Raw genomic sequence first — 576,716 nt, forward strand, 5'->3', positions numbered from 1 at the left:
CCGTTAGGCTATATGAGAAATAATTTACGGGCTTTACGTGGGATCCGTTGAAAACTTTGCTTGGAATAAACGCATCCCAGCAAATTTAATTTCTTTTTGGCCAGATTTTTGGGCCTGACAAAACTAACAAACAATGACGTGACTAAACACCAACCAAATATGGAAAATAATTATTAAACCATGGATCTAAATAAGAATTAAATGTTTTAGGTATTTTTTTGGGTCTGTTTAAAAAAAAACTGTCTTTACTACAAAAGCCTGACTCACAGATTGAAGTAGTAATAGAAACCCATTTTTCGGCACATAGCGTAATTACATCACTAAATTTTTTATTTATGATGTTAAATTATAATTGTACTGTTCAAACATCATGTCAACATGAAGGTCACTGGTGAAAGTAGAAAATTAAAGAAAAATTTCCATGCATGTCAAGCCGGCTACAGACGATCCGGCAGACCTGTCAGTTCGAACTGAACAATCCGCCTGAAGACCAGTCGCCTGGACGTGTAAATGTTCCGGTCGAACTGTCAGTTAAGACTGAGAAAAACGCTCCTTTTTTCAACGAATCTTTCCACCATACCTTACGTTTTTATTTCTTTTTACTCAAAGTCACTACTAAGCCGAGAAGTGCTAACGCGTCGTCGTCAGTAGAAGCTATGATGACGATTGAGACTGAAATATCATATTCGCCTGAACGTGTGGAGGGTGGTCAGTCCATCAGGCGACCGGTCTTCAGGCGGACTATTCAGTTCGAACTGACAGGCCTGCCGGATCGTGTATAGCCGGCTTTAGGTGCCCATCAAATTTGTAGAAAATATCATCAGACTGATGAATTTACCGGAAAAAAATTTTTTGGTTCTTACTTTTCTACACTTTTGCTCAAAAAATAAATACTCCAATTTTTTTTAAGTTGTTATTATCGCCTCAATTAATAAACGCCCAGTATTAGTTATTAGTTAGGTCATCATCATCTTATCGTCTGTCTCACTTTATTTATTTATTTATATAAAAACAAGTCTTTCCGACAGACAGGCGCAGTTGTTAAATAAAAGGAAGGCACAAAATATCACAAGAAAAGATGCATTGTCAGTGGACTAATTTAAATTATTAAATTATTTTTTACACGCTCACTCTAATTAAGAACTAATTAAAGCTTTTTATTACAGTATGTTAATTGGTATACCGTCTTAAGTGTCGTTTAAAGGTTTCAAAGCTCAGAGCAAATAAGTCAAGATCCGGCGTTCTCTACCCTGTCATAAGTACGGATAAAGTCTGTTCATAGATATAAGAAAATGACCAACTGATACGAATTAAGGAAAGACGCGGGCAAGCTGTAAGAATGAAATATGGCCGAACAGGTCCGTACTTTGCTTAGAATTTAATTATTTGGGGTTTTGTTACGAAAGATACTGAACAAAATGTTTAAATCTAAAATAAAGTTACAAATTATTTTTATTACCTACTTAAATTACTTAAAATTATTCACATAATATATCAGTATCCAACTATGTGGAGGGATGTTAAAAAATGTCTTTAAGTTTGAGGACATTGGAGTTAACACTATATATTAAATATACAAACGTATTCTTTTTGTAGGTTCAAGCTTTGTACAACCTCAATTAATTGGTTTTTGGTATAATCTTCGTGAAAATAAATGTCGTTATTATACATGTAGTTTTGGATTGTTGCTTATGTGTCACATGAGGAAGGGGTTTTAGTCAACTGTCTACTGTGATAACTTGCATTGTCCATTACAATGGCGCTATTAGGAGGAATGTTTGGAACTAGTTTGTTTTTAAACCAACTTTCAAATAAATCAGCGGTCCAGCAGTGCAATCCAGAGAAGAATCTTCAATATTTTTCGCAGACAGAGAAAATCCATTTGGAATCCAACCATCTTTAGAGCCAGCATGCAAAATAGTTAGTTTTTTACCTCTTTTTGATGGCCCGTTTGTTTTAGTTGAGTCAACCCAATCCTTTTCCGGGGTATCATAAGTGTCGAAGCAGGTTTCTTCCAAATAAATAATTGGCCTTTGTTATTCTCTGTAAATCCTAATTTTTTCTAGATATTCCAGTCGCCATTTCCGAATTCTAAAAGATTCCATTAAAACTTGCCTTTTGTCAATTTTTTCACATCTAAAAGCCATGTGTTGAATACACTTCCATAAGGTAGTTCTGCCACATTTAACACCGGTTTCATTTTTTTCAAGCCTCCTAATATAGACACGCTTTGTTCCTCGTATAATTGGTCATTTTTAAAGCGTATTATATCTTGATCACTTTCATGTACACTCGAGAAAATGTCAGCATAGCTTTTTTTTCCTCCCTGAAATGGGATTATTCACAATTTTCCATACAGTTGATGTTAGAATTTTCGTCAATGTGGCCGTTTCTTCTAAAGATACTTGCTTGCTGCCACCACGTTCAACGAGAGTCAAATAAACATTGTTTATAACTTCCTTGGTCTCAATAGAATAATGTTTTCTACATTTGGGTGGGAGCATCTCCTGGGATATATTAGTCTCGCACATATTTTGCGTAATTCGCACACGATACAACACACGCTGTATTACACACGAAATAAGAATGATTACTAATAAACTTAAATTAAGTAGTATACCAAACCAAAGTATATTAAACACAGGTAGGTATAAAATTATTTTCTATTACGGACCACAATTTTACCTGAATTTAAATTCCGAAACTTTAGGTAATAATCTTGTTGCGTTGTATGTTAATGACCACCCTTGGAGAATCCCATTCAAAAGCGGTTGGTCACTTTCTTATATCTATGAACAGACCATACATCTGATAAAATATGCCTGGTCGCATTGACGCATTAATAAGGTTGCTCTGAGAGAGAGTGATGTCCGACCACCGCCCATAGGATCGTCTTAAGGCGAGATCCCACAGCGCGTGAATCGGCGAGTCATAAGCCTGATTAGCCTAACTTCGCGCCGTGGGAATGTACTGGCTCGTTTTCTCTGGCGCGGCTCGGACTTTTCTGCGTTCGGTCGGTAAATTTAGCATGAGTCAAAGGAAGAAGAGCCAGACCATTTATTTTCGTGCTCGGTGAGTAATACTTTTTACCCCATTCCAACGGTGCGTTAAAGTTTTAGTTGGTGTCACTACTGTCAGTAGTGTCCTCACACTTTGCGTTGAAAGGTCCAATTTGATCAAAAATATTATAAAAATGGAATGGTAGTCCTTGAATTTATAAGTGCTCATAAGGAAGAAGCTGACGTATGAAACCCGAGGGATACAAACTATAAAAATAGAAACCTCGTTCATTATGCCCGGAAATTCATCGAAGAAAAAAACGTGTTTGAAAATTTTAATTACAGAATTGCAGAAAAGAAAGACGCTGTTGTGGCTTCTTTTGAAAGTTTTTAAGAAAGACACCTAAAACTGATTCTAGATCTCATGGAGGATACTTTCATACCTACCTTCACCACCTTCTTTTTTAGGCATTTGTAGGTTTATACAACTACCAAATATAAAATACATAGCAGCAATTCATCTTTGTCGATAATTCGTCTTTATTTTTTTACTGAAGATAGCATGCGACGTCACTGATACTAGTCAGGGACAATATCGAAACCGGAATGAATTTTGGGCTTGTCAAGCTAGCACCCACTGAACGAACTGCTACAGCTCATGGGATGGCACCATCTTGCCAACTCTTTTTTAACGATCTGAGCCTTGACGAGTAAGAGCGAACCTAATCCACCGTGGGATCCCGCCTTTAGCCACCTTTCGTGAACTTGTCAGTTATTTCCTGAAAATACATTGGGTCTTTTAACCTGAAACAAAAATTGTTCGGTTGGTTCCTGCTCAGTGCATTTGCTTGTTTTAATCAGTCCAAACTCATAATTCTTGACTTGGTTACATACTAACGAATATCAATAAAACGCGTCTGGCACTTTTATTTTCATTTTGGAATCAACGAAGGCTCTAACCACATCAACGCATTCGTTAAAATATAAATATTAATTACGGGTGTCATACGTTCTGAATATAATAACATACGTTGAAAAGTTTGCACCTCAAATTAAAACTTGTTTAAGCAACAAAACGTTACGCCGTTTGTACCGCGTAGTAAATTAAACCTTAATTCGTTTTACTCGCGCCGTCTGTAATCGCACACGTGTTTAATAATTAAATACGCGTTTTGCTTAACTTTAAATAACTTTTGCTGTTATTAAACTCCCTTATAAGGCAATTTAGGCCCTCTCCGAATTTTGAGAAAATATTCTTAATTAAAATTTGAAAACGGCGGCATCCGTTTGATTTTACGGCCCTTATTTTATGTATATAATTTAGCCCCTAGCGTTATAACAAGCTGTCGACCACTCGCATTTTAAGGAGTTTTTTGTTCCTTATTCTCATTTTTGTTATGAATATTTATAATTCTATATTACTGGTATCGGACAAGTCATAACTTCTAGAGTATTGGGTTTGTCAAAACGAGATTTGATAGATTGATAGATTAGATAGACAGATTGTTTTAACTTTTCGCTCATTTTTGAGACAATTGCGAAACAGCAGTGTGACATTTTAGAAAGTTTTATGCTCCGATTTTTTTAGTCTCTTAAAATTTTACCAAATCTCGCTGTGATAGACCAAATACTCTGAAAGTCTAATATATTCGTCTGATTCTATAGGGTGTTACAAAAAAGTAAATGCAAAAGTTCTTTTTTTAAATATTTTTACGTATTTATTAATATCTATATTTATAATATTTATTAATATATCCGGTTTATTTTGTAATATCTTTTTGAAATTTAAGTCAAAACAATATATAGTTATCTGATTGAATTACTTTTTGCTAGTGAATCTGTTAACTCACATTCAGAACTTTAAACTACAGTATAAAGACGACGTCAAAACCTTCGGAATTTTTATTATTTATATTATATTTTTGGTATAACGTTTTAGACTTCACTGGAGTTATTGCTTCTATTGCCTCATTTGCTTTTGACATATTTTCTAATTTTGTTTTATTCCCTACTCGAAAATTCCAAACCGCGTGAGCAAACTGTCAATTTTATAGTCATCTTCATACTTTAATCACACGTCACTCAGTGTATTCGTGCTGTTTTTCCAGAAATGTACCCGAAAGTTAATGATCATAGGAACAGTAGAGTATGCCACACTTTGACAATGTTCAAATACTTGTTCACTAAACACTCGCTTGCTAAAACAATTTCCAAACTAAAGTGTCTTGTTGCCTAATATAGATAGACACATTCGAAGAAAATAACTCTCAGTAGTAAACACCCATTTGTGTAAATAACTAATTTTAAATAAATTTTGATCCTGTAGCCACTACTGCGACCACTATTATGGTGTGGTAAACTAAGTATTTTCCTGTTAAATTCCTTTGAAGAAATAAAATACTTTGCCGTCCAACTTTATATTGTTCTGGGTGCATCGCGATATCATTTTTGTCCAATGTAGCGTGCAAAATCCTCCCTAACAACGTTCATGGTTATTTATGATTTTTCATCTATTTTCTAGTTTATAACCTAGAGGATATCATTTTTCCGCAGATATGAACAAACTCTTATACGGTAGATTTCCATTCGATCCCATTTCGTTCGCGAAAAACCGTTTCGCTCTATTGTGACAATCCGAAAAGTGAACTTTATATATATAAGTACGTCCAGGATTTATGATACACTGACGTCGCTTTTAAGTTTCTCGAAAGCAAATAACAAATGAAGGAAATAAATTAATCGAGCAGCGACACTGTCCTGCAATATTTCACCAGTCTATTGCAGTTTGTCATGCACCATTTTCTAGGAAGTTTCGAGCTGATATTACGGAATATCGAATTATTTTATGGAATTCGGACTTTGCCTCCAGACTTCGGCTTCACGGTGTTTGAGAAATATTGTATGAGTTTTAAGATTTGGAGAGATGGAAAATAAAATTTATGGCAAAAATATATAAAAAACGAAAAAAACGAGAATAAAGAAAAGATTAACATTTACCTAATAAAACCTAATTAATCACTTATTAATTTTAGTATCAAAATTCCATTTTTAATTTTTTTATTTTATTGTGTGAAATAAACACCATAAACTTAAAAAAATTATTTGAAAATGTTGACTTAGGCCAGAGAACATGTTTATTTTGTTATATATCAAAATATGTAAATTGCCTACCTAGATAGAAGCTAAATAATAAAAACAGAAAAAAAAAACAAACATAAAAAATCAACATACTAAGCTACATCTACGATTTAAATAATGCTGCCAAGAAATGAAATTTATTTTCAGCAATTAAAGTTTTGAGGCCTGGTATTACAAGTTTTACGTACTTCTAATATGTGTAGATTAATAATACAATTTTTCAAAATAAAATCTTTTTCAACCAATTTTTACACCCGCGCAACAACATGGAAAACGGATGCGGGAGGTTTTATAAGCGACAATAATTTTCAATTTCCAAAAACTTTCGTAAAATTCACGTGCGAAATAATATGAAATCTTGTTACAACTACCACTTTATTGAGTCGTAAACCTCTACGAACACCTGGAGAGTTTCAAATCTCACTTTATTTCACCATCTTAACACGAAACTTTTATTTCGCATTGAATTTATTGCTTCCCCATGAAATTTTCTACATCGCGCGGTCAATAATGCAAAATTCCACAATGAAAACGGAAGGTACAGACTAATCTCCCCAGTTTCGGTATTTAGAATTAAGTCTTTGCGTCATCTAAATTTTGCAGTTCGGAAACACTCTGCGTTTACATCGCACTAATATTTTGGAGTGGTTTCGATTTAATCCGAGACTTTAGGGGATGAAACGTGATTAAAGGTTGCCGTTGCCATTATAGTAATAGAATTTTAGAATTAACCACGAACCAGATTAATTTCCGAAATCTATATATAATTTTAAAAATTAAACATCATCAGCATTGTGTTATGCGAAATGTTTCTGATTTCAACAGATGAGTACAAAAAGCACATGAAAGCTACATTCCCTTATATGTGTGCCTACTGAGCTTTACTTTTGCTGCCCATAAATTTTAATGGCATTATTGATAGTTGCTAAAGGTCCTCCTCAATCTGTATGCTTTTGTGATACAAGTTATTATAGCATCGTGTAGACGTAATTCAGTACATAACTACCATTTTTATTTTAAGAATTCCAGCATTAGGTAGACTCAAATTCACGCAGTGAAAACGTTTCCTATATTTGCAATATTTGCCAGTAAAAACTCCCAACCCCATCCCAACCAAACGCACATTGAAATGAGTACAAAGCGATGCTAATTTTAATGGTTAATTTATGTTCTAATAGATATAATAAGTATATAAAATAGCATTAAGACTAAACGATTACTACCATTAAATATGTTAAATATGTAAAGGTTCCCTAAAATGTGACGACCGTGATCGGTTTATTTCAAACGAATATCTGTAATTAATCATACATTATACTTCTGGTTCTTAAATTAATTGGTGTAATTGCACACACACCACTGAAGCCCATTATAAATTGGCTCACAACCCTTCACCCTTCGCGTCACCTTTAGCGGACACTGACAAGTTTAACCATATACTCATTTGGAATCAAAATTTTGCTCTAGAACACAGCTGCAAAATTGCAAAATTTCGCCAATTGTAACAGGACTAATAACATGTGAATGGAATTTTTAAGGGTGCATTTTCCAAAATTTGCACCGGAAAGGTCCCATAAGATTTTGCTTTCAAAAAACCGATGCAACCAATGTCCATCAGGAGTGCCTCAAATAATTAACAACGAAAATTGCAAAAACCGGTAACCTTTCTGCAGCATTTTATTTCAACGTCTTCGTTTATTTTAAATTTTAAAATCGAACCGCCGAGGTCGCAATTTACTCCAAGTAGTTTAATGGAAAAATCAATGACGAATAACGAGTTTTACTTGACGCTTTTAAATTGTCGAAATAAAACCGCCGGCTTTTACATCTCCCACACTTATTTTTGATTGTCTCGGTGAAGTTTTTTTTTTCGTTCATTTTCCGCAACTATTGAAAACGTAGGAAATCCTTACAATAGGAACTCCACTGCTATACGGAATTGCCATCATTACCGGACAATTTACTTTGAAAATCGGCGTAGCTCCGAAAATAAAAGTAAATTCACAGAGAGCGTACGTATAAATTCAATGTATCGACGACTAGATAGGAAGCAACCCCTCCAATAACAATTGTTCCCTTTCAATTGTGACATATGGCCAGAAACGAGATATAGATAGAGTGATTCAAATCTCAACAGGAAGAATTTCAGATAAATGTAGGCCATAGAACGTTTTCGTTTGGGCGTTAAACAAAGTATTTTGCAACAGTCCTCAAAAATAAAAACAATAATAGCCGATAACTTTTTCATATTTTCTTCAAAATTATAAAAAGAAATTTTGTAATCCTTTGTCTGTAGAGAAGTCTCAAGGCGAAATGGTACTTCAAGATTCCGTGGCACAGACGTTTGCTGCCTGCATTAGTACCTCGCAACGCGGCAATCTGTGACAAATATTAAAAAAAAAACATATAATTTTTCGTCCCTCTCCTTGCTTTTAGTAGTTTTTGTAACACTACTAATCACTGTATTTATTGCTCCCAAAACGCTCAGTTTTCGAGCTCTGTTACACTTTCTGTTCATAATGCAATGGAAACCTGCAACTCTCTTCCAAGTATTATTTATTTTTCATCAACTTTGCATTCAATAAATTTTGAAAACACTAAGCAGTTTATTAAAAATGATTGAAAATGTGAAATGAAACTTATAATGTTCTGGTTTAACTTATAAATAATTAGTTTTTGCTATAGGTTTGGTTTGCTCTCAATCTTCCTTCACATTGGTATAACATATGGGTGATCATTTCGTCCTCACCACGGAATCGCTATTCCTCGTTTTCTCCGCTTCCATTAAATCAGTGACATTAATCGGCAGTGATCCGTCAGTAGACTTACTTTTATTCTCATGGTCTTCTTCAACTGTAAATTTGCCCGTTGAATGTTTGAGGAATTGATTGGCGTGTCTTTGTTCTGGCGTATCAGTCGGGTGATAACGCAATGATTATAATAATAATAAAGAGCCTTTATTTAAGTAGAACAAAAAGTGTATACTACAATAGAGTTACGAGGTCTAGCAGCGCTACTCCACCTAACAACCAATACAATGTAATAAAATATTGAGAATTTAAGAAGAAGAAAACTAACAAATATAAATAACTCCACCCAAGATTCACAATTTGACAATTTTAAACAAATCAAAAATAGAAAGAAAAAAAAAGACAATTGAAAAAAGCAAGTGCAATACTCAAAAAAGACTAAACGGAAAACAATAAGCAAAAAATGTACAAAAAAAATAATTGCCGGCGTTATATGGTAAAATTTACGCAAACCAACGCTGCATCTCAAGCAGGCATTTTGCAATTTTTGTAAGCTGTATTGATCTTTCCGTCTTAGAGCCAGCAGTGTACAACGTCCGCATATCCCCATAGACAGATTATAAGAAAGTCACACAATTTAAGTCTAATCTCAGTAGATAAGTAGTCTTTATATATGTAAAGTACTTTTAGTTTCCTGTAGGACTTCTGCAGTAAACAAGACAAGTGAGAATCAAAAAGCAGCTTACTATCAAGGAAGACTCCTAAGTTTTTATATTTGTCGACAAATTCAAGCGGGGTACCATTCAAAGAAAGTTTCAGATGATTATACTGGATAATTTCTTTTTATTTATTTAATTTCAGACCATGGGCTTTGGAGATTCTAAAAATCACTTCAAGATCCTCATTTATGCCATTGTAAGACAAAACTACATCTTGGACCGAGAATGATAAGTATATTTGCATATCATATGTATACTGATGAGAATTGCATTTATTTAGGTGCCTAGAAAAGTCAGAGATATAAATAGAGAGTAATAAAGGTCCTAAAATGCTGCCTTGCGGAACTTCCATTAGAATTGGTAGATAGTCAGACACGCTAATCCCAACGCAACATTCTGCCGGCTACCTCCCAAGTAATAACCGGTATCGGTTAAACCGAAGAACTTTAAGGTATAAGTATTTCTTGAGACATACTGAGCCCTAAAAAGGTTATCAGTGACATTAAGCAGTAATATGGTCGTACTGTGTCCGGGCCTAAACCCAGATTGAGAAGCAGGCAAAATATTCGAAGCAGCAACATGATTATTAAGTTGATCATGCATAACCCTCTCCAATATTTTAGATATTACACACAGTAAGCTAATAGGGCGAAAATGTAAGATTTCAGATAGTGCAGTTATCTTAGCAACAGGTATTTATTAGCCTCCTTCCACAATGAAGAAAATTTGCTGATAATAATACAATGGTTAATGATAAACGTCACCAATAGTGTCAGATGAGGAGTAATTAAAATTTCAGATCGAGGCCGCCCACACCCTTTGCGTTTCATTTAATTCTGGATAATATTCTCTCCACATCCTTTTCTGTTACGGTTGCAAAGCTAAGCTAACTAGCCATTTCGTCATAAACACGACCTAAATACAACTTCGAAATCATATCTTTATTAGCCTGCTCTTCACCAGCAGGAGGACGAACACTTCCACTAAAAAACTGATTAAATGTGGACGGATCAGAAATATCTGCTGGGTTGCAGCGAGACCCAGCATTATTCTTCAGTGTCTTCCAAAAGCCTTTGGGATCTGAGCGAAATTTCTAACTTAGATAAGCATTTTTTTCATTTCTGAGAGCTATAGTAAAAAGGATTTATATTCATTTTTTGCTGCCCAAATCATTAATTTTTGGTACTTAGACAAGGCCTTATTTCTCAGTCGTTTCATAAGTCTGAAATTATCAATAAACTAAGGTGCTGGCGCTTTGGTTATGTGATGTTTTCAGGGGAGCACAAATATTGAGTAAATTATCTATATTTTCGTTATAGGTAGAAAGCATTACATCAACATCGGTCATACTATAAACAATATTCCAAGGAACAATGAACAAATCAGACAGAAACTGCGCATAATTAAAATTATTATAGTCACGATAAGTTCAATATGACGTTTGAGGCTTGCTCCTAACCAGGCCCAAATCACAGCTAACTAGAGAATGGTGAGAATGGTCAGACATATCAATTACACGAATGTTACAAGCAAGATCTCTAGAAGACGTTACCAATATATCGATTCAAGTTTGGGACGTAGTGATTATACGAGTGGGCTGTGTTACTAATTGATAAATGTTGTATTTGTTCAAAAAACGGTTAAGACACTTATTAATAATTAAGAATAATTAATAATTAAGACACGTACTAATAAAATCACCAGTACAGTCTGCCTAAAGCACAAACAATCAAATTGCAACATCAAAATAGTCAGAGCATCCTCAACATCAACCAAGTAGGCAACCAAATTAGCTCTTGGAGGCGATAGAAGGTGTCCAAACAAATACTTCTGCCGTTCATCTTACCACCAATCTAAAGCTGCTTCAATTCGCTATTACTCTGCTGTACGTGCATTATTCTAAAATTGAATATATCCCTAGCATAAAACGCAATACTCCCTCCCCTGTTATCACTATCCTTTCTATGTAGACGTAGCCAGGAATAGTCACACTGCAATCAGTAGTATTTGTATTTAGCCACGTCTCAGATCTATTAAAAAATCCCTAAATTCCACTACGTCCGAATACAACGAGCCAATATTCAGAAGAGAGAAGCTGAACGGCTTAAACTGAGTCTGCATTTTCTACAACAGAAAAAAAACTCTGTTTTTACAAGTATAAAAATAGGCATTGGTATTATTCAGTAATAGAAAATGACATTGAAAATTATTAAAATCATCACTATGAGATGCAGCAGAAGAAAATGAAAAAAAGAAAACGGTGGCATAGTTATAAAAGAAAAAACTCTTGTAATAAATTAAATATAAAATTTTTGATTTTTATAAATATGTTCATTTTTTTGGAAACGTTGCCTTTGGGTCTTGCTTATACTATGGGGGGAAAAATTACCTAATAGAAATTTATAAATTATTCTGATATTATTTAAAACATTTGAATGTCAAAAATGTCAATGAAATTGTTGAACCCCCGCAACTGAAATTTGAATCACCAAGTATGTAGAATTTTGATTTGTGTTCAATACTTGAGGATTATTCGAGACAAATAAAATAATTTTAATAATAATGATACTAAAAGTTTGCTAAGTTCCGTTGTAGAAATCTGGACGTTTGTAGAAGCAAATATTCGCGTTATCTTTACTGGCACGCGCACCGAAACAATATGTTTTAAGCTGAAATTTTTTCCCGTCTCCCTTGTATGGCCCTTCGTGTGAAAATTCTCCAATCCCAACGCGTTCCCGGCCCCCTCCCACGTATTTAGCGTCAACTCCCAATTTTTCGTGTCCTCGATTGTTATCCCGGAGCAAAGATTTCCTTTTGAAAATTACAAGGTATTTTCCTGCCTTCAATTTTTTTTCCGACCACTATAAAAATTACATTCAACAGCTTGGAAAATGGGTGGGCGAAGAATGCCACACTCATTCAGAATCCAATTTTGAGCAATGAAAGAAGACGTCAGTGCCTGCGAAATACCACCACCATTCGACGTAGGGAGGAAAATGTAATTTTTTGTGTGTCTGTTTACTTTTATAAATATATGTCTGTGGTTTACAAGCATAAGCATTTCTTTAGGAGTTGACGTTTGAAGATTAGTTTGAGAAATTAAGTCATTCTGGTATGCTGGTAACAGCTGTCCACACATATTTAAATCGTGTTTACCTAGAAATTTCTTAATGTGATTTTTTCAAAATTTGAAAATAACTCTCGCGGAATAATACCAGATCCAAATTTACGAATTATCGAAAGCCGCAAGCCGCAAAGCCGAAACCGAGATTTAAAATGACAGGTCTTATTTATTTAGATTTTAGAAAAAACATTCATCAAAAATAACTTCTAAAAAGTTCTAAAAAAATGCTTTTTATAATAAGTTTAATATTGCTTTACATTTTTGAATTAAATTCAATTCAATTTCAATTTTTTTAACAAATTTTGAATGATCTTGCTGTTTTTGGTGCAACGCATTGTTTTCGCGTCAAAAAATAAATCATTTTCAGGAATGAAGAAATGGTTATAATCTCGATATTATTGTTTTGTATCTACAATTAATTTTTGACTATTTTATCGGCAATTTAAATTAAATACTAAAAAGTGTTAGCAAAGTTTACAAAATAGTAAACTTTTGTATTAACAGAAATATTAATAATTTTTGATATCTCTTTTCCGTACAATTTTATATGTAGATTTAATTTCCAAAAATGCTTGAAGAATCGCACTGTAAAATGTCGGACACTAATTGAAAAACGCACTGTATAGTCAAAACCAGTGTTATCGTGCTTGTTTAACGATTTGTCTACGACAAACTTTCACGTTTAATTGTGTCCTCCAAATAAAAAATAAATTACACAAATAATTCAGACATATTCTACTTTGGATAACTGGCGTGATAAGACTGTATTTGACTGTAACTCTATGTATGGTTTAAAGGTTTCTTTTTGCAATTGTCTTTTATCAGATGGCTACAGTTAAAAACTTATTATGTTAATAAGGGGTGCTTTTTTTCGATGTATAGAACTTTAAGTTGAACTAAAACAACCATAGATTATTCGATTGACATGAATTTTATGTATCCGAAAGATAATCTTGTGGCATTACATTTTAAATATGATTTCTGGCATATGACCGCCACGGCGGTCGCGGATGTAGTCCAATCTGGACGTCCAATTTTCGATGACTTTTTCCAACATTTGTGGCCGTATATTTGCAATAACACGGCGAATGTTGTCTTCCAAATGGTCAAGCGTTTGTGGCTTATCCAATTACTTTACATAGCCCCACAGAAAGTGGTCTAGCGGTGTTAAATCACAACTTGGAGGCCAATTCTCAGATCCAAAACGTGAAATTAGGCGGTCACCAAACGTGTCTTTCAATAAATCGATTGTGGCACGAGCTGTGTGACATGTTGCGCCGTCTTGTTGAAACCACATCTCCTGGACATCATGGTTATTCAATTCAGGAATGAAAGAGTTAGTAATCATAGCTTTATACCATTGACTGTAACATTCTGGCCATCATCGTTTTTGAAGAAGTACGGACCAATGATTCCACCAGCTCATAACGCGCACCAAACAGTCAGTTTTTCTGGATGTAACGGTGTTTCGACATACACTTGAGTATTAGCTTCGCTCCAAATGCGGCAGTTTTGTTTGTTGACGTAGCCATTCAATCAGAAGTGCGCTTCATCGCTAAACAAAATTCGCTTATGAAAATCGAGATGATCGTTTGGCTTTAATTCTTGCACGAGTTGGATTTTATAAGCACGTAAACCAAGATCCTTCCGCAAAATCTTCCATAAAGTGGATGGACACAGATCCAATTCCTGTGCTCGATGGCGGATGGACTCATTCGTTTCTTCCTCAATGCTACGCTCTACAGCAGCAATAGCTTCTTCTGTACGTACCGTACGGCGTCTCTGGGGATGCGAGTTATCAATAAGAATAAACGTGGTGCGCTAACGTTCGATAATTAATGGAATTAACTGCTCTGATGGACGATTTTGTCGACGATAAAATGGACGTAGTGCGCGATATGTATTCCAGACAGAACCATTATTTTCGAAATAAAATTGTACTATTTGCAATCGTTGTTCAGGCGTGAGTCTATTCATGATGAATTGCCAAACCAAACTGAGAATAAATCACTTGACAGCTGTTAAATCGGTCGCCATCTTGAACAGTAATGCCAACTTAAAATTCTATACATCGAAAAAAAACACCTATTACAAAGGAATATATTTTTCATATACATGCAGTAGCATCGTGGTCGGACATTTTAAATAATTGAAAAATGTTTCGTTCCGATCGGAACAGTTTTATTATTTCAAGAATGGTTGCCAATCGCCCTGTAAGGCCGGGTGCATTACCCGATATTAATTTAAAACGTCAATAATTATTAAGCTTAACAGTTTCACAGTTTCCAGTGTCTTCCACGGTATTCATCAATATTGAAAGGCACGGTCGGTTCTCTAACTTTCAAGCGATATTAACATACGCTGGCCTAATTAAGCACGATACTGAAAACGATATATCGATGATATATAGGGGCAATTTAGGGGAAGCATACATAGGGAACGGCCAAATTTCCTGGCTGCATTATCTGCTATCTTTACAAGATATTAAAGTACGTCGGTGTCGTTCAAGAAATTTCGACGTTAGGTAAAACTTAATAATATCGGCAACTCGATTAACCCACCGTCAAACTTTCTAAATTACTCTTTAATGGAGCATCGAATTGGAATTGTTAAGCAAATGACGTCAACGACGGAAATTTGTACGCCTGTCTGTACCAGCTCGCCTATGCATTAAACAAGATTGTTTTAATCAAGACTTCATCAGCGTATACCTACGCTTGATACTTGATAAATATTTGGCATATTCTGCTGTCATGAAATCTGCTCACGAAAAAAGAAATCTATTAAAAGGTTGAGCTTTAAAAAATAATGAAGCTGTTGCACCTGACAAAATGCCTCCTGCAATTATGAAGCTAACAGTGATGACAACATATCCTTGTTGATAGATAAAATAATAATATAGCACCCCCCCCCCCCACTGGCTTAATTATTATTAATTAATTTAATTTAATTAATTAATTAATAAAAAATATTGCAAGAAGTTGTATTGAATGCCTATATATTTCTTCTGCTGCACCACACTTATACATAAAATATGTGAAGCCAATTTTAAAGAGGCAAAGTTTGGATTTAGAAGTGAAATGGCGTGATGCTCGTGATGTGATGTCTTTCTTTGTTTCGTTGAGTATGAGAAGGCATTGTACCGAATTCGACACAAAAACTAATTGATATACTAAAATCGGCAAACCTGGATGACAAGGAACTTCGCTATATTCAAAATGAGCCAAAGAAATCTTCAAATACAGGAATAGAAATAGAAACATACTTAGAGAGAGAGATTGGAATCAAAGTACATTGAATATGTGATAATAACATTACATATGAGGATGATTTGATGTTAATAGCGGATAACATCAAAGATTTAGAACAAATTGTGAATCAATTCAATGACGCCAGTAAGAACTGTGGCTTAAGAATAAATAACAATAACATCGAGCGAGCTACAAAATTTAGGTACTTGGGGAGGTGTCTGTATGGATTGAGACTGCTACGAGGAGATTAAATCCAGACTAAAGGTGGTCCTTAACAAATCAACAGATATATCAGTTTGGGCCTAAGTGTGTTCCGTTCTATTGTACTATTTGGAAACTTGAACAAACTTGAAGCGTTTGAGATGTGGACTTTTCACCCACTGTCGAAAGTGCTTGAACTAAAAGTGAAAACGACTTATTTTGGTAACCGCAGAACTAGTTTTTGAAGGCAAACCACAGGAAAACCACAGGAAAACGAATGTCGAAAAACAAAAATCAGAAACTTGCAAAAATGGTCGGATTATAAAACTGTGTATACACTGTAACGTGTAACGAAGAAGCAGTTCAGCTCTGAAGAAGCCAACAGGATCATTCCAGAAGATTTGTAAGTATTATAACGCTTAATTTCGTTTTAATAAAAATAACAACCCGATAAAATATTGAAGTATATATGAAATATTGTTATTTATTTCCCTCTTAATTTTATATGGTTCATTTCACTTTTTTATATTAGAAAAATATCTTACTGCTTGATTTATTTGAATTGACATTAACCTTAAATTCAAGATTCAAAATTCAATTTGCGAGATTTAGCTATTAGGTCTGTCTGTTACTTCGAAATATTTGATCTATTTGGACTTTTGTGCTTTATTAAGATTCGCCTTTCTGAGCAAACTTACGAAACTAACTAACTGATGTAGTTTGGTGTCTATAGTTTTGTTAATTCCAGCAGATGAAAACGCATCTGGATAAACCTTCACATCGACATAACCACGAGAGACCTCCTCTTAGCAGCATTCAGCATTTCCTTTCCTCTCATTATGCATAAGTATTCTGTAAATTTGGGGGGCGGGGGTATTTTTGAGGTATTCCTAAGCCTATCTTTGCCGTGGCATATTCAAATCTATATTGTAAGATAAATATGTAACTTATATTAAATTAAATTAATTAATATCTTCTCAATTTGAATTTAATTTTCAGAACCAAAATTCTAAATCACCAAAGGTTTCGAATTTTGGGCCAATAAGAAGTAAAACACTTAATCCATTCAGAAATACACAACTACAGAAAATGGTGATAAATATACTCTTTTTTCTTTCATATTATCTACTACATTTCCACATTTTCAATGTTTGAATGGCTTACATTTTAAAAAACTTCTGGATTCCTCCTGCGTCGGTTTCTGAAACTGCAGTTTCAGTCAAGCTCTGAAGAAGCTCACAGGATGATTAGCGAAACGTTAGCAAGTTCGACTCAACAAAATCCGACCCAGTATAACAATAGCCTCTGGAAGTTTTTTTGAAAAATGTGAATCGCTTGTTGTTTCGACAAATGTTTAAAAATATATTTTGAGAAAATTTCGGTTTCGAGTCTAGGAATATAAAATTTATTTTTAAATATTTCACTTTGTTTTCGAAATACTTACGTGCACTTAAAAGGCGCCAAACGTTATACGTTGGGGTTGCGTAGAAATCTGAGCAACTTCGGCATTATTGATCAAAACCAGAAGTTTATTACGAGAATAATGTCGTTGCTTTATGACTATCCGGCGTTCCGCCAGTTTGCCGCCAACAAGTTCGTATTGCACAAATGACGCGAAATAAACCGCAAATAGTTTACGTTAATCAAACCAAAATAGTTCAATACATACGTCTGCAACCCCGAAACTATTAAAAACCTTTATTGAATTTCGTTTGCAATTAACGTGTTTTTGATGAGATATCGGAAGTATCCGCGTAGCGGAATGTGATTTTTGGTATTGTTTATTCGTGTTGGAGTCGGTAATTAAAAAAAAAAAATTAGTTTGACACTGAAAGTTTCGAAAGTTGTGCACGCTAAAATTTAACAGCTGCACAAGGAAACTATGAAATGAAACCGATTCATGTTTGGTTTCAGATTTTGTGAATTATTTTCATAGGGTAAATCGAGTTCCAAATTTAAAATTTTCCTTGCCATTTGAAGAATGTTTGACAAATATGAACTAATTTGATGAATGAAGACATCTAATTCGTCTATCATTCTAATAAAAACAAGGAAGTTCATTGTTGATTTTTCTTCACCGCTTATCAAAATAAAACGAAAATCTATTCAACAAAAACCCACGAAACTGAATTTTTAATCATGATTAATTATTGAGATCGGATAAATAAATTCATTTAATAAAAGAGATGAATCGAAAAAGTACCGCAAGCAAGTTTGAAAATCTGTTTCGGCAGCAAAACCAGACCAAACTAACTGCCTCTGTGATTTCTGAATACCATATGCAACTAGATGCTACGATATATTTATTTGGTTAAGTGGGAAAACGCGAAGAGTTGACTATACTCCGCCTTAAACAATTCAATAGGTAATTTAAAATGGCGTTAGTCAGTCATAATGCAAAAAATTCTAAGTGCACAAAAATTTCATTTAAAAAAACACTCCAATTTTCTGGAGAAATTTTGTTTTCAGCAGAATCAAAGTTCATTAATGTTAAACAATTAAGTCGAATAATTTTTTGGAATGAGAATGTATTTGTATTTGTATTTGTACTAGGACGGAACAAAAATTTTCAATTTGAATCTACCCTTTAAAATAGTTATATGGATACGCCGGTTTCTAGCTTTTGGCAATAACAAAAATCACGGCAGTCAGGCTTTAAGGGGATTGTAATGTTTCACAGAATATTTTTAATTAAATATATGCATCGTTTCAGAAACCAAATCTTTTCTTTCTCAATTGAAGACTTTTCTATCTAATTATTTCATTCGGCAGCAATTCAAGTAACCGATTATCCGTGTCTTTGACCGAAACCAATTCGTATAATGTCGCGGACAATAAGATGTTACTTTGCTTAGAAACATTTCCAAAAAGTAAACTACAAAGTCTTTCAAGATTTGTTATCTACAACACCAGATTCAATGGAATTTCGGCCTCTCTATAAAACCGAAAATTTTACATCAAAGCAAATCAAAATAAGAGAAAGAGGAGACGAAATAATAAACTCGATTCGGAATTGTTTCGGAAGTGTTTTTGTATTGATCCATCGGCGAATTGACAAATTTTAAAAGAAAACTCCTACAAAAGATATCGCTCTAGATAGCGTACCTTTAACTTCATTAAGATTGATCAGTGGTCCCATGTGAAGCAATCCCTCGGGATAAAGGAACCTAAACAAGAGTGAGAGACTCCGAATTCTTTTTATCCTGAAATATATTGTGTTTCGTTTAGCGCTTTAAAAATAGGCTTTCCATTTTCGGGATAACATTAGGTAATTTGTTTCCCTTTAGAAAAAGCGAGACCAGTAAAAATTAGACTATATTCCCAATGCCGGGAAACTTATTTAGTCGCGCTGTCTCAAAGCAGAGATTCACGGATTTACCAATTCACGAAATAAAACGAATATAAATTTAAATTAAAAGTGACAAATCGCCATTACCCTATTCTATGTCTGTGCATGTCATTTTGTTATTTACATTATGGAACTCAATTTTGACTACAAAAAGCATAAGAGATAATATTTTCGAATAACTGGTGTTAATATAAACCATATGCAAATTTAGCCCCTTACCTGTCCTTCCCTAGGGCTCAAAAAATCTAGTCGTCGTCAAAATGGTTTTATTATTTTTTTCTACTCTCATCTGTAAAATACCTAATTACACACCGATCTAGGGTACGGGAAGCGTCACTTTACCACCGTCAGTTTCGTTTCCCACAGATCCGAGCGACTTCGGACATTTCTGCGATTTTACCGCACGGGTTTGGGAGCAATAGGATGTTTTCGGAGATATTTCCCACGCCTTCAATTTTGACGTTTGTCAATTCTGAAGGCAGATCAGTGAATGTATTCGTGTTGTTTTGCGAAAATGTACGGTCGTAGAAAAAGCATAGTATGCAACACGGTCGGTAACTTTTTAAATCATTCGTTTATTAAACACTCGCCCCGCTGCGCTCCGCTTGTGTCAAATAAACGCGTGACTCAAATGCCGTTTACCGCACTTGTTGCATAATATACTATTTTCTACTTGCGTCTGTAAAATGCCAAACAACACACCGATCTAGTATGCGGGAAGCATCACTTTACCACGTCAGTTTCGTAGGTCTAGATGCATCTTGATATAATTTAGAGAAATTATTTAATGTATTGTATCATAAGTGCAACATTTCTGAGTTGATTTATTATTTGTTAGAACGTTACACACTTTTCCATAAATCATAGTAAAAAATAGTTGGAAGTTACGCTAACATGTTGACTATCTATGCAAGTAAATAGAATTAAACTTTGTATTTGCTTGTGAATATTTCCCTTCCCTTTCCCGTTTCATTAGCGTATTGTATTGATCGACAAAAGCCTTGACCATTAAATTCTATAATTTAGCCACACCACAAAATTTTTGGTGCAGTAATTTTATTCTGCACTGATTATTGATTACATAACATAAAATACACAGTTTGATCTGATGTCATTAACATACTCATTTTCAAAAAAATATTTTATTTCGTATATATAGAATAGTTAGATAGCATAAAAATGTACATGAATAAAGAGGGAAATTTGCGGAAAATAAAAAAAAACTTTTAAATTTTTGAAATACGAAAATTTAAACAAGATTAATAAAATAAAACCTATTTCTATCAAAATAGTAGTTCCTAGATTATTTGCAATCAACGCCTACGATATGGTTGAAGGCCTAGCGATAGAAAATTGCACATTTAGGTGGAATATTGTGTGTGTGCCGTGGGTCGTTCCCTCCTCCTATGTGCCTTCTCTCTCGAGGTTGGCCACCAATATGCAAAGTCTTTCCTATTGTGGGCTTGAGGAAGTAGTGTATTACCATTGGTGACTGTTCAGTCTCTGATGTTTCTGATCCACGAGAGAACCATTGAGAGTTAGCTGCGTATTAACATTATCTTTGGTGCGCCCAAAAACCATTGTTTTTGTTTTTGTGGTGTTTATCTCTAAACCCCATCTAACACTATCTTTGGTCAGTCTATTTATTAATATTTGTAGGTCTTCTTCCGATTCGACCATAAGGACTGCTTACCTAATGTTATTGATGATTATGCCGTTAACCGTTGCGCCCTCCAGTCGATCTTACAGGGATGATTTAATGATGGATTCTGCGTAAACAACAACAAAGGAAATACAAGACAGCCTTGGCGAACTCCTCTCTCTATATTGATGTAGTTGGTGTTATCCTTTCCCAGTGGAACACAACCTTGGTGGTTCCAGTAAATATTCTTGATGATTATAATATCCCGTTTGTCTAACCCGACCTCATGTGAAGTGCTCATTAATTTTTGGTGTTTAATACCGCCAAACTCTTTCTTATAGTTTACAAAACATGCATACAACTTTCTTTGGACCTCCAGGTACCACTCGGCGATTATCGATGGAATACTGAGACCTGCTTAAGTATTCTTCACATTTGTTTTGGATACGATTAAAAATCATACTCATGAAGATTCTTGCAGCTTGGCTCGTTAGACATATAGTGCGATGATCGCACTTGCGAGCTTTGTTTTTCTTTGGCAGCGCTACGTAAATTGATTTAAGCCAGTCTTTTGGTATTTTACCACTTTAAAGAAGTCAGGTCATTCCTTGTTATCTTAAGCCTCTCTAATAGCCCGTTGTACTTCTGTCATGAGTATAAGTATTTTTTCGCCTTTATCCATGTGTTGATATTTTTGTCGTTCATTGTTAAATAGCTGGTCTAGATATATTTCCCAAATTTGTTGCTGTTAATCTGAGTCCAGTTCGATTTCGTTGTTCTCGTTGCTCACTAGTGAAGTTTGGGCTGTCGCTGGCTAGTGATGTAGTTCCCTATTGCGTCGTTAATTTGGTAAATATTCGCTTTTAACTCTACTGGAAGCCAAAAAACTTTCGCACTCTTTTCCGGAACAATAAAAATAATAATAGTTTACTCGTGAGTTCAAAACGCCATACGCCATACCTAAGAATTTGTTTTTACTTATTACTGCGAAAATTCTGGAAAGTTCCTAATAAACTTAAGACGTCGTGTTCTCTTATCGATTTTCAGTGTTCGATGCTTTGAGCGGCGAGTTGCGGAAAACAATTAATTTAAAAGGCCACTTGATATCCGATTAAAGGAAAAAATTGCCATCAAATTCGATGTAATATTTATTCGGCAAAAAGGAACTTCGCGGGACTTTTACGGGCAACCTAAAAGCGATTTTCCGGACAAAATGGCGAAATCGCCGATGGCGAAATTCACTTTAATATCGGTTGCACTTTGCGTTTGTTTGTGACTCACCAGCAACAAATGCTTTGTGCTACTTTGGATAGAGTTGGCCGTCGCGCGAACAAAATATCATGGTTTGCCTGTTCCGGTACTAATTTTGCAATTTGCAATCTGTTTTTGGCCTTTTGTGTCGTGTGGAGATAAATAAATTTGCTTGAATTTCAAATTTACTGTTCCATTTTTGTATGCGTTTTGAGTAACAAAAAATTTTTTGCCATTTGATAACAATGCATATTGTGCATTGCATCTTTTTTTATTAAAGCAAAATGACAAAAAAGTCAAAAAATAAAAAGTAAATAGACTTGACCATTAGTTTTTAGGTACAGGGCCGGTAAACATTACTTTAAAGTATGCCTGGTGGCTCAGGAAAACGTGACAAAAAAAAGTTTTTGTTTCCGCTAGGGTGATATTTGAAAAAACTATTTTATTCTAAAAAATAATAGTTCATTACGTTAAATGCTATTTGCCATTAGACAAATAAAGAAAAGTTTCGTTTACAATTTTTCCCATGATCAGGTGACCTGATAAATAGTATAAAAATAGTGCTCATAGTACTTATAGTCTAGTAGTACTTATAGTAAAACGTCTAAGTAGAATCCAAAAATTTAAAAGTTACTGTCCTTTTCGCTTAAACTGGAAGAGCAACCATTGACTACATATTGCCAAGAGATTGGACATTCAGCCTATATTAACCTTTCCAAATTTCAAATCGCTACCAAATGTCATTTAAAAGTTATAGAGTGTTCCCACTTTCTTGTGTCACCCGGTATTTTTTTTTTCTGAAAAATCTTACCACTTACCACTTGCCACTTTTCTTGGGTATGTCATATACCAATTTTTAATACATTGCATTTATTTTAACTTTTCCAATATTCCAATCTTTCTGTCAAAGACTGAGAAAGCATTAATTGGTATGAGTTATATACTGGGTGAGGCGGAAAAAAAACTTTGTTAGCAGTAAAGCTTTAGAAGGCGAAGTACAGAATACACAAACGTGTAACAACTAGACAACTTCTTTAATGTTAACGAAACGGTTTGATGCTATTGATAATATTGAATGTGAAAAACCGAAAAAAAGTAGTAAAATGGATAGCTACCAATGAGGAAAAATAATTGCAAAATTTAACTTCAAGTTCAACCTAATCCCCAGGTTAGTATCCGCCAAGTAGCAGGCTATATGGAACTAGAACATGAAGTACAAGACCGTGATTTTGACCAAAGGGTAAACTTCTGCACCGTTACAAATGAAGCAATAGAGTCCGATCCAAATGTTTTGTCTGAAATAACGTTTCCGATGAATCTACTTTTCCCCGTAATGGTGCAGTTAATCGTCATAACATCAACAGCTTATCCATTCTGGGTACGGGAATTGCAAAACCAAAATCATTGATCTCGTAATGTGTTGTGTGGAAGAAAACAGTTATTGACCACTTAACGGACAGAGATATTTAAACTTTTTGCAGAATAATTTACCTCAAATGCTTCAAGAAGTTGATAACATTGAGATCCAACAAATGTGGTATCAGCAAGATTGAGCTCCCCCGCATTACCATCCAGAAGTTCGAGAATTTTTAAATAATCGTTGCCCACAGAAATTTATCGGTAGAGGTGGATTGATTGTTTGGATGGCCCCTCGATAGTGTGATTTGACATCACTAGATTTCTTCTTGTGGAGATATGTTAAAGATCGTGTTTATGCTAACCCCTCGACAACACCCGAAGATATGAAAATTAGGATTCGGGACGCGTGCAGGGGAATAACTCCGTTTATGCTAAGTAGCATTCAAGAAAATATACGAAAAAGACTAAACATGTGTACCCAAGTAGAAGGGCATATTTTTGAACATTTATATCGCCATAATAATTATTAAAAATAAGATAAGTAATGGGTATATTAGTTGCTTTTTCTGTGAATTAAAAATTTGTCCGCTATTTTCATCAAAATTGCAAATAACTGCCTGTTTTTTTAATTTAATTTATTTAATTTTTATTAAATAATTTATGTTTAATTTAATTTTTTAATCTTAACAGAGCCTCAATATCTTTGAATAACCCTAATATCAAATATGAATTAAAATATTTGAAAAATTATTAAAAAGTTGAATTTCAAAATGAATTAAAAACAATATTTAAAAATAGGGTGTTCCATTTGAAACAATATTTGTTTTATTTGTTGAGCCACCCTGTATACTTAAAAATAATTTCAAATTGTGAATCCTAACAATTTTTACAACTTTTCTATTTACCATTTTCTCATGTCTTTTGAAACCAATGAGACAATGAACTTTTGACAATTGACCATCAGGGGCTAAAATCTACCGGAAACATCTCGTCGCGCCCATAGCCGTGACTCTGTACACAAAACGCCTAAGACACTTTCCACAAGCTTTATCGTGCATAAGGATTTATGTTATAGAAACATCAAAGTTATTCACAACAAGTGGGGAATAACTTCAAAAGTGAGCTGAACTTTTTTTTTTAGGTTTATTGTTCGATTTGTCAAAGTAAACAAATTGTATTTATTTAATTTATCTCATTTCCATTGGTGAAATAATTCTTACAAAAAAGGAGAAACAAATAGACGATTTTTTATCCGTAAAAAACTCAGAGTCTGGAAAGTTGTTTGACAAATTCAGAACAATTTTTTTTTATAAAGTTATATTTTTATTCATAGTTCATTTAGCTTAAATTATATTTGTAAAATAAAGTTTTAATAGACTAAGATTCGCTTATTTGCTATATAGGAGTTGTTAGGTGTGAATATCCTGTTGAGGTGGAACTACACGCCGGTGACAAAAAATTCATATTCGTGCATAATCATTTTTATCAATTGCTGCTTAAACTGTTCCTTTTTCGATATGCATAAGTACTTGCAAATTGCGAAATGGTTACAGGTTTTTGTTTTTTCGTAGGTATTAGCTTTATTTGAGTTTTCCTTTCCTGTTGCTGGGTTTTGCTTGTCATTTGTGGGGGATGGCAATTTCTATTTGAGGGTCGTCTTTATTACTTGTTGGACTTAATATTTCATTTTCTTCCATTCCATTTTAAGTAAAATATTGTGGTGTATTACCTTTTTTGCCGTGTATAAATCGATTTCTAAGAAGGAGCTGGTTTTTAAAAAATTGACACTTTGATTAGGAATAAATGCATTATCATTAACACCATCTTATGCATATTTCATCCCACAGCAATCTTCTTTCTTGCACTAAAGTAATGAATACTTAGCTATAAATGTTTTTAAAATTGTCGAAATAGTAAAAATAACAAAATTGCTAACTAGTCGTGCCAAGTATTTTGGTAGTATTAAAATTCCGTAAGAATTGGGAAAAAGTCGTAACCGAGAATAGTAAGCAATTTTATCAGAGACATATAGGCATTTGTTTTCTTCCGACAACTTCTTAGGAATTCCTAATTATACTATTCTGTAATAATGTATCCAAGAGCTAATACTCACAGAAGAAGTATAGTATGCAACACGTTGATAAACTTCTTCAATCACTCGGTTATTAAGCATTTAGCTCCGTGAGTAAAATGGTCTTTTTCTACTCCCGTCTGTAAGATGCCTAATAACTCAGATCTGGCGTCTGGCGGGAAGCGTCACTTTACCAAGTCAGTTTAATTTCCCACGGATCCGAGCCATTTCGGACATTTCCGAGATTTTACCGCACGGGTTTAGGAGCAATCGGATGTTTTCGGAGATATTTTCCACACCTTGAATTTTGACGTTTTTCATTTCTGACTGTCATATCAGTACCCACTTTCAGTAATAGTATATTATGCAACAAGTGCGGTAAACGGAATTGGACTCACGATTTTATTTGATAAGAACGGAACGCAGCGAAGCGAGTGTTTAATAAAAGAGTGACTTAAAAAGTTTACGGAAAGTGTTGCATACTATACTTTTTCTACGACCGTTAGTTTTTGGGAACATTTTCGCAAAACAAGGCGAAGAATTGACAAACGTCAAAATTCAAAGGGTGGGAAATATCTCCGAAAATATCCGATTGCTCCCAAACCCGTGCGGTAAAATCCCGGAAATGGCCGAAATGGTTGGGATCCGTGGTAAACGGAACTGACGTGGTAAAGTGTCGCTTTCCGCACGCTAGGTTGGTGTGTCATTAGGCATTATACAGACGGGAGTAGAAAAACTTGCCATTTACCGCACTTGTTGCATAATATATTATTAATTCTTATACTTAACTGGCTGAGTTAGTATTAGAGTGCAAATATCGAGTAAAATGCAAGTTTGATTTCTCGATAAAGTCCGAATCACAGCATGGTACATCGGTTTGTTTAACATGAAAAATTACTCAGTTGAAAATTAATTATTTAGGATACCATATTTAAAACAAAAACGGCAGTTTCATAAGATATCAAATGCTTATAATACATATCATTAGTAGACGTTTCCAAGACAATAAGAAATAAAAAAGCAATGGCCCAACAACGTCGGCGACAGAAACTTTGTGCGTCGTTCCTTTTCAGTGTGCACTCAAATATATGATGTTCTTCTGCATACACACTAACGCTTTTCTAATAAAGGTATTGTACTGAATCGAAATTTAAAAATTTAAAAGAGGTGATTGGAAAACTAAAGCGTCACTCGGAAGAATGTTGATTTAACCCGTTTATGTCACATGGAAAAATTGTTGGCTGGGCGTCTTAAAATATCAAAAATAGGCAAGATTGTAGATGAAGTGATCTACGACATAAAGCAAACATATTTGGAATTTGCGGTTTATATTAATAGAATGCGTTTAAACGAAATACAATTTTCTTTTCAGTCTCACGATAAACAACATAGTTTTGATAATTAGTAACCCATTTTTTTCTTTGCTCGCTAGAGTATTTTCCAATTTTACAAATAATCGGCGTAGAAATTAGTCAATGCGTTAATAGCGACACCGCCCAATATCGACGGGTCCGAAATTTGATTTACAAAACTGTCAGACGCATCGATCCGATATTCGTCGAAATTAAAGCTCTCTCTCTCCATCGTCCCATCCGGGAGCGACCATCTAAAAAGCGTAATTCGACAGGCAAAAAGTAATTGATGAGTACCGCTTTATTGACAAGTTCTCCCGCTGACATCCGAAGCAACCAAAATGAAACAGAGTAATTTATATATTTGACGTTCGGTAACGGCGGAAATGGCCGGTTTTAGTTTTAGAGATGTTCGAAAACGAACTCTCGTAGCGCGGAAGTATTTAGACGCCCGAAACTATCGGAAACGAAATAAATAACCTCGGAATTTTTCGGGTACGGTATTAAATTTGTCGTTTGGCGGAAATAGTTGGACCCCTAAGGCTTCCCGGCAAGTCGCGTTAGGCAACTTAAAAAGTTACGGTCTAAATTTGTCCTTCTTTTACTATAAACGTAAATATAATTTAGTATCATAAGGTCCTTTGTGTTCGATTCTGCTGCTTCGTAAAACGTTTGCAAAACTGGGCCCGTGTGTTCTTTTCGTATTCTTTTCTATTTTTTTTGCAACTTCCTTAAAGAACTGATGGATTTGTTCAGCCGTGCATAACTGCTCACGATAGTCACTAAAAAAGATCGCTTTGTCAATTCTCAAGACAAAGAGATAGGCTGAAAGGCGAGTTGAGAATCAAATCATCTTTGTTTATATTTAAGCCGCAATTTGTTGACCTGTGATATTATATAATAAAAGTTTCTCGTTTTGAAAAGTAGGTTCAAATTATAAAATCTGATGAGAATAAAACCTCAAAAATGTCGGTAGAATCAATTTGAAAGTGGTATATCAACGTGTGTTACTATAGGACAAGTTTTACATTGACACAAAACACCACATTCATTTATTTTGAAACTGGAGTTTTGTATTTATTTCAATTAAATAAGTGCGATAGATATTTACTTAATAACCAATTTATTTTAAGATGAAACTTTCATAGATTGTTTTCAAATTATCATCCTTCTTGTATACGACATTCCAAGGCGCTAGAAATTATATTCGCTGTAACTCTTCCTAACATTTCCGGAGTTATACTATCAAATGCAGACGATATTCTTCGCTGCAATTCTTGTACGTCCAACACTAGAGTATACATAAACAGGGTCTTTCACATACCCCCAAACACAAAAATCTAACGATATCAAGTCCGGTGACCGTGGGGGCCAATTGACTGGACCGTGTGTTGAGATTAGTCTATCCCTATAAACATGACGTAGTGGTCAGTGACATCTCTAAAATTATGGGGAGGCAGGCCATCCTGCTGAAAATATATATTTAATGTCGCGACAAGAGGTAAATCATCTAATTCTTCTCACAGATTCTCTTGAGATGTCTAATTCGAATGTCACTTCTCTTAGCGACGCAGCTAGAACGCAGAACAATGATTTCCATTTGTTCACTTATAATAAAATTGAAAAAAATATATTTTGTGGATTTCTCATTTTCATGCAAAGAAATATATGTAAACATTTAAAATTCGAAAGTTATTGTCGTTTCTGCTCAAACCGGAAGTGTAACTATTGACTACATATTGTCAAAAAATTGGACATTCGGCCTATATTAACCCTTACAAATTTCAAATCGCTATCTCAAGCCGTCTAAAAGTTCTAGTGTTCCCACTTTCCTGTGTCACCCGGTATGAAATATGATAAATTGCACTACCTAAGTTTATTTTATGTTATTTATGAAACTTACGAAATCTCCTCATTATAAGCATAAATATTAAGATGTTCTTAAGATATTAAAAATATATCTGGATATATGCTCAAATAACACAAAAAAAGTGCAGTTCATACCTTATAGTTACAGTCCAATCTTAGCAGTGACGCTTTAAATCCACATTATTGTCAGTTAGACAAAAAATATAAAAATAATTGATTACCTCGGATATTGTCTGAACAGTGAATGGGACGTTGAACAGGAAATACGCTACAAATGCTACAAATTTCCCTTCTTGCTTTATGAAACTTTTGGAATGTGGGTTTATCGTCGCATACCTAGGATTTGCTGGACTGATACAGTACGCAAGGCTGGTGTCTTGTTGCGTTTAAATACAACGATCGAGATCTTAAACATCGTGTCTTAAAAACTTAATAGAGTGTTATGGAAAAAGCACCAGATCCTTATTTCGCGCAGCGGTCTCAAAAATTAAAATTAAGTTAAAAGAATCTATATCACTGTGCTCATTTAAAAATTGTAAAGCTCTATCGAACAGGTTATTATAACCATAATATGTATAATAAAAATTTATGTGAAAAAGTTCAAAAGTTCTCAAGCTACGTTGTGGTATGTTTAGGCTAATTCTGTGTAGTAGTCCAGGGCATTTATTTAATATTATTAGAAAATTTAAAGATTAATACTAAATCGAACTAAATTCTTCCATCATGTAGTGTTTTTAGATTTAACCTTGCTATATTGCTTTTGTGTCCAGGTTTGCAGCTGGCATTCCCAACTTAAAATTACATGACTCAAGAACTGAACCTTCACAAGGGAATCAATGCACTGATCATAAGCAGGTGACCAAATTCGTGTTGCATTTTCAAGTTGAGATCGAACAAGGGGGCAATACATTACTTTTATAATGTCAATTGCCAATTCATTACAATTTTTCATCATAAAACCGAAATTAATTTTTAAAAATGAACCAATATTTATATCTAATGTAATAATATATAAGCCGCTTCACCCTGCATAAAGTGTCTTTCAAGGTCGCAGAACTTCAATGTCAAGGGCAAACGTTGATAAATATAAAAATTTGTACCAGTAATAGCGGTTTGCATTGACATTTTTTCAAATACCTCGCACATTCTGTGTGATGGATGAAAACTAAATTAAAAATTGTAGTTCTCGGTACAGTTTAGGATACTGCTTAAATCAAATTATCTCATTATTTGCCGTTTTCAATTTAAGGCCAATAATTTACCCACACAAACGAAAACTTTGATTTTATTGATAAATAAAAATATTCGACGATGGCCCATGAATTTTTGCACTGGAGAAAATGGTTTTCGAGAAAATAATTGTTTTTTCTAAAACTACGTCGTAATAATCAATGAAGTCATCGCGTGTAGACTGAGCGCGACAAACAGCGATAGACGAAAACCGTAAATACAAAAATTATAGCTCTTGATGCGGTCTATTATACTGTTTAAACCAGTTAACCATATTTTTTACGAATTTTGATTTACGGCTAATAATTTACTCTGGAAAAGAACAATTTTCAGCGTCTTTTTTGCATTTTCGTCCATAACTGAAACACGGGTTATATAATCGAAAAAATCCTTGAAATAAAACTTATAGCACTGGATCTTCCGCGAATCCTGGATAAAAAATTTGCTGATCGGGTCAACAGTTTCCGAGAAAATATTTTCTTCTGGAAGCCAAAATAACCCACAAAAATTTTCAAAAATTGTAAAACAATACTTGGCGAGATTTGATTGCGCCCATTTTAGATGTGGTTATGGCCTTTTACATTTCTGTTAAATTTAAAGTCGATAGCTGGAACTTTAAGACTCCTATTACAATATGTAAAAACCTTAATTACAAAGGTTTTGAGTATCTAAATGGGCTATATAGTCATGTAAAATGGAGATTTATAGTACTCGATCTCGTGAATTTTTCTTTCAAGAATTTTTTCGTTTGCATTCTTGGACTTTCGTTAGGGAGTTAATCTCCATATGTACATCAAATTTTAAATCGATAGATTCAAATTTGAACAGTCTAACTCAAACTGTTAGGAAGTTATCGTCAAAAAAATCAAAAAACAGAAAACGGGGAACGGAAAGACAACAAATTTTTTCGACGTTGATTCTTTGTTTACCAACGGCGGTTCCATAGGACTTACACCGTTACTGAGATCTAGAGTTTAGTGAGCAGCATGTATATTTTCACAAAGAATCAATTTAGATATAATATAATTTAGACTCGCCTCGTGGTCTTGCGAGTTTTGGGGTTGAAAGGTAGTCCATTTCTGGAATTTCAGAGTAAAAAGTTTTATTTAATATTTAAACTTTATAATTGATAGAATTTTCAAGGTTTCCTAAGTATCGGTCGAAGGATACACTGCTTCAAACTGAAGCTGAAGTTCTCCGAAAATAGCTACGAGTGTAGGTATCAGAATTTTATGATTTTAGATGTTTTACTAAACTAATTTTTAATTTAAAACTAGTAATTCATTGTATATTCGTTTTCGTATCGGGTACAGGGTGGCCCGTTTACGGGGGTTACAAAAAAATTGAAATAGTTTCTATGAAAAAACCCTTTATTTTTTTTTATTTTCTTAGTCGTCACTTTATGTACAGGGTGGTAAAAAATATATATATTTTTTAAAGTAGAATACTCTACATTTTATTGCATTTTTGGATAGTCCCTTCAAAGACAAATTCAACGATATACATGATGTACGGGTCTGTGATGCACCGTTTCGAACTTATTAGCGATCATCTTTGGAAATATAGGGTGTTCTATTTAAAAAAAAAATGTAACTTCGTTTTACCACACTGTATATAAAAAACTTACGATTAGGAATATAAAAAAAAATAAAGGTCATTTCAATTGTTTTTTAACCCCCGTAAGTGTCGAGATAGGGTATAGGCCCTTCTTAAACGGGCCATCTTTATCTTCCGTGTCATAGTGCCACTTTAGTGCATTCCTCACAGCGGCAAGCATCTGAAATACCAATTTTTTAAATGTCCCAAAAGGAAGTCAATGAAAATATTTAGTAATTTAAAAAATACCTAAAACAATCGTTAGAAATGTTCCTAAAATATCAAATAGGTTTCACAATCTGCCTCGCCTATGAATTCATTAACTTCCTCTAGTGTCAATACTTTTTTATTTTTGCCTACTATGTTCCACGACTACCATTCATTAACTTTTTCTGATATAAAATATAATATATGCCGATTTGTCACGACGTGGAAAACTTCAGCTACTTTGATTTTTCTGCAAAATATACCGACAGGAAGGCGATAAACATATTTTTTTGCTTTATAGAAAAAAAATTGTTTGGAATTCGTGTGCTATTATTAAACTAGTTAAATCAGTTTTCAGATTTAGATTTTTCTAGAAAATTTGATTGAGCAAATTTTTGTTCGCTAATTAGAAAATAATGTAAAATTGGCATTATTTTTAAGCATTTTTAGTACTATTTTGATTTTAACGTCACGGATTTAACCGTTTCCCTACCAATCATTAGTTATTTGAATGCTAAAGAGATGAAGTTAGTTGGGATTTGCGCAAAATATAAAATAATTGTGTTGCGATAAAATATAGCCCCGCCTAAAATATGATTTTCAGGTGTTTTTGTGTATTGATCGCAACTGTACATTTTTCTATTCAAACGTTTCTGGTACTTTTGTCACGAGTTTGCAGCAACCTTTTGAGTGGTATTTAAAATATGTAATGGTCGTAGAAAATAGTATATTATGATATATCAACCGGAATGAATATAAAAAGGTTTGACCACTTCCAAACCTATGTTAAAAGTACCGGAAACGCACGTACTGGTTAGCGACAATGGCTAATAAACTGACACTTTGTGCAAGCTTCATCAGTGCATAATTGAGTACTTTAGAGTAGAGGTGCAATAAACTTCTTAGAACAGTCAATTATTATCAATAGTTTTGCATAATATACTATTTTTAAAAAGTTTTAAAAATTCTTAAACTACTTTTCTACAATGGCGATATAGAGATAGTTTTCGATTTTATCCGAACACTTCTCGGTAATTACAAATTAATTCGCTAATATTCTAGCTACTGATAATATATTCGAGACCAGATAAGAGTTATTCATCTATACCATAAATTTAATCTTGATATTAGCGGCCAAAATAAAAATACTGAAATCATATCCAACAACATCGTAAAAAAATTACATAATAATACAACAAGTTGCAATATATAGATTTGCAATAATACAACGAAGGATATTGGAGTGGTTTTGTTCAGTCGTCCCAATTTATACGCAACTATTTTATCAATATTTTTAAAGATTGTCGACTTTAACTCACTTGGCTGTTTGTGCATCTTTTATGAGGAAAGTTATTAAATTTTATATCCAGTTTCACGCTTTAGGCATTGTCATCACGTAAAAGCAGCATGTTCAATAAAGTTAGAAGCATTTAGGAAACCACTTTAATACATTATGCGTGCGGCCACAACAGATTTATCGAAAAATACGTCTAGTAATATATAGATAAATTTGGTACGTTTATTATTTCTGATAAGATGAGTAAACGCGTTCCCTTTTTGGAAAATGAAAACCAATTTAATGCGCAGCATAATATCGCGAATTGGGGTCATGGAAATTGTTTTAGATAATAAATGAAAGGCAGTAGTTTTGTGGGAACTATTAATAATTGAATAATTGAATAAATTAAATAACATCGGTAAACTAAAAAGGAAATAATTTATTAATAATATGATAATGAAGATTAAGGGTTTATGTGTACCATTTTGTTGATGCTATGAAAGAAAGCAAAATGGTCGAAAGTGCTAAATTAAAACTTATATTGTATTTTGAAACGCCAGCAGTCTCCTTTACAACATTTTGGTTCATAAGGTATGTTAAGGAAAAAATGTGAAAATTATCATTATTTTTTTATTTTTTAAGTGCAAAAAACTGGATTTATAAAATCTAATTTCTAACAAAGATTTAATTTCTACATTGAGATATATGTGTAATGTTAGATATTATACAATATTGACACTCGTTTAAAAATTATTGAGCAACTCACTCGATGAAATGTAGTGTGCGCAAGAGACGTGAGAAAAATAACCGATCCCGTAACCAGAAAAAATAGAAATAAAATAAAATCATCATCAACATCAAATATGCCAGGCACAAGGAAGATGTATGCTAAAAGAACCCTCCTTTAGTCCTTTTCCCGGAGGCTTAACCGTAGTGACCTGGAAAAGTAGTGTGCGAAATCTGGAAATTTATGGTTTCAATAAAACGTTCGGTAAGTCAGAGAATTCTTAAAACCTAAAATATTGGCTTACGTTTGTAAAATTTCTATAAGATTCGTTCAAAAACGGCACCGGAAGCTTTAATAATACTTCGATTGTATGGCCGTCCGTGGTAAAGGGCTTCGGCATCGAGGTCTGTCTAATTTAGGGTGTTCAATAAAATTGGACTTTTTTTTTGTTTGGGGATGGACGTTCGAAAATTCAATTCCGCCATCGTCAAATATTTATTAATCCGGTAAAGATAAAAAGATAATAAATTTCATAACGACAAAGTGCGTTTTTCAAGTCAGTTGATGGACTGACCCAACATAGGAATCGCGATTAGACATTTCTTTATTAACCAACCGGACTTTTAAATTCTATTAAGGGGATCCGGATTTTATCACTCTCACTCACTCACTTGATTGCGTATGTCATAATATTAATTATACAGTCACATCACTATAAGTTGAACCAAAAAATGTACTGTTTAATCCTCCTTTAAAATCAATACCACTTCACATTGGTGAGAAAATACTTATTACTCGCTTGTTGAGTCAAGTATTACTTACGATAACTTTAATTACAATAATTACAATTCTGCCATCGTAAATTTTTAATCCTAAATACCTAAAAACAAAATTATAAAACATCAAAGTTTTATCGATAATAATTATTGCGAAGGTAGCTGTTCTTTGTCTAATATTTAACTGAATTAGAAATGGAAACTTGATGGGAAGATGATTTTTGTAATGTTGAAACCCCACACCCGACACCAACTTCGTGTGCTCCGTTTTTACCCGATCAAAAGAATGGTCATTACATTAAATCTAAATCTAACTTAACTTTGATGACGTTTTTGGAAGTTCGTAAAATCGTTGTTCAAATCCATTTCGTCTTTAACAAAAGGAAAAAAAATCAAAGTCCATCGCATAACATCAAATAAAAATTACATTAGAATTTAAGGAATGATTTGAGTATGGGCCAAAAATAATCCAATCAGTTTCGTCAGCGATGGGAGAGTGCTATAGATAGCTCCCTAATCGCATGACTGCGCATGTATGAGAAAGTTCTGGAACAGTCCTAAGTGAAAAAAACGACACAGCACCCAAATATAAAAATCTTTAAAATACTAATTATCATTCAATCTGCTATGCCTCCTGGGAGAGATCTAACTAGAACCGCATTATTAAATAACCCTTTCATTAATCTAGTTGTTTCGGACAGCCTGTATTGCGGGATAGTTAATCACATCTATCGCTTAATCTATAAAGCAGATTAGAAATGTCTACTAAAAGCCCTTTTACGCGAAACGGTTACAGGGCTGTCACGTGCGGAATTAACGATACTCTACTTGCGGGAAGTGCGAAATCGACTCGATGACAATTTGTTGCTTATTTCCCGCTGATTAAGGGCGGACAGGGTTGATTGAGCCCGTCCGGATACTCGTTAGGGGGTTAGTTACGACTTGCGGAGACCTCTCGAGGCGTTTTTTTTGTAGGGATATTTAGGAACAAAATGCTACCCAATGGAGGGCGCGCAATTTAATACGACAGTTTAGGGCTCGTCCAGAGAAAATAAACAACAATATATATGCGGGTAAATATAAAATTAAATGTAATGAAGGAGCTTTTGTTGGATAAGGTATTGCTTGTTGCAACTAGTATTCTCTAGCATGGCACTAAACTATACAACATAGCTACCGAAAAATCTAATTTGACAAAATAATTAAACTTTCTGATTTCCTACGCAAATTTTCATATATGTCCCTTCTATAGCTGTATTCTATTTTTGACGTCATCGTTTTGTAAAAATTCTACTAATCTTATCTAATTGACATCAAAATCTTGCACTGTTAAATATCTGCTTTGAAGTCTTGATTAAATTATTATACACGATTATTTGGTAGTTTCTGAAATTCGTTTTAATCCACCACATAACCGACAAAATTCAGTTCCGAAAACCAGACAGTAGTTAGAAACTGGCATTCTGGGACAAGCCGTTATCTAAGTTAATACTAGAGGCAGTCTGAAAACCGAGAATGTAAATCAGAGAAACGCCGATGCTAAAGGTTTGAATTCACTGTTTAAATCGGCAAGTATCTAGTGTACGGTAAATGCGAAACTGAAAGGGTACAGTCGATACAGTCACTTCCATATAATGTAGAGCGCATGTGGACTGTGCTCATCTCCTAATTAGTACTTTCTCCAGAGTGCAGAGCTTATTTAGAGGAGTGAGGGAAAATGTGTTTGCATTTGCTTTTGTTTGGTCGAAGAGACCTTGGGCTTGAATCGAATTTTTAATTTGCACCATCTGGAGTACCTTAAGCGTTAAATTTGAACCTCTGTTATTTGTTGTATTTATTGGCGTTTTATATGGGTTTACTGACTTAATTTTGGCAACACCGTATCTCGGACCAGAGATTTCCATCTAAGAAGGCACCTCCATAGATATGCAGGCTGTGTTTAGAAGAGGATACAACTATAATTCATCCCCTAACCAGCTGCGCATTAATTAATTAAGAGTACTAGGAGCTCAATTCGTTGAGTCCGAGAAACGATCCAAACCCCCTATAAAAGAGGTACTGTACTTCCTTGACAGTACAGAGCTCTACTAGGTGAGGGAGTGAAAACGCGGGAATAATGGATCGAAGGGTCTGAACGCAGCGCCCTATCCAAAAAGGAAAGGGATGCACCAAAGATAGATAGAATAGAATGAACATCTGTTATTTTACAGAAAATGAAATAGATTTAATTGAATATTGTCATGTACTGCCAAACCAACTAGACATATCAGCAAACTGGTTATGAGGAAAACGAATCTTATAGTTTAGGATTATTGCTTTAATGAAATTTTGTTAGACAAGGTTTGGTGGTTGTTTTTGATCAAACAACTTATTTTCGCCAATTCCTTTCTTGATTCGAAAAAATTATAGGTTTTAAAACAAGAAATACACAGAAATTTGGTTACACAATAACCCGCTTCTAGTTGTTGGAAGCGATTTCTTAAAATTACTTTCACTTAAAGTAAAATTACAGAGATTCGATATATTCGAGTTTAGAATTTGTCAATCGCCTAATTGTTTACCCACATAAGGAAACTAAATTCAGGAACAAGCGATGTGCAAACTTTTTACTTTACCTTCTCCAATATGTGTCTAAGCAAGGAGTTTGAATATAGAGCATAATATCACCAATATTGACAATACATTTAGTTAGTATTTATCCTATTTAGATAGGTTTACATTTAAGAATATACTATTTCTCTACAAATATAAAAATATTAGTTTGTGTAATTAAAATAATTCATGATATTTATATTTTTAATAAATATTCTCCTGTAAACGAAAGGATTCTATATAAATAACTATTTTGAAGGTTTGAATTAGCATCCCTTGCAGAGATGCACTAAGGAAAAAAAACATGTGTGATTCTTTAAGTAATCAATCTATCGATTTTTTATTAAAAGAAAAAGTTACTGGAGCTGACAATTCGTGAAAACGCACCGAAACATCATTCCCGACATTTAATTAAAAAATATAAATTAGAAATGAAAAGTTGCGAGAACTTTCGATAAGTTTTAATGAAACGAAACCAAACGGTCCGTGTGTTTGAACAACATTTTAACTTTTACCCGAAAGTAAACTCCAATGCAAGCGGCGCGACCTCAACTAAAAATTCAATTTCTTAAAACGACCTGAAATCGACTTTTAGCGGTTCTTGTTTATATGGCGTCTACCTCGATTGTTTGTTCCAATGCGGTTCGTATAAAATTTTATATCTTAAATACCGTTTTCGCGAGATACGATTTTCCTAAAAAAATTTTTTTTTTGTATAATATAAACCGGGTAAGAAATTTATCTGATTAACTTCCAAAAGTAAAAGTTAATTTCCGTTTTGTTGATTTTTCCCCCAGAACAAGAAAGGGAGCCATTAACCAAAGCGGTTTTCCCTTGAATAAACCCTAATTGTTTTCCATATCGCATATACCGAATCCCTTGCTGAGAAATTAAAAATTCATCCAAGTTTAATAAGCCGATACACCTTGTAAAAATTTCAATCCCGCCAACGGGTCGAATTATTTTTAAAACCGACCTAAATAATTTGCGAAACGTCGTGTTCTAATTAAAAACAAATTTCTTGTGGCGTTAAACCTCATTACGATTTAAATGTTCATCAGGGTCGTGCTCCGAAAACCATTAAAAATTTTTATTAAGTCCCTTTGTAGAACGCGAATTTGTCTCTCATCATTATTTAATGACCTTTTAACAATTTTAAATTGGCTCATCCGTCATGTTTTTTGGGTTAACAGCCGCCCTTTTCAAAGGGTTCTAATTAAATTAGTAGGATCATTTGTTAAATTGCCATATTTCACGGTAATCTCCGAAATGATCAAAGTTGGTTGCCGGATATTAGGAGAATTTTGCGAGTGCGAGAGATGGTTATAGATCGACGATGATTTGAAAAGTTCCAATAAGTTGGAAAATTTTCTACTCTGTTACTGTCACTAGCATCAGAATTTCAAAAAGCGACTTTATGAGAGGCGCAATTTAGTTTAATTTGACTATCACAGCTTACGGGGTAACCAAACACTTTACGAATTAAAAACGTGTAGAATTTCCCAAAAATTTCTTTGAACAAATTTCCTTTAACTTTGAGGTTGAATTGATCATCAATATTTATGAATTGTACTTTTATTTATAACGTTGAGGAATATTTTTTTAAATTGGTACAACTTTAAAAATAAACAAAATAAGTGTCTATACTAAAAATAAATGCTCTTTTCAAAATAATGTACAAAGTATTAGACTTCCATCCAGCTCGTATACACAATAATATTAAAATTACTTTTTACGAATCTCTCGTTGTTGGCTCCTCCAGAGGTTCACTGAAATTCGAAGAAACCAACAGGATGATTGGTGAAACGTCAGCAAGTTCGATTCATCCACTACCGACGCAGGTGGAATCCAGAAGATTTGTAAATATTATTACGATTTAATCTGATAAAATCTCGGATTTATTGTACTATGATTTTAAAAAACTCGCCTTTTGCAGTTCGCTGAAAAGTAACACAAAATTTGTTGATTTTTCTTTTCGATATTGGCTATATAAGCAAAAACATTGTCAAAATTTATTAAAAATTGCAATCTAGCATGCAATAAAATGCGGAGTCTGCGTTAACACCCCGTGGTTTACAATCAAGCCGGTCCTGCACCCATTTGAAGATTTTGCGATCCATTATTGCTTTGCAAACAAATTTTATTTTATTTGTTTTTAGTTTAAACGTTTTCGCTGGTTCGAACATAAATATTGCAAACAAATTTTTACCCGCTCGAAAAATTTTGAGAATCAGCAAATATTTTCCAACGCCTCCACAATAAAAGCAAATTTTCAACGCCGCGTAGCGAGCCATTAAAAATACCGTGGGGGTTTTTTTCGATGTTGTTGCAGTTAACACTCCAAACGCGATTATTAAGGTGTGTTTATTCAACGAATTGGTTTCAAAGCGCATTATCCCTGCTCGAAACATGCACAATATTATTAGCGCCAGGCAATTGCATCAGTTGTTTCAATTTCCTACAAATAATGCATTTTAAAAAAATTGTAATTCCATAAGGGCTTTGAAACAATACAGAAACAGGAGACAAAAACCCTACGAAAACAGTTTTCAATATAATTTCGATCTGTCTTCCTTGTACTATTTCGCGTTAAAAGTTATTTGACACTAAAATTAAAAAAATATTACAAATAAATAAATGTTTCAAACAAACTTCTAAAACAATTACTAATAGTGGTTAAATCGGATTTCTTAATTCAGGTAGGATAATGTTAGCTCGGGCACGTTTGAATTCAATCATTTCATTTTTAATGTGATATTTTATTTATTGCATTTATTGTATCTGATGTAAGGCCTATTAATGATATAAAGCTTTAGCCACAGAGTTGATGTGTACAGCTCTGTCTGTGGATTTTAGGATATTAATAATAATAGCAATAAGATTTTTATAATACACCGATTTATAACAAATAGCAGTAGGTGAAATAAAATTCCGTCACGATATTTTAAGGAACTCCGGTAACAGAAGGAAAAAAACTTTGGGTTCAACTCGAGGTTGTAATCTTAGATTGCAAGAACTCCATTAAGTTTCCTTATCCGTACAGCACGTATGATGGATAAATTCGATATAGCACAGTGTCTATCTACCCTTCTCAATAAGCGTCAAAGTGCGTAATTAGAAAATTCACTGCAAACAGGTCCGAAATTAATTAAATCTGAATCTGTGACGGTCTGTTTCAGAGGACAGCCTAATAGCAGACAGGGGACCTAATTGGAAATATGTCCTGACCCCAACGCTGACAAATGATGAGCGGAAAATTGAAATAAGGTAACAAAATTAGATGTTTACGGAAATAATGTAGATATTTCGGGACAATGGGATAGTTGGTTAGTATTTTAGAGGGACATTAATATTTTGACGTGACTGTAATCACACATTTGTTTATACAATTGTAACAATTATTTTTAGAAAACCAATGAATACTTAAATAAAATTTGATATTTTCATCCGCAAGTTGCTTTATAAAATATATTTATAAAAATGTTATACTTGTGATAACGCCGATAACGAATATTGACAGCTCGTTGTAATCGTACACTTATCTTAAATTTCCTATTTTATTTATAACACAACGATAGTACCTATCGTCGCATAGAAATATTATCGAACAATTTTATTTCCAATGTTCATGATTGAGAGCACCTCACTCAACTTGTCAATCGTGTATTGGCAGTTTTATGAATGACTTGTGGCTGATGTGTTTCATTTGCGAAAAATTGAAATCAACTGTTACGTTAGTTCCCCTAGTATGGAAAAATGCATAAAACAACAGGCAAGGAAAAATGGGTAAGAACGGGCGTGACAACTTAGTCGACTAGAAATTGCACACAACGGCGCACAAACAGGAATATTAATAGCTGCAGTTTGACGACATTTTTCGTATGGGGACGGAATACGTTAAACGTTAAGTGGGGTGCGTTTCGCGGCCCTCAAAAATTTATTTAGACCATAGAAAATACGTGTTTTCTGTTTTCCTGATTACTGATCTGGATCTCGTCGTTTCTAATAATCTTAAAATTACTAAACTCGTTTAATAATAGTTGTCATTAATGTTAGAGTGACCGATCGGAGACGCCCGTGAACCCGAAGCCACTCGATCGCTTGCAGCGAGGGCCAGTGATGCATGGTTCATAATTTTGATACCAATACTTTTTGGATACATACTTGTACAAATTGCCTGGAGGTATGAGAATAATGAAACACTGTACTGCTGGTTGCCTAGGCAACGGTAGATAGCAGCCGGGCCATAGCAATCGCCACGTGCTGTCCCATTCCGAAATTACGCTCACTCTAACAATGCAATAATATTCTATCTATCTCTTATGAAGAACTTATGAAGAACTAAATAAAATACATTTAAAAAAATATTCAGAATATACGTGTAAAAAACATATAAAAGGACTAAAACAATTTTTATTAAAAACTATAAATTTGAATTAACATTTTCAAATAAAGCTGTAAAAAAATATTTTGTCGTAATTTCTTTGGTGGAATATTTTGGGATAACTACGAATAACAATCGATGATGTTTTCAAATTTATTCAAGGGAATTGTTAAAAATTCACTCTATCCAATACATGTTGAATTGGCGGAAAATCTGATGACCTTAGCTTAACACGTTATTAATATAAAATTGAGCGTTCATGTTGCAGTTTATCAAAACTATAGGTAGTCTGATTCCACTCTCCAGACTAAATTGAAGTTGGCACCTTTCTTTCTTCTACGACCATCTTTATTTCATAAACAATCGCGTCACTGGTCACTCGAAACCACTCGATTCCACTTCTGCTTCCAGCAGGGATCCCTTGATATCACTCCAGACGTAGCTTTCTTTGTGCATTAGTTAATAGCATAACCAACCGAGAACGGTATGACTGTAACGCACAAGCTCCAATCGACTTCATGGATATCGACCAGCAGCTACTTTCCACTCATGTCCAATTGCGGTGGGTGTGAAATGGTCTCAAAGGGCATGATGACTGGTTGTTCTTAATACCCCATGCAGTGCTCCTAGAACGTGATGACAACACACGCATTTTTACAGAGAGCACCAGTTAAAAGACTTCTTTAAGATTTTCGACCCATTTGACATTGACATTGACCATTTTTAATAGTGCGCACCGCGCTGTACGAATTAAATCCTTAATTATTTTTACCGAAACTCGTTAGGTTCGACGCACTTGTCTGGAAATTCCATACGTTATTTTAATTAAACACTGTCACCGTCAGATAACATTCAGCTAAGAGTCAGACGTGCTTCGAATGATTAAGTCTCGTGTTGACGCATTCAGATTATGTCGAATTTAGCGAGCTTATTACTTCGTTCGCTATTCGACATTAAAAACGACGCTACTGCGCTTGACTGCGCAGAAATTGGTAGGTTGACGACATAAAACTTTTACTAATCTGTTACTTTCAATCAACATTTTTCACGACCAAATGCACTCATAGAGAAGGGATGCTCGTGTGTATCATTAAAATTTAGTTGTTTCCCACTAAAAAATACACCTTCATCTTCAAAAACAGAAAAACGCAGACATGCAGATCCTTCACACTCGTTTGAAATTAATTTTTTTTGCATATTTATTTTTGAAATTTTTGACATTTGACATCGTGACTTTTACGCCACTCACATTGCAATACCATATACCTAAAATAATGGCGAGGCCACAGGATTTTCATTTGCAATTTCGCTCGAAGTCAAGCTTTTGTTTAGCCATTGTGCGAACATTAAGTGAAGGAATTTATTTGAACAAAATCCCTTTTCGGTTATTTATCACTTAGTTACCATTCCTATTAAAAAGTAATGACATCCCTTTTTCAGTAATTAAAATTTACGGCGATATTTATGCAAAAAGCCTATATGCAATTGTTCTTTTTTTTTGGGCAAAGTTTCTTCCAATTAATTAAATTATAAAAATTAAACTAATAAGGATTAATTCTTGATTTTGGGTGCGTCTTCAGTAAAACATCTTGTGCAAACGTTCTTCACCTCCCTCCTAGGCGTACTCTGCGTTGTTCCTGCAATTACGTTGTTACGCAATTAGTAACGCATCGATGCTACTCGAGCTTAGATTACTCGAAAAAGGGCACTAATAACGTGTTTGCCTCGTCGAGGCAATGCCCTCTTTGATATAAATTGGGCGTTAGATCTTCCGTGTAAATACTATAACGAGACTTTCTCGGTTTCAAAGAAGGCAGACGAATAAAATGTTTTTCACAATTGTTCTCTCCATTTACCAATAATTCTTGTAATTATCCAATTAAATATTTATAATTCCTCCTATCAAAAGAAATTTGAAATATTTGAAGCTTTCGTTGTTTGTTTCCCGATATTGACAATTGTTTTCTAATTGCAAACCATTTTCGGCCATTAGACCATTTCAAGGATCATATATTTATTATTAATCCGTTAATGAAATTCGAAAATAACAAGTAGAAACTGTAATTCGATAAAGGGTGCAAATCAACCACGTGAGACAAAACATGCCGATAATGTTACAGGGATTACATTACAACCCGAACCAGTGCAGACCAATTGAACCAATTGGGATGAATCAACTAGTAATTAAGGCAAATTTGGAGCGAACTCATTAAGCTGAATTAAGGCCAACTCAACGTCAGATTTGCCTGGTTGAATTTGTAACGGCTTTTAGAGTCACTTAACGTTGGTTAGATGAATCTTGGGCATAAAAAGGTCATGACAATTTTTTTAAGACCATGTTTCTCGCCTCTATTCTCACTTTAGCAAGTGTCAAACTTACTTTTTCAATAAGAAGGCTATCACTATGGCCTCAAAGCATCAACCCAACTAATTTTCATACGTTTATAATATCCAGGCGAGGGAAAGAATCTGAAATCTTTAACTTTTTTTTTTGAGAAAATCAATACACGATTAAAATTTTACAAAGTAACAACCATCCAATCAAGAACTTCGCAACGCAATACATATTTCGTCGGTTCAAAAACTGACGTCAATCGATGAAACGCAGAATACTCTAAAGCACCCTTAATCAGGTATTCGCTCGTAATCCCAAATATCGCGCTTATAAGAGGGGGTTCCACAGCTCATTGGCCGACGCCGCGACGTCTTAAACACTCCTTCCGTATAAATAGCACTTAGATGCAACGAATAATTCATTTGCAGGAGATTTACTAGCATGTTTCGGAAACCGTTTTAATCCATACCGACGAGATGCTGTCAATAGGACTGCAGCAGGATCGGCCCGTCAACAAGAGTCTGAGTCGTTCACAATATATGTGGTTATACCAATTACATTTCCAAAATTGCTTGCCAATATCTCGCTTGAGGGTTTGTCACAAACAACGTATTTTAAAAAATATATGGAGCGGCTTTGGGGATTTACAACTACAGAGCCAAAGTCAATAAAATGATAATTCAGAAAAATTAATAATCAACTCATTGTTCGTATTTTTCCAAGTCATTCAAAACCGTTATTTCTTTTAATCAATTTTGAACCCAGAAGTGCCTAGGCATTTTCAATAAAACTCTCATGGATACTGTCCTTTGTTTTTTTAAGAATGTAATATATTTGAATATAGAATTTCTAATTAGCTGGTAAAATATATATTTTTTTTATTATTTAGAATTTGCAGTGAAAAGAAATTTTCCCCGAAACAGTATTAAATTCAAATCAGTAATATATAGTACCATTGGAGCTCAATTAATTTGTTGAAATAATACAGTTATATGTAATTGTATATTTATTACTTACTACTTTTGTACGATACTACTGCTGAATATTTCATTTTGGTTTGTAAGAAAAAGGAATATATATCAGCCTAAATAGTTTCATCTGCAATTTTTCCTGTATGCACTCTATGATAGAGCTAATTTAAAGTTAAAATGCTTTAGTAGAATAATTTTTCTTTCATTTTCTTACCACTGCAGGGCACATTTTTTAAAAATCTTATTTGTTCACCTACTACTTAGGTTAGGTTAAGGCAGTGAATTATTTTTATTCATCTGTCCAGTGAAATCAAAGCGACTTTATTTCAACGAAGAATAAAATGTATTCTACTACAAAATGCGTTTTTTAACTTTACATGATATTTGAACTATACATTTAAGTATGTATCGTAATTCGTTAGTATCGCTTAAGTGTAATTGTCAAATTTAAGGGTTTATTTTATATTTCATTCTTCTTATTTGTTAACCTACTCCTTAGGTAAGGTTAAGGCAGTGAATTTTTTTTATTCATCTGTCCAGTGAAATTAAAGGGGACTTTCTTTCAACGAAGAATTAAATGTATTCTACTCCAAAATACGTTTTTTAACTTTAAATAATATTTTAACTATAAATTTTAGTATGTATCGTATTTCGTTATAATCGGTTAAGTGTGATTGTCTATAAATTTAAGGGTTTATTTTATTAGACGATCGTATATTTACTTTGTGTTGTAAATTATAACATTGGACTATTATTGAAGAACCCGTATAATTTAAGATAATGTGAGTATGCATTAACATGAACAAACCTAAATGTAAATATAAATTTAAAGAATAGGATAAAATAAGTTGAGATGTAAAGCTAAGCTCCGCCTTAACCGTGTATGAGATGATCTTAAAATATATAACTTAAGAATTTTGGAAACGTTTTCAAAATTCGCGCACAAACGAAAAAAATTTAATAATTCAGTTTTGTCCTTTAATTAAAACTGATTTCGGAAGTGGAATCTAGGCACCGCAGTGATATATTTTTCCATACTTTGTCAAATAAATTTATAAGCGAAACAAGGTTATATATAATTCTCTAACAACCGCGACTACGAAGACGTGACTGCCATTTAAATGGCCGCAAAACCTAATTTAGCTGTCCCAAAACTGTTCTGCATCGAGTATTTTAATACATGGAGCAGGTATTAAAATACATTAATTAATCAAATTAATTTAAGCAGTGACGATTTAAACATACAAAATATCAGTATGAGTAACTGTAAATTTCTGAGAACAAAAAAATGAAACTTTATTATCCCCTACGACTTTTGAAGAGAAAATAGTATAAAGAATTTTTTTTTGGCGACCATTATGTAAACAAAATTTCTTGTATGTCTCTGAATGACCCAAAAATAACTTAGTTTTGAATCAACTTGTATCTGTTATAATGAAGTCCCAATAATATGCATGTAGTGGAGCGCTCTGTGTTATACCTAAAATCACCTAAAATGCAAGCATCTATCCAAAGAAATAATATAAGTTGTGGAGATCCTTGGAATATATTTTTCATTATTATTAAAATTAGGAAAAGACTACATTTTTTACATTTGATGCTTTGTGATATATTACAAACTTAAAACACTTGAATTTCCTAACTCATGAGCAAAAAAGGTGATTATGAATCCCTTGCAGACGCAAATATTATAGTTCATTTGCGAAAATTTCTAAACAAATACTCATATAATTTATTATTTTTTTATAAACCGCAGGTAAAATTATTAAATACAACTATTATTAGAAATACTAAAAGGATGTCGAACTTCCATTGTCTTTATTCATTATAAAGACAATGGAAGTTCGACATCCTTTTAGTATTTCTACTGAATCAGTGTCTACCACCTTGAAGCAAACAACTATTATTATACAATATAGATTATCACTAATTCTGACAATATGGAAAAGTTTAATTTGTTAGTTCTATAGAACATTTAATAAGGCCGTGAATCACACTATATATTAAAATGAATGGTATATCCGGGACTCCGAAATATGATTTATAATTACATTAGAGTCAAAAAAAGTTATTCTGGGTGAATAATATAGAACGCCGGTAACAAGTTAGGGAGGCCTTCAGGGATCTAGATTGGCTTTCAAGCAGCTTTCTTTTCGAAGTCGAACTTTCTTAACAATATGCAAATACGGCACATTTTATTATTCGGTCAACTTTTTAAAAATAACGGACAGTTTCGAATGAAAATTTCAATAAACAAGGCAGTAACGAAATGTATTCAATAAAAGCAAACAGCAACCGCATTCCACCCTTATTTCTTTTGAGATTTTCCGTTTTTCTTTATGGCAGGCACGTGATAGGATTGTGCCATTTAATTGGGGCCATTTGAAACATATCGTGGAAAAGGCGATACTCGTATCGGGGGCACGGTTGTTATTTTATTTCAAGTATACAGGGCGTTCTTTTAGGTTTTGTTAGTGTCATCCCGAAAATACATACGAGTATTTGCTCTAAATACGAATTTTGATTTAACTGCGCATACAAAATTATTTCGAAATTTTCGATTAAATTTTAATTATCTCCGACTCTCACTTATTTGACATGGTTGCAAAGCAACCTCATTTTTAAACTATTTATTACCAATGTTTGCTAAGCAAATGACATGAAATGTCGAAGGAAAACAACAATTCATTCTATTATTTTTTGAAATCAATATAATAAAATTTTGAATGTTGAATCTTTGAATTGAGCCGAATATAACTTGCACATTTCAAATTCGACACAGCTGCTACAAACAAAATTTAAAAAATTCATAACAATTAGATGAACAACGATTGTTGCAAAAAAATGTCTTGTGTGTTTCCACAATTTTTCGTTTTCTCTTTTCGGCTGTTTGTCCCTGTATTATAAATAAATAACGTTAATTTAAAAAAATAATTACTTTGATTGGTTTAAGCAAATAAAAGAACATTTATATTTTGTTTGGCATACGTAAATATTTTATATTTTGAAAATTTCAACCTGATATACGCACCAGTCCGTATGAAAATTTCTAGTAGCCAAATTACAAAAATTTGAAGTTGAGATGTTGATTAACAGGTCAAAAATGTCGAAGTATAAATTTATAATGATAATTATAATAACAAAAATTATAATAGTACAATATGACAATCGTCGAATATTAATTATATGTTAAGACGGTTCAATATTAAACCAAAAAGCAAGCAATACAAAAAGAAAAAAAAAGAAGGGAAAGAAAAGAAGCTCATATCAAAACATGTTACTATTATTATTTTAATTAATTAATTACATTGAAACAACAGCAATAATTTCCAAACATGCACAATTTAAACAATTGAGCCTCAGGACTCAGTAGTTTGGCGGTTTAGTGTAAATCATTTTATTAATAGAAAAGCTATAACTATGTAAGATGTCACGGTCAACAAAAGGACACAAACAAATAGCAAAACCAAACTTCAGTTGCTACTTCATATTATAGAACTAATTAGTTATTTGCTTATGGTTGCATCCGTGATCAAGTAACCTAAAAAGTAAAGTAAATGTTTTTCTAGTATCAATTAGTAAAGTCAATAAACGAACTGTTTTAATGAAACGTTGCACTGGGCCGTAATGGTTACAAATTATCTAAACCGCAATGTATAAAATTTTTTGCGTCGAAAAATGTGACGCAGCTTAATGGTCACGTATGTTAATGAGCGGTATATTAATTCCAACGTGAAAATTACATCAACTGCGATGTGACCGTTTAATTGTTATTTATTTTTGACTCTACCGCTACATCTGCATGTCATGTTCCTTTAGGTTTAGAGGATTAGGAGGCAAGCAAACTCCCATTTTTCTTTTGAAGACAAGTATAAAAAAACATGTCAAACTTCTAGTAAAAATTTAACTGATTAAAAATGACTGATTTTAAAATATAAATTGTGTGGTTGTATATGAAAGTATACAACAACTAAGTTAATTATATGAACCGGTTAGAATCAAAGTAGTTTAAGTCAGGTAATAATTGTACTGAGATAATTTTGCAATCCTATAAATGTAAAAAAAAAATGTTACACTATGGGAAATTTACAATCGATGACGCTTCCGTGTTATAAGGGTCCAAAGTGACATGATATATTGTCTTCTATAAGGCATTGCTCTGCGTTAACTTACATTATAAAACACTTTTAAAGATACAAAATTTATGCCATTTCAGAAAATGTCTAGAATATACTGTCATTCAAAATAGCTATGGAAAACTTGTGAAACAATATGAAACATGCATCTAAACTTAGAGAAAATTGCAAATGCAAAACAATCAAAAAATCATTTGAAAATCAAATTTGAAGAATTGTTCTTGATACCAAATTCGATTAAGGGAGTATGAGAAAAGTATACATGGAGTCTACTGAACTTTAGAATAAGTATCAGATAAAACTTCTATTATCAGTAGGGAACAAACATGTAAACATGTTTACATATGTAGATAATACCGTCCTATATTTAAATATCCAGCGTATATTTCTCAGAAAGCATTTTTATCGACAGTCTATTGCATATTTTGTATTTTTCGATAACTTTTAAAACCCATTAAATTTTATGTATCGTTTGCCATTCGGCGGCCAATTGAGCGGTGAAACCCATATCCCACACCAACAAAAACTTATTTTCAAATTACTTGCGTGATTAAAAGTCGCCAACAATCCAAATTCGTGAGTGATAATTAGGAAATGGAATGCACCTTAGGGTAACACCGCGGTTCGTAAATCAAACTTGGCGCCACAGACACTAAATATAAATTTCGCAATCCCACTTTTGAACTCTCGTTTATAACGAACCGCCTCGAAGGAAGAACAGCGCGTCACTAAACGCAAATTTCGACGTCGAGTCGTCGGCGTCGGTGGTCCAAAAAGAGATCGAGGAAAGTACTCTCCGGGCAAGCGTCGCACGGTTCTTTGCAACCCTCGGACTGATGAGGGGATGCATTTTGCAGTTTGTTGTATTGTGTGCGTTTTGTATTTGCCGCTGTCGCCGCGACGTGGGAGATGCTCGAAAGCCTGTGATTCAATAATACGAGTGGGAACTATTTTGCATCACGGAATCGGTAGACTTTTTGGTATCAATGTTTCATTTTTGTTTATCACATTAACCGGAAGTGTATTAACAAATTCACAATTTAAATAATAGTGGTCTAATACTCCGAGTACAATATTTATGTCTAGAAAGTAAAGCCAGTATCTCTGCATAAATAGGCTGTGATGATAAATGGAGGCCAGTCTCACCCAAATCGCATGAAAAACATTCTTCAAGTAATTTGCGGCATTGCATTTCACATATAATTGATATTGTGTATAAGTTTACGTACGAGAACTTGATGACTCGTTTTATTTGGTTTGCCTTGTTATGTGGTCTATGATCCATTTGGGACATTTTGATCGCAAAATTTTTTTTGATAAAAACGAAATTTATTTTTTCACTTCTTCTACGTTGTGAAATGGTGCATTGGAACTGAAAATTTGTAGTGTTAATTATGTTAAGTTATAATTGGAAAACATTTCTAAACAATGCTAAGAAAAGAAGACCAAACTTTAAAAAACAAATGAGGCGTTACCACTTTTTTTTTTCTGTTTTGCTCATAAAAAGTTATCAACACTAATTTAATTTCCATTTTGAAAATGCTTTCCAAGGTTTCATATTGCACATAATAAAGTGACTAATCAAAACTCGTTATTTTTTAAACATTTTTTCTAAAACTTCGATATATTCGAAAAATTACTTTTGTAACAATTTTTATTGAACCCTTGGTTAGAATGTATTGCAACACCAATTTTCGATAAACAATTCCAATTTTGAATAATCCACTTACAGCATTTCGTAAATTTTTGACGTTTGAACAATTTAAAGGAATTAATTTTATCGGAAAACTGCGAATATGGCAAACGTCGATTGTGTTTTTTTTACAGTCGTTTATGGGAACCAGATGGAATTCAATGGAATTAAAAATGTACGTAGGATATGGTTTTCCGCTGTATGTCTGCAAACAGGAAAGTGCACATAAAATGCGACGTATTTGTTTTAAATTGGAAGAGAATTTTTTGTTCGGGAAAAAATGTTGCCTATTGGTCGGTTGAGAGGCAAAAAACGGTATTCAGTTTTCGAAACATTGGCGAGTCATCTCACACCAATAAATTTCTCATTGAATGCTGCTGTATAGGAAAATTAAAACTTTAGAAAATACTAAAAAATCTATAATATGGTCCTTTGGAAGTAGGTCCTGGTGAGCAGAATTAGATAATTCAATCGAATTTAAAGTCAATTACGTAATTTGTTTTAGTTGTTTTGAATTAGACCAATAATAATGTTTTGTATTCCATAGAATTGTGAAGATCTATATCTGTTTTTTCTTCGAAGTAGAAACAGTTTAACAGAATTCTTTTACAATTTTTTAGTTAAAATAACAATATACAATTATTATAATTAAGTTGTCACAACGGCAGGCGTCTAGTACTTAGAGCTGGTAGTGTCAAGAAATTGTGTTAAAAATAGATTTTTAACTAAACTAAGTTAAAGTTTTAAAAAAAGAGACAAGAAAGAAGAATAGCCTACACAAATATCTAATCCCTTGGAGTATCAGATTCATCTCTTCATAATTAAAAAAATAAAAGCAATCTGTACAGAGCTACTCATAAATTGTACACCTATTTAAATAGCCGTAATATAAACGTAAAATCGTACTTTCTGGAGAAAATAGCTACTATATCATTCATCCAAAAAAAATTTTCACAAATATGGTTTTCAATATTTACCGGGCAGCTCACTAATGCAGGGATGCAAATTCATTTCTATAGATATTTTCAATTATCATTTTCCCATGGATTCTACAACGACGCTCGTTTTCGTTCTGGTTAATTTTTTTACTATTTAAATTGAAGACGAAAAACTCAAGTCAGACCAATTTAATGCCGCTATGTTTTTTTTATTTTGATTGGTTCAACGTAATTTATCGGAAAGGCAATGGTAAATTTGCAACAAATTTGCTGGCAGGCCCGTACCTGGACTTGTTGGGTTTATGAAAAACCATAAACCTAACTAATTACAACAATAAAACGTAAAGTGGAAATAGTTAAAAAATTATACAGATCCTAATTAAAATATAGCATCTTAATTCTGCATAATTAGCTGCTTAACATTATTCAAGTGCTACTGAAGGGTATTAACTCGATTTGCAAATTTCATTATCTCGAGGACGACCCATCTACCTATCAATTATTAGAATTATTTACTTACAAATTTTGCCACTAATTATAATTAATAAGCCGTTGCGAATCTGCCACTGCATATCGTAGATATTGCAACCGAATATTCTCAAGAGAAGCACCCGTCCTTCAAATACATATATCGATTCACAAATTCGCTTGAAATAGAGAAGAGCAACTTTTCGCCCCAGTTACCTAGTTATCTTAGTTTGCTTCATAAATATTCAGAAAGTTTGACTTGCATTTTCGGTTGGGTCAAAATATAGTTTTCAAACATGATGGCCTCAAATTCGTTTAAGCAGAGATAACCATTGAATGATAATAATAAATAAAACTAATACACAGTAGTAGTGATTTTCGAACAACAATATTCGTAGTATTAAATATTTTATGTTGTCCAAAATTTATGCAAATCTAATGCAAATTTAAATTTTAATGAAAGTCTAGAAATCTTTATTTTTTATTTTATTAGAAATTTTAGTCTTAGGCCGATGCTTAGACTATTTTTCTGCAAAATATCCTCAACACACAATTTTAGTGTAATAAAAATGAGCATTCGTAAATTTTGGATATATTTCATAGATATAAAATACAGGTTGTTTGGAAATATACTAGCACATGTTTTCGTATTTTTTTAGGTCTAAAACAGACACCCGTTAGTTATAAAATCGTAGATCAGGAAATTATATAATGTTAAAGGAAAAAAGAAAACCAACAAAACGCAAAAATTCACTAGTTATTTCTAAAACGTTCAAGCATCCAAAACATTTGTTCCAGAATGAATGTCACACAGGTCATGAACTGAACATTTAGCATTAAAAAAAATGCGGCATATATTTGAAAACCAACTCCTCATCTAAAAATACATTGAGATGAATTTTGGCAAACGCCAACGTTTTACATGTGACGTAGCTCAGGATTTACTTTGCGTCGTTGCTGTTCACGGGAAGCCAAGGAAAGTCAAGCGCTGTACCAACAAATGCATTGTTTTTTAACAATACATAAAAAATAAAAAAAAACTGTCCAACAATTCCAGCCGCTACTGTCCTATTGTTAGGTTCCCTGTCACGTCGCATAGAGTCTGGCACTGACCAACGCTGTGCTCTGTAACCTTGCAAAACACACTCGCACACGGCCATGGATATGCAGTTTTTTTTTTCAAAAAATACTTAAATCAGTAGTGTTTGTGGGGTCAAATTCACGTGTTTACAGAAAGAAACGATAAGATACCGATTTAAGTAGAAAAAGTGTTACTTTCCGAAAGTTAATCTTGCTTAAAAAGTGTTCCGGATTGGATTACTAAAGTTTGTCAAACAATACAATAAATATTCCCAAGGGTTAGGAAAAATTTGCAAAAGCGATTTATTGTTTTGAAGCAATTAGACTTCAAATTTAATACACTGTTTTTTGAAAATTTTATTACACATATTATATTGGCCGTATTCGAGAACTTAAGAAAAGCGTTCGATGTTGCCGATCATGATTTGCTTATCGGGACTTAGCAGGATTATGTCCAACCTAATTAGATGATACTTAACCAACCGCAGAAAATACATAACTCTGGAGGACTGCAGTAGCAGAGTTATAGCTAATAATTGTGGGATCCCTCAGGGTTCCGTCCTTGGGCCCCTCTTGTATAAGTTGTATATCTTGATGATACGGTCTTAATTTATACATAAAAAAATCAAAAGTATTGGCAAATATAGCAAACAATGACTTAAAAGGATACTAAAACTGTCTATTAATTAACAAATTAAAAAAAATATTAAAAAAACTAAACACATTTTATTTAAACAAAAAATTGTAAAAATATAATATGTTTAACATTAAGATAAATGATGTTACTTTTTAAAGAGTTGATAAAATTAAATATTTATGGCTTATGCCTGACCAGCAACTAAATTGTAATGCCCATATTAGTCAAATAAAGAACAAAATAGTTCCCTTAGTTGCAGCGTTATACAGATGTAACTTTTTTTAAGTGAAATTGCAAGATATAAAATTTATAATTCGTGTTTTTTGTCGGTTATAAGATATCTTATTGCAGTCTAGGCTACATGTAATAAAACAAACTTTAATAAAATAAAAATAATAAAAAATAAAATCCTTAAAACTTGTATATTATTTAGATTACAAAATGCACGATAAAACGCTGTATCATTCACTTGAAATTAATCCAACCGAAATTATATTAAAATTAAAATCAATGAACTCGGACTCGAACATATTATATTAGATTATTATTAAATAGATCAGTTAAAATGCTTTCGGTACCAATGCTTAATGCATTATTTAGAAAGTTACTTCGTGTCTAGAAAGTATAATAGTGTATTACAATATAATTATAATACGTACATGTAGTGTCGGAAAAATGAAAAAGTTCAAGAGACACTTTTTAACATGGACTTGCCGTCATGGACGTTACTGACGTCAGCGATGTAGAAAAAATTATTGAACATATGTTGTACACCGCGTGCCAGATAAAACGATCTTCTAAACGATCTGGAACCCCATAGGAGATACGAAAAAAAGTTTCGTACAAAAGTGTCCTGCATTCTCCTGAAGATTTCAGATATTATATATTTTTATACAGGGTGTCCCAAAAGTTTCCGCCCCGACATCAACTTTGTTATTTAAAATGGAACATAATGTATATTTCGCCATTTTTGGAATCCCTGGTTAAAATGAAGGTCACTTTCTTAAGAAATTCCTATTCGAATTTTGCATAGTCACTTTCTTAAGAAATTCGTATTCGAATTTCGGATAGTTTAGGCAGAAATTGAGGTTATGTTTTTCTTTTTCATATTTTGATTGGCCTATATAAAATTGTGTTGTTACGCTACTGATCCAGGTATTGCAACCAACATTTACCACAGATTAAGGAGATGATGCACTACTCAATCAGTTTGACAGATAGTCCTCAGCTTGTACAGGGTGTCCCAAATAGGTTAACGCGTTTTCGACATATTTAAAATAAACTGTAAGACTGTTGATAACCAAAACCACACTCATGATATTAACTTTTTTTATATTTTTAGATATAGAATCTGCCTTTAACTGTTCTTCGCAACGTCCTGTAACACCCTGTTGACCTCCATTCAATTTAGAGCAAATTCCGCGACGAGACTTATTTTTGTACAAAAAAAAATTACAGGCTCTCAGTTTCGAATACCCTGTATAACAGGTTCAGTGATTGTCGAATCAAGTAACAAATATTCATATTTTCGGTCCATAAACCACAAATGATTTAGCGGTTACCATTTCGCGACGCCTAGGTCAATTATCGCCTTTATAATCGTGTGCGGACTCGTCCCATATCAAAGTTATTTGATATCAGTAGTTATATGGCGCCAGTCGTATATCTCGCACCCTCTTTGGTGACAATGCGTTCATTAGATCGGCCAGCGGTCGTCCCATTAACGGTCAAACCTTCGAGAAATATGTTCGCTAATTTGTTGGAAAGAAACGAAAATTTTCCCCGCAGTTTTTCTCAAACACACTCCGGAGACTTCTTTAACGAAAGACTTCGTTGTCCTAATAGTGAGTTACGAGAGCCGAGGGTTGTCGGAATGACCAGACGTTGAACCCGACGAGGACGTTTCTTCAGGCGATCTTGCCGACAATTGATTTGAAAGTAAAATTTATTTTGCCTGTTTGAATCGAATAGCTGAGTAACTCTACCAAATGCTATATGATTACTTTGATTACTTTCACAGATTTCAATAATATGTGCCTATATAAATTGCACACCCTATATATACTTAGCTAAATTTATGATGTTTCGTTGGTTGAAGTTTAGTAAACGATAACATTTTTGTCCCACTCTGAGTGATTGCGAAGGAAACTGCGAAAATTTTGTGTCCATAGAACTACGGGTCGACAGATTTATCGAAGAATTGGAGCTTATACCTCGGTTGCTATGTCTGGATTGCTGTCAAGACAGAGCTCACTGAAACCTGGAGTAGAATGGGGTGTTTTTTTGTGCACTGACGTTAGTCGTAGAACAGTCCACCTAAGACGTGAAGAAAGACGCGAACCTAAATTTGGCATAAAACGTGCGACTGCTCTTACAAGAAGGTACAACGTGTGCCCAATAACGATCCACTATACGATCTGGAAACCCATAGGAGATACGAAAAAAGTTTCGTATAAAAGTTTCATGAACTCTCCTGAAGATTGAAAATATTATAATTTTGTTGATACAGGGTTTTTTGCCTAGTTTAGGCAGAAAGTGAGGTTATGTGTTTTTTTTCCATATTTTGATTGTCCCATATAAAATTGTGTTGTGACGGTACTGATCCAGGTATTGCAATGAAAATTTAACCACAGACTAAGGAGATGATGCACTACTCAATCATTTAAACAGATGCGCTTCAGCTTATACAGGGTGTCCCAAATTGGTGGTGCCGTTTTATCGAATTCAATTAACAAAATCTCAATATTTTTAAATGGAACACCAAATATTTTTATTCACATATTATTTCTAGGACAAAAAATAAGGTAAATTTGTAATTCATCTTATACTTAAATTTTCCTTACTTTTTGAGATATTCGAGGTTTAACACAACACCTGCACAAATTCTTGTTAAAATGAAAGCTGCCTACATTAGGTCACTTGTTGCCGATATTATTATTTCTTAAATAGCAAAGACATGATACTACTTCTTTTAAAGATATAATATTGCTAACAATACAGGATGTCCAAATTTTGAAAAAAATCGAATTTATACTACACACTTTAACAGATTTAATAAAACTTCAGAATTCGTATTTAAAGGATCATTAATTAATTACCTAGCTTGGTTGAAAATATCTAACAAAAATAAATAATTAAAGGTTATAGGTTATAGCTAAACGAGGTAACAAATTTCAATAAATAAATCTATAAAACAACATCAACAAACAATCTTAAAAAACCTCGAATAGCTCAAAAAGTAAGTAAAATTTAAATATAAGATAAATTACAAACTTACCTGACTTTTTGTCCTAGAATTGATATGCGAATAAAAATATAGTGTGTTCCATTTGAAAATCTTGAGATTTTGTTAATTCAATTCACCAAAACGCCACCACCTATTTTAATAAAAATTAATTTTTAATAGGAATTGCTTAAGAAAATGACCTTTATTTTAATCAAGGATTCCAAAAATGTCGAAATATCTAGGGTTTAATATAACAAAGTTGATGTCGGGGTGTCACTTTTAGGACATCATGTATAAACAAAATTATAATATTTAAAGTTTTCAGGAGAGTCCAAGAAACTTTTGTACGCAACTTTCTTTCGTATCTCCTATGGGTTTCCAGATCATATAGTGGATCCTTTTATTTAGCACACGGTGTACATGGTTTCTAGTGTTAGAACGGTTGGAAGCAGTTCACCTCAACAACTCAAATATGAACCCAAAATCCCACATTAATTACGTATTACAACGTATTACAATCTTCAACATGCGCGGAGGGGCAACTCACTGTGGAATTTTTAAGAATCTATTTGAATAAATTTCTTTGAAAATATCATCGAGTGTTGTTATCCCAACTACTTATCAATGTTATAATAAAATACTGCCCTTAATTGGTGTTTCAACAGAAAACATCCACGAATGAAGCATCATCTCGTAATCGAGGGAACCCTATTAAACATTCAACTAGAAGATTGACGTACCTGGGAAGTCATATTAGTGAAAACTAGTATATTCATAACTGAAGAATTTGAAGAAAGCTGTACAAATGGATTATTTAAGAAGAGCATCTAAAATATCATGATTGAGTTATAGTCGAATTGAACTGATAAGAGAAAGAGCAAATGTCGGAAAATTCTTGAGCAGTAAGTTTTGGTTAGTAAGGTAAAAATCGTTCACTTTTAGATTTGTCGATTGTAGTCATTTATGCCAATGCATCGCTTTAATTGAGTTATTATATATTGGATTTTGATGCCGTTTTCTTCTACCATAGGCCAAGCAAACGATCCGGCTGGGGATCATTTTTAGTGCTAAACAACGAACTTGGCTTTTGAAATACGGCATTACGGTTTCCCCGTAGCGCGACCTACAATTTCCACATAAAGAACACGTGTTTTAATATCGGTAACACGACCCAAAAAAAGATTTATGCAGTGGGACACCCGGGTTCCCGTCAGGCAGCGCTTGTCCATGTAGGGACATAAAAATGTTTAATTTGAAATTGATGCAGAGGAAACCGGAATATGAGAATTTTTGCAGGCGACCGTTGAACGAAACATTTGACAATCTGATTCATTGTCCTTATAAATATTAGCGGCCGCGATCAACGCGAGAGAGTGAAAATCATAACCATTTTTAAATTCTGATTATCCTATTTATTTAGCAAAAATTTCGAATTAGAATTAAAATTATAAAGAGTAGCAGTGCTTATGTACTGATGCTCTAAGAAAGATCAAAAGAAGTATACTTCCTACGGACTGAGATAACTATAAATTTCTTAGAAATTTTACTTTAGGTGAGGTTCGCAGTGTACAGAAAATAATCCTTGCAAACAAAGAAATATCATAATACCGGCAATACTCTCTGATCCGAATTTAAATAACTACTATAATCACCTAAACTTCTGTTTTAGGATGGCCGAAGTTTGAGATAAATCAAATTTTAAATTCAATCCACCGGGGTCGACAAAGTTTCACGACTAATGTTAAAATATTGTAGTCCTTTCATAGATAAATACATAACACATGTTATAAACTGTTTTTTGGAAAAGAATTACTTACTAAAATATCAATAGGAAAACTGCTTTAAAAAATAAGTAATCCTAACCATCTCAATTATCTACGAATATACAGGATTCTAGCAGCAATTTCAAAAATATTTCAGAGAATTTTGTATGTTCAAATGTATGATCATTTTATAAGCAATAAATCATGCAGTGCGCCTTCAGGAAACGTTTTGTTAATTCGGTTGCATTAACTAATGTTGTTGACGATAGAGTCAGTGCATTTTTCAAAGGGATTTGACACCATTAATCACAATTTGCTTACAAGTAAGTTAAAGTTTTATAGTTTCTCATCAGCATCGTGTAGTTTAAGTAAATCATATCTATCAAACAGGTTGCAAATAATATTATCTAATAATACGTATTCCGATCAGGTTGCTTTGCTCTCTGGAGTCCCGCAAGGCTCCATTTTAGGGCTATTGCTGTTTTTAGTTTATACTGCTAACATTTCAAACTCCGTTCTGTGCAGTAGGGTACAGGCATTTGATGATGACACGCAGCTCTATTGTTGTTTGGATGCCACTGACTATGTTGAGGCGAAGTCTAATATATATCGCAATTTACATGCTATAAGTAACTTTTCTAGTGGCCACAACCTCAAATTAAACCCTACGAAATCATGCACCATGGTTTTCGAAAATAAAAACAAAACTATGCCTTTAGTCGGTAGTTGTAGTTGTAGCTACTGCAAAGAATCAGGTGGTTGTATTTGAGACTCAGCTTCGGTTTAAGGAACATTTAAAATCTATTTTAGAAAAAATCTACTGCTCACACTTATGCGAGACACTTGTCTGGTCTAACTTTAATTATTATGATTTTGTCTACGGTTGTTGAGAGTCGAACCCGAATACAAGGAGTTCAAAACTCATGTCTCCGTCTCGTCTATGGGATCCGAAAATTTGATCATACTTCTCATCTTTATAGCGATATAAATTTTCTGAGAATGGATGCTCGTAGAGATCTACATCTACAAATAAAAACAAATAAACTCATCAACAGTTGGCGAACACAATCAGGAAACCGGACATAAAATTTTATTCGACAAAAACTAAAATTCTTGCTTGTAATCATTTCTTCTACCAACGAAAAATCCGAGAGTCTATATATAATTGCTTATATAGAGATATATAAGCAACCTAACAATCTTCACCGCGACTCAGGTCTCTACCTGTCACCAATATGAGAATCAGTCATCAGAGACGGTGTTTATGCCCCTCATTTAGCTCCGCCCCCCTCAAACAATATAAAAGAAGGCACAGAGTAAAATGCGAGCCAGTTTCAGCCAAGCTCTGAAGAAGCTAACAGGATAAAACGTTAGCTAGTTCGAGTGAACAAAAACCGACGCAGGAGCAATCGAGAAGTTTTATAAAAAGTATTGTATAGTGCTTTTAGTTCGTAGGAAAGCATTTCGTATTTTGCGTTGCGAATCTTTTCGCTGTAGGTTATCTGTACGTTATCATCCAGAGGCACGGCTATGTCAATGATGTACCCTCGCGTTGTGCTTTGTTGATAATAACAATGTCCGGTCTGTTGTGGGGGGTATTTGCCCTTTGTATTGGTGTGTCCCAATACACGGTTGCAGACGCTGTTTTATGCTTCCGAGCGGGTGGTATTGATGCGTAGGCTTTGTTACGTTAACAGTTTTGAGATTTCTGCTCACTGCCTGGTGGATGACCTTTGCGACCATGTTGGGCATCCGGCGGTGATATGCTTGGCTACATTTCGTTTTTGGACGTGTTTAATATAAGATCTGGTGGGGACAACTTTGTCCTGAATGGCATGGCCTTCGGTTCCTAGAAACAGGTAACCAACTCGAAGGTAAGCCGTGGATGCTTCATAATCGACGTCCTTAATTTGCAGTCCGAAATCCATTCCAATATCCTGGGAGAATTGCGATATCATTTCAACTTGGGAGGTAAGGTGCCTCTCGCCACATGCATATAGCTTTAAATCATCTACGTAGAACTGTTGCGTTATTGATATAGGTGGATTTCGCTAGAGACAGTAACCATTGCGCCCTGAATTGAGCATCTTACTTAGTGGGTTCAGTGCGAAACAGAACCACAGCGGAGAAACCTTATCTCTCTGAAAGATGCCTCGTTTTGTATATATCTGCTTGTGGTGGTGGTGTATGTTTGTTCCATGACTTCCAACAGCCACGTGTGCGGCACGCAATCGAATGAATTTTTGTAACCGATCCACGCCATCGACAAATTGCTCGTTTGAAGGCCAGAAGGCACGTACTCTGTCTTTTCCTGGAACCTTCCAATTTCTAGGGCTCGCCATCAGATTTCTCACATCCTCCCCCAAATTTGGAAATCTTCCATTTGTGCCACATCAGCTTGCGAGTTTTTCAACTGCACCATCCAAGGGTTGTTACGGATGTGTGCCACAGGGTCCTCCCAAAGATCGTCCCGGAACTGCGTCATGTCCTCCCTGGTTGGTCCTGATTGCACACTTTTTAGGCCGTCTAATTTCCTATAAGGCAGCTGTTGGTTTTCGAAGAAGGTTTTATTTTCTTGCTACTAGCGGGAATTTATCGTTTTGCCGTAAGGGTCGCTATTTTTCGGCTAAGTCTAGTTGATGGTGTTTTTGTGTTTAGAAAGGCCTGGAGGGCGCCGATATGTCTTCTAAGTGTTTCGATCTTTTTATTCAGCCTCTTTTCCCACGGTGGCTGCGTTTCTTGATACTCCTGTTTGCTTTTCACCAGTTTGAGCTTCAGAATTTGTGTTGTAACCAGAACCATACAGTATACCCAATGAACGAGTGTTTGCAGTGTACTAAAGCGATTAAGTTTTTCTCTTAACAGCGAGTTCGCTTGCATTATTGTTTTTGGTACAATGGGTACAGGGTGTTTCTTATTAATAGGGAGACCATCATAAAGCATTAGACAGAGCTCGAATTTTTCTTTCATCTTCGTTGCTTTTATGTGGCTCCGCTCGGTATGGTTAATAGTCTGAATTAGTGGTCTGCTTTGGTGACGTGATGTGATCTTCTGTTTGATGTTCTTGATATCTCAGCTGTTGAAGCTCTACCTCTGCAAGAATATTTTTGTGGCATGGTGTTATGATCTGGGTGTAGTCTAGTCCATTCGTTAAAGATTGTTTCCCGATATCTGATAAAATTCGTGTCATAGTTGTAATCTTATAGTAGACGCGCATCTGGTCGATGTTTAGTCTAACCTAGCATGGCACGCCCTTAATTTTATACATTTAACGTAGCAGAAATCATAGCAAGTGTGTCAAATGTCTCTCAACATTTAGATTTAGATTCTAAATATTATAAAACATATTTTTCTAAATAAATGCGCACTTTTTTAAATATATATGTTATAGTTTCATTCAATATCTATAGTACCTTATGTTTTCTTCAAAAATTTGTTAATTACTTAAAATGAATGTTATTGCTTTATGGATATATAATCCAAATGGCGAACGAATTATTCTTTTGTAAAATCACCCTGCGTTTTGCTCTTGCTCTTATTCTGAAAACAGGTCCAACACAATGCCATGATCTGCACTTTCTGAATATCCCTTGACTCTCCCCAAAAAATTATAACACAGAATCTTTGAAATCATATAAGTATGACAAAGATTTGGAGCTGCTGTTATTCTTTCCTATTTCCCTTACCACGATACCTACATCCATGTCTTACTATCTTTTCCAAAAATTGTGGCCCATAGTTTTATCCGATGTCCTCTGTACTGCGCAATGTCCAATAATATTGAGTAAGTTTTCTTTTAGATTTGTGTCTCTCTGTTTGCTATCTATATATAGGAGTTATACATATGCCCAAAGGATGCAAAGGAATAATAATGAAAGTCAAAAAGAAACAATAAAATTACGTTACCCCATTTCCTATTTCCGGAGTGTAAAATTCCTTTTAAAAACCATCAAAAACTGCAATTTTATCACGCTTTTTAAAAAAAAACATATTATAAAGAAACTTATAATAAGGCTAATGGTTCGAAAATCGTAGTATATCTTTAATTATCAAGCCATTTGAGAAAAAACAACTCGCTCATATGAACCAAAATTCCGTAGGCAAACTACATAAAGAGGTTTCGGGTTATGCCAAACCTTTTAAAATCAAGACGCGTTAAAAAGCTTTTACAAAAAAAGGTTTAAACTTAAACTTGCAGGGGCGTGCTTTATTTACCCGCCGAACTTCGAAATGAGCTCAAACAATCTGAGAAAAAAAGTACCGGTTTACTCACCCGGAAAAAAGGAGCGTCTCTATTTAATCAACCTCGCGAAAGCGCCCTTAAGGCTTTTGCGAATTCTTTCTTTTGCTTTCCAAGTTCATTCCCTAAATAATTACCAATTAACGAAGTGTGCACGCTCGTGTACGTTGACTTAAGTTTGGATTACAGGGATTAGTTGAAAGGCTGGATTGTCAAAGGGATCAGATGACAATTTGGACTTGACCAATGTAAAATCAAAATTTATTTATTTAATGTAGTTTTGGAAACACGAAGTGTGTTTACTTCAAGTAGTAAGAGTTAAGGGTTTAAGTCGACTGATGATCAATCGACATAATGACCAATGCACATTTGATGTCAATTGCAGATCTCACATCAATTGAAAAATTTGGCGAAATAAATAACAAACTAATTGATATGACTAATGTTTATTATTTCTAGTGCTATTACATACATTACAGTCGCTCTAGAATATCTTGAATTCAACGATGATGGAAATTTGAAAAAAGAGGCAAAATCTTAATTATATACAGTTTACAGGTTAAGTTAACAATTTGGGGTTATACTTATTCAAAGGCTGTATAATAATAAAATTAGGTATTTATGTATTATACGTAAACTATCAAATGAAACTTTCGAGGCAGATGGTACTCTCAAAACACTTGGAATCCTTTTCAAGTTTTTAACTTTCTCATTAAAAAATACAGTTATTTAAAATAAATAAGCTCATAAAAAAGTAATATTAATAAAATCTATTAGGTTTTTATTAGCGAATTAGTACACAAAAACTTTAAAAACCTTAAGATAACTCCAAACATTTAATTCATTTATTTAAAATTAAATAAATTTAATTACCAAAATCGATGATCTATATTATGCAACAAATAGGATAAACGCCATTTTAATCAAGAGAGACTGAAGAAGTTTATCAACGTGTTCAAGATTTTCAAACGACGGGTCTCGTTTTTAAAAACACTTTTTATTGTTTTGCAAACAGAGCTACGAGCTTTACATTAAGCCGTTTCAAGGAGAATTAAAATACAAAGTACATTGTACACATATTAATAACGTCCTTATGCGAACGTCACGTCGCAAATACTGGGAATGCTGAAGCTTGTAGTCATCAGCATATTCTATCACATAATTTGTTGCATACTATACTTTTTCAATGACCCGTATTTTTTTGTTTAATTTTGCAGAACAGCAGGAATAGATTTACTGGGTGCTGTATGACGTGCCTCAAAACTAAAAAAAGATTTATATCGAAAAAATAATGAAAAAAAAATTATCATCTACGTTATTAAAATGTAATTGTTTTGTCCCTTAAAAAAAGAATGTTGGACAAGTCCATTTTGCATACACTCAATTGTCAAAGAATTTGTTAGTAACTTTGAAAATGATAATTTGTCTTATTTTGCTTAGAAAGACGCCCTCAACTCGACCGCCATAAACCACTTTTTTTATTTTTTCTCAGCTACATCTAACCGTCTTCAGTTGTTTATTTCTCACTTGTCGCAGCTTTCCATTGCACATCACCCGCCACCGTAGAAACTTTTTACTGCAATCGACGATTTTTGAAATTGCACCGTCTCTAACGCGTTCGGAAAAACTTTTCCAATATACGTAAATATAATTTTATACGGCCGTTATCTAAATCGTCCGACGCGACGAATATAAAACTTATCTATCTTAAAAATTAGCTTACTCCGAACGTATGGCGGAAAAGTTTTCAAGAAGCCGCGTAATAAAATAAGCATTTTGTCACGTTTAGATGCCAACTTTATCGCGATCCTTCTTCTTGTTTTTCCGCAGTCTCCAAAAATATAAGCATTCTAAACAACATTATGATGTGAACGAAACTTCTGCCTTGTTTCGGTGTAACGTGGTTCTTTTATTTTCAAAACCCGACGCGTTTCTTAAATGGATTTTTCCATTCCAGACGTACTTTTATCATCCGCTGCTCGTCTTGAATTTTTTAAAATCGGAAACCAATCATTATCAGACGGAACAGAAGATACTATACACAGATAGGACGCCCCTATAATATAAGTTTTAATTGAATCGGGAAACTTATAAACAATGAAATTGTTACAACGATTGATCCTCTCGGATTCTGTTTAATGGAAATGCGAAGTTGCGAGAGAATTATTGAATTTAATAAACCAACCATATCTATTAATCTAGTTAATTCTATTTGTCTTTGAACTGAACCCAAATTAGTTGGGCGTAATTATAAATTGTATGCCCTCCTTTGCCTGTGTGTTTGGTAACTCACAGTTTTGAATCAAAATCTAAGTCAGAGTCTGATGGTAAGATTTACTTCAGATATTAATCTAATTCCTAGGAATCAGCACTCACACTGAGAAAAATTTGATAACTAGTACACCTCTAAACTTTCTTATTTGTTTCACATTTGACACATTTCAACCTGTTAGATATTTTGAGAATACGCTGATATTATAACACATTGATTTTTGAATTTGAGAAATTATAAGTGATTTCGTTACGTATGTAGACCAAAAAAAGTAAATAGTAAATTTCAAATAGACTAAACTTGGAATCACTATGGTTGGGGACGCGAATGACTCTTCATTTATGATTTGAACGGAATCAAGAGGTTAACATCGGGAAGGTCTCTTGCCAAGTTATAAATTACCTATTTAGTCTCCTTGGATGAAATATCATTGTTATTAGTTTAGTACTTCAAAATAATAATAAATTGATTATTAATGATAAAATAAATGAATATCAATAAATAGTCATGAAAACTGAGTTAAAATTGATCATAAATATTCATAAATTTAAATAACGCAATTTTTATATCTTAGAAACCAAACTTTATTGATACACTTTGCTCAAAATCAACTTGTGGATTAGTGTAACCTTCCCCTTTACCTAAACATGGACACGAAAAATATATCGATTTAAATTGAAGCAAAAATTTCTCAAATATTTTTGTCTTAGCAAACTAAGAACAGTCATAATCATTTCAAAAAAATATAAGAACTAAAAAAACTAAACCCAATAGTTAATACGATAAGGTTTAGAATTAAAACCGAGTTATCCGAATCCGAGAATTATCTACACACATCGCTCCCGCAGCGCCTCTCAGATTATAGTCCGGTTAACAAGGTAGTGGACACATAACTTGGGTACTAAATAATCTGTGTTATCGTCCAAGTGAGTAAGGGAGATTTGGAGGCAGCATACGAAATGTATATTATTCTTAAATTAATATTACATCCACAAAAAGGTTATAGCATTAAACGAGCACACTTCAAGTCGTTCTTTAAAATGAAATCACATAATTTAAATATATGCATGACGTAGCAGAACTTAGGCAAACATCAATTAGCGTTCAAATTATAAACATGCGGTAAAGTAAATGTTAATTGTAAATAAATGTACCACTATATAGCATAATATCCAAAAATATCGGAGTACTAAATTGAAAACATAAAACAATGATATATATTGCGTATTTAATAAATTATTTCCCTCGTAGCTAATGCGTAAGCAATGGTTTCCGATAAACACCAACTAATTTACTCGCTGAATTTATTTTCATTTATTTATCGCGCAGTTTTGTTTTATATATAGGCCACTTTAGTAGGTGTATTCAAAAATAAGTAAAAATCTTATGAACAAAACCAGATAGACACCATACATTGGTACGAGCTGGGCCAAATTGGACTTAGTATAAAAAAATGTGGGTAAAATCCGCAAATGGATATTAAGTATCGTTTCAGAGTTATGGGGTATTTTTCAAAAATGTGCATTTTAAAATATAGGCTGTAACTTTTTTGTTACGGAACATTTTGTGTTTGCAACTTTTAGTGCAGAATTTAATGTCTTTAGTATAATATTTTTAGGATTAATTGTTTATTAGCGACACCGAAAAAATAATTTTTATGTGGGACATGAATCAACGAAAAGAACTTGATACTCTGCTAAAATGTAGCACACTTGATATTTTGTTACAGTTATGTTGCACCCACAGAGTTTTTACCACTTTGAACCAGTTGAGTTTGGACGGACCGCACATAATACCGGGGAAAAATGCTCACTGGTAGCTGTCAGATTGTGATTTTGATTGTTAGTGAGTAGAGTTTTGATTTTCAGTCTTTCAAATAAATGGGATAGCAATCAATTTGTACTATGATCAATATCCTAAGAGGACAACCTCCTAAAGACATTTTCCGAAGATTTAAACGCAACTTAATTAATAGTAGCCAGACAAGAAGCTGCAAAAAACATACACCGACTCGCTATGATTTACGAGAACTAGTGGTTCTAGAAGCCATTAATAATAATCATAACAAGAACTAACGTTAGATGAAGCTTTAAAAAAAAACATATACATATATACATACATAGTGCGGCTGTGGCGATCTTTTTTGCGCGTTTCCGCGAAGGAAACTTTAATACTCAAAGCCAGATTGTCGTTGTGCGTTTGTGTTGTCTGTGGCGTAAAACCCGGTCAGTTCTGCGAATTGAGTAGCAGAACTTACACCGAAGAGGAAGCAGGCCTGCTGAGGAGACGGAGACGTCCGCTTAACGTGAGACCTCAAACTTCTTTAGCGGCCCGTTTGGCGATCGGTCAGATAAAAACCCAATTTTTTCTGTACCACCGCATTTTTTTCTGTATTACGGTCACAACATCCCAAGCCTAGTTATTCAAAATCTCGAGTGAGCCATATTTCTGGAAGGGCAATTTTAAGTTCTTTTCAATCGTCCAATAACATCGACGCTGTCCCATAAATGAAATCGATTTTTAAAAAATATTGATTTTAAAAATATATTTAAGCCGCTTGATTCTGAGTAAAAAGTTGTGCTGGAAATTTTTTCATTGATAAAGAAAATAGAAAACTTACAGAGATTTTTTTAAATGCACATTTTCGAAAAACACGCTATAACTCTGAAACGGAAACAGACGTCCATCTGCGACTTTTACCATTATGTTTTATTATGAAAATCGACCTCCAGACATCTACTTTCTCTTTAAAATTGACCAATTTGGCGTGTATGTATTTTCAAAGGATAATAAAAATTCTCTCTATTCCCTTTTTCACGAATACGTTAAATTCTTTTCAATAACTCACGGATTATAATATATATTTGTTAGTTTTGATAGGTAGACTAGTAAATTCTAAAGAAAACTCAATAGTGCGACGGACTAAAAGACCAACTAAGAATCGTATTTGTAAATATGTAAGGATGAAGGCACACAAATTTTCCATAATATCTGCGTATTTCCTTAGAAGACGAAAATACCCGTAGTGAATAATTAGGACATTAATAAAATCATATTCTCAGAAATCATGATAAATATCATCGATGAAATCAAACCAAACTGTTCCAATTTATCCTACGGAAATGATTTGTATTTCTTCCTTATTTTCTGATAAATATTGGCCTCTAATCCCCAAGGAAATGCATATTAGCACATCTCCAAAGGGATAAAGCGGCAGTCCCATTTCCATTAGTGAACTGCAACCTTACTAGCCGTAGTTATCTTTGCCGCAAATTCCTTACTTTCAAAGCCATTATACTATCGCCAACAATTGTATGGTTTTCGACGAATTTATCCCTAGAATTTGAACGACGAGGGAGCAAAATAAAACCATGCGTCGTCTCGGTCAACAGTACCGGATTAGGTAAATTTCCCACGCATTTATCTTGCCAGAAGAAAATATCGTAGCAAGCGAAAATTTACGATCATATTCCGTTTCCTTTTACAAGCAGCTTTCGCTTTCACTTAATGATAAAGTTTATTATTATGCAAAATTTCATATTTCGCCAACCAGAGCACTATTTAGAATATATTCGAAATACAACTTGCCCAGAAATTTGAATCACCTCTCTTTTACTGCTTTATTACTTTTTTCTATTACAAGCTTTATTGAATGAAAGAAGAATTAATAGTTGACTGAAAACAATAACATAACAAACTAAGTTAATTAGAATTAAAATAATTTGTGTGTTTCATAATATTTATCTTTAAACCTTTGGTCGGCTCATTACATCTCATCATATTATATCTCAAACGATGAAATCGATTTTATCGTATTTAAATTGTAGTGTGCAAAGAGCCGGTGTTTTGTAGAAAGTCAAGAATAATTACCTCCTGCAATGACCGATATTTCAAAACGCATTTTTGGATTGTGCCATCAAACCATCCAAAAGCACTCCCTATGAAATTAGGGTTCAATTATAGAATGCCAAGTATTAATAAGTCGCGTTTCCTAAAGTTGTAAAGTTTGTTTGTCGGGAAGTTGCAAGCATATCAACATAAAATGTACAACGCAAATATGAAACTCTTATTAAAAGAAAGCAACCATTCTAAATTTAACTTCTCAAGCGGGTTGACATTTTTTCCGACAGAGGTCTCATTGAATTGTAAAATCGCCAATATCGACAAACTAACGTTAATGGGGGTAATTTAAAAAAAAAGTACATTACGTATAGTCCGTCTCTGTCTCTGGTTCCCTGCGGCGATGTAGTTTTGAGGGTGTAGTTTGCAGTTTCTCGTGTATGCATCTTGGTTTGCTGTTTACCCCTTAAGGCAACACTATCAAGTTTATTCTCGATAAACGTTCGCGGCGTTATAAGATGGGGTTAAATCTTGCAAGTTAACATTTGATTGTGAATTCGAAGCTCTACTGTTGCGACCTTTTCCCATCCCAAAGCAGTTTTAATTCAATTTTATTTAAATTCGTTTTATTAGTTGACCCGTGTACGACAGAATGACCCAATCATCCTCTGTAACTAACATGGATGTTAAAATTGAAAAAATACTGTTTTTCCTTTTTGGCGGAGAAAAGGAGACTTTGTCAAGTTTTCTGAGCTTCGTTCATAGAGATTTGTGAAATAATAAGTAACAAACTAATGATTTTAACGAAAATTTAGCCAAAACGAAAATTGCTATTAATAATCAATCGTCTATTAGTAGTCCCGTCAGAGACGGCAGTTTCCACGAACTAATCTCATGTATATGCTTCCATGGAATGGAAAATCGGCTTAGGGAACTTTAAAGCTTGGACAGATAGACCATTAAGCCTTACCTAACGTGCGTATAGCTGACTGTTTTCGGGCTTCTCGTGCAAAATTGAAATGGGAACGAAAGGTTCGGATAGACTGCCATACCCATTTACGTAAACTTCATTTTGTCTATGTACGTTAAGGATTATGGTAGAGTGCAGCAGCAGTCTAAATTTTTAAATCGGGCGAGGTTTTTCCAACTGAAGACTTTATCTACAAAGCAGTGGTGTAAGAAAAGAAGTAATAATTTTTGCGAAACAATTTAGTTCCATCTGAACTTGGATATACAATTTTCGGATATTGTCAAAATTAAATTTTAAAGAAATAAACAGAGATCTACCCACAAAGGATAACACATCTTTTTGAAAAAAGTTTTGCGACAGATATCTATTCTAAAATAGTTGCAATACATGAATTCTAGTGATTTTAAATTCTTATTCGCAAGCACAGACGACGTAGTATCAGCAATTCTTTAAAAAATATAATTTGATTAATAATGATAATGAAAGATTACCTTGAACAAAAAAAAAATTAAGTTCTAAGAAATGACAGAAGCCAGATTTCTTGTATTATGTATTTCACGTAAAGCTTGAGGAAAATGTGCCTTTTTGCGATCGTCAAGTGACTTTGACGGTTAGGGAATTAATGAATTAAGCTGATAGAGTACTTTGCCAAACGAATCTATTGCATAATCAAGGAATAACGAAGCAAATGGTTCCCAGTGTACCCGCTTAGGTCGAAATAATCCGATGTGTAAATCTATTGAACTGGGACGAGGTTCGACAAACAATTCCCGAAATGTAACCGCCGGTTTTTGTTCTTTTTCGTTATTGAGTGCGCCGTACACTGAGTCGGGCGTCCATATTTCACCGGCCATTTACATAAAACAGCTCCGGGGGCAATCTATAAAAGCGAATGATCTCCATTACAATCTAAAATCATTCATAAAATTGTTTTCCAGATAGAAATAAAGGAATAGAAGCTTGTCACATAAATATCGGACATGGCAAATGGCCGACCATAAAATTTAATTTCCTTTTGGAAGTCGAACGCCATCTCTGAAGATACTGCGAGGGTTATTGGAACTGCCGCAGCCACCACGTTCTTTTTTTTCTCTTCTTTATCGCGAACGGTCGTTACAAATGCGCACAACGAATAGGTAAAAATGGATAGATAAGGGTTGCACAATTGATAAACGATTTATTAGCGTTTCGGTGGGAACCAGTAGTGTTAAAGTTCGTAATGCAGAATAACTGCGTCAACATAATTCTAAAATATTACATTAGATATGTAATATAAGTAACAGATACTCTGCATAAGTGTGCCAAACACAAAGCTTGGGTTGCACTTAAAGAACTACATTGAAGTAAAATTTTCAGGAGACAATCCGGTAGCGCACCCCAATGCTTTGTATTTAAAAAAAAAAAACTGCCAACTTCAAGACGTGCAGGCACAGAATTTAACCTACCTACCTAGGTACCTATTCCCGCTATAAAAACGTCATAGCTATTTCGTACACTATCAGCTAAATCAAAATAGTAATTCTTTCTTCTTTCAACATTCTTTCATGAATTTGAAGTTTGAATTTCTAGGACTTATTTAACATTAAGATTATTTTAAATTGATTACCCATTATGTTAAAATGTTATGTTATGTTTAAATATTTTTGATTGATGATAAACGTTTTTGCAATATACTAAAGCAAAAGAGTAATACTTTTGAAATCCGTATTGACAATTGACTTATCGCATAGAGGATGTCAAAAATTTAAAAAGCGATTAGGTTATCTTCAAAGTCAAAAAGTTCATTTTTCTAAAGGAGATTTATATCTTTGAATAGTAGGATGTAGAATCCAATCGATTTATTTTCCCTATCTATTTCAGACGGTTACGTTTATTATTATTATTATTATTATTATTCTTGTTATTATTATTATTATTATTATTTTAGGAAAACCTTCAATTTGACAGAAAAAATGTTGTTGATTTGTATGTCACAGGTTGTACCACTAAAATTGGGAAATATTGAATATTCAAATACTAGTAATAAAATAATATAAAGGGTGTTTTTTTCGATGTATAGAACTTTAAGTTGGCATTACTGTTCAAGATGGCGAGCGATTTAACAGCTGTCAAGTGATTTATTCTCAGTTTGGTTTGGCAATTCATCATGAATAGACTCACGCCTGAACAACGCTTGGAAATAGTGCAATTTTATTTCGAAAATAATGGTTCTGTGCGGAATACGTATCGCACACTACGTCCATTTTATCGTCGACAAAATCGTCCATCAGAGCAGTTAATTCGATTAACCATGGATCGTTTTCGCACCACGTTTACTCTTATTGATAACTCGCATCCCCAGAGACGCCGTACGGTGCGTACAGAAGAAGCTATTGCTACTGCAGAGCGTAGCATTGAGGAAGACCCGAATGAGTCCATCCGCCATCGAGCACAGGAACTGGATCTGTGTCCATCCACTTTATTGAAGATTTTGCAGAAGGATCTTGGTTTACGTGCTTACAAAATACAACTCGTGCAAGAATTGAAGCCAAACGATCATCAAGTAAGGCGTAGATTCGTCGAATGGGCCCAAAACGAGATTGCCGTTGTTCCCGATTTTCATAAGCGAATTTTGTTTAGCGATGAAACGCACTTCTGGTTGAATGGCTACGTCAACAAACAAAACTGCTGCATTTGGAGCGAAGCTAATCCTCAAGTGTATGTCGAAACACCGTTACGTCCAGAAAAACTGACTGTTTGGTGCGCTTTATGGGCTGGGGGAATCATTGGTCCGTACTTCTTCAAAAACGATGATGGCCAGAACGTTACAGTCAATGGTGATCGGAATAGAGCTATGATTACTAATTCTTTCATTCCTGAATTGAATAACCGTGATGTCCAGGAGATGTCATTTCAACAAGACGGTGCAACATGTCACACAGCTCGTGTCACAGTCGATTTATTGAAAGACACGTTTGGTGACCGCCTAATTTCACGTTTTGGATCTGTAAATTGACCTCCAAAATCTTGTGATTTAACACCGCTAGACTACTTTCTATGGGGCTATGTAAAGTCATTGGTATATGCGGATAATCCACAAACGCTTGACCATTTGGAAGACAACATTCGCCGTGTTATTGCCGATATACGGCCACAAATGTTGGAAAAAGTCATCGAAAATTGGACGTCCAGATCGAACTACATCCGCGCCAGCCGTGGTGGTCATATGCCAGAAATCATATTTAAAATGCAATGCCACATCGTTGTTTTATTGCAACTTAAAGTTCTATACATCGAAAAAAAAACACCCTTTACAATATTTTTGAACTTCTAAGTATTCCTCAATCCCAAAAACATCTAACGATCCTCTACGGTGAGAAACTCTGTATATAATAACAATAATAATAATAAAAGGCTTCATTGTGTATTAGTTAAAACAATGAACAAGGCAATACAACGCCAAATTCAATAATGAACAACAATTAACAAAGCTATTCACGAAAGTGAAGAGAGAAAATTAAGAACAATTAACAACTAAAAAGTTATATAAGAATAGTTTCCGTGCAAAATTACTTTAAAAGTCTCCACAAAATGGCTAATAGTTATATAAAACACATGAGCTGGAATACTGATATAATCTCTACACATACAATAAATTGGAACCTAATCGATAAGTCGATTAATGTGATTAATTGGGCAATGTCATGTTAGCAAGTTGTATTCTAAACTTCGGACAACTTATAACAATTATTAAGTAATTTCAAGACGTACACTCTTCTGGTCTTCAAGGTGATAATAGCAACCATTGCCGAGAAATCGACCGCTTGAAGAATCTTCTCTGCATCTTTTCCATTTCGCTACGAAATTATTCTCGAGAAACAATTGGCCCATTACACACTAAACAAGATATTTAAAATGCAGTCAGGGATCCTCAAAATGGAAATTTAATCTATCGGGCTGCTAAAGAACCTATACGGCATACCGATTGCTGTAATTTCGCAAAGAATCATTTTAAATCAAAACATTGAAAATAAAATAGTTGAATGTTTGCTAGCTCGAGCAAATGCAGGATAAGGATAAGGATAAGGAGTTACTTAATCTTATCAAAGAATATGTTGGGGCCCAAAATATATCAACTCCATTCACTAATGACCGTCCAGGCAATGATTGGTACTATGCTTTTATAAAGCACCATCAAGATGTGTAATCAGTAAAAAAAACAAATTACAAATAATATACCAATAATTTCGCTAAACACATTCGAATCTGATTCAGTTATATCTGAAATAGTAGCACTGCAAAAAGATGAGAGATGTAAACGTCTTGCCAGTGAAACACAAACACAAATCACAAGATATATCAGAAAATCGTTCACAAGAGTCTAATAATAAGCAAAACTTAACTTTAAAAAAATTGTTTTATCTTTCTCTGGAGAAAAAAGAAAATGTGCCTACAATACAACAGTCCAATCCTGAGTCAAAAAAGGTTATAGTTCTTAGTTATGGCGAAATTTTGACCACTGAATAAGTGTTAAACAGATTGAAAGCAACACAAGAAAAAAAAACACCGAAGACAATTCACACAAAAAAAATACAAATAAAGGAGCAATAAAATGAAAGCAGGGCTCTACTATAATGGTTGTGGAATCAAAAAGCAAATTCCATCTAAAAGTAGAAGTGGATAGTGACCAATCTTGATGTCTTAGTACTGACACTGCATTTTCCCCAGAAAAGGAAATGGGTGAAGGCATAAATCCGACGCCTCTTTTGGATTTAAAAACCGGTTCTTTTGCTTTAGTTACTTTTAAAGAGGGAAAGAGAAACACTTCAATATTTAAATACATCTGTTCTGTTGAAAATATTGTGGACAGTGAGGTGGAAGTTATTGAACTAAAAAGTATTGATGAAACTAAGCAGAATTTTGCTGTCAATGCTAATGACATAAGTTTTGTTAAAAATTAGCAAATTTTAGGAGTGTTACCTTTCCCCGAAATTAAAATGCGGGGGGAAAGAATTTATTACCATTTTGAAAGAAAAGTTCCTGTTTTAGAGGGCGCCAAGATTAACATTTGTTTTACTTATCTTATTTCTGTTAACTAAATGTGTGTTTTTTTTTCAACAGAGTAAACGTTTAAAAAACTTACTTAAAAATGTATTTTTTTTGTTTTTTTCGGTACCTACTACTTTGTTAGCTTAAAGTTATTTTATGCAAAAAAAATCTCACATTTGCTTAGAAAGTTGATCTACCAAGCTTACTAAAATGTTTTTATTTTGTATGTGTGTATGTAAGCGTTTCTAATAAACCTTTCTAAAATATTAATCCATAAATATATACTTTATTGGGGAAAATGTAAACATGTGCTAAAAAAAACTTATCGTAGTTCAAATTACTAATAGTACGAAACAGTTACAATATTTCCTATATTTTATCTCCACAATTCTTCTGGTTTTTGATATAGATGTTTACAATTACCCCGAAATTGTTGATGTAAATTTCTTTTCTTAAAAAAATTAATTGTTGAAAATCGTTTAAAATTACCCCACTTGACCCTAATCAGAATTTCCACAAGGGGAATATTTTTCTTAATTATGAGTTACGTAAGCGATATGCGCTTTCATAACAAATAAAATCCAAACATATAAATTTCGCTCATTACTTAAATCGATGCAACTCTGCAAATGAATAAAGATAGATTTTTAACTGCGAGGATTAACGGGTGTTAATTCTCTAGACTCGAATGGAATTACTGCAGTCTACTTCCTGAACCGTCAAACTTTAATGAGTTCTTATTCATTAGCAGAAAAATGGACGTTGGATTAATCAAATTTTAATCGCCGTTATACTGAGGTAAAACTGACCATAAGTGAGCCTTATCTTTAAAAGAGGAATGCAATTAAATATATCATATTAAAGGACACACTCTACACACAAATTTATTATTAAAAATATTGAATTATATTATGCTTACAGGGTAGTTCGACAACATAAATAAAAATTAGCTCACCCCACGATTCTTGTTTCCTGATTTCCTGAATTCTGCGATACTTTTATCATTCAATTCATTCAAAGTATAATTAGCCGCAAATTATCCGCAACTGAAAAATTTGCATTGCAGAAAAGAGGTCTTCATTATTTAGGATTATCCGTTAATTAAAGCTTTTTAATAATTAAACTTTCGGTTAAGCTTAATACCCCGGAAATATATTCGCAAAATAGCGGCAACTTTTTATGTAGTCTCCCTTTTAAGGGAATTGCCTATTAAACGGATGCGAGTTAAGACGGTATCGCTCCGTTTGGATATATATTTTTGCAACTTCGCTATAAAATCCACTGTACAATTTCGCGCCACAATCATGCACTAACAGTATGATAAAATGACCGACCATTTCTGACACGCGTATTCTACCTAGAGAAGATGTTTTGGATTAGTCCAAAAGATTTACACAGAATGAACACAAATATGTCTGTTTTTAATTTAATCATTTGAAGTTCAAATTATTTCTTCGCTTAAACGAATCGAGCTGGCAACAGAACAATAAAATTATCCGAAAACTTGAGAAAGATAGCCTCAAAACAAGCTTCGTGCAGTTAAAAAAAAACTCATTTTTGTTTGGTGCATTGCGCTGAAATGGCCGTGCATTATTTTTTCGTCTTTGTGAAAAGTGTCGACCTAACTTGGTTTGTCTCGAACGCGACCCCAATTCGTAATTTTATGCCGCTTAATGTCTCGTACCCCATAAGAAAACAATACTATATAACTTTTTAATCCTACAGAATTCGCTGTCTCTAGTTTGGTCGGGGAATATGCCGGGCACAGAGTCGACTCGGTCGCAACTTCACTTCAATTATAGGAATCGTTAAATTAGAACAAAAAAATGTTCAGATTTTCACTGTCATTTATTACTCTATGACAGTTGTTTGGATAATATCGTGTCTTTATCAAATACAAAATATGGAAATTTTCCGACATCTATATATATAATCATAACATTGTTATGTTGAATTTAATTGTCAATTTTATATTACTAAAGATAGAATAATTATGGGAAACCCATTTAGTCCACTACTTGCAGAAATTTTCATGGAAAATATCATACATACACATCTGAGTAAAAGGTTTTTATGGTGATATAGATATTAATTCTATAATTCACCATAGAGACGGACAAATTATATTTTTCCATTTACCATAAACGCTCACACACAGTAATTCATAATAACTCAAATCACCCTCACACACGCAAAATGGCTGCTTCTTATTCATTGATCCACAGACTATTTAATATACCACTTTCAACAGAAAATTTTGAAAAAGAATTAAATATTATAAAACAAATAGCATTTAACAATGGTAACGAACCCTCTTTGATAAATAAGATTATAACTAAAAAACAGTTTCAAATAACTCGGAGTTCTATCTATCCCATATTAAATACCGTACCCTAAAATTATAAAATAAAATGCATAGGAGAACCTAGCCAGAAAATTTCGAAATACCTATCGAAATTTGGTCTCAAGATTCCTTTTAAAACTGAATACACGATTGGAAAATTTTTAAAAAACAATAAAACTAAATCACGAAAAACTAAAAAATCCGGGGTTGTAAGTTGAAATGTGGATCATATCGTCAACTGTATATCGAACAAAAAGGTAGAACATTTAAGAAACGCAAGTTCGGATTCTAACTATGCCATTCATTTAAATTCAGAAATACGCAAGTTTGACGATAATATTGATATTTTACATAATGAAACAAAAATCAAAAAACTAAATTTGTTGGAAGCTATGGAGATTAATAAAATGACATATTATGAGATATGAGATAATGACCAATTGGATTAAAATGTGTCTCCGTTGTTAAGTGTAAATTTATAACACTACACCGGTAATTAAGAATCTATTACTATCTGATTGTATATATATATATATATATATATATATATATATATATATATATATATATATATATATATATATATATATATATATATATATATATATATATATATATATATATATATATATATATATATATATATATATATATATATATATATATATATATATATATATATATATATATATATATAAGTATATATTTTAATCCTTGCATTCCGATATTTCGCTAGCCAACCTTCCATTAAACTTGCATGTGCAAGTCACATTAAGACTTGGTATACGCTGAAATATATATATATATATATATATATATATATATATATATATATATATATATATATATATATATATATATATATATATATATATATATATATATATATATATATATATATATATATATATATATATATATATTTCAGCGTATACCAAGTCTTAATGTGACTTGCACATGCAAGTTTAATGGAAGGTTGGCTAGCGAAATATCGGAATGCAAGGATTAAAATATATACTTATATATATATATATATATATATATATATATATATATATATATATATATATATATATATATATATATATATATATATATATATATATATATATATATATATATATATATATATATATACAATCAGATAGTAATAGATTCTTAATTACCGGTGTAGTGTTATAAATTTACACTTAACAACGGAGACACATTTAAATCCAATTGGTCATTATCTCATATCTCATAATATGTCATTTTATTAATCTCCATAGCTTCCAACAAATTTAGTTTTTTGATTTTTGTTTCATTATGTAAAATATCAATATTATCGTCAAACTTGCGTATTTCTGAATTTAAATGAATGGCATAGTTAGAATCCGAACTTGCGTTTCTTAAATGTTCTACCTTTTTGTTCGATATACAGTTGACGATATGATCCACATTTCAACTTACAACCCCGGATTTTTTAGTTTTTCGTGATTTAGTTTTATTGTTTTTTAAAAATTTTCCAATCGTGTATTCAGTTTTAAAAGGAATCTTGAGACCAAATTTCGATAGGTATTTCGAAATTTTCTGGCTAGGTTCTCCTATGCATTTTATTTTATAATTTTAGGGTACGGTATTTAATATGGGATAGATAGAACTCCGAGTTATTTGAAACTGTTTTTTAGTTATAATCTTATTTATCAAAGAGGGTTCGTTACCATTGTTAAATGCTATTTGTTTTATAATATTTAATTCTTTAAAATTTTCTGTTGAAAGTGGTATATTAAATAGTCTGTGGATCAATGAATAAGAAGCAGCCATTTTGCGTGTGTGAGGGTGATTTGAGTTATTATGAATTACTGTGTGTGAGCGTTTATGGTAAATGGAAAAATATAATTTGTCCGTCTCTATGGTGAATTATAGAATTAATATCTATATCACCATAAAAACCTTTTACTCAGATGTGTATGTATGATATTTTCCATGAAAATTTCTGCAAGTAGTGGACTAAATGGGTTTCCCATAATTATTCTATCTTTAGTAATATAAAATTGACAATTAAATTCAACATAACAATGTTATGATTATATATATAGATGTCGGAAAATTTCCATATTTTGTATTTGATAAAGACACGATATTATCCAAACAACTGTCATAGAGTAATAAATGACAGTGAAAATCTGAACATTTTTTTGTTCTAATTTAACGATTCCTATAATTGAAGTGAAGTTGCGACCGAGTCGACTCTGTGCCCGGCATATTCCCCGACCAAACTAGAGACAGCGAATTCTGTAGGATTAAAAAGTTTTATAGTATTGTTTTCTTATGGGGTACGAGACATTAAGCGGCATAAAATTACGAATTGGGGTCGCGTTCGAGACAAACCAAGTTAGGTCGACACTTTTCACAAAGACGAAAAAATAATGCACGGCCATTTCAGCGCAATGCACCAAACAAAAATGAGTTTTTTTTTAACAGAAATACGCAAGTTTGACGATAATATTGATATTTTACATAATGAAACAAAAATCAAAAAACTAAATTTGTTGGAAGCTATGGAGATTAATAAAATGACATATTATGAGATATGAGATAATGACCAATTGGATTTAAATGTGTCTCCGTTGTTAAGTGTAAATTTATAACACTACACCGGTAATTAAGAATCTATTACTATCTGATTGTATATATATATATATATATATATATATATATATATATATATATATATATATATATATATATATATATATATATATATATATATATATATATATATATATATATATATATATATATATATATATATATTTCGCTAGCTAGCCAACCTATATATATATACAATCAGATAGTAATAGATTCTTAATTACCGGTGTAGTGTTATAAATTTACACTTAACAACGGAGACACATTTAAATCCAATTGGTCATTATCTCATATCTCATAATATGTCATTTTATTAATCTCCATAGCTTCCAACAAATTTATAACACTACACCGGTAATTAACAATCTATTACTATCTGAGTGTATATATATATATATATATATATATATATATATATATATATATATATATATATATATATATATATATATTCTCACGTATTGATTCACGGATGGAAAAATGTGATGACACTATACTCCGGGATATCATCCGTTCGCTCGTTGAACTCCGACTGGAATCCTGCATCCGACTGGAATCCTGCAAATCCTGCATCCGACTGGAATCCTGCAGACGTTTCGCCAAAATCTCACTTGGCATCTTCAATGCTCGCGCTCCGAAAACACTTCGAAGTGTATATATATATATATATATATATATATATATATATATATATATATATATATATATATATATTGATGTCGGAATATTTTGTATTTGATAAAGGCATGGTGTTGTCGAAACAGCTGTCATAAAAAAATAAATAACTGTGAAAATTTGAACATTTTTTGTTCTAATTTAATTGTGATAAGTGGATTTTCATCAAGTTCAATTATAGGAATGGTCTTTAAAAGATAATTTAACAACTGCCCCAATAATTTCAACAAACTCAAGGTAACGGCAATTGCTATTGATACTATGTATGCAATGACTGATTTGGTAACAAAAATGGATAATAGATATTTATTCACTCATCAGTAGCCGTGTAATGTAATAATAACATAATAGGTTTTATAAGGGATACACTTTTCTAGTTCAAGCCTCTGTTACTTGTTAATTCGGTTTAGTAGTTTTTTTAGTTTAATTACATATTTTTATTTGGCAATAAGCAGAACCAAGTACAATTTTTCTTCCACTAAGATAAAGGTTAAATATATATTACTCAAATTATATTTATGTTGTTAAAATAAAAATATGATTTCCAAATTACTAACACTTCCCAAAAAACTTATTCTTTAAAAATTAATAATTTAATAATTAATAATAAATAATAACCTCACACCTCGGTGATACTTAATTTATTTAATTTACTTACTTAATTTACTAAGCCAATTCGAAGAAAAACAAAGAAAATGTACAGAACATGGTAACCTAATAAAGGTAGCGTTAAAACTTAATCCTTTTTTTGAAATAATCCTAAATATTATTATTATTATTATTATTACCTTGCCTGATTTCGCCTCACTTTTCTAGAATTGATGAAACTTTCGGTCGGTCCCCTACTTTCAATATTGCAATATTTCACAATAAGTAAAATATATTCTGACAGGCTAGACTTCCTATTCGACCGAGAGTATTTCACATTGTAAAATTGTGTGATCTATGCAAAATTAAACATAAAATTTTACAAAATCAGCGTAAGTTTATAAAGAAACCCGAAAAAAAGTGACGCCTCTGGGAAAAATTGTTTAGGGCAATAAGTAAAAAGAGAAACGAATAGCGTTTAAATGCAGGCCCGGGATAAGGAAAAAATATATCTAATAAAGGCACCATTTAAGTCTGAATAATTCACAGCACACCGAGTGATACAAAAAAATTCCACCCAAATAACCCTACCGTTTTTATTTAATGTTCAGAACATTTTTTTTTTCTTGAAGAACAAGACTCAAGCCCAATGTCAACTGCAATAAATTCTGCAAAACGCAATTTTAAGTTTTTTCAATGATACAGATCTATATTTCTACTGATAATTATGACACCATTAGTATTTAAAATCATTCCATTCTCTTGGCCATTCTCCATTACGTTGGTTTCTCCGAAGGTGCTCGAAAGTTTCTGTGTTCCTTTTTGTCAGGTCGTGTTCGCATGGGTGTTCCACAGGGCAGCATTCTTGGTCCCTTGTTGTACACTCTTTTTACTTTTAACTTCATTGGAGCCCTCCTCCAATGCAACTGTCATTTTTATGCGGATGACACTCAAATTTACTACTCATTTTTTCCTCAAGAAATAGCTACCGCGGAGGATGTCATCAATATTGATTTATCAAATTTTTTTAACATTCCAACAGATCACCTCCTAAAGCTTAACCCTAATAAATCTTCAGTAATGCTCTTTGGAAATTATAATCATGTAACCCATGCAAAGTATAACATAACAATTAAACTTAATAACATAAAATTGCCACTCTCTGAGTCATGCAAAAGCTTGGGTCTCACTCTTGATTCGCAGTTGCGTTTCAGAGAACATATTACTAATAAACTAAGGGTTGCCTATGCTAATTTAAAATTAATTTATGGCAATAGACATGTACTTTGTCAGGGAACTCGTAAGTTGCTGTGTGAATCACTTGTTCTGTCACAATTTAATCACTGCAGTGCTGTGTACGGACCGTGCCTGGATGCGTCCGATGGTTACCGTGTCCAGAAGGTTCAAAACTCCTGTCTAAGGCTAATTTATGGGGTAAGGAGGAGATATCATATCTCCCCGTACCTTGCTGCGTCGGGTTGGCTTAATATGCACCTTCAATGCAAATTACGAATGAGTTCCCTTTATTTCAACATCCTTAAAACAAAATTACCTTTTTACCTTTACAGAAAAATTACTCTTAACATATCAATACACAATTTGAATCTGCGTGGTAGACACCGACTAGTTATACCCCGTCACCGCAAAGAATTATTTAAAAGATCATATTCCTATAATATAGCCATTTGCATTAACTCTATTACTAATTTTGATATTAATCAGTCCAACTCGACGTTTAGGAATAATTTCAAAAAGCAGTTGTTACGTACGCACTAATATTAAGCTCTTCTACAAAACATGTGCCCCTTTCATTTCCTTTCCTTCCACCTCCATTTCTTCTCTTTTCTTTGCTTTAGAATTATGTGTATCTACGCTTGGCGCTTTCAAATAAATTCTATGAAATTTTTTATTATTATGTTTTCGCTGTTAAATTGAGGCCTGAACAGTATCAAGAACTTCTAGATGGCTGCCCTACCAAGGCCTATTGTTGACCATTATTTCACTTATTTAACTTTGGTTATGTAATTATTTCTATGTAACTTTGATGGTTATAACAATAAATATATTATTATTATTATTATTATTATTATTATTATTATTTAGAACATTAAATTCTACGGAAAAGGTGATTTGGAAGTGCTTTCATGGAGATACAATTTTTTTCATAGGAAAATGGACATAAGGATTCAGTTTAATTGTACATTTTAGAAAAACACCCTATAAATCTAAAGCGCAAACTGTGTGCGGTTTTAACCATTATAATTTTAATGCAAATTGAGTCCAAATCATCGACATCATTGAATTGAATGTTAAATTCAAATTATGTATTGGTTCACAGTTATTATTAAGTTGGAAAAACGGAGATACAAGGCACAAAATATCAAGTATGGTTAGTAGGCACTTAATTCGCTAGCAAAGAGGCCAGAATGGCTAAGCAATACGTGGCCCTGCCGTAGCAAAAAATATAAGATTTTTAATCCAGTTCGTCGACAACCGACACGTAGAGAATTAGCATATTTTTTGGTGTTTTTTCTTCCTATTATTGCCGCTGGATGGAATAATTGTATAGACCGAAGAGCTAGTGGTTGTATCCTGGTCACATTACTATGGGAAATGTGTAAATTGCTTTTGAAATTAGTAGCAGTCTGGCCGTAAAAATACGCCGTTGAGGGAAATTTCACAGGAAACAGTTGTTACGAATTCGAGCGAATATTCGCTCATATCCGTCTTTTCGTTGGCCTGTCAAAAACCTTTAAATCCGAATTTATGCGGGAACACTTTTACAGTAAAACGTGTAAGCTTAGAAAAACTTATATGAGAATATGCATTTGGCATATTTCACAGAATTTACTCATCAAATGCAATTCCACGCGGAAAAACCAGGTTTTCCTCTTAGGAAAGTCGCTTCGGGGTCCGTTCCTCAAACCGTTTTTAAAATTTTCGCCATTTTTAGCTGAATGTGAGGAAACGAATCACATTTTGCGAATAAAAATTCTATGTGCAGTACTCAAAAATGTCAGCGTTGCAGATGTTTGCTTTGTAAATTTCTGCCTCATTGTACTCTAAGAATGAATGACTTTTTTTACGTATAACTTAACAATTTATTCGAAAACAATTCTGTTACGTGGGAACAATCGATTTTCGATCATTTTTTGTTCCCTAATATGTTTTGCTTGTCACAATCCAGGTTCAATCCCAACTCAATTTCTCAACGACAGTAATTGACAGACTTGAAGATATCGCTTATATTCGACCCGTGACGTAATAAAATTACTTGACCGTGTGGGAAGTTTAATAGTGAACCGTTGATGTTGTCGATGAGGTTGGACAACGGTCCTTTCTATTATGGAAAACTCTGTTTTACATTATTTTACTTTATACCTACGCAAACATACATCTATGAATAAATATTTCGATGATGCCATTTTGACTTTCATCTAAAAACTGAAAAGGAATATTGGGGAGGCTATTAGAAAAAATAATTTTAACTTACAATTACAACATTTAGGCGCAGTTACGAAAACTAAATTGATATTTTTTCAATGTAAAAATGTATTTTATTTCCCAAAAGAAGCTTTCCAGTATTTTAATGCCTCTTCTATTAGTAGATTCAAAATGCAGTAGATACGAATATTTTTTCTCGTCCCAAGCGAACCTCGGTGCACCATTTGGAACATCTAAAATAGCGGAAATTTTTTATTACTACTATCACTTTTTATATAACTAGATTATAGTTTCTAATGATACCAATATATTTTTCTCAATCTTGACCTACCTCTCTGTCTCTTTATTTATGTAAAAAATGTTTTATTTAGTCTGTCTCAGTCTTCCTGCTGGATGTTGCCCGATTATTATGGAGGTTACCTGCCGACTGCAATAAAACTCGGGTCGGGGTATTATGCAGTGTTCCCAACTTAAGGGTTTTCCCCCCAGATTTAGGGGGTAAATAAGTGAGATGGGATTTTTTAGGCGTCTAAAATTTTTAAGGGTATTTTCAGATATTTTTTGACTATTTATATTTTTAAAATTATAATATTATTATTATTAAAAAATGGCTCTCGTGTAAACCAATGTAGCCAACAGAGATATTAATTAATATTTATTTCTTGACCTACCTATTTATAACGACATCTAGTTCGTAATTCTACAACCACTCTGTGGTGACTAGCGGCAATACTAACGCCACTGGCGGTTATTTTATCAATGATCAAGACAAATAATTCAATTCAATATTTATGATTTTTTACTAGAGTACCATAAACGTCATCTAACTACTGCTGTACGACAATACTCGTTCTTCAATAATGCATACTTGAATAATATTTATAAAAAATGATTGTTTTTTTAAAGCATTTTATGTTCTGGTTGCTGTGACCTTTTCAGAAATTGAGTGCTGTTGGTGGTTGGTGTTGCCATGATTGAATGTTTCCCTATCTTATCACGAAAATCAAAGCATGTTGTGATTATACTGCCCAATTATACATGCGTCATCGTGTGTCATTCAATTCATAATTCAATCATTATTTACTATTTATGATTTTATTGCAGATGTTACGAGTGAGACTTCGGCAAAGTGTAAATATTGCCGTGTTGTGTTAAAACCCACAAAAAAGACTTGGTTAGTCACGCTAAAACTGAAAAACATAAAAAAGCCACAGTCTTGGAAAAATCAGCAAAAGCATGTTAATCTATTTCTGAAGTACATATTCCAGTTTTGTCAGAAAGTACGAAAATTGCCGAGTTGAAAATCGCTGCCTTTCTCGCCGAGCACGTTTTTTGTTGACTGTACATCATTGGATTAGTATACTTCCTCAATTAGATCCTTCATCAGATGCTCTAAAAAACCTAAAAATTCATCGAACTAAGTGTTCAGTGCTAATATAAAATGTACTTGACCCATCAATGCTCGATGCTTTGGTTGAAGAAATAGGAGATTTTCCGTAGTGATCTTTCTACACAAAAAGTGTTGTGCATTATGATTCAAAGTAACCATCAACCTGTCAAATTGTTTGAAGATTTGTTTTTGCTATAGAAAAATTTGATGAAACGACTTGTTAAACCTTCACAGTTCTTCTAATTTCCGAGAACATCTGATGCATACAGCATCAATGTATTTTGGTTTTGACTTGCGTACCATATCTCAAGAACTTGAGGAAAAGGATCTGTTGGATGTCAGGGAAGGATGCAAGACCTTTTTATGTTCTCTGGCCGAGCAGATTCAGGAAAGGCTTCCGGATAATTTATCCTTGTTGAAAACTATTGCTGATTTGCACCCAACAGTTGCTACATCACAAGTCAAACCCGATATAAAACCAATATTAAATTTCGTTCAGCGAACTCATATATATGGCAAAAAAAATTACATTGAGTCTGAGTGGCACCAATTAAGCAATGAAATATGAACGAATACCTCTTCTTCAGCTGATTTTTATTTTCAAGTATATTGTGATTGTGACGCAGCTGACTGTAAACGTTTTGAAAATATTTCAAAATTCGGATTAGCAATTGCCACTATTCCAATTTCAAACGCGAGTGTCCAACGTGCATTCTCCCTCTATAATGCCATAAAAAATAAATTGCGGAATAGACTATCCATTAAAATGTTGCATAGCATCTTGCTGGTCCGATTTACATTAAATCGAAATGGTGGATCGTGTATAACATTTAATTATTAAATGTCAATATGTCTGACTTCAAAAAAAGTGAATCTTCAGATGAAGAAGAAATATTTCATATATTAAATAATTTACAATAAAAAACTTTTGAAACATATTACAACATATTATTTCAAAATCATTATGAATTCTTAATTACACTAATTACAGTAGAAGCTCTTCGCTCTATAAAGCTACATTTTTAAAAGTTACCTTTCCCTCAAATTAGTTCCCCACTCTAACTGGCTATTGGCTAAAAATCTCTTAATCACGCCTCTGAATGTCCTTTTTTAAAAGTTACGCAACCCCCGAAAGCGTAACTTTATAAAGCGTCGACTGTAAATATTTTTTAGGGGGACAACTCAATGACTAAGACGATTTCAGGAGTTTTTGACGCAAACTTTAGGGATACATATTTTTGGGGACGGACTCTTTTGGTTTTGGTAATAATAAAAATTGTTTATTTAGGTGGGTATAATCCTATTAAACTAAGACAAAGCAATAAATGTTTACAATTAATTCATAACTGGGAATAAATAATTACATTTTTATTCTAAATGTCTAAATCTAATTCTGTTGTTTTGTATGTAAGAGTCCTCAATTTGTATGTGCTGTATTGAATTGGTATGTTATTTTTTATTAAATTTATAACACTGTTACTTCAAGTAGGAGTAACATTTTCTGCTCTAACCTTTGATATTACTTGGTGCCGCAAATGCATTATGGGGTTCAACATGCAATGATATAGAAGAAGACGTAAAATAGTGTGCCCCACCTGATCAGCTAAGTTATCGCATACATACTGTTTTTTAATTGCAACTAAATTTAGGACCAAAAGTTGCGCTTTTTTGAACTTGTTGCGGCTGGTGCTTTGCGTAGCAGACTGCTGTAGTAGCTTCCATTAACCATGACACTAACACTGTTATTGGGGATATATTTTAAAAGTTTGTTTCGAAACGAATTTTCAAAAAGTTCGGCACTTGTGTCCTCATGATAATGCAAGCTAGAATCATTAATATACTTTGCAGACAACAGCAAGATGTTTGGGACAAATCCGTCTTCTGAACCAGCGTATTATTGTGATGCGTTTTCCTTTATTTGAAGGTTTCGTTTGACTGTTTCGAGTGCAATTAATCCATCCTTCGGATACAGTGTCGTGTGTATCGAATCATGTTTCATCAAGATGAATTTGTTGTCAGTGCGTAATCTGTGTGATTCCATTACTACTTGCCTTTTGTCTATTTCGAGGTACTTAAATCCCATTTTACAAACAACTCTATGCAGGGTGGCACGGCTTCTTTTGTAGTTTATCTAAGGTAGGAACAATATCTCTTTGATAAAGGCAATATATTTTCGTGCTTATTAGATCCTGATCAATATTGTCTATACGGTGAGTTTGAAAATAACTACGTTTGTTCCTTCAATTACCCACAATTAATAATATCCCTTATCGACGATATTGGTATTTTTGTAACTAATTTTTCGAAAACATCTGCTCTCGTATAAAAATTTTATATCTCGGTAACGGCAAATCCTATGAGATCGCCGTTGGTACAGAAATTATCACCGTCGAAAAAAAAATTTTATTTGGCCGGTCCGTTCTCCGTTGTCGTCTTTTGGATTTTCCTGAATAACTTTCAAACTCTTGGAGCTACAAAATTGAAATTTGCCTCCTTTTTAACCCTCCACGAGCCACATAAGCTTTTAAGAAATGGCCCTGATCCGACGCCGGTATCCATTTTTTTTCGCGATTTTCGACTGTTTTTTGGACCTTGCTATGAAACACGATGTGTCCGAAATGTGAAGCAATCAACTTCATATTTGGCAAATATATACAGCTTAACCCCGTGACGGAACCTATCGAAAATACGGCGACTGAAGGGTCGGGAAGTATTTAAAAAAAAATAAAAATCGCGTGTGCAAGGGTGCAAAGGTGCAAAAATTACCATTTTTTAAAAACCGTTTACAAGACCGAAAAAATTCTTGAACCAGAAGACGCAGAGGAAACGACTTGATAAACGTTTATTCTTGACAATTTTTCAAAATTATACAGGGTGCGCCGCATTTTCAAAAAAAATGAAAAATGGGTATTGAAAATTGGCAATAATTTCAAATCTGTGTTTTAGATGTCAGTTTCTTTTACATGACGATATAGTCTATATAGACAGCTTAAACTTTTGTATTTACGGTTTTTCAGTATTGTACAGGATGTTCGCGATATTCCGTGCAATATTAAAAAACATAATAAGTACTCCAAATTTGCAGCTACCCACTTCAGACATGGGAGAGAAGTAGAAGTCTGGACCCGCATTTACACTTTTTAAATTGGGAACAATAAAATAACGCGTAGTATTTTTTTTTAATTTTTCAATTTTTTTGTTTTGGTTATTTTGGAATCCAGAAAAACATCGTTTCCTCCAAAACCATTCATCTAATCGAAAAAAAAATTGCAACCGTAATACGTGGGAGACCCGGCGCTATAACTTTTGTTTTACGCATTTTTTCGATTATCTACAAGGTGTTTTAGTTATTGATAAAGATCTAAAAGACCCAGAAAATTGTTCTTTTAGAGAATAAATTATTAACCGTAAATCAAAATTTGTACAAAAAATAGCTCATCCATTTAAACAGTGTTATAGGCCGTATCAAGGGCTACAATACATACGCTGTTCGAGATATTTGAAAAAATCCAAATGAAAATCACCATTTCTCGCCCTCAATTTAGACGCGATGACTCCAGAAAACAAGTAGTTTTTTGAAAACCATTTACTCCACTGGAAAAATTCGGATACCAGGAAACTAAGAAGATCCAGGACTATATCCTCTATTTCGAACATTGTTGGAATTATATACAAGGCACGTCGTTTGTGGGCAAAAAATTCTAATAGACCCTAGAAATTTCCGCTATTGTCGGTGAATTATTGGCGATACATGAAAAACTTTTAAAGATGTGATAATTTCATATGAACAGTATCGTAAACTGCGTCGAGAGAGAGTTTAGGGTTTCGTGTATAATACAGGAGACGCAAGATATTTGAAAAAATATTATTTTAAATTGCAATTACCAGTACAAATTTTAATATTCACCGAAGTGTGCCGTAACTTCGAAGTTCCAAGTTCGACGAGATGTGAAGGACACTTTATACAGGGTGCATGCACAATTACATTACATTGACTTTGCGAAAGTTCCATACTGGTCAGCAGGAGCACGATAGAAAAACAATGCGTCCCTTTACTACACGAAACAGCGAAGCTCCTTCGTTTTATAATAAAAAGCTGCTTCGCGCTACGCGCTACGAACTTGCCCCGCTCACCGACGATTTTTCGAAAGCAATCTTGTTTTACCGCTACTGATTAAAGTGTCACACACATTTTTTACATCTCTTTTGCATCAAACGACAAAAGATTTCGACCCGGCATTGTTATATTCTCGTAAAAAAACTTTTTCGAACACACAGTAAAAACAATTATTCAACACTGCCACAAATAGTCAACACTCAAGAAATATATCAGAAAGAAAGAAATATACCTGACCCACCCCTGCCTTGTCACTCAAGTACGATTGAGACAGCCTATACCCATTATTGTGTTTTCCAAAACCTACGCTAATATTCTGTCAAATACTGGGTGCTATAAAAATTGCAATATCCAGTTTACGTTATCAATGTATTACAACCTGTCATGTTGCCCCACCTTCAGAAACTGCCAGATATAATTTTACAGCAACACCTTGCCAGACCACACCACTCGGCAGTTTCCCTTCTTCAAGCCAATGTTCAACCTTTCTACCGTGACCCGCACACACAATTATCGCCTATTGAACATGTACATGAACATGAAAACATTTTCCTGGGAGGGCCTGCCATCGACCATACGATAACAAAATTTTGATTTGAATATCGTACACATACACAACGATATACAGGGTGAGTCGAAAAGATGATAGGTCAACCGGTTTTTTCATTTTCGCGAGCAGCTTCTAGAAAACAAAGCGTTAAAGTTTGTTATTTATATATCTGGCAACTTTCCACAAATTTTGTAAATAAAAATGGTATGGTAGCAGAAAAAAGCAGTGTCCTATACCCTATTTTGCTCGAGTTACGCCTATGGTTTAAAAACTCATTTCGTTTAATTAACCCTTTGCTTTGCATTGTTAGTTGTTCTCTCTTGTTTAGTTTTATAATTAATTAAATATGTAGGAAAATACGAACATCTTTAATGTTCCACCTCTATGATAGCTTCATCCTGAAAAAGACCTCAAAAAGACCTTAAAAGCATTAACTTCGTCATAGGCACACAAATTTAGCTTGTGTCTTTAAACAGTTAAGTTTATTACTTGTAAAGCACTTAAAATTAGTAATACTAATAACATTTTTGCGTGTTTCTTTAATATTTCATTTTTATGATAAAAGTATCTGACAAAGCACAATTGTTATTAAAAATTAAATAGGAGAATAACAATTATACATTTGGGGGATAATGGTGTACAGGACACCAGTTTTTTCTGCCAGTGTGACTCGAAGGAGCCAATTATACATAGCAAATTTATATAAAACTGCCAGGATTGTAAAAAAAAATGTGATTTTTTAAATTCAGTGAAAAGTGTGAATCGCAGAAATGGAGAATAAGAAAGAAAAATTACGTAATAAATTGTCAAGAAAAATGATCTGTCATTAACAGTTTTACCCAAATTTTTGACTCACTCTGTAGTATTATGTAATATGATAGTATCCCTCAAAATCAAGTTTTGAAATTACAGCACGCATATATACGAGGGCTACATTTTATATTTCGGTATTTGTAAAAAAAACTATAAGCTACAAATAAATATGACTTTATTTTTTCTCAAAATATTCACCCTGATGATCAATAAATTTTTGCATTTGATAAAACCAATTATCAAAGAACTTTTCCCACATCGATTCGGGCACCTCCAAAACCTACTTTTTAAACACATCAATCGCTTCTTCTCGTCTCCAAAAGCGTTGCCCACGAAATTTATTCTTAATATATGGGAATAAAAAGAAGTCATTAGGTGCAAAATCAGGCTTGTAAAGTTCTTTGTTTTGCACTGATCGGTGAGAGCTAGCATTGTTGTCGTGGAGAGCGACTTGTCTTCGGCGGTTGGTTTCTCTAATTTCTTCGAAGACTTTCGGCAAGCAAATGGTTGTGGTATTCAGAATTGACTGTTTTACTATTCACTAAAGAAACAATTGCAATGTGGCCAGTTTTCCTGAAAAAACAGGCTGCCATTTGTGTCGAGGTGCTTCGCACACACAACAACTTTTATGGACTTTGTCTCATTCTGAGAGATCCACACAGTCGACTGTTGTTCACTTTCAGGTTCATATGCATAAATCCAATCCTGTCACGTGTTTGAAAACACCGCGATCGTATTCTTTTTTAGCATTTTATTGGACTAATCAACACGAGTTTTTTTTAAGCTGATGCCAAATTGTGTGGAATCCAACGCGAAAAAATGTTTCTAGCGGCCAAATGTTCATGCAAAACTTTATGTATGCTGGCCCCACTAATACCTTAATCTCGTCACATGACGATCCTGTAAAATTAGTTTCCGCACTGCATCAATGTTTTCTTGGACATCCAACGACCACGACTGAAGTCCGAAAACCAGTAGTCCTGAATGATGCTTTAACTCCTAAAGTCGAATTGAGTTCACCGATGCATTTTGTTGAGTTAGTCCACGTCTAAAGTTGTTAAAAAATATTGCTCGATTAAGTTCCATTTTTAACCGTCATATATATTTTTTAAATTTATCACAAAAAACACAAACAACACTCTTTCGCCAAAACCTGTCTGATTAAACCTAACCTCAAAATGTCAAACTTCCCCATAAAAACGTTATTCGCCAGATGGCAGGAATAGTTTCAGAAAATCCCGAAATATAAAAGGCAGCGCTCGTAATCATATATAATTATAAGCATACGCGATCTTTCTGTCAGAAATACACATTTCTCATTCACTAAATTAATATGGAGATATAGTAAGCTGGAACTAAAAGATCATCGTAGTAACCAAGCATTTTTGTATGCTCTCGATGTCTAAGGACAATTTGTGCGATGAAAAACGGCAAAAGGCTCGCGCACGAGGCCAATTTCAAAGTAATATGGTAATATTTTCACCGTGGACTAATTAGAAAACCAAATTCGACATCGGCGAAAACCGGCTTGCACAGCTGCTGCTAGCGTTTCGGAACAACACGGTTCCCTGTATGTGGAATATACATTAATTACCATGAAAACACCGCCATAGATTTTAAATCTGGCCGGCTTGTGTCTCGTCTTTGGGGTTATTTCCTGTCCTCGTACTCCCAGTTTATTAAAGTTATTTTAGATAAAACTTCTCTTTGTTCAAATCACAAAGAGTAAACGTGTAATATCGCCTGTTCAGCAGTGGTAATACTGGAAAGGAATTTTCAAACTTTTCGATTTTCTAGTGAAAGTTGTTTTCTTAACAGTTGCTTGAAATTAGGCAATTTAATTGTTTCAAGTACCATAGAGGTTTCTACAAATATTGCAATTTTGTGTGCTTCATCCTCCAGTATTGGAAAAATTATCAAAGAAAATGATTTTTTTAACCATATCGAAAGATCGAAAATAATAAGTTATGGAGAGATTTTCTTGTTTTGTTTTTTGTAGAATTTAGTTAGATTTCATTTGTAGCATTTAAGCCTGCATAATTGTTTTACATAAGTTTACGCCCAAGTGAATTTGGGGGTTTAACAAGTTGAGTTATTTGACATTGTACGAAATTACTTTTAAGATTATGAAATAAATTACACCAAGTAAATTACCTGCAAATGTCAATTGAGGCTTCCCAATGGCTTTAATAAGTTTGCTGAAACTGTTCTATAGATCAGTAACTAGTTGCAGAGGGAAGCACACACTAAAATCACCTATACAAAATAGAAAAAATGAATACCAATACCAATATAACAATCTATTTCATATTCCTTATATTTAAAAAAATTATGAAAAATATTTATGCACATACATCATAATGCTTATCCAAATTGACAGCAAAGTATTCAAATGGATTAACGACTTCCTACAATTTTTTATTTTAACCAGCAGCCAACAAGGCAAACATTCTTTTTGCAAATTGCCCCAAAATGCAAATTGGTTATGCTCCCGCGCGGGTCTGATATTGCACATTATTAAAGTATGTATGTATTCATGGAAGCGATATTAGGATGTGATGGTCTATTTGATGCTATGCGAATTCTGGATCAAATTATGTTCCTACAAAAATCGGTTATGAAGCAGTTGAATGCTATAGCCAATACACACAATTCTCTACAAATTTTTGTATAGACTCTAATTAACAAACGAAATAGTGGTAGCAAAAATTTTCATGTGTATATATATGTGTATTAAATACTATATTAGTTGGATAGACATCACTTTAGTCTTGAGTTTGATTTAGGATGTTTGTTAATGTTTAACAGGCGACTGTCTGAAGTCTGAAGTGTATAATCGCGTACTAAGTTGTATACTAAGTGTATAAAATATAGATTTATGGATTTATTTATTTATTTAAAACGTATGCTATATGAATGATATTAGATTGCAATAATAATGGACGATGTATAATCTGTGTGTCCACTTTGCGGGAGTACATTTCTAAAACCCCTTTTTTCTAGTTCACATTTAACATTTTCCTATGTAAATGCAGCAGATAGTAAATAGATATATGATAAGAACAGAAACGGTTTCTTGGTTTTTTAGACAAAATTATTGAAGGAATAATTGGAGATGGGATAAAGGTTCATTTCAGTATTCGAAGTTAATATTTTATCGCCAACCATTACTTTGTGACATTAGAGAACCTTCCGAAAGAAATACAATGAGATTCCAATACCAATTACAGTTGGATCTAGATACAGTCGGCACTGTGGGTCCGAATGCATACGATACGGCTTCGTTTGTCTTATAATGAAAAAAAAAATGAATTTGAAATTTCATGACTTTTGAAAAAGTCCAATTTACCTTTAATGGGAGATTCCATAACTTTATTATTTGGTGTTATTCGAGTACATAGTTGTCACAATCATAAAAACCGCTTTTTGAAATAATATTTTTACTATTATTAATTATAATTACATATTATTATATTAATATATTAATATAAGTTAATAACTGCGGATACCTTAATCGAGCTAGCACTTTGTCCAAAAGAAGAAAGTGCAGTGTTATTTATGATAAACCCCACATAGTATTGTGGCAAAAAATGTGAGTTTCACAAAACTGTACTGTTCGGATATGTCAAAGGTCTAGTAGTCTAAAGTTACTTTTGGTTAGTTCAATAAAGCTCATGATACCTCAACCTTTAAGTTGTTTTAAATATTGGTTAATTTCGAAACTCTGATCAGTCAAACCGAATAACATAATATCTTTGTATTATAATTTTGATGAGAAAATAGACAAAAAATAGTCAGTATTTTTACCTAGAACCTCCGCTTAAATGGTTTTCCGGGAATACAACTTGCATTTCTGTCACAAGAAAAATTCTTTAAAGTTATTTTTAAACATCGATTTAAACAAATATTTTAAGATTTTGGTCTTTGTTAGATTTTTTTGAGCGAAATCGTCATCACTAAACTTGTTCTCCTCGTTGTTTCTGCCACATCTCCTATATCAAATGTGGATTTTAAATTTAAATATTGAAAGCTTACTTTTGTAAAATTGAGTGGGTGCGACTTTTTTTTGCAATGCCTAATCCTTTTTTGGTAACTAAAACAGTCCATATTCAACGTGGTCCTCAAAAGCATAGTAAAGTTTTAAGCTAAGTTTTTAAATTTATCGAATTTTTTTCTCCAGAGCCAGTTTTGTAAGGGCCTCGAAAAATGTTTTCTTATTTAATGCCTCTTATTGACTTTAAATCATGTGAATTACAGCATTTGGCTTCGACAGATGACCTCTCTGATAATACTATTACTATAGAAGACGTGCACTTTACACTTTAAGGGCTGTGGCGAGTTTCAATAATCCATGTCTGTATTAACCCGACTTTGTAGGTTATGTCATTTGGCCAATGAGTGATCGATTAATGTTAAATGTTATAATGTACAGAAAGCACGAAAAATTTTCATTAAAATTTTTAAATAACGAATGGCATCTCTATCGAAATCCTAGGCCGTTAATAACTCCCGAAAAATGACTTAAAAAGCAAATAAACCGAATAAATCAAACACGCCGACGAATGTAAAACTACTCCGAACTACGCGGAACATATCCTCCGGACCGAAGTTTCCGGGAAAACATTTCTCCTTGCCCACTTAAGGAACTTTCAGAAACGGCCCGCCCTCTCAACTCTGTAAACTTTTATTTTGCCATTTTTGCACCTCGCGATTTCTCCCTTATGTTAGATGAAAAAAGTTTCGTATCGAATGTACTACTTAACATCATACACAGACTGTGCGCCCGTCTTAAAGGAGGCCGCGCTGAGGGTAAAAAGAAAATGGCGAACGGAGGGGCGTCTAAGGTGGCCAAGTTGTTCGCGAATTAGTTTTTTGTACTAGTCTGCTATAACAGATGTATTAGACGGGTTATTCACAGACGACGAAAAAATGAACGTTATAATCGATAACATGCGACAAATTATATTTCACTTCTACCGGTGAACCGAAAATACTCGAATGCTATGGGTAATTATAGGAAAAGTTACTTTTTACAAAACGTCTGGGTTCCCCCTGCGTCGAACTAACTAACGTTTCGCCAATCATTCTGTTGGCTTCTTCAGAGCTTGACTGAAACTGGCTCGTACTTGATTTTATATTCCTTGAGGGGGGCGGAGCTAAATGAGGGGCATAAATAGCCTCTCGGATGACTGATTCCCATATTGGTGACAGGTAGAGACCTGAGTAGCGGTTAAGATTGTTAGGTTGCTTATAGATTTCTATAAACTCTCGGATTTTTCATTGTTAGAAGAATTGATTACATGCAAGAATTTTAGTTTTATCAAATACAATTTTATATCCGGTTTCCTGATTGTGCTCGGCAACGGCTGATAAGTTTATATAAATCTATATACAACCTAACAATCTTAACCGCGACTTAGGTCTCTACCCGTCACCAATATGGGAATCAGTCATCTGAGATGGTGTTTATGCCCGTCATTTAACTCCGCCCCCCTCAAACAATATATAAGCCTGTACGAAGTAAGATGATTGGCGAAACATTAGCTAATTCACCTCAACAAAAATCGACGCAGGAGGAATCTAAAAGTTTTTTTTATAAAAATTTAGTATAAAAATTTTAGGATTTAGGATTTTATTTTTCAATTCCATGAAAAATTCTATATATAAATATAAATGCTTAATTAATTGAATATAGAGGTCGTAAATCCAGTAAAACTGTAGCAGAAGTAATATGACCCACAATTTTCGAAAATTCGTCAATTGAATATGGATACTAGGGAATTTTTCTATGATTTCGTTTCCCACGGATCTGAGCCACTTCGGAGATTTCCGGGATTTTACCGCACTGGCTTGGGAGCAATCGGATTTCTACGGAAATATTTCCCACGCTTTAAATTTTTATGTTTGTCAATTGTGACGGTCATGTCAGTGACTGTAATCCTGTTGTTTTGCTAAAATTCCCCCAAAAACTAAGGGTCGTAGAAAAAGTATAGTATGCAACACATCCGGTAAACTTTTTAAGTCACTCGTTTATTAAACACTCGCTCCGCTAGTGTCAAATAAACTAGTGAGTCAAATGCCGTTTACCGCACTTGTTGCATAATATACTATTATTACTATTATTTGTTTGTAAAGATTTCATCGAATTCTCATATTTTTAAAATCATATATGCTTTAATGGCAAATATTTTTCACTTGCAAATAAACATTGCAAATTAACGCATATTATAAAAGTGGCAAAAATGGCAAAACTATTCTCCGACAAACCAAAAATTGCTTTTTTTTTTAGTTTCATCTACCGTTTAATGATGTATGAAATTTGAAGTAATAAATTAAATTAAATTAGGACTAAGAACCTAGTTCAGGTAGGAATAGTTTTTCGGCATCATTTTTGACAGGCGTTTTTCCTCGAAAAATCGTACTTTTTGAGGATCAGAAAATATTCTCAGCTATACATAATTAAAAGCAAGCTTCCATAAGATGGTCCTATTTTATCGACGCAATATAATAATAATTTTAAACATGTTGCGGGAGGCTCCAGCAGTTTACCGTCTCTACTTAGATATTTGATAAATTTCCAGAAAATAGTAAAATTTTCATTAAAAATTATAATAAAATTCTTCGAATTCACGTCTTAGCTCCCGTGGCCTTATATTAAATCGCGGGTAATATTGAAGAAAAATTCGTTTAATTTGAAGACCTACTAATGGAACCAAAGGAAGCGCATTTTATTAAAATAATCCCAACTTCGCATATTATAATGGGTAAGACACCGCAAACTTATTCATTAAATTCCACTTCTCGAATTACGACCCACATAATTCCGAGGTGCAATATCAAGAAAGTTAAATTACATAAATATATTAGAAAAATGTGTTAAGAAATGGAAAAAATAACTAAAACTTAGTACGAATCCTTCTCTCATTATAAATTATATTATAAATTTCGGGATTTCACTTATCAGATTTGAAATTTGTGAAGAGAGGCATCGTCTTGCTGCCATATAATCAGCGCTCATATATTCAGGGGTAAATCTTCTATATATTGTTCTATTTGCTGCTCTAAGAGTTGCAAATAATGGTTTCCAGTTAACTTTTTATCTATAAACATCGGACCAAAAATATGCACATATATGACACCACATTAATTGATTGGTACCCATGGGTTTTTATTTCGTGTAATTGTCTAGAATTATTTAAAAACCAATATCTCCAAATCAACCCTTTCTTGTAGTGAACGAACATTCATCAGTCCATAAAATGTTTTTCAAAAAAATATTATTCTCATTATATCTATTTAAAAATTCTAAACAAAACTGCATCTTCATTTGACATTGTTCTGCATTTAGTTTTTGAGTTCTACAAAATTTAAATGCATTATATTTATATTCTTTCAAAACTGATTATTGATACCCGAGAAATACCTGTCTCTTCATATTACCTACTAATAGAGGAAACTGTATGTGCTTCATAGGAATCCTAATATGTTTCACTTATTATGATTCCCGCATACCTTTTTAGCATTTAATACATTACCGTTTTCTGCAAATTTCTTTGCCAGCCTGTTTTGAAGGAGCTCGGCGCTTTGGATGAAGGCTAATATACTGACGACGAGCTGCGGTTGCACTTTTATTATTCAGAAAATGTACTTGAATTATACAACTCCTTTCATGGAAAACCATTTTGAAAATAATGACCTGGTCAATAATTCATCTAACAGCATTGCTTACTAATATGTCAAACATTCACATATTTTTATAGTACAAACCATATGAAAGTAGGTTAGGACACACTGAAAACATGTGGTCCCATTTTTAAAAAATGATAATTTTTTTTTGATAAAATACCTTACTAATAGTATACATTAGCTAGATTAACTTAATCGGTTTAGGAACTACGGACCGACATGAGTGCATATGTTCTTTTCATTTTTCATCAATTATTTAACTGCCAAATAAACTGAAAGCTTCTATATTGCTCAGTACACCCGAGACACAAAATATTTCGTCGATGGAATCAACGGGGTGGCACTATCAAACTGCCAATAAACTGCCAAATTCTCCGTAACCTCTGGTGAACTCCTTAAGAGATGGAGTAAACAAAAACGTCTGCTTCGCGATCTCCTTTTCTAATTATATACGGAGTGTTTCAGAATAACGTTCTATAACTTTAACCAATTTTCTAAACCTTTTTTATTTTTTTAAGGCGATAAAATTAAAAAAACAATGCATAATCCCCATAACTTACTATATATATATATATATATATATATATATATATATATATATATATATATATATATATATATATATATATATATATATGTATTGGTGGTAATCCGGGTGTTCACCCGTTCGTTGTTTGACGTTTAAAGTTAGAGTTTAAGTGCGGACACGTACGAGTGACGTGGACGCGCGGCCTCTGAAGATGCCAAGTGATATTTTAACGAAACGTCAGGCGAATGGTCCTACTCCAGGGTCAAACAACGAACGGATGAACACCCGGATTACCACCAATACACATAGTTCCATCCGTGAAGGACAAATAACGATTTCACAAAACATATTTGAATCTTGGTGTCATTGTAGTGATACTCCAAGATTAAAAGCTGTAAAGGTATACATCAGTTTGAAATAGCACACGATTAAAAACCATTTCCATTATCAAATTATATTTTGCTAGATCCTGAAGCTATCTAGGGACAAAACAGCAATCTATAATACATCAAGGCAGGTAAACCGTGAGAAAATCAGTATGGCGCAAAAGTGGACAGTCGGTGGAGATTTATCCTATCCCCAGGGATTTGGTTTGGACCTTATAGCCGTTGCGCGACACATAACAACATCGATACGAAATAAAGGGTCTTACAACGACGAGATTCGAATAAAACGAGCAAAACGGGTAACGCTTCTCTATAAAAATACCACTACGCAGTGACGGATTTACAACGGGAACGCTCCTGGCCATCTATTTTGAGATCAGGGTAGTTTATCACTTAGCATTTTATATTAGCGGGTGGCAAGAGATTGCACTTCATTTTAGATTTACACGCCAGTAACCAACGGATTTAATTTTAGATGGAATCTTTGACTGATATAAATTAATCTCAGAAACGCGAAAGTTACTTTTTGCATGCCACAGACGGGGGAGAGACGAACGAATTAATATGCGCCATATAGAATTCGTAACTTTACAAGTATCAGGGAGGCAATAAAACAATGATTGAAATTAATTGATTGAATTTTAAGTTAATTTAAAGCCCAACAAGAAGGAGCATTTTCTATCGCCACATAGAAATTTTATTATATCAATATATTATTCAAATGAATATTTTTTTATTCTTCCACAAGCCGTTTGAACTTATAAATATAAATCAAGAGCAATAACTAATAAGGCGATAACTTTTGAATAAATAGCGACTAAGCTAAATTGCGAAAATGCAGTCCAGTCAATGTTTTGCCAGTGAAACAAAATAGCTTAATTCTAGCGCTTTTATGATCATCATCTCCCTGAATCAGTAATAAACGGCAATAGACCGTCTTAAATCATTCTAATGCATACGCCAAAAGTCACAAGACAAATGATACATGATAAAACGGAATCATGCAGGCGCAAAAAGTCGCAGCGTATGGATTTAGATCCTATTACGGGTCTCATTGGTCATCGCTATTATCGAAAGCGTCAATTTAAAGTCATGAGAAAGACAAAAAAATCTTTTAGAATCACTTCAATGAAATTGCTCTTTGCACTTGCACTTTTTACAAACATTGTCATTTGAGTCCAAACTATACTTTAACGTAGCCGAGTGTGTACTTTTGTTAACAATCATTAATTAAAATTAACTAAATTATAGAACATTAACATGATCTTATTTAAATTACTTTATTTGTTTCCACGATGGTTAGAGATAGGCGGAAAATTGAAAACGTTCTGCGTGTCTTTACATAAGCCGTGTTAAATATTCTAGAAAATCGGAATTTTCTCACGAATGTTTGAAAATATAACCGCGGCCTAATCCGCCGTTTAATATTTGTCTTTAATCACGTTTCCTACTGAAAATGATTGGATCCGTCACTGGGCGCCACAATTCGGAACTCGATTTCTCCGGCTTCTAATAAGAAAAAGCCAATTAAAATAAGGGCTTTGTGTGCACGACTCGGTGAAGGATAACAAGAGGATTAAATTTTGTTTCGATTTTGTCGTTATTTCTCGTATCTTCGGGAATAACAAATATCAAAACTAACTCTACTCTCTTCGTCGTTTAGTTTTCTTAACTGCTTAATATATTAAATACCGGGTGTCTAAAGCATAGAGTAAAATTTTTCGCCACTTATTATTATTAGTATTCAAATAATATATGCCGTGTGGTAGAGGTATAAAAAGCGCCCACTATAAAAATAATTAGATGTATAGAAGAAATTATGGTATTAAAAGTATGCTTTTTCTAAATAGAATACCATGTACTTTATTTTGTTTATTGATTCCATGTGTTATTGTAAACCTTCTTGGTTAGATTATTTAGGCTCTTCGATAGTTTTTGAATTATTCGAATTTAAGAAATTAATTAATAAAATTTATATTTTCTCAGAACATTACAAGAAACGCAAAGAAATGACACTGCAAATATTTTGGAAGTGTCATGATCACTTCTTGTAATAGTCCGATTTTCTTAAATAAAATTTTAATATTTTTTAATTTACACGACTCTATTGTCTAGCAATTTATTTTAATTTGACAAAGGGCGGTATAGACAAAATGAACTTTCGACGGGGGATCGGCTGAAATATAGTGACGGTCAGTATAGTCACGCGTAATGTCTCATGACGAAGTACGATGCGCTGTAATAGTCGACAGTAAACCAGCTTATAGTGTATTTTGGTTGAGATTCATTTATGCGATAAAACAGTCCAACCTGAGCTACCGAAAGAACATTTGCTCGACGTCGAGCCGGATGAATGAAAAATACTTGTAATCGGTTTTTAATAATGGTGATATTAGCAAAGCAGACCAAAAAAGATTTGTAGTGACCAGTTACATTTGTGGATACCGGTTGATGATGATATATTTATCTACAGTTGAGCAATCAAGACACTCAAAAACTGTAACTATGTTCCGTCTTTCGCAGTTTCTCTTTTCTATCCATTGCCTTATTGAATCAGTAAGGCGGAAACCGTTGGATAAATAAAATTGTTAAAATGTAAACGGGAAGTTCTCATCGGTGGACTATTGGTATTGGTATTGGTATTAAAGGGGGGCGCCCTCGCGGGCGTCCAAGCACTTAAGCCACCAGACGGGCCCGTTGTGCTCCCAGGCCGCTCTAGAGGGCGTCCAGAATGCCGCCCCTCCTATAAAACGTCAGCAACTTTTTTAGCCCAATACCGTGCACTGATCATCGATCAGGGCCGTTCCGAAGACTCCCAATCTTGCCCATGTCAAGGCAGGGCACTCGGTGAGCAGATGATACGGGGTTTCCTCCCCTTCCATGCACCACCTACACTCCGGGTGGTCTCCAATTCCTAGCAAGCAAAGATGCCTCCTAAACCTGCAATGTCCTGTGTAGGCCCCTGTTAGTGCTCTACACTCCCTTCTGGCCAGTCTAAGCAGCTCCCTGGTCCGAGGAAGGGCGGGCCCATCCATCATAAGCCTTGCCTGCCTCATTCCCAGAGCAACTCTCCAGCCTCCAGTGGCCCGGTCTCTCGCCCAGGCTTCGAGAGCTCCCCGCCTCACACACGGGGCGATCCCCAAGCGGGGCTCTGACCCTATATGCCTATGCGAGGAGCAATCTCTGGCTAAGGCGTCCGCTCCCTCATTGCCCCGGATACCGGTGTGACCCGGGACCCAGACCAACGTGTCATTATCAGAAGGTGCTCTGCATATGCCTGAGCATAGACCCCGTGTTCTTCCCTCAGAATATGCAATATCTCGTTCACCACTAGGCACCACAGGAATGGGGACAAAACCCCGCCCTGTGGACAACCCCGTGATGAACCGATGGAGACCTGCTCCCCACCCAGTCTTGCCTCGACCCTCCGGTCGGTTAGCATGGAGCGGATCCACCTTACGATGGCCGTCCCCACTCCAGTACGCTCCACCGCCCTGCAGATCGAATACAGGGCCGTGTTACTGAATGCCCCTTCGATGTCAGAGAACACGCACACCGACAGCCGTCCCGAGCCCATACCCTCCTCCAACCTGGAAGTGAGATGGTGAAGAGTTGAACCCACAGACCCGCCACTTCGGTACGCATGCTGAGCTGGCTCTAAAGGGGCCTCCAGCTCCACCCAGTCCCTCAGATACCGGTCGACCAGTCTCTCCAGAGTCTTCATAATGAAGCTGGTGAGGCAAACGGGCCGGTACCACTTCGGGTCCGTGTAGTCACTCTTCCCTACCTTGGGAATGAACACTACCCTGCTGTGTCTCCACGGCTCGAGCATGTACCCCCTCGCAATAGAGGCTGTGAACAGGTCCATCAGCGGGCTGGTCAGGAGACATCCGTCCCTTTGCAGCAGAGCCGAAAATACTCCATCCCCACCCGCCGACTTGAAGGGGCCAAAGCTGTCAATAGCCCACCTCAGCCTACTATGGGTAACCACTTTCCTTGCCGTGGCGTAGTCGCATCCAAGACGACCCCCGGCTTCAATATTCCCCCCTGCGTCCGGATCAGCGGACCCTGGGAAGTGCGTGGGTCAGCAACCGTTGTAGTGTGTTGGCTGGTTCCGCTGTGTAGCCACCGCCGGTCCTGCAGACCACTCCCAGTCTTCCCGCAGGGTCACTTCTGAGTACCCTAAGGAGCCTAGGCGCGTCCGGGGTATTCACTACTCCGTCACAGTAGCTCCTCCAGGCCTTCCTCTGTGATGCCCGTAGTTCTTTTTTGTACTGTCTGCGGACCTCCCTATAGAGATCCCAGTCCGCACCTTGGCTGCTGATCCTCGCTGTATTGAACAGTCTCCGCACTTTTCTCCTAAGACGCTCCAGGGAAGAGCTCCACCAAGGAGTCCTCCCCGCCCTATGCTCCTCTATCTCAGGGCAGCTCTTCTCGAAAGCCCGTATCATAGCAGAGCTGACTCGGTCGGTGGGCTCGTCAATCTCCTCCATTTTCCGGTGTTTTCTTGGTAAGCCCCCTAGGCGCCAAGCGAGCTCCTCCCTATAGAGTTCCCAGTTTGTTGCCCGGGGGTTCCTAAATCTAACGGGCTCCCGAACACCCATCTCCAACCCAAAGGTGATGTATCTATGGTCCGACATAGAGTCCTCCCCACAGACACACCACCCATTTATTTCCGGGAGCAGAGCCCTGGGACAAAGTGTTAACCGAGCTCCGGCCAGTCGTGAAAAACGTGGGTTCTACCCCTCTATCGGTAGACTAATTGGTTTTGAAAAAGCCTTAATACAAAGTCGGAGAATCCTACTACCGAATTAACTTTTCGCTCGCTGGGGGTAAGATTAGAAAAAACAGAGCCAGCCTGGGATGAGCTTCAAGAGATTCAATCGGAGATTGAAGAATTAGAGCAAGATGACAAAGTAGTAAGTCACGAAAATATGAAAGAGAGAGAAGAATTTGAGGATGATTTTGATAAACGTATAGGACAATTAAGGTAATTTTTGCAGCAATAAAATTCATTTTTCTCTCAAATTTCTCTATTTCTCTTGCACCGAAAGCAGCGTTGCTTTCGGTGCTTTCAGTAAAGTTACAGCTAATTGGTTTGCCAAATTTGACTGGGAAAGGTTTCCAAAGCAATTCTAGATCAAAATCCATTTTACGAGATTGATCAAAAGTTTTTGTACTTAGAAAACGCGCTGTCGTGCAAGAAGAGAATTGAGTAACGTTTATAATTCTAGAACAAAACATCTGATATTTATTTAATATCGAATAAATTTGATAGTGTAATACGCAAACACTGGGAATCAGATAAGTATGAAGAATCTTTGTCTGGAGATGAGTGTGATAATAAAAGACAGGTAGTTGCGTCGTCTTTCGATGCAGTGTTGCTATCAAGCGCCATGAATGAAGTAGTAACTGAGGGAAACATTTGCCGTTGTTTGTTAGATAGTGGAAGTCAAAGCAAATTTATTACGGAAAGGCTTTTCATAAACTTGAATCTAAGCTCCTTTAAAATAAACCATGTGGTTAAGGACGTACTACAGCGCTTGGTAAATATAACTCAAGGCATAGGTTTTTAGTTTTGCCAAAAATTACCGGAAATTTGCCGCTTACTAATTTTGACAATAATCAATTAGTTTTGCAAAAAAATATTTATTTGGCGGATCCCAATTATGCATTTCACCACACTTGTGTTACTAGGTTAGTAGGTTCTACTGTGTTATGGTCAGTGTTATGACCGAGCAGTGAAAACTACGTTGCTAAATAATGTGTTTGGATATATAGTAGCGGGAAAATTAAATTATGGTAACTATTATTTATGCAATTACGCAACGAACGAGAAGAAGGAAGACCAGCTATAAGGACAAATCACAAAATTTTGGACTATAGAAGAGCCTACGAGAAGTGACAAAATATTATCACAGTCGGAAGAGTATTGTGAATTTTGGTACAAGCAAATAATAATACGTGACAGGACGGGAACTTTTGTAGTAAAATGTCGGTTAGTAAGCTTGGAGAGTGCATAAAATATACGTATACATATGCATAAAATATAATCGATTGCTTATAATCGATTTTTATGACTGGAGAGAAGATTGTTAAAATGATACTCTTAATACCGATTATGTCACATTTATGAATGACTATAATGTAGTAGAACATTAAAATTTACTGAAGTCTTAAATTTAGGTTTTTTTCTGCAACAACTACTTACTTATTGCTTATTCTCTCAGTAAATGGAAGTAAACCAGGTAAGTGAAATCCAGTCTCTCACAGACAAATGGTAACATGTGAGTTCTAGTGACAATCCAGCTGATATTCTTTCAAGGGGTACATCGGCGAAGAGTTTGCTGAGAATAAATTGTGGTGTGAGGGTCCTGGGTTGTTGTCATTAATTAAGTGTGATTGGATGTTTAAGGCGAGTGTGAAATAGATTTAGAAATTCCAGAACAATTGTTTGAAGTTAACAGTTGTGATAATGAGAATGAGATTTTAAATGACCTAATAAATAGGTATTCTTCTTTCATGAAAACAGTAACCGTAAGTAATAGTAACTTACACTCGTAGATTTATGAAAAATAAAATTAAACATAAAGTAAGGTAGAAGCAAATTATTCAAAAAATTATTTTTGTCTAACACCTATCGAGATTAAGACATCAATTCACCTCCTAATTAGCCATACCCAGAAAGAGTGTTTTCCGGAAGAATATAAGAATCTAAAACAAGGTAAACAGTTTAGCCAACGTAGCAAAATACTATCGCTAAATCCATTTTTAAACAAAAACGTCTTAAAGCAACCATCCAATTATTCTTCCCAAGGGGCATGCTTTAACTAAATCAATAGTGAGATAAGAGCATATGAGATAAATGCACTGCGGTGAACAAGTTTTGTTAGATTCAATTAGGGAAAAATATTGGCCTATTTCTGGTCGCAATGAATGTAAAAGGGTTGTCAAATCTTGTGTGACCTGTTTTATGGCTAAATCAACTAGTCTTGAATATCAAATGTGTGAATTACTAGATGTAAAAGTAACAAATATCGTTCCATTTTTTAATGTTTAAACTGACTTTGCTAAACTTGTTAAGAGATATATCTGCCTGTTCGTCTGCATGAGTACTAGGGCGGTGTATTTAGAGTTATCTACGGAACTAACGACTGAAGCGTCTTTAGCAACCCTTAAAAGGTTTGTCGGTAGACGCGTAAAACCTCCGATGTCCAAATAAAAAGACCCAAATACACTTTTAAGCGGTTTTTAGAAAAAATTTGGTTTACATTTGAAGACTTTTATATTATTTTGATTCAAATGACTCAATCCTAAACGCCAGGCTTCTCTGTCCTCTCTCCTCTGACCCCAAAGACTTTACAGCCCTAACTCCGGCACATTTTTTGATTATTAAGAGTATGACAACTTTGCCTAAGTTAAAGGTCACCGAAGTTTCTGAGGATCGTTTGTGACAAGTGGCAAAAATTACAAACTGTTACCCAACATTATTGGTCAAGATGGCAAAAGAAATTTCTTAGTGAACTTCAGACACGCACAAAATAGAAGAAACAAGATGACTTGATGAAGGTCGGTTGTTTAGTGCTTGTCAAAAATTACAATGCAGCTACCTGTGAGTGGCTGGAGAGAATCGTCAAAATGCTTCAAGATGACAATGGTGTGTGTAGAGGAGTGCACGTCAACGTTCGTAGTGGAGAAATTCGTAGATCTGTGGGAAGTATTTGCGTTTTACCAATTGCAATTGCAATTGGCTTCGTGATGTATTATTTCGATAAAAATATATTGGTCAAAGGTAGTCAATAATTTGTAGTTCTCAGAGTTTGTGTTGAAAAACAGGGGTGTGTATTTACGAAGTTTTTTTTAATTTGATAATATTTGTGGTGCTTCATATCAATAAAACTGTGTGCTGCGGCAATAGACCGCATAGGTAAAAAGCACTTTCGACGGCGGATCTCTTAAAAAATAGTGACGATTGGTATAACCACGCATAATGTCTCGTGACGATGTACGATACGCGGTAATAGTCGAAAATAAATTAAGAATGAGATTTATTTATGTGGTAATATGTCCAACCTGAATTGTCGTAGAAACATCTAAATTAATACTGTATCGCATTTAGGATGTAGAAACTTCTAATAAAACGACTAAGTATACCTAGCTTAAAGTTGTATTCTAAACTAAACCTAATAGCAAAACTCAATTTACAGTAGGTCTGAATAAATGTCGAAACAGGTGGCCTATCGAATACCTATTTATTCGTTTTTAGAGGGTGAGCCGAACTTTTGATAACAAGCTGTCATTGCAAAACAAACATTTATTCTGTTTAATTAAATTGCTAATAGCTTTGTTTTTCTGACAAACTTTTGATTACTATTTACAAGCTAAATTAATAAATTGTGGTCATTCTATTCTTTCGTACAATCCCTTCATCCATCGCACATCTCTCCTCGTTTCTCTGTTCTTATAACGACTAGATATTCTCTCAGTTCTTAGTTTATTTTCAAAACTAAACCTGTAACCTAAAACTATATTTTTATACTTCTCTACTACTGCTTACATTGCATGGCGTTTCTTTTATTTTTGTTTCGTCTAATTGCTAATTTATGTCCTTGTCTCTTGCAATCACTTCCACATTCTTTCATATGCCTCATCGGCTTAATATTAACACTTTAAAAATTTTCCTTTCATTGTCTTTCCTATCTCTTTTACTTTTTTTCTCCCACCAACTTTCAGTTACAAACTTTCACTACCCTATCCTACTTATTCTCTCCTCGAATTCAACAGCTGTCTTATGCACATTTAATTTAATTTGTTCCTTTTTACCTTCCTTCTTATTATATACCTTGAAGTTTCTCCTTCAACTTTTAAATACATTTTAAGTATTTTTTATGCACCTCCATATCTGGCTTCGATAGATACACTTTCCATTATTTTGTTGTTATTTTGTTCTTCTATTTCTCTTATGTCTCTTATTTTGTGCTACCGTCACTAAGTAAGTTTGTGCAATAACAATTAAATCAACTGTTGTCATAATTTTTTTTTATATTGGTTAAAAGGAGCAAATACATGGAAAAAACCATATTTTCCAATCTAATTCTACTAAATTATTATGGAAGTTGACAATCATTAACAAATGTGATTTCGCAATTGCCAAATCCTGTGTCGGTCGCGGAGAAAATACGTACAATCAACTTTTGCAAGTTTGTAATTTATTGCCGTGTACCGTCCCGCAGCGTTCTATATTTACCAGCTCGACCAACTTAGGTGTTGTACTCAAAACAACATAAATCCTCGCGCCATGTAACGTGTCAAAATGAACGATATGTATGTCAGAGAAACAATAATGTATTGGAATGTAACTATTATGGATTGACTGGTAATGTTAGCTTTGTGCGGGCGAAAGTCAGCGAGAGAATTGATATTCTAATAATATCCGCCGGCTTTTTTCGAAATTACAACGACAAAAAAGGCCCGCTCTATACGCAATTCGTTCGTGGACGATAAAACTGGCAATTTATTGGACGAATTATACTGCATTTTAAAATGGCCCGTTGAGGCAATTAGCCCTTAAACTAGAATTGCATTATCTCCACTAAAGAGATATACTGCAGAAGTCTGGATACATTAAATTAAAAAAAAAAATGTAGGGCTCATAACGGGTCCCAGAAATTCGTTGAAGCAAGGGTTTTCATTAACAGCCTGTATAATTTCAGTGATATAAGGGATTAACAAAAAGGATAACAATGTATTGAAAAATAGTGTCCATGTAAACTTCCACAATCTGCTGTAATGCTTTTTACAAAATTTGGAAATCAGTCATCCGAGACGGTGTTTATACCCCTCATTAGCGCCCCCTCCACCCCTCAAACAATATATAAGCAGGTACAGAGTAAAATACGAGCCAGTTTCAATCAAGCTCTGAAGAAGCCAACAGGATGATTGGAGAAACGTCAGCAATTTCGACTAAGCAAAAACCGACGCAGGAGGGAGCCAGAAGTTTTGTAAAAAGCAGTGTCAATGTAGACAATAAATAAATATAAAACCATTCAATAATAATCCAAAAAAAGGCGAACCTACACTTATTTCTCAGTTCTAGCTCTGCATGGAACATTTTATCATATTCGCACACCGACAATCTCCATGAGAATACCTCTTAGGACTTTTCTTCTCTATATATTATTTACGGTAAATTTATTTTCTCAAAGGATATTTTCTAGTTTCACATCTAGAATTATTTGCATTTATCATCTTCAATTCCCATCAATTTAATTCTCTTTAAAATCGGTGTCAAACGTCGCTGAAAAATTGTACCAACCGGGCAAATTTGTGACTGTACTACGAAGAATTTCGTAGTACAGTCACAAATTGCTTTACACAAAATTAATTGTTTTACGAATTTAACATTAAATTTGATACTCAATGACAGTCAGGCTCCTTCGTCCTCACATAACATTGGCGAATTTAATTTCACTTAATTAATGTAATAATTGTATATTATGAAACAAATTCGGTAAACGACTGACTTATAGTATACTACGCAATAAACGAGTGACTTAAAAAGTTTACCGAACGTCCGTTAGAACCGTTAGTTTTTAGTATATTTTTCCAAAACAACACGAATAAATTCACTGATATGACCTTTATGATTGACAAACGTGAAAATTCAAGCCGTGCGGTAAAATCTCTGAAAACATCCGATTGCGCTCAAACCCGTGCGGTAATATTCCAGAAATGTCCGAAAGGGCTCGGATCTGTGGGATAAGAAACTCACCTAGTAAAGTGACGCTTCCACGAGCTAGGTCAGTGTATAATTAGGTATTTTACAGAAGCAAATAGAAAAAAAAATGCCAAACGTGTTGCACACTATACTTTTTCTAGTTTGCTAGTTTTTGGGTACATATTTGCATATTGTATATAATTGGCATTTTAGATAAGGGAGTAGAAAAAATATCAAGTGTGAAGAAAGTGTCATTTTACCACACCAGTTTCGTTTCCCACTGATCCAAGCCACACATATTACATATTATAATTTTGACGTTTGTCAACTCTGAAAGTCACGTCAGTGAATGAATTCGTGTGGTTTTGCAAAAATATATCCAAAAACAAGTATGGAATAGTATGCAACACGTTTGGTAAACTTTCCAAGTCACTCTTTTATTAAGCAGTTGTCCCGCTCGTGTCAGATAAATTCATTGACTCAAAAGTGTTTACTTAAGAAATTTTCGTGTGATTTTTTCATTTTACATTTTCGTTTTAGTGTATAATTTTAAAATTTCAGTTGAATTCAGAGACAATAAGGGATTTACGAAAGAGACATGGAAACTTTCTCGCATTACTTCTAGTTCCGCATCCACCCGGTGTTTAAAAACTACTACCATATACCAAGTACTACCATAAATACAACGAAAAAAACTCTTTGGAACATTAATTTCATTTGCATTTTAAAACAATTTAGACTTAAGTAAAATAAATTGTTACGGTACTCGTTATAAAGACTGATCATTCTGACTGAAGCAGAATTTTGACCTAAGTTCGTTGATGTAAATATTTTGGAGTTCAAAGCAGCAGGAGCCAGGTCCTGCCGCAAGTATAGTCCAAGGGCCTTTCACGGATCTAAGTTGGTGGACGCCCCAACTGAAGTCATCACTGTATCCTTTAGGAAAAACTGTACTGTCAAAGTACAAACAAATCTCAACATTAGAAACATTAATTAAACTCGCAATTTACTTATGTTTTTATTGGAATTTTTTTAATTGTTTCCCATACTTCTAACAAATTAACGATTGTTGAAGTTTCTTGTTTAAAAATTATCATAATAGTAAACTAAGTCTCGATTACGTGATTCTTTTATTTTTTGCCTTTTTCCTTGTCACTGTTAAAAAAAAACAACTACCAAATGTAAAATACGGACCGGAATATTTAAATCGAGACCAATATGATAGTAAAAAATATATAGGGTCTCATTTTAATTTCCTTAATTATAATTTACATCCGTCTTTCGCGCTAAGGCAATTTCGAGACAAATATATCCCGAAATTAAAGAGTCAAAAGGGCCGTCAAAGCGATAGACCTTCGCCGTCGAATATTATTCACCGGAAATTGACTGAAACTGAATGTTATTGGATTTGACTATTTGCCCCTTACGTAAAGCTTACGTAGCAGGACCTGACTCGGTGTTATGTAAGCCAACTGGAGACAATCATTTTAATTGAAAACTGGATGATTGATACTGAAAGGATGGGGTCAGTGTGTGGCTGGAATATGTAGCAAGGAACGTTATTAATTGCTCCGTGAAAGATTCTTCGTTTGAATTGGGTCAATTTCGCAAACGTGGATAAAGGCAGTTTCGATTCTCCTATGCGGGAATCGAACACCCGTAGCGTTAAATAGATTCAATTGATTGAATTTAGATAAAAACCTGAACCTGCCATTTTGGAGTTAGGTCAATTTGTCTATTATATTTAATTTTTGGGTACATTTGGGTACATTTTCACAAAACACGAATACATTCACTGACATAATCGTCAGAATTGACAAACGTCAAAATTCAAAATGTGGGAAATATCCGAAAACATCCGATTGCTCCCAAATCCGTGCGGTAAAATCCCGGAAATGTCTGAAGTGACTCGGATTCATGGGAAACGAAACTGAGGTAGTAAAGTAACGCTTCCCGCACGCTAGATCGGTGTGTAATTAGGTATTTTACATACGGGAGCAGAAAAATGCCATTTATCAAACTTGTTGACTATTGTTTAGTATGCCATTGGTATTATTGGTATTGGTCTTAAAGGGGGGCGCCCTCGCGGGCGTCCAAGCACTTAGGCCACCAGATGGGCCCGTTGTGCCCCCGGACCGCTCTAGAGGGCGTCCAGAATGCCGCCCCTCCTATAGAAGGTCAGCAACTCCTTTAGCCCAATACCGTGCACTGAGTCCGGATCGATCAGGGCCATTCCGAAGACTCCAAACACATTAAACAAAACAGATTAATTATTATAGCATATCATGAAGTAATAAACTATGATTCGGAAATGATCGAGTCCAATTACCTTGCAGATTATTTTATTGGTTATGTCGAATCAGTCTAAAAGTTATTACGCCTGTAGTAGTTGCTGGTTCAAGCTAATTTACATGACTAATTCTGTGAGAACTGGAGGAACGGACTTGATCATATTCATAAAATAGCCTTTCATTTGAAGTTTTGAGTTAGGGTTGCTCTCAGGCGATCTTCGACCGAGCGTAGCTTCTAATTTAGGTAAAAAGGAGATGCCAAATTTTGAAATGAAATCGTGGAAAGTACTTTCAACTTCGGTTTTCAGCTAATGCCTTTGAAAATTGAGAAAATGTTTAACGACGGGAATAAACCGCGATGCAAGTTCATCCTTGTGCCTATCCAAAATCGCGCGAAATTGCACCTTCGCCTCATTTCTGTCTTGGAGATCCATCAACGCGGATTCTTCTTTGCTCATAAAGTTTACCATCTGCGCTATACCGGCCAGTATAACACCGAACACTGAATACTTCTCCCAATGATCTAGCAAGTCCTCATAAGTGAATATTTTATCGGGATTGGTGCCAAGGGCTCTTAGGTTTTCGCTCAGTGACGTAAAGTATATATTCAGTAGTTCGTCAAAATGGTTGAGCTGTTCCGCTGAACATACTAAATACAGGTGATACGCCAGATCCAGTGCCGGCGACGCAATTCTCGCAATTTGAAAATCTATCAAAACGGTTTTCGTCGGATGTTTCTTTTCCCCGTCTTCACTCTAAAAGGACGGTAATAGAACTACACTTAAAACTGCATTTTTCTGCATCACTCATCAGGCACTTTTCATAAATATTTTTTTGTAGATAGTAATGAATACGAATTAAATTAATATAAATCGTTAGGAACTGACCTTTCATGCTTCTAATAGAATTTAAAAGAATAAGGAATTTCCTAAATTTTGAATATTTCTCAAAATGAAAGTTAATCTTTGGAGTTTGTTGCAATATCACTGCCCTGCTTTTGAATAATCAGCTTTACTGATATCCATGGTCGGAAATATGTGTGGCAATTATATTAATTAATTAATTACCATAAACACCATACCAATATCATAAATTCAAAAATTACTTAAAACTGTGCTAAATATCATTATTTTACGAGGTATTCTACATAAAGGGCTATGATATCACACATTATTAATATTAAATATAAAACAAATTTCCAGAATAGTACATCTAAAGATTATATATTAAATGAAATTCTAATGTCAATGACACTCAATGCTGCTTAAACCACCAGGATATAAACTTAAGCAGCTGTTACAAGGTAGCCCTTAAAAGGCGCATGGCAAATTGAAAGTTCATTAAATTTTTAAAGTATTTTTATTAAAAATGTGATTCAATGAAAATTATAAAGCCAGATCTCAAATTCATAGCAAAGTATTGCTTTTGATTTTATCGTAAAAAGAATCAAAACCAAAACTAAATTATCTTTATTAAACCATAAAGTATTTATATTTTTATTATCTTTGACAACAATCCAATTTATCGTTTTATGGATTTACTTTAAATGCACCAATAACCGACTCCCTCTCCACTATTAGCTTACCTCATACTGGAACATATAATTGTTATTCCAACAGTCGCCATGAAGCATAACGGACTGTGGCTCTTCAGCGGATAAAATACCGAGCATGATATCAGAACATTTACGTGGCAATTTTTCCTTTAACCTATTCAAAAGCTCCGTTTCACCTTTCATCATCAATACGCCGCTGATGATGTTCAGTGAGTTATCTATATGTTCTCCCGAGCTCGCTTTTATAAACTCGGTCCATACGCATTGGAGATTGGCGCACAGCCCATCGAAGTATTCTCTTTTCTGATCGCGCATCGCGAACGACAACGCATGCCATTTCCCGTAAGCTTGCAAAGTCAGCTTAAGATGGTTCAAATTCATAGGAAGTTTTTTGTCGTGTATTTCATATCCCAGCGTAGCTAAATTTTGTAATAGCAATAACTCAAGTTCTTCCTTTTGCAAGATGGAGAAGCATTTGGCCGTTACATCGAGTGGTTCCAAATTCTTCTCGGCCAGTAATGCGTTGAATGCGGGAATTATTTTCTGGTACACGAAAGCCTCTCTTTGACAGGACAGTCGTACGGGGAACCTTTGCGATATCGCGTCACCTGTTTTGCCAATCTTTACCACCAAATCGTATTGCTTTTGGAGATGTTTGTTTTTATAAACGGAAACTTGGGCGAATGCGATGTCGCCCAAGTATCCCGTTCCTTTTTCCGCATTCCCATTTATCTTAACTTGAAGCTCATCTTCGGCGTGCTTGTCTTTTAATACTTCGCGAATCCATCCGCCAATCTCGCACTCGCAATTCTTACTCTCGCAATAACACACCATGACGTCTCGTAGATGATTTGGAACTGAGTTATAATTTCACAGGGCTCGGCCTTGGTTAAAACGAGATAGTGACGAAATATAAATTTCGTTTTAAAAGGAGTGTTTGTTTATAGGCACGGTTTTTCAATTAATATAAACATTGAATATGACGTTTGAAGTGTTTTGTGGTAGATCAGACGGTTTTTAAAACTATTTTGTATCAGGCGACAACTTTTCAACGGCCCGTGTTGCAAGTCACAATTTTGAGAAATGTAATTTCAATAATACAGTGCCGCCTACAGGGTGTGATAAGTCGGCTTCGTCCGAGTTGGGAACCAGATTGGCAATTCTTCAGCACCAGATGTGGCTTAAAAGTGAAATTAAGCTAACTTAAATAGTCGAACGCCGTTTGTTTGGCGAAAGGCGTCTATACTCAATACTCCAATATACTTAAAATATTTTAGCATTATGAATTAGTAAAAGTAATTTTTCAAACTAACTACTAATATTATAAATAAACTACATTACGATATTTTTGATATTCAAATTAAGGTAACACGAGTCATCAAGAAAAGAAAAACTCTGATTCTTCCGTATCTGCATATTCCCATATGTCTTGCATATGCATAATCGGGAAATTTTTAAAATTACGCAACAAATAACAAATATAATACAACAAGAAGGAAATTTTTATCAACCATTCAAGTACCCTCCAACAAAAATTGCTTTATCTGCTTCAATTTACCACGTGGTAGAGATTGGATTTTATTTAATTGAACATTCAACTTTTTATTTTGGTTAGCCAGGAAATGGTATAACAATTTATTTTTTCTACTCCCCTCTGCGGAAAACCTCACTTTACCGTGTGAGTTTCTTGTCCCACGGATCCGAGCCCCTTCGGACATTTCCGGGATATTACCGCACTGGTTTGGCGGCAATCGGATGTTTTCGGCGATTTTACCGCATGGCTTGGATTTTGACGTTTGTCAATTCTGACGGTCATGTCAGTGAATGTATTGGTGTTGGTTTTCCAACAATGTATCCATCATCTAACGGCCGTAGAAAAAATATAGTATGCAACACGTAAGTCACTCGTTCATTTAAACACTCGCTCCGCTCGTGCCAAATAACCTCGTAGCTCAATTGCCGGTTGCCACAATCGTTGAATAGTATACAATTTTTTATGACTGGAGAATAGGATTCCATTCATTATTACATACCAGTTTTTAACAACAACCTAAAGTTTTGTTGAGTTTTTGTGATATGAGAGTTAATTTTAAAAAATTTCCTGTAATAAAAGTTTGTTTACTTATTGTATCAGACGAACCTATATTAATTAAATTTTTGTTGTATTTTGTCCGACGTAACAGAACATCCTAAAGTAGTACCGCTTTGTCGGAAAGCTCTGTGGAAATATTTTATCTTAAACAATAACGTCTGTTCGTTTGTGCTATTGTGCTCTTTAATAACTGTCTAAATAGCACTATTTGTCGTCACTCATAACCTGTAGTTATTTAGCTAAAGGAGATCCTCGTGCGACGTGGGGCGTTAAATATAGAAAGTTTATTAAAACTAGAACGTTTAAGTCTAACGCACGAGCATAGCTGTAATAAAACTAATTATGGTTTATCTGTATTATAAAAATAATCATAACATTTATTGAATTGCATAGATACACTGAGGTAATGTTTGCTTCAAAGGAAGTTCGTAACAAAATAATACAGAACGTATCACAAACTTTAGCACTGTGGTTGCAAAAAGGAGTTGAAAAAAATCACAAAAAGTTCAAGTTCAGCCCATAGACACTTCTATTGTCACATTCAAATAGATACTTGCATATTATCTGATCCTTAACAGGCAATAAATGAAAACGTGTTCTACATTTGGAAATACATATATATATATATATATATATATATATATATATATATATATATATATATATATATATATATATATATATATATATACGAAATCTCAAATTCAGCGTATGCACGTCAGTGTGAAAGCTAATTTTATTATAAAGGTAATGAGAACACTTATTCAATATTATATTTTAAATCAGAGACCACCTTGTTTCTTTAAGTTTATATGAAACTGGATACCTGGTATGTATACCATAAATGAAAAGCAAACACGACTTTTGGACCCTTTGTATTATGTTGATGTCACACAAATCCAAACATGGTCTTTACACAGTATCACAAAAATTAATGCGGTTTAAGACCAACGAATTAGTCATCATATAGCAACTAGTGAATTGCAACTTGCACTATACGAAACGAAAAAATGTGTTGCGATAAGGCCCTTGTGAATTGGTATATTGTGACATAGGCGGGCTTTTAGGCTAACTCTGATCGATAAACGGCAATAGGATAACAACGCTAAATAAACTTTTCTTAGCTATAGTCGATTGTTGGCACTTAGAAATTGAATATCACTGTTAAATTTAACTTTGTTTTTGAGATTTTTAGATACATTGACGTTTCCTTTAAATGGAAATTGAGCCGAGAACATTTTGTATTCTGACTGTTTAAGGTAGGAACTATATAGAAAATCTACATAGTTAAATTAAAATAAAAAAGGGGATCAAAGTCTCACGCAATTGTTTGACTTGCTTCAGAGAAATATGACTTTTGCACCAGATTTTTGACGTGGTTATTGACAGCAGCTGAAAATATTTGTTTTTTTTTTGGCGACGCAATTGGCTTTGTTTGGTTCTAGTAGATTTTTGGTACGTAACAAATTAAGTTAGCTTTTATCGCAGTGCTTTATTGATTCGTACTATTTTCTCACTTCCTGTCACAAAGACGGGTAGTTTTTGCTGGACATGACAATGATCAACAAACTTCCGCGCAGAATCACAGCATTGAACCGTTTGATGAGCAATCTTAACCCTTAACTGGTATACTGGGGTCAAGGCCGACTCCAAGCGCAATAAATCTTATTAAAATCTCTTACATTTGGCAACATGGTGTGGTGCGATTCAATAGTTTTTGTTTTTATTATCCGCGATACTATTAAACAATACTGATACCAGAACAGACCGAATTACATCTGATGACACTGCAGCTGCAATTTCTGAAGTGTTTACAAATTTACTTTTTATAAAACTTCTGGATTCCTCCTGCGTTGGTTTTTGTTGACACGAACTAGCTAAAGATATTAAGCGTTCCATCACAAAATACACTTCACCACAACCTTCCAATAGCAATGAAACCAAAAGCATTCCCACACTTTCAACTCTTGCCTTTCCTTATATTCAAAACATCACTGAACACATATCAAAAGTTCTTAAAAAATATAACGTCAAAACCAGATTTACCACTTGTCCCAAAATCTTTCAACATCTTCGATCCGTCAAGGACAAAATTTCAGTTGAGATGCCAGGAGTTTATAGCATTCCAGGCATATGCTGCAAATAATACATTGGAGAGCTGCGAAATTAGAAAGTAAGATCACCAGAAAAAAATTTAATGCATTACTTGAAAAAGCCCTGATACAAGAACATTTACAAGAACGGATCTCACTGAATATCCCTAAGGAAATAAAAAACATAATAAGAAAAGTACTCGCATTAGCAGAACAAAGTCAACCCGACGTCACTGATTTGCAACCTCCTCCTCAAAAAAGAGATGCTCTCTACGTCCACTATCAAAAGATAGAAAGTCTCCAATAACGTGTTCAAAATGTGGAAAACCCGTTTGCAAGCAATATTCTGAACAGAGATTTGTCTGTAACGCCGTCACTACAGCCTTGTGTGAGAGAGTGAACGTCGCTGTCATTTTGTTTATTAACATTTTAATAACGTTTTTTTTTTTGTTACAGCTGGTCTAATGAAGACTAAAGAAGCGATATTACGTCGATTTAGATGAATGAAAATGTCAGTTTGAGTTTTAGTGCCAATTTTGCGGAAGCCTGTAAATATTTTGTTGTCTCCTTGCATTTCAATAATATTTTTTTTTACTAAATAAATACTTTGTACGGTGTTATAACAGTTTGTTCAATATTATGTTAACTTATTTAAAAAAAAACATATTTCTCCCTTTAATTTCCTCGAATATCAATTTTAAATTGGAGTCACCAGCGACCCCATAATTCCAGTTACGTTATGAAAAAATTTTATACCAGTTGAGGGTTAATATTAGAACTACTTTTTAATGTTTCTTTGCTTGTCTTTTTCCCAAAATTTCATAATCCACATTCGTTTGAATTAAGTTCTAGTGCACGTTTAATAGATCAAATAGACCGATGAAAATTGTTAATTAAAATTATTTGCTTATGTAGGTGACAGTATCAACAAATACGATGCCGCCCAAAGAACCAGGAAGAACGCTAAAAACTTTTCCAGGCCAGTATTTTTAATTGCCGGCTGAGAACAGCTCGATAAATAATCGCCCAAAAATGCATGTCGCCGTTACCGAGTAATTTGTTTTTCATTAAGCGACTGAATATATTGTTTAAACTGTGTAATTAATTCGAAATACTACGCACCGTTGATACGTTTTAATTTTCGTTTAAATTTCAGGTTCGATGTTTGTTTCTGCACCATATTTATCGAAAATATTCGGTAAAGTCACACGGATACTCCCGCAATATGTTCAGAAGTATGAAGTCACTAACCAAATTTTTTTTTTAAATGCGTACACAGGGAGATATTTTTCCCTGAGCTGAATTAAATCATTTTAACAACAAGCGTTACGAAAAAAATAATTACAAATATAAAATTGCGTTCACAGTAAATAAAGTGGAAGAAACCGACCAGAAGATAGCAAATTTCATTTTACCAAAACGTCGACTTTCGCTACATTTCGTTCAATTAAATATTATTGTTCTCAAGTTGCTCCTTCCTTATAATGTAAATTAATTTTACATTTTTTGAAATAAATATTTCATTTTTGTTACTTCAACGAAAAGTCTTCGCAAATAAATAATAATTTTACGTAGTATACCCCTTTTCTGACAATAAATAATATAGAATTCTAATAATACAAATATATTTCTTGTAATAGTATAGCACTGATCCTGGCAAGTACAAATATATTTTAGTTGAGAGACGAATTAAAAAAATAATTCCCCGAATTTGATATTTACTTGCCCGATATAAATTAAATTATTTAATTGGATGAAATATGCTTTATTTCTAGGGACTAATTCTTTTTCTCTGTGAGAACAGTGAGAACCCTTCTTGCCCTTGTCTTAACCAAATCCCCAAATTTTCGTTAATTTCTGTTCCGTTTTTTTTTTTTTTTTCATTCATTTTATTCTAAAATTTATTTACTTTGCACTACGATGAGAAAAGTAGATTTTTAAAGAAAATCTCAATTTTTTTTATATAAAATAAACGGCATTTCAAATTAGTCGTCAATAAAGAGGAAAATGGGCAATTTGGCCTTTTTCTATCGTATTAATTAAACATTCATTTTTTCAGGTCATACTGATTTGAGTACAGTGAAAAACAAATACTGGATATAGTGGATATACAGCAACGATTCGCATTCTAATCTAGAAGCAGAAGCAATAATACTAAACTTCCTTCAGGTATCGAATAACTTATGAGAAATTAACAAAATGTCTTATGGCGGGTAATATTCGGATTTTGATCGGTTCGATATATTTAGTCACTAGCGCTGTTGGATCGAACTCTTCAAAATTCTTGGCGTCGAAAGTGTCCTCTTTGTCAACCGTTAGAGGAAAAATTAACATGCCCAACAAGATAAGTCCAAAAACTGAGTATTCACTCCAGTGCTGCCTCAAAGAGCTATAGGGAAACACCTAAAATAGGAATTCGTGAATGGAATAGGCAAATATATAAAATCGATTAACCTTTTCTGGATCGGTCCCCAACTGCTTCAAGCTTTCGGACAATGAAGAATGATAAATGTGAAGAAGGTCTTCAAAGTTTTCGAGCTGTTCCCCTGAACAAGCCGTGTAGAGGTAATAAGATAAATCAAACACCGGCGAGGAGAGGCGAGACAATTGAAAATCTAGCAGAACCACTTTTTGTGGATTTTCGTGAGGAATATCGTCCTTCTAAACAAATGCAAGTGTTATAAATTATCGCATCGATTTAATTGAATAACCCACTTACTTTATACGTAAACAAAAAATTGTTGTTCCAGCAATCCCCATGTGATATTACCGACGTTGGCTCTTCCACTGTAACGATTTCAGCAAAGCTATCACTATTAATTTTTTCCCTAAGCTTCCCTAGGAGCGCAGTTTCCTTGCTTGCCTCCAAGATCGAGACGATAGTATCGAATCCAGTTGTTCGCGCACTTTCTATAGATTGTTTCCAAAAACATTGATTATTTCCGGCCACTCTCTCGAATAATTCACTATTTTGATCACGCATAGCAAATGAAAGGGCATGCCATTGCCCGTAAGTTTTCAGAACCACGTTTACGTGTTGACTGTTCATCGGCACTTTGCGGTTATGTAATTGGTATCCAGATTTAGAGAGGTTATCCAGAATAACGACTTCACGATTGTCGGTTAAGTGGGTACCGTAACACTTGGCCAAATACTGAATCGGTTCCAGATTATGATCTGTTCGGAATTTGTTAAATATCGGTATCAGTTGGTTGTAAACGAAAATTTCGTTGGTGCCTGCTACACGTACCGCATAAGCTTCTCTAAATTTCTCTTCCCTCTTTCCTACCTTAACGACGAGATCGTAATGTTTCTTGGAACCATCCTCCATGGTACCGTCGGCCTCGACAAATACGACGTCGCCCAAATAACCAGTCCCCACTTCCGTCGTGCCTTTGATGTTTAATTCCAAATCTATTACATTTTCTTCTTTTAAGCCGTGACGGATCCATTGCTCGATTTCGGCAGATCCTGTAGTCATATTGTCCCAACGAAATCACGAATACTATTGTGTTTCTAACCAAAAACGCCTGTTAATTAATAACTAGTAAAAAATTTTCGAGTAGGTACTCAAGCTTGATGAGGAAAATAGACTGTGTCTCAAACATTATACTTTGATTAATTAAAATCATAAAGAGTTCATAAAAGTTAAACTCGATAATCCTGAGTTTGGAATGCACACACGAATTTTATTAATAACTACTTTTCCAAGACAAATTACATTTTACAATTTACAAAACAAAGAAAAGCGAAATTTTCAATTTAAAAGGACCGAAAAAAATTCTTTTCGAAAAAACCGTTTTTTCACGACCAGTCCGATGTCGTGTGGCACCAATAGAATTTTTAATATACAGTTCAATGATTGTTATTAATAGGCTCGAGTACACGACATTTTAAACGTATTTATCTCCCATTCGATAAATATTTTAATCGCCCAAAAATATATGTCGCCATTAGCGGGTAATACGTTTTTCACAACGCTACTGCGTATATTGTTTAAGTCGCGTAATTAATTCGGAATACACCATTGATACGCTTTAATTTTTTTTTTCGAAATTCGCTTTAATTGGATTATCTTTTTTGTATCATGTGTACAGCAAATAATTGAGAAAGTAAACCTGGAACTCCCGCAATAAGTTCAGTAGTATGGATGCAGTAGCTCCTGTAATTATTTCCTTACTTATCTTAAAGTGTATTACAAACTCACTTATTTCCTCACTCTGTGTTGCATTGTAGATGAATTATTTCCAAAAACTAAGAAGGAAAGTATGTAAATTTCATAAAAAAAAATATTTTAGAATAAAATTTAAAATTAAAATAATAATAATAATAAATCGTAATCACAATATTACCATAATAAAATTGTTCAACTGTCAAAATGTCATTATGCGTGTTATTTGTGTGTCTTGGCTTTTCATGCAATTATGAAAATAATCTGCAGATTGCCGTAAAATACCTCGCCAGGTGCTAATGTCCCAATGACAGAGCATCAGCGACGGATTTTTTAAGTGTTTAAGTTTAGTATTAATATTAAATACCAGGACACTAAATATATACAAAATTATCAATAATTACTAAAATAAAGACGCTTTTATTCAAAATGCAATTGTGTTTTACTCTCAGAGTCGTCATTAAAACTGATTGCAGTGGGCTTTGCTATTTTTTAAATGAGCTGTACTGCAATTTTCCATCTTTCAACTAGTATATTATTAATTACATTTTCAATTAAATTTACTACACCCTGAGTTAAAGTAGGAGTGGAGTGACATTTTCTGCTCTCACATTTGAGTTTACTTGGTAATGTTTTGTGACTTGGAGGAACACGTAAAATAGTCTAACCCATCGGTTCAGCTAAACTATCAGATTCATATTGTTTTTTAAAAGCATATGAATTTAACACTTCCAAAAAAAAATTAATGTAGCAGGCGGCTATGATAGTTTGCGTTATATGTTTCAAAATTATATTAGTTTGATCTTCTTCTAGCTTCTGATTCAGTTTATCCAACGTAGAAAAAATCTGGTTTGTTATACACAGGGCTCATAAACATTGTTTTGCATCTAATGATAAGCGATTTCGCCGGGACATAACGGAAAAATTAGTAATATACTCGAAAGAAGCATTTTTGATGCGCACGATACAAAAGGGTTGTTCAAAACTGACACTGATATCAGCCGACACGTGGTCGACATCTGCCTGAGTCCCTGATGTCGTTGCCCTTACTTATGAATAAAATTTTTGGTTGCTGGGTTCACCCAGTTACAATAGCTTTGAAGATAGTAGTTGCTTCTTGGGAGATGGTACGTTAAAAGCCAAGATGATATAGTATGAGACACACTTTACGTATCTTCGAAAAATAATTCCAAACAGTGTAATTTGTTTGTTTATGCAAAAAAGTGGCGGTCTTCAAGTATATTGTCCTATGATATTTTGACACTTTTTTCAAAAGCTGTGGAAAAAAATTGAGAGGCGGCCAGACGTTCCTGCCAAGCAGTGTGAAGTCTGCCTCATGAATCTTTAGTATCCCAGAGTAAATTCCGCCTTTCTAATTCAAATAAACGTATGGCATATGAAACATCTTCTATAGTATGGATCATACCGGCATGGTCACCTTCGTTGGTTAGATTTTTAAAAAATGCTCAGCTAGAACGGACAAAAATTGAGGCATTCGACAATTAATCCTCATAAAACCAATCATAAAAGTTTAGACTGAATTTTTTAGATGAAAAAATTAAACGGTATTCCTGTCACAAATTAGTCGTCAGCTAAGAAGAAAGTACTTAATTTTGCCTTTTTTCGAAATTATTAGCCGATTTTTTTCTTTTAAAGCCCGCTGAATAGTAGATAAGTTGGAGTTTGGATTTCAGCTGCATATGATTGAGGAATCTTTAGCTTTGATTTTAAATCGAATCACATTCTAATCTAGGAGCAGGGTAAAAACATTAGCGGATTAAAAGTAACAATAATACCAAATTTCATTTAGGAAAAGTTTATGAGTATTTAACAAAATGTCTAATGGCGGGTAATATTCGGATTTTGATCGGTTCGATATATTTAGTCACTAGTGCTGTTGGATCGAACTCTTCAAAATTCTTGGCATCGAAAGTGTCCTCTTTGTCAACCGTTAGCGAAAAAATTAACGTGCCCAACAGCATAAGTCCAAAAACTGAATATTCACTCCAGTGCCGCCTCAAAGTGCTATACGGAAACATCTAAAATACGAACTCATGATTGGCATAGGTAACAATATAAAATCGATTAACCTTTTCTGGATCGGTCCCCAACTGCTTCAAACTTTCGGACAATGAAGAATGATAAATGTGAAGAAGGTCTTCAAAGTTTCCGAGCTGTTCCTCTGAACAAGCCGTGTAGAGGTAATAAGATAAATCGAACACCGGCGAGGAGAGACGAGACAATTGAAAATCCAGCAGAGCGACTTTTTGTGGATTTTCGTGATGAATATCGTGGTTCTAAACAAATACAAGTCTCATAAATTATCGCATCGATTTAATTGAATAACCCACTTACCTTATATGTAAACAAAAAATTGTTGTTCCAGCAATCCCCATGTGATATTACCGACGTTGGCTCTTCCACTGTCACAATTTCAGCAAAGCTATCACTGTTAATTTTTTCCCTAAGCTTCCCTAGAAGCGCAGTTTCGTTGCTTGCCTCCAAAATCGAGATGATAGCATCGAATCCAAGTGTACGCGCATTTTCTATAGATTGTTCCCAAAAACATTGATTATTTCCGGCCACTTTCTCGAATAATTCACTATTTTGATCACGCATGGCAAACGAAAGGGCATGCCATTGCCCGTAAGTTTTCAGAACCACGTTTACATGTTGACTGTTCATCGGCACTTTGCGGTTATGTAAGTGGTATCCAGATTTAGAGAGGTTATCAAGAATGACGACTTCACAGTTATCGGTTAAGTAAGTACCGTAACACTTGGCCAAAAACTGAATCGGTTCCAGATTATGATCTCTTCGGAATTTGTTAAATATCGGTATCAGTTGGTTGTAAACGAAAATTTCGTTGGTGCCTGCTACACGTACCGCATAAGCTTCTCTGAACTTCTCTTCTCTTTTTCCCACTTTAACGACAAGATCGTAGTGTTTCTTGGAACCATCCTCCTTGGTACCGTCAGCCTCGATAAACACGACGTCGCCCAAATAACCAGTCCCCGCTTCCGTTGTGCCTTTGACGTTGAATTCCAAATCTGTTATATTCTCTTCTTTTAAACCTTGACGGAGCCATTCCTCGACTTCGGTCAATCCTGTAGTCATATTGTCGCCACGAAATCACGGATACTATTAAGCGTCTGGTAATCATAGCTAAAACTAATAACAATTTGTCGAGCAAGTACTACTCAACCTTGATAACGAAAATAAGAGGCGTCCCAAATATTAAACTTTAACAATTAAATTTATAAAGACTTGGAAACGTTAAACTCGGTAATTCTGAGTTTGGAACGCACGAAGCAGAATTGGTAAATACTCTTCAAGTACATTTAAAAAAAAAAATAAGAAAAATTATGGCCAACTGATTTTTTCATTTACAATACAATAACAATTATTTATAGCCCCGAGTAGACGACGTTATAAATCTTTTATCTCCTTTTATCCCCCATTTGATAAATATTTCAACCGCCATTACCGCGTAATACGTTTTATACAAATTCACTGCGTATATTGTTTAAGTAGTATAATTAATTCGGAATACACTGTTGACACGTTTCAATTTTCGTTCTCGATATTCGTTTCATTTCGACTATTCTTTTTTTATCATGTGTATGTAAAATGTTTGGAAAATTAAATCTGATACTCCTGCAATAAGTTCAGTAGAATGGATTTGCTAGCTTTGCACTTGTAGTATTTAGTATATCTACCTACAATTTATTTTCATTATGATCCAGCACTAAAGGTGTTTAATTTGCTAGAACTGCTTCGTAACAACAGATTGGCTTAAATTCACAATTAATAATTGAAAGAAACAAAAGAATCTTTAACAGCAATTGTTTGTGTCAATTGATCAGTCATTTATTTAATAGAATTTGATCGAATTTGACTAGTCAATTAAGAAGTGATGAATTGACAAAATAAATAAGCACTAAGAGTTGAAAATATATAATTTTGTGATAAAATGACCTTTGTGTTCTTATTTATTTTGTTAAATGGATTTTCATCAAGTAAAAGCCCCTCAGTTCAATTGGTCAATTGATCCCAATGAATTGACCAGCCCCAACAATAGCAATTTTGAATAAAATTGTAGTATGTAGCTGAAAAGACAATTTTATAGGTATATGCTAAATTGACTAACCCACAGCCCGTATCCCCAAATAATACACATCAAAATAAATACCTAGCTTCGCGTCGTTTTGCATTTCAAGATTGAGTCTTATAAACTAAAAGCAGTACCACAAATTTAAGGATTTTTTAATAATTTCTTTATTTATTTATCATCAAGCATCTGGTCAGTTTCAGTAGTAGACACACAAAAGTACACACTTAACTCCATGTAGTTTCTATTTTTCGTCCGCAGTATATACTTTAAGCATGCATCTATATCTATCTCAACCTTTTGACATGTTTATTCTTCTTTATTGGTCTTTGTTGTGATCCATGTCACGACTGGGCTATCATTTCTTTTATTCATTTATTGACTTTATTAAAGTGCTCTCGGATATGTAAAATTTCTTGACATGGAGTCCAAAAATGACTTTCAGATTTAAGACCTACGATCAGCAATATAATTTTGGATAAATATTTTTGGTAAACATAAGAAGCATGAGGTGATTTGGCAATGATATTTTTTCAATGTTTGTTCTAAAATGTAGTAGTACTTGATGCTTTTTATACACATACCTAAATAATGTATTAGGAAACGTATGATTTTGATCGAAGATAGTATTAAGTAACATCAAACAAATTAAATACATTTTTAACGGAATTTTACAAATTCTTGTAACTAAATTTTGAACTCTAGTGCGTTCTTCACAATGGCAATGAGTCTTCTGTCCAGTTTCTCTCTAGATTCAGGCTCGATCTTGTCGACAGCGTCAGTCACGGTGTCAGCGGTTAGATTTTCTATGCTCACGACATCTTTTTTCTCAGTTAAGGTTAAAGGCAGCACGAATCCGCCCAGAATTAGCCCCACTTTCGAATACGTCCTCCAATGTTCCAATAATTTCGAATATGGGTACAATTGGTCAGGATCGCTACCCATCTGTCGAATGTATTTACTTAAATGTCCGTGATATTGCAACAATATTTTCGACAGATTCTCCAGTTGATCCGCAGAACAGACCATATAGAGGTGATACGACAAATCGAACATCGGACTTGCAGGCCTGGACAGTTGAAAATCTAACATTACTACGTGGGATGGGTTGCCTTCAGTCTGAAAAATGAAGGAGTTGCTTTGAAAAAGACAGCTAAAAGATCATTTGAGGACGCAAATCATTTAATGTTGTCGAAGTCAAACACTACACGGTGGACTATCTGGAGACAAATTAACTTTGTCACTCACTTCAGTATTTACAAAACTTCTGATGGGTGTGTGTGTGAAACTAGCTGGCATTCCTGGCACTGTACCTCCTTATGTATTCTTTGAGGGGGGCATAAACATCGTCTGGGATGACAGATTCCCATATTGGTGAAAGATAAAGACCTGAATCGCGGTTAAGATTGTATGGTTGCTTACAGATTTCTATAGATTCTCGGATTTTTCGTTGGTAGAAGAATTGATTACATGCAAGAATTTTAATTTTATCGAATAAAATTTTAAGACAGGTTTCGTGATTGTGTTCGGCAACTGCTGATGACTTAATTTGTCTTAGATCCTTTCATGTTCTTTGAGCCTAGTTGATATTTTTCGTCAGGTCTCTCCGATGCCGCACATGCTCAAACGGAATTTTGTCTTTGATGGTTCGAGGATGTTGAAAGATTTTAGGACAAGTGGTAAATCTGGTTTTGACGTTATATTTCTTAAGAACTTTTGATATGTGGTCCGTGATGTTTCGAATGTAAGGAGGAACAACAGTGGCAAGTGTGGGATTGCTTTCGGACTCATTTGTACTGGAAGGTTGTGGTGAAGTGTATTTTGTTATGCAACGCTTAATATCTTTAATTTGGAAATTACTAAAAAGTAGAGCAGATGTGTTTCAAACTGGGTTTAGTTACTCGGGCTGAGATAGTTTTACGGCTCTGTAAACAAGAGAGATGATAACCTATGATTTTTGGGCTGGATGATGATGTGATAATGCATTAAGGTATCGGTCTGTGTGCGTAGATTTCCTGTAACCACAATCAATTATTAATAGGTTCTAATTCAATGGTAAAACGTATTGTTAGGGTGTATAGAGTTGAAATGTCTAGGAAAATCTAGTAGAGATTTTTGACCATGAGGCCAAATAAGAAAAGTATTATTCACGTAGCGTTTCCATAATTTTGGTTTAAAATGGAAAGTGTTGAGAGCTTTCTTCCCAAAGGTTTCGATAAATATATTCGCGATAACTGGAGATAATGGCAAACGCACATCAAAAATCACAGAATCTATAGAAATCTATAAGCAACCAAACAATCTTAACGACGTCTCAGATCTTTACATTTCATCAATACGGGAATCAGTAATCCTCATCTAGCTCCGCCCCCTTCATACAATATATTAGCAGATACAGAGTAAATTACAAGCCAGATTCAGTTACGTTCCGAAGAAACCAACAGGATGATTAACGAAACGTTAGCAAGTTCGAATCGACAACCACTGATGCAGCAGGAATCCAGAAGTTTTGTAAATAGTAGTACAGTAGCATAAGAAAAATTTTCTTGGTGTCTTTAAAAACTATAGTATTAACTCTTATCATATATTTTTATGAAACCACTGGGTGTAGCTTACTTGACATTATTTTAATTCTCTTAATTCAGAGATATTATGCATTATGCAACAAGGTTGATAAACGACATTTTAGTTACCAGTGACGAGTGAATCCCAGTTGCGTAAGACAAATTCAAATATATATATGCGAAAACCCGAATTGAGGCAACTGCATAACACAGAGAGGTTTACAACGCAAAATTTTTAGACTTTACCTCGTATTTAAACATTAAATTGCTGTTCCAACAGTCGCCGTGTAAGATGACGCTCTCCTGTTCGTTATAATTTAGCAAATCGGACCACACGTATTTGATTCCCCTTTCCATCATTTTGTTATAGTTGGACAATAATGTTGATTCGTTATGCCGCTTCAGAATACTAGCGACTCTATCTTTCGAGCTGTCCATTAACGATCTCGACTCGTTAGTCCTGTGAAATGCTGACCAAACACAATCCATTTTCTCGGTCAACCTAACAAATATTTCTGGATTTTGATCGCGCATCGCGAACGATAGAGCATGCCATTTGGCGTATGTTTCCAGTGTCAGGTTCAAGTGATTCCAGTTGAATGGGCTATGCCTATCGTGAAGGGCGTAGCCGGATTTTTTTAAGTTTTGCAAGATTATAATTTCTTGGTCTTTCAGCATCTTACTACCAAAACATTGGGCCACGCAGCTGAGCCGTTCTAAACCCTTTTCGTGTAAAAATCGCTGAAAAGCCGGTATCACGGTAGTGTACACGTAAATTTCGCGTTCAAAGGTCTTTCTAACGGGAAGTCTGGCCCTAATTTCCTTATTGTCCTTGCCAGTTTTCAAGACGAAGTCGTAAACTTTGATTTGCCCATCAACTTTAACCGCGGACACGTGGGTGAATATAATATCGCCCACATAACCGTCGCCCTTTTCGGATGTCCCGAGAATTGTCACTTCGATATTTTTAAAATTTTCTTGCTTAATAACATCGATTTCGCCGAGCCATTGCCGGATCTGTTGGTGTTTGTCGCGGGACACGTCCATTTTGTAACTAAACACAAATTTCATAGGTTAAAATGAATGGCGCGCATGTTTTCGACCGTTTATCGCTAAATAAACTGTTGTTCACGTTATTCAATTATTTGCCTAGTCTCGAACGAAAAATGCGATTAAACGAAACAATAGTTAGGAACGTACGTCACGAATATTTTGTTTTCGAACATGCAATTTGAACGTTGTTAATTTGCCGTATATCAGTGCTCTTCCTGAAAATGTAGGCACTTCTTCGGATTTATAGACTCCACAATATATATATATATATATATATATATATATATATATATATATATATATATATATATATATATATATATATATATATATATATATATATATATATATATAATTGGATACTGAAATAATAAATAACGCTCCATTTTTAATTAATATAAAGAACCTAATTTACAAATTACATCATTCGCTGACGAATTCTGAAAAAAAAATCTAATCAGGATTTCTAATCATAAGTTGGCGGTTTTGGATCCTAGGATCACCACTAAACATTTGGAAAATTATATGCTTATAAGCTTATATACAAATTATCTGCTGTCATGTTAGCATTACATAATTTTTAAAATCCTTCTTATTTTATGTTAATAATTTTCTTATATATCTGGTCTAAGTTTTCACTTGCTTGTAGCAGTCACAGATGTACTTATTTCTAATAGCTGCTAAAACTGTAATTTTAGTTTCCGTCACAATTTGAAGCATTTTCCTGAGAAGGTGCTATACATATAATCACTTGCATTCGGTTTACCTGTAAGTTCCATTAATGTTTAGTTACACTAATATATATTATTATATACATGTATTGCCCCTTATTTTCCAATTAACTGAAAAATAAGAATTTCAAATTCTTTATACGAAATTATTGATGCAATAATTATTTTACATTACCTAATAAACAAAAGCCTAAACCTAAACTAAAAAATCCAAAGCATTCTTAAAAAACGCTATAATCCTTTTTTCCAAATTCGCCCTAACTGGTCCTTTAATTCGGTTGACGGAATCGGCTATAGTGTTTTCACCCATATCTTCGACACTGATCGTATCTTCTTTCTCAGTAAAGGTAAGAGGTAGAACGTTTCCACTGATAATCAAACCGAATACGCAGTGCTTCCTCCATTGATCCAGAAGCGTGGAAAACGGAAACAGCTTATCAGGATCGCTGCCCAATTGCCTAATTTCGTTGCTCAGGGAGTCGTGATAAATCTTCAATATTTTCGGAAAGTCTTTAAGTAGTTCCTCCGACGACACCATGTAGATGTGGTAAGAGAGATCGAATACCGGGCTTGCCACTCTCGCCATTTGAAAATCCAACATCGCCACCTTCAAAGGATCTTGCTTTAGTGTATCTTCAGCCTAAAAAATTAAAAAAAATAGATATTAACAAGTTAAACAGTCGCAGTAGATCTGCAGAACTAGTTCTTGTTTTGAGTTCAAGGATAGCAGGTTAATTAGAAAATTGCTTGTGCAGTAATTATGAATTTTTTTAACAAGTTTATTCTATATACCGGGTTGCACTACATATATCTGGAACTTTGTGAGTTAATTATAATAATAATTGTAACACAAGCATCATCGGTGCTTTCGTTAAAATTTGCAACAAATAAACTTAACTTATAAGTAAGAACTTATATTTTATCAACTGCTGGCACTGTATACTACTACATACAACTAATCTGTATTTGCATTGTTTCAAGTAGTTCATTTTGCCTCTAGTCTGATGGTTATAAGGTAAGTCAAATTTTAATAAATGCCTGGTTTGAATTTTCAATAATTTTATTTTTTGCAATGAAAAAAATTGAGGTTATTAAAAAATTAAAAAAAGATTTGTTTTTTTATGTAATTTTGAACATTTTATAACAGCGAAGTTTAACTTAAAACCTATTAACTATTAAGTTTGCAGCTGAATTAAATGTTGAATTAAATATCTCATAGGAGTTGTTAACGCAGTTAACTATCATTAATATTGTTTTTAGCAGGTGAAGCCAACCACTTTAGAAAATCAAGGTCGCATAAGCTTTTAGTAAAAATTTTTTAATTTTTGGTGTTTGTTTTAATATTTTTCCGTAGATACAAGCTATAAATCTAATAAATGTTTTTTTTTAATAATTTCAAATTCCATGTTTGTGACGTTCTTCGTCTCACCCAAAAGTATCATTATTAGAAAAAAGCACCATCCTACCTTTAAAAGTAAGTGACATAAACATCTCCCAAAAGTTCGATATATCCGGAAAACTAGTTAATTATGCAAGAAAAATTTGAAAAAAAAGTTTTTTCATTTTCTAAATAGTTTGTCATTGCAACCCTCTAACAGAAATGAAACAGCGAATTTAAAAGTATGTTTTTTTTTCATGACATCAGTGCCAGAATCTTAAATAATGAACTAACTTTTTCTTCCATAATTTAAATCATTTTAAACTGCTATCCGTAACGGTTAATTAAAATTTTATGTTCGCTATGTTTTGACTCCGAAAAGTATTATCTTTTACGTTTTTGGTAATTCGGTCTGTTTTGAACTTTTGAACCCTAAAACGGATATAAATTATATAAACAAACATCAGGTTCGTATTTTATTCATATTTATTTCCGTTAAAAACGGTTCCAACATAATACAACCGCTATCTTTGAATAACGAATATATCGGAAAAGATCCTCTACCGATGGTCAATTAAGCTCTCACTTGTTTTTATTTGCAATTTACTTAAAGTTCCAAATTAGTAACTCACCTCATATGTAAACATGAAATTGTTGTTCCAGCAGTCACCGTGACAGATAACAGAATATTCTTCTGAGGCATCAAGCGCGTTTTGCCAGACGTTGTTGATTCCGTCCTTCATTAGACGATTGTATTTTTCCAAAAGCCCCGTCTCATTATGTTCCACTAATATCTTCACCAGCGGGTCTTTGGAATTTCGAAGGAGAGCTCTCCCATCTTCCGATTTGTGGAATGCTGTCCATACGCATTCCATGCTTCCAGACAGTTTCTCGTACTGTTTGGGATCCTGGTCCCTCATGGCAAACGACAGCGCGTGAAACCGACCATACGCCTCCAAGGTTCGGGTCAAGTGATTGAGATTGAAAGCGGTTTTCCTATCATGAAGCTCGTATCCCAATTTCTTTAAATTTTGAAATATTATTACCTCCCTATCTTCAAGCATTAAATTTCCGAAACATTTAGCCACGTAATTTAAGGGTTTGCAACCTCTGGCGAGTAAAAATTTCTGGAATGCAGGAATCACAGTACTGTACATGAAAGTCTCACGCTCGAACGTCATTCGCACTGGGAATTTCGCCCGCAACTCTTTGCCGTCCTTGCCGATTTTGACCACGAAATTAAACTCTTCCGTTTGGTCGTTGGATCTAGTGGCCAAAACGTGAGCGAAGATGATATCGCCGAGGTAGCCATCGCCTTTTTCCGACGTGCCTCTAATGTCCACTTCCAAGTCCTTAAAATTTTCCTGTTGGAGTGCTTCATCGAGCCACTGTCTCACTTGGTAATGCGTATCGGCGCAAACACTCATCGCGGACGGCTTGGTACTCGAATGACCACCGGTTGAAGGAGAACTACCAATCAATCTGCGTTTTTATTTCTATTTATCAATGACCGCATAATAACTCTTAAAGGCTGTGGCGTATCTGACGTTATTTGGCGAACGAATTAATCCGCGATAAAAATAAATTATGTCTACAGGCTGAGAAAAAAATTGTTTTAATGGTTTGTTACAAAAATGTTTTGCATGATGCAGATTTACTGAATACGTTGCCAATCAGAGTGTTCTAAAATAACAAACACGATAGCAAAAATCAATCATCAAAAAAGTAATAACATTTATTTTATAATTATTTGCCCTGTAAAGATGACACTGTATTCACTCCGTACTAGAAAATATGGTGTCCACCGTATATCTCTTTAATAAATCTTATTTTGATTGATTGTGTCACCTGCTGCTAATGGAAAAGTTATGGGACATTGTTTCGAGCGGCCTAATTTATCTTCATATTTAAAAACTTCTTTTTCGTATAATAAATGCAAAAATTAAATTCACCAAAATAGTAGCTCCTGAATTTTTAATTTTATGTGAAAGTTAGCAAGAGATAGGTAATCACAAAATTGTAAAGTTTTGTTCGATTCAGTAGTCCTAAAAAGTAAATAGACAGAAACAATTTCAATTTTTATAATTTTCAATTACCATTGAAATGAAAAAATAAGTTAATACACTTATTCAAATACCACCAAAACGTATACGAAATGTTTTTTTCATTTTTTTTTCAAAGGTAGAGTTCAACGAAAGCATTTAATCACAGTGTAGAGCAAGTAGAATCAAGGATCGTTTTTTTATCAATTCCACTTTTATTTTATTTATCATTAGCACATACGGATCCAAATATTTAAATAGCAAACTGGCAATTCATTAAAACTAAATGAGATAACTCTATGTATAATTTAGGATAAGGTTACTTGACCAAAATTTCTCGGTTCCCATTTGATACGCAAAAAAAAAATTGCTAGTAATCAAGGTTACGTAATCGTTTTATTGGAATGATCTTAAACAACGTTCAACAGCCACATATCTCCGTCTTAATATGCGAAGGTTATTTCGATTATCGTTTGTGTGGAACAAAATACCGGTCTAGTAAAAGAAATCATTATTAAAAACGGGTAGTACTTTATTCGGTACAATTATAAATAATTATTCTTAACTACTAACCAAAAAGGTCGACTGATAAACAGTTATTATGTAGTGCGACATGCAAAAATAATTTAATTTCCAAAAAAAAAAAAAGAACCAGTTGGCTGATTTCCGACATTGACCCTGAATTGACGAATTTTGCCTTTTGTAAAAATTGCATTGTAATCGGTGTATACAGTCCAGATAAGATAACGCCTGGTGTTCAAAAATTGCCAAGTAACGAGACAAACGAGGCTACTTGGATTTTTCCGCTATTACAAATTTTACAATTACGAATGTGTAATTTTAGTAGGTAGTGGTTTTGCCTTGTCGTTTTACCCTCTAGGCTTCTAGGACAATGAAAAAAGAACTATTTTATCAAACCGTTTATAGGCGATGTGATGAAAGGATTGTTTTTTTAAATAGAGATGAAGATTCTAATTCACCTTGCACTATATTATGGACTATGAAAATGATCTCCACTATAGTTTGTCTCAAAGTTTTTTGGATTTTAACAACAACTAAGTTAGTATTGTAGGACAGAGCATCAGGGACGGACTTTCAACGATACGATGACACTAGATATTTACAAATTGTTATGGTATTATTATTACGTTTTTATTGAAAATCTAATTCTGGACTACTTCTATCTTCATTTTTTAAAGTGAAACTGTACTGAATTTTTCCACCTCTCAACAGGTATTATTAATTAATTACATTTTCAATTAAATTTATTACACTCGCACTTAAAGTAGGAGAAACATTTTCTGTTCTCTCCTTTGATTTTACTTGTACCAGAAATTTTCAATCGGGTTGAATATACAATGATGTGTAGGAAGACGTAAAATAGTATTCTCCATCTGTTCAGATCATATATTGTTTTCCAATAAATTCCAATCCAGATTTCAAAAATTTTAATCCGCTGTATCGCATGTATCGAGATAAACTTTTTTGCATCAGTACTTTTTAATTTCCTCAAGGTAATTAAATCTCCAAGTGCGCAATCTGTACGATTCCATTTCCTATTTTGCAGTATTAAAATCTCATTGTACAAACAACTCAATGGGCACGGCAATTATATTGGTTTCATTTTCTTCTAGCTTCCTTTGCACTTTATCGAAAGTAAGAACCATCTGGTTTTGATAAAGGGAACATATTTTCCTACTTATCAAATCTTTTTTACTATTATCCGCAGGCGAGATTGAAAACTCAGTAATTCACTATTAATACAAAGAGACAGTGAAAATATTCACGCCTAATTTCGGTACACCCTGTATATCAATCACTCATAATCAATGCTATGCTACAATTGAAACTCAAAACATAAAAAAGCTTTTACCTTCCGATAACCGCAATAACCGCCACTTTGATAAGGAATTGTAGCAAATCCCTTGCCAGAGATTCCAAAGTGATTTTGTCACATCGGCATACAACATTAGTATTGACTAGCACTGTTGAATGACACTGGTGTGGAAAAAAATGAAGAACATATTCAACTTTTGAACTATCGTTGTATCTGTGGAGTTTCAAGAGAATAAGCAAGAGCCAATTCAATTAACTCATACTCACTGTTCGAATTGATGGAATAAAGATAGATTTTCCTATCTTTTGTAAATGAAAATTCCTATCCATAAATATAAAAGCTATTGAAAACTGGATTATATGATGAAAACCGAAAACGATTTAGCGCACTTATCAGTTGCATATAAAAAGACGCACCTTTATATTATAACAAAAAACAAAAGAAGATATTCAGAATATGTTAATATTGTGCCATTCTATGAAAGAAAAAACCGAACAATGTCTAAATATCTTTTCTATCGCTTCAAAAACAAAACAAACCAAACTGGCCATTTCGATATAACCTAAAAACCAAAGACATTAGCGAGTTCTTGTCATTTTCACCGTTCAGTTCCTCTGAAGAAAAAGCGATTGCGATTGCGCCATCCCTTTTTCCATAGCCTTCAAAGTTTTGTATTTTGTATGTATTTTTGTATTTTGTGAATTAATGGTACACCGAGTTAGATAAAAACACATTTTTGCTAAAAATGAATTTTAATCTCTTTTACATGCCTTTTAAGAAGTTGTGGTATCATCTTGTAAAAACTAGTTTAACATACACATAAACAACTCCGGGTTGCACATGTCTACCCACACCTTTGAAACATTAATTTACAAAAACATTGCCATATTGCAATAAATAGCTATAAATTTTGAATGTATTAAGTGATATAAAACGACTGTATGAAAAATGTAGCCCAGATGCGATTGGACTTATCTGAAAAAACCATTGGCGACCCTGTAGTCACAATGGTCAACATATGCATGACACATTGTTCACATTGACACACTGCTGTCCAAATGCAATGTACTTAAAATTCAAATTCTACCGCGTGTCTCGCAATCGCCACGATTCTATTTTCCAAATTCGTTTTGGAACTTCCAGCAAACTTCGTTAGCAAATTCGAAATCGAATCCCCGTCCAAATCTTCAATGTTCAAGGTGTCCTCTTTATCGCTTGTGGTGAGCGGCAGGACTGTTCCGCTCAGTATCAATCCAAAGAGCGAATACTTTTTCCAGTGATCGATCAGCGTCGAAAATGGAAATAGTTTATCCGAATCACTACCTAGGTGCCTCAGGTGATGCGACAGAGATTTGTGATATATCCGTAACAACTTCGTAAAATCTCTCAGTTCTTCTTCAGAACAAACTAGGTAAAGGTGGTATGACAGGTCAAACACGGGAGATGCTAAGCGCGAAAGTTGGAAATCCAGGAGAGATACTTTGGTAGGCTGTAGTCGGTCTTCGACCTGAAATATAGAAAAAAGTTTAATCGGAATATCAAAAAACCTGTGGCCATTTCATTTCAAATCTTAACTTTCAGTTCAGCAATGGTGTTGTCGAAATAATTACACATACAGAGACTTTAGGCACCCTGTCATTTTAATAAATAAGGCTCGGTCTAATAATAAGTATAATAATAAATAATATATAATATAATATACCTAAACGTAACATAACATTAATTAAGAAACACAAATAGAAATTAATCCAAACTATGATTGCTTTTATTTGACAACTACAATATACAGAATGCTCCATTCTCCTCGGTCATTAGTCATTGAAAATGTCAAATGTAAATGTAAAAATGGCAGATGATTATTATATATCACACCTAACTATCTCATCTCAACTAAAACTATTAACCAAAACCTAATTAACCAAAAATAACTAGAGATATGATAACTCACAGAAAATCACCCTGATTTTTCACAATGCATTTACAAAATAATATACAATTTTTAAAAATTGATCTCTATTTATTCAAAACTGAGCATTATGTCATGTGCATACACAATTTATAGTGTTGGGACCAATTATCTTTATCAGTTATCTATCATTATTTAATAATAATATGTATTTTATAATAAATTACTATGCGTTTGTGATGTCCAATTTCCCTATAATCCTCTTCAAGGAATATGGTAACTAACAACTCGGGGAAACCCAATAATTATACCGACTCCATTTAGTTCCCAGAATGACGTAACGAGCAATATAAATAATTATAAATAAATAAACATAAACTTCATAGAATTTTTAACATTATTTCAATTGACGCAAAAAAAAATTAACCGGTCAATTGCAATAATTTACGTAATGCACAAATTCCTTTAAAAGCAACAATTCAACGATTTTCTGAAATATATATTATTACAACTATGTTATTCATCTTTTAATTAAAATTGTGAATTCAATGATATAGTCAAAATAGGAGTTAAAAATTAAATTATGCAATTATGTTTAGTTTAGACTAGTGAATCGCATTGTAGATAAACAGAAAAACGTACCCGATACTTAAACATAAAATTGTTGTTCCAACAATCGCCGTGACTAATCACGCTCCGTTCTTCATCTACTTGTAACAATTCTTGCCAAACGTCCCAGATCGACGGCTTTATCATCTCTTTAAATTTACGCAGCAGCTCAATTTCATTTCTTTCCTCGAGGATACTGCGAAACACGTTTTCGGTGCCGACAATCATGTCCTGAAACTCTTTATTTTTCGAGAAAGCCTTCCAAACGCAACCCAAGCGTCCCAATTTTTCAAACTGTTCCGCATTTTGATCCTTAAGAGCGAGTGACATTGCATGCCACTGCCCGTAAACTCCCAAAGTGTGCCGGAGATGCTCCAAATCCATCGGAATCCTTCTATCGTGCAACTCGTATCCAATTTTCTTCAAATTCTGAAAAGCTATAACCTCTTGATCATCTAGAAGTAGCGTACCGTAACATTTGGGAGCCGCATCGAACCTACATAGGCCTTTCTCCATCAGAAACGTTTGGAATGTAGGCATGACTCTGGTGTAAACAAAAATCTCGCGCTGGAAAGCAAGTCGCACTGGCAATTTCTGCCGTAGGTCTTCGTTCTTCTTTCCGTGTTTTATGACGAGGTCGAATTCGCGTACGTTGCCGTCGGACTCATTTCCCCACACGTGTACGAATTTTATGTCACCCAAATATCCGTCTCCCTTTTCAGATGTCCCGTTCACAATTACGTTGTATTTCGACAAATTTTCCCGCTTCAGCATCTCGCCGACCCAATCATTTATTTCGCAGTGGCAATTTTCGGTGTTCACACACATCTTCACGGTAATATTTCGTTTACGTCTGTCTCTCGGATCGTGAATGGAAGTGTTTATAAACAGCAATCGACTGGTATCTAATTGAACTTGGAATTTCTTCCGTATAATTACAGAACGTGACGATGTTTTTCATCCACAACATTGGCGTGGTAACCAAATGACATTACAAGAATTATGCTAATTTCGTCATATCTACATGTACGAGTGTTAACATAACGTGATAAAACAATCGAGATAACGTTTAGAATCCCACTTTATATTGGTCAAAAAAAAGTACGACTAAAATCAATCTAATGTTGCTTCTAACTTAACTCTTAGCGGTCAAATTCAATTTGGTAAATATAGAAAGAGATTTGATATTGAATAAAAAAATTCGACTAGCTGATGGACATTGGTGGGCCTTTGTGCTGGATGCATTTAGTATCCTTAATCCCCTACCCTCATAAGCTACAATATGGTTTCGATTCTAACGCATGAGATATATTTAAAGATTATTTGATAAAAAAATGGATCAAAATTCACCAGCCATAAAAACATCAACTAAACTAAAGATAGCGCCGGGGGTTGCGAAGTTTTAGTAAAATAAGCCTCTGACTGTGATTTGATAACATTGTTGTATCAGATTATATTTGTGGTGAAGAATCAAAACTGGACTAATCATATGCTGACATTTATTTATTGTTTTACTTCTTCCTTTACTCCTTCCTCTGGCGCGCGGAGAGCGTCACTTTACTACGTCAGTTTCTTGTCCCACGGATCCGAGCCCTTTCGGACATTTCCGGGATATTGCCGTACTGAAAAATCGAATGTTTTCGAAGATTTTACCGCAGGGCTGGAATTTTGACGTTTGGCAATTCTGATGCTCATGTCAGTGAATGTATTAGTGTTTTTTTTTTGCAAAAATGTAGCCAAAAATTAGCAGTCATAGAAAAATATAGCATGGACATGTTTGGTAAACTTTTTAAGTCACTTATTAAACTTTATTAAAGGCCCGCTCCGCTCGGGTCAAATGAACTCGTGACTCAAGTGTCTTTTACCGCAACATGTTGCATAATATACTATTACTTGTTAACATTTGTATATGTTAACTTTACTATATTGAGATTTTATTGGTCCTAAAATTTTATGTAAAGTGAATTTTTTAAATTTAAAAAATTAGAACTTTCAGGATTCTTGAAAATATTTGAAAGTAACACCATCCAAATTGTCACTTTAAGTGAAAAATATCTCGAAATTTACTTTTTACAAAAACTTCTGGATTCCTCCTGCGTCGGTTTTTGTTGAGTCAAATTTGTTAACGTTTCGCCAATCATCCTGTTGGCTTCTTCAGAGCTTAACTGAAACTAACGTCAACACTAGTGAAACCATCAAACTCCTCTCAACTACCAAGCACTGTGATAAATGTATAATTGCACCAACTTTCTGAAACAAAAAAATCAGTTCTTTCTGTCCCACTTATTTCCAAAAAGGGAAATAATTTCAAATCTGGAGTTTATCCTAAACAAATTGCCATTTTTAACAACTAATGAAATTCGATTTGAAACTGCAAAAATCGCAAGTTTGACTCAACAAAAACCGACGCAGGAGGAATCCAGAAGTTTTGCAAGAAGTATTGCAGTAGTCTATGGAAGTTTCTTTGAAAAAAAAATCTGAAAATCTATCTAAAATATCACTGCAGTTTATATTACATGCAAGGGGTGTTTTTTTTCCGATGTATAGAACTTTAAGTTGCAATAAAACAACGATGGATTATTCGATTGACATGAAATTTATTTATCCGAAAGATAATCTTGTGGCATTACATTTTAAATATGATTTCTGGCATATGATCGCCACCACTGGCGCGGATGTAGTCCAATCCGGACGTCCAATTTTCGATGACTTTTTCCAACATTTTTGGCCGTATATCGGCAATAACACGGCGAATGTTGTCTTCCAAATGGTCAAGCGTTTGTGGCTTATCTGCATATACCAATGACTTTACATAGCCTCACAGAAAGTAGTCTAACGGTGTTAGATCACAAGATCTTGGAGGCCAATTCACAGGTCCAAAACGTGAAATTAGGTGGTCACCAAACGTGTCTTTCAATATATCGATTGTGACACGAGCTGTGTAACATGTTGCGCCGTCTTGTTGAAACCACATCTCCTGGACATCATGGTTATTCAATTTAGGAATGAAAGAGTTAGTAATCATAGCTCTATACCGATCACCATTGACTGTAACGTTCTGGCCAACATCGTTTTTGAAGAAGTACGGACCAATGATTCCACCATCCCATAAAGCGCACCAAACAGTCAGTTTTTCTGGATGTAACGGTGTTTCGACATACACTTGAGGATTAGCTTCGCTCCAAATGCGGCAGTTTTGTTTGTTGACGTAGCCATTCAACCAGAAGTGCACTTCATCGCTAAACAAAATTCGCTTATGAAAATCGAAAACAACGGCAATCTCGTTTTGGGCCTATTCGACGAATCTACGTCTTACTTGATGATCATTTGGCTTCAATTCTTGCACGAGTTGGATTTTGTAAGCACGTAAATCAAGATCCGTCCGCAAAATCTTCCCTAAAGTGGATGGACACAGATCCAATTTCTGTGCTCGATGGCGGATGGACTCATTCGGGTTATCAATAATAGTAAACGTGGTGCGAAAACGTTCCATGGTTAATCGAATTAACTGCTCTGATGGATGATTTTGTCGACGATAAAATGGACGTAGTGCGCGATACGTATTCCGCACAGAACTATTATTTTCGAAATAAAATTGCACTGTTTGCAAGCGTCGTTCAGGTGTGAGTCTGTTAATGATGAATTGCCAAACCAAACTGAGAATAAATCACTTGACAGCTGTTAAATCGTTAGCCATCTTGAACAGTAATGCCAACTTAAAGTTCTATACATCGAAAAAAAAACACCCTGTAGAAGTAGCTAAGCATAGCTTACAAAATTAATACACTCTTTGTATAGATCATTTTATCTTTATTTGTTTTATTTCGTTGCTTGCATATAACACCTAGTACTGAGCTTCTTCATTATAATTGATAGTTAATTAGTTGATATTGTTAATTTGTAATTTGTAGTTGAGTACTTGATTAATAAGAGCCCCGTGAAATTTCGCAGACATTATTTTTATTATTGCTATTTATATATTTGGCTTTATGCTTGAAGCCCTATTTCTAGCATTTGATGGCACTCTTAAACATGAAACTTAGGTTTAAAGAAAAAATTAAATTCCCCATAAAGACGGTCGAAAACTGTGTGATCTTGGCGTAAGAAAGCTCCTTCTAGTCCTGTTCATGCTGTCAATACGAAGCAAACCCTTCAACGCCAGTTGTTGAATTTTAATGATTAATATAATTCAGAAAAGCTCGAATTCTCGGCGGGATCCAAACACGTTTTGAGCTTCCAAAGAAATTTGAAATCTCCCCTCTCTACAGAAACGTCAAAACACGCGTGCCTCATCAAAAGTCTTTTTATCTGCTTTGATGTCGTCAGAGCTTTTGCTCTTTGTCTGCCTTCTGAGACGTTTTACAACACCACTAAAGCGTCTTTCTATTAAATTGTACTTAGTACTTAGTTAACCGCTTTGCGAAGAACGGAGGGTTAGGGCGTTACAAAGTTCGAGTAAAAATCTTATTAAAATTCAAATTGAACAAAATAAATTAAAAAACAAAACAAAACATTATTTTAAACGAAATATACAGGATGCATCTATCTGACCTAAAACCCAAAGGCGGAGGCCAACTAACCAAAATTTAATCGACTTTCCGAACGTGCCATTTTGCTAACTTCATCCCACTAACTTATTGATACAATTTTTTAGCGATACTAACCCTATACTACACGAGTTGCAGATATCAGCAAATTAATTTGCCTCCAAATATATTTGTAAAAATAGAAGTACATACTACCAACATTAACCTTTAAATAATACTGTTTAACGGAGTTTTTATTTAATTTACTAACCGAAAAATTTTAAATTGTTCTTAGCATGGTTGGTTAAGTGTAATATAAAAGTAAAAGGCTTTTATATGAACGAAATTTTCATTTTAGTCATAGGCGCCCCAATAATTAGTTTCCGGTTCGAACGGGTTTGAACAGTCTAGAATACTTTCAATAAAAAAAAAACAACTCGATTTGATATCGATATGCAAAAATGTGTAGCTACTGTCTACCGCGTGGTTCACTATTCATTCGGTGCGAGTTCATCAGGCACCAAATCTGCAGCCCGGATGGTTATTTGATAGTTTATGATTCATTCATGCTATTCAACGAAACTTTCTAAGGTGCGCTCTTGCAATTCCATGGTCTGGATTATACTAACACACTCAAAGGCTATCCACCGTAACAAATTTTGTTGCCAGGATCTTGCTCAATTCGTCCCTCAATTGATCTATCTAACGAACTTTTGCTCCAGTGTGAACGCACCTAATTCTTCATGGTTAAGTATAAACTTGAGTTTCAGTAAGTCTCTCAGTTTATTTTAATATCTATTTGAATCAAGACTTGCTATGTCAAGGCCAATAACATTCGACCCGCCTTCGTGCAAAGCAGCAATATTAGAGGCATTATTTTTGTTTTTAAAATACTAACTAACAATTGCATGTCTGCATCAATTGAGAAGCGTAAATGAAACGTGTCTATTTCTAAGTGGCCGCTTAATCAAGCATTTATTTTGCTTTATTTCGCGAACCTTTTGTGTAACTTTGCGCTAGTTTTGTCTTGTACACGAGTGTAATAAAATCAATTCGTCCGGCGAGCTTTTAGAATTTCAAATTGATCCTTAGCCCAGCGACGAAATTAAGTTACGTCCTTTGGCAGTAGCGGGGCAAACTGAAAAGCTTGAAAAACGGGTTTATTTTAAACATTTGCGCCCGACCCCCCCCTGCCCACCTTCCGCTACCGTTCGCCTATTTTTCCAAGCACGTAGTCCCCTGCGACGACGACTTTCTTACATATTCAAAAGGCGTAATATTTAATTCGACGACAAGATTTAAAGATAGAAAATAAGCGCGGAAAATGCACGATCCTAGTTCTAACCAAGTGTAATTTACATAACGTTATACGTATAAATCAGCAAACCAAAATTTTCAATTTCCATCCATTACAAATCTCCGTTCGGTAGCTCGATGACTGTATAAGGGAATATTGTATTCGTTGTATTGGTATCGGAACCGGTATACTGAATCCCCGTTTCGCTATCTTGTATCATCATATAAAAGCTCGTTATATACTTCAGAATCTCACTTCGATTCACGTACACCGTAAATTTTCATTGCGACTAAGTATAATGCGCCGGAAAATTTGATACGGCTTTAGGCGCACATACACGTCGAAGATACGGATGAAAAATCGAATTCGTGTACGTTATTTTGTACTCAGACAGTAAATTACTTCTTTTCTTGAAACACACGCTTGACAGTCAGTTTGGTATTATGTCGTTATAGGTAAAATGTGTTGATTTTCAAAAATGTAACTATAGTAGTAAAATAAAAATGTAAAAATGATCAATTTTATCTTTCTATAGAAGATTCAATATAGGAAACCCCTTCTGACGCAGAAAGAACTCCGAAATAGATTTTTCAATTTAAGATAAACCTTCACATACGAACGCAGTAATACGTAATAACTGAAATCACTCTTACACACACAAGATGGCTGCCTTTCATTATTTTATCGGCAGACTTAACATACCACTTGCTACAGAAAGTTTTGAAAAATAATTAAACATTACAAAACAAATAGCTTTTAACAATGATTACGATCCCTCTTTGAAAACGGTTTCAAATAACTCTGAACTCTATTAACTCCATATTAAAAACTGATCACAAAGCTAAACAATAAAAGACATACAAAACTTTCAATTACGCCATTCATCGAAATCTGGAATTTTGACAATAATTTTGTTTTTTTACATATGCATCAAAAAGCCGTAAACTAAACTTCTTGGAAGCTTTGGATGTTAACAATGAGATATTCGAATTTATTGCTTAATGAAATTGATTTTAAACATAATAACCATGCAATAACTTAAATTAAGAATTCATTACCGCCCTTTTAACATTTATAGACGTCGAAATATTTTGCATTTGATAAAGGCAAGGTGCTGCTGAAATAGCTGCCATACATACATATAAAAAATAAACTGGTGAAAAACCCGTAAAAATAGTAAGATCATATTTTACAGAATGGAACTTTTTTTTTTAAATTATTAATTGATTGATTGACGAATTTTAAATGGTTTTGAAAACCTTTTTTTTGTGATTTATCATTATATCAATTTACTTAATAGATTTGCTACGTCGATACACGCTACGTTGATAACGCGATCAAAACGGATCTAGTTTTTTTTGGTTCGATTTTTTTCTTGCAAGTAGGCTAAAAACTATTTATATTTTTCATTAAATTTTTTTCGTATGCTCTACTTTCAACTGAAAAAATTTGACTCATAATTATTCAAATAATAATGTTGTCAGCTCACAAGTAAAAACTGATATTTAAAAGGTCAGAGAAAGGAAAAGTGCAAAAAAACTACTTAATGTAGGACGTTAATTAACAAATAACAATTTTGATACTAGTGAGACTACCGACATTTAAAAAGGCGAAGCTCTGTTTCCCATATTTCTATGTGAAATCTACAAACTGTTGAAGATTCAGATGTTCAAAATAAGGATCTGAGGAACATGCATCACTTGGACTATATACTTGTATATTTGTATCGCCAATTATATACCACTTCCCGAGAAAAAGCAAATGTTGAAAGAAGCAAATGCTTTCTACTCCGTTCTGTAAAATTCCTAATTATACACCGCTCTAGCGTACGGAAAGCGTCACTTTCCCTAGTCAGTTTCTTCTCACACGGATCCGAGCCACTTCGGGCATTTCCAGGATATTACAGTTCGGGTTTAGGAGCAATCGGATGTTTTCGAAGATATTTCCCACGCGTTGAATTATGACGTTTGTCAATTCTGACCGTCATGTCAGTGAATGTATTCGTGTTTTACGAAAATGTACCCAAAAACTAACGGTCGTAGAAAAAGTATATTATGCAACACGTTTGGTAAACTTTTTAAGTGACTCAGTTTAAAAGAAAAAAAGAGAAAAAATATATTTGGAGTCACTAAAAGCCACTTTTACTAGAATATTGGCTATTGCAATTGCTAACCTTACAATGAGATGATGTTATCTGGAATAATCGCATTTCAAAAAAAAAAACACCGATATGATTTTTGACATCAAACAAGACCTCAACAGCTCAGTGAAGCCGCATCTCAATATCTTTATCCAAACCAAAAATTCAAAAGAATAACAAGTTCACAAAGTTGAATTTTTCGAAGCATTTCCATTTTTCTGGTTATTATTAATGTTTCATTATCTCACTTTACCGAAATTCTTTTAGGGTTGATTGAAATTTCCCGTTCCCTCTTCCCCCTCAAATAGCAAGACAAATAGAAAGCAACCAACTTGAAAATATAGTCTACGATGGATGTTCAATGCGAAACGTCGTAAAGCTTAAATCGACTCGAAAACTAAAGTCCGTTAATATTTTTTATATGTAAGGAAGGATCGGCTCCAACTTTCCGATAACAACAATAAATTTTCCTTTAAAAATGGCGGAATCCATTGAGATTAAAGTTATTCCTTCGCACGTCTTTAGATTTTAACCGCCCGAACAAACTTGCACTCACTGGAAAACAATAAAAGGGAACAATTCGAAATAAAATGCGCCGAGGTAAATTTTATGGACTGTCCGTTTTCATCTTGCCTTTGTAAAGTGATGAGTTCCCATCACATTCTATTTAGTATCGGAAGTTAAAATAGCAAAACTGCATCGAAGGTTGTTTTCCGAGCCGATTTCAATATAATATTCTAATTCTAAAATTTACATTCTTAACACTGTTTAAAAAGAAATATACACGATATTAGAATTTGATGGCAGGAAATGCTTTCCGTAAAATACAATAATCTTATCCAGAAATTCTTGTACGTCACGGAAAGCCTTCTCTACAACTTGAAACATACTTGGTTGAAAAAGTGTGTGATTGGCTATTAAAAACTACATTGCTTCCAACTTCCAACTACATCGTAATACTAAGAAGAAATTTGATAATTTTCTTGACAAGTTATCTATGTGAACATTACACATTTTTTTCTGTTTGCCATTGTTAAGCCACATTCTGTTACCCAACAACTAATTTGTGAAATTGTTCTCAATGTTTGGCATATTCCTCAGCAGGGCACGTTCGGTTTGTCTCGCTATCCATATAATGTTGTTAGCAAAGATTGTAAGTTTGATATTTGTCGATGCTTCTAGATCGTTTCAGTATTTCAAAAAAAGCAGGCTCCGAAACCGGATGATGTAGGTATGCAGTCGAAAGCCTTGGAAAGAATAATAATCGTCACATGAGTTGATTTTGTTTCTACTTTACATTTATGCCGGATATGAGATCGTTAAATTACATTTATAATTTCACGGAATATATTAGGCATTGAAATTATATGGTTTCAGTATTAAATTCGTCACGAATGACCGTGCAATAGGTAAAATTAACATTAAGTCTTGTAAGAGCAATTTATTACGACAAGATAAAAGTGAAACCAGGTCACATTCAGATTAAAAAACATATCCGAGTTTCATTAAGAAAATGAAACACAGCCCTCGAACGAAATCGGCGCCCTAATCTAGCTCTAAGTGTTACCCTTGCATCCTAATTACTTCATAATTGCCAAGAAACTATGGCGGCGCTTTTAAAGTAATTTAGGTCGTAAACTTGACTTACACGTTATTTTATACTAAATGGGATATTTTGATGATGAAGCCTTGAGCGCCGTCAAAGAAAATTATTCCGTCATATTTTTAAATTTAGAATTAGGCAGATTTACGTGAAAGCTTTGGCAATTTTCCGACGCCCGTTTTTTTTTTAAGTTGTGTCATTAGCAATGAAAAATGACCAGAGTTTCGAAATTGCATATTTATCATAGCTCAATACAACTTTTCGTTTAAGTATAAGTATTGGAGAGAATAATTTAAATAGTAGACTGGGTGAATGACCCCTTTTCCCATCAATTTTGCATCAAGCAGAGGATTAACAAGAACTTGCTTAAATTCTTTGTGCCTTTGTAGGCAACCAAGACACATTCTTCACAACTATCGGTTGTTTGTCAACTAGTCGTTGGCACAACATTTTAAAAATCTGCAAAAATGACAAATCAAGAAAATGGAAACCACTATTTATAATTTGCCTATAAAGTGAAAATGCTTATTCCTGCTTATTGTACTCTTTTATCATACCAAACTGTTGGCAACAACCTCAGGTCTTATAATCTATAAAAATTTGGTTCAATTTTGGCAATATAAACATTAGCATCCGGAGTATTTTACACAATCGCTTAAAGGGCTTTTTTATTAGTGTCTCTAACTCAATTTTATACAGCGGAGCTTTTTAGGGCCCATCGGCATAGACAGGACCTGGATATATCTTTAGTAGCAAATTTATTATATTTAATCATTTATACCACAGCAAGTTGTACACCGTATGCCAAAATAAAAGTTTCTTGGACTCTCCTGAAGATTTAAAATATTATAATTTTGTTCATACTTTGTTAATTTAAATGAAACATCCTATATATTTAGGCATTTTTGGAATCCTTTCTATAGTTTAGGTAGAAATTGAAGTTACGTGTTTTTCTTCACATTTTGATTGATAAAATTGTATTCTCACGCTACGGATCCAGGTATTGCAACCAAAATTTAATCACAGACCACGGAGTTGATGCACTACTCAGTCAATTTGACAGGTGCACCTCAGCTTATACAGGATATCCCAAATAGGTGGTGCCGTTTTGGCGAATTCATTTAACAAAATCTCAAGATTTTCAAATGGAATAAACTATATTTTTATTCAGATATCAATTCTAGGACAAAAAATAAGGTAAGTTTGTAATTTATCTTATATTTAAATTTTACTTACTTTTTGAGATATTCGAAGTTTAAGATAACACCCGTATAAAATTCTTGTTAAAGCTCCCACATTAGGTCACTTGTTGGCAATATTAGGTATTTTTTAAATAACAAACACATAATACTACTTCTTTTAAAGATATTCGAATAAAACACATTGCTAGCAATACAGGGTGCCCATTAACACGTGGAAATCAAAAATAAAATCGACTCGACACTACACACTTTAACAGATTTAATAAAACTTAAAAATTCATATTTATAGGAACATTTAATAGTTAATTATCTAACTTGATTGAAAATACCTAATAACAAAAATAAATAATTAAAGTTTATAGGTTAACTAAACAAGGTAACAAATTTGAACAAATAAATCTATAAAGCAAAATGTTAACTAAAAAGAGTTCGTTAATTCGGTCCAAAAAGTTTAGTAAAGAATGTTCCTCTTAAAATGATCAACTAATCAAAATCAAAATATCAAAATACTTAAAAATGTATTTGGCTATGACATCACAACCTTTTTTTACGCATTAAGGTATAAACATACCTTTGACATTTATGTTTGTTGAATGTGCCTCTTGCGTTTTCTATTCTGGCTCTTATTTCTGGTTCAGGATCCGAGTGGCAGTTTATCGAAGTTCCAAGATATTTGAAGTTTTCGACCACTCCGATGTCCTTTCCATTTATTGATATCCTTGGTGGAGGCTCTCGAAATTTGCTAATAACCATTACTTTTGTCTTGCTAACTTTTATTTTGAGCCCAAGCCTTTCTCCCGTTATACTTAGTTTTGTTAGTAGCCGTTGGAGTCCTTCTGGCGTGTCGGCAATGATCACCGTATCGTCTGCATATCGCAGATTGTTAATGATCTGTCCATTGATCTTAATACCATCAGTTTCCTCCTGCAGGGCCTCCGCGAAAATGCTTTCCGAGTACATGTTGAATAATAGGGGCGATAATACACATCCCTGTCGTACCCCTCGTTGGATGTCCACCAGGTCCGTTACCAGGTTACCGAATCTAACATACGCTTGTTGGTGCCAGTACAAATTTTTGATAATCTGGATGTCTTGTTTGTCTAATCCCTTTCTTTCTAGCATTTTAATGAGTTGTACATGTTCCACTCTATCAAAAGCCTTTTCATAATCTATGAAGCGAGCGTAGATCTTTCGTTGTCGATCGTTACATTTCTGAAAAAGGACTGTCATGCTATATAAGGCTTCTCTGGTTCCCAAGTTTTCACGGAAGGCGAATTGCGTTTGGCTGATATCTTGCTCGCATTTCTTGTATATTCTTGCATGAACAATCTTTAGAAATAGTTTAAGTAATTGACTCATCAAGCTTATTAGTCTGTACTCGTCGCATTTCTTCGCGTTCGTTTTCTTCGGTATAGGTATAAACATGGATTTCAGCCAGCCTTCTGGTATTATGCCTGTTCTGTAAATATTATTAAAAAGCTTCACAAGAATTGCTATGTTTGTTTCGTCCAGTAATTTTATTATTTCTATGTGTATATCATCTGGACCAGCACTCTTTCCCGCTTTACACATTCTGATGGCTCGAATTACTTCTTCCTTGAGAATCTCTGGCGCTGTCTCTAGTTCGCTGGTTATATCATAGTCTCTTGTATCTGCACTTTCAAATAGGTTTTGTATATAGGATTCCCAGTATTTCTTAAGTTCCTCGGGGTCATGGATATATCTGTTGTTGTTATTGACGATTGATGTCGTTTGTTTGCTTTTGATTTTCCCGGTCACTTCTCTTACTTTCTTGTGCATCGCACCGTGGTCGTTCCTCCGCTGTAGCTCTTCTATTTCCTCGCATTTTTCTGTCAGCCATCTTTGTTTAGCTTGTCTTATTTCTCTTCTTATTCTTGTGTTCACCTCTTTATATTTTTGCGCATTTCTGTTCTTATATGTTCTTCGCTCTTCCATCATGTCTATTATTTCATCAGTCATCCAATTTTTCTTTTTAGCTCTCTGTTTGGATCCAATTTCTTCTTCTTCTATCATGTTTAAGGTTTCTTGTAAGCATTTCCATTGTTGCTGTGGATCAGTGACGTTCTCAATTTGTAGTTTTGGTATATCGTTATTAATCCTTATTTGTACTCTAGTGCTTGTAAGAGGATCTCTTAATTTTGTAACATCCACCTTCTGGTTGTTCTTTTTCTTAACTTTCCTAAGTTTTACACGTATATTCCCGACTACTGAATTATGGTCAGAGCCTATATCTGTTCCCGGGTATGTTTTTACACCATATATGCCGTTTTTGTATCTCTCGTTGACCAGAATATAGTCTATTTGTTTTCTAACTATATTTTCTTCAGCATGTTGTGGCGATTGCCATGTATATAATCGCCGGGGGTGTAGTTTAAACCAGGTATTTGTGATGCACATGGATTCCTCTTGACAAAATTGTATTAAGGTATTACGGAGGATTACGCTCTCCTAATCCGTTGGCCCCATTTTTTATGAAAACTATTTAAAAGGACAGAATTTTTTAATATTGCCAAAAGTAAACAATCTGCCCGACAACTTGCAGGAGAACATTATATTTCAGCAAGACAGCGCTGAAGTGATAAATTATTTAATAGTAAATTTCTAAAATATAATAGGTAAAAATGGTAACATTGTATGGTTAGCAATAGGTTTTATTCGTATGGAGTATTATATCTTTAAAAGAAGTAATATCATGCCTTTGCTATTTAAAAAATACCTAACATTGCCAACAAGTGACCCAATGTGGGCGGGCGGCTTTAAATTCAACAAGAATTTATACTTATATAATTACAAACTTACCTTACTTTTTGTCCTAGAAATGATATCTGAATAAAAACATAGGGTGTTCTTGTGATTTTGTTAATTGAATTCTCCAAAACGGAAAAGGCTATTTGGAACACCCTGTATAAGCTGAGGCGCATCTGTCAATCTGTCATCTCCTTAGTCTGTGGTTACATTTTCGTTGCAATGCCTGGATCAGTAGCGTCATAACATAATTTTATATGGGGAAATCAAAACATTAAAAAAAACACACATAACCTCAATTTCTGTCTAAACTATATAAAATTTGAACAGGAATTTCCTAAGAGAGTTTTTTTGGGTTTCCAGATCGTACAGTCAGCACACGATGTACATGATTAGACACTTTTGAAATCAACTTCGCCCACGTGTAATTCGCTTAGAAATAAAACGAATATCAATTAATATAACACTTTGATCGGTCCACGAGCATTTGTCTCTGAAGTCTGAAAGAAAAATTAATAACAGTTAACAATAGGGACGCTTCTTTACGAATGCTACCGACGTTTGAAGATGAAATATAGTTTTGGTCGTGAAAACGTATTTATATAAGGAGAATAAGAAAGTTTTCATTTTTCGCAGGGACGAACGACGAGGAAATATGAATTTGCAAGATGGGATGGCAAAAGGTGCTTGCTCCGGGATAAAGTCGGAAGTCTCTGTCAAAATAGATAAATGTTGAGCAGATCGCGGAACGTTGAATCAAGCTGGGGAGATAGCGTCCCATCGACCTATTACTCAAGATCGTCGTTTGCATAACGAAAAGTCTCTATGTTACAGAGTTTGACGAATGACCGTGACATCTTCTTCGCTGCATATTTTAGGTAGATTCGACACGTGAGAGTTCGTCAATGTCGTTACTAGCGCTGTAACAATGGAGTATTATTGGCGCAACATATTACATCAGTAAAGGTACAGAAAACACGAGGCGTTTATTGTAAGCAATAAGAGACATCCTCTCTTGTAAACTTGTGAAGATATCTTGCAAAAAATGTATACAACGCTTATATTATATACTTAATAGAGTAGACAGTATTTTGCTCCATTTTATTGGTTATCGTTGGTTCCCGTAAGTTTTATCATTAAAAAACTAAACAGACACACCTTGCAATGCAGCCGATAAAAGTAGCGTTGATTTTATTAGACTTCAGCACAGCATTTGATCTACTAAATCATGAATTACTAATAGCAATTTTGAATTAAATTTATTTTCACCCTAATTCCATTAAATGAATTAAAAACTATTTAAAGGAGAGATTTCAGTATCTAAAGACAAATGTTGGTATGCCAAAGCTAACTAAACAAATTTATGGAGTAGCACTACGGTCAATTTTGGGACCGTTATTATTTTCAATTAATGTAATGTTATCTGAATAGCTGCATTAAACACTGCAAAATGCATCTATATGAAGACATAAAGACGAAAGACGTAAATATCGCTCAACTTTATATTAACAAAGACTTAAAAAATATGGTGCTTTTTGCTGAAGGACATAACGTGTTAATAAATGCAATGAAATCAAAATTTTTGTTATTCGAAACATATAATGATAGATTGTGTCAATACATGATACATGATGATTTTTTTTGTTTTTTTTATACTTCTTTTTTAAGTGGACATCGCACTAGTGACTCCTTTTCTGTCTTTTGTTCCTTCTTTTTCGCTCAGTGTGCGTTTTTATAGCGACTTTAGAATTTTAGTGTAATTGGCATTGTCAAAATTAATAGGCATTATATATGGTTTACCTTAGGTATTGAACTAGAATCTTTTTTAAATTGAATTTCGGCCTTCTTTTTGCTTCTCAAATTGGTTATTGGATATAGATGCTGATTAAATAAATACAGCACATAAACTATTATTATTATTATTATTATTATTATTATTATTATTATTATTATTATTATTATTATTATTATTATTATTATTATTTATCAGCAGGGCCCCAACATTTTAACATGGTCATAAAAGGCGTTGTGAAATTTTCTTCAAACGACAATTCTTCCCACACTTCCTGAATACCTGGCCATAGCCACAGCCGTTTCACCATTATCTCCCACATGTTTTCGACTGGGTTGACTGTTACTTAGCCATGGCAAGGTTTCAATGTTGTCATCCTCGACTATCCGAAGGAGCGCCTGATCTTCCTGAACTCAACTAACTACTTTGTTTTCCAGATCCCCCCTTCCTTTCGCACGTTTTTTCTTGTCTCCACCTTTTATTAATGGAAAAAAACGGCTTACATTAAAATGTGGAGCTACCGCTGATAAAGATCAACCATCTTCTAACTTGGTCACAATTCTTGCTTTTAACAGTCTGCTCTAAGGTATTTGTGACAATGCTGAATTTTTTTTTACTTTGCAGTCACAGTATTAGAACTATGTATTAGAAATATGATAAGTTTGCATATCACTTCGAAGGTTTTCCTGACTTTAGTCACTTGTTGGGAAGCGATCGGATGTTCTAGGTGTATTTTTAATACTGATTGTATTTTGATGTTCATCAATTCTGAAGATAAAATCACACAATGAATGTATTCTCCCTGTTTTGTAACAAATGTACATAAAAAATAATGGTCGTAGAAGAAATATATTATGCAACACGTTGATAAACTTCTACAGACACTCGCTTCGCACGCTCCGCTCGGGCAAAGTCAAACTTGTAACTAAAGTGGCGTTTATAAAACTTATTGCATCATATACTACCAAGCTAATATATCTTTGCAATTTTTTATTAAAGCAAAATTAGCAAACGCTAACGAACGTATGCTGTAACAATAACAAAGCACGCACTTAATTCAGAATGATATTAAGCCGTTCTTATAGGATCCTAATATTACGGATAATCCGAGTTTAATTGCTTGCGAAATTATATGACATTAAACCTTAATTTTGTTACATTGTACCAGTTTAATTGCCGGCGATGGTTGGGATAGATATTTGGATAGGTAGATTGTGGGTTAGCATTCTGCGCTTGTGCCAAATCATAAACTGCGGCATGGCCTATTATTTCTGTAAATATTTGGATATTTTGGGGGGTTGCCAACTCGGGTGAAATTTCTCTCAACTTTTTTCGCCAAATGTTCCGTGATGAACGCCATTTTATATTCGAACACAAAGTCTAAAATAGCTTAATACGTGCTTTGAACTTTGACAGCGATCTCAGTAAAATTACGGAAATTTCGACAGTTAATTCGCATAGATTTAATCATAAAATTAAAATTAAATTAAATTATAAAAAACTACTGCGTATTCTAAAGTAAAAACTAAACGATGCTAATTACTTAAAATTATCATGCCCGACGATTGTAAGGGGGAAATGCCAATGAAAAGCATTATTTCGCACAAAAAAGATTTCGTAATTTATTACAAATGACTATGTATCCCTGCAACAAATTATCAAAATTGGAAGACCTAAACCACTGTAACTTAGGTCTTATCAAAACAGATCTAGTAATAAAAATGGATTTAAATACTTAAACATTTTTGTTTTATTCAAAAATTGAAATCAACCTGTTCATAACTTAGTAAAATTAAGACAAAATTAAAGTATCACATATAATCGATTTAAATTATTAAAAGCACATATTTTTTATATTAAAATTTTAAAATGGCTGAAACCACCACTCTCTTTTCCACAGCAGTAAGCGGCAATAAACCGTTGGTGATATCTTTAACATTTCTAACGTGTTAGCAAATTAGTTGGGCATCCAATCGATAAAGTTACTTCTATGTGTACGAATTGGTTGGTTTGATTAGATGTAATTAAGAGCACTTTAGTATTGCCCGGACGTTTTAACTGCATCCACCACACTAATTATGCAAAAGTTTGGTCGTCCCGATCGAGTCATAATTTTTAAGTATGCGTTCGGGAACTTAATTAAAACTATTTTCCTGGAACGTTCGAATGTGTTAATTGATACCGTTTCGCAATTTGCAATTGGCTCTGTTTGCCAATCTGCGTTGTTTGCTACGAACAAGCTCGTATACAAGTTTACCGTAAGCAGTTTGCAATTACGCCTCGAAAGAGCGGGGATAATCCAAGGTTTACTGATAAACCAATACCAATATTGGGTCTAAGTAGTATCGTAATTCGGAAATTCCTTTGGGATATTGGCTTCTTAGGGTACAAATAGAAGAAAAGGTTCTGTTACTTCGTTAATCTTCTCTACGAAGTCAGTGTGCAGACATTTTCAACCGTTCATTCAAACAAAAAAGTAATTTCATGGAAAATTTGGACAAGTTTGAAATTCAAACTTTTATGATTAAGATTATGCAGACAATGAGAGTGCAGCTGACCAGAACCCGTAGCCACTACCAGCAACATTTCCAATATTCCCTTTTTGTTGGTGAGACTAATTATTTATTTGTTCATTGTTTCATTTCATTGTAATAATTAATTTGTTTTTAATTTTCTCTCAGAATTGTCTACAAAAACAAAATTAATTCAATCCCTTCTTAATATTCCTCTATTTCGACGACAAAGTGCCATCTGACGACGTCACGAAAATTTGCATTGACGTTAGGTGGTGGGAAAATATTAAATTAAAAAATTAACATAAAATAAAAAAACGCCTCAAAAAGCAATATAAAAAAATCGTCGATCAAATAGTGATTGGTTCCCGTCGGTTCTTTAGGCAAAGGGTGGAGCGGTACCATAACTAAAAAGTAAAGTAAAGTGCAGCCTATAGATATTTAATTTATCTATACCAGGAGTTGACAAGTCCGTTAACAGTCGGAACCATTTTTCAAAAATAGAAATTTTTAAAGGCTCAAAACAAAAACGTATTTAAAAGGTGTCCAAAGAAGGTATTTAAAAAAAATTGTTTATAGAAATTATAGTCATTGAAAGCATATAAATAAAAGTACAGTATATTGAATTGAAATATTAAGAATTAAACACATCGGTGTTTCATTTTCAAGAATAAAGTGGAATAAAATGATTCACATAAGTGAGTTGTTCCAAATATTCAAATAAATTCGACAAACAGCGTAATGGTACAAATTTCCAAAATTCGCTGATCGACTTCGACTTATAATTGAAGAGATTGATCTAAATTATGTTAATTCCAAATGGATTTAAAAAAAATCTAGAGATTATTTAAAATATTTCAAGTTTTGAAATCTATTTTAGAATTCTGCCACTATTCCTTATTGTTTTTTATATACTTGTTTAGTTTTTCTTGTTTAATATTGGATCACATTGTTTTAATTCGAGGAAAAGGGCATGTTTTATTTTTAATGTCCTTTTGAAAAAGTTGCAGTTTAGTTTCATAATTGAATATACACTGTAAGAGGTCAATTATTATTTTATCTTTTCCCTTTCTCTTGTAAATTCATTGTCTGTTGTTGTTATTCCATCGCACCAGTCAAAAGCATTAACCACGTCTAATTCTGAATATATAATGATTAAATTATCATCGTTCCGTATGTGTTTGAAAACAATTCTCAAAAATTCCCTTGAAGAACTGAAGGAAGAAAGACTAACCAAATGAAATTAACTTCTTTTTTAGATTTGAACTGAGGTATGACAGCTGTTTAGGTAACACCATTCAAATACAAAATATAACATTGCAATTGGAATATCTCATTTTGTTAATCTCCATAGCTTCCAACAAATTCAGTTTTTTGCTTTTTGATTCTTTTGATTGGTTATGTAAAATATCGAAATTATCTGCAACCTTGTGCATTTATGAATTTAAATGAATGGCACAGTTTAAATCGGAATTTTAATTTTTATACGCCCCTTTTATGTTCGAAAATGCGTTTCTTACCTATTTGTCCGATATAAATTTTGGGACATGATAGACATTTCAACTTGTAGTAAAAAATTTGCTATGGTCTTCTCAATTCTAAAAGCAATCTTAACATCAAATTTAGATAGATGTTTCGAAATTTCCTTGCTAGGTTCTCCTATGTATTTTATTGTTTTGCAAATTTGGGGCATCAGCTTAAGTTTTCGATATGCACATGTTCTCTTTCTTATACTTTTTGTACACAACTTAATTTCCACGAACAATATTTTCTAGCAGCTACCGCGGAAAATTAGTAACCTGCTGAATATTTAAATTTGTTTTGACCATTTTTCGTAAAAAGCAAATCGTTAACCGTTAATAGATTCTTGAAAACGGCAATCGCACCTACAAAACCGACTAATAAAATGATTACAGCTCACCGAAGGCCGACACACAAATTGAAATACAGTCAAACTAATTTAGATTTAGTTTCCTGTGTGCTCGAATTTCCCACCTTTTCAATTTAAAACCGTTGAAACGATGAATGAAATGAAATATAAGAGACAAGTGCCTCGCTCACCTGGCTTCCACGTTCCCGGTTGTGCAGTTAAGTTGTATATCTGGATTTTGACAATTGAAATGACCTTTCCCGGTCGTTTCTTAGCATTAAGCACGGTTGAAAATGGAATTTATGGGATTTTCTGTCAAATGAATTTTCTCAGATTTTACGAGGACCAGTCACAATTGTGTTATCGCGGTTATAGTTTATATACAGGGTGTTTAATTTTATGCGTGTCCGTAGCACTTTTATATTTGAAACTAGTTATTGATTTTTAATTCTTATGCATATTACTCTAGTGAGCCATAGAATCATAATAAAAACTTTCACAACTTCCACATTTTCATTTGTTTTACATTTGGATTTGAACAAAAGAAGGTAATGTGAAGATTTGAAATTAAAAATGTAGTAAATTTCAACATTTCAAGTTTCCATTTTGATTAATCTTATTAGAAGTATTGTTTTGGATTCAATTCTATAGACGAGACTTTTGAGGAGTGAAAATTAATTTAACCTGCGTTTTCAGATTTATAATAAGAAACTCCCTAATATGCCATTTTTGGTACAAAAAGACACCTTTTTATCTTCTTTTGAAGTTATTTTATTATTTAGTTTTTCGGCTACATTTTGCCCTATAAATTGTTTTGGCTGTTTTTTTTACTTACTATGGTTCTGTTTGTTATATTTTGTTTCTATCTGATGTACACCAAATGCATGCATAATCGCAAAAACATAACTTTCTCAAAAAAAAGTAGTAATATTGAATCCTTGCAAACAAATAACTAAGTTAAAACTTAGTAATTTAACATAACATGTAAATAAATTTCTTCAATAAATTGGGGATAGTCAATCATTTCTTTTATTAATATTTTAGATTGGGTTACTTGACTATGTAAAGGAACAAGTCATATTGTTGCTTTTTTTTTCAGAATTTTTGTTGAAATTATATCATAAAACTGCTCACTATAATAGCACTATTTTTGATAGCGTAGCAAAAGTCCTTTTTTAAAGCTCCAAGTTCTGATTTTTTCACATCTGCAAAAACCCAACTTTATTAAGTACTGCAGATTTAACAGAAACCGGTTTTAAAAATCAAAATGCCAATAACGCCTCCGGTAGTCATTTCAAAAACTTAATTCCATAAATTCCATCATTTTACTTAATTTTTTTTTCAAATTTCTAGTAATAATACCATAAGTATATTGGTATTTGTGATATCTTTTTATATTATTTTTTTATATATTTTATCATATTTCATTTCTTGCAAAATAATTGATAATTATTAATTAAACAATGTTATGGAGATTTTTGTTGCTTTCGCGATGCCTTTAATAGTATTTCAATTACATCAAAATTTTAAAATTATATCGGTAACCATGTTATCATTTGATTGGTAATATCTTATGAATCGCGGGTCTAATTGGAAATAAATGATATTTATTTATTTATCACGTCTGGCGATTTGTTCGATTCCGTAGTCAATTAATCTTGCCGCTAAAGCACAAAGTTTTTATCTCCATTAAAACATAACACGGTGCACGCAAACCGACCAAAACAGCAATAATTACATCGGATGACGGAACACTCTGACATGGTTTACGGTTGGTAAACTTCGAAAACACAAACTTGGTCGGAGTGTCGCCCGACCGTTTTTGACTAAATTTGCCTAAATTTAATTAAAACCTGGCCCCCGACGCTCCTTTTCATTTTGCTAATTAGGGCTGTTTAATTTCTGAACCAAAGTCCGAAGTTTGATGTTCTTCTGGCCCACTTTTTACCTTAAAAATTGTCACGCAACGCGATATTTACGACACTTCAGACAAGCCTAGAACTTGATATCGGTTTAGTCCTTTTTCAAAATGTTTAATACATTTTTTCACACTTCAATCGACTTAACAACACTGCAATTACAAATAACATCATTGTCAACAACACATTTAAAATAATTTGGTATATAGTTATTAAAAATAACCGACGTTTAAACAATGGACTACATAGGTACACTGAAGATATAAAATATTTAAACAAAAAAACGGAGCCTAAAAGCCACATCCTTTCTTTTTGCATTGTTTTTTAAAAACCAATATTTATCTAGCTTTTAAGAGGAACTGGAAATGATAATGTGAAATACATGCGGTTTATATAAATTTATTGCTCCTATGCTCAATTAAATACAAATTTTTAAATTAATATTAATATGAATGCAAATAGGGGAAAGACCAATATTTAACAAAAAATGATTTTTTTTAATACTAAAGCAAACGATTGTATACCAAATTAAAAATAGAATTAGAAGCTTCCGGCAACAAAAAATTATAAATTACCAAATTAAACAGATTTTTTAACAAATGAATAATTTATATACATACTAAATATATGATACCTTAAATATCTAACAATCAACATTTTTTCAAAAGCTTACAAAAAAAAATTAAAGAAATAATCATATATCAGAACCAAAACTCTTAGGACGCCGCAATCAGATTCTAAAATGAAATTACAAATCTCTTCTCTAATAACTGTATCCAGCTATTTATCAATTTTTATTTTAATTTTCATTTAAACCCAACAATTAAAGCTTTGTTTTCTTTCAATATATATTTCTCTATACCAATATGTGAAACCAACGTCAGCAGAAAGCTGTAATTGAAATACGACAGTTCTATTGAATATATTTTAATTAAAACCGTTAACCAATAACAGTGTTTGCTTAGATTTGCCTTTGATTCGTGAATGAACATTCTCCTCTCTATATCATCGCGCTTTAATAAATTTCTTCACTTTATTTAGGCACCGTAAAATTTAAAATATTTGCTTTATTAGAGGCAAGTTGAAAGATTTCAGATTCCCTCGCACACTAAACCTTCTCGCGGGAATATTTTCCAACCATAAATAAATAAATATTTCATAAGTTTACGGAGTAGAAAATACCATGCTATTCCAAACGACGACGGTTAACCGTTTGTACATTTATATGACTATAAGTCTACGATATATTCAGAGACATGCGTCGGGAGCACAAAAGGATAAGAGGTATTGCCACAAAATCTACATCGGAATGGAGATCATTTTTGAATACAGATAATCTAGGGGTTTGATCTACAACTTCACATTTCTGAAGTTGCTGCGGGTGGTATTAGAGATAACCGAATGTTAACCGATGCTAATTATTGTTAACTTATGGATATCTATTGCTATTCCCTGCCAATTATTAGATAGTTCGAAAAAGAATCACTACAGACATTTGTTTACAAACACAAAGAATGTGCCGTATCTTAATCATGTCAAATGTTTTAAGTTTAAGTAACGTCCTTAAAAACCGTTAAAAACCTGTATAAGGAAAAATCGAAAGGTTAATATTGCTATAATCTACGAAGTGTAACCCCTAAAAAAAACACACATAAGTATGAAACGTGGAAAAATGAAAACTTGCGAGTTTTGTGTGAAGCCTTATTTAAATTTAGTCTACCATATATTTAAATATATTAGACATGAGAAAGGCAGGGAATTACAAAAGAACTATTTGCTAGATTTCCTTTAAAGGACTTTTTGAGTAGAGATGTGGAAAAGTCTATCCGCAAAAAAATATTAAGTCAATTTGGATGATTTCTCACAATTTTTCAAACTACATAATTTTTAGGTAAACTTTTAATAACAAATTTACGAAATAAATTTACTAACTTGCTAAGAACAGCTAATTTATTAACTATTCATTAATTGTATTATAATTCTTTAATAATTCCGCGAGAAAGTATACAAATTTTCGTTAACTAAAAAACTTGAGTACTTCACTACCAAATTATAATAACAATAAATAAATAAAAAGCAAATATTCATTAATTAACATTAACCAAATCTAAGTAACGTTCTTAAAAATCGTTAACATTCTTTTTCGAGTGAGATACTTAATTGATGTCCCTGTATAAGAAAAATTCCAAAGATCAATATTGCTATAATCTACGCAGTGTAATCCTTAAAAAAACACACACATAAGTATGAAACGTGGAAAAATGAAGACCAACAAGTTTTCTGTGACTCCTACCGACTTACTTAAATTTAGTCCACCATATATTGAAATTTATTAAAGACGTGAGGAAGGCAGGGAATTACAAAGGAACTGTGTGCTAGATTTCCTTTGATGCACTTTTTGAGTAGTCTATCCGTAAAAAAGTATGACACGGAAAATTGATGAATTATGCATCGAATTAAATTAATTCGGATGGTTTCTCATAATTTTTCAACCCACATAATTTTTATGTAAACTTTTAATAACAAATTTAAGAAATAAATTGATTAACTTACTAAGAAAAGCTAATTTATGGTAGAAAATCATTTAAATATAATGAATTACTTGATTGTAATATTAACAATTATTTAATATTATTATAACTTTTGTTTTATAGTTCCTCGAGAAAGTATAAAAATTTTCGTGAACTTAAAAATTTTAATACTCCACTAGCAAAATATTGTAAGATAAATAAATAAAAAATAAATCTTAGGAAATAAATTGATTAAATTGCTAAGAACAGCTAATTTATGGTAGAAAATCATTTAAATATAATGAATTACTTGATTGTAATATTAACAATTATTTAATATTATTATAACTTTTGTTTTATAGTTCCTCGAGAAAGTATAAAAATTTTCGTGAACTTAAAAATTTTAATACTCCACTAGCAAAATATTGTAACATAAATAAATAAAAAATAAATCTTAGGAAATAAATTGATTACATTGCTAAGAACAGCTAATTTATGGTAGAAAATCGTTTAACTATTATGAATTACTTAATTGTAATATTAACAATTAATTAAGATTATAACTTGAAAATTTTAATACTCCATTACCAAAATATAAATAAATAAAAAATAAATCTTTATTAATTAACATTAACCAAATAGGGTAAAAAGGGGGTAAAAAAATTAAGGCACACAAAGTTGAGACACACAGAAACGATCATAAATTAGTTACATAATTTTTTGTCAAATCTATGTCTTAAACGACAAACCTCAACTGTAGAACAACAGAAGTCAATGCAAGCACATGCAAGTGGTTCCACGATCAGATTCATTCTTTGAAAACACAAAACGGCGGACTCGCAGTTTTGCACAAATTTAAAGTCGTGCCATACATATAAGAATTCAAACAATTTCCATATATACTGAAAAGAGACATTTAAAGAGGACTTAAATTTTCGAAAATATTGTTTGTCTCAGCCATTTTCGGCTCTGTCCAGACCCTTAAATCCTAAACCGTCCATCCTAAGGGTGAAACGTGGAGGTTAGCCCACAGACAGGAGCATACATACACACTCCTCGGGGGATTGATGATTTCCCGAATATGTTAACATAGGACAAAGAGGGTCGAAATTCTCCCAGGGCTATGTTACAGCGAAATGTGCGATGTTGTAAAGACGATGTATTGGTTTCCGTTTTCGGCGTCTTTGTTTACTTCTGACAACCGGCCTTTTAGCTGTCCGTCAGTTACAGATTTAACGATATCAAACACAGTTAGCAGATACTGAGCCCTGGTTTTAAGGAATTTTGAAGATTTTATAAACGAAATTAAAAAAACAAACAGTAAAAAAATTGCAAAAATTAAGTAAAACTGTAAACATTTTAACAGCTAATTTCGAGCAAATCTGCAACTGTCACAATCACTTTATTCCTAAGTTTGGCCAATACAGATTTTTTATAGCAGATTTGGCAGGTCAGGTTTTACTAACGTACTAAACTATCGTTTATCCAGAGATTTATACTACATATCAATAAACATATCAACAATTGTCAGAAAAATAGAGATATATAACTAAAACGGTTACATACTTTAATATGGGAAACCAATTTTATTGACAATTAAAATAATCAGGTAGATATACCATGACCAGAAATATTGTGTTTTTACAACTGACGCCGTGATTAACTTTATCTACTGTTTATTACTCCAAAACCGCAGCCCCTTATAGAATACTCTGCCGAGTAAACCCTTGTCCGGAACAATTCCAGGACCGTCCTAGGAATTTTTCAACCTACACTGACAAGCGGGAGATAAGCATGTTTTCGTCGAGCAATTCTTGGAATATGTACATAAAAAAATTGTACTGTACTGTACTGCGGTTAATGTACTGTAAAATACTTAAAACGTCAAAGCAATAAATGCACTATATTTTTGGTTGTACAATACCAACTTATCGACAACAGAGTGAAATTTAAAATTTGATTTTGGCTAAAAACAGATATCTACTAGAGAGAAAGAACATTCGAAAGTCGTTTGCAATATAACAATAATTTTTATGAATGTCAATCAGCATTTTTAAGCCCTAAATGAAAATTTTATATTTTTGATGTTGTAATAAAAATGGAATGAAAAGTGTTGACGAGACGGGCGCCATTTACCTAAATCACTGTTACTTTGGTTTTCGTCATTAGCCGACGCGCGTGCTTGTAAGTTACAATTTATGCCATCTCGAAGCTTTCACTTGATTTCTTCCCGTTCCCTTTTTTATTTTCGTCGTTAGGACGATCCGGCGTATTCGGGAATTCTCCTGTCCCGATTCTCATATTTAAAGTGAATAATCTCGTTATATTCACTCTGATAAATATTTCATGAGGACGTCGATAAAAATAAGAGCTCAATGTATCTTAAGGAGAGGGCCGTAAAATCTAAAAGTTTATACTGTAGGATAAAATGGGTATAAAAGAGATAAGCTTAATTGAAGGTTGTTATCCTTGGTTGCCAAACCTCGGAGAAATATGAAACTAATTACTTTCACCGAATAAATATTTTCACCGACGACGCACGGTGAACCACGGAGGGCCCAAACTATTGAAATGAACATAATACATTTCGTGCAATTTGTTGAGGTGTCATTTTGAGAATATTTTATTAATGCAATTTTCCGTGTGAAAAGTGGAGGGGATTTTCTTTAAAAAATTAGCCTTTGACAAGAATCAAATTCCAAGAAGCCAGTAAAAGGCAACTATCCTGAAAAAACTCTACATTGCTTTGAGTCATATTATAAAAATACCCCAAACAAGTATGTATTTATTAAGCAATATGTTACAATTTTAGCATAATTTAGGGATGCTGTTGATACTATGTATTAAAGAACATTTTATGGTGTTACGTGCAAGACACAATCTTGCCACCACTGCCCCATTTTATAAAAATTATTTTTAAAGAACTTACCGGGTTGGCAAAAAAAACGGGGAAAAATGTTTTTCGTTATAAGTTTTGACCTATTAATATATAAAATTGTTTTCTCTTTTTTTATAGAGCGATAGTGTAACCTAAGTTTGATTCATGTAAGACATTGTTATTATTTTTGATATTTCGATAGTGACAAATATTATCATAGCTTTTGTTTGCTACAAGTTGTCATGCTCTTTTGACACTAAGACTAACTACAAATGAAAACCTTAAATGAACGCTCTTATTGCAAAGCAATGGTTTAACTTTTTTAGAGCCATGACTTATGCGAAAATTGTCACAAAAACAGAGCAAAGTGCTTAACTTTAGATGTATAAAAACCCTGTTATTGTTTTATTTCCCTTCTTTCAAGCAAACAAACTTATATATTTTGAAAAATCCGACAACAATATCTTGCTTTAATCTATATTAAATAAATAACTTTTTTTGTTAAATTGTTACTTTTTGGACACCCTGTATTTATATTTTTTGATTGACTAAAATATAATTATTTCAAAATGTTTCTACATTTTGTGTGGTTTTAATGATTAAACTAAAAACTGTTTTAAAAAATACCGTTTTTTTTGTGAACATGTTGGTAATATTTTTTTCTTTTTATTGTTGTGTTTTTATTAATATTAAGTAGAATTTATTGGCATTACAAAAAAATCGAATTAGTCAAACACGTAGGGTTTCCCTGGCCCACTGTGCGATGGTATTTTTGAATATAGGTGAATTGTGTTGGTGATTTTGACGGTCAGCTGATTGTCCTTTGTTTGGATTGTCCATAACTGGATCCTCTCAGATTAAATCTGGTTCAACTCTCCCTCAAGCCGAATACTTAAATAACTACTTTTGTTATAATACTTCGGAACCTGACTTTGATAATGAGGACTTCGCTAATGCTGAGTACAAATATAAACTTTTCGATATTGGTCTAAATTCAGAAAGTTTACCCCTGCTGACTCAAATAAAATTGAAAAGATCTAGTGCCGGATGGTATAAATATCAAAATGCTCTGGTATCTTATTCCCTGTCTTTTACCATATGTCCTACAATGTTTCCTCAGTGTTGGAAGAAAGCCAACCCAATTCCCTTACTTAAAATTTCGAACCCAAAAGAAGACTCAAACTAGAAAAAATTATCGACGAGCAGCTCAAAGATTTTATCAACAGAAACCATATTTCACCGTTTACTCAATCGGGTTTTAAAAGTAAGCACTAGTACCGCCTTTTAGATTGGGGAAATAATACCTGCTTGGTGCTGTTGGATTACAGTAAAGCTTTTAACTCCCTAAACCACGAATTACTGTTTGTTAAACTAAAGTACTTGGGTTTCAGTGATAACGCTATACAGATTCTTCAAAATCACTTCAAAGATCTCAAATAGTATATCTTAACAACACCTACTCATCCTTTATCAATATCAACAAAGATGTCGCTCAAAGTAGTATTATTACTCCGCTGATGTTTTCCATCCATACCACAGACTTCAGTAAACTAAATAAGTATTGCTCTTCTCGCCAATATGCGGATGATACTCAACTCAACTTGTCCTTCAAATACCTGAAAGCTACAGCGGTTCCTAATAAAAGCAATCGAGATCCAGCAGCTCTGGGTTGCGTGTCACAGAATCACGGACTCTTAATTAATTAAACTGAATTAAACTCAACTCATTGTTTTCGGCAAAGATAGAGTGCATATTCTAGTCTAGATAGCAACTTACGATTTGATACACATGTTTAATCAATAATTCAAGTCATCTGTAAAACTTCGAAAATTTTATTGTCACATAAATATATTGACCATTCCCGTTAAACTGAAACTGGCCGACTCATTTATCTGATCTAACTTATCCTATGCTTCCAGCGTTTATTGGCTCCTAAGCAGAAGAACAAAATGAGTTTGAACCGGCTTCAAAATGCCTGCTTGAGATTTTGCCATAAGTTGCGTAAGTTACAAATAAATTCCGTCAGTTACGTTGGCTTAGCTTGGAAGAGCCTTTTCACTCATAGCTCTTACTAATAGTTCACAAAACGATTACCCTTAAGGAGCCCAAATAATTATATGCTGGACTTGTTCGCTCTTCGCTTTATATCTTTTCCAACGGAGTTCCACTTACACTGCAATTAAAAACTACAACAAGCTTCCTCAGCACCTCAAACTAACTGCTCACCCATCATTTAAACATAAATTTAAATCGTATATAGTGCAGGTTATAATAATAATAATAACAATAACTGCCTGCCATATTTCGATTTGTTAGTGAAAGAAATAATGGTTTTTTTGTTCTAGTAAAATTATTATTTAGGTAACATTTGTAGCTTGTAAGACTTTTTTCTTTTCTTAGTAATGTATAAAACTGTTGGGGTTGTATTAGTAATATTAGTTGGATACCGCCCTCTCTTCATTTCTTTAAATGCAATCTTTTATTTGAAGTATGAAGAAATAAAGACTATTTATTATTATTATTATTATTATTATTATTATTATTATTATTATTAGCATTAGTATTATTATTATTGTTGTTGTTGTAAACATAAGTCAGTAAGCTTAACTTGGGATACTATACTATTATTTAAATTTTTATATTTCCATGGCTGTACTGCATTGATGATGTTATACAGAAATAGGCATATTTTAATTCAAGACTAAGCAATGAAAGTAGGTGAAAACCTAAATTAGTTCAAAACCATTGTTTGCTTCTGAGTATTTCTTAAGAAAGTATGAACATTTCTCTTAATATTATAAGCAGATTGCATGACTTATTATGGAGAACCGTAGAGGATTACATTTTTGTACGTTACCGATGAAAATTAGATTATTAAAATTGTTGTTTCTGTATGAAGTTCATAATAGAGATAAGGCATTGTCAATAATTCCTCATTCCAATAAGATTTACTTACGACGACAACGTTATGAAATCTTACTATGCAATATATAACAAGTTGCTCAACTTAAATATTAAGTTTTAAATATATTGCATTCCCAAATTTTTTAGAAGAGCTTTAGTGGTTTAATATAGGTCTCTGTTAATCATCATTACTTTTTGTTATTTGTTCTGCACTCCTGTGCCACGTATTGAATCAGTAGATTAGCTAATCGAAAACTAAATTGCGCCGCATGATAGCACACCTAATTAGATTCGATAATGGTTTCCGTTAAACCTATTATTCAAAAAAAAAGTAATTTATTATTATATAAAAATTTTAATATTATTTTCCTTGAAGATGTTGTTTTGAATGTCTTGTATAAATTCCGTACCGTCATGCAATATTTTAGTTTAATTCCTTTGTCTCAAAATAAAAACGATAACAGGCTGTACCTGATGGTTAACTTGCCTTAATTATTTTGTAACTTTTGATATTGTTTACATTTTTCGACATGCAAGGTTTTAGAAACCTACTTACTATACACAAAAGAAGCAAATCAAAACCCGCAAAGCAGATACACGCCATTTGAGTAATTCCTCATCTCCGACTGCCAATTTACCGAACACAGTTATTATTCGGAATTCACGCAACCAGTATAATTCGTATTAACTAATTCCCAACATTGTTCCGTCTTAAGCTCACGTGATATTTGATTTGTCGTCTATCAAGGATGTTCATCTGCTTCCATTAAAGTTAAATGTCTGGTTTAACATTTAGATAATCGTCTATTTCCTAAATTGTGCGGCTCGTTAAAACTTTTTGCACCCGTAATTATGGTAACGTGCATCCAGGATTTAGAGATGTATCGAAGTCGTTTACTGCGCAAAGCCAATTATTTCTAACGAATAGAATTAATATGCAGTTAGACAGATAATCTTTGGCAGAAATAATAGTGTAGAATACTGCCCAACTTCCGTTCGATTGAATATTTGTGGTGTTATTCATCCCAACGTCAAACTATCAACTAAAAATAAATATATCTTTTTTTATAGAGAAATACCGAGTATTACAAAAATTATATAATATATCTGCCGCATTATTGATGAACATTTGAACATAGTAAATATTGATTAAATTTAAGTTTTTGATAGCATTTTTCGCAGTACCATGTTGTTGTTGTTTTAGTATTAATTTACTGGAATGACTACAATGAAATGGAATTTTTTAAAAGAATTTGTGTTCTATTATCATCGTCAGGTATATGCGGATAAAAAAATTGAAATAAAATAATTGACCGGAGTTTCAGCTTTCATGCTATTCCAAACAAGAATAAATTGAGTAGTGGCTCTGTGTACACTAAATTACACTTCCCACAGAATGACCACGAATTACCAAAAATTACTACAAATTGCCATTAATTGCCTCCGCATTACTACTAATTGTGTCTGTTACCTCTAATTACCTGGAAAATTACCACTCAACACCACTTGAATTACCAGTAATTTCTAGTTGAATTACTACTAAATGCCCATGACATGCCACTAAACTAAAAATTTTACGTAGATATACAGATGGAGCCTATTGACTTTTTTTGCGGTACTGAAAGAACTCGATTTTATCAAAAACCATATATTTGATCAAAAAAATGCTTCCACAAAGAGCTGGGCAAAACTTGGAGAATACTTTAAATCTAGATATTTTATCAAAACCATCAAGTCCGTGGTTACATTGACAATACCAGCAATTTACCTAGTGGGGAACAAAATACACAATATCTTTTTTTTCTCGCTAAATATTCAATTTTATTATATTCTTATGACGGGACTGATTCAATTAAAGAGCGGATTTTGTCCGGGATGAAGAATCAATATAATTTTAAAAATATTTTGAAAACATTTAGGTAAAATATTAAAAATTTGTGGGCATAGCATAGTTTTAATTTAATATTATAAAACCTGTCTTACAAGCACAAAATTTTCAGTAATTACTTATGTATTTGCATTTTATTTCCAAGAATTAACCTAACCCTTTTCATAAACTTCGTATAGGCTCTACTCACCAATTTCAAATTTGAAATGAAACATCGCCTATGAATTCGATTAAGCGTTTATTCTTCGTACCTATTTTTTCCAAAACGTTTGTACATACAGACGTGCACGTGAATTTTATTTAGAATTTGGTATTTACGGCATGGCACGGAAAACGAAATAAAGGAAGATGTCTGGGCACTTTGCCGCGAAAGCAGCCCTCGTAAAGTCTGCGAGTGGTAACAACTACCGGTAACCAGTCTCGCGGTTCCGTGTGCAATAAATTATTTTTAAAACCAAAACTTTGGGAGAAACGTGTCACCAAGGTGAGTCCATACTGCGGAAGTTTAAAATCGTTTCGGTCACACTCCACTCGGATCAGATTTCCAAAATAACGCGATCAGGAAGTAGGATATTAAGTGACAAAAAACGAGCGCGAGGGGACAAAGTTTCGCCACAAAGTCGGACAGAAACGAGGTGACAAGAATTTCAACGCATGATTTAATATACCCGGTTTTGTAAGTTTTTTTCATGTACGTGTTCTGGCTTCTTAATAATAGACAGCAAAAGGAGCACCACAAATTTGCACGCTTATCATTATCAGTATCCGAAACATATTCATATACGTGATTTTTTTTTATCTATGGATGCCATTCCACAAAAAAAATAGCGATGGGAGTTTTGTTCAGTTCATTTCTCTCATCTTACAAATTGTAAGAAGAAGTTGAAGAACTAATATTCAACCCGCAGTAATGAATCATGTCAGATTTCAAAGGCGGATTACTGAAAGCCAACTTTCTGGAAATGGTTGTATGTCCAGAAGATTCAATTAAGTCTAATATATAATATATGATATGACCGACTCTCTTTTTCTTGGAGACGTGACGTAAACTATCAAACAAAAGATAAGGTGCAAATAACTTAATGTTAACTTCTAAACTAATCAAAACTATTGTCTTTTTGAGGTGCATAATACAGGGTGCGGCAAAGTGATACATAAAGGCAACATTTTTTTAAAATTATTTTTGAAATGTACATTTTATGCCATTTAGGAACGTCATTTTTTAAAAATGATAGACGGCCATTATTGCCGATGCACTCTTGTAGGTTCTCGCGGAAGCGCATTATTACCCGATGGATAATTTCTTGGGGAATTGAGGCAATTTATTGTCTTATGGCTGCCTTTAATTCTTCCAAAGTCCGCGGACGATGTGTGAAAACTCTCGCTTTCAGGTAACCCCAAAGAAAAAAGTCGCAAGGCGACAAATCAGGCGAACGTGGCGGCCAGCCTAGATCACCCCGTAAAGACACCAGTTTGTTTAGGAACATTTCTTGAAGAAGATTTAGTGAACGACGCGTTGTGTGCGATATAGCACCAGCCTGCTGGAACCTAAGATGTTCTCTTTGATCGTTATTCAACTCGTTCACTTTTGGACGCAAGAAATTGTTAAGCATATCAAAATATCGATCTCCGTTGACTGTTACCGTTATTCCATCTTCTTCGAAAAACACGCCGAACTCCGAGATTGCACACCAGACGGTGACTTTTGGACTGTGAAAAGGCCGCTCATGAAGTTCCGATGGACTATTTGCTGACCAATAACGGAAATTTTGCTTATTTACGGTACCCGAAAGGTAAAAGTGAGCTTAATCGCTAGACATGAATACAGCGCCTCTGGGAATGTACGGAAACTCTTAGTGCATTCACATTTTCCGGTGTTCTTACTGTCCTTGGTCAGCCAGTAGATTTTCGGTTAAGCGCAGAACCTGTTTCCCTGAAGTGTAAAACCCACCGACGAATTGTTCTTCCATCCGGAACCGCGCCATGCCGACCAACATCAAACTGATTACGAAAGGCGCGCTGGGTCTCTATTACAGATTCCCCATTTCAAATAAACTCCTCGACAAGGAAAGCACGATGCACTCCGTTCCAAGCCATGTCGATAACTGAAAATTGCATACTTTTGTCTGCCTAACGCGAGTGCGTACACAATGTTGCCGGTTTTACAAACCGAACAACCACTATTTGAAATCCTGCCTACCTTTTTGCCGCACCCTGTATATAACTTCGCATTGCAGAAGGAGTCACAGAAGCGAGACAGTAGATGTCTTTTCTGACAAATCTTCACATTTAAAATAAACGCTGACTACATGTGAACATACCGTCAGTACAAATCAACACTGACGAAAACACAGCTCTAATTTGTTATTTTTGTTTTTTACTTTTTGTTAGCTGTACTGATTTATTAATTATATAGATAGTATAAAATATTTCGGGAGGGTACTGTGTTACACTCCTTTTTTAATTGAATGTTTTTGCGGAATTTGTAAAAAAAAAACAAAACTTATATAAAAGTTTGAATGGATTTAGCAATTGGGGTTGTGCACGCAATGAAACCTTGAAAATATTGAATTGTACCAAAATGCATTTCCAAAATGATTTTATTCAAGACTAAAAGATTGTCCTTGAACATTAACATGTCCTGACATTTTCCGTTAATAAGAGTGTATTTCGTGATTAAATATTGCGGGGGATCTAATGTCATTAACAGCTTGACACTTCCCAACACTAAACACTAATCAGAGATGTCTTTCCCCAAAAACCAAAAATTTTAAATATTTTGCCTGACGATTTTAATTTTAAAAAGGTTTCAATTTCTCGATAATTTTCATTATTTATTTAGATACACTTTTCAACAGGATAAACCCAACTACAGAACAGGAACATAAGTGACAAATTAAAAAAAAAATACAAAAGCAATGGGAATGGGCACTCAAAACGATCGCGAATGAAGGCGCAATAATGTATGTTAAAAACCGCTTTGAAAAATAAATGCTGCTTGTTAAGCGAAAAGAGTGCTAAAACTGCGGTTGCGATGGAAAAATAGGATTTACGTTGGGTTAGGATCAGTTATAGTAGAGTCAATACAAATACATCAATACAAATAAACTTTATCCTTAATATAAAACGCCTTTCAATATTTGTAGTTAAGGTAGGTTCCAAGTGCACTTCTTAAAAATATTTTCAACGTCTTGTCAGTTCAGGTTCAACCCGGATTACCTATACCTATTACCTAGGATTACCTATACTTATTCCGAACCATATTCGAAATAATTAGGTTTCTTAATGGTGTCGTATTTGTTGGGCTGCTAAAAACAATTATTGCCTTTTGTTGTCAAACATGACAACATATAATTAGTATCACAGTTGTCACTAAGAAAGTAACCAGAAACTTACCGAGTGCTATAGAGGACCTGTAGTGTTTTTAATGTACCACATCCCTATTTGCTGCCAATGAACAAGGCAAAAATTCAGAAAATAACTATGTTCATTTGAAGTCGATTTTTCTTTGTCTTTGTGTCGTTGGTAGTTCAATTCTGGAAAAGCTGTACGTAAGCTCCCAAATAATTCATTTCTGGTAATCACTGGAGAAGAATGCACTTTACTTTTGATATATATGCACACAAAAGAGAACAGGGACCAATCATCTAACTAATACCACAATGTTTCACACTCACCGATAAGAAATTCATTTATAAACTGAGAAATGGTAGAATTTCTAAATATTTTTCGCTTCGTTCGTCCTTTTAATTTTCGTCATGAATAAAATTACGCACCTACACTGTACCGCATCGCAACAAAACTTATCTGGAAAATATAGTCTCTTCTGCCCAAAACGTCGTTTTTTTCTATTTATTATTCCCTCTTTTGAAAACTTCGATTTCAAATTATTTTTTCAACAACATAAATTCGGCGGTCCCTCAAGGTTCCCATTTAAGGCCATTGTTTTGTATAATTAAAAATTTTATTAGCAAAAATAATGGTCCTTTTATAAAGATATCTATATCTATTATTGGAAACCCGCTTATCATTCAACATTCAACTACTCTGTCCATAACGGCACTCTGAAGAGTAACAGAAGTAAATAATGCTATTCTGTTTTGAAATGCCAGGTTTTATGAATAGGTAAGTAAAGGTTTACAACAGGACTCGCGCCTATCTTAGCCTATATCACGCGTAAGTTCATAGAAGAATAAATTTTGCTTCTGTGATGTGGAGCCCTAGGTATAACGTATACAGAAATAGGATTGAAAATTTACAGAGAATTTTTTTAAATGCATCTCTTACAAAGACCATCTTAATGTATTATAAACTCTTAATATAAACATTTAAGACCATTATAATTTATAATTTATATTAGTGACGTACTAAAATGTGTTCAGCATAGCAAATTTGTTTGTATGCTGATGGCCTAGTTGACAAAGTTCTTCAACTTCCGATTGTGTAATTTACAGGAAAACATTGAGTGCTTGCGATCGTACTGTAAAAATAATGGTCTCTGTATAAACATCGAAAAATGATGTATAGCACTCTGCAAAGAGTAACAGAAGTGAGGGATCTCGGATTGATACGGAACGAGAAGCCAATATTTCATCTCGTATCAATATTTCATTAATAGCCAACGGGGTTTATAGTAGAATAATTTTTGTTTCAGTTATTTGTGGCTCTAGGTGTAACGTATACAAAAATAGGATTGAAAGTTTACAGAGAAAGCATTTGAAATGCCCCTTTTACAAACAAAGACTTAACTTAATAGCCTAATAGCAAGAAATAGTTCCTTAAATTTTAATTTATCTAAGCATATTAAATTTAGTTATCAGTATTCATATGGAACGATAACGACGCATATTTATAATAAGCTTCCTGCCCTTTTGTTTCTTGAGAATAATACGAACTCGACAAATAACTAAGGAGACGTGCGACGCTCGCGAATTATCCGATCTTTCAAAACACCATATATTGCATCGTCGTATATATAAAGGCACCGGAAAATTAAACGCAAAGTTATTGCAACACTCGAAAACTCCGTGCCAAAGTTCTTTGTCAAGCCAGTCGAGCGGAAGTTGATAGGAATGCGCAATTTCCACGGCATCGATAAATTGCACGCAGCAATAAAATAAATCCACACGGAAAAATATCAATTTACACATAAAACAATAAATCGGAAACAATTCAATTTGCATGCTTTGCCATACATTTCCACCCATCTAACGGTTTTAAGGCTGAGACTTTGGCCAAACAATAAAATATAGTCGCCGTTCGGTAATATATCTGGGAAATTTATCTTACGAATCGGCTGCACAACATTATACTGAGGGTTTTTATGGATTCGCTCCGATCAATGCCTTTTAAACCAGAATTACGTTACCGAAAAAGTCTTGGGGCATAATTTTTTAACCGCCATTAATGCCGCACTTGGTGACAACAATCGCAAATATTTGCTAATGCATTGTTGCAAGAAGAACTGGCAATATCAGTGTGGTTTAGTACTACAAGGGTCGGTCTGATAAACTACTTTTACAGATATTTTTTTGTTTCCAATTTCATTCGCATTTATTGTTCGTTTGCTTAAATAACAAGTGGCAATCAGATATCTCTTCCATCTCTTTAATTGTACCTTCTTAGCAAAGTAATTGCAAAATCCATTCTTATTGTCGCTGTTCGTACAAAAATAAGAGTATATTTAAACAGAAAACTGGGAAAAACAGAGATTTAAGCAAATTAAAGAAAAGGCTATAGAATTCAACACGCTTCATCGAGCTCGCCAAAGCATTTGATAGAGTTTATCTCGGAGTCATCATCAGGACCCTAAAAGAAAAAAACACACCAATATTATAAAAGAAAATAAAATCGAGAGAGCAGACAACAGAGAACATTCCAGTATTGAGGGAAATCAGGCAGAGTGACAATCTGAGCCCATTTTTATTCAACATTCTTATGGATGAAATGATAGAAGAAGTGGCCACCTTTAACCTAGGGTACAGAATGACCAATAAAAGCGTCAGCATGGTATGCTACGCCGACAAATCATTGCAATAAACGAGGACGATCTCCAATCTACCAAGCAAGCCAGCAACTCAACATGATCATTTCCATCGATAAAACAAAATGCATAACAATTGCCAAAGAGCAAGTGCGATGTAAGCTTGCTATTGAAAACAACGTCATGGGGCGGATATCACAATTATTTTAATAACTTGGTGTGTAAATTATGTGGTCAAATCAATTAAGCCGCAACAATGTCAGGATGCCTGACGGAGATCATGTGAAAATCAAAGTGAAAATCTACAAAAAAATTTATAAGGCCCATTATGACCCACTCTAATATTACGAATAAGACAAAGAGCATGCTGCGAATGGCATAGAGGAAAACGCGTATATTAGCCAACACGGATTGCAGTAGGGAAAACAAAGAAGGAGAAAATGGTACAATTACATAAAGAAGATGAGCGAAGATCGCTTGTATTGTGCTGAAAGAAAGCCACCGACCAGCTGATGAACCACCTAAAAGATGGAGGGACAGCTGGCAATCAACATCCTAAGAAATACTCCAGAGGCGACTTCATAATTGGCAAATCGCAATATCTCACAAAAAGAAGAAGCAGACATTTAAATAAATCAATTAAAGTGAACTAAAATGTTTACAATTATACTACAGCACTGCTGTTACTATTACAGCACTTAAATAATAATAATAAATAATGCAAAAATAACTTTCGTGTTTTTGTCGAACTGATTTAGAACTGTTCGCGAACTGGCCAAAGCAGTCCCTGTTTCAGAGCAACTACTGTTCTACGATTATTTTGGACCACCATTATTAAATTAATAACACGTTTTTTGTGTTTGATCTTTGATTCATTAAGTTCGAGTTCTCCATCATCAGAAAATGAAGATTTTGTGGCGACCGTTTTAAACGTTGTTTTTAAAAAATCTAGATTGGCAAATACCATGGCAAAACAAACACATTTGCGAAATTTCAACGTATTTTATTTAATTTTTTTATTATTTATATTTATATCACAAATGATCCCCACAAGAGGCTCAATGGTTTTTACCAATTCGCTGACAGTTCGAAAAGAATCAGAGAGCTTGTTCAAGAATAGTCCAACTTTGCAATGACGTCTCGAAGTGCCTGGAATATTCGAGATTGGAATTTCTGGAACGCGAGTACTGTTTACTGGTACCGATCAACAAGTATTGAACCCCATAATGACTACATGTGATACTGATGGTGCAATGCGAATTAAATATAATATCTTTGTCGTCGAAAGTTGTTCGAACCCCCTATACGCTCAAATAATTTGTGAAGGTTCCGCACCACCAACCACGAAAAGAAATAAAAAAACCAACGGAGACGACAACGAACGTCGAGGCGCCTTTTGCTCTTTTCCGAAGTGTTGAAATTAAATTCAAGAGCGGATTTTTTCGGCGTACGATGACAAAACGAAGACGTTGTCGCTCAAAGGAAATCCCCGACCGCGAAAAATATTTCAATTGAGAAATACGCAAATCGATTTTCATTATTTCCGATTCAATTCCGGCATAATTCGTTGACTTTTGTGGGCGCGAAAAAGACGGGTCGATGAGAAATGTAATTTGGTAATACTTTAATATCGCGGAACGGAGGAAAGTTGATTGCCCATGAACCTTTACAATATGGCTCACTCGTTTGTTGAAATAACTAAATTTCACGACATTATTATCACTTGAGTATTTTTTCTTATTCTCACTCAATATTTAACCAACATTTTTAGGATATTATTTCATTCGAGCTTCAATGATAACTAACCAAAAATTTACCGGTCCCTTCCGCATTTAGAGATAAAGTAACTTAAATATTCCACAATTTCATATTTTAATCGAAAATGATGAAATACAAACACATGTCCAGGTCCTTTACATTTAATAATCGCTAATTACGAGATTCCTCAACAAAACTGTTTATTTTGAAATGACGCAATGATATGTATATATTTTCAAAAATTTTTTCACTCAAAATTGCCTAACAAGTATATTAAGCTTACAAATATTATACAGCTAGTATTTTGGGCTAAGGTTTAACAAGCGGTATCTGATAGAATTACTTTTACTTTATATTCTTTTATATAATGCAATAAGAGACCAACCGATTGCTAACAACAAATTCCATTTAATCGGAAATTGAAAATTGTTTATTTTAATCATATAGCTATTATATATAACAGCCTGAAAGGACGATGAAAAAAATATTTGGATGAGGGATTTTATATGCGCATGCGCAGTCACTTGAAATCTGGATTTTAACCAATAAGCAATAGTTGTTTATAGCAACCAACAGACAGTTACTCGATTCGAGAGTATTCAGTTTATATGTAGCATTTTTACGGCAGTATTTTCTCAAAATATGCCCAGATATCCTCAAATCTTCTAGGAAAATGAATTAAGTACCAAACCATCCTATATTATCCAATAATTATGTGTTTTTAATGCTGAATAGAACACTTCTATTCACTACTAGCTATCGGAAAGTGTCATTGATTTATTTAGAGTGCGGGAAGCGTCACTTTACCACGTCAGTGTCGTTTCCCACGGATTCGAGCTACTTCGGACATTTTCGGGATTTTACCGCACGGGTTTGGGAGCAATCGGATGTTTTCGGAGATATTTCCCAGGCCTCGAATTTTGACGTCTGTCAATTCTGATAATCATGTCAGTGAATGTATTAGTATTGTTTTGCGAAAATGTACCCAAAAACTAACGGTCGTAGGAAAAGTATAGTATGCAACACGTTCGGTAAACTATTTAAGTCACTCGTTTATTACTAAACTCGTGCCGTTTATACTATTATACTATTAATACACTTGTTGCCTGCATTTCATTATACTTTAGCCAACAACTGAATTTTTCGTAATGTAATGTAATGCAAGTTAAGTTCTTGTGTGGCTTAATCGAAATCGTCATTGTTTTTCCTGATTTTAATTTATTTTAATTTAAGTGCCATTGTGCAATACTTTACCATCTTCGCACATAAATATAGCGGTCGTCCTACGGTCCGGATAGCTATACTAACACGCGAAGATGCAAAGGCATTGCTCAATTGGCCTAAAATTACAAAGCAGCGAGGGTCAAACCATCCATACATCTTGAAAATAATACGGCACCGGACCTTGTTATAATTCAATAAGCGCATTGGCGGTCCCTGACCGATTTCCATTAATTTGTCCTTCTAATTGCAGTAGTTATTGTTTGGAGGACGCCTTTAAAGTTCATTAAACTTTAGCACTTAGGACGCGGTAAGTTGTGTGAGTTAGGGCTCCCCATTCGGGGACAACAACACAAAACTCCGTGCAATGTTGGTGAAACTTTCGTGTTTGTTATAAATATTTCCTTCGGCCCAATTCATTATTTCAGTTTAAACAACTTAAGGCTAAAAATTTTGAAAATATCAAAAACGTTACTTTACCATTAAATATAATGGGTGTTTTTTTTTTCTATTTATAGAACTTTAAGTTGGCATTATTGTTCAAGATGGCGACCGATTTAACAGCTGTCAAGTGATTTATTCTTAGTTTGGTTTGGCAATTCATCATGAATACTCACGCCTGAACAACGCTTGCAAATAGTGCAATTTTATTTCGAAAATAATGGTTCTGTGCGGAATACGTATCGCGAACTACGTTCATTTTATCATCGACAAAATCGTCCATCAGAGCAGTAAATTCGATTAACCATGGAACATTTTCGCATTCCCAGAGACGCTGTACGGTGCGTACTGAAGAAGCTATTGCTGCTATAGAGCGTAGCATTGAGGAAGACCCGAATGAGTCCATCCGCCATCGAGCACAGGAATTGGATCTGTGTCAATCCACTTTAGGGAACATTTTGCGGAAGGATCTTGGTTTAAGTGCTTACAAAATCCAACTCGTGCAAGAATTGAAGCCAAACGATCATCAAGTAAGGCGTAGATTCGTCAAATGAGCCCAACACGAGATTGCCGTTGTGCCCGATTTTCATAAACGAATTTTGTTTAGCGATGAAGCGCACTTCTGGTTGAATGGCTACGTCAACAAAAAAAACTGCCGCATTTGGAGAGAAGCTAATCCTCAAGTGTATGTCGAAACACCGTTACATCCAGAAAAACTGACTGTTTGGTGCGCTTTATGGGCTGGTGGAATCATTGGTCCGTACTTCTTCCAAAACGATGATGGCCAGAACGTTACAGTCAATGGTGATCGGTATAGAGCTAGGATCACTAACTCTTTAATTCCTGAATTGAATAACCATGATGTCCAGGAGATGTGGTTTCAACAAGACGGCGCAACATGTCACACAGCTCGTGCCACAATTGATTTATTGAAAGACACGTTTGGTGACCGCCTAATTTCACATTTTGGACACCGCTAGACTACTTTCTGTGGGGCTATGTAAAGTCACGGGTCTATGCGGATAAGCCACAAACGCTTGACCATTTGGAAGACAACATTCGCCGTGTTATTGCCGATATACGGCCACAAATGTTGGAAAAAGTCTTTCGAATAAGCTATCGTTGTTTTATTGCAACTTAAAGTTCTATACATCGAAAAAAAACACCCCTTACAATCATACAAGTCGGGACTACAAAAATTTAGTAAACTATATAAATTGGCAGCAAAACAAGCTTAAAAGGGAACTAGTTTAAGGGAAAGACACTGAATATTTTGAAATAAATAATATTAAATTTGTCCTTGTGATTTTTAACGCTGTAAAATATTAAACAAAAAGTTTGGTTGTCCCGAACTAGAAGCATTAAATCGTTTTATATTTTTAACGGTTAAAAATCCTTGGCGAAGGTGCACCAAAACTATTATTTGTTAGTTATCGATATAGAAGTCTATTTTCGTCTATTGTGTAAGTTTTCAAATACATTATAATATTTTTTCTAATTTTTATTTTTCTGTGATTTAATTCTATTTATTAGTTTTTTTATTTTGCAATATACTTACATATAGAGTGCCCATCTTATGATATCTTGCTTATATTTGGAACTATCACGTTTGGTTTGAGGATGTATGATAGTTGGTTGGCGGCTGCGATCATAAATCTGACTTAAAAACCTGTTAGTTCATGATTTTAGAGGGTATTTTTCATCAAATAATTAAAGGAGTTTCACATAGAAGTTTTGCCGCTTCATAAGAATTGTTTAAAGTTACAGGCACCTAGATATTAAAAAAAAAAGAAGTAAAAAAAATTGGCCGTCAGTGGAATAAGCTGAATCTAAAAAGGCATGAAATACCGGCTGTGCATACATTGAGCCTTCCAAATGTCAAATCGTCATCTTGATCCCGTCCCACTTTCTTAAACAAATTAATCTTATCGTAAAATCAAAAATATTTTTTGCACGTTCTCGCAAAAAGGAACCGCAATCATAAATAGTACTTACTATTAGAACCTATGCTGCGGCTTCTAATATAGGGTTAAACTTTTAACAAATATTTCAAAACCAAAAGCCGGATTTATAAATTACAAATCACCACACAGAGCCACAACTATACCACAGCATAATAAACAATGTCGACACTTTGCATAATCTACTGAAAACGCGAAATAATTTTGTTGTTAAATCATATTTGAGCCATTTCTTCCGGGACTAAAGCTTAGTTTTCGCAGGCGCGAAAAGCCAGCGCTCTCATCTAGCTCCCGATCCAGCGGAAAATAAAAGCCGTTCTGGGAAACGGGACTGGGAAATAGGCGACGGGTTTATTAGGAATCATTGCTTCCTTCACGGCGTCTCTAAGAGATTTATTGAATCGCTTCTTCTGCGGTCGAATTGGGCCAATATTCCAAGGACTCCGCAACGTTATATTTTTGACGCAAACCGAAATGAGATTTTCGCAAATACCAATCGCTCTGGGCCAAAGAACGTTTTCGTAAATGCTTTTGGCCGCACTATCCTGGAAACTAACACTGTTTTTTATTGTGGGAGCGAATGGAGAGGAGAGCGTCCCATTCCGAGAGTTTGTTCCTCAGTTAAGAGCTCCACAAATTATTATTATAGTATAAAATTTCGATTTAGGAAATACATACTTTCAGTTAGAACAGTATATTTTCTAACATGTTGGGAAAGATTTTACTTTTCCGCACACAATTGCGATTCAAGTTCAATTAAGTGCGGAAAGTGCATTTTCCGGTAGAGTTGGGAACGCTAGAACAAGAAGAAAAAAAAGCAACGATCAAGTAAACGTTTATTACTTTGTTTTACAATAAAGAAGCAACTACTATTTTACACCTTGTTATTAATGTTTATAGTAAATGTGCATTTTCGAGAATGCGACAAGATTCTTTGGTTTCTTGTGAATTCCTGGTGCAGCCCGAAGTAGATGCCCTTGATTTGAATCGACAATAATTCATTGCATATTAAAAGCCATTCTTGATACTACACAAAAATAAAAAACAAAAAATAATCTTCTACACGATAGAAATGTTTTGGTTAGTTTTTTTAATATATAGATCCAGACTTCTTTATGTTATTTGGCAAGTTATTAAAAAGAAAATATTGGTATTTAAACAATGTTTTTTTTTCATTATCACGATTTACAAAAACAAATAGATTTTATACAGAAGCAAAGACGGTAAAGTTAAAATATTATTTTTTAAATAATCTCTACACCTATCAGTTGTCGGTTTTTTAGCAAGAGAACGTAAACTCCATATCGTAGCATCGCACATTGCACATTGCAACATTTCCAGCTTTTCGATTTTTAAAATTTACTTTAATTTTCTCAGAACATAACTTTGAGAGTTGATAAGTTGAAATTTTAATTGCATATATTCAAAAGAAACGTATTTTTGCCTGTTTGTTAAAAAATATTTCAACCAATCAAAAAACCCATCAACAAAACTATATTTTCTTCTAATAATTATTAAAAAAAATATATGACATAGCGCAGTTCTTGTTTTAAAAAGCACAAGGAACTGCTTTTTTTGTCCGTAACATTGGATTTGACATTTCAAAACAAGTTGTTATCTTCAAATAATTGTAAACGCGGACTTATTGCTTGTTGGTGTTAATTTCGCTCATAGTATGTTGGTTTCCCCGCGATATTCATACCAAGGCTGCCAAACAAATAATTTTTTGACAGACCTAAGTCAACATGATACATCTACCCGAAATTTATGGATCTAAAGTTCCAATTTTAAATATTGTTACTTTTCGTACTACTGTGCAAAAAAGTAACATTTTTCTACTCCGTTTACCACGCGAGTCACTTCGGGCATTTCCATTACATTACCGTACGGGTTTGGGAGCAATCGGATGTTTTCGGAATTTTTACCACACGGCTTGAATTTTGACGTTTGTCAATTCGGACGATCATGTCAGCGAAAGTACCAAGTTGTTTTGCAAAAATGTACCCAAAAACTAAATGTCGTAGAAAAAGTATAGTATGCAACACGTTTGGTAAACTTTTTAAGTCACTCGTTTCTTAAACACTCGCGCTGCTCCGCTACGCTCATGCCAAATAAACCATTGTCAAAGCTAATAAAAAAAAAACAGTGTTTGACATTTTTGCTTTAATTGTAATTAAAATTCTTTAAATTTTTAATTGAAGCTCACATTTTTACCTACTAAATATATCTGAATAAATTATTAAAAACTATCAAAAAGTAAAGAAATTTTTATTTACCCAATTTTTAATATCGAGAAGTAATGTAACAATTTTTTCTACACCCGTCTGTAAAATATCTAATTACACGCCGATCTAGCGTGCAGGAAGCGTCACTTAACCTCGTAAGTTTCTTGTCCCACGGATCCGACCCACTTCGGACATTTCCTGGATTTTACCACACACGTTTGGAAGCAATCGAATGTTTTCTGACGTCATGTCAGTGAATATATTGGTGTTGTTTTGCAAAAATGTACCCAAAAACTAATACACAGAAAAATGTAGTATATGTCAATACATCAGATAATTTAAATACCACGTGTTACACGCTACAATTAAAATCTAGTGGATTAGTCGGTAAGTAAAGTGACATTTATAATTTCAGAAATTTTACATACCGTTCGCATGAACTTTACCAGTTTTTACAGTTTTTATATTAATCTCTTGCCAAGAACAATTGTACCAAAAAAAAATTAATTTTCTTAAAAGCTCTATCCTTGGATGATTTTTCTTCCAATTACAGTCTTTTTCTTTTAATAAACTACTTAATGATCAATTGTTAAAGTAACGTAAGTAAAAAAACATAACGTTTTAGAATTGTGGTTATTCCGTTATTTATATGACATATTAAATAATGTCTAATGTACACAGTTAAAAAGAGACAACAGACAATAGCAGAACCGATCGGAACGATAAACAAATAGATTTACTGGCAACTAGTAAATATTTTGTTTGAATGATACGAAATTTAGTAATCAAATAATCTGTTACTATTTTTAATTTGTTAAAATGTGATTTTTTCGTGACGGTCGTAGAAAAAGTATAGTATACAACACGTTTACTAAACTCGTTATCTCACTCGTTTATTAAGCACTCGCTCCGCTTGTGCCAAATAAACTCGTGAGTCAAATGCCGTTCACCGCACATGTTGCATAATATAGTATTCCCTGTACTTAGGTACTTTGCACACAAATTCTCTGTAACAAAATTATTATAGTATATTATAGATTAAGTGTTATAAACACTTGTTGCGAGTACCCATCAGAATAGTACCAGAACCTCTCGACATGCCTGATCAGTGCATAATTGGGTATTTTAGAGTAGTGAACACAAAAAATATTTTGAAAATAAATATTTGTGAGACATTTTTTATAATAACTAAATTTAAGTACCATACTCTTCAAGCGTTTAAAGTTTTTATTCAAATTTTCTTCGAACTCAGGGACGTTAGCACTGGTAAGACTACTTTACTGGTGTCTGAGGTTGATCTTCGACGTTCGTATCTCATAAACTTGGCTTAATCTGTATAATCGGCGTGTATTGCATGCGAGCAGTTTCTTTTACTATTTGATTGACAAAATCGGCCGCACGTACATACACGTAAATTTAGATGTGTTTTCTTTAGTCGCAAGAAACGATTTGCAAAAACGATTGTAATTTGTACGATTTTCTCTCGCGAATAGAAGCCTTCCGCCTGAAAAAAAAACTGAGATCTATTGAATTCCCGACTTGAACTTCTACTCCGAAACAGTTTTCCGTCGATTTAAAATCCCGTAAACACTCATCACTTGGGATTTAAAATTAAAACTTGGCCGCTCCCCGGAATCTCGTTAAAAATGTTAATAGGAAACTTAATTGAGTTTGTCCGATAAAGTTTTCGAATCGAGATGAACAAGTGACACGACATTTGGTAAACAACGTCTTTCCCGCTTTCTCCTTTAATCGTCTGTAAGATGTTCCAAAATTATGTTGACGCTTGAATAGACAAGCGATTATTATACTTGATTTGTCTCTGTACGATTCTTGAAATTTAATTTTTATACAAGTATTTTTAGAACACTCGATATGGCAATTTTTATTACATTTTTCGGGCTGATGATGGAGGTGATCAATATCTGTATAAATAATGGCGCAATCAATGTTTGCGTTTAATCATATTATCGTTATTTAATTTCTTAGATTAGCTATCCAACTCAGGCGAACTGATACATTATTCTTTAGAAGACGAGACCATAAACTTTGCAACCGTGGCAAAATTGGAAGTTAAGTACCCTAGATAAATCTCTCTCTCTCTCTCTCTCTCTCTCTCTCTCTCCCTCTCCCTCTCCCTCTCCCTCTCCCTCTCCCTCTCCCTCTCCCTCTCCCTCCCTCCCTCCCTCCCTGGGAGGAGTTTCTAATTCAATGGCAAAACGTTACTTTCGGGTGTATAGAGTTTAAATGTCTAACTAAGGATTCTTGACATGAGACCAAGTAACAAAAGTACGATCGACGTAGCGTTTCCATAATTTTGGTTTTAGATGGAAGCTGTAGAGAGCTTCTATAAATATATTCACGATGACTGGTGACAGCGGAGAACCTATAGCCGTTCCCGACGTTTGTTCAAAAATTTGACAGGTATAAGAAAAAATTAGGTTGAGAAGGTTTGCTTCCAAATTCTCGAATTTTAATATATCTGAAATGATGGTGAGAGTTTCAGGAACAGGAACTTTAGTAAAAAGGGATTCTAAGTCAAAACTAACCAGAATATCTTGTGTATCTAATGTAATGCTTTTTAATTATTTAAGGAGGTGAAAGGAATTAAGGTTTGTGAATCTTTGGGAATCTGTAGAGACGAGGAGTCATGAGGGGTGACAAATTTTTTCACGGAGTCTGATAGAGAAGAAGCCTTAATGACAGATTTAAGGTTGCGTTCCATAGATGACGTAGGATCTTTTTTAAAGTTGACGATATGATCCGTCTGTAAGAATATCTTGAATCTTTTCCTGATATTCATTTCTGTTACGACCACCGTAGCATTTTCTTTTTCTTTATATGTTTTTAGAATTACGATATCGGTATTAAATTTTAAGGCAATGCTTTCAGGCTTTGCAATATTAGATGTAGGAGGTTTCTATTTTTTAAAGATTTTTCAGATTTCATAAGTTTTCTAAAAAGTATTACAATAGCCTGTGGAAGTTTCTTTGAAATTTTTTTTTTAAATGGAGTCTAGAAAAAGAAGTAGCAAATTCAGTAAATTGTCGTTCTAATTGGGATTAACTGAATTGGTATCACTCGGTCCTCTATTTGCTATAGGATGAAAGATATAGTGTTAACAAAAATGGTTACGAAAACCTGAGAAATGCACATTTTTTACCAATTTCATATCACAAGCTTCAATTTTCAAGACAAGAAGGTCAAAACCTTATGGCGTATTATTTTTTTTTATATTTCATGAATTTATTCTACCGCAAATAATTTTATTAATAGGCAGTCAGCCAATCTATTTTATTGGTCAATAAGAAGATACGCAAAAAGTTTTTGGGCGTATCAATATCGAGCGCTGCGGGCATTCTCGTCATATATCCCAAACGCGGAATCCTACTAAACTACAAACAAAGAACAAAAGGGACAGAAATAAATATGGCCTTATCCCTCCAAATTGCCCCGCACGAGTGACAAAACAAAAAGCCCCACTTTCCCACGCGGTGCTAAACTTTTCCGCGGTCTCCTTCTTTTGCAGTGTCAAAACTTTTCTAGCTAATTCGCAGCTGCCATGCTCGGCCACTTCAAAAAGCTCTTAATCTCCCGAGAGAGTTCATTAACTCTTTTGTTGGGCGACTTTATTTAAAATCGGAATTGTCATCCACGCAAAAAGGTTTTAATTAAATGACCCGAATGGCCCAAATTTAGATGGAGGGAGACTTCATTTAGCTCAATCTAAATGTACATCAAGGGTCGCTTCTGCAATAGTGCAATAGCTGGTGCATGGGTGTGTCTGCGAGTGCTGACGACTGCAGCGCTGTCTAAGCGTTAATGATATTTGTTTGGCTTAATAAGTCAGTAGCGCGACTCTGGGCAACAGAAATTTAAACGATGCCACACAAATTTTGATTTTCGTCATGAATATTTTAAAATGAGAATAACCTTAGGCAAAAAAGCAGCTAACAATTTATTCACGCCTTTTTATTTTTATTTATGACCTAACATAACTAAATACATTAACGAGCTTAATTGCCCAACTGACAAATAGAAAGAAGGAAAACTTTGTAGATTAACTGCAATAAGAACGTTTCTGAATTCGAAATTAAGGAAGTTTGCGAAACTAAGATGTTCTGAACAAATTAATTTATTTCATTTTCTTTAATTTATGGCTCTACAATCCGTTGCGCGACTAATGAGTCATTTTTCAAAGTCATATTATATAAAACAACCAATTTTAGATGTAATTTCTAAAATAAAAAATAAAACTAAATGAAAGAATACACTTGTAAGTAAAGTACTCTGCTAAAATCAAAACTTAAAAAAAACTATTATTATTCACGTAGGGATTCACATTAAAAACAATATATTGATATATTTCATTTTGTCTTTAACATAAGCAGATTTTAGCTTGTCTTTAATTACCAATCTGCAGTTGTTAATAGCCATTAATAATAGTGAATAGTGAAAAATGTTCAGCAAATATCAATCCGTTCTTGGTTGCTGAAATCTAATAGTCCCTTTTTCCGCTTTTCTCTGGTGAAAAATTTAACAATTCGGCAGCAAGTGATCCAAAGCTATATAGATTACCGACGTTTTTCCTTCGATTTCCTCTAAAACAGAACAATTCCGTACGAAAGTCGATTTATACCAGATAGTTTTTCCCGGTTTTTCCACTATACTTCCGGTATTTTAAAGAAGTAGCTTGCAGTTGTTTATACCGAATAAAGGAGTTTGAGAACAATAGGAGTTCGAGCTGCACTAACTCCAGTTAATGGAAATAAACGTCTTTAGCCGGCGATAAGAAATACTTGTGTAATTCCTGGAGACAGTAGCGTGCAAACACATTTTGAGTGATTCAACCTAAACTTAAGAAGATCTTTTGGTGTCGAACGAAACCTAATTTAGAATAAGAAAGTTTAATTCAACGGTTTTGCGCTGTTAGGTTAATTCAAACCAATTTTATTCTCTTCATATTGTAAAAATTTCTATCGTTAGAAGAGTTATAATTGTTGCTTGGGATTTCTTCGAACAAACAAAAATATAACTAAGTCAACCTTAGATGTATAAACGAGATTGTGGTCGATGAATATCAGCTGCATTACGATAATATTAATCCTAAGCGGGATCTTGCTTTTGAAGAAAATAAGCTATAAACTGTGGTCCCCTTTCTGAACATAAAGTCGTAAATTCGTAACTTCTGCCGTGGAACTGTTATCGTCCTAGTTTTTATGCGTTGGTGTGCTAACCAAATAGTGTAATCAAAATATGGAGAAAGCAATTAAATATTTATTCACATATTATTAAGATGAGGAAATCCAAAGAAAGGATTGGAGTTCAAAGTAATTGAGAGGACTAATGTAATTTGCTTTTTTATACCCTTTTTTGTCTAAGCTTCAATTTTTTCAGTAGTTTAACCAGGATCACCAAATGGACTAGTAGGAAAACTAACAACTATATTTTATCCTCAGTCTCCTAAAGGTGTGAAAAACGCTCAACTGAATCCAAAATGTTGCCTAAGAACAATTATACCTTTGTAATCCACTAAAACCATACGAACGTATTATTATGTGTGTATCATTTTTTAAAGTTGATTATTTTAGAGTTATACCTTATGCACACATAATCAGAGCACAATTGTTTATTTTGGAGTAGAGAGTAGACTCGAGAGTAGAAACATTAATTTCGGAAACCAGTCATAAATACATGTTACAATATGTAAAAACGCGAATGATAAAAAATGGTGTCCTGATTTGCTTACCAAACTTAACTTTATTTACTATACTGTAAAATTCCTTGAAATATTATTTGTTCGTTTTTCTATTCCCTACTCTAAAATACCCAATTACGCAATGATTAGGAGTGCACAAAGTGTCATTTAAATATCAGGGTCGTTAAACACTGTCACAGGTTTTGGGAGAAATAGAACGTTTTCGGTTGATTTCGGACATTGATGGTATTTTCATGATCGTTAGTTCTAATGGTCACTTCCCACGTCACTCAGTGAGTGCAAAATATTTAGTGCTCAATATTTCCATTGGTTTGTAGACTGATGAATAGATTAAAATGTTAGAATGTTAGAGCGTACTTTTTTAATTTTACTTTTAATAGATATTAATTTTATAGATTTTAATAGATTTTAACGGATACTTAACAATAATGATTCAAGTCTGTCTTGCACTTTATTTGCTTGTTATCGGTGTGATAAATATAGAGGACAGAATGGACAGGGTATGAATATACTCTTTCACGACAGAATATGAAAATGGCCGCTATTTAGCAGCTGCTTTTGGAGCTAACATAATAATCCACTTTGTCAAAAAATAGAATATTATGTAACAAATTTTGTAAATGACCCCTTAGAGTGTCTGAAAACGTTTATAAACGTATTGCATACTACACTCTTTCTACGACAATCACATTTTCACAAAAACTGCACGAATAGATTCACTGAATGACGTGATGAATGCCATAATAGAAACATAACGATCAGAATTGATAAATATATCGAAAACATCCGATCACTCCCAAACCAGTAGCCAAAGTACCGGAAACATCCTAAAGGATAGTGACAAGACTGATCAGTGCATAATCGGGCATATTAAGTGAAGGAAATAGAAAAATTTACTAAATACCAATTATGCAACGAATTTACTTGACAATATGTGGGGCTCAACGTAAATCAGTCTGCATTTTCGCATGTCTATTAATAAGGGCGAACGAACGTGGCTAAGAAATTATTTTAAAAACATGTGTCGTTTCCCAATTCATATTAAATTTTAATAAATTTGGTTTCGTTTAGGATAAAATGTTGGACAAATGTGATATTGGCGGACGGTCCCTAATTGGTATTTCGTTTTCTAAATTGATATTTTTTTACAGTTTTCGGTATGTAAAATTCCTCCTAAATCGTAAATGCGGACAGAGAGTTACAGAAAAACATTTTCCCCGTCTCTGCCAAGAAAGGCATTTCCATTTCAAATCGTTCGCCGGTGCCTCGTAAACAAATTGCACAATTCCGTATAATTATAGTCAAAATATTAATAAAATAAATTGCTCTATAACACAGTTAAAATACCAGTGCGGCGTTCAAAAGGATCGACCGTAACTAATGTTTACTAATTGCTAGCCAAGTTTCTCGCAACCAACAGAAACAGTCGGTGCAAGTCGTTTCATTTTCCTTGTTAGCAAACTTGCAAATTGGAGATTTTTGAATAAAAGGTAAGTTTTCGCAGTCGCGTTGCTATCGTTACGCGAGGCGGTTCTTTGAGCCGACAATTAAAATGGCTGACGGAAGCGTACAACTTATAACGAACGTTCACTTGATCGGGCATCGAACCGTGTGTGTTATGCATTCGGAGTCCAATTATGTTGCTACATTCTTTATTTTAACGCAACACTTTGTATGGAGTTAGCAAACAAGCACGCCAATCAGTGGCTTTCATCCAAACGCCTGAAACAACCTTTATTCATTTATACTCTGCAGCAAAACGAAATTTGTCATATCACATCCCATTGACACATTAGTATTTTTATGTAGGAGCGTTTAGTTTACACAGTGGATGTCGAATTTACCCAAAAAAAATGTTAATTCAAAGTTTAGTTGATTCAAACACATTTTACGAATTGTGTGGTTTTAACACCATTTTGGGCAATTAAAGATGATTGATTCGAAAGCTCTACAATTTTGTGAATACTACTACTACCAGTTGGTGCTACCTTGACACAAGTCCACCGAAACTGAGACGTCTCGATAGCCAATTCCTTGCGCATCCGCCATAGATAATATTTTTTATTTGGATTTTTTTTACTACATTTAACGCATTTGAAAATATAATAAAGAACCATGGATAACTTTAACAAAATAAATATTCGCAAAGTTCCTTAAATGATACCTATCAATTAACCTTTTGAAAAACGATGTTTCTCTAGGCTGGTATGTTTCGCATTCACTTTTTATGCAATACAATATGAACGGTGTTTGTTGATCATCGGTAAAAAGCATCGGAACCGAAAAAAAAATCAAATTATCGCATTTTCCGCGTTCGCGAGGCAAATTTTTATCTCGCAAAACTAAATTAAAACGAAAATTGGGTCTTTCGCCCGTTCGTACAATGCAACTAGGTCGCAGTCTCTTAAATCAACACCGACGAAATTTAAAATAAACTTAATAGAATTTCATTCGGCGCTCTTTTGTGTATATGAAATTGGTATTTCATTTTTTTATTTCGAAAGAAGAAACGTAGATTCCGGACCCCTATCGAAAGTCCCGGATCAACCCTATTTAACCACACGGATACTTAACGATAATGATTCAAGTCTGTGTTGCACTTTACTTGCTTGTTATGGGGGTGGTAAACATAGAGGGCAGAATGGATACGCTATGAATATAGCTCCTTACATGGCAGTCCATACTGTCGTGTTCAATTGCCTTGCTAAACAAAATTAAACTCTTCCATTAACGCATGGCCTATTCAAAATATAAGTGGCCACCGTATAACAGTATAATAACCAAATTTGTCAAAGAATAGAATATTATGTAACAAATTTTGTAAATGACATTTTAGTCACGAGTACCTGAAGACGTTTATAAACGTATTGCATACTACACTCTTTCTACGACCATCAAATTTCCGCAAAAACTGCACGAATAGATTCACCGAGTGATGTTATGAATGCCAGAATAGAAACAAAACGATCAGAATTGACAAATATATCGAAAACATCCGATCACCCCCAAAACCGTAGGCAAAGTACCGGAAACGTCCGGAAGGATAGTGTTTAATGAAGCTGATGTTTTAAAGTGCAAACATAAGAGTGATCAGTGCATAATTTGGCATATTGAGGGAAGCGTATAGGAAAATTTACTAAATACTAACTATGAAACGAATCTACTTAACAATACGTGAGGTCTATTGATAATGACAGACAGATATTACATACCACCGTAAGATAAATCTAGTCTTGAGATTTGGCGTCTCACTTTATCTGATAAAGATAAATTTCAGTCACGCTGCTCGTCACAGACAGATTATGATAAGGTGAAACTTTCGCAATTTTGCGTCGAGAAAACAAAAATTACTTGCCTACATCCTTGAGAAAGCTCATATTCGTAAGTACCTTATATCGTGAGGAATAAAATACCATCGTCACACGTATTTATTTACATTTTACGTCTCTTCACAAAACGATACCGAATCTTGATTAATCTAATTTTGAATGCAAAGATACATTCTCTGTCACTTGGTAAATTGATAAAGCAATCACAGACTTGCATGGCTCTTATAATCGTTCTCAAAAATAGATATCTCTGAACTCCCTTACTTAAACTTACTATCTTCCTAGAAAATCTACAGGAATACCTAACCTCTATGTCAAAAGCTGAAAAAATACGGGGTGTTGAAATATTATGAAAAGAAAAATAGAAATAAATTTTTAGTGATAGCTCCTTCTCCAAATGTCATATGTCATATTAAATTTTAACAATTACTTACCAACAATTATATTTTTTCGCCAATCATCCTGTTGACTTCTACAGACAATGACTGATCAGTTTCAGTATAAGCCAACGGGATAATTGGCACTAGTTCCACTCAACAAAAACCGACGCAAGAGGAGTCCAGAAGTTTTATAAAAAGTATTACAGTAGCCTGTGGAAGTTTCTTTGAAAAATTATACATTAATATTGACTCAATAAAAATTATTACTTTCGATTTGTAAAACAGTGGATAGCGCAGCTCAAATGATGTCTTGTGTTAGTTACAAGTTAAAAGTGTAGCTACCCTCTAATGCATCTGACTATCTTTTAAACTTAGGTCTAATTTAAATTTAAAATTAATTTTTGTTCACAAAGGTTGCGAATGATAGGTACCTTCTAATTCATCTAATTATCTGTTAAATCTACGCCCCAATAACAGGTTCGGACCATCACTTGTTTTTCAATTACTCTCACTTAAATTGTCGCAGATCATTAGAGAACACCCTGTATACGATTACTTGAACCAAAGATTCTTGACGAACGAAAATTTCAGCGATTGTCTTTTGTGATGACACTGAACGCTCTACAATCGTTTAACTAGCATCGGTAATCCATTAACTGGGGTCATAAAAGGAGACTTTGGATTTAACACTATAGGCACTGGGGTTGATGAGCACTGCTGAACCTCAAATTGCCGCAGGATGTGGACCAAACCAATCTTGGCGCATACCAGACCGAACCTGGCTCCTGAAAAAGTTTTAGAACTTTCACAATTACTCAGTATTTCAAAAATAAATTGAAATTTCGCAGTCGAGACATTTTGAGACATTGATTTAACATCAATATCTACTTTATCATTAAAATTTTCAATTTCGATTCTATTCGATTACAAAAAAGCTCCATATTGGAACGATTTGCTTTCGATATACAGGGTCCCAGAGTTAACAGTTTATAATATCTGCGGTACATAATGAAGAATTTTTTTCTTTAGCTCACAGCAAACTCAAAAACTACATAATTAAAAACATTACGTTGGGTCGTGTTAACCATAAGCCTATGAATGATGAGGATTGCATTTACTAATACTCGCCTATACAATTTCTGGGCCCATTACCGAACGGCAGGTACACACAGGAATTAGATAAACTCTTCGTTCCATCGCGGAAGCGTTGCGGATCGAACTTGTCCGATTCCGGATAATATTTTTCATCGAAGTGGATACCATCGATCGGGATCAATATCGGAGTTCCCTTCTCGATCTTCAGGCCGGTCTCCTCAATTACGTAATCTTGTTTGCACTCCCTGTTTAGGAACGGGCCGAACGGATACCTTCGCAGCGTTTCTGTGACATAACGATTGAGTAAAATAAAAATCATCTAGAAATTCAAACTTACCGGCAAGCACCATGTCCAGATATTTCATTTGTTGTACTTTTTCGAACGTTATTTCGACGTCATCGGCCGGAAAATACCGGCAGATTTCTTCCCTGAGTTTATCCTGAATATCGGGTCTGAGGCACAATTCGTAAAGCGTGAACGCCAGCGCGTTGCTGGTCGTTTCGAAACCGGCGAGTAAAAACGTTATTGCCTGAGATACCATGCAGACAACGTCTGAAAATCATTGGAACTGTATAATACCGCTTGTTCCCTTGACACAGAATTAACGAAAAAAGTTTTAGTTTGGTAGTTTGGTTACTTAGACAACAAAAATCAAATCAAATAATCGTTTACATATATAGTTTTGGTTAGCGCCAAAATTTCCCGGCCTGAATATGAAAGAAACAAAGTAGAGTAACAACTTTTTATTATTTTTCAATATAATCCCCCTTAACTTGAATACCCTTATTACATCTCTTTATTAACAACTCAATCCCTTTAAAAAAATATTCTTTTGGTTCGTCTGCAAAATGAGCTAGAAGAGCCTCTTTTAAATCAACTTCGTCGTTAAACTGCAGCCCACGTAACTCCTTTTTCAAATGTCCAAACAAATAATAGTCGCTGGGGGCCATATCTGGACTATAGGGAGGATGATCTATCTGTTGGAACCCACACTCTAAAATAGCAACTTCTGCAACACCAGCAGTATCGTGCAAAAGACGCATACCTCTGGTCAGTTTTCCTGGACGTTTTACACGTATGCAGTCTCGCAATTTATGTAATAATGTTGCGTAATATTTACCATTGACAGTGGTATTAGTTTCTTTAAAATCTATCAAAAGAATTCGTTCACAATCCCACAAGATTGTGGCCATCACCTTTCTTGTTGACTGGCAACTCCATTGATTCTTTTTTGCATTTTCCCGTCACAATAGTTTCTATCACATACCGGTTCATGGTTCCAGCCCACACAGTTCCAAAAAAGACCGCGCACACTCGATACGGCGTTGTTTTTGAATAGCCGAAAGGCTTTTAGGAACCCATCTTGCACTAACCTTATGCATACCTAAACGATCATGCAGGATTCGACAAACACTTGTATCAGAAAGCTTAGTAATTTCTGAGATTTCCTTGACCTTTAAACGTCGATCACTCAATACCACCTCTTCCGTTATGACCTCCACTGGTCGACCAGTCCTTGAATCATCTTCAAGGGACTCCTGCCCCATTCGAAAACGTTTTGCCCATTCTTTCACTACAGAATACGAAGGAGAACTTTGGCCGTACACACCATCCAGCCTTTCTTTAATAATTTTAGGTGCTAACCCTTCCTTTGTCAAAAACTTTATGACTGCTCTATACTCAATTTGCGTTATTTGCGAAATTTTTTCGGACACGTCTTGTTTCAAATTCTGTCAATAAAAAACTATTTGACGCAAGCAATTTTTTTTCGCAGCCACTAAGATATGTATTTAAAAGAAGACAAAGTTTTATCGTGATACTGGAGCTGTATCTATGTCAGGCCGGGAAATTTTGGCGCTAACCTCGTATATGCCAGAGATCGTAAGAAAATAATCGAAATAATATAATAATAAAAATAATAAAATAGAAATAGAAACCCGGAGTGGCGGATTCTGGTGGCGAGCGAGGAGATATAGGGTTAGACTTCTCGTACATATTAGAAGATTGCACATAACACAGTGCTTAAAACAAACGAATAATCTAATCACTTGATTGATTATTAAAGGGAGCCCAACGATCCGCGGCCTGCTAGGGAAACTAGGGAAAATCGTCAACCGCTCATCGGCTATCGGAGCTACACTCGACTCGACTTATCCCGTGATTCGTTAATTCAAGACTGTCTTCCCCCGGGCCGCGTTCCGTTCACCTCGGAAAGATACCTAAGTGGGTTCCCATGGGTCGATAATATTCAGAATGACAGAATTATACTTGTTTAGTCTAGATCTATAAATAATACGAATCCAAAATAAACAATCCAAACACCCAGAACGAAATATTTGAAAATATCGACCACTTAAAGCTAAGGGCGCCGACACAGCCATACTGACTAGTGCACGTCCTCGGGCACCTGGTGGTCATCTAGACCTCGCAAGCTTTACCTTCAGTCGTCCATCCTGACTAACCAAGAAAAATAAAAAACGCGATGCAAATCTCAGTTGTTATTATTAACGATATAAAAAAAAATTACTAGGACACAAAAATCAGCTTACTTGCAACTTGCAATATAATGTCATTTGGCAAACCTATGAAAGCATCAGCCATCAAGAACCACTGGCGACACACCCCTCATCTGGTCACACTGTTTACCTTCATGTAAACCTAACCAGCCAACAACACACCTCTAGTAAGACTCATCTTACTGGATGAACCAAACTAGACAACACTATGCCTCTAGTTTTGGCAACAAACGCTCCTGCATTAACGCAATGCTTATCGCAACAATCACTTTCGGCGACACATGCCTCTCCACCAATGCAATGATTATCGAGATCAGCACCTACGGCGACACACGCCACATCTGGTCTCACCGTTTACCTTCATATAAACCATCCAGGCAACAACATACCTTCAGTAACTTACTGAGTAAACAAAACTAGGCAAACACATGCCTCCACCACATAAACCCTGTTAAGTAAAATACTTTCGAGACCGAGTAACTGGTAATGTGATTTTCTTCAAAAAGACTATCTGTTGGGATAAGTTTTATTCCTGTTAGAAATCATTTTAATAAGCCACTCTTGGAGAAATTCTACATCATTACAAAAATTCCGTATGTTAAATGACTTTGTACTAAAGACAAATAAAAAATAATTAAGTATTTTTTATCCAAAAAATCTTGTGAGCAAATTAATTTTGAGAGGAGCCCCTTAGTGCAGGTGTTAAATTCTTTACATATATATATATATATATATATATATATATATATATATATATATATATATATATATATATATATATATATATATATATATATATATATATATATATATATATATCTTTATCACTTATTCACTCTAATTTAAGATTTACGTCTTTCCACGACTCTCCTTTACAAACATACAACAAACGTCTACTTCTATAAATAAATGAAACACAGAATTCGTAATGGATTCTTTGAACGCTAAATAATTATATCAACTAGCCAGCAATATTCTCTTAACAAACTGTAGTCCTTACTTCCCGTTAGCATGTAGCCAAGAAAGATCACACCGCAGAGAAGTCGATCAATGGTATTGGTATTCTATAACTTCTTTTACCTGCGTGTTTGGAAAAACTTTTTTTTGAAACGCTATTTATACATTTCGCAAAATTCAAAATCAACAAAAATGAAAATCATCCATATTAAATAAACCCGAGAGATAAAAAACTAAAAAATTAAATCGTGACAAATCTTTTTGTAATTATTTTTTAATACAAAAACATTTTTAAAGTTCTTTTATGTTTCACTAGCTGGTTAAAGTTTTGTTAATATTCAATTCATAACCACAAGACCATAATAATAGTTAAGGGCATAAATTGACACTTATATTAATTCTCTGCTATTAAATAATTACAATTATATTATTAAAAGATAGGCTGACCTAAGTGGCAAATTACTTTCATGAAAAAATATCTAGAATGAGTTCAAAGACGAGCATACGCATTGGTAAAATCCATCACTTATTCAATTTTTTATTTATATTGAGAATGCATGTTATGTACGCTATGATTATAGTAACATGAAGACTCACCAATTTTTGTACTGCTATTCTTGTCCATCAACATGTCTCTAGCGTCAAACAGCAAATCAACAAAATCATTACGTTTCATGCCCGACTTCTCTCTTTCGGTCACGGTCTCCAAAAACACTTGTTTCAGGTAGTTGGTGTCAAACATTTTCAATTTAAAAAACGAAACCAGTTTTGGCGCGAAGAAATACGAAAACAAACACATCGCATGGTACAAATCGATATCGAACATTTTCTTGCAAATTTTCCGAAATTCGCTTTCCTTCCCGTGAACGAACGATTCAGCTTGGAAACCGAAAAAGCACGACGCTACCAAATCCGTCATGTACTTTCCGGATACTTCTTTGAATTCCAAAATTTGACCCTCGTGCCTATCCAAATATTTCTGCAGTTCTTCGGCTGTGTCACGCATAAGCGGAAACATGCCCTTTAACTTTCCAGATGTAAAAACGCAACTCAACTTGTTACGTAAATTCCTCCAGTCTGGATTCCGCAATACGAACAGACTGTTACCTGTCATGTCGTCCGCCTCCTTGTCACACGCAAACGTTCTGTTGTCAAAATTATTGAAATGTTTCACGGTAATGTCTTTAATTATTTCCGGATCGCGTATCACCAGGTATGGTTGTCCGACTATGAATATCCCGAAATAAGGCCCGTCGAATTTTTTGTACAGGTCCCCGAAGTGTTTACCTATTTGGCGTTTACCTTTGAACACGTCCAAGAGGCTACCGGCCAAGAAAATCGGTTCTTCGTACGGAACACCTCTAATTTTCCAATAATTGTGATTGTTAGTTAAATAGAGAAAGCAAACATAAAGTAATCCTGAAATTAATATCGCCGTTGTTACGTTCGGACAGAATCCCATGGGCAAAATCTGCAACACAAAATATGAACCGCGTTTTAAAGTGGTATCTTGTAATAGTAATATTTATATATATAATGATGATTCAGGTCAGCAAGTGCAAAATTTGCCAAGGACTTCGCCAAAAGTATTAAAAGTAAAAAAATATCATTTTTTTTATTTTGTTAATGATAATCTGTCTTTTTTGCGGTTTTTCCTAATTTTTACTCATTCGCAACTAACCAAATACAACCGGTGACATGTGACAGCTAAAAAGTAATTTGGTTTCTTTGCCTCTCGCAGTCTGTCAACAGCGTTAAGATTTGTTCAGAAATCGAAAATTTTCGTTTCTACTTTTAAAAATGTGACTCGGTTAAAATTTCCAAAAAAATGCAGTTTTACCACTCTCGGCAAAAAAAAATATAAATTTTATAAAACATGATAGCAGATAAGAATATCTTCAGGTTTCCAGATATTTAAGAAGAATCCGCCACTTTTGTTCGTCTGTTTTGAGTGTCCCACAGTTTAGTTTTTCTTAAGGAATAAATTAATTTTCATTTTCAGGAATTAATCGCTTATGCACTATGTTCATAAAAACACACTTTCAATAAATTTCAACAAAAAAAAAGTTAATGTATATAAAACCATTCAGATTGCTATTCGTTTGCGATCTTGGTTAATGACAAACAATTGACTAAGAACAACGGTTAAATACAGAAATAAGCAAACGATAATCAAAGGGAGAGTGATTTTCGGTGTTAATATACATATTTAGACGAATAGTATAAAATTTCCGAATCGTCGACCCCATAAAAAATTGATTGTTCATAAATCCAGTCCAAAACTCATCAATATCTTAATATCCAAGGATAGGTTGTTAATTTTTTGCTTCAAATTGCTAACTAAATATTCTTCCAGGCAGTCTTTACTAATATCTTTTTATTATAAATTCACTTACGTTCCTTCATTACCAGAAGAATATACCGTTCCTTACAAATAATTATTTCTTGATAGAAAAATGTTCCAGTCACTCTCAAATAAAGATCAGAATTAATTATAGGTACAGATATTTATTTTTACCCAAAAAAGCGTTTTAAAGTGGTATCTTGTAATAATAATATTTTTATATATAATGAGGATTCAACTCAGGTCAAAAATTGAAAAAGTTAACAAAGACCTCGCCAAAAGTATTAAAGGTAAAAAATATTATTTTTATTTTATTCTGTCAATATTTCTATGTATATGAAAAGCATTTATTTTGTAGAATAATCCCAAATTTGCCTTTTTTCCTAATTTTTATGCATTCAGAACTAACCAAATACAACTGGTGACATGTGACAGCTAAAATAGTTAATTTGTTTCTTTGCTTTCGATTTTTTTCAATCCTTCTAACGATCTAGTGTATTTTGTCCAGAAATCGAAAATGTTTCTAATTCGTTTATACTTTGAAAAGTGTCACTTGGTTACAATCCCCAAAGAAATGCAGTTTTGGCACTCTGCAAAAATAACTATAACCTTTATAAAATTTGATAGCAGATAAGAATATAAGAATGTTTTTTGTTTGTCTGTTTTGTGTCGCACAGTTTAGTTTTACTTAAGGAACATATACATTAATACACATTTTATGAAATTAATGGGTTTTGGACTGTGTTAATGAAAAATCATTTTTCTTCTTCAAGACAGTCCAAAACTCAACAATTCCTTAATTAAGACCAAAATTGCTAACTAAATATGCTTCCAAACATCCTTTACTAATATCTTTTTATCTTTTTATTATAAATCCAGTTACTTTCGTTCATGACTACGAGAATTTAGGGATAATATAGAATATTCAACGTTTTCTTTACATACTCTTCTTGCAAATAATTATTCCTTGATAGAAAAATGTTCCAGCCAAATAAAGATCAGAATGAATTATAGGTGCAGATATTTATTTTTACGCAAAAAACTATCATTGCTGTTAAACTTAAAATAATGCGGCCAACGAGCATCACTTAAAGAAGAATTAAATAACAATTATTATTCAACTTACCGGTACAATTCCTGTCCCGGCATCTGAGGCCATTGTTTATTTACTGCGCGAGTCTGCGCTCCCGTGAGCGTACCTGGGCTAGTCAACGAACCTAACCAAACTGAAGAAGACTATCGGGTTTTTTTATAAATCAGCATATTACCGATAAGTTTAATAAACAGGGCATCAACATGTAGGTATTAAGTGGTGGTTCACTACGCCTGCCCGCAAAGACAAATCGTCTCTTCACGGTACTGCCTAGTCCAGTTGGCTTGGAAGAAAAACGCCTATCATAGTATTGTTTCCGGTTTCATCCTTAAAACAATCCAGCGGAATTGTTTGGAAGTGTTCTTTTGGCACTTTTATTTTACGTCTGACCTAACATTTTTTTAACCTGATGAGAATAAATTATTGTTCATAAAATCGAGATTAGTAAAAACAAAAGGCTACTTTCATTAAAAAAAAACATTTGTTACCGGTTATCATTATTTTACTCCACCTTTTCTAGCAATTATAAAATTACAACAGATTCCATTTGCTCTATTTATAGAATTGATCTCTATTAGGTATATTTAAAAATGCTTGGTCAGTCAGTAGGAATCAAGCATACTTCAGTGAAGAATCAGACTGTCCTCTTGATTGATTATTGATTATTTGGATATTTTATTCATTCAGTTATCATCTTCTAGCATTTTTAGAATTTTAGAATTTAACAGTCATCTTTTTTTACTAATAACTCTCTCTCGCTCCCTGTCTTACCAAGCTAACATTATGAATCAATCCACCTCTTAAAGAAATTGTTTCGGTTAAAAATTTATGTGTTATGATTGATAAGCGCCTTAGGTGGGATTAACAAACGATGTATCTTTCTATGAAGATCGTGCCCTGTTTTCAAAGTTTATTCTAGATTGAAAAGATTATTAAACTATGGCATTTTGGTTTGGAAAGTGTTTATAGTCTCTTTTCAACAGGCACTGAAGGAATTAATAGTTTCAATGTTCGCACTAAATGACAAATTGGAGCAGCTGAGCATAATAAATATTATACGAGAGGTAATGCTATTAATCGATTTAACACCACATATTGAAGGGACAACATTTTGTTATCTACAAAAACGATCTGGTTCCAAAAAAAATCCTTAGCGCACTTTATTTGGGTAAATATTTATTTGGTTGTGGTATATACATATATTTATATATTTTGTTTGTGATCTAGTATCAATTTTTATCGAGATATCGTATGGGTTATTATTATCAAAATTAAAAAAAGAGTTTATAACTTTAAAAAAAATAGTCATTGTCTTATCTTGTTTGACTAAAAACTATTTTTAAAATGAAACGAAGAATGTCTCTCGCATACGAACGAATTTTCGGCCTTCGACCCAAATCAAAGCGGATTTTCCTCGTTTCGACCAGGCTAGCACGAAAACTTCTTAACCAGAGTACAAACCGTCTGAAGACTCGCATTAAAATCTCTTCATTTATTATTCATGCGGCGTCCGACTAATGTAATAGCGACAAAAAGTCACTCCGAGATAACACAGTCGAAGAGAAATTCGTTTTTGGTTTTTCAATTTATGAAATACGTCAGTCGACAGACGCCCGCGGTAAAAGTATTGAAACGGGATATTTTTAAAATAAAAGGGACAAATAAAAGAGCCCCTTTTCAGATTTCGTATTTTGACTAGAGCGGATGCTTTGAAGACGTACTAATTTAAGTATGACCTCTTACGCCGAAACTTCATTTTTAAAAATCGGAATCCTTCATATTCAGCATATTCAGCGTCGAGCATTAACAAACATGTCGGAATGTTAAGAAGGCGATTTGTTTCGGACACCGTTACCAATTCAAATATCTTCCTAGAAAAAGTCGACATGCAAACATATTTGACGGGAGTAATCCGATATGGTTCGTGAGGAATAGGTAAACATTCAGCACGCTTAATAGGTAATTCTATGGGATTTCTCAGATAACTATACAACTAAATGCGATATGTGTTATCTAAAACAAATTTGAGAGGTCGAGCAAATGTTCTCCGCTGATTCTGCCCTGCTTTATAATTTTGTCTTTTTCTATAAGTAAAAATCTATCAAAATTCGTTTTCTGAAGCGTAGTCATAGAATAACATGAATTTATTCAACCAGGTCGTGGCTCATGCGCAGATTATTCTGAGAAATAATCGAACCATCTCTTAGCAGAATATTCTGATGTCGAGCCTAGTTCGTTGGTTAGCAAGGATGAAGAATACAGTCAGTGTTCCATTTTAATTCTTGGAACATCACCGCAACTACATCGCTGAACATAAACATGATAGTAATGCTTCTTTTTCTAAATAGATATTGGTAGAAAGCCAATACTTAACACTAAGTATTCGCTAATTAATTCTCTCTTGCGGCTCTGGTCGCAGTAAACAAACCAGGCCGTAAGTATTTGCCATCTTTCAAGCGGTAAAGCATTGCTCGTAGCTCCGTTAACAGTTTTTGTAGTGAGTGGTTCTTATAAAATCACACAAGAACATCTTACGATGAAATTTAGGGTCCATTGTAATTGTAGAGGTTTTTTGTCGGCAAGTATATTGCTGTAGTTCTCCTTAAGTGTGCTAGAAAAGTTTAAACTACAAAAGTTTTACATCATTTAATGTTGAAGACTCAAATGAACCCACAAAGGCACTCAATCACGAACACCAAACGTCCTATTTTTTAAAGCAACATCAACAATACAACAACGCAATCATTGCAAATTTTACTTCACTTTACTTACTTACTTAGTTTACTACATTGAGTTACAAGATCACCAAGAGCCTATAATTCAACTTGATCATTAACGAGGGCCAAACGAGAAGTAATCTTTTTAGTTTAAAATATATACAAATGATTACCGAAATATACGCAGTTCAAATGGTTGCTTAGCTTTATAGTATAACAGCCCCATTTGCCTACTATATTTAGGGGCCTATGTAAGCAACAGTTAGGAAAGGTAATTCAAGTACAGGTAATTCAATAATATGTACGATGTAATGAAATTTCGTTAGGTAAGGAAGCGCTAAATAGTTTACAAACTATCGGCAAAGTTCAAGCAGATCGGCGATGGAGTGAATTTCTATAGTGTCTGTAATTTAATCAATGGCATCGTATGGCGTTAGGATAATCTCGAAATTTTATTATCTATACGAGCCAATTATATTTTCATTATAACCTTTTTTTGTTTATTGTTCTAATTAACAGATAACATTCGCTAGAATTTTGATTTAAGTACATTTATACTACAGCAAAGATATATTCGGATCGAGTTCTGCACTTAAAACTTTAATTGAACTTGCAAAATTATGATTAGATAATAGCATATTATGCAACAAGTGCGGTAAACGTCCTTCGACTCGCGAGTTATTTGACACGAGCGGAGCGAGTTTTTAATAAACGAGTGAGTTAAAAAGTTTACCCAACGTGTTGCATAGTATATTTTTTCTACGACCGTTAGTTTTTGGTTATATTTTCGCAAAAGAACACGAATACATTCACTGACGTGACCGTCAGAATTGACAAACGTCAAAATTGAAAGCGTGGGAAATATCTCCGAAAACATCCGATTGCCCCCAAATCCGTGCGGTAAAATCCCGGAAATGTCCGAAGTGGCTCGGATCTATGGGAAACGAAACTGACGTAGTGAAGTGACGCTTCCCGCACGCCAGATCGGTGGGTAATTAGGTATTTTACAGACGGGAGTAGAAGAACATATTTGATATGGAGTTTTTTTTTTATTTTCTATAAAAATAAAAAGTGTTTGACAAAACTTGCCAGTATTACCCTAATTCTTAGCTGTCGTGTTTTAGGACGAACCCTACAAAAACTTTTGAATTCAGAGTTGTTTACTTTACGAAAAAAAAATTTACTATTAAATGACATACTTGACAATATAGTGGTTATAAGGACAAAGAAATGATCCTTCGCGCATGCCCCTAAATTTGCAATTTGCGCCATTTTCCCTCTAAACAACAATCTCCACATACTTAAGTCGTTTTTCCCTGAACGAGATCTGGATATATTTTCGCGAAAAATGCTACATCCAGACTGAAAACTGTGGAATTGACGAACTGTCAACGACATGGTCTTCGATGAAAAGGAAATTCGAAATAGTTTTGTATATATTAAATGATTAATAGCATAGAAAAGGCCGCTATATATCTAGTAGCTATATGGGTACCACTAACAACTTTAAAATTAATTATTGACAACATACGAGAAGGCGTTTAATTGTGTAAAACTTTTTAAAAATTTGTCTTTTAAAATTAACATAAATATGACAGTTTAAAAAACTATTATTTCAAATGTTTGTCCGTAGCTATGAAATCGAACGATATAATGTTTTATGAGTATATTATCCTATCTTATTTATTCTATTATAACGCTACTTCATTTTATGTTGATTGTTAAAAGCTGAAAGGTATTACTGATTCATTTAAAATGAAACGCCTTATTATTATTATTATTATAAATTAGAATAGATCAACAATAAAAAACTAGTGGCCAAATATTACACGCGGCCCCATTTAGTGCTGTTGGACACGTTTTTGCACAGGGGCCTAATTTTCAATTGTACGGAGTATGTGCATTAATAAACTAATGTTCCAACAAAATGATTTTAAGTTGGCGCATGCAGTAAAACCAAATTTGCAGTAAATTTCAAGCAACCACTTATATTTTAACGTCGATTGCTGAAGTTTAAATAATATACACATATATATGTGAAAGAATAGGCAATTGGAGCTCTTCTGCTTTTTAGATAAAATACTGTTCCTGCAAGTCATTACATTCCGGATTAATTTTATGCTTAATCCAAATCCTAAATTAATTCAAAAAGAGTTTAGATTCCGTGTGAAGAAACCTATAGTTTTCACAAACGAAAATCTCAATTGGGAACGCTGACGAAAATAGTGAGACAGAAAAGCGTTACTTATTTAAAAAGGGAGCCGTTAAATTGTTCTTCCGGCTGAAATTACTTCGTCTCTGCCCCCCAACCGCTTCGAACCCCGTGGGGCGTAAGCGAAACTGTAAAGTGCACCTCGTAACCTCGGATAAGGTGAAGAGGTTCAGCAGATACCTACTTGAGCGGAGTTATCAAATTTATTGGGTCTCAGATAACGAATTCGTTCGTCGGCTTAAAGCTGAAATATCAGCGCCCATGGCGTCATTGATACCGCTCGCCGTTTCCACCCTGTTCCAAATTAAAATGGAAACCGGAATTATTAAAATCGTACTTCGACAACGAAAGAATCCCGCTCTCGGTAACTGAAATTTTATTTCGTCTCCACCGAACGATTTTACGGGCTTCGAGTGCCCTGGGCCGATAACGAGACTATACTTACCGATTTGCGTTCTGCGGCTAACATTAACGTTACCGTGTCAAAATGTTTTTCCGCACAATAATCAATTCAACTTTCGTAAGGTATCTATTTAGTATTATGTATATATCTTGAAAAATAGTTATAGTAGTATATAGTAAGTGGAGTTCGATATCTTTTTGATCTACGTATCCTACTTATTCTGGAAGCGCTAGAACCCTGTTTGCAGTGTATCCCATTTTCAAAGTACAAGAAACCAATGTGCGGAGACTCAAAAGACTCCCCCCGTAAGCAGTGTCAGTGTGGTCATTGTCAACGGCAACAGGGGGAAGTAATCATAGTCTTAATGAAAACCTCAGACCAATATAAGGTGATAATCCTGGTAACAGAATATAGACTACATGCTTTTAGCCCGGAAATATCCGAAGAAATTATCAAGCAATGCAATAACTATCTTAATCTATCTTAAGGTTTCGAAAAGGAGACAAAAATCAGTTGCTGGAACAGTGGGGCTAAATTTTGAAATCACCTCAGCTCAATTCGGAGGTACAAGGAATGTTATCAGTCTTAGAACAAAAGAAAGAAGCATTTGTGATGGAACTGCAAACTGTTTTCGGCAGGGGCAAGGACAAGGCGAAGGCTACTATGTCAAATAAATTTCATAACAAACTATCGAAATTTTCAAATCAAACCGCACGTTAATTCAAAAGTGTTGGTCAAAAACGAACTCGTTACTTTATGGGGAATATTTCGCCGATAAGCGTAAAAACATAAAATCCGACAAAAATTACAAGGAGAGGGAACAAAGTAGCAGAAGAAAGCTGAGGAAGTAGAAAACACTAATAAATTAAAGTTTTTTTGCGGGTACTCTAAATCAATAACCTCAAATATTATAATTTTAGAATGGATAAAGGTATCCAAAGTTCCATTAAATAAAAAACCAATTTCGGCCTCCTAAACAACCGAAATTGACAAATGAAGAAATAAAAAACCTTTAAACTTGGGAGCTGTGAAAATTGTGAAATATGACTAGCACCAGTTCTTATCTAGTTATTTCCTAAGACATAAACCTGTAGTGACTATAGTTTTATTCTAAATCTAATAAAACCTGTATAAATCCATACCACCCCGACACTTCAAGTTAGAAGATATTAAAGTAGCAAAATCCTTATAACAAAAACTGTTTTATGGCGTCAATAGACCTTATTGATGCTTAATTTTTCAAAGAAACGTTCACAGGCTACTGTAATACTTTTTATAAAACTTCTGGATTCCCCCTGCATCGGTTTTTGTTGAGTCGAACTTGCTAACGTTTCGCCAATCATCCTGTTGGCTTCTTCAGTTTCAGTCAAGCTCTGAAGAAGCCAACAGGATGATTGGCGAAACGTTAGCTAGTTCGACTAAATAAAAACCGACGCAGGAGGAATTCAGAAGTTTTATAAAAAGTATAAAAAGTCTTATTGATGCTTATTTTGCAGTCTCAATTCATGATAATTACAAAAAAAATTCCGGGTTATGTACACCTCCATACTTATTCCCACAGCTATTAAAACCAGTGCTTTCTAATTTAAAGAATAAATTCTTATTGGTTGCTTATCTTGACGACTTATTATTAATCGGTAGGGATTACCAGAAATGCTAGCAAAACACATATATATGACAAAAAAAGCTTTCACTGAGCTTAGAATTATTATTATCAAAAAAAAGAGCCAAATGATTCCATCAAGGCAATTGACGTTCTTAAGGTGGCTTCCCACGGCCCGTAATTTTACAGACCGGGTCGCGCCGCGACGCGAAACCGGGCAGTGCGTGGATCGGAACGGGCTTCAGGCGGAACTCTTCCCACGGCGCGGCGTGTTTGTGCAAAACAAATCAACTGTCTACATATTTTTGTGTTTACTGGTGTTCGGGGTTGGTGATTGCTAACAACTTGTTATTGGTGATTATCAGTAATGTCGGAAAAAGAAAAAACTGTTACCGCAGCGGCTGTCATAAATAATCGTAACGCCACCAATACTCTCTTTTAATTTATCTTGAATACGACTCCGCGAATCGTGCTGCTCGTTTCGGTTTTTATGACGGTCACTTTTTGTATTCCATAACGCGGGTTTATTTTCATATAAAGTAATTTCGTTCGTCCACTCCATATTAACACTTAAAATACACCAAAACATCTTGTTGTACAGCCACAAAAACAATGAAGATGTCTGTCTACCCCAATAACAACAGGTCTGCACAGGCATGAACGCGCCGCGCCGGTTCGCGCCTTTGAATTTACCGACTCGCTGCGGATCCGTCGCACCTCCTCGCACCACCACAGTCGACCGTCTTCCTACGGCGTGTTGGCGCGAGCCGGCGCGTCCGGGCCTGCAAAAACACGGGCCGTGGGAAGCCACCCTTAGAGTTTCACTTAGTTCCTCTTAAAATCATTTGAAACAACAAAATACCAATGCAACGTCACAAATTTTTCGAATTTATCAAAATCGGGTTGGGGAGTTTGGTGTAACGATTAAATAGCGAGAGGATTCTGGCGGCGATCGAAAAGAGCGAAGCACAAACATTTTGGAACTTAAAGCTACATTTTTTGGGCTTAAAACTTTAGCTATTCTCTCAATATAACAAGGAATATAGAAAAACCTACACTTGACCAATTTGCAAGTTATTTAAAAATGTAAATTTGTTTTGTTGGTTTCCAGACCCAGTACCAGTTGAAGTGGATGCTTTCACCTTAAACTGGGCAAATTTAAAAGGATACGCTTTTCCACCTTTTTCTCTAATACCAACGACATTTGGGTCACGAGTTTATTTAGAACGAGCGGAGCGAACTATTGCAAACTATACTTTCTCTACTACCGTTGGTTTTTGGATACATTTTTCCAAAACAACACGAATACATTCACGACATTTAAACAAACCCTTTTATTAGCTCTTTATCACAGAGACCGCAAACCTTCACATAAGCATTCTATCGAAATAAAATTTTCTGATATTTTATAATCCTCTGGCCGCAAAAGAACTGAACCTCGTTTACGATTCCCTCATTTCTATGAAAATAAGGCTTTATGTACATACAGGCTCCACGTTGTTTCACTAAGTAAATTGTCATACAAACTGAGGACCTTCTTTTATTAACATAAAAAGCCACATAAACCTGCAGATTATAAGCAGGTGGATTAAAAAAGGTTTAAAAGTACCGTAGCCGAGGCTACACGATCAAAGAATCTTCAGGCTGCCCGAAAAAGACTGACACATATAACGAGTTTGTTAATATACAAATTCGCACCAAAACTTATTTTGTCAGTAATATAAAAACAATTGTCATAATTTTGTGATTTAATTAAATTTCGTTCATGTCAAAGTACTTATGTTTGCTAGTTATGCAAAAATTGTGGTGCGTTTGTTAATATATTTATTATTGTTTGTTTTGTACAGATTATAAATATATTTCCATTAATAAAGTATACTGGAAATAAATAATGGTCACTAAATCGAAACAAACAAATCAATCAAAAAATCGCCACATACTCTGAACAACTACAGGGTGTCTGCTCTTACGTGATCAATTGACGAATAAGGATTAAATGACTTGCTCATAACATTGGCCACATTCCAATATATTTCCAACATCGGTTAGTTTATGTTTCTTAATATGGAATCCGGAAAATATAAAAAATACTGATGCGGTGAGTCACTGCAGTTTTTTTCTCTAAACTTGGGTGTGATTGATAAAAGAAGTATGACTACAGGATGTCTCGGTAATTTTTTAAAATTGATTTTTGTTTGGCTTTTCAAAATTGTACTTTTTAAAACAACTTATTCTCTATAAATAATTATAAGGTAAATATTTAACTACTTAAAACTCAGTTCAGCTACAAATGTAATGCTTAGTTACAGTTACAATCCGAAATAGAAAAATTGGGACAATGCGCGCGGTATTTTCTGCTATTTTAAATTTGACAAGTTACTGTTTTTAGCAGCGCAGCTAACTGCTGATATAAAAATTTAGTAAAAAAATCTACAAACAGAAATGTTTCGGGGCATGTCGGGCCATACGGAGTGACTTCTTTTTAGGATTCAGAGCGGATGACGTCTGCAAGAGTGTACGGGATTCCCAGCAGGACACTTCAAGCTTCGGGCCTCGGTGTCATAAATAAACACCGATGCAGATATCCTTGCGGCGTGTTTTTACGAATCACAACTTAAATCCATTATTCTTTTCCCGTTCCTAATCCAACGTTGCTGCCAGAGTCCGCCAGTAAATCATAGAAATGAACAACATCCCGAAAACACACGGCCAACTTATTGGAATTTTAAAGTCGCCTGGCTTCGGGTATATCCGGCACGGCACTCGTCGGGAGAAAAGACTTTTATCCTGAGCGTCCTTTTTGCCCATTTTTTGGTTAGTCGTGGCGGTGCCGGGCTTTTGACTTATGCGAGTCTGCGAGAATTAATTTCTATTTTTCGATGGGGTTCGTTGCGTGACGACGACGCCCGGCATCGAGCTTTTGGTCTGGCTGGGCGGCGTGAGAAAATCATGGAAACTGCGGATGGAAGACAATAAGAAAATTATCCCCATAGTTTTCGTTGTCACGAAGTGTCAGTTCTAGAAATTCAATGTTTCGTATTAAAAAGGGTTCTAATTGCGAAATTAATATTCTACGTCACGACTGCCGCAAGTTCCAGCAGATGTGTTTGCTGTGTTTTAAATCGGAGGAGATTCGCAAAAAAAATAAATCACTTTCGAGTTTAACAAAGTAATCCTATTTCCGTCGGCTCAGTCCTGAATTGAAAGAAAAAGACGCTAGTCTTACACAGGGTGGCCCGTTTTTATTTTATTTATTTTATTTTTTATTTTATTATTTTTTTTTTATTTTCCTAATAGTCATTTTTTTATATGCAGGGTGGTAAAACAAAGTTATTTTTTTTAATGGAACACCCTACACTTTATTGCATTTTTGGATAGTCCTTTCAAAGACAAATTCAACGGTATATATGAATATGGGTCTTTTCTTTAGGCAATGATCAACTATAAAATATTTTCATAAAATACGCGATCTTGACACGTTTCGGAAAATGATATTTTTCTCAATGTTCTTAAATGAGACACCCTCTATATATTATTGGATTATCGAATAGCCACTTTAATAGCAATTCCAATTATATAACATAGTTCGGGTCTCTGACTTACCGTTTTGACTTAATTGGCAGATAAAATTAAAAACTGGCTATAAGATTTAAATTATTAAAATACGAAACTGGGAATGAGGTCCTTATCAACTTGTTCACAACTGTTTTAGAGCAATATTCAGTTTTTAACATGACTTGTTAACAAGTCATGTTAAAAACTGAATATTAAGCTTTGCACAATTTTGCCAAATTTGGCAAATTACTTATTTCTACATATAAATATCTACGTGAAATGATTACAAAAAATTGACACTAACTACTAATGCATATTACTTACAGGTAAAATTAATTAAATCAGTTTTTAAATATGTCCGCCATTTTGAAGAATACAAGTAGTATACGCTATTTTCAAATGGTATATAGCATTTGAGACGTAATTCGTTTTATTCAGATAGTGTATTGCCGCGCGAAAAATAAGTTAATAAGCAACCCTACAATGATGGGTTAAACATAACCCGAATTCTGAAGATGATCGCTAATAAGTTCGAAAACAGACCCATACTCATATAAATCATTGAATTTGTCTTTGAAAGGACTATCCAAAAATGCAACAAAATGTAGGGTGTTCTATTTTTAAAAAATGTAACTTTGTTTAGCACCCTATATATAAAAAGTGATGATTGGGAAAATAAAAAATAAATATCATTTTAATAGGAACAACTTTATGTGGCTATTTAATTTTTTTTGTAACCCCCGTAGGTTTCGAGTTAAATATAGGCCCCTCTTAAATTGGCCACCCTGTACATCCAGAGTTCTTATAAACTGAACGGTGTTAAAAGTTCTGGTGTTGAGTTTACACAGTGTTTTTACAAGTCCCAATAAAAAAAATGACATATCAGGACATACATTATAAATTTAATTTAGACACAAATATGCCACTCAATAGAGATTACTGTACCAACGAACTGAACTTATCTTTCTTTAAATTAAATTTGAAAAACAAATTTGAGTAATACTTTAAACATAGCAAAATCACGGCCAAGTAATTAGTTCTGTACAGCTGTAATAAACTCCATTGTCTTGTTATTTAGAAACAGACTGGGGCACAAATGTTATCGTTTACCACAATTTATGCATACAATAGATAATAGCCTTACAGTATAGGGCAAACTACCCACTAATTAAGAAATTTGTTATGCAAATAGATTTTATAAATACATTATTTTCAAGACATTTATTGAAGTCAAAAAGGCCTTGACAGCACTGTTTCCTTTTAATTTACTCCCACGACAGGGTCTACAGGAACAAAAGATAGCAACTACAAAATTGCGCAAAAGCTGTTTGCGGCACCAACCTGACCGAACGAGTCGGCTACTGTGCGGAGGAATGACACGGCCAGGGCAGAGACTGAAAAAATAATTGTTACCAACAGTTACAAATTGGTGCTATCCTTTGTACTTATACTCAAATCAATACCAGTCCACTTAAAAAATTAACGGTGTTTTCATCATCAAACAGAAGTTCTACAAAAATTTAGAAATGTAAAACACTCAACAAACCACATTTTAATTTTGGGCAGACTCTTTTCCCAAATCATCAAGATAGTAATATGATCGGTTTCATCTCCCTAAAAAAATTCTATAAAAGATCCTGAGTCCTCTTTTACTGGAAATGAATGTAAATGTAAATTTTTCAAAGAAACTTCCACAGGCTACTGTAATACTATTTACAAAATTTCTGAATTCATACTGCGTCGGTTGTTGAACAATTCAAACAATATAAATACAGAGTAGAATGGGAGCCAATTTCAGTTAAGCTCTGAAGAAGCCAACACGAAGATTGACAAAACGTCAGCAAGTTCAATCCATCAACAACCGACGCTCGAAGAATCCAGATATATTAAGAAGCCTTTATGGAGAGGACATCAAGCGCAAAAGCAGATGAAACTGGTTAGATTCCTCAGTACACTGACCTGTTTGTTACATTAACATTATCCCTAATTTTCTTAAAATATCCCATCATCTCAAAACCTCATCTGCTTATAAAATTATTCGCAAATCTAGTTTTGCGTTACTCTTCTGTCTATAAATTGCTTTCATCTTATTCCATCTGAGTACGATAGCCTTTCAAACATCAATGACAAAGTTTATTATGTCTTGCTCATATACAATCGGATTGCTTATCTTTAATAGTATATTATGCAACAAGGATGGTAAACGGCATTTGATTCACGAGTTTAATTGACACGAGCGAAGCGCAGCGAAGCGCAGCGAGGAGAGTGCTTAATAAACGAGTGGGATAAAGAGTTTACCCAACGTGTTGTATACTATACTTTTTCTACGACCGTTACGAAAAAATCAAAATTTAACAAATTGAAAATAATAACATATTATCGAATTACTAAATTTCGTACCATTAAAACAAAATATTTATTTGTCATTAAACCTATTGCCCATGGTTCTGCTATTGTTGTATCTTCTTTATGTGCGTTAGACAAGATATCTCATATAAACAGCGGAATAAACACAATTTCAAAAACGTTATGTTGTTTATTTCAATTTTACAATTGATCATTAAGGAGTGCATTTAAAGAAAAAGACTGTAATTGGAAGAAAAATTATCCAAGAATAGAGCTTTTAGGACAATAAATTTTTAAGGTCTATAAGCAAGAAAAAGCAGGCCCTAACCTTCAATTTTGTTTTGTTTGTACTGATAAGACATGGATATTTGAAAATGGTACGATTGGTCTTGACAAGATATTAATATAAAAACTGTAAAAACCTTTAAAGTTCATGCGAACGATATATAAAACTTCTGTGGGAAACTTAAATTATAAATGTCACTTTACTTGCAGACTAGTCCACTAGATTTTAATTGTAGCTTATAACACATAGTATTTAAATTTTCTTGTATATGGCATAATATTTTTCTGTGTATTAGTTTTTGGGTACATTTTTGCAAAACCACACGAATGCATTCACTGACATGGCGTAACAGAATTGACAAACGTAAAAATTCAAACAGTACGGTAAAATCTCCGAAAACATCCGAGTGCTCCCAAGTAATTAGGTATTTTACAAATGGGAGTAGAAAAATATAGTTTTTTTCTTCTTCTTACTGCCATTTAAAAATTGTTGCATTGATCCCTGCTAATATCTAAAAACGAATTACAATAAAAGATATTGGTCTAAAAGAAATATTAAAGCACAAAAAACTTTTTTTTAAGTTCGGTTTTTATTATAACTTTTTAATTTATAGTAATTACATTACCGAATCAAAAAACTAGACTTTATTTATTATAATCTCGTTACCGTTTAATTAATTTTCTTGTTTTGTTGTGTAAGAAAAATGTTTAATCTCTTTTATCTTTGAGACAGTGCAACAAAAATTGGGTTTCTAGAGTTTTCACCCAGTTATTTTGAAAGTTCCAACTGATATTCTAACTAAAATATTGATTGTTGTTGATACATAGGTGCAAACTTCAGGGCACGTTTGCAATTTTTTTATCTCACAAAATTTGGTACAGTTATTCATTTATTAATGGTTAATCTTCATTGCTTAAATAAATTGATCACCCTTTGGAAAAATAGTTAAAGAGAAAGTACAAACAAATGAAAATATCTCCACGATTTTTTTTAATTTTAGAAAATAAAGTATTTATCTATGCTCGGGGTTCTGTGTATCCCAGTTTTGGTTATGTTATTTTAATTATTTTATTATTAAATATTAACATCTATTTGGTATTTCAGAGATTTCTAAAAATTGAAAAACATTTTCTTTCGTCATCGTGGGACATTATCACCCAAGGTCCCCCGGTGGCTACGGCACTTGATTCCAAAAGCACTGCCCGAATGAACTAAAGCTTGATTTTTTTTGGGCTCCAGGCCCATTGCATTGAAACTTGAAACTATAATCGTAATTCACAGGCGCGCCCGGTTTTTATTTAATAAAAAAAATATATGCATATACATATACGATAAAGTATATCGTACTTAGGGGGCAAAAAGAAAAATAAATATTCGGTGAGAGCGAGCTTACAACAATGCCCCGCCAAATAAATTTATTTTTCGCGTGGAAATATAAAAATAAAGCCCCCGATGCAGTTTCGGCTGACGGGTGTATAATAAGCAGTGGTGTAGATATGATTTTATTGGACGATAAAGAATATTTAAAGGGGAAAACGTGGCAGAGTTCTCACGATGGACCCGACCGTGAATTCAAGACGACACAGGCGCGATGAATGTGTAACGAAAACAATACACTAGAGAACTTATTACATCTATATGTTGGCACCAATGTTTAATAATCGAATTAAGAATTCGTCTTGACAGATGGATGTCATATGTCAACTGTTAAATAATTGTTTGTTTTATATTATTTCATGATTTTTATCTGTTTGTGAAATCATTTCAATCGTGTGTTCTTCTCTGAACTAAGTGGTTGTTGTGATTATTTTTAACGGTGACAATCTTGTAGAATACCTACTAATAACTTCATGCTGGTTATAATTAATAATCATCCTTTGATATGCTAAGCATATATTTGCAGTAATGTAGGTACGAGCGATGTTTCCAAAGTGCTAGAAATTTGGCTATAATTTTTATTATTTAGTTAAATTTCATCAAAATTATAATGTAGTTTTTCATTGTAATCTAAACTTAACTGAGTACACTAGGTAATAGTTTTTCAAATTTTGGAACAAACGATAATTACTTCTTGGGAGAGATGGGAAATAAGGGGGGTTTTTCTTGCGATGTGCGATCTTACATTATCCTATTTCAATAACGAATACTTGCTTCTTTCCATGCCGTTTTTTGATAAGTGCTGGTCGCAGTGGTTTGGATAATAAATTCCGATAAGTTTCTACGTTGATAAAAATCATCCCTTTGCAATCCCAAAATACAGTAAGCATTATCTTTCCAACAGACGAAACTGCAAGCACCTTCAGTAGAGGCCCTGGAAGTTTGGGCCAGTCATTGCATTGCACAGGTTTTGTCAGTGGTTATTATTCATTTGCCAAAATTCTGGCTAAGAGCTCTTGAAGTCGGCGAGAACTATCAGAACTATTGAGTTTCTGTTCTGGGCACAACAGCCTTGGCACCCGGCGCACCGAAACATTACCAACGACCAAACAATCATGTATGATGTTATGAACTTGGTATATACCTATGCCCAGGCACAGCCTAATATAACGCCCTTCTAGTGATGTTCCATCGGCTTTAAAACGACCGCTGAAAATTATCGCCCTCTCGCCCTTACAAAAACAGCGGTATAAAAACACGTCCATATCATTCGAGCACCTAAATCAGACTGAACAATATTGCCCTAGATAAACATTCAGCTCTTATTACTCATGGGTTGAATGTCTTTCGTCTGGGATATTTCCAGTTTTCCATTGTTTTGCGATATCGCAGAAACGCAGCACATATCTTTCCAACCGCTTGTCTCAGTTTTAGAGCCGCAATTACGCAAACCTATTCTAACGGTAGGTTAGATAACGCTTTACGATCCCATCCGCCATCCGAATTCGAAAAACTTTTAACGGCACGATACGATGGAGCCGCGCTCTATATCAGATTTTTCCGGCACCGCAGAATTTATCAAAAACACACGCCAAGTTAATAATAAGCTCTTCAAATTAAGAGCGACCGACAAGCAAAAAGCCAAAAGCGGAACCACTCGACTGCTTTATTAGGAATTATAGCTTTCTTCACACTTTGCTATTTTAGTAGATTTATCGCCGCTCTTAGCGAAAGATCGCATTAAACCGGAATATCAGAGGCGTCGATTGCATTTTCGGTAGTACAATTAGGATGTTTAAGCAGTTGAGACAGGAGTGTTTTGAAACGGCCAAAAGTATTCAATAGTTTTGAAAAGTTTAGAATCAACGTTCACAGTTTTTACTCCGTAGTGATCTTTTAAATTGCACGGAACCAATAGGCCGCAATTCAGAAACTTTGGGCTTCAAAAATCATATGCGCCACATACGCACGCAATCATCGAAGAACGTTTAGTTAGATAACAGTTTTGTTACAATTTCGATTCGCATTCTTCAAATGACCGCTAAGAACGACTTTAGACCACTATAATTTAAAAATAATTGATTTCGCACTTGAACAAAAATTAAATGTCGTTGTCGTGAAGTTGAAAGGATAATCCCGACTCAATGATCTGGAAAATAGAGGAAACGTGGATTAAATTGAAAAGTGGCACTCGGGAGGAAGTAAACAGTGCTTCATAACAACTATTAAAATTTAATTTAATTTGTTCTCATAATTTATATTACGTGCAACGATCGCAGAAAGAGGTCCGTTACCATTTTTACGTATTAAAATTGGTGTTAATTTTATTGAATCCATGTATCTATTCGATAATATAGAGATCCTGCTACGGTAAAAAGTGATGCGCCGAAAGCGGTATTAATATTTTCGTAGAATTGATTCTTTCCGCGTGCCTCTACATTTCACCCGCTAATCTGCACTTTGCGTCATTTTCTTTTTACACAGCGATTTCCACACACTTAAATCGTTTTCCCAATAAAGTTAACCAGATCAAGGCATATTTTGAAATTTTTCAGCGGCCATGTTGGTTATTGAATGCGGTAAGCCCATTGGTTATTAGCGAGATTTTGAATCTCACGCATGCGCACATTGAATGGAACTTCTGTATTGTCGGCTATGCAGGGCATCTATAGTTCTAGTATCTATATGGTTCCATCATATCCACAAACTTTTGCCTTTTTTATTCACAGAAAAGTTACATAAACTAAGTACTAGGAACTTGCTACCACGAATCGTAAACAAAATAAAGTAGCTATTTGCCAAAAGTCTAACTATGTATATTAATAGAAATTTACTTTTCAACCAAAAATTATAGGAACAACGCATAAAACATTTTTCAGGAATATAACTTGGATAACAAATTTCATACCCTTTAAAAAAATTATACATGGGTTCATCAACACAGATTATAAAACAGCTCGAATCTGCAAATCCTTATAATCTGTGATAATGTCCGTGACAAATATCTCAAACTTTTGGTGACAATGGGCGAGTGATTCTGGTTAGTGAAAAGAAGATGCTGCTCGGAATTAACCATAATATTTTAAGTACTCAATTAACAAAATTTTGAATTTTTCATTATCATTAGAATATAGATAATGATTAGATATACTTTGATAAAACCCGTACCTCTTATAAGACGATATTTGATTTAAATCGAATTTTTTTTATAAAGGGTAGCATATTGTGATATTTCTTTTCAGTTGGTATACCGATAAACGATGTTAGATAGTAATAACATCAAGGAATTATTTGGAGATCCTAAATATTACTATCAACCGATAAAAGAAATTGAAGTAATATCAACCTGGATGTAAAGTATAATGAAATATACCGCTCACTATATTTTTGCAGGAGAAATGGAAACTCGTTCCAGCATTTCTGAAAGTGAGAGGTCTTGTTAAACAGCACATAGATTCATTTAATTATTTTATCAATGTTGAAATAAAAAAGATTGTGGAAGCAAACAATACTGTCACCTGTGATGCAGATCCACTGTTTTACATTAAGCAAGTGAAGTTTTATTTTATTTACTGCTCTTATAATAGAGAACAAAATTGCAGGTATACAAATGTCCATGTTGGAAGGCCTGATGTAGATGAGGGATTTAACATAAGCAAGTCCACAACTCCCCATGAATGTAGATTAAGAGACATGACCTACTCTGCTCCAATTACTGTAGATATTGAATATAGTAGAGGGTCCCAAAGGGTTGCAAAAACTGGACTCCTAATTGGAAGGTATGTTAAATTTGCTTGTAAATTTGTAGTACTAAGTTTAAGGATTAATTTGGTTTTTAGAATGCCCATAATGCTTAGATCATCAAACTGTGTACTAAGTAATAAATCAGAGTATGAGTTGGCAAAAATGAATGAATGTCCATTGGATCCAGGAGGTTATTTTGTGGTGAAGGGCCAGGAAAAAGTTATATTGATACAAGAACAGTTATCAAAAAACAGAATGATTGTAGAAGATGCCAAATATGGAGTTCAGTGCCAGGTAACCAGTTCAACCCATGAGAAGAAATCTAGAACAATAGTATTCATAAAAGGAAATAAGTATTTCATGGGCCACAATTTATTTACAGATGTAAGTTTATGAGTGTGTCAAAAATTAAGATTAGTTGTATTTCTTTAATTATTAGGCTATTCCTGTTTCAATTGTGTTTAAAGCAATGAATGTCATAAGTGATAAAGAAATATGTGAATTGATAGGTGTCTCTGACATACATAAACTGACTCCCACACTAGAAGAGTGTCATAAACTAAAAATATATACTCAGGAAGCTGCCCTCAAATATCTGGGAAGTAAAATTATATCAAAACGCTATGCAATAGCGGCTTCTAAAGTCAAAACGCCCACAGATGAGGCTCGTGACTTGTTAGCGACAACAATTTTGGCGCATGTTCCCGTAGATGAGTTTAATTTCAGATTAAAGGCCATTTACTTGGGTTTGATGGTGAAAAGAGTAATTCAAGGGCAAACAGATAAAAAATTTTTGGATGACAGAGATTACTATGGCAACAAAAGGATGGAATTAGCTGGATCATTAATCTCCTTAATGTTTGAGGATGTTTTCAAAAGGTTCAATTTTGATTTGAAAGCAATTGCCGAGAAAACAATACCCAAGATCAGAGCTACTCAGTTTGATATTATTAAGTACATGAGACCTGATTTAATCACTAGCTGTCTTGTTTTTGCTATTTCAACAGTAAGTACTTCTGTGACACAGCTTTTTTGTAAGTGGTATTACAATTTTTTTCAGTTAGAAGTAGAACCTATATCTTAGGGGCAATATATTTTAGGGAAATTGGACAATTAAACGTTTTAGAATGGAGAGGCTTGGTGTAACCCAAGTATTGTCAAGGTTAAGTTACATTTCGGCATTGGGTATGATGACTCGTGTAAACTCCCAGTTTGAGTCCACACGGAAGGTGTCCGGACCCCGATCTTTACAACCCAGCCAGTGGGGTATGCTATGTCCCAGCGATACTCCAGAAGGAGAGGTATGTAAAAAACATGGCACAAATTGCGATCAGTATTTATTTTACATCTTAAGGCCTGTGGTTTGGTAAAAAATTTGGCGCTAATGACGCATATCACTACTGACATTGATGAATATCCTCTGATAAGGCTGGCCAGTAATGGTGGGATGCAAGATATCAATATGGTAGCCAGTATAGCCATACATCAACCTTCAGCGTTTTTGGTTTTTCTGAACGGTATTTGGAATTTCAGTATTATTAATATTTTCTGTGTTATGTAAACATTTTTCAGGTAATATTTTGGGGGTGACGCGAAACTATGTCAAACTGATTAGAGTGTTTAGGCTAATGCGGCGAAGAGGCAAGATATCTGGTTATGTTTCCATCTATCCCAGTTATCTGCACAAATGCGTCTACATTAGTGCGGATGGAGGAAGGTTATGTAGGCCATATATTATAGTTCAAAATGGAGAACCGTTAGTGACCAACAGACACATGGTTGAATTGGAAAAGGGTATAAGAACTTTTGAAGATTTTCTTCATGACGGTTTGATTGAATTTCTGGACGTGAATGAAGAAAATGATAGCTATATTGCTTGTTACGAAAAAGACATTACGGATCAAACAACCCATTTAGAAATAGCCACATTTACATTGCTAGGTGTGTGTGCAGGACTGGTGCCTTATCCACATCACAACCAATCACCAAGGAATACCTATCAATGCGCCATGGGCAAGCAGGCGATGGGTAAATAAGTCATTATTCATGTGTTAGATAACACCTAGGTTATAAACTACTGTCAGGGGTGAACTTTTTGAACATGAGGAACATATGTATATTTGTAGAATAATTTGAAGAAGATACATTTTGTGCCTTTTTAAATAAATTATATGCAGTTGAGATATTCCTAGTGCACATAAGCAAGCCAAATTCAAATGCCTTTAATATCAACAAATAAATTTCAACATTGATCCACAAAAATCAATTAATAATGAAATTAATGTCAGTTGGGTTAGTTTTGATTAATCACTTCAGCGTTTATTTTCGGTAGCTATTTCCTGAATTTTTTTTTTATTAAAACTACAACAACAAACTTAATTTTTCAAAGAAACTTACGGAGGCTACTGTAATACTTTTTATAAAACTTCTGAATTCCTCCTGTGTCGGGTTTTGTTGAGTCGAACTGCTAACGTTTCGCCAATCATCCTGTTGGCTTCTTCAGCGCTTGACTGTTAACTGTTCAGTTAGCAAAAACATTAGCAAGTTCGACTCAACACAAAAGTAGTTATAAACCAGCTGAAAAATTATTTGCGAACCCAACTTATTTTTTTTTAAGTGACTGCTCTATCATCTGTTCTAGTTTGTCACATTTTTTGACACCATTGACTTAAACTACTTATTTTGTTATTTTCTCAGGAACGATTGGCTACAATCAAAAGAACCGTATGGATACCCTTCTGTATAACCTCGTCTACCCCCACGCTCCGATGGTGAAAACCAAGTCGATCGAACTAACCAATTTTGACAAACTTCCAGCTGGTCAAAACGCAACTATTGCTGTGATGAGCTACAGCGGTTATGATATTGAAGACGCCTTAATTTTAAATAAAGCGTCCATTGATAGGGGTTTCGGCAGATGTTTAGTGTACAAAAATAACAAATGCATAATGAAAAGGTACCCCAATCAGACTTTTGATAGAATTCAGGGGCCTCTGCTAGACGCTACAACAAATCAACAGATTTTTAGGCACAGCTGCCTTGATAATGACGGAATCGCAGCCCCCGGAGAAATGATTCAAGGCAAACAGGTAGTTCACATTCACGATGTTATGCAATTCACATCAAATAATTTGATAAGAAAAGTTAGATCGCACCGTAATGTCGAAACAGTATTTTTTCTTCCCATCCCAGTTTCAATGGTCAACCGTATCGAACAACACAATTTTGACACATGATCCGAAATTTCGTATTTCGTGCTTATTTATAATATTTCATTGTGTTTTAGAATCAATATAATTGATAACCGTAAATATAATGGTAAATTATAGGAAAAAAATCTGAATATCCATTGTCGAAAAAATGTTAACTGATTAACTGTTCCCATTGAAGGTTCTGGTAAACAAGTCGGTACCCTGTGCGTCTTCAGTACCGGGCAGCGCAAACACATCAATTGAATACAAGGAAACACCTTTGAGCTACAGGACCAACGAACCAAGTTACATAGAAAAAGTTTTATTAACAACCAACGAAGAAGACACCACTCTAATAAAAATATTGTTGAGACAAACCAGGAGACCGGAAATTGGCGATAAATTCAGTTCCAGGCATGGACAAAAGGGCGTTGTGGGTAAGATTGACCATCATGTAAAAATTCTTACATTTGACATTTACTCATTCATAGATTCATAGATTAATGTAAAAAATTACTATGATTAAAATCTCTAATAGAAATTTTTAAATGGAGATAGTGAGCTTTTCAGATTAGATGTTTTATTTTTCTAGGTATTTTTCTAGGTATACTTACGTATGTGGAGAATAATTTTTGGTCAGTTGTTATGTTAAATGTTTGGTTCCCATTAGCCCATTATTTTAGCCTTCAAATCAATCATTTCAATTTCAAAAATTTCCTAATTGACCACATAACCGTCATTTCCGTATTTTATAGTATTTATACGTCTTTTTTTACGAAATTATAAAATGTATAAATCCAAAACATGGGTATAAATAAACAACAGCAGATTTAAATTGCATTTAGATTATTTTAGACACTTGGGGATTTTTTAGGATTAATTGTAGAACAAGAGGATATGCCTTTCAATGAATATGGGATATGCCCGGATATTATTATGAACCCGCATGGTTATCCGTCTCGTATGACGGTCGGAAAACTGATAGAACTATTGGCCGGCAAAGCCGGTACAGTCGAAGGTGAACACCAAAGAAGCCTTGGTAACCAATATATAACATTTTGCCCTATTTTAAGGCAAATTTCATTACGGGACAGCATTTGGTGGGTCAAAAGTCGAAGACGTCAGCGAGGAATTGGCGAAACACGGCTATAATTATCAAGGCAAAGATGTGTTTTATTCTGGAATTACGGGCGAACCCCTAGAAGCTTATATTTATTCGGGCCCCGTATATTATCAGAAGCTGAAGCATATGGTACAGGACAAAATACATGCCAGGTATTTACGATTCGCAAACCTTGCCATTTTATGATTAAATGGTTATTTCAGGGGTCGCGGTCCTAGAGCGGTGCTTACCAGACAGCCGACCGAGGGTCGAAGCCGTGATGGCGGTCTCAGACTGGGTGAAATGGAACGCGATTGTCTTATTGGCTACGGAGCAAGGTTTGAAGGTCTATTCAGGGTGACTCAAAAAAAAAGTTAAACTTCAGGGGCATGTTCTCATAGAAAGTAAAGAAATATTTCTTACAACAAGAGATACTGTTATATGTCAGTTATGAAAAGAACCATTATTTCTGAAATCAATTTGCATTAAAAGTTCAAGCTCTCATATATGTATCGAAAAAACAAATGTATTTTATTGAGAATTATCTAAACTTGTCGACCATATCCCATCAAGTTATTTAAATTTATCAAAAAAAAAGCAAAAAAAACACCTCCACTATTAGCGATTTACTATTGTCTGATGTGGTATTAATTTTATTTAAGCACGACCGCTTTTGGTGGTGCTTAAATAAATTGAAGATTAGTATTTTTGGTCGTCCAAAGTGTGGTAAGTTTTGAGACCTCCGTTCATATGAACATTACAAGTTTACATTTACTTTTGAATCACCCTGCATGTATCTAGTCCCGAATTATCTTCCCATGTTCAGTGAGTTGCATCGAAAATCTAATCACTAGTATTAGTAGTGCAACCGTTCAATCATGGGCACACTTTCCAACATTCACATGCACTATTTAAACAGAATCCAAGATACTCCAGTCAGTTCTTGTATTTTTTCATAATATAAACAACCTATTTAATGCAATGAACATTTTTAAGGAAAGGAGATCCCATGTATTTTGAGTGTTCAAAGTTTTTGTTTATCTATTTCAGTATGATGCTGGTAGAACGTTTGATGGTTTCCAGCGATCAGTGCGAGGTCGACGTGTGCAACAAATGCGGCAGACTTGGTTATTGCAGCTGGTGCAATAGTTGCAAAAGTTCCGCCCAGGTTTCAGCAATAACGATGCCCTATGCCTGTAAGTTGCTCTTAACAGAGTTGCAGGCGATGAACATCACAGCAAGATTAACACTGAGTCCTTATTGCAGTTAGCATTAATATGATTGAAGTGTTGTTTACCCTTCATTAATGTTTGTTTATATAAACTAAAAAGATGACAGAACTGGTTCTTAAATTCTTTTTTAACCTGTGACCTGTGATGGGGTGCTGATATAAAAATTCTGTTTTAAAGCAAACAGTATCAATTTTTTTAGGCAAAGCAATTGTGTAAATTCAGGGTGAATTATGCACTTCAGAGTGACAAGAATCCATAGAAACTTAAGCGACAATTAAGCACCACAATAACTCATCCTATAATAAATTTCATAAAAAAAGTTTTTATTAGAACAAATTTAGTAGCCAATCTTTTGCAAATGTTTATTAAAACAAAAATACAAATTTATAAAGGAAAAATTTTACAAATCCAACAACATTGAAAATTACATTAAGCTGATATTATCGTCGAGTATAATCAATAAATATAAAGCGTAAAATAAACATTTCATTTGTTTACATATATACATACTAACGTTAAAATTGTAAATTGTCTTAAAATTTAAGAGATCTACGATATATCCACATATGGTACATTGAATTTTTTAGAGCCTAAATTCAATACCTAATACCTAAAGCTGTATTAAATATCGCCTTTTGTCGGTAAAAATAAATAATTGTGTACTGTTGCGCATTTAAAATGACATAGAATAAAATTGCACATAAATTGCATAAATCCATCTGGCCCTGGACACCAATCACCTTAATACAACTTTAGGGCAACGTTTGAACAATAGGGACGGGCGTCTTGTGTTTCTAAAAGCAGCGCTATTCTACAAAACACGGTCCAAATTTATCAATAAAAAAATGCTGCTCCTGGAAAAACAGTTTTTCGAAACATTCCTCCCTATTGCCACTGTTTCACCAAAATTACAAATACAAAGCTCAAAAGCGAAAAATTAAAACTTATTACATCGGCACGAGCAATAGCGAATATCAATTCCTAATAAACATTGTGAACAAAAGAAAATAATCCTTCGAGAACCCTTTTATAATTTTTGGATTATTACCTTAACCTATACAAGATTTAAAATATCACAAAATCTTTTAGTTTCTGCTCATTTATGAATACCCAAAATTATAATACTATTAAATTAAATATCACTAATATACAAACTGGATTTCAGATCGATATAGCGGTATTAATTATTGGGGAAAAAAACTGTTCATTGCTAAAGCCAAATCTTTCCAATCAGTAAAAGAGTAAGTATGAATTTTTGTGTGAAACGATCGCATTTGATACGTTTTCATATGAATCCGAATTCATTTGTATTCACGACGCCCACACTTCACATCTCTTGCTTTTTTTGAACCTCGCTAGTAACCTAAACCTCGCCACACCTCATCGTTCGGCAACGGCAGATCAAACTCCGCCCACAGACACCATATTAATATTTAGTCTCTTATTTTTATAATTTTAATGAGGTGAGTTTAGTTCTTAGTTTTCTAGGTGAGGGTAGTACAGCGACGTGTTAATATTCTCTTGGGCAGTACATACTTGTGAAACATTGAATTTGTTTTTAAAAGGCTCTAGCACAGCTAATGTTACTGAATTCGTTCCACATGGAAACATGAGCTTAGAAGACAAGATAAGTGAAGTGTCGAAAACGTTAATGTGTAAACAGATTTTGACCCCAAATTAACAATAAAGGCGGAAAAGAGGAAACAATTATCAGTGGAATGTGGTACACGGAACAAATTCAAGAAAGTTATTCAAATTGACAATTACTACAAACCCCACCAGGTGAGGCATTGCTTTACCCTCGCACTAGACTACTTGGCACTCCAAGTCGTGACAATGCGACTCAGTCTTGCAAAATATTGTGCTGGACAATTGCTACAAAAGTACATTTTATACATTTACCGTGGAGAACGTAACAAAAATGTAACTGTTTGATGTTGACATCGAAAGTGAAGTAGAAAATAAAAACGTGCCTACTTTCACCAGAAATATCACATCTAAATAAATTACCCCGAAGCACCGTGCAAGATTCTTATTTTAGGCCCTAACGTCAAAGTCTTGTAGTACCGTAAGGAAATGCGCCAATTACTATTCCAATTGCCAAATGATATTATTGTCTCGTAGTATCCTTTCGTCAACCATCGCATCATACAGTTACATTGGGGATTCGAAAACGTTAAAGCTTCGGGTTTCCTTTGTTATATTGTGTGTGTAGAACAGCATAATATGTAATACAATTTTGTAAAACAGTTTTAAAATTACAAATTTCACATTCAAGATTACGAAAATGGACGCGGTGCAGCGCGCGTGCGCTACATCCCTCGATGATATTGAAACAGGATACATTCACTATACTACATGAATACAGAACCCACTTAAAATCAACACAAATTCATACGCACAGTTCAATCGTAAAAAAACTACCCTCTCGACTCCTCAATTATCTCATACGGATTAACATGTAAAAATACAATCACTTCTTATTTTCTTTTATTTATTAAAGCTTAGTAATATTCTGCGTCAATGTTCACGATGAAACCTATACTTCTGGGGGGAAATCGCTAATTAAAAATTTGACGCCTTTGTCATCTTCGGACAACAAATATATCAGAACTTGATAGTTTTTGAATTACAGCATACTTTATTTTACCTTTATTGAAAATAGTTTCTTGTCCTTACCATACATGATATATGCCATAGGACTATCTGATCTGTTTACTTACTAGCTGTCCATAGATACAAGAGAGAGTGTAACAGAGATACGCCGACTCGAAAGAGAGAGACGAGAATATGCTGTTAAGCAGCAAGCGTCTGTGCCGCTGCTTGAATTTAACCGAAACACCTTTTATAAGCCTTTTCGCAAATTGGTGAACCGAACGGCCCCAAGCAGGAGTGTTAGAATTGTGCACCCACATTTGTCATTTTTGTCCCTATGGACGGATATTTTGAAATGAGAAAGATAATATGTCTCAGTTCACTGGGCCCTGAAAATTAGCGATCCCCCTATTACGCACAGATTCCAAAGTATCTCGCAAAAATAGAGGAAATAGGACGTATATTGATTACAAACAAACCATTTAATTTCCGGCTAACGTGGAAATCGAATCCTGTAGGTTGTCAACACATATTTTTCATTACCTAAGGTGTGGGCGAAAAGAAATGAATAAAACCTAGGTCGCGATAACTTACTCCAATCTCATTCAAACAGACTTTTAATTCTACGAAATTGAACGTCCCATAAGATCCAAGTGTGCTAATAATAATCCCAGATTCGTCCCGCCAAAGCAAATTACACCATGACAAAAGCCTCTTTACCGCAAAACAAGAAAGGGTACTGATCTATCATCGTCTGCACGATATCTTCAAGATAGGGTCGCATTTGTTCAAATCTACCCATGTCACTAAACTCTATAGGCAATAGCGTGGGCCACCAGCAAATTGCCAGATTTTTACTATCCATACTGTTCAACTTCGAGTTCTCAGTTACTTTAACGAAGTGTTGGAACATAAACTTTAAAATTTGAAAATTAATGGGCGGCAACTTGTCTAACATACCTCGTAGAGCCAGCAGCCGGCAGCTGCGGTCTGTTTTGACCTCAATGTTGCCTGTTGTTGTTACCATGGGTTTCATCCTAGTGCCCGCTATTTCTTCCATTTCGTTCATTACTTCGGAATCAAACAACGGCGGTAACCTTTTGGACACGAAATCTTTTAGGGCAGTAGCTACGGCGTTCACTGGTATGTCCAGTTCGTGTATGTCTACATTGCAATCCTCTTCGAACTTCTGGAATAGCAGATCCACGTGAGCTCTATTGCCGGGGACCCTATAGATACCCTCTAAGTCCAGACCCTCAGCTTCGATGAACTTGACGCATTTCTCCATAAAGATCGGAATATAGTTCTTGTCCGATTGGATATAATCGGCCAACTTTGCGGCTACCCCGCCAGGTGGCATACATTTCTGCTTGGATTTCTGTAGCTTCTTTCGATCCCTTTCTTCCGCAACCTTCCTCAGTTTTTCCTCTTTTAATCTACGTTTCTCCATTTTGGAATCATCCTTAGCTTTCTGTTTCTCTCGCTTCCTCAGGAGCTTATCTAGGTCAGTCTCTTTCATTTTAGGAAAGACGCCGAACATGGGAGAGTTATTATCTCTGGGGGAGGAAACATCCAAACTAGATTCATCGTCGTGCATCAGGCTATAAGAATTAGAGTGGCCAGTATACAAATCCAGCGAATTAATGTTGTAGTTATGCGTATTTGGTAGGTCTGGAATGCGTTTTTTAAGACTTTGGGACCGTTTTTGCGAAAATTTCATTCGGATGTCCGATATATTTGCCGCTGTAAATTGCTCAGGCTCACTAACCTCAGAAGAGTCAGAATTGGATTCAGTGGCTACGTTGATTTTGTCGTCTTCTTCTACTGAAGGCGAATGGACTGATGAATGAGTAAAAGTTCCTAGCTGGGGAACTCTAGGAGGTTGAACCGGTATCGCGGTCCTCTTTTTCCTCTGCCTTTTGTGAGTGCCTCCCTTTCTATTAACCTTTGAATAAACTTCGCTAGCTCTTTGCCTCCTTTCCAAACTACTCCATTCGCTGTCTGAATCCGAGTACGAAGGCTGGCCCTTCTCTCGTCTTTGTCTTAGCTTGGATTTCACACTAATGGCATCTTGAACCATGGTATATAAATATTCGGAGTCGGGAGGATAGATATTGTGCACCATATCTTTAACCTGTGCATACTCACAACCCAAATCTACCGGCTCAGGAGTAGCCAGAGGAGCATTTCCAAAGTTAACTTCGTTCATATTCATCCGCGCTATAGCTTCCGTAACAGCCGAATAATTCTTCATGTTCAACTTTCCCGGTTGTTTTAGAGTCTGCGACAACCCTTTAGAACGCGATTTGGGCGCAACATGCCGCCTGCCGGTGGTAAAGGCGTGCTGGTAGTTGTTCCATGCACTACCCGGTATCGACATGGGGGGATCACCGTAATTAACATCATCTAAACTTGTTTGCGAAGAGAGCAGTGACTTTTTCGAGTTTCGAGTGTTTATGTTATCCGGAGGTGCGGGTTCAGGTGGGGTAGCAGGCGGAGGATAGACCTGGAAACCCGAATGGGTGTATCTCTTTTTGGAACTCATAGATCCTTCGCTGCCGTACATGTAGATATTTGAAAATCGGTCACTGTGGTCGCTTGAACTAAGCTTGTCGTCAGGCCCGCTGAGCTCAAAATTCTCACTTTCGCTGCCGTCGTTAAGTTTTAGGTAGTAGCTTTCATTTCTTGGTGGCGGAAGAGGATGACCATGCCTGGTGGACCTGGCCGACCGCTCTAACGTTCCCTCGCCACTATCTAATCCTGAAGGTTCTTCCATATGGAAAGCCTGTTCTATTTCTGGCTTTTTCTCCCATACTTCTTTAAAGAATGGTGTGAAAAACGCAGTTTTGGGTTGCATGGTAGCCGATGACGTCATGAAATGGGCGCCCAACCTGTCGGCGGTGGAATTACCTTCGGTTATAAGCATTTGGCTTAGATCGTCGTTAAAGAAAGCGGTAGCACTTCCGGAATCAGTTACCGCCAAAATTTGTATGGGAAGATTCGGAATATTCATTGAAAAGGCATTGAGAGTGGCTAGTGATGCTTTTCGTTTCGTAGAGTAAACCAGAATAAATCCGTGTACCAATTCGTCGCGGAATGCGTTAGCACCGTGAAATGAAGATATTATAACCTCAACTTTTCTTTTAGAATCGCCTAGGAAAGTTTCCAAAATGACGCTGTGCGGTGAAGATAGAAAACAAAATTGATGATTTAACAGTGGGGAGAGAACATTTTCCACAGAATACGGGTCACCGCAAAACATGCACATTATCACTCTAATATCTGGTTCAACACATTCAATTACCGATTGATTAATGTTCAGGAATCCCGCTCGATGATGAATACTCTGTACCAGCTGATGCAAAGCATCAGAAACTAACTGCTCCTCAGTGATTTGTTCCAAGGATACGTCCATAAACGGACACTGAAGACTATCGGCCAAATTCTGGCCGTCTTCTTTCAATCTTAAAATTTCTTTTTCCTCTATTGCCGGATCTTGAAGAAACATAAGCACTATGGGTAAACCCTGGAACGGTAACTTGTCCTCTTGTTCTAAGTTAGAGAGTAGTTTCTTTTCTAAGCTTTCCCGAATATACTCAAACGATTCGGCATTAGAATAAACGCAAAAGCTGCCGTGGGGTACAAAATCCGACGTCCTAAATGAGTTGTGCGGCAAACTGACGTCCCCGCTGATGATTCTATAATCTAAGTTATAAAATTGACAGTTTATTTCGTACTCGTCGTCATCGCACTGTGCCCTGATCTTTGCGGCCAGATTATCGGCTAAATTATTCAACCCTAAGATGATAAGATTAAGCTGATTGTTGTCAGAGCTCATAAGCCACTGGTTGCTGTGATTCCAAGACGACGGCCTGTGGGCTTTGGTGGCCAAAATTCGTTCAATGAGTGAATCCATACAGTTTGGGAATGCAGGACAATGCTCCCGTATTGGATAGTGGATAAAACCCAAATGCTGAAATAGGGTGAGCTTCCGGTCCTGATCTAATCTATCGAGAATCTTGTACCGGAAGTCCTCTTGCAGCACATCCGTTATTTCCTTGATGTCATCTTGGGTAATGGTTCCAGTGGGCGCTATGCTCTTAAAATGGTAAAACAAATCCGCGTGTTCCAAAAGGAGTTCTTGAAAATTGTGTTTCGCGTTCTCTATTAACTCCCTCTGGTGCGTTTCGTAAATCTGTTGGCAGTCGTGTTCGGAAAGAGCCTCAAAACATTCACGGCCCATGAACAGCACACGGACTTCAGACAAATGCTTACCAGGTGTTACGTAGCCGGTATCCTCCAGCAATTGTTTAAACTGTTTTTTGTATTCCAGCCGCTTTTGTTCTTGCTGCAGTACGTTTATGTGATTTTTAAAGACAGTTTCGGCTTCGCTGGTGTCTAAAACATCAAAGGGAATGCGCGCTTCATCACTGTCTGACCCGACGCACTCTGACCAGGGTATATCCTCTGGCCGTTCGAAAAAATACTGGGAAAAATTGGGGTGATTTTTAATGTACTGCTGAATTGACGTCCAATCCGAGTCGGCCAACGTATTAAAGCCCGGAATGAGGTCGTGGAGAACGTCAGGTAACATTTCCATGTATCGAGCCACTTGTTTAGCCAACTGCTCATCCTTCAGTTTCTTAATGTGCCTCTTAAAAAGTCTCTGAGTGCCATCAAGGCCAAACAGTTGCACAAAATGAATCCACTCTTTGTGACTATTGAGCTTTTTCACTGTGTGAGACCACAGGGCGTGACAATCTGTGACATGTACCCGTATGAGCCTCATGAAAGCCTCACTAGCTGAGTCCATAATTTCTTTTCTCGCCAGCGCGGCCTCGCTGTAAGTTAAGAACTTTAATCTCACCTTTGTCTTGTCAATTATTTGAGCTAATAAGAGAAATCCGATGTCGATATTAACGTTTTCATGGGCGGAACTCTCCACCAATGGTATGCAATTTTTATACTCGCTCCTTTGAACTAACTTGTGAGCCTCGCGGACGTATATGTCATTGGACTCGTCGTTTTTCGCGGTAACTACAACGACCGGTTTTTTGGTTTTCTGTATGTTGTTCAATATGGCCGCCACGAATTCCACCTGTTTTTCTATGTTCCGACTAGGCACGACGCTTACGTCAAATACGCAAATAAACCCGTCTATATTTAATTTACCATCGGGCAGTACCTTCTGTTCATACTCCTTCTCGATACCCAATTGATTTTTGCAAATATACATCAATTTCTCCGCGGACGTTATTTTAGTCGATGCGCAGCGCTTGACGTAAGGCTCCATTTTGCCTCCCTTGAACGGCTGGAAGGACGCGTCGTCGATGAACTCGGTCTGCTCGATGACGCTAAATTGATAATCGGTACCTTCATCTGACGTCTTAATCACCTCCCCCCAATAAAGAAAGTGATCATTATTCACCACCCGACCGCTGAAATCGGTTTGACTGAGCACCGAAATGTGATCAATGTTGTAGTCTTCCGCATGTGGCCGAATGAAGCGGTTGCAGAGACATGATTTGCCCACGCCAGCGTGGCCTTTGTCTTTCTCGACGCCGGAGAGCCCCACTACAGCGACGTTAATAGTTCGGATCGTGTCTCCCTTTCTGGACATGGTGTAGGCTACCTGAAACATTGTGAATACCAAGCTCGCCAAGTTTTCATCAAAAAAACACTTCAAATAACAACGTGCAACTGCATCTCAACTGCGTTAATTGCAATACAAGACTAAGTACAGCATGTTGTTGCGCGCTGAGAGATTTTGCGACAAACACACACACGTAATTATTGTAACAACATTCGCAAAATAATTTTGACGTTACTAAATGTTACAACTAAGGAATATATATAAAAATGTAAAATATATTTTTTTACCAATAATTATAAAGAACTGCTTAATAACATGTAGCTACTTTTTCCATAAACACTTCCCTAATAAATAAAGTGTGACTTTAATTCGGAGAACATTACAGTTGCCAATAGAAAAAATCATCAAGCTGCCGAAACTTCTCCCACCACATCAGAACAGCTGTTATCTAAGAACGATTCATTTTTTTCCGATATGACAATTACTTTAGATAAACAATAACTTTTCAAATGCAAAGTACAAATGGCGATGTTTGGTCTAACTGACTATTTGTGTTTATGATATTTCTTAGCTTAATGACACAGCAGAGTTCTAACTCTAGTGGCCAAAAAACTTAATAACACTTTTAAAACAGCGAAGTTTGGGGCATTAACTCAGACTCTCAGATCCCACTTCCTACCTCATATTTTGCGTAATTTAATTATGTTATATTGTTTAATCGACTGATTCTTTTCATATGATAACACAATGCACAATATTAGTTCTTAAAGTATTAAACATTTCAAACGTCTTAAGCCTAACTCAGTTTCTTAAGCAACAATTTTTTAATCCAAAAATATTTTTCCACTCAAAAAAGTCGTTATTTAATTAATATTCTAGACTCCAGACTTAAACCACAAAGCAAACATTAACATATGCAACTGTATACTAATATTTTAAGATATAACGGATACAGTTTTATAAATTTTGCATCACAATTAGAAAATTATATGGCAAAACATACATTTTGACAAGATAGCATCATGAAATTACATCACTTTCTGAAAAATTGCGTAGGACCGTTTATAACAACCAAAAGATACGTTCAACTTGGATATAAAAAAAACTGTGAAAGCAAAGTGGCATGTGGAATAATCAGTCTGCCCACTAACCAATTTTATAATAACACAAAAATGAGACTAAATCGTCACCACCTACAGGGAACTTATTTTTATGTTCCTTCAAACAATAATTCAGCTCGGATTATATCTGAAATTGTGGCCCCTTGCTTTTATATCGAAAATGTGATTTAAAAAATGGCAAGCGCAGAGCACCGCATAATTGTCAATTTCTCCAAAAAGCTTTAAAAAAATTAACAACTGTAGCAAATGGAGAGTTCTTTTTGAAAACTGAAACAAAAAAAAAAATTAAAAGCTGAAAACAAATAGTATATTATGCAACAAGCTTGATAAACGGCATTTTTGTCATGCGTTGACTTGACACAAGCGGAAAACAACGGAGAGCACCGGAGAGAGTGTTTAATAAACGAGTTGCATACTATGCTTTTTCTATGACCATTAATATTGTCTGAATTGACAAACGTCAAAATACCATAACTAAAATCTATCGATCATTCCCAAACCCGTGACTAAAGTGCCGAACATGTCCGAAGTGTCCGAAGACTAGAAAAACATATTTTTACATGCAATTTCATTCGTATTTAAAAATAAGAGCAACTTTCTATTAGCTCCCTAGACCTAAATAAAAAACTTTTTCAAACAATTCTGCAAAATGGAGTTAGCCAGAACTAACAAGACCCTCTTGTAATAGATTTTTTGTGACTGACAAAAAATAATTAAATAATTAAATAAAATGTTCAAAATTTCTGTCATTTTCTTTTAAACAAACTCGCATCTTGACCCCCTAATACACCAAAGTAGATACAAATACATTTTTTAATTGGCATAAATGAATTTTTTTCGCTTCAACTGGCATGAAAATGTTTATTTTAATTTGAAAATTTGATCAAGTTATCAGAAGCAAACCATCTTCCAATTGTACCTAAAATATGTTTTTTCTACTCCCGTCTGTAAAACGCCTAATTACTCACCCATTTAGCGTACGGGAAGCGACCACGTCAGTTTCGTTTCCCACGGATCCGAGCCACTTCGGACATTTCTGGGATTTTAATGCACGAGTTTGGGAGCAATCGGATGTTTTCGGAGATATTTCACACGCCTTGAATTTTGAAGTTTATCAATTCTGAAGGTCATGCCAGTGATTGTATTTGTGTTGTTTCGCGAAAATATACCCAAAAACTAACGGTCGTAGAAATAGTATAGCATGCACCACATTCGGTAAACTTTTTAAGTCACTCGTCTATTTGACACGAGCGGAGCGAGCGTGACTCAAAAGTCGTTTACAGCACTTGTTGCATAATATACTATTTTCTACTCCCTTCTGTGTTATTTGTTAGTGTTATTTTACCGCGTCAGTCTCATTTCCCACGGATCCGAGTCGCTTCGCACATTTCCGACATATTACCGCACGAGTTTGAGAACAATCGGATGTTTTCGGAGATTTTACCGCACGGCTTGAATTTTGACGTTTGTCAATTCTGACAGTTATGTCAGTTAATGTATTCGTGTTGTTTGGCAAAAATGTGCGGGTCATAGAAAAGTAAAGTATGCACCTAGTTTAGTAAACTTTTTGTCACTCACTTTTTTAAACACTCGTGACTCAAAAGCCGTTTTAATATTTGCTGCTGTTTTTTGTTTTCTACAGCGAGGTAAATATTTCTTTGGTTGGCAGTGTCGCCCATAATGTGGAAAATTCTCTATGCTATTGTTTCAACATTCGTATACACCTCTAAAATTTCATTCGAAACACTTTTTTCAGGTAACTGTTTTCGAATTTGTCACCATGACATTGGTCACATTACTGATGTCATTATTTCATCATTTCTCGTAAAAGATTTCCACCCAAACTTGTAGGTTAATGGAACGAAGATTAAGGGGGGCGATCTACATAATTTGATCCAGGGAATTTATATATATACTAATAATATTTTAATTTTGGTTAAGTTTGGGTAGTCATCACAGGCGTTAAAAATTCTGTGATAAAAATTTTGACTGAATGTTGAATTGAACTGAATTAAATCGTGTTCCAAAAGAAGCCTCTATTTAAGTAAAAATGGTGACATAAAGGCTAAAGAAGAGCGCTATGAATAACAAAGAGCACTACTCAATACAACTAAAGAGGCACAGTTTTTGCTTGTTTTTTCTTGCACCAATGCACCCTTGTTTGTAATTCAAACAGACCAAACAAAAAATGCCGTTAAAAAAATAACTTTGTTAAGAAAAAAATTTAATGCTGTTGTTCACAATTACTGTAAAGCGCCATAAAACAAATTGTATTATTAACTGACGGTACCTAAACAGGAAGAAAGAAATATTATAATTAACACTGTGAAATTTGCAACAATAGAAAATATTTCGGACCAGACATCAATTAAGCGGCAATCAAAAATAAACCCACGTTAAGAATGTAATCATTACTTTGAGGCAAAAATTACTAATACAATTTCACCCACCTTCAAGCAGAATATCCTCGTTGTTCGCCACAGATAATTTCAGCTGTGGATTATCCACCACCGAGCAAGAATACTAATGTTTTTGTCCGCACAAAACATAGTGACTTCAACGTATATTCAAAAACTAATCATTTTACGACAAAACCGCTAAGGAAATTACATTAGAAAAGCTTGCGGTACTGACGGAAAGTGTTTAAAATGTCTAAGTTCAATACAATACCATTTTTGACCACCCACCACCTTCAGCAGGAAGCCATTATAAAATTTTACCTTCGTTTACTACAATATCCCAGGGAATTTCACGAATTTAATTTGGGGGGAAAACAGTCTAGGCAACTTAACAAATACTGCTTAAGCACAACCGCGCATTATAATTACATTCAAAATATTTTATCTATCTAATCAGTCAACGTCAAATTTAAAAAGAGAATGGAGTTTGAGGTTGATAGATTTCAAGTTGTAACTCTAATAGAAAATTCGGTACCGAATATTTTCTTTAACAGAATTTAAGGTATTCTTCGTGCTAATATAAGATGATCGATAACTGTGTTTAGCGTAACACGTCTTGTGACTACCACCACGTTAAAAATTACCAGAGAGTTTTAACTGCCAATTGTGGTACTTTTGGCGGTAATTTATGTCATAATCGGTTTCATTCATGTGGATGTCGTGTGGCTTTTGAGTAGACTAAAATTGATTAATTATTTAGAAAGAAACACGATCCAATTTTAGCGATTTTACTCTAGTATTATTGTATTAAAAATGAGCGTGGAAGAAGAAGTGATGAGAATACAAAAAAAACTAAGTAAAATGACTTCAGAAGATGGAAGTGTATGTTTACCATTTAAAACGTTTAAAAACAATCTATTTTCAATATTACTTTACAGGGCCAAGAACAAGCGCTTGATCTGCTAAAAGAACTGCAAAATTTAAACATAAACCTTGAAGTTTTGACAAAAACACGTATAGGAATGACTGTAAATGCCCTACGCAAGTCTAGCAAAGATGAAGAAGTTATAAGCTTATCAAAATTGTTAATTAAGAATTGGAAGAAATTTTTATCTGATTCAAATGATGGAAATAAGAAATCTTCCTCCAGTTCTTCTGAAGCAAAACCTAAAAAGGAGAAGGAAGAAAAACCCAAAAGAGATGACCGAGAAAAAGATAAAGAAAAGAAATTGCCAAGTCAGTTTCCTCCCACATCAAATACTACTGATTCAGTAAGGTTGAAGTGTAGAGAGATGCTTGCAGCAGCAATTAAAACTGATTCCAAGCCGGATGATTTTGATGGTTTGTATTTGTAAAAGTCTTGGAAATTAGAATGTACTTTACAATTCTTAAAAGTAAACATTACAAGTATTTTAGGTTGTGCATCGGCAGAAGAACTGGCTGATGAACTAGAAGAAGCAATTTTCAGTGAATTTAAGAACACAGATATGAGATATAAGAACAGGGTACGATCAAGGATTGCCAACCTGAAAGATCCAAAAAATCCCACTTTGAGGACTAATTTCCGAATTGGCGCTATTTCAGCTTCAAGATTAGCCACTATGACAGCTGAAGAGATGGCCAATGACGAAGTGAAACAGCTCAGAGATCGATTCAACAAGGAAGCTATCAATGATGCACAACTAGCAACTGCTCAAGGTAAGAGTCTTTTCCTACTTCACACTGAAGATGTAAAGTGCATATTTGCAATTGTTTTCCAGGTACGAAAACTGACATGCTTAAATGCGGGAAGTGTAAGAAGAGGAATTGTACTTATAACCAGTTACAAACCAGGTCATCTGACGAACCTATGACCACATTTGTGTTGTGTAACGAATGTGGAAACAGGTGGAAATTTTGTTGAAGATTGCTTTCGTGTAGTTTTACATGATGGTTCACTCTTGGTCTTATTCCTGACCTTTGTGTTGCATGGAATTAGTGTACTTTTTTTTCAATTGCAAAGTGCATTTTAATGATTCTATGAGGTTTAAGATCAAGCAGGACAAGGTTTCCAATGGAAAATAGCCAATGGCCCTGTCAAAAACAATTTGAAGTTCACTAAGTTATTTTATTATTTCTAATTGTATTTGAACTGAATAAAATTCAATCTATCTTTGTGGGCTCATTCCTGTACAACAATCACACTTTTTTCTAAAAAATAGATATTTATACATTACTAAAAATACCTTTATTTGCTTAAAATAAATTATTCTACATTGATGACTTCGGTGGGTTTTGCGGTCCAGAAGGTGGCCCCATCTTGGGCAATTGTGGCTCTGTTGAAGGAAATTTTTGAATCTGATCTAATTGAGTACCCCCGTCAAATTTAACTTACGTAACAGTATATTTTCCAGCAGCTTCAGGTGCTTTCCAGACCAAAGTGATGTCGCTTTTGTCCGTGGAGTTTTTGTGAGTAGCGGCGCTCTAAATTAAAATTTTAGAAATTAAGAAAAAAATTTGAAAAAAGAGTATACAATGCCAAAGTATTAAAATATAAATAAAAGATAAATATAAAATGTGACCAACAAACCCTAGGATTTATATCTGTTTTTAAATTTTGTGTGACATAATACCAATGTTTAATGAATCTCTTTTGGGATCTTCAAATTTAAAAATAATTTGTCAAAATATAAGGACGAGGTTTACCCCTTTATTGGTGTGACAATTTATCGCCTTCATGAACTTGTCATCCGCGGGTATCAGGAAGCTTCCAACAGCTTTCTGGTTCGCATCCCTGACCTGGATGATAAATCCCTTAAATGGTTTCCCTGTCACCGTTATTTTGACTTCCTGTCCCGGCTTGACTAGACCATTGTCGACTGTGACCTTGTAAGGAAACGGCGACTTTTGAGGGTCGGCGGGATGTTTCGGAATCATATCCCCGCAAACGGATTCGGGGGCGCCACCCGAATAGCCCCATACGGCCCCAGCAAGGGAAAGAAGGGTAGTAATGGCTATTACTTTATTCATTCTCTGAAATTAATTGGGATAATAACGGTTATTAATTTATTTAATTTTCACTTATTAGTTGTTATTCACTTATTAGTAAATCATCTGGGAATTTTAATGACAGCAATCCTACCTATATTTGGTATATTTTCAATAAAAATATTTCTTCAAGTTTGTAAATAAGTGTCAAAAATTTAATTAACAATAAATAATTTTACTTAATACAAAAATCAGCAGAGTCCGGTGAACACTTATTGGGTTGGGTTGGGTTGGTGATTGATAATAACACGCACCTGTTTTCTGTTCTGGTCGCTATAACAGAATTTCGAAATTGAAGATTTATAGTAATAATTATCACCTTTACATTTTAGAATTTACACTTTTTCCTTTAAATTATAAATATCTTCCTAAGTTACTGTTATCAATTATATAAGTACAGGGTGGATCAAATTCTCAGAAATATGATAGTTTGAGCATTTTTCGATATATGTGAAAGAAATATCTCAAACTATCATATTATCGTCCCGATCTTTGAGACCAGTTCAAATATGAAAACTTCAAGTTGTTTCCGAACTACAGGGTGAAAAAAGTCCTTATAATTTCTTATTTCTGAAGTACGATTTTTTAAAGACTTGTTTTTGGTATTTTTTTGGGCGAATACACCAGTTGTAAGTTTGTATTGTATGTCGAAATTAATTGCAATTTGACGGTTGTATTTTTACTAGCGGAAAAAAATAAGAAAAATAAGTCCCCTTCAAAAAATTCGTAAAATTTATAGAGGCTTTTGAGAATCAATCCGCAGCTCGAAAACAAGTTCACTTATCAAGGTGAGATTTTCATATTTGAATATTTCTCAAAATCGAGCCCGGATCTCATTTTTCGATATATTCTCCTATAAATGACCACTTTTTCGTGTTTTATGAACACACATATATTTATAAGAAACATTAAAAAATAAATCAAAAGTGCATTTTTTATTTTCTTCACTTGATACTGGAATAACGCTACCTAATTTGGTAAATACGGATAAACAGATGGACGTTACCTAATTCACACTATTATGATCGTTCAAATCAAGACATCGACAATAAATACCCTCCTCTCTGTTTTCCCGGCTTAAACGGCAATGAATTCTTTCGAGTTTTTTTAAGTACATTAAGATTTAACATCGAAAGCCATTTTCGCATCGAGCCAAGTCCGTTTAAAAGCCTTGTTTGGTATAGATTGATTTTCAGCCTTAGTTTCCTTCTAAACCGTAAAGGTGATATAGTCAATGAAGGATATGCGTGATTGTATTTAAGACATTAGACTTGCGCGCATGAAATAAAAAGTTTATCTGAATTAAAATTTATTGTTTAAGATTGCAGGTATACCGTTCAAGCAAAACAAAAATGGGTCTGATTATTTTGAATCGATTTTTGCGAATGAAGGCACCTTTGAATTGCTACAGACTTCACAAATCAAAATACTTTTGAAATCTTCGGGCCAAAACTACGGTTTTCTTAAGAACATTGATGTTAATCTTCTATTTTAGATTATAGAATATTGTGGTGCTTGAACCAAGTCCCGGATTATTTTTTTTTTAATTATGTGCATTCAACTTCCGGGAGAGCAGTATGCATTTCAAGGTACGTCCGACATTGGAAATGACTGCTGAATAATGTCCGACATTGAACTGACACTATAGGCAATTGCCCAGTTCTTTCTATCAGCCAAGTTTAAGCTAATGCTAGTTAGGCAACTTCGTTATGAAAAATTATCACTTAATTTGTTTTCTTCTAACATCTAATTGGTGTAATTTTGATAATTATTTACAAAAACGTGATTCAAAATTCAAAATCATTGCATAAACCTAGTTAATATATTTAACTTAAGTAAATTAATACATTTATTGCGTTCACACAACTTTTTGGGCACATAGTCAAGTTGTGCTTGCCTCTAAATTATTCTGTAACGTTAATAACTTAGTCAAAATTTATCGAGTTTTTAATTTGGGAGTTTCCATAGATCGTAGATTTTTTCAGTTAATACCTTTTCATATGAATGAATAATAATTAACCGTTAGGTGTCAGCGGTCAATACTAATTGGGTTTCGTAACCGCTAAAACTGGAACTCGATAATTTTCAAATATCATATTTTTAATTCTGTATAATCAATTGAAGGCAACTGGTAATTTAGCAATATGTATAGAACGAAAAGTTTTTAGTAACTGTATAGCTATTACCTGAAATTATTCTATTATAATTAGAATATTTTTTAATTCGCAGTTTATTTTGTAACTAAGAAAACTAAGGACATTGGTTTTCAAATCCAAAGGTTTTTTCGAATTTTCAAAAAAAAGGATATATATCGTTATTTAAAATAATATCGAAAAAGTTTTTATCTTTTTTGTAGGTTTTTTTTACCTTAAAATTTATTTTCTTATTAATCTTTTTCCCAATAATAATATCATAGGGAGGAGGCACAATAAATCTAAAATTTGCCTATGAAACTATAAATACACAACATTGACCCCCTCAATTTTCCTACATGACTGACTACATGACGCACTCTATCTTTATTATTTTTATATAATAGAGAGTATAAGTTTCCACTCTGTATCTGCAATCTAGAATGATGACGTTACCTTATGAACTGGAGATAAAACAAAATTTTGGTGTTATTATTATTTATACTTTACGTATAAAAAATTATTTAAAAAAAAGTCAAAATTATTTTTTAAACAAAAATTTGAAAAGAGTTTGGATTACATTTTGCATATAAATAATTAAATGTCATGGCTCACGAACTTGACGAAATATTTTGGCATATTTTTCTTTTTTGAAGAAAAAAGAAATGCGACACAAAAAAATACAAATTACTGCGTTCAATCAATCTAATACTACAGAGTTGGATGGAATGGATACGTACCAACAGTTCGTTTCTCACTCTGGTGGTTCTTGTATCTGACTGACCGTTCCACAATCAACTTCTTAATTTACTTTCGATTTTCACGAACTGTATGTACTACGACGGAGTAGGGATACGTCGGCGTAATATCATTTTAGAGCTCCATATGCAAACTGTGGATGATATTTAAACCATTTTATTAGCAAACATATTTCACATAAAAAAATTGCCGAATTTTGAAGCTGGCAATGTTTCTCTTAATTTGTGTAAAACTGTTTTAGTTTGTTGGTGATCGTGAAAAATCTTTTATACAGTGAAATCGCTTATTTTCATATAGCCATATTGTTCGAAAACTAACTTTACCTAAACGAAATATGTAGTTTTTTGTTGATAAGAAATAAAGCTCCGACTGATTTTAAAAATGTGCATCGTTTTTTTGATGGTTAAATTATTATATTAGACAAACAAATGATGAATATGTAGAACATCGGCCTTGAAAAAATGATCGTTTAATGACCCAAAAAAATATCTAAAATCTCCACACTTGAATTCGCATAGACCCGTTCAACCTTGGCATTAGATTAATCTCTTGGATCTCTCTCGTTAACATTAAACAATCCGACAAACACTATACAACACTCCGTTTTGGAATCAGTCAACTTGTCAAGAAATTGCACTATTCGCGTATATTACCTTAATAACTGTAAGATTAACATTAATACGTGTAAATATTGATTAATAATTTATCGGTATGTAAATAATTTCGAGCATAACTAATTTTTTGTAGGTAGGAAACTACTCCGTAAAAATATAAATGTGGGATACAATATTTTTGTCTTTTCGAAATGTTACTCTGACTGAAGGCGACACTCAGTGGCATTATATCGAAAGGAAACGCGAAATGCATTAGTTGACAAGGTATTTTGACGCCACAATCTAGTATTTGTAGTATATGGAGGGAATTGACCCTAGCCAATCACATTAAATTTTTGGATACATAATTGCTTATGCGGTGAAAGTTCTTACTAAGGTTAGGACGTCCGCAACAGTTTAGAACAGAACAGAATAGAAAAATAAAAGACGACAATTACTATACAGGATGTCGCAAAACTTATCGGCCTGCGGAAAGCGTCACTTTATCAAGTGATTTTCGTGTCCCAATCGGAAGTTTTGTTTACCGCACGACTTGAATTTTGACGTTTGTCACTTCTGATGGCCATGTCAGTGAATGTATTCGTGTTGTTTTGGAAAAATGTACACATTATAAAATAGATTATTAGAATCATGTTTCTTAACAGTTCAGTGTAGTTATATAGCAAATTTGTTTGTTATGATTGCGCTAATGTGAACCGGACTCAAACTTTTTTAATTTACTCGTTTATTAAACACTCGCTCCGCTGGGCTCCGCTCGTGCCAAATAAACTCGTGACTGAAATGCCGTTTACCACACTTGTTGCATAATATACTATACGTTTTTCAATCTTTGAAAACATATTTATTGAATAATTTATCTCATCTTGATTTGTAAGAGGTAGCTATGACGAATAAGTTATGGGACACTCTGTAAATACACGTTAGAGAAACTAGGCACTATAAAAGACGTTTCCACTGCAGTTAATACATGATTAAATATTATCAAGAATGTTTCTCCACCTTATATACCAAAATAAAATATCTAAGCAATCCGTAATAGCAATAGTTTTGGGAATACATTCATTTGTGTGGGCATAGACCAGTAAATAGTTATAGGAACAAACCATTTGGTTGACGCGCAATTTACCTAGCGGGCAGAACTAATTGCTCTTCCATAAAAAGTTTAAAAATTAAACCTTGACTTCACAACGCCGCCCTTCCTTTTGGAGGCGTGCTTAAATATTCATAACTTTTTCAACCGTTCGAAACATGACAAAGCACGTATCAACATATAACATTTTCATTATTTACAATTCTGCTTAGCAATTATTATAAAAAGCCAGGCTCGACTAAAATACGAATTATAGAGTAATTAATTTGTGGCGTCTTATTTTTGCTTTTGCTTTGGTTTCTCTGTAAAATTTACTTATATTTCGGTAAACGCGGTTTTTATAGTTAATGTCATAAATGAAATTTGATGCCATGCATATATACTGAAAAACTTCTTCGGTACTAAATCTCTGACTTAGTAATGGCACCCGTTTTAAACGATTTAAATGGTTTGATTGCAGTTTTTGACTCACTTTTGAGTATAAAAAATATTTTTACCATTTTTCCTTAAAATCGCAGACTTATAGATATTTTTTGTATATTACCAAAAGGGAAAAGGCGATTTATTTCATTAAGAATTATATATAATGCCCAAACTTAAACCGCATCCCCGACGGGAATATAGAATATAATCAACGACAGCAAAGCGTTAGTGCCTTTGCTGTAAAAAAATCAAGATTGAACATATAGCTACACCATAAGTAATGGCGTTTAAAGCATATATTTAAAAATCCGAGAATGACTACTTAATCAAAAAACATCAAATTATTTAGGTAAGTAATACCTAAGCAAACTCTTTTTTATTTTAACTTCTTATATAGCCAAGAAATGAATTGATTAAAATCAATACCTACATGAATTTTTTATAAAAACGGTGTTATTATACATCGCTTTTATTGTATTGCGCGTTTAATTTGTTACTTTATTACAGGAATGCTCTCAGTAGGCATCTATCAATTTTTATCAGTTCAGTTTTGTAAACATTATTGGTTGTCAAATTAACAGAACTTTTAAAATTTACTAGAAAGTATAATCAAACTGCAACTGTTTATCCGTAGACAAAAAATTTGAATTAAATTTCAGCTATGTTTAGCTAAATATAATTTTTTAGTCAGGCCGATAGGGTATTTATTTAGCACATTATTATGCATTTCAAGCCTGACATTGGAAAAAATCAGGCACAAATAGCTTTACACCTTAGTTATTAAAAAATTAACCAATTAATATCAATTGCACAATCATTTTATCCAAGGTCGCGAGGATGGAATAAAAAAATCCGCTTTTGCCTATGGCAAGACCACAAAAAAAATGGTGATGGTAAATTAACACAAAGAAATAGATACTGCCAGAGTCATCGAAGGAACAAATTAATTATTTTGTTTTATGCGGAAAACAACAAATCAAAACTTACCTTAGTTAACACTTTTTTCCTTAACAATGGTGACATATCCATTAACAAAAAAAATTGGTACATTCTGTCTATCCCAGTTCCGTAAAGGCCTCTTGTTGGCAAAAGGGTTAACTTTAGGTTCACACAACACTTCCATTGGAAAATAATTTTTCAATTTCTCTAAGTCTTTAACAATTTCATCTTCTGTATAAGCTGTCAATAGCAATGGAGCTTCCCAGCATTTAATTGACTGTAAGGTTGATTGCCATAAATCATTTTCACTTCCCTCAAATTCATGTAACCCACTATTGAAAGCTATTACAATATTTGGTCTATTACAGTCTCTTATTCTTTCATGATACAAACCAGTGAAAGTCTCCATAGTTAGGCATTTAATTTTGGTTTGGCAAAAATTGCAAACTAATTGCTGAAATATCATAAAATCAAAGTTTGCATTTTTCATATCTGGACCAAATAAAAAAATTCTTATCTCTTTCAAGTTTTCAAGCCAGTGAAGCAGTAGTTCAAATATATATAGCCAATTTAAATGTAGTTCAAAATTACTTGCTCCTATAAAATGAATGCTAATTGAATCCATCAGCAATTTCATGTTATACAACTTTAGAGATTGTTCTAAACCATACAATATAGTAGCACCACACATAATTTCATCGCAATCCAGGATATACTGTCTCTCATTCACAAAGTTGATATCTGTTAAGTCCTTTACAAAGTCATCTGCAGTTTTCGGCAAGGACTGTACACCTACAGGTCCCTTAAATCTAATCTTATTTGGTGTACCGCCACTAAAGCAATATGTGTCCACTTGCATTGCCAGATATAATAATTTGCAAAATTGATTATGCAATGGAGTATGTTTCCTTTTATGTTCTTCTGAGCAGTAAAATGCATTAAAGCAGATCTCACAAGGTCTTAAATTTGCCCTAGTAAAACAAACAGCACAAACCTGAGGGAACATCCACATTTGCGATTCGTCAGGTTTTAAAGGTCTACCAAGTCTTGTCTGCCAAAACAAAGACTGTTTTATTTGAAAATTAGAAAGTTCAGAAAATGTCCGCACATTATACTGGAGTGACTGATTGCTTTGTGCGATAATTTTGCAAAGAACTTTGTGGTTTTTCCAATCCAGTTCTTGATGTTGACGACTGCAATATGAGCATATTTTACAGGAAGAACACTTTTTCAAATCACCCATCTGTTTGCAAAAATTACAAATGCTGCTGTAAAAAAAAAAGTCCCTCATTTTCAAGAGATAAAATGGGAACTTATAAAATCAGTGTAGATTACAGAACGATTATTAATAATGTGTAGCCTACAACAATCGACCAGGTAAAAGGGTTAGTCTGAGAATACCCGTCTTCTATCCCTTTATGGAAAAATTAGATGTCCGAGAGAATCTGGACATTTGACGCACTGGAAACTGTGGTTACGAATCCTATTTACGTCGGTGGGAATGTGGATGTTTTTACGAATAAAATCTTGCTGAAAAATTGCGTAAATAGCAGCGCCAAGTAATGATATTTTCTAGACCCTTTTATTAAGGCATTCTCCAAGGTTTGTTTTTGATAAAACCAAATTCCCCAAGAAGACTGGCCGAATAATCCTATCTAAATTGCCCACGGGAAGTATAGAAACAAGAACTGTTCATAACCCCAATCTGTCTTTTATTCTACTAAGTTTTCATTTACAACTTTAATGGATAACAACCGAGAATTTCGGGTCAAAGGTGGTAAGGATAGAGATGCAATAAAAAATCAAGTGAATTGTTCATTTTAGCCGGTATTTTCTTAGCAGTCGTGTCTGGAATCTCCGCATTTGTCGGTTTTGGAACTACTGTTTTAACAGCTAGAAAACAAGACCCTAAGTATTTTGGCAGAGGATTGATCCCCACGAGACAACTCCCAGAGAGCGGAGCTGCGTTAGCTCTTAGAGCGCTAGGGTGGGGAACCTTGTATGCACATTTAGGTTGTGGATTATTTTTTTATGGAATATGGAAATTATCGGGTGCTAAAGATGTACGTTGTTTGTCTTATATTGTTTATAGTAAAATAATTTTGTTGTAGTTAGCTGAATTTAGAGATAAAATGGGAAAACTCTTGCCAAATATACCAAAAAATAATCCACCCCAGGGAAGGACTGAATTTGATGGCTTAAATGATCTGCTTGAATATATTTCTCAACAAAAAAGAGTTGAAAACCAAAAAACCGACTGATACTAGTTAGGCATGTAGTAATTTATTAAAGTTTATAATTTTTTCTGTTCTTTTTTTTTGGCAAGTTAAACTTAGTTGGATTTATTTAAACCTTTTTCATTGATAAGAACTGGCTTTGTGCTTGGGCAAAAAATGAAAATCTTGTGGCACAGGTCCCAGAAGCATTTCACTGATCTTGATCCAATCACTCGCTGAAGGAGATGACATAAGAGTCTCTAATTCGTCCCGCCCTTTGTAAAGTGGTGGTCTTTCATTTATTTTCTGTGGAGGATGTTCTAAAATTCCTACGGGTATGTACCTGTATAAAAATGACAACCACTCTAGCAAAAACCGTCTGGTATTTTCTACTCCCTTATTGTCAGATCCCCAATGCTCTAATCCATAATTCACATATTTTTTGATAATATCTAGTCGTTCTAAACTTGAAATATCCCAAAGTTTCTTTTCTTTAATTTCTTTAAACAACCAAGGTTTTATTAATGCCCCCCTGCCAATCATTACTCCAGCTAACTCTGGAACGGTTTCTTTTGCAATTTTATAATCATCATAAGTAAGAATATCACCGTTTCCTAACACTGGCAATGGAGAAGCAGCTTTTGCAACTTCACGGATATACTGCCAGTCTGCAGATTTAGTGTAGCGCTGTTCACGTGACCTCCCATGTATTGTGATCATACTGGCTCCCCAGTCTCGAAATTGTGGTGCCAGAATATGGGCCACATTTTGATTATTGTATACACCAGTTCTAGTTTTAATTGTTAAAGGAATGCTTAAAACATCACTCAAATTTCTAATGCATGATTGGAGAGCTTTCTTTCTGCACAAAAGGCCACATCCTGCTCCTTGTTTAAAAACCAAATCTATTGGACAGCCCAGATTCAAATCTACAAAGTCAACCTCACATTCCTGCTCTAACAACTGACCACATTTAGTTAACAAATGTGGATTATTTGCACACAATTGTACACCAAAAATATCTTCTGTGAAATGTCGCTTTACCAAAGCCCATTCTTGAGGTGCTCCTTGCAGTAGAGAAGAACACATTGCCATTTCCCCACAAGTAACATCAGCCCCAAACTCCTTACATATCCTTCTAAAAGGAAGATTTCCTACTGTTGTTAATGGGCTTAGTACCAGTTTGTCAGCCCAAATAATGTTTTTCCTTTCCCGTTTTTTTAATTTAATAATGTCCTCATCAGTTATTGCACCAGAAGTAGCCTCGCTATTTTCACCTGATTCCTTGTAAAGCTGATCATTAAATTGGATCAATTTGTCAGACAAATTAAAGTTGTACGTTCTTTTTCTTAAAGACCACTGAAGATCCTTTGTCAATAGGTTTTTGGTAGATAACCGTTGATTTTCATTAATTTGGAATTTATCTAAATCTATTAAATTTCTATCATTTCTTATGTGTTCACTACCAAATCTGCAAGTAAGGCCCCTTTCACATTTACCAGTCTGCTGAAAATTATAACATGATTCACCAATATCTTTTGGTTTTTGTTGCAAGTATGTTGCTATGTCATGCAAATTTTGACAATTTTTGCGCTCACATCTGGGTAAGTCTTGACCCTCAGTCAACTCTAAGTAGTAATCGCAAAGTTCGGACTTTTTATTTACATGAAATGTAGGACCCCGTGCTTTATTCTGTCCTTTGAGTTTTTTCTTATCACGTTTGCTAAATCTTTGCTTTTTCAAGTCAGGTTCCTCATCTTTGTCAGAGATATTTGACTTGTCCTTATCAGACACTAAATTTAGATTAATAACCCTTTCAGTTTCTGGCAAAACATACCTAAAAATCGAAAAGTTCGGTACCAACTTAATGCATTTATTCATACATACTCTGATTTAATTTTGCATATTCCCGCTTGAAACATTTTGAAGATAATTCAACATTTATTAAAAAAATCTCATAGCTCTGAGAACTCTTATTATTTATAAACCGTCTGAGATTACGAATACTACAATTAGATTAGAATATAATAATAGTAATAAATATTTAGTCTTTAACGAAATTGACCTCAAAATAAAAAAAGTGAACTGACGATTGAAGTGAAGAAAAACTCCAGGACCACAGAATCAAAATATATATATATTTTTTTATATTTTAGATCTAACCTCTCTTTTTACATGCGATCACACAATATAATCTTCTTCTTTTTAGTTCTGTGGGAGAGTTCCTGGCACTAACAATATAACCTTACTATTTTGATTTCCACTCCATCACAGAAAACATGGCTGTGATTCCACAAAGAACAGAGCCGGCTTCAAGAGTATTCATATTTATTGTATGGTTAAATGTCTGGTTCTAGTCCCCTACTTGAAACTATTTCATGTGGTTATTGAATTTTCGATTACAAGGAAAATACATTTAAGTAGACTTTTTCTGAACATTCAAGAAGAAAAAAATCCTGGGATTAAAAAGAATTATCCTTTTATTTATTATTTAAGAAACAACAATTGGTACTAACCGTATTTACACTAGAGATATAGAGGCCGTTACTAATGCTGATAATATAACTACTTTTTTTTTTGAGAAAGTCCATTCAACATCCACATGCGGGAGATTTAAAATCTCGTTTTTAACGAATGACTTGGAGCATTCGACAACCGACATGACCGCTGACAGATCCTAGAATTTTTCTGCAGTATTTTTACAAAATATATCCATATTTCATTAGATCTTCAAGCAAAAAGGAATTTGATGTGTGGATATCGCTGCTTACAAAAAAAATGGCGCAAATTGCAGTTGGAATGTTAAGTCACGCTACGAAAATATCAAAATTATCTAAAAGTTATATGGTTGTTAAAGTACTATAGGTATTATAATATATAATTTAATTTAACATCAACAAGATAATGGTAGAAGAAAACGCGTTATAAGAGTTATAGGGTTATGAATAATGAGCATAATTAACCTAATTTTTTTTTGAAAAAGTTACATCCTGTCTACCACCATAATTAGTTACCATAATTACTTACCTATACCTATCTATATAAATATAAGTGCATGAATTTCTCACAGTAATTTTTATGTCATAGAAAGAGATATGTATATACCGGGATTTTTCAATGTCGTTTATCGATCCTAACTAATTTTTTAACAACCCAGCGAAAAATGAAAATATTTTTAGATAAATGTTACCGCTTTTATGATGGTGCATCAGACTCATATACAAGACCAGTCGATTATGAGGTCTTTCAGAGAAGAATGCCCTGTATATTTTCTTAAAAAAAATGGATTTGTAGACAGATAAAAGTGGACAACTTGTACATGATAGGGAAAAGAACAATTCTAAACAAATTTAGGTATCCTGTTAATTGAAACAAGCAGAACATAGATATCCTTTTTAAGACTCTCGTATAGTGTAAGACGTGTAAAGATGGCGCTGCGGAACGTCCGAAAAACTTTTCGCTCTGCGGCATATGGTTCGGCAACGCCCGAAAAACCTAATCGAAATTTTATTCGAAACGTTGCCAAACAGCTGTCGCCCGTATAAATACCACAATAAAACTGACTAAAAATACTCATCTGGGCCCGCGAAGTACTCCCCCACCAGGTCTAATATCCGTAAATTATTCCAAAAAATCGGCGTGCCAGTATTTTACGAGATTTCCAGCGACCTGATAACGAGGCATGTCCTATCAGAGGCCGTCGTTCTGGAATTACCGGACCAATACAGGCAAAAAGAAAGTGAGTTAGAGATTTCGGTTGACGTGGATATGAACGCCTCGCAAAGATAACGCTTTTTTTGTCGGCGCATTAAAAATTAATAGATTAAAGAATAAATAAAGAGTTTAAAATAATTTTGGATTTATAGCTTCAGTATATCAAGCATGTAGCCAGTTGCAAGGACAAATAATGGAAGATACAGCCCCAAGCTGCTTTAAATCCACAGCCTAGAGCTTGTACCATAAATTTAGAACTTTTAGGTACCCATAAATTTGAAAAAATTGGCGCAGCAAAAAGCGGCAACAATTTACTATGAAACAAATCAAAGAAACCTGCTAATGTTATGTGTTGCGCAGGAGCGCAGTGACGCGACTCCTGTTTACATTTTTAAAGGCGCCAGATTTAATTTCCTTCTGTGATTTCTTATTTTATTAACTATTCATATTATGCATTTACATACTGGACTCAGCGTAAAAGCCAAGTTATCCAGGAATTATGGATATGATAAATATCTTTAAAAACTTTGTTGATTAAAAAAAATCATGTAAAACTACTCTAGCTCCTAATTCTTGACCTACGAAATCAAAGATGGCTCACGTCGACGTTTGCGCAGGCTGATACTAAGAAATCTTATTTTCCTACTCCCTTCTGTAAAATGCCTAACACACCGATCTAGCGTGCTGGAAGCGCCGCACTACTATAGTTTCGTTTCCCACGGATCCGAGTCACTTCGAATATTTCCGTTATTTTACCGACTCCTCGTGAGTCAAATGCCATTTACCGCACTTGTTGCATAATATACTAATTTTCTATTCCTTTATTTAAAATGTCCAATTATACACCAATCTAGCGTGCGGAGAGCATAATTTTACCAAGACTAACGGTCGCACAAAAAGTATAGTATGCAACATTTATGGTAGATAAAATTTTAAGTCACTCATTTGCCCCGCTCGTGCCAAATAAACGCGTGACTCAAATGCCGTTTACCATACTTGTATTACCTACCTCCTACTGAGATGAAACAGTTAAATCGTCATAATACCAAGCCGTTTATTTATTGGTTAGTGGTTATGTTTTTGAACGTTTCGAAAACACATTCAAAATGACGAATAGGTTCAACTATTAAAAAATGACACACAATGCTATGGTGAAAGAACATGCGCCAACACTCGGGTGGAAATTCGTCATCAAAAAGAAAAGAAAGTTCATATAAACTTAAACGCTTAATTTCCAAAAATCGGCTTTGCGGCCGAGCGCGAAAATCCTTACATCGTTGGAGGCTAGATACTTCCAACGAAGCTGATGCTAGTGGTCATTTTCATTGGTGTTATTGCTCTAGAACTAAGTTTATTGTATATCAAATTAATGTTCATCTTAATAGCTTATTCAAGACAACAAAAATAGCAAAAAATTCAGTGGCGTACACTTCTTTGTCAATACTATTATTTAATTATTAGTTAGAACAAAATTAGCTCTTATATAAGTGACGACATTGCCAAATTTGTCAAAAATACACCAAAAAATGCATTTTTTTATGCTTAAAACTTCATGTCTTGGAAACTCAAGATTTGTGGACTTACGTTTCTATGAACTTTTTTCTCTTTGTTTGGAATGACGAATCTTCAGTCGAGCGGTGGCGCATGTATATGGATCAGATGGAACATTGAGTAAAGCCAAGCAAATTACTAGGATTTCTTTCGAGTTGTTAACTTAAAACAATCTAAGCGTAGTTAGGTTAATGTCTTAAGAGTCAAGCCATATCCTAAGTTCAGTCAAAGAGTTACCCTTTATACCCAAGGCATAAACACTTTGTATACATATCATTATATAGCGTCATCTTTTTGAAAACGACGACGTATCGCCATTTTTTTTCGGCAACATAAGTGCAAGCGAAACGCTGCATCTAGTTTGCCTTGCCGGCGAGTGAAAAGTTTGGTTTATTTCTGCATCACAATGTCCCTACGTCGTCGAATATGCGGTTCCTACGGGAGGGGAACACGGATCCCGGGTTTCACCAATCAATGCCAAACCGATACCGTTGCCGAACTACCTACGCAGCGCACTTAATTCTTCGTTTCGCCGCCCTTAAAGGTCGCGGTTATTCCCGGAGTTAAGTAGGCCCTGCCCGGTTATTGACGGATCGAGTTGGCGGGTGTTTTCCGCGTGCAGTGACGCTGTAGCGTTTGCCGCGAATCGCGTAACTTGCGGTCGATCGACCGATGGGAAAATTCCGCGAGGTATTGCTCGATCTACAGAGGAGTTCTCCGGCTCAGCCCTGGGGGTTCAGTTTGGTGGGCGGCGCCGACGTCAAAACTCCTCTGATTGTCACGAAGGTAAGGGCCTTTCTAAACATCGCGGCAGACGTCGGATGATAAATATATCGCGCAGTCCCCAGGCGCAGTCCTCAACCCCCATTGACGCGTTCTATACCTCGCGTTCTTACCCCAAAAGCTTTATGATGTAGCAGTTTTAGGGTCTCCGATCAACTTAAGTGTTTATTTGTGATTATTATACAACCTTAAGGGTTTTAAGATACTAACCTAACTTAAATTAATTTAAAAAATGAACAGTGAACAGTGAACAATGTGAACCCACAGCCAAATAATTTAACTTTAATTTAAGAAAGAGAGAAATGTAATTGAAATTAAATTACTGCGCCCATAAAGTTGACATTAAAATCAAGTGATCCTCTAAACTCTGGATTGTAAAAGTAGCTCAAGAATTTGTAAACGTAAGAAACCAAGGCTATCATATAGTTATATAGCATGTAAACATTTGTTCATCTATTAAGATTAAAATTTCTACAGGTGGACGTTGTTATATTAAAATAAAATTAAATGATGTATCGAAAAAATTAGGAGTGCAAAACAAGTAAGCTATAAATTTAAATAAAAGGAAAATTTATTAATCCAACCAACTGTTTAGACGTAGAGCGCCGCAGTGTTCGGAATGAACTTTGAAAATAACCTGTTTTCAATTTATACTAAATTGAAAGGGTTGCAAATATGTGAACGTTAAACTAAGTATAACTATCATTGTATTGGAGAGCACCTGTTTGATTAGAGGCATGTGTCTTGACAGTAAGTAAGGTGTGGGTCAGATAAATGAAACCTTGTGCAGAACAAGCAGATTGCCAATTTAATAATGATGACACAATTAAAATTATTTACTGTAAGGTGGTCAAATTAATTCTTGAATATGCTTGGCCACTTTTGACATTTTATCATAATCCACGCTCGTTATGTTTACGTCAAGCAATACGACTCTGCATTGCACAATTTCTTTTCTGGGTCGGGTTTTGCAACAGCACGCCTAAGTGCAAGCCAAAAGCTCTCCTAGCGTCGTTACATATGCACATTTAAAATTGACTTGTGTCCAATTTTATTATTCCTGTTTGGCAAAAGCGAAATTGTGTAACACCAGAAATTGCAAAGATAAACAGGCCTTAAAACAGACCTAAAAAAAATGCACACTATGGTTTTGGTATTGATTTTTTATCCCTGCGGTTATATCACTGCAACTCCGTGAAAACTAGAATAAGTTTACTGGATTATATGGGTGTACATGACTGTCAAAGTACTTTTGAACGTCAAACTCAAAATTCGCCTTGAAAACATCAAAATGACAATTTGCTCTACCTGCAACTTTAGCGATCTGTTAGGGAAAAACTATAACTATAACTATAACAAGCAATTTTCAGAAAAAAAAAAACGTATGCACAATTATCTTCCAAGAATACTCATGAATATTGAAAAAATATTTTAGTTACTCCTAGGAATAGTTTGAAGACATGCCAGGGTTCAATGACCTTAATATGCGAATATTCATAGAATCAAATAATCTTTGGGGAATATTCTAAAAGAAGAACACTTGAACTTTGTCAGAATATTCTGCGTATGGATTGTGTTGTATAGACGACAAGGTGTTCTATCTAAAATAAGCAAGTTGACGCCCACGTCCAGTACAACCCTCGGTAGAACCGAAACTGCCTTCATACTAAAATGGTGCCGTCGATTTAAATTTATTCTCAATTGTTCGCTAATTTCCAATGAGATACCGTCAAGGAGAGAGCGAAGTTGGAATTTCAGTTTATTAAAAAAAAACTATTCCTATAACGAAGATTTTTAAACCGAAGCATATTTTGCAGGTCGCATTCGGCTCGCCCACGCAGGGCGTTCTGCAACGTGGGGACGTTATTTCGAAAATCGGAAACTATGACTCGAGGGACATCCGCCACCAGGACGCCCAAACCTTGTTCAAAAACGCCGGAAATAACATCCGAGTGGTAGTGCAGCGGTAAGTTCCAGCCACACCCTGTATAACGATAAAGGATCCGAATTTTAAATATTTTGAGTCGAACGTTTTCTTTTAGTCGGATAAACCCACGGCCGATAAAAATTCGCCTTGGAATTTCGCCAGAATAAAAGCGATATTTTCGAACGATTTCTTAAAATATTGTGAGACCGTTTCGATGGAATTGCAACCTCCGACGCGATCACACCGTATTATTCGAGCGCGTGATTCGGCGGGTTGTTTTTGATTCGTTTCGCTCGCATTGGTTGGTTCGTTGTGGTTGATTTTGGTGTTCCCGTGCCGCGTTCGTACCTTCAAATCCAATGTCATACAGATATTTGTAAGTACCACCATATAAAACAAACATGCAATCCAATAAAGATTAATATGACTGTATACACAATTGAAAAGAGCTCAACGCTATGAGCCATGATACCATATCAAATAAGAAACTTGCATGTTTTTGTGGCAAAACGAAAAATTGTAGAAAAAAATCTGCCACGACATTTCTCTCAAAATATTTTTAATCAAATCAGAAATTATCGTAAATAAATGTTATCGTCATTTTTGAAAGTTGGTAGTGAAAATATCGAGATACCATTTTTACCTATAAATGTTTTTCAAAAGAAGAACATATTGCAAAAGGCGAAGTTGAAGTTACACTTCCTCACTGAACTTACAAAAGTCGTATATGTATTGCTTAAAAATCTTCTACAAGATTTACTATTTCCAAACCTATCAAGTTAATTAATATATGTTATAATTTCGTTTGCTTAAAGCGCATATACTTACTAGAAAGTAAAATAAACATTTAATATTTATGTGTCAAAATTTCTTCCTTTTTTTTCTTTTTTACACAGCCCTTAAAATTTTTGCAAAAATTCTGAAAATTTACATACTTTTTTGAATTTCCCCTGCGTTGGGTATTGACTCTGTTGACCTTCCACCTTTCTATGAAAAACATTTTTAACCAAAACCAACCAAATATTAAGGCGCACTTAATTCGGGCAGTGGATTTGAAATTCTAATCAAACTTAAGGCCTTGCAAAAAGAAAAGCTGTGTATAGTATTCGATCAATTTTTATTGGCTTTTATATGGATGATCCCTATTGATCAGATTTGAAACTTCAAAGTTGATAGTAGTGATATTAAACGGAACTTAAAGTTTATTGCGTCCAAAAGTATTTACTATTTACCATTTACACACTACTAGTAATTAGTATAAAGTCTCTATTTATATCCGGGGATTATTTATATTTGAGGCGATCGGGCTTCTGTTTTCGAGTGACTGCCCAGCTAGCGAGCGGCGCTTCGCTTCTGTAGAACGCAGCGCCTTCTTGCGGCACGGGTGGAACGTTCAATGTTCTACTTTCCACGTTTGCCCGAGTTCTTCGATCGTAGACGGGACTAGGTTATATATGTCATATTGAAAAAACGATCTCACAGCTTACATACTGCTCCTACCGCATCGCCTTAATTATCGCAGTTTTTATCGGATTATTCTCTGTTTTGTTTATTGAATAAGCGATATTCAATATCACCTTTTTAAGATCATCTTGACCTTCTACTTTGTCTCCTTCTGGTTCATTCCGATACTTTTGTTGCATAACTATTGTTTCAACCTGTCTGTCCAATATGTTGGTATACTGTCTAAAATTATTGTCTTATATCTACTGATGGCAAAGATGTTATCAGACAAATAAAATTACCTTGTGGTTATAAAACTAACAGTTTGGCTTCACTAAATCTAAAGAGAACGTCAAATATGTAGCCACGCTGTTTTTCTGGACGCCACTGATGCGACCACTTTCCTACTTTCTGTTAAACGTATTTGGAATCCGTAGATATTTATTTAGCTGTGAATTACGTAACGCTTCCGGACTGAAACCCGATCGACACGGGCATTAAAAATGTGGTTCTGGACAATTTGAGCCGCTGGGCTACCGCGAGTTTTATTGCCGAATTGCCGAAGAATTTTTAAGATAAACACTCTCGGGTAGCTATACCGATGGCCCGTTAGCCTGAAAACGAAAATAGACAAGGTTGTTTTCGATTATTTTCTTAATTAAACAAGGCTGGGTTCCGAGCGAAGTATGTAAACATACGCGCGTAAAGCGTATGGGTATAATGGACGTAATATACGGACGAAACGCGAGAACTTTATTGTTATCCCGATGATGGCCAAAAAATCTGGTCTCGGAAAATTTAGGAGCGGCTATTAAAAAATTTCGGGAACGGAAACATCTTGCCTTTCACTTTCACGGCTTGCGTTCGGCTTTAAAAAAAAAATGAACGTTTGCACTAGAATTCACGTAAAAGTAAACTTTTCTTTTAAAATGTGAATTAATAAGAATGTGAAAATATTTTGTGTGAAACATAGTACGTTTCGTCAAATGCTCAAATTTAATTTTACAAAAAAATAAACAGGTTTTACTATATTTTTTATAGAACTTGCTTAGAGCTATTCAGTGAATTTGATCGAGGTAAAGACTGTTTATAAATATAAGAAAGTGACTAACTGATACGAATTAAGGAAAGACCCGGGCAAGCTGTAAGAATGAAATATGACCGAACAGGTCCGTACTTTGCTTAGAATTTAATTATTTGGGGTTTGTTAGGAAAGATACTAAAGAATATTTATTTATTTATGTATGTATGTATTTATGTTTAAATCTAAAATAAAATTACAAATTATTTTTATTACCTACTTAAATTACCTAAAATTATTCACATAATACATCAGTATTTCTATGGCTATCATCGCCTGTTCTAATTATTATTTGTTATATATTATTTGCAATATGAATATACGATTGTTCTGCTTTTTCTATATGTTTAACAGAATTTGCCCAACTTTGTGGAGGGATGTTAAAAACTTCGGTTTCTATAAGTTTGAGGACATTGGAGTTAACACGGGGAAAAACATTGTTACGACGAATGGCAGATTTCAGTTGGTGCCAAACATGTTCAATGGGATTAAATATACAGTGATAACTGTATGCCCTAGATTTTTTGCATAATTATCACAGACGTATTCGTTTTGTAGGTTCAAACGTTGTAGAACCTCAATTAATTGCTTTTTGGTATAATCGTGAAATTAAATGTCGTCATTATACATGTAGTTTTGGATTGTTGCTTTTGTGTCACATGAGGAAAGGGTTTTAGTCAACTGTCTACTGTGATAACTTGCATTGTCCATTACAATTACGCTATTAGGAGGAATATTTGGAACTAGTTTATTTTTAAACCAACTTTCAAATAAATCCACTAGACTCGCACATATTTTGGATAATTCATACACGATTCAACACACGCTGTGTTACACACAAAATACTTTTCTAACGACCGTTAGTTTTTGGCTACAATTTCGCAAAACAACACGACAAAGGTCAAAATTCAAAGCATGGGAAATATCTCCGAAAAATTTCGATTGCTCCCAAACCCGTGCGGTAAAATCCCGGAAATGTCCGAAGTGACTCAGATTCGTGGGAAACGAAACTGTCATCGTAAAGTGACGCTTCCCGCACGCTATTACGGACCACAATTTTACCTGACTTTAAATTCCGAAATTTTAGGTAATAATCTTGTTGCATTATATGTTAATGACCACCCTTGGATAATCCCATTCAAAAGCAATTGGTCCCTTTCTTATATCTATGAACAGACCATAGGATAGTAAGTCTGCGACAGACTGCCGGGATGTGCTTTCCAAAACTAACCAGTACACTCGATTTATTTAATCAGAGTTTATGGCCATCAGTCATCAGTCGGTTGGTATTGACATTAACCAATAGACGCAGATATGCTCTGTTTTGTAATGAGAGAGAGTTATAAATCATTGTTGAATTGTAGGACTTAGTGGTCTTAGCCATATTCCTTATGTGACGATTGTAAGGGTCCCGAGAGGGATCCGGTCGTGTTTAAAAGTAAAATTATAGTGCCTTTCCCTACAGTCGTTTTACTGTTATTCCTATTTATCCCTTCCCATACTTCCCATACGTCCCACTATATTAATAAATAATAAATTTGCAATGTTGCAATGCCTGTGCCCCCCAGTATACATATTTTAAAATTTTAAAACAATTTCAAAGTATAATTTGAATATTTAATTAACAATACTGCCAACAAACAAATCGTATAATATCCTGTTGGAAGAATTAAAGTTGAAAATAAAAATTTACCAAAAAAAAAAATTTAAAAGAGACAAGTCAAGCGCAAGTTTGGTTGCTTCTGGTGGCGGGAAAGGGAAAGATTGGCCACTAACCAGCGATGTCAAAAGCAAATTCCTACAAAGCGGATATAATGGTGTTAAATTGATTACCGTGGCACGATTAATATTGCCACCCAATCACAGGTTGCTACTTGTTGTTTAGTTGTTTAATTTTTTGGTTGGAAAGATTGTAGGGCTGACAGATGTGCAGAGAAGAAAGCCGCTATTTATTTTTACTTAAAAAGCGCAATTTAGCGATGATCGAAAACTGAGCACTTATAGGCAAATTTTATCATTTACAAATAAATTCTGCAGGGTGTTTTATAATCGAATGTCAATGTCATTTAAGGGCGGGGATTTTCTCTCCTACCTTTTGATATATATTTTACCTTTTATCTTAGGTTTCATTTTTTGCCGTCTTTTATCAGATCAGGATTTCTAGGATTGGCCTCAGCTGCTTTTGAAAATTTAGTCTATGCCTAACAAAAAAGTTTTCTCATGCACTTTTTTGCTGAGTCGAAATTGCTGACGTTTCGCCAATCATTCAGTTGGCTTCTTCAGAGCTTGACTGAAACTGAAGAAGCCAACATGATGATTAGCGAAACGTCAACAATTTCAACTCAGCAAAAACCGACGCAGGAGGAATTCAGAAGTTTTGTAAAAAGTATTATAGCAGCCTGTGGAAGTTTCTTTGAAAAATTTTCTCATGCAATCGTTATCTAATAAAGTCTATTAGACTTATTGACATTCATAAATGACGCAAGACAAGTTTAATTTTATGAAAATTTGGACACCAGCGTAACCGGGGCCTAGTGTATGACAAGCAATTTCCATTACAGAGAAGTGACTCCCAGGCACAACGCGAGCACGGGATCTTCACGCGCCAGTTCCCATTACAGCCCTTTGTCGGTATCGCCCAATCTATCACCCAAGGGTTCCAATTTTAGCCCGTCGGGCTATAGTCCGGCGGGATCCGCTCTGACGCCGGTGTACACGTCAGCGCTGACGCCAATCGACAACAACTACTTTGATGTCTACGATTACGGATCACAGAAAAAAAACCAAGAGGAAGAGGATATCCATCTTACCAGACAGGTAACTCCAAAGACGAGAGAAGACTTCTAATTTGATAAACAGATTTTTGCCTGATTATTCGCGTAGCATTATAAAGCTGAACATTACTTTGATTTTTAGATGGCGTCAGTTTGTTTAGTCAAAAAAGTTTTAAAAATTTTAAATTTAAGGGTGAAAGGATAACTAATATCCAATCAAAATATAGTATTTGACAAGGTGTAAAAACTTCATTAGGATCACGTTACTTAAAAATGTCAAACTGTTCCCAAATAAAATAATTTATATAGTTTGGGTTAAACGTCAAAATCTTTAATTTAGCACAAATTCTTGTTAATCAAATTTCATTTTCCTGCCTCTCTTTGATCATGGTTATTTTTGTTTTTATCTATGTAAGAGAATTTCTTGTGGATTTGTATCGCCACACAGATGAGTCAAAAATTGCGTGAAACATGAATAATTCGCGTGAGCTTAGTCAAAAACGTTTTTCATATAGTAAATGCTATTGGTACTATATCATGAGAGTTACCAACAAATGTGCACTGTTGTAAGTTAAGGTTTTCAAACGAAGGATCTCGTTTTTAAAAAACACTTTTTTATTTTGCAAACAGAACTACGAGGTTTTCTTTAACCCGCTACAAGGAGAACTGGACGCAAAGCACAGATTTGTTATATATATAAAGTTTTTATGCAAGCGTCGCGTCGCAGATACCGGATATACTGAAGCTAGCATTTCATCAGCATTTTCTATCACATAATTCCTCCCTCCGAAGTGGAAAACAACAGGGACGAAGGGTTGTTTTCGGAAGACTGGTCGTTCTTGGTTTTCTTGGAATCTTGCAGCAAATGGCTCTTGTAGATTTTCCATGCTATAACTATTAACAAGATTAAAATAAACATCATTCCTGTTGAAGTGGCGAGACTCCAAGTGACTGGATGAATTTCATAACCAATGTCGGGGATCGATGATTTCGCAGCTTCTCGTAGTTTTTTGATCGTATTGAGATCAATCGATTGTAGTTGGAGTGGCTGGTACTTCACATCGTGATGTTCCATATTTTCAATTTTAATGGGTGGCAGTGAGAATGGGTTTGCTTTAAAAATTTCTTCTTTATTCCAAAGCTCGGTATTTTGGGTACTTATACCACAATTATATGGAACATTGATTAGGCAGGCTTCTTCAATAAAAGCTATTTCTTTGTTTTGACAATTCATTTGTAATTTAAGTTTCTGTTCCGATGGTATTATCAAAACAAATCTACTAGTGATTGGTCGTATTACATGCGTTGAAACATTTACATTGACTACGTGGCAATTTTTGTTTTCGGCATATTTAATGAGGGTTGTCACACAATCACCGATGGGCTGGGTAAGTTGATTTTCGCAAACGTAGGTGTCTTCAATGATTGGGCAGATTGATTCTTGATATTGTTGCATGTCAGTGCCCAATATTAGGTAGGGTGAATTAGGTATAATTAAGGAGTGATTCACAGGTACTGGGAACAGGTGGAATATTTCAAAAATATCTTTAAGAAAAATCGGAATATGGACGGCAAAAATTATTTTATCTTTTGTAAATTTAACTTGTAAGTTTGCTAACTGATAATAATTATTTTGATTTTCAAAAATTAGAATTTGATTATCACCATAGAGAACAGTCAATTTAAAAATTATTTGTTCTAATTCGGCCGCGGATATTACTACAGGATGTAATGTATTTAATTTCGCAAATGTAATGGCATTTTCTAAATTATCCAAAAAAGTTATAAAACTTTGGCAATTTAGAATTATTTGCATTAGTGTATTTTGAGCTTTAATGAAAGTAGTTATGTCAGTAATAGTTTTATTTGAATTATATTCAAAAATGTCTATATGTTTTTTAATAGCTTCTTGATTTTTCTGTAGAAGTGTTATAGTATCATTATAGTTGTCAATCAGCTGTTGAATCAACGAGGTTTGCTTTTTTAGTTGGATGTCAGATGAATGTTTACTACGCACAAGTTCTGTGATAATTTTATCGTATTTTTGTCCATCCTCTGAATCGAGAGTGCCAAAAAGCCATTTCGATAATTTACCTACAACATTTATTAAACCTCTTTTTGTACGGTTATTAGGTTTTATGTTACCAAGTTTAAATTTTACTTGAGTAATTAAATATCGAACATTATTAAGTAAATTATTTCCATTAATATAGTGTACATTCTGATAATTATGTTTATTTGTATAGTTTAATGATTTTGAGATTACAGCGTAAGCGTATTCTAAATTACGTAACTGATTAAAAAGTTGAGATGTTTCTACAAAATGCAAAAATGTATGTTGATGTTGAATTATTCGAGCATTTCCTAAGCGGAAGGGGAGAAGTGGTGTTTTAATTGGGATAACTTCAATATCATTATTCGCTATCACTAATAACAGCGTAGCTGCAAGAAGGAACAGCGTTGTCCGGTTCATTAACCTGCGAAGAAGAAAAAGCTTTAGGTTTTTGGATCTGAGATTTATGAATTATTTTTTTATTTTTTGTAATAATTTTATTCCCAATATCTTGATCTATAATAACAGGTTTTCTTCGGGGTTTGTCCTTACTACGTTTTGCTGTTTTGTCAGTAACGTAAACCTTTGTATTTTGTTTCATTTCAGGTGGATTTTCTCGTTTTTCGTTTTGTTTTTCATTTAAACGTATTTTTGTTTCTAACGATGTTTCGTAAATTTGTTGATAGATAGTTTTTAGTCTTTCACGTCTATCTGTGATATAATTATTTACAATGATTTCATCCGTTAAATCAAAGGGATCTAAACCGTTTACTTTTCCATTAATAACGTCAAAAGGTTTTTGTTTTGTTACGCTATGCATTGATGAATTATAACCTATAATGGCGTATTTTATTAAATTTTTAGGGGCTTCTTTAGGTTCTTTTAATTTTAGTACCCTATATAATTCAACAAGAGTAGAGTGAAATCTCTCTATTGGACTATTACTATTAGAATTGCCGGGAGTTGTAAAATGAATTGCAATTTTATGCAATTTACAGAAATCTAAAAGCAAAGACGTTTTAAATTCCGTACCATTATCACACGTTATTTGTTGAGGTAGGCCGTGATGACTTATAAAGGTCGCTAAACCGTCTAAGATAGCAATTGCTGTGCAAGCGGGTTCTAACGGATAAGCTTGGGCGTACCGTGAAAATACGTCTATAATTGTAAGAAATTTTACGTTACATATTTGAAAAGTATCCATATGGATGGATTCTAATGGTTCAGAAGGGGTCGGTGTCAACATAAACTTTAATTTTGGTGGATGTCGATCATATTTTGTTTGTTGGCACGTGTCACAATTATTAATATATTCAGTTAAATCAGTTTTCATATTTGGCCAATAATAGAGCCTTTTTAATGCTATTAGGCTTTCATTAATTCCTCGATGACAGGTTTTTTCATGATGATATGCAATTAGGTCTTTTTGTTTTGTCCTGTCAGTGACGTCAGTTAAAAGAGTTTTCGATATTACCAATTTGTAAGCACGGTTTTTAAATGTATTTGGTAACAAAACAGATAGTTCTCGATTTAAATCTATTTCGGTGTTTTGTACATAAAGGCAGTACATTTTTGTTGGATCCAAATAATCTAAAAAGAATTTAATTATTTCATTTTGATAGTTTTGACTTAAATAAACAGAAAATCTAGATTTATTTTGGAATGGGTAACTCCTAATCACGTGATAACGACCGTTTGTTTTTTGGTTAAATATTATTTGATTAGAGTAAGTATTTAAAATATTTTCGGTAATTGGTATATTTAATATTGGATCTTCAGCTGCTGAGTGTACTGTCTTACCAGTATTAGGAATATTTGGCGGTTTAATTTGAATGTCCGAGATGATATTAATTTTTGGAGTGTTTACATTTTCTAGAGGGTTAAACACGTCTTCAATTTGTTCCAATTGTTCAAGGCTTATATTTTGATCTTCTTCATGTATGTATTTATCGATATCTTCATTAATATCTCCAGGATTTCCGAAAAGTGACTCTTTATCTATCATATTTAGTTCGATGCGTGATAGGGCATCAGCGTTAGTGTTCAGTTTGCCCTTCCTATAATGAACTATGTAATCAAACTCTTCCAGTTTTAGTCGCCATCTTAGCAATCTGGAATTTGGTTCTTTCATATTAAACAGGTATTGTAGAGGTTTGTGATCGGTAACTATCACAAATTTTCGGCCAAATAAATATGGTCGGAAATATTTTGTTGACCACACGATTGCTAATAATTCTTTCTCTATGGTTGAGTAATTGCTTTCAGCCGGGTTCAATGTCCTAGAGGCAAAGGCTATGGGAAGATCACTACCAATTTTTCCTTGGCTGAGAACCGCTCCTATAGAAACATTAGAGGCGTCCGTTGTCAATATAAAAGGTTTTTCGAAATCTGGATATTGTAGTATTGGATCATTGCACAAGATATTTTTACAAAGATCGAATGCTTCTAGAAATTCTGGCGTGTGTTTGATGGTCGCTCCTTTCTTTAGGCAATTTGTGAATGGCTTGGTGAGTTTTGCAAATCCGTTAATAAATCTTCTATAGTATCCTAGAAGGCCTAGAAAAGATTTTATGTCTTTTGCTGTTTTCGGTACAGGAAATTTCTGGATTGCAATAATTTTCTTGGGATTCGGTTTAATTCCGTTTTTTGTTATTATGTGACCCAAAAATTCTACTTCGGTTCGTAGGAATTCCGTTTTATCTAGTTGAATTTTTAGTCTAGCTTGTCGCAGTTTTTGGAAAACAAGTTTAAGATGTTTGATGTGTTCTTCTAGGGATGACGAAAATACTATGATATCGTCCATGTATACTAGACAAACCTTTCCCTGTACATCACGCAAAACATTATCCATGACGCGCTGAAATGTCGCGGGGGCATTTTTCAATCCGAAAGGCATTCTAACAAACTCAAAATGACCATTCTCGACACTAAAAGCTGTTTTTTCAATTGATTCCGGATCCATTTCGATCTGATGAAAACCAGATGAAAGATCGATAGTTGAAAAATAATTACACCGTCCCAATTTATCGAGTATATCATTTATATTAGGCAATGGATAGCGGTCGTCTATCGTTTTCTCATTTACCTTACGAAAGTCACAGACAATCCTCCATTTCTGCTTGCCGCTGGCGTCAGGTTTCTTCGAGACTACCCAAATGGGGCTGCTCCAAGGGCTTTGGCTATGTCTAATGATGCCGTCGTCTAACATTTTATTAATTTGCCGTTGAACTTCCTCTTTATGGATAAAGGGGTATCTATATGATTTAGTGTATACAGGCAATTCATCCGTTGTTCTTATACAATGTTTGATTTTATTGGTGAACGTTAACTTTTTGTTTTCATGATGGAAAATATCGTTATATTCTTTACAAAGCCTTATTATAGCAGATTTTTCTTCTAAATTTAAATGTTCGCAACGAATTATTTTGGAAATGTCGCATTTACTAAATTGTTCTTTATGTTTTGGTAAGATGTGTTCTAAATTAAAAAGTTCAAAATTTTCTTTATGAAAGTCCGGAAAAGATAAAACTTTTAGAGGTTGTGGGAAATTTAACGTTATATTTTTCTCAGTGTAATTAAAAACTTCTGTTTGCGCAAAACCGTTTTTTGCAGTAGTAAGTGTTTCTGGAAAATAGAGACCTTCAATGACTTGCTCGGGAATAATAACATCATTGTTTTGTGTTACTGGAATTCTTACGTTAACAATTTCGTGTGCATTCACAGTAATACAATATACTTCGTTTTGTGGTTGTCTAAATAAAATTGGTATATTAGTTGTATTATTCCTTAATTGTTTATTAACAAGATCGATAGAAAAATTAAAACGTTTTAGGTCGTTTAATCCTATTATACCGTCAAAGAATTTATGAAAGTCAAAAAGGATAAAAGATAGGTTGGTATTAGCCTTTAATTCTGGGAAAGCCGTAATATCTGCTTTAAATAGAGTTTCCTTTTCACCAGTTCCTGTTTTAATAATAGTTGGGGAATGATATATTTTTTCACAATAAAATTTTTCTGCAATGGAAGGTCGAAGAATCGAGTGAAAACAACCAGTATCAATTAAAAGTTTAATTGCGGGTTCTTTAATCTGGATGTACGGTAAACTATTATTAATTTCGGTATACATTTCTAATGTCATTTCGTTGAGTCGCATTGGCTCGTTATTGTAAAATTTTGAGAGATTTGATTTTCAATTTCAGGGTGTTCGTCAAAATTTTGAGTGTCATTAAAGTATTCAGTTTGATTTGAAAATTCAATTTCAGAGTATTCGTCTTGGTGAATATTTTCATTTTGAAATACCGCAGATGTTTCATCTGTTTGTACCGCGTTACTTTCGTCGATTTGGTATAATTCTTGAGAAATAAAATTTCTAGGGCCAGTAGGTTTGAAATGGTTAATTTGATTATTTTGACGTGGTATAGTATAGTTTGTTCTTGTTGACATAGGTTCGGGTTTATTGTTAGGTACCTGACCTGTCGGTTTAAATACGTTTTTAGGTGGGCCAAAAACTTGCCTATTTGTAGGAAAATTTCTTGGAACTTCGCGTGGTTGAGGCATATTAATTGGACCTCTGGGAAAACTATTAGTCTGGGGAGTAAACTGATTTTGATCATGCCTAATTCTAAAATTTTGATTATGGTGATTATTGTTTTGAAAATAATTTGTAGGGCGAATCGGTTGTACATAATTAAAATTTTGGTTACTAAAATAATTTGGATTTTGTGAAAATTGTTTAACGGGTTCGATAGAAGTATTAGGTAAAACTTTTGATTGAATTGGAGTTCTGAAGATATTTTGTGTATATTGAAAATTTTCCTCTTCAATAATTTGGGTCATAGCTAATTCTATACAGCTTGGATTTTTAAGTCTTATAATACTTTGTAATTGTCCTGGTAATCCTCTAATAAACGTCCTTAAACAAATTTGATCGTATTGACGTAAATGAATTACTTTGCTTGCATTATCCATAGTATCGGCAGGAAATGCATTAATTTTTTGAGCAAGGATACTTCTTAAAACTTGTAATCTTTTCCCAAAATCTAAAGGATGTTCATTTTTAAAGGGGGTGGCCATAAACAAATCCTGTTCTAAACATTCTAAGTTTCGTCTATCGCCAAAACAATTTAACAAAGCTCCTTTAATATTGTCCCACGTTACTAACTCCATTCTACAGCCTACTAGAATTTGTGCGCGATCAACAAGTTTCATTCTTATAGTTCTTAACAAATATTGTTTTAAAATTTCGTCGTTTCCTTGACCATATGTATCAAAAAGGAAATCTCCAGCTGATAGAAAACTATTTAAAGTGTTGGAATCACCATTATATGGCAGAATACTATCTATAAACATTTTTAACAAAGTGTAATTTACACCTGAATTCGACGATTGATTAGAATTCATTTTCAAATTGATTTGACTATTCTCTACTTTCTGTTCCACTAAATTTAATGAAGTAAAAAACGCACTTAAATTGTCGACGTCTTTATCTTCGTTCATAAATTTAATTGATTTTGAAATTTCTTAAAATTGAACTTAAAACTAAGAATCCTTAAAATTATTTCCACCGTCCTAACCAGGGAAGATGAAAGGAGAACAATAGGAATTTTGGGCACTAACCTTGATTTCTCTTAGTCGTCAGCCTATTCTTCCTATTGGAATTTTCCTTGCGTAGCACTGCTTGCGGGGGTGATTTCTTGCCTTCCTTGCCCTCAGTCGAACTCAATCACGTTGGGTTTGTCAGACAGTCTATCACAGGTTCGTTTTGGAGTTTAAGGGTTGAAACCCACGTTTCGCAATCAAATCGTCCCGATGACGTGGCTTTGACCGAAAACTACCCCAAATCCGTCACGACTGCGCCAGTTAAGGTTTTCAAACGAAGGATCTCGTTTTTAAAAAACACTTTTTTATTTTGCAAACAGAACTACGAGGTTTTCTTTAACCCGCTACAAGGAGAACTGGACGCAAAGCACAGATTTGTTATATATATAAAGTTTTTATGCAAGCGTCGCGTCGCAGATACCGGATATACTGAAGCTAGCATTTCATCAGCATTTTCTATCACATAATTTGTATTTTATGTAAGTTTTTGCCTGGTATAACGAAACAAATAGAAAAAAATAAAAAATAGATGTAGTCTATTCCAAAAATACCTGAAAATATGTTTTTTTAAGTATTCCAAATTTGGTATGTCTATAGTACTCGAAAAGTGATTTTCGAGTCTTATTTTGTTCTTATATGAATACAAACAGTTCATTAAAAGTTTGTTAAGATATGGGCTAGGTTTGTGTGTGTGTGTGTGTGAGTTTGTGTGCTTTACTGCTCCAGAATTGGAAGATTCATCAAGATTTTACAAGAGTCACAGAAGGTCTCATTTAACACGCGTTGCAGGAGATTAAGCCTTTTCATTCAGAGTTATGTAAACCTGCAAGTCTATTACTTTTAGGTTAAATATTCAAAAACCAGGCAAACTTATTGGAAATTAACTTAATTATAAAATATGTGTCTGAACTGAAGCGACAGCTAACTGAAAATATTTTATAATGAAAATTTGTGCCCATGCCAGTAGCATTCTGATATGTTAATTCTGTATATGTTATTGGAAAACTATTCATAAAAAAATAAGGTTACCAAATTTCTGTGGAAGTTAAGGGCTCGACTGTAATAATTACAGTCTAACTAAAATTTGTTCAAATTGAATCCATGTCCAAATAATGCACGTGCGTTATTTATAAAGGACCTTGTTTTGTCGCGGTATTGGCAGAGGGCCAAAAACGAAAAAATTGATTGACTATCGCGCATCAGACTTCTGTTTTAGCTCTAACGATTTTTAATTAATATTTTTTTAAATTTAGATTTGTCGGGTAATCGTTCCAATTCCATAATACGATCAGATAGGCTGGCCTATTATTCGTGTGCGTGGGCTACATTGAGAGATCGTTCCAAAAATACTGTTATTTTGAGTACTTCCAATGACCTTGTTTGTTTGTTGTATAAAAACTTGTTTAATGAATTTGCTACTTAAGGAATTTTCGTTAGAACAATGCAAACCTATTTAATTAAAATTAGATCCAAGCATAATTATTATTTGTTCATTTTTCACAACACCATCTTTGTACGACAGTAGTCAAAGAAAGAACAGAAAATGAAAAATTAAAACAAAGAATAAAGTACGCATAGTACGAAAACTTATAGTTATCTGAAGGAAATGTAATATACAAACAACAATATATAAAAAAAAAGAAGATTTCTACTACTACAATACACAAAATAAACACTTCCGAATGAGTAGAACAAAATTGGAGCTTGCAAAGACTTATTGTACCAATATAGAAGTTATAATCCTTAATACATTTTCACAAGAGTTGAAAAAATATTCTGACAATATTAAAGTTTTGAAAATTGAAAATCTGTATTCAAGAAAATTGCTTTTAGTAATTTGACTGAGTACGCTACATATTAATTTATGTCGTTATTGTTTCTTACTATTATGTGTGTGTGTATTTTCTGTACGTTTAAATGTTTGTTTGTATATACCCACATATTAATATAAATATTATAGTAATAGTATAACTAAGAGTGCATTTAAATCACCGATCAATAGCTAAACGACAGTTATTGTTCGATAATCTAGATCTAGCAGTTTCTTTGACGACAAAATTATTAAAACTGAAATTTAACACATTTTTAGATGGGCGTGGATCATGACAGCGGATATTCGAATATTTAAATTTAACCTAGCTAGATAGCACCAACTATATAATAAAATTCACGAACATACAATTGAAAACCCGGAAATTCTGGCTTTAAGTTTTCCTGACACCCTAAAATTTTAAACTTTCACATTTCTGAGTATTGGCTAGCTCATAATAAATTCATCTGGGCTTACGATAAGCTTATAACATTTTTTTAAGATGGAAGAAATGTTTAGAATATTTGGACAATTTACTTACCCTATATCATGAAAGGAAACTTTTTCTTAGCTTCGTGTATTGAGAAAAATATTGTAGAATTTTTTAATTGAATACTACTAGCATTTTCACAACAAAGAAGGAAGAAAACAAATATAAAATTATACTATACAGGGTTTTCCAGTATTTACCGAAAGCTTTTCAAATTTGAACCACTTTGTGGGTAAGTTTGGCACAGATTACCAACAGCGGTATTCAAAAATATCGCTGATAGCTAAACGTCAACAAAACAGTATCTTCAAGAGTGTTAGTATTAGCTAGATATTAGTTTTTAAATATCGCAAGTCTCCCGAAAATGTTAAATACATCCCAAAATATACCGACGTCGTTTAGCTAAAACCCACGCAGATTGACGTACGATCCGGGTATTTCGCGAATAATCAGTCATTTGCCAGTGCCGATCGTATTAGAAGTGCCGCTAAAAGTGCCTCGTCAACGTATATCAGCGATGATCCTCCACGGGAACGCCGTGAGCGAGAAATTTCATAGTGAACCTGGCGAAGCTGCGATCATGTGGGTAAGATGTGCAACAAGCAATGCCAAAATGTTAAATGGGCGCTAGATAGGTATGAGGATAATTAGGTCTTTCAAACCCGCGTCTGTCGTAGATATTGCCGCCATTCTAATTTGTCCCGTTATCTCCGCTTTTAGACTCCAAAACGGGGTCACTGGGCAAGTATGTTTAAAAATCTGGAGTCTAATTAGGTCGGTTTCCGAGTAACGTAAAGGAGGAGTTGATCCCGTACGGCAATTTGTTTGGATTTAATTGATATATACCTCTCAGCCTTACAGATCATAACATCATCAACGCAATCCAAGGAGAGATAAAATAATGCCAATTAACTCCAGAATTTATCTTTCTTCTTTTAATTCCGGACCTAAAGAAAAGTTTTGGCTCTTCCAAACAGCTTTTGGGTATATCGGTTATAGTAGTACTGAATATCTTATATTAGCATTTAGCAGTTGAAACCAGTTAAGACAGTAAAGCCCTCCTGAAAATTTTATCTAATACTAACGGCACACGTTTGTACGAAGGTACCGGTGCATATCTTTCTTGTACGGTTGAATTGATGTCTTCGATCTGATCTAAGATTGCGCATAGCAAAATGTGCGACCAGTTTACACTTGGAAGCGAAAAAATAGGGCTAGGATACATTCGATTTTGGTCATTGTAGTAATGTCTCATCTTGTCCTATTAAAATGGATACCATCAAAATATTGATTTTGTGACGTGTAGTTGTGCTGTACTGAAATAATCTTAGTAGTCAAGAAATATTGTAATGTATTTTATATATTGATTCAATTTGTATCAACGACGTTATATTCAAAGTGGACCCGAACAAACCACAAGGCTCCAAATGCGCAAACGGTTTAATTAGCATTACCATATATTCCTATTTAACCTTAGGATCGCGGGATTAGGAAATCACTTATGTTCTCCTCAAAACACATTCTGTCGCGAAAAGGGTGGTGAGATGAGGTCATCCGCAAACTAAAGACGTCTCGGTATCATGTCCATTGTATTGTTAACCTCAACTAAAGTGTTTGTGCGTGTGTGTTTAAGTGTTGCGTCTCACGTTTGTTGTAGCCATATCGTACGACTCCGTTGGTGTTACCCGGCGCCAAAGTGAAAAGGGAAGCCGGTCCGACTGAGAGCTACCTACGTCATCATCCCAATCCATCAGTCAGGGCGCCTCCACACCATTTAGATCCGAATCATGTAGTCCGACAAAAGGTACTCCATTATCCTTTCGTTTGGTATTCGATATTATCCATTGCGATTGTTTGCAAACGAAAGCGCATGCGTAGAGGCGCGTAGTGGTTGTATTTGGCTAAGTGCGCCCGGATGGGGTATTTATATGAAGCAATATTTAGCTGCGGAGATCGTTTATCGACTACTAATTGCCAATTATAAAAATAACATTACTCATCGAGGTTGAATGGATTTGCGTCGCACGATCTGATGACACTTCAACACTGAAATTGTTGCGGGTATTCCTTTTTAAAGTTCATTGCAGTGTTCTTTTAAAATATTATAGCTAGCTATAATAATATAATAATTATAGCTAGCTAGCTACTTCGTGTTTATGACGTAAGTACTTGTAGAACTCCATCAAAGGTTGATTATATTGAGCCAATTTCAACATAAAAACTTCCACGGAATATGGTTCTTTAGATACATAGTGGGCAAAGAAAATTTTTTATTCAATTCTAATTTTTTCATCCTATTGAATCTTAAGAGTTCTGGCAATATGCAGTTAGTGTTAATGGGACTGTTGGACTATAGAGTATATCACAAAAAGAAAGAGAAGGAAAATATATAAAACCAAAAGAAACACCAAGACATTCCTATCTTAAACGTACGGAAACGGTGAAATATCTGGGGAATTTCACAATTTCGTATGAGTAAAAATTAAGTAAATATTCGCTTAGCATTTAATAAATAGCTTGTTGCTTTAAAGCATCAAGACAAGACCGCAACAAGTAAAAAAATAAAACCAAATATTGTAACTAACGTACACAAATGTACACATTTTTTTACTAAAATGTTCCGTTTTTGTCTGTTCGCTAATTAATCAAACGGTTGTAATTAATTGAACAATTAAGATTTGAATGGTTAGATTTCGCGTTTGTTAAAACAACAAACCATTATATTTGTACACTGCATAATAAAGCGTCTACGGGGAACATGTATTTACGGCAAAATCCAGTAGGTGGCATATTTGATATCGAGCCAAAAGCTGATGAATGTATCTATGTATCTTGCAGTAACAGCGGCCGCCTACAATTTCTGTTCGCGATCATGACATTAAACGGAATTAGTTGATTACATGAATGGCCGCGTTTTCAAAATTTCAATTATTCCTACAAATTATTCAAGTACGCTCCATCGTTAAATAAAGGAATGAAATATTATTCTCTGCCAATTTTGTAGCTGTTGAGAATTATAAAAGAGTAATAATTAGGGAGCGCGAGGTAATCTGAATTTAATATCGCCAACGAAGTGGTGGTTAGTGGTTAGTGCTATTAGCATAAGTAAATTGTCAATATTTTATTACTATCTTATAAATTTGGGACCACTAAATCAACATCCAGATAGTAAACTAGTAAACAAATCTTCCGAAACGCCATTCCCCTTAAATAATTTAGTAAAAATAGGAAAATAAAAATACCATCTAGCTTCGATTTTCGGCAACTAGTCTCTAAATATCATCTTTAAGTAGGAAAAAGTAAAAGTCCATTTCAACAGATGTCCAAAATGGCTGCAGTCTTAACATTGGGGGTTAAAGTTGCCGGAAGAAAGAAGTGTTGATGTGTATTTCGAAAATTCGGCGAATTGCGTTTGTGAGCAAGGTCCATTGATATGAATTTTGAAACAAAACCACTGCCTATTTTTCTGTTTTGGTGATATGAGCAGCTTGTTTTACACAAGAAATAATTTGTATTTATTCGTTGAACCTTGATATTTATGCTCAAAAAGTCGTACAAAACAACCAGCAAAAGAGTATGTAAAAAAACAAAATATTAGAGACTTTTCGCACCTCTCATTTTTTCCGCTAAGTTCCGAAAAGCAACCTCAACTTCATTTTACTTGAACTGTCACTTTTCAAATCTTTTTATTTCACTAGTTCCTTTGTTGGTTAGTCTATATAACATATAATGCATAACATCTATGTCAGTTCTATGATCTTTATATATTTGAATCAATTGATTTGAAGGTAAATTTTTGAAGCGGAGTATAGTTTGCTTTTGATTTTTCGAACATGTAAAATGTTGGAAAGCGAATGCAGTGTGAAGATAATGACTTAAAAGGAGGTCCGTCTCATTGGGGGGGGGGGGGGGGTTGATCATCAAAAATATCGCGCAAAATAATATTTCTTATAAGGTTATGATTTTGAATTACGACAAGTGCTCCTCTGCGTCTAACAACTTCATCAAACACTTTTCTACTGCGACAATAACTTTTTTTTCTTTTAAATAATGAAAAAAGTCTAGAATTAACTTAAAATAACTTCAACAAAAGAGGACGTACACAAACTTATAACCAAAAAAGCGACATAAATATGAAATGTCAATGACAGGTGCAAAAAGTCCCTATTATACATAATTGATCAAGGCGTTAAGCAGATCAAAATTATGTTTTGAAATTTATATACTAACGACATTACGAGCCATATTATCTATTTCGAAAAATATTAACGCAATATTTTGGGACAGGTGGCCAATTCGGTGTTAGACAGAATATCAACGGGCGATCCGAACAAACAGGTTATTATTACAACGTGTACAGGTTTTAAGATGTTTGTCCACACAGCTTGTGTTTTCACTGACACTGACACAATTTCCCGACCTAATATTAAATTACACCCAATTTACTTGTTTTAACGTTATCTAATCTCGTAATTTTCTATTGGCTAATTGTAAACATTAACCGATAAATAACCGAGTTTTTGGCAGTGTACCAATGACGTCGTACACTGCAAGCATGTCTACAACCTGTGTGTACGTCCAAACAGGTCCGAATTCTAATTTTACGGCGCCGATTTAAAACCTCCTTCCGCGGCGCGTTGCTTCCGTCCTCTCTGTACGTTTTCTATTATTTCGCCGGAGGTTTTGATATTTTAAAGGAATCTCTTTTGCGCAGCTCGTACACAAACAGTTCAACTCGCCGATAAACTTGTACAGCGAACCCAACGTCGTCGAAACGATCCATAAACAGACGGGAGTCAATCCGTAAGTAATAGAAATCCGGAATTCCGGAATATGTTTTTGATCTTGTTGCCACTTGGGGGCGCCTGGATATATTGAATTTGGTTTTATATTAGTAAAAAATAGCACTTAAAATAGTATATGGCGCATTTTCACTGCACTTTTTTTTTTGTTACAAAAAAAGTAAAATATGTCGAGCTATTCAAATCCTTTTCTAGGAGCTAATAAAGACAATAATAATCGTACTTAACAAAGCGTCAATGCCGATTAAGTGACAAGTAAATGAGAAAATACAAAATTTTAAATAATTCCGAAAAATATTTTGGACGATAATACATATACACTGCGTTCATTTGGCTAAATAATTAAACAAATGGTTATACAAAGTAAAGTAAATAATTTGATTGGTTCAATAAGAGATTTTTCCACAAATACGTACAGTTTAAATTTGACCTGAAAACGCCAATAAATTTTGATGGCTTTGCAGGATTTCAAAGGTCAAATTCAAAGAGTGTAGTAGTTTTTGAAATTGAAATTTCGATTGAACTCGCATCACAACTATCCTGACACTATTTTCCAAGTTATCCAAAAGATATTAACCATGAGATTCGAGATAAATATATAAAAATATCATCCGATTTTTGGAAGTAAATCATTAATTGACGTTTGTCTCGTCTTTGAAAGCAGGGCAATTTTTTTGCAATTCTTCCCATTATATAGCACGCATTTTATAAAACTCGGGTGGTGTTATCGAATAAGCAAAAGTATCTTTTCTCCAGAACTGTAAAATCTAAGTGCCTCCAAAGTGGTTAAAAATTTAAAAAGTACGAACGTCCGAATAATTAGCTGGCTACCCTAGCCTTTCAGGTTTTTAGGTTTTTTATGGACTACCAAGTTTTGCGGCCAGGGCAAGGACCATATTCATAGTTCACATTAATGTTGTTAAAACTACCAGTCGGATAGTCGTACTTTTGATCGAATATTTTATCGTAACAACATAATTATTGCTATACATTAACCAGGAATTTTGGATTTTTGGAATATTTTTCCTAAAATGTATTTATTTTTTCAAATTTGCATTGCAGAGAAGTTAAAAGGCAAGTAGACTACTAACTGTTGTTTGGTATGCTAAAGACTGTATCACATAGATAACATCTCGCTTCTGCTAACCTGTGATTGTGAACTGTAGCATACATGGTAGAGCTATACTAACCTCCTTTATAAGCCTTGTCGCCTTATAGCCTAAAATTTGTAGGGATAGGTGTTTCTAAATGTAGCGTAAAATTTGATAAACCAGTTGACGTTGCAGGCAATAAAATTTATAAGCAAGAATGTAAAAAAACAAATTGAAAAATAGTCTCGATTCGCGTCCCTTTAGATTTCGTGATGCGTTTCGAAACGTTCTGTGTTTTTCGGTTAATTTTTCGAAAATTTTATCGCTCTAGAAACCGAAGTTTCTTTATAAAGCAGTGGTAGAAAATGTACTGCACATTAGGAGTTTCCTTACTATTAGTATCAGTTCATGGGCAAAAAAAAAACTTTTAACCCAAAGAACTTACATGCACGTTGTGTAAGACGATAACGAATCTGCTATGACGTATTTATGACTACGTTTTCATACTAAGTGTGGGGGCTGGGTGATCTATTCCAGTTCGGTCAAGCGGCATGTCAAATTCAACCCTGCAGAAAGCGAGACGTTCAAGGCCCTCCAGGAGGAGGAACTGGGTGGTCCCGTCCACGAGGTGGCCACTCCACCACAAAGTAAAATTTACGCCCCTACAAAGGTAAAATCTCTAACGAGCACCGTAAAATCTGCCTCGTAGGTGTTTTCGCTTCGCTTATTAAAAGTACGTTTGCAACCGGCTGGCAATTTTGAATGTGTTCGTCTGTTCCGTGTTCCGTAAAACTTAACACTTTGTGTTTGAAATTTAGTGACATGTTGGGGTTAAGTTATCACCGTTTCGCTATTTGCTTCGTTCCTTTTTTATTTGTATTTGCACATTCAAATTCACTCAATATTTCTAATACTCTGAAGTAAGTTCCAAGCTTTCAGCTATTTCTCTGAAGGTAAAAGTGAAGGTGAAAGTTCTAGCCGTAGGTGTTAATTAAATTTGAAATACTTTCAGATATTTATTTATTCGTACGTAATTTAGAGTGTTGCCCGACATGATGCCACAGTAATATACAATTTAAATTGTTTAAATTCACAACCATGAGAGTTGTCGAAACGTCGGGTGTAAAGGCAAATTATTCAACAAATATAATATAAGATAATAATAGTTAAGAGTGTATTATTGTTGATACTGTGCTGTATTGATATTAATGTGCCTGATAGTTGAGTTTGGTTCACGTGTGACTGATGCTTTTACTGTGAATGCATGAAGCAGGAATCCAGTCTTTAACCCAAATACAGAGCTTACATCAGCTGAGTGACAAGAAGGTGGACAACACAAATATTTGACAGAGGTTCCCCGAGATGTTATATATATAGATTCCTTTTAAGAACTTAAAATAACAAAATTCGCTTACTTGAATAAATATTCAAAAAGTTGTTAGAATCGGTCAATTTATGTTCAAGATAAAAATTTTAATTTCATTTAATTTAAATTTTGATATAAAACTGATTAAACGACTGTCTATCTTTTCCTAGTTGTAGCTACTGTATTTACTAAGGGACTGTGCTAATTTCCTCGCTTTCCAGAGCTGTTAGCATAGGTTAAGTACATCTTGGTACACCGCATTTTATTGACTGCGCCGTTTACAAGCCGAGAAAAAAGCTACCCTTGTTATTCTGAATGGACAGATCCTTTTGTATCTGCCGGATATTCAAAGAGTTTTTGTATTTTACAGTAACCCTGTAGTAATAGTAAAAGTAAATAGAATGGAGTTTCCTTAAAACTCATTATTCTAAAGTGAATTTGGCAACATGGTTTCTACCCGAAGTCCGATAACGATATCTCTGCATCCAAATTATTGGCTGATTGGTGTCCAAAACGGGAGTGGTAAATTTGGAGCATTGGAGCCTTATTTCCTTAATTTACGCTGTCGCAAAGGGAATAATAGCTTTCTATCGAAAAAGCTTCGCGCGTGTAAAGTCCAGTTTTCAATTCCATCGATAGTTCCAAAAGATTATGCCTAGCTCTAATTCTGACAAATCAAACTGTTACAGTTACTGTTAAAATTTAGGTAAACCGATTTCCAAACCAAAGCTAAAGAATGTTTGCTAATATCACGTGTTCAATTTTGGGCAAACAAGAAATGTAACTACTATAGAGTTTCATTTTCATTTTTTTATTTACATCTAAAAATGAGAATGAACGGAAATTTCACACATTTGAAGAAATAACTAGATACAATACAATAGTGTGATGCAGTTATCGAAAATGGGAACTGTTATTTGCTTTTTATCGAAAGAGCAACTTCTAAACATCTTTTTTTCTCCTCTAGAAACCAACCCAGGTAGTGAACCAGAATCCTCAATATCTGAACGCTATAGGAAACGATCCGGATGTGATCCAGCAAAGCGGTTCCTTCAGGAGGCTGATGATGAGCGTTCTTCCAGGATCCAATTATTAATTTTTACGCTTTTGTCCAAAAAAGAAAACATAAATCCATGGAACGACTATAAAAATCGCTAATCGTTCAAAATTTTGCGTCTTTGAAATTTTATGTCAACGTGAGCACGTGGAGCCATTTAAGAGTCAGTTTTTCTTTATGCGCGCGTAATTTTGGAGACGTACAATTTTCACGAAAATTATCTTTTTTTCCCGCGAATTTCGCAAATGATGTTTTATTACGTTACGAGAAATTTATGTTTTGTAGTCATCGTTGCGTTTCTGTTCTTTATTTATTTTCGGGTTTCAATGAACGAGTGTACTCTAGTCAAAAGTTGCGTCTAGTTTCGTATCTATATTTTTTTAATCCTAGTTGTTTGCGCAGTTATTCTAAATTACGTGTAAGTCATATTATATATAGCCATAGGCGTACGTATATCTTTCAATTTTTGAAGTTTAACTTTATCCTATATTAAACTAGTTTATGTTATATAGACTTACTCAGAAAAAACTCGGGATTGTTTACCGTAAATATTATATATTGCAAATAAAGAGGCACATATTTATTTAAAAATTACGAGTATTCTGTGTTGATGGCCCTACCTATCACCATCCGTCTCACTTCCGAAGTCCCCGCCCCGATCTCGTACAGTTTAGCGTCCCTTAAAAACCTTCCTGTGGGATAGTCGTTTATATACCCGTTCCCACCTGCAACGTAATATACGATTTGACAAACACCGACATTAAATATTTAGACCGTGCCTAATATCTGGATCGAGTCTAATGCCATTTCCGTCGCTCTTTCTGCGCAGTGCAAAATCACCCCCGCGCAGTCCTTGCTGTTGACTTTGTTGCGATCGCATGCTCTGGCAACGTTGTACAAATAGCTTCGGGCGGCACCTAACGTAGTGTACATATCGGCCATTTTTTTCTAAAAAAGAATTTCACAGTCGGAGTGTGCCACTAAAGTGTCTGCATGGAAGCTTGTAGTCTGTTCGCGAACAATAGAGAAGCAGTTAAATTTAGGTTAGTATATAAATTTATTATTTCAATTTTTAACATATTAACAGTAAGAATTTCGAGCTGCCTTAAAATTGCAAGTTCGATACTTCTGCTTTTGGTTTTTGATAATTTGTTTGTCGGTATAAAATTTCTTAAAATTATTGTGTTCTTGTAACTTCTAAACCTGTTGATAGCAAATGAAGTAAGTGCTGGACACGCGAAAAAGGTAAATAAAAATTGAAGACAAAAACAAAAACCGTATACAAAAACCGCGAGAATTTGTTTTCACTTTTTATACAAAGATTTATGCTGTAGTTTTCATATTGGTTTCGTAAGTATAAATAATAAGAGCACGAGAATACAATCTATGTATGAGACAGCCGTCTATGTGAACTATCTGTTGGGAAAAGTGAGAAAACCTTTATGCTCTATTTCCTCGGTTGTTTTACATACCTGGATTAATTGGAATTCCCCTATCCTGGTATTAAATTGTTTTCTCACGTGGGCATAGGAGAACGCTACGTCGCAACAGGCTTGCATGATCCCCACAGGTCCGGCTGCGAGGACTAGCCGTTCGAGGTCTAAGCCACTCATTAAGACGTAAACACCTTCCCAAAATTTTATATTAATTACTAATTAAGTACTAATGATGTTAGAATTGTGACATAAGCAACCGACAATCACCGCATGCGAAAAGGAGTTAATATCTGTAATTCAGAGTCACTTTGAATGACTGGAACCAATAGACATATTTGGTTGTGCTTACTTGCGTCGTAATTCCTTCGATACAGGATGTCAACGACAAAAATATTTATCAATTATATTCCTTTTATTAAAGACGTTAAATAAAGTAAAATCCGAAACTGGACATTACATTTGCAACTTTAATTTCTTTGAAGATGCTGCTATTCTTATCTTTCAAAAGTAGGGAAACAGGAAAATATTACCTGCCTATAAATAGTATGTAAAGGAATTCGGAGGGGTAAAAAGAGAAAGATGTTGGAGGAATTTTCAAAAATCACCTAAACGTAAGAATAAAGCTGGAAATTAATAAACGAAGAAGGAAAAATCTAAGCAAAAAAAATCACCTTTATTCTCCGACCCCAATACGTTTTCCTTAGGTATTTTGCAGTCTTCGAAAATCAGTTCCGAAGTGTTAGACCCTCTCATTCCGAGTTTATCCAATTTGGGTCCAGTTTTAAAACCTTCGAAACCTTTCTCGACGACGAAAGCCGATATTCCTTGGCTCGATTTCTTTGCTTTCTGGTCAGTTTTTGCGTACACCTTAAAATCAAAAATAGCTGCACGTATTCGCGCCTGAAGAATGAACTAACGACTAAAACATCGGCATCCGGTCCATTTGTTATCCAAAATTTGTTCCCGTTCAGCAAATAATGATCGCCGCGTTTATCCGCCCTCAGTTTCATCGAGACGACGTCAGATCCAGCACCGGGTTCAGACATTGCCAAAGCTCCGATATGTTCGCCAGAACATAACTAAAACATATTGGAGGTGTCTATCTGCGTAAAGGATGGATAAGATGTTATTTTTTGACAGGCAATTCGCATTCCAAACATTGTCGAACGTTCACTCTTTCGCTCTGTAGTGCTCATACCCTGTTGATACTGTAGAATTAAAGAAACTGGGATTGGGATTTTCGACCCATAGCATCGGCCTGTTTGATCTAATCTCGCCCGTAGTGTCTTTGTTAGTTAGACATTTGTCGATAATTCAGAAACATTATTATAGGAGTAACGGTTCTCCGGTTTCGTGAAGTGGGTGCCTGATAAAATTTAAAATATTGAAAAGCTTTTATTGGGAAAAATTGTAAACTTAGCTTTTTGGACATACACCACACATTTCTGCATTACTTAGAAGGTATATTAATAGTTAGCCGTTATCCAAATTAACCTAGTTTTCTTGAGCATCTATAGCATGTATAGATTTATATTTATTATTGTTTTGGTATATATTACATATACTTATTATAATAACGTACTTTGGGTAGAAATTTTAACTTTTGCTCTCGGGTACCATTTCGATGTATTTGGTTAATGCACAAATTAGAATGGGCCCCGTATGAGAGCGCAATTGCGGCGCTGGCTCTCGACAATTCCTCCATAATAATCACGTGATCGGTGTAGGTTCCACCAGTTCCTCCATAGTCCGTATGAACCGTTATGCCTAAGCCAGAAGAAACGAAACGTATTTTTGCTATTCGATTTTACTAAGCGGGTCAAGAATTATACAAAATAGAATCTTACCCTAGAGCGCAACATCGAAAATTTACAGTTTAAAATTTATCGGTCTCTTATAGAACTCCATTTTGCAAATGCAATGCAAAATAATATCAAAATAAAAATTGTTAATTAAAGAAAATATAACATACAAGTTCACTTCACAAGTATATACGCAACACTATTGAACAAAATTAAATTTTGTGAAGTCTTATTTTTCTAATAATGGTAATAGTTTCGCAAGTACGGGCCTGGTTCATTTAAAAAAAAACGAGAAACGGACATTTCTATCTAAATTCGATTTTGTTTAAGATCTGTTAAAGATAATTAAACATATTAAACGTTTATTCCTTTAAACGGTTTGAAAAGAATTTACCAAAAAAAAAGTTAAAAAGTATAAATTAACATTTTAATACGCCAAGACTACAATTTTAGTTTGCAAATAGGTACCATACATTTTTTTGCGCGATTGAGTTATGCGGAATTTATAATGTGACTGCCATAAACACAAATATTTATTGTTCACCTCTGCTCAAAAAATTTTTTCGTGATCAAAAAAACGACAATACGATGTTTTTTTACGCACCATGGGCGCCCAAATCGCCTAACTTTTTCCAAAAACTCCGCAGGTCATCGAAATTGTTGGTTCTGTCGATTTCACTTGCTTTGGGTGCGAGTTCATTTTGCGCGAAATCGAATATCGAATCTCTCAACTACAAATCATTATTTCCCAATAACATATTAATAACACAAGTTTAATGATCCCACTTCTACCTGAATCTGTTCCGGTTGCAGGCCAAAAATATGTTCATCAATTGTGTAATACTGGGACACATTTCTCGCTTGTATCCAAACTGGATTTTGGCATTTTTTTAACAGAAACGTATGTAAATTTCTTGCCATAACGTTTTATTCGCGAGAAAACGAAACATACTGATTCATATCTAATCTCTATGCATGCTATGAACCAAATAATAAATAAACAACTCCGATCGGACAACAAAGCTTGCAAGCGATTTAATTTAAATGATTAATAATTTTCGCTCGGGTGCGTTCAATAGGCAACCATCAAAATGCTTTAACGGTACTTTCGACATGGGTACGGTATATTAGTATTAAAACTACAGGGTGTTAGGCTATACATTGACAACATAATTTATGGAACAAATCATTCCATTCAGCCATGGTTGGTTTACTTTAAAACTTGATATTAAAAGGTGGTGTTAAAGTCGACTCCATTCAATAAATGAGCGCAACAAGTGTTAGTGATTATCATGTTATTTGGGTTTTACATATTCGGTCTACATTAAGCATTGTACTTTCATAATGATTCAACAAATTCTTGTGTTCAAAATTGTGTCCTGACATTAAAAAGTATGGAACAGACTCTCTACATGCATGCAGATTTATTAGTTAACCAATTGTACCGTTTGGGTTTTTCCAAAATTTTTCTATAAAATTTTTCCCATTGGACTATGGCCCTCACTCAATACTGGCCCACGGAATTGAGTGGAAGAGACATGTCAATTATCTTTCCAGCTGTCATGACAGCGATTAGTAAAACGATTATTTTGATTAGCAGTGTGCTCATTATTCAGGAAAAACTCCGCAATTATGAAGTAAAATGTGTAGTAATTAATTAATACGCAATCATGCATCAGCGGAGAAGAGTAAATTGTGAGAGAGACTACACGTAGGACATGCATTGAAACTTTCTTTAGTTTGTAATTTAAGTATCATTTTTTTGTGTTGTACTTATGACCATCAACAATTGTAATTGGAGGGATTTATTTACGAACGGTGAGTCACTTGAAATTGTAGGATTATTGGCCTTAATTTAAGTTTTTCAGGTAAACAAACCAGCATGGCTTTTGAAAAAGCGACCAGAAAATGGGAGATATTTCAGGGCCGAAACAGATTTTATTGCAGCGGGCGACTGATGACTGCCCCAAACGCAGGGGTGTTCTTTTTGACGGTATTTCTCATAACAGGCACTTGCGCTTTGTTTTTTATATTTGAGTATGTAGCTTATCTTTTTTTACCCTTTTGTATAATATAATAATTATATATTTTTTAGTTGCAAATACTTGGCCGAGAATGTTACAATAGCAATTCCAATCATCGGCACAGTATTGTTTTTATTCACAATGTCTTCTTTGCTGAGAACAAGCCTTTCGGATCCTGGAATTATACCAAGAGCAACATCGGAGGAAGCGGCATACGTTGAAAAACAGATAGAAGTGACAAATTCTGCGAACAGTCCAACATATAGGCCTCCGCCCCGAACGAAAGAAGTTCTCGTCAAAGGGCAAACAATTAAACTAAAGTACTGCTTTACTTGCAAATTGTTTCGCCCACCTCGAGCATCACATTGCAGTATTTGTGATAACTGTGTAGATCGATTTGATCATCACTGTCCTTGGGTGAGTTATGTTCAAAAAAATCTTCTCTGCAGATTATAGGTTGAGAGTTGACTGGCATTTTCCAATATATGTTGCTTTTAGGTTGGTAACTGTGTTGGCCGAAGGAATTATAGGTTTTTCTACATGTTTATAGTATCCCTGGCATTTCTTGCTGTGTTTATATTTGCCTGTGCTGTAGCCCACTTGATATTAAGTAAGTATTAAGTGTACTTTTATATTGGGAAGGTTTGGGCACTGTTCTGTTTTAACCTTTCTTATGATTAATTAAGCGTTTATATTTATAAATAGTACAACATTAACAAAAAAGGAAAATAGCAATTTTATTTTCCTTTTTAGTAACCAGAGAAGATAGGCAGTTTTTAGATGCTGTCAAAGAGTCTCCACCCAGCGTTATAGTGGCAGTAATATGTTTTTTTAGCGTTTGGAGCATAATAGGATTAGCTGGATTTCACACATACCTCACAACAAGCAATCAAACAACTAATGAGGATGTAAGTTCATTGATTAACTCAATGTAATAAAATGTTGCAATGTTGCAATAATTAATGAATGGTTTATTTCAGATTAAAGGCTCATTTACAGGTAAACGTGGCCAGGAAAGCTTCAATCCCTACTCAAGAGGAAATGTTTGTTTGAATTGTTTTCATATACTTTGTGGTCCTGTTACTCCATCACTTATCGATAGGTAAAATAATGTAACTCCAAGTTGGTATTCTCTAATTACAAATTTTGTGTTAGAAGAGGTGTTGTAACAGATTCATATAGGTCTGAAATAACGCATCCAATAATTTCTGAGCCAGCAGTGCCCTTAAAAACTTATGGGATGAATAGTCAGGTAAATTTATAAACATTAGCGAAATAATGAAATTGTTCAACACATTATTTGTAGAATGGCGCGAATCACATCATTACAAACGCGAGTGAGACGCCCGGCATCTATCGTCAGACTACAGAAGCAACAGGTATGCCCTTAAGTCCTTTAAAGCGCCATTTGTATCGCGCCCAGCAAATCATGCCGTCCAAAAATTGTACGAATCAAAAGATAATACCGTCCCGAGCACCTCTGCTACCCCCTTATGATTACCAAAGAAAGCCGGTAGTATACAGTCCCCCTATGGATACATTTAAAAGTAGTAGGTCTTTGCCACAACTGAAAAGGGTGATGAGTCAATTAGATGAGTCAACGGAGGTTGATATACATCGCTTCGAGCCTCACATTCCTGATATCCACTGCGAAGAATATACGCGTCCTTTTACGCCTCCCGAAAAACGTTATAATAGCTCTACTTTTGGGCGAGAGAATCAATCGATGAGTTTTAGACAACAAAGCCCGTTAAGTATCTGTATATATGAGGATGTTAATGTTACAGATGATTTTGGTCTGAATAGACAGATCAGGTACCACAATATAAAAGTTGATAGGTTCCCGACGCCAGATTTTAATCAGATTTACATTCAAAATCATTACCACTGAGATATATATATATATATATATATATATATATATATATATATATATATATATATATATATATATATATATATATATATATATATATAATCATCATATGCTGCTGCAAATTTAATGTAATAGAGTGAAGCTAAAGAGGGAGAGGAAAACATTCAAGGATGCTTTAAAACCTGTTGTGAGATTTACTTTAAACAAAAAAAAATTGAATAGTGTTATGACCAAAAGAGAAATGAAAAAAAACATGAATTACTATTGGTGGATGCCTCCCAATAATCTGTTAGTTCTGTTAATTTGTTACAGTAATTACATTATTATCATCATGATAATGTAATAAAATTGATTACGTTCTTTCTTAGAATTTGCCAATAAATGACACTTTAAAGAGGAAACTGTGTAATTGTCATTATTAAAGTTCCAAAATGGGATTACGCAAATTGCTGAAATTTGAATGAGTGACATGTTAACATTTTTAATATCAAACTTAATAGAAACAATTATATGTTACAAATTACTGGTCCAAGTTTAAACTGAAGTGTTTTTCCCGCAACAGAGTTATAATAAGTGTAATTTTGTGGCACATTTTTCAACTTACTATATCCAATCCAGTAATCAATTCTCTCTAGTATAGAGTAACCAATTAAGCAATAAAAGTTATTCACGCCTTATTATTGTACAGTATTAAATATCCAATTTTTTGGACAAAGTTGGATTTTTCAATTTTTGGAAGTAAATGTATGTTACTGTTTCAAGAATATTTATATAATTAATAATTGTAATTGTTATAAATTTATGCCTTATATTTTATGTGGTCAAAACAATTGTCTTCCTTTGCAAACATTTGGATGTTAATGATATTGTAAATAGAAAAATTATTTAAAATTACTTACTTTCTCTGTCACCTGTGTCAACAAAAAGAAAAATATGTCTATTTTTAACTCAGTGGTGGACACTGTCGCCTTCAAAATTATATTTGAGTGGCGTTATATATCTCTAGTATGTGTACTTGTATAATAATGAAAGTTTGACGCTGAAAGGTATATTTGGTGCTCAGACGCTCTGGCGTAGTGTTGTGATAAACCAAAATATATAATTTGTGTAGATATTTCTGTATATATGTAGTGTAAAATGTTTCATCACGAATATGTTTGGACAAAAAATTTTCATGTTTTTTGGTGAAACACCTTAGCGCGTTGTATTTTACACCTAATGTACCAGTACATGGTGACATAATTGGTCGCTGCTTTGTACAAATTATTTTAGACAATTTTACATCTTGACTTGTCATGTAAAAACAGTAGCGGCTATATAAGTGGCAGTATTATTTTACATGTAATCGAGTGTGTAAAATTAAAATACACTTAACACATGCACTTAACTCACCTTTACGGAACCCGATTGGTTGAGCTTTCTTTTATAAATTTATTTTGGTTAAACTGGATATGAGTTAAATAGGGCTTTTTTTTATTCGTTGCCGCCTAACATTTGATCGGCGGAGACTGTCCTATGGCTGTTCCGGTAAGTTTACGTTTGAGCATGACTTTCTGATTGAGCTTGTACATTTAATTTATGCGCTTCACTCTACTTTTAGTTTGTTTCTCTTCAGGCTGTTAATGTTCCGTTTTAAACTATTCATATAGATAGTATGAATCATCCCAATCCTCACTAATGTAAACTCATCACCATATCACATAAGTTGGCTACTGAAAACCATATTAGGTGTCCAAAATGCATAGGACACTGCACTTAGATTATTGTTCTGTACATGGAAGCAGAGGCCATGTACGCTTTCATACATTTCAAGCGCTTTTCATTGCATATTAACTGATTTTTACAATAAATTGTGTGAAACGTTCAAAGGGGCGCCACTTTTTGGTTTCTTGCAAGAACCCAGAGAAATTTTAAACGTTTATTCTGTGAATGAGACCGGCTGGCACTGCTTTAGGGAGAAACTATCAACATTGCACTTAAGCACTATATAATTGCAGAATCGACAATTGGTGGATATGTTATAGGAAATTAATTGGGAGTTTGCAAGAAGGACACTGAGCTCGGCTGATCAAAGGTCAAAAAATGTAATGCTTACTACATTAAAGCTTTAACTATGTGGCCAGGCGGCCGTTTGGCTTTCAAATTATGTCATAAACGTTTGATGTGGGTGGTTTTATTACTTTTAGGATAAAGTAAGTAAAGCTACACAGGTACATGTTTATATTCTGGCCAAGTCCAGATGTGTTACACTATTGATCATGAGCTGAGTTACTCCCTGATTGCACCCTTCCCATATTGATATTTGTTTTAATTGTCGACCAATTCAGTTTTATTGCCGCGGTTTTTGGTAAAAATCGTTTTAAATTCCAGATAGCAACGCGGGCAGCGTAACTCAACTAATGACCAACGAACAGCCAATAGCAGTCGGCCCCGCGCTTCAGCGTCCGCCTGAGGACTCTCTTGGACACTACAAGTCCCAGCCAAGTCTCAACCACTCCCCTTTGTATAACAACGTCACACCGTCGGCTCAAACTATGAGCCGGTCTCATAGTTACGCGAATGATATCAATTCGATGGGCGAGAAAACAGATGACGCAAAAATAGACATAGAAGACTTGCAGTTAGATCCTGTGGTAGTCCGGGAAACCCATATTTTGGCAACAATCAATGACCGATCTAAATATCGCGAGTTGAAGTTGGACAATGATCTCACTGCCAGCGAGAAAGAGAACAGTCTGTTGAGCGCGAGTCGGTTGCGATTACTCCAGGACACCACAATGATCGAAAGTGCTTTGGATTTAGATTCTCTCGAGGATTCCAGTTTGGGTACCGGTAGTCACGCGGGGCTGATGAAAGTAGTTGTGTAGTCATTCTTTTATATATATTTTTTTTTTGGAAAAATTGCAAGGGTTATTGCCAGGTATATGATGTTATTCCACATCTACAATGCAGTTACTTTTTATGGTTTGGTACTAAAGAAGACAGCCAGCTCCCAAGTGCCCAATGATGACATTATATACACAGTTTTTATGCCAATGACCGGCATATTCCGTCTATGAAATGAGGGCCCAGTGTTTATTATAAAAAGTAATATTTATTTTTTTACATTGTAGTTTACCAATTAGACAATTTTTGCCATTGCGCACTTTATACACAGGGTTATTACGGGACACTCTACAAAGACGAAAACGTGTTCAAGAACCTATTGATTTGTTACAATTGCACTACTGGAAGCTATATCCGCAGAATCTGATTGTGATAAGTGTGTAAAGTGAAGAAAACGAAATATATCAAATGAGTGTAGCAACCTTGTTATTTAGGCAATGCACTTGAATATCAAAAAAATGTATTGCTGCAATGATTTCCATAATCATAAAAAATTTACGGGGCCATCTGGTAATTGCGCATCTGAATTCATTAATATCAGGTTCAGTTAAATGGGTACATCACTGATTAACAGATTTTTAAATACTCAAGGTAAGTACTGCTTGTCGCCTGCCATTTAATACATCACACAAATCTAAAATATTAAAATTATAAAGTTTAATGAAAAATGTGAAAATGTTGCCAACTCTACTATTATTGCAAGGTTTTTTTTTTTTTGATAAAGTTTAAAAACTTTAAACTAAGTTTAAAGTTTTACTGGAGTACAAATCGATATACAACAAACAAGGCTGCCATATTTTCAAAAAAATTATATCGGCCAAATATTTTTTAAAACCCTTATTCAAAATAAATTATATATGAACTTTTTATAAAATGCTTCGAGATATCTCCCATAAATAGTGTGTCTACTTTAGAGATACTATGAGAAATCGTTTTTATTTAACAATTCAGGAATTTAAAAATCATAAAATTCATGTGAAGTAATTTAGCCCTTGGTCTATTTAGTTTTGTATATCTTCGTGCAATGATTTATTATGCAGTCACCATAAAGTACAGCGAAAAAAGCAACGTGCAAATGAATTTTCCATGTTAAGGCATTTTGTGGCAAAATATTTTGTTGCTATGCTCGCTTAATCAAACTTAACACTTTTCACACCTCTTTTAATCAACTTGTAATCATAGGTGCGCACATTTTGCTCTCCGGATCAGTATTTAACAATGCCGAATTTTGCTTAACTTCTTTTTAACGATATTTTCGATTACCCTAACTCTTTGAGACTGAACAAACTCTACGTCACAATCTTTGTAGATCGAAGTTTAAAATTTAAGGCCAGATCGATATTTTATTTCAGGAAATTATATATTCTAAGCTGTTTGTACATACGTGTTTATATAATGCTGCTACTTAGGAGGGACAGTGGACTTGTAAATAATTGCTGTAAGTAAATAAAATGACAATATTTTTTGCATGTTTTGCCATATGTAGTCAGAATATATTGTATACATATAGTTGTAGGAAATATATTTTTACAAATTTAATGTACTATCCAGATTTTTCAGAATAGTGAGCGAGTTTACTTTTTCTTTTATTGTTGTAACTTAAAATATACATATTTTATTTTCTCCATTTTGTTTTATTTGTTTTCTAATTTGTAAATATTAAGCTTTTGTCCAAATATGAAAAAAAACCTGTTATGGAAAATATATATTTTTTAAAAATACAAACTGTAGACGAATTCACAAGTATGGACCCCACCCTATGTACATTTGACACAAGTTATCAACATTCATTGCTTCAGTTATCAAGTGGTCAGTTTGACCTTCAACTGATAAACACTGGGACATAGTATGGCTCCTTGTCTTAATATTCCCTTGTAGGCGTAGCTCAATGTTTTTAATGTGCTCCAGAGCCTAAAACGCGTAACGTTCATGACTTAAAATTTATATCGATAGTACCGATAACTTACTTGTTCATTCACTCTCTCTGAGCTATGGGCTGATGCGGGAACGTGACTTGGCCAAGACACTAGCGGATCATATACAAAAGGTTTTACTATTGACATTAATGTCATTCTATTACTTCGTAGAACCCGGAGGGTGCACTCGCAGGACTTCCTAAAAGTTCCTTCAACACCTAGCGGCCCCATCGCAGATACCATATTATGGGTCAACCTAAAGGGCACCCTTTCTGGCCACTCGAAGGTCTCTCCTAAAAACGATAGAAACATAAAAATGCGAATCGATCGCGTTTGTTACTCACCTTTGTTAAACAAACAATTGAAATCTACATGAACCACGTCTCCACAAGTGGAGTCCAGTAGAATATTTTCCCCGTGGCGGTCTCCAAGACCTAATATATAACCAGCTATGGACATCACGGCGGTAGTTCTAATGTACCCCGTCCTTGCCATAAGCCAAGTCTATTATTTAAAAGAACAAAATATTTTGTTTGATGTATTTCTATAAACAGGTACCTGAGCATCAGGAAAAGTTTTCCTAAACCAATCGCTGAGAACTGGAGGGTGTTTCTTTACCAGTACCTTGTTAAAAATGTCCCTCTTCCTACTCAGTGGATCTCGTATTTTGCAACAAGCTTCCTTCAATTCTTTCTGAGTCATACCTAAACCTGTAAAGTTCGTATTATTAGCCATATACAATAACTAAGTAAATTGTTACCTCTTTGTTTGTACAAATTCATCAAAACTGGTCTCAACCCCAGCAAATCAGGAATCCATTCTATCAGGCCACACTCTTCGTTGAGTGGAGCCACTGAATACAACCTTATATTCAATCGCCTTTGCCTAGCTTCCGAGTCGCGCAGTAGCAAGTGATTTACAATGTCATTGAACTCCATCAATCTAAAGTCTTTCCTGAGATCGTCTTTGGGTTTTAGCATAAATATGTATCTGAGAAGTAATACTTTATGTAATTTTTTTAACCCTTCCAAGTGTTTCTAAATTACTTCTTGCCGTCTGACCCTTTCATTGTTATTTTCCTAGGTCGCTGCAAACTTTGAAGAACGCCTATCTTATCTTCAATGCCTATTATGTGAGCGTACTGATTCGGAAACGGATTATGACGGGAGCTTTGAAAATCCGGATTTGGCAAGATCAGTTTACGAAACTTATGTGTTGGCATCATAATTTGGCTGAAATCTTTGGTGCTCAACATTCTGAAAATAAGTATTTTGACAGGTATATTATTACTCAATAACAGTCAATAATTAGATTAAGATTATTTTTGTATATTCCAACTACTAGGTATAAAGCAACACCACAACATGTACAGTAGAACACGTACCGTGGTAAAGCCTTTACTAGCAAGCTAACAGTTGTACTATTTACATCCGGAGGAATTTCCTTATTACACAAATCTATCAATTTTTCCGCCAAACTAGTAAAGTCTTTGAACAGCTTCAACATAGCAGTAGTTCTAAGCCTCGAATCGTTCAATATTTCGGCACACCTCTTAGCTCTCATTGGATAACTTGACTTGATAACTGAACTTATCATCCACAAGCACTGTTGTGGGTAGTGCAACATTAGTTTAACTATTATCGATTTTAGTACTTTATAAACTTCCGCCTGGGGATGGGATATCCGCGAAATAATCTGAGAGAACGATGTTAAAAAAATATAAGGTGGTAGTTTTTCCAGAAAAGTATCTATTAGCATCGACATTTTTACAAGCACATGTTTACGTTCTGTCTTTACGTTGGTGTTCGTTATGTCAAGAAATCTCGTGCCGTAGTCAAACCATATCGACAGGAGGCGAGGCATCGATTGATAAACGTAATTTGTACCGAAGTTTAACGATTTTCCAAAATTGTTTACTATGTGCAATTGCAGGTCATTTGCTTTAACGTCTTTCTCTTCATCGGTAAAACTTTGAAGTATTCTATCTTGGTACTGTGCTAAGCTGACCTAAGACAAGAAATAGTTATGTAAACCCCAAAGTACTGCAAATACTTTACCAAGCTTTTTTCCCACTCCTTATATAAATCAAGAGCGTCTCGGTACTGTTGGAGATTCATTTCCACATCGACGCTGCAAATCGCGTCATTGTAAGTTGCTATTAAAAGTTTCGCTTCGCCACAAATTTTCCTGAAATTTATTTCAATTTTTGAATGGGCGTTTGAAAACTTATCGGGTGCATTCAAAACATGATATGCGAATTGGGGCCTTAACAGATTTTTGTAATCCGAATTTGATTTATAACTATTTATTTATAAAAATATACCTTTTTTCCAAATCTAGCGCTGCCACAACTTCTTTCATTTCTTGGCTCGAGAGACCATCGGAAATGTAAATGTTCAACCCCCTGCGTAGGGTGAGCAGAGCTTCTTCGTGTTCATCTCTTAACCAGTGTAGCTTGGCCTTTTCCAAAAATAGTTTGGGAGGGGCGTATTTCTCAGCATCTAAAGTGTAGGTGTATGCCCGCTGATGCACCTGCATATTGTGTTTTGACTGCTATTTACTCTACTTTAAATATAGCCAATAAAAATTAGCCATAGCATGCAACATAAGCACGACAATAAGGTCAATCTAAGCTCCGCCCCTGATATTTACTTTCTCGCTCGCTGTCTGATCCATCTCTTCCTAGCAAAAGATAGCAGAAGGCAACAGAACAGGAATATTTCACAGAACATATATATTGTTTTGAACTTTTTATTCGAAATTTCCCTTTTAAGTTTTGAAAGTTATAGCTCTTAAAAAACCCTAAAATTAACGAAAAAATAAGTTTTGAAAAAAAGTGATTTAATAACATATTAAAAAAATTGTATGTCTTTAAAATGAGAATTGAAACAAATTCTTACTGGGCCAAAAAATATACAGGGTGCAATTAATTATAACAAAACGCTGGCAGAGAAAGACCTTTCTTGTCTTGTCCTGTCCTGAGCTTGAAAGTATATATCATAGTAATAAGTATACATAGACAAATTTTACTTTATTATATTAAATAAAAATTATTCACCCCGGCCATTCTGGCAATGCTAACGCTCTGCAACCAGCTCTCTCCAAGTAACTTATCAAAATATGGCACCGAATGTTCCACTCTAGTCTCTGCGACACTTTTTGCCAACCCCAGTACCGTTCGCCGGGTGCTTAAAATAGGTTCGACGATCCTTATGGATTCTTGAACGACTTTGAATCTTAACTGCCATTCTTTCGTCAATTTGTTCATTATCCCTTGGATGTAGTTATTATCGTTGGGCTTCAGAAAGAGCTCGGAAAGTGCCTTTTCCACTTGCTCAATTTCGTTCAGGCAGTGCAATCGGACAATATAGCCATATCCGTGCTGGTACGCGCCTTCTTCTAGACTAGCAGCTGCGAACGCGTCCACTTGCTGCCTCTTTATCGCTTCCAGCACTGCCCTAAATTCAGGTCTCTCGCCTAGATTATAAAGACTTTAGTTTTATTAAAATAGTTTACAAGAGTTATTGTAAAATTGCTTAAAAATGACTTCTAAAAAGCAACGACGCCGCATTCACTGTGTGCCATTTTTGATAGTTTTCAAGCATATACGTTCCTTATTAATGAAGCTAATAGAGCTAGCGTGTTGCGGTGTTTTTATTATATTAAAGTTGTCACATGCAGAAATGGCATCATTAGCTTGGATTTTTGAATACAGGGTGATTTTGGTTTGGGTAGTCAGTTTTCTTCTGAAATTCACAAGTTTTGATATACTAAACTTGTGTTTTTTTAATGCATGTTTTTTAATAATTTTTTTAGGCCTTTCAAACAATACCTAGGAGCTATTTATAAAACAAAGCACATGCATAAGTAGGTCTGAATAGTACCTGTCAAAATAAATTTGTGTTTGTACAATTTTAAATGCGATCATAAACATGCCTATTCTATCCAATTTCTCATAGCTGAAATATTTTGGGTTAACATCGCCACAACCAGGAGAAAAAAATTAAATTTTAGAAAGAGAGAGATTTTGATTTTGTATCCGTAATACAAATCCATTCAGACCAGTTTTTACCTTTTCGATAAGTTGATGATGTGCGACTTTTCATTTCATGAAAAAGTGGACTATTAATTAATTATTAATAAGGCAAACAATCAAAAATAGAATACACTCAACATAACCCGTCCCAGAATGCCAAAATCAAAATCGAGTATGTAAATTTCAAGTCATTGAAATCACCCTAAAAACCTACAAAAAGGAACTTGCCCTTTTTTAAATGAATCAGTGACCGTCCCACTTGGATCCCCCAACTTTTGTTACTTTCATAGTTAGGATCCTCAAGCAACCCCTCCAACTCATCGTACTTTCCTAATCTCCACAATGATTCGGCCTGCATGTCGATCAACATGTTTCCAAACTCCGGTTGGTCGTCTAACGCCCCTTCGGCTAAATATAGAGCGGTGTTTACTTTATCTAAATCGAGATAACACTGTATCAACCCCTGAAATCGCCGAAATGTAATTTAACTATTTTATGAAATTTTCTCTAATATCTACTCTGATATGTTCCAGTCTCAGCGGTCTTGGCATGTGTTCGTATATCGAAGTCGCGTCGGCAAGTTTTCCAGACACTTCTAATGGCAGCAATCTCTGTTCTAGGGAAGGTTCCGTTTGTTGGAAAGCCTCCACACCCATTACACCGTCCGTTTCGTTTAGTTGAGCATATATCTGAAGGTGACTCAAGTTGAACAACTTTATTTTTTTTCGCTTCACCATCCCCCGTCCCAGAAGCAGATCTTGAGATATGAAAATTACAGATTCCTAACTAGCCAAAGAAATTACTGAATCTCAAAAATTTTCCCGGCGGGCGGCTGATGGTAAAGTAACAAAATGACACTACTAACGCGTCTTTTTATTTTCGGAATTGTATTAGTCTTTGCTTATACCCTCAGATTTAAGAGTGCTGCTCTAACTCTGAAAATCGCCTACTATATGCAAAATACTTCGAATTGGAATACAATTTGAACAAAAATCAGTTGGGTTATTTTCTTACACCGTTTGTCATTTTCAAGACACTTTAATTGAACTTTGATGGCGCGATTCTTAAGTGATGCAGAATCAGCAATTATTGGCAAACATCATGCAAGCTATATTTGCCAAGTCTTGGTGTTTAGCTAGCAACTGAAAGAGTCAAATACAAGTCTGCATTCAATTCGATGATTGCTCAAACGGTGTAATTTCAGCGTATACCAAGTCTTAATGTGACTTGCACATGCAAGTTTAATGGAAGGTTGGCTAGCGAAATATCGGAATACAAGGATTAAAATATATACTTATATATATATATATATATATATATATATATATATATATATATATATATATATATATATATATATATATATATATATATGATGACACTATATTCCGGGATATCATCCGTTCGCTCGTTGAACTCCGACTGGAATCCTGCATCCGACTGGAATCCTGCAGATCTTGCATCCGACTGGAATCCTGCAGACGTTTCGCCAAAATCTCACTTGGCATCTTCAATGCTCGCGTTCCGAAAACACTTCGAACACGAGATTTTGGCGAAACGTCTGCAGGATTCCAGTCGGATGCAAGATCTGCAGGATTCCAGTCGGATGCAGGATTCCAGTCGGAGTTCAACGAGCGAACGGATGATATCCCGGAATATAGTGTCATCACATTTTTCCATCCGTGAATCAATACGTGAGAATATCATACACCTTTACGGGAAGGAGATCTTTACAGCAGTGTTCGAAGTGTTTTCGGAACGCGAGCATTGAAGATGCCAAGTGAGATTTTGGCGAAACGTCTGCAGGATTCCAGTCGGATGCAAGATCTGCAGGATTCCAGTCGGATGCAGGATTCCAGTCGGAGTTCAACGAGCGAACGGATGATATCCCGGAATATAGTGTCATCACATTTTTCCATCCGTGAATCAATACGTGAGAATATATATATATATATATATATATATATATATATATATATATATATATATATATATATATATATATATATATACTTAAGTTGAAAAAAATCTATTGTGACAAGGCTGAGTCCGGTTCCGTCTGGGTTCCAAGAACCTTGCTAGTCAGTCAGTTGAAAAGAGAAGCCGGAGCGCGCAAATATAAATAACCCACAGATATAAGTTGAAACTTTATATAAATTATTTAAAGTGTGTCTAGTGAACAGTAGCGTGGCAATAGTGACAAGCGAGCTTCCGCTGATATATACCTCGGCTAAAAAGAACAAGTGTTCGGACAATTCTATCGGATTAGCCGTTATATAATCTTCCAGGTACATGAGTGCTCTGGGATATTCTCCGCATTTGTAATTGCATCTGGCCAATTCTAGTTTGCAAAACTTCTTGATAAACCGATCGATCGTTTGATAGTTTTCATCGGAGCCGGCCGATTTACCATTCGCCCATCTCCACTCACGAATCCAGCGGTCCAGAAAATCCAGCAGCACGAACATTACCTTGGTGCACTGCATCTGTTTGTCGTCGTCTGCCGGTATTTCCCGAATTACTGGAGTCAAACCAGGAACACGCAAAGGACGATTCTTGAAATCAAATAATAAACTTACAATAGAAGCATTGATTGGCTAAAGCTTACGTTAAAGATTTTCGAATCGACGGTTTTCGTATTGTAGGAGTTTATTATCGTGCGGAATTCTAAATAAGCTCTGTCGTCTCCTTGTCCTTCTATAAGTGAATGCAACAAAATATACGGCAGAAAATGCATCAGAATTTTTTTGTTCAGTTTCATGCTCGGGAAACAGCTTTGGATCAGCGACTTTCGCTGCTCGGGTAGGACTCCTATCAGGCACGAAGCCCAGCTAGAAATTGTTTAAAGGATTTATTCAACTTATTAAAAAATTAAAATTTATTCAATTTATTAAAAATTATTTAAATTAAAAATAAAACTTAATGAGTTTCCTAGTCTCTAATAAGGGCACCTCTTTTAAAGATATAGATAAAGGCCAACCAAAGGTACATCCAAACTTATACTTTTCAATACATTTTGTTTTAATGTAATATTTTTTTGGGACATGGAGCATAACATTCAAAACATGACCACAGTGTAAAGTCTTTATAAACTTAAAACATTCAATAATTCCTAAAAATAATAATATTATATAAAACAATGGCAAACAGCACAAAAATTGACTTTTGTGGTTTAAAAGGCGCATGGTTTTTAAAATGTCAATGAAATGCTACTACTATTATATACTATAAAACTGCGGACACCATTATTTCTCCTACCGAAACTTTATCTACTATAACTCATAAATCAATAATCTTATTCGGTATACTTGGTTATTTTTTCCGACTCACTTGTACAACCAAGTTTGGAAAGAAGCTGCTCCGGAGGTCCCATAAACTGGACAAGGATAAACCGTGCTCTTTTCAACACAAATATACTTGGACGATAATAACGGAGTCATTACGTCGCGGTGGCTTTCGGAAAACTTTTTCCATAAGAAATGACGAGAGCTGGTGACAGTCGGCGATATGTCGTATATTTTTAATATTTCCTGAATCGCTAACGCCACCCGGTCGGTGTTCTGAAACAATTCCATTTTCAAAATTATCGGCTTAATTTTTGCAAAATAATGCTAACCCTGGCGTTTTTGTCGGTCTGGAACGCCTTGAGCAGTTCCAATAAACAGCTCTCTATGAACGCGTCATCGGTGATAAAGAATATAAAAGAATTTACTTCTTGAATATACCTGAAACGACATCCCTATTTAAACTCGTTTAACGTTAAAAATTGCTTTTCACCTCCTAGGCAAGTGGCTGGGTTCGATAGCACCCAATTCGCCAAATATTTCGCCGCAAGCTAACTTGAGAGTCAGATCTTTTTCTCGACAACCTATAGTTAAATCATCTATCAGTTCGACTATGCAAGCGTCCATACCGTTGTAGCCAAGAATCATTTGATCGAGTTCTTCGCGATTACGTTCCAAACATTCCCTCAACTGCTTCAAACTTTGGATCCGCACCTCCAACGTATCGTGCTTCAAATATTTTAAATATCTGGTGATATTCTGCTTCAGCGAATAATTCTCCACTTCTTTCAGGTGTTTGTTGATCACCGCTAGAACCGTCGGTTTTATGTGACTGTTACTAATGAAAAACAAGTCTAGTATATTTTCTTTAAGATGGTTTTCGTTATGGACGATCAAATACTCTAGTACGTGATTGACTTCGGTGGGATTGTGTTCTATTAACCCAAGCATAGAAATGAAAATGGTTGCCAGATGCGGCCCGAGATATTCCATTTCGCAGTTTCGCACAAAAGTATCCCACACTTTACAAACCAAACTCGAATACTTGTTAAAGTGTGTCGTCTGCAGCATTGCGATGATTTTAAATCGTAACGGTGCTATTCGACCGGGACCAAGAAATTGGAGTAAGTCCGCTAGGCTTTGCAGAATCTTCTCCTTTTGAGAATAGTCCGAGGACAGTTCTAGATCGAAATACAACAGGAATGCCAGAAAATTTGATTGGATGTAATCGGGAATTGAGGCCGAATTTAAGCCACAGTCTTCTTGGAGAAGTAGGTTCAGTATCGTTAAAACTTTCTCCTTCTTTTCGTTGAATCGAAGCAACAGCTCATTCAAAATCACTTTGATATTCATCTTTCTTAATTTTGGCCCACTCAATGCGGTAGCCTTTTCTAAATAGAGCATGCACTTTTTGGACTGCGCTTTATCCATATCCCCGAGGAACACGTGCAAAAATATGTTGCCATACTTCCGAGATAATAATTCGGATATCTCAACTTCCATAATTTGAGCCATTTCACTAATGAGGCTGGATACTTTAGAGTACTTGACACTTTTAACTACCAAATAAGGTAACAAATATATGCTCTCTTTGGAAACAAAATCACCCACGCCGTCAAAACCCAACATTATGGACACTCTAACTAGAGAGTCGCGAAAAGAATAGTCCACCAAATACAAATTCACATAGCACAAATGTATGATCCTTTCACATAACTCTTCGGGGTGTTGTCTATACAAGATCATTTTGCCCGAATCATCCTTCTTTGAAAGTTTCAAACATTTATTTATAGCTATGAGATAGTGGATAGAGGATGGAACCATGACGGCATACAGTAAGATCTTCAGGCATTCCAGTTTTATCCAATCCATATCCACGGCGCCTAACTCATCAATGGTTAATATTAAAGACAACTGCAACTCGTAATCTGAATATTGCAAAGACTTCTTTAGCAATCGCATAAGAACATCAAAAATTATTTCCATCGTGTCTTTTCTTTCATGGGTTGCAAAGTTATCCTTCTAAAAATAATATCGCACCTAAACTATACATAAAGACCCTATGGTGACTTTGCCCCATTTAATTCGTAATTAACTATTGCTTATATCCCAGTTGTTACAGTCATAGTGACTTGCCACAATCGTATTATAAGATGTGACCAGCAAATTTACAAAATGGAAATAAATCTATAATATAACTTTTACTAATTAAAAAGTAGTACTTATTTAGACTTTTTATTCGCCAAATAATTTTAACTAAGTTTGTAGATCCAGTGGCGTCGTCCGAATATTCAAAAAATTTAACAAAATATATAATAAGCAGGTTATTAACTTAATATTCAATAACCACTGACTTAAGACTAGATAATTTTCTAAAGGAAAAAAATGAAACTTACTTGACCACAGTGAACAATTCTGTATATGACTTCCTTAACTTTGTTCCTAACATCAGAATTGCAATTCCCAGCAAGTTCAATCCAGATTTTTGTGATTTCTGGGGTATAAATCTTACCAATGTGTCTGCATAAATAAGGCAATGCCTCCAATGCCATAATTTTTACCTCAGAGATTCCGTTAATCAAAAAATTCATAAGACACTTCAGAATTTGGCTGAATATCACAGAGAGATCGGATTTAATTTTTGAAAATGGTATCTGTAATATGGTGTCGCCTCCATGCTCCAATTTACATTCTGCACAAATGATTTCTACCGCTTTTGGAGTTATAGCTTTCAAATAATCACTGTATGATACACACATAACATTTGGCAAAATGGAAAGAGCTTTCTCTAAAACTTGTACTTTCGTTGATGACATCAGTATAGGTAGTAAGATGCATGAAATTATGCGATCCGTATCAGAAAACAAACTCATTAGATGGGGTACACTTTCAAGAGCCTGAAAATAATTCAATGCGTATAAGTACATCGGGAGATCACTTAGATACAGTTTCCAACTTTAAGAAGAGATGGAGACTACTATATTTTTAAATTAACAGCCTGGATGTGAGAGACTGTCGATTCAAAGATATTATTTGGAAAATTATTTTTTAAAAAATACAATATTTTTGAAAACGTTATTTAAGATATTTTTTCAAAATAGACGCAGCAAGCGAATGTTTAACGTCACGTGATATAAAATAAATTAAATTGGGAGTCTTAAATTTGGATACCTTTTCAAGGTGGAAGAGCTACTTCCAGTATAGTAAAGAAGGTAAATAATTTAATTTGAAATTTTAGATAATTGAATTTTTTGTCAATAAAGCAAGCAATACCAACCTTGCACAAAACATCATCGCCGTTATCACAAACTTGTTTCATAATCTTCATGTGCAAGACTTCAATTTGTTCAATCTGGGTGTAATTTAAATTTGAAATTGTTCCACTTGATACAATTAAAAAGAAATGATTTAACCTAGATATAGCATCAACTTTACTTAAAGCTTGACCCTTCAATAAATGTGAATAGACTATTTTGAGATTTGCCTTCAATTTGCCTCTGTCCACAGTTCCTATAAAATGCTCAGGCAATTGAGAATCACTTTTATAGCAGGTTGGGACTAGTAGATTACATGCTATCAAATGATATACAAGATCTAAATTTTTGCTATTACAAACAGCTATCAAATTTATAAGTAAGTCTAAAAAATGGTGTGTATTCAAGATCTCATTGCACTTGGTCCAATGTTCTGACAACATAGCTAAAATTTGAGGTAGCACCACACTTTCATTAAAGAACGTTGGAAGGTATGCAGTATTGTGATGTTTCCTAAATTCAAGAGATATTTCAAATAATGCTCTAGTAATATCTTTTAAAAAATGCAATATAGAATCCAACTGACACTTTTTGTTGCAACAATAGTTATTTAGTTTCCCTAACAATGTGTTATAAAACATGTTCCATGTTTTGCTAACACCTCTTTCATATACATTGAGTACACTATGTGGATTTTTTTGTTCAAAATAACCGGCCAGTTCGAGTATTAAAATGTTCTTTATGCATTGAAATGCGACTGCATTTTTTAAATCAATTATTGGAGCAATAAAATCATCAAAAGTCTTTCTAAGAGAATATAAGGGTTTCATAAAATTTAATACACACACTGTTTGGACAGCATCACAGGGACAAATAGTTCTATCATTTTGAATCTCAAGGCTTATTTTAATTAAGAAAACTGACAGTCTTTCTTGGATTTGTATTAGGTTAGTGCCTTGTAAAGTTCGGGGTAAGTTTAAAAACAGTACTAACAAATCCTCAAGCTTCTGTTTGTTAATGTTGCTAACTTGGCCATTATAAAAGTTATACACCAACTGTTCAGTGATTGAAAAATAGGATTGAATATGTTCCATAAAGGCAGGATCCCAATCATCTATATGATAATTCAATCTATCTGTTACACTGATAAATATCTCAAAAATCTCCAAATGAAAATAACCATTGGAACACAAATACAACAAACTGTCTAAAACACTATAGTCTGTAATATCTAAGATGTGGAATGAAACACTTTCCACTAAAATGAACTTCAAGATTTTCAACAGTTTCTTCAGCAGGTCAAAACAGGTTGCTCTAGTTAGAAGTTCAACTGATTTTGTTTTTAAGTTCAGTTTCTCATCCAGTTCCTTGTTCTTATTAGGAATGAAAACTTCTAACATCAGGCTTTCACTTGGTATTTTTAAAAATTGAACCAGTGAATCAAAAGCTTTCTTGTACTCTTTAGCCAGGTGCCCATAAATATGCAACTGAGTTTTTGCAAGTTGTTCTAGCACACACAACTGAGCATCAACTACAATTTTCTCATCAGAAGTTAATAGGTAAAAAAATTGCCCAAGCAGCCAGGTTGCGAAAGATTGATATTTGCTCAATATCTCATTGTACTCTTCAAATGACAAATCGGGTTCTTTACTATACAAGAAAGTCTTGGAAAATTCCTTGGACATAACCATATTAGCAAGCTTTTGTATCATATTTCTATCAATTGGTCCAGGTTTAATCAGTGTTTCCACAAATTCGTTGAACATTTTCCACATAGAAAATGCTTCTTCTAATATTATGGAGGGCATATTTTGAGAATAGTTCTAAATTCTAAAAAATAAATAAAACAGGTTTCCAACTGTTTAACTACGATTTTATTTTATTTACTTACACGCTCTACGACTGCTCTACCACGTACAATAAAGATTACAATGTACAAATAACTGTTAGAATAAAATAACACAAATCACAAATATTAACTACCACAAACAAATTCAAATTAAAGAATCAAAGATTAGTTGGAAGTGGTTAGATCGTTTTTGCAATTTTATTCTGTGGTTTATTAGAAATTAAAAGACAAATATAAATCGTCAACTTCATGATGGACCTAGAAAAAAAAACAAAGAACAAGAAAATAAATTATCTGCAACTTTTAAACCTTACATTAAACAGATTCGAATTCGCATTATTTCTTAATGGGTGCAGCTTACGTATTTAGTGGATACTGGATACCAAAATTGTTAGTTGGCGCAACCATGGTCCCTTATAGAATATTTAAACCTTTGGTGCTAAATATTCAATTATCATTTCCTAGACAGTCTGTTATATATTCTCATTTCTCTAGTTCTTAGTATTGGGATTAATAGATTTTCCTTATACACCCACAAGTAAACATATTTTTGGATAAAGTTTAACCATTTGCCACTAATAAAACTTAAAATTATCGTTTATTGTATCAAAGTTTCAAAAACAAGCTTAAAAAACAAAATTTTACCAAAATAACCAAGCACATTTTGTTTGAAAAAATTTCATCGTGTCTATCATAAAAAAAATTGCCATACTGCGCAGCTGGATGATATTTGGCGACCACAGTTAACATTTTTGCAATATTATCGCTTGATGCACTTCCATAAAAAACTTGTGCCTATGTCCTCATGCACGTGGCCATCAAATACAGTGGACTAAGCACAGAATACTAAGGTTACTTTTTGTAATACGTAGAAGTAGCTCCAAGTTATGATTTCAAGTTTGACGTTTTAGTAAAAAAGGTAAATTTATGTATTTTTGAAAACCAGTCTATATTAAATGCTGTAATCGATTATTGTATGTGACGGAAGCAAACTCGAGTTTATTGGTGTGACAACGAAATGCGATCAGAACTTACCGCAATAAATCGTGATAAAAGATAAAGGGAGGCGATAACAGGTGCTGATCCAATGCCATACATTTTAGTGCGCGGAAATTTAGCAGCGTACGGCCAGAGGTATCCTTGGAGAGTGTTAGTGTCAGGTCTAAAGGCGGCAGACATAGAACAGTTGAACAGATTTGCATCAGGGGGCTACTGTGACGATTCCACAATTGTATATATGCAACATCCCTGTGTAATTCTAACGGCTCTGGAAGTTCTAGGCTATAAAGTTGTTGCATCTTCATCTACCAGCGTCAAGCAGGATTATAATGAATACATGTGGACTATGAGAAAGGAGTTCACAGAACCTGAACCCATTGTGGTGTCACCAACCAAAGCTTTGGAGAAGCTACATTTGGAAAAAAGCCAAACATAACATGGAAATTCCAGCAAGCCTGCTAATGTCATCAGGAACTTATGGCTATGTAGCAGTTAAAGCCTCCATACATGCATCTGATAGTGCTGTGTTTGGATTGAATGATGATGAGATCAAAGCAATGGTCAAACGATTTTCAGATTATCGGAAGGAAATTATAAATGGAGTGTTGCTTAAAGCTTCCCCTATGGAAGTTGTTAATGCCCTGGGACAGCTTGGTTATAGAGTTGTAGCAACTACTGGAGAGGCTGAAGTCATATGGACTATGCAAAGGGACCTTTAAAATTCTTGGATATTTTTGAATATTTAAGTATTCTCTTCCTAGTAGAATTGAGTATTCTTTCAATAGTATTTTGTGTTTATATGGTATTAATGTATTTGTATAATGCACTGTGATTGTATACATATTTAATGTAATGCAAGCAATTCACTTATAACTTTTTTAGATTGTACATTTTTTGTAAGTTAATTTACCTCTTTTATTTGTTAACTTGGCAATTTTTAAAAAATAAAAAATAGTCTCTGTCAACTCTGTGTACCTCAATAAGTTATATCTACTACTGTATAATTATTTATAGACAATTGTCCAGGATTCTTAAGAAAAATGTCAAATTGTGGCAGCCACAACCACCCTGCTTGTAATTGTAAAAGTTCCACAGCATCTCAGACTTTAGATGAGCTCAATTTTGAGCGAGGCATCTGGTATGCAGCTCAATATGGAGACCTTCAAAGGCTCAAGAAACTGATTGAAATAAAACATTGCCCAGTAGATGCAAGAGACTCTGCTGGCTATACGGCCTTGCATTATGCTGCGAGAAATGGCCATTTGGACATATGCAAGTATTTGATAACAAATGGAGCTGATATCAATGCAACTACTAGGTCTGGGCTGGCTACGGCTTTGCATCGATCTTCTACAGCAGGTAAGCTGTGATGTTTTATAACAAATAATATAATAAAGATAAAATCTTCAGAAATATTACTTGAGGATCTTTCACTTCAATGTATGTCCATTGGAACAACTGGGCAATAAGCAACCACTTGCATTTGGGAATTCAGATGTTAAAATTTTCTAATCTTATAAATATATAAAGTATTCAATTTTCAGGACAAACTGAAATTGTACGGTACCTAGTTCAGGCAAAGGCAAACATTTTCCTCAAAGACATTGACGGTAAAAGTGCCCTGCAAAGAAGCATAGAAAGCAACCACAGAGACATAACGGAACTACTGTTGAACTACAAAGCAGAACTTACATAGTGGATAAAGCAGTTAGAAACCTTAAGATAATTTCATTAAGGCCTGTTTCACTCATTTGTTTGTTATGGCTTATGCTTAAATGTCGAATAATAAAAGTACTAAATGAAATTCTGCAAAAAAAATTTATTTCTCAACGGAAAGAGTGAGTATCACAACCTAATTAAAACTAAATTGATGTATTTTACTAACAAGTGATGTGCAAATATATCATGTTTTTTTGTTAACTTTTTTAATCAAAATTTCCCGAAATAAAATTATGCAGTAACTTTTTTATACTATGATCAACAAATTGGTTGGATGAGGACACGAAAAATTTTGCGAAATGACCTTAGTAAATTACAAAGAAATGTTTCGATGGAAAAAAAAAACATTCAAAGTCATAAGAGCTCAGCATTCACACACAATTTTCATTCCTAGCGGGTCGACTGAAGGTAACCATGTATAAGATAATGTAATACTATACTGAATGCGGTAACTTTTGATTAAACAGGTAAAAAAATTATCATATTTACTTCTGCAACAATTTGCATTATGAAGTGAAATACCCATGCTGTACAAATTATTTGATTACCTTCAAGCTTCTGAGATCAGTAGTTATAAAAAAGTGGATGTATATTTAGTCAATTTTCTAAATGAGAATAGTTTCGCATTTGAGAAGAAAATTGCTAACTTGCAACAATTAAAACACAATAACTTCCTTGCTGGGATGTATTGTAAGTCCTATTCCACACATGGCGTAATTTCCGTCGGCGGAGTCCACATAGAATCCGCCGCGAAATCCATTGGTGCACATCAGCACAGTGGATTAATTGAAGAAACCCATAGGATAGCAGGTTTATACTATACACTTCGCTAGCGAATCGGTCGTTGAAGGTTCGGTTATTTTATTAGGGTTTTGTTAACTTTATATGCGTCCCTGTTATTCATTAGTGGAATGATGGATGTGGATAAATTAATTCAATTAACTCAGAAACGTAAAAATGTTTCGGATGCGGGTAAGTAACTACGCCTATTATTACTTTGTTTTAAAAATATTCTCTCTATGTTTATGTCAAAACTTACATTCTATATCTGTATAGTACTGAACTGGAATTTGTTTCTTAGGGAGAAGGGAACCTGACACACATGACGGATTAAACGCGGAATTTTCATAGGCGGAATTGACGAGCGGAAAAATACACTTCCACTTGAACTAACCCACATATCCAGCGAAATAGATTTCGCTCTGCATTTGCCAGTTTCCCTTCTCCGTAAGAACCTAATGGTAGTCAGATATAGAACGTAATTTTTGACATAACCATATACAGAATATTTAAGTTATAATGGTTTTTTTTGTGATTTATTTGGCCCTGCAACTCAGGCAATTTGTTACAAATATTGGTAAATAGAATTCAAAATTCCTAAATGATGCTTCCTACTGAAAGGGTGTGGACTAACCCATCATCCTCCAGGTTTGTTAACATATTCATATAGTGGAACAACTTCTAAATGACGACCGATGCTTCTTAGGGCTCCTGCAATTATCTCACATGGGATATCGATTCCACCTGGCCTGGTTATCAGCGTGAATACAAGAAATCTAAATACATCCGCTTAAGACGAACACTATTTCCCAAATTTATTGGCACTGCGCCTCTATCACTTCAGATAACAAATATACAAAACACTATTTAACATCAAACGACACTAATTTCTACATATTCTATAATAGGTTTAGTTATTTACCAACATCTTCTTTTCCCTTATATTCGTCCACCCTTTTATCGCAAACACTTGGACGTCCTGAATTAATTAAATTAACATATCTACATCCACTATTCTACTATTTAACAGTGTTATTTAGTAAGCCCATCTGTTGGCATGTTTATGAAGTATACCAGTGTGCGTGCTCAGTAAAATGTCGTTTTTCAAAGTTAACGATAATAGTATATTATGCAACAAGTACAGTAAACAGCATTTGATTCACGAGTTTATTTGATACGAGCGGAGCGAGTTTTTAATAAACGAGTGAGTTAAAAAGTTTACCGAACGTGTTGCATACTATACTTTTTCTACGACCGTTAGTTTTTGGGTATATTTTCGCAAAACAACACGAATACATTTACTAACATTACCGTCAGAATTAACAAACGGCAAAGTTCAAACCGTGGGAAATATCTCCGAAAATCTCGGAAATGTCCATGGTAAAGTGGCGCTTCCCGCACGCTAGATCCGTGGGTAATTTACACACGGGAGTAGAAAAAGAAATAAAGTTAGTCTATGCTGAAATCTCAGTAGGCAAAGTGTGTTCCATTTCGGGGTTAACTAGAATTTCAACAAACAGAAAGCATATAAAGTTAACAAAACCCTAATAAAATAATATCGCGTTGATACTTTACAGCGGTAGCGTATTTTTCAGTTCGGAAATTCCGCCATGTGGTGAATAGTGATTGTGAGGTTAATTCTTTTCATCAAGTGATGACATTTTAGCATGCATTTACTGGGCAGAATTTATTACTAGACTATTGAGACCTTTGTATCCCACAATCTATATATCTTGTTTTAAAGACATTTACTAAAAGAAAAGACACAAAACTAATCTCAATTAGATTTCTAGTTTAAAAACGCCGGCTACTAAAATGACGCAAACAATACTAGGACTATAAACCTATCCAGACAAACGACTAGTAGATAAATACTAACGCATTGAGATCATGATTAAAATAGAACTATCTATAATATCTCCAGGGAGAGGTACCGATGTAACAACGGCGGCAAAGGGAGTGCCCGGATCCTTGATATAAGCCTTTTTGGCCCCATTTTCCTCCTTACGACTATTCTGCACAGTTCTCTTAGGTTTAAAGGGTTCGTCTTTACCGAAACGAGAAAATCGCACGACGGATCATTCGAATCCTTGCGCAGTGTTTTGGGATCCAGACTCATGCCCGATAAACGAAAACCTGCGTACACGATCATCCTTACCAGTTGCAAATTGCCATATCTTTTGGCTAAGCTGAGTATGTCAACGAATGCTCTCTCGTCACGAAGATTCACGTCGGCTCCGTGTTGTATCAGGGAAACTGTGGCGTGAAGATTTTCTAATATAATTGAATAAAATAGGACACTGCCCTGGTAGCTGGGCGCGTTCATGTTAGCCCCATGATTAATCAGGAGTTCCAAGAGGTCGTAAATGTTCGCCGGCACGCGAACATCCTGGACGCAAACGTGCAACGCCGTACGACCGTCGATGTGACTCATGGCGTTTATGTCCGCTCCTTTGCTCAACAATAACCTGGAACTGAGGTTCGGAAACTCCCGAAAGAAACCGGTACCCGCCGTTTAATACCTGATGATGGATAAATTTTTTCTAGAACACGCTAGCATTAACGGTGTATACCCGTGCTCGTCTCTGACGTTGAGAGCCGTTCCTGCTTCGATTAATAGTTTCACCACTTTAAAATTGTTGTTGGATATCGCGTTATGCAACAAATGATGCGAATGGATTATTCTAGCGCCCGCATTAAGAAGAATTTTTACCTAAAACAAGACACCTGTTTGTATGGTTTGTTATAAGGAATCTATGCCATCAAGCAACCGATACAACCAGGGAGAGATTCCAGGGTTTGGGGAGCTTCTATGTTCTATGGTAGACATGCTTGTAGAATGCAACGGAAAATAAAAGTGTTAAAAAACTTATGTTATTTAAATGTTATAGACAATAGCACGACAGAATCTACAGATTTATTTTATAACACTCAATATATTTTAAACTTTATCAAACAAAACTGCCAATAATCGAGCGACAATATTGTTGGGTATTTGTTTAGTGTAGTAAAATTAGACTTTTGAAGAAAAAATTTACAAACTATAAAAGTTTTGGTACTGAACTCCCAGTATAAACCCTAATACAGCAGAGTTCCCACCGGCCCGCTCCCAAGCTTCAGAGTTTTGCTCATAAGCCGTAAAAATGTGATAAAACTTTTTATAAAAAAAAATTATATCATAGCGTATCTTCCACCCAACGCTATTAAATGACCTTGGCGAATAAATCTAGATCTCGGCGGGAAGAGAAAAATAATTATCATCTCAATTATTAACGAGCAAAAAATGAACACAAATAAAATGAAACAAGCGTTCTTTCTCTACCAGGCTAGCATAGGATAAAATATTTAAATATTTTGAGCTCGTTTCAACACTACCTTTCAGATAGATTCAAGTTTTCCGACCCACTATGGCAATATTATCTTTTGCCAATGAAGTGAAGTTGAATACGACTACCACCTTTTGTAAATCGCTCCGAAGAAGGCAAAAATAGTGCAACTAAACGCGTGGGCCAACAAAATATTAATTTTGCAATCCTTTAAAACTATCGTGGGAAATATGCACCCTTTCCTTAAAATTTATTTCCTTGTACATATTTCAAAAAGGGGTCCTTGTCCGACTGAGAAAGACCGAATATGAGTGTAAGCAAATCGATCCCTACCCAACAAGTTTTTCATAATTGTTCCATCTAGCAGCTAGAGCGGAAATCGCTGCTTCCCGCTCTTTACTTTCAAGATTTTGAAATAAATTCTTATGCGAATCACTAATTGACGTCTTTTTCAAAAATTATTTGTTTATGTATAGAAATAACGCATACCAAATATCAAAACTCAAAACCCAATAGTTCAGTTTCAATGCTTCCTGATCTATATAAAAGAAAGAATACTTTAAGTTATCAATGCCAATATACATTAAAATCAGTATTTGGGTTTCCTTTTTTTTTTTGTTGAATAATTTACATTTTATTTGATTTACCATTTGAATTTTAAAAACTAGAAAACTTTAAGCTGATTACAATACTATATTGGTTTAAAACTAGTGCATAAATTTTCTCCGAACCTCAGCAAAAGAAAAACTTTCGGTGTTTTGTGTGTTAGATGTCACCATAAACATATCCACTAAAGGTAAATTATCAGATTGACCTTTTTAAAAATCGGATTCAGTCATTTTCAAAACTTCCTTTTTAATACTAAACACAAGATAACAAAATCAAGCGACTCGATTAAGACTAAAATTTAAATTAAAACTATCAAGACGAACGCGTTGTGGTTCTCTAATGGCTTCTCTATGCTACCGCCCGGCTGGCACGTAGTCTTGCAAGCGAATCAACGTCACAACAGGTCAGAACCAATTGCAGCGCGTTTCAAACATAATTTATTTAGCAACATTTTTCGAATTAAAATTTTGTTTAAGTTCTCTATTATAGGAGCCGTTGCGGAAGAACTTTAAATGGGGCTGGAGAACAACTACCAAAATGCCAGTGGTTACGACTGAATTTTTCAGTTCATTTTCTGCGGTTGTAAAAAGGGACGTGGAAAGAGATCCAACTGTGTGAAACTTGGTTTGCGTTGCACAACAATGTGTGTGTTTATCTGTTTAACTTTAAATGTCGTCGAGATGAATGATTTTGCGGAGGTAGACAATTAGATAGTTATATTTCATTAATGGGATAGGCCTACACGGAAAACCACGTCAATACAAGCGGCATCGAGAAGATGAATGTACCTCAAGGTTGGTACGGAAACGAGTTCAAAGTACAGAATCATAGGTATAAAAAACATTATATGACCACTAACACTTGCTAATAAATATTTTATTTTATGTGGCCCTCCTAGAGAAAGAGCTGATTTTTAATTTAGATTCATTTTTTGCTCATTCTAATAATTCTCGAGATAATCGCCGCAAAACACGGCGCTGGGTTAATTTTTTCTCTTCCCGCTGAGAATTAGGTTTATTCTCCAAGATCATTTATGAGTCTTGGGTAAAAGATACGCAAAGACATTAGAATTTAATGGAGAATATAACAATTCCTATAATAATTTCTCTTCGAAATTACCGTTTACACTTTTGGAGGTAGTTTTTTAGCTCCCACCGAGGGGATGGAAAAACTTTCGGATCTGGGTTCTTTCTGTGATTTCAGTACCAAAATTTCAAAACTTTATACATTTTTCTATTTGTCGTGATGCAGAAACATACCACTGCCGCATTATTAGACCATACGGCTAATCTTAGTGGAGTCAATCCACCAGGTTCCTCGTGGTTGACGCGCGCCCCATTTGTTACTAATATTTTAACAACTTCTTCGCAGCCTTGTCGTACTGACAATGTTAAAACAGATTTTTCTTCCACATCTAGAGCATTTATGTCGGACCCCGATTCTAACAAGAGGTTTATGACGGCCATGTGCCCTCCTCTAACTGCCACATGAAGAGCAGTTTGCCTTTGCCTGCCACCGTAAACATTTACACTTGCTCCTCTGCACAGCAAACATCTAACCATTTCCGAGTCTCCATTCGCGGCTGCCATGTGCAGGGGATTGAAATAACAAGCATCATTTTGATTTATATTTAAGTCTTTTCCTAAATTATCCATAAGATATTCAACCATGTCAATATTTCCAGAATTGACAGCATAATGCAAGACGCTTTGTCCATGCCTGTCCAACCGACCAAAATCCTTATCAGGAGACTCTAATAATACTGAAGTGCGGTTTAGAATGCTGGCATACCTGATAATAAAAATACAATAATACAGGGTATTCCGAAATTATCAACTATAACAGCATACTCTAGGTCCAAAATAAGCCCTAGTTTCCTAGATAAACCCTATAAAAAAACCCTAAAAGGAATGGACCTGAAAATGGTTTTCCATTAATATTTCTATAATCGATAGTAATTTTGACATGCTAAAATTAGAAATGTTAAATTTTTGGTGGGAATGGGTGTGTTCTGTTATAAGAAAAAAAAAGAAACCCACAAAAAGTTATTGCAGTTATTGTTACCTGTATCAATAAAAAATTGTTTGACTCTCATATTTTTAGAATCAGATTGAGGATGCCAAAATAACATAACCGTTAATTTTTTCCGAAATATTAATAAAAAAAACTATTTTATATACTGGGCCTTCAAACTTTTCACATATACATTTTTTTAAATAAGTGTAGGGGATTTAATTAGATCACCCCTAGCATTCTTCTTAACTAGATTCAAGGAGAAACTTATGCAATGGAAATATTTTTTATTTAGGTGCTTTTGTGTTTTGCATTTTTTTCCAAAATACTTAGATTTCCAAAGAAAAAAAAAATCTACAGCAGTGCATAACGAAATCAAAAACTTTATTATATAAAAAAAACTAGTGGGCTTCTGTCACTTCTTAAGGTGTTTCTTATTATTGCTTTATTTGACATTGCTCAGTGAGTTTAATTACAAAACAGGAATAACTTAATCAAAAATTTATTATATAATCATTTAATTGTTCAATAATAAGAATTTTAATTCAATAATAGTGGCGCGCAAACGGAAATTCCTTGGATGCTTGTCTCATCCATAATAGATCAATTAATTTTAGAAATGTTCATGAATAAATTATTTTTAAAATCTAATTGGTTAGAAGATCATTGATAATGTATTTACAAAATACAACTGTTTGGCAGCACCCAACCAAATCATTTTTCTAACATTTTTATTTTTATAATATGCAATGCTTTACATTTTTTTTGGAAGTTGTATCAAGAAATTGCAGGAGAAAAAAGTTTCTAGTAAATGGGTCTATCAAAATTAATTTTTGTACATGTCATTGCCTAAGTTTAAATTTAGTTTAAAGGAATGATAGGGATAGTCTAAATCTTCCAATAATATATCCAGTTTAGAAAGATGTAAAAACTTATGTCACTCAAAAGTTAATATATATAATTACCATTTGTACATGTTTATTGTATCATCTACAGGATCATCTTCTTGAGGAAAACTACTATCGTTAACCTCCATGTCCCATTCTAATCCCTCCATACCTTCAGGGGTGGGACCATCACCAAAGTCATTTTCCTCCAAATCTCGACAAACAACAAAGTATCCTATGTTCTTGTACATGTTTTGGTTATTACATTCTAGCTGTAAATATTGAGGTTTAGGTCTTGGATCCATTGAAGTCCTGTGATTATGGTACTCCAACAGGAGCTTTAAGAGGGCCAAATTTCCAGTTTGTGCAGCAGCTCCCACAAGAGTCATTCCATTTGAACATATTTTATTTATGTGGATATCTAAAATACCATTCGTTTAAGTAACCAACATAAAGAATTCGCTGGAAGTTACATACCTTTATTTAAGATGATATACTTTAAATCGTTTTCGAAAATGGCCTTCATAAAGCACTCATTCGAAGTGTCCATAGTTTGGACCCCAAGATAATCTATTTACATTCCTGCGAACGATAATAATAATTCTGCATCACAATATAACTATATCAATATTTAACCAAAAATTTCATTCACTATTGTTGTTGGTGTCAACTATGCCCCAACTTTTCTCTGCTGCAAAGTGTTCCCAAGAAACTTTTCAAAGTTAACTTGTTCTTCTTTTGCGTTTCACCACCAAGATTGTGCAAGCAGATTCATTAGAACTATCCGCTCATTGCCGATTATTAGAAACAAAGAAAAATAATGCAATTGTGTTTTGGATGTTTTTACTCTAAGGTTATAGAACAATAAATGTCTTATACTTCACTCCGTTCAGTTAATAAATTGAAAATTCATATTGATATTATTTGCCCTTCTATCAATAATTTTCCATGCTATGCGACCGGCATTGTTTACATGGCAGGTCATAGTCTGCTAGCTTTTTTATATTTATCTTAGCTTTCGAGGTTAAAGAAAGTTTGTGTTGGAAAAGGAATTTTTCAGCTGTTTTTGACTGCCTTTATTTGTGGAAAAAATATGTCGACAATTACTTCTCCTTCTGTGGAACTAAGTTCGTACCGAGATCAACATTTTAAGGTAAATTAGAATCAGGCAATAGTACAAAAATCACTAAAATTTGAGTTATAGGGCACTCGGGCAGAGCAGGACAAGCTGCTAAGGGTGTCGTCTACTTTGTATGTTGGTAACTTATCATTCTATACCACAGAGGAACAAATATATGAACTTTTCTCTAAGTGTGGTGATATAAGGAGGATTATTATGGGTTTGGATAAATATAAAAAAACACCCTGTGGGTTTTGTTTTGTTGAATATTATAATAGGGCAGACTCTGAAAATTGTTTAAGGTAAACAATTAGAGCAAAATGAAAGGTACCCGAAATTAAACTTAATTTTAGGTATATTAATGGTACTCGCTTGGATGATAGGATAGTTAGAACTGATTGGGACGCTGGCTTCATAGAGGGTAGGCAGTATGGACGCGGAAAGACTGGAGGCCAGGTAACTGTAACTATTATAATCGAAAACTGAAACTATGTTGTTCATTCTCTAGGTTCGTGATGAATATAGAACAGATTATGATGCCGGGAGGGGGGGGTATGGAAAAATTATCCAACAAAAGTTGGGAAATACAGAAGTTCCTGCTTTTTTGAGATGAAGTAGTGTGTAAAAAAACTCTGTAAAATTTAAAATGGTTTTACCAAATAACAGAACATGTAACTAAATTATAAGATCTTTGTAAAGAAGACAGATAATATTTTTCATTCCCCAAAATATCCAGTTACACATCGATTGGATATTACCTACAAATTTAGGAGCAATCAGATGTTTTCACATTTTTCACACATTATCCTCTGCTTTCAGACGTTTGTTAATAATATTTTCCTGTTATGTTGCAAAAATGTACCCAAAAAGTAATGGTTGAGATAAAATATAATATGTAACACCTTTGACAAACTTTCACGCGCTTTGCTTGTGCCAAAACAAAACTTACGACCTGAATGCAATTTATTAAACTTGTTGGATAATATATACTATTTTTTAAATGACGGCAACTATGAGCTAGGGTAAGTGAATCAGATTGGCAACAGAATTAACAAAAATTATTAACCTAATAATTTTATTAATCTAAACATTAAAATTAACTCTTTAAAAAAAAATAAAAACCCTTTCTGGAAAACTTTATGTTTAGCTGTATGCTACTAGTAATATCTTATTTATAAATGGATAATTCTAAAATTATTATTTATTCGGAAGAATCTGGTGTGTGCCAAGCAATCCTTTCCTCATAGAATTGGATAACAACTTGTGGGCATTTCATGTTTGCTTCTTTGGCAGAAACCAAATCCGTTTCGTCAGTGCCAATCCACTTCATGAGAAACATTAATTGTCCAGTTGAGTCTGAAGCTCCAATAATCTTTTCCGCTTCTAAGCCTTTATCAAATCCAGACTTCTTGGGTCCTCCTGATTTGTTTTTTTCTTTTGATTCTGGCTTCTTCTTTTTTTTGTCTTGCTTTGAGACATTTTCCTCATCAGAATCTCTTGTAGATTCTTCAACCTTTTCTTTTTTCTTTGTTTTTTCATCATCAGAGTCAGAATCAGCCACTTTTTTGCTCTTTTTAGATTTTTTTTCCTCTTTATCATCTTCTGTTTTCTTTGATTTAGGTTTTGAATCTGACTTCTTCTTTTTGGTTTTTGGTACTGAATCAGATTCATCATCTGATTTTTTCTTTTCATCTCCTGAATCATCTGCCTTGGACTTTTTAGTTTTGGGTTCTTCATCCTCTTCTGGAGAAACACTTCGGCCTCTTCTTTTCTAGAAAGAAACATGACAAACCCTATAACGCATTCCTCAGCAGTTCTTCATGGTCCACAAAGGAAGATACGTAAAATCATTAAAAAAACTTATTCAAAACAGGAAATGTTTTGAGACAAAAATTTGGTGATTAAAGTTTCAAAAATTGTGAGGGGATTGAATTAGAGTTGTGTCAATCGCGATTGATTCGGTTACTTTGATTCAATGATTTCATAGGATCGAACGACCGAATCCCGCTTCTTCGTAACGATTCGATTACTTTCTTGTCTCTCGCTGCCGCCTTGTCCGGTCTGAAGTGACCGAATACAGGACGACCGATCGACCGACCCTACCAAAACAAATCGAATTCCCCGGAATACGATTCATTTGAATGGTTTAAGATTTAAATGCATGACTGAGACAGGCTACGGAAAAGAAATGGAAGTATTGTTATAATTATTCTATAGTAGTGAGTTGCGACATTGATTATGTGTTGAATAGAATATTGAATGAACTATCTATTTCCACACAGGTATTTGATTTAAACAAATTAATGTATTACTGGTACAACCCAATATGTAGCACCTATTTTGATAAAATTATGATTCAATAAAAAGCAGAACACAGCTAAATATTATACTAACTAGAACAGAAAACATAACATATAGACACAACAATAATTCAAATGAATCTGAATCGGTGGTTCAGACTGTTCGGATTCAATGACTATTGCCGCTTATGTTGGCATCAAAAAGTATCGAAATGAATGATTGATTGAAATGATTGGGTCCTTTTCAAAATCGGTCACTGATAGATTCAGTCCTGCTAAAATGAACAATTGACACAACACTAGGTTGAACACCTGTCAATCAGACAAATTAAACAAAACTCAATTTGGAACATCACATGTTAATGATTATTAATTACTTCGATCGCGCTTGAAATTATGTATTTTATTTAATTTAATCTAAACGTCAAGTAAAAACATAACAGCAAAGAGCTGTACCTTTTTCTCATCAGAAGCATTGGAGTCAGTGGAATCGTTTGAATCTCGTCGTACCCGCTTCTTATCTTTAGTGGACGATTTTGCTTTGTTAAGTTTTCTGTTTCGCTCAAACTCTTGAATTAGATCTGGGCAATCTAAATTTTCTTCGGGTTCCCAGGTATTGTCATCCTCGCTATAACCCTTCCATTTTAAAAAGTATTCAACCTTTCCTTTTACCACACGTCGATCAATTATTTTTTCGACGGAATACTCTTCTTCACTTTCGCTACTTTCGTCCGTTTTTGACTTCCCCATTTTCTCTGAAAATACAAAATGCATGGGAATATATTTCCGACGCCATGATCTTTCGAGTATTGCCGACTATGTGATAGATGGAAGAAAAAAAATACTTAAAGCATGGGAATAATCTATAAAAAGCAACAGAATATAAGTATATATACCTTGAGCAAGTTGCTTAGTCTCCGAAATCTATGGAATTTTACTTGAAACACGACGCTATCTCCTTGGCAATCCAAAACAAACTCCGCCAGGAAAATGGCGGTTTTTGGAATCAGCAATACCAACACCAACACTAAACACTAGGTGCATAACTGTGATTCAAGGACTCATGGTTTGTTAATTTGTTTTACCGTTTAGATAGCATAAACTGGCCGCGTGATTTCATATTGAATTGAGTAGAATTCCCAATAGGTTTGAAATTTAAATTGTTTAAAATTCTACTGTTCACATTTTCCTTTGATTTTATTTTTCATAATTTTTTTGTTGAAATATTAATTTAGGTAGCCAATTTAAAAAAAAAAAACTGTTTCATTTCTTTCGCTACTAATAAAAAAAAACAAACCTAGCGAAACCTAGCTAAATCGAACTAAAACAAACCAAAAAACAAGTCTTGATGATAATATTTACAAATTTTCACTTCCAGTTAAGCTCTGAAGAACCCAACAGGATAATTGGCGAAACGTCAGCAAATTCCAGTTATCACAACCGAGAGATAGTGATACAGTAGCGTGCGAAAATTTCTTTAAATAGCATATAATGGTAAAAATTGGTCGAATGCCTTTGGCATATCTGCCTATTGACAGTAATGAGAACAAAAACAATTATTCTATGTTTGACAAATTAAAATATGGGCATATATTTAAACATCTAAAAAATTAAAAACCAAACAATAAATATGAGTAACGGATTGGATAAAACGCAAATTGCTGCGGTTCTACAGATCCTTAAGAAATATAATTTGAAGGTATATTTTTGTATTCTCTATTCGGCACAGTACCTGGCATTTATTTTTAGGGTACTGAAGAGTTGCTTCGTAAGGAAGCAAACCTTAGTGGAGAAGTAGGGGACCAACAGGATTCTGATGTCAGCAGCGTCTTAACAGGTTACAAAAGCGATGGAGATCCAGAAACCTATGAGGCTTCATATATGGAACTGAAACGATTTGTTGAAAATTCTCTGGATATTTACAAACACGAATTAGGCGTCATTCTGTACCCTGTTCTGGTCCATATGTATTTGGAATTGGTATATAATGGTCACACAGAAAAGGCAATAATGCTGATGAACAAATTTGGACCGGAACAGGATACATATTATCAAGATGATTTGAAGAAACTAGCAATGGTTACAAAAAGAGATCACATGAATGGAAATGAGCTAACTGACACATTTAAATCAAATCAGTTCATTATTAGAATGTCCCGAGATACATTGTCACTGTTAAAACGGCACTTAAACGATAAGAAAGCCTCAGTGCTATTAAATATAATTCAGGAACACCTATATTTTGATATGTATGAAGGTGTTGCCAGAAATAAGAGCCAAATTGATGCTACATCTGGTGCAGTAGGAGGAGAAGCCAAAAGACAAGGTAATGGTCTCCATGTAACACACTGGAAACTTTTTGTTGCTATTTGATTCCCTGTAATTAAACAAGTTCAGAAACTGTTCCACTGTGAGAGCTATGTTTTGATACCAGGTGTATACTAATTCCTGGTAATGCATCTAAATGTCCAATTTTAGATAAGTATTTCCTCTAATACAAATTAATTCCCCTATTAATACCTCTAATACCTACTAATTTCACTGGGAAGGTCCGCTATTTCTGAGATGAAAGCTATTAAACTGTGATGTTCCGCTCCCATGAAAGTACTAATTCCAGTTGACAATCAAAAAAAACTTTTGCATATTACATTACTAACATTATTAATGTAGCAACCTAAAACTTACCTTGCATCTTATAAAAACGGTTATTGAAAAGGTTTGTGATTTATTATAGACTACCCCACCAATCAACGTGACAACATCGACATCTGGAATTTTAGAAATGCTGACCACTCTAGCATAGTTATATAGAGAGTTATATGGTGCCTATAGCTAGAGTTTTAAGCTTTCAAAATCCGTTTTTAAAACAATTCTATATGGTTATTAGTTAATAATGCAGTGAATCCACGTTCACAGTTTATGCCAAGAAATAATTTATTATGCAACAAGTGCGGTAAACGGCAGTGTTTAATCAACAAGTGACTTGAAGAGTTTACGGAACCTGTTGCTTACTATACTTTTTCGACGACCATTAGTTTTTGGGTTCATTTTCGTAAAACAACACGAATACATTCACTGACATGACCGGCAGAAGTGACAAACGTCAAAATTCAAAGCGTGGGAAATATCCGAAAACATCCGATTGCTCCCAAATCCATGGGGTAAAATCCCGGAAATGTCTGAAGTGACTCGGATTCATGGGAAACGAAACTGACGTGGTAAAGTGACACTTCCCCCAGGCTAGATCGGTGGGTAATTAGGTATTTTACAGACGGGAGTAGAAAATTAGTACATTATGCAACAAGTGCGGTAAACGGCATTTGACTCACGAGTTTATTTGACACTAGCGGAGCGATTGAACGTGTACATCGGTTCGGTTTTTATCTTCCGTGACAAATACGAGGGACGTTCGGATTGAACTATTTTATGGAACAGCACAGTCAAGTGTAACTTCCTTTATTCTGGCTTAAAAAGCCATATGATAGGAGCCATCCCGTAGATAAATCTTAAACAAGATTTCTGGACACAGAATTTTTTGAGTTTGCACGTTGAATACGTTTGTGAATGTAAGGTTTCAATCTTAAAGTTGAATCAAGAAATAAAACCAAGTTGCGACATGATTTTAATGTTTTTATTGTTATTTAGGCTGAGTTTCCCAAAAATTAAATAAGCCGATTTAGATGAATTAATTAATATGTTTTGTTGTTGCGAAAATTCAAATAATCTAGTTAGATTCTCGTTTAATTTATTTTGAGCTAAATCAGCTTCATTGGTGTTAAAAGAAATATATATTTATGTGTCGTCTGCATCTAGATGAATAAGGCAATTATTCTCTACGGCAGCGTAGGTTCGAAACCTACCTACTGCAAACGGCCATTGTTTTGCTGGAAATATATATTTTTTAATTAACAGCTCAGCCCAGAAATTTTTCCCAAATATGGGGATTGAGTGCATAAATTTATAAAAATATAATGGCCTTATATTTCAAACGCATGGTACATCACCTGAAATAGTTCTACTTTCAAACAGATTTAGCCCTGGTCTGTCGGTTAAGGCATCTGACTAGAAATCAGATTCTCTATGGCAGCGTAGGTTCGAAACCTACCTACTGCAAACGGAAATTGTTTTGCTTGAAATATATATTTTTTAATTAACAGGTCAGCCCAGAAAATTTTCTCAAATATGGGGATTGAGTGCATGAATTTATAAAAATATAATTTCCTTATATTTCAAACGCATGGCACACCACCAGAAATAGTTCGACTCTCAAACAGATTTAGCCTTGGTCTGTTGGTTAAGGCGTCTGACTAGAAATCAGATTCTCTATGGCAGCATAGATTCGAAACCTACCTACTGCAAACGACCATTGTTTTGCTTGAAATATAATTTTTGTAATTAGCAGCTCAGCCCAGAAAATTTTGTCAATTATGGGGATTGAGTGCATAAATTTATAACAATATAATGCCAATTCATCTGGAATCTGGCAATAATTTATAGAATTAATGATGTTACAAGAACAAATACAAAATAAGTATAAGTATAAGAAGTAGAAGTTGTTGAGTTGAGTTCTTTATCGGTGAAAATATTTTTATTTACATTTTAAAAATATTTATTTATTTCGTTGGGATTTTTGAAATTTTTTGGTAAAGAATTAAACTCACTTTTAGAGTGTTTAAAGTGTTTAAGTTGTTTCCATTAGTGTTAATTATATGCCGGAGGTATATTCTCCCGTCTTATTGCCAAATTAGTTTGATTTTTTATTTGCTTACAGAAATTCCAGCTAGCAGCTTTTTTTCATATTTACAAAAAGCCTTGTTTTTTAAACGTGTCGTATTTTTTACTATATATTTTAGACTTACCTCTTTGATAGAAGCAAGGGTGTCAAAAATATTAAGTGAAAATTGTTTAGAACCACGACCTTATCGTTTACTGAGTTCATGGAAAAATAGTCTAATTTAACAACTCTAAGAATTTCTTTATTGTCATTTTTTTAAATTTGAAACTTAATTGTTCCAGTTGATTAGTTAGAACAATAAGTGAGGAAATTATCAGATAATCCATCATCCCTAGTGCCTGAAACCATGTTTGTATCTCCATTTAATACCAAGTGAACATCCAATAAAGTAGCGCTACTTTTAATGACTCTAGTTGGCTCCATTATGACTTGCTTTAAATTAAGTTATTCTATATAGTCATAGAAGCTAATGATGTGCTGATCTGTTAAATTTAAATTAATATCACAGTCACGAAGGTTTCGGATGACTGAAAGTGGGATAGTCATCTTTCAAAAATTTGAAGAAAATCAGTAACCGCTCTACATAATTCTTATTAAGAATTGTCCGACAAAACATAGAATACTCTAAATTGTTTTTAATATAAAGTGCTACGCCGGCAACTCTAAAGCATCTGCCTGATCGTACTACTAAGTCAGGCATGGTACTTACACTTCTAACAAACTTCATTGTATCATTGTTAAACAAAGATTATTATTAATATTTCAGGTAAGTTCAAATTGAAGTTATGAATTCCTGCTATATCCTGTGGAAACAAAACTCCTTTGTTTTATTTAATTGCTTTTAATCCTTCCTTTCTAAAGTAACAAACACATATTTTCATTTTTTTTATTGTGGAATTTTTAATTGATTCAATTATTGGCTGACCTTTTTTTGTTGTATTATCGCAAAGTGTATAAAAACACTACTTTAGTCTCAAATCTATAGATAACAAGGCAAAAGTATATTATGGAATCCCAAAAGCGCCTGATATTCAGATATTGGCAGCGCCAGTGGAAGACGAGGAAGATCCTGGCGACCAAGATAACCCTGATAAGCCAAAGAAGAAAAAGTCACGAAAAGATCCATTGCTATCAAAGAAGACAAAATCAGATCCCAATGCTCCTCCTCCAGACAGAATCCCCGTTCCAGATCTGTAAGTGTGTTTTTTTTTTATATTTTAAATTCCTGACATTTTATTGTTTTAAAGAAAAGACAACGACAAAATCGAGAAACTCAAAGCTTTGAGGGAGGCGTCAAAACGTATTAATTTGGGTCCCGAAAATTTACCATCATGTTGTTGCTATACACTTTTAAATTCAAATTATAGGTAAGGTATTAAGTAATAGGTTCGAGGATTATAGTCGTTGTTTTAGTGTTTGTTGTGCAGAAATCACTGAAGACTCTAGCATGTTAGCAGTGGGTTTTAATGATTCCATTATAAAAATATGGACTTTAGTACCTCAGAAGTTAAAAGCAATGAAATCGGCTGAACAACTGCAGGACGTCAACATTGAAGCGGAAGACGTTTTAGTACTGTATATCTTGTCTTAGTTAAAGTCGCATTTTATATTTACGTTTTAGGTCAGAATGATGGATGAACGATCTGGCGAGACTTCACGCACTCTTTGCGGACACAATGGACCAGTTTATTCTGTCTCTTTCTCGCCAGACCGTACTTTGTTACTAAGCTGCTCAGAGGACACAACTATAAGGCTTTGGAGCCTTCAGATTTGGTCATGTTTAGTGGTATATAAAGGTCATATGTTTCCCGTGTGGGATGTTAAGTTTTCGCCACTAGGATATTATTTCGCTTCCGCATCGTATGATAGAACAGCTAGACTGTGGGCCACTGACCATTACCAACCGCTCAGGCTTTTTGCTGGGCATTTTTCTGATGTAGACGTAAGGGTCAATAGAGTTAGAGTTAGAAAAAAATATCTAATTAATTTTTTACAGTGCATTCAGTTTCATCCAAATTCCAATTATATAGCGACTGGTTCGAGCGATAGACGAGTGTGCCTTTGGGACATAACCACTGGACACCATGTCCGTTTAATGACAGGCCACAAGTCACCCATACACGCTTTGGCTTTTAGCGTTTGCGGGCGTTTTCTGGCATCCGCAGGAGCGGATTGCCGGGTGCTAATATGGGATTTATCCCACGGGCATTTGGTCGCCGAATTGATTGGCCACGGTAAAACCATACACTGTTTAGCGTTCAGCAGATGCGGAAACGTGTTGGTATCGGGAGGTTTGGACTGTATGGTGAAGTTGTGGAATTTCACTAAGCTCACTGAAGAGACCAATTCCGAAGACGTTAATATATCACATAATCCAGACGTGAGGACAGGAGATGATTACCTTTTAAGAACATTCCAGACTAAAAATTCCCCTCTAATAAGTTTGCACTTTACCAGGAGAAATCTTATGATTGCGGTAGCGGTGTTTGACGGAGTTATGACATGAGATAATTATTGTTTGTAATTAAAATCAAAATATTAATAAATTTTAAATATCAGCTAATTTTTTTTACTAGCGTCCTCCTTGTCCCCATTCATTCATATAAGCATCAGCAATGGAACTAAGCAAAATTAAAACTGGTGTCTGCAATTAGATTATATAATACTAGAGTAAAAATTACCATTTAGCAATTTGAATGACGTGAATATAGGATCATCAAAATCATAAAGATAAAAGATTTTTTCTACTCCTGTTTGTAATAGTATATTATGCAACCAGTGCGGTAAAGGGCATTTGACTCACGGGTTTATTTGGCACGAGCGGAGCGAGTGTTTAATAAACGAGTGACTTAAAATGTTTACCGAACGTATTACATACTATACTTTTTCTACGACCGTTAGTTTTTGGGTACATTCTCGCAAAACAACATGAAAACATTCACTGACATGACAGAATTGACAAACGTCCAAATTCAATTCGTGGGAAATATCTCCGAAAACATCCGATTACTCCCAAACCCTTGCGGTAAGTGGCTCGGATGAGTTGGAAACGAAACTGACGTGGTAAAGTGACGCTTTCCGCACGCTAGATCGGGGTGTAATTAGGAATTTTATAGAAGGGAGTAGAAAAAAAATCGTTTTAGTTCATCATTCGTTCATTCCATAGAACATAATATATAAAGATTTTTATTTATATTTAATAAGTCTGGCATTAAGACCACTCACACTTCCCATTTCTAACTACAACTACATATAAATTGCAAGCATGTATGAAATTACAAAATAGAATGAATGATATACATGTATTCTAACGGATTATTTTACATTAAGTTTAACAACTGCTTTTTTACATATAAGCTAAAATTTTTACATAAAGCAAGTAACTTTGATTTGAGGCCGCCATTTAAGGAGTCGAACAAGCTTACAGCATTATATGTAACAGAACATTGAAATTTTTTTGTTTTGTGCAATGGCATAATGAGTGATGATTGGTGTCTTAGATTCAAGACATGAATGGATTTCCTATATACTAATTTGTCATTCAAATATTTTGAAATGTTGCAATTTATTACACGTTTCAAACAGCATAAAAAATTGACAACATCTTTAATTTTTAATCAATTCAATCTTTTGAGAGCGGCGGATATGTGGTCAAACTTGCGTAGGTTAAAAATAAAGCGACAAGTATTTTGAATTTTTTGTAGACGCTAAGATGTAACAGCGTCCAAATAGGGGTAATACACAATGTTACATTTTTTAAATTTTATTAAATATAAATTAGTTATATATAAAAATATGTTTAAAAAATATATTTAACACTTTAGTCACGAGCGGAGCTAGTGTCTAAAAAAGAAAATTTAAAAATAGATTGTTTATTTGTCACGGCGATCTGTCAATGGAGGCGTACTTTACGTTTTTCTACTCCTGTCTGTAAAATACCTAATTACATACCGATTTAGCGTGCGGGGAAACATCACTTTACAACGTCAGTTTCGTTACTCACGGATCTGAGCCACTTCGGACATTTTCGGGATTGTACCGTACGGGTTTAAGAGCAATCGGATGTTTTCGGAGATATTTCCCGCGGTTTGAACTGTGACGTTTGTCAATTCTGACGGTCATGTCAGTGAATGTATTCTTGTTGTTTTGCGAAAATGTACCCAAAAACTAACGGTCGTAGAAACGGTATAGTATGCAACACGTTCGGTAAACATTTTAAGTGACTCGTTTATTAAACACTCGCTCCGCTGCGCACTTGTTGCATAATATACTATTACAATTAAGCGTCTATAATGAAGTCAATGAAGCTTGTAAGAACTGGGGGCTATCTATTAACATATATAAAACTAAGTATATAATTTTTTCAGTTTCAGTCAAGTTCTGAAGAAGCCAACAAAATGATTGGCGAAACATCAGCAATTTCGACTCAGCAAAAACCGACGATGGAGGAATCCAGAAGCTTTGTAACAAGTATTACAGTGGAAGTTTCTTTGAAAAATTAAGTATTTAATTGTGAGTAAAGTATATGTTAACCAGACCCTGTTAATTTTAAACGGAGAACCGTTGGAGAAAGTGACAACAAGTTTAAATATCTCTGCTGCTGGATTGATCAATGAAATAAGATGCCGCATAAAACAAGCAAGAAATGGATTCCAGAAGTTCAGGTAGTTGCTTTCAACTAATGCACTAAATATCAAAACAAGAGAAAAGTTTATAAAATGTTACATATGGTTGATTGTTAAGTATGGATGCGAAACCTGGACGCTTAATAAAGAAATACTCAATAAGATCCAAGCATTTCAAATACCCTGGACCGCAAGAACCAGAAATGAAGAAGTTCTTTGAAGAATGGGACAAGACAGACTACTTCTGAATATTATCAAGCGACGAAAACTTGAATACCTAAGTCATATAATTAGAGGACCTCGATATAACTTTCTTCGACTTATCCGCTTAACAGGAAAAAAAACGAAAAAAAGTGGATTAGGCGTAAGAGGCGTTCATGGCTAAGAACCTTGAGACAATGGACAGGCCATAATGCAGATGAGTTACTCCATATAGAACAAGATTGGGAAAGATATAGGGACATCATGAACATGGCAGTCGTCAACGTTCAATAGGCACATGACACTTGAAGAAGAAAAATATTGAAAAAATAACATATAGTTACGAAAATATATATTTATATATATTTGAAAAATTTAGAACCAACTCATGTTTGAAGGATACATGCTAAGAGTTGCGATAACGATTTGGTTGGATTTCCATTTCCTGTTGCCAATTATTGGAACCAATTTGAAATATTGTTTTCAAAGAGATTCGAGTAGAATTCAAAAATAACGAAATAAGTCGAACAAATTTTATATACCTACATTTCCATTTGCGAAAGTCCATTTAGAAAAGAAATTCAGAAAATTTGGCACAAAATACTTATTTTTATATATAATTAGGCTGACTAGTGTCGGCACACGTAAGCTTCGAAAATTCAAAACATCAAATTGTTTTCGGTTATTGCGAGTGCCGAATTCAAAAATAGATTTTTATTTATCTATACGTGCCGAAAAATTTCGCCAAATATTGGTGAAATGGCAATGAGATGAAAAAAATGAAGCCGCTCGAGATATTGTGAACATGGATTAAAACTATAGTTCGTCCATTTTTAAAATTTGCTACGATTTTCCATTGTTTGAAAAAGTGAAAAATTTCATAAATTTCTTTAAAAAGCGTTTTAAGTTTTTTACATTGCTGATGGCAGCGCTGCCATAACTATCCTTGGGCTCAAACTATTGTAAAACGCATCCCAAATTCTATTTCTAGTTAAGATATTATTGGATTACTGGTGGGAAATTTAATGACAAATCCTATTTGGATAATTCTGCATTTTGGAAGTTAAGAGATACTCATTAGATGAGAAATGCATTTTTGAGAGTACTCTGTATCTTAATACAAACTCTTATGATAAGGTAAAGTACATTTATCAAAACAAATTGTGAGATTGCGATATATCATTGATAAAGAGCAAAAAAGGACAACTTAGTGGAGAAAAAATAAAGGACATTTCATTTAAAAAAGGTTATAATAATTCAAAAAGCGGTCGGCCAAAAAAGTAACCGATAACATAATTGTTTTAAGAGCTTCTAAAACATTAAAGTATATGAAAATATCCTAAACAGCTACAAGAACTAAGATATTAATTAAAATCAGTCAATCAATGTTATTTTATTTGCAAATTTATTTTTCATGTTTTATTAATAATTGGGAAATTTATTTCCATGCAATAATATGAATAATATAAGGATATAATATACAAATGTCGTAATAACAAAAACATAGGGGAAGTATAATTAACAACCCAATTATAATTCAAATCGCAAAATCGAAAAAAAAAGTTTAAAAATGAATCCTGATTGGCTTCCGAAAATTAGTTGAAATGGACCAGATTGAACCCCCGGTTTCGAAAATAGAAACGTTAACATATTTTCCGCTACAGATCTCACGGAAAACTCAACTGAAAAGCATTTGATCCCGGCATACGCGAATCGGACTCATTGGTGTGTGGTCGGTGTGTGAAAAATTTGCGACAGTTAGGTAATATTGTTTTTTTAATTATAAGTAAATTGCTTCTGAAAAACACCAAAAAGCATCGCATTTCTTTGCATTTTATTTTGCCGTTAAAATTTTTGGCTCGTTCAGTAAATTTGTGGACCTTAATTTCGGAGCACACGGTCTACAATTTAAATTTGTGCATTATATGTGAAGATATTATCACCTTACAAAATTAAACGTAAATGTTAAGTACTCGCAACAATGTATTTAAAAAGCTTGATAAAAATCTCTCTACATCGTACATACTTTGTGGCCAAATGATATAAATCACCAAATCACCCACATACAGGATCGAATCTAAATATTTACCACGTGATCGCCAACGCTTGGCGCGCGTTCAACACGCAAAAATTTCCACCTTCACATGTTTTCAAATCAGCATTTTTTATTTATACATTTGATGTCGAATTAAACGCATACGCTCGCCATTAATTTTGGCACGAGATGTTACTCATAATTTACCGACTCAAAATTATCTATTAATTTCGCCTCTTTAATCACTTTATTTGTTGAAATCTTAAAAGGCCTGGATTTATTTTTAAAATGCAGCTCCCAAGGCATATGAAAATTTGGGCGGCCATTATGCGAAATGTTCATATTCTCCATTCGGCAACGAAACACCCTGAAATATTAGAAGTGCAATAAAAATATTTGGTATAATAAAAAAACTTCAAAATCTTAAAAAGCAAAAAAATAATACGTATTTTTTACTTTTCGGAAACATTTTAAACTAATAGTAAAAAATTTCCAATCATATGTTGTAGGTAACCATGTACAGCAAAAACTATACATGGTTACAAATTAAAGACACGCTATTTAAAATTCCGACCTTCGTTGGAAACATCTAGTTTCCATTTTGACAAAAGCCACGACTAATCAACAATTTTTAAAGGTTATTCACTTCTTGGCAAAACGGAGCAAAACAATGATTTTGAAAAAAGATATAGTACATTAATAATAGTTAAATGCTATTATATAAAACATATTTCTATTTCAAGCTTCGAGTTTTTATGTATTTTCTTTTTAGTTTTTAATATTATATTTATTATTATAAATATTTGCATTCGTTTTTTCTGTTAACTTTGTACATCAATCATTTGACATAAATATATTTGAGACATTTCGATGTTATCTCGTTGAGATGTTGTTGCTAATTTTAATCATTTTTTCAGAACATCCAATCATTTAAAATGCCAAGCCAGGCTAGCGAAGGAAAAAGTTTAATAACGACGTATCTAATTCTCATAGCACTGTTACTAGTGTTATGGGCGCTTTACTCTGGAATGTTTTAAAAGTAAGTTTATTTAAATTAATTTACGGAAGTGTGGCATACTGGCTCCGAGATTATATTGGACAGTAATAAAACCGCATTAGAGAGAAAAGCAGCGTAATTGCAATTTATTATTCAGTTTAAATTCTATATATGGAATCTGAAAATAAACTCAAATTGACTATTTTGAAAAGGTCATTTGGTAGTTTAATTAGTGTACATATTCTATAATAATTTTGGGGAGGCTAATACAAATGAATTTACTTTAAATATTTGAGGCACAACAAAAATGTCGTTACTGGCGCAGACGTTGTATTTATAACTAATAGATATTTGGAAAATTAGTCCGCCAAAAAAATTCTTGGCTTTCGAGTAAAAACAGTTGGCAGGTTTTTTCGGCATTAAAATAAATTTGTAACGAAATCTTGTTCAATATCTGTCGAATTGGTTGTGGCGCAATAAAAAAAGGTTCGTGCCCGTCGAAAATAAGCAAAATATACATCTGCGCGAGTAGCTTTCTCACGAGCCAAATTTCAGTTAAAATTAGGTCTCTCAGGCAAAACATTGCTCGTAAAAGTCAGTCGTTTCTAAACCTCGTTGCCAACGGCGGGATACCAAAAAAAAAGTGCGCCCTTAATATTTGCGGGAGTTTAATGCACGATATGGCTTTTAATTTTTTCAGTGATCGTCTGACCCATCGCATCGCAATTTCATCATTCACGGGCATCATCCCCCTTGTATCACGGTGGGAGGAAATATGCAATATGTAATTCAAATTTATTTGTACTTTTATAATTTTTAAGACATAAATTGTATTAAAGTTTACATTATATTATAAGACAAAATAAATAGATTTTGTTTTAATTTTTTGTGCAAATATTCATTATCAAGCCCGATAATCGTACCGCATTTGTATAATTTTGATATTTTTTCCTTTTGCGAGTTGCAAGCATTACCATAAGTAAAATGGGAAACCTCAACATTTGGAAAAAAGAAGCAAACTGTAAAACGCCATTGACTACATGAGTATTAATTGCATATAGATCTAATCAATTTGCAATGGATGGATCTGTTGGCCAAACCGATAAAAATGAATTTGTTTTATGTTAAATACCACATGTGGCTTGGTATAAAAGATGGTTTTTAATAACAAAAAAAATCATAACATTCATAAAGTTTAGTCAAATCACAGTATTTATTAAGTCTACAGGAACTGTAATACATAAATCACGAATTTTTCAAAAAGGAATTTTGTACAATATATCTAACACATTGTAAAAGAACATTACGTTCCTGTCTTATTTCATTTTCCAATAACCTTTCCAAAAGTGTCACTTTTCGTTTTCTAAACCTGCTGTACGGAAAATTATCAGTTACTTCCCTCCCTCGAACCTTTAACCTATTGTCATTCCTCTCCAACCTTTTTACGTTTGCATTTTTGCGTCTAGACAATGATACCTTACTAGCGGTAGTTGGTTTACTAGGTGGTTCTGATTCAATATCTGGAGGTGAAATATTTTTCACAATTGCTATCTCATCAGGTGCTTCGCAATCACTTAGCTCTTTTTCTTTTTGTAAATCCTTCGAATTTTCTAGAATATTTTTATTAAGAGAGGCGGAATGGTTTCCTTTGGCAGCACCATTATACTGTGGTGGTTCATTGTACTCATCATCTGAGGCATAAGCTCCCATCAGAGTACTTAGGGCGCTATTTAATTTGGGTACTGGTGTCACATTCATTTTGTTAGTGTTCTCCCACTCATCATCTTCATAATCACTCTTTTCTACTTCCAAATATTCCTTATAAAGCTCAGAAGTACCAGTAAATGGGTACATCGACCCATTCCAGTCGGCTTTTTCATCAATTAAAGAAACTTTTTTAACCGGTTTGGATCTCCTACCTTTTCTTTTTTGGAATTTTCTGTTGTGTTTATTAATCGTCGATCTCGCCTGGGAATGTTCCACTAAAGATAAGAAAGAAAAATAAGTGTGCACATCATTATATAAGCTACTCGCTACCTAATGACTAGTTTAAAAACCAAAACTTTGTTTTGTTAATTGTACTAAATGATATACTTTAGCGTAAACCCAGGAAATATTCATATTTAAAATTAACTAATACTGATAATTATAATTTCAGAAAAAAAACTTACATCTATACCTATTGTTCCCGAACAAATTCTTATTTTTCTCTATTCTTCCGCCTTTCTCCATCCTAATCTGTTGCTCGTTAGATCGCCTTAAAATGTTCTCCCTATTTGGATAATTTTTCTTGCGCTCTTCTATCCATTTGGCTATATCTTCAGGACTATTAACGTTTCTAATTTTTTCGTAGAGCCCGGTCGCATGTTGCATCCTCACGTGTTTTTCAACGATCTTTTCGTGAGCCGTAAATGTGCAGCCGTCCAAATTGCAGGTGACATGTTCGGACATGTGCTTGTTATAGTGCTCCGTTGTAAAGAAATGTTTCTCGCAAGTATCGCAACAAAAATTTGATTCTTCGTCGTAATCACTATATTCGATGGCACGGTCAAACAATTCATCCTCCTGGTGAATATAGTCGTTTGGATCAATGTTGGAGTCCTATTTTTAAAAGAAGCTTATTAAAAACGAAAATTCCTTGATTACTTGACAAATAAGTAATATGCAAAAAGCAATGAAGAATTTTAAACAAAAAGTATACATATAAAACAGGACAACTTACTGGGTATCTCCTAGGTATCGAAATTATTTTAATTCCTTTATTTTGAAAGCGAAAATATTCCTTGACAAAGCTAAGGAACTCTTGATATCGCATAGTCCATGTTTTCCTGAGTAGATTTAATTGATGAAGTCATTTTGCTTGGAATTCCAAGGGATATTTTTCATCATCCTTGCACGGGTAAGGGTAGAAATGAAGCAGCAAGTAAGTAACAATATTGTTTCCAATGTATCAACGAGGCGTTTTATTTTTCATTTGGTTTTGCAGTTTATTTTTTTTAGGAAATATACTGTGTACAGGAAACCTGCGAAGCACTTTGAAGCTACGCACCAAAGCCAAGCCTAAACCACGTTTTTTTTTCGTATTTTCCTATTTTTTATGTTAAATTCAGAAACGTCACAAATCGTGCAAAGCAGTATAAAACTTCCAACTTTTGTGCTAACACAAATTTCACCAAAAACAAGATTTCAAAAAAATAGCACGTGCAGTCAAATTGATCATGGAAAATCCGGAATTTGCATGGACATAATTGGCATATGTTTAAAATTGTCGAATAGTTCAAGTCAAATTTGCAAATGACAGAAAAATATATAATTTTGATTAACTACGAAGTATTACGGCTGTTCGAGCCGTTTTAAAGTAAAAATAATAGTGAGACAGAACAAACGCCGTTTATAAAATATAATATAAAAAGTGTTTGGAAAATAAAGACGATGATGATCTGTTAGACCTTTAGTTGAGAAAGGAAAACTACTATATGTTCTTTAATATCCTTTAAAACGAAAGCAACAATTTTCGGATTAAGACTTTTCCGAGACTAGTCGAAAGAAAGTAACAGTTTTAGATATCTCAATGATACGACTCGAATTTGGGACACCCTGTCCACATTTAGTGCTAATTGTAGGTGTCATCTTGTGGTTATGAGCTAGCTTAGTATTTAAGTTAGAACACATTACCGGTGACATATCGAAACTATACTACAACATAACATTTATTTATAATTTAAATTTAGAGTTATATAAATAAATAAGAACTAAAAGTTCAGATTTTGACGAAATTATATATTTTTACATTGACAATTGTTTCGACAACGCGTCTTTATCAAATCTCACATTTAATAAAGACGCGGTGTTATCGAAACAATTGTCAAGTAAAAATATATAATTTCGTGAAAATCTGAACTTTTAGGTCTTATTTATTTTGATAAATGGATTTCCATCAAGTAAAAGGCACCTCAGTTTCAATTTTAGAGTTATAAATGTTTTGCTAAAGTACGAAGCTGAACTAAATCTGTTCCAACTAAACAATTAAGCATTCTAGTTCCGTTGATGGATGCTTCTTTTCAATAACTAGCTTAAAATTTAAGGCGGTACCAAATTTCTTGTAATTTAGTATAATAATGTTATATTTGTTTATATTTTGATCATCAAATTCACAATTAAAAAATATTAAAGTCCATCCCATAACCACTGTATTTGAAATGGAGAAAAGGAATATCTGAATTTAATTGAGGAAAGTACTTGAAATTTTTCTCTAAATTTTATACGTGTCATTTTTGTTGTGCTAATTTTAGACTGATATCTTGATGTTAAACATACTATTGGTGACGCTTCTTAAACATAAAAAATCGAATAACACTAACTTGTGTGTAATATAGCGAATCTTGTTGTAATGGGAAAAAAATTCGATTATTTAAAAGCTGCTAGAAACAAGGTAAAATATTTTATAAACTTAGCATGAAACAACATTTCATTTATGACGAACTATAAATCTCATACTGACCTGCTATTCAATTTATATTTAGAATAATGATTGGTTTGTTATTTTAAATCAACAGAACCAAACACAATATCTCCATATTTTTGAACACTATTTATAATCTGCCTTTTCAACTACAGCCAAGGAATTCCAGTTCGTCCACTCCAGACATCTGGGGTCACTTAGCCTTTAACTCATCTTTATAGGAATAGACAAACTCTCGTTTCAAAATTAAGCAACTTCATATCATGTACAGGGTGTCCGATTCTCGATATTCTTGGAAGGGACGATCATTTTAGCTTTTAATGTAAGAGGGGATTTTAGAAATTTGTGCGCTCTTCGGAAATTCTAGTCAGTTTTTACGTCCTCTATGTGCTAGAAAGGTTTTTTTTTATAAAATTGAAAAATGTTGAAATCCTTACACTTTAAACATCGAATAATGGATACCCTGTACAACCCCTTAATTAATTAATTTAAGAGTGCCATTAAACAATTCGCAAAATAAATACATAAACTTGTTCGTTTATATCCTTTTTTTACATTACAATGGTTTTCCACCTTTCTTAAGGGCCTTTAACCAAAATTAACTCTAGCTCAGGAAAAATAAACGATAATGCAGTCAATGAAAATTCAAATGGCTAGGTACTTTTTTATATATTATTTTATTAAATGAATCTTTTTATAATTACATAAAAAGGCCTGCTAGGCCTTTGGGATGAGGTACTATATCATAGTCTATATAAATAATAGTAAATCTGGGAACACAGTAACAAACTATCAATTATTTTGCAATCTGGAAATTAATATGGGATCTGATTGGTTTGAAATTAGAAAAACAAACATCAGAAACTGCAAAATAATATACAATACAATTAAATAATTAACACAAACAGTTCCATTTACGTGTATATATAAAAGAATTTACATCTATTGACAATTTTCTAAATTACAAAGTTAATTTACGCTTTTTGGTTTGCCATTTTATGATGAATTAAAAAGAACTATCTGGCAGCCAATGAAATGAAAATAAAAAACAAAAGAGGATGAGCCTCTTAAGCTGATGCAACCTCACTTATTTGCAGGTTCAGAATTTGCAGTCTCGGTAGGAGACTGAGACGTTTCTGAATTTTTGTTTGTCTCGGCCTTGGACACATTTTTGGTACAACCCTGTAAAGATACCCAAACCAATTTATTTTCTGCTTTTTTTTACTGCCACATTGGAGGATTGAAGGAATTTTCATCATTAATTTTCTCAGAGGTAGTAGGTATGTTGTTACCTGTATTTTATTGACTGCAGAGAAAGTGATTTCCTGATTTTAATTAAAATAAAAGCAACCAAAAATTAATCAGACACTTCAATTTTATGAATTGCAGAGTGATTGTGAAGCACTGAAAGGAACCGCAAAAATGTATTAAAATACTTTAAATTAATTTAACAAAAAGTTTAATTATACATACAATACAATGGTTACATATTTGATTCAAAAATGGTTGTGAAGGGTTTCTGAATCATTGTCAATAAAAGATCTTTGGTCAAAGTAGAGCGCAGAACAAAAGTTTTATATTGTATATCAATTTATTTAACAAATTTTGTTCAATTTTATAAAGCTGGATTTTATATAAATATAAACTATAATCTGATTAAAAATTAATGATGAAACATTTTCTCAAAAATTCGACTAGTAAGTATAAACAGATAGTGATATCTTTGAAAATGTTGCAGTAGAATGTTACTGAGTAATACTATTTAAGGCAAGAAAGCACCATTTCATTAAAAGTGCATCTTCTTTTCATACAAGTTTTAGTTGCGTTCCATATTCGCTGTTGAACTGTTTGCCATCAACTGATATTTAAGAGTATTGTTAAATACCTAGCCATAGTTTTGAATATAGAACACTACCATGTTGTCTCTGTTGCCATTTGTTACAAATACGCAATGCCTTAACAAAAAATACAAAGCGTACTTGCAGCGACACCAGAAATTTAATAAAATGATTCAATAAGATACCTATAAGTTGACGTCTGCCGTATAATCGATAGGTGCTGTTACTCGCGTAAAATTACTTTCGGGCAATAGCTGAGGGATACGCACCTCCTGCTCCCCAGCGTTCTGTGTCTCAGCTTCTTGGTATACTTTACTGCACTTCTCTCTTTGCTCTCGGTACTTTGCCCAGTCATCCTGACTTTGAGATGTTTTTGCAGCTGCCAGGAGTTCTTCCTTCTTTGTAAACTCTGCTTTGATTGCCTCGCTGACCCATGGTTTTGTCAAATCAATGTTTTTCATACTTGGTCGAGTTTTTTTTATTATTTTACCCCGCTTATTAACGCCTCTAAATGAGGGAAATCTTGGTTTGCCTCTTGGGCCACCTCTGAATGCTCCTCTCATTGGAAGCGGGGGAATGGGAGGCCTCATCATCATCATAGGCGGTGGTGGCGGCCTTAACCCAGGTGGTAATCTCATACCGGGAGGCGGCGGTCTCATTCCAGGGGGCGGTGGGCCTCTAGGACCGGGTCCCATCATCGGAGGAGGCATAGGAAGCCTTCCTCTCATGGGTGGCCTGCCACCGCGCATTGGAGGTGGGATCGGGTGTCTCATTCCCCCACGCATGGGTCCTGGACCTCTGGCCCTCATCATCCCAGGATTTCTAAATGGCGCCGGTATACCGTTAAGGACACGACCGCCTCTTCCTTTTTTCACTACACCTCTTGCGCTGGCAGCTCCGCGTTTTGGTTTCCCTCTAGTAGCGGGGGCTCCCATTGAAATACGCACGAAAACTAAAGTTTTTCTAGTTTTTTTGCACCGTAAATCCTTCTTAGTTAAATTTCTCGTACAACACGCGTCTTTATCCCTACTAATAAACTTCTTTCAGCGTCCTCTAACTCTATGACAATACTGCCAATATTCTGTGGTGATAAAAACTTTGACTGAAATGTCCCTATAAAAATTGAACGTCAATCTAATTACACAAAGGATGGAACAATTTGGAATATCATGAGTGACTTTAAAAATGAGCATTTATTTAGATTTATATAGTCTTCTCTTTACAGAAAAAAACATACTGTAAAGATTTTGTCCAAAAAATTTAAATAAATATTTAAAGAAAAAGAGCTGGGTTTGCTGAAAAATATCAATACAGCAGATAAATAGAATGAGAAGTAACAATCGTTTCTTATAATACTGACCTTGTGCCTTATTTTGTTTTGATGATAAAGGCATATGTTCTAAAAAAATATATATTCATGGAAGAAGACTTGTATTTTGCATAGATCTAATGAAGTCATTTTATAGTTTCTGTGGTTATCTATAACAATTATTATAGAAACAAGAACAAATAACCGTGAGAACCGCATATCAATTGATATAAATAGTATTTTAATGATCAAGATACATATTTCTTGGGATATATGACTTCGCACACTAACGAAATAAGTGGGTAAAACAACATTGTTAACCGAAACTTGAAATATGTAATGATTTTTTAGCCCATTTGGATATTGTCGCCGAATTTTTGGAGATAGTTATTCATAGCGTGCTCTACGTAAAAAAATTGTATCCCAATAGTATATTTTTGCCCAGAAAAAAATACGGCTTAGCTGTTTACCAAGTGGTTCATCCAGAACTGAGGGAATATATCAAGGAATGTCTTACAGCAATTTCCTTTCATTTCAAGAAAGGAGATCTTAAAAAAATTTATATTTGTTTTGTCAATGCTGATGACAGAATTTTTGAAAAAGTTGTGATTGAAATATTGGGATTTAACTATACCAGTGAAGGGTAATTAGAAGCCTCCAAGTTTAAAATTTATTTTGTTTTGTATTTCAGTGACACTTTTTTGGTTGATTTGGAACAGTGTTTGAGAGATTTTCTATTAAAATTATACAACTCACAGTCATATTTGGAAGATTTAACTCAAGATGCTTTTTTCACTATACAGTTAGAAACCAGTCGGACTTGTGCTTTGGAATTTAATGAAGATGCATCACACGAAGTAATTAGATGTGATTTTATTTTAGGTTTAAATGTTAAATGTTGTTTTCTTCTTTAAGGCTTTCCCTTGGGTTGAGTATCATGGCACTAAAGGTCAACCTGCAGACTTTTATTCCATAGTGCCATTACACACTTTAGAAACACATGCCCTTAAATTGCAAATGTATGCAGAAAAGTAAAAAAATGGTAGATTTTGAGCAAGATAACGAGGGCCAGGGCAGACTAGCTGTGTTTGAACATGTCACAAAGAACAAGAGACCAGTTAAACGGAAAGTACCGAGCAGATATTCCGATGACTCTTCCCAGTCAGAGTCCGAGCTTGTCATTGACGATGATGCCATCATTGTATGATTTTCCTTTTAATAGAAATGTAGCTTAGTAGAAAATTTTTAGGTTCCCAAAAAGAAAAAAATGTCAATAAATTTCAGTAAAGAAGTCTTAAACCTCCATTGTGGATGGAGTTCTTGTGAGAAAATTTTTAATAACATGAAATACTTTAATGATCATGTGATAAAACATATTGCAAATAAAAATTACGACTGTGAGTGGGCTGATTGTCCCAATCCTACAAATTTAGGATCTAAAGCGTTATTGAATAAGCACCTGTCCTATCATTGCTACCTAACAAAACTAATAAATATTGGGGAAAATGTCCTTAAATGCACCAAGCTACCTGAGTGTCATCTAGAGAAATCCTATTCAATTTTAATTAATTTGAATGGGTATAAATGTGAATGGGATTCTTGTCTAGTAACATTGAAAACAATTAATGACTTCTTGACTCATGTCAGCTGTCATGTTCAGGGAATGCCTTCTGGGAAAGAATCCAACAACCCTATTACTATACCTTGCGAGTGGAGTGGTAAGCACTAGTAGACATTTACATTATTATAAGTTAATATTTGGGTGTGAAAGGTTGTAGTGGGAAATTTTCCACTCGCTACAAACTGGCAGAACATGTCCGAGTTCATACCAAGGAACGAATGCTGGCATGCCCTAAGTGTTTAGCTTTGTTTTCAACAAAGGTTACATTTCAAGATCATAGGAGGAGACAGCTGATATCTAACTGTAGGTAACTTACATAGTTCTTTACCTTAAATTTCTTCCTTTGCCTTAGGCTTCAGTTTAAAATGACGCAATTAGCATCAGGTGTATTTGTATTTGTTAATGCGCTAAAATTACCTTTAAAAGATTTATATTAATCAATGCAAGATCAAACTGTCCAAGTCAAGTCTATTACAGTAAGTAAGAGTGAAACTCTTAAATAAATTTACAAAATTATTATGGTTTATATTAAATATGTAGAAAAGAAGTTTATCTCAAAATTAAACTCCTACACTATTTTTTTTTAATTAAAAAAAAAGTATAAAAATATTTATGGCAAGTGGGTTTATCACCGATTTCTAACGTCAAAGAGACCATACATCAATTGCGGGAAAATCTGGAAGATATTGGTAAAATGGTAAATAGAAGTTAAGTTAAAAAAGGCAAAAGTATTTTAAACATAACAAGAAAAAGCTCGCACAAACTCTTTAATGAATACGGCAAAAAATGGATTTTTTAAAAATGCAAGGAAAATCCTAAATTAAGTACGTCGAAATTGGCATCCATCGTCCAGACAATAAATCCAGAAACCATTAAAATAGTTTTACGAAAATATATTTATGGCTACTCCTAGAAGAAAAGCGTTTGTAAGTAAATAAATGAAAATAAAAAATAAGTAAATGTAAAAGAATGAATTTTGCAACAGAGTATCGAAACGCGAATTTGAGTTTTTAAAAAGGGTTATATTTTCTCATAACAGTAAATTTAACCTTTTGCATCAGATGGGCTTGTGCAAGAGAAATTTTTGTTTTTTGCCAAGATAACTGAACTAAGATAATGAAAACACCACCCTTGTCGTCAATGTTATTGAAAATCATGGGATCATTTGGAAAAAGCCATTAGGACATGGAATATTTCTTACATCGGCGATCTAAAGAAAGCTCTATGGGAATAATGGGCTAACATAGACCCGAATTACCGCGAAAAACTTGTCAAATCAGTTTCTTCAAGACTAGAATGCATCCTAAAGGGTAGAGGACTTCCTACGAACATGAAAATAGAAAATGTTATATATTATTTTTAAAATATGATTAATTTTTTTATGAATATTGTAAATATTTTTTATTTATGCACATTTCTATCTATCTTTGTTATGCCAAATTAAATATTTAAAAAAAATTATCTACTCAATAAAAACCATTAAATGTAACTATTAAAGATACACTATTTTTTATCCAGAAACTCAAATGTGTTTAATACCGTACTGCAATAAGGTTTTTACTTTTTTTTTATTTCAGTGAGGCGTTTTCAATGTTCGCAATGTTTAAAATTATTTCCAAGTGAACGCATCTTGAGTGATCATTGGAGGTCCCACATTAATCACTACAAATGTAGATTGTGCGATATGACAAGCTCGAAACCGTCGATTTTAGCCAAACACTACCGGTACAAACACATTAAGCAACGCTTCTTCAAATGTCAAGAATGCGGCAAACGGTAAAGCACCTTATTCAGATTTTTTTTTTTTTCAATTGAAACTCATTTTATTCCAGTTTTGTGGCAAAATGTAACTTAGACACTCACCTTTTATCTCACAAGGAGAAGCCCATGAAGTGTGATTTATGCAATTTTGGATGTAAGAGCAAGCAGGGTCTTGATAATCATTACGTAAAAGTTCACAACAAGGTAATATTTAGTGTTTTATATTGTTCTGTTTTGTCGCTAAATATTTATTGCTATTTTTTGAAGCCGAGAACCAAATACCAATGTCATGTCTGTCAAAAAATTTTCCAAAGAGGCGGTTATCTAACTTCCCACTTGATGAAGATGCATGAGTTTCATTGGCCTTCAGGACATTCTAGGTTCAGGTACCTGAAGGGCCCTGATGGTATTTGCCGATTACAAACTGTTAGATATGAGAGCCTGGAAGTTACTGAAGAAATGATAAAAAGTGAGAAACAGAAAGTTGGGACTCCAGAAGTGGCTCCTGATGACACTGAGAATGACACAGAAGGCCAAAACTTGAGAGTATCTGAAACGCAAAGTAATAACATGGAAAACAATGGCAAAGTAATGAAGCATGAAATTTTGATGACCGTCGAGGATTTAGATGAACAAGGTAACATTGTCAAGTCGGAGTTAGTAAAATCCGAAATTGTCGTCATTCCTAAAATGGAAGACGAGAATCCTGAGTTGGCCACAAATTCAAAACCAATTGTTGTTGCTTCTTATTTCGATATGCCTGATGATGTTACTTCCAAAATAAGTGATACTACTGAAAAAAAGGTGGTTAAGGGCAAAAGAAGGAAGAGAAGGAAGCACTTCAAATGAAAGGACTAATAATAATTTTTTCATGTCATAATGAGACAATGAATATGCTTAGTTTCGTATATTTTTTTCTTGTGTTTTCATTTCCGTTTAAGAATATTTTTCACTTTTGAAACTTAAAAAAAACGAAAATATGTTTTTCTTTTGCTTTTTTCTGCTTGATTTACTCAGAAATAAATTCAGCTTTTAAGAAAAACGGATTGATATGTTTATTTAATTATTTAGGCTGATAATGCATAACTATTGGTCCTAATTATTCTTGTAACAGATATCTAATAGCTGTGAAAGACTTTGTCACTATTAAAGTACAATTAGTGCACTGATCAAAAAGATTTTAAGTAATGATTATTTTTAATGCCTTCGGTTGAGTTACTAAATGTTAATCTGTTAATTTAACTTGTGTTCGGAAAAGTTAATTTGAATCAACAGTCTCTGAGCGCTTACTAGGTGTGGCCCGTTTATTATCTTAAAACCTTTTAAAATATCAAAAAAACTTAGAAATAAAAGTTGATGTTTTTAAAATCAATAAATACAGCGTGATCAAATAGTAATATTAAAAATTTAAATTAAACAATCGTTTAAGGTAATTTTTTGAAATTCATTTTAAAAGAGGGGGACACTGTATTAGATCGCCTATTTGAAAAAGTTGTAGGTTTCGAAGTATATTAAAAACAATCAAGCAATAGAGACACTATTTTTATTTGCTGTAAGTTTGAAAATTGTTTTGCCACATTATGAAAACAATTACCTATTTTTATAAAACAGTTCTATTAATTAAAAAAAAATGTTTTTGGTTTAACACTGTCAAACGATAGTAGGTGCTAGTTCCGTACTTCGCCAATTAATATCCCTATAGTATTTTTCATTGGAAAAACGTTTTATTTCAAAATCTTCAACTTTTTCAAATAGAAAAAGTTCTTTTAAAATGCTAAATACGATAAAATTATAAAAATTCATTCATAACGATTTTTTTATTAACATTTTTAAGGTGATCCCATGTATTTATTTATTTTTAAAATATTAACATAGATCACTAAAACATAAGACCAGTAACTATAATAAAATCAACCCCAAACGTCAAAAATGGTCATCGTTCATGAAAATGCAGCATCCTGTATATATAACAATATCATTCGGAAGTGTAAGTGTATTTAGAATTTTTTTAATATTTTCATCATGATCTATTCTCTTCTTCATGTGCCATTTTTATACTTTTGTAATGCAATAAAACTAGTTTATACCCTAAAATATAGTAGTTGTAATTTTTAAAATAATCATCATTATCAGCTACGAAAAATGCCTTTGTAAAAAAATATAGCGTTTGTGTATTATATATACAGTGAAAACTCTCCTTGCGGACAGCTTCTATAAGCGGATATCTCTTTTAACCGGACAAAGTTCCTGGAACCAAATTTCAGCATATCACTTTCAATGTTGAATGCATTCCGATAAGCGGACGCTCTTATAAACGGACGCGGACAATAGATTTTTCCTGAAAGTGACCCAAAACCTCCCATAAACAGACGCGACACTCTAATAGCTGGACGATTTTTAGTTCCGTTTATTACAATGTATCTACATAAAATTCGGTAATTCCTCGTTTTTTATTAGGTGATTCCCCATTTACACATTTCGTTTGCTAGTCTGCATTTAATGTTGTGTTTTGTCTTCAGATTCGTTGTTGATATTCGAGTTATTTTGTAATTTTACGAAAAGTGGCACCGAAAAAAGGATGCTCTCGTTAAAGGAAAAGATGGAAGTTGTTAAAGTTTTAGACAAAGAAAGTGTTTCAGTTCGTCATTTGGTAATATTGGGAAAACGCAAGCAGTTGAAATAGCCAAAAATAAGGAAGATATCAGAAGTAAATGGCATTCTGGAACAAATATAAATCAAAAGAAGGATTTTTTGAAAAAGGAAGGTTTTGCTATAGACAAAAGATGTTTTGAGTGGTTTGTGAAAGGTAGAAATCAGAACATTCCAATCTCAGGGCCGTTAGTGAAAATGAAAGCTAAGGAAATTGCAACTACTTTGGGCTACAATAATTTCAGTGCTTCCTACGGGTGGCTTCAAAAGTGGCGCAAGAGACATAGTGTTAGTTTTAAATGTATATCTGGTGAAGCTGCTGAAAGTGGATTTTTTTTTCGTGCATTGCCCGACAAAACTCTTATCAAAGGAGAAACATGTGTGGGTGGAAAGTTTTCTAAAGACAGACCAACCATTTTATTCTGTTCAAATATAGCCGGTGAAAAATACGATTTGATTGTGATCGGGAAAGCGGCTGGTCGTTGTGCTTTAAAGAACGTTGCTCTTCAGGATCTACCAGCCACTTGGAAATCCAATAAAAAGGCATGGATGACCCGAAAAATCATGTCTGAATGGTTGCCCCTATTCTACCAGAAAATGGGAAACCTAAAAAGGCAGTTCTTTTATTTTTGGACAATGCATGCTCTCATCCTTATGAACTGAAATTGAAAAATGTGAAAACTATATTTTTACCGCCAAACACAACTTCAGTTTGTCAGCCCTTGGATCAAGGTATCATACAAAACTTCAAATTTTAGTATCGGCACTTGATTTTGAAAAATATTTGAACAAAAAATTGAAGATATTGAAAGCTTATCTGAGCTGTTAGAAGCTTTGTATTTTATAAAAACACCATGGAATAAAGTAAATTATGCAGAATGTAAATGATTTCATGACCTTGGACAATAACATAACAACGGAAGAAAATGCCGTTGACAACTTTTCGAACTTGGATGTAGAAGAAGGTAGTCCAAATGACCGGAAGAAGAAGTGGAAGCACCATGCAGTTCAAAAACGATAAATTCATATCGGGAAGCTCTAAATCATATTTCTATATTAAAAACATTTGCTCGAGATAATTTCACTACATTTCAACACTTGAAAAATTTAGAAAGTTATTACGAAAATTGCCTCCTTCAGCAAAATATGGTGAAATTTCGTCAGACAAGCATTTTAGACTTTTTTCAAAAACCTAAGGAATGTTGAAGTTAAAGTTAAAGATAAATAAAGATAATAAGTTGAAGATAAATACGTAACTGGTTAAAAAATGTTGCCAGTTTCTGTATCCTTTTCCTCTTATCATTACATTATACATTGTACGTATTTTATACTTGCACACTATCCTTTAAGCGGACACCTCCCATAAGCGGACAAAAGTTTTGGAACCGTGAGTGTCCGCTTACGGGAGCTTCCACTGTACCTAAGTTTTCTTGATTCAATCGTGGTATCATATGGCTATTAGACAATATAGTGGACCTACTACGGTAAAAATTGATGTGCTGTAGATAGCATTAATATTTTTGTAGAGAAATTAATGATTTTCCGCGTATACCTGTAAATTTCACTAACATGCGCTTTATGCCATTTTCTTTCCAAACAGCGATTTTCACAACATACTCGTTTTCCCAGAACATTATTAACGATCTTTCAGCTATCGTGTTGGTTGTTGAATGTGGCAAAACGAGATTTTAAATCTCGCGCATGCGCATGTGGAATAGGCCTTTTCAAAATTTCATAGTTGCTTCATCAGTTATCGGCATAGGCAGGGTCTCTATATCTCTAGTAGCACGCGGTATGTTTTGCGCTACGAAATATGCTAAACTACAAGCCAGTGCAAATTAGGTTTCGTCAATATTAAAACTCTCATTTTCTCCCAGAAATTGTCATTGACAGGAAAATTCACAATGAAATCAACATTTACCATTTAACCAATTGTCTGAATTTTAAGTAAAGTCAATTTAAATATGCATGGTGGCATAGAACGTAATAACAAAAGACGTGAAACTTTCTCAGGCAAAATAAGTTTTCCCATGAAGTTTGGCGTCAGCGCCTATCGTTTCACATGTCATTTTTGTGCTTTTGCGATGGAATTAAAAGTGGTTAAGAGTCTAAAATACGTTTATTATTTATCACATTGTAAATTTTTAAATAAAAATACTAGCTATCAAATACGAAAAATGTCTTTGTAAAAAAATATAATAATTGAGCTTATATTTACGTAAGTCTTGTTGATTATAAGTACAGGAATTTCAGTATTTATCCGTACATCTACACATATTGCCTGTCATATTATTGGTCACTATAAACAAAATATCATTTTAAATGCGGCTTCGTTGTCAATACATAAAAAAATTCAGTTCCCAAGAAAATTAGACATTTGCAAAGATAAAAATAAAACTATATTTGTAAAAATTATGTAATTGAAAAACCGCGTGTGGTACTTCACAGTAAATTTGCTTTGCCTCGAACAGAGTAAGTATCAAATTTAGTGAAAATTTAATGAATAAAGTTCTTTAATAACTTATACTTGGAGTATCCGGTATCTTCAATGTATTTTTATTTTTTGTATAGTGCAAAGTCAAACTAGAATATTCGGAACGCGCATTTTAAATAAAACGTATTTACAAAAAAAAGTAGGTAAGCAAAATGAGTATAAAATTTGAGTATTTAGGTATTTTAGGCAGTGTTGTTTTAAGTAATATTTTCCCACTAGCCTTGCTTCTACATCCTACTATTGCTTCCTTTCCATTGCATAGTATTTCTTTGCTGCATCTGTAGTGAATTCCGGCTGCCGTAAGTGTCCTCTTCGAACGCCTTGTTAACGTGCCCGTTCTCGAACACTTCTTTAGCAGGTATGCTGCTGGCGACGCTATTTCTTTGATTCCTGATCACGTTGTTGTTGGTAAATTCGTTTTTAGCTCCTAGGGTCTGCATATGCGACTTTCTTCTTTCAGCCATTACCGAGTTCACCCTGACTTCTAAAGCCTTCATTGTTTCTCGTCTCATCGTCATTCTCCTGCTGAGAACTGGAGTGCCCCCATTAGGATTGGCGTTTAGTTTAGCGAAACGTTTTTTGAAAGCGACGTCCAAAGTTCCAATCTGTCGTTTCTTTTGTGCTGCTCTTTCAATGTTGTGAATTGTTTTTCTGCGTCCAATCCTATCCGGTCCAGAACCAGAATCATTGTCGTAATCCCCATCGTCGATGCCCTGCAGTTTTTGTAACTGTTTGACTATTTCGACCGCTTGTTTGTCAAGAAGTGCGTTCGGGGACATATCTTCTTTCTGCAATATCACACGTGTGTTGCGAGTTATTTAAAACGTAAAACGACGTACCTTTTTGCTGCAGAAGTTGAGCTCCGTAGAGGCTAAAATATGTGCTAGGGTGCCGAATCTATGGAACAACATAGCCACAAATTGGATGACCAGAATCAGAGCGAAGAAGAATACAAATACCAATCCTATTGGTTCCAGTTGAAGATATTCCTTGGTGATATGTACCTAAGAAAAGAAACGCAACAATATTAACGAATAGAAACAACGATTTCGTAGATCGGGTGCTATCCTATCCTCGTGTAAGTGCTTTGAGGGATAGCAGAAAAAAATGTTGCAAAATGCTTCACAGAGGGCATGTTTCAACCGCTTTTGGTAATTTGACTTCTGGGAAGCGTTTTGTTTGATTTTTGTGAACCGTTAAAATGTGGAAAAATTAACACAGTAGGCATATTAGAAAAGAAGACCCGGTTAAAATATATTCCAGTTCAAGTGTAGACGATTTGTCGTATGTGTCTTTTGTCTGATAATGACGTATGAAATGAAATGTGTGTGATATTTTGAGGTGTCCGTATGTTGTTAATGACTTATGAGCATGAATTATGGGATGCGTAGTAGCTACGTGGATGCAACTTATTTAAAACAAATAAGAACTAGAAGTTCAGATTTTCACGAAATTATATATTATGACATGACAATTGTTTCGACAACACCGTGTCTTTATCAAATGTCTTTTAGTTCTTATTTATTTTGATAAATGGGTTTTCATCAAGTAAAAGCCACCTCAGTTCAATTTTTGAAAGAAGCCGAAATTGGATTCTTGGCTATTTGGTATTTTAAATTGCTTCTAAGTTGCCGAATATGTTCCCAAAATATTTGGTTTTTTAACAAATGTCTGCAAAATAAGGTTTTTCCCAAATACATAAAATTGAACGAAACAATCGTCATGTCATATATATAATTTCGTGAAAATCTGAACCTCAGTTCAATGCAATTTATTTCAGTAAGGCGACCGCATATATAGTTTTGCACTAATAGTTTACATCCAGACAGCTTGAAATGTTAGTAAAGTATAATTAGAATAAGTGTAGACCTATGTATAGTGCGATTAAACCATATTATTAGGTTAAACCTTCACAAGATGCAACCAGAACCGGAAATTCAACACAAAAGTAATGTGGATTAATCACAAATGACGTTTCTGGTGGAATTTGAAGTCTGTGACGTTTGCATCTATCACCCACATCGAATACTTCGCAAGTTCGGAAATCACAGAGGCGAGATTTCGACGTAGCAATTTGATCTAACGGGACTAAAAAATTTTTGGTCGCTGTTTGAATAACTGAGGCGATTCTTTGGCCCTTGCGCGGTGCCATTTGTACACGTAAGGGGGTGGCTCCACAGTCGACATATTTGAGATTTTTTAATTTTTCAAAAGAAAGTTTTAATCTTTCGAAGAAGGGACACGCGGATTACTTGACAACGGCCATGATTGTCGGTCATTTCTGTGATTTCGAATCCAGCCAGATGCAGACGCAAACAGTGAGGGTAAAATAATTAGGAGGAAGAAAAGTCCCCAGGCTCGAGAGACTATTAGTAATCCACAGTCCGAAGAGGAAGACACATTCACGTAGACCTTTAAATACCTCGGAGGTTTCCTCAATGTACGTTATATTAGTGCGCACTCCCAGAGGCCACTTAACGTGGATTTGATTCTTGTTAAGTTGTAACAAGAAGACGACTAATACGAAAAGAGCATTGAACATGAAGAAAGCGAATACCGACTTATTGCGGAGCTCTATTAGATCTCGAGCTATTCTTTCCTGTAAAATGGAAACATACGTTAAAACTACGTTCAACTGGGGCTCACTTGACACCTTGACGACAGCTGTAAATGCGCGCGAAGTTAGCGTCAATATGTCGCAGCAAGCCCGTGTAGTTACCTCTTGTGTGCTCTCTTCGTAGGTTATGTTCGTCTTGACACCGAACGGCCATTTTATGTGAAGGTAGTCCTTTTTCAGTGTCAGCAAAAATACGATAAGGACAAACAGCGCGTTCAACATAAAGAACGCGAACACTGATTGGTCGCGTAATTCCTTCAAATCTGCCGCTATACGTGCCTATAAATTTGTCAAATCGTTTGTAAAATAACCGTTTAATATTTCAGATATGGGTACAGGGTGTTTCAAATTCGAGGTGCGGTAACTTAGAGGACAGAGTCGGTCAAATTAAGGCAAGCTTTTCATTATAGCGCCTTTATGCTGCAATATCATCATCATTTTTTTGTCTGAATTAACCGACGCGAAAATTCGCATTTAAATACGATATTTCGTTCGTCTAAAGTGGAGCGGCACGGTGGCCCACCGTCTTTCATAAAATAACAGCACGTTAATAGTATATTGTGCAACAAGTTTAATACTCGACACTTTAGTCACGAGTTTGATTTGGCACAAGCGGGGCGGGTGTTTAATAAACAAGTGAGTTTTTGTCTACAGTCGAAATATTATTCGTGAGTAAAGTGCTGGAAATATAGTGGCTGACGAATTATACACATCAGTGTATAATTAGGTACATTATTTTAGTGCAGAAAACAATATTTCTTGAAAAACCTTAATTCATTGGATTGTACTGCTCCAAACAAGCATAATCGCACCAGCCACTTAATCTGTGTCTGTACCTCGAAAGTTAATTACGTCCCTGCACTCGTCGTTTAACCTTAGATATGGTCTGTTCATAGATATAAGAAAGTGACCAATTGCATTTGAATGGGATTATCCAAGGGTGGTCAATAACATACAATGCAACAAGATTATTACCTAATGTTTCGGAATTTAAATTCAGGGAAAATTGTGGTCCGTAATAGAAAATAATTTTATACCTACCTGTGTTTAATATTCTTTGGTTTGGTATACTACTTAGTTTAAGTTTATTAATAATCATTCTTATTTCATGTGTACTACAGCGTGTGTTGAATCGTGTGCGAACTATGCAAAATATGTGAGAGTCTAGTGTATCTCAGGAGATACTCCCGTCCAAATGTAGAAAACACTATTCTATTGAGACTAAGGAAGTTATAAACAATGTTTATGTGACTCTCATTGAACGTGGTGCCAGCAAGCAAGCATCTTTAGAAGAAACGGCCACATTGACGAAAATTCCAAATCAACTGTATGGAAAATTGTGCGATGCTGACATTTTCTCGAGTGTAGGTGAAAGTGATCAAGATATAATACTGCTTAAAATTTACCAGTTATACGAGAAACAAAGCGTGCCTACATTAGATATCTTAATTAGGAGGCTTGAAAAAGATGAAACCGGTGTTAAATATGGCTGAACTACCTTATGGAAGTGTATTCAACACATGGGTTTTAGATTTAAAAAAAACTGACAAAAGGCAAGTTTTAATGCAATCTTTTAGAATTCGGAAATGGCGACTGGAATATCTAGAAAAAATTAAGATTTACAAAGAACAAAAAAGGCCAATTATTTACTTGCATGAAACCTGGTTCGATACCCCGGAAAAGTGTTGGAATGACTCAACTGATAAGCGTAAAACAAACGCGCCATCAAAAAGAGGTAAAAGAATAACTATTTTGCATGCTGGCTCTAAAGATGGTTGGATTCCAAATGGACTTTCCCTGTCTGCGAAAAATATTAAAGATTCTTCTCTGTATTACCATTACCATTACCATAATAATTAGAACAGGCGATGATAGCGATAGTGATACTGATATATTATATGAATAATTTTAAGTAATTTAAGTAGGTAATAAAAATAATTTGTAATTTTATTTTAGATTTAAACATAAATACATACATAAATAAGTAAATATTGTTTAGTATCTTTCCTAACAAAACCCCAAATAATTAAATTCTAAGCAAAGTACGGACCTGTTCGGCCATATTTCATTCTTACAGCTTGCCCGGCTCTTTCCTTAATTCGTATCAGTTAGTCACTTTCTTATATATATGAACAGACTTTACCCGACGAACTAAAAAGAAATAGCCAGCAGCGAAGCGATGGTGGTATTAGAATACTGGTTGTCGATCCCCAGTCTGACTCCGAACTCCTATTTTTCTTTTCTTGTTTGTTTGTTTTAAATTAATATAGGAAAAAAGAATGTTTAGTTTTGGTAAAGTTTTCCGATTTATTTGGAAATAAGCCTCACCAACGAACCTCGCAACGTTATATGCCTAGTTAAAATTTAAGAACTAGGTTGACGACCATAATTTTTTAAAATACTTCAACTAAACTGAATAAAATATAGAAATAATTTTTTTTTCGGTAATGACTGCAAATGCTAAATTTTGAGCTGTGTGCTATAATTTAACCGACAGTGTTTTGGTAGCCGTTTTCAAGATACTAATAAAGAATTTTCAACACCTCATATTTAAGGTGTTTTGTTTGTGCGTTGCATTTTGTATTGCAGTCAATGTGAGGAACATGAATTCTATAATATGCAATTTGCGAAAAAGGTAATAAATTACCTGCTTATTACACGTAAGTGAAAAATAACTGCTCCAAAAAGAAATGAAAACCCTTGTGATCTAGCTCCAAATCAGTTGAAGCGAAAACTGAACAAATTAAATTAAGCCGGTTTTGATTACCTTCTCTTCTTTATTTTCGTCCAGTGGAAATAGATACTTCGCCAGCAGATCCTTCCAGAACTGCATTTCGTTACTGCTCAAGAACTCCACCTCCCCTTTGCCTACGTCCGGGTCCTCTATCCAATACGGATTAACAAGGTCATCCCTCTTGTTCTGCGGCACCAAAGATGTGCTTTCCGAATCTGATTCCGAGGTAGCGTCTTCTGTTGCCTCTTCGGTGACGGCCCCCAGGTGGTGGTGATCACCGCCGTGTCTAGAAGAAGCCGACATGCTCCGTTTTCTCGACGCGTGACCCGCCGGATCGATGAATCTGAAAAGTTTATCCGCATTTAGACATCCAAGCGAATAAAATTGGTAGACTCACTTCTCAATGTGATCCAAACGTTTTCCCAGCATATCCAATGAATCTCCGATCTGTATTAGTTGCGCTTTTTCGTCGCCAGCTTTCTGATGAGTACACAGCATACACTTAAACAATCCAGCTAGTGAAATCTCGATGCTACCCTCGTCATCCTCGCTTGTACCCCCGCTTTGCAGGAATCCTAACAACGATTTTTGCTTGGCCTTCTTCTTCGCTTCCTCTGCTTGCTTTTTCTCTTCTTCTAGTTCCTAATTTGATATGATTACATGAGTATTACTATTATACTGTATTAGTACTACGTACCTTCTTGGTTTTTTTGACGGCAACTTCACGGGTACCCCATGAAACGTTGTTCAAATTTATAATCGAATACAAAATCAACAATAGGTACATAGAGGGTATGGATAAGAGGTAGATCAATCCGGGCACTATGCACCAGAACTCCTGAGGATGTAGGCACGCTGCTATCCAAAACGAACCAGTCATGGCGATCAGGAATATCGCCGAAGGAGACCCTACGCCGTCTTCGCGTAACTGCAAGGCTGTACCCACTATGACAGCCATCATAATTAATGCGTAACCGGTAGATAATATTTGAGCTACAATTAGTTGTATATTCGATTTGCACGTGAAGCACACCAACATGAAGAACAAGATCGGATAGATGTTGTAGTAAAAACTTGTCCAGTTGTCGATTTGGAAAGCCGCCACGAATGCACCCACTAACATAAGGAATATGGTGCCGGGTCCCAGAATAGTACCACCCATGAGAAGTATTTGGTATCCGATGTACGGCATAGAGATGTTGTCGTTGACTTGTATCGTTCTTTTAGAGTCCATCAGAAGGTCCATGATATTAGCAATAGTCGATGGTACCTATAAAGTGATACGTTGTCATGGTGCAACTAGGGAGTAGGGAGACATCGTACCCAACGACGACGCTGGTTGTAAAACTCGTTAAATCCTTCCGGTGCGTGAGTGTAGGCATCAGACGCTGCCGAATATTCCACACGATAACCCCTCTGGAGGAGCAATGTGCACAGCCAACGGTCTTCGCCCTGATCGTACTGTACGTAGTGCCTAGCTTCAGCGGAACTGAAAAATCCACATGGAAACAACATCTCCGATTTTGTTTTTGTATCGCTTACCAAGTGGTGTACTTCTTCATTACATTGTCATCCATAAGGGCCTTGCCTCTAAAAAGAGAGAAGCACCCGGGACTACAAAGTACGCAGCCGATGACGTGTTCTGTTGCCTTTTGTAGCCAGTGACCGATCGCGTATTCAAAAAGTTGGTACCAGACCATCGGACCCGAACCCACTGGATGGATACGACCACAGGCGGCTCCTAGAAATGAAATCATAAATTGGAATAGTAATTTTCAAATCTCAATATAGAACCTTTCAAATACATGCATATAAATATCCGATATGGACTTACCTAAATTTTTATTCTTTTTCATCAAATCGATAAGCAAGAGCACAGCCGAAGGTTGAAAGTCGATATCCCCATCTAAAGTCAAAAGGTATGTATTTTCCGCGATGCACTCTTTTCTGTCTACTGATATGGGCAATTCCATTAGTCTGTGGCCCAAAAGGTAGTACATGTACATCACTTGCGACCACCGCTTCCTGTGCCTGATTTTCATCTTATCTTTCAAATGGGCAATCATCTTAGTTTTCCCTGGTAGTTGCCAAATCAGTCTTCCTCCATACGGAGTGGGTATTTTCTTAGGAGGTCGGACGCGGATACGGGTGTGATGCACGTCAGAAGCCGCTTCGTCGATGGTGGCTACTAGCAGCTTGACGAATCTGTTTACCTGCGTATCGTCGTCGTTATGGTCGGCGATTTCAAACGCGTCGTCGAAGAATATATGAGCTGAAACAATTTACGCTTCACTATTTAGTTAAAGCCAATTTACCAGGTTATTACTTTCGAATTCATAGTAATCCGGATCCACAACTCTCAGATATTTCTGTGCTACTCTCCTGGCTGACTGATCCTCGTCCAATCTCAAAATCGACTTCAAGAACTCCATCATCTCCTCTTTGGTTTCATGCCACATCGTAGCGCACGCATAAATCCTCGTAATCTGATCGGAGCTCTTAACCGTCTTTGGAGAAGAACCATCAGTATGGTTCGAAATGGTTTCGTAATATTCGTCAGCCTTTTCCTTTTGTATTTCATCCAGATCTTCGGTTTTGACGTCAGCCTCGTCGTCTCTTCTCCTGTTCATTCCCATACTTTGATCAATCAGGAGTCCTTCGTACATGGGCGTGACGTATAGCTTCTCAGTTCTCGCTAAACGTTCGCACTTCGGCGTCCAAATGTGAAGAGTAATCCAGGTCTGAGACAGCAGCCACAGTAGCCATATCCAAGCGTGTTGGTGAGAGATGAAATCGTTCAAGAAAGTCACTGGAGGACTTTCGAAAAATAGGTAGTCTGGTATGGTCTCGTGGAAGAAGCACGGATCCTCGTTCCTTAATCCGCAAGCGGCTATTAAAAGAGACACGCACACGGGAATGGTGAGATTAACAGGGAAGGCGTACGAAAATCCCTGGATCATGATTTTGCATGCGAACTTTCCGAAAATATAGGCCAAGTAAGACGCGAATACATTGATGAGTAATACGTAGATAGGGGCCATGTCGTTTGACATCACTACAGTGTCGTCTCCTGTGGGTATGATTTCCGATATGTCTGGAAGCACTGTACCACCCAGCACTGGTTTGATCTGCAAGTATGAATCAGTTCTGAAATATTAAAGCAAAGATATAGGTTGTGGCGACTTACCTCTAAGACCGATATTGGATGAGAGTTGAATCCATGTGAGAATTCCGTGAAGAAAAATGCTATCTCGCCTTCTTTAATGAGTGTAAGGAAGAGTATCGTTATAAAGAAACATAAAATCTTCCAAATTGAAACGAACATGTATGTAAAATAGCGGGTCTGATCAAAAGATTCTCTCATCTTTCCGAGGCGTTTTATGAAAGGTATTGGTGAATACTTTGATATGTAATTCTCCCACCACCCAAGCGACACCAGAAATATCGTGACTGGGATGAGAAACAAATCGGGTTTTTTCTCTACCAAGGGCCATACAACGAATCCCGTAGCCTGACACGATATTGCTATCAGATCCATGATGACCTTGATGAACCTTTGGGATTCTTTATTGTTCCTAGATAACAGACCTAAAACCGTAAAAAAATACATTGAGGAACAATTAAGAAGCTTAAGCCTGCGAACCTAGAATTCCTGGGACGAAACATAAACAGTTAGTAAGCATGGCTCCTTTAACAACATCGATGTCAGGCAGAACGTAGAAAACCAATATACCTAAGCCGATGGTATGGGCAGTTTCCGGGATTAGTACCATTAGGAAATGCGCGAAAGACGGTCGTTTGGATGACTTGAAGTAACACATCCTGGTGGATCTGAAGAGCGATCCTAATTGGGGTATGCAGAATGCAAAAAATATACACCACATCCACGCAACTCTTTCCACGGTTGGTAACTTGACTAAAAATTGTTTTTCTCTACCTGAAAAGTGAAAACATAAAACAATAAGTTTGGAGCAATGAAATGCCGAGCGACGCTCACCTAAATCCCTATTGCAATAAGATATGACCTTGTCAGGTTTGAGTTGCGAGGTCATAAACAATAGAGTTCCTTTGGATATAACCCCAGATGCTAATACTATAACGAAGGTAACTAGATAAGCTATAACTTTAATTATTTTGACACTAATTTCGAGGCATTTTTGGTTCGCCATCGAACCCGATTCCTCCTTGATGGGAGGGTCCCTGAAGACGTCCCAGCCATTGGTTTCGGGCGTTGTTCTTGTGCTGGAATGATAAAAAAAGCACGGTGACTCTTTGTCTTCGACACGAACGTAGTTCCGGAAGAGCGATTCGGCAACGTACAGACAATGGGCCTAAATGCCAAGGAGAGCTTGGTTTTTAGTTCGCTTTAAAAACTGATATTAACGTAACGCGGCACCAAGTATACGGGAGAAGAGATGGATTGATCGATATGGACCGGATTGAGCCTTGACGTTTTCAAATTGATAATTATATGCCGAGCGAAAGAAAATTGCCGTATTAAGTACTTGAAGATATGCCCAGATTATATGGAATTAAAATCCGATTTAATAAAAAGTAATCCTTGATACAGGTGTTCCAGCAAAAGTTAGTTTTTGCTGATGTTTTGTTGTGTTTGTGCAGCAATTATTATTATTTAATTTATTTGGTTGTTTAAATTTTATGTTTCCGATTAATATATTATTTAATTTTCATTTATTAAATTGAAGGAATACGTCTATTCTCAAAGATAAATACTATTACTATGTACAACGAGATCCTCTTAATCAATTTCCGCAGACAAAATAGACAGACTACTTTAGTACGAAAAAAGGGGATTCTCAGAAAATGACATCTCAACGTTGCAAAAATTAGTCTTTGTAGACAAAACTTAGATATTTGATTTAAATCATTTGTGACTTTTAGATTGGACGCACTTAAGAAGGGTACATCTGACTATAAAAGTATATCCAACAAGTTTGATGAACGACACTTTAGTCACGAGTTTGTTTTGACACGGAGCGCAAAGGAGAAATGTTATATAAATTTTGTGGAAAAAATTATCAAAATGTTGGCATATAATGCTTTTTAGACGACCATTAATTTTTTGTTATATTTTTGCAAAAGAACACATTCGTCAAAATATTACGTAAGAACTGGCCCGCGACGGTGCGACGTCTTAGAGTCAGACTTGCCGTACTCTTGATCCATTGATAATCGGATATTTTAAAATAGGGAGTCGAGAATTATCCCACAAAAATAGTAATAAATATTAAACTAATACGAAAGTAAATCAAAAAATAAATTTTTTGAACTTTATTCATTTTTGCCTGACATAGCACTCTCTCTAATACTAATTGGATTTGATTGTTGCAGTAAATTGCCATGAAGAGAAATTTTTTGATAAATCATAAAATCAATTATATGAAATGAAGACGACGTGATATTTGTAGCCGAAAGGTTATGCCAGTGCGGCCCTGCTTGGTATCTGAAAATATCGCAGCAGGCCGAGAAAGTTTGCCGTTCACTTTTGTTGAAACTGGATCTATAGGCGGCCTTGCCACGAATTTTTTTCCGCTTTATTGTTATTAACAAATATACTTCACGTTGCGTCGGCGTTTTGTTAATAAGGGAGTGTCGTATACAGTCGCATTTTAATGGTTAGTGTCACAAAGGTTGATTACTTTTCCTGTGAAGTTGCGCAATTAAAAAAAAATGGAGATAATTCATCAGGAAGACTGGAATATATCATTATTTGATCACATCCTCTGATTTCGTCCAACTTAAAATAAACCGGAAATCGTAACTAAAGCAGTATAAATTTGACAAAATAAATAAGAACTAAAAGTTCAGATTTTCACGAAATTATATATTATGACATGACAATTGTTTCGACAACACCGTGTCTTTATCAAATTTGATTGACATTGACATTTGATAAAGACACGGTGTTGTCGAAACAATTGTCATGTTAAAATATGTAATTTCGTGAAAATCTGGACTTTTAGTTCTTGTTTATTTTGATAAATGGATTTTCATCAAGTAAAAGCCACCTCAGTTCAATTTTTGAAAGAAGCTGAAATTGGTTTCTTGGCTATTTGGTATTTTAAATTGCTTCTACGTTGCCGAATATGTTCCCAAAACATTTGGTTTTTTAACAAATGTCTGCAAAATAAGGTTTTTCCCAAATACATAAAGTTAAAAACCAACAACAGAAGTCCCGCTGCAAGGAAAGCCCAAATCCAAGGCCAGACGAAATGGATGAAGGAAGAACGAAGACACGAGTATAGAAAACGGGATTCAAACAACATTTATGTAAAGGTAATACATTCTGAATTGTCTCATAATCGCATAGAATTTGACACATTTAATTATAAAGTTCGAACAGACATTTCATCTATCATTCATAAAAAGTTTATTAGACAAAAACTAAAGTTAGACAAATTAATTTCTAATTCAAAAATAGCTGAAAGCAAGCCAGTTATTACAAAGCATACCGACCATCAATTTTACAATAGGTTCATAAACTTAACAGATACAACATATTCCAAAAATGAAGTGGAATTTCTGGAAAAATGTTTCAACTTTAACTTACAACACTCTTACATTAATAGATAAAGACACGGTGTTGTCGAAACAATTGTCATGTCATAATGTATAATTTCGTGAAAAGCTGAACTTTTAGTTCTTATTTATTTTGATAAATGGATTTTCATCAAGTAAAAGCCACCTCAGTTCAAGTATAAATTTGGGTGAATCGTTGCAAAGTAAAACATATTTCCTCGTTCTGTATTTTGAACGGCGGATCTTACCTAACTACGGAATATAAAAATTAACGTAACATTCAATTTTCGCTTTCTTGGAAGGCAAAAAGTTATAAAAAAATATTTCAACGCGTGTCAAACTTATGTAATCGTGCGCTCCAATAGTTTTCGTTACACAAACTTTTTCAACTACCGTAAATACGTGTATTTGTTGGTTCTAGGTATAACTATTTTATGTATTTTGTTTGGGTCCCGCCTTAATCGGAAACGAAGGTATCGTATCAGTTAGTCACTTTCTTATATCTATGAACAGACTTTAACTTTCCATTTTCAAATGTCTCGCCTCATATATTTTGAATTCAGCAATTTTTTGCTTTTTTCGATTTTTTTGTTGTAATCTGTTAGTTGTTTGTAACACTTATCTAGTTCAAAATAAATAAAAACTAAAAGTTCAGATTTTCACGAAATTATATATTTTGACATGACAATTGTTTCGACAACACCGTGTCTTTATCAAATGTAAGATTTACAAGCTATCTACTACTATATATACCGAAAAATGACCATAAAACCTTAATTAATGTTGTTGCGAGAATTTAAGTTCAATAAAGGAGAGGTATTTAAATCTAATTGATCGTTAAGCAATACATTTGAATATCTCATTTTGTTAATCTCCATAGCTTCCAATAAATTTAATTTTCTACTTTTTGTGTCTGTATGTTCATGTGTGTTCACACACGGATACGGACACGGATGGAAAATTACAACAAAGAACTTAATATCATTAAACAAATTGCACTGAACAACGGCTACAATCCGTCCATTATAGATAAAATTATAAATAAAAACCAAAACAGACAACAGTAAACTCTATTTATCCGAAACCTAATACAGAACACGAACAATTTAAAACAATTACATACATAGGAGAACCTAGTGAAAAAGTTTCAAAACATTTGTCAAAATGTGGTTTAAAAATAGCTTTTAGAACTAACAACACAATAGGAAAATATTTAAACAATAATAAATCGAAATGTACAAAATCCCAAAAATCAGGTGTTTACAGGTTGAAATGTGGATCTTGTCCTAAAATTTATATTGGACAAACAGGTAGATCTTTCAAGAAACGAATTAACGAACATATAAGAGCGTTTAAAAACAATAGTCTACATTCTAATTATGCTACACACTTAAACACAGAAAAACACATTTTTGACAACAATTTTGATATATTACGTACAGCCACAAAAAGTAGAAAATTAAATTTATTGGAAGCCATGGAGATTAACAAAATGAGACATTCAAATGTATTGCTCTCCTTTATTGAACTTAAATTCTCGCAACAACATTAATTAAGGTTTTATGGTCATTTTTCGGTATATATAGTAGCAGGTAGTTTGTAAATATTACATTTGATAAAGACACGGTGTTGTCGAAACAATTGTCATGTCAAAATATATAATTTCATGAAAATCTTAACTTTTAGTTTTTATTTATTTTGATAAATAGATTTTCATCAAGTAAAAGCCAGTTCAATACTTATCTAGTTATATATTGAGTATTAAAAATGATTTCAGCAGGTTTATAATCAGAAGGGGGCGTATTAAAAAAAAAACAGATAAATGCCATTTTATATTAAAGTTACTATAAAGAAGGTCATCAACGGTTTTAGTGTGAGTCCAATAATGACCACAAAGGAAAAATAATTTGTAAAAATTCAAATCTTCATTATTTTCCCAATATTATGAAATGTAAAACCTAAACAACAACATTTTTTTTAATGGTACTATTTTTCAAATGTTTAAGGGGAAATATAATATAGTAAGTAGTAGTTACACTTACATTACCAGATATGCTAAACGAATTTCGAATTTTGTGCCAAAGCTTTCAACAAAAAAGAGTTTTTAACGAAGGATGTTTTAAAACAATTAAACAAAAAATACACCACCTGGATCCAGAAATTGAAAGAAATTGAAAATCTAAAAATCCACCCCCTAATTATTGTCAAGTTTTGAATGTGGTAAATGTATTTTGTTACAAATAGGAATATTTTTTCATATATGCCATAATGAAATGTAACCTTAAACTTAGTAATATTTCAAATGCAACACCGCACGAATGAAATGAAAAATCTGGAATACTGGGTAGCTCATCGTTACTGCGGGATCCTTTCCCAAAGTTGAGTATATGAACGTGTTTGTGTATGAAGTATTGTTAAGCTCTGTATTATTCGCGAAACACATACGATATGCGGCTGGCTTTAGATTACTAAAAGGTATCGTCAACACAGTTCAATAATTTCTCTGTAGTTTACATAGACTTACAGGGCAGTAGTTCTGTTATATAGTCGCAGATTGAAAAATACAGATCAGGTGATCTGGATGGTCACTTTAACAAAAAAAAATCAACAGCACATCTTAAAATTTGTCAAAATTAAAGCCAATTAGAAACAACGCTGGGGTTTGACTGACTTTTGATAGAAACCCGTTGAAAATAGGTACAGGGGAAGATCTATATAAATCAATGATCGATATCAAATAGCAAAAAATAATCAAATTCTGTTTGAAATAGTGAAGTTGGGTGCTCTGAAATAGTTATGAGATTTTCATTGATACAAATAACTTTTTATTCAAAATCTGTAATTTGTATTGAATCATACAGCCACATAATAGTCACAAGGAAAAGTCATTTGGTTTCAGAAAGCTTCATAAAATATTCTGCGGGATATTTGTTACTTTATACCGTATATAAGTAACCACCATGAGCCAAATGGAGTATACCTAAAAGCGAATACAAATTTAATCGAAACGCTGTCAAAATCTCGAAGTGTCTTGAGAGTGCGACGACACCAAAAAGGCAAACAAACGTCCTTCACAGAAACGCTACGGCTCCGAAATCCGCCTTCGTGGACAGGGTGTTGCCCCAAAGCTCTTTCCCGTTCCTTTATTCGCCGAAGGCCGTACGCGGTGCCTCAAAGGTCAGCGTTCTTGAGCCGTTCGCCAAGTCACAATGTGCAGTCATTGTAATAAAAGTAAATATCCGCGATATATCGCGCGCCCACACTTATTTATTTGCATTTTTTTTTCGCCATACGCGAGCGTACATTGTGCATGGAAACTGGTTGAATTATGCCGCTCTCGAGAGTCGATACCCAAGCCCCCTAGCACAAGAATTGAGTATTTTTTAAGTCTCTCCGTGTTTCTTTTGTCGCGTTTATCGGCTCGTTATCGTACGTTCCAAGTCAAAACTAGTCGGAGGTTTTTTTTTTTCGGGTACTTGCAGGGTTATTCGTTATACTGGGTGATTCAGTTACAGCGCCCTGTTAAAAGTTTGGAGAAGAAATATAGAGAACTTTTTTGGACAAGTGTCGGAAAATAATTTAGAATTATATAAAATTTAATATCTACGTGATGCAAAATTTTTCTCTGCAGTATTTCTACAGGTTAAAATGGCAATAAGTGAATATAAATAATATATATTACTTTATTAAGTTAAAAACAGGCTAGAAAAAATACTTGACTTGGAAAAAGTATTGGTGTCGTCGCATCGTAGACAGAGAATACTAATAATTTGATGTTTTACTGAAATTTTATTATCTGCTTTTATTGTGGAAAGAAATAATTCTCTCTGGTGGCGTTTTCGCGTTTTCATCATTATCAATTTAATAAAAATAATTTTAATTTGTCTAACTCAACTACACTTCTGACTGTATACCTTAAAATAGTTGTTTCTACTCCCGTCTGTAAAATACCTAACTACACACCGATCTAGCATATGAGAAGCATCACTTTACCACGTCAGTTTCGTTTCCCACGAATCCGAGCCAAAAATGTATCCAAAAACTACAGAGAAAAATGTTATGCAATATATCAGACAATTTAAAAACTACGTGCTATAAGCTAAAATCTAGTGTACTAGTCGGTAAGTAAAGTGACATTTATAATTTAAGTTTCTCACAGAAATTTTTCAAATCGTTCTCATGAAGTTTGGTGGTTTTTACAGTTTTTATATTAATATCTTTCGACCAATTGTATCATTTTGAAATATCCATGTCTCATCAGTACAAACGAAACAAAATTGAAGATTAGGACCTGCTTTTTCTTGCTTATACGATGTTAAAAATTTAATTGTCTTAGAAGCTCTACCTTTAGATGATTTTTTTTATAATTATAGTCTTCTTCTTTAAATAAACTACTTAACGATTAACTGCAAAAGTTTAATAAACAACATAACGTTTTAAAATGGTGTTTATTCCGTTGTTTATATGACATATCCAATAATACATCTCTGTCTGTCTAACCTACACAGTTAAAAAGAGACAACAACAGTAGATCCGATCGGAACGATCAATGAATAGGTTTAATGGCAACTGTACAATGTGTTGTGAATTTGAATGGTACGAAATTTAGTAATCTGATAATCTGTTATTATTTGCAATTTGTTCAATTGTGATTTTTTCGTGCCGGTCGTAGAAAAAGTATAGTATGCAGCACGTTTGGTAAACTCTTTATCTCACTCGTTTACTATGCACTGGCTCCGCTTGTACCAAATAAACTCGTGAGTCAAATGCCGTTTACCGCACTTGTTGCCTAATGTACTATTAAAACGTAGATTATTCCGTGTTATTGCCGAAATGATCTATTACTCTACTTAAATATTTAAATTAATCCATACAAAATTGATGTTATCTAAAATCATTAAATCAATCTTACGTACAACAAAACTTAATAACAAACTTGATAGAAACTATTTGAGTTACCACTTTGATTTGGCACGAACATAGCGAATTCCCGAGAAAGCAGTGTACTATTTTTTTTCTATCACCATTAGTTTTTGGGTATATTTTTGCAAAACAGTACGAATACATCCACCAAGTGAAATGTGACGTGATTGTCAGAATTGACAAACGTCATAGTACCATCCTTACCATCCTTACCCGTGCCTAAAGTACCGGAAATGCCTGGAACTGGCTCTCAACCGTGTGTAATAAAGCTGACATCTTAAAATAACTCTTCTCTCGAGCTTGACTCGTACATAATTGGGTGTTTAAAGAAGGGAGTAGTGATATCCAGAATAATCTAACAGAATAAACTAACAAGAAGTTAAATTTTGGATTTTTTGCCAAAATAAATATAAATTTTAAATCTAACTGGTATGTTTTTAACAGTCATATTAAAAATAATAGATCGATTGCTATTACGGTCTTTAAATCATTATTATTTATAAATTAAGAGTTGGTATGTGAGTTACTGTTATAATGGTCGTCAAAGTTACGGAAAGTAAAAGTTCAAGGAATTTATTAAAAACTATATGAAGAAAATTATTGGTTCCACTTTCGAGTCTATTTCAAACATCTTCAAAAGTCTGTCAGTCAGTCCTTCCTTCAGTTAAGCTCTTAAAAAGCAAACAGAATGATGACCGACGCGGGGGGAATCCAGAACATTTGTAAATAGTTTATATCGTTTCGAAAAAAACTAGTTCGAATGAAATTTCAAAAAAATGCTGATTCCCTCGCAAACCACATAAAAACATCTGCTCTAAAACAGGTTAAGATAGTTGTTAGTTTTTGTTAGTATAGAAAGCGAATTTTGTATTATCACATTTTGCACACTTTCCCGTTGAATACTATTAAATTTTTAATTAGCCAATTTGTAATATTTTGAATATTATTTAACACTAAAAAATGTTTGAGGCTTTGCAACTTATTGTTTATTGTTGTAAAAGCCGGAAAACTGACATTTTTTGCCTCCTTCTGACTTGACACTTTAAACTTACCTGCCTCCGTAAATGTTTTCCGTAAGAGGTGAACTTTCGTCGTCTGAAAAGTTGTCACTGTATTCGTCATTTCGCAAGCCATTGGACGTCATTTCTGAAAATAAAGTAAAAAATCACCCGATGATATTAAGAGACCCTTCTAAATGTGATTTGTAAAAAATGGGCTCATTATTCAGTTTCACAATCTAGGTTTGACGTAACCATTTTATTTTATGAAAATTTTTGGTAAAATATGCACTTGAATGTATACATATAACCTTCTGATATCCAGTTGTTTATGCATGAAATTTTACATACTCAGTTTAGGCGGGGCTCGGTAACTAGATGTTTGTTTCCTTGAAAGGAAACGGTGGAGCTAAGAAACAGCCGCCGGTCACGTTGATTTTGCTCTTTGTTGTCGTAAAAACCATCGCGATACCTTTAATCGGTTTGGGTAGCTAAAAATACGCAGACTGTTTTTAACACGCGTCGCATTCTTAACTTTCTCCCTTGGTCAAACGTAATATTAATAAGCATTTCAAACTAATTAGAACAAATGTTCTCCGTTTACAATATGCTAAACAGAGATTTTGACCTTCGATAGTCATATATTTTTGTATTATGTTACGCTGTCTTGGTGGTCAGAATAAGTGGCTAATACGACGTCAATCTGCGAAGGCTAGTGATTAACATACAGTTTGACAGGCTTGCTGGAAAAGAATGTTTGACCTCCATATTATATTTCACGAAGAAACGAAATAAATAGCTTAATTTGTATTAATTGTATAATTTTAATTATTCAAAATGAGGCACGTACTTTTTTTTCAAATTTACCTTTATTGATAAAGTTTGTGTCCCCATTATGTCATTAAAAGTGAAAAACATTTTCGAAATGTTTTGTTGTTTTCAAAAAGGTGACACCTTGTACGTATTCATTTATCTCCGCGAAACTACATCGTATCAGCAGGCAGTAGTTTGTCGTATTCTCATTAAAAATTAATTGTCATTTGTGAAGACCAGGTGGTAATTGCGTTGCCAAAATTTGCGTTGGCTTAGTGTAGCGATTTTACAAAATTTTCCTAGCGATTTTGGTTAGATTTGTCAGTTATATCCATATTATTAATGTTCACTTTAAACAGTAAAATTTAATTTATGCATTTGACAGTACATTTTGTGGGATAGCTAACTGGAATAAAATCAGTAGTTATTATCTAACATGAAATGATCAATCCCCTTGAGGTGACCGTTGCAAGCCCCCAAATTTTCTGAACAGAAGTAAGAGCTTGTGATACTTCATTTGAAAGGACTTTTCATTAAAGACAAATCAAAACTACTATGAATATTTTTTTTTCAGGAATGAGCAGGAAAGCGATAAATATTAATGTTTATTGCAGAAATTAACAGTATCTTTGAACGCAGCTTAGGTCTTTTTGTTCGTCTGTATATTGGACTATATATTGAATGGCTCGATATTGGAATAATCTAAATTATACACCACAAACTTTTTTTTCTACTCCCGTCTGTAAAATACCTAATTACGCTGATCTAGCGTGCAGGAAGCATCACTTTACCACGTCAGTTTCGTTCCGGGATTTTACCGCACGGGTTTGGGAGCAATCGAATGATTTCGGAGATATTTTTCACTCCTTGAATTTGACGTTTTGACTAACGGTCGTAGAAAAAGTATAGTATTGCATACGTGTTGCATACTATACTTTTTCTACGACCGTTAGTTTTTGGGTAGATTTTTGCAAAACAACATGAATACATTCGCTGACATGACCGTCAAAATTGACAAACGTCAAAATTCAAGCCGTGCAGTAAAATCTTCGAAATCATCCGATTGCTCCCAAACCCGTACTTTGAAATCCCGGAAATTTCTGAAGGGGCTCGGATTCGTGGAAAAGGAAACTGACGTGGTAAAATGACTCTTTCCGCAGGGTATATCGTTGTATAACTTATTTTACAGAAGAGAGTAGAAAATATATTATTGGCTTGCTGAATTTTCACATGTACTTACTAACAGAAAGTCAGACTGGATTGTGTTGTCTAGAAACAATTGAAGTCAATATGTCTTCTTTTTTTTCAGAGTTTATCGAGAAACATTGCAGGATTTAACGAGGTCATATGTTAGTGGATGAACGCATCGACCCTGACGAAAAACTTAGACCGATTATAGCCTTCGATCAGTTAATATCAATATTATAATCTTCAGGAATTTGCATATTGAAACGGGATATGTGGCAATACGAAACAATTGTTTTATATCTTAGCATTGGCGAATAACAAACGTTTCGTAAAGTTGGCGATTTTATCCTGCCAGATATTTTCCGATATCTTTTTCAATCTGCCAGATGCTGCGGTGCGTTATGGATAATGCGTTTGTCGATACCGAATTTATCATGAAAGCGATTACCTACGTGTTGTAAACACAATGGCAGCTAATAATCCAAGCCCGGTTGTCTAAAAAGTTAATCAAACATCGTGTTTAAGAATAGCGGGAAATTGCAAAACGTTCGATAAGGATCTTTCGCCTTCGCATTAACATTTGGTTGCTGAAAATCTCGTTTCATTGGCGCCTCGTTACCGTGTCAGGTGTTCTAACCTAGATAACAGGGGTTCTACTCACTGTGTGAAGAAGGCAAGAGCTCAGTGCATACATAAAATGACATTACACCTCAGTAAACCAACCAACTATAAGCTAGCGTTTTGAATATCCTACCTAAAAATTCTGTAAAAAATGCAAAGGTGAGTTATAACTTAAAACTAAAATAAATAAAAATATAATAGGCGATACTTGAGGCTAATTTATTATTAAATGCAAATTGTGGGACGACGCTTTCTTTAGAAATGAAGAAATGAATTGCCACGAGCACATACTTGTGTGTGCTGTGTAAAATTAAAACAATAGATACAATGGATACAATGGAATCGAGGAAAATTCGACGATTTATTCGAAGTGGGCGTTCCTGACGTTTGTCCCACTTGATATAAAGGGCACGCAGTTAATTCTAAATATGGTGGTATGTTTTTGTTGGTTTAATTTCATGCTCTTGAAATAAAAAGTTCAACTCTTGCCATTTTTAATAACAACAGCTGTGGGGCTATCCATAGAAACAAATAACAGATCTGTTGAATTTTAGGAGTTTTCTCAAATGGACGAAAGACTACGACAACGGGTTTTGGATTGTATGTGTATGTGTTCATATAGGAGAGAAAAACATCTTCAATTGAGAAATATTTGATTAAGACTTTTAAAGTATGTGGGGGAATGTAAATAATGCCATTTTACACGAGAAAATACTTTATTGAGTCTAGGAAAAGGTGGTGAAGAATATAAAATATAAAAACAGCTCATCAACATGATAAACAGGGTTTAAAATCTAGAAAGGTTAAAAAGTTAAATAACCACGGAATTACAATAAACAATATGATTTTACCAGAGCAAAAAAATTTTATTGACTCATTTTAAGATTCAAGAATTTTTATTTAATAATAAGAATACAACAATTTTGATAATTTTTTAGAGCATCTTGTTTATGATATCAAAATATAAAGCGATTTCGATTTGCATGTCATTTTCAGCAAGTATACCAGTATATATAGCAAGACAATGCAGGATGACAATGGAAATTCGCATGGCAAAGATTGGCACAGATATCTTTTTTGCATGTTTCATATTGTAAATTAGATACTTTTCAAATGGAACATTTATTTTTTAATGGTTTGTCGGCAACATTGAAACAAGAAGAAAAATTTCCTTTTCCTATTTTCTGTATTGTGTACTGTATTTTTTTCCCTTTCAATAATAAAACAATAAAATTATAGCAATATATTTTAACTACGAAGAAAAAATCAAATTTCAATGTGGTTAAAAAATATTAGCGAGTGAAAAACATTAAGTAACTTTAAAGTTTAAAAATGTTCATTTAATAATTCCAATATAACAATTTTGATCATTTCTCTGGAGCTTCCGGTTTATGTTAAAAACAATGTTTAAAACTGAATTCTAATTTCCGGTAGCAATTACGGTCTTTTCAACAAACCGGGTGATACAACAAAAGGGTAGACAATTGAATGTGGATAAAAGACGTTGGAATAGTCTGTATTCTTATCTCATGTTTGTTACAAATTAGAGACTTTTTAAATTGGGTAATTATTTTTTTAAACTTTGAAAAAAAAATTTTTCAACATAATGTTTTAACCACAAAGATGCATTTTGCTAATTTGCGATCTAATTTTGTGAAAAACGTTTTACTACTGAAAGAAATCCTATTTCCAATATATTCAAATTCATTAACGGTGGCATAATTAATTTTTTTGGGATAAAGTTCGCAACGCAAGGAGATTTTAGCCACCATCTTAACCATACTAAATGACATTCGCGTGATGTGGACTAAATTCTTCGATCAGAGATATTTCCTGCCTAAAAATATAGCAGCGTATAACAGAAAAAGCCTTGATAAACGAGCAATTTAAGGAGCGGCCATAAAAAGACTTAGTCATTTGAAAAATATCCTTTCACTGTCGTTTTTTGTTATTCTCCATCCAGAGACTTCGATGTTAGGTCAGACGGGCAACGTTTATCCGTACGCTTTATGAGTCTGCAAGATTTATTTCTGCGAACGAGTCGCAGATTTCGAAAGATGGAGATTCCCGCACTTTACACTTAGTCACGTCCTTCGAAAGTGTTCGAGCAGCTATGATGGTACTCTTCTCGCCGCATTATTATAAAACGAAACAAAATGTTTCGACCGTTTAAATTGTTTGGTGGATTTCTTAAAGCAAATATTGGCTTATGTGTGTAACAGCTGCTAGGTATATACCACGACGGAGTTGACCCACTTTCACTCGCATTAATCGCTACTGACCGTTTATTGATGTCGACGTCTCTATTGCACACACCAAATTAAATCTAAAACCGTATACATTTTTGTATGACTGTTATTCTATCACTTAAATTTAATTAAAAGCTTAACACCAATTACATCCCTGTCTTGTCTAATTCTGTTAATTCAGAATCAAAATGGTTGGTTTTTCTGTGTATGCGTACAATAAGTTTTCATTTACCTGTCAAGTTTGACCAAGTAAAGTGATTATATCAATATTAATAAAATTCACTTCTTCATTTTTTTTTTTATATTATTTTATGATTAAGTAGTACCATTATAATTTTAGGCTTTCTGAAGTAGGTAAACTTAAAATAATTATAATGGTCTTTTCAAATCTCATTAGGCCTTTTGCATACTTAAAGGGGTTGTTATTACTATATGCGAATAATAAAGACACAGCCATTTTTTGATCCCTTAAACATGTTAGTATTTGCTGTCACGTCCTATTGCTAGCAAGATTATAAAAATGTTATTGAAATGGCAACATTTACTCCAAGACATTCTACCGATTCTCTACTAACAGTGAATAAACGAATTATTTTTTAAATGTATGCTATTGCATAAAACAAGATTACCCTAGTTTAACTGTGCAATGGATGAACAATATTCCCAATTACTGGGATTGGAAAGTCCGCCGTTTTCAAATTACTGCTGGAGAGAAAGACAGTATGTGTAATGATAATGTAATGTGCAATAAATTTCGCTAAATTTAAATTATTTCTACCTCAGCGTCTAGGAATTGTCTAGAAACCCGGAAAAAAATATTTTGCAATGTACTTATGGAAATGGCATAAATTATTGGTAGATCATCCTATACCTCTTTTGCATAGCCTTAAAAGATTTTACTAGTCATACTTCTTTGAATTTTTGTTTTTTCTACTTACAAAAGTACATAGAGCCATGTGGGGCAAGTGTGCGCAGGCTTATTATTTATAAAACCGTTGACAGTAGAGTAGGGGAATCAACTGCCTTCAGTAGTCACTACGACATTGGACAAAAGATTAGAGTCTTGTCTGGCAAAGTTACGTAGTTTTAGTAATATTGGTAAGTAAAAATTTTGGTTATTATTCTTACGATTTTTTCCAATTTAGAATTCAAATACTTTTATATTTATGTAGCGGTAATTAGTATTAATTATGTCCAATTATGCTCGTTTATATATCTAATTTTATCAGCTATACATCAAAACTTGGTAGAATGACGCAAAAATGTGTAATTTTAAACTAAATTTGTAAAGGCGATTAGGGTTAAGTGTACGCATACGGTTGTGGGGTAAGAGTACGCATATTTTAATGCGTACTTTTACCCCGATAGTGAGTTCATTGTGTATTGATACTCGTTGTTATTTGTTTCAGGTTATACTTATATATTTCTTAAAAAAAAACTACAATGCCTCGAAATTACAAGCGGAAGGCTCCACACAGGTCCGTTGTTACCCGTGATCAATTTGATGCTGCTAAGCGATTGATTGCCGAAGGTTTAAGTAAAAGAAAAGCAGCTGAACAGATTGGAATGAAAGAGAGTACTCTCAGGAAGCGATTAAAATCTGATTCAACTGCTCTAAAATTAGGAAGATTTACTTCAACTTTCACAAGTGAGCAAGAAAATGAAATATATAATTATTTAAAAAGATGTGATGATCTCTATTATGGTCTTAATATGACAACTCTAAGAACATTGATCTACGAGTATGCTGAAATAAATCATATTCCTCATCGGTTTAATCAAAAGTCGAAAATGGCTGGACGTGATTGGGTGTATGGATTTTTAAAAAGGCATCCTGACTTGAATTTACGACAACCCACGTCAACTAGCATAGCTAGAGCAAATAAAACTGAAAATTCTAAAAAAAAACAAAGAAGAATACTACTACCAAAGATAAGGCTGTTAATGTTAAGGCTAGTCAAGAAAATATTAATGATTTTAAGGAAAATGATGATTACTGTGCATTGTGTGGTGAAAAATACGTTGATCCACCTACAGAGGATTGGATAAAATGTAGCTTATGTCATAGCTGGTGGCATGAACGGTGCACTCATTATGAAACTGGTGCTTTCATATGTGATATATGTTCTAATAATTAAGATTTTATCATATTCGTTAAAAACGATCTCATTTGAATTTATCTCGATTCAAAACTGTTAACTACTCTAAGCCTTATTCTCGATAAAAATCAAGTTAAACAGTATTTGTCAAAAATTATATATTTAATATATAAATATAAAAAGTGAAGTAAAAAATGATAAGTATTGATAAAAAATAATATTTATAACATTAAATATGGTGTAACTATATGTAACAAATTATGGTTTAAATTATTACAAAAGCGCACACTTACCCGCAGTGCTGCGCACGTTTACCCCAATATTGGGGTAAGTGTGCGCATTCTGACTAACATTTATTTTATTTTATTTCTTTAATTACAATTAAGTAAATTGAATTTCATGTTACGTAATTGTTAAATCAATAAATCCTTTAAATAAATACTTTTATTTCAATTTATTTTGTACAATTATTACAATTTTATGACCATAGAAAAAAAAAATACGCATTCTTGCCCCACGTGACTCTAGGACTAATTTGAACGGAGGTGGCTTTTACTTGATGAAAATCCATTTATCAAATACACATTTGATAAAGACACGGTGTTGTCACGTGTCTAGTTCTTATTTATTTTGATTTTTTTTTACATAGAACTAAGCTATTTTCCTTTTTTTAGAGTGTGCGAATCCTTTTGTTTCTCTTTGTCTTCATTTCAACAGTTTTTTAAATAAAAATTTCAAAGTTTTGAGACTTATCTACACTTCTGTGTACAGGTTTGCATTCAAAATAGTTTTAATTCAATATTTTTACTTCAAACGACTTTGTTTTTCTCAAAAATTGTGTTTCAGCTGAATATATATTTTTTTATAGATAAGAAAAACACTTTAAAGCCAAAATTGCTCTAAGGTGTCCATGTCGACACCAAAAGGAATGCGCCAGGATCCGGCGTTCAGCAAAATTTATAGTGCGTGGTAAACTGTTACGCGAAACAATGCGTTCTGATTTTATCTTGTCCCAGTTATACCTACTTTATTTATATCTAGAATCGCTATGTATTATATAACAACTTGAGGAAAACTAGTTTCGCGGTTAAGTTGCCCATACTTAAACACGTTCCCCATAAAGAAAATACCGCGAGACGTCACGAATTTGTAATGCCTCACATTAAACTCCAATCATTCATCGATTTTCCGAGACGAGCACCTATTGGGTACCCATCGGACAGGTTTCGTAACGAATTAACCTTCATTAGAAACTAATCAACTTTCTCTTGATACGGTGCTGGTAGTCGTCAATCGGAATTTCAGTTTTTTCGCCTTTGGAGGTAAACAAAAAGGAAACCGCGTTTGTTTAGTTACAGATTTTTACAACAGGCGGTAGGCTGAACGTCATGAAAGTATAGCCACAGCGCAGAAGTTATATTTGTTCTGGTTTTTTGTTATCGGTTGTAAACCGAACAGCGAAACAATGATGCTTAAAAGAAATTCCACTTTTTAATAAAATATTATAGAATATTTTGCTTTTTAAACATAAACCTACCAATTTTTTTCAAGAGTTAAGAACACCGAGAGAAAAACTAATCGTGCACTTATTTTATTTTTTGAGTGTAACTACCCGACTAAAACCAATTTCAAAAACCAATAAAAATAACGTTATCAGTGGAATACCTCAAGGAAGCATACTGGGACCGCTTTTATTCATAATATTCTTTGATAACATTACGCAGGAATTTCCTAGTCATTACGTTGCTGCATGCGCGGACGTCACAACCTCTAATGCTAGTTTATATATTTTGTCCAAAATATCAATCTGTGCGATAAATAAAATGATAACTTTTCAAAGAAACTTCCACACTGTAATACTTTTTATAAAACTTCTGGATTCCTCCTGCGTAGGTTTTTGTTGAGTCGTACTAGTTAACGTTTCGTTAATCATCCTGTTGGTTTCTTCAGAGCTTGACTGAAACTGGCTTGCATTGAACTCATGGTCGGGAATCCCTAGTAGATAACATACGTTTCACCATTGAAATAGAAACTAATAACCTCCCATTCTTAGATATTCTTATCAATAGAAAATCAGACCTAACATTGGGTCATTGTGTTTACAGAAAACCTGTGCACACAGACCGATACTTTAATGGTCACATCACCATCTGGCCCAAAGATCATCGGTTATCAACTCGCTTGTTTACAGAGCCGTAAAACTATCCCAGCCCGAGTCGTTGAACCCAGAATTAAAACACCTTACCTCTGCTCTTCTCTCTAATAATTTCCACATTAAAGATATTAAGCGTTCCATCACAAGATACACTTCACCACAACCTTCCAATTGCAGTGAAACCGAAAGCAGTCGCAGATATGCCATTGTTGTCCTTCCTTATATTGAAAACATCACTGACCACATATTAAGAGTTCTAAAGAAATATAACGTCAAAACCAGGTTTACCACTTGTCCAAAAATCTTCGATCCGTCAAAGACAAAATTCCATTTGAGATGGCAGGAGTTTACAGCATTCCATGCTGTAAACTGCTGGCAAAGAATACATTGGAGAGACCCGATGAAAAATATCAACTAGGCTCAAAGAACATGAAATAGCCTTAAGACTACAACAAATAAACCCATCTGCAGTTGCCGAACACAGTCACGAAACCGGACATAAAATTTTATTGGATAAAACTAAAATTCTTGCATGTAATCGATTTTTCTACCAACCAAAAATGCCAGAGTGTATAGAAATCTGCAACCTAACACTCTTCACCGCGACTCAGGTCTCTGCCTGACACCAATATGAGAATCAGTCATCAGAGACGGTGTTTATGCCCGTCATTTAGCTCCACCCCCTCAAACAATATAAAACCAGGTACACAATAAAATGCGAGCCAGTTTCGGTCAAGTCCTGAAGAAGCCAACAGGATGATGGGCGAAACATTAGCTAGTTCGACTCAACAAAAACCGATGCAGGAGGAATTCAGAAGTTTTATAAAAAGCATGAAAATGATAACTTTTTGCAATGAAACTGGACTTTAAATGAATCGAAAGAAGAAATGATGCGTTTCGCAATTGAGATATAAGGTTGACGTTCAGCTTTTGTTGCTTTTCTATTAGGGCTACGTACAATCCTGCTTGTCATATGCCATCGTGTGTTGGGGTAACTGTGTCAGGATAAGTGGGTGTTAAGAGTATAGAAGAGAATAAAGACAATTATTTTATTTAAGCCATATACATAGTCTTGGAAAAATTATTTCTTAATCTAAATTTATTAATGTTCCCGTCTCTATATATTTTAGCTTCGATTATGTATATAAAAAAATATATCAGATTACTCTCAGTCCAGAAATGGTAAACAGCAGTTCAGGTTGAGTTTAATGTGATATTGAGTATGCAAGTGCCTGAATCTTTGGCTAGGGCTAATAGCCCGATAGTTCTACCAGTTAAACTTCCCCCTAAGGATAAAAAATACAAAAAAGTAGTGCCTTTAAAAGTGTACTTGTAAAATAATTTTGCAAAAAATGCTTTTAATGCTACAAATGAATATCTAAATTGCAACACTTCCGAGCTTATGCCCTAATTCCTTGTTAAAAGTCAATGGAAACAAAAATTAGTCTTGTCTTGTCTTGCTCAGGCAACTGGTATTGCCGTTAATTTAAACTTTTTTACATTCTGGGCAATTGCACGACATTCTACTTTTATTTAAAAAGTTGGGTATGCAATCAAGTTCGTAAAGTCTTAAAATTTAAGTGCCACGTTATTTTGAATTCTTGTGAATTCGAAAGAGTCGGAGAGGATAAGGTTTGTTTGGCGTTAGTGCAAAACGAATACTAATGTGCAATAACCGTCTTCCACACTTATTAAAAAAAAATTACACTGTTTTCTCGAGAAAACGCGTCACGCAATTCATATCGCGCAATGAAATAATGAATTTTAAATTTCGCGAGCAATCGTGAGAAACTGATCCAAGAATGTCGCGTGGATTACATTTTACGATCAAACTTGTCTTGTTCGCCTTCCCTTAAATTAATTTGTCGCCTGAATAGAACTAACCACAGAAAATAATAAAACATTAAAAAAGAAACACAAAATCTCCGAAATTGATTTTTAGTTATTTGGTGTGTTTATTGAAATAAAATAGATGAAATCGCCAGAATAAATCAGAATAATCATCCACTTTAATAATATTAATTCGTTCAAGAAGTAATAATGGTATTTTGATATATTTAAATGAACATACTTAATATTTAAAGCTGATTTAATGCTAGCTAGACGATGCATATTATAAATGAAAATAATAAATTATCACAAAGAGAGTGCAGGTAGATAAAAAACGTTTTGGTTAATTTGATTTTGCTTTGATCGTTGCTTACTTTTTTTTCAACGTCACAATTATCTACATTTGTAGTTCCCGAAAAAGATTTATGTTTAGAAAAAGGTTTAGACAGTTATTAGAGATATATAGATATCTTGCATCTGCTGATAATACATAAATACAACATTGCAACAGTTAAAAATGTGGAGATCACTACTTCGAAAGAAAATGGCATTCGATCAGTCGCTTCTGTATGAAAATATCGATAACCGTCTGATACGCATCAATTTATTTATATTTATATTATCTAATAGCTATGCGGGTTTAAATATTAGCCAATAAAAATGTTATAGCTCTCGATTCTGGTTTGGCCAAAATTTAAAGTGAATGGCACATTTCTGGTTCTGGTTAGTTTGGTATTTCTTTGACAATTATCTTACCCTTTACCTACTGTTTTTGTTATTGTCAGTACTAAGAACAATTGTTCACGTTGAAGACAGATATTCGCCAATAAAAATATTGTCTGACAATTTACTCCAAAATTCTTACTGTGACAATCAATTTAGCATTTTTTTGATGTCATTGTTTCCTCTTTTTTCGTTGTCAGTATTAGTTGCTGCGCTTCTTGATAAAGATGCAAATAATTGGCGACCTTACTTTTGTCAGTGCTCCTTTTTCTTAATTTTCAGTATTTGTCGTCACAGTTCCTCTTTAGGATAGATTGTTTAGTTATTTGACAAAAAAATTTCCAAAAGTCCGAAATTGATAATTAAAGTTAAATTAATTAAGTAATGGAATACATTTAAAATAAATCGCTAAGGTCAGAATTTTGTTTGGTACTAAATTTAAAAGTAATCGCATAACAAACTAAACCCGCATATAATTTCCATCAAATGTCGAACTGCGTAGGTTGGACACCGTTCTCCTTGATTCGCATACTCTTCCTAGCCAATTACACCGCTTTGTTGCAAAAACGCGAATGTTATAAAATTATTCGCCGCATTACGTAAGCATCCGCCAATAAGAGTCAACGACAGACCCAGTTTATGATTTTTGACGCCCGCCAATACCGTTACGAATAATCGAATACAAATAATTCGATTTGTACTGACGACGCGTTCGCATCTCTAGCCATTGTTATTTCTACGCTCGTTCATTCACATGTTATCGTTTATCTTACGTCCACTCCACGCCGACTACAGTTACCTTAATAATTATTGAGTTAATGATTCAATTCGTCTAATTTTAGACGTTCCCGTATTCGCAGCCATATTTAAAAACGCCGTCGTTCTTTTGTCACGTTATTAGCTGACATCAAATTGAGATAACTTCAATCAGCATTGGTCGCATTTCAGAAGCTGCATTTTATTACCCTTGAACTACAAGGTTTATTTTTACATATACAATTTCGTTCGAACTGTTATTTATTTAAATATATGAGAGCTTTTTAATGTACTCAGTTGTTGTTAACAAGAGTAAAACAAATACGCACAACTGCATGGAATAAAATTGAAGCTTAACTCTAAAAAAATGGAAATCAGAAGCTGCCATTTTGCTTTTGTGCAAAGAAAAATAGTAAACTATTGATATCAATATAGTATTGCTGTAGTATAGTATAAAAGAGTTACAAAATTATGATAATGTTATTGACAGTGAGTTGACAAAGAGGTTTGGACCAGAATCGGAACCACTGGACTATTCCCAGATTTCAGGATCATGCCACACTTTTTATGAGGCTCAATGCAAATTAATAAATAAATAGTCAGCAATATTATTAATGGTATTGTTATTTACCGGCAATTGGCGATTGCCCCGGATTTATCAATACATTTTTATTATTTTATTATAATCCTGTGCCGACTATAACATTTAAATTAAGGAAAAGCTCTATCAGCTAAAATTGGGTTTAAAGCCAGAATGTTACTTTCGAATTTGTCGATTGAAAAACGCGGAAGTAACTTTGATGTGGTCTAACTAAAAAATGTCATTTGTAAATAAAGGAAACTATTTTGCGGATTTTTAAGTATTTTTGCTCTATCCCTTGCCGTCGGCTTCAAAAATAAAAATGTGACGCGCATATTAAATAAACAAAATTGCTTACCGAATAAAATATCGGATTTCCTTTAAAAAAAATGCTGAGAATATTGCACTCTACCGAAACCCGCGCACTATACTTTGTATCTCATTTTTCTTGAATTTTGGTTATTTTTCGACAGCTGTCATCGAAATCTGGACTTTCCTGTTGCGTATTTTATGACGGACCCGCTCTTCGTGGTCACTCGCTCTTATCGTGAAGACTGACACCTCCGGGAAATACAAGAAGTCGAAACCGTTCACTATAGATGCGTGCGCCTGCGCTCAGGTAAATCGGTTGGCGTCTTCAGACTGGTGAGCCAAGACGTCTTAAGCGACTTGGTTCCTGCAAGAGATGCGCGCCAAGAAATAGGCAACAGGTACAACATTATAGCCTTTGCAGGAATGGGCTTTGAGTTAGCAAATTCTACATAAGTTTAAACTGTCCATGAAAAATTGCATATAAAATTTAACACTGTGCGTGAGGTAGTGAAAATTTTATGATATATAGCTCAAAGAACAATCGAAAATTAACCATCATATTTTTCTGAAGGAACTCGGCGCAGTTGCTTTTCATCAGTGAGAAATTGTTTAATTAAAATTTGAATTTTGAATTAATGTCAGAGGCGTTTTTCTGTAAGTGCAAGCAGATTGATGCTTAACCCTTCAAAAGTCGTGTATCAGTCGACAGTAAAGGAGACATTAAGGCACTTGCATAGAATATACTTCAATATCTCATTAAACACAACCTGAACTTTTGTTTAAAGGGTTTGGATCCCGTAAACTTTAAGCCAGAAGAACGTCCGTATCTCCTGGCCAGAAAGTTAGCGTTATGATTTCTGATGAACATGGTCCTTGCTTCTAATATGTTAAATGCGATTTTTCCTAATACAATAGAATTTTCCAGAAACTATATTCAGAACAATAAACCCAGGGCTGTTTATAACTGAGTCAACTCATTTGTGATTTTTTATTTATTTGTCTTTTCCCCCTGTTGTATGTCTAAATCTGATCTTTTATCTTTCTTATTTTTGGAACTCTACAATTTTCTCCTGTCGTCATGTTGTCCATGTTATAATTGTAACTTACGTGTCACTTATTATTACTATACTGTTTTTCCTGTTTTTTTTTGACTTGTTAGAAGTTTGTATGTTAACATTGTAGTTTGCGTTCAACTGTTTTCTTTTCATGTATTCCCAGTTACATATTCAATATACATCAAGGAATATAGATTTTTGTATCTCCTCTAATTTTGTTAAAATTTTCAAGAACACCGATATTAAGTGCTAGAGTGTAATTCAGCTCAGTGGTATTTTGCATAAGATTACTACCATTATAGAACAATTTTAATAAAGGACTAGGTCATCTTAATCAAATGAAATCTAAATCAAATAGTAATGGCTGCTAGATTGGTGTTTTGAAAGCTGATTAGGAATAATGACATCTTCCTTTTCGAATATTTTCAGCTAAAATACACTACAATATACACTACAAATAAACTACAATATTACATGCGCATACAAGCGTAAAAATGTGAAAATATTTATTTTAATATCATTAATAAATGCGAGATTTACTTTTTGTTTTTATGACATTTCAGAAGTGAGTACCTTTAATATAGAGTGCATAAATCCAATATTTTGGATGCCCAAACAGGCTTTTATTTTAAATTTACTGAAAGTACGTCCATCAAATAAACGATGCGCCCCCGTACAAAAAGTAGTAGGAATATGTTAATTATCAACCATTGTTTTCAATTGGTAACTGTTTTTTTATAGCGGTACGTGATTGAATATGAATGTGTTTTGTCAGTTAACAATACCGCTTTTGTATTCTATTGCTAGATCGAGTTCTAGAAAACAGAAGCCGAACGAATCAATTAAAACACAATTTAATATTATCAAATTTATTTGAAAAACAATCACAGACAAATTTTACGTTTTTAAAGGTATAATATAACATTGTTTAGTAGAAATAAATCTTGTTAACCCGTTATTACAGTGGTTTCAAAAGTCTCTCTATAAAATATTGCGCTCTGTTATATCTAGGCAACCAGTTTAACGTAAGAACGGGCTATTCTGGTAACTAAATTATCACCAAGTGACGCTGAGCAACCACATCAAATTACAAACCCCCATAAGGTTATTTTTAAAGCTAATCTAGACAAGTATAGTGTCAAATATTCCATAATCGCCATTAAAAATTTAAATATGCTTTGAAATGAAATTGACACACTTAAAGAACATTTTTGTGAAAATCCCATCTCCGATTTGGAGTTTTTTTTGAGTGTCTCATTTTGAAAATATGGGGCTACTAACTGTATTCGTATGTATAAAACATAATTAAATTTACAAGTTACTTTTGGTAGTGACCCAATTTACTGTCCCCTGATTTTAGGTTGATCAAGAAATCTTCTTACAAATTGATATATTCATCAGTATTTGCAACAAAAAGTGTACTTTTTCTTAAATATCTAAATTTAGGTAATCCTCTTTATAAAGTATCTCTTTATAAAATCGACTGAATAGTACTAACCTACTCCCAACCATAAACACGTAGACTTATCCACAAATATTTAACTTCAACGACTTTTAATTCTGTGAGAAGACTTTAGGTAGTCGTTTCGAAATATTTTGTTCATGTGTCCACCGACGTATATTCTGAACCATTCCGGTGGAATCTCGCAAAGGAAGGTCTAGAAAGAAAAATATAATTATTGCAATTGACAATGCCACGTGAGTTCTTACAATTAAACCATTAAAATGGTTTTCAATGTAAGTTAATGAAGTTAATTTCAGGATAGGTAATATTTGCCATAGTCAATTTTAAATAGTATTTGCCGTGGTTTATTATAAATCATCTTATTCAAAAATGTTTCCTGGTGGACGTAGACTACTACTTTGGTGTGTGCAAAACCTTCAACAACGCAGAACGTAAAATGAAAATAGAAATTCTTTGCTAATTTCTTATATCATGTCGCTAACCAAAACTAAAGTAACCAACGAAAAATTGTAAATAGCGTTTTTTCGTTTCTATAAAGGTAAGAGAGAAATTAATTTATAGCGCAGATTTTGAAAGACACAAACTGTCAATCCCTTCAAAGTTTTTGAACTATCGTTGTAAAGTTTCAAAAACAAGCTAACTTAAGTTTTAACGAAGAGAGAAACAACATGGTAAATAATTGTTGCCTCAGAGTGATCAGAATTTTTTGAGGAAGTGAAAATTTTCAGAATAGAAATTTATATTTTTACAGTAAATTATATAAAATCGCAAACCTCTTATGCTGAAAGCGGAATTTGCTATTCTTTTCCCCTTTTTTTTTTCAGTTATTACTTTGTTGCCAAATAGTATCTTCCATATAAAGATAGTTGAGATCCTTATCATATTGCATAAACGATAATACAAAAGAACTTTTTGTTGCTATCATCTACCTGTAAGCCGTGGGTCCAGTAGCCCGTGGAGTTATCCATTTTCCCCAGAGTTGCCACCGCGTATCTAGCGTAACTCTCAGCGTCGGGTACGAATAAACTTTTTCTATTAATCTTCTCGCTGAAATGATTCATCTTCGTTGCGACGAACATGGGGGCCAAATGTTGGATCGTTATCCCGTGTGGTGCGTATTCGGAACGTAGTGCTAAGGTAAAATTTCTGACGTATGTCTGAAAAACCATAAAATATAACTAAACATCAAGCAAATAACCCTGGGGATTGGCCCAAACTTTGGGAATTTTAAATGTAATTGTCTAAACTAGTCACTACTGCTGTGTTGATTTATTGAAGTGGACGTAACTCTTTCCAGCTAATTAAGAAAATAGTTTACACGAACCTTAGTCGCCGCATAAACGGTCATAAGAGGCAGCGGCTGTATTTCCGAACCCGAAGACACGTTGACTATGGCTCCTCTGCCTCTTTGTTTCATATCTTCTATGAACGCTCTGCACATCAACGTCACTGCTCCGACGTTGACGTTTATTATATCCCACAGTTCTTTTTCAGGGACTTCGCCAAGGTACATGGGGTATTCGTACTGTTTTCCAACATTGTTGACTAAAAAGTAACAGAAATTCGGGTACACGAAAATCAGAGCGTGATTAGAGATGCTACCTGTCCTTCTATGGAAGCGAGCAGGGCTCCTAGGGGGAATCAGTCGAAAAGATAAACCGTACAACGCGGAAATATAAATACCAAATCAATAAATAAATAAATACTAAATAATCAACTGACATACTAGAATGTATATAAATTATAAATAGTGTGTATAGTAACTTTTTATTTTCTTGTTTAGTCGATTTAGAAACGTGACAAGACTTTAGTGTAATAAAAAAGAAAAAGAGATACCTAATATTCCGATCGGCAAATCTTGAAGTTCTTTCTTGACGATCTGGGTGGCGTCCTTATCGACGGAAAAATCCACTTGGATAGCTTTTGTTTTGACGGAGTATTTTGATTCTGAAACGAGGTAGCGTTCAGTTAAGGCAACAGATTTGAGAATTTGCACATACCTATTTCCCTTTGAGCGTCCCTTAGCTTGTTTATATTTCTGCTAACGAGGACGATATTCATCCCCCTTTTTGCCAATTCCAGAGCGTACGCTTTACCGATGCCATCTGTTGAGCCTGTAATTACTAGACCCAAAAATATAGACATATAAACACTGGAATAGTATTCATTCACAAAGAAAACTGAATTTGAGCATTCGGAAATGCCCTTTCAAAGGGATTTTCAGACAATCGCAATGATTCGCGGAAGGTAATAGTTCATTTTGATATAAATCACGCAACTAACTTTATAGTGTCAAATTCGAAAGATTCGACCAGGAAATAAAAAAAAATATTTGGAAAAGAAAAAAAGAAAACAAAATTTAAAAGGAAAATAGCGATTGCGCATAAAAAATTTCCCACATGTAGCGAACAATATGGAGGACATTTTGTAACTTTAAATTGAACATGCTGTTTATTTGCGAATTGTTAAAAAATGTATAGAAAATACCTCTTAAAAGTATATAACGTGATGTATTTGTATTCTATTGTCTTTGTAATTTTATGATTATTGAAATTTAAAATTTTATCTTTTATATTTGAGCTTATCCACATCTAATAGTTTTGAAAATAATAAACAATAATTTAAAATAATCTATTACTAATTTTGAAAAATTTATTTTCCTAAAGCTTGTCAATATCCTAAACAATACCAGCATGCATGGTATAGTTATTTAATATCTCAGCTTTTAGAATAGGTATTCGTATAGGTATGCACGAAAAGGTCAAACTTGCCTACCATTAAAGGTGATCGTATAATCTTTCCAAACAGCGTTATTCGCGCCTATTGCTTAAGATTTAATAATTATTAAGTAACGATGTCATAATACGTCACTGAAAATCCTCAAAGTTCTCAAAAATGGCTATCCACGAAATGAAATCCAATCATTGCTTATAAACGCATAAAGGCCGACTTCAAAATTTCAGCAACATATATGCATAGACATTGTTCCTGCATATATCTTACAGAGATCCAAGTGACAAGAAAATATGAAAAATATAATTAACCTGTGGTAAGTGCGTTTTGTTATAATCGTTAAAGATTAACTACAACTAAGAATGGCGCAAAGTCGAATTATGCAAACATATAAGATATAATATTTTAGCATCATTTTAAAAGGTCAGTAAAAACTTGATATTTGTCAATAATTTAGTTATGAGTAAATAACTGTGCCGTGCTTTGCTAAACAAAATTCAATTCAGCGTCAGCACTTGTTTTGATTTAAAGGCTATATTTGTTTGTATTTCACAAACAACAACAAACTAATTGGGCGGCAAGCTTTCGACCTAATTTTTATGTTAATATTATTACGCAGGTATTAATTAATATTATATTATTGTTAATTCACGAACTAATTTCAGCCATTTAACAATTGTCATTAGTTTATAGAGTTTTTTGGTTAATGATGTAATTTTTTTTTAATTTTTAGTTTATTTTTTTGTAAAGCTTTAAGTTCACCATTTTAAAATTCTTTCAACTTCCTTTTCCTTGACGATTCCCTTCATGAATTTTGTTTAGCAGGTAAATATGGATCTCTATAGAATAACATGTTGCTACGTCTAGCACATTTGAAGTAACATGTACCATTTTACTAAATAGCCAGCCTGCGGCAATTGTTTATTCGCAGGCTGGCGATTACATCCACCGCAATAGGCCGTGACTTGCACAAAATGAAGCTAACAGCTACTTTTACCGATTTTACTCTTCGAGCGTTAAACTGGGTCAAACACCTTCTCGATTCAAGGTTCGCGCCATATACGAGTAGTCAAACATTTGTGTTTGATTTTTTGGCCTTTGACACTAATTAATGTTAATTCCCATTCACATTTTCTGGGAAAGTTGATAACAGAAAAACAGAACCCAACTTTCAAAGCATCAACATTCGATTCTGATTTTTTTATCTTTGGCAATAATCAGTCAAATCCCACCTACATTTTCAGGAAAAGTTGGCAAAAAACTTACGTGCCCACGAACCAAACTTCTTTGGCAACGAAGTTTCCTCGTGAGGTAAGAACCACGGCGCCAAGAGAGATCTGCACACTTGCAAAAGGCTTAGAAAGGGTTCCAGTAGAAAACAGAAGACGACAAGTGCTCCGATCCAGGCTAGAACTAGTGTGAGTACTTGAGGGTCCGGCATTTTCACCTTTAAAAATACGCCTACGTTAAAACATTTTACTCATATTATTTTCTATTACAATCGGCTGACGTCATTTTAACTTATCGTAAATAGAGTATGGTTGAAAAACGAAAAATTATCACAAATTAAGTTTCAAGTATACTATGTCATTTACCTTATTTCCCGGTATAATTTCTCTATAATTTCAAATGATATTTCTGTTAAACTTTTGAAAAGACATTATATAGCCAATACGAATACGATTGGTTAGAAATCTATCATTTTCATAGGTGAGTAGTTAAATATTTCTTTATATTTTAAGTATTTTATTATCGACCTATTTGGTCTCCGTTTGAGATAATATCAGTCCTCCGAGCCTTTACATTGAAAAACGGTTGCAATCTTTTAATTTTTAGAAAAGCAGTAAAGTTATATACTATTTTCGTCGCTTTTTGTCGGTTGGAAGAGAAAGCTAGAAATCTATATAGCGCATAATCGCTCCAGTCGTCCGACTCGATTTAAGGCGTAATATTAAATAGAGCAGGTAAAATTACACAGATTGCGTAAATTTAACAGCAATTATTTACATTTAGATAACAACATGTGCGTGTGATGCTGAACTTGACCATCAGAGTACAGTCTGGTAGACTTTTACTTTGTTCACTGTAGGCGAACAAATCGAAAAAATGTCGGCCAAGATTTGAGATTTAAGAAAAATAATCTTACGACAGCAGATGCTTTTGTGAAGAGTTGGTGCCAGGCAAAATAATATTCCATTGTCAGAATGGTGATTATTCTGCACTAGTAGACTGTAACCTAGACAAAAGTGTGAAAGTACATGATGGTGTGCTGTCAGCATTTACAAAAGTACATTCTAACAAAATGATTATTACCAGAGCAACACCAGTTTATAAAACATCATGGACTTTTAGATTCCAGGTCTGGTAACAAAATATTTTTAAAATTTACCCATTTATACGGTCACCAAGTTTGGCTAAGCCACCGCCAAACACTTTATACATTTTCGAAATAGAAAGCAATTGAAAGAAAAAATGCTGTAAAAATATGTTTCGGCTTGTGAACATAAATAAATATGAATTTATTAAAAAGAAAAATTAACTTGGCAAATAACGCCAGCAAACTTTTCTTTCCTACACGATGCGTACTTTGAAAAATTCCAAGTCAAATCAACACTAATCGAGAAATGTAGAAGCTAGAAGATACATTGATTTTTCTATTCCACCCAATTACCAGTTTTTTCTATGGTTCGATTCCTTTAATAGGCTTTGTTAAATCTTCAAAGATTATTAGTTCCCGAAATGATATCTCGTCACCACTAATGAATCATCTCCGGTTGAAACACCCAGTAAAATTTATAATTATTATCCTTTGGATTAACCGAGTGCAATACTATTCAACGCAGACACGAAACGAAAGTCGCTGCTGCTGAAGTAACTTCCACACCAGAACAATTAAACTGCGTTTAGAAATCCGCAAGTTGCAAAATGTTTCGCAGTTGGTAATATTGTTAAGGAATTATAGGCATTTTTTTTTATTTATGAGAGGCTAAACGAATCAATTTAGTTTTACAACAATTGCCACATTTTGCAACGGCAGCAAAGTGAATGACCTGTTAAATAAATGAGTTCTTCATTCGAAGAAATTCACTTATTTTGGCGAATAAATAAGTGTCTTTTGAACGGAATCATTTATTAAGCGTTGTAATTTTTTGTAATAAGAATTCTTCATACAAAAAATAATAGATGCTTGTTCTTTTTCAAAAGTTAAAATAGCGACCTCGCCCTGAAAGTGACACTTCATTCCACGCAGGAACTTACACAATTATTATAATATCTTAGGAATGAAAGGAGTTAGAAACATGCCGTTTGAGCAATTTTTATTTTTACGTACGTAGAAAAATAATTGAGATACTCCGCAAAAGTTTCGAAAATGGATACTCCGTACATGACCGTACTGCCATATTTCTCGGTACCTTTTAATGATATATTTGCAAGCTTGAAACGTATGAGATGATGACTGTTGTGCAATTTGGATTACTACACACGTTGGCCAGATTAACCTTGATCGAGTACGGTTTAAGATGCGTGCGAGTCATTTGCGTTACGATATTACACAAGCTTGCATTTTGTGATTCTTCAAATAATTATCAGCATTTCCTGGGCGGTTTCTAATTCTGCCTATTCAATTTTATTTAATTTAACCAACAAAATTAGCAATAGTAAAACTACAGTACTTTGGTGACAAATTTTGAGCAAACTACAATCTTTTTTTTTATACTAATCTACTTTAAGTTACAAAATTATACTCGGTACCTCTTGTATCTGATAAGGTATCGAATAGTTCATAACGTATACGACATGACAATGCACTACCGCTCTGTCTATACGGGTCAAGTTCAAAAGTGATGAATAATTGTCAAAAAAACGTTTCGAGTTTGAGTCTGAGAGTTAGAAATATAATCGGCACGATCTACGCGTGATAACAGAGAAAATGCTTCACACCCAATTCATTATTTTCTTACTTGCAGCTAACATTCTTCGGAATAGGAAGCGTATATATCGCAAGTTAATATCGGTTCGTACTCGAGACACATAACTAATCATCAAGGTGATTTTTCTAACCGCAGTTGGTAATTAAGAATTGTTCTTTTATAGTAAAAGGTCTTAAATATACAAGCTGTTTGAAAATGAGTCGGAATTACCGTTCGTTACTGGGCAAAATCTAATTGAAAACTTAAATGTATTTAGTGGTTGCATAGGCAAATTAGATATATAACTTGGTTAACATACACAATTAGGTCGTTTCCATTATTCAATAGATATAATTTTATAGATAAAACATTAATTGCGAACGTCAGTATAATGCGTTCCACAACAAAATAGGTAAAATTCAGATCGAACAATCACGTACACGAAAAAAAAAAGTTTGCGTAGCTAAAAAACTTTTTCTGATCCTATGACAAAATATTTGCGCAACCAAAATTTAAACAACTGAGGGTAATATATTACATCTAATTAAAAAGATTCAGGCATGTAAAGTAAAAAAAGGAAAAAAAGAAAAATAATTATCAGTCTGTCAGTCAAAAACAAAAAAGAATATTAACTTTGGTAACACAAACATAAAATAGAGCACTTATTGCACATTCTTAGAGTTAGATGGCCTAGCCCTTCAGCGTTTCTGTCTAATGTCAAAAACAAACGAAAATGTGTTTACAAATAGAATTTTTCATAGAAGTCACGTGCAAGATGACTCGTTCAAATTTTTTGAGTATAGTATAGTGATAGCCCAAGTTTGAATGTTGTTACATCGCTCTAAAATATGCTAACTGCTAACATTTTCTTGACGCTTTTTAAGACATCTCTTTAAATTGTACAAGTGTTTAGGAAATCTTAGTAAAAGGGCGTTTAGTACACAAGATTGATTCTAGGTTTAATATTCTAGTCATGCATCTTTTGTGACTGTCGTCTCTAAAATCTGCTAACTGCGTTGGCTAACATTTGGCTGTGAATTATTTTACTTTGCCATTGCACATTGAGTATACTGAGCACTAATTTCCTTGATGTTTTTTTAAAACCTCTGTTTAAATTGTGCAATTTTTTGGAAAATCCTAGTAAAGAGGACGTTTAGTGCACAAGATTCATTCTAGGTTTATTATTCTAGTAATTATTATATCATTGCATCTTTTGTGACTAGCGTTTAGCCAGCCGGCGAACTTGGCACCCGAAGCTATTTGTTTTGTTGAAAACAAAATATTCGTCGTCCAAGTTGTTATTCCACCAATAGTTAGTTTTTGGTCTGTCGTTAGAGGTCTGCCGTATTAACTCTGCATTTGTGGCTGGTCTACACTTTTCATTCGTGACATGTTTGTCGTCTGAATATATAACCTGAACTATAATCTGTATATCGAACACAAGGAGTAATAAAAGAGAGATAGAGACGGTACGATTTACACCACTCAAAAACTTCCAAATCCAATGATGCGAAATGGACACAAAATTTCAAATATAAATAGAATTAAAAACTGTGGTTTTCGCTAGGGTAAACGAGACTGCGTATCGACCAATGAAAAGGTACGTTCGGTGGCACAATAATTACGACATGTTTAACAATAGTGTTTTATGTACAATTAGCAAAATCGACCAAGTAATTAAATGATAAGATGTTTCTTATCAACAAGTAAGTGCCGTACGTAAAGCCAGTACTGCTAAAACGCAAGGGTACAGCAGGAAAGGCTCAACGATCTATTCGCCTCCAGGCGTTTGCTTAATTTTCCCTTGATCCTTCGTAAGCACCGGTGACTGTAGTTATGCAAACGGTCGCCATGGAATCGCGTAATGGCATACATTAATTGTTTGGTCAAGGCCACAATTGTATGTGTATAATGCATACGAGAGAATGTAAAAGCACCACGTTCAGCCTGTTAAAACCTTAAGGTGTAATCCTTTGTTTGCGGGGATCTTTCAACTACAACCGAATCGTACGGAAGCGTACGGTAACTGCGTAAGCGTCACGAAACCTCATCGAATTCTCTTGTCGTATACGAATTCGAGAGGATAAGACACGGGAAAGGCATATTTTATTTGTCACAATATCATCGACCGATTCGGTGAAAGTTTTTGATTACGTACGGATATAATGTGTTGCGCGATACAATCCGTTTAGTTCGGTTTAGTTTTACGGCACAACGCCAAAATATAATTCGGCTTAAAATTAATTATCGCTTGCACGCTTATAAATTAACTGGTCAATACTTCTGTTTTAATTGGGCTGTTTTGGGTTTGAGCAATTTGAAACTTATTATATCACAATTAAGGAGTTTTTCACTGGAAGGAAACATAGTGGATTTTATCAAAAAAACAGACCGGTTAGCAGGAAATTTTCAGAAAAATATCGTTAATATCGCTAACGAGGGGGTCGGCCATTAATAAACTAGTTATTTATATATTTTATTTCAATTTTTGGGTTTTAGACTATGATGAGCAATGTAAAGCGTACTAAATGTTTAGGAGAAATTAAGTTTATCAGCAAATTGTTAGATTTTTGACACCGATAACATTGTTACATCTCTATAGTACTAATATCAAAATATAAAAACAGCAGCGCATCGCTTATTAGGAATTCACTAATGCTGCCAAGGTACAAGTACAATTTAGAATTTTTCTGCAACAAATTAATTTCTTTCTTTTGATTCATATTACTTATCTTGCAATTCACGACCAGCGCTTTGATTAAATTAAATTACTCTTTACGCCAATCGAACTACGCTTCAATTTCCGTCATTTCATCGAGAAAAATTGTAGGTTAATCTGATATCATTAAAATACATTTTTCAAAACTCGCATTTCATGCATCCTCATTTCCAGGAAAAAATAAATTCAATAATAAGCGGCTAAACCATATAGCAACTAAAGACATCGCTCTGCCTAATGCTGATATTACAGGCATTTACGAAGCAAATTTGAAAAAAATTTTGAGAAGGGGACATACGCGAGATTTAAGATATCTTTTTTATCCAATGACCTTGCAGCATTCACTAACCAAAATATGTCCAGTTACCATTAAATCTTCTGTCAAAAAGAAGTTAAGGACTCAAACCCACAGAACCGCTGCGTTATGGCCTTTTAAGTTCAGTGTTACCTTTTGCGGCGTCAACTTTTAGGGTTGTATAAAATTATAGAAGTATCGGCGTTCTTGGTTTCTCTTTTTCAAAACCAGGGGAAAAACTGAAAAACTCATCGAATATGCCAGGACGAAAGATTATCTAGTTGATACCTCTCACCAGTGGTAAACAAATGTACTAAAGAAGGCGGAGGCTCGGAGTGAGATTGCCTAAGAGCTGGGAATCAAATAAGTACCAATCCTACGTATACCCTACCCATATATATTCCAAGAACAAACGGCTAATTTTTCCTGGGTTCCAACCAGTCTTCAATTTATTGTAATCGTCTCAGTACTAGACTGCATTAGATCGTGCAGTTTTGTTTTAACACTGGGAGGTAATAAAAAATAGAGATATTCATGAGAGCGCAGCTCCCTGCACAGACGGTGGTGTTCGTCCAGTTCTTCCCAACTTTGATTTACTGAGTGAATCCAATACCGCCTCCTCCAATATAACTCTCAATTAAAGCGAGAAGAAGCAAAGCTTCCTCATCAGAAATACTCATAATCGCCTAACTCCGAGTTGGAGGTATTCCAAGAGCGCTGCGTTATGACGCGTTTCGTACGTTATATGTTGTTATGTTATAACCCGATGTGCAACAATTTTTACTGTAGTAGGGCCACTATATTATCTAGTATAAATTAAATTAAACTAACAGCGATTTGGTTTAAAAGTAAAAACACTATTGAAGTAGTGCGGTGCAGCATGCATAGTTTATAGTTGTTTAATACGCATGGATTTCTACATTTATATATGCAAAATAAACATTTCATAAAAGGTTAAATGAAAGGTTTTACTCGGCTTATGAGTGTGTTGGTTCGCCCGCATTTCCATCGTAACCTTAGTTGACCTTCTATCCTTAAATTAGGCTATGAAATAACTGCATAATTATCGTTTTAAATTTAATAAGGTTTTGTGAATTAAATCAAATTCATATAAGCGTATCCTATAATTTGTTAATTGGAAATTTTTTTGCAAAAATCGAATAGATAATCATTTAACTCAAAAATACGTTTATTTAAGATTCAATCCCGATTTTACTACACAATTCATTAAGAAGATAATATTTATTATAAAATAGAACATAATAAAATGTATGCTAAATTAAAATGGTTAAAACTGTTAAAAAAAATGTAATGAAAATCTATTCTGGTCACAAAAGTACTCTTCAGTTCAGAAGTGCTGAATATATTTTCGAAATTTAATTGCAGGGAAATTATTTTTTAATATAAGCCTATATCAGTTTAATTAATATGTTAATTATATTTTATACTTGAAAAACAAAAAAATAGTACTACGAGTCATTAAAAAACAAATTATTGCTTTGCTTAGTTTCCAGATAACATAGACTTGTTTCAATAGGACACCCTGTATATCGATATTCAAATCACCTTTCTGACCTAAGCTACACGAAGACAAATCCCATCGGCGCGAGAGAAACTTTGCTTACGAAACAATGTCTTTAGGTCGAATTATTATTTCTATACTAACCAAAACTAAACTTTAGATGTGGTGAAATATCGTGATATTCAACCTTTATATTCGTCACTAATTATTTATTCAAAAAAGAAAATATTTTCTACTACTGGTGTATCAGCAATGGCTGATTCCTGAAAACAATTTTATTTCTCGAACTGCATGCAAAATCAAAATATGAATGTCGCTCGTTGCCGTGCAAATTGTCTGAGTACGAATCTGTAAATTTGATATTATTTTTAAAGTCTTATTTAGTTTTGTTTAAATGACACTGAAAATTAAATCAAACATTAGCAATTATTTTAATTGAAAATTTGACAACGTGGAGTTAATATTTCAAAGAGCTTCCGCAGTCTTGTAAGAACACTCCTTCTGGATTTCTTGCTCACGTTTCGCCAAACATCCTGCTAAGTCTTCAGTTTGAGACCCCGCTCCGAAGAAGCCAGCAGCATATTTGCCGCGGCACAGAATCAATAACCGACTTAGGAGAAATCTAGAAGGAGTGTACTTACAAGGTGGAGAAATTCCAGGTCCTATTAAAATTCTTTTTTAATTTTCTATACAATTTCATTAAAAACTGTAAAGAGTGTTTTAGACGAATTTGAATAAAAAAATCGCTATCACGTTAGAAAGTTTTTTATAAACACTATATCTTTAAAAAAACATGAGACACAATAAGAGCTTCGAAGTCGGTTAAACCAGAGAAAAGTGGCATATTCTTATACTTTTACAACTTATAATTTACTTTAAATGTCGCTCCCTATGAAATTAAGGTTTTTTACCTTTTATATATTACATTCAAAGATTTCTAACATCTACTTTTAATGGCAAAAAGCGTAATATATCATAAGTACTAACGGTATAGGTTAGATATGAAGCCGAAATATTATAAAAATAAAATAAAATAAAAATATAACTTGAAATAAAATTTTAATAGTACCATTCGAGTAGAGAATTTAAAAAACTTTACAAAATAAAACTGGTGAATTATTTTAAAATTTTATACATTTTTCCAATATTTTATAAAAAAAATAATGTTTTTTGCGAAAACAAATTTTAATTAATACAAAGTAAAAATGAATAAGAAACAAAGGCTTACCTAAATAAATTATTCCAAAAAATGCAAGCGATTCATGTCGGCGTGCGCTCTTATATTTATAACAATAAAAACACTGATAACGGCCGGACACTAACCGCGTAGCAGAATATTGACAAATCGAACGCGCTACTGGTATTGACCCCCCGGATCAAGCGCACAGCCCCTCCGCGCGTTGCCTAGCGCCCAGATTTTAAATAATACAAAATTTGGCGGCGGCGGTGGCGGCGATCGAATGAAACGGCGGTCATGTGACTACTTCGGCCCGATTACATAACTCGCATTCGTTCGAAACGATTTAAACGTTTCTTCGCGAAACGAACAGCCTTCCTCCTCCGGATGGAAGTAGTGAAAGTTATGGGTTATTATTCAACGGTTTTGTTTAATGCAGCGAGGGAAACGTCGCGCTCATAAGAAGACTGATGATTGAACTTATCTGCCAGTTAAAGGCTCGATTTATCAGTGTTTGATTTCTTGCATTAGTTATCTGCCTTCCAGTTAATTTTAAATGTTCTTTTAAGTATCACCTAGACCAGGCGAAACCTAAACCACCAAACCGAGAGCGGTTCAGTTTGTGCAGAATGAATTCCGAAGTAGAATAGTACTTTTAAATAATAAATAAAGCAATGTCTTGTGCCATCTTTAGAAGGGCGTTTTGTCATGAGGCATTCAATGCGCTACTTCATTAACATCTGATACCGGAGTTGAAGTATATTAGAAACAATTTTCGGACTATTTGGAGTGCAATCTTATTTTGACATGCTATCTAATGTTTTCTAAAAACAATACAAAACTCAATACCTACTAGTAAGTCACAGATGTCCAAATCCTAATCCAATATATCTATGAATAAACTGAACCTTAGCAACAAAATTCCTATAATCGTTATCAGTGGTCACTTTCAGCACTCTATTAAATTTCGTTGGTACGCAATGGAGACTGACTAAATCAATATTTCATTACATTTTATGTTCATAAAGTAAAATATCAATTGTTTATAATTTTATTTGAGTTAATAAATTTTCTGTTTGCTTTTGCTTTTGTTGAATTTGAAGTTCCTGAATGTAGAGCAATAATGAAATAACATAATTAATTTATGTTGAGAAACAATTTTTCGGTTATTGAAAACACATTTTGGGTATAAAAACACAAAATTATACCTTATTAACGGTCGCTTCAAAATGTCGTTTAAACCGTTTATTTTATCGGCAATTTTCATATTACATACAATATTATTTCCATATATATGCATATTACATAATTTCTATTTCCGATTTGCAATATCAAATGCTTCAAAATTAAATCTTTCTAATTACTCTTTCGATTCGATTCGATATAATGTTTTGCTTTTTTGCGTTTTATGTGTATGAGTATGACAAGAACAGCAGTTAGTTATATCTGAGATCAAACACAAGACGTATTTTTTAATTTAGTGCTTAGTACTTCACAGATGGAGAAACATATCTCAGATTTGTCCGGACACGCACTTGAAGATGTCAAAGGAACGAATACATTATTATTTGTCAATTATTTGAGCTAGTATGTTGAAAGGTTATATATATAAGGTTGTTCGGAAAGTCATTTCGTTTTTTCCCGTCAGAGGACTTAATTACGTTTTTTCGAAACCAACTTCACACTTAAGCCGCATAACCATTATATGTCTTGAGAGCTGATATTGCAAGGCTTGTGTGTGAAAAAGTTCTATTAATTCTACGCAGTAGTTTTTGGTTGGTGCCCTTTTAAATATGGAGAGCAAAAAGCCGCATTTTCGTCATATTTTACTTTTTTACTTCAGAAAAGGTAAAAATGCTGTCCAAGCGAGAAAAAAATTGACGGATGTGTATGGAGAAGGCGTGTTAACAGTACGCCAGTGCCAGAACTGGTTTGCAAAATTTCGATCCGGCAATTTTGATGTCGAAGATGCACCACGGTCTGGAAGGCCGGTCGAAGCTGACAAAGATGCGATAAAGGCATTAGTTGATGCAAATCGGCGGATAACCACACGAGAGATCGGTGAGAGATTAAATTTGTCGAATTCGCTCCTCAAACGTCAAGAAAATGATCCATTTTTGAAGCGGATTATTACTGGGGACGAAAAATGGGTTGTATACAACAATGTTAAACGCAAGAGGTCATGGAGCAGAAAAGATGAACCTGCTCAACGCGTGTCAAAAGCCAACATTCACCAAAAAAAGGTGATGCTCTCCGTTTGGTGGGATGTCAAAGGAATCGTTTTTTTTTGAGCTTTTGCCGGACAATACAACGATTAATTCAGAAGTCTATTGTCATCAACTGGATAAATTGAATGATTCACTTAAAGAGAAGAGGCCCGAATTAATCAACAGGAAGGGTGTAGTGTTCCACCCGGATAATGCGAGACCTCACACAAGTTTGGTCACTCGCCAAAAACTTTTACAGCTTGAATGGGACGTACTGCAACATCCACCATATTCTCCAGATCTGACGCCTTCCGACTACTATTTGTTCCGGTCCCTGCAAAATTTTTTGGATGGCAAAACCTTTACCTCAAATGAAGATGTCAAAAACCACCTGAACCAGTTTTTTGCCAGCAAGGATCAAAACTTTTATGAGAGGGGAATTATGTTACTGCCAGAAAGATGGCAAAAGGTGTTGGACCAGAATGGCCAATATATAATTTAATAAAATATTTATTCATTATACGAAAACTGTCTTTCATGTTCCCCAAAAAAAACGAAATGACTCTCCGAACAACCCAATACAATATTTTACCATAATAAGCGAGTACCTAACTGAAAAAGTCTATCTCTCTACTATCTCTTTCCTAGTTTTTGGATACATTTTTGCAAAACACTAATATATTCGCTGAGTGACGTATGTCGTGGCTGTCGGCATTGACAAGATAACAACATGAAAAACATACGATCGCTCCCAAACCCGTGACTAAAATACCTGAAACGTTTGAAGTGACGTTTTCCGCACACTTGATCCATATGTAACTGTGTATTTTAGAGTAAGGAGTAGAAAAATATATCAGTATTGGCGTGTATTAAAAAAGTTTTGGGATTTTGCTGCCACCGCACTTTCTAAGTTAACGCTTATTGGTAATCTATGTATTACACCATTAACTTCAAAGCATTACATATTATTAATGCTGCAAACGAGAAATCACGATATAATTATTAAGCGAACAGATGCAATAAAAATTTCAATTACATGTTTTAATTAACAACCAAAGCTTAACGATGAACAGATTAACTTTGTAAATTATTTTTCACACCAACAGTACTTTATCCCTCTAGTGCGAAGCTCTCTCCAGTTATTTAACGCAAGTAGTAATAATGAGATTGCAAAGTATTTGGCAAACATGTAAACTAACTTTTACAGCACGAACAAAAGCTCGGAAACACGTAACTAAAGTAGCAGAAAAGTCCGAAGTGGCTCGCAACGAACTGATTACCGAATTTTACATTAAAAATATCTAGTATTTCTTTTTAACTATTAAGATAAACAGTTTACGTAAGAGACACTTTTCTAAAGTGCTGACAGACTGAAATTTACACCAACGTGCTATTCCTAGTCTACTAAAAACTTTAAAAATAAAAACAAAATAAGGCTGCATGCTTAGGTTCGAAGATACGAAAGTGGTTCCCCAATTTTGAGGTCCCGTTAGGCCTTATCCAGCCGCCAAATTGCCGTCTATCATTAATTCTTATTGGGCTTTCCCATATCTCGTTTGAGTGATTTTCATATGCTTTTGTCGTTAGGTTTTTACTGTTACTTCTTATTCATATCTATTGGATTTTATGAACTTTGTTTTTATTCTTTTCTGTGACTCTATACACGCAGGTACACAGAAAAATTTCAAATAAGTTTGGATTTATCCACATCATAGGAGCAAAACAAGACAATAAGGCAATGTTTTTTAATAACACTCCGGAAAAATAATACAAAAATTGTGGCAAACTAACCAAAATTGAAAAGCACAATTCCTGAAAAAAGGAAACAGTACCAGAACAATAAAAAAAGTTTTCATTTTACCTACCTATATAGCTAAACTACTAACCAAAACGCAGTCATTGATAAAATAATTTATTAACAAACAAATTCACATTTTAAAAATCAAAATGCAGATGCAAGGTGATAGAAATTTGATTTTGTTTTTCTCCATTTAGGTGTAATTTATAGGGCGATCAAATATCATCCGAATCGGATAAAACCAAAAACGTTGTTTAATAAGCCGAATTTTGTAAGTTTTGGTATATAAGCTGTAATAAAAGAATTAAGTATGCGTGTATGAAATTTGCCTACAGTTAATGCGTCTAGTCTGCGCCCTTTAGTGGAGACACATAATTCTGGGGGGTAATTATCTCGTAGATAATGTCGGGAGCACTCGAACATGTGAAAAATCGATGTCCCCCAAAACCCGCCTTTTCTTGATAATCCTCCGAACCATAAATATCGCCTGTAATGCCCTCGTATGGCCGCTGGCTGTGAATGCGATAGGGAAACGCGACCCGGTGGAGTCAGGAGTCGCAACCTTCATCAGGGCACTAGAGGCAGTCAATTTTTTACGCGTACGGTAAAATTTGCGCTCTCGTTACTGTTATATGAAGGGATTAAATTTAAACGCAAATAGAAAGGGAGAATGAGAGAAATTTTAAAAATGTTGTTTGGGCGAGAGAATTTGTATTGCTGGATTTAAAAAAATTGATAGTAATTTTCTGAAATTTGATGAATTTTTAATATTATTAATACACTTCAATTATGTGTCTGTTTCGTTCAGTGGCTAAAGAATATATTTGAACAAAACCGGTGATTAGAAATATTTCTTTATTATTGATATTTTGATTGATATTTGATATTGATATTTTTTCTCAAATTAAGACCTATTACTTGTATGGTACAGGGTGAGCAAAGAGGAACAAAGTCAGAAAACGTTTTGGTAGTCATAGCTTTTTACAATGTATAAATAAATATGAATTAGTCTCGAACATATGGCATACTAAACAATAGTCAACAAGTTTGATAAATGGCATTTTTCTGCTCCCGTCTGTAAAATACCTAATTGCACACCGATCTAGCGTGCGGGAAGCGTTACTTTACCACGTCGTTTCGTTTCCCACGAATCCGAGCCACTTTGCGGGATTTTACCGCATGGGTTTGGGAGCAATCGGATGTTTTCGGGGATATTTCCCACGCTTTGAATTTTAACGTTTGTCAATTCTGTATGTACCCAAAAACTAGCGGACTTAGAAAAAGTATAGTATACAACACGTTCGGTAAATTTTTTAACTCACTCATTTATTAAAAAGTCTCTCCGCTCGAGTCAAATAAACTCGTGAGTCAAATGCCGCTTATCGCACTTGTTGCATAATATACTATTTTAGGCCAGTATTTAGAATTGCCGGCTGAGAGCAGCTCGATAAATAATCGTCGTAGAAAAAGTATAGAATACAACACGTTCGGTAAACGTTTTAAGTCACTCGTTTATTAAACACTCGCTCCGCTCGTGTGAAATAAACCTGTGGGTCAAATGCCGTTTACCGCATTTGTTGAATAATATACTATTTTAATCACCAGCTGTTTTGACTGATACAATATGTCGCAGATCATTCATGAGCCCACAAGAGTTACTGTAACCACAGCGAATCTTCTGGATCCTATTTTTATAAATAATATATTGAATGCTAAAGATCATAGCGTGTTGAATACGTATTTAATTTCTGCTGGCAGTTTTTTTGTTTTGTGACCTCTCTCCTACAGTTAAAAGCAGATGCTACAAGCATTTCGACAACCCAGCTTTCTACTATGACATGAACAAAATTTAATGGGACGAACTATATTATAACAATAATATTGATAGCAAAATTGAGTTTCTTACTATGAATTTGGTTAAAATATTCAATAGCCATACCCCTTTGCGTTCGGTAACACTGAGTACTCTTAGGGAAATATGTTTAGAGCGGGGATAAAGCGGCGTATCTGAAGTTTGTCGGGTCTTAGGATGCTTCGACTCTGTGGTAACGTTTGAAATCTGCACATATTCTCACTCAACCAATACCGGAATTGCCAGATAACATGCAGTTTTTCAGGCTACGCGATATAACGCTTCTGAGTTTCAGTTTCGCTTTAATGTTAAAAGTGAGTTTACCCATACTACTTAACCATATAACTCACATAGTAAACTCATGCCTCGCGAATGGTTACTTTCCAGCCTGCTGTTGTGTGTCCCACTCGTAAAGTAAGTTCTCTGAATCGCTTAATGATCTAAGGCCGATTAGCCTACTACCTATTGTTCTGGAAAAGGTTGTCCACTTACAGCTCAATGAATTTGTTAAAAACAATGGCATCCTATCTGTTATTCAGTCGGGTTTCCGTCCGGGACACAGTACTGCAACAGTTTTGTTAAATGTGACAGATCGAATTTTTCAGAGTTTAGATTACAAACTTGCGACCAAACAAATTATACTCGACTGGACTGAGCTTTTGATTATGTGGATCATTCACTTGTATGCGCTAAATTGCAATACTTTTGACTATCTGATGGTCCAGTGGCATTTTTTGCAACTATTTACAAGTTGTTAGGATGACAGCTGGTATGTCGAAAGTTGGTGAAGTGGTATCGGGGTGCCTCAAGGGACCGCTATTAATTTTACTGTATATATTTCATTTGGGTACCACACCTCAGTTTTGCCAATCTCAGTCATATGCTCCAGCTTGTTTATTTTTTAACCCATTCTATTAGGCCTTTCACGAAAAAATTCTCACCCTACGCCTATAACGACCAAATCATGTACTCTTATTGATTTACTTCTTATGTCTAATGACATTCAAGTAATAAACACTGATTTACTGCCTGCACCGCCTTTTTCTGAACATGAATTTATCTTTTGAGAGTTTTTGCTGCGAAGTATTACAAAGAAGATCAGTTACATTACATACAGGGATATCAAAAACATAAATGTAGAACAGTTTAATTATGACTTGCGGAATATATTTGATGTATGCGATATTATTGATAAAATAAATTTTATTAATGTAAATCTTAATACTCTGCTAGACTTGTATGCACCTTTAAAAAAAGTTATAATCACAAAAAACTATCAACCTTGGCTAAAAAATATAATCTAATGAAACTCCAAGTTAGAGCACTTAGTAAATTTAAAAGAAGCAAAAATAATGCAGATAAGGAGTACTATAAGACTTTACTTAAGCTTTCCTTTATGCGCGATTTGCAACAAGTAATAATGTCTGGAAAGAACTAAAAAAATACTATGGGAGAATTCAAAAGAAAAAAAAATATTCCAGAAGTTTTAAATAACCCTGACGAAATAAATAAATTTTTCATATCGTCAATACCACAAACCCAAGCTGAGAACCAAGATGTAATTGAACACGAGACAAACAATGTTAAGAGCACAGTAACACAGTAATTGGTTTCGGAGATCGATGTTTTAAATATAATAAATGAAATTAAGTCGAATGCCAGTGTAAATATATTCATAATTCAACTGGGGTGTCCGATTCTTTTACCATTCTTGACTCACGTAATTAACTTCTATCATTCAAAATCCGTCTTTCTACACGCATTGAAACAAGCTTTGGTAATACCATCACCAAAAACTAATAATTCTCAAGAATTCAAAGATTTAAGACCAGTTAGTGTCCTGTCATGTCCCTCAAAGCTATTAGAAAAAAATATAAATAACCAGTTGTCAGAACACGTGGAGAAAAATCAGGTTCTTCCCGAAAATCAATCGGGATTTAGGCGGTATCACGGATGTTTCTCGGCAAATGTCAGTGATGACATCTTCAGGGCTACAGACGTGGGTAAAGTCACAGTTTTAGCACTATTAGATTTTTCAAAAGCGTTCGACACAATAAAATACAAAACATTGTTAGCAGTTTTCCACCATATTGGGTTAAGTGGTCAGGCTATACAATTTTTTGAAAATTTTATAAATAGAAGAACACAGCGTGGAAACGGTGTCGGAAGAGATACCAATGAATTATGGGGTACCGTTATTAGCCCCCTGTTGTATGCTATTTACACTTGCAATATTCATAAAGTACTCGAACACTGTAGCTTCCATTGTTATGCGGTATATTTGTCAATCCATAAAGAGAATCTGGTCCAATCTTGTCGAGCAATAAGCAGTGATCTGGAAAATCTAAGAACAATCTCTTTAAAGCATTCCCTATTTCTCAACCCAAAGAAATGTTGTTTAATAATTTTTGGTCAAACAAATTTCGTTTTAATATAAAAAACAGCGTTAATATAAGAAAATAGGAGACTGTAGATTGGAAATTAAAGACAATGTAAGAAATCTGGGACGTATTTTTGATTCTGCAATGAGGTTTGAGAAGCATATATCAAATTGCATTAAACGCGCATACTTAAGATTAAAGCTTTTGTATAGTAGACGCCATCAACTGTCATTAAAAATGAAAAAAATGTTGCGTGACTCGCTTGTGCTCTCCATGTTCAATCATGGAGATGTGGTTTATGGCACTTGTTTAACGGCGGTTCAGAAAAACAAAATACAAAAAGTGCAAAATTCTTGTCTTCGTCAGATATACGGAATCCGTAAATTTTGGCGAATATCATATAAACTTAAGAATGCCAACTGGTTGAATATGGAGTGGTTGAATATGCATTTAGCTTGTTTTTATCATCGAATTTCGTTTTTTAAATCTCCGGCATATCTGCATAATAAAATTATATTTAGATCCCATGCACATAATATAAATATTCGATTTAGAGTTTTACTAACAACATAGCGAAGCTATATAACTCACTCCCTGGTCCTTTTAAATCTTTTTTTCCACCAAATTTTAAACGCCACATTTTTCAGTATTATTTTAACAAATCCTACAATAATTAATGATTTATATCAACTGTTGCAGAGTAAAAAATTATGTATTGGTTTTTATGTGCTGTGCCAAATGTTATATTATTATTATTAAGTTTACGGTTGAGTGGAGCAGAGTGGTCTGGTCATTTGTGGCTAGTCCATCACTGAACTTCACCGATTTCTGCATTGTATATTTATATATGTTCCGTTTGTTGCTAGAATACATTGTTCATATATTGCTGAGACAAAGTGTATGATGTGGAAATAAAGACATTATTATTATTATTATTATTATTATGAGGTCAAAGCAGATATTAATTTTGATTTGCAGCAGGTTTTTACTTATAGTGAGAGTGCTTTAAGGTTAAATGTGGCTAAAACTCGGGTGCTACTCTCTGCTCGCGACTCTGCAATGCACTTCCTGAAAATATACTTGCATCTTGAGATAAATGGGGAACCCTTGTCTTTTACTACTAAGGGCAAAAATCTAGGAGTAACGGTGGACGTATAATTCAGATTTAGTTAGCACATTCCATATTTAAGTGAAAGAACTTACCTTATCCTTAAGACTCTATATGCCAATATTGAACTTTAATGTTAGGAAGAAGAATATATTATGTCTGCATTGTGATATTGCCTCGTATTGTTTTACCCACATTTAACACTCCTTGATAGTCGACGCGTTCAAAAAATGCAAAACAACTGTTGTATATGTATATATGTAATATGACCACGTGTCCACTAAAATTAAATTGTTGAAGTGGTTGAGAATAGACAACTTCGCTGTGTTAATATACAAGATCTTAAAGTCTTCTAACCCTCCCAATTTAAAAGATAAGTTAGTTTTTCGCTGTGAAACCCATAATGTAAATATTAGGGAGAACATAGAACAAGAACATTAAAGGGGGTATTATTAGACAAATAAAGTGGTGATTGGGTTTTTCGTCTTTTAATTAATCAAAGTTTAGCGTTATTTCTATTATTACTTACGTTTTTTTTCTTTTGTTTTTATTTTATTTTTGTATTATTGTATTATCAAAAAGACGTATAATATATAGATTAATTATGCTGGGTTAATTTTTAATAGCTGACTTAATCAGATAGACTTCGCCCTTTTAGAATTTAGTATTGTGTACTGTATATTATGTATATCATGTATCTCTTTATTATTATTATTATTATTATTATTATTATTATTATTATTATTATTATTATTATTTTTATCATTAAACAAATGATTGAAGAATTCTATCAACATGTTGCATACTATACATTTTCTACGACTATTGGTTTTGGTTAGTTGGGTACATTTTAGCAAAATAGCAAGAATGCATTCACTAAATCACGTGTGACGTGACCGTCAGGACAGTCTAACCATCGATCGAAAACCCGTGACTAAATTACCGGAAAAGTCCGAAGTGGCTCGCGACGATGTAATTAACGAATTTTTAATATTTTAAATTATAGAATAGGGAACAGAAAAAATATTTTTAATTATGCTTTAACTAAAGAAAAAAACATTAATTTTGTCTGGAATTTAACCCTTTCCTCTTGTATACATAATTGTATATCTTGTATACTTCGTTTAAATTTTTACCACCAATTTTTGTTCTATGAACATGAAATAAATAGTGACTAAAATGTAAAAAAAATATTCTATGTAAAGTTTTCTTTTCTTGGATAACACATTTTCTGGCGCCTTCGCCATTTAAACGCACATTGAACAGTAAGAAAAACGAACATTGTTATTGGGATTATTTATTTAAATGAATAAATATACTTATCGCTTTGCAGTATTATACAAATTACGAGCGCTACAGTATTCACGAAAAATCATGCCGAATAACGCTTATCATTTTGAAAAGGCCACTATTGCTAATTAATTCTACGCCAAAAATCACCCCTTGTATAGAGGGTTGGAAAATACTAAGTATCTAACCTGGTGTATACATATTTCTATCACTAGCCAAATTTTTAGCACTTTTTTTTAGGTTATAAGTCTATATTTGGACGAACTTTGAAACTGTCATTAAAAATTACTAAAAATTTGCTTTAATTTCGAACTCTTTTGTCTAGCTCTACTTATAATAATCTCTAAGTGGTGTTCCTAAGTATAATATAAATTTTTAGAATTCTGTTTCTTAAATTTTGGTTATAGTATTTATTATATGCTTTTTTTCATTTTAATACTTGTTAGTTTATTTCTAACAGAATTATGGGTTTTGGTGACATCTATGGGCCGTTCAGAAAACAAATCGGATTTCTAAAGCAAGTCCTGCGAACTTTATTGTTTTTTGTAACTCAGTTTTGCATAAATTGCTTAAGAGTATTTTTCCGTTATATGTAAATATTTAGAAGCTGTTCCCTGGATAATTAGACGGACTAACTTTATGTATATCCTACGCAAAAATTGTATAATAATATAAAACGTGCCCTTAATTCTTGAAAATACTTTTTCCATCGTCTTATGCAATTAGTCAAAATCAGAGGGTTTCTTAATTCTAAATATCAGTGTTGATATTGGAATGTACCGAACCTCAGAGGGTTCCAAAACTCACGGTCATTTATAATGCTTATACGATTATTTACATGGCGACTATTTACATGCATAAATGTTCGTGAATTTTCAGATAATACAATAAAAAACACTTTTTCCTGCGAACTCTCTCATCGGACTACTTCAGTGAGCTTCAGCGTAAAAACAAGTGTTTCTCCAGGTCAACAGAAGCAGTTGTTTCTTGCACTCCGCTGATGTTGTCAGATGTTGTGTTCGATACGATCCTGAAAGAAGGAAAAGTATACAATTAATGACCGAGTATTCGAGCCAAAGGATTCTGCGTTTCATTGAGCCAAGTAATTGGCATCGTTTGTGGCAAGGTCCAGCAACACCTCGCCTGTGACATCAGTGCGTGCTCATTGAGGGTCTTCCAGTTGGCAACTGTTTTCCTTTCATGAGCCAAGTGTGTGTGTTCAGAGATGAAAGTGACGTGTTTACATTTTTGGTGCCAGTGCCACAAGTCACTTACAAGAAGCCTTATGTTACAGTCGTTTATTATCTTATCTAGACTTCTTTTATATTATATATATTATTCTAACCCTTCATTGCATATTCTGCTGTTGTTTTTTAAAAAAATATTTTTTTTATTTTCCTGGACGACCAATTGACTTTATTATTATCTTAAATATTTAACTGTCATTTTTGAATATCACCCTGTTCTTTTTAAGAATTTGTTTGATAAATGTCATTTTAGTAATTAGTTCTTAAAAAAACGAGTGACTAAAGAAGTTTATCAAACTAATGCATATTATACTTTTTCCACGACTATTAGTTTTTGGATATATTTTTAGCAAAACAGCACCAATACATTCACTGAGTAAAATGTGGTGGCGATCCACTCCGAATATTAACGTTACTTTAGTCAAGGGTTTGAATGTTTTCGGTAGATTTTAGGCACGGATGATATTTTCACATTGGATGGAATGTATGTGTGCTATTTTGCCTAAATGTATAGTATAAAAGTACAGTATGCAACACGTTCATGAACTTCTTTATTAAGAAGGATGCTTATTTTATTATTTCCTTTAAATTAAAAATATTTATTTGCACCAACAAAATATATGTTTTGAATTATTTTTTACCTATTTGAAATTAGCGATTCTATGATTATAAAGCAATGTTTCATGGTATCAATGTATTGATCGGATAATGGCCATTTTCTTTAACTTTTAAAAATCATTTTGCGATCCTGTTCTTGTATAAGGTATAGTATTGCTACAGCAATTACACTTCATTCCTGCAAGTAAGTTTCTGAGACTGTGTCTATCAAAAAATATATAAATAATAGAATTAGATAGGATTCATACGTATTACAGTTTAGTCACTATTTTATGTTTTAAACATAGGTTGGTTATATTAGTTTTGATTAGTTAAAGAATTAAAATTATACTTTCACTAAAGAAGTAAAAAATTGATAATATTTTTGATTTATTTATTGAAATGGAAGATTTTTGTAGTGTCTACGACAAAAATGCATTTTCTTAATTTGTTGTATCTCTTAGAAAATGATAAAATGATTTTTTTCCATTAAAAAATGAATCCTTCATGATTTTGATTAGCTCCAGTTTTCTCGTTCACTTAGAATACTATAGCTATATTTTATACATATATTAATTTAAATAATAGGGATCATAAAAAACTTCGATTTCGTTTACGCGATTCCGAATTGTTTTTCGTTTCGGGATATACTTAAACGTTGGAAAAACAAGAACATCGAAACGATCCGAACAATCCGGTAAATCACCGATACCGGGATGTTGTTTGACATTGAGTTTAGGAAGTAAAACAAGCAATATTTCGTGTCGGCTTGGCAGTGGTCAGTGCTAGTCTGCGGGGTGTACATTTAATTCCGGCATTTGGCAGAGCGCTGAGAAAAGTTTACCCCGTTTTTATCTTAAAAAAACGATGAATTTATGCGTGCTTTTAAAGTCCGGAAGTTGCAAAAACAGGGGGCTTATAATTCATGCGAAATTCAGTTAAAAAAAAAAGGTAAAAAATTTCAGGGAAAATGGCGGAACCTTTATTTCTACCTTCCCAGGTTGATGAAAATTACCTAAATTGCATCTATTGATTATTATCGGTTGATCTCAACCAATATGGAAACTTAAAAAAACAACCAAAAAAATGCAATGCAATGAAAAATACGATTTCTTCATTAAGATCCATTTGGTTGTCAAATTCTAAAAACATAAAATAATCAGCATTTTTAATAAACACAGATATAAAGTTATAATAAATTCAATGTAAATTTTGAATTAATTAAATTAAATTTTTGGATATAACCCTCGTAGATTTCGTCCCAATCGGAATAGGACCTATTTCCTTTCGTTAAACTAGGCGGTCTCGATATCTAATCCGTAATGGTCATATTATTCTCTAATAATTTTTTTTTTAAATAAATTTCTAATTACTATGAAAACATTCCAAAAGGTCATATTTACATGCAAAGACAACTTTCAGGAGTTCAAAATTATACGTTTTTACGTGATGTAAAATTTTAAAAATAGAGAAATAACATGACACCGAATTGAAATGTAGCTGACAAAATTTTGAAAAACCAAAACATTAAACGTATTGATTGAAAATAATATTGACTACGATGCAATATAATACGATATAACCTTACCAATACCTACGAGCTTTTACTTGTTCATTTTTATGATAAGGGACACATTTCCGCCTAAAATTTGATTCTGAAAAACTTTAGCAAATAAATGGAATGTATGTGTATTTTTGTAATTGTTTACGGATTAGGGTGTTTTTAAAAAAATAACCAAAACATTTTAAACTAGACCTTGATGATTATTAGTGCTATGATTATGATTATTATTATTAGGTTTACCTTTGAAGAAGTGTTTTTTATGGTGTCGACCGCTGATACTCGGTGCTATCTAATCGATCATTAACTTTGAAACTCATGGACTATTTGCAAAGCAAGAAACTAAGCAGAATACGTCTCAAATCCCGCCATCAGGGCGGAGGATCGCCGCAGTCCGGCGGAGCCGCCGGCGCCTCGTGGCGAACTGCGGATGCATCGTCGTCTCGACGCTTTCCAGCGACGCTCGGCGTCTCCCCTCCCCTTCGCTTCACTGACGGTTCAAAACAAACCGACCGCGAAATTTGGATATAGACAAATCGTTTTGGAAATAAAATTTTGACAAGTTGCAACCAATTTGATTTTTCCCGAAAATCGCTTGTATTATGCAAACTAACATTATCCGAACAATTTAAAAAATTCATTCGGTATCTTAATAAGCAAAATGAAAAACACGGATCCCAAAATGTCATTACATGAAAATAAAATAAAACTCCGTGGTGACCTAAAACGTGGGGTCAGGCGTGGGGTTGATTTCCTGCTATGGGTTTGTAAAAAATTGTATAAGAATTATAAAATGAACTGACTAAGACTTTTTTTTAATTCTTGTGGCTTGCACGAGTCTATGGATCGAACTCAGCTCAAAATACCCGACGAGATATGTACTTTCCAAATCGTATTTTATAATTGTATCTAATTAAACATTTTTTCTACTCCCGTCTGGAAAATACCTAATTACCCACCGATCTAGCGTGCGGGAAGCGTCATTTTACGACGTCAATTTCGTTTCCCATGAATCCGAGCCACTTCGGACATTTACGGAATTTTACCGCACAGATTTGGGAGCAACTGGATGTTTCCGGAGATATTTCCAATGCTTTGATTGTTGACGTTTGTCAATTCTGATAGTGATGTCAGTGAATGTATTCGTGTTGTTTTGCGAAAGTGTACCTAAAAACTAACGGTCGTAGGAAAAGTATAGTATGCAACACATTCGGTAAACTTTTACTCACTCGTTTATTAAAAATTCGCTCCGATCGTGAGTCATGCCGTTTACCGCATATGTTGCAAAACATACTATTCTAACACATTCATTTGATCATCAGTGGAGTTATTTTCTGTAGTATAAAACTATTATTATATTTTGGAATCTGGCATTACATTATTTTTGCAAATAAAACTATAAAATATTATGACTTGCAGGATGGTATTTACTGAAAATTTTAAAATTAAGATACCCTTAACAATTAGAAAAGATTACTTAAGCAGATATATACGCAAGTTTTACAAGCAACTTCTTTTTTAACTCTGCTTACACTTGAACATAAAATTATATTCCGCTTATATATGATCAAAACTGACAAATTGGAAAAATAAAGCAATGCATTTTCAATAATTTAGTAGAAGACGCTGAAAAAATACATTTTTGTTAAAGACGATAATTTTTAAATAATTTCTTATCCATATAAACAGTGTCGTAAAAACTCTGTTATTTGATCAATTTGCAATTGATACATCGCTTTTTAAAGCAAATAAGTAAACAATAAACAACGTGTGTCAAAGTGGTTCATAAATTTTGATGTTTAGAATTTCAATATTGACTTTTAGAAGTTGACAATTCCGTTACTTTCTCTATCCTCTACATACATCTTGGGGTTTTTATTTTGTAAGGCTCAACATTTTGTTTCTTTCACTTCAGGAAGCTTGGTTTTCATTCTTACATCGGAAAAAGTCTGCTATAATATACTTTGGACGGTATTGGGCAACTCAAAACATGGATATATCTATATATGGTTTAAAAATCTTTGATAACAAACTTGGGTTTCGTACGCAGTATTAATCTCCACAACATCTATAAAAGTAAAGACATTCTGAACAATGTTAAAAAAACTCTGTGAAGAACTAATCCTGAGTCGTCTAAATTATCATCCGCATTCGCTTTATTTACAATATAAACGATCACACAGGTCCCAAACTTTGCGATTTAAAATGGTTAAATGTATCGAGTCAAGAAGAACTAATTTTGCTTGTTGGCTTTAAAAACTTCTTAAAAATGGAAGTATCTCGTGTTTGTTTGAAAAAATAACTTGTTAGTGTAGCGTTCGTTTTTGTGCAACTCGTTTTAATACGAGTATTAAATGTCGAAAATTAAAAACGCATGACTAAAAGAACTTTGTTCTGTACATTTGTTAGACTGCTTAGTCAAAATCCTCAGAGTAGCTTCGCTCTTTTAAATTTCACGTGATATTATCATTTCGTCTTCTAATTAATGCTGTAATAAGAAGTTGATGGACCAAATTAAGTTTTGTAGGTTTGGTTACATGCTGACCTTTATTTATATTTATTTATTTATTTATACCAATTAATTCTCGACGCACCCCGTCTATATTCACCATGCCGCGTGTGATCACGCCGCAACAACGTACGAAGCGACAAAAGCAAGCACGACCACGAACGAGACAATCTACATGCACCGTTGTTTATGTTCATCAGAATATGTTGCCGTATGAACGGCTTGGCTTAATCGCGAGGTTATCCTCCGCGTAAAGGACTCTAAAGGCGACGTTACTCCGATTTATGTTACGACGCAATAAAGACGGTTTAGGTTGGTAAACGCCACGTGACTGAATTAGGGATAGAATTAGAATTTCACTTCGAGTTATCGCCATTGTTTACACGGGGGCGATAAGGTGTGGAGAAAACCCGGAACCCAAATGAACTAGCATCGCCTCATTAGGGTAATTTAGACACTAGTTGATAGTGAGGGCTGGTGTTTCATTCAATATCGCGCACTAATGAGATTGGATTGGAGATGGAGTTTGGAAAGATGGAAGGCCCGAAAGCCCAAGCTCAGTCATATTCCCGTATAAAAAAAATGTATGAGAATTATAAAATAAACAGACAGACTAAGAAATGTTTAAATTATTGTATAGAGGGTTGCAGTTCTATCGATTGAACTCATTTCAAAATACAATAATATTCTCTTTGTCCGGCTAGACACGTACTCTTCCACATTGTTGCGCGTGATCTATTCAACAATTCCAAGTTAATTATAACAAATAAAACATTTTTAGAAGCTTTCTAATAAATTTTAACCGTGACACTAAAATAATTGTCCGCTTTTTGTATAAAAATATTACTTCTTTTGAAAATGAATAAATGAATTTAACATGTTTGCAAAGAAAATTCAAAAATTTTATAATCTACAGAATAATAGAAAATTCGAAAAATTAAAATTAATACAGATACCATTGATAAATAGCCAGGAAGACTTGAGTATGAAATTTACAAGCAAAAGTTACAAGTTACAAAAATGCTAAACGTCAAAATACCGAAATTTTCATCGCTCCCAAACCCATATACATACATAAAATGTCCGAAGCAGCTTGCGACCGTGGTTAACGAAAGTGGCCTACCCTTGATCAATGTATTTTAGAAAGTTCCGAAGGTGAGCAATCATCAAACTTATGTGTATTTTTGAGACTGGTGTTCTGAGCAGATTGATGATTGATTGGTATACTGGTGGTGTTGAACCATTCGCGCAAATTTCTTAACCTTCCCACTGATCGTTCACTTATTTTTCCTTGCATTATGAGTTGAAGTATTTCCTCTTTTTAATAGTCGTTACAACTTCCTTCTCTTTTCTTATTCGTCTTAGCACCTGAGCATTTATTTGTAATTCGTAATATTCTGCGATACACCCAGAGCTCCAATTCCTGCTTAATTGTCTATAATTTGAATTTGCATTCGTTTCGCTGTTACGACAAGAAACTTTACTGACTGAAATATCAAAGAAAACAGCCAGGTCATCGCACTTCTCGCAGGATTGATATCGACAGCATTTTGAAAACTTAATATAATATCATGGTGACAAATAAATCTTATAGTTATGGTAAGTCAGTAAAAGCCACTAGATTACGTCCAAATTGTAGCACGTATTGCGTCATCTAGACGACTTTTAAGTTGGTGCAAATTTTTATTCGCCTCCTTATTAGGGTAGTCGGGAAATTAGACGGGGCAAAAGTGCAGCTAGATTAAACTGATGTTATAAAGGGACTTTAGCAGCTCGCAAATGATCCCCCTATCACATAAGGACGTAATAAGAATGCGAGAAAACAAGACGATTCGCATGCGGCAGGAAGGCGAAATACAGAGCAAGCGGTTATTTGGTTCGCGCGCGATTTCTCGGCCCTTGTTGCACAGTGGCGGCTCGTAGTCGGAAAATAGGTGTGCCAACGAACAGAACAACAACAGAAAAAATCACTCCCATATTGTGGATTTTATCAAAAAGGGGTGGAAAATTCAGGGTGTGTCATTTAATCGTAAAAAACTGACATTTGACTACCTCACGTAATAAAAATCGGCTATGAAGATTATTTACACGAATGGAAAAATTATTAAATCAGAAAAAGCGGGATCTCTGGAGCTATAACTTTTACTGTTTACATTTTTTGTGTAGTACAGGGTGTATCGATTACGAACTAAAAATATCAGAATTATGTTCTCCTGTGATAAATTATTAGCCGTAAATTAAAACTTACACATTTTAATAACAAATTTATTTGGTAATAACCTGGGTAGTAAAAGGGTATAGAACAAAAGCGATCACTTTAGGTAGTTCAGCGCGTAAATATAATTTCTTTAGAAAATGTCAAGTAAAATGCCGAATATAATTTTTTGCGCCACTGGCGTAACAATGCACCGCGCAGTGAATGTAAAACTTCGGAGATATATGTTTATAGGGTGTAATTTGACGGGAATTCTTAGCTAAGAATGAACACGGAATATTTCACATTCAGAAGGTAATAAAAATATTCCGCGAGCGCATGTAATATTAAAAATTTATATGTTGTTCTAACGGTCTAACGCGTTTTATCGTTGGCACGCACGCCCAAATGGTTTCTCCGGTCGGTTGTTGACGGTTCGTGGTTTTTCGAAAAATATTTGCGTTTCCCCCGAATTGATAAACCCATTTCGAACCACTTTTTTGAGAAAATTTAATTTGTTTCTAAAAACAAACAAAAACAAATTGGAAATAACAAGACAGTATATTGTGCAATCCAAAATGACTTCTTTGCATAGGCGCAGATCAGGCCCGAGAATACACAGTATCAGTTTTGGTTAGTTTAGATCTTTGCTGTAGAAAATAAAAATAAAAATGCGATTTTGACTATTTTAATCTTTCAACTTTGACAAGACTGTGAATTTTCTTCAAACACAGTATTGAAAGTATTTTTTCTATTCCTGTCTGTAAAATGTAAATCCCTAGCATCGTTTTTTGCCTAATTAAACACCGATCGTGCGGGAAGCGTACTTTACCACGGTCATAAAAAAAGTATAGTATGCAACAAGTTTGGTAAACTTTTTGAGTCACTCGTTTATCAAGTCAACCGTGAGTCAAATGCCGTTTACCGCACTTGTTGCATAATATACTATTTCTAACTCAGTCTGTAACATGCCTAATTACACACCGATCTAGCGTGCGGGAAGCGTCACTTTACCACGTCAGTTTCGTTGCCTACGGATACGAGCGACTTCGGGTGTTTTCGGAGATTTTACCGCACAGTTTGAATTTTGACGTTTGTCAATTCTGACGATTTTGTCAGTGAATGTATTAGTGTTGTTTTGCAGAAAAATGTTATGAAATATATCAGACAATTTAATAAGCTATAATTATAATCTAGTGGGTTAGTTGGTAAGTAAAGTGAATTTATAATTTAAGTTCCCCCCAGAAATTTTACATACCGTGCGCATAAACTTTAGTGGTTTTTACAATTTTTATCAGTACAAAATTACAAACAAAACAAAATAAAGATTAGGACCTGCTTTTTCTTGCTATACGATCTTAAAATTTTAATCCTCTTACAAGCTCTATCCTTGGATGATTTTTCTACCAATTACAGTCTTTTTCTTTAAATAAACTTCATATTACATAAACAGATATTACCGCAGAGGTTAGGGACGCCACTTGAATTTTGAAATTTGTCAATTCACGATCATGTCAGTGAATGAATTCATGATATTTTGCAAAAATGTACCCCAAAACTGATGGTTGTATATCTTGCTTACGCTGATAAAACAGGAATTTTTGAACCCAACATAAAAAAATCGCAAATCATATCTCGCCTTCAACCAACATGGCCGCTGGCAGTGCGTCAATTCATCAGTGTTCAAATTTTTCGACAGTATCAAAACATGCCCAAATCTCGTCAAATTTTGAAAGAAAAAAACGAGTTGATTGTGTGGGACATCGCTGTGTAAGAGGAGTGTGTGGAATTTAGGGGCATGCGCGAAAGATCACATTGCACATTCCTTTCTATACGAAAATATTATGTACACCTGAAGCGTATCAGTTTTATTGTATTTTTTTATAGCAGTCATAAAATGGTATATGGAAATAAGTAAAATCAAAAATTCTTTTAAATCCAGCATTGATTGCGAAATTGGTGAAAACTAATCTATACAAATTTTTGTAGACCTTCCATTCCATTCGCCAAGCCTTTAGGAAGGAGATTAGCTGGTCTTTTTGTTTTTCTCTCGTTCGGGGTGGGTTATGGGTTAAATGCAAGTACGCTTGGAGTGTAACAAAGAGTAATGACGCGGATTAACTAACAGTTCGGTTGCGGTTATCTCTCGGCAAGCGTTACCGTAAACACCAGTGACGCCGCCGCCGCCGCCGTTCTCAAAATTAACATTCAACAACCCCTTCTGCTGCCGGCCTGGCGACAGATTCTTGTAACGATGCCAGTGTTAAATCCAATTAATACTCGATGCTACATATACCCGGTCGACCAACAGTGTACATACAGTACAGACCAATTTTTTCCTGAAAAACTCCTATAGCAAACCATTGTTTTCGGGATGCAGGATGATGTTTTAAGCACAAATATTGTTTTTATCAACTTTGATGTCCTTTTAAGTAGCAAATGGTACTTTTCTAAAAACTAAATAATTATTTTATAATTTGGAGTTGACATGCATAGTTGTTTTTTTTTTGTTACACATCGTATTAATAAAAATATACAACCACTTTCATATATAAGGAAATCTCAACAATTTGTATGTAAAATTCGTTGGTACGTTGTAGTTTTTATTGAAGTAAATTCAATTAACCATACAGAGGCCTTTGAAAAAATAATTTAAAAATATATTTCACAAAAAAATGCTTAAAAATTTGAATAAAAAATAAGTAAAAACAGTAATATTAAAATTCTCAGATGTAGCTAACTAATTCCGTTTTTATATTAGAGACGGCATATTATTTGACTGCCAGACGATTTCATACAAAATAAAACCTATTTAGAATGCCGAAAAGCCGGAGATAACAATAAATTTTAGCAACAATAACACAGCGGCTGGGGCGCTCAAGATCCAGACAGCAGACTGGCGCATCCAATAAATTCTGACGTAAGGTGGGGTCGGGGGGTTCGAAATGAGTGAAGACATAGGGAGGCCAGAACGCTAGCCCGATTTATTTATATTTATTTTGCCCCGCTTTGTTATCGCTTGGGATTGCGAGAGAGAATCGCGAGGACCAAAGCGGAAAGACACTTTTGAAATATTGGAAATTAAGTCGATTTATGGGAAGCTGCCTGCCGTTCGCTACGGTGAGGATTAGACTTGGTAGTGTGCTGGATTGAGAATTTTAACCAAGACTTTTGCAATGCCGATTATTTTGATTTATTACCGTTGTCCGGTATCGATTCTGAAAATTAAACACGGACTTCGAAGGGAAGATAAATATTAGGTTGGTAGTAGTATAACATACCCTACTGCTTTCAAACCTTACTATTAAAAACATTCTCCTTTTCTTTCCTTTGATCCTTTTTAGGTCCTTCTTTCATCCATTCCATCTTTTTTCTTTCTTTCGTTCCTAAATTTCCCAATCTATCTTCTTTCCTTGCTGCCCTGCTGAAGCTCTTGATCATAATACTTCCCGTTATGAGGTTCTAATATCACAATGATATTTTTTTAGGCTTATGCACATCTTTATCTCTTTTAGTTTCCCATTTGTCCCATATGCCTTCTCCCCTAAATATTTCTCCAGCCACTGTTGCAAATCCCATTTTACATAGTACTTTTCCCATTCATATGATTTCTCTTACATTTTATCTCTCTTCAGTATTCGCCCGCTGTCTTCGGTTATTATATTAACAGTAAAAGAAACAATTCACATAATAAAATCACCAAAGACAATGGTTATAGATATAGGCCCGTTATGAAATATTTTATTATTTAAATTTTGTAATTTCGACCTATATCAGATTTAAAGACTTAAAAAATATATGTATGCAACGAAAATGTAAGAAACCGGAAATAATATTTCATACTGTTCGCAACAAATTAAAGTATTTTTTCAAAGACGATGTTTAGCCTTCAAAAAAAATAAATAAATAACAATAATGATAATAATAATTACTGAAAATATTATTGTAAATAGGGTTGTGAAAATGGATACTGGACCTCCGTAACTGCGGGAAGAAAGTTGATTGATATCTCCCTTCCAGCCGCAAAAACGTAATTGTTCCAGAAGAAACGTAATGAACTAACTTGTAGAGAAATGAAACAGATTGCAAGTCTCTGCGCAAACTCAGAGGCAGTACAGCGAACCTTCCCAGCAGAAGATCATGATCAACTCCCCTCTCAGGATAGGAACCGTCCTCCCTGAACATCAAATACTTCAGTAACGTTCTCTGCACACTCTCAATGGACTGCGCGTGACCATACCACCGAGCCATAGTCAAGCTTGAACCTAACGTAACAGTTAAATAACAATTTAACAATAGCTGAGCTACAAAAATGCCTGCAATTTTGCACTGGCAACCATTTTAGTAATGTGAGGTACAAAAGAGTGGGGATTTGTCAGTTACCTCAGTCGGGTGCGTCCCTATTGGAATTAGGGGAAGCTCGCTGGGTCTGCAAGCCAGCAGATTCAGAGGGTAGTGGGGAAATAAAATACTCACCGTGAAACAAAAACTGACCTGGTCCTCCAGGTTGGGGGTCAAGGCATTAGACTGGTTCTCTAATACTTGGAAAAACATAAATATACCAAAAAGCCTAAACAAGGCCTCGGAACACCGGATGGATCACTTGGACGACGAACTAAGCAACGAAAATGGACGATGAATTTTGCCTCATGGAATGTTCAGGGTATAAGACAGAAAACTGATTTTATTGCGGCAGAAATCAAGAAACGAAAAATTGATTGGGCAGCCTTAACGGAAACCAAGAAAAAAGAAAAAGGTCGGAGACTTTGTCCATATATTTTCCGTAGTGTCAAAAGAAAAGAGAGCAGCGAGAGGAGTATCAATACTAATAAGAAAAGATTGGAGGAATAAAATAAGTAATTGGGAAGCTGATGATGAAAATATTCTAACAGTTAACTTGAAACTACATGGCCATAACATAACGATTATCGCAGCCTATTCACCAGAACGGGAAAACAACAAAATAGTTCAATCGTGGGACCGTATGGAGAAGAAACAATCAATGATAACGGTGAAAGACTAATTCATCTTTGCGAGACCCACAACCTAAAAATTAAGAATGGTTTCTTTAAACATAAAAATATCCATCGCTATACATGGACACAGAGTACTCGAAACCTTAAATCCATCATTGACTACGTGATGAGTCGACAGAAAACAAATTTGCAAATTAACGATGTGAGAGTCCTAAGAGGGAGCACCTGCGGATCAGATCACTACTTAGTGAAAGTCAAGATAAGCCTTCATTTTCGAAAAACTAGAAACCTTCAGAGAGTTCAAAACAATAACGAGACATCTGCGAAGACAATTGTTACACCAAAATACAACTTTGACAGTTTTAGGGATGAGAGCACAGTATTTCTTTATCAAAGACGGCTCGACAGTAAACTGCTCAGTCCTGATGGACACGCGTTCGATGAAATCTACGAAAACATAATAACGAGTCTAACAGAAGCTACACAAGAGGCAATAGGAATAAAAAAGAACAGCACCAACAAAAAATATTGGTGGATTGAGGAGATAGAGACAATGGTTCAAGGAAAAAAACAAAAATATCTGAAATGGCTATCTACAAAAAATGAACAAGATCTTGAAGAATATAAATACATAAAGAGGAAACTAAGGGTGTAGATTAACAAGGCAAAAAAACGAATCTTGGGATAGGAAATGTGAAAAGATTAACAACTATATTGGAGGAAGAAAATGCTCAGAAGTGTGGAAATTCATATCTACTGTAAAGAAACCCGGAAAAGACAGGGTAGGCATTCAACTTATTAAACCCGAACAACGGTTAAAACACTACAAAGACCTACTTCAGGAATCTAGACCAGAATATTTAACTGAATCTCCAAGACACTTCAATGTACAAGGAGAAGAAGTTGAAATACTTGAGGAAACAATAAGAAAAGCTGTTATGAATCTTAAACCAGGCAAATCTAGTGGCCCGGAAGGAATATACTCCGAAATGTTAAAATATGGAACTCACAACCTTTTCAGAAATCTGACAATTATTATTAATAAATGCTTGAATGGACATCCCGTTCCCAAGGAATGAAAAGTGGCTCTTATCTCCTCTATTCACAAAAAAAGGAAATAAACTGGACTGCAATAACTATAGGGGCATTTTGGTTACAAGCACAATGAGCACACTGTACGGCAGAATTTTACGTGATCTCATTGAGGAAAACTATAAAGAGAAAGAGGAAGAAGGACAATGTGGTTTCAGAGCAGGAAGATCATGTACTGATAATGTGTTTACCCTAAAACAAGTTATAGAAAAGAGAAGTGCCAGGAACTTGGAAACGCACCTAACATTTGTTGACTTACAAAAAGCATACGACCCAGTCCCAGTAATAAAGCTATGGAGGATCTTAGAGCAATCCAATATTAATCACACCTACCTAGCAGCCCTTAAAGAACAAAGGAATCAAAATCAAGAATAAAGGACTACGTCAGGGATGCGGTGTCTCCCCCACCCTTTTTAAAATATATGTGGCAATGGCACTAAAAAAATGGAAAAGAAATAGAAATTGATGGTGGATGCTTGTTTACTCTTCAGTTTGCAGACGACCAAGTCATAGTAGCCAATGATAAAGATGATATGCAATATATGATTCAAAAACTAATAGAGGAGTATAAAGAATGGGGCTTGATAGTCAACATAGCAAAGACAAAGTATCTATGTGTGGGAACTCACTCACTCGAAAATTTGGAATTAGGCAATGGCCAAGAAATCCTTCAATGTCAGGAATATGAATATCTGGGCATCACATTCGACAACACTGGAACAGATGCAAAAGAAATAGAAAAACGAATAGTCAAAGCCAAAAAAGTAATAGGAGCTCTGAATGGTATCCTATGGAGCAAAGAAATATCCAAGAAACGGAAATTTAATATCTATGAAGCAATGGTAAAACGCACCCTTCTATATGGATCAGAGACATGGAGAATTTCCGAGAGACATAAGAAAAGAGTTGAGGCTGTCGAGATGGATGCAATTAGAAGATCAATGCGCATTTCGCGAAGAAAAATAATAAGAAACGATACCATAAAACAGCGGATGGGATTAGAAGGGACAATAACGCAGGATATAGAGAAAAAACAACTTACTTGGTACGGACACGTGGAAAGAATGTCAAATACCCGATGGCCGAAAAGGATACTCCACTGGTAACCAACAGGTAGAAGAAAACGAGGCAGGCCAAAACTAGAGTGGCAAAAAGTTATGCATAAATGCATGAGTGAAAGAAATCTGACTCCTGAAGATTGTGAAGATCGACGGGGTTGGAGTTTAGGTGTCGGACAACGTCGAAGGACGTTCTAAACCGATATAAAAAAAGGTACAAAAGAGAACGTCTAGTCAAATAAAATCTCCAGATCCATATTGTAGTTAAAGACTATAGGAGTTTTTGTGCCGTGGTAGGAAACCATATCACACTTGCTGATGTTAAGATGCAATTTATTTTTAGTACACCTGTCCGAGCCGGTTTTAATGCCTTATAGTTGATGTAGTCTATAAATATATTAAACAGAAGTGGTCCAAGGTTAGAATCTTGAGGCACACCAGAAGTTGGAACAAAAGAAACTAAACCCCTCAATCTCAACGAACTGTCGACGGTTCATCAGATAGGGCCTCAACACTGTAATCAGCGAATCGGAGAAACCCAATAATTGGCATGCTTTTTCAATCAGTAGGTGATGATCTATCTGGTCAAACGTTTTATGGAAATAATGAAAGAATCTGTGAAATTTTTGGGTTGACAAATTTAATTGATGTCTGGTATTCATGCATTGAGATATGAATTTTGGATTATTTACCGTGTTAAGCAGTCCCACACATTTCACTATCCTGAAACGAAAGCTACGTACCGTGAAGACCTTTACGGTAAAGACTTCTCCCATTAGTAATTTATCCGCGAGTCCGTACTTAAGACATCAGCCGATAGATGCCACCAGGGAATACATGTAATTTGCAAAAAGCAAACTTTCAGCTACCCAAATCAAGAACTAAAAATTTACATTTACAATTTCAACAAACGAACTGATTTCATTGTTTCGAGTTTGTTGTCAATTGCCATCTTAACAAAGAGAAATTTTGTTGCTGTCGTATCAAAGTAATTTTATTTGGAATGGCAAATATTTCTACCTGCAACAACACACTTTTGACCAGTGTTAAACTTGTTGTCTATTTTAGTAAATCCCTAGCATGTTTTTTTTCCATTCGAAAATAAAAATGGTGCACATTGTCAATATTGCAAAGAAAAATTTATTTTTTCTCCTTCCTACTCTAAAATATGCACCGGTCAAGTGCACAGAAAGTGTCACTTTCACATGTCAGCTTCGAACCACCTCAGGTTTGGGAGCGCTATGTGATGTTTTTGGTAGAATTTGGGGATGTTATTTTAACATTGTTCAATTCTGACGGCACGCCATACGTGAATGGTCGGGAGGGAGGCCCAACATAGAGACTTAACCTGTTGCTATACATAAATGACAGCAAACTTCTAGACATGTTCTTTTTCTCTTAATCATTCAAAATAAATTAAGTTACTAACATTTGGAAAACGCGATAAAGAGTGTTGTAGTATTAATTTTAAATTTATTTTTTGAATAACGGCATCTAACGTGCGCACGTTTAAACCTTTATGTCAGTTTAAGTGAAAAAAGCTCATTTATTTATTTAATTATATAAGTCAGAATCCTGTGGAGGAGAATGGAATATTCATATCATTATTTGTTTTGGAAATATCCGCTTCATTGCCAACTGACATATTGGCAACTCCCATGGTAACATTCATTGCGTCTTGCTGCCCAGGTTCGTCGTGCTCTATCCTTTTTGCCGCTATCGCTTTCAGTAGAGCTTTTCCTTGTTCCTTGGTCTGTGGGGGAATAAAAATAAAATAAGATAAATTATCAACAGTGTATTACCTAAAAGTATGTGCCATATTTAATGGCCTATTATCGAGTCAATTGTTAGTGGAAAAATGATAAAATCTAAAGTTTTATTAAAAACAACAAAATACCACAACCAAACAACTCGAAAAACCAAGAATCATTTTCGTTTTACCTCAGCACATTCCATACATTTATAAGCATAGGTGTATGCATCCTCTAATTCCCCTTTCTTTAAACAATAATTTGCTAAATATTGCAGGGCATTGTAATATTCAGTTTGCGCCTCCATAATTTTTTCTTCCCGCTCTTCCTCCTGTAAACAATAATCTATGTACACAGCAGCGGCGTTATCTCTTTCATTCAGCTTATCATATAACCTAAAATAAAACAAAAAAAATCAAAACTTTAATAATACCTGCTTATCCAGGGCAAAACATACTTTGCGAGTTTGATTAATGCCGAACCCTCAATGTCACCAATGGCACACGCCTTGTAATAACATTTTAAAGCATTCTCAGTTTTATCCAATCTTTCATATGTTTCTCCCAGTGCAATGACCATGCGACTATCATTTGGCTTCAATTCTTGGGCTTTTTTGTAATAATATAAACAGTAGAACGGCATTTTAAGAATCTCATAAGTTTGACCTAAACCGTACCAAGCTCTATAATCTCTAGCATTAATTTCTAAAATATTCTGAATAAGTAAACAACAAAATGAACCATGATATTTTGTTAATTACGCGGTTACCAATAGCATATCTATAACTCTGTATTGCTGCGTTTATATTCTTCATTTCCATATACTCATGACCCATCAATGTCCAAGCAGAGAGAAACTGCGGATTTAACTTCAAAGCCCTTCTAAAGTACAACACTGCTTTTGCATGGTCCGATCTCAGGCTATAGTAGTTTCCTAAAATATATTTCCTATTCAGCTCATTTGTTATCTTTAAATGTGATATTCTTACCAATCACACAACAAGTTTCAACACGGTACTTGTCTATACCAACCACCTTATAAGCTAAATTGGCAAGATCATTTTTCATTTCAAGTACATACAAAAGGTTAGAATATGTATCTAAGTTGTCTAGTCTATACGGATCTATTTCCAAAATTTGTCTAAACATCTTTATTGCATCATCCAACTCTACAATTATAGAGAACCTATTTGTAAAAATTCAGTGTTCCTAAACTTTGAAGGAAGTATAAGCAACACCCGCAATTCGCAAACTATATAGAGTGTAGAAAAGTTTAATTAAAACAAATTAAAAATTTGCAGAGTATAGAGATTAGAATAAGGTTTAATAAATTATATGGGCATTGTAAATAAATATTGGACTCTTGCTTTATAACATCAAGATCAATATACAAATATGCTTTGTGAGTAAAATGTTTATACACTTTTTGCTGTTTTTCTTAATTGAAATCTTACATAGCTAAATACTAAAAATGACTCGCTGACACTCGCTTCTGTTTTAAATTTTGTAGAATTTTTTTTAGATCTCTATGATGTTAAAAATTGTTTGCACTCGCAAAACTTCTGCAAATGGTATTAAATTAGGAATTTCTGTAGCTACTTAATAAATTTTTCAGTTAGAAAAATTGAACATTTTTTAACAATGTAACTATAACAATACTAAATCTGCAGATGGGGGTAACATTACATGTTACACATCTGCCTTTGGAGTCTACCAGATCTGCACTATGGAAAGTAATTATTCTCTTTTGTTTTTCAGCCCTGGTCATAACTCACTAAAAATAACCAGACCAGACTATTGACGGCGGCACTTTTGCGTCAGGCTCGTCCCGATTAAAAAAGTTAAATTTAAGCAATATTTTTATGTTGTTCTATATCTACACAGATACAATAAAATGTAGTACGTAAAACAGAAGCAAAGTATTAATCATTAGATTGCAATTACTTATTGTCTATTAATCCTTATTTCCCCTTTTAACACATAGTAAATTGAAAGGCAGATATCACCAGAATAATTTTGTTCATATTTCACAGTTTAATCGTACACCACAAGTGTTTGGTGTTATCATGTTAAATTGAAAATAAACTACTTGAATTAGGCTATCATAATGTTTTACTTACTTCTTTTGTTATGATGCCCTATAGCAAGTTGGGACATCACATATGTGCTATCCGAAAATCCAAGTGATTGTAGTTGATGGTAAACTCTTAAAGCTTCATCATTATTAAGTTGTTCTAAATAGGTGTGCCCCATAAAGAAGTACTTAATCCAATGATTTGGTAGATGACTAAAACTGGTTACATTGATCAGCTTTCCTAATTCGTACCATGCACACCATAGAATTGGTTCTTCTTGTACAGCTTTTGTCAAAACATTAATGGCCAATGTTTTCAGATCCAACTTTTTCAGTATAATGCCATACAAGTAAATACAATATCCATCCAATTTATTATCATAAAAATCACTTTTTAATTCAGAACAGAGATCCTTTAATGCTTCATTTTGTGTTGGGTCTGGAGGACAATTTGTCTCAGTCATATTGTCTAATTTTTTTTTCTCAATCGAGAAATACCTTGCATAAAAATACAAGAATCTAGGTTTTGCTTTAATGCAATTTTTGACGAAAAAGGAAGCGCGATCATATTCCTTTAAATAAAAGTATGATTTGGCTAATAAAAAAGCTCCATTTTCTTCGCCACAGCTATCCTCAGTGGGCCTAACGTCTACGGAAGGAATTACGGAATGTAAAGCAAAATTTAATTCTGATAACCATTTTACTGTATGAAACAATCCTCTCTCTGAACATTCATAAATTCCTTTTAATATGTCCGATTTTATATCTTTTAGGTTTACCGTTAGATCACAAAAATCCATAACAATTAACGCAAAAATCCGTTTCAAATATCTTCCTATGGGGACTTAAATGTAATTTTAATCATAAATATATCAACAATTATTATCATTTCCAAACTTGATCGAGGTTATGTGCAGAGATAAACCACTTGGTTAATTTGGTTTCGTAAACGCATAACATTAGGAATGTTAAGTCAGAGTCAGCTTTTTCTTTTAAGTTTTGTTCAAGTAGATTCAATTAACCAGTGATCCAGTTGCGTTCTATTATTCTATTATTCCTGCTGCTTCGCCAAAATGTATTCAAAGAATTCCAAGAAAAAGTGTTTAGTACTTAACATGTTGATAAACTTCTTCAGTTATTCTTATTACTCGCTTTCTACTCGTGAAAAAATAAAACTGGTAACAAAAGTGGCATTTATAAAATTTGTTGCATAATATACTACTAAAAATTGATTTAGCCATCTGTGCATCAGTGCAAAATAAGCATCAGGTTTCTCTCATTTTGAGTTACTAAGTCTAATCATTATCATGTTTTATTGGAATAACATTTTTGTTTATTTTTGGTGAATTTTCATTAATATAGCGTTCATTTTCCCTGTTAAAAGCTGCTACCGTTGCTTTTAGACATGTTTCTTGTGTATGGCAATTTCCACTATTATTATGGAGCTAAAAAAATTGGGAAAACCAGTTTCTAAGAATAATTCGTTTTAGCAAATACCATTCGCTCTAAGAAAAATTAGATGAGCGGTACCTATAGTAAGACTTTCTGAACGAAATAACAATCATGAATAACTAAATACAAGCTTATCGATTTTTTATTTTGACAAGACCCACTAAACATTTTTTGAAGTTGAAATGAGTCTTTGTGAAAATAATCGACACAAAATTTACTATTAATGTTACATTGGAATAACAATATAATGCGGTTTTCAACCTTTATATTACCTCGCATTTTAATTGAAATGTGCAAAAAGTGTTTTAGCACTCTGCTAAATCTGTTTCCTTTCGGCTGAAAAAATAACAAAGGATAGAATGAGTCTTGGTCTCACCAATCATAATCCATTTTAGAATCCATGCCTATGATCCATGTTGTCAAATCCTTTTTACTTTTTTGTGATTTGGAGTTTGGAATATTAGTAAAGGCGGTTCTTATGTGGTGAAGTTTATCTTGTCCATGAAACGAAGTAAAAACAATTTTATCGTAAGCAAAGCAAAGGTAAGCAAAACCTAACAAAAAAGTGAAATGCGTCATTTTTTTTATAAAGATTAAATATTTATAACCTCATATTTTTTAGACGGACGCGTGCTTATCTTGCAACGAAATTTAACTATATTTTTTGGATATCATCATGAATTTGTATGCTTGGGTATGTCGATTTTGTAACACCATTTGATGAAAATATTGATTTATTATAATTTGTATAAATTTTTAGGGTGCTAACAGCTATGGCCAATTAGGGCTTGGGCATAAATCGGATGAGGAGTTATTACCTAAAGAAGTTCAGTTAAAAGCATGTGATTTGAGAGCAGAAAACATAGTTTCTATAGCAGGGGGTGCAGGCCATACATTAGTTTTGGACTCTAAAGGTGTAGTGTACTGTTGCGGCTGGAACTCTAAGGGTCAGTTAGGACTATCTGATGATACTTTTAAATTGACACAAATTGAGATTTTAAAGGAATTTAAAATCGTACAAATATCATGTGGCTGGGATTTCAGTGCAGCTGTCTCTGAATGTGGCAAACAATTTGTCTGGGGTAACAACCAGTATACTCAACTTGGTCTTTCCAAAAGTATCACTTGCACTGGTATTCCGTCTCGATTACAAGTCTCTCAAAAACTAGCAACTGGATTTCAACAGGTAAGCTGTGGCTTAAGGCATTCAGCAATTATAACCAAAGATGGAGGTCTCCTGGTTGCTGGCACTGGAGCAAAAGGGCAATTGGGACTGGGAGACAATTTTGATGATAATAATTATTTAAGTATATCAAGAGTACCAGAATTAAATGATGTAATAAGCGTGGCTAGTGGGCAACATCATACATTAGTGTTACGGGGAAATGGAACAGTACTTAGTTGGGGAGACAACAAGTTTGGTCAATTAGGTGTTGATCCAAATGTTGCCAATAGTTTTGTCCCCTTGGAGGTCTATAATAGCGATGCATTGGAAAGTGTATATGCTGGTTGGACCCACAGTGCATGTCTTCTTAAAAATGGTGACATTCTCACTTGGGGTCGTAACAATTATGGTCAGCTGGGAGCTAACCGGGACATTACATATAGACCTGAAAAAGTCCCAACTTTAGGGAATGTGAAGCAACTCAGTCTAGGATCTGAACATAACCTAGCTGTCACCAATCAAAATAAGTTGTTCGCCTGGGGATGGAATGAACATGGCAGTTGCGGTACTGGGGATAAAATAGATGTTAAGACACCAGCACCATTATTTCCTAATAAAAGAGTTAAGTTGGCTTTTGCATGCACCGGTAGTTCTTTTGCAATAGTGGAATAGCAATACCTAGTTTTGTTTCCAAGTGCAAGAATCTATGCCAAAATAGTAGTCTTCACTTGGTAAATATCAATTCAACTGACTTCTGAATTTTCATTATTTAATTATGAGTACACACCATCATTTTTTCAGTTAGTATTTTTTGTATTGTAATTATTGTATGATCTATTTTTATAATAAAAATTTTCATTTTTCACTTGAATAGTTTTTGGGTATAATTTGGCATTGTGCTTGTCACTTACCTCCTGAAAAAAACATTAGGGAAATCATTATCTTCATTGAAATCTTTATTTTAAAACTAAAACCCTTTTTGTAAAATTTTGTAATGAAATTGTACATAATATACTCATTTTATTAAACAATATATTGAGCTGAGATAATATAATTTTATAAAGTCTTTGCATTTTATTTATCCAAAAAACATCTTTATGTAAAAATAGCATTGATCATATTTTATTTGATACTTACCTAAAGCTTTCCATTCTAATAGTATTATTCCAGATAAAACCGTTTATCTGGCATAATATATAGAGGCAGTATCAGGTGAAATGAAAATTTAAATACCACAATTATTGGATAACAGTAGTGATTCATGTTTTAAAAACATTGGATAAAATCATATCAACATTTTTGAATTCTACAGTCAAGACTGTCTAATAACGATTATGATACCTAAATCTTTTTCTTTCACAATATGTAACCTATTTTTTACTTAATAAATTTAACCTAAATATTTAAGTGATATGTACAGGTAAGTGTAAGCATAAACACAGTATGTCCACAAGGTTTCCCTTTAATAACATTAATCAAAGTTGTACTGTTTCATAAAGTGCAGTATCACCATGTAGGTAACTTAATTCCCCCGGATATCTAGTTTTTGAGTTGCATATAATATCTGGGTGCACGAAATTTTATTTATTTTATCCAAATTGTAGGAAGAAAGAAGGAAAATACATATGTTTTTAAACACCTGTATTACCCACCAGGCTTTTTAATATATTCCCAAAACAATAGTTGCTGAAGTGATATTGATAGTTATAGACAGTGGAGAAATTTTAAGCTTATGACTTTTTACGAAAACAAAATACGTTTGTCTCTGAAAATAAAAATGTGAGTGGAGTTCTGTATACAAACGGGGACATCTTTAAATAAACCCTAATATCGTTATTGAATCAGTATTGAACAAACATGTGGTAGGTACCCTGCGCAATAAATTAAAAGGCTCTTAGATATAACAAGTTTTTAATGAAATTTCATGAATACGAAAATAACGACAAATTTGACAATAAAAACACTGCTTTACTCTGTTACTAGTTTCAATCTTAGATTTTTTGCATGTTTTAATGTCAAGTATGGTAATATCCATGACAACATTCTCTGTATTTTGTCTTTGCTGTTTCACTACTGAACGACTTTCAATTTTCTTGTAGGCATTGTTATAAATTACTTTACTGTGAAGGGAACAATGAAATTAAATTGTTGACCAGCTGAGAAATACCAGTAGAACTGCTATTTACATTTGTTTGACATTTGCTTGTTCTCAAGTGCAATTGCAACCTTGAAAAATGCAAGCAGAAAGAAAAATTAGAAAATTCAAAACAGCAAATCTTTTCTGCGCAAAATGTCAATGTCAGCTTCATTAAACACTCGCCAGTAATTTGAAGCTTTTTCGTTTCCACTTGGTCACAGATTGGGAGAGAACTGATGTTTTTGGAAGATCTAAAATAAATACCATAATATATATCTTTTTTTTTTTCGTTAAAACGCTAAAGAAATAAATAAAATATACACAAATTATGCACTTTCTGAATTCAATATCATGTGGCTCTGTTTTGAAAGAATAGTCCTGGCCGGTTGTCATCGATGGACGAATGATCCTAGCAATTTAGTCCAAATGTTGGTTTTGTAGTTTTTATTGAAGAAGAAGAATCTAATATGAGTTAACTAGGGTACCTTTAAAACAATATTTTTTAACTTAAAGAAAACATTTCCCGGGCATTTATAAAATCAATAAATAATATCATTCGTTAAACGGAACACGCAACGGCTAAGTGCAACCCAGTGGCAGTCACTATAAATTCAGAGTCCCTATTTTCGTTTTGGGATTATGGTGGAAGATAAAGTGGAAATGAACGACACCGAAAATTACGGTAGTGCGAGTGATCCGAAAAACGTGCATGAATTAACTCAATATGTAAGGCTTTTTTGTAAATAGAAGCCTTCTTCGTTAAACAATGTTCCTGTTCTAGGTACAAAGTCTACTCCAAAATATTCAGGATAAATTTCAAAACATGTCCGATCAAATATTAACTCGAATCGATGAAATGGGAGCACGAATAGACGACTTGGAAAAGAACATTGGTGATTTAATGACACAAGCAGGTGTAGAAGACAAGTAATGAAAGTGTGGTACCCAATCATCAAGCTTCAAAAAGCATGTCATATTTATTAAGTAGTATCAAGTGTCAGTTAGAGTTTAAATAATAGTCACATTCTATAAGCAGCAATAACCATGGTATAAATACAATATCATCTTTTGTATTTCTGTTTCCATTAAACTGAGAAGTGTATTTTTTCACAAACAATTTCCTAATAAAAATATGACATCACTGCATGTTGTTTTCAAAATAAGGGTGTAAAGAATGTTGATGTCCAAAATGGCAAAAACGTGCGATTTATTAAATTACAGAAAAAGTTCAAGTAATTTTAAAGAATTATTTCTTCTAGGTTTAAAAAAATATTTTTTAAAAATGTGCTTTTGCACGGCCACTACTTAAGGTTTAATTTAATATGTTACTACCAATTTAAATTTTGAAAATAGGGATTAAAGTTGTTTCAGTCATTCTTTAGATGCCACCGATGTTTAACTGTATAAAGGTTCCTACAGACGGACGTTGATGTCCCCATTGATGTATGCGGATAGAGAAACCACAGTGTTGCTTATTGTGTGAAGTGAATGTCCATGTAAGTGGTCGCAGCAGTGGCGCCCTCTCAAAATGAACAATAAACCTGCCGCGTCTGATGTAACAATGGTTCACGCGTTAACATATAAAAATCCAGTTATTCCGACAGTAGTGAGTGAAATTTAATTTAAATTAATTTAAGTAATAGTATGGATAAAGATGTGTTTTGACTTGGCAATCAAATTTTAAGAGCATGGCGATTTATAATTAACGTCATGCGACAGCAAACTTTTTCTGTTTTTAGTAGATTTTATTTATTTATTTTTCTTTAAATTTTTTTCACATATAAGTTCTGAAAAATTTAAGAGCAGCTACAAATGCGTAGGTGTTAAGAAATGAACGATAGTTAGAAGGATATTTTATTACACCAAATATGCTATACATTAGATCTAATCCGAAGAAACTTTGCTGATAATGGTATTCTCAAAAACAATTTGCGAATACGACTTAAGAATTAAAGACCAGTTAATTTTCAAACAAATGTGACGTTAGCAAAAAACAGCGAATTACATGTAATAAGCCGTCAACTTTTCGTCAAAAAACAACAATTCAATATTGCTCAGATATTGGTAGACGAGTGTCTAGACCGCAAGAGAAAGTAGATGACAAGAATTTAAACAGCAGCGCCGCACTTTATCATTCGATGCGGATAAAAGCTCCACAGAGGCATTACAACCCTCAAACGAGACAACAAAAGAGGTATTACTATTAAGTAAAGGGTATTTCTGGTAAACTATATTTCCACCTTAACAAATGTAAGAATATTACTTGTCATGATATTGTGTTACACTGGGTGCAGGGTTCAACAGTATCAGATTTAGTACAATTCCTCTATTCTCAGGAATCAACAAAAAAAGGAAATATCGGAAGAGATTTGGGAATAATTAAACAAAGAAACCATATTTTCACAGTTTGTCTCATTATTTTTTAGCCATCAAAAAAAAAGAAATAAAAGATTCATTCTAAATTTGAAACAGTTTAATAGCTTTGTATGTGCAACCAATTAAAGGATATTAGAAGAGCCCAAGAAGTTCTTACAACCTAATTTTCTCATGAGCTCCTGATCCATTATGCCGACACATCTTCACTTGATGAGAAGTTTGGATAGTTCTTTGGGCTCAGTTAACTGAGCTTTTAGTACTCTTTAGCGGCTGCTTGCTAAACACAGTCGACATGTACTCCCAGTGTCCTGTTAGGACTCCTCCCAGCTTTCGTGGTTGCGTGCAGCTGATACTGAGAACCCACTTTATTCAACTTTTTTTTTCAAATACACTGGGCTAGACTTCCACAGGCACAGATATCTGTGCCCTAGGAGCAGCTCCTAGGCTCGTTCTTGTACCAGATTTGCCATAAGGCAAAAGAATATTGTGTCCTGTACAGAATCAACTCCACTGATCAGAAGTTTCAAATGTCCCTAGCAACCTGAATTCTTAGCAAAATACCACTTGTGTGGGTTAATTTAGTGCTAGAAAATTCTGAGGTTGACAGTAAAACTCTACTGAGTGGGAGTTTGAAATTGGCCCAGGAACTTGAATTCATGGCAAAATTCCACTTGTGGGTTAATATAGTGCTAAAAAATTCTAAGGTTGAAACCCTACTGAGTAGGAGTTTGAAATTTGCTCAGGAACCTGAATTCACAGCAAAATTTCACTTGTAGGTTAATTTGATGCTGGAAAATTCTGAGGTTGATGATAAGGTAGCCTCAATTCCGTCATTGTTGATAGAGAGGATATCTGGATTCCTGCCTAAAGCAGATAACAATTCTTTAAGTCAAAGTCCTAGGTAAGCCTAAATACTCTGTGGGGTCGCCTGGTACCTCAGCTCTAGGCACAGATGGCATACCTTTGGTTGGAGGTTTGGTTTGCCAGTGGTCTTAGGTTCGTCCTCTGTCCGACACCATATAACCACACAATGGCTGACAAGCGGGTGTGACCATTAAAAAAAAAAATGATTAAAATTATTTCCCAAAGAGCAAAGGAATTGCCGTCCAAAAACCCCAAACAGGTAGAAAAATTGGAAAATATTTAAAAACCTTAGTATTAACGTGTATGACAAAAAATATTATTACCAGTTCTCTTTTAATAGCACATTATGCATGCATAGTAAACTTTAGTCACGAGTTTCTTTTGGCACCAGCGGTGCGAGTGTTAACGAGTAACCGAAGTTTATCAACGTGTTCTAACTACACTTTTTGTTCGATCATTTGGTTTTACAAGAGTACGGGTGAGTGAATTGCGATGTGATCTTCAGAACCGATAAACGTCAAAATACCATCCGTTTACCGATTGCTCCCAAGCATGCGACGAAAGTACCGGAAATGTTTCGAAGTGGTTCGTGACCGTGGGTAACGCAGCTGACGTCGTAAAGTGATCTTATTTGTTATGTTTACAAAGAAAATACTTGGCTAGAAGGGCAATTATACACATCTCTACTTTATATGTAATTTATATTCAACACTACCAAACAAAACATCCTTTTTTTTTATTCTTTCTGCTTCACAATGCTTGTGCTGTTCACATTTAAAGAGTGTAAGGAAAGCATTACAATTTGCTCGTTAAACAAGTGACACTTCGGTATCATTGGCAAAGAGTTACAACTTCTATGGTTTGGTCATATGGTAATTCATCAAGCTTCTGTGGGTATATACAGTTTCGTTGACCCTTATAGTTGGCACTTGCCAGTAAATATTTTAGTGATTAGATGTGGCAAATAATAGTAGTCGATATGATTAAAATATAACGCAAGAGCGTAAAAAAATTATAAGAAATGAGATATACAAGATGATTTTGTTATGTTTACTGTTATCAGTTTATCAAAACTTTGTAATTTCTGATAACTTTTCCTATATAAATTTGCCAGAGGAACACCTGCCATACTATTTTACGAGTTTTCCTGATATAGCGAAAAAATGTAGGCTTGACCCAACTTGTCCCTATACGCAGTACTTAGATAAAACCCGTTTTTGGGGATACCATCTGTCACACAAATGGGGTTCTCAATATTCAAAACCCGATTGTCCCGGCGATCACAAAGGTTGGGTAAAAACAAAATTCGAGCAAAAGAACACATTTTACACACAAGGAGATTTTGGATACATCAAGCAGCAATTAAAGGAATTAAAAATATTGTGTAAGCCTTTTCTTGCAAAAGATAGTTCACTAGAATGTACCGATCACTTGAGATATTGCAGAGGTCAAAATATTTTAATAAATTTCACAAGAATAGATAGAACTGAACCTATTAGATACAAAATGAATGTTTTATCAGAGGGGGATATAGGTGGATTCTGTGATTTAAATAAATCCCTGTTACAAGAACATGCAGACCATATTAGTGCTTTGCAGAGTTGGGGACCTGAGCTAAGGTATTTTGTTAAACTTAAGAATAGACCTATAATGAACGAAGATTGTGATGTAGTTATAGAAACACCAACCTATATAATGAAGCTAGATGCTAGTATGTATTTTTGTATTATTTTTTATTTATTTAGGGCACATAAAACTTCATAAGGATAATCTTTCTATTTAATATTGCTATTATTGAAATTAATTTTTAATTCTGTACAGTATATTTATTTCAGGTGTAAATATGTACCACCATTTCTGTGATTTTTTGAACCTCTATATGTCTTTACACATGAATCCCAGATTTGACACATTTTCAACAGATGTTCACATATTAACCTGGGAAACTTTTACATACAAATCATTATTTGAAGAAACTTGGAAGGCTTTTACAGACCACCCTATATGGGATTTGAAAACATTTAGTGGAAATGTTGTATGTTTTAAAAATGCAATATTTCCTTTATTGCCCAGAATGATATTTGGCTTGTATTATAACACTCCTCTCATATATGGATGCCAAAAGAGTGGCCTATTTCATGCCTTTTCAAGACATATTCTACATCGTTTAAAAATACCAATACATAAAAGGAAAAGTAATAGAATTAGGATCACTTTCTTATCAAGAGATACTAAATATCGTAGAATCTTAAATGAAGAACATCTATTAAATTCAATTAAGGTTAATGAAGAGTATGAAGTCCAGCATGTTGTCTATAATAGAAAAATTCCTTTTAAGAAGCAATTAGAAATAACTGCTAATTCTGATCTGTTGGTTGGTATACATGGAGCAGGACTTACACATCTACTATTTCTGCCTGATTGGGCAGTCATTTTTGAGTTGTGAGTGATAATCTTTTGTGCATATTTGTATATATTTTTTTTATATATATTATTGTAGATACAACTGTGAAGATTCAAACTGTTATTTTGACCTAGCCCGTTTGCGAGGTATTAAGTATGTTACCTGGGAAGATACAGAAAAATTGATTTTGGAAACGGATGTGAGAATCATTTTCTGAAATGCTTTATTTTTAATTTAATACAATTCTGTTTAAGGATACACATGATGGTGGAGCTCACGCAAAGTTTGCCAATTACTCCTTTGATGTTTATGAATTTAAAAGACTAATTAAAACAGCCACTGACCATGTAAAAGATCATGCTAAGTTTAAAGAATTTATCAGACATGATGAACTGTAATAAAGTATAAAGTTTCGTTTACTAACAAAAAATTTATTAAAATTGATTTATTTTATTTTTATTTAATAAATAAAACAAAATAACATGTTTCAAAACTTTATTTTGATTTGTTTCGTATAGAGTATAAAAACTACCATACAATTTAACAACATATAGAAAGATATTATTAATAATGAACTTATAGGGCCATAGCTTTTTGTATTTAAAAGCTTATTGATTAAACCAGTCAAAATATTGGCTAATAGGAAGAAAATTAGTCCGTTGTAGTTAATTGCTTCAAAAATAATTGGGGAACAAAGGTAGAAAGTCAGTCTCCTAGTAAAAAAAAATGTTTGTAAATTTTCTGCTAAGTAGAACAACCAAGTCATAAATACTCCTATAAACAAGACCCAGAAGATATAACCAGAACTTGCTACTCTTCTGGACACTCCAAAAAGGTAATCAAAAATTAAAGTTAATGAAAGACATGCTGCTGAGCAGACAAAAAGTTTTAGGTGGGTGTTGAATTTACTCCTCTCTTTATGGTATATGAAATAACCAAAGTACACTGAATATAAATATAAAGTTATATACCCAATGGAAGATACTAACCCTTCCCTATTGGCTGATATAAAATTATCCCTCACTATATCTCCAAAAACAAACTTTTTAAATATTGTCTCTAAAAATACTTCATGGGTAAATGTGAGAAATATAGCACTTGCATAAATGTATTTGATACTGACTACATTTAATATGATTGATGTGAATAGCTTAGTTACAGCTAAAGTTATAAAAAAATTCCAGTGCAAACCATACTCTACTTCAGAAACATGATATGCGGTAATTCTAGTTAAGATAAGTCTGATTATTCCCAGGGTCGTTAAGGTGATACAGCTTTTTAAGGACTTTTTAATACTATCTGGCCTTTCTTTAGCTTCTGGAGCGACAATTCCATTTGAATAAATAAAAAGTCCAACTCCAACATCCATTAAACTAAAACCTGTAGTTTGGGTTTTAGAAAATCGGGATGGAAATGTCTGAAAGTCAACAGCTAGTATTGCTATGACACTTATTAAGTTAATTGTAGAACGAGCATTTGTTATATAGTTCCTCGTATGGGATGACCTAACTTGAGCTTTATTTTTCACTAGGGGTTTGTTCAAAACTAAGAACAACATAAAACCAATGACAAGTGACAATGCATACACAATATCTTTGAGATACTCTGTTAATATTGTTACATTAAGTATAACAGGAATAACTATAAATGAAAATTCAATAAGGAATGATACCACTTTTTGCTTTGTGGAGAGTAATGACAATGCCGTTACTGTAAAAAACATGTAAAAAAATGATGGCAAAATAGCTAGAAATGTTTCTAAGGCGCTCGAATTGGGTGGGTCCTTTGAGATTACTGTCTGAAACAAAAAAAGAGATCTTATATTTCGCTTTTCGATTTTTTAAAACGATTGTGTGAATAACGTTATTTACATTGACTGTGTAGTAATTTGAATCCACTGAGCTAAATTAAAAATTTTCTGGGTAATGCGAGATTTTGTACTTCGCTTCCATGGATTTTCTTTGGAACTTACATAGCCAGTTAAATTAATCGCAACATTTTCATTAGTTACTACGATTGTACTCATGCTTGAACCACTTTTATAATAAGAATTATAATCGGGAAAATTCAAGTCAAATCAGATTACCTTATATCTGTTATCTGTGCAGGGAACTATAGTGAGTGAAAAGTGAAAACGCTTAAAACTTCTTCTATGGGTTGAGTTTGCTGAAGGTAAGATACCAGCACGTATCTGGGTAGTCCCGAGCCACTAGCCTTGAGGATTTCTACTTCGTCTTGTAGGTTGAAGAAATAACTTTTTTTCGACTCTCTACTTTAATAAAAAAATCCATTTTTTTACATTAGTATTGTTATTGCAAACATTTTCGTAGGTCTGGATTATTTACACTTCTCCAAAAGAAATTATATTAGTTTTCGAAGTTTCAATTCTTTCATTGTTTTATTCGGCGATACTACCTGTAAAGACTAAAAAATATTGAAAAATAATAAATACTAAGTCTTTGGATTGAGTGGGTCGGTGTACGTCATACAGTCGGTCCGCGCTCGGCTTACTCTCTTCATGCTTTTTATTGTCTCGGGATAGTTACCGAACACAGCTCACTTATTTTCAATAAGTCGGTTGGGTATAAGGTCCGTGGGTTTTTCTCAGCAAAATGTTTGGAATGGTTCGAGTCTAAAAAATTTTTTCCAAAATGGAAAATTTTGACTCCGAAATAAGTAGTTTGGAAGAGGAGTCTGGCTTATTAAACTACGAAACCTCATCTGACAGGCGCTCCGAAATTAGTTTTGATGAATTTGCTGAAGATACTCGTTCCGAATTAAAGTTTGAAAGAGGTGAGCTAGGCCTATACAAGTGTTGTTGTGCTAATTTCAGATTACACATTACATTTTAGAATTGGAAACTGAACAAGAAAAAGACAAACGAACACAAATTGAAAACGCTTTGACAGGGAATCATCATCTATTAAAAACATGGCGAAATTTAGCTATTAGCCAATTTGGTTTAGTTGGCGGTAAGTTATAACCAGTTCTTTCTCTTAGCACTAGAAATGTTTGCGCTAAACTTTTCATATATTTGCAAGAAATACGTTTTCAGATGATTTAAGGTTCAAAGTGTGGCCATTATTACTAGAAGTTGATCCAAGTACTGATGAAAAAATACCATCTTTAGAGGAATTGTCGAATCATCCAGAATATCAGCAAGTTGTTTTGGATGTAAACAGATCTCTCAAAAGGTTTCCACCTGGTATTCCATACCGCCAAAGGGTAGCCTTACAGGATCAGTTGACTGTTTTAATATTACGAGTTATTATGAAGTATCCTCATCTGAGATATTATCAAGTAATACCCTATAGCTTACACAAGCTCTCTTTTTTTAAAAGGTCTTTTAGGGTTATCATGATGTTGCTGTTACTTTTTTATTAGTGGTAGGAGAAGCTGTTGCATTTAGGATAATGGAGAAATTGAGTACTGGGCATTTAAGAGAATGTATGGAACCCACTATGGAAAAAACAGATTATAGATTAAATTATATTTATGCTCTGTTATATAAAGTAGACAAAGATTTGTATAACTTCATGGATAGGTGAGATCAGTTGCAGAATTTTATTAAGATGAAGTAGTAGTAATCATTTAATTCATCACTAATACAACTTACAAAATATTCAATTTTTATTTATCATAAGAATATTATAATTTTTACTGTAGCACCTGTATGGGCAATTATTTTTTGAATAATTTCTCTTTGTTTATTTTCAGTGCAGGTGTTGGTACAATGTTTGCGCTTCCATGGTATTTAACATGGTTCGGGCATTCACTGAACCAATACAAAGATGTAGTTCGCTTATATGATTATTTTTTGGCAACACCAGCACTTATGCCATTGTATGTTGCTACAGCCCTGGTTATTTATAGAAGAAATGAAGTTTTCGAAGCAGGCTGTGATATGGCTAGCATTCATTGCCTTCTCTCTCAAATTCCTGATAACGTAAACTTTGAAATCATTCTAAAGAATGCTTCAGAGTTTTACAAAGATTATCCTCCAGAAATACTGGAAAAAATAGTTAAGGAGCGAGTGAAAAGGGAGTATGTAAAATTTGGCATGCTTTATGTTTTCAAAAAAATTATTTTGTTTGTACAAAAGATGTTTTCCATTCGCTTTTACTTTGCTATCTTTGCTTCTTTTGTTTCACACAGAAAACGCAAAGGTAAGTATCTGTAGGTTAACACTGTTGCTTTTGTTTTAATTTGTAAATAAAAACAATTTTTGTTTGAAGCACATTCATTTTTTCCACCTTACACCAATCTAATTGCTTGCTTTCCCTTTTCGAATTTATTAGCTTTATATCTTCTGTGTTAGCCTTTTTAAAGCAAAATTAATTATTGCTATTGCTATTAGCCTCTAAATGTTTCAGTCAAATCATTTCAAATTTGCCATGTAATGTTAGAGGGGGACAGTTTTGGTTAGGGGACAGGTCAGAGTTCAGAGATCAAATTGAATGTGTTATTTTTATGTTTATAATCAGTGGAATTTCTAGTGCTGGGTAACTCTAAATAAAAATATTTTAACCTAGATTTATGTTCCCCTTAAAAATGCGATAATACTAACAAAAAAATTAAACCAAATCAATTTTAAACTAAGCACTTTTTGGTTTTGACTCCAGAATTGCTTTTAATTGTGTTAAACTTCAAATAAACATTAAAAAAAAAATAATGTTATCAATGTTCTGAGTAACTTTTGTTCAAAACTAAATTTATTATGAATATTTGCAGTGCCACTTTATAGGGTTATGTACTTTAACTCTTAATATCATTTAAAACAGACAAATAGTATAAACATCAATATATGTTAGCTAAGCCTTAGCCTTAGGTAATGGTAATATGGCTTGTTTAGATTTAGATTATTACAGCTATAATATTATATAAAATTTAGCTTTTTTCTGTTTTTAATATTAATTATTTTAAGAATGAATCGACGGAAGAGAGAGGAACAGATTATGCGCAACAGATTAAGCCGAAATAAAGGGCTGTGGGTTCGGCTGAATCGGAACATGCCATCTTGGTTGATATTCACTAACAGAAGTAAATATGGGTTGCTTTTTGCAGCAGCCACAGTTATCATTGGTTATTTGTATTGCATAAAATACAATGAAGTCCGATTTCCATTTATGAGGTAAGTACATTGCAGTTTTGATTGCGAAACTTGATTTTTTTTGCATATTTTAGTGGATTAAATACTTGACACATATTGTCTCTAGGATCCATGAGAAGTATCATACAGCAGAGATTTTATACAAGTTTTTAATATTCATATAAAACTCCTTTAGAATAGACTTAAGTGATTTTTCATAAATGTATCTGGTCGGTTCTGCAAATAATTTATTTTTTAATAATATAGGGTATTTAATTTCAAAAATTTTGTGAATCTTCATTAAAAATTTTCCAACAAGAAGGGCAAAGTACATTTATCAAAAATAGCCCAATACAAATCCTTGTATGTATGTATTATAATTGTACTTTAGTTTGGTGGCTGTTATTTATAGTTTGTATAGTCCAAAAGTCTGGATTTCATTTAGTCATAGTTTATGATTGTGAACTATTTTTAATGTTATTATTGAAATGCATTTATTAATTTATAAGAGTACCATTTAGTAAGTAGGTAATGTATACTTTTATGCAATGTACACTTTGTTTAAAATAAGAGTTCTTCTCAATTTCCTAAATAGTGAACTATTACTAGAAATTGTTATTTTTTGAAGGTGCTAATCTGCCGGATATTCAGTTTATCAAAAGTTGGAAAAATCAAATTGTAGTTTTCTAAAATTAAAATAACTTGGTTCAAAATTGGTATTTTATTTCAAATCAAATGTTCTCCAAAATAAAAATATATTGAAATTATTTTGAAAATGTTTGCTGTTTTGTACGCCTTCATTTTTTTCTATAAAATTCATTAGATTAATTAACTTGTAATGGCCAACGGGATTCCCAGATTTGAGGCCCCTTCAAAATAACCGAAACCGATTCCAAAACACGGGAAGATTGTAAAATAATTTGAATTCTCTGAACTGTTCTGTTTTTGAGGAAATGTTATTGAAAATAAAACACCAATTTTGAAGTAACATGTATAGAAAATATAAACTCCATAGCACCTTTAGCACCTGAAAAAGTAATAACTATTAGTAGCACAGCCACTTTTTCGTAAAAACCTTCAAAAGAGAACACAGTGGAACTTTGCATAAGGTATATATGGTGATATAGGTTCAAAATAATCTCAGCTATTACCAAGTGAAAACTTTCTATTCATGTGCAAAACACAATGTATCTAGCTTTTTATTTTATGAGTCATCCGTTTAATCACGTCCACGCATGGCCTCGGCAACTTCGTTCCGTGACTTTTTGGTTAGTTTTCTTCTTTTCAGTTTGTTCATTTAACGAAGTATCTTTGTAATTAGTAAATCATTTCCATGGCTTTAAATTTTTTCCTTTAATTGGTTTTCACAAAACTATATGTAATTTTATTTTTCTTTTTTTATCTTTTGTTGTATGTGTAAATTATATTAAATAATATATTAGTGATAAGGACGGTAAAAATTGATGCGCCTCAAGAGATTATGATATTTTAGGTTTTATTGGTTCACTCGAAACGACAAATTTTATTGAATGAAAACAAAGATTTGAAGTGACCGCGCATGCAAATATTGAATTGAACTGAGGTGGCTTTTACTTGATAAAGATCCGTTTATCAAAATAAATAAGGACTAAAAGTTCAGATTTTCACGAAATTATATATTTTCACATGACAATTGTTTCGACAACACCGTGTCTTTATCGAAATACATTTGATAAAGACACGGTGTTGATATAATTTCGTGAAAATCTGAACTTTTAGTTCTTATTTATTTTCAAATATTGAATGGCAGTTTTCAACATTTTCTGCATGGTGGTTTCAAAAGTTTCTGTATTATCTGCAGGGCTTCTATATATTTATACCCTATATGCTCGCTAGAGTCTTTTTTGTTGTCCAAGCCAAAATTTCTGCTATTATTTCTACCGCAACTAATATGCTATTATTGAGAGCTAACTCTGTGGGTATTTGTAGCTGCAGCTTTATTGTTCAATTATTTTATCTACTTGCACCTCTGATATTTGTTGATTATTTGTATCTGGTTCGTAATTGAGTGTGAATAGGACTAGAAATAGGGTTGCCCAATCAAAGCACCGTTTCCTTCAATATTTGAGCATATAACATTTTCCGCTCCGTCATCGGTTGTTGATGATTTCTCATAAAAAATTTCCCTCTGTCAAACGGTTTTTGATAAATGAAATAATACGTGTCTCACGACACTATCAGAAAAGTGCACGATGCAAATGACTCCAACAAAAAAGAAAAGTTTAGTATCTATTCAGTCAAAACCACAATTTGGAAGCTACTTGTTTTTATGTTGAAAACTTCTATTTTTTCCAAGAAATGTAATTTTGAAGATATTTTTAAGATACAAAAATACATAGTGTCAGCAATACTTCTGCGAAAAATCATAAAAATCATTTTTCAAATATCCTTCTAATTTCAATTTTAGGTATCAACTGCGGACAGACTATTGGTTTTCAAACAATTGAAAACTAAATGAATGTCCCATGGTCTCGAAATAGAATGAAGTTTCAGTAAAAGTCGCATTGTTTGGCTCATTAGCCTAGCTACAAATTCTGTCAATAATACTGGAAATTAATTTCTACAAAGTAATAACGGACCAGAAACTGCATTACTTTTATAAAGTGTTTCAGTTCAAATATCATTGTTTGAAGAACCGGCAACGTCGAATCAATGAAAACAACGTTGTCTAGTTTTCTATCGGCAATTGAATAAAACCCTTTGGCGGTAAAAGTGTTACCATTAGTTTGGAAGTATAAAAATGGGAGTGGTTAGATTGTTTTCATATTTGTCACATTTGTTTCATTTAAAAAATAGTTCGTTTGGTATTGCTTACAAATCAGTGCTATGGATTTATCTGAGGGTTCAACATTAAATGAAAAGCTTACGCTTTTCAAATCAAAACACAAAGCAAATTGCTCTGTTTGATGGATGTCGCTCAAGAAATATTAAATCACAATAATTGTTTTTGATGTAAGTAAACATTTTTTTTAAACCTGCCTAATACACTTTCACGATTTACTTGCAACTTACCGACAAACCACCTTTACAAATTACAACGCGATTTATGGATAGTTGGCATTTAATTGACCCTTAATTTCAAAGGGAGTGCTTTTAGTTTTAATAGATTGAAGGCAAATTGTAAGAATGTTCTTTAAGTTACCTGTTCCAGCAGTAGACCCAATTAAAATTACATGTTTTGCATTTCGTAATGCTTCGCCGTCTAAAAAACTTTACTTTATTGTCGCTTATGCGGCTAGAATGAGATGGTCTAAGAATCAATGGTAACATGAACACTAGTTAAAAGTAAAACGACTACGTTTGTTTACTGTTACCAGCGCCACCACCAGAAAATAAATTCAGGAATAATAGGCTGACTTGCCCTCGATGCACCTCAATGTTATAGATTCTTTTTTAGTAGGCGAGTAATAGTAGTTCTTAATAGATTTGTGAAAAATTGCAAATTTATCAGCAACGAATTTGCCACCTTTCTAATCAAGACCACAATTAATAATGAATAATTTGAAACATTTCGCGGAGTACATCAGAAGTATCTCTAAATAAAAATTATTGGCGCTACCAATTTGATTGAGTTTGATTGATTGATATTTTTAAATATTCCTCAGTGAAAGATTAGCGTATTTTCTATTCCGATTTTTATGTACTGTTTTGGGTACCATTGTTATAATTCTTTTTTAATTTTAATTTAATAATAATAAGTTAAACAACAATAATCTTTTTACGAAAGAACTATTCAAATTGCTGAATTTTGCTATGTTACTTTATTTTTTACGTTTTTCTTTGTTAATGATTGAAGTAAATATATCGTTTTGCAAGTGGCATAAAATATGAGAATAAACATTTATTTTATTGAACCGTTTATGATTTTTAATAAACATCAACAACCAGTGACTCTTACATAAACTACTTACTACTTACATAAACTCAAAATTTTCTATAGTAAAAAAAAAGTTACACCCATTAACACAGTAACACTGACGTTTTAGCTATTTCCTTTAGAAAGGTGGAATTTCCGTTGACGGGTATTTAGTTTAGACCACCCTAGATATTAATTTATAATTTATAGAATTTGGTTTTGTGAGATATGAAGTAGGTGTTTATAACATAAACTCAAATTTAACTCTTAAGATTTACTTCATTTTATTCTGAGAAGTGATTAAACATTGTTTATTTCAAATTTGGCAGACTCAAACTTGCTGGTTAAATTTTTCGTATTTTCAGATACCATTTTGAGTGAATTTTTAATATTGTGTAAATCTTTTAGGCGCTTCAAAAATGTATTCCATTTCAACCTTACTTCTGTTTTGTTTTGATTGAATCTGTCTTCATCACGGATAACAAGACTAGCAATGTAGTTTTGAGTATTTTTGTCATGTAATATACCAAGGTGATCTACTTTCGGGAATGTTTTGAAGAAAAATTTTTCTTTTTGCAATGACTGCCAATGCATACAACCTTCCAGTGATCTTAAATTAACTGTTCCATCTCCATTACCATATATAAATGTTGGATAACCATCTAACCAAGTGCCAGGTTTATAATATAATCTAAAATGTTGATTCTAATTTTATTAAATGACAAATGTTAACAGAACTCACTGTTCAATAGTATCCACATCTGTTCCCCACAGGCAGTGCATTTCTACACCAGGTGCATTATAATCAAGTTGATATGGTTCTGTGTCTTTTCTCATTTCCCACCCATCTGTGAAATATATATCCCTAAAAACTTTATTACTAATACAAAATGTTCACATTGATCTCACATCATACCTAAAAAATTCTTCCAAATTATTTAATGTGTAATTTTTATTTTCAGCGTGTATGAGAATTTCATCTGGTTTCCAAAATAATTTTGAGGGAAGTAGCCAAGCCAAACTTGGAGATGTAATCTGTTCAGTTCTCATCACACTTTCTCTTAAAAAGTAGGACCCTAAATCATCACCTAGGAAATTCGCAAATAAGAATAGTAACATTAACAGCTAATGATCTTAATACTTACCTACTGCATATACTTTCACAGCCTTCATAGATCCACCCCATACTCCACTCAGTGTCACCAACCTTTGAATATATTTGTCTTTCCAAGATTGCTTTTGCTTATTTAAAAAGTGTATGGACATTGGTCCCCCCATTGAATGTGCGATCAACATTATGGATGTTTTATTGTTTTCCTCATACGTGTCTTCAATTAATTTTTTTAGTTTTACAAAATACTCTTGGTTTTCATCTGTAAATAATTTCCAGAAAAATAAAAAAGGTTTCGATAGATCAAAGTTTAATGCGGCCTTACTTGGTGCCTTCCTAAAATCATATGGGGCTCCTTTAATACTCTTATTTCTGGAATAACCTAAGGAGACTAGAGTGGTGGCAATATCAGAAAAGTAAGCCCCTGTGCTTGCATGACTTGGATCAATCCATTCAACAACTTCACTCAACCCAAAACCTGGAATTCTAATGTTAACCCCATCTGGGCTTCTTGTGGTCCTGGTTTTATTATCATAAATGAGTTTAATATTGTCAATCCAGCAGTCAATGACTACTGGTATAAGAAGCTCCAAATTCAGCCATATGTTAAAATAATCGGAAGCTTTTTCGCATATGTAATGTACAGATAGGCTTTTGTTTAATCTCGCTTCCAATTGGCATCCACCGTCTCCAGGGATAAAAACTACGGGGTGAATGCTAGAATATGTAAAGTTGCTAAAATTCAACAGGTGCAATAGGAAAACTAATAGTTTGTATATCATACTAATTTCTTTTCTCGTTTGGATGTTTATCACTTCTGTTGTGCGGACGTCTTTGTGTGGTAAGTGTTGATAATATTTATTTATTTTTAACTTCTATGCCTGATTTATTTGAGGTTATGACGCACGCGCCGAACGTCATTGTGAAATTATGTATCAACAATACAAAATCCTGACTGTTTTGATGCCATGGATCTAATTAGGTAAGTAGCACAGAATAGTAAGTTTACGTTAGAGTTATCGATTTGATATTTAGTTTGTGGGCAATCTGGCCCTTGCTGGGCTTTCTTGATTAATAGTTACATAAGCTCCTATTTTATCCAAGTAGTTTCTATGATCTTCCTATTTTCACCTTGTGGGTCGAAGAATTTGTTTCTGTGATTCCTATCCCAAAAAAGGTTTCGACATTCACCTGGAGCTATAGCCATAAGGAAACGTAAGAAAAAGAGTTGTAGGAGCTGACTAGTATAACTGCAATGCTCCTCCTAATTAAAATCCCTATATTTCGAATATAAAATATATAAATCGCAACTAGAGCGACTTGAAAATGCAAAAGAAATAATACCATCAAATCGAACAGCGAAACTCTTATTAGTGGAAAAGCTGCACAATTTTCTATGGTTTAGGTGGATTATAACTACAGTTTTCCAATGTTACTTTTCCAATGTCAATTGATCACAAATAGTAAAAACAAATACGTACCTATTATGTACAGGCACATACATATAAAGCTTGATTCACTGTGGATGACAACTTAGACGTTTATAGTGAATTTCTCGGGCCGTTTTGAAAATTTGATCGTTTACATACGTGAGGACGATCTGTCGATATAATATATTTCCAGCGATGCGACGTTTCTGATTTTCCGATAAAGTAGCATAAACTTTGATATTTTCAATGAAACGCAATGTGTATTATTGAATTTTCCGTTCTGCAATTCTATACTTATATTTAGCGGTTTTCGAGAAATTAATTATTTTCAAAACTATAGTTTAGAACTTGCGTTATATGTAACAAATACAACAAAACGGTATTTTCCATGTAAAGATTTATTTACTAGTAGAAGACCTCATAGTTTATTTCAATGTTAAATCTATTAGGAACAATACCTGTGGTTGTCAACTGTTTGCAGATTCTGAGTGACAGAACCACTAATTCTCAGGATCATATTTCACAATTTTTTCACCGCTTGTATGGAATTCTTTACTCAATTAATCGCAAACGCACAAAAATTGAAGAGAATGGGCTACGCCATTCACAGCAATTGGTTGGGTTGCTTTTGGTTGAGTTGAAAGTTAAGAGCTTTCTATCTAAGATTGATAATCAATAACACCTCACCATTAGCCGAGCTCCTCTTGTGAGTCCTCCTCTATTGAACAAGTTCCAGCCTTTTTACAAGTCATACCGTTCTCGGTTGCTTTATTCTGCAACTGCAAGCGCCAGTTTTTTACGAACGCAACTTCCTCCAACAAGCTAATATAACCTTTGACTGTGACCTGCAGGATAACACAGTCGCGAGCCATTTTTGACATTTCCGGTATTTTAGTTACGGGTTTAGGAACGACCGGTGTTCACTCAGTGAATGTATTGTAAAAATGTACTCAAAAACTAATGTTCGTAGAAAAAGTATAGTATGCAACACGTTGATGAACTTTTCCAGTCAGCCTTTTATTAAGCACCCTCCCACTGCATTCCGCTCGTAACAAATGAAACTCGTGAATTTTTATAATATACTGTTACTTTTGTTTAATTTCACCGTCAAACGTGACGGTGAAATTAAACAAAGCATTCCGTATAAAACTTATAGGAACTTAAAATTTATTCCGTCTAAAATAACAAAGTCATTACTATTTACCCAATACTATCCACTATACACAAGACTAATAATTTATAAAACTTCTCAATTTATATCCGTAGATGTGCGTTTCGGCGCCACTTTTCAACTAACTCTAAGCTGGTAAGGCACTCCGCTTATATAAAAGTATGGCGGGATAGCCGTTTTTCCGTGAAAAAAATTGTCTCTATCCAAGTTGTTTCATTAATATTCTAATATACCCTACTATATAGGATTATTTAGTACATTTTACTTATTTCTCCGTCAATAAATAAAAAAGCAAATAAACTTTTACCAGTTTGCCTTTATCCTTAACCTAAATGTAGGTGCTATTGCTGATTCTATCACATGTGTTCCTACAATTACATTAAAATTTGTAAAACCATTTCTAAACAAAAAACAACAAAAATTTATGGCGAAGCCTGAAAGTTAAAACCCATTGAAGTATCAACCAGTCCAATATTAAATAAAATTTAGTTGTCCGTACTCGCAATATATTATTGTTGAGATGGCAATTTCAAAAATCCGGTGTGTTATAAAAGGTTTTACGGCACCTTAAACAACGGCAATAAAACTTTTGAACAAGGAATATTCTGCCGATTCACGTAAAAGAGTCATTAAATACGTGTTCACAAAACAAAAACAAAGTACTGTAAAATAATACTCTCTTAAGAATAATGGTTTTTAAAAATATGTATAATGCTGTCGAAAATTTGATTTGCTTTATAAAACTTTTTTTTAATAGTCGCACACTTTGAAAATAAGGAATTAGCTATTTAGATTTTGATAAATTATTTTGCAATATTGTAGTAATCGAATCCTATAGTCTGTTAAAATCAATCAATCATAAGTCCTTAAACATGGTAACAATGTTCAACCTGCACTGTTGTTCGTTATAATATAATATATAATACCCTGTCAATTTTATAGCGCCAAATTCGAAAAATTTGTCCCGAAAGTGGGTTTAGATGAAAAGATGTTGAAAAACGTTATTACTTATTTTAAATAAAACCACGTTCTGATATATTTTTAATTCTCCTTCGTTTATTTTCGATATAATTACGATGTATTTTCCGAATATACTTATCACCAGCACATAATAATAAAATTCGTAGTTTAATTTTAATTTTAAGTGAAAGTTGACTCAAAATTAGGAGGGATTGGGATATCGCGCGATATTCATAATACATAAGACTAAAAATCGTGCGATTTCTATCTCCCTTGTATAATGAAAATAACAAGTTTTTGGGATGTGTGACTCCTAGAAATGGATTTGGTCGAAACCCTTAACTAAACAAATGAAATCGCTCGATTTTTTTATTAGAAACTTAAGTAGTCACTAGGTGAATGTGAACTTTCTTTTAGAGTCAGATGCTGCCTCTGCTACTACCAATTTTAAAGCACCAGACGTCGCAGTCGCAAGAAACACAAGCAATCAATGAGCAATCTGAACAAGTTTTTGATGCCTTAGGATTTACACCGAAATCAGGGCACAGTGTTGTAAAAAACTTGCTTGAAGAAATTGTTGTTCGTTGAAACAATTTCTTGAAAAAGGGTTTGATTATTGACCGACGGGACGAATTAATAGCCAAGTATAAGATACCTGCCAAATTTTAATTGAAGTGCAACTATACTTATAATAATACTTATAATAAAGTCAGTTCTTAAACATGGTTTGACAGCTCTATGGACATTTATGGAGGCCATGATACCTAGCGTAGGACAACTGTCCGCCAAGGTCTAACCGTAGGAGGTTTAACATCCTATCACATATAAAAAAATTGATTAATTGTTGTTTTTATTTGCCAAGAATGAGCCTCTAAAGAACTATGTTCGTTAATTACTCGAAATCAAGTAAAAATACACATTAAATAAAATAAAATAAAATAAAATAAAATGCTTACTCAAAAAATACGTAATTAGTTAATTAATTGTCCAATAATACTACCTAACCTTCTGGAATACACAGTTCACACATTTCTCTCGGAATCATTTCTTATTCTAATCCTTATTCTTTCTTTGTCATTGGATGGTAGCTTTATTCTTATGTGTATTTGTTAATACTATGTCCGCTGTTTTACATTCGCCAATTTAAATTTTAAAATTAGAAAAACATTATTTCTTGCAGGTTCATTCAATTTAAATTAAAAAAAAATTCTATCTAATTTTACATTTCACATACAACAGAACGCAAATCTCTCTACTTTCCGTTCAACGTTCTCTACGAATCTTCGCGATATTATAATATCGTGACCAGAGCGTCGATATTTCAAAGCCATAATTAGTTTGAACTATGGTCATGACCATTCCGAGTTCAAGATCTGCTTTAAAATGGCTTATTTATTCTTCTTTTTAACGAGACTGTTATTTGTCTCGAAAATTCGCATTTTAATCTTTCTGGGTCATCGGCAACGGACTTCCTTAAAAATATGTACTTATTAGTAACACAATGGAATAGCATTTTTGTTATCAGTGAAAAATACGCTATTAGGAAGATCATTCTTTTGTTTCAATGATTGAATTCCACAGAACATTTGAACTTTGTTCTGGGAATGATTCGTGTTTGGATTAGTACCTATGGTGGACAAATTCGTTACACAGCATACTGCTATTAGATTAGGTCTTTCATTCGTCGCAACAAATTGCTGGTAGATCACGTAAGGAACACGTATCGCACATGTCCCATCTGTTGGACCAAATTTCAATTATTATTGTTATAAGAACACTTTAACAAATTAAATAAATCAAAAAGATGTAAAATGTAAATTCAATAAAGGTTTAGGCAATCTAGAATCTAGAATTTTATAATATGGCATTAAATCAATCGTCCATCAACTGTCAGTTAAATAAATAGATACTCTTAGCAGAACCAGTATGCGATACTTGTATTTATTATTTTTTTTTATAATTTTAATTATATGAAAATATTGTTGATATGTTCGTTCTTTTAGAATACCTACATATTTTTCTTGGTTCGTGTTAGACATTTAAGACAACCTGTTTTGATAGAAAAAAATTTATATAATATATATTGTTATATGTATGTCAGTTTCTTAAACATATTCAATTAAAACCAAAAATAATAAAATAAAACAAATTGCCCATCCTGGAAAAGACCTGGTTTCACAAAACTATAAAGATTCAAACACTCCGATGTGAATGTTACAAAAAAATATATTATTTTAAAAATGTTACACGTGTTCCGCCCACACGGGAATCAGCAGACATACAAAAACGTCAACTCAAGCGCCCATTGGAAAAATAATACATTACTTTGCAGGACATTTTTTTAAAAAATCGCCTGCTCCTTGGTGTTCACAAAAAGTTGAATAAGTACCTGAGTGGTACTTAAAAGCCATAATACCTGTTTTCAAAAATTATATTAATATAGCATAATTTTCTGATTTTTGTATTGGTAAGGACTAGTTATTTTAGTTAAAAATGTGAAGCTTATGTAAGTGGGTATTAAAAATTGGATTTAGTGCGTTTTATTTCATATTACCTATATGTATATTTTTATCAAAAACAGTTTTAATTTTGTCCCCAAATTGTTATTTTTTCAAATTAATTTATGTTGTTGATACATACTTATTTAAAAAAGCATTATTTTTATTTTAAATGTTTCATGTCATAAAACAAGACTTCGTTGCTTTCGGAAAAAAAAATATTTTGTTCTGACTTTAAAAATTTTAAATTTAAAAATAAATTACAACATTTGCATTGCATTTTTCCCTCTGCCTTAATATTATATATAATATAATTGTTATCTGACTTCCACTATCAAGTTATATAATATAATTAATTGCAGATTTAAAAACTCTATAAAGAGTTAATCAGTTCCAGGTCGTTCACTGGATGTGGCATCAACTACATACAAGTCTTTCGAAGCATCCATTTAAATATGTTCAGGGTGTTATTGAAATAACATCATATAAACTAAAAACTAATTGTGGACTCCACGCTAAAGTCAAATGGATGTTTTGCTGCTCTAAATCGGATAAAAAAAGTTATTTTTTCTTAACCTTATCCAGTCCAACAAGACGATCATCGCCGCAACTGGCCTCTCTCACTGTCAAATTGACAATCATGATACCTATCAAACGATCCAATTCTGCCAAATGATGGGAACATGTTTGACTCAAATATTTCATGTTTGAGTCACTAAGCTGCAAAACCTATTTAGTCCATTTAATTATTAACTGTTAACTTACTAACTTAACTATTAAACTAATCAAAACTAACTATAACATTTTTGTGAATAATGGTACCAATTTCAAGTTATTAGATTGAACGATCAACGAGATATGGTGGTTCCATAGCTTTACATTTTATATCTTACCCTGTGTAATTTTATATTGTATGTGTTCCAAATATCGATTAAAGACGTCAGTCGTCTGACGAAGTAATCTAACAAATAAACAAAACTATCAAATGAGTATGCAAATATGGACTTTTATGGACATTGACTCAACTACATAGCTTTCTGAAAATAGGTCTAAAACAGTAGTTTTAGTGCCAGTGAAAAGGCTTAATTTGATTATTTTCGGAGTCCTGCTTGCCGCGCCATCTACGTTCTAAAGGGCGAATTAAGTTAAAACAGATGAACCGTAAAATACGGCCATCAGAGAATATTTTTTTATGCTTATGCAGTACGCTTATTAATATTTGTTTAGATGTCTGTTGGTTAAGTTAATTTTTCTACGTCCTGCTCTAAAATATCCAATTACGCAAGGATAAAGTGTGGAAAATGCCACTTTAAGGCTCGCCTTTTTCGATACTTCAGTCACGGGCTTAGGTACGGTGGGATGCTTTCGATAGATATTAGCCATGTTATTCTGACTTTTGCAAAAATGTATGCAAAAACTAATGGGCGCAGAAAAAATATAGTGTGCAACACGTTGATGAGCTTCTTCAGTCATTTACTCACTTTATTAAGCAGTTGCTATGCTGTACTCCGCTCGTGCAAACTTGTTGAGTGCTATACTATTGTGAATCAACGTAATATAAAGAATGCAGAGCAATCTAGGATGAACGGGAATTTGTCGTAGCTAGCACTAACAAAAATTAATTAATTATTTATTCAGATAATTAATTCATCAAATATGTTTTTGAGGTCCCATACAGTGGTTGTCCTTTTTTATTGGAATTACGTATACCTTGAATAAATCGTCCTATTTCATTAAGTTAAAAATATGATTTTGTATTTCCAGTAAGTCCAGAGTAAACATAAATTTTTTAATTTGACAAACCGTTTTGTGGAAATAACTAACATATTAGTTTCAACTAACCAAACCGTTTTGACAAATATACTTGATCCAATAAAAATATTGTCACGTCGGAATAGAAACAAATAATTTTGTTAATTTAAGAAATTTTTTGTTTTGTTAATTTTTTCGCTCCGTGTACAAATTGGAAATTTAGAAGATCATTTTATGCAAGACCCGATAATCTTGTTCTCGCCACAGGGATCATCCGTTAAGTAAATGCGATTCAAATGTGCCTCAGATTATGCATTCGATCTTTATTCCTCTAGACAGGGGACAGTGGGCTAGATACTTTCAAATCGATATCAGTTGTTAAATAATGTCATTTTGGAATAACAATATACATTTGAAACACATATTTTTTTCTGAAAGGTGGTGGGTCATCCAGAATAGATTTCACATGAGATAGACCGCGAGATGTATTGTGATACAAGAGACCATGTCCAATGTCATTTAAAATAGGCTTTACGTGGAAGTCGCTTGGTAGGGCTCCCGCCTTGTTTGATGAAAAACATCGTTTCCCTTTTAGCGCACACGGAACAAATTGGTGCGTATTTCAGCAAGCTGCCGCGCTTAATTATTTACGACCGACGTATACTCCCATAATTTCAACTCTCTAACAAAAGTAAAAATCTGAGATTATTTTGAGACGAATGCAGGCGCGTTTGCTTCTCCAATGAAGCAAAAATACATTATGTTATGTTTTCCTAGTACGGTTGTTTATCGTTGTGAAAAAAATGATGAGCGGAGTCGGATTGTCAAAACTCGCTACCGGGAGTAACTCCAAAGTTTTAATAGGAGAGACTAAAAACCATAAAAACGCTAAAAAATTACATTACCATATTAATTTCAAATAAAAAATTGCTATAATGGAATAGAATAGAACAATTCTGTATTTTGATGCCCAATGCAGTACCATATATACAGGGTGTCACAAAAAATAAGTAAATAAAAAAAAAACTTTTTTAAAACATTTATTTTTTTTTGGTCGATTTTCCTAAAATTTGGCATCGTCAAAGGTGTAATTATATTTCAACTAGGTTAAAATTGTGAAGTCGCGGGAAGCATCCTTACAATAGTACAACAAAAAAGAAAATGCCTATGACGTAAGGGTTTTCCGACATGCGTTTCTTTTATAATTTGAATTTATATAATAATGATCTTGAAACTAATCATTTCCGGATATACTATTATATGAAGATTTTTTCTTTTTTTGGATGACGAATCTCCAGCTGAGTGCTAGCGCATATTTTTGAAACATCCTGCATAACAGTGTTGGATTCAGGGATAAACATTATGCCGAAAAATTTTGAACCAATTTATATACCTAATATTGATTAGTCAATTAATTACATCCGCTGTTCCTGTGTGGATAAAATAACTAAAAAGTAAGATAAATTTTTTCTACAACAATGTTAATTATAATAATGAGAATTAGATTGGATACTGTCTTGAAGCTGAACCAAATGCAAATATGGAAAATAAGTCGGAAGTGAGGAAAAGTAACGAGTTTTGAAAAGTGTCACTTGAGATGTTAAAATAAAACAAAAATTGTTTTGTTCTATGTAGCATCTTACAGGGCTTACAAATTTGACAGGATTTCAAAGCACACTTGAGCCATGCTGTGATTTTTGTGCAATGAATTGTAAAAACAGAAACTGTAGATTTTGCGTTGTCAGATTTTAGATAAAAACAGAACGCTAATATGTTATATTGAAATTCGGGGGTGTAATTAGTATATCATGCAACAAATGTGGTAAACGGCATTTGAGTCACGAGTTTATTTGGCACTAGCGGAGCGAATGTTTAATAAACGAGCGAGTTAAAAAGTTTACCAAACGTATTGCATACTATACTTTTTGTACGACCGTTAGTTTTTGGGGACATTTTCGCAAAATAACACGAATAGATTCACTGACATGACCGTCACAATTGACAAACGTAAAAGTTCAAGGGGTGTAAAATATCTACGAAAACATTCGATTGCTCCCAAATACGTGCGGCAATTTCCTGGAAATGTCAGAAGTGGCTCGGAGCCGTGGGAAACGAAAGTCACGTGGTAAAGTAACGCTTTCCGCATGCTAGATCGGTGTATAATTAAGTACTTTACAGAAGGAAGTATAAAATAGTATATTATGCAACAAGTGCGGTAAACGGCATTTGACTCACGAGATAATTGGTCATGAGCGGAACGCAGCGGAGCGAGTGCTTAATATAAACAAGTGGGATAAAGAGTTTACCAAACGTATTGCATACTGTACTTTTTCTATAACCGTCACGGAAAAGTCACAATTTAACAAATTAAAAATTATAACAGATTGTCGGATTACTAATACCATTCAAACAAAATATTTACTAGTTGCCATTAAACCTGTTCGTTTATCGTTTAGATCGGTTCTGCTGTTGTTGTCTCTTTTTAATTGTGTACGTTAGACAGAGAGAGATGTATTTATTGGATATGTCATGTAAACAACAATAACTGTGTTTATTATATAACGTTATGTTGTTTATTTAACTTTTACAATTGATCATTAAGTAGTTTAGTAGTTAGTTAGAAAAAGACTGTAATTGAAGAAAAATCATCCAAGAGCTATTAAGAGGATTAAATTTTTGAGATCGTATAAGCAAGAAAAAGCAGGTCCTAACCTTCAATTTTGTTGTTTTTGTACTGATGAGACATGGATATTTAAAAATCGCACAATCGGCCTTGGCAAGATATTAATATAAGAACTGTAAAAACCACTAAAGTTTATGCGAACGGTATGTAAAATTTCTGTGGGAAAGTTAAATTATAAATACAAAAAAATACATTTTTGCATGACCATTAGAGCTGAAAAACGTCATAATTCAAACCGTGCCGTTAAATCTTTTTTCTACTCCCGTCTGTAAAATACCCAATTACCCACCGATCTAGCGTACGGGAAGCGTCATTTTACCACGTCAGTTTCATTTCCCATAAATCCGAGCCATTTCGGACATTTCCGGGAATTTACCGCACGGATTTGGGAGCAATCGCATGTTTTCGGAGATATTTCCCACGCTTTGAATTTTCACGTTTGTCAATTCTGACAGTCATGTCAGTGAATGTATTCGGGTTTTGCGAACATGTACCCAAAAACTAACGGGCGTAGAAAAAGTATAGTATGCAACACGTTCCGCTGCGCTCCGCTGCGCTCCGCTGCGCTCCGCTCGTGTCAAATAAACTCGTGGGTCAAATGTCGTTTACCGCACTTGTTGCATAATATACTATTTTCTACTCCCGTCTGTAAAATACCTAATTACACACCGATCTAGCGTGCGGGAAGCGTCACTTTACCGCGTCAGTTTCGTTTCCCACGAATCCGAGCCACCTCGGACATTTCTAGGATTTTACCGAACGGGTTTGGGAGCAATCGGATGTTTTCGGAGATATTTCCCACGCTTTGAACTTTGACGTTTGTCAATTCTGACTGTCATGTCAATGATTGTATTCGTATTTTGCGAACATGTACCCAAAAACTAACGGGCGTAGAAAAAGTATAGTATGCAACACGTTCCGCTGCGCTCCGCTCGTGTCAAATAAACTCGTGGGTCAAATGTCGTTTACTGCACTTGTTGCATAATATACTATTTTCTACTCCCGTCTGTAAAATACCTAATTACACATCGATCTAGCGTGCCGGAAGCGTCACTTTACCACGTCAGTTTCGTTTGCGATGAATCCGAGCCACCTTGGACATTTCTAGGATTTTACCGAACGGGTTTGAGAGCAATCGGATGTTTTCGGAGATATTTCCCACGCTTTGAACTTTGACTTTTGTCAATTCTGACTGTCATGTCAGTGATTGTATTCGTGTTCTGCGAACATGTACCCAAAAACTAACGGGCGTAGAAAAAGTATAGTATGCAACATGTTCCGCTTCGCTCCGCTCGTGTCAAATAAACTCGTGAGTCAAATGCCGTTTACCGCACTTGTTGCATAATATACTATTTTCTACTCCCGTCTGTAAAATACTTAATTACACACCGATCTAGCGTGCGGGAAGCGTCACTTTACCACGTCAGTTTCGTTTCCCATGAATCCGAGCCACCTCGGACATTTCTAGGATTTTACCGAACGGGTTTGGGAGCAATCGGATGTTTTCGGAGATATTTCCCACGCTTTGAACTTTGACGTTTGTCAATTCTGACTGTCATGTCAGCGATTGTATTCGTGTTTTGCGAACATGTACCCAAAAACTAACGGGCGTAGAAAAAGTATAGTGTGCAACACGTTCCGCTGCGCTCCGCTCGTGTCAAATAAACTCGTGGGTCAAATGTCGTTTACCGCACTTGCATAATATACTATTTTTTACTCCCGTCTGTAAAATGCCTAATTACACACCGATCGAATGTGCGGGAAGCGTCACTTTACCACGTGATTTTCATTTCCCATGAATCCGAGCCACTTCGGACATTTCCGGGATTTTATCGCACGGGTTTGACAGCAATCGAATGTTTTCGTAGATATTTCCCACTCCTTGAATTTTGACGTTTGTCAATTAGGACAGATATGTCAGACAATGCATTCGTGCTGTTTTGCGAAAATGTACCCAAAGACAACGCAACCAAACTGACGTGGTGAAGTGACGCTTCCCGCACGCTAGATCGGTGTGTAATTAGGCATTCTACAGACTGGAGTAGAAAATGTAAAGTGTGCAACACGTTTGGTTTGGAAAACGGAACTGACGTGGTAAAGTGACGCTTCCCGCACGGTATATCGGTGTGTAATTAGGCATTTTACAGACGAGAGTAGAAAAAAAAATTGCACTATGCTTCGGATTATTTTAGAAACTCTTTAGACGAAGCAGTTTTGAAAGCACTGTATGAGAAAATACGCAATAATTATTTTTAAAAATAAACAATTCCCGGATGTTTATACAGATTAAAGATGTATAGCCGTGTAAAATTACGAGTACTGGTAACTTTAAAATCAAGGCAGTTATGAACAAAGAGTTCAAATTATTATCCACTTGGAGACACATCATAACGTCACAAGCTCCATTGAAAGGATTTCATTATTTTTCAAAGCACGTTTATAGGCAATTCGTGTTGAATGCGGGCGTTTCTATTCAATAAAACTTCGAGAGATGTGACGATAAACCGATAAATATCTATATACCAGAATGTCATCTGTTAAAGCGCGAGGGTTGGCATGTGCCTGAGGACGAGTGGACACATGTCGGGTCATCTACCGTAACACCCTCCCATTCTACCTCATCATCAGAGTATAATTAAAATAAAGTTATGATAATGAAACTCTATTTTCTCCACAAAGTAAATTGAGAGCTTTTATTATTTTGTTTAATTGCGTGGAGTTATATGGGCAAATGTTCTATTTATATATTTATTTTAAAGTAAAAATAAATACATAAATTATGTATGGTTACTGATAAAATATATGAGTTAAAAAACACCTCAAAAGCTTGTTCCCAAAGCTTCCTAGTTTTCGATGCGTTGATAATTTGATACCATTAAGTTCGGTATTTCTGATAGAGAATTCATATTTGTTTTGATTAGTTTGTTACATTTCAAACCAGGTATCTGAATATTTTTAGCGGTTTTTGAGAAACTTACTTTTTTTCCATAATGAAGAAGGTGTAGTATACAGGGGGCCTTAAGAATTAGATTTTACCATTGAAAAGTGCTCTTTTTTCAATTATTTTACACAATTGGTTATCAACTTTCCTGCAACTCAGGTAAAAATAAAATGAGTTAATTTTTTATTTCATGTCGTACAATATCATGCAACAAGTGCGGTAAACGGCATTTTACTTACGAGTTTAATAAACGAGTTACTTAAAAAGTTTACCGAACGTGTTGCATACTATACTACTACGTTAGTTCTTGGTTAGAAACTGAAATTATAAATGTCGCTTGACTTACCGACTACTCCACTAGATTTTAGTTGTAGCTTATAGCACGTAGTATTTCAATTGTCTGGTATATTGCATAACATTTTCCTGGTCATTAGTTTTAGGGTACATTTTTGCAAAACAACACGAATACATTCACTGACATCACCGTCAGAATCGACAAATGTCCGATTGCTCCCAAACCCGTACCGTAAAATCCCGGAAATGTTCAAATTGGCTCGGATTCGTGGGAAACGAAAATAACGTGGTAAAGTAACGCTTCCCGCACACTAGATCGGTGTGTAATTAGGCATTTTACAGACGGGAGTAGAAAATAGTATATTATGCAAGTGCGGTAAACGGCATTTGATCCACGAGTTTATTTGATACAAGCGGAGCGCAGCGGAACGTGTTGCTTACTATACTTTTTCTACGACCCTTAGTTTTTGGGTCCATGTTCGCAAAACACGAATACATTCACTGACATGACAGTCAGAATTGACAAACGTCAAAGTTCAAAGCGTGGGAAATATCTCCGAAAACATCCGATTGCTCCCAAACCCGTGCGGTAAAATCCTAGAAATGTCCGAGGTGGCTCGAATTCATGGGAAACGAAACTGAGGTGGTAAAGTGGCGCTTCCCGCACGTTACATCGGTGTGTAATTAGGCATTTTACAGACGGGAGCAGAAAAAATAATATTTTGTTTATATGGTACTTCGCCCTATTTATATCAGCAATACAATATGTTTGCAATTCAAAAAGTGCTTTGTCCTATTTGTACGATTTTGGTAATTTAGTATTTTTTTCTTTTCTTTTCTGTTATTAAAAGTTTATCTGGAGAGTGCAGAGTGTACTAAGTTCTCGGCACTAACAGTCACTGGAATTTAAGAAAAAATACAAAAATAAATCGAATAAATTACTGGAAATAAGTTTAGGTTAGATTTACTACGGAAGGAGATGATAAACATTTTTTGATTAAGATTTGCACAGATATGGTTTGAGTTAAAGATTCTTTTATCGACACAACACACAACACAACATTAAAACCGATTATTATTACTAAAAGAATATATTTTTTAAACAATTCATGACTAAAATATTTCAATTAAAAAATGATTCTGCACTTTACTATGATTATGGACATAATATTTTAATGTTAACTACCACATCAACACCATAAAAATGCTTATTATATTCTAATTAGTTTGAGGACTGGATATGTAGGTATTTGTTTTCACGTCTTTGGAGATAATATATTTGCTGATATTTTGCTGATGTGAATATTCATGCGGTTTGTAAATGCTCGTAACTGAAATCGGTTAATCGTTTCATAAAGATTATAGGACTACTAATTTTACAAGAACGGTATCTAACTTTCCATCTGTTCAATTTATCAACTCGGCATTTATAATTCATAACCTATTCCATGGTGAGCAATCTACATACGAATATTCAATTTGAATCTCACATCCTCTTTTTGCTCGGGCAGGTATTTAATATTGACTTAAGAAATGCAAAATAGCTTTATATTGATTGGTGTTATTGTTGGTTTTGTAATTATTATTGTTGTTGTTGATTCTTTCTATGTGTTGTTTTTAAATGTATTTATTAGTTTCGTTTAACAATATGAAAGTTGAAAAGAAAACGCTTTGGTTAGTAGCAGGTATCGTCTACCTACCTACCCTTGCAGATATTCGACCCATAAACTTATCCTGGTCGGTTTCGGACTATTAATCATGCCCCATGCGACGGTCCCATGGTTGCTAATTTACACGATAACAGGTGGTCTCGCAATTAAGAAAACACCTCCGCGATCTTGGCAGTCACCGAAAGTAAAATAGTAAAACAAAGGGCAGCCGACATACTACACATAAATGCTTCCGAAATTAACAGAGAGGTATTGGGCATCAAGCTGAAAATATATATTTTTTTAAGATTTGGATTATGGTTTGTGAAAACAATGGGCCTTAGAACGAACGAATATCAAAATAAAAACTGAAAAACATCCGTAGGGTTAAGTATAGGTGGTTCTTTATATAAAATACTTAGAATTTTGTATAGTCCCTGCGATGGAATATATAAAATATGGGTTAAAATTGCAATAATTTTTAATTATATATTATCAAATATGGAGCTATTCCAAATTTAAAAACATTTATATTAGTATACTGTACTTTTTAAACGGTTTCAGCAGTGATTTGAAATTAGAATGATTTAATATATAGGCTAAATGTACCGGGCGATCAGTTATAATGTGCCCTTTCCGATATTTTTCTTATATTGGGATATTTTTCAACTTTTAATAAAGTGCTTAAATCATCTTCATTTCTTTCCAATGTTTTCTTCTAGACTGGATCTTTGTTGAAATTTTTCATTGATGCAATTAAAGGTTTTTCTGTCTGGAACGTGCATTCGGGGGTTAATTACACGCAGTTCCCTTTGAGCCAATTGAACTCTCTTATTTGCTTTAAATTAATTGTTGTTCTCATTCAGAATGAGGCATTTTATAATAAAAAGCACCCAATTTTTTCTAAATCTGTAACTGGTAAATCTCACTGCCAGTTATAAATAAACATTTTGTTTTTTAGTGACGATCTAATTTCACATCCACTTATGATATAAATTATAAATTCTAGAATATTATTTCTTTTCTGAATGCGGCTTTTATGTTAAAAGCGCATATATCTAACCAAAACTATTGGATTTGGGTATAGGACATATTATACGAGAAATGTGTAGAATTTTTAGGAGATTTTATTAAGCGTATAATATACATATGGATAATTTATGCAACACCCTGTATATATAAAAATATATCTTGCAAATAGTATACTATTTTCTGATCAACTTTTTTATTTGACGTTATCATCCCAAAGGTTAAATAAAAAATTTAAAGAAGGGGGGATTATAAATGATCACCCGGTACACTTTTTGATAATTTGTAGTTAGTGGTTGCATTCTCGGTTGTGAGCTGAAATGAGTTCATTGCTTTGGAGGTGATTGCCAATAGATAAGGACCAAAGTAAAGGACCTTTCATTTTCAAAAGCCGAAAGCCGGAAGTTCTGTTAGTATATTTACCGAAAAATTCTTCTCTGGTTGACGAATCACTATCTTGAACTATTTAATAGTTATCGGGGTTTCCCACCTACCTCGTATTAATTCGGGAGTGAATCAGCTTTTTAACGTTTACCGGTTACCGGAAATATATCTTTTAAAATTTTATTAAAATAAAAAGTCTAGGTATTATTTGCATATTTAAAGGTCGATTGGCTGGATAATTCAAATTCTTGAAATTTTCTATGGAAATAATCGCCAATGTTCGAATAATAACATTTCACTCATTCACTGCCCATCGCGCTTAAGTCCGAGCCTGAATTTAAACGGTATACCTTCAGATCAGTGACCACCAGAATAACAGTTGGATATTATAAATTGGATCACAGATGGTAGAGCTTGTGCGAAACACGTGTACCCTGGATCCCTAAAATACCTATCGGACCAATTATAAGGGCGTCTAATTAAACGATGTGTCTCGTATGTTGCTACTTTGGCTGCGCGAACGGAATGAATTTACTTTTTCTGTTAATTATCATTTTTGTGGATGCAGTTGGGGTTAGATGATACTGGCTTAGGCTTTCGTGCTAATAAAATTTTATTACATTTGGCATATAATTGGGTTGTTGGGGAACGCGTATATACCGGGTGACACAAAAATGTGAGTGGATGTGATAACTTTTCATTTTTTCTTTATGCGACTATGTTTATTAAAACGTACAAAAGTTATCGTTATTTTCGAAAAAGGAAAAGATCAACAATGTATAGTTTTCACGATGTCTAGTAGATTCATTCATCACTCAATAACTGTTCGAATTAATCATTGACCCCTACTGACGGAAATGTGAACAACGAAGGCCTCCCTAATGTCAATCGTCAATTGGATGGTCGAGAACAAAGTCTAGCTTGCACCACATAAGACGTAGGCTGAATTGTTGACTAAGAAAGGTCCTATATATAATATGTAGGAGTGTGACTGGACTCCAAATGATATTCGCAGTGCCTCCAAACAAAATTACAGGCAAGGCAGAAAACACATCTTCTGTATTATGCAGTTTACTGCATGAAGCTCTCAAGGCTTCTATGGCTCGCCAGCTTGGTATACCGTAACCAATAACAAGAAATTGGTGAGTAAACTTCCTACGATCCAAAGAGGTATTGATATGAGGGGCTAGCGCCTATCAGTCAATTTTTCCAGAAGAAATCGGAGTCATAACAGGTATAGTTCCAATATGAGTGGTGAGATGATGTACACGTGAGCACATAGAGTTAGAGAAACCCTGATGCGTAGCTAGCAGGCGAACTCGTATAGTGCTGGAGACGATGGACCTATAGCTTTATACTAGACGCAGCGAAATAGATTACTAATCAACACTCATAATATCTCAGGTCCTGTCAGTCTTTTTGATTGCAACAGATGGATAGAGTTACCCAATTTGGTAAAATGCGTTTTGAATACCGAAAAAAAAGGCAAATCACCTATAAAATCATAAGAAAAATATCGGAAACCAAAGAACGTGAGGATAGATTGTATATAGTCGAAAGATTACACTTGGATAGTCGAGGAAACCAGATCAGCAGAATGCGGATGCGACTGAATGCAACGTCAAGAATCAGGAGAAACTATTCCGTCTTATACAATACCGTGTTTGATATTTATGCGTCGAGGAAGTAATACAAGTCAAAACGATTTGCTGCAAAGCCAAAATGTTCAGTTTTAACTCTAACAAAGGAAGATGGGTTTTCAAACTGGCCCTTAATATCGATGGACTCTGGGAGACAGGAATAAAAAATATTAAATCGCATTTGCCCCTCATAATCGCCCAACAAATTCTTTGATGTGTTTTATACGGTTTTAGCGAATACCTTTTAAATTCGCAATTTATCTATGTCCCGAATAATATTTTAAGTAAGTAAGTAAGTGACTGAGAATATCCGCTTGGATAAGATTATAAAAATAAAAAAAGCAGATATATGCAATAATGTATTAGGTCAAATTAAAAGACCTGCCAATTTCAAGGGTTATCATTTTCACGACAGAAAAATGTCATGGATTAGAATTAGTTTATTTACTGTACAATTGAAAGGAGGATCCCTATTCTCAACTAACATCAACAATGTTAAAAAAGTAGAGATATTGGTATAATTGAGAATATTTCTTAGGCGGAACTGTCAAGGCCCTATGTTTCCGACGTCTTAACACAGGACTTAACACTACGAAGATAGAAAAGCGGTACGATTTGACATATATTGATACTCCAATGCAACAAAATAAAGGTTAATCTGAAAGTCGTTTTACAGCTCCAATTTGTTCCAGCTACTGTTTCTCGGGCACTAGACATTTCCTTGTTGAGATTAGATGTAATTTCCGATTGTATCAAAAGCTTTATTTATTGCCAAGTTACGGCCTAATGAGCGCCATATATATCCGATATTTTTAATGATTACCCCTTTGAAAGCGCATAGAAGTCTATCACTTTGATTGAGACTATAAAGTATGTCTTTTGAGTGTGAATCACCGCCTAGTACCTCGGTTAGTTTTGCTGATATAACGATTTTCATTTGCTTGTATTTGTTATTCGTTGACGGCAAGTACGATCGACTGCGCGATTGTTATACATATAATAAAAACAGCACAGCTGCATAATACATATAGGAGATCAAAATCTATATAAATGACAAATAAAAACATAAAGTATTAATATGCCACTTGCATAACTAACTTGCAAGTGAACATTAGTTTAATGTAGATCGTTGGGCTTATTTCCACTGATGGTTTATTTAAAACCCAAACCCACCTATAAGGCTTCACTAGCTGAATTGTTGATTATACGTTAGAAAGGAAAACTCCAAAAATCTAGCTAGCATTTGCAAAAGAACAACTGCTACTTATTAGTAAGTTTTATGTCCGAACCTAGAGTGATGCGGACTTCATTTTTAAATTTAAGTACATTAATTTTACTTTGCAAAATTTATTTTATTACTGCCTCAGTTAAGTGTAAATTAATTTTTTCACAACCCACACATCCTTCTCTTCTGGCATTCCCTTTGAGTGGCCTTTCTTTTCGAAGCTTTTTATTTCGTATAAAAAGTACTACTATTAAAAAAGATGAGTGCAGAACGAGCGAAGAAATGAAGTTAATATGCAAGCCAGATTTGCTACCATATATAGGGTGATTCTTCTTCTTCTTCATCACCTTCTATGGATGTAATATATATTAAATTTACATACTAGGTATGTTTTACATGCAAGTCATAAAGGAAATCCTTTTACAACAGTCACAGGCATTCATTTGCCTTCTTCAGACTTCCAGACAGATTCAATAAAATCGATTTTCTAGAGAGATTCGATCCGTAAAGAATAAACTTTGCATGGTAGATATTTAACCTGCGTTTTCAAATCTGCAACAAAGATATATGAAATTACCGTCATTCATGGTCACTGCTCTTACAATATCTTTCATGCGTTTCTCATCGATCAAATAAATAGCGCGGAATACTACATCTAATTAAGTATGATATTTGATCGAGCGCACATTACTCTTTTTATCTAATTGTTCGCTAATACGTATCTATTACCATGCAATTCAATACGAAAACCGCCATGCGGCTCCATCGCATGACTTTTCCGTTAGCGAATATTCTTTCCTGATATTTTAACCTCAAACAAGTTCTTTGCTCGGCGAGTTAATAGACTGGACCAAGTGACTCTAATGAACTGAAAATATAACTTACCTGTATACCAGCGGTTTACAGAGGTTAGAGGTTTAATCAGTTAGGTGCCCTACCTTTTGACGATATTAGATATTTTATATAACTTTGTAAAAATTAGTTTTGGTTAGTTTGGTAGTTTCTCAATTCTTAACAGAAGATTGTGAAGTTGTACTCATTAGTAGTGAGCTTATAGACTTAATTACGAATTAATTAATTTGTTTTTGCCTGCTATTTCATGAATGAATAATAATAATAATAAGTTAATAAAGGTAAACTTTATCGCTTTAATCAAAAGATTTCTTCTATTTCTTACACTTAGTAGCTTGAGAAGAAGCCGTACGTCGGCATATAAGGGGTGTTTTTTTTCGATGTATAGAACTTTAAGTTGCAATAAAATAACGATGGATTATTCGATTGACATGAATTTTATTTATCCGAAAGATAATCTTGTGCCATTACATTTTAAATATGATTTCTGGCATATGACCGCCACGGCTGGCGCGGATGTAGTCCAATTTTCGATGGCTTCTTAGAACATTTGTGGCCGTATATCGACAATAACACGGTGAATGTTGTCTTCCAAATGGTCAAGCGTTTGTGGCTTATCCGCATAGACCAATGACTTTACATAGCCCCACAGAAAGTAGTCTAGCGGTGTTAAATCACAAGAACTTGGAGGCCAATTCACAGGTCCAAAACGTGAAATTAGGCGGTCACAAAACGTGTCTATCAATAAATCGATTGTGGCACGAGCTGTGTGACATGTTGCGCCGTCTTGTTCAAACCACATCTCCTGGACATCATGGTTATTCAATTCAGGAATGAAAGAGTTAGTAATCATAGCTCTATACCGATCACCATTGACTGTAACGTTCTGGCCATCATCGTTTTTGAAGAAGTACAGACCAATGATTCCACTAACCCATAAAGCGCACCAAACAGTCAGTTTTTCTGGATGTAACGGTGTTTCGACATACACTTAAGGATTAGCTTCGCTCTAAATGCGGCAGTTTTGTTTGTTGACGTAGCCATTCGACCAGAAGTGCGCTTCATTGCTAAACAAAATTCGCTTATGAAAATCGGGAACAACGGCAATCTCGTTTTGGGTCCAATTTACGCCTTACTTGATAATCGTTTGGCTTCAATTCTTGCACGAGTTGAATTTTGTAAGCACGTAAACCAAGATGCTTCCTCAAAATCTTCCATAAAGACACAGATCCAATTCCTGTGCTCGATGGCGGATGGACTCATTCGGGTTTTCCTCAATTCTACGCTCTACAGCAGCAATAGCTTCTTTTGTACGCATCGAAAGGCGTCTCTGGGGATGCGAGTTATCGATAAGAGTAAACGTGGTGCGAAAACGTTCTATGGTTTTGTCGACGTAGTGCGCGATACGTATTGCGCACAGAACCATTATTTTCGAAATAAAATTGCACTATTTGCAAGCGTTGTTCATGATGAATTGCCAAACCAAACTGAGAATAAATCACTTGACAGCTGTTAAAATGCTGTTGTAATGCCAACTTAAAGTTTTATACATCGAAAAAAAACACCCACTAGTTATTTAGAGAAGAGGAATGTTGATAACAATAGATAACAGAGTTTTTAACTTTCTCATTTTAATTTGTATTAATACTTACATACCTATTATATGCAATTATTTGAACAACATAATGTAAGGCATAGTTTTTCTCACACAGTTCAGTTGTATTATTTATGAGTTCAGCATATTAACTTTATAATAACGAACTACGTTTCGTTAAGTTAAAATAACCACTGTATTTTCTTAGCATTTGTTGACTGAACTTTGCTATTGTTGCAGTTGCTTTGTGGCCCAGAATCTTACCCAATATCGGGTAGCTAATTAAAAAAAATCAGATCTACAAAAGACGTCGAATACCTGCGAGTAATTGTTCCATTCTGAACTTAAAAAAGTCACAACAATGTAGATAGTAATCGCGTTTACCTGTGCGCACGAAAACACCCACTTGTCAAACAGATATTTTCTCAAAAATTCCGGGTAGAAACGCTTCTAACAAAGCGGTCTACGACCAACGGCATATTTAACAAGTGAATGGCTTTCATTGATAACAAAAGAGCGCTCACCGAGTTCACATGTTTTAAATATGTACTGTACAATGGGCAACCTTGTGCGTAACCTAAAACCATTACACAATGGGCTTCCAAAGCGAAGCAATATTTTTTAATATCTTTGTTGCACCTGAAAGACGTGCATGTGCTCCAAATGACCAGGGTTGGAATTCGATTGGAAAAACAATACCTAGCACCTTTATAATTCTGTCAGAAATAGCAGCAACGAAACATCAGTTTAATGCCTAATACTCGAGATATGATATTTTGCTGTGAAATATGCTATTATGCATAGCGAAATTCTTGACCGATGATGAAGAAAAAAAAATTATATCGGAAGGCCTGACCAAAAGTATGAACAGATTTTGGAACATATCACATAATGTTTGTGTTTGATGTACTTAAGCTCTCAATACGATTAACAGCAGTCCATCAGTTTTTGATTCTTTTTTCTAAAATCTAATACTTTGACAATGGGCAAATGAAATCCAAATAATCGTTATTTTTACTTCTTTCGTGGACTTTCTTCTGGACTAGAAATGACAATTTGACTTACCTACATAAGGTCTCGGTCGTTAACATTTCAGTTTCAATATTATTTATTATTATTATTATCATTATCATTATTATTTTAGTATTAATTTTAACTAGTACTCAATTGTACGTCAAAATTTTATCATATTTTCTTTTCCCAATAGAAACAACAACTTACATTGTAGAATAAACTTACTAGAATATTTGATTTGTGTTTCCTCCTTCTTTATCTTTTTTCGAAAACGGTGGGGGAATTTTTTCATGTACAATTGATTGAGGAATTAATTTTTTTACAAAAGTCATCGCTTATTTGAGGCTCAAAAGAAGAACTGATTAAGTCTTAAATATAGAAATCAAACATTTTTCTGATCCTGTACTGTCTGCTTTGTATCCTTAATATCCCATTATGTGGGTGGTAGAATGTAAATAAGCATGTATGCCGCTGTGGAGAACAAGGGACTAAGATGGGATCTTTTGTCTTCTTTCCTTCGCGGTAGTAGAGCATGGGTGGCGAACGGCTCTTCGAATTGAAGAAAGAAGTGAAATAGCGCAGCAATGAATGTTGTCTAAGGGATCATCTTAACCAGCAAATGCACAGATTTGGGCTTCCATAGCACTCAAATATAACAAAAGAAATAACTGAGGTATTAATAAAAAAAATACATATTTATGTATTTTTCTCAATAACATAGAAATAAGAAAAACTATATTCACAGCTCACTTGCTGGCTACTTGACTTGGAGTCCAGAATCCGAAATAGATGCCTACAATACAAGTTGATCCGGGCTAGAGACAGGTCGGTTGGGGTTGGAGCCTTTTTTAGACAAGCCACTAGAAAAGCTGAGTTTGTTCACTAATAAGTGGTGGTCATTTGAATGTCCCATTTTTATATGATTGGGTTTACAGGGTCGGTTAAATGGAACAGAAGTTGTGAATTCAAATGCATATTGCCCTGCAGCTCCCAAAATTACCAAAGGTGGACTGAGAGAGAGAGAAAAACCAAAAGGCGATAACTCTTCCTGGAGAATATTTTAGCGAATTTTGATAAAATTTCTTATCATAAATAATTCATTGCAGTGGTGTCCCAGAGGGTGATCTAATTGATATTTATTGGTAAAGTCATGGTACGCTACTGACATTTTGAATATATTTTTTTCCTGTTGCTTTCTTTTTTTTTGTAGCTATGTTTTTTTATTTGCCTTTAAGATTTACTAAATTTTCGAAGGTAAATAAATCTGATTAACCGTGACGTATTATTGATTGTTTCAGTCTCGGTAAATAAAGGAAAATGCCGATTTTCGATTTTCTTTTTTTTTAACGAAGCTAGGTACGAATAACAAGACCAAAAAGTTTTATTTTTGACTTTGATCATCTCCCGAGTGTCACTGAAATAAAAAAATAAGTTAATAACTTAAAATATAAAAATAAATAAAATAAAGACAAGACACTTATTAAATTATGTGAGTAGCTTGAATGGCATAAACACGTCATTAAATATTCTACATTTATTTAAAAAATATGCTAAATATAATACGATAAAAATACCTTAAATTTTTGATAGTTGTTCATATATAATTAAATAATTAGCTAGAGCATTAATCATGTGAAGCAGTATTGTTTTGTTGACCCCAAACATCCCAGCTGGAATGAATCTTGGTGCATATCGTTTTCCTAGTTGCGATAAGTTTATTAGCTCTTCGCGACAAATAGGCGATAGGTCGCAGTAGATCTCTGGCAACTCGTATGCTAGGCGTATCATCCTATCACTCGCGTATGCGATCTGGTCGCTTAGGATTGCCGATATGGTAGAAAAATACTGAAATTGGTTTACATAATTTGAAAATATAGATAAGACAACTTATTGTTTCAACATGCATTTGCTCTCTATAAAAAGGCGACTTAAAAACGTGATGCCAACAAATTAAATTTAATCTCAAATTGAGAATCGGTAAATTTATCAAAGAAACTTCCACAGGCTACTGTGATACTATTTACAAAACTTCTGGATTCCTGAGATGGCAGTTTGTTTGGGATAATACGTGGGGTAAGGATGAAGTTATAACCTATTGCAAGAACTGATTTTTCCGTGTCCAAAAATTGATGCGATGATACCATTTATCACAGTGTTTGGTAGTTGAGAAGAGTTGATGTTTTCATTTGTGTTGACGTTAGTTTTTCAAATTTCTGAATGTGATTTTGGATATAAGATAAACGAAGATTTAAAGCTTTGTCGTGAATCATGTTTGGAAGGGTTTTTGCAATTTCAAGATGCAGCGACAGAGGAGTCTTATTGATTTGGCCTATTTCCTTTCCTTTTCCGGGTATGATGAGATTTTGACATGATGGGATATTTTAAGAAAATCGCAACGTAACAGAGTAATCTTACCAGTTTCTGTCGGTGCTCTTCTAACTTTCTGCTTTTGCGCTTGATGTCCTCTCCATAAAGCATTGTTAATTTTTCAAAAAAACTTCCACAGGCTACTGTGATACTATTTACAAAACTTCTGAATTCCTCCTGCTTTGGTTGTCGTTGTGTCGAACTTGCTAACATTTCGCTAATTATTCAGAGCTCAGAAGAAGCTAACAGGATGATTTTTCAAACGTTAGCAAGTTCGACTAAACAACCACCAACGCAGGAGGAATCCAGAAGTTTTGTAAATAGTACCAGAATTGGTAAAATTTGAAGGTCATTTTTCTAAGACAGCAGTACTTATATAATACTCACCAAATGGACAAGGATGATGATAACTGAAGATGCAGTGACTCCCATGACAGAGTAGTTCTGATAACTGCTAATTATAAGTACTCCCACTCTGAGAATCGTTATTAAATACCTCAAACCAAACAACATATTGAAATTAGCGAACATATCCACGAGATATTTGAACTTGATTCTGTTAGTTCTTATTTCCGAAACACATTTTTGGCTGTTTAATTTTGACGACTGCAGGTTAATGACAATTTTCTTGTTGGTATCATTAAATCGGCATTTGAAGAACAACAAGCAAATACATATTAAATTCCAGTTCCAAAAAAATAACATCTGAAATGGCAAGTAAACTTTTGGTCCGAATTCGAAAATCAGCGATAAATTTCCCATCAGGAATATTCCCATTGTTACTAAGACGTAAAATTTGTTTTTGCTGATATCGCCTTTCCGGATGATATATTTGTTTGTATTCACCATTTTGTTAAAAAATGCTTGCCAATATTTCCTTCTGAAAAAAAGTAAATCCAGAATTGTCAGTGCTCCTATAGTTATATCTCCCATGAAAGAGCCCATAACCAGGAGAGCATCAATTGGCGACTGGAATTTCGTTTTGTAAGCCTCCATAATAATTGCTATTATGGATGCGACCAAAATGACACTAGTTAAAATTGCAGGTCGTTGAATACTCCACAATTTGGAAATGTAATCGTTTTTAAAGTTGTAGTTGGGTACGATTCCGAAAAAACCCGCTATTCTGAAAACAGTGATAATATACTCAATTTTGTATCGGCCGTTTTCGGCCATGGTATAAGGCTTATGTGAACACCTTCGATCTTAGCGTACAGGTATTGATATATACAAAGATAAACACATTATATTGCTATCAGGTGTACACGACAGTCCCTTCGTTTGTATATACCCAGCACCAGAATGGTTTAAATATTTTATGAAGTTTGCTTAAAGTTTAAGTGAAATGTTTATTAATCCATTTATGAAAAAGTTCTTCTCGTTACTTATGGATTTGCTTTCTCAAGAAAGTAATCTATATAAAGCGCATCATATGTACGATATGAAAATTTGTTTATAATTATGTCCAATATCACTTTAATTCTAATAGGGTTTTCCACATTTTTTTCAAACCGCTTTACTAAAAAGAGTTCCGTTCAGACCTTTTCAGTGTAAACTTTGGAACGTGTCGCACTAGTGTGGCATTTAGAATTAAAGTTAAGCTCCAGCTCTCATGCCATCGTATGGGGTAATAACGTTTAGCAGAACTGCTCGATCTTGGGAGACCATTTCTTGCAATTTTCCGCAGTCTGTGGTCATCCATCTGTTAGCGCCTTCTGTTTAGGGACCATGGTACAATATCAAGGACACCGAAAAGTTCTCTGATGTCTTCGCTTCTTTTGTGTTCCCTCAGTGTGTAGCCCGTTATAGATCTTGAGTTCTCATCTCTGCTGTTCGGATGATTCCTTTTGTTGTCGAGTGTTCCGCTCTTGTTTCTACAGGTCTTATATATGCGAGTTTTATCTTCTATGGTTTCGCCATATTACAGCTCGCAGGTACCCTGCGATTAAGGCTGCCTTGGATGTTTGGCATTTTACTTCTTCACTCATTACCTGTTCTACAGGTTCATTGTATATGGCCAATTTACATCTTCTGGGCTTTTTTGATATCGTTAGTGATTAAGATTTTGCTACGTTGTACTTGGAGGCGATGTTTTCGAACTTAAAGAGCATTCTCTGTAGGTTATCTTCATCTTCCGATATCAACACTCCATCGTCCGCATAGCAAATTATCTTTATTTCTTTGTCCCCCTAGTCGGTATCCCTTTCCAATCTTCTTCACTTCCGACATTAGCCCATCCATAGTCACATTGAAAAGGCTAGGGCTCAGGCTGTCGCCTTGTCTTATTCCTGTCTGCATGGGTATTTCGCGTGTTTTTCTGCCTTCCACTTATATTTGAGTCATATTGCCGGTATTTAACTCAACTACGATCTTTATTAAGTCTGGGTGCACACTCTTTTTCTTGAGAAGTCTTACACAATCTGCTTGTGTGAGAAGAATTATTGTATTCTATAGAAGTTTCAGCGATCTTCCTGATTGTAAAGATTGCATCTATTGTTGATCTATTTTTTCTCAAGCCTTGTTGCTCTTCACACAGCCCAAGAGAAGACATTTCGTCCGACAGGATTTTGGTGAATAACTTCAGTATTGAGCTTAACAGCATGATTCCCCCATAGTTTGATGGGTCTTTTCTGCTTCCTTTCCTAAATATTGGGAAGGTTATGCTTTCCTTCCATTCAGTTGGTACTTTGTTGGTCTTAATTATTTTGTTAAAGAATACGTGCAGCTCCTTTGATAGTTCTTTTCTTCAGTACTGCAGCAACTCGTTAGATATTTCATCTCCTCCAGCAGGCATACGGTTTTTTAGTTTGATGGTTGTTTGTTCAGTTCTCTCCTTAGACACGGTCCATGGTTCGTGATGATGTTTAGGTGTTCTTTCTCAATGTGTAATGCATTAGTGTCAGGGCTGTAGAGGTGACAGAAGTATTTTTCCCAGTCATTGAGTGTTATTCTTGTTACATTTACTTCTTCATTAATTGTTTTTTTCCTATTCCTTAGCATGTTCCAAATCTTCCTCCGACCTAGTTTCATTACACAATCTTGATTTTCTGTTCAGGACATAGTACAAATGTCCAACGTTATTACCGCAGCAACCTTTTGCATAATTCGACAAGTTGAAAAGCATGGATCTATCATCAACGCAAATTTTATTCCAAGTATGTGGTGATTTACGTACCATTAATGTTTCTGTTGATTCCTGTCCTGCAGTATACAGATATAAATTTTTACAACCTGATATTACAGTTTTTTTTAAGAAACATCCACAGGCTACTGTAATGCTATTTAAAAGTTTGCTGATTGCTCGCCAATCATTCTGTTGGCTTCTTTAGAAATTATGTGAAACTGGTTTGCAATCTACTCTGCATAAACTCCGCTCCGCTCTGCCCCTCAAACATTATACTATAAATTATAGATTTATTACTAAGGACTGGGTGAAACTACACCAACTCATATTGTTTGAGCAATAACTCGAGGAGTTTTGAAAAGGTGAAGACAATCTCAGTGGAAAATAAGCTTTGTCAAATAATTTTTGAAAAACATACCACTATGACCCCTCAGGAAGCTATGTTGCCTTTCGAAATAAAGACCCTCCTTTCCCAGGTTTATAATTTTAGTTGAAACATGTGTTTTTTTGTCATTTTGTGCTGGTTAGCTGCATGACAAATGGTTTGTATTTATTCCGTTCTGTGGTCACTAAAATTAATTTAAAACTCCGTTTTAATGGTTTTCTAGATCTTGCTGTAGCGCCTGAAATGTTTTGATTTATTTCGCGGAAAAGGGTAGATTCAAATTTAAAAAGTTCTGGAGCAACGGACCTACCCTTTTAGCGGATATTACCTCATATCATTTGTGTCAAGAGACACAAGAGACATTGTACAAAATCATTTTGATCTTATGTACACAATCTCTCACATTTCTTTTTTGGTGAAGTATAACTTAATTCAAAGTTATTTAAAATGGATAAACCCCATCCACACGATATGGATCGATTTTGAGGTAGTTGCAGGACTGAAATTAATTTCTGAGAAAATTCCAGTGTAGGTTCCATTACGTTTCTCTGTACTTGATCCCTATAGTTTCTTAGATATTTTGATTATTTTAAAAACCCTATCTTAAATAGCAAGCCTTTTAATCATTTTTGACTTGTGGTAATCATCTGTCCGATAAACGGAAAAACAAAAAAAAAACGGGTGCATTGTTGTCAAAATTTGTTGCTCCAGAGGTGAAAATAAATTTTGAAATGATTATTAAAAGGAAATAAAAAACGAACCTTGGGGAAGGTATATATTTCCAAACGTATGACATAGATATTTGACATTAAAAATTTGTGTCTGCTCAAAGCAAAAACAAATTTACTTTTTAAAAAACTTCTGGATTCCTCCTGCGCCGGTTTTTGCTGAGTCGAACTTGCTGAAGTTTCGCCAATCATCCTGTTGGCTTCTTCAGAGCTTGACTGAAACTGGCTCGCATTTTACTTACTTTTATATTGTTTTAGGGGTGCGGAGCTAAATGAGGGGGATATATTTATGGAAGCCTTTGATAAGAAAGCTCTCGACATCTTTCATCTAAAACCAAAATTATGGAAACGCTTCGTCGATGATACTTTTGTTATTTGGCCTCATGGTCAAGAAACCCTAGTAGATTTTCTTAGACATTTAAACTCTATACTCCCTAACATACGGTTTAAATAGAAACTATTAACAACCTCCCATTATTAGATATTCTTACCAATAGAAAATCAGACCTAACATTGGGTCATCGTGTTTACAGAAAACCTACGCACACAGAATGATACCTTAATGCATTGTCACCATCCGGCCCAAAAATCATCGGAATTGAAACACCTTGCCTCTGATCTTCTGTCTAATAATTTCCATATTAAAGATATTAAGCGCTCCATCACAAAATACACTTCACCACAACATTCCAACATCAATGAAACCGAAAGCAATCCCACACTTGCCACGGTTGTCCTTCATTATGTTCAAAACATCACTGACCACATATCAAAAGTTCTAAAGAAATATAACGTCAAAACCAATTTAGATGCCAGGAGTTTACAGCATTCCATGCATATGCCGCAAAGAATAAATTGGAAGGACCGGACGAAAACTACCAAACAGGCTCAAAGAACATGAAAGAGCATTATGACTAACAGAAGTTTCCTTGAAAAATTAACAAAAACAAATTTATCGATCTAATAACATTTTAAAATTTATTACAAATCTTAAAATATTCTATCCTAATAATAGAGCGGCAACATTATATTCAGTGTAATTATAGGTCGAGAAACGAACTTGGGCTAAGACCATAATTTATTTTAATTACTGCTAATTTGTATTCATTAAAGGAAGCTTTGTTTATCGAATTTCGGAAAGTAGTCTATTCCAATTTATCCAGTGAAAACAATACCTATCCCAAAAACCAAATTAAGGGTTGGCACAGATTCTTCTGTTTTCATAATTTACGATTCCAGAGATGACCGTAGGCGAGCAGCAATTCACAGTAATACGTTGGCTAACTATAATTGCGGGTACATGGCGACTGAATATTCCAGGCCTAACCAATAATTTGAGATGGTGTTATAATTTTTATTCCATTTTCATTCAGCTTTTTTATAATGCCAATTTGCTAATGTTATTTATAAAATTCGTTCAACTCTTTCCCGTGGAAGCTGATAGAGGTATTTCTTTTTAATTATTCGAATTGAAGCGAAAAATTGTTGTTAATTTCAGCAATCGAATGCTTGTCTATGTTAACTATAGTTTTCTTGCTTACGGTTAAAATGGCTGTATTTCAAAAAAAGGGGATGCGAAATCTCTTGAACCAGACGATGGATGAAATCGAAATATCTTCGCATGGGGATTCGAAAACCAAAAAGATTATTTTAATTTACACTAGATACAGCAACAGGTTAAACATTATCATAACGGTCTATTCTTTCAGCGTTGGGATCCATTTACTAATAATGGGTAAGTGTTGATGTTTTTATTATTATTTTGATGGTAAGTCCCCGCATAATTTCCAGGAATTTTCGAGTATCAGCAGTTTCAACAAATCCACCCAAATTGTACCGAAATATGCTACAAGCCGTTGCAAGTGTTATATTGGTATCCTTTTGATACGGATAAATATTATGGAATTGTTATATTTTATCAAGCCTTTTCGGTGTTGTTCTCTGATTTATACAACAGCGCTACTCAAGCTTTATTTAATACGATCATGATCGCTTTGACGGCTCAACTAAAATCATTGCAACACCATTTCAGTAATAGTGAAAGAAATGTTTCGGTCGGAAATGAGCAACTCTCAAAAAATGCAACAAAAAGGTTGATAATCTCAATTCAAAAACATCAGTCCCTGATAAGGTAGAGCTAGTCCATTAGAATTACTTTCTCACAGCTCTATTTTTTTTCTAGTTTCACAGAAGAATTGAATATTTCCATGAAATCTATTTTGCTGGTTGAATATATCATTTCGTCGCTTATGATAGCATCGATTGTTATTCAAGTATTTCAAGTGGGCATCTAATTTAATTTTGAAATAAATGATTAAAATATTATACTTTCAGGGAAAAAGGGTGTTTTTCAATATACATTATGGGCTGGCTTTGTCGTACCAGATGTTCGCGCTGGCCTGGAATGCTAATGAAATAAGGGAGGAGGTATGTATTTGTATATATTATGTAATGATTAAAAGGTTTATTTTTGAACGCTTTATAATATAGGTAAGCTTATTGCAAATCATGCTAAGCACTTTCAGTATCTCGTTAATTACATTAATAATTTAATAAATTCAATTTAATTGTTAAATGTAAGTTACCTATAGATTTGCAAGGGATTGCTAATCCTCCTTAAGGAAAAAACACTGGTTTCTATTTATTAATCAAAATAGCCGCCCAAGCAAAAAATAAACGTTATTTAACCAACAATTTTCCTTCACAAGATAAAGTAGAAAAATATGAGAATTGTTGCTAAATTTTTGCTAATAAATTTTGCAAATTGGAAACAATCATCTCTGATTTTTTTGCTTTTATATTGTATATTCTATTATTGTATTTTATTATAATCTCCCTTGAATGTATGTAATTTCCAATTTGTAATTTATAATTCTACTCCTTATTCTAAAATACCTACTTAAAAGTGCCATTTCGTTACGCACGGTAGAGAGCGACTTCGGACTTTCTTTCGTACTTTAGTGACGCGCTTGCACCGATCGGATGTTTTCGGTAATTTTGAACCATGGAATTTTGACGTTTGCCAATTCTAGCTATCACCAAACTCGTTACTAAAATCTGAACGTAAAATATAGTCGATTACCCAGTTTGACGTAATTTATTTACTTCAGAGCCAGAATTTATCCAATGCGGTCTACGAGAGTCAATGGTATAACCGTTCGGAGACGTTCAAGAAGTTAGTATTAACCGTGATTCTGAGAGCACAGAAACCCTTATCGTTGAAGATTGGTCCATTTGGTTCGATGACAGCTGATGTTGCGTTATCGGTATGTACAGGATTTCGTCCTATATTAATTAATAAAATGTGCTTTTTCTAGAGGGTGAAGGTTGCCTACACTTACGTGTCATTGATGTCGGGAGAAAAAATTGGGTCATAAATGTTACTAAAACATTCTTATAATATACTTAGAATAAAAGTTAATATTTGACGAGCAAACCGGTGTGTGACCGTTATTACAATATTTTTCTAAATATCAATAATGCACTTGCAATGCGTATCTAGCTATTTAAACTCATGCTCATTCAAGCATCTTATTATTCTAATTAACGGCACATATCGAGACTTTTCCCACTTAACCGCTGTTGCAGAAAATCAAATGACTTTTGCCTGGTCGAGTAAAAAAAAAGAATTCTATCTTGGAGTGTGGTCTTTTGTAATATACGTTGAATGTATCGGACAATTGCACCCGAGACATATTGATTGAGACCAAAATTTGAATTTGATTTTAAAACCATAGGACTTTGCTTTTTAGTTTGTATCTCTGGAGTTCGCTTACCTTTTAAAATACATGAAATTCAATGATATAGATAATAAATAAAATCTGATAGACACTGCCACACTAATTGAAGACAGTTTCTTGATAAGGTTTCAGGTGAATGAGAGTTAAAATTTATTTAGGAATTGTCAATGCAATTATCATCAAATCAACCATTACCAAAGTAAACCAATTTTGGTTAAAAACGGAAAACATTCTTTTAAGTCTCAGGTTTTTGAAATTTGCAGTTTTGCAGTATTTGCTTTACCAAACTGTTTAGTCTACAATTTTTGTGTAACCATTTAGAAGGTCCAATAATTTAGATAACTAAATGTAAACCTATCATTTTCGAAAATTGACCTGTTTCAGACAATGTCATCTTCAATAGCGTCAATCATCAAAAGATTGTGACCATGACTTTAACTCACTGCGTTTCACCTGGTGAACGCCAACTGTTGATCAGAATTCAATCAGTCTAGCGTAAAAAACCGTTAAAAACTACACGTATCAACCGACCAAAACAATACGTGCACCTTAGAAAAATGCAAAATTCAATTGTTACACTCACATTACCCCATCCAAAAATACGGCCTTATGGTCAGGTTAAGATTAGCCGGGCGAAACGCGCACGTGCAGGTGTCACCTGGCACGCGCATGCGCGCGGTGCACACGCGTCCAGTTTTGACACGTGATCCGTGACACGTGTTACTGGTGCGGAAAATGCTTATGGTGGTTACACAGGAAAATTTATGCATTAATTTTGCTTATTTTCCTTAACGGTTTTTTCAGCATGGAATCAGAAGCTTTTTTGTACATTTTGCGATAATTTTATGAGTGTTTAATTTATACCCATTACTTGAGTGTACAAGTGTTCTATATAGTTGTATATTTTATTTACACATATTTACTTATGTGTCAGAACATAATCTTATTACAAATTTATTGCATCAATAGAAAAACCTTAGACTTCACTATTTATTAAATTGGTTGCACTAAACCGGAAGTAGGCATCGATTTGTTATGTTATTCTTGAGCATTGTGATAATAATAATGATAATAATAAGGAATGATACACTTTTATTCAAATAATACACAACCAAAAAATAGATTAATTTCAATGAAAAAGCAAAGTTCACCTCAATACTAACTGTAATGTGGTGTTTTCCAACTTAAGCCAAACTATAATTACTAATAAAAAAATCTATGACAGTTTGATAAAAAAGATCCTATGCCATACCTAACTACATAACTAACCAAAACTAACCAAAAATTCTAGTGGTCACAGTAGACAGATTAGATAAAATGTTGTGCATTTGCCATTAGACGTCGCTGCGGAAAGAAAAAAAACATAAAAAATATAAAAATACATAAATATATAAACAGGATATCATTATTATAAAAGCAGCGATAATCTGAACTTGCGTCGGAATATACTGGGACAGGACACAACTCTAAGGAGGCGTTCTATATTTTCGTGATTTGATAAGAGAAAGAACTTCCAAATTCAGCCATTCAAAAGAGTTTATTCTGTGGATATTTGATCGAAAAACAATTTTATTATAAAAATACGTGAAATTTTTAGTTGTTACAACTTGGTGATAAAGCAACAGCCTGGAAAATGGAAAAGTAATGGGCAGATCTAACCTTATATCTCAGGACACACAACAATTTTAAACAAAGAACATGTCTTGAATTATCTATTGCTGCTTTTATACAATTTGAAATGTGTTTATCACATCTGAAATTGGTATCCACTAACCAGCCTAGATATCGAACCCCACTATTAAACGATATATTTTCCCTATTTATCCTTTAATCCAAGATCTACATAACATTTTTTTTTATTTAATTTTTATCAACATTTTTATGATTTATCTGTAGATGAGTAGCTGAAAATTTAAATAAATAATTTCTTTTTAATTTTATAGAGGAAAGAGCATCAATATCAACTTAAGTATGTTCTTGAAATTGTTTGATATTTGCCATGGAACGTTAGATTGGGTTGACTATAAAGTTTTTGAATCTCAAAAGTGAGGCTTAATAGACAAACGAATTTATCTTTAGAACCAAGCCTTAGAATGCTTTTTTAATTGTATGTGAATGGCGAGTTGATAATATAGAGTTTGACCTGCTCAGAAAATAGAGTGAGCGTAAGAACTAGTGTACTGAAACTTACGCCAATAGTCAATTCAGTATTAAATAAAAAAAAAATAATATTATGACGAGATAGTTCCTATAAGCATGGACACGAGTAGATTTAGCGATAAACCTGTAACGAGTAAAACGTTAAAAATTAATAATGGCTGTAGCTTCCGAATCACCTTGCATGGCATGGCGCGTTCGTTTTGTAGGTTGTTGTCTCCGATGTGGGTCCAGGTGAAGCCCCTATTATATCTCGCTGACATTCCCGGACGGTTAAACAAAAGTGGTTTACAGGTGCACTGGTTTAAAATGTGGCTTGCCTTGTTTTTCCTACACCTATAAACTTAACAACGAAAATATTGGGCTAAAGAATGTTCTAAAATTTAGATTTTTTAATATTTCTTCCAATATTTACTACTACATCAATGCAACGGGATATCTTAGAAAAGGATGGGTTTTGACAGGATAACAAAGTATGGATTCAGATTATTGCATAGATTTTTTGCACTTATGTGGAACGCAAAAGGGAAAAGTAATTAATATTATTTCCTAGAAAAAAAAGCAGGAGATATCTCCCAAGAGTAGACCGTTCTAGGACAGAAGTTACCTTTGTCAGAGAATTATTAATTATCGACAAATCTTATCACGCATTTAAATTAAATTTAATTATAATTTATTTTTATAGTTCTGATTGGTTTAACAATTTCTTGAAAAAATCTCTATTTCTTCTATTTCTTTGAGATTATTCCTTCTTTTAAAAGTATTTATATGCGGACGTCGTCAGTTTCTCATCAAATTCAATATATTCACCTTAAGGATCCATTTTTAGTTATTGATAAGGGGTCAATAGACTAGTGGTTTGGTCAAACTTGTTGTAATCGGATAAGATCAATTACGCACGCTGCAAAGATTCCCATACAATTTTCAAACTAATGTGAAACCAAAAAAACAAACCTAAAGAAGACAAATTCAAATTAAATATATTGCTATAGTGTTCAAGTTTACAATCCTATTTCTTTTGTTTATTATTTATAAAAAAATTGTAAATGTTGTCCGTTCACACATTTATTTTATTTTTTCCTTGATTTCATTTTAATATTTCTTAAATAATTTATTTTATTCTTAATCCTCACTATTGCATTTTTTGTTCTTTTGTAATATGTTTATATTCTAAATTAACAGAATTTTCTGCTTAAGAATCTTGAATTTGAGGATGTATCAAAACGCTCTTACATGAGGTTTTAAATTATCCAGCTGCGTGATGGTTGTCTTAACCTTTATTTATATTATTTTCCCCTCCAAAATGTTCCAGGTGTGTGTTCCAAAATGGTTTGATTTAAGAAGGTTTTTGAGATATTTCAAAAATTACCTAAAATTATTTTCAAAATTATTCGATAAGAATAATTTTTTCTTCTTGAATTACCACGATCATAATGATATCGTCACCTAGTCCGGAAACACGGAAACCGACATTTACTGGACAATACCCCAGTTTCTCGTTTATCCACAACAAAATCACAAAACATGGAATCCTTAGAACCGTGATGAGTTCTAATCTTATGAAGTTCTTAACAGACGGTACAGTCAGAAATGAAGTATAATCTAGCCTTGTGGACACAGTTCTGAAAAGTTAGTGTTATCGGACAAGGCAAGTCAAAATTGCGGAAAAGGAAAACATTCGCTCAGCTGATAGGCAAACGATAGAACATAAACACCATCTTCCGTTCCAACAATTCTCTAAGTATCAAAACTGTTTGTCAAGGCGATAGGAAGAACTGCATATATGAGATATTTTGCGAGTGTGTTAGCTCTCGTAGGAGACACCTTTAGAAGTGAGGATCAAGGAACACCGAAAAAACACAATGATCACGGAAACGGAGAAAACCGGTGCTGCTGGGCATTCTGGAGGTATGAACATAACATGAAGTGGAAGTGAGTGCATCGGTAAGGGAAAATATGGAGGAGGAGAAAATTCAACAAAGCACCAGCACAAATATTTTAGTAATCTCTCTTTAGATATTTCGAATATTAATAGAAAATGTAGTCTTAATTTGCTATGAACTCAGTTGTAAACAATACGTACTCTTGAACGCACGCATTATTAGGTTATATACATAGCTTGTAAGCATAAAGTTCATTTAATATTCACCTGAAGGCCATTGAAAACACTTGACCATGCTATTGTATTCATTCATTTTATCAGCATTGAATATTGTCTATGACTTTCAAACAAACCCAAGTCCAATCAATTTTTAAATGTTACCTACGTATTGAGAAAAGAACTAGTTATTTGCAAAACAATACAGAAAACAACAAGAAGACAAGTATTACCAGGCAAAGATAAATAGTTAAAGAAGATATCAAATGTACACCGTGTGATTTGTAAAGAATAAAAAGTTAATTTATCCAGGCACTTCGTGATAATTTGTCTACACTTAAACGACGATATAATTTATTTCAATTAATCTTACAACCGACGGTATTAAATTTATTCAGCTTTCAATTAGATCTTTTACTTTTACGGAATCTTCGTATATTCCCAGGCAGGTTAGATTTGCTAATTGTAATTCAAAAGAAACATACCATTACGAAAAAGTTGATACCCATTTAAGATATATATGAACGGATTCTAGAAAAGTACCGATGACGCGATTTTAATAAACATGAGAAACAGCATGGATAGTCAAGCTGATAGCGTTTGATTTAATTATTGCACGCGCAATTCACTTGCAACGTCCTTTTACATTTATGGCACGTTAATGACTTATTACTAAGATATTGTTGATGTGAGAATTTTTCCCATGGCACCTTACCAGGAACCTGGTTGAGACAAAGGCAAGTGATTTAACATCGATAGATGTCCTTTTTTGGTAATGACTTTATGTGTATGATTCGATTACTTGTTTCTTGATGCAACGTAGTCGCATTCGACTAATAAGATTACGCATAAAATTTACCGAAACTAAAACTGACAATTTGAGCTTTAAATTTTAGGCATTACAAAAATTGGAGGAACTCATATTATTTAAATATAAATAATGAGAATAGAAAACAAAAAAATTTTGGAAAGAAAAGAAAATAAATGTATATAAAACAATACAACTTATTTATTGCAATTTCTTTTCGATCGTGTTTACTTATATAGGCAAAAAAACAAGTGACAAGCGACAATTAAGGCTAACGCGGGTTAAGCACAGCCAATACAGCAGGGAAAAAACAAAATCAATGCGCTTTTTATTTTGTTTATTTGTCCAACCGTATAAACAACCTACGAGATTCTATCGAAAAAACACCCACCCAGCTTGATTTTCAATGTCTGTTCTTTTATTCAGAGAATTTAGATTCTTATTAATGCATATCATTTCATGTAAAGCTCTTTTTTTTAAGCTTGTCTACTAACCTTTATCAAAGTCAAATTCATAGAGGGTTTGCAGAGGAAGTAACGCTAAAACTGTTAATTGAGGTTTAAGTTTCATCGGACCTAAATGTTTCATTAGTATTGTATTAAAGTACCTGTCAGTTTCCCCAATACAAACTCAACGGGCGTTGAGGAAAAGCACGTTAACTATTAATTATGCTTTATAAGATGATCCTGTTTGCATATAATATTACTTCGAGTGGGGTTCGACAAGGTACTAAACTAACATTATATCTTAATTCAATTTAATAAACCTTCATGTATACTTTTTGCTTGTTTTCCCCAAATACTGTAATTAAATTCTGTTCAGAAAGGGGATAATATAATTTAAAAAAGAAGGAATGCTGTTCCATTGTTCAGCCAGGTCTTACTTTCAAAATGTCAAAAATTGTTAATTATTTAGCGAAACGCTCCATCGATCCTTGTGTTAAAATTTAATTAATACCTCTGAACAATAGTGCAGCAAGTATACATATACTCAACTCGATCATTGTTTGGATAATGCGTATTTTTACGCACCTGTCTTTGCCGAACAGCGAAATAATTCAGTCACGCGCCATATCTATGGTGGTGTATGTATATACGTGACCGGAAGTGTTGTTTTTGTTAGCACAGCACTTGTATGAAACTAAATATAGAGTCTCACTAAAAACATTTAAAGATTTGGGAAAAATAGATGAAATATTAAACCGAACGGGTTCAGTAAACTTGCTTTTGCTGGACAAAACATTTCAATAGACATACGTATAGACAAAGCAATGAGAAATATAATCCTAGCAGATATCTTGGTGACGATGGGGTACAACCCAAGCCTGTTGTAGACTTTGGGTTGTGCATGTTCGTGTTGCATTATAATACGAAATCAAATCGCATACATGGAAGTCCGTGAAGTTGAATATAACGGGTGATTCAATAAGAGTTTCCACATTACAATCTGAAATATTTTTGAAACGCTACTTATTTGTTTAATATCATATGAGATTTTTAACCTACAAACATAAACAAAATTACTGAACATTTGAAGTACTGAAAAATTTGAGCAAACCGTATCTGTAATTAACCTCAAAGTCCCTCAACATGCTCGTGCAGGTCGGTCAGATCAAAATATTGCCATTGTTCCCGAAAATGTAGCCGAAGATCGAAACACATCGATTCGTCATCGACCGCATCAAGTGGGTCTTACGTATTCAACCACACAGCGAATTTTAACAAAAGACTTGAACTTAGGAGTTGAAACCTCGAGATCAACAGCGCCGCGTGTTTGCAGAATGGATAAGAGAACAAGGGGTTCATTTTTCAACGAAAATCATCTTTAGCGATGAGGCACATTTTCGCGATGGTGGCTTTGTAAACAAAAACTATGTTCGTATTTGGGGATTAGAAAATCCAAGAGAGATTGTTCAAAAAGCAATGCATCCTCAAAAAGTGACTGTTTGGTGCACATTTTGGTGCGGAGGAATAATTGACCCTTTTTTTTTTCGCGGATAATGCGGAGAACGCTGCTACGGTTAATGGTGTTCGCTATCGAAACATGATATCTAATTTTTTCTGGGAGCAGTTGGAAGGTACGGACATTGAAGATTTGTGGTTCCAACAGGATGGAGCCACTTTTTCCCTGGTCGGATTATCTCATGTAACGGCGATATCAATTGGCCGCCGCGATCATGTGATCTTACTCCCCTAGATTTTTTTTGCGGGTATCTAAAAAGTAGAGTGTCTAGAAATAAACCAAACACTATTCCAGAGCTGAAACAGGAGATTAGACCCGACATAGCCGGTATAGCACCTGAATTGTGTCAAAAAGTTATGGGAAATTTCATTACGTCATGCCACATGAGTCGCGATGGTCATTTGAATGACATCATCTTTCATACCTAATTGTAATACACTAATCTAAAATGGCAAATAAAAATGTTTGTATATTTTTATATTCTTCCGAGTTTTTTTCATTATTTTAATGTGGAAACCCTTATTGAATCACCCTTGTTGTTGTATCCACCACGCTGAGGGTATCATTTTGTATAAACAGATAATAATTTCATGCATATTTACGGTTCAGTTTTCTCAGAGACAATTTGTTCGAATAATGTGTACAGTTCACCAAACAATATACCGTCTTATAACCTTTGGTTTTGACTGCGGAGTGAGTTTTAGACCCGCCTGTTGTAAAGCGAAGGGGCCATTTTTTTCAGCACGTGTACCACAAGCCAGGGCCGTATTTAAGATGTTAGCCGACACGAACTGTGCCGCGCGGACACATTAGAAAGCTTAAACTGATTTCCAATTTAAGGGATTAAAATATTTTCGTAGGGAAGCAATACAAAATCTTATGTAGATAATTGAGTTATTATGGATGTTTCCCAGTTTGCTATTGGTTGATTTATGGGGGTTGGTGAAATCGTGAAAATTAACGTCCGAGATTACTAAAAAGCCCCATTACACAGTATCTGACATAGTTGTGAATGGTGTCCAAGAAAGAAAAACGCAGAAAGATCGTGGGGTCCCAAAAAGTCTACTTAACCTGCACCGTGCCGCAATGGTGAGACAGTTGATATGCGTTCGTTCGTACGAGGAATTGGTTTTTATTACAAAACCATGAGTAAGAGACAAGTTTTGATGGAATCGAGAAGAATTTCGGAATGAAAAGGTATTTATTATTAATGTGGGGGACGAGTCCAGTGACGATGGTGATTATTTTGATGTGGAATACCTAACTACTTTGTTTATAAATATTCTAACATTATTTTTATAATAAACATTTTAAAGTAAGAATAGGTTTTTGACTGCATGGACTCACCGATGAAATTCTACACAAATCCGTACCGAAGTACCGAAGTACGGTTCTGGAACGTCATTGTAAAATTGCGAATCTGTTTATTGAGAGTTATAAAGAGACACCCAAGCGAGGTAGGCCTGCGGTTAGATCTTCATAGAAATTTACGAAATTTAAATACCGGATTATGTCCGAAAAACGGTATATCGTTAGGAGAACTTTACCGAGAAATGTTTTTGAATGAATATGCCCTTGTTGGTAATTATTCTTGATAAAATAAAAGTACTGAACGGTAATATAAATACAAAAATAAGTTTCCATAACAAAGCAGTTTTTAGTTTGCCTAGTTTCTCTAATGACATATTCGAGTTTTTGTTGGTAACTCTAGTGCCTAATAGTTCTAATGATTTTCAAAACGATTGACAAAAAAAATAATGTGATAATGAATTATTGATTAAAAAGCTTTCGGAAAATATTGTTGAATTAGCTTCATTTGCAGATTGTAGATTTGATTTAATATATTTAATATTTAATTATTTAATTTATATTATTAATTTATTATTTAATTATTTTAAATATTTCTCGTCACCAAAAAAGTGGATTAAATCTCTCCTGGCTCCGGCATGTGACTTGGCTGCAAATATTTCGATAGAAAGTTTATTTAATTCCGCCAATCGCCGTTTGCATTGTAAAAAAAATGCTATGTGAGCAATAAATGTCACCACGGCGCCGCGGAACGGTCACTTTCTACGCGCCAGCAAAAATCTAGCCTTTGCTCTCGCGTAACACAAAAGAAAATCAATTTAAAATCGGCATGGTGCCGGTCGTTACGATGTAATGAAAATCTAGAATTGCGCTATAAATTAAGGAATCTTTCTAAATTTAAGTAAATCGCAATAAATAACTCAGCGGGCATTATTTAAGAGCAGACCTATCAAGAAGTAGTCGGTGGTGGTAGGTGGTCCCGTGTATCAACTACGCAACTTAAATTAATTTATCTTTAACACTTGATAAATCGTCCGTGATTGTGTGTAAGTTTTGTGTGATATGTGTACGCGTGTGACTAACTAATCACTTCATCGCGTTTTGTGAAATTAATGTCCATCAACACGAGTGTGTCCGGAGAGTGCAATTTCTAACTATTCTAAATGTCATATAATAATTATTGTATTGCTCATATTTACAGTGCCTTATATTCTGTGTGATATATTAAAATTATCATTAATTTGTTACAAAAATGCACTGATCAAGCAGTACTAGTTTATTAAAGACTTGCTACGTTGCGCTCCACGTGTGCTAAATCAAACTAGTGATGAAAGTGGCGTTTGTTGCTGTTTGTTTTTTTTTTTGTTTTTATGTTCTGTGCAGTGATCGTTTGAAGGTTTTGAGATTGCTAGTTATCAAAGTACATGTCGTATGTCATTGTCGTATGTCACTTTTTTGAATGAATAAAAGTATAAAACTGGTGTGCATTATCAGAAATTGCATTGTGTATTTGTTAAACATGCACATTAGTCTAGTTTATTTGTTTAATGGTAAATATATATTGATTTTTTAAAAATTTTAATTGTTTTAATTCATTTAGAGAGACAGCAATAGGGTGTCCCTGACTGAATAATCTTGGCTACTACGATAAAGCTATTTTGTACGATTTTGATAAAAAAAAAAACAGGCAATGAGAGCCTGTTTTTTTGAGTTCGACCGCATTCACAGGCCGACGGTGAAATTGACTAATAAAACTATATTTACGAGCGGCGCGTTAATATATATTTAAATTTAAAAAGCAGCAAAGGAAAGTGAAGCAAACCTAAATGTACGGCCGTAAAAGCATTATGATCCCGTTTTTCAATAAATTATTTTTATGCTTTAAATAACTAAACACTAAAGTGTGTCCCAATTTTAGTCGGTTTGCGAAAAGTAATTCGGAGAACACTTACAACAAAGAACGCAACAACAATACCCAATCTTGAAGTGAAACAACAGAATTTCTTGTGATATGGCCACGAAACTTTTAAACGCGAAACAAAGCCATGGCTGGCGAACACTATTAAAAATTTTACGACTTGACCCTCCAAGAGGTAACGAGCAGTTTTAATCTGTATAGGCCTGACATACCGTTCTTTCTGGGCGTTACATCGCCGACAGACTTCCTAATTAATGAAATGGAACAATATCACCATTTTAAATACAGTTCTTGAATGGCAAATCATAACTGGGATCCTAAACATTAATTTTTTGCCTTCACAGATAGGAAGAGAAGCGCAAATGCGCTTATTTATTACAAATTTTGTTCGAATAAACGTTATGGCTTCGTTATGAATATTAAATTACAAATATTGTTTGAGAGAATCGTAATAATGGTGGCCCAATAAATCCACCTGCTCACGAATGATATCCTGTGACTGCTAAATATAATAGAAACGAGAAACATTCACCTGTTTCCGCGACGTTATTGTTTTCCAAAAAAAATTGAACTCTGATGGGACATGTGCGCTGCGTGTAACGCTTTGGTGATTTTCGATTGAGCGGGCGTAGATGTTGGTCATTCAGCTCTGTTTTACAAACACTGGCTTCAATAGTAGCAAAAAAATAAGAAGTTGCTAGTTTTCATATTTTTTAATAATCAATTCACGAAATTGATTTTAATCGAACATGGAACCTCCTCAGAAATGAAACAGGATTCAACGTTCGATTAGATAGGCAAATTTAATATCGTAGTAAAACCGCTGAGACAAAACCAAAGCTTAGAAAGCGTTTCTATATTTAATTTTCAAAGCAGTGCAAAGAAGGATTAAGAAATGTGTCAAGATTAATAGTTTGGAGATATAGATGGAGATAGAAATAAGTTGTGTTGTGTTATAGTTTAGGACATATTTTGTGCAGAGATATTCATTTAGAAAATATTGGTTTTGAGCGGGTGGTACATTTTTTTAAAACTGCACGAATTAAGTGTGCGTCTGATTGTTGAAATCTACCGAAAACGTCCTATTGGTTTTAAACTCGTGACTAAATTACAGGAAACGTTCAAAGTATCTTGGGTGTGGGGGATGTTTTCCGCAAACTTGACACATGAATAAGTTGCCAAAATGTTTTTAATAAAATTTGTTCCATTCTTGGAAATATTTAAATAACTTTTGTGTTAATAACTTAATTCCCGGGTATGAATTATAAGATTTCTTAAAAAAATGAAATGACAGTTAATAAATAGGTGTCATTTCTGTAGTGCATGATTGTTTATCTTTCTGCAATATTTCGACGTCAATTAACATCCGCAAAGCATTTTTACAATGTAAAAACGTTTTATCGGTAATATAGCGAAATTTACATGTTTTTCTAATGTGTAACTTTATACAAAGTCAAAGTAAATGCTAAATACGACAAGAAAAACGATTTAAGGATTTTCTCATTTCTCAAATATGAGCACAGACCACTAAGTAGAATTTAAACCCAAATATTTCAGAAACAGAAGAATATTATATTATATTATATAGAATATTAATTAATACATCAAATATGATCTAGGATTATCCGAGTGATTCAAGGATGTACAGGGTTTTCTATTTAAAATAGGAAAGTTGTCACTTGTTATTATTCCAAACAACTTTTGCCCGAGATAAACGTGTCATCCTATAATAAATGGGGTCATTGTGACCATTGCCAAAACTAACCAAATATCTAAAAGCCTTAGATTCGTTTCACTTCTTTTGACCTTTCATAATACTTATAGGGGTCGAGGGGTTTCACTTGAATGTAGTTGCAATTAACGCTTAATGTCTATAAATTGTTACACCGAGGTAAAATGTAAGTGTGCCCGTGGGCGGAAGTGTTGGTCGAATGATCGCCACGAGCAAGCTGCACACTTAGGAATCGGAAGTAAAATACGAAAGTACTGCACCTTGCGTTCGTTGCGCTGCCGCACACCAAATAATTACTCGCTTGCTACTTGAGTGACAATGGTTCATATACTATGCGCATTCGTCATTCCATATTCCCTCGATGACTGCGTCAGCATGTGTTCGGGTCATTTTTAGATTTCACCAATTGTTCTCTCTAAAAGTTATATAGCTATTTATTCCTGCTTAGTTCATCTTAACGAAAATTGATTTATGTAATTAATAAATAAAATAATTTGACAGTAGCAAAATTAAGAGCAAAATTTGGGGAACTACCATGGTTTCCAGGAAGACTGTAATGTCTGATACAGATCGATTAATTAAATCAAAGACACCGATAAACATTAAATTAAGGATGCCGGCTTGAACGAGCATATAATTGAAAACAATTTGATTTACTGTTATTTATTAAATTGAAATTAAATAATAATAATACTCACCCCGCAAAACGGAACCAAAGGAAAATACGTCAATAAAAAATCGAAAAGGAGTCTGTAAACTGAAACTGTTGAGAGAGATATTGTTTGAAGATTGTAATAAACAATTTTTTGATAAAACAAGCAGTAAGAGCATAAGCTGTGTTGAGCAATTGCTGGAAAGATAAAACTGTGTTACACTTGCATAAAAATTTACAGCACAGTAAAGTAGACAACAAGCGTAAATAGGAAAAAATGTGCCCCCAAAATTGAGTCGTGGGGTGCACGACAACACAAAATTGCTCTACCTGATAGACCCTTAGTAGTGTCTGTATGTGTACATCAGTTTTGTTCATATTCCATTTATTTCTGGCTTTAGTTTTAGAGTTTAAATCATTGACTTAATCGCGAAAATTAACCAAGGCAACTTTTTTCATGTTGCCTCGGATAAAAATGTCAAAAATATGTTGTTTGCTCCATCCAGATAAATAAGATTTTCAATTTTTACATAATATTTTTATATTAGCTGGTTGTGCTGGTTTTCTTAGTTCTTCAGTTATTACGACTTTACTTCCTTCTGGTTTGTTTTTACTGAGGTACGCCATAATGTTCTTAAATTTCTTCTAAACTACGTAATATAAATAATATAGAAGATGCGAAACAAATTTTCCCATGCGATTCTGAAAATTGTGCGTAGCTAGTGGCTACTTATATAATGCAAGTGCATGAGAACCGGCAAAAGAGGTAAATCTGTGGGAATATTGACAAAGTATCAGGTTTTTGAGCCGCTCTCGGGAACAGGTGCGTCCTTTGGTGGGTAACTACCTAACTATTTACCCTCTCACGAATTCGATACAAACAAAACCAGTGACGGTACACAATTCGAATTACCGATTCCACGTACTTTATGGGCAGCGGTTTTGTCAGTGGTAGTTTTAATTGTTAATTTGTATAATCGCACGCATGGTGTGTGGTAGTACGCCTGTTCTACCAACTACGCAGATGATTTGTTCGCGGATTGACATTAATAGTGTATTATGGCTAGTATTAAATATCAATTTGTTAGACAAATTTATTTATTTATGATGCCGTTGATTGATTCATGAAACAGAACAATGCAAATTGCAAAATTTTCATGCGATGTCGAGTTCTGGTGATGGGCAAGTTTAGTGTGCTAAACTTAATTAAGGTCATGTTTTATTTTCGATTGTGGCACATAATGTAAAGTGAAATTTGGATCATTTTTGTTATTTAGTGAACATTTTCTAATTAACCATTATGAATACGTTCCTTATCATCATTAATTTGTATCTAGAAGGTTGCGCCACTGCATTTCGCAGCACTTTCCCACCTGACGAGTAAACTAATTATAGTGCGCCTTCAGGTACATTTTGGTACATCGCGTATACAGAAATGTATGTATCTCCATACTGGTCTTTATGTCGGCCAAATTGGTTGATTCCCATGCCTAGATTTTATGATTTTAGCACATTTGTATTTTGATTTCCGGTAATAAATACATAAATAATAATAATAAAATCATTTTTTTTATGAAGAAACTTCCACAGGCTACTTTAATACTATTTAGAAAAGTTCTGGATTCCTCTTTTGAAGTGGGCGGAGCTAAATGAGAAACAATTCAAATTATTCCAAATCCTGGAAGAATTAAAATATAAACTTCAGGGTGGCCAAAAAATCAAAATAGGTGTTGGTATAAAATAGGATCTCCGCCTCCGGCCGGGTCAAAGAATGAAGTATTAATATTTCGATCAGTTAATAATATAGTAATAGCTCCTGCAAGTACTGGTAGGGAAGGAAGGAGCAATAGTGCTGTAATACCTACGGCTCAGGTAAAAAGAGAAACTTGATCTATAGGTATATTATGAGGTCGTATATTAATAATTGTAGAAATAAAATTTGTCGCTCCTATAATTGAAGAGATAACATCAACATCGGATGACTAATTGTAATATTGGTGACAGGTAAAGGCCTGCCCTGTCACCAATATGAAGTTTTGTAAATTGTAAAATCATTTATTATCAAAATTAACCTTAACTAAGAAACATTTTTTGCAACTCGTACTATCCGAACTTTCATAATGTTCTATTTTGGATTACGGCTAGGAGAGCAGGAGAATCGCCATGGTACCTATTGACGATTTTCGAAAAAATCATTGATTACCACTCTCTTATGAGTGGAACTGGTTTTCTTCCTATCCCACTTGCTTTCTGTGTCATACGCGAATGCGATTGACGACAGCGGAAATAAGTAGCTAACCCCATTTAACGAATCCATCTGCTTTGTTTTAAATATGATCGATTTCCGATAGTTTTTGAAAAAAGTTCACATTTTCTTTTATCTGTACGTGAGTTTTAATTTTTGAAGAAGTAGTTTTATTGGTTAGAGCTTGTAAAGTCGTATAGCGTCGTTTCTAGGAATGTTTTGATATATGACATATCACTTTTATTCGTATGCCTTTCACCACTTTTCGATAATACCAATCTAGGAATTTTTATCAATATTTTTAATCGTTTTTAACAAACCAAGTGCCAGATTATCAATCAAACTTACTTTTACTTGTATTAAAAGCTCAAAACCTTCTAATCATTCAACAATGTCAGAGATTATGGTTTCAAAACCTAAGAAACTAGCAAAGACTATCCAAAAAACAAGTACGTCAATATTTAAAAACGTCATATTGCAATTAAATTTTATCTATGTCACGTATAAATATAAAATCTGATGTTCAACTATTACGCCAAACACAAGTTTAATTAATTAGTGTGTAGAAATCAAAAAATATTCGCTTTAAAAAATGAATAATTTTTTTGGGGTCATTTCAGATTTCCATCTATTTTCATTGGTTGGGGCAATATCTCTTCCACATTTTACATGTAATCAATTTTCGAGTTACTTAAGATAATTTTATATTTAAGTACTCCGCCCACCGCAAGGTTCGAGTGTTTGTGTTTTGTTTTAACTAGAACCAGTGGGACGCTAAATGTTAATGGATTTTAAACAAGCTACGTCAAAACAATTAATTATAATTTAGAGCTTTAACATCAAGTTATGCTTCCAAGTTGCTGGTAGGTTTACACGTTTAACATATTTAGATTTAGATACCGAGGATTAATATATAAAATAGAAAAACCGAATCATTGCGATTATTGCTGATTAACACTATGAAAATAAAGTTAGTATTTCGGTGGAAAGTCTCTCAACGACTAACATTATAAATGTCTTAATCAACAGCCATGCATGAAGTCGTGACTGGCGTCTCGTAGTCGAGTATCCTGGGATTCATTGATAAAAAGCTCAACCAATCAATTTCTTTCAATCTCGGACCCAATCTCGTACTTTGCGGCGTACTTTCGCTGTCCATTTATTAAACGATATACAAATGTTTGTTTAACTGACAACATGTTAAAGGTCCGTATATTACATGTAGATACGGCTGCTATGCGGGGTCCATAGGTCAAACTATTTTACTAACCCAATATGTCTTTCTCACTAACCAAATCAATTAATAAGTAAACTAATCAGTCCTAAGAAAGGATGGTGTAATCACAGTATATTTGTTTCTTGAAACTTTTTTAAACTTTCGAAGAAATTATATAATATATATGTTATTAGTATCTGCTTGAATAAAGTTTTGAAATAAACTGAACTTGGTATCGAGTAATGTTTAGTTCCAATTTTAGAAAACAGTGGTGTTCTACTCCATTACCACAACGCAAGAGGGTTGAACACACAAAGGTTAATGAATTATTTTCATCGCTGGTTTCATCTGATTATCACTGTACTGTTCCAAGAAATTTTGTCACAACTGGAAGTGATAATGTGGTCTAATTTCAACGTAAAACATCTGGACCTAGTAAATTCAAAATATTTTTCCATTAATGTACATTTCCTTTTATGTGTCTCACTCGAGTCGAGTATTACTTTTGGTCAGTTTGGTCATCTTGAAATTGAATGAATGAGTGAATCAAGTTCGTGTTATCATTGTCAGTAATTTTAATTTAAGTCCTCTCGCTATTACTTATCTGGATGATACAAAAGGAATAATGACGCGAATTCTAAATTTTGTAAATATGTGGCAATTGAATACTGTACCTAACCTATGCAACCAACCAACGCTTGACATGGACCGCTCTGGACTGCAGATTGAGGTTCTAAGAGCAGATTGTTCACTTGTAAATTCACTTTTCACGGTTGGTTAATATTGAGCTTAATGGAGATACACGAAAATCTTAATTATTTTTTACAAATTGAATAACACCACCTTTACTTAGATGTAACCTTCATTTGTTCACACCTTGTATTATACCTAAATTTTCCCTTAAAAGTCTTGAATTTATTACATAACTATGTATAAATTTAAGTATTTCCTGATGTTAAAAAATATTATTCAAAAAATTGCAACATGCATTTTCTCTTATTTAATAATATATATACTTAAACATTATTTTTTATTTCTTGTAATGGGGATTTTTCTTTTAATTTTCCAAATCAGCAGGGAAAAAATATCAAAATGCTGATTTATTTTTTAATTTCTAAGTAATCCGTACAAATATACATTCTCTATATAAGTGATATATAAAATTAGAATTAGAAAATTTGAATACTTAAGTCTTTCCTAAAGTTAAAAACTATTATTCAAAAAATAACAATATGAATTTTATCTTATTTAATAATAATACATTAATATATATGAATATATGAACAATATTTTTATTTCTTTTAATAAGAAAAAATTTTACATTTTATAAATCAATAGGTACAGAATATAAAACAGCTTATATTCTTTATATTAGTTATTTATAAAATCATATTTATATATTGCACTTATATACCATCTCGCTGAGTTATTATTTTACCATTTTAAAAAATTTTTCATACACAGCACAAGATTGTTACCGCTCGTTACAAATATATCATACCATTTATTTCAAAGGAAAAATGATTAAGATGATTTCAGAAAAGACGTGCGTAAGTGCGTCTGTCTACTTGGCGCAAACATATTAAATGCGAGGAGCTGCACCAGCGAGGCAGTATCAAAGCTGTAGAGTACAATCTGAGAGACAAAAACTTTATAACTAGGTATACGGGGAGTCATAATTGACTTAGAACAGGCTTTTTTCTTGTAATTAAGTAAGGATAAGTCGCTTAAAAAATCTACTGTTGAAAATCTATCTGTTGATCAATTTAATCAATTAATTTTATGTATTAGAGATACTTGGCTCTCTAAAAGCTTCTTAGATAAATAAAAATTACTGATTCTTTCTTCATGTTTGGTAAGCAAGATTGAGGAAGTATCTTAAAGATTTTGCGTTTTTCTGTGTGCTTATATAACGTGACTGATCCTGTCGCACTTTCTAAATATTGTAAGAAAATCGGAAGTATGCTGAAATTTCGGAAATCTGTTGCTATTCATCGCCGTTAAAGTGGGGTCATAAATTGATTAGTTAGATAATTTAAGGTTAGAACCCATTAGGTTATGATTTGGGTTAGGGTTTTGTGAATAGTAGTTTACTATCTATCCATAGCCACAAATCTTTTATTTCAGTTTTAAACTCCACATCAACCACGTTCATTGTTAATTTTAGATGATTTTTTACATAGTCTGCCTGTTTTTGTGGTGAATTGGGAATTGCGAAATCAGCAATAAAAAGTAAATGTTTGGAAGTTTTGATTTCAATAATGAAAAAATAAACAACTCAAATGTTGCTCATCTACTTTAAAAACATGATACGCTAGGGAACGATAATAAATCAGATAATAATCATCCAATAAATTTGGTTTGAAGATTGCACTTAGCACCATCGCTTTTCAAATCGAAGCGATAAGAGATAAGCCTTCGATATCTGTTAGTTTCAATTCGAAAGATATCTTTAATGCGGCCGATTAGTTAGAACGAAACAAATGAGCAGCTCAAGTAAACCGCGTGGCGGCAGTAAAAAGCACCTCGTCACGATTTAGTCTTTATACTCAGATGTTTTAATTACCGCTGGTAAATTGATTGTCGAGTTGGTGGGCACGGTGAAGGTACCCTATCGGCGCGTGCTGTGTCGTACATTTAGCAGATGACATATAGGAGGTTGTTCCCAGGACGGGTAGTTTTTATTTAGGCGTTTTAATAGGAAGATAGTGACTAAGCAAGCGGTTGTCGGATTCAATGTGTTTTCGGAAAAAGGTTGAGGGAGTCACGTTGCCTTGCTAGTTGCAATTCAACGCACGGCTCTTTTATCATATTGGAAATAGTTTTTACGGTAATGTTAATTTAATGCGATGCGATATTCTTTCTGGATTCGCGTAGTTCGGCAGTCCGGGGACCTGAATCGCATTTTGCCATGGTTTCATGTAGATGGAGTTTAGAGTTCCGACAGAAATAAAAGTTAAGTGCGCACAATTAATTTGCTGTTACTAAAAATGAGGATTAAGATATGATCCACTTAACTCGCGTACACTATCGGACAAAAGTAGAGCAACAAACATATTTTTTTAGTATTTTTTAAATAAAAAAAATTTGGTTCATATTTTTTGCTAGTTATGATAAAATACTTTCACAACATTCTGGGTGTACCTTAAGTTAGTTGGTGAAAGCTAAAAAATAATTAATGTAAAATCTGACGAAAATGAAGGCGATAAAAGTAAAGCAACAAATTGTATTTAACAGTGTTTTATTTTATTTTATTTGAAAAAGTTGTATTTAACAGTATTGTATTGTATTCTATTAAAAAAAAACATTAAACACACATTTTAGTACAATAATAATAATTAAAATTATGCCTTAATAATTTATAGAATATCCATTATTGAGAATTACCTGCTGGCAACGGCGCAGCATTGACTCTATCAACTTTTGAGTGACATTTTCTGGAAGATTTGTCCCAACTTCATTAATTTTATCTATCAACGATTGTTTATTTGGAAACATTTGTGTACGAATGCGACGTTCTACTTCTTCCCAGAGATTTTCAATTGGGTTAAGGTCTGGCGACTGTGCCGGCCACTGCAAAACTCTAACATTGTTTTCTGCAAACCACTGTTGAACGAGTTGTGAAGAGTGTTTTGGATCATTGTCCTGTTGGAAAATAAAACGTAACGGCATTTCCCACTCTGCATAAGGGAACATAACATTTTGCATGATCTCCCTACAAACAAATCGATCCATTGTCTCATTAAGGAAGTGTATAGGACCTACTCCATTCTATGAGAAAAATCCCCATAAAAAAACACTGCCTTTACCATGTTTAGTTGTAGGTGTTATGTACTTAGGGTTAAACCTTGTATTAATTGGTCGCCTCACACGTCGCATTCCATCAGAATTGAATATTTTATATCGCGTTTCATCGCTGAATAGAACTTTTTTCCAGTCATTAATGGTCCAGTTTAAGTGCCGGCGTGCAAAGGTCAACCTTGCTGCTCTGTTTCTTGCTGAAACTAGCGGTTTTTTTATTGGCCGTCTACTGAACAACTTTGAAGCTACTAATCTTCTTTGCACAGTTCGTATACCAACCGTAATTGCTGAAATTTCGGCAATTATTCGAGGTGCGGACTTCCAAGGATCGTGTTGAGCAATCCTTTTAATGCGCCTGTCAGTGAAAACCGTTGTTTTTTTGGGTCTACCCGATTTCGGCAAGTTTTCTAAGTGTCCTCTGTCATTATACGATGAAATTATTCTAGATAAGCTGTACCGAGGTAACATAAACTGTCTTGAAATATCAGCTTGATTGGTACCTTCCATAAATGCATTTACTACTCTTTGCTTTAGGTCTTTTGAAATTGGAATTCCTCTTGGCATAACTAAAATAAACCCAACATGAGTTATTTTTGCATTTACTTTTACTAAAAGCGTCTTTTTGAACAAATTTTAGAAATGTTGCTCTATTTTTGACGCGTCGCTAATACGTATTTAAAACTAATGTCAAAATAAATTCATTTGTTTTGTTTGTGATCATCAATAAATCATAGCCTACTTTAGTGTCCTCAAATGTATTGTATTTGTATACAATACCTTGCATGTATAATCATAATGTTGGGACTTGTGTTAAATATATCTTATTTTTGAAGATGTTGCTCTACTTTTGTCTGATAGTGTATTTATAAACTCCAAAAACACTAGGTAAAGTTACTATCAATACTTCTAATACATATATTTAAAATTTTTGGACACTTTAGTATAAACGAATTTTTAAAATAGTTACAATCAATTAACAATATTAAAAATTGCATTAATTATAATCATTAGCTTTTAACGTTTTCATAAAAATGTGATATAAGTCAAATATCAATAATAGTAGAATTCTGCGTATTCTGCAATAAGTATACAGGCTGTCTGGAAATTAGAGGTCAATATTATAACCACGTATTCTGTGACCCAAAATAAGGATAAAAGTTCATATAAACTAGGGTCCAAAACGTCGTAGTTTTTAGCATACAGAGGTGATGGCTTTTTTTTGTAAATATTTTCGAAACACGTAAATATTTGTTTGGTACAGTTACTAAACTTTTTAAACTCTATTTAACGAACTAAAACTTATTATTGGATTGTCTTCAGGGGTGGGTCACACATGGGAGGTGTGGGAGAAATTTGCCCCTAATCGTCTGTCAAATTTTCGTAATTTGGACTGTGGATACTTTTGTCACACCGTTTTCGAGAAAAATGCTTTTGAAAATGTAATTTCAATTTATTTTTTTTATTTTATTGTTTACAATCGCGGTGCAGATAATTATTAGTAAGACTTAAAAGTTAATGAAGCGTTTCATTTGTTAGTATTGCTGGAAATAAAAATTAAATGTCAATTATTCGGCAGCTTTCAATTTTGTACATTGTTGGTAAAAAATTGTTTTTAATTGGATTGTTGTTATAAATCCTTTTATTGACGAAAGACAAATCAAACTGTTAACTGTAAAGCTAATTTTTCTAACAAAAATTATAACCTACTGAATAGATCTTGCCGTCTCATTTCCAAAGACAAAAATATTTCAAGATAGATAGTCTGAAATCGTTTCCAGTATTGAAAAAACAGGCAGGCCGATATTGAATTAACATGGTTTTCAAAGCGAAACAATAATAGAAAATTAGAATGAAATTAAATCGAATTTTGAAACAAGGTTCAACTCTCCTATTATAATAGTTTCTAAGTTTTTACATTTTTATTTCATCTCTTATCTCAAATTAACCAAAACTTGTACTTTTGCAATTCCCACAGATTTCAATTTTCTTCCAATGAGAATTTGCAACCTAGTAACTGCAAATTTAGCTTAATTAGAGTTTTAATAGATTATTCATAATTTAATGGACCCTTAATAGAGAAATTGAAAGTTCTTAGCTACGGTACACATGCTCATATCCATTTTCATACAAATATATTATTGCTTCACAGAAACTATATGTTTTTTCTTTTACAATCGTTCGCCGCAATCAAATGCACACATACACACCGCATAACCATTTCACGTCAGCATAAAAAACGAGAACATTTCACGAGTGCTATTGTCCATATCCCGATAATTTTAAGAGATTAGTTTTTTAAGTGCTGTCATGACAGCTCTACAAGCTGTCCGTTCTCATAATATGTACCACGGATAGATAAGAATTCTACATTCTGGTCCGAAGAAATGCGCGGCTGTGAACGTAGACGAATCCTATTATATAAAATATTTTTTTAGACTGACCCCTGAGACCCCAATTTTAAAATAATTTTAAACTTATGAATAAGTCCGCGTTTGGGATTTCGCTATTACTATCGCGATATTTATCATAAGTTGTCAATCCTTTTTTTATTGCGTTCTTTTCAGTATCTAACAAGCTACTAAATAAGTAAGCGGCAAATAAATTATTATTATTTACATTACTAAATGTTCAACAAAGAAGGTATGGAAACGTTTCTCTAACTATGCAATGTTAATGATAACAATTATCCCTTCTAAATACAGGTGTCAGCGAGTGTACATTACGATTTTCATTTGTTCGTCAACATTTTGACCGACAGAGTTAATAAGCTGTGCTTATCTCAGTAGCGTCCTCGACGCGGGGGCGTTGTACGCCACTGAAAGCGGCTGGTCTGCATTCCGGTATTCACTTGTTGCTCGGCGTGTTGGAGGACTGCCAAGATTTCTTGTACCAAGTCTTTCCGCACCAATAACTGTAGTTAAATTTGGGACTAGCCCAGTTTTATTTCTTTTAATGTGATGTTAAAACTTAGGTGTAGAAATGCAAAAACCTTTTACTAGAGTGTCACCTTTTTTAGCGCTATATTAACAAATAATATGCTATGCATTCAGTTTCTCGTTTGGTTTGTTTCTGTCATGTATAAAACCTTAAGTTTTTAAAAATACTCAAAATTACATTACAAATGCTTACAACCAAATCAACTAACCTAAACTATAAATTGGAAAAGTTCGCTTTGATTTCAAAATCCGCCTAATTAAAAGAATTGTATAATAAATAGGCGAAATGAGACTGCCAGTTTCTTGTATGGTTATTCCTGTTTGCAATTTTATGCATTTTAGAACACAGTTATTAGGACAGTTATATTTGGTCGGTTACATATTTCTGTTCAATATCTTATATCTTATTTTCTTTGGTGCAGATTAATTTTTCCAAAAAGTCCACGTTGATGTTCTCTTATTGATGATATCGTTGTTGGCTTACTTATGAACTTTTGGCCAAATGCCAGATCGATAGAACAATTACAGATCAGAAATTAATCCTTTTTTTTATTTTGAGATCTATAATTCATTGCCGTGTCCTCATTAATTCCTAAAATAACCGCTAAGTTGGTGGATGTACCAATACGCCTAAAATCTTAGGAGTTGATACAAATGGATTATCTTACTAACTTATCAAGTTTACATACATATATGCAGCATGCAAAGAAATATACAGACCAAAATATGTAAACCTATTTTATTAATTAACAGTCAGGCCTTTGAAAATGAGACGTTCCATTTAAATTTTGTTTTCAAGATTACTGGGATCCTGATATTCCTGTCATTTGTACGATCTTATTTTTCATTGTTATAAACAAGTAGAAATGGAATGAAAACGTCTTAATTTTTAGTTCTCAGCCGTGTGGCAAACACTACCGTACCATCTTCATTTTATTAGCTAAAATTTTATAGAAAACAAATTAGGGAGGGAAAAGTCAAAACGCAACTACCAACTAGCTAATATAACTTTTTGTTTTGGAATAAGTGCATTTACTATTTAAGTTGCTTGTGCCACTGGCCGCGATATAGGCAACAGTTTAAGTAGAATATCAAGAAAGTGAGATTGTAACGTTCGAGGTAATAATAAATTAACTACCGTTCTGGGTGGTACTTCATGTATAATCGGTACTGCTTATGGTAACTCTAATATGCGCCTACATGGAATAAACATTTTCGCTAACAAGCGCTCACAATACTTTTCTGCAGAGACGTTAAAGGAAATAATTTATTTGCCGCAGCTTTGTATATATTGGGTCAGTAATTGAATATGATGGAAAAAGTAGCGACTACGATATTAACATATATTAGCAGCATTGATTGTCGTGTATTGGTTTCACTGATTTCATCCAGTCCCGCAAACTCCAAAGAAAATAAGCTTTGTCAAAAATTTATATCCTCTAGAAGCCTTTTACAGTTTGACAGACTTAACCACAAAGGGTTAGAAAAAAATATAAACGGACAGAGGATATGATCCCGGTTAAAAAAACCATTAAAAAAAATCCAACCCATTAAGTATGATCACAAAAAGAGAAACTTGTGTTTCCGTTCTAATTCATATGTTATTACCTTATAACCACTGTATTATCCCTGATATCTTAATATTTGTAAGTTGTTCTAACTTAAACGCGGAAAATAATACACCAACCAAATATATCGCATAAGAACAAAGTTGCTTCAACGTTATAATTACTTTCAAAATTTCCGTTATAAATAATTTAAATCACCTTACCAAAATAATATTCAGTTATTTTCCCATTGTTCTTCAACAATGCAAAAATTAATCTCCCCTTTTTTCTTATATTGACACTATCTTACGGAGAATTATTGAATTAATTAATAAATAATAATAAATAATAATAATAAATTCATTTATTTGAATTCAAACGTTCTCAAAGTTTGTTCTCTGCGCCTCCGTGAAATTATGAAAAGTTGTTCTAATTTGTTGAATTGCCTTATCAAGTTTAATAAAGCCACAAAACTTTCAAAATAACACTTTAGTAAAGCACCTGATTCGTGGTTGTCGGTGCCTAATTGTTGCCGAAGAAAAACTATGAAAATAATTGGATCGTAATTTCCGCCCGTTTTAAAATGCGATGAAGACATCAACGTCCAGTCAGGACACGAACTTCGGAGTTAGTTTTAAATTATTATACAATTAGTTGAAATTTAATGCGCATAATTTAGACCATAGAAGGAATTTATTGAAAGCCAGCTCTCTGAGGTAAATTACTAGCTTCTCGGGAAGAATCACGGTTAGAACAGATGAAGCGGAGAACTTTTAAGAATAGCTTTTTAAATCTGGAGGCTAAAAATTAGTTGGAGTGAGTTTATAGCTAGACTAGACTAGATAAACCCAAATCAGCAAGTGATTGTTTGATATTAGCTCTTGGAAATCTGGAATAATAAAAACATTATGAAACATAATAAAACAAAGTTCATGTTTTCTCTTAAAAACAAGAAACAACTTTGCGGAAACAGGGAATGTTTTTATTAAATTACATTTTTTCTATTAATTGAAAGTACTCTCTGCGCGTGCTACTACAATTTAGAATACATCTATATATTCACCAAGATTCAAGCTGTTTATATTTTTATGTTTCATAGTTTTGCCTAGTTTATAGACGGAACTTTCTCATTAAATTTTCGGTCATCGATATTTTAGATTAGGAACATGATATTGAAGTGAAATTTTCGTAAGCTTAATTTGGTTTCATTTACTAACTGTTCTGGTTATTAAAAATTGTATCGATCGATTACGTTTTTTACAAAAACACGCAGTTTCTGTTGTATTGCCGAAAACACTATTGGGTTGAGTTCCTAAATCACAAATCACAATAACTTTGGTGAGTTTAGGTGGTCCCATATGTTTTAATATACTACTTAATCTGTTAAGTCGTCCATAAGTTCACTTTATTTTTAAATATGAAAAAATCAAGATAATTTAAGTGATTTTGCAGTGTCTTAACATTTAGTGCCGCAACTATTTCAAATAGTTAAAGAGATGCAGTAGTTTGTACACTTTTTTTACTTTTTTTGAGTGTATTTCTTCTCTTAATCCGCCTGAAGGACTAAAATTTATCGAGAAACTATAACTCCAAATTCAAAAGCAAAGAGGCGGAGTATGATCTGGATGGTCCGAAATAAATTCGTTCTTGCTTTCCTCAATGTTATCGAAGTTTTTCTTCATTTCTGAAAGGTTATCCAAAAACTCGCTATTCTTTCAAATATTTGCAGAGACCAAGATTGCCCAATTGCCAGCTTACGCTTACGCGTTGCGTGTCGTAATGGGTGGCTAGAAAAATTATAATTAGGACAACTTATATTAACGTCTATTTCCAAAGCTCAGCCACCCGCTTTGATTTTTATATTGTTTAACTTCTACGCGATTATCGATAATTATCATCTATATGGATGTGATCCCGTATACAGTATAATTTGTAATTACACTTTGAGTTTTAGCGCATTTTAATGCCATAATAATTAGTAAGAAAACACCGCTCGTTCCACATTATCTGTCGCGATTATAGAAAGTGACTTGTAGTGAGGTAATGCGGCGCATAATTCTTTGACAAGCCGGCGACATTTTGCCGTATCTCTTTGATATTTTTAATGCTATGCAAATTTCGTGTCATTATGTGCACTTTTGAAGAGTCGGTGCAATTGATTATGTACTTGTTTGTTCTTTTGTAATAATTATATGCCGCGTGGGTGGTAGTTCGGAGGCGAAAGAGCGTTTAAATATGCACTGACTTTTCGACTATACATCGGATTTAACTTATTGTTTTTTTTTTTCTTGATTTTCATAGATTATGAGAAATTTCTGGGAAATAAATTTCAAGTTCATAGAACGGCCGATGAGCATCTAGAATTTATATGATCAATAAGAAAATGGAATTTTTACAACATTTTGGAAATAAGGGCATTATAATCTTTAGCAAATTTTGGATTTATTTTGTTTTGAATCATTTTGCTCTATCTGCATCCGCTATATAAAACAAAGAGGGGGAAGATGTGGAGGGGTAAGGTTAGATCTGTTTTTCTTAACTCCAAATCGGGTTATTGGAAAAATTCTGCTTTATTAGCAATAACAATATGCTTTTGACTATATACACTCGAGGGCGCTACTTAACAATTATTACCAGTTTTTTCAAAAATTTTAAATGTAAGTATATGTAATATTAGCTAATAGTAAAAAAGAATAAAAGCCTTCAAAGTCAGCAAAACTCCTACTTGATATATTTTTAACTTTAAAGAGAGCAATAAATAGGAAAAAAGCCGTTGACTATCTTATTTTTAACACAGGATATGAGTAACACTATTGACTATAACTATTCTAAGCAAATATGAGAAAGACACGATCAATTTGCTTTGATATCAATAGTTTTATCAAAATACCATAATGCCATTTGGAATAATCATTCGGGCGACGGTTCAAAAATCATTGCGGTCAACAAGTTTTTTTTTTGCAGTTATAATATTTGTAAACAAACGTTTCAATATTTTCTTTGATGTCTTGTAAGGCGAATAGGTAAGTTTTCTTTTGTTGTTGTTTATAATTGCCGCAGAACAAATGTTAAGGTTATCTGGAATCACAAGCGATGGTCCAACTAATATTCAGTTGACATTTATATCCTACTGGCATGGCCTTAAATTTAAAGTTGTTCGCTTTGGAAGAGCTCCTTTTCAAAGAAACTATTCCATAAGTATAATCGACGAAGTAATTAATAATTAAAAAATTAAAAACACAAAAAACTAGGTTGTTGTGGTTGTGGTTGGTTGTGGTATTTAAAGCAAAACGAGCTGTTCTAAGATAGGTTGTTTGTAATAATGATAGTTTTCTTAGTTTAGCATTTTTTAAAACATTTTTTCTAACTGCCCACTGTTGGTTAGTAAGGAACCTCTCTAGATACAATCAATGTGGAAGAAAATTGTCATTCGTAGTACATTTACTCAATATTAATGAATCCTGACTGACCCACTCATACACTTATTTATCGTTTGAGCGTTTTCTACTAATACACACTTGGCCTTCCGCAGGTGTCTGCTGGGTACTGCGAGCGGCAATCTCATTACTGCTTCGTTTCACCTTTGGCTTTTCATTCTTCCATATTTTGTGCTAAAATGGTAAGCTATTAGAATTTTGTAGGCGGGTCGGGCTATTTCCTAATGTATATGCGGACTTCATCACTCATGAAGATAACTGTTCGTATTGTAATTAGTCTGTAAATTACGATGTTAGTTTTGTCTGTTGTAACGCTTCGATTTATCCCTGTTGTGTTGTACTTTGCGGTTGCAAATGAATGGTTTAACGTGTATCCAAGATTAGAAAGGGTTTCGCAGAAGATATTGGTTTAGATATTAATAACAAACTTTATAATAAATTGTTAATTAATTTTGGTTAGCTTATATTTTATAAGATTTATATTACATAATATAATAACAAAATAAAAGTTGCTGTAATTGTATGAAAAGTTGCCAAGTGAGAACCGGGCTTTATGAGAAATTTAGAGCAATAGCAAATTACTAACACATCTATAAAATACCCAATACCCAAATATAACTTTAGGACATCTCATATGATAGCGACTGATTTCAGAAGTTTCCGCTACTTTAGTCACGGGTTTGGGAGCGATCGGATGTTTTTGGTACATTTTATACATTGTTCTTTTTTTCTAATTTTGATCGTCACTGCTGTTTTGCAAAAATAGTCGTAGAAAAACTATAGTATTCAACAAGTTTATAAACTTATTCGGTGTCGCTTATAAAAGTTTGTTGCGTAATATACTATTAATTGTTTGGTGCTTGGTTTGTTCATATATTAACGTAAAGAACAATTACATGTATAATAATAATTTAAATGATATGGTTATTATTTGCTTTTAACGAAATAAGGCTGCTAAAGCGTTAAAGAAGAAACTTAATCCCACAATTTCGTTATTGCGAATAAGGTGGTCTTCGAAACGCGGTATCAAATTCCATCATTTTCACGTCATTAATCAAGGACAGTGAAATTATTTTCTAAAATTAATACTGTAACCATTTGGCCTCTTAAAGTACTTTTACTGAAGAATACAGCGCACATAGCATGAATTGCCTGTGTCGATGGTGATATTATTATTATTATTATTATTATTATTATTACACAGAATAAAGTGTAGAAGAGAACATATTATGCACATTGGTAGCTAGTAGCATGAAAAGGTTATTCATATAATAAATATTTAGTTATTGCTGTGAAACAATACTCTGTCAAAGCGACGTTTGAATACAGACAAGTTCGGCGCACACAGAACATCTGGGGGTAAACTCAACCAATAATCGAAAGCCCTGTTACTTATAAAATGCAGGCGATGTGAAGTCCTGAATTGTTCCTTTCTTATTTTAAATGGATGACCACGTAGGCGTTCATCATTGCTTAAGTCCACAAAGGGCACGTCAGATGGAAATTGGTCATGCGCAAACCTATACATTTGAATGAGATCCGCTCGCTTCCGACGCTGACTTAATTTTGGCAGACTAAGTATTTTGAGACGGTCATCATTAGATGTATGTCTAAGTTGAAGCGGCCAGCCCATAGCGGTTCGTTGCACTCTTTCCAGAACATGTGTTCCATACTGGGGAAGCAAATTCCAGGATGGGGCGAATTTAAGTGGTAAAAAGTCTGCAAGCGACGCGAGGACGAGAATTTTTAAAAGTCTTTTTTAACAAAAATAACGCGCAGTCTGCTATCTTTGCAATATTTGATACATGTACAGACCACGCAAGATGATTAGTTACTGTCACACCTAGGTCCATCTGAGAATTGCCACTTGACACAAAGTTTCCATTGATATAATAGTTCAAACCGGGATTGTTTTTGCCAACATGTATCACAGAGCACTTTTGAGCATTCAGCGGCAATAGCCAACTTAGTATATACCTACAGTAGGGGTTTATTCATTTCATTCAAATATATACAGTTTTTTTGTATCTCAGTTCTCCAAATGTCCAATTATTATTATAAATGAAGTATTTTGAACTGAAATATGATATTTTGATCATCATCTAGCTGACAAAAAAAAAACAAACATTTTCAATGAGGTCAACGAGTTTCCAACCCGAAAACATTAATTTGTAATGAAAAAAAAACGGTCAACTGGTTAAGTGTATGAGAATTCAGTTATTAATTTGAATGAATTCATATGTAGCTATTAAGCGCGTGAGTAACGTGTGGCCGAACTAACAAAGGTTAAAATACCATCCGTACTTTAAATCTAGCAACATCGGATCCCTGCCAATCCGTGACTAAACTACCGGAAACGCTCGGAGTGGCTCGAGACGGTGTTTAAAGAAGCTGACGTTTTAAAGTGACATTTCGCGTACTCCTGATCATTGTATAATTTAGCCATTCCAATTTAATATTAGATAACATATTAAGTCTAATTAATTCTAATAATTAAATCTAGTACGTATTTTTACGGGATGTAATATATTATTAGCATTTTATTTATACAAATCAAGAGTTAAAAAAAGAGATTCTAAATGTTAATACGGCAGTTCGAATTCGATGTTCTCTTTAACCGATCAACGCTCGTCCACAAGCTTTTTTGAGTTTTCAAAGGAAATGATTTATTAAAGTTTTTTACAGAAAATTAGAAATTTCTTTGACTGGTCGGTGGCGGCTAAATTTAAACTGAAGAGGTTATGCAACAAAAAAATTGGGAAAATGCTGTTATTAAACATTTATTCCGTTTGATAGCGTCGGTTAACAAAACCATATTTAAATGTAGAATACATGCAAATTATTTCCTGTGAATTTAAAAGGGGATATGAATAATTTATTTGTTGAATATAATATGTTGTCAATACGAATTCGTGTACGAGTGTTGAAGTGTCTATTTTTAGTGTGTAGGAGTATTATATCTCTTCGGTTTTGGTACAGCAATTAAGGATTTCGCGCATTCGAATCCAATTTATGAGTTAGTCAAGATCAAAGCCACAAGAAACCTTAGATATGTTATAAAAACCCCATCGACATGATATGACATGACAGATCCAGAAAATGTCAGTAAGAAACAGAGAGCATCTACCATATAACTGGCGAATGCAGGACAAGTTCTCAAACTTAGTATTTATATGGCCATAAATGCGTGGAAAAAAATGTTCATTTCTGACTCATTCAGCTCTGTAAGCTGACAGAGGACTCAGCTCTATATTACAGATACAAGTCTGAGAATATCTTGGAAAATAACAGCTTTAAACAATACTGGGACAGGACAATCATTTCGGACAGGATAATTAAAAAAAAACATAACAAGGTATAGTTAATAGATATTGCAATTTTCAACACCAATAATATCCAGCAAATAAAAAAAAACTGAGCAAGTATGCTGATCTGGCCTTTGAAATTAAACAACAATAGCGACAGGAAAGGGCGGTTATAGTACCTCTGATGATCCTATCCTTATGTCAAAGGTCTTGCATTAGTTCTCGGAACCTGAAAATGGATTTGGGCAATTAACTTCATCGAGTCAATACTCCCATACAACAATGGTTTCAGGCTTGAGTACAAATCTGTTTCTGGGTGGACAGGATCTATTCAAGAGTTCGAATTAAGGAAATATAAATAAAATATTATATATATATATATATATATATATATATATATATATATATATATATATATATATATATATATATATATATATATATATATATATATATATATATATATATATATATATATATATATATATATATATATATATATATATATATATATATATATATATATATATATAAAGAAAAAGAAAAATAAGGAAGTGACATTGAGAAATAAATATACATATTGAAATAAATGAAAGCTCAGCGTCGAGGATCAAAGAGCAAAAATAATGGTTATGACGATTGTGACCTAGTATTCTAGAAAAAAACATGCAAAAAAGGTTTACTGTAACAATCATGTTGTGCCAATAGGTCATTCGTGGGCAACTTTTTAGTTCGCCACCCTGTATAATACCATCAAGCAATTTACGTTTCCTGTGGGTGTTCGGAAATGATGAGCAAAAAATCTTTAATGCCAGAGTCCCTTATTCCCATAACCTTAAAAAAAATATCCTTAAACATTTTTGTTTGAAGTCTATTGCAAATTAAAAGAGCGCAACTAAGGAACATTAAAAAAAAATTAAAACATACCCTCATTTTATAGAACGACAGTCTCCAAAAAATATCCTTTTCTTTCGTTTAATAATTGTCAAAGTATGGCACCGGAAGCACATGAGTTTTCTTGAAAAAAATGTAACAGTAGATTTTGACAGTGTTTTGAAGAACCTGGGTGCGGAAACAACTGTTAACTATTATTAACTACTAGCTATTAATTAATATGAAAAATATGTTTTGATATTAATTTAGATATAAGTTAAAATTTTTAAAAAAGTAATTAATTTTTTTAAATTTTTGTGTTGCTGTAATTCCGTTATTTATAGTTTTCACAAGTCAGCCCTTAAATGTTTTTATTTATATTATTGCACCGGCTTTATGTTCTTAAATGGTAAAGTCTGTTCATAGATATAAGAAAGTGACTAACTGATACGAATTAAAGAAAGACCAGGGGCAAGCTGTAAGAATGAAATATGGCCGAACAGGTCCGTACTTTGCTTAGAATTTAATTATTTGGAGCTTTGTTAGGAAAGATACTAAACAATGTTTATTTATTTATGTGTGTATTTATGTTTAAATCTAAAATAAAATTAGAAATTATTTTTATTACCTACTTACATTCCATTAAAACTTGCCTTTTGTCAATTTTTTTAAATCTAAAACCCATGTGTTGAATACACTTCCATAAGGTAGTTTTTCCACATTTAACACCGGTTTCATCTTTTTCAAGCCTCCTAATTAAGATATCTATGATATCTTTGTTCCTCGTATAACTGTAAAATTTTACGCCGTATTATATCTAGATCACTTTCATCTACACTCGAGAAAATGTCATCATGGGATTATTTTCAATTTTCCATACAGTTGATGTTGGAATTTTCGTCAATGAGAGTCAAATAAACATTGTTTGTAAGTTCCTTAGTCTCAATAGTGTTTAAAATATTTGGGCGGGAGCATCTACTGAGATACACTAGACTCTCACATATTTTGCATAATTCGCACACAATTCAACACACGCTGTATTACACACGAAATAAGAATGATTACTAATAAACTTAAACTAAGTAGTATACCAAACCAAAGAATATTAAACACAGGTAGGTATAAAATTATTTTCTATTACGCACCACAATTTTAACTGAATTTAAATTCCGAAACTTTAGGCAATAATCTTGTTGCATTGTATGTTAATGACCACTCTTGAATAATGCCATTCAAAAGCAGTTGGTCACTTTCTATGAACAGACCATACCTACTGAATTCTTCCCATGTCAATGTGACAATTTTAGGTAGAAAATTATTGAGGAAATTACGACGCGAAACATTTTTGACCGCGTTTTTGGTCGATTGTGTGAAGTATTTCGTGAGGCAACAATAAGTTTGACACTTGTTTGTTGCTTGCATTGCGGTATATAAGATATTGTTCGGCCCTCGGTGGGCGGAAATATTTATTATCTGCTGATTACATTGCGAGAAGTTAAATTAATCTTTTGAATCTTTTGTAAGTGACAGAAAGATTGATGTTATTGGGAGGAATAAGTGAAAATTACAGTAATTTATCGGATATATCGAAAAATTTGCGTTTTCACTACGGTGCATTGACGACATTTTGCTAAATTTATTTAGCACCGTTTTTGGTTGTTTTTGAATATTCCTCGTCTCGGAAAAGGTCTAATATATTCCACGATTATTTTTGTATATTGCAAGCACACGGAAACGCAGAGCCGCGATTTATCTATAGCAATTTATTTCAAAACAACATCGTGCCAGGTGTTCCTCCTAGTTTTCACGGCAATGCGGCGGAATGACTGACAATATTCACCATGTTTGGTTATTAGCTCGTGTGGATTTATGTTGTTTTATTGCAGCACACAGATACCCGGTGCTACTGGTCCATTTCTTTGTTCGTCCCTGGTTTTGAATAGTTTTTTTAACGTTTGAGTGGTTCCGACTAGATCTATCAGGTCTATACAAATTCAAGGGAATGCGGCTTCTTCTTTTTTGTATCATCAAAAACTTTAAACGAACAAGAAGGCTGGGCTATATTAATATTGGATCTGACTATATATATAAATCAGTTATATTGGCATTTTTTATTTCGTATCCCGACCTCTTAACCTCTTCTGAAATGATTTTCCCTGAATAGATTCCTTAATATAACAGAAATTAACTTTGTACATATAATTGGAAATTAAGGTTACATAAGAAATTCTAGAAATGCCCCTTAGTATGTTTTCTTAATTAACAGGTTAAGTACATATTCTTTAACTTTTAAATTTTAAAATCGGTAAGTAACACCAACCTCTCTAAGCCAAGGTCACAGTGCATTTTTTTGAACACTAATAATTGGTGCCGTGTTTTTAATGGTCGCTTAATTGCATCCGTAAGTTCTCCCCAATAGACTGACAGGGATGCATTTAGATTAGATTTTATTCGGAATACACTGCCGATGTTATTAAAAAATGAAAATATGGAATGGTAAGTATGAAAAATTTTCTAAGCTCGACTTGTTTTATGTGTGGGCTTAAAAGTGTTGGTGTATGCCGGATAAAATTCAAAGCTTCGAAAAAATTTAAAGAGCAGTCCATCATATGTCTAAGAGGTCTCGACAAAGAGTCGGGGTCGTTTTAAATAATATTTTTAATATTGAACTTTGGTTACCTGGTTACTTTCATTTTTCATCATCAATATAATAGTTCAGTAAGTCTGACAATGGATTTCGATTTCGTTAATTGAGACATCGATATCAGGTTCGAAAATTTGGAAATTGGAAGGTCCAAATGGCAAAATTTTTACTGGAATGATTTAATCCCTGTCGATGATAAAAAGTTAATATGGCAGATTTCTGGCACGGTGATGTTAACTAAACCAAGTATGAATACAAAAATACCTGAGAAATAAATTTTGACATTCTAATTCAATTTTCTTTTATAGTTCAATTCGAAGTGCTTTTTTAGACATCCGGCTTCCGGTTAAATTTAATAAAATTAGTCCTTGTTGTAGTACTTATCTATGATTAATTCAAATTGTAAATTCAAATGCGGTGCTTAAGATTGACTTACTTCTAATCAAGTTTAAAGGAAAATTCTAATCGGGAACATGTTACAGGAAAATAACAACATAATTTTTTCTTCTCAAAAATTACGTTACTGTGTTTTTTTTTTATATATTACCCAGAACTGATTTATTCGGAGATGCTTCTAGAACTAACAATTTTCATCTCAGGTATAAGCCATTTACCCTTATTCATTATTTTTTTAAATGTTAACACCTTTTTTTAAACACATCAAATATGACCTTTAATTCATCAATGCAAACACACAATAACGCGTTTTACCACAAACCGAAACTCAATTTTACGTACTCGACGCGCGTTTCGCCAACCAAGTTGGCATCTTCAGGAGAAGATTAAAACTACTGAAGATGCCAACTTGGTTGCCGAAACGTGCGTCGAGTACGCGTTATTGTGTGTTAGTACAGTGCCGAAGGTTCCAGTCAAGAGTTTGGTTCATCAATGCAGATTATAATGGAAAAATGTATAGCAGTTATTTGTCTCTATTATTGTTAGTAAATTTGACCTTTTGGCACCGAAACAGAGGAACAAAAATGTTCTTTTAGATGGGTGTTAGAATATATGCAATATTTACCAAAATTCCCGTTCATTTTACAATAAAATACTTAATAAAAACTCTTATACAGTTGCTATTCAGTTGCCATAATAGATTTAAATTGAATTTGCTAAATACGGGCCAGGAAATGTTTAATTGTTTTTTTAAACAAAAAACAAAATGCTAAGTAATTTCTGATTTTGCTATTAAATGGCATTTCAATATATGATTTGACTACTGCAACAATTTACTAGTAAATGTAATTAAAAATTTGGTAGATTTTTATAACCGAATTCAGTTATGACGTTTCTTTTGACCATGAACTCTTGCAAATTTGCTTTTAAAAACACGTTATGTTAAAAGGTCACTAATATACGAAAAACTAACCGTGAATACATTTGACGCTCAAATTTCATTTTTATTTTTTCTCGCGTCCCCTATTTGAATTTTACATTAACATTGCTGCTGATTCAATTAAACATGATGTGACACATCGTATTTAGGTTTCTTGACCTGGAATAACCTTTTGAGATTTGTTTATTTGGGAGAACAAAAAAATATTTAAAACTATTCTGTATTTCCAGGTGCTTTCTTTAAAAATCCGTTTTAATAGGCAATATAATAGTTTTCTTTGGTTAAAGTTTTGTATTCGATCAATCCTCATATCGTAACGGTGTCTTAAAATAAAATCAATTGGCAAAGACAATAAATTGTTTCAAGATACTGTAAAACCATTTTCTAAGACTTGCGACACGAAGTACACGCCTAGCAATATTTATAATATTAATTACTTGCTTGAAGTGTAGTAAACGATAATATTTTTGTCTCTTTACAAACATTATAATAATATACAGAAGAATAATAATAAATTCAAATACAATAAACTATACAAGTGTATTCATGCCCCAAAGGCATTGAAAATATCGGTTAGCAATGGCTACTGCCAATTAAGTGAATTTGAATGAGGTTGGATAGTAGACCTACTAGAATGCAATAACATCGTTGCATACGCGTCATGGGTATACTGGGACTTTAAAAAGAACCTGTGATTCCGAAGACTTGGTGCCCTTAGAGACCCTTTGAGCACAATTAAAGATTCTGGGCTACCATCATACCGTTCTAGGTTGATAGAGAGAGATCACTGGAATCACGAGTGGACTCACGATGCTTAGAATATGGCGCGTAGAAGGGCCCCAACTTCATTTTGCGCGGAGCTTGAGACTACGCTGGCTAGGGGCGTTGGGGTGCTATAACGGTTGATTGTAGATCACTTCCCAGTTTCTTCGAATAGATAGATCTATGAACGCTTAATCCTGAATAAATAAAAATATGTCGCATACTGAGCCTCGAGATTGGACCATTACTTTCTTAGCGAAATCTGTCTTGCATTTTGATTTGTTTTATTTATATTACGATTTAACTTCGCACAAAAAACATAACCTGCCTCGATATCGACAGAAGATTAACCTCACAATTAAAAAAGATTTAACGGGGCATAAATAAAATTTTCCCAAATTACAAAAATACCGTTATTATAGTTCGTAAGTAATTTACGTTCCAAAACTGATTAAAACATGTGAGATCAGCAATATAATTAAAAATAAACAACGTTTTCGTCTTGTTCCCTTTTTTATAATAAATAATTGAGACATAAACTTAATGCATCACATAGTTGCATTAAAATGGCTTTCAATTAGTCCGCCAAAATGGAGAGAGTCATGTTACCGAATCTTTTTATTATCGTTTTTTTATTTTTATTTGCGGCTCATTTACAAGAACGGGTACTCTTTTCTCGGCTCGTCCTTCGCAACATGTCGAATCTGACAGACAAATGGTGCCACACAAAATTGCCCGATAATATATGTCAGAGTCGTATGTGTAATATATGTTTGGAATTTAGGCTCTTGTTTCTGTCAGTAACGAACATATTCTTTAATAATTGGATATCTCGTTCGTCCGACGAACAAAAAGAATCCGAACAGCCACAGCCAACGAACAACAGGTTGTGTTTCCAATTAGGACGGCAACGCGCTAAAAAGAAAATTATTGCCATTCAAAACGAACTTAACCAAATCATCCAGTGACAATGCACTCTTTTAGGAGAGAGAGCGCGGAATAATATCTTTGCCACAGTTTCGAATAAAAAATCGCTCAACTGAAATACGAAATTTTAGATTTTAGCAACTCAGATATTTCAAATTTTGGGCTTTATAGGCATTTATAGATCTATATCTGTGATCAATGTTTTTGAGATAGAAAAATTATTAAAGAAAATGATGTTTTCCTTTATAACAGATAATATTTCATTTGAGTTATGGTTTTGTAAAAGGTAGTAGTGCTCGTTCATTCACATTTGATTTTGTAAATTACTCAAAAGCTATGAATGATAATGAAATGAAATGAAAGTTGGTATTAAATAACATGTTAATTAAATGTTATCTAAAAAATAGATGCCAGTATTGGGTGATACAATTAGTAATAAGCTCTGGAATAGTTATGTTAAGTTTAAAATGTGCCCAGATAGATGTAGAAATACGTGGTGTTTAAACAAAAGAAATAAACAAATAGGTAACGTTGAAAGAAAAATTGATATTGAATTACAAGTACCGTCTTTATTTTCATTATAATTACTGTTATATAAAGACGCAGAGCCTATTTTACCGATAAAACAAAGTATTTAATTCACAAAACATTCCTTTTGACTCATTTTCGTTATTTAATACCTATTTGGGGAACATTGCTTTGATAAAATTACATAATAAAATACTCAAAATACTTTTTAACTATAATATGTTACTTTTACAAGCCATATACACACTTCGAAGTGTTTTCGGAGCGCGAGCATTGAAGATGCCAAGTGAGATTTTGGCGAAACGTCTGCAGGATTCTAGTCGGAGTTCAACAAGCGAACGGATGATATCCCGGAATATAGTGTCATCATATATATATATATATATATATATATATATATATATATATATATATATATATATATATATATATATATATATATATATATATATATATATATTCCAGAAATGATAAATTGGAATCTAACGTGAATAGGTAAAATACATATAAAAAAATTAAAATAATAGAAATTTATACAATCGAAATATCTTTAAAAAACTGTATCTATATAAGGAAGCCGTTTTTGTCGTATTTTGTAAAATAATTGTGAACTATTAGCCATTGTGGTACCCACACGGCCAGCGGAATCGACACTTTGACCTGACCTGCCCCTTAGCAGGTGAGCGCATCTACATATATAATCTGTTCAAAGGTGAAAGACACAGCCACCAAACGAGGTCTCCCGCGAGGCACTATTCTTCGACGTTACCAGGGCATCACCTACAATATTAATCGAGAACGTACGTTTAGATAAATATTTGATATTTTATATTTAAATCGTCGATGCGATATGATTTTGTCATAACGGTGTTGTGAAACAGAATATTTAGATTTATCTTCTCAAAGATCGAGTACATATAGAATTACGTAACGCCATTTTAGTTGTATATTGTACTTTTTCTATTACCATTAGTTTTTGACTTTTTGAAAAAAGTATGCAATCGGTTCTAAACCTCCGATTACAAAAAAATATTTAAAATTATTTCAATAACAATTTAACAAATTAAATTACGCAATGTATAACCTAACATACGGCGTAAAAAATTAGGAACAGAAAATTGGCAGGTTGTTTCGTAAACTAAAAGTAAACTAACAAAAATTATACCGGTTGAAAAATATCAATACAATTGCGAGATCCGCCGCAAGCTGGTTAATTATACTAGTTAGCTAAGGGGCATTCGTGTACAAATGCAAAAAATAAATCCTATACAGCCAGTATAAAGTGGTCCGAATTTGCTTTTCTCATTTATTTTGAGCCGATGGATTGAGGGTAAGCAGAATCAGACTATGATGAATGTTCTGGTATTTTTTTTAATTACATGTAATAATTCAACGGTATTAGCTTTTTAACGTGTTAATTTTGTATTCTTTGGCGAGCCCTAAGCGAAAATTGGAGTATAACAATTCTGGAGAAGGTATTGCATCTTAATTTCTTATAGTAATTACGTTCAAAAACAACTGTATAATCAGCGGCGTAGCCTTATATTTTTGGGTATTAGTAAAAATTCATCCGTTTCCTTCATTGTTTGTTTTAGATTTTTACAGTATTCGAATGCTTTGAGGCATGAGTGGTAAATAAACTGATAGCCAGATTATGAACTCTTCCAAACTGCAAAAATAAAAACTACGAACTAAAAAATTCGTAGCTTTTTATTTGTGAAATAAAAATAGTAATGTTGTTCTAAAAAACTGAAAATAATTGCTGAAATTCCTACTATTTTGCCTTTGTGTAAAGAAAAATTAATTAATTAAGATCTATTAGAGAAGCCGATTATTTTAATTCATATTTAAAAAATGGTCGGGATATGGAGCATTTATTTGCTCAATAGTTTTGGTTAGTCTAGAATGTAGGATGGCTTTGTTTGTCGCATTAGCTTTGAGGAGGAAAGGAGTTTGTGATATTAATATTTGTTCTGATACAGCTTCTACAATTCTATGTAAGCCCGATAGCTTCGTTAATAAAATGTGTAGGACTTGGTATGTTTCAAAATATTTTTGTTTATGTAGGATCAAACACTGATTTCAGACATTATGCAAAAATATTGAAAATACGTATTGTAGTTTTACTGATTTTCAAAATATTTCTGTCATTTTTTTACTTAAAATTTCTAAGATTTTAGGTTTTTTAATTTTTTTTTTCATGCATATTATTGATCTACTCTATTGTAAAAATAAAAGCCTGAAAATATTTTACTACAACTTTAAAGCATCAACAACGAGAAACAAATTTAATTTTTTTTTTCAAAGAAACTTCCACTGGGTACTGTAATGCTATTTACAAAGCTTCTGGATTTCTCCTGTGTCTGTTGTTAAAACAGGTTGAGTTTCAGTTAAACTCTGAAGAAGGCGACAGGTTGGTTGACAAAACGTCAGCGAGTTCAATTCAACAACAACCTATGTAGGAGTATAAATAAATTTCAAATTTTCCGTTCCTCGGTACTGACTCATTTATCCACGGTACTAAAATAAACTAAATTAATAATTATATTAACATAATAATGAAATTAACAGAACTCAGATGATTTATGATTCACTAGACGTTCGTATCGTTTGTTTAACCAGCCACGACGTTATTACTGAGATTTTAATTGTACAAATGAAGACAATAAAAAATACATTTGTAACACACTTAACGAATTCCACTGCAAAAATTATAATCTTACCCGCAAACTGTATTAACTTGTCAAAATAAATCAAAAATGGCTTCGAGATATTTGACTTTGAGGTACTCTAGGGAGTTTCAAATTTCAAAAAAGATTTTTGGTTCACTGGAGATTGTGATTAATTGAATTTACTTATATTTGGTGACATCAAGGTATTAATGATTGTTTTCGTATATACCCGCTATAAAAAATTAAGCGACTGTTTTAATGATGAAATTTTGGAACAAAAATAATTATAGTTTTTATGAATTTGTACGGCATGCCGAAACATTACTATGTATGATCTGTCCTCTATTACAGACTTGGTAAGAAGATACCAAAGATTGTTCGCAATGACAAAGCACTATGGCTGGACGCTGAACATAAAATAAAAATAACAATGCTGGACATCGTTAAGAATATCTTATTTGAAACTGAAACTTTAATAGCTACTTTCGCTTTTTGGTTAAGATAAGTATACATAGAACTGCCATTGAATTAAACAAAAACCTTGAATTAAAAGATCGTCGTACAATTTTCGCGTTAAAAAAAAACAAAACATCTTCTAAAGCGATTGGACACTTTATTATCATGTGAATAAATTAACTAGTATAGGTTAATAAGGAGCAATTAATTTAATTTAATTTAAGCGAAGGTTCGAATGGTAAGCAACAATATGTGTAAAATTTATAAATGCATGGTAATATTAATGGATATTTATATGGGTTAATTGTCTAAAAATAGGTCTTAAATGCTTTAGGCTCAAAAACTATTACGTGCCTTTGGCTAACTTCGGTTAGTCGGTACTCTCTGGTTTGACTAGGCGTCCAATAATTAAAATATTATGTACCTCAGTGCCTTATTATACTCTACTCTGAGCAATGTAAGCTGGTAGGTTACGGCATCAAGTAGATTGCTAGAGTTTCATACGCACTTTCGATATTCGGACATGGCTTTGGAAAAGAAAGGGTTTTACAATTTCATTAATTGTTTAATGTCGACTCTAAAGTGTCCAATTATGCGTCACTTTAAAGCCTTAGCTTCGTTATCCTGCCTCGAGCTACTTCGGATATTCGCGGGTTGATGTTCTAGTTAGATTGTTTCATGATCATGTCATACACCACTCAGTAAATGTAATGGTGCTCTTTTACGAAAGTGTACCCAAAAACTAATGGTCGTAGAAAACGTATATACGAAACATTGATAAATTTCATTCGTTTATATGATAAGAATAATATACTATTAACCGAAGATTGTCCGTGTTATTTTCTCTATCTTGTTCTAAATTTCAGGTTAAGGTTTACAATGACAAAATATTGTATATTTGTGAAATATTCCAAGTTACAAAAATGAATGAAATAGCGCTACGATTGGTTGTTATGGCGCATGACGGCAAAGTATACCGGCAAACTATATGAAGAGTTCTTGGTACGGTCAATCATTATTCCGTGTCCGTTTTTTCAATGATTACTCTTTACGCCTTGCATTGAGCAAATAACACAGTATACGAAAGCGCTAAACATTAGAAGATGGAATGTTTCTTGACGTAGGTCGTCATTTAATGACTCACAACAATGAATAAAACATGCACCTCGTATTTCTGCCGAGTTTTTGTATTAACTGGCTGTAGACACATATGGTTTTGCTTCAACCTGTTTCTTCTCTTCCCACCTACACCTTTGTGAATCGCACCGAGTGAAAATGACTAAGTTTACATCGTGGCTCGTAAATATTTTTAAGCGTTGCTCTTAAGCAAAGTTATGCCTTTTCGGTTGTCATTATCTGAATATTCATAGGTTTCGTAAAATGGAACTCTCTACCGACATTTAGGTACCGCTTTGCCTCATTTTTATTTAAATTTGCCTTGCGCACTGATGAAAACATTCATATTATCTTCGAAACTTCCAACTTGTTATAGTTTCCATTTGATATTATTTTCAGACGAGTTTTCAAATTCTTAAAAATGTGCGCATGTTACTAAAATATGTGCTTCTCATTATTATTATGTCAGTAGCAATAAACAAAATTCTGTATCAATTTTTTCAATATCGTCTAAATCAATATTTTAGAAAAACACAACAATAACTTGGAACCTAGTTGCTGAGCCGTCCGGAAAAAAATTCCGACAGTAGATTTTTCAATTTTTGCGCGATTTATTACAAAAAGTGTGTTAACTGATTTCATCAATATTAGTTTATTAAAGCAATTTAAATATTACATGAAAAACTATGCGAGTATATGCTTATTTCTTTGTGCAAATTTAAAAAAAAATCTTTTAATTGTGAAAAATGCTCCCACTACCAAAAATGCGGTGTTGCAATGCAATACACATTTGATAAAAACTAACTATATCAAAAATTTAGGCTTGATTTGCTACGCTGTGTGCATACAATTATTTTCAAAAATAAAAAAAATTGTAGATCGCTCAACATTGTAATAGACAAAACTGACATTTCCAAATTCCCTAAACTTCCTTAAAACAACAATTCTACACTTACTTAATTTTTTTCAGAGATGTCATTCTTCCAAGACCCAAGTTTTACAAAGAATCGTTGTTTATTTTACTTCTGTCAAAATAAAAAAATATTAAGATTACTAGAAAATTTCTAATATTTGTAATACCTGCTATATGTGACTTGATTCCACGCCAAAAAAGTTTATAAAATATGCCACTCGGAAATAGATGTTGCTTTACAGCTGAAAGGACAGAGCGAAACATATTTAATACGCCCATGTTAATTTTTATTTTTAATTAGAAATTTTATTAAAAACACAAACACGCGATTATCAGATTGTCATTAGAACAATAATAGTGGGTTGAGCCTTAGCGGTAGATGTCAGGTACATAATAGACCGCGAAACAAGCACGTGTGCGATGGTACCACGTCATTTCCTGTTCGGGATACACCCTCCCGTTCTTTTTTTTTCATCGCCGTACTGGATAACGACGGCCGGTGTCATCCTCATCTTATTTGTCTGACTCGGCGCATGCATCTCATGGCACAGGATGTTGGTTTATAGGGATAGAAGTTTTTTACATCTCTCTCCTGCTATTTGTGGTTTCCATCATTGAAAACGGATTTAGTATTTTTTTAATGCATTCACGCTAAATGTCCTGATAACATTGTCTTTTATGCTGGTATTTTTTTTATTTCGTTAAAAAACAACCTGTAAATAATGTATCGATTACATGCAGTGCGTTTTCCTCAATTATTTTTAAGTAGAAAAATACTCATTTACAATTTTACAAAAAATTCACTTTTATTTTTGTTTTCCTGTTTCTCAGTTTTTCAATATGAGAAATTCACAGATTTTACTACAGGTGGCGTTACATGCAAGTAATTAAAATGTATTCTTCACACACTGTATCTCTAAACCGAAGCACTTAACAGATTTTGTTTATATGCAATTTTTTCTTTAAAATACTTGAGGAATCGAGGAAGGTGACAATCAGTTTTGAAACATTCAATTATCAACCCAAGATTTTGATGTGACCTCAGGACAACCTTAAAGGTTTTTCATTTCATTGTTTATATTGACGGAAGTAGACGATTTGCGATTTTGCTCACCCAGTATTTGTTGTATGTAAAGAAATATGTTTACAGTACCACTTGCACATAAATATTCTTCTTTTATCGATCGGCGAAAGTATGACATTCCATCGAAGTGAGAGCATCACCTACACTGTTTTTTTTTCACAAAGTAACAATTGTGTTTTCGGATGGCGTCTTAAGAAGTTTTACACTTAAATATTAGCTACACAATGACTGCTCCCAAAAATATGCATAATAACACCGATAAAAACTAGCCTCGTTAGCATTGTTTTCCTTATTTTTATTTTATATTATACGCCCATTTACTAACCTATAACCGATATTTTAAAGGAGCTAAAAAATGTCAATTATATACGGGGCAAATAAAAAAGTACTTTATGATCTAAAGGGTAAAACTTATGTGGAGTGATGGAGGCGTTGGATTATGGTAAAGTCTGTTCATAGACATAAGAAAGTGACTAACTGATACGAATTAAGGAAAGACTCGGGCAAGCTGTAAGAATGAAATATGGCCGAACAGGTCCGTACTTTGCTTAAAAGTAAATTATTTGGGGTTTTGTTAGATACTATACAATATTTATTTATTTATGTATGTATTTATATTTAAATTTAAAATAAAATTACAAATTATTTTTATTGCCTACTTAAATTAGTCAACTGTCTACTGTGATAACTTCCATTGTCCATTACAATTACGCTATTAGGAGGAATGTTTGGAACTAGTTTATTTTTAAACCAACTTTTAAATAAATCAGCGGTGGTGTCTTCATGGTAATCCAGAGAAGAATCTTTAATGTTTTTCGCAGACAGAGAAATCCATCGTTAGAGCCAGCATGCAAAATAGTTATTCTTTTACATCTTTTTGATGGCGCGTTTGTTTTACACTTATCAATTGAGTCAACTCAACCCTTTTCCGAGGTATCATAAGTGTCGAACCAGGTTTCATCCAAGTAAATAATTGGCCTTTTTTGTTCTCTGTAAATCCTATGTTTTTCTAGATATTCCAGTCGCCATTTCCGAATTCTAAAAGATTCCATTAAAACTTGCCTTTTGTCAATTTTTTAAATCTAAAAATCGTGTGTTGAATATAGGTAGTTCTGCCACATTTAACACCGGTTTCATCTTTTTCAAGCCTCCTAATTAAGATATCTATTGTAGGCACGCTTTGTTCCTCGTATAACTGATGAATTTTACGCCGTATTATATCTTGATCACTTTCATCTACACTCGAGAAAATGTCAGCGTCGCTTCTTTTTTTCCTCGCTGAAGTGGGTTTATTCACAATTTTCCATACAGTTGATGTTGTAATTTTCGTCAACTTGCTTGCTGACACCATGTTCAATGAGAGTCAAATAAACATTGTTTATAACTTCCTTAGTCTCAATAGAATAGTGTTTTCTACATTTGGACGGGAGCATCTCCTGAGATACACTGGACTCGCACTTATTTTGCATAATTCGCACACGATTCAATACAAGCTGTATTACACACGAAATAAAAATGATTACTAGTAAACTTAAACTAAGTAGTATACCAAACCAAAGAATATTAAATACAGGTAGGTATAAAATTATTTTCTATTACGGACCACAATTTTACCTGAATTTAAATTCCGAAACTTTAGGTAATAATCTTGTTGCATTTTATGTTAATGACCACCCTTGGATAATCATATTCAAAAGCAATTGGTCACTTTCTTATATCTATGAACAGACCATACCATATATTTTCTTGACAATTTGGATTTTGATTTTCATTTTTCATTGATTTAAATATAAATATAAATAAATAAAAATGTAAATAAATAAATAAATTCATAGCTTTGCAGCGACTCTAACCAAAAACCCAAAAGCGTTGACGGCAGTACAGTGCAGTATAGTTTGGAACAACTAAACTTTTTATGCATTGACGTTTCTAGAGTCTTGGAAACTTTGACAATCGCCTGGGTTTCTCAGCAATCCTATTTTTGGTAGAAAGAAAATCACCAGAAAATTAGAAGCTTATCTAAGTTTATCTAATAGACCATTCATTAATTTCCGTAAAGCGGAGTTTCTGGCCTAGTATTGCGAAGTTATTGCTGTTGCAATATTATTATCACAACTGGACATCAACCAACCCTATTGATGATTTTCCAAAGCAGAAATAAACAAAATGTTGTTAAATAAATATTCAATCTGCCACAAAAATAATGCTTTAAAGCTAGTGGTTCAAATTTTATTGATTTACCACGTATTGTGACATTTTGAAAATTTTCTTGGAAATTTATACATAACGGACCTATTTAAAAAAAATCTTAACATTAAAATTTATCAAAGTATAGAGCGGTTCAATAATTATTTTGCCGTAGTTTCGAATGAAAAAGTTTTCTACCTCAAACGCAATTTAAAGAATATGTAAAATGTTCTATTAAACTAGTAAACCTACTGAATTATTCCAAACTCTCTGGAAAAGTGGTATAGACTTATTGACTACAACCAAAGTTATGGGATGTGATGCTGATTTGCTAGATTTAGGGACTCCCCTAAGGCAGTTGGGTCCGAAACGGAGAAATTTGTTAAGAAAAAGGTCATGTTTGTACCGCGAGTTAATAACACTCTACTAATAAAACAAACAGACTTTAGGATCACATCAATAAAACTATGTACGCTGCTAGGGGATGCTGCGGCAATCGTGTTGTTACTCCAAATTAAACTTTAAACAATTTCTTCCGCATTGAAGATTTCCACTACACCGTATTTAATCATTCCATAAAGGAATCTTAATATATTCATATAAAATTCCGATATAAATATTCCTGGCGCCGCACCGGTCGAGATGATATTTCGTGTTTTCTTCACTTCACATTTTGTTACGCAACACTTGTTTGCCCGCACGATATCTTAATGGCATTTTTAAATTCGTATTTAAATTTCACCTTTGTGAACCTTATTAGTGAATGATTTAGCTACTTACAATTCGTTGTCAATTTTCTTGAGTTTTTTTTTTTGTAGAATAATATGTACGTGCCAAATTACACTTCTTACACTTTAGTTAGCCAGGTCTCATATGTTTCAAGCGCAAATAAGTTTAGCAAATGTCAAATTTCCTGTTTGCACTTTGTTTTTATAAGTGTTCATAAATATTTATAAATTCCGGTGCTTTGTGATTTTTCAGAGAACACCGCTATTGCAAATCAGAATATCCCAGATCTTTGCAGTCCCAGTATAGTCTTTCTTGCTTGTCATGCTTTGTTTTTCAGAAAAATCGCTTGTGTTTTAGACTTTTTTCTACTCCCGTCTGTAAAATGCCTAATTACACACCAATCTTCGGTCATTTTCGGGATTTTACCGCACGGGTTTGGGAGATATTTCCCGCGCCTTGAATTTTAACGTTTGTCGATTCTGACGGTCATATCAGTGAATGTATTGTTGTTGTTTTGCGACAATGTACCCGAAAACTAACGGTCGTAGAAAAAGTATAGTATGCAACACGTTCGGTAAACTTTTTAAGTCACTCGTATATTAAACACTCGCTTCGCTCGTGTCAAATATACTCGTGAGTCAAATGTCGTTTACCGCACTTGTTGCATAATATACTATACTGTAGTGTAACAGATTGGTGAAAATAAGGTAGTTTTATCAAAAACTAGAACTATGGAAAAGAAACTTTAGACGAATTGGGATTCTACACTTCGATGATAGACTAGCGGTTTATCGAAATTATGAATTCGGTACTTACAGTTAAGTTGAATAATCATTTAATAAAATGGAAATTTCATCTTAAGATTTCCCGTAACTTGACCAATTTCCTTAGGGATTTGATCAAATACGGCGGTTGATCATATCCCTGTTACAGAGATATACGGAGCATCTGTCGAACTCACCATTAAAAGCAACATTTGTGACCACTGTAGAGCATAACATGTGGAGATATAGTATCAATGAAGAGCAGACTAACAACTATATAGTGCATATATTTTATATATTTTGTTCTTAGAGTCTGAGAATGTTCTTTGATAACCTCCAAAGTCATAAATATTTAATTTTCATTGTCCATCCGATACTTGTATTTGAAGTGAAAATTATGCTTACGCGTTGTTTTTTAACCAAAAAGTGAAGAGGCGTATTTTGAATCTTTACCTTTACTCAACACTCCTGACGTCAGAGATCGCGCTGCCTTCGGGTATAGTTCTAAATGCAGAAATGAGCAACTGGTATAATTAAATTATAGCCTGATTCAACATTTTGTAACGTTGGCAGTGCTGGCGTCGAGTATACTTGGAGTCTAACTATACACTGGTCTTCGCCGCAATTAAAGGAGGAGAACGATTTGGGTAAAAAATTTGAGCCTGACAATATGATAACAGACAATTCCACTTTTGAACGTATGCTTTGAGAACAATGTTTGCCAATGCGCCACTATTATTATGTGCATTTCATGTCTGTCAAGCCTTGTGGCGTTGGCTTTGCGTTTCAGATCAAAAGGTTGATATATTAAAAAGACAGTCAAGAAAAAGCAAACAAATCTTTTAAATCACATGAGAAAATTATGGGAACCGCGTCTCTTACCGGCAGGATTTGATAACTCGGAGAAACAACACTAACAATATAACACCTATACGAATTCTAAAAGACATTGTACTACAGCGTTGTAAGGCATTTAATGCTTGTGCATTAGTAGATTTCATTACTGAAATTTTTGAAAATTATTTCCAGAGGCGTATTATCTCTTACGCGAATACGCGAAATACCAAACATTCCATATTCTCGATGTTCTTGAATGCTTCCGAAAATATAAAAAATATTTCCAAAGTCAGTCATTATGAGTAGTGTGTGGAATCTGGTACAAAAGCAAATACTTTTACACTATCAGAGCCGATGTAGCAGTTTGCGACTGTGATCCAGGAAAAGGTGGAAAATTATGCAAACATCTATGCAGCATAGAGCAAAAGTTTGGTGTGATATTTCCCAATTCACCTCAACTGTCAATTCATGATAGAATAACCCTCCCAAAAATTGCAATGGCCGATGAAATAAATGAAAACTTTAAAACCCCGAATAATAATTTTTATATGATCGTTCCTCTGCGTAGTTTAAAGAGCCAGTTGCGATCAATTCCACGTAAATTTTCGAAGAATCGAAACAGCAAGTATATGTTAAAAAGAATAAACACATCAGAGCAAGGACAACATATTCACAATGCGCGCTAATTTTCTTTGGGTTCGTTCCAACTTTTTGTATGTAATTTTTTTCACCTCTTCCGACTATATTACGGTAAGTTTTAAATAATGTATGTATGTGTATGGAAAATGTTTCTTAAAAGTTTTCAGAGCCCGGCATAGGAATGTGGTCCTGTTTTTCATTATATGATTGTACATATATTTAATTGTGAAAAACCCATTAGTTAAGGGTAGTGTTAAAAATGACAATATTGACAGATATCTTATTTGTAAAATGTGACTTTACTTCGTGATTTTACAAATAGAAAATATTTAAACAACTTTATTTTCAACTTTACCCTTGAGGTGACCAGCAATCGATAGACCAGCATACCTTTGCGTATAATTAAAGGTTGAGATAGGCGATACTTATATTATAACCCGGCGAAGTTACGCACATGAAAGTACACCCAAAAGTAGTGTTGCAGTCGAGTATATTTTCTAGGGACAAAATTAGTTTAAGTGTTTTTAATTGTATACCCAAACAAAACTTAACGGAGCGTTGAGTCAAGGTGTAGTTTCAAAATGTACGTCGCCGAGCCCGACGTCTTATTCGTGTAATATGATAAACACCTCATTTAAAAACGTAGTGGTCTCTGAAGCCAAATTTTATGAGTAACATTTCGATTGTTTAGGTTCCTACCGTGGCATCGAATGCTGTGTCAAAGGCAAACGGAGGTTACAAAAATCAGCGTTGCACGATTGCCGTAGGACTCGCCCGCTTGATGGTTCTCGGAAAAGCCGCTCCTGAGAGCCGTGGCGCTGACCTCTTTATTGTGGCACAAAAATATCATCCCACATGCTCCGTCTATTGTAACAATATACCGTCTGTATGAAACATATTTATTTACTTTATGAACCCGTGGCCTCTCTTTGATATTCCTACACGGACATGCGGATGTACTACAAATTGCTATTGATTTATGACAGCATCGAAATGGATATGTTAATAAATTGCCATTTTTCCATAATTGTACCAGGAAAGGCGGCTTTGATTTGCTGGCACGGCTTCAATTCAAAGTGCCTGCCTCTCCCGCACGAGAGCGAAGCGGGACACTACGTAACATGTAGTGATTTGGTGGATAATTAAAGTATTTTACATCTCAACATTAGTCCTAGTAATGAGGATACGAGGAATAAATCTTTAGAGCATATTGTATGAATTAGATCTCCAAGACCCAATCCGCAATAGAAAATATACTACTCCCGTCTGTAAAATACCTGTAATTAGACACCGATCTAGCGTGCGGGAAGCGTTACTTTACCAGGTCAGTTTCGTTTGCCACGAATCCGAGCACACTTCGGAGATATTTTCCACGCCTTGAATTTTGACGTTTGCCAATTCTGACTGTCAAGTCAGTGAATGTATTCGCGTTGTTTTGCAAAAATGTACCCAAAAACTAACGATCGTATAAAAAGTATAGTATGCAACACGTTTATTAAATACTCGCTCCGCTCGTGTGAAATAATCTCGTGAGTCAAATGCCGTTTACCGCACTTGTTGCATAATATACTATTGTGCAGTTCAAATCGCATAAAAAAGGCAGAATCTTATCCAGTCGAACCTGAGACAGTCAGACGACAATTGTGATTATCAAAAATCCCCCAAGTAGTTAATGTTCTTATTAAGGTAATCAGTAGATTATTAGCTTGTTTTAAAAAAGCAGAAAAACCAGAATTGTCATTTGTTCAAATGGACGGAATGGAAGATGAGATATAAAATGATGACTTATGGGGAATGAGAAAGGCGGTATTAGTTCAAAGAAGTAAAAAATGAAGAAATTTGGCTGTCTTTTTTTGTTTTATAAACTGATCTTTAGGCTCATATTAAAAGAAAAACCCATTAACTAACAGAAAATTGCTGACACAAATTTGGATTTTATTCGCTGCCTAACCCTAAGGCTATAACTTGCAATTTTTGTATTTTAATATCAGCTTACAAAAGTATGTAAAAGTACTTAGGCAAACAACGTGATTCCTAAATTTATAATATGCAATATGATCTTGACAATTTGCTTGTATGGAAAAATATGTGCTTTTTCAGGTCAATAGGTCAATATACTTTTTGTAAAAGTTATTTCTTTTTTTTCGCAAAAACAACAGCAAAAAAGTGACAGCGCCGTTTTAAACCTATGAAATGCTTGTGAAAAATTACACTTTTAACGTTTTTCATGAGAAGTATGATCCAAAAGTTAAGTAAAAATGCATCTTTTTTAGATCTGCTACTAAACCACAGATTATGGGGCGTCGTCACCAGCTCGACAAAAGTAAAAATCGGTTTTTAAACTCTTTCTTAAAATATCGTGGTTGATGCCTCAATTAAGTAAACTATCAGTAAACTTTAATCAACAGATGATTAGGGTGTTTATTAGTGGATACGGGCATTAGTCTCATTATCTGGTACGCGCTGCGAAACCAACCACAACTGAACACAACAACACAACAAAAATTGCTTCGATTTTAATTAATAATTAACCAGGAACAAACCTCTTTAATGAGGTGGTTAGGTTAGGTTAGGTTAAAATGTGCAGAAAATGTGCAACAAACCCGATGAAATTTTATAATGCGTCTATTGTAAATATCGCTTAAAAATGTCAGCAATTTCTCACTATTTTAACTATCAAATAAGACATTAAATTAGAAGAATAAGAAATAGTAATCAAATTTGAGGACGTTGACACCAACTTGACCTAATTAGTCAGGATTTTTAGTTAGTTTAAAACAATCTAACGAACTGTCTTTGGTTATCTATCTAAAAGTATAAAATGTAATTAAATAGTTAATAGCAAGAGAGAATTAATGTACGTAATAAGGTTTAACCACTGTTAAGGTGTTGTAGAGGCGAGTCGTCACCGAGTTAAGAAAAAATAGAAACGAGCCGCAAAACACCGCCATGTGTGCTGAAAGAAGTGGTAGCTGTACTGGTGAGTCACTTTCTCCTGGAATTGGGATTAAACTAATTGTGTTGAATTTACGGAATTAGCAAAGTTTGTGTCATAAAATAAATCCGAAACCTTTTGTCGTAGTACATAGGATCGCATAATTTATGTTTTTCATATTTTGACGTTTTGAACTCGAGGTTGTTGATTTGGAAACCGGATACCATAGTAAGTACCTCTCCGAAGGATCTAGTTGCACGACAAGCATTTTATACTACATATTTAGAGTAATTATTGTGGAATATCAGGCGGGAACCGTTATAACGAGTATTTTCTTCCTCATTGCAAAATATGCCGTTCTGGGACTACTTTTCTCTTCAACATGACCTCTGACTAATTTGTGTATGTCAAATCCAGATAATACAATAAATACGTTAGGTATAAGTATTCAGTATTTGGTAGATATAAGTTTTTACGAAAGGAGTACCTTGTTCTAACTTTATACGCCTTAGGCAAAATTTTATGTTATCAGACGAAACTTTTGAAAAATAAAACATATTAATGATATATCTACAAGAAAACTGTGTAGCACCTTCAAAAATCGCTATTGCTATTTATAATCAGTTCGGGGTTGATTACTGAATATTAGATAAGGAGAACTTTGTTTTCTACTTATTCATGCCAATCAGTATTATTGTTGAAATATTAAGTTTTATTTTATACCTATTTTTTAAATATTGTACGGTTTTTAAGTAAGTGATTATATTTTTATATGTATAAATAGACACCTGTGAACCATTTAACCATTTTTAAGTTTGATTATTTAAAAAATACCAAGTTTTTAATCGAACTCTGAAGTAAATTTTTGCGTAAATATTGCACTTTGTGCTCTCGGAGTTCAAAATTAAGATTTCGGATGGACTACAATACTCCGGACAGTAACGTGTATAAAAAATCAATGATGGAACAAAAGGACACCCGCGGTCAATCGCGACAGAAGTGACAGAAAAATAAATCGTTGAATTCGAGAGGTGGCACTTTCTATTTCGCAAAGTTTCACATCTCTCTGGCGAGGAACTGGGTTACACCCACTATAAAAGCAAAGTATATATCCACGAATTTCATGTTTTAATATGAATACAATGCATCTTGGGTAATCGTTTCGTTCCAATGAAATATTATAAAAGTTGTCGTCGATTCTATATTTGGAACGGCTTTTCTATTGTAGTCCCATGTTCCATATCTATCAGCGATTATTTGTGGCCGAAATTTGAACCATAACCTTGTATTTTGATGACCTCTAAAATATGGTTAGGTATCAGGTTTGTAGTGTCGAAATTTTATACTTTTTTTTAGTTCTACTAAACACCTCTCAGGAATAACCGATTCTTTATAAACCTAAAAAAATCTTAATAATTATTCAAGCTCCTCCAGAATCAATTATTATTTGCAGGTTTTTTGGGAAAACCATTTTTATACAATCTACTTTGAGCAATAAACTCTCTACATAAATTTAGCGGTTCCAACGACTTCATGCAAATTTGCAGATTATCACGGTAATCCTTTTTTTTTAATCGGTTGTATTTTTTGCATCGATTAAAAAGTCGAAATTTCAAATTTCATAATTTGATCTCTAGTTTCAAAACTAAGGATTTTTAAACATTTCATTCAGTTTTAATAGCCCTGTATTTTAAAAACACTTGTTTCGCATATGGTCACACTTAATACCGCCTAAGCCTCGAACACGGGTAGCTTCTCGAGAGCAATTGTAAAAGCAGGTTCGACATAAAAATAAGAATAGGAAAATGCATTAAAGGATTAAGTTTTTATTGGTCGATGAACTTAACTCAGGTCCGGTATGGTTCAGTAAACAGCTAAATATTTCATTGTTAATCCATTAACAAGAACAACCGTTTATAAAGAAAATGGCCAATTAATGAACTAGACTGAATTTTTGGATATTAAGAAACAGTCGGTGCTTAACAATTTTCAAAAAGGGAAGTCTTCATTATTTGAGCATTAGCGATACTGGGTGCATATAACGTAACGAACTAACTGAAAGTAAAGAATGGAAAATGGAATACAATTATTATTATATATCATGTAGTAAGTAATTGCTAGGATAAAATGAACTGTTTAACTTAATTAATAAAAAAAAAGAAAATGCCCAAATGTTTTAAACTAAATTTCAAAACATGTGTTTCTGCGCATGCAGCCCAATTTGTATCATTTTACCCAACAGAATGTGTTAAAGTATATACTTTAAATTTTCTTTTACCAGAAAACTCAAATGTCACTATTTTCCAAAATAAATAGTTCTAATGTATTTTGGACAAGTTTTCTGAATCCCACTTAAAAAGTTGTTTATTTTCTTTTTATGCGTAGTATTTTTATTGTTTTTAATCATCGTGTTGCTCGCTTGAAGGGTGTAGGCAACGAGTTGTTTAAACAAGTAATCTGGAAATCTCTTAATATCCAAACGACATTCCAGCAACCAAAATTCCTGGGTTAAAAATCGAAAGGTTCGACAAAGACCCACATAGAATCTTTTCCATGGTTAGAAGCAATCATTAATACTATGTAGTAACTTTTAGTTTGCATATTGGAAAACATGGACATATGACCTGAAACATCAATGCATTGAAAATTTAGCTGCACCGAAGCATAGTTTATCTCTTTGTATATAACTGTTATCCTAGATACATACATTTTAGCAATAACATTATTCGTTGTAGTTACTGTTTACAGCGAAGAGGTTTCTGGATACTTAACGTTTTTGTTGAACCTTGAGCAGATGTATTTAACCTCGATTTATGAATTAAATGCACAATAAAAGTGCGCAAATAATTCATACGTTTTCATATTTTGTTCACGTAAAACTCGAAACAAAGGGAACAAATTAACGACTGCTATAAAGCTGCCAAATTTTTTTCGGAAAACAATTAACGCATTAACATGCACGGATGCAAACATGCCGCTCAAAGAAAAGATTTCGCGTTTCACACTTGCATAAAAAAGTCCAAGGCCACCACTATCAGATCCATTCGAATTTGAAAGCGTCTCAACGTTCAGCGACGATTGTGAAGTCAGGCACCTGATGGGCTATCTGAAATTTTGATTAAATAATCCGCTCGTGGCTGTATTCATTTCCGTCAGCTTGTCAATTTTCGTGCGAGGCCTCTGTTAAAATGTTGTTTTGGGTAATGTCAAGCTTATTATCACCGAATAATCTTCCACGACTTGTTAATAAACGAAGAACTCGTCTCTGAATCAGCGCCACGTGAAGTCTCGTTAAGTCTCAGTAAAGAAGTTGTGAAGAAAAGTTTTAGATTTTGTTGATTGTTTATTTAGTTAGTAGGTACAATTAGTTAGTTAGAACATAATGAAAAATTATGAAATTAAGTAATTTACTAATAAACCCGTAATATTCTGCTTTTTATCAACGTGTAAACAAAAAGCAATAAGTAACATTTGTAGACTTTTTGAAACGACGTTCAGTTTGCACAGATCAATTATTATTTATTATTTTTTCTGGTTTGTTTTACATCAGTAATATATGTCAGAAGCAATTATTCGGATTGGATAATTATTTAATTTAATTTAAAACGGACAATCTTAGAAATTTAAAAAAAAGTGTTGGAAATTGTTTTGCCATCGTTTTTTAAAAACCCGGTTTCTGCAAACAAAAAATTAAACATACATATAATAAGTGCGATTTGAAAGCTCAGAGAAATTCAGTTACTTGTTTGTTTGTTAAACGTTGTTTCTTTTTCTTTATCTCTAAAACGTGGGTGGTGGATGACTTTAACGCATTTCAATAAGCATGGAATCGTTATAGAGAGTTTTTTTTCAGACTAGGTGGCAAGTTAAGCAAAAATGTGTAATTGTTTTACTTTTTTGCGTTACTAAATAGCTAAATAACTAACCTAAAATAAGATTAAAAGAAATTGGAACTAAAAAAAGGAGGTGCATTTTGGGAAACATTTCCACTTTACAGGTTCATTTCCGAAATAAAACGCTCAAACGTGGAACATCCTTTAGTTATTTAGTTATTTATTTTTATTACTTTTTTGCTATACCTTTAAAGTGCAAAAAATTGCCCCATAGCTAAGATTACTACGTCAGTAATCAATTGTTTCATACTAATTAATTTTAATAACTGTTGACGTACTTAAGTGGTAATATGTTGAAAACCATTTAATTTAATAAAATATCTCCAGTGACAGAAATAATTAATTTCTAATTATCAGTCAGATAATCATAAATTTTATTTTTACTTGACAAAGCACTAGGACGCATCTTTCAAATCGTTATTTGATGCTTGTCAAACTCGCTTGATTGCTTTCGTTTTCAGGAGCTGTCTGCGTTGCAATTGAATGGAACTGGATTTTATTCCCTGATGTCTTTTATATCTTGCCTGGTTGTTTTTATGAAATTGGATTGCAATTTTTTAAAACATTTTTATTTTAAATTCGAATAATTTCAAGAGAAGAGTCTCTCAAGTAGGTTGTGTAAGCCTAACAGAAAACAAATATTCGATGAAATTTCATTGCTTTTCAAATGCCTTTTAAAGCAAAATGTAATTTCCAATATGCTGCAATAATATTTTATTTGCGGCAAGCAAGACTTAAGTTAAGGTTGATTGAAAAATATATTACTAAAAACTCAATATTCTACGTCAAAATTAATTACAACCAAGAATGCCAGGTAACTAATATCAGTGTCTTGTCTTTCATATACCACGCTTGTCAGTTTTTTATTAACAATCGTATTTAAGGTGAAAAGGTTAAACGTAAACTACAAAAACGCATATTATCGGTAACAGCACATAAATGTTAAGGCGTTAAGGTTTTCTTATAGAAAGAATGTTAAAAGATATTGAAATGAAATACTTTTAAACGATTTGATTCCATAGATCGCACGATTTATTGCAAAATCGGCCGTTTAATGTGCATTTAATTAAATCAAAGAATTACACGTTCTCTTTGCATAGTCTCAATAAATACGTAGATTTCAAGATAAAAATTTTTTTGTCCATGAGTAATACAGCGGGGTGCATTTACGTTGATACTGGGTATAATATAGATAGACTATTAATAATGTAATGTTTTTAACAGTGTTTGTGTTTAAAATCAAAACTAAAATTGCGTTTATTCTTCGTCTAGGGCTACATCTAATCAAAATTCGAAGTTCATCACACTTAGTGAGACTATTTCTTTAAACATAGGTATACAGGTTGTGTCAACCAACATGGCGCGGATGATAAATTTAGTCACATAAGATAGCTGTACCGATTGCCGGCCACTTAAAAATATATTGCTAAATATAAAAATTGTATTTGAACCTTGAACAATTTTTCAAATAAACTTCCAAAGATTACTGCAGTACTACTTAGAAATTTTCTGGATTCATCCTGAGTCAGTTGATGGATGGAACTTGTAGAGGAATAAATACATATGTCATTTTTTCAAGGGAGTTTAAATTAAAATATATTTTTTTAAAATTTAGTCCTGTTGTTGGTATCACGAAGTATACATACATTTTTGAAGTTCATTGCATTCGCCAAATCAAAAATTCGAGTTAAAATTTGTCGTCGTTCATTTTCCTTTTAAATATTTATATTTTAGCAAACTCCTTAAAACACATTAAACATAAATTATATAAAATTCAATGCAAAATTAGTATTTACTTGGTAATGAATTTTATTGACTATTACTATCTTACTCAATAGCTTAACAAGTTTCTATATCAATTTTACAGTAATAGCGTCCTTGTTTTGTCTTTTGAAATGAGTCAATTTCAAAATAATTGAGTAAAAGCTTTTGCTACTGTATTACAAATATGGTGCGATAAATTACGATTTGATTAGGGTTATTGGATTTTTTAAAACCCGATTTTAACAAATTACCAAATACTAAAACTTGATTTTCTGTACGGCTTTAGAAGTGTGCTTGCCAATTTCGTTCCAATCAAGTGTAGTTATTATTTAACGGAGTATTTTTGTCATTTGCCATTGGCATTTTACATATTAAGTTCCGCTGAAGTTTGAAGCTGACAAGTTTTTGGTAAGATAAGATAGCAGCCTCTATAAAAAAGCAGTTTTTTATTAAACTGAACCTAAGATCTATCAAAATAAAAAAACCAAATCTACTATACTGGTTTATTTATTTATGAACTATAAATCGGCGTGAATGAAAATTAGTTTTGGCTAGTTAAATTTAAACCGTTCAATGTACATATAATTTCAAATGCCGAATTGAAATAGAAATTCTGTGTTGGTAAATTTTGGATACATGTCTTTGTCTTTAAAATGGATGGATGTGGTACTGTAATATTCCTCGCTCCGTAAATCTGTCGGTAGGTACAATGGAAGCAAGACAAATCGTGCAGAAAATTTACTGTAATCTTGGCATTGCGTAGAAAAATTACATAATATTTTTTTGTTGAAAACCTTGAATATGTATTATATTAATACTACACTTATTTTAAAGGCAAAGGCGTGGGCGATAATTGCTAAAGCTTTGCGATATATGGAAGTGCAATTTTTTCCTCAATTAGTACCCAATTACGTTGAAATATGGTACGATTAGCTCTCGATTGCTACGCTGTCAACTACTGGTGAGAAAGTAATGAAATCATTTCAATAAAAGGCTGAGATAAATTGCAATTGTTTATTATGCCTATTACAGAATTTGCGTTCTAAAGGAATTTCAAATCAAATAAAATGATATTTTTTACACTCGAGCGATCTGCAAAGGAAGGATTTTTTTTTAAATTTCATAAAAATAATTCCAAAATAATGTCGACTGGAAGCAAAGCAAATGTAAAAAAAATATTATGGGAACTTATTTCCTTGAAACTTTGAAGTTGTTAATAATTTAGTTCTTCTATTACTTGCTAATTTTAAATTCAGTAGCAACAAAATCATCAAATTAGACGATCAATTAAAGAGGAAAAAAATGCATTTTTCTGAATAAATCCCACAAGAAAAATACAAAAAAAAAACTAGGCAACATTCGGGTTTAATTTCAATGTCTTTTAAAAGACGAAGACTCGTATGGTCTCTCCAGGCCAAAGCTTGAATGGCCCAAGTTACGAGAAAAAAATCAATACGAATGGTCTATTAATTTACTTCGCATTCATGGAGCTCCCGGGCTGGTCGAAGTGATTTTATGAACATGTTTCGGATCTGAAGTCTGTCACCCATCTTTGTGGAAGTTTAGTTAAAGGGTGTGTGTAACCAAGTATCTGTAACGATTCCCATAGCGGGCCACGACGTTGGCCAATGCCTTTTGTTATCAAACAGGTAAAGATCGCATTCATAAGTAAACATATTGTATTGCAACCCGATTTATTTTTGTCAATGATTTAGTTCCGAACTCAATGGTAAAGTTGATTTTTTTAGCTGAAGCCCTGGTGTAAATTATTTGGTGTAGAAGAAATTTTTGTTTATACAATTCGTAGCCTTCTTCTGGTTAGTTGTCATACTAATTAAAAACCTAGTGTGCATTCAATGTAATAAAAAGTTGTCCGAATATGCAAGACAACTGTAAGAGATCACTACAATTGTAAAATTATTTAAAAATGTTCCTACTCTCTACTCTAAAATGCCCAATTATGGATTATTGTTTCTGTTACTGTCGGTCGTGTCAAAGTCAAAAATGAAAAATTAATGGCAGTACAAAAAGTATAGTATGCAACACATTTATAAATGGTGAATAGATCCTTACTTACATAGCGTTGGTTCAGAGGGCCTTCTTATTGACATATGCAAGAGTTTTTATTAAAAAAATAAATATTTTGTATGTAGGAAAAAATCCCGTAAGTGAAACATTCGAAGATGCTTTTGAAATTTATAAATAATATAAGTTTCTAGAGATATAAAGAGATTTATAGAGTATAGAAACTGATTCAAGCGATTTTTTCACTCTACCGTTTAATGGGAAATCAGAAAATATGCACCCTGTAACTCTAGTATACTTGATACAATTTTGCACAAAATTAATTCAAAAACTCGTTTTTACTGGTCGTTTTGAACTTCTATGAGTAACAACAGTTGTCTTAATTAATTAAATTTTCAATTCTTTTTTCTTAGAAATAAATAAAACGATTACATTTTTATCCCAAATTTTCAAATGTCGAGTTAACACTAAAAATTTTGTAAACAGATTGTAACTCTCAACGAAATTTGTGGCATTTATGCACTTGTACTACATTCGCATCCCAAATCGTGTGAAATCGGGTATTTTATTAGTGAACTTAATGAAATATGTAGGTACAGCATCCAGTTAGAAACATTAGAACCTTTCATAAATTCAGCTCGATAGCATCGGTCGTAGATTTTCCTTACCTTCGGGTGGCCATAAATACGTTCGACTATATGTGCGAAATATCTGGAGATATACTTTCTTTACGATCATTGTTTAACATAAATTCCCTTATATGAATAAATGATACTTTCGTGCTGTTTAGCACGAAAATAATTCTCGGCTTGCTCGTGCTGAATAGTAAGGTATTAAGCCGAATTATGATTACTATTATCGATGGAATGCGGTTTACACACTGTAGGATATTTTATGAGCTATAATTTATAGCAGGTGTCATATTTAGTGTCGATTTTGTTCGAATTAACCAAATTTGCGCCCCAAATAAAATTCAATTTGTGTTCATTTTCTTTGTAAAATTTCGTTATGGAATGTAGTTTCATTTTGCATTCGTTATTGATGGATACATTTTAAAATTTTTTTCATCTTTTCATTCACGTCTTTTGCGGAAATAACCCCATAAATATGAAAATTAATTTAAATAAATTTTTGTTCCAGACGTTTTTTTTTAAAGCTTATTCACAAAACAATAAGTTCTATTGTTAAACTAAAAAAAATAGATGGTACAGCCGCAGTTTGCAGCAACTTTGAGAGAGAGAGATTTGAAATGTTCTGCCAAAATAGCTAAGAAAAACTAAAGACTATATGGGTAAAAAAAAACTAAAGTTTATATGGGTAAAATGTTGCACTGTCATTCGATACTGATATGGCATAGAGTTTATGGGTTAAAGTGTTAAATCGGCAAAGGGCAAACCAAAGCGGACCCGATCACATCACAATATTTCGAAACCACAACACAACGTAGGTTATACCTTTAACGAGACAGTCTCAGTTTAGTCTTTACCCAAAGTAATTCGATATCCTTTTCCGGATACCTTATCCCCGCTCTGTCATTTTGTATTTAGCAGCCAGTCGACCAATCACTTAGACGTCATTAGGGTGCGCCGTTTCGAACGCTCAATTTGACTGGGCTGTTGAATCGGCCGGGGTGAAACAAGTGAAAAAAACGAATGCAGCCGTTTCCGTTAGTGGAATTGGGTTGTCACTTAATTAAAACAAACACAACATGTCTTTAATTACCTTTTTATAAAAGTAAATATGCACTTAGGTAAGATTTATATATCCCCTCGGGGATGCTGTTATTTACCCCCGTTTGGATAGGTCACAAGTTGACTTTGTCATTCATAGATCATAGCAAGTAAGCACCAATATTAACTGGACAAGTAAGTAATAAAAAGATACTGCTAGTGTACTTAACATCCCTGTCGCGTGTGCTTTAAAATGAAGCGCAGTGGATGCTGCTAGATAACGATTTGATCATTTAGTGTCCCCAAATCTCTTGGTTTTAGTATTTAATTCCTAGTACATTTATTTTAAATTTACAAAAGAAATCTTGTTGATCAAAATGAGTTTCTTTGGTATTCACTTGTCTTGTCTACAGTCTAAATATTTTGTGTATTTTTCGATACTTTAAAGAAAAAGCAAATTTTATTATTAGAACTTCATGACTATTGATGTAATAAGAAATGGTTTACTCTGAGTAATCTAAGACTAGACTTCGCCTTTTGTAAGCTTACAATAATGACGATATGAAGGGTACGTACGTACCTATGCAATACGAATTTTAGAAGAATGTTTCTCAAACAAAAAATAATAATCATTTTAATAGTCCATGAAAAGCTATGATAGAAAAGTGAAAAGCATATTCTCCAATTACTAACCATTTCAACAGATTTTAACTTAAAATTGAGACAATTACGCTTCTTTTCTCGAAAATGAATAACAATTAGACATAAAGTATTAATTATTAAAAGTAGCCTAGTTTTCATAAATAATCTAAAAATGGACAAAACATAATGGTGTTGTATTTAAAATGTTTATAGCGATTGTAGTGTACACAAAACAAGTGATTACTCTACTAACCCTACAACTTTGGTATAACTTTTCTTTTATAAAGTTGTTCCGAGTATGTTACGTAAATTACGATTATTAAAAACTAATATTAATAGTTCGAAAGGCTTATTTATAAATTTTTTTTAGGTTTAGTTTATTTATCAACCGACATCGTAGTATTTATCTAAGCGACTTAACCGAAGTCATCGTGGATCGTACTAGATAAATAAATCAATAATTTTCGATATTCGGCTGTAACTCTGAATAATTCTCAAGGATGTAATAGATCAAACAGACCGAAACCTTTAAAAGCGTTCTTAATTTTTGCCTTGGGACCGATTTCGTGTACCTGGACTTATACATGATTACCATGCATTTTGGGTGTGTAAGCTGAAAAAAAAATCTAACGCAAAAGCGTTTTTAAATGTTATGACATGCATTTTGAATCTATCAATTACAAGTGATTATTTTGCAATACTTTTTATTCTGTCTCGGATTTCGTACTACAGTAATGTCTATTATTAAATTATTGCCCCATCGAACGCTACCAAATCTAGTTAATGTCAGATTATAACTGTAATAAAATAATTGATTAACTAAGGTTCGCTCAATGATTTTTGTTCGAGGATGTGTTAAGCTTGCTGTTACATTTTATTTGAGTAATGAATAATTGGTGCTTTTTGAATAAGCAAAAATTCTTCGACAGATGAAATTTTACAACCTTCAAGATTTTAAGGTTATTTTGCTTATCCATAATAAAATACCCTCAGTTAAGTTTTTGAAATTCGCATGCTGAATATTTTGCGTTTTGAATGAATGTATCAACCATAACTTGGTAACTTGGAATAGTTGGGTAACTTGGTATAGTTATTTTTTTTAAGCGCAAAATTGCTTTGATAATAACTGATTGTAAACTATTGTTTTAAAATATTTGTCTTTTTTCGCATGGCATATAAACTACAATGAACCCGCGGTAACCCCACAAAAGTTTTGCAAAGCGATGTGGGCTATCGAATTGTTCGGATTATTGCTCACGATCCCTACGGCCTGGAAAAACCATAATAACCCTTTGAATTGTGAAGAATTAGATATCGAAATGGTAAGTGGTAAGGAGCCTGTATTTTCTTGTGTGTGAATATGTACCGTATTTTCAAAATGGGGTTAACTGAGAATAGATCAATCTTTTAGATATAACCTCATTTAATGTTGGAACATAACGCTGGGATTATTATTATTTAATGCTTAAAAAATAAAGTTTTGAAAATATATAGAAACGGTATTATCTTGATTCAGGTTTAAAGGCCGTCGTCGGTTGGAATTACTTCCTAACGTTTCGCTAGCACCAGTGGCGAACTTCCTCAGAGGTCCTTCCATCTCCGATGTTGGACGTAGACTCGGAGATGGAAGGACCTCTGAAGAAGCCGCCACTCGTGCTAGCGAAACGTTAGGAAGTAATTCCAACCGACGACGGCCTTTAAACCCGAATCAAGATAATAGCTTATCAACGGGCCGCAAAAGCCTTAACCAATTTATATAGAAACGGTTTTGTTATATCAGATAGTTAATAAAGATATTCAAAAAATTTAAATTTTGACCCCTGCTTTTCAGACAAATGGCAATATTTCATTTTAATTTGCGTTCGAGTTTATATTTAAATTCAATGCTAATACGCAACACTCGCGAGTGTTTTAAGTTGTGTGTTTATGTATCAGAGAATCTCAACAAGATGAAATATGTATATTACTCGATGATAATATGCAACAAGTTTGATAAAAGACGTTTTATTTGATTTTTCAAAGAAACTTCCACAGGGTACTGTAATACTGTTTACAAAACTTCTGGATTCTTCCTGCGTCAGTTGTTGTTGAGTTGAACTTGCATAACGTTTCACCAATCTTCCTGTTGGCGGAAACTGTTTCAGTTAAGCTCTGAAGAAGCCAACAGGATGATTTGCGAAAAGTTAGCAAGTTCAACTCAACACCAACCGACGCAGGAGGAATCCAGAAGTTTTGTAAATAGTATTACGTTATAGTCTTATGGAGAAGGTTGTAAAGAAAAATTTTTGTGTTGCTGTAAGAACTATTATAAAAATAATGCTACGCAAACAATTTCGTAGTGGACAGAAAAATCCACACTGCTCAAATCGGAGAACCATTTAGAACTTTTACTTGTTTATGACAATGAACCTAGAACTGAAAAATTTTGTTGGTGACAGCATCTGTTTTATGACAAAGTAGAATTACGAAGGCGAAATCTCCACCCTTTCAACTGTATTACTAACCCAGATAACCGACCAAAGTGTAAGTCTCGTCTGGAATAATTTGAAAAGGAATATTTTTTCCAATATCCAGAATCTATTTTTTAATTAATTAGATTTTTTTTTATTAATTAGTTTATATTATTTTCACTTTTTTTCGGGATGATTGAATGGCGCCTTAATAAAGTCACAATATTTTCGTAGCAACATGCTGCCCGAAAACTTTTCCAGGTAACTTTGTGAAGTAAAAGGAATTGCAATCGCGTAAAGTTCTCACCGTTGACCACCAGAACGGCAGTAGTATTTCCGTTATATTTCCGATTCCCATGCGATGATCGGGCAACGAAGTTCCCACCAGAAACAGCATGAGAGGGTTCGAATCGCGACCCTGTCACATGCAGCATCTTCCACCCTTCGCGTGCACCCCGAGTACCTGCTCCAGTTTTCTCAACAACTTGACCTGTTTCCGAATTATATCTGAGAGACAGACTTGTTTTGCTTGGCGTTGTACGAACGGATACATCTGCGTTCAGTCGGAATTATTGTGCTGTCTATGATAAAATAGAATGCAATATTTTTTTATAATATTAACTGTAACGTAACCGATAATTCGAAATGTATTTTATTGAGTGCATTGAATGAAAATTATTATTTAATAAAATGGATGAGCAGAGAACGTTGCGGTTATTAGACAAAAAAGCTTTTTGCGGTTTTCGCATTCCTTTCTTACCTGCTCTTAAGAGATATTGATATATATTCTATATTGAAATACCTGGAAAATTCTTTGACGAGTCAATGACGGTCGAATTGACTCGAGACAGCGTTTAATGGAGCTGACGTTGACCTTGCGCACGCCTGATCAGCGCATAATTGGGTAATTTAGAGTAGGGAGTGGCAAAAAAAATATCGAATATATAAAATATACAAATACGAATATGTACTCCAATTATAACGCCTAAAAATTAAATTTGATAAAAAATAAACCTTTTTAAAATGTACTACTTATATGGTAAGGTTTTACTATGCGTACGGGATTTAGGAATATTGGATAATTTATTGAATTTTTCAGAGAAACTTCCACAGGCTACTGTAATACTATTTACAAATCGTCTGGATCGTTCCTGCGTTGGTTGTTGATAAATCGAACTTGCTGAAGTTTCGCCAATAGTCCTGTTCGCTTCTTCGGAGCTTAACGGAAACTGAAAATTCAAAATATTATAAAAACCTTGAAACTTTTTTTGAGAGGCTTTACTTAGAAATATTTTTTACAGTTTTCGTTTAGCCTGTATATGTGGGAAACAATTTAAAAAGTAGGGCGTACATTTACATATAATCTCCGGTGCCGCACGAATTTTTTCATAATGTTCAGTGTCACATTATGATATTTGATTTGACTTTAATGTTCGACTTTTTTATGTCGTTCATTGCAACAGTATTTGGTTTCAGTGCAATGATTGCCTACACTTTTACACTGACTTTAAAACGAGTAGAGTGTACCATGAACAATGTCATGAGTAACTCTTATTTGTATGATGATCGAATTATTTTTTTTTTGCAAAGAAAATAAAATTAAATAATATAATAATAACAATTTTAAATACTAAGTAAAAATAGGGAATCTTACTTGGTTATTTTCTTATACAAGTTTGTGTATATACTCCAGTTAAGTAAGCTCTCATAGCTAAAGCACGTGCCCCGTGGTTAACGGCCAACATAATAAATTTTATGAAACAAAGAAATTTAAAAGAACAAAGGATTGAAGAAAATAATATTAAAAAAAATTGCAAAAAAATCATACTATCCCAACAGACTTTCTGATTCTAATAATTGAAGTAATTATTTTGGTACATTTATTAAGAACATTTCCTATTGCAATGAAACAATCACTTTTTATGACAACAATCTTTAGAATAACAATTTGCAACTTTGCTTTAAATTTTCAGGAATAACAGAAGTAAATGAAGCGCTTAATGCAAATGCAACTGGTCTGGATGACGTATCACCGTTAATGCTGAAGTACTGGAGTACATATATTGATAAATATGTTACGCAAATAATCAACTGTTGTATCGAAACAAGCTACCAAACCATTACCAAAAGTTTCTAATCCAATGACGTATAATGATATCCGTTTGAGAAGAATTCTTCCGACAATTCCAAAAATTTGCGAAAGGATATTATATAATCAAATGTACGAATTTTTAATTGCAACAAGCTACTTTCCGGATGAGTGGAAGATATTAATAGGGAAACCACTACCAAAAGTTTCTAATCCAATGACGTATAATGATATCAGTTTGAGAAGAATTCTTCCGGCAATTTCAAAAATTTGCGAAAGAATATTATATAATCAAATGTACGAATTTTTAATTGCAACAAGCTACTTTCCGGATGAGTGGAAGATATTAATAGGGAAACCATTACCAAAAGTTTCTAATCCAATGACGTATAATGATATCCGTTTGAGAAAAATTCTTCCGGCAATTTCAAAAATTTGCGAAAGAATATAATATAATCAAATGTACGAATTTTTTATTGCAAACAATATTGCTCCACTTATGCAATGTGGTTTTAAAAAGAAGTCTGGGACATAAGTAGCATTGCTTACTGTATTGGATGATATTTTTCGAGCGTATAATAAGAAAATGAGTATCGTTCTTGTGCTGTTAGATTTCTCGAAGGCAATGCTAAAACATTATGGATTTTCTAATTAATCTTTTACTTTTATGTTATCATATGTGAATAATTATAAGCGTTTGCGGACGATACAAAGATTTATCATTGTTTTGATGATGATTATGATAAAGTAGAATAAAACATTACTCACGATTTGCGAAGTTTAAGTGAACTCTCCATCTTAAGTTAAACCCTACATAATCCTCATTATTACTTTTTGATTTAATGATGGCACAGTGCTTAACTGTGTTAATAATGCTAAGAAAGATTTAAAGAACAATGTACAAAGGGCATGTGCGAAATTAAAAATATTACACACTAATAGACAAATTTTAAAGTTAAGGAAAAAGTTGTGGGAATCCTTTGCCTTATTAAATTTTAATTATTGTAATTTTGTATACGATTTGTTTTGTATATTCAAAAAATTCAAAAATGTGCGCTTTCTGTATGACTCAAGAAAATTTGATCACATTTCTAATTTTTTTAAACAGATTGGGTGGCTAAGTATGGACTGTGTCCTGCATCTATAGTATTTGCTATACACATACTCAAAATCAGTTAATATAGAATTTGACATTGAGAGTTAAGATTTTTGTGTTTGGGTAGAATTGTACTGTTTTTTTATTTTTGTTATTTTATATTTAATGTTGATACAGGTATACAGATCAATATTTTCATTCACTACCTGCGTCAATATTTCAACTAATAATTAACAGAAAGTAACCAAAAAAGAAATCTTATAATCTTGAACTTCAAGCCAATTTACAAGTCCATTGCAAAGTCAAATCACGCATTAGAGCATAGAGTTAAAACTACCTGACCCGCTAAAATGCGAGAATGCAAGCAAATCGGACCACTTCGGAACCACACATTCGACAATTTAACCTGTAAAGGAAGGATATTCCAAAACTAAAATACGTGCAATACAAACTCCCAGAATACGCCCTTTATGCTAAATACATAAGGCCGGAAATCTCATCTTTCACATAAATGGTAAGGATGCGCAAACAGGTCGAAGTATTGGAGCAGGTTATGTTCCTATCTTTGTCGCGTTTCCGGTACCTATATACATTCTCGATCAGCTGGGTGGAATCCTACGAGATGTAGGCGTTCGGCTCGTTGCCATTTAACTATTCATCATCCATCCGTCTATTGTCGCGTCTGAAGCGGAAAAGATATACACATTTTCTGCTTTCTCCTCTGTAACAAATAATCTCGGTTCATAGGTAATAGATTTTATTACAATTACTGGCGATTGTAAACAGTATTTATCAAGAACCCAATTTTTTGCTTTTACGTTTTCACAGGGCTCATAATATAACATAGAGAAGTTGATACCAACGGCTATGCATCTCTTCCTGAATCAAATTAACCCCTAATACACAAATAATATTGGATTGAATTGGATTGGATTTCCTATATTGTTACGACCGTAGTTCAATAACAATATTTTTAAAAATTCAAACGCTGGCAATATGAATACATGAAATATTCGTATTCCCTTTTCTTCATATTACCAATAATGCTATTACCAATATTGCTAATTAATTGTTGGGCCTGTGGTTTATTTCGATTTTAACCCATCATCTTTTAAGTTCGTGTGTGTTTTCTAACCTTTGTATTTTTTGTGTCTTCTTAAATCTAGTTCAATTATTGAAATGTCCGAACAAAAGAAATTTAGAAGACAATTGTTTACTTGATCATGATGGTGTCTACCGCGGGTTGACTGATAGCGATACTTAGTGTTGACCTGCAGTGATACACACGACATACGGTTCCCAAAATATCAGAGTTTTATTGAAGAAAAATAACAACAGGATGAATGTCTTTAAACGACGTTTAGCAATTTCCTACTGAAATAGTACGAAACTATTAATATCGGTGGTCAATAAACCTGCTATTAACTTGGAAGTTCACATTCTTAAAACTAGAGAACTGGGATACCGAATATTAACAATTTAGCAAAAATGATTGAGTCAACTCGAAACTGTTGCCAAACCAAAGGATTTAAAAATGCAGAACTTTGTTCTATTAGTAGATTGTTTCCTCATGACGTCAGACGACATTAAATATTTTTGAGATAACCACTCGTAGGATCATAACAGTTGAGAAATTTTCTTACTGCTTTGGTTGTACGTCCGGATTATATTTCCCGATGAGATATGGGGACACATGAGCGGCCTGATAGCTTCGATATAACGGAACCTACAGAGTTCGGGGGTCAGCCTTTCGAGTCGTACAATCCATGGTGACACTGATGGGTATTTTTATCGCTACTACCGATCTGAGAGTACAAAGTCGGGTTATGTTGGCACCGTCTGTTGTCTACCACCTTTAATTTGGGAATTGTAATCGACGGTCTGGTATCAAAACACAGTGTGGGAGTGGAAGATATTTTTACACCCGCGGATGTAGATGGAGGTCTAAGAAAGGAATTAATAATACCGATTTTCACTTTAATGCAACGCATATTCGTTTACGATAAGAAACTGAGAACAATTCATTATAAAAAAATATCGATCTTTTTTCCAAATTATAGAGTACTATTCCATATTGAATTGTACGAATAATTTAATTCCTTAGGAACTGTTGGCCACATATATATAAAAACAGCACATTTTGCACAACACGAATACAAAAGCAAGTGTGTTAAGTTTCGTGAGCGGGGTTTAATTTAACATCTTTTTCGTACTAGGAGATGTCTTTGAAAGTTCCAAGCAAATGTAAAAGCAAAGGTTAAAAGGAAAATCCTCAAAATCAAATATATCCTAATTACATATTGATAAACTCTATTCAAAAAGGAAAGAAAGCTATTGAAGCATTTGTTCAGTTTTAGCACTTTATACCTTAATTGTATAAAACAAATAGAAAATATACCCAATTACTTAATAGTGTAAATAAAACCTGGATTTCTAATCCCCAATATTTAGACGGTTGCCTATGTGTTTATGGGTTTTTGAAAATATTACTTCTCCAACGTTGTGTTTATCAATGTGGCTTAAGTTATTTCGACAATTTTAGAAAATATTTGCGTTATAAGAATTTGTGTTTTTAGGTTCGGTTTCCTAATTTTTTCCTTTTTTCCTTCAAAATGAAATTATGTAAATCGAATCGATTATTGTTGTTCTGTTGTTGTAAGGTATGAAAACCAAAATTCTTGTTAGCTTAAACTAATTATTATTAGTAGAAATATTCGAAGGCAACTTTTTAGAAACCCGACTCTGAGCTCTTTCCTGAGCGCAACACCTTACGTCTTCTCCGCTCCTCGGTGACCCCCCAAAAAGGAGTACAATGGACCCGATGTTTATACGTCAACATTTCGCATTCACAATTTTATAATGTATTTACACTTTTCTGTTGTTTCGGTGGTTGCCACATTGAGGTCATTTTACCAAAAATGTCGTAATAATTACTGTGTACAATTTCGAAGTTATGATTCCTTTTTACGGGAATCGCTGACACATTCTTGTTATTAATAATCATGCGCTAGACACAAAACAATTAATTGTACTTTCAAAATGTCTCGCCACCTCGAAAGCTGATTATGTCAGCGCTGGAAAAAATGTTTGGTTTTATATAAATGCTTAGTTTTACTAATTACTTTTCCTCGTAGTAATATAAAATGATTCAAAAATGGTAACCGAAAATGAAATCTCGTAATTTTTGAGTTAAACTTCATTTTTTATATAGGTATATTAAAAATGAGAAAGAGAAAAAATTTAATTTGGACACATGGATGAACACAAACTTTGTCCAAAACCTAAAGTCTTTTTCAAACGCTTAGATACTCCAGTAGTGAGAATTAACCCATTTTGTCCCAGTGGTGCGGTAATGCACCACCTATTCCATGATTTTTTTTTGCCGCATCCAGGAAATATTTTTGCACATCCATTTAGAAATTTTATTATTATCACTACTAAAGGACATAAAACCGAAGAAAATTTTGGATTTGTATTGTCATTTTTATTAAGTCTATAGCATGTAGATTACATCGCAGAAAACATACATTGGAAGTACTATATTGATTATGCTTTATTTTTTGAAAATGATTGATGCGTGAACGCACCACTGGTTTTATCTGTGAAACAAAACTTTGTTATTGCAAGTCTAGACAAGTCAGCACATGTAAAATAAACATCCAATAATTAGCGTGTTCTCTAGTATTAGTTTGTGCCTTGTGCAGTGAACGTTACAGTTCGTAAAATATGGCATTTCCCAGTTATTTGACTCAAAAGGAATTAGAGGCGGCTATGGAGGAGATTATGATGGATGAGGACAATAACAATGAATGTAGTAAGTATTATTTGGGTATACGTATTCTTATGTATTGTAGGATTCCATTCCTTGTAAATTTATGCTAAAAATAATGTGAAAAAATATTTCCCGACGTGGATACCTTGATTGACGAACAAGATATGGTATAAGAGGTTGGGGAACCAAGTGATATAGTTGGAACTTTCGAGTTAGATACACCGAATGATACAGCTGTCCTTCAACAGTCTTGTAATTTATCAACTACTGAACCTGAATGGGACTCATCAGATGAAACCCTGGAATTCAAAAGAAGATGTATGCTTTCTGCAAACGACAGGCTTGCTTCTCCTGTCAAATGGAAGAAAGGTCAGATTGAGTACACTCACCCACCTATAACCGATGAATTTAGATCATGTGAGGAACTAAAAAATGAGATTTCTGGAAAAACTCCGCTTGAAAGATTTTTTATGTTTTTCGATGACGAAGTGATTGATTTAATTTTAAATCTTACATTGCTTTGCGACTTTTAAAAACTGATAAAACAATTACTCAAAGAAATCTTGCATCTGCCATAGATGACGTGCGTTATGATAATCAAGGTCACCTTATGATTGTTCATGCTAATAAAGCCCGAAGCCGATGTAGAATCTGCCACAGCCACACAATTTACGTTTATAATAAGTGTAATGTGCATTTACATACTTCATGCTTTGTAAAATATCACCAAAAATGAAACCGGGTGTTACCAGTGGTGCGCTCACGCACCATAAAATATTATGCGTTTTTTGCATCAAATCAGGTTCTATTGGAAAACAATCTACTTTTAGTTGTTTTCTGCCGAATTTGAACTTTGTTTTGTATATTTACGTATAAATCATATGTTAGATCTTATGTACCCCAAACCATTATTGAATGTTTTTTCCCAGTGGTTCGTTTACGCATCAGTATTTTTTTGTATGTTTCAAGTTTTTATTTTTTTTTGATACATGTAATGTATTCTTAATTCAATTTCCAAAAACAAATGTTTTTTTTTCAAAAAAAGCCAGATTTTATACTAAAAAATAAAAAACGATCTACAATTACATTGGACAATCAAATCAGCTTAGCAATAACAATTTTGACACTCTTTAACTGATTTTTTAGTGGAGCTAATTAGAACATTGTCCTATTGGCAGTTGGAAGTTTTACCATGTATAAAAGAGTAGAACCCAAAAATATCATGATTATTACAGTTAACCAGTAGTAAGTAACATTTCATTTGGGAAAAAATACTAACCCCTTGTATCTCCACCAGTGGTGAATCCAAATTTTAAGAAAAGGTCGCGGATAATATTTGCGAATGTATGCAACCCAGTATTTTAAATGTAGGTTTTACCTCTAAACCGAATTCCGAATTTGAAAGGAATTTTAAAATTTACTGGAGGTGGCCATTTTCTTAGAGATCGAGAACAGTCTTTCTGGTGGAGGAACTTTCTGAAACCAGCTAAGAATTTAGAAAATAGAGACTACGTGATTCGCCTTCTAGAACCCTCTATTGTTTAATTTTACTTTCATTCATCAATATTCGGAAATGATTAGCAGACTGGAGTACAAGAATGCACATCTACGTTTTTTTAATTTATTTATATGGTATAGTCATGACAATCTGGAATCCAGCCTTGTGGAATGCTAGAAGTACCTAACGAGAGAAAAAGTTCACTAATAATAAAGTAAAGAAAAATTTTAAAATCGCAATATGTTATGGTTAATTTTAATTTAAAGGCAAGACATCATACTATCGCAAGTTTCGGGGTTGCGGAAGTTTTGCTAAAACAATTCCAATCGTGTTCAAGAAAAAGTTTACTTTTAATTTTACCAAAAAAAAACCTTTTTCAATAGCACAATAGTTGAAACAAGCTTCCGGTTCCTTTAAGTATTGCCCCATTGCTATTTAACCAGACGGAAGTGACTCGGTCGTCACCTGGATAAGCACAAATAAAAACCATTTTGACCTTTCTATTAAAGGAGTGCGTAATATGTATATTTATAAGTAAGTTTTGACTTCATTGAACTCGCATAAAAGGGCCGACGTCGCGTTAAACCCGAAATTACGTCCTTTTTCCCACGTTTTTTGCTTCGATTTTGATTTTAGATCTCGATTGTCGATGTTATTTTCGGGGTTAATTGTGAGAAGATCTACCCAAAGCTTTATTATGCTAATAACGTCGCTCTAATGGATCAGTGGAAACTGTTAATATTAATTCATCCCAATCAATAATTTTTTATTAATTTTGGAGTGACGATTTTTCAATATGTCTTTATTAATGACAACACTGTCCGATAACCAAAAGAACGATTTGTAATGATGTATAGTAGTAGCAGTAGTAGTAGTAAGAAAACTACCAACAAACATGCTTTAGAGAAATTTTTAGCTATTTAGAAGATCATAAATTTTAGTTGCTTATTAAAATTTTATAAACGTTTTATAAACTTAGTTGTGCATTGACGTATGTGTCTATATAATAAAAATCTATTATCCATTATTGAATTGGAGAGACAAATGAAAGCTTTTTATGACATTTTCTCACCACTAAAGTTATTAAATTTCTTTTCTTTTTATTGACATAGTATGGTGTGCATTCTATGGGCGGTTAATCTTTTAAAACTCTGAAATTATATAAGAGGTGCTTTGTCACTGTGATATATTTTGTAGTGCTCACTTTTGTTGTATCCAGGTACAATTTAATATTTTGCCTACAAAACGCTATTCGTGTGGCGATATTATATTTTTCTTTGATATATCTTAATATATTATTCAAAATTTTTATTTATTATTGTTTTATTATTTATTTATTCTTAGTGGTTCCCGGCATAAAGAATTGTCGTAAGTATGGTGTATTTGCCGCACAAAAATTTTGCTACTAAAGCAGCTAAAAGGAGGCCATGGAAAACATTTTCGGATTTAAAAGACGACCTCCAGGGGGCGTAACTTTAAAATTTTAAAGTTATCAAAGGAATTTGAATTTTGTAATCGTGTGTTGCTTCTGGTGGGAGATGATTTAATGCTTGTTTTATTAAACGGCTGCAACTCCTTGAACGATCGAACAGATTCATACAGATTATATCTGTGATATGTCTAGTTCTTAGCTGAGTTAAAAAATATGAATCTTATTAAATGGCAAATTATTGCTATAAGTTGATGTTAAAAATCATATTTAGTGCATTTCATAATTTTAAATTAATTTAAAATTTTATGCCCGAACTTTTATTGTTTCTATTTATTTATGTTAGTCGTTAATGCAGCTTATTCTCCATTTTACAAAACAAACAAAACAAATATTATATGTCCGATAGTTAATATTATGTACCGTGGGTTAAATTTATCTTGATAACATTTTAATTGGCTATAACTTTTTTGTTTTGAGAAATATCAAGGGAAGAAAAAAACAAAATGTAGGGTTAGTAGCCAAGTTTTTTGTGCAAGTTTATTATATTATTATGTATATTATATATGTGTTTAATAGAATATCTCATTCGGATTACAATGATGCAAAACACTTCATATTTTAATCCACTCGTTTTTGACAAATCGGCAAAAAAAAATTATATAGATTATAAGATATTCTATTAAACACATATATAATATACAGGGTGTTCTATTAAAAAATATATCAGATAATTGATAGTGTTTTGCTTTATACGTCACTCGAAAAAAAGCTTGGCTACTAACTCTAGATTTTATTTTTTCGTTTACCTTGATATCTCTAAAAACAAAAAATGTTACAGCCAATTAAAATGTTGTCAAGATAAATTGAACGTTCGGTAGGTTATAGTGAAAGAATAATACTGAAGCTTTGAAAGAGGCGTCATCTAGGGCAAGGAGTCCTGGAGGGATAAAAAGGAAACATTTTGGTACGGAAGAAGAAAATATGTCACCGATAGGACTACAGTCGGTGTTGGCTATTGCAATCAACGCCTGGATATCAGAGGCAGCTTGCATATACTGTCTAATAAAATGTCCCACGAAGAATGGTACAACTGATATCCTGTTAGGCAGGACCAGATTAAACCTGAAAAACCTGATAGGAATATATATCGGATACTGCAACCTGAGTGAGGGATGAGGAAATGGCAGAACATGTATTGTGTCGATGACCGGAGGTGGAAAAAAAAAAAAACTCAAAACTGATGACCGATATCCGGGAACTTGAGAAACTGAAGAACATACCACCTCACCACCTCGCAAAATAACGGACTTCGCGGGCAGAACTTGATGCCACAATAGATCAATTCGTCAGTGCAGAAGACCGGCAAGACAGTCACACACAATAACCTAAACCTATACCTAATAGCGAAGCGAAGAACTTATTTTTCCTTAAGTTGGTGGAACGTTTATCTAATATGTGACCTTAATAAGAATTAGTCAAAGAAGCAAGTGTCAGCGTTTAACGACTACCTGCGTCGCTGAACTTTCGCAACCCAAAACCGCAACAAAGAATAATGAAAATTCGTATACTTACTTATATGCATACGAGAACGCGAAATAATCGAATTCGACTGATAAAATCGATTGATAGTGAGACCTTTCAAAATGATAAATCGACATACGTGTGAGTGAATAGTGCGCATCACAGTGTTGTCACAACAGCTTAAACGCAATCGCATTTATTTTGATCACACGATAATCTTAATTGGAAACCGTTTTTATATTTGGATCGGTCGTCCAGGTCGAAATAAATTTATAACGGATAAAAGCCGACACGCTCAATTCAACTTTATTTTAAATTCACTTTTCAATTGAAAAATCTTCCTATCAGTAGTTTAACAAAATGACTGTATTTTTTTTGGCCGAATAAGCTATCACAATAGTTTTTCTGTATTGTTCCTCAACAGGTGTGACTCTTGGCACTATTTTGTGATAAAAACTGGTTCCTAAACTTAAACGAAGATGCAAACTATTGAATTCAAACCATGGGGTCAATATCAATTCAAACACATTCAAGGACCGTTTATACGTTTTCTAGTGGCTTTATTTCTACAAAGGTTAGGTTTGTCAAAGAGCGATACTCATATCTTTTTTGACAAATCACAAATTTTCATAGACACACGCTAATAACGAAACAATTCAAAATATGATCTGAGAAATAGTCAAAAAATTATTATTTTTGGAATATTTTTGACGAATCGTCGACCCTCTCACCGCTCAGAAAATAACGGACACAATACAAAGACATTGGGGAAAATCTAATTCTGCTCGCAGTTATGGGCAATAAATACAAAGAAGTATTTCATTTAGCAACCTATTGATTTTTAATGGAACTGGGTGTAAAGCAGTTACAGTTTTAAAAAAATAATATTAATAACAATTGTCGATTACTGTTTTACTTATTTTTGCGTTTTGGCTCTTGGGTACCAATATAGAAAAAAAAATGGTTTTAGCTTTTCTACCAAGTGGTGCCCTATCGAGTGTACATTACGGGCGAAAACCTGTCCGTGTTGTAAGGTATTTTTTGTTGTTTCGCATATTTTAGAGTACCAAAATCAAATTTACCTCTACAAACTTTCGGCAAAATCCTGTTACATTTAACAGAAACGTCAATGCATTTAAAGTTTAGTTGCTACGAAGTATACATACATCTTCAGAAGCAATACGCGCGCCGCTGTACTCTCAAGAAGCAAGAGCTTCATAATTACAGGCTTTGCTAATAGCACCTAATTTAGATGTCGTCTAGTGAAATGGATGAGATTTTTATCGATAACCAAAGGTTTTATATGAAAAGAGCTTTTGAACTTAATGGCTTTTAAGATTAAAAAATATATACCTACCTATTTCAGTTCTATTTATAGTGGTTCATTGCCGAGTTTTAATCTCTCTAATTATACTTTTTATCTGATTCGGGTCACGTAAGACGATGTCTCTTACTATTGCTTTATTGTTAGGGTATACAAAATCTCCGCAAAAATATGATAATTGAATACTATTTCCTGTACAGCAAGCCGTCTCTAAAATTAATAGCCTTATCATTCAATAACATTTAATTAAAATTTCCTCACATTGCTTTCCTTATTGGCTTTTGTCATCGAAGTGTTGTAAATTCCGACAAATCATTAAACATCTTCCCACGTAACTTTGCGTTTATTTTGAATGTCACTGCTAATCCAGCCAAAACTTATTCAATGATTAAGATCTTCGGTAGGCGCCACTTGTCTTTCTGGCCATAGTTACGCCAACTACTTTTCGTGCCGTGTGTTGCCATGTTATTTACTTGCTTTTAAACTGAAGCTAGTATGTACCGGAGACTAAATATCAACGACGTTATCATAATATATACACGGTTATTGACTTGTGTTCTAATAAATGTTGTCTAGAACATAGCGAACTGTTCCAAGTTTGGTGTTCGCCCGTAATACGTGAAAATCTTTATTTTTGAAATATCTTCGTCTAAGCGAAAACTAATTGCAACTTCGGAATTCCTGGCCAATATAATTTCACATTATACAAAAATTGTAAGTAACTTTTGTAATCAACTCGTACCTATCGGTCTTAAAACATCATTTATTTGTTTTTGTTTCTTGGGTTAGCCAATATGCAACACCTCTATATGATATAAACGCAGGGTGCTAACAGGGTGGTAACAAGGTAAGAAAGTAAATTAAATTAACTGAAGGGTACAGAAAACGCTTGAAGTGGGAGAAAATTAAAGAAAAGGAAGCATATAAGTAAAGGTTTAATAATTTAATTGAAAAAGTTTTATTTTGTAAATCTAAACTCATTAGAAGTTGTAAATCTTTAAAACAGTTGCTCTAAGCAACTAACCTAATGATCAGAAAAGTGATATTTTTGATAAAAATATTAAAAGTTTACATTACTTTTATTTATTTAACTTAATTTATTTTAATTCAAAGGTAACACATTTTCCTGATTCAAATTCTTTGATTTGACTTATCCACATTGGCAGATTGGATAGGTATCGTTTTAGAGTGGATATTTTTTAAACCTTTGGGTTTAGAAGAAAACTGATTTAAAATTAACTCGTATTAATAGTTCTAATCTTCGATATTCGGATTATATTATCATCATAATTATTATTGTAATTTTATTTTCTTCAACATTATATAATAGGTTTAAAATATTTTTTGGTGCTTCTTAAAAAGATGTGAATGTCATTCGTTGTCATTTATTTTTTATTAATTATACAAAAAGTTTGTTTTTTCTATTATTTTTGTAGTCAAACATGATATGAACAAATAACAAAAACAATTTTAGTTTATTGCTGTGTGCCTATTTACTTGTTACTTTCGAAAATCTATAAAATGAAAATTCGATTTCATCGATTTTCGAAAGTATCTGCGCTCGTATAAAAATTTTATATCTCGGTAATGGTAAGTCCTACGGCATCGCCGTTGGTACAGAAATGATCACCGTCAAAAAAAATTTTTTTTGGTCTGTTTGTCCGTTCTCCGTTCTCGTCTTTTGGTTTTTCCTGAATAACTTTCGAACCGTTGGAGTTACAAAATTGAAATTTGCCTCCTTTTTAACCCTCCACGATGCACATAAGCTTGTAAGAAATGGTCCTGATGCGAAGCCGGTATCCATCTTTTTTTCGCGATTTTCGACTGTTTTTTGGACCTTGCTATGAATCACGATAAGTGTCCGAAATTTAAAGCAATCGATTTCATATACAAAAAAGACCATTTTTTAAAAACCGTTCACAAGACCGGAAAAATTCTTGAACCAGAAGACGCAGAGGAAACCACTCCATAAACTTTTATTAATGAATTTTTTTTAAAAATATACATAAAACTGAAAAATGGGTCCCCCTATTATTGAAAATTGGGAATAATTTCAAATCTGTGTTTTAGATGTCACTTTCTTTTACATGACGATATAACCCATATAGGTAGCTTAAACTTTTGTGCTTACGGTTTTCAAGTATTGTACAGGGTGTTCGCGATATTCCGTGCAATAATATAAAACATAATAAGTACTCCAAATTTGTAGCTACCGACTTCAGACTTGGGAGAGAAGTTGAAGTCTGGACGGGCATTTAGACTCTTTAAATTGGGAACAATAAAATAACGCGAAGTATTTTATTTTAATTTTTGAATTTTTTTTGTGGTTATTTTGGCATCCAGAAAAACAGCTTTTTCTCCAAAGCCATTCATCCGATCGGATAAATTTTACATCCGTAATACGCATTTTTTCGATTATATACAAGGTGTTTTAGTTATAGACAAAAATCTAAAAGACCCGGAAAGTTGTTCTTTTAGAGAGTAAATTATTAACGTTAAATCAAAATTCGTACAAACAATAGCTAATCCGTTCAAACAGTCTTATAGGCCGTATCAAGCCCTACAATTTTGTATTTACGGTTTTCGTCTGTCACATACGCTGTTCGAGATATTTGAAATAATCCAAATGAAAATCACTATTTCTCGCCCTCAATCTAGACGCGATGATATCATTTAATATTACCACGTATTCCATGGTTTCAGAATACAAGTAGTTTTTTGAAAACCCTTTACTCCATTGGAAAAATTAGGATACCAGGAAACTAAGGAGATCCAGGGCTATATTCTCTATTTCGAACATTGTTAGAATTATATACAGGGTACGTTGTTTGTGGGCAAGAAATTCTAATAGATCCTAGAAATTTCCGCCTTTGTGGGTGAATTATTGGCGATGCGTGAAAAACTTTTAAAGATGTGATAATTTGATATGAACAGTATTGTAAAATGTGTCGAGTCTATAATACAGGGGTTGCAAGATATTTGAAAAATTATAATTTTAAGTTGCAATTACCAGTATAAATTTTAATATTTACCGAAGTGTGCCGTAACTTTGAAATTCGAGGAGATGTGAAGGACACTTTATACAGGGTGTATTCACAATCAAGCACGTTCTTTTTAAAATGAAAAGGTGATTCGAGCTATTTGCTACGAACTTGAAAAGCTCACCGACGATTTTTCTAAAGCAATCTTGTTTTTTCTGCTTCGAGTAACAAATCAATTAATATTTACCAAGTTTAGTAAGTAATCACTTTCTATGCTTCTTAGAAGAATTATTACTTTTGTTGATTAGAGTGGAGAGTATTATAGGACATTTCCTTTCTTTCTCAATTTCTTTGATTTTAAACATTATTATGGCAAGATTTCATAATAAACTTAAAATAGAACATTTTAAATGATAACAGGCAAAATCAATGTACGGGTTATCTTTTGCTCCGATTATTTTGAGAAATTCTCTAGAAAAACCCTCATAGCAATTATGCCCTTAGGATTATAAATAATAAATCATCTGGTAGTACATAATTTAAAAAATCAACGAAGAACTAAAAATATTGCTTGATGTTTTGAGAATTTATGGATTTATTTTGAGATGGTCTTGTTAACCTCGAGTGATCAGATTTATCAAAATAAATAAGAACTAAAAGTTCAGATTTTCACGAAATTATATATTTTTACATGACAATTGTTTCGACAACACCGTGTCTTTATCAAATGTAATATTTACGAACTACCTGGTATTATATATACCGAAAAATGACCATAAAACCCTAATTAATGTTGTTCTGAGAATTTAAGTTCAATAAAGGATAGGTATTTGAATCAAATTGATCGTTAAGCAATACATTTGAATGTCTCATTTTGTTAATCTCCATAGCTTCCAATAAATTTAATTTTCTACTTTTTGTGGCTGTATATAAAATATCAAAATTGTCGTTCAAAATGTGTTTTCTGTGTTTAAGTGTGTAACATAATTAGAATCTAGACTATTGTTTTTAAATGATCTTTTACGTTCGTTATTGCTTTAATGCGTATAAATTTTAGGACAAGATCCGCATTTCAACCTGTAGACACCTGATTGTTGAGATTTTGGACATTTCGTTTTATTGTTTTTTAAACATTTTCCTATTGTGTTGTTAGTTCTGAAAGCTATTTTTAAACCACATTTTGACAAATGTTTTGAAACTTTTTCACTAGGTTCTCCTATGTATGTAATTGTTTTAAATTGTTCTTGTTCTGTATTAGGTTTCAGATAAAAAGAGTTTACTATTGTCTGGATTTGTTTTTTATTTATAATTTTATCTATAATAGAAGGATTGTAGCCGTTGTTCAGTGCAATTTGTTTAGTGATATTAAGTTCTTTGTTGAGAGTGGCGTATTAAGAAGTCTGTGTATAAAAGAGTGAAATGCAGCCATTTTGTGTGTATAAGGGTGATTTCAGCTGTTATGTATGACTGTGTCCGTGGGTGAAGGTTTATGATAAATGGAAAAATCTAATTTGTTTTGCGTTTTCGTAATACTTGAGTCTAAAAAATTAATAGAGTTATCCTGTCTCTTTATTTTAATATTTGCTAAAGGCTTAGTTTCCTAATTATGTTCTAACTACAATTTTTATGTTTATCTACTTAATTCGAGTTTAGATTGTTTGTCCTCCGTTCGTTGTTTCTTGCAAATAGAGTGAGTAATTAAGTTGCGATACAGTATAAATTAAGGGCATGTTGCACGGTAGAAGGCAACATCCAGCGTTATCATTAGTTATATCGTTCCTAAACCGATTTTTTTTCTCTCGAGAAAGAAGAATGTGCTTCAACAACGAACATTTCGAAGAACACGTCTCTTTTCCTGATTAAAATTCATTGGTCAACACTTTCCGGCGAAAAAAAATATCGACGATTCTCCTTAAATGATTTTCCGCATCGGGTCGCATTGTCTTGTCTCTTCGCGCGAAAGACAACAAAATGAGAAACCACACGCTTTAGATTAAGATTAAGTCTTGCAAGTACCGCGCCATAAAAGGTTTACGGGCCCAAAATTTGTTGAATTGTCTCTTAAACTCTATAAATTTTTCAAGGAATCTGATAAATTGCAGATTTTAGTGAATTACTTCTTTTGGAAAACGCCGACTAGGTTGAATAATTTTAAGGTGGAATGTGAAAGGATGTCGTGTGCGGAACTAAGAATTTTACAAATTAGTATGCTCTTCTTTGAGAATTTTTATTACACACGACCAGAATTAAAAAGACTTGTTTGAATTGATGTTAAGTAAAAAAAAATTGGATGGAACGGTAAAAAGAAAGGGCCAATGTACGCCCGACACCAAAAACACTATAGAAGAAATAGAATAATAATGGATGGAATGTTTCAAGTATTCGAAATTATATTGTTTTGAGCGGTTTATGATGAGATGACTGGTCAGTAATTTTTTTGTCGATACGAGATTGTTTGACCTGATGGCACTTTCTGAATTCGCAAAAGATAGTTTCATTTCCTAATACGGAACATTGCAAACTCGTAAATTTTGCAGTTACACTGGGTGGCCCGTTAATACACAAGATGTTTGCATTTCCGCGGACAATTAACAACTTCTTATTTTAAATTGTGAATTAAAGCATTTTGGAAGTCCTCGAAAAATACCGTATTTTGACCATATTTTGAATTTAATGTCAAAAATTGCGTTTGCATATATCTATCTCTATCTATATCTAAATATATCTATCGATTTCTCCGACTATCTTAATTGTATATTTGGGGTTAATTTCCTTATAGAACGGGATCTACTTTAATGGTCTGTACTGATGTTTTAAAAATAAACAAATGCGGGGTGATTAAAAAGTAAAGTTAAAAATCATTAAAAGTAATTTTATAAAAACAGAAAAATCCCATTTTTATAATTCTAGCGAATTTATCATTTAAGAAAGGGGGGAAATTTTGAACCTGGTGATAGTTTATGCTTAAAAAATAAATTAATCAATTATCGAAAGTTTTTAAACGGTTTTAAGATTTTAAAAAAATATATATGTTTTTGAAAATATCGAAAAATGTCATTTGAAAAAGTTGTTTCTTTTAAGAAAAATCCGATTTTTTCAAGTTTCTCGAACCTAACTTTTCTTCGGTAAATCTTAATTTAAGAAAATATGGACCTAACTACTTAGATGCACTAGGCTGAATATTTTAATAAGGTGTTTTGCACTTTATATAAATCGTCAAAGTTGCCGCAAAGTTAATATAGTTTTAATGTTTTAAAATTAACCAAACAAAAGTTACTTTATTTCAATTCAAAAAGGTAAATTACTGTTATGGAGATACATTATACAGGGTGCTCGGAAGGTGTGCGTGTCGATCTCCGAATTTTTTATTTGAAATTCCAAAAAAAATGGTTTTGAGTTCCGAAATTTGTGAAAATATTTCTAAAATATTGATTTTCACTTTGTACCGTCTACCGTATTTTGAAAAGCTCGCGCTACGTGTTCCAATAGAAAAATTCCAAATATACCATTGGTTTCGTGTAATACTGCATATTTCTAACATATAGATTAAAATGTACATGTTACATTTACTAATTAAAATTTAAAAAATTGAAATTAATACAATGTTGTTGAATTGGATGTTGTTCGCTATTATGAAATCGTAAAAATAATAAAATAATTTTAGAAATCAAGTTTTAATTTAAAAATGATGTTGATTCTTGTACGAGTAGCTAATTTTAACTCCATATAGAGAACGATACATCTAAAAACTAAATGGACGCAAAGAGCGTGAGATTGAAATGTAGTCGGAGAGTTAGGCCTATCACTAACGAACTTTAACAAAAAAAGTTAGAGCGCCGTATTTCGTGCACCTTAAATCTACCTACCGTCGGGGTACACAAAAAAATATGCATTTTTCCTCCAAGTGTGGGGCACTACAACAATGCACCAAATTGTTTTTGTGTGCACCGATGTGAAAATATCAAGTAACACTCAAAACCGATTGGCGATTACGTTTCATATGTATGTGAACAAATATAATCAAAGTAAGGGATGGGGCAGTATAAAAAAGTCATTTAATTGATGTTACCCCTTTTATTAAACGAACATTTAGTTGATAACCTGCTGAGTTTTTCTCCCTTTCGACCTCTGACACCGTTGGGAATAGATCTTAGTTAGAAGATTGCAACGATGCGATTCAAAAAAGAGAAAAATGTTTCTTTTGAATGAATATGAGAGGTTAAGAGTTGAAATTGAGAGGTGTTCATAAAAAACTAAATTTCGCCACTTTATAATAAAATAATCAAATATTCCAAATAATAAAACAAACTTTAACAGGTCGGTTTTAGTGGAGGAATATTTTCATATGTGCAACCATAACTAATATGGTTTTTAGTAATTATTATTTTTCGACAAATGATTCCTGACGTGTTCCTCTTTCCGTAAATCCTATTATTCATACAATAATTCCGAACTTTTAATTATCACGATTCCTTCAAAATTTGCCTGTCTATTTTTTTTCTCCCGTTGGTTGCAGTTGCTGGTATTATTTTTATAAATTATATATAAATATAAATATTTCCTTCCGCGCTATCATACCTAACACTATTTTAATCTTTTTTTTCCATTGCATTGAAAATTATCTTTTAAAAGACTTTCTGCTCCTCTTTGATCCTGTCTTAACTGATTTACTATTATAATGTGCTGGATTTGCATGAAATGTCGAATGCTGATTGATGCTTTTTATCTGAGAATGTTTTGCATGTTCGATAAAACTTCTGCAAGTCCAAACAATACAGAATAAAACTGTACTTGGCTGGATTTCCATCACTGATAGTTTTCAGTTTTAGTGCCACTATCATGTTATGCGTACTCAACGGAGGCAAGCTTATTTCCTTGTCTGGTAAAGAAGTAAAATAGGTGGAACTACATTAAGCTGCAACCTTACTCAATCTTCTACTCGCAAACCTCTTGCTGCAGCAAATCATTTTTTTCTTCCATTTTTCGAGGTTTTTGGACAACTGGGACAAGACTTTACTTGTTTTGAATCACTTTTGATAAAAAAGAAATTTTTTTTGACAAATGGACAGCGCTTATAAACAACATATCAGCAAATTAATACTAGCAATCGAGTCTTAAAGTCTATTGATTTTTATGTGATTATATTATATTAAAAAATATAGTGGATACAGCAGTTATTGGTCTGCTATACATAAAATTGCCTATCTAAACTTAGTATCGTCACAGAACAATATTGTCTCGAACCACTAACCCGAAAAAGATTCGTATCCCAAATACATCACTTCCTCAATTTCACCTGAGGCCGACGTATTGTTTGTCATCTTGACCTTATTGTTTTCTGACATCGTAAACAAAAACAATGGCTACGAAAAATATTTAAATTATATTACAATAACTGCATCTACTATATAGTAAGTATATAGCACAGGATCATTGTTATCGCGACTAAAGGATGCCTCGAAACACTTGGCCATGAACGGCAATTAAAATGATGAATCGATAAACCACAGTCTGAAAAAGATTTTCTTCATTGGTCTTTTAATTTTTTTTTAAGGTTTTGAATATGGTTCATCTATGGCACTGAAAGAACTGTGAGCCTCAATTTCAGGTTATTGAACTAGCTCAATATGAATAATAATTTCCTTTAATACTCCACCATATATTTACAAAATGATATAAGATATAAAGGAACTATAACACCTGCTTTTTGCAGGGTGGCTATTATGAAAGTATATATGTACTTTATATAATGGTGTCTCAAATGATCTTAAAAAAAAGATTTTCCTAGGAAATTTCAAAAGCCGATTTCTACAATATTTAAAAACGGAGCTCTTTAAATAAAACCATTCCTTAATAAATTATTATTACAAATTGAAATCTTTCTTATGATTTCCTCAGTGAACTTTAATTAAGTTAACATGGCAAACGGAAAAAGATAACTCTAACCAGAATATAAAATTAGAACAAAAGTCGAAAAACTTTTGTGGACGCAAGAAAAAAGTTAAATAAAATGAAAGTAAACGAACCATTAAAATAATTTCTTCTATATGAGAATATTTGCGTCTGGAATTGGGTTAGAATTAGCATCGCAATAGTAATTTATTAATTCTTTTTTAGTTTGTTCAGGCTACAAATCAAGTTTTAGTATTCCCTTGACAGGTTGTTCAAAACCATATAACTTGCTATTTGAATTCACCGTGGACTTGAATTTAACCGTTATCTAAATATACGAGCTATTCCATAAAAAAAAATGTCTGTCTAAACTCGAATAGGTATTTTTTTTATTTTAGGTAATTTATGAGAAAAACAATTTAACATATTGAAATTAGCTCACATTATTTAGATTTTTTTTCTTTTCAGTTGCAGCAATTCTCTACGAAACAAAGATGCGAGTGAATGGTCACAAACATTTTCAACAGAAAACCAATTCACCTGCATGAGCTAAATAGGCAACATCGATTTTATCTTCAAATTTTTTATAAGCGTCATTCTCCAGTAATCATTTAGCAAGAAATGGCAGAATATCCACTGTACCGCATTTATTTAGAAACGTGTTTGAATTTTCTAGTTTTAGCAAAGTGTGATTTATGTAACCGCTGCTCGCGACATGAATTATGGGTACCACTGGACCAAATAAATCCTAAAGCACTTAGCCGCGCGTATCTGGCATTGTCAATTTTTTATTTATCGAAATATAACTATGAAATTAATAATATACTGGGAGTCACACCATGGAGATGGGATTGGATTTTCCGAATACGAGCAATGATTTTGTCCAAACCATACTTCCATTTTTATAAGAATTTCAAAACTGTAAATAAGAAGTGAAAACAAAATCCAAAAAAAACCCATATGTTATAAACAAATCTTCACAAATGAATAAAGAGAAGGCAATGTTAAATCTTAATTTTTCGACATCGAGATTGTTAAAAATTTTGGTTGGTTCAAATTTGTCATATCATTTCTCTTGGAACAGCTTTTTCCAGAAGTTCACTAAAGATGTCCAGAACAATGATAGTTTAACATTATATTAAGCAAAAAATTTGATGGCGGCCATTTTAGTCACGGCAATAAATTAGCACGCATTTATTTTAATGGAGATACAAAAAAGACAAACAAATAAATATTACTTTTCAAAAATACAATAAAAAATAAAAATGAAAGTTATGGTTGTTGGAATCCATCATGAAAAATTGCGAATATAAGTATAAATAGGCTGTCAATGTCAATAAAGACAACACATATTCTTCATTGGATCCTTTCGCACGCCAAACCAAAGTTTTAATTAAATTAAGTGTTACATATTGTCAAACGAAAACGCATTTATGTTAAAATAATAGCCTATTCTAATTAACGTTTGAAATTAATATTAATAGCTTGTTTTATTAAGTGGTCAATTTCATGATTGGATTAACTTTTATAATTTTGTATGCGTATAGTTATTGTATTTCGTTTATTATATGAAAGTTTCCTTAACTTTGTTGATACTTCACAAAATATATACAGGGTGTTTCTTGAGTAATCTAGAATATTAAAATTAATAATTAAAAATTAAAATAGTTTATAATTCTTAGACTTCCCATTTTTCATTCAAGTTATTGAGAAATGATCTTAGCTTTTTTAAACTTTCATTGTTAGGTAAATTATTGTGTTGGCCTTGATTGGCATCGACAGCTACTAGAATCGCACTCATAAACAAAAAATACAACAACAAGAGAACAAGTCAGAAATTTTCATAAATTAAAACGCCAATTGCAATTTTTTAAATGGACCAAAATTGGAGAATGCCCTATATCCTTCTTGTGAAAATATCGCCATGTGGTTTTGGTCTAGCCAGTGTAGAAATATACTGTTGAAACACTCCAGTACGACCACTCTATATAGGGCTTTCCAAATCCGTTCAACCACATAGACTGGCTATTTTGAGAAGTTTGGTTATTGGTGTACCTTATTTTTATTATTATTTTTTTTTATTACAAGTTATTATTTGCAATGTTGAAAGTGACATGGTGATTTCACAGTAAAAGCATTTTTAAGGGTAATTTTTTGGTTTCCTTAGTTTCTTAAATGCTGTTAAATGACAAAAATTTCTCGTTAGAATGATCGCACAGCAGTTTTGCTAAAGATAAATGAAATTTAAGAAAAGAAACTTCATACATATGCAATGGCTAACTTAACATTCTACACTATTACATTGATCTATCTAAAAATGCAATTATTATGTTTGAATATCCAAAGTATATCCTGTACTTCACTGTAGCCACATATTTTAAGCTTGATAAATTTTTGAACAAAAATCTTACATGGATAGTTTATAAGTATCTAAATCTGTTTATATCGCCATTGTCATTATGGAGTGTAGCCTTTTGTTATTTTTTAAACATTTAATAAGTATGATAAATGCTATTTTAGCCACTAATTTTATTAAGCACGAGCGGAGCACAGCTTAATAAACAAGTGACTGGAGAAATTTATTGAAAATTGATTTTAGCTTTTTTAAACTTGCATTGTTAGGTAAATTACTGTAATTTTTTTGTCTCCTTCTTTCTTAAATGTTGTTAAATGCTAAAATTACTCTTCAGAATGATAGCTACATTTTGTTTTGCTAAATATAAATGAAATTTAAGAAAAGTAACTTCATACGTATGCAATTATTATGTGGAAATATCCAAATTGTATCCTGTACTGCACTGTAACCACATATTTTAAGCTTGATATATTTTTTAACAAAAATCTTGCATGCATAGTTTATAATTATTAAGTATCTAAATCTGATTATATTGCTTTTGATATACGCTATTCTACGGACCATTTCGGTGGCGGGCAAAGGAACCTAAAAACTGACAAATATCAAAATAGCATCAGTGGCTAAAATCTGCCGGAAACATCTGACCGCTCGCAAAGCCGTGACTAAAGTACCGGAAATGTCCGAAGTGACTCGCGACTGTGGGTAAGCTCTTAAAGTGAAATTTTATGTTCCGTGCATAATGTCCTATTTTAAAGTAGGAGTATAACAGATCTCTTAATTGGTGTCCATCAACGATGAAATATGAGCCTATCATTAAATTTGTGAAAAATGTTAACGCTTTAATCACCAGAAAGCGTATGTCAACCTGCTATTTTATTGTGATTGGAGGGAACTTCCTCAAACAAAAAAATATCAGAAAAGTAATGTGACTATGATTTGACCTTAACTTTTTTGTTTAAAATTTAAATATTCCAGTTGCAACTTAACGGTGATCAATAAAGATAAACACTCTGTATGGCTCGATTCCGCGAGTGGGTGAGGGACACTGAAAAAATAGTAGACGCAGCCGATTGGGACCGAGCGCCGCAAATTAACTGGTTATTTTAAGAGAAAGATAACCAAGACGAATAGGCGAAATATATTATTCGATATTGCGATACGACGGCGGCGGGTGTTGCTGTGGCCTGATTTAAGTGCTAACTGTAATAAACTTATCTCGGAACGTTGCATTAGTAATATATTGGTGAAAAAATTGTATTGAATAATATTCTTAACGCTTTGTCGGCGGATATTATTTACAATCGAGATCATGCGGAAAATTGTTGCGAAAAAAATATGTTATTTATCATCGGCGTGTTTGCTAATTGCTTTAGTGCCCCCATCATTGCGCAATGGATTGCGCGTTGGGTTACATTTTTAGGTTGTTGTACCGTTTTCCTTTTGACACACTTTGCGTATACGAAACACACTAGTTTCTTCCTCCCCACCTATGCAATGGTAAAGAATCTAATCAATTTGCTTCAATTATTTGTCCTTGCTTCCTTGCAAAAATCAAAAACTGCGGAATCTTAACGTTACGTGAATCAAAGATCGGTTCCACTTCTGGAACAAAAGTTTGGTCCTTAACATCTGAAGCCTTTTTTTCTAGCTTATTTTTATTTTTTTTATGTTTTTTTTTAAATTGTGTAATTATGTTAATTGTAATTGTAAATGTAATTAAGCTTAAAAACGTCCCTTAGGGCGACGCTTCACCTTCACCATGTATGCATTTGTTATATTTTCCATTGTTTCTTTTTTTTTCTTTGTAATATCATGTTGAATAAAGACGTTAATAATAATAATCATATTTATTATTATTATTATATAGAATACTTTTTCTCTAAAATTTTGTTGGTTTCGAATGTACCTTAACTAATTCAACCTAAATGTAAATCTCTAAATATAACAACTGGGATCAAGAGCATAACAAATATATTAATAATTATCAACTAGACTAAGTAGATTAACCCTAGACTTTTAAATGAAATCAATATACACAAAATTATTAGAAGAAATGTAGCAAAATAATTATTTACAAGAAAAACAGATTTTTCTAATTCTGCATAGCAAGATATCATGGATTTATTTTTTTAGGTTTATTTTCAAAATTGAAAGAGAATGTTTCTAACTATGACTAAACTTTACATTATTTAGAATTCTATTAAATGATTTAGCTGCACATTGCATGGGACTGTATAAATTCATATTGGTACTACTTGTTCTTGTGTGTGTCGTTTGTGTTCATAAGAAGTGTATTTTGTTTTCCGACTACCATTAGATCAGTCTCTACCGATCCCAACCCCGAGGCACCGGGCGCACCTCGGGGAAGGAAGCCTTACCTCTGCATGCGGGGCTCTGCAGAGGTGGACCGTTTGTTTCCCTAGCTATTCGTGGGACCTTTATGGAACCAGAAATGAAATGTGTAAAGGAGAAGGAGGAGGGGCCCCAGGGTATATCATGCAGGGAGGGCAATACACCCCTCCCCGGATTCGCTCGGTTAGGCTGTGGAGGAGCCCAATCCTGATCGATATGATGGATGAAGAAACCAGGGAGTGGGTTCGCAGGGAGCTGATAAACGTCAGGCCCTGGGGCGCGCAAACCTGGTGGAGGTCGATCCGGAAGGATTGAGACTGAAAAGGGCGGCGATCTGGATTCCGGGCCTGGGGACGGGTGTCTCAAACGAGGCACTAGTCCGCTGCCTGGCAGCTCAGAATGGCCTAGATTGCCGTGCCTGGAGGGTCTGGCAGAGGACGGAGGATGCAAGGGGCACAAGGTTGTTGGTGGGCGTGGACGAGAAATCTCTACTGCCTGGCGACTCAGGTTAAGGGGGATGAGGTGGGCTCACACGAAGAGGGCTCGTCCATGGAGGTTGGGGGGCCTGTCGGAGAGGCGGCGCCCACGGCTTCTGTGGAGGAGACCTCCGGAGGGCCCTCCGAGGAAGCGAGAACCGAGGAGGTATCTCGGATGGAAGTTGACCGGGCAATCCCATCAGGGTCCACCAGTCAGGAAGCGGAAGCGGAGGGAGGTGCTACCTCGGGCTCGGATTCGGGCTGAGGCTAGCATCGTGACCTGCAGGTGGTATTCCCGTAATAACATCTTCACGGGGATATTACAGATTAACCTGCAACACAGCAGGGCTGCAACGGCCCACTTATACAGGAAAATTTCGGAGGGCGGTACATCCATTGTACTAATCCAAGAGCCCTGGATTGTAAAATCAAGGGTTAGGGGCTTATCTCTGGAAGGATCGATGCTGCATAGTGTCGACTCCTTAGAGGGCGGTCCCAGGGCCTGTATACTAACCATGAGGCTGGAGGCCTTTTTCTTAAGGGACAAGGCGTCCAGGGACCTGGTTCCGATTCTGGTCAGATCCCGCACTCCGTACTTTCCAGGCGACCGCAGCTGTCCTCGGCAGAAGATTAGTGACTTGGTCTCCTACTGTGAGGAGGCGAATCTTCCTCTTTTGATTGGTTGCGACAGCAATGCTCACCACGTTTTGTGGGGCAGCGCGGCAACGGATAGAAGGGGGGAGACCTCGTGGAGTTCATGGCCTCCGCAGGGCTGCAGGTGGCCAACAGAGGGGTAGAACCCACGTTTTTCAAGACGGATCGGAGCTCGGTCATAGACTTAACACTTTGTACCAGGGCTCTGCTCCCGGAAATAACTGAGTGGTGTGTCTGTGGGGAGGACTCTATGTCGGACCATAGATATATCACCTTTGGGTTGGAGATGGGTGTTCGGGAACCCGTTAGATTTAGGAACCCCCGGGCAACAAACTGGGAACTCTATAGAGAGGAGCTCGTTTGGCGCCTAGGGGGCTTACCAAGGAAACACCGGACAATGATACTGGCGTTCGAGAATAGCTGCCCTGAGACAGAGGAGCATAGAGCGGGGAGGACTCCTTGGTGGAGCTCTTCCCTGGAGCGTCTCAGGAGGAAAGTGCGGAGGCTGTTCAATACAGCGAGGAGCAGCAGCCAAGGTGCGGACTGGGATCTTTATAGGGAGGTCCGCAGACAGTACAAAAAAGAACTACGGGCATCACAGAGGGGGACCTGGGCGGGCTACTGCGACGGAGTAATGAATACCCCGCACGCGGCTAGGCTCCTTAGGGTACTCAGAAGTGACCCTGCGGGAAGACTGGAAGTGGTCCGCAGGACCGGCGGTGGCTACACAGCGGGACCAGCGGACACACTACAACATTTGCTGAACACGCACTTCCCAGGGTCCGCTGATCCGGACACAGGAGGAAATATTGAAGCCGGGGGTCGTCTTGGATGCGACTACGCCACGGCAAGGAGGGTGGTTACCCATAGTAGACTGAGGTGGGCTATTGACAGCCTTGGCCCCTTCAAGTCGGCGGGCGGGGATGGAGTATTTCTGGCTCTGCTGCAAAGGGACGGAGGTCTCCTGTTCAGGGCCTACATTGCGAGGGGGTACGTGCCCGAGCTGTGGAGACACAGCAGGGTAGTGTTTATTCCCAAGGTAGGGAAGAGTGACTACACGGACCCGAAGTCGTACCGGCCCGTTTGCCTCACCATTCATTATGAAGACTCTGGAGAGTCTGGTGGACCGGTATCTGAGGGACTGGGTGGAGCTGGAAGCCCCTTTAGAGCCAGCTCAGCATGCGTACCGAAGTGGCGGGTCTCTGGGCTCAGCTCTTCACCATCTGATTTCCAGGTTGGAGGAGGGTATGGGCTCGGGAAGGCTGTCGGTGTGCGTGTTCGCTGACATCGAAGGGGCATTCAATAACACGGCCCTGTACTGGATCTGCAGGGCGGTGGAGAGTACTGGAGTGGGGACGGCCATTGTAAGGTGGATCCGCTCAATGCTAACCGACCGGAGGGTCGAGGCAAGACTGGGTGGGGAGCAGGTCTCCATCGGTTCATTACGGGGTTGTCCACAGGGCGGGATCTTGTCCCCGTTCCTGTGGTGCCTAGTGGTGAACGAGATATTGCATAGTCTGAGGGAAGAACACGGGGTCTATGCTCAGGTATATGCAGACGACCTTGTGATAATGACACAGTGGACGGACGTGAGGAGGATGCAGGGGCTCCTGAACGGGGCATTGGCAAGATTCTCACAATGGTGCCTGGACAGCAAGTTGGCTGTCAATCCTGGCAAGGTGGAGATGGTCATCTTCACTAGAAAAAGGAAGATGGATTGCAACCTCAACATTTCGATGGATGGGGTGCCTGTTTCTGCAAGCGGAAGTGTCAAGTACTTGGGCGTATGGTTGGACTCTAAGTTGACCTTCCAGGAACATATAAGATCAAGGACCAGGTCGGCCTTTGGAGCTCTGTGGGCGTGCCGGAGAGCGGTAGGGGGCACTTGAGGCCTGGGGCAGAAGATCATGCAGTGGATCTACGGTACCATGGTGGTGCCTATGCTCACACATGGGGCAGTGGCATGGTGGCTGGGGACCAAAAGAGCGGGAGCAAGGCTAGTTCTTGACAAACTGCAGAGAGTGGCTTGCCTCTGCATAACGGGCGCCATGAGAACGGCGCCCACGAGGGCCCTAGAGGCTCTGGTGGGGTTGCCCTCTCTGGCCGGATCGGGTGCAGATGGAAGCGGCCAGGACAGCTGTGAGGCTGGCGAGCTGCGGGCTCTGGAGGGAGGGAACCTTCAATCGGGGTCATACGACATTTTAGAGGGCTGTCGCGGGGATCGCGGGGTCATGGGCATGCCGAGTGACGTCATAATCCCCGAGATGACCTTTCTCTTTCCATCAAGGGAAGATTGGAGAGAGGGCAGAGTCGGCTCCTGGGATGGACTTGTCTGGTACACGGACGGGTCCAGAATGGGAGATCTGGCCGGACCTGGAGCGTACTGCGAGACAACGGGATCGAGCTTGTCGATCCCTCTGGGTCAGTACTGCACTGTGTGTCAGGCGGAAATTTTCGCTTTATTGATGGCGGCCAGAGAGGTGCTTCGGCTCAACCACGGAAGCAGGAGAGTCTTCTTCTGCTCGGATAGTAGGGCTGCACTCATCGCGCTGAAGTCAGTGCGTACGCGCTCCTTGTTGATAAAGGAATGCAAAGGGGTACTGAGGAGGGTGGCTGAGGAGAGAAAGGTCACGTTGGTCTGGGTCCCGGGTCACATCGGTATCCGGGGCAATGAGGCAGCGGACGCCTTAGCCAGAGAGGGCTCCTCGCATAGGCATATAGGGCCAGAGCCCCGCTTGGGGATCGCCCCGTGTGTGTGGCGGGGAGCTCTCGAAGCCTGAGCGAGAGACCGGGCCGCATGGGGCTGGAGAGTTGCTCCAGGAATGAGGCAGGCGAGGCTTATGATGGATGGGCCCGCCCTTCCTCGGATCAGGGAGCTGCTTAGACTGAGCAGAAGGGAGTGTAGAGCACTAACAGGGGCCTACACAGGACATTGCAGGCTTAGGAGGCATCTTTGCTTGCTAAGCATTGGAGACGATCCGGACTGTAGGTGGTGCATGGAAGGGGAGGAGACCCCGTACCATCTGCTCACCGAGTGCCCTGCCTTGACATGGGCAAAATTGGGAGTCTTCGGAACGGCCCTGATTGATCCGGACTCAGTGCACGGTATTGGGCTAAAGGAGTTGCTGACCTTCTATAGGAGGGGCGGCATTCTGGACGCCCTCTAGAGCGGCCTGGGGGCACAACGGGCCCATCTGGTGGCCTAAGTGCTTGGACGCCCGCGAGGGCACTCCCCTTTAATACCAATACAAATACCATTAGCTATTTTTGGATTGCCTTATATTGTTCTAACTGTAAAATTTTTAGTGTTCTATTTTATAATACTTGCATTGCATGCGCCAATAAAATATGTAAAATATAATCTAGAATTATAAATAACTGGAATTGTGATATATGTTTTTTCTACTATTTTATCCAGCTGCTTTTCCCACTTTAGTGACTCATCCATAACAAGCCCCAAGAAATTTTTAAAACTCTACTTTTTGTTACTCACTTTCATAAATTTTTATTTCAACTATTTGGTTTTTTTTGTTTACACACGTACGTAATTTTCCCAATATATTTTTTTAAATTTTAATTTCTTGTAACATCGGAGCTTGCTATAAATTTGCAAATGCTTATTTACCTGTTCTCTCAATTCATACTGATCGCTACCCTTATAAAGTGCGGTATTTTCGACAAACACATAATATCTTGCCATAAGATTGCCACATCTTTAACTGAGAACTTATAATGATTATTGTAATGGGCCAAGCACAGAATCTTGTGCCACCCCATAATCATTCGAGAGTTTATTACTGTATCATCCTAGTTAATATACTGACATGTATTTAATAAAAGTAAGTTAAATTCAGGAAACCATAGTATACAACTTTATTGACATCTACCATCGATAATAACTATATCTGTCTACCTTTTTTTAAATCCACAAATATCGCAGTCACAACTTTGTTATTATCGAGAGTTCTTGAGATTTAATTTAAAAATGTATGTAGCAAATTGAGATTGATATACATAGTTGCGTCTTGGAGAACTTACTTGTTGGCAAAAGTCCAATGTGATATGTCTATCACCACTAATTAAATAAGTAAGTTTTGGAAACATTATATTAAATTATGGGCTCATGATGTCTCCTTATACTGGGCGCCTTCAAATTACATGCAAATATTAGTGGTTATAATTTAAAGGCAAAAAATTTCAAAGATAAAAAAAGAGTACACCAAATACTTCGAAGTGATTTAAGGAAAGAAGATAATGAAGAAAATGTTGAGTTGTACGAGGTATGTCGAAGTAAATGACAAAAGTAATTTTAATTTCAGGCAACTTTCGTGTAAAACCGTAAAATAATATAATCAGCGCACCAAATTGCCTTTAATGCATCGCCATTCACGAATTTCCGACTAAATCGAAGAAGAAAGCAAAAGTTCTATAGCCCGAACGGAATTGATTAGATGTTCAGGTTACAGGTGTCGCGGTGCATTTTTCAAGGTTGCTGACCTTGCTTCGTGAAATTTCAAATTCTTATTTTAGTCCGAACTACAGGTTGTTCTTCCCTATTGCCTGGGAACCTTTCAGGCCTCGTATCGGATCGTTCGGTCATTTTTTTTTAATGCTATACTATTAGCAGTAGGATAAACCAGCATATCCACTTCGATTATACGAACAGAATAGTGACTGGTACATCACAAACAAAAAATAAGTAGAAAAATTTGTGCCAAAAATCGGTGCAATTATTACAATTTTCTTTTATAAGACAATTATTTACAAGACAGGCATTGGATTAATTTGAATTTATATTTTTTTACGTTTCAGAAATTCTATTGCTGTTTCTACGAATTTTTACGACAAATTTAAATAATTATTGTAAGAGCCACTTGCAAAAATTTATTTCGTTTCATAATATTCAAGATATTAGATGATTTGTAATGGTACTTTCTCTTGCTGTTTGTCAATAGGTTTGAGTACAAACTTGAGAAGACAGCAAACAATTAATTTTTATTACACTGCCCACAAAGATAACAGAATCAGATCAGAAAATATTGTCACTGTTACAATATCGAGTGTAAATGCACCAGGACAAAAATGGGAAGTCTAAAATTCAGATTTTATCTGATCTGTTCTTTTATATTACGCATCGCTCGAGCTTTTAGATATATCATTTTAGAAATATTTTATTAAATTCAATGCCAGTGTTTTTTTTTTTTTCATCAAAGCAAATAACATAGAGTGCACGCGATTTTGGATTCTCGGTTCAGTAAAGATTTTTCACCATAAACATTACTTAATAAGAGTAAAAAATAATTCAAAATTATTTCACTATTTTTTCATTATTTTCAATATATTCGTTCTTTGCATTCTGTGGTTACGTTTTGCTCTCTGCTTTACCTGCACGGCGATGCCAGATTTATCATGGCATCATCATCATTTAAGGCATTTTCGGGAACGAACTTGTTATTTAAGATGTAATGGATATGTTTTCGTTCTTTGTAATTAGTAACTTATAATTGTAAAAAAAGTGTCCAAATAAACATGCTTAGTAAATGCACAAATTACAAAAATTCGCAACCGACTTAGATATATTTATTTGTTTTAATGTTGATTTGCTAAATAGTAATAATTAGAAACTAAAAGAAATTTTGCAAATCAATGAGGCAAGCCAGCAATTCCTTTGCCAAAAACTGTCTTACAGTAAAACTAATAATAGTTTTAATTCGTTATTCTGTTTCAGGTTGCCATGCGGGAGAGTCTTGTCATATTTGCGATGTTGACTATCTAGTAAATTTAACTTTTCCCCAAAAATGTATCACTTGCATTACCTATGCCTGATGAAGGACTGACTATGGAATTTGACACAACTTTGATCTTTTTAGCAGCAATAGAATTTTTACAACATTGATATCCTTAAGAATAGCCCAAAACGATTGGACGCGCCGATATAGGTTTATTCGCGAGTGCAATGAATTTCTTCGAGACATTTCAGAAATTTATGTTTCTCGGAATATCTAAATTTAATAGCAACACGTGTGTGAGTTATGGAGATACATTTACCTGCTTGCACACACCATACGTAGTCGGATATTTCTTTGATCGTTATGTGATATAAACATTGTGAAGTGTCAGACTATATCTGCATATTATTACGGCTTTATCGATTGAATCTCTCTCATTAACATGTATGTAAATGCTTTTCTGACTAACGACCATGTCGCCCGGCACATGCGAATTATTTAGCCATTTGTATTTTGGACAAAGTACGTAATGGTCATGTTCGCCGCTGAATCGACGTTTTTGAGGAAGCACATTTTAAATAGAAAAGTAGTTGCGAGGGTTTTTTTATTCCTAGGACGCAAGTTACAAAAGCTTTATATAAAAAAAAGGAGTTAACATCTGGTAAAAATTATTGCACACGGGTGCTTTAAGGATCCATAAGAATATTTATAAATTCGGCCCAAGCAATTCAAATATGACATTTTCAATTCTTCCAAATATTAACTGGTCAGAATTTTATTTGCAGACGTGTGTAATTTAAATTAAATTTGATAACAATAATATATGATACAATTAATAATTCAATTAATTAATAATTCGGTTGATAGTTGAACATCCATATAAAACTACTCTTCTTCCGCACACGTCGAACACTTTTGGATTCTCGTTGCTGGGTAACAGGTTAACTTCATAATTTTTCAAAGAAACTTCCACATGCTACTGTAATACTTTTTATAAAATTTCTGGATTCCTTCTGCGTCGGTTTTTGTTGAGTCGAACTAGCTAACGTTTCGCCAATCATCCTGTTGGCTTCTTCAGAGCTTGATTGATACTGATTCGTATTTTACTCTGTGCTTTTATATTGTTTGAAGGGGGCGGAGCTAAATGAGGGGCATAAACACCGTCTGGGATGACTGATTCCCATATTGGAGTCGCGGTTAAGATTGCTAGGTTGCTTATAGATTTCTATAAATTCTCGGATTTTTCATTGGTAGAAGA

General features: G+C 34.1%; 37 protein-coding genes and 4 long non-coding RNA genes across 65 annotated transcripts in view; 19 read left to right on the plus strand and 22 right to left on the minus strand.

The window, feature by feature from the left end:
* The window catches only part of LOC132697019 (uncharacterized), a 286,016-nt gene extending 235,992 nt beyond the window's left edge, over positions 1-50,024 (minus strand). The window contains exon 1 of one of the 2 annotated variants that reach the window (XM_060662263.1): positions 49,914-50,024. The gene's annotated coding sequence lies outside the window, so the exon portion shown is untranslated. Of the gene's footprint in view, positions 1-49,850 lie in introns of both variants that reach the window. The other variant, XM_060662262.1, reaches the window with a different exon arrangement.
* A 61,962-nt stretch (positions 50,025-111,986) lies between these two features.
* LOC132696363 (uncharacterized) lies at positions 111,987-116,115 on the minus strand. Its single transcript, XM_060661147.1, has 2 exons — positions 115,210-116,115; positions 111,987-114,379 (listed from the first exon to the last, which is right to left on the minus strand). The coding sequence occupies exons 1-2, from the start codon at positions 116,011-116,013 to the stop codon at positions 113,933-113,935; spliced, it is 1,251 nt and encodes a 416-aa protein (XP_060517130.1). The 5' UTR covers positions 116,014-116,115; the 3' UTR covers positions 111,987-113,932.
* Positions 116,116-121,530: 5,415 nt separating this feature from the next.
* LOC132696418 (uncharacterized) lies at positions 121,531-126,705 on the minus strand. The gene is made up of 6 exons (XM_060661231.1): positions 125,891-126,705; positions 125,626-125,832; positions 125,368-125,574; positions 122,084-122,854; positions 121,819-122,025; positions 121,531-121,767 (listed from the first exon to the last, which is right to left on the minus strand). Exons 1-6 carry the CDS (start codon positions 126,650-126,652, stop codon positions 121,546-121,548), a joined length of 2,376 nt encoding a protein of 791 aa, XP_060517214.1. The 5' UTR covers positions 126,653-126,705; the 3' UTR covers positions 121,531-121,545.
* A 16-nt stretch (positions 126,706-126,721) lies between these two features.
* Positions 126,722-131,549, minus strand: LOC132696214 (uncharacterized). Its single transcript, XM_060660925.1, has 2 exons — positions 130,457-131,549; positions 126,722-128,765 (listed from the first exon to the last, which is right to left on the minus strand). The coding sequence occupies exons 1-2, from the start codon at positions 131,279-131,281 to the stop codon at positions 128,334-128,336; spliced, it is 1,257 nt and encodes a 418-aa protein (XP_060516908.1). The 5' UTR covers positions 131,282-131,549; the 3' UTR covers positions 126,722-128,333.
* Positions 131,550-131,622: 73 nt separating this feature from the next.
* LOC132696215 (uncharacterized) lies at positions 131,623-134,852 on the minus strand. 2 transcript variants are annotated; one of them, XM_060660927.1, is made up of 3 exons: positions 134,005-134,852; positions 132,170-132,634; positions 131,623-132,105 (listed from the first exon to the last, which is right to left on the minus strand). In XM_060660927.1, exons 1-2 carry the CDS (start codon positions 134,797-134,799, stop codon positions 132,191-132,193), a joined length of 1,239 nt encoding a protein of 412 aa, XP_060516910.1. In that variant the 5' UTR covers positions 134,800-134,852; the 3' UTR covers positions 131,623-132,105; positions 132,170-132,190. The 2 variants fall into 2 exon arrangements, with proteins under 2 accessions (XP_060516910.1, XP_060516909.1); XM_060660926.1 differs by having other exon boundaries at positions 131,623-132,634.
* A 3,132-nt stretch (positions 134,853-137,984) lies between these two features.
* Positions 137,985-140,640, minus strand: LOC132697021 (uncharacterized). Of its 2 annotated transcripts, XM_060662268.1 has the most exons (3): positions 140,267-140,640; positions 139,800-140,203; positions 137,985-138,758 (listed from the first exon to the last, which is right to left on the minus strand). In XM_060662268.1, the coding sequence occupies exons 1-3, from the start codon at positions 140,592-140,594 to the stop codon at positions 138,321-138,323; spliced, it is 1,170 nt and encodes a 389-aa protein (XP_060518251.1). In that variant the 5' UTR covers positions 140,595-140,640; the 3' UTR covers positions 137,985-138,320. The 2 variants fall into 2 exon arrangements, with proteins under 2 accessions (XP_060518251.1, XP_060518250.1); XM_060662267.1 differs by having other exon boundaries at positions 139,800-140,640.
* A 54,205-nt stretch (positions 140,641-194,845) lies between these two features.
* Positions 194,846-202,717, minus strand: LOC132696307 (cytochrome P450 6k1-like). The gene is made up of 5 exons (XM_060661057.1): positions 202,631-202,717; positions 199,758-200,631; positions 196,024-196,239; positions 195,720-195,971; positions 194,846-195,376 (listed from the first exon to the last, which is right to left on the minus strand). Exons 1-5 carry the CDS (start codon positions 202,661-202,663, stop codon positions 195,213-195,215), a joined length of 1,539 nt encoding a protein of 512 aa, XP_060517040.1. The 5' UTR covers positions 202,664-202,717; the 3' UTR covers positions 194,846-195,212.
* Positions 202,718-220,155: 17,438 nt separating this feature from the next.
* Positions 220,156-226,533, plus strand: LOC132696063 (DNA-directed RNA polymerase III subunit RPC2). Its single transcript, XM_060660619.1, has 14 exons — positions 220,156-220,431; positions 220,490-220,644; positions 220,699-220,875; positions 220,936-221,224; positions 221,280-221,846; positions 221,941-222,141; positions 222,195-222,357; positions 222,413-222,868; positions 223,538-223,929; positions 224,231-224,468; positions 224,906-225,049; positions 225,105-225,306; positions 225,358-225,471; positions 226,184-226,533. Exons 1-14 carry the CDS (start codon positions 220,357-220,359, stop codon positions 226,401-226,403), a joined length of 3,393 nt encoding a protein of 1,130 aa, XP_060516602.1. The 5' UTR covers positions 220,156-220,356; the 3' UTR covers positions 226,404-226,533.
* A 200-nt stretch (positions 226,534-226,733) lies between these two features.
* LOC132696062 (rho GTPase-activating protein 190) lies at positions 226,734-238,419 on the minus strand. The gene is made up of 2 exons (XM_060660618.1): positions 238,125-238,419; positions 226,734-234,592 (listed from the first exon to the last, which is right to left on the minus strand). The coding sequence occupies exon 2, from the start codon at positions 234,578-234,580 to the stop codon at positions 229,655-229,657; it is 4,926 nt and encodes a 1,641-aa protein (XP_060516601.1). The 5' UTR covers positions 234,581-234,592; positions 238,125-238,419; the 3' UTR covers positions 226,734-229,654.
* Positions 238,420-238,770: 351 nt separating this feature from the next.
* LOC132696411 (transcription elongation factor S-II) lies at positions 238,771-240,256 on the plus strand. The gene is made up of 4 exons (XM_060661223.1): positions 238,771-238,955; positions 239,012-239,414; positions 239,490-239,771; positions 239,834-240,256. Exons 1-4 carry the CDS (start codon positions 238,887-238,889, stop codon positions 239,974-239,976), a joined length of 897 nt encoding a protein of 298 aa, XP_060517206.1. The 5' UTR covers positions 238,771-238,886; the 3' UTR covers positions 239,977-240,256.
* A 21-nt stretch (positions 240,257-240,277) lies between these two features.
* On the minus strand, positions 240,278-244,114 carry LOC132696412 (putative defense protein Hdd11). The gene is made up of 4 exons (XM_060661224.1): positions 243,973-244,114; positions 240,759-241,085; positions 240,448-240,536; positions 240,278-240,388 (listed from the first exon to the last, which is right to left on the minus strand). Exons 2-4 carry the CDS (start codon positions 241,080-241,082, stop codon positions 240,319-240,321), a joined length of 483 nt encoding a protein of 160 aa, XP_060517207.1. The 5' UTR covers positions 241,083-241,085; positions 243,973-244,114; the 3' UTR covers positions 240,278-240,318.
* LOC132696410 (uncharacterized) lies at positions 243,992-248,348 on the minus strand. The gene is made up of 2 exons (XM_060661222.1): positions 247,106-248,348; positions 243,992-244,124 (listed from the first exon to the last, which is right to left on the minus strand). Exon 1 carries the CDS (start codon positions 248,346-248,348, stop codon positions 247,107-247,109), a length of 1,242 nt encoding a protein of 413 aa, XP_060517205.1. The 3' UTR covers positions 243,992-244,124; position 247,106.
* A 331-nt stretch (positions 248,349-248,679) lies between these two features.
* LOC132696413 (transmembrane protein 242) lies at positions 248,680-249,360 on the plus strand. The gene is made up of 3 exons (XM_060661226.1): positions 248,680-248,831; positions 248,882-249,120; positions 249,169-249,360. The coding sequence occupies exons 1-3, from the start codon at positions 248,801-248,803 to the stop codon at positions 249,316-249,318; spliced, it is 420 nt and encodes a 139-aa protein (XP_060517209.1). The 5' UTR covers positions 248,680-248,800; the 3' UTR covers positions 249,319-249,360.
* Positions 249,318-251,387, minus strand: LOC132696408 (tRNA-dihydrouridine(47) synthase [NAD(P)(+)]-like). 2 transcript variants are annotated; one of them, XM_060661221.1, is made up of 3 exons: positions 251,161-251,387; positions 249,882-251,110; positions 249,318-249,830 (listed from the first exon to the last, which is right to left on the minus strand). In XM_060661221.1, the coding sequence occupies exons 1-3, from the start codon at positions 251,193-251,195 to the stop codon at positions 249,415-249,417; spliced, it is 1,680 nt and encodes a 559-aa protein (XP_060517204.1). In that variant the 5' UTR covers positions 251,196-251,387; the 3' UTR covers positions 249,318-249,414. The 2 variants fall into 2 exon arrangements, with proteins under 2 accessions (XP_060517204.1, XP_060517203.1); XM_060661220.1 differs by having other exon boundaries at positions 249,318-251,110; positions 251,161-251,279; positions 251,339-251,381.
* A 1,469-nt stretch (positions 251,388-252,856) lies between these two features.
* Positions 252,857-281,404, plus strand: LOC132697498 (PDZ and LIM domain protein 3). 3 transcript variants are annotated; one of them, XM_060663086.1, is made up of 8 exons: positions 252,857-253,012; positions 257,139-257,287; positions 262,334-262,589; positions 274,155-274,301; positions 276,785-276,835; positions 277,212-277,300; positions 278,928-279,060; positions 280,724-281,404. In XM_060663086.1, exons 1-8 carry the CDS (start codon positions 252,956-252,958, stop codon positions 280,850-280,852), a joined length of 1,011 nt encoding a protein of 336 aa, XP_060519069.1. In that variant the 5' UTR covers positions 252,857-252,955; the 3' UTR covers positions 280,853-281,404. The 3 variants fall into 3 exon arrangements, with proteins under 3 accessions (XP_060519069.1, XP_060519068.1, XP_060519067.1); XM_060663084.1 differs by lacking the exon at positions 252,857-253,012 and adding an exon at positions 255,022-255,324; XM_060663085.1 differs by lacking the exons at positions 252,857-253,012; positions 276,785-276,835 and adding an exon at positions 255,020-255,324.
* On the minus strand, positions 281,398-285,068 carry LOC132697497 (isovaleryl-CoA dehydrogenase, mitochondrial). Its single transcript, XM_060663082.1, has 8 exons — positions 284,844-285,068; positions 284,656-284,782; positions 283,832-284,016; positions 283,167-283,328; positions 282,921-283,116; positions 282,286-282,440; positions 281,593-281,761; positions 281,398-281,538 (listed from the first exon to the last, which is right to left on the minus strand). Exons 1-8 carry the CDS (start codon positions 284,970-284,972, stop codon positions 281,405-281,407), a joined length of 1,257 nt encoding a protein of 418 aa, XP_060519065.1. The 5' UTR covers positions 284,973-285,068; the 3' UTR covers positions 281,398-281,404.
* A 483-nt stretch (positions 285,069-285,551) lies between these two features.
* On the plus strand, positions 285,552-292,413 carry LOC132697102 (palmitoyltransferase app). 7 transcript variants are annotated; one of them, XR_009618122.1, is made up of 11 exons: positions 285,561-285,869; positions 285,920-286,088; positions 286,147-286,492; positions 286,574-286,685; positions 286,829-286,983; positions 287,056-287,177; positions 287,231-287,327; positions 287,382-287,454; positions 290,322-291,038; positions 291,109-291,213; positions 291,272-292,413. XR_009618122.1 is itself a non-coding variant. In XM_060662394.1 (9 exons), the coding sequence occupies exons 1-9, from the start codon at positions 285,827-285,829 to the stop codon at positions 290,816-290,818; spliced, it is 1,614 nt and encodes a 537-aa protein (XP_060518377.1). In that variant the 5' UTR covers positions 285,561-285,826; the 3' UTR covers positions 290,819-292,413. The 7 variants fall into 7 exon arrangements, 3 of the variants coding, with proteins under 3 accessions (XP_060518376.1, XP_060518375.1, XP_060518377.1); XR_009618120.1 differs by having other exon boundaries at positions 290,322-291,428; positions 292,190-292,413; XR_009618121.1 differs by having other exon boundaries at positions 290,322-291,213.
* Positions 292,414-292,520: 107 nt separating this feature from the next.
* LOC132697100 (serine/threonine-protein kinase ATR) lies at positions 292,521-305,758 on the minus strand. Of its 2 annotated transcripts, XM_060662388.1 has the most exons (21): positions 305,491-305,758; positions 305,219-305,434; positions 303,351-305,157; positions 302,470-302,970; positions 300,567-302,095; positions 300,406-300,514; positions 300,120-300,349; positions 299,398-299,620; positions 299,015-299,344; positions 297,308-297,478; positions 297,018-297,252; positions 295,812-296,230; positions 295,077-295,285; positions 294,811-294,940; positions 294,138-294,760; positions 293,800-294,009; positions 293,514-293,743; positions 293,312-293,463; positions 293,098-293,257; positions 292,805-293,046; positions 292,521-292,748 (listed from the first exon to the last, which is right to left on the minus strand). In XM_060662388.1, exons 3-21 carry the CDS (start codon positions 305,133-305,135, stop codon positions 292,575-292,577), a joined length of 7,662 nt encoding a protein of 2,553 aa, XP_060518371.1. In that variant the 5' UTR covers positions 305,136-305,157; positions 305,219-305,434; positions 305,491-305,758; the 3' UTR covers positions 292,521-292,574. The 2 variants fall into 2 exon arrangements, with proteins under 2 accessions (XP_060518371.1, XP_060518372.1); XM_060662389.1 differs by having other exon boundaries at positions 300,567-302,092; positions 305,219-305,737.
* Positions 305,759-306,045: 287 nt separating this feature from the next.
* LOC132697104 (uncharacterized) lies at positions 306,046-306,756 on the plus strand. Its single transcript, XM_060662396.1, has one exon. It carries the CDS (start codon positions 306,264-306,266, stop codon positions 306,609-306,611), a length of 348 nt encoding a protein of 115 aa, XP_060518379.1. The 5' UTR covers positions 306,046-306,263; the 3' UTR covers positions 306,612-306,756.
* A 1,124-nt stretch (positions 306,757-307,880) lies between these two features.
* LOC132697101 (putative ankyrin repeat protein RF_0381) lies at positions 307,881-316,180 on the minus strand. Of its 2 annotated transcripts, none has more exons than XM_060662391.1 (5): positions 315,987-316,180; positions 315,588-315,930; positions 313,869-314,400; positions 311,197-311,387; positions 307,881-311,142 (listed from the first exon to the last, which is right to left on the minus strand). In XM_060662391.1, the coding sequence occupies exons 1-5, from the start codon at positions 316,057-316,059 to the stop codon at positions 310,584-310,586; spliced, it is 1,698 nt and encodes a 565-aa protein (XP_060518374.1). In that variant the 5' UTR covers positions 316,060-316,180; the 3' UTR covers positions 307,881-310,583. The 2 variants fall into 2 exon arrangements, with proteins under 2 accessions (XP_060518374.1, XP_060518373.1); XM_060662390.1 differs by having other exon boundaries at positions 307,881-311,148.
* Positions 316,181-316,453: 273 nt separating this feature from the next.
* On the plus strand, positions 316,454-317,614 carry LOC132696435 (nuclear cap-binding protein subunit 2). The gene is made up of 4 exons (XM_060661248.1): positions 316,454-316,662; positions 316,714-316,931; positions 316,983-317,085; positions 317,138-317,614. Exons 1-4 carry the CDS (start codon positions 316,603-316,605, stop codon positions 317,240-317,242), a joined length of 486 nt encoding a protein of 161 aa, XP_060517231.1. The 5' UTR covers positions 316,454-316,602; the 3' UTR covers positions 317,243-317,614.
* Positions 317,615-317,692: 78 nt separating this feature from the next.
* LOC132696434 (chromobox protein homolog 1-like) lies at positions 317,693-319,974 on the minus strand. Its single transcript, XM_060661247.1, has 3 exons — positions 319,826-319,974; positions 319,386-319,684; positions 317,693-318,400 (listed from the first exon to the last, which is right to left on the minus strand). Exons 2-3 carry the CDS (start codon positions 319,677-319,679, stop codon positions 317,831-317,833), a joined length of 864 nt encoding a protein of 287 aa, XP_060517230.1. The 5' UTR covers positions 319,680-319,684; positions 319,826-319,974; the 3' UTR covers positions 317,693-317,830.
* A 513-nt stretch (positions 319,975-320,487) lies between these two features.
* LOC132696433 (transcription initiation factor TFIID subunit 5) lies at positions 320,488-326,172 on the plus strand. Its single transcript, XM_060661245.1, has 7 exons — positions 320,488-320,628; positions 320,679-321,255; positions 324,650-324,857; positions 324,912-325,031; positions 325,078-325,234; positions 325,286-325,606; positions 325,661-326,172. Exons 1-7 carry the CDS (start codon positions 320,560-320,562, stop codon positions 326,168-326,170), a joined length of 1,962 nt encoding a protein of 653 aa, XP_060517228.1. The 5' UTR covers positions 320,488-320,559; the 3' UTR covers positions 326,171-326,172.
* A 3,941-nt stretch (positions 326,173-330,113) lies between these two features.
* Positions 330,114-332,404, plus strand: LOC132697454 (uncharacterized). The gene is made up of 3 exons (XR_009618155.1): positions 330,114-330,252; positions 331,443-331,564; positions 332,223-332,404. It is a non-coding gene; the product is annotated as an uncharacterized LOC132697454 (long non-coding RNA).
* A 131-nt stretch (positions 332,405-332,535) lies between these two features.
* On the minus strand, positions 332,536-339,302 carry LOC132697451 (FMR1-interacting protein NUFIP1-like). The gene is made up of 4 exons (XM_060662983.1): positions 339,183-339,302; positions 338,092-338,935; positions 333,694-334,123; positions 332,536-333,504 (listed from the first exon to the last, which is right to left on the minus strand). Exons 2-4 carry the CDS (start codon positions 338,755-338,757, stop codon positions 332,768-332,770), a joined length of 1,833 nt encoding a protein of 610 aa, XP_060518966.1. The 5' UTR covers positions 338,758-338,935; positions 339,183-339,302; the 3' UTR covers positions 332,536-332,767.
* LOC132697453 (mitotic spindle assembly checkpoint protein MAD2B) lies at positions 339,289-340,184 on the plus strand. Its single transcript, XM_060662985.1, has 4 exons — positions 339,289-339,429; positions 339,483-339,774; positions 339,823-339,988; positions 340,047-340,184. Exons 1-4 carry the CDS (start codon positions 339,405-339,407, stop codon positions 340,164-340,166), a joined length of 603 nt encoding a protein of 200 aa, XP_060518968.1. The 5' UTR covers positions 339,289-339,404; the 3' UTR covers positions 340,167-340,184.
* Positions 340,171-345,196, plus strand: LOC132696420 (histone H4 transcription factor-like). Its single transcript, XM_060661232.1, has 7 exons — positions 340,171-340,332; positions 340,381-340,849; positions 340,903-341,055; positions 342,330-342,528; positions 342,585-342,717; positions 342,781-343,150; positions 345,033-345,196. Exons 1-7 carry the CDS (start codon positions 340,171-340,173, stop codon positions 345,194-345,196), a joined length of 1,650 nt encoding a protein of 549 aa, XP_060517215.1.
* Positions 345,197-347,262: 2,066 nt separating this feature from the next.
* LOC132697450 (chitin synthase chs-2) lies at positions 347,263-379,024 on the minus strand. Of its 3 annotated transcripts, none has more exons than XM_060662981.1 (15): positions 378,841-379,024; positions 365,523-365,616; positions 357,005-357,249; positions 356,651-356,944; positions 356,195-356,595; positions 355,334-356,135; positions 354,842-355,279; positions 354,550-354,748; positions 354,331-354,496; positions 353,705-354,277; positions 353,405-353,649; positions 353,041-353,350; positions 350,079-350,255; positions 348,496-348,660; positions 347,263-348,444 (listed from the first exon to the last, which is right to left on the minus strand). In XM_060662981.1, exons 2-15 carry the CDS (start codon positions 365,612-365,614, stop codon positions 347,884-347,886), a joined length of 4,668 nt encoding a protein of 1,555 aa, XP_060518964.1. In that variant the 5' UTR covers positions 365,615-365,616; positions 378,841-379,024; the 3' UTR covers positions 347,263-347,883. The 3 variants fall into 3 exon arrangements, with proteins under 3 accessions (XP_060518964.1, XP_060518962.1, XP_060518963.1); XM_060662979.1 differs by having other exon boundaries at positions 350,079-350,552; XM_060662980.1 differs by lacking the exon at positions 350,079-350,255 and adding an exon at positions 350,376-350,552 and having other exon boundaries at positions 378,841-379,023.
* Positions 379,025-379,053: 29 nt separating this feature from the next.
* LOC132697455 (uncharacterized) lies at positions 379,054-385,496 on the plus strand. The gene is made up of 2 exons (XR_009618156.1): positions 379,054-379,192; positions 385,292-385,496. It is a non-coding gene; the product is annotated as an uncharacterized LOC132697455 (long non-coding RNA).
* On the minus strand, positions 380,711-385,488 carry LOC132697452 (hydroxysteroid dehydrogenase-like protein 1). Its single transcript, XM_060662984.1, has 6 exons — positions 385,314-385,488; positions 383,315-383,437; positions 383,151-383,261; positions 382,639-382,859; positions 382,244-382,471; positions 380,711-381,507 (listed from the first exon to the last, which is right to left on the minus strand). Exons 1-6 carry the CDS (start codon positions 385,486-385,488, stop codon positions 381,394-381,396), a joined length of 972 nt encoding a protein of 323 aa, XP_060518967.1. The 3' UTR covers positions 380,711-381,393.
* Positions 385,497-418,555: 33,059 nt separating the features above from the next.
* On the plus strand, positions 418,556-419,589 carry LOC132696423 (uncharacterized). The gene is made up of 2 exons (XM_060661236.1): positions 418,556-418,765; positions 418,975-419,589. Exons 1-2 carry the CDS (start codon positions 418,556-418,558, stop codon positions 419,587-419,589), a joined length of 825 nt encoding a protein of 274 aa, XP_060517219.1.
* Positions 419,590-421,036: 1,447 nt separating this feature from the next.
* LOC132697071 (cell division cycle protein 23 homolog) lies at positions 421,037-425,111 on the minus strand. 4 transcript variants are annotated; one of them, XM_060662338.1, is made up of 7 exons: positions 425,090-425,111; positions 423,412-424,014; positions 422,281-422,460; positions 422,061-422,225; positions 421,750-421,996; positions 421,483-421,687; positions 421,037-421,294 (listed from the first exon to the last, which is right to left on the minus strand). In XM_060662338.1, exons 1-7 carry the CDS (start codon positions 425,094-425,096, stop codon positions 421,109-421,111), a joined length of 1,593 nt encoding a protein of 530 aa, XP_060518321.1. In that variant the 5' UTR covers positions 425,097-425,111; the 3' UTR covers positions 421,037-421,108. The 4 variants fall into 4 exon arrangements, with proteins under 4 accessions (XP_060518321.1, XP_060518319.1, XP_060518320.1 ...); XM_060662337.1 differs by lacking the exon at positions 425,090-425,111 and adding an exon at positions 424,070-424,884 and having other exon boundaries at positions 421,038-421,294; XM_060662336.1 differs by lacking the exon at positions 425,090-425,111 and having other exon boundaries at positions 423,412-424,886.
* A 101-nt stretch (positions 425,112-425,212) lies between these two features.
* Positions 425,213-427,047, plus strand: LOC132697073 (uncharacterized). Its single transcript, XM_060662340.1, has 3 exons — positions 425,213-425,360; positions 425,440-425,511; positions 425,578-427,047. The coding sequence occupies exons 2-3, from the start codon at positions 425,494-425,496 to the stop codon at positions 426,652-426,654; spliced, it is 1,095 nt and encodes a 364-aa protein (XP_060518323.1). The 5' UTR covers positions 425,213-425,360; positions 425,440-425,493; the 3' UTR covers positions 426,655-427,047.
* A 1,511-nt stretch (positions 427,048-428,558) lies between these two features.
* LOC132697412 (heat shock factor-binding protein 1) lies at positions 428,559-429,261 on the plus strand. Its single transcript, XM_060662907.1, has 2 exons — positions 428,559-428,845; positions 428,901-429,261. The coding sequence occupies exons 1-2, from the start codon at positions 428,759-428,761 to the stop codon at positions 429,048-429,050; spliced, it is 237 nt and encodes a 78-aa protein (XP_060518890.1). The 5' UTR covers positions 428,559-428,758; the 3' UTR covers positions 429,051-429,261.
* A 3,132-nt stretch (positions 429,262-432,393) lies between these two features.
* LOC132697407 (EGF domain-specific O-linked N-acetylglucosamine transferase) lies at positions 432,394-434,203 on the plus strand. The gene is made up of 4 exons (XM_060662898.1): positions 432,394-433,070; positions 433,195-433,801; positions 433,860-433,962; positions 434,018-434,203. The coding sequence occupies exons 1-4, from the start codon at positions 432,395-432,397 to the stop codon at positions 434,159-434,161; spliced, it is 1,530 nt and encodes a 509-aa protein (XP_060518881.1). The 5' UTR covers position 432,394; the 3' UTR covers positions 434,162-434,203.
* A 28-nt stretch (positions 434,204-434,231) lies between these two features.
* LOC132697409 (uncharacterized) lies at positions 434,232-435,928 on the minus strand. Of its 5 annotated transcripts, none has more exons than XM_060662904.1 (2): positions 435,850-435,928; positions 434,232-435,561 (listed from the first exon to the last, which is right to left on the minus strand). In XM_060662904.1, the coding sequence occupies exon 2, from the start codon at positions 435,484-435,486 to the stop codon at positions 434,251-434,253; it is 1,236 nt and encodes a 411-aa protein (XP_060518887.1). In that variant the 5' UTR covers positions 435,487-435,561; positions 435,850-435,928; the 3' UTR covers positions 434,232-434,250. The 5 variants fall into 5 exon arrangements, with proteins under 5 accessions (XP_060518887.1, XP_060518884.1, XP_060518886.1 ...); XM_060662901.1 differs by having other exon boundaries at positions 435,736-435,860; XM_060662903.1 differs by having other exon boundaries at positions 434,232-435,557; positions 435,635-435,860.
* Positions 435,929-436,320: 392 nt separating this feature from the next.
* On the plus strand, positions 436,321-442,745 carry LOC132697411 (TBC1 domain family member 20). The gene is made up of 7 exons (XM_060662906.1): positions 436,321-436,556; positions 436,616-436,735; positions 436,819-437,063; positions 437,114-437,307; positions 437,481-437,807; positions 438,688-438,894; positions 438,948-442,745. Exons 1-7 carry the CDS (start codon positions 436,415-436,417, stop codon positions 438,961-438,963), a joined length of 1,251 nt encoding a protein of 416 aa, XP_060518889.1. The 5' UTR covers positions 436,321-436,414; the 3' UTR covers positions 438,964-442,745.
* A 146-nt stretch (positions 442,746-442,891) lies between these two features.
* Positions 442,892-445,377, minus strand: LOC132697408 (phospholipase A2 group XV-like). Of its 2 annotated transcripts, XM_060662900.1 has the most exons (6): positions 445,340-445,377; positions 444,184-444,575; positions 443,893-444,120; positions 443,664-443,835; positions 443,490-443,612; positions 442,892-443,438 (listed from the first exon to the last, which is right to left on the minus strand). In XM_060662900.1, the coding sequence occupies exons 1-6, from the start codon at positions 445,360-445,362 to the stop codon at positions 443,048-443,050; spliced, it is 1,329 nt and encodes a 442-aa protein (XP_060518883.1). In that variant the 5' UTR covers positions 445,363-445,377; the 3' UTR covers positions 442,892-443,047. The 2 variants fall into 2 exon arrangements, with proteins under 2 accessions (XP_060518883.1, XP_060518882.1); XM_060662899.1 differs by lacking the exon at positions 445,340-445,377 and having other exon boundaries at positions 444,184-444,775.
* LOC132697413 (uncharacterized) lies at positions 444,562-449,928 on the plus strand. Its single transcript, XR_009618147.1, has 3 exons — positions 444,562-444,699; positions 444,754-444,840; positions 447,837-449,928. It is a non-coding gene; the product is annotated as an uncharacterized LOC132697413 (long non-coding RNA).
* A 25,023-nt stretch (positions 449,929-474,951) lies between these two features.
* Positions 474,952-477,011, plus strand: LOC132697303 (odorant receptor Or2-like). The gene is made up of 7 exons (XM_060662674.1): positions 474,952-475,024; positions 475,077-475,313; positions 475,370-475,709; positions 475,761-475,860; positions 475,913-476,005; positions 476,689-476,844; positions 476,896-477,011. The coding sequence occupies exons 1-7, from the start codon at positions 474,976-474,978 to the stop codon at positions 476,953-476,955; spliced, it is 1,035 nt and encodes a 344-aa protein (XP_060518657.1). The 5' UTR covers positions 474,952-474,975; the 3' UTR covers positions 476,956-477,011.
* A 66,343-nt stretch (positions 477,012-543,354) lies between these two features.
* LOC132697421 (uncharacterized) lies at positions 543,355-553,775 on the minus strand. Its single transcript, XR_009618149.1, has 3 exons — positions 553,746-553,775; positions 546,055-546,192; positions 543,355-543,515 (listed from the first exon to the last, which is right to left on the minus strand). It is a non-coding gene; the product is annotated as an uncharacterized LOC132697421 (long non-coding RNA).
* Positions 553,776-576,716: the final 22,941 nt, after the last annotated feature.

Source organism: Cylas formicarius, unplaced genomic scaffold (genome assembly GCF_029955315.1).
Source record: "Cylas formicarius isolate icCylForm1 unplaced genomic scaffold, icCylForm1.1 PGA_scaffold_1__22_contigs__length_36826433, whole genome shotgun sequence".
Lineage (NCBI taxonomy): Eukaryota > Metazoa > Arthropoda > Insecta > Coleoptera > Brentidae > Cylas > Cylas formicarius.

Coding starts and splice junctions, on each gene's coding strand:
- LOC132696363 (XM_060661147.1), bottom strand. CDS start 116,013: ATGGTGTGTTATTGCGAGAGTAAGAATTGCGAGTGCGAGATTGGCGGA. Junction 114,380..115,209: donor ATTATATGTTCCAGTATGAG/GTAAGCTAATAG, acceptor CCGTCCTTTTAG/AGTGAAGACGGGGAAAAGAA.
- LOC132696418 (XM_060661231.1), bottom strand. CDS start 126,652: ATGACTACAGGATTGACCGAAGTCGAGGAATGGCTCCGTCAAGGTTTA. Junction 125,833..125,890: donor ATTTTTTGTTTACATATAAG/GTAAGTGGGTTA, acceptor GTATTTGTTTAG/AACCACGATATTCATCACGA. Junction 122,026..122,083: donor ATTTTTTGTTTACGTATAAA/GTAAGTGGGTTA, acceptor GCATTTGTTTAG/AAGGACGATATTCCTCACGA.
- LOC132696214 (XM_060660925.1), bottom strand. CDS start 131,281: ATGAAATTTGTGTTTAGTTACAAAATGGACGTGTCCCGCGACAAACAC. Junction 128,766..130,456: donor ATTTAATGTTTAAATACGAG/GTAAAGTCTAAA, acceptor TTCATTTTTCAG/ACTGAAGGCAACCCATCCCA.
- LOC132696215 (XM_060660927.1), bottom strand. CDS start 134,799: ATGAGTGTTTGCGCCGATACGCATTACCAAGTGAGACAGTGGCTCGAT. Junction 132,635..134,004: donor ATTTCATGTTTACATATGAG/GTGAGTTACTAA, acceptor TTAATTTTTTAG/GCTGAAGATACACTAAAGCA.
- LOC132697021 (XM_060662267.1), bottom strand. CDS start 140,594: ATGTGTGTGAACACCGAAAATTGCCACTGCGAAATAAATGATTGGGTC. Junction 138,759..139,799: donor ATTTTATGTTTAAGTATCGG/GTACGTTTTTCT, acceptor TCTATATTTCAG/GTCGAAGACCGACTACAGCC.
- LOC132696307 (XM_060661057.1), bottom strand. CDS start 202,663: ATGGCCTCAGATGCCGGGACAGGAATTGTACCG. Junction 196,240..199,757: donor GAATAGCAGTACAAAAATTG/GTGAGTCTTCAT, acceptor AATGATTTTCAG/ACGTTGTCTGCATGGTATCT. Junction 195,972..196,023: donor TCTGGACATGGTGCTTGCCG/GTAAGTTTGAAT, acceptor GTTATGTCACAG/AAACGCTGCGAAGGTATCCG.
- LOC132696063 (XM_060660619.1), top strand. CDS start 220,357: ATGTTAGATAGTAATAACATCAAGGAATTATTTGGAGATCCTAAATAT. Junction 220,432..220,489: donor AACCGATAAAAGAAATTGAA/GTAATATCAACC, acceptor ATATTTTTGCAG/GAGAAATGGAAACTCGTTCC. Junction 221,847..221,940: donor TTGTTTTTGCTATTTCAACA/GTAAGTACTTCT, acceptor AATATATTTTAG/GGAAATTGGACAATTAAACG.
- LOC132696062 (XM_060660618.1), bottom strand. CDS start 234,580: ATGTCCAGAAAGGGAGACACGATCCGAACTATTAACGTCGCTGTAGTG.
- LOC132696411 (XM_060661223.1), top strand. CDS start 238,887: ATGAGCGTGGAAGAAGAAGTGATGAGAATACAAAAAAAACTAAGTAAA. Junction 239,415..239,489: donor CAAGCCGGATGATTTTGATG/GTTTGTATTTGT, acceptor CAAGTATTTTAG/GTTGTGCATCGGCAGAAGAA. Junction 239,772..239,833: donor ACAACTAGCAACTGCTCAAG/GTAAGAGTCTTT, acceptor ATTGTTTTCCAG/GTACGAAAACTGACATGCTT.
- LOC132696412 (XM_060661224.1), bottom strand. CDS start 241,082: ATGAATAAAGTAATAGCCATTACTACCCTTCTTTCCCTTGCTGGGGCC. Junction 240,537..240,758: donor ATTGTCACACCAATAAAGGG/GTAAACCTCGTC, acceptor ATTTTAATTTAG/AGCGCCGCTACTCACAAAAA. Junction 240,389..240,447: donor GCTGGAAAATATACTGTTAC/GTAAGTTAAATT, acceptor TTCCTTCAACAG/AGCCACAATTGCCCAAGATG.
- LOC132696410 (XM_060661222.1), bottom strand. CDS start 248,348: ATGAGGGACTTTTTTTTTTACAGCAGCATTTGTAATTTTTGCAAACAG.
- LOC132696413 (XM_060661226.1), top strand. CDS start 248,801: ATGGATAACAACCGAGAATTTCGGGTCAAAG. Junction 248,832..248,881: donor CCGAGAATTTCGGGTCAAAG/GTGGTAAGGATA, acceptor TGTTCATTTTAG/CCGGTATTTTCTTAGCAGTC. Junction 249,121..249,168: donor AATTATCGGGTGCTAAAGAT/GTACGTTGTTTG, acceptor ATTTTGTTGTAG/TTAGCTGAATTTAGAGATAA.
- LOC132696408 (XM_060661220.1), bottom strand. CDS start 251,195: ATGTTTCAAGCGGGAATATGCAAAATTAAATCAGA. Junction 251,111..251,160: donor ATATGCAAAATTAAATCAGA/GTATGTATGAAT, acceptor TTCGATTTTTAG/GTATGTTTTGCCAGAAACTG.
- LOC132697498 (XM_060663084.1), top strand. CDS start 255,211: ATGGGAAAATTCCGCGAGGTATTGCTCGATCTACAGAGGAGTTCTCCG. Junction 255,325..257,138: donor CTCCTCTGATTGTCACGAAG/GTAAGGGCCTTT, acceptor CATATTTTGCAG/GTCGCATTCGGCTCGCCCAC. Junction 279,061..280,723: donor AAATTTACGCCCCTACAAAG/GTAAAATCTCTA, acceptor TTTCTCCTCTAG/AAACCAACCCAGGTAGTGAA.
- LOC132697497 (XM_060663082.1), bottom strand. CDS start 284,972: ATGGCAAGAAATTTACATACGTTTCTGTTAAAAAAATGCCAAAATCCA. Junction 283,329..283,831: donor AGTTAAAATTTCTACCCAAA/GTACGTTATTAT, acceptor AATATGTTTTAG/TTATGTTCTGGCGAACATAT. Junction 283,117..283,166: donor CGGATGCCGATGTTTTAGTC/GTTAGTTCATTC, acceptor TTTGATTTTAAG/GTGTACGCAAAAACTGACCA.
- LOC132697102 (XM_060662392.1), top strand. CDS start 285,827: ATGACCATCAACAATTGTAATTGGAGGGATTTATTTACGAACG. Junction 287,178..287,230: donor ACTCCATCACTTATCGATAG/GTAAAATAATGT, acceptor ATTTTGTGTTAG/AAGAGGTGTTGTAACAGATT. Junction 287,328..287,381: donor CTTATGGGATGAATAGTCAG/GTAAATTTATAA, acceptor CATTATTTGTAG/AATGGCGCGAATCACATCAT.
- LOC132697100 (XM_060662388.1), bottom strand. CDS start 305,135: ATGCCCTCCATAATATTAGAAGAAGCATTTTCTATGTGGAAAATGTTC. Junction 300,515..300,566: donor CCCAGCCACTTGCCTAGGAG/GTGAAAAGCAAT, acceptor ATGTCGTTTCAG/GTATATTCAAGAAGTAAATT. Junction 297,253..297,307: donor TGAGACTGGAACATATCAGA/GTAGATATTAGA, acceptor CGGCGATTTCAG/GGGTTGATACAGTGTTATCT.
- LOC132697104 (XM_060662396.1), top strand. CDS start 306,264: ATGCCATACATTTTAGTGCGCGGAAATTTAGCAGCGTACGGCCAGAGG.
- LOC132697101 (XM_060662390.1), bottom strand. CDS start 316,059: ATGGACACTTCGAATGAGTGCTTTATGAAGGCCATTTTCGAAAACGAT. Junction 314,401..315,587: donor ACAATAAACATGTACAAATG/GTAATTATATAT, acceptor TTTTATTATCAG/GTATGCCAGCATTCTAAACC. Junction 311,149..311,196: donor AAAAATTTATCCATCATCAG/GTATTAAACGGC, acceptor TCCGAACCTCAG/TTCCAGGTTATTGTTGAGCA.
- LOC132696435 (XM_060661248.1), top strand. CDS start 316,603: ATGTCGACAATTACTTCTCCTTCTGTGGAACTAAGTTCGTACCGAGAT. Junction 316,932..316,982: donor GACTCTGAAAATTGTTTAAG/GTAAACAATTAG, acceptor ACTTAATTTTAG/GTATATTAATGGTACTCGCT. Junction 317,086..317,137: donor GCGGAAAGACTGGAGGCCAG/GTAACTGTAACT, acceptor TTCATTCTCTAG/GTTCGTGATGAATATAGAAC.
- LOC132696434 (XM_060661247.1), bottom strand. CDS start 319,679: ATGGGGAAGTCAAAAACGGACGAAAGTAGCGAAAGTGAAGAAGAGTAT. Junction 318,401..319,385: donor ATGCTTCTGATGAGAAAAAG/GTACAGCTCTTT, acceptor GTTTCTTTCTAG/AAAAGAAGAGGCCGAAGTGT.
- LOC132696433 (XM_060661245.1), top strand. CDS start 320,560: ATGAGTAACGGATTGGATAAAACGCAAATTGCTGCGGTTCTACAGATC. Junction 321,256..324,649: donor AGGAGAAGCCAAAAGACAAG/GTAATGGTCTCC, acceptor TCAAATCTATAG/ATAACAAGGCAAAAGTATAT. Junction 325,607..325,660: donor GGCATTTTTCTGATGTAGAC/GTAAGGGTCAAT, acceptor AATTTTTTACAG/TGCATTCAGTTTCATCCAAA.
- LOC132697451 (XM_060662983.1), bottom strand. CDS start 338,757: ATGGGAGCCCCCGCTACTAGAGGGAAACCAAAACGCGGAGCTGCCAGC. Junction 334,124..338,091: donor AGAACGCTGGGGAGCAGGAG/GTGCGTATCCCT, acceptor TTTTAAAAATAG/GACTCCAACATTGATCCAAA. Junction 333,505..333,693: donor CGGGAACAATAGGTATAGAT/GTAAGTTTTTTT, acceptor TCTTATCTTTAG/TGGAACATTCCCAGGCGAGA.
- LOC132697453 (XM_060662985.1), top strand. CDS start 339,405: ATGACTTCGCACACTAACGAAATAA. Junction 339,430..339,482: donor TTCGCACACTAACGAAATAA/GTGGGTAAAACA, acceptor ATGATTTTTTAG/CCCATTTGGATATTGTCGCC. Junction 339,775..339,822: donor TTTAACTATACCAGTGAAGG/GTAATTAGAAGC, acceptor TTTGTATTTCAG/TGACACTTTTTTGGTTGATT.
- LOC132696420 (XM_060661232.1), top strand. CDS start 340,171: ATGGTAGATTTTGAGCAAGATAACGAGGGCCAGGGCAGACTAGCTGTG. Junction 340,333..340,380: donor TTGACGATGATGCCATCATT/GTATGATTTTCC, acceptor GAAAATTTTTAG/GTTCCCAAAAAGAAAAAAAT. Junction 342,529..342,584: donor TGTCAAGAATGCGGCAAACG/GTAAAGCACCTT, acceptor ATTTTATTCCAG/TTTTGTGGCAAAATGTAACT.
- LOC132697450 (XM_060662979.1), bottom strand. CDS start 365,614: ATGACGTCCAATGGCTTGCGAAATGACGAATACAGTGACAACTTTTCA. Junction 356,596..356,650: donor TTTCGTCCCAGGAATTCTAG/GTTCGCAGGCTT, acceptor TTACGGTTTTAG/GTCTGTTATCTAGGAACAAT. Junction 348,661..350,078: donor ACATTGAGGAAACCTCCGAG/GTATTTAAAGGT, acceptor TTCTTTTCTTAG/GTACATATCACCAAGGAATA.
- LOC132697452 (XM_060662984.1), bottom strand. CDS start 385,488: ATGCCGGACCCTCAAGTACTCACACTAGTTCTAGCCTGGATCGGAGCA. Junction 383,438..385,313: donor GAAGTTTGGTTCGTGGGCAC/GTAAGTTTTTTG, acceptor TTTTGGGTCTAG/TAATTACAGGCTCAACAGAT. Junction 383,262..383,314: donor GGACGCTCAAAGGGAAATAG/GTATGTGCAAAT, acceptor ACCTCGTTTCAG/AATCAAAATACTCCGTCAAA.
- LOC132696423 (XM_060661236.1), top strand. CDS start 418,556: ATGAGCACACTGTACGGCAGAATTTTACGTGATCTCATTGAGGAAAAC. Junction 418,766..418,974: donor AAGCATACGACCCAGTCCCA/GTAATAAAGCTA, acceptor TTTACTCTTCAG/TTTGCAGACGACCAAGTCAT.
- LOC132697071 (XM_060662336.1), bottom strand. CDS start 424,165: ATGGATTTTTGTGATCTAACGGTAAACCTAAAAGATATAAAATCGGAC. Junction 421,997..422,060: donor GAGTTATAGATATGCTATTG/GTAACCGCGTAA, acceptor AGAATATTTTAG/AAATTAATGCTAGAGATTAT. Junction 421,688..421,749: donor GCATTAATCAAACTCGCAAA/GTATGTTTTGCC, acceptor GTTTTATTTTAG/GTTATATGATAAGCTGAATG.
- LOC132697412 (XM_060662907.1), top strand. CDS start 428,759: ATGGTGGAAGATAAAGTGGAAATGAACGACACCGAAAATTACGGTAGT. Junction 428,846..428,900: donor TGCATGAATTAACTCAATAT/GTAAGGCTTTTT, acceptor TTCCTGTTCTAG/GTACAAAGTCTACTCCAAAA.
- LOC132697407 (XM_060662898.1), top strand. CDS start 432,395: ATGATTTTGTTATGTTTACTGTTATCAGTTTATCAAAACTTTGTAATT. Junction 433,802..433,859: donor TGGGCAGTCATTTTTGAGTT/GTGAGTGATAAT, acceptor ATATTATTGTAG/ATACAACTGTGAAGATTCAA. Junction 433,963..434,017: donor AATTGATTTTGGAAACGGAT/GTGAGAATCATT, acceptor ATTCTGTTTAAG/GATACACATGATGGTGGAGC.
- LOC132697409 (XM_060662901.1), bottom strand. CDS start 435,789: ATGAGTACAATCGTAGTAACTAATGAAAATGTTGCGATTAATTTAACT. Junction 435,562..435,735: donor CGATTAATTTAACTGGCTAT/GTAAGTTCCAAA, acceptor TTTTTGTTTCAG/ACAGTAATCTCAAAGGACCC.
- LOC132697411 (XM_060662906.1), top strand. CDS start 436,415: ATGGAAAATTTTGACTCCGAAATAAGTAGTTTGGAAGAGGAGTCTGGC. Junction 436,557..436,615: donor CGAATTAAAGTTTGAAAGAG/GTGAGCTAGGCC, acceptor ATTACATTTTAG/AATTGGAAACTGAACAAGAA. Junction 437,808..438,687: donor AAGGAGCGAGTGAAAAGGGA/GTATGTAAAATT, acceptor AATTATTTTAAG/AATGAATCGACGGAAGAGAG.
- LOC132697408 (XM_060662899.1), bottom strand. CDS start 444,640: ATGATATACAAACTATTAGTTTTCCTATTGCACCTGTTGAATTTTAGC. Junction 443,836..443,892: donor TGTGAAAGTATATGCAGTAG/GTAAGTATTAAG, acceptor CGAATTTCCTAG/GTGATGATTTAGGGTCCTAC. Junction 443,439..443,489: donor GATGTGGATACTATTGAACA/GTGAGTTCTGTT, acceptor TCAACATTTTAG/ATTATATTATAAACCTGGCA.
- LOC132697303 (XM_060662674.1), top strand. CDS start 474,976: ATGTTATTTATAAAATTCGTTCAACTCTTTCCCGTGGAAGCTGATAGA. Junction 475,314..475,369: donor GATCCATTTACTAATAATGG/GTAAGTGTTGAT, acceptor CATAATTTCCAG/GAATTTTCGAGTATCAGCAG. Junction 475,861..475,912: donor TTGTTATTCAAGTATTTCAA/GTGGGCATCTAA, acceptor TTATACTTTCAG/GGAAAAAGGGTGTTTTTCAA.